Here is a 576,716-nt window from a genome sequence, read left to right as displayed (position 1 = left end):
GGGCACTTTCAAATGTTGGTGTTAATTCTTTGGACTTTTGATTCAGAAGTAGAGGTTAGCACAGAGAGCATCATTTCTAGTCTGGATTAAAATAGCTACAAATAATACTAGATAACATAGGTTTTAGCAAATACAATGTTTTGTTGATTAAGGATACCAATTAAACTCGGACACCAGAGTGAAAAGAGTAGGCGTATTTTACTGGTGATAACCAAATAATGTAACAGCATAATACAGAGAACATGCAGTAAGAAGAAGCAGAATAGTGCACTTAAAGCAACAAACAGGAAAATACAGGGTAATGCATCGAATCATTACTACACGGGAGAGAGAGAATAGTAATTAAGAGAAATACATCACCACTTGCATATATTATCATCATCATCCAGATCCGCAGTCACTGGGGAGCCCCGGTTACAGCGAGGATTTGGAGAGCCTGTCCCGGAAAGTGGGAAATCCTACACGGTGCGTCCACCCATAGGTGAGGCATCCAAAGTCACTGCAAACGGGTCCAGCCTTATATACCAGAGATTGACAAGCCAGAATAACTGGCACCTTTGTTTTGAGCGGAAAATTTCTGTTTTCATTCTCCTGTTGGATTCCACCCAAAGCTTGGCCAGGGCTCAGGGGGGGAAACCAAGGGAGTTTCTAACAAGGCCAAATACTTGGGTTCTCAGCCTTGAACAAGGCTAAACAAGGGAAGTTGGATACATTCTCTCAGTATTTCGTCCTCACTACTGATTATATTCTATCTAAGTTGCATCTTTCACTACTGAGCTTACATATCTTGTTAATGATTACATACTAAGTTAGCAGGTTCAGCTTGGGGCCTGTTGTTCAGGCTTCAGTATTTCAATGCTTTAGCACTTTTTACATCAGCGTAAGTGGGTTGTTATAACTTAGTACAATACCTACTAGCACAATAGTTATCAGTTATAAAATATACAGGATTCATCTATAGGTCAGCTCTGGCTTGGGCCTGTTGTCCAAGTCTTAGCACTTCAGATACCCACTTTTCAAAAGAGGAAAACTTCCATAAAACATGAAATAAAAATTCTTTTCTTTCAGCACAACAACTTTGAAAAGGCACAATATGAATAAAGCAATAATATTCCACAGAATTTGATATAATTTATCTTCTGTATGACTATATTTGTTTGCTATATTGTACATATCCTTTGAAATTAAAAGAAAATTCTGTCTTGTTAGAATACCTAACCTAAATAGATTTAATGCTTTAAAAGGCTAAAGGAACTTTAACATCCCCTATTAAATTCTTTGAAAAGAAATGAATATTGGTTTGGATGTACATTTCCACTAAAAACTTTATTGCAAGCAAAATGAAAATTGAAATCTGAACATGCTTCCTCTTGTCATCATTAATAGTATTGATAGTAGCCACATAAGACATGGTGTCCCATCCCACTCTGTGGGCTAGGGTGAGGTTGTTTTTAATTCTCTGCACAGTATGAGAAGTGACAACAATCACCTGAAAGGTTTTGCCAAATAAGAAGTTTACTTGAAACCCAGCAGTGGCACAATGAATAGTATAACAGCTAGGCAAAACTTAAATGACAAGCAAAATCCACAACTCCAGTGAAAACAGTGACTGAGACAGAGCTTACAACACATACTGACAACTGCACCGACAAACCATACAGCATGTAACATATACTAACAAGCTTTAAATCATACAACATGTCCCAACAAGCCCTATAACATGTCCCAACCAGCCCTATATGTAGAAAACAGAGAATGGGAGAGAAGAAAGGGGAAAAGAGAGTAAGAGAAAGGAAAGGAGAGAGAAAGATTTCACCAGTCCTTGTTCCAGCATTGGTCCAGAGAGCCCACAGGTCCAGTTCCAGAGGGGCGCTGCCTGGGTCTTCGATTCGTGTCCGTTTATAATTCTTCCTTGCCCCTCCTCCAAGCGGGGACTTGGATTCATTAGGCTAGGTATCATGCGCAGCTCATGCTTCCACAACCTTCCCGGCTCTGGTGCATGATAGCTTGTACTTTCAGATTCTTCTGGAAATGGGCCGGTGGTCTTGGGGGTCGTTGGGCAGATACTCTCCCCTCCCTGTAGGTACAACCACTGTCTGATCACTCTTCTTAGCACATGCGTTGTGAAAATGGCCTCCCCATTGGCTCTTCACGGAGTGACCCAAGGTAGGGAAGTCCATCCTCAGAGAGGTGCTATCCTACCTCTGCAGGACACCCCCGTCCTTGCTGAATCTCCCTGTCTTACCTGCATGACCCCAGCATTTCCACAGAGAACTGTCTCCTCTGTCAAAGTTCCCCACTGGATGTTTGAGACATCAAGTGCGACTTTGTTGCACCGTCACACAGGGTTCTTCAAAACAGCTAACTATACTCAGAGGAGTCTCTCAGGTAATAGGTTATGGCATTCATCAGCAAACACCATCCTTGGGTCTATAAATAGGAATGTTGACTATAAAACAATTATTTTACTGTGATCAGAGCTGATAAAACCTTAGTATCTCAAATTTGGGACAATGCAAGTTAAAAGGAGTGATTCAACTAAAAAGAATACCAAGGAGAGCAGGAGGCTTTTCAAAGGTCTGGAAAATCAGACATCAAACTGAAGATGAAAGGTTTAAGTATGTTTAGATTAAGGGAAGGAAAAGACAGTAGCCGTGTTTATATATGTAAAACATATCTTCTAAGGAGTTTATTCCCTTCTCAAAACTCACTGCAGATCAGACAAGAGACTTTAAATAATGGAAAGGAAGGTCAGTGTTAGTGTGTGTAATAGTGAGGACTGTGAAGTACTACAGTGGTTGGTTGAGAGACTGTGACAACTCCAGTTCCTAAGAGCAGGTTGTAAAAGTGCTTGAAAATGACACAGATATAGCTGACCCAACCTTTGTAAAGGAGGAGGGAGTAGAAACTCCTGAAAATTCTTTCAACCTCAATTTCTGCTATTTCTGTGGTTTTGTTATCTAGATGTATAGTTCAGTTTATTACCCAGATAATAAAATCATGAAGGAATTAATTCAGAATGTTGAAGTCAATGCAAGATTTTTACAAAGACTGAAACACAGAGCTATACCCTGGACATTAGATGGATATTCTTTTAAAAATATGCTTAAAAAATAACAATATTTTCATTTAAATTTTCAAGGATATATTTTCAATTTGAACTAATATTTTATCCTCAAATGTTCTAGCATTCCCTTAATTACTATATTATTACTCTATCTAATGATTGAGGCTAGTGCAACTTTAGCAAAATATTTTCTTTACTGGCACACTAATTTATTTACACATCATATAGTACCAGTATTAAGCACTAACAAGGTTGATAAATGTGATTTCATGGTGCCAGTTTGTGATAGTAAAGAGTTTCAAAATTTCATGTCAATACAGCTAAACAGTACAAAATATAGCTGTGAATTGGTCTTTTTCTTTTTTAATCTCCCTGAATATTTTATGCTGCTCAGTGAGGATGAGACAAATTATAAATTCATTATAAGAATTATAATGGATGGCAGTTACATTTGTATTATTTCACATTTTCATTATTTTAATTATCCTAACAATAGGTTGATGTTGTTCTGCCTCGTGTTCTCATGACAGTTTGCCAGAGAAGTGTTGTATGAGAATGCTAATACCTTGTCACATCTACTCTTTGACAGTCAAAGGTAAACTTCAACTCTGATTTTTCTAGTGTTCTCCAGTTTTGTTCAGTGGGTCTATCCTGCTTTACAGTGTCAGTAACCCATGCAGAAGAGTTAAGAATGGACTAGCTGCAAAATATAGGCAAGGTTGAATTCTGCATTTTTAAGTCTGTTAAATATTTAAAGATTTTTCAATTAACACTATAAGGCATTGCAATTTAGGTATATTTTTTGAAACTATAAGGTTAAAGAGATACTACTCCATCTTTTAACTAAACCGTTCCCAGCTATAAGTTAAGAGTTTATCTAGGAAATTGTGTCATCATTGAGGTGTCATATCTTTTATCTGAAAATTATACTTTTCAGTTTCAACCAACCAAATAGTGCATGTGCTCTTGATCAATATTGATTCGATATCTGTCTTGCAGTGTATTTACCCAGTAATCAAGCAGATTTTCTTTGGCTAAATCCTATCTAGAAATATGGTATCTCAGCAAAATATAATACACTTGTTTAATACTAATATACTCATCTACACAGTCCGTATCAAATGCCTAGCATTATTTCACATATCCATTTCAGCATGCACATAACTGAAGCTGGTGAATAATCATCCCACTCAGTAAAACATTAATTTGATTTTAAGTTCACTGACTTAGACATTCTGACTTCCTTAAATGTGAAAAGGTGTTTAAGTGCTATGCAGTCATAACACTTAAATGGGGCCCAGAGTTTCTAACAAGAGTAATTTACTCAATGTGAGAGATAAAGATCAGAAGCTTGTTGCTAATCATCTAATGTTAATTAGTATAAATCTCCAAACCCCCAAGTTCATGAGGAATAACCTTAACTTTAGATACAGAAGGAAACTACTTGTAGTGGATCAAAAGTTGATTCTCTCTTCACATGAGAATAGATAAACTGATGTGTATGGAGTGGATTATTACGGTTTAAAAAAAATAGCTAAAAAACAAGGATAAAAATAAGGGTACAACTCTTCTTGGGTTTGACAAAAGTTATTGAAACTATAGAACTGGCACAAAGAAATAAAATTTCCTTTGGTATTTTATTAGTATCATGATTTAGGTAGAATTTCAACATTTCTTAAAGGTATGCTAGAGGATGATACCATAAAAAGAAGGGATTGCATAGCAATGCTGTGTTGAAGACTTGAGTTTAAGACAAGATCAAGACATTAATCCATTTTATTCAGCTCAAGATATTGTTTTTAACTCATCTGCCTAAATATTTGACACCAACATTTCATTTGATTAATTTTGTATTATTTGAAAACAGGAAAGAGTTCAGGGGGAAAGGGGAGATATTTACCTATTACAGATGCAGATCATAAACCTTCTGCTTCTTGTTCTAACATAATTTACATTGGGATACAACTTGATAGCACTAAATTCAGCCCATTGAAGCATTTCTGCCTGTTGAATCCTGGATATCAGATATAGCAGAATTTCACAGGGATATGAAATTATTTCACAGTCATGTTTCAGCAGTCATGATCATCATGGGTCTACAGCTCTTTGAATCATTACTGGTGAAATAATTAATTTCCTTGGTTCCTTTATCAGTTAATTCAAATGTTGATGGACAGTCAGAGTTTCCAAAAACTTAGAGACAATTTGGGAATTTTTAATAAAAGAAATTGCCCAAGTATTGAAATCATACACAGAACAAAATTGCCTGTCAGCACAGCTCAAGTGACTATATTTTATAGTCAGTTAGCAGATCCATCAATTTTCTTGAATGGGCAGGTTAAAACACCTACTTTCACAAGTCTATGAAAAAATCGTGCTTCTGTCACCCAGGTATTTTAAATGCATATCTAAAAAATACTGGACTGCATTGGTTATCTTTCAGTTTCTTCTGTCCTTCATTCTTCCCTGTTTATCATAATGTGTTTAATAATTTGGAGTAAAATACAGGCCAAATAAAAATGTGAAACGTTTTGTACATTTTATTTCTGCTAAGTATCTGTCTATATAGGTAAGCCCTCTTGGTATATTTTGAAAATGCAGAAACACCAAGACATTCACATGCATAATTTGTGTGATGCAGCTTACAGAACATTAAAAAGAAATAACAAAACCTCAGAGTGAGGAAGCATTCATCATCTTTTGCTAAGATTAATTTTTGTAGATATGAGTCACTTTGTTCTAAGATTCTACTTTTAAAATTCATTTGAGAAACTAGCCTACACTTTTCTGGAGTTTGAAATTTTGTATAAAGTTGTCTCAATCTTCACAAACACTTTTTTCTGCAGGTACTAAACCTTTATAGGTACTGGGGGTAAAATGCCATGCAAATAACAGCAAGTTAATAATTTAGATCTAATATCTAACTCTGATCTAACAAGAAAGCTACAGATTTCTTCAAGCGTTAGGAAAAAATTAATTTTTACTGTAAGCAGCAGAAAAGACTGTAGACTGGAGATGGATGTAAATATGCTTTGAAGCTGAACTGAGCAATATTTGGAAGTCCTTGTGCACCACAAACATTTTACTATCCATTGTCCTTTCAAGTCATGTCACAAGGCTTTCTGATCCATGTTTTGACAAAACTGTGCCTTAAATCACTCAATAACATCCATTTGGAAATCATTTTGGGTACAACTCCTGCTGGAAAAGTATGTGGAAATGAGTGCTGGTTTTGCGTGACAATCAAGTAATGTCTTTGCTAAACAACACCATGTAGTGTTACTAATAAAATGATCTTCTCCTAATTAAGTAATTGGATTGGATTTGAAGTTAAGCAAATTGATGAGTTATTGTACACATGACAATAGAATTAGGAGCAAAAGAAAATGAAAGCACTGCTTATTCATTACTTGATTCACTAAAACCTGAAAATAAACAAATAATGTGAGACTGTTGAAACAACAGTAACTGGAAGTTACAGCACTAAATGCAAAACACTCTGTCAAAATCACTTGAATAGCTTAAAAAATAAATAGTGATATTTTAATATTTTAATATTTCAAATTCAACTGCACTGATGAGTTCTATCATTTGGACAACCTAGTGTAAATATGATGACTTTTTTGTAACAATTTCTAAAGCAAAGATAGACACATTATACAGTCCTACTCTAAGAGTCATTTTTCATGCTTTTATGATGTTTCGTTTCACAGTATTCTGCATAATATGAAAAAGAAAAAATATGCACAGGTTGTTTTTAACAGTGGTACTATTTTCTGTGTTCTGTTAAAGGCAGAGAAACTTTGAAATCCAGATTGCCACAGGCAGGTTTGAACAAATCTCTTACTGAACATTTGGTTAAACAGAAAATTGCTCTTATTCCACAATAACACCAATGCTATGTTCCCCACATATCAAACACTAAAGATATATTTCCAAAGTGAACCTCCTTTGCAAAACTGACACAATCATTTCTCTAATCATGATTTTTAAAAAGATTTCAGAGTATTTTAATAAAATGGTCAGAGTGTTCTTACAACGCTACTCCACTTTCTATTACATTATATCTAATACACTAGATGCTTTAGGCCAATAGTATAAAAAGGATTGAGAAAAATAATTCTGCTATGCAGTGAGAGATGAGTGGTATGCGTGGGTGTTCTCCTTCCCTTCCAAAATAAGGGAACAATTAATTGTTAACTTCTGCTCCAGTTGAATTGTTTTTAAATAACTCATTCTGATCAGGTATTAAATGTTCATGGTTCCAAACTGTGAACTACCATATAATAGGGTATGCATCAGAGAAATACCTGAATGTTCTCTTTAAGGGCCTCTTTTATCAGGTAGTAACATGAACACTTCTGGGAAAACTAAAGAATTTTTTTCTTAACAGACCTTGCTTTCATTAATGTATTTTTCCACTAGACTTTTAATTTGAAAATTTTTTCTACAAGGGTATCTGTGTCATGATGATACTATATCTTGCCTCTTCATTATACTGACTCCAATTATGAATTACTATCATTACCAGTGCATACATTTGTTTTACTATAAAATCGACCAGAAAACAGCTTATAAAATCCAAACCTGAAATACACTGGTAGTCACTGGTGACTTACATGTGACTTTGTTTATAATCAGGTTTCTACTTCTAAATTTACATGAAATCTGGTGAAAGTTCCTTACTTTGCTTTTTACAACTTAGGTCTTACTTGGATTAGAATAATAATAGAATTGTGAAATAATTTTCAGTTTCTGGAAGATGCAGTAGACTGCATCAAAGGAAAGTGTTGAAGTATCAGCCACTCATGAGGAAAAAACAAAACAAGTCAGCAAAAGTTACAATGACAAAATTTTCTTTAGTTAGCAACAGAAATATCTCCCTTCACAGGAAGCAAAAGAGCTCATCACAAGACATTTGTTTATTTTCTTATGCATTACCAAAGAAAGGGAAACCAAAATAAGTCACAGCTCAAATCATTTCTTTGTCTCTTCATTATTGTCTTCTGCACTATTAATTCTGACATTATTTGGAACTTTGTTTTCTAGTAGGGCCAGTTTTAGAGCAGAACTCTTTTATGCTAGATAGGCCTTATAATAATACATTAACAAATAGATTCTATCCAATAACAATAAAGATGTTGAGCAGCAAGGATGTGTTCCTGATGGCAAACAGAACTGAACCATTTAGTTCATGTCATTTCACAACTTAATAATACATTCCTAAAAAGTACAGACTAATTTCTCACAGTTGTCATTTGCTAGGATATTCATGTTATGTAAGTAATTGGTATTTTTCTTTATTTTTCTGGGACAAATAAAACTCATGTAAATGAATATGAAGATGTTTCAGTTTGGATCAGCAGTTTGGACTGTAGCTTTTCTAACTGAAATTAAAGGCCTGTATGTTTAATCTGTTTATCATTCTTGCATCTAACACAAGCATTCCACTTACACGTAGAAGGAAAGTGAAGGAAGATTAAAGATAAAAGAGGATGCTCACCTCTTATTGAGTAGCTCTGGTGCCTGGGGATCTTATAACTGTTTTCTAGCTGACCAATATTTTTGCCATTTTGGAGTGAATTTGCAAATGCTCTCAGAAGAACCAAGCACACAGGTTTTGTCACATTGACTGTATGATGTAATAGATAAAATTCATAGACAAAATTTCTGATATCAGAGGGATAACTTATTCCTCTATGAAATCTTTCTCTGACTGACTATGTCTACCCCCTTTCATTCAGCTTTTGAGACTATTCTGCTAGAAGATAATATATCCCTAAGAGAAAAAAATTTTTGAACCTTTAATGAGATTCATCTCAATATTTTGCTTCTGTTTTGTTTTGAGGAAGGCCTTACTATCTCACGCTGGTTTATCGATTTGTTCAGCAAAATCAATCCCTGATTTAACTCTACTGCCATGAACTTATGATTCAAACGAACATAACCTAGTCAATTTTGTGGAATTTTTATTGCTGTTGTTGCTAATGTATTTACCAACTATCAAACAAACTTTATAATGCTGTCAGGCACAGCACAGGGAGAACACCAAAAAAATGGCAAGCAAAAACTTTGACAAAGTACGTCTTACCAGGTACTCTACTTCCCATTTCAACAGTTGTTATGTCTAGAATAAAGGGAGAAACACTTTGGTTTAGTTTTTAAAACTATTGCAGCAAATCCTCACATGCAAATTCTCTTTTGTAATCATGAAGGACTAAGCACATGCATTCCACTCTTACCTTCAATATTAGATAAGAGTGGGTAATAAGAGACTTGTAATTCTAGGCAATAAAGGAAAGTTTCAAAATCTTAAGTTAAATTTTTTCTTCCGAGTTGGAAGGCTTAAATGCCTCATCAGGCATCCTGTCTCATTTCTTGTTATGACATCAAGTATGTTATTCTTCTCTGTACAGATCAACACAAATTTGGCAACACTTGTATTAGCTCCATGTCTGGAGATCTTAAGCCATACATTAAGGGAAGAATATCTCCCCTCAGAATATACTAGAAAGCCTTTTTCTAGGTCCAATCATTGAGAAAAACATAAAGATCAGACAGAAAAACCACATTCTTTACTGAATTTCAAGTCAATGCTTTGGAGGTAAGATCTAATGATAACTTAGGAAGCAGGCAACTACTAATAGAATCATACAATTGAAGGTAATGCAAAACAGTACTGCTCACTGTGCTTCTGTGAGGTCATTCCTCTCTTCCATTAAGCAAGGTATATGTTTTACACAAACAAAATATTCTGCAGTATTTACTAATGGTTTAATTAGGGGCAGTGAGAGGATGTTATGAGCACTTATCTGTGCACATTAACTGCAGAAAAACAACTAGACTTTATCCTGATAGCCTGTCTAAAAGCTACTACCTTAGCTGAGAGCCAGTCCCTTGTTTAGGGTATCACCACAATCACATTGGATAATTTCCATATAACGAATAGTCAATTTGCATCACAGCCTCTCTTTTCATCCGGGAAAATTTGCTCAGAAATAATTTAACAAGGTTTTTAATTCTTCTAGGTACAGAGTGTAACCTTGTTCTAATCCTGCTCTCAGATCTCCTTTGTCAAGAGGAAAAAGTTAGCCTATCTGTTCTGATACAGATCTTACAACGTTTAGACATTGTTGAACAGAGATAAGTAATGACCATTAGTGCTGCTTGGGAAACTGAAAGAAATTTTTAAGTCATAATTCGTTGGCTTTTTTCCAATCATTTGTATATTCCTAGGAGACTTTTTTTCCAAAATATCACCTTCCTATTCTGGGTTTACAATAGTAATCTCAAGCATTTAGACTAACATCTGTGACTGATTAATAACATATTTTCATTATAATATGTTCCTGATTTTAAAAATTGTATTTTGTTCTACTCATCAACCATAAATAGCCACGGAAAGTTAGGAAGCAGAGCAAAATAACGTAAATTAGAAAATGGTGTAATATAAATCACTTGAATTATTAGGTATGTAGTCAAATTACCCCAGTGCTTATTATTTGTGGTGATATCTTCAAACAGAACCAATAAGAAAAATGAGTGTTTGTATACATAAGTGTCCGTGTAGTACTTGTATATTTCATGTCTGTATAGTATTACCATGAGTGTAAATACTGCATCACAGGTATAAATGGAAGAAGTTCAACTTCCACCTTAACAATTGCTTCAAAGACCATTAATAAACTTTCTGGGCATGTGGTTGCCCTATTGCACCCCTTTTGCAGGAGATGCAGGTGCTCCGGCTCCAGGGGTGCACCCCGGTGAAGCAGTCCCAGCGGTGCTGGGCACACACCAGTGCAGGTCTCTGCCCATGGGGGACAGCTCCCTGGGATGCCCCAGGACAGGCAGTACTGCCTGGCCTGTGCAGGGGCATGGTGTCACCCCCCGACAGCCCCACTTGCCTCGCCCTCCCTGTTTCCCTCTCAGTGTCTCTCACCTATTAAAAATATTTATTTTTCTTTTATATCACTTTTCAAGCTGAACCCTTCTCTGTTTCAGAAGTCAGTTGTAATTTCCTAGTTAATGTTCAATTTAGCTGATGATCACCTTCCTCTCTTGCATGATCAGTTTGAGGCAAAAGTGTTTTCAGTTTTGGGTGTGCTCTTCCCAACACACTCACATTCCTGTCCTAAGATCCGGGCATATTTATCTGAGCACCCCCATAACAGCCTTCTCATTTGCATCCTTTCACTGTAAAATATCACTTTTTCACGAATGAAAATTATCTAGCTGGCCAGCTGGATTTTGTTCACATTTGTAGTGTCAAACCCAAAGTCTTGTTTTGTTTAGTAATACAGATCTACTTCAGGAAATTCCTAAAGTCTCCTAGCATGAATATATTGATTTAAAGAGCATGTCTGTGTAGCTACGAGGCACAAGCTTATGTCTGTGATGTGTAGACAGTTCCACTACTTTCCTGGGAAAAAAAAAAAAAAAAAAGATTAAAAACAGAATATTCCTCTTCAGTCAATATTGCATGCTACTATTTTCTTCCCGTCTCCACACCTAAGAAGAAAACGAAGAAGCAATCAACTTCATTCCCTCAGTGAAAGGCCTACAGTTGTGTCTGCTCTTTTTACAGAACACAAATTCCTTTTTTAGTTTACAGTAAAAAAAAAAAAAAAAAAAAAAAAAAGAACAACATCCAAAAGGTCTAGCTTTATCAAAATGGGATATACTTTTAAGGCTGGATTTGTCTTGCATCTCTCTAATGACTCCAACAGGTATTAATACAGGGCCTTCAATCTCCTGACAAAAGTAGATAGAAAGAGTCATAACAGCCTGGAATAGGATGACATCTATTCTTTTTAGCCTCTGATTCTTTCCCTCTTTTTGAATAGTTTTTTTTTAGTAATGATTGTTCTGATATTACACTACAGCTTACTTTCTCAAACCTGGACAATGTTGGCATGAAAACAATTATCTTTCCTTAATTACTTTTATAGGTAATAGGAAATTTATTTAATCAGATGGTTCATATCCCCATTGCATTCTTGGAGAAAAATCCTAATTAATTACAGAGCTATCATTGAATATAGACAATGAAATATGTAAAATTGTCACAAATTAATTATATATGCATGAAAGTTCAAATAACTGGTTTTATATCTATGTTTTTACTGAACTTCCTGATATCCAGATAGAAAGTTGAACATTTAATTTATATGTTTTGGAAGATAGCTTGGAATGCCACCACTGAGTTAGTTGCACACTGTAATAAAGAATTATTGATGTTATATTGTATGTAAGCTTGTAATCACCAGCTGACCTGTTAAATATTGCCTTAGGTGACCCATGATGTAGAAGCACAAACAGAATATCTAGAATCATAGAATAGAATCATAGAATCATTTAGGTTGGAAAAGACCCTTGAGATTATGAAGTCCAACCATTAACCTAATACTGCCAAGTCCACCACTGAACCATGTCTATAAACACCACATTTACACACCTTTTAAATACCTTCAGGGAGGGAGACTCAACCACTTACCTGGGCAGCCTGTTCCAATGCTTGAAAACCCCTTCAGTGAAGAAATTTTTCCTAATATCCAATCTAAACCTCCCCTGGTGCAACTTGAGGACATTTCCTTTCATCTTATCACTTGCTACTTGGGACAAGAGACCAGCACCCACCTCGCTACAACCTCCTTTCAGGTAGTGGTAGAGACCAATAAGGTCTCCTCTCAGTCTCCTTTTCTCCATATTAAACAACCCCCATTCCCTCAACTGCTCCTCATAAGACTTGCTCTCTAGATCCTTTACCAGCTTCGTTGTCCTTCTTTGGACACACTCCAGCACCACCATGTGTTTTTTGTAGTGAGGGGCCCAAAACTGAACACAGTATTCAAGGTGTGGCCTCACCAGCGCTGAGTACAAGGGGGCAATCACTTCCCTAGTCCTGCTGGCCACGCTGTATACAAACCAGGATGCTATTGGCCTTCTTGGCCACCTGGGCACACTGCTAGCCCATATTCAGCTGGCTGTTGACCAACAGCCCCAGGTCCTTTTCTGCTGGGCAGCTTTCCAACCACCCTTCCCCAAGCCTGTAACATTGCATGGGGTTGCTGTGACCCAAGTGCAGGACTCAGCACTCAGCCTTGTTGAACCTCATACAATTGGCCTCAGTCCATAGATCAGGCCTGTCCAGATCCCTCTGGAGACCCTACCCTCAAGAATATCAACACTCCTGCGCAACTAGGAATTCAGTAACCTGGTGACACAATTTCTCCTTTTCCTGTTTTATGCACAGAATAGTGGCTTGAAAAACTTTTTTTCTGTTAATGGCATTGCTTATTTTAGGTGATTTCATTTGGTTTAAAAATTCAGTTTAAGATTAAAAGTTACTGCACCACAGTTACTCTTTGAAGTTTAAATTTATGCTGTTTAATGTACAGGACATGTATTGATTTAGACACATATTCTCTTTATTCATGTAAAATTCCATTGCTCAGTTTGAATATATAACCATAAACTGTGCCTTCAGTTTCCAGTTTGAAGAAAGAAAATTTTGTTACTGACATCCGAAGATGCAAAATACAATAATTACTGTGTAAATTTTGTTTTTAAACTCTGGCCAAGGAAATGTCTTTATTTTATTGAATAAAAAGCCTTATTTTTTATTCAATAGAATTTTCAGTTTAAAATAATTCCACCAGCAAATAACTTCAGCACAGCCCTTCTACTAATTATATACTCACGAACCTTGGTTTTCAGGAAGGAAAATTTATTAACATGAGTCCAGTTTGCTCTAATTTGTTGTACATTATTTATTTCTTCTTAAAACAGGTGAAACTCTTGATCTGTGTTTCCCAGAATACCCTCACCCAGCAGTTTACCCAGTAAACTGCTCTGCCTGAACAAACTCTGCCATAGCCACACTTTTCAAAGGTGCAGGTAACAGAGTGCTAAACTGAAAAAGAAGAAAAAGAAATGTTGACATCCGTGAATCACAGTTCACCTAAAAGCAAACATGACAAAATTGTTGACAGGAAATAAAGTGACACTGAGATGCTGTATGAGATGGCACAGATGTATCATCACCAAAATATAGTGAGGTTCTGTGCAGTCCATTCGTCAGAATGGATGGCTGAATTGATAGAGCACATGTTGAATATAAGGCAATGGCATATGGGCCTATACACAGAAAAATGAGCCTTGCAATCAAGGCTTGAAGCTCCCCTTGGTGCCATAAAAGAACTGTTATTTAGCTTTCCTGTGTTATCTCCGAGTGGTTTTTGGCACAAAATAATTTCTGGAAGATCACCTGCATTTTCAGGTCTTGATTATGAGGGATAACATTTATTCAGTTGGTCTGTTCTGATTCTCTAGTGTGCTTCATATATTTTAATTTCTTGAGACCTGCAGGTTACCAAAGTACATTTTCCTCAGTAGTTTCACTTTTAGAGTGACAGCTGGGAACCACAGAAATGTTTTATTATTTGCTTTGTATATAACACAGGTGTTATGATATCAACAAAATTTTCTACTCACTTGAGAGACCTGTGTGAAAGGAATATGAAAGGCATTTTGACTGAGTAGGAAATGTAATGCAATAGACCAAGCTCCAAGTAGAAAACGTAGACATTTGTCTTCAGTGATTTATGCTTTGAAAAAGATGGCAGATCAAAAATGTATAGGTTTGCATGAGGACATGTATGTTCTTACAGCAGTTTGTACTCTAACTTGTTTGCTGGATAACGGAAATATTTGTGATTAAATAAGAGACTTTATGTTGTTGGTAATCTTCCTTAAAAATAAATTACATTTTGACAAAAATGGTAAAAAATATTTATTTGAAAATAAATAATTGAAAAGTCTTACTTTAAAAATGCCTAGATTAAGGAATGGAGACATTTGTGATTCTTCCCTATTTTTTGAACCAAACATTGATCAACTCAATGTGGGTACTCAGATAGCTTCAGCAAAACCAGATCCTTGCTTTGTAAAGAGCAAAATAGGTAAATATGATTTTTTTTCCAGCAGATTATAATAGATTACATGCGTTTCCCTTGCTGTTAAAACACTTCTGCAGTCTAATCTACTGAAGTTCATTGCAAGATCTACATAGCAAGAAGAAAAAGACAGTTTGCAAAGAATTAATGATAAAAATACAATTTAGGAATTTAATAGCATAAGCTTATTAAAATAGGTTTCTGAGGGAGGGAACAAAATGTATACATCAGGAATTTATTTTATTTATTGTTATTAAAGGGATTCACTCAGTTGTTACTGAATGTTCAAACATGTGGTCATTGAAAAGAAATTATTATCACAAGAACACTTTCAGCTTTACGTCAGGGTGAAGAATTTTCCACATTTTGTTTACTCTCTGAAATATATTGTTCTTTACAATGTTCATTTAATCTCTAGAAAATCAGAAACAATACGACAAAGCCAAACACTAACACACAGTCAACTTGTACAATTTGCAAACAGTCCATAGTTAACAGACTCTGAAGAGAGTTTATATCTGGATTATTCAATCAATATGTATGACTAGTGAGTGTATTCACATGGAACATTATGGCATCGCATATTTGTGACAATGTTCCATATTCATGGACTCCTGAACTTACAGGTTCTAAGAAATGTATTTCACTGGTTTCACTTCAAAAAGTCGCATATAGGCAATGCAAATTTTATGGTCAACATTAATCCAAAAAATGCTCCAGTGATTCTAGCATCACTATAGATCCAGTAATCACAGTCCACAAAAGCAATTCTTGTTTCCCAGGAAAGTTTGAATCAAACTGTATAGAAGAAACAATATGTGCAGGCATGAGAGAAACTGAAGGTCTTAAAAGTTTATAAAATTCTTCAAGTGTCATTAATACTTTTTTCTTTCTCTATTTTATAACTCTCTGGCAAGAGCTAGTTTTCTAAATGTGTTCTTAAGTATCTATGCTATACTTATATTTATTGTTGGACTGTTTCCAGGGCCATCAAGGCAATAGAGATGTAAACTTTGCCATAATTGAGTTCTTAGCTATAGATAACTTACTCTAATAAACAACCAATCTCCAAGTAAAAAGAGGATTCAATTATCAAAAATTATACCTTGATTTGATTTAATATTTTGAACATTCTTCTATTTAATATTATTTGAATTGTGATTCTCCATTTCTCCACTCTCTTGGAGATCTTGTTTTTTATATCCAGACTACTGTTCGCAAGCTTGACAAGGTATGCTCTTACCCTTAGATCTGTTCAAGTGATTTTTCGTACTCCTGAATGTTATAGTTTAGATGTTACAAATCTAACATTCTAATTTAAATCAAGTGTGCACTTTAATAAAAATACATTATATATGTAAAAATCAGTAAAAATATCTTTCTCTACAAGCAAAGTTAGATTTCTTTTTCTAACTTATTTTTTAATTGGTCCATGATATGCTGCCTTTGGCTTAACAGGGTTTTTTTCTGTCTGTTTTCTAAAGATGTTTTAAAACTTCTGTGTCAGGGATGTCAACCCTTTATCAGAAGTGAGCACCACATATCTCCTTTCATTTTGACATTCCCTCATTAAAGGAGTTAAAAGAGCTTTTGCACAAACAGTTCTGTCTTTGATAGCTGAAAATAGATTTCCATCATCTTGAAACCTGAAAATCCACAGGGTGCCCTTTGGACATCTCCTGAGAATAAGAACTGATGCTAACAGCAAAGGCTACCAGCATATCACAATACAAATCAGTTTAAAAGAAGCAATAAAACTAATCGGACTGTTGTGCCACATCCTTTAGAATGGTTTGTCATTATCTATGGAAAAAAAAAAAAAAAAGTCCTGCTTTTCTTTCCTAATTATCATGTGAAAAGATAAATTCAGATTTCATGTTTATACATTGTCAGCTAAATGGGTCTAAGAAGTCAGCACTTCAAAGTGATCATTATTCCATTGCTGGGAAAACATATGGAAATAGGAAATTATGAAGTGAGAGAGAGAGAGAGAAAGAAGTTAAAAATCAATAAAATACAAAAAGTGAAAAAGCTCAAAAAAAAATGTTAGTTCTTTAGGTTTCATCTGAGACATTCATGACAGAATGAAGGTAAATGGAGAATAGATATCAATATTAGCAATCTTTGCATCGCAAGGGCTTTCCAGGTAGTGATTCAGGAAAAAGTGTTATCACTGTAAATGAACAGCCATTAGTCTAGGCAACTATCTAGATGGAGAGGAAATTAGGTTGATGGGGGAGAAGCAGGCAATGTTGGCAATGGCTAATGAAAGACATTTTAAGAGAAATAGGCTTTCAGAAAAGAGAGTTCTGTTCCTAAGCTAGCCTCAAAAATACAGAAAATTATGCCCTGTCATCAGGCCCTCTGTGGATTGCTCTAGCAGCTGCAAGTTGCAAAGAAGCACATGTACCTTAATGATGCATCAGTATATATAATCAGTATATTATATAACTGTAAAAAGAAGTGACATAATTCTGAATTTATCAAAGCATTGGATGTTATTTGATTTATGGATGAAATTTAAGATATTATTTTGTTAAATTGGTTTTAACACACATATTTACAAAGATAGAGAGGTAAGAAATATGACATGTTATCCACTAGCCTGTTTTGCCAATCCAAGAAAAAGTACTCTAGAGGAAGATAACAAAAAATGCCTAGAAAGAGATACTTCAAGAAAGTTCTATCTTACAATCAAAATACAGGAACAGTTCTATGATGAAGCTAATTTTAACCCTAACAAATCCAAACCATTGTGATCTCTATTTCCTTCTAGCATCACAACAGGATTGTCTTCACGCATTTGCAAATGACAGTCAATTTCTCTATACATCTCCCTACATTTACATGCTTTCATGATATCTTATATTTACTTTGCAAATAAAGCAATGTAAAAATTCCTAAATGGGATACGTGTTCATCATGATTATTTTCAATAAGTTCTTTTCTTTTTCTTTAACATTGTAATTATTGCAACCATAATCTGACCACTTGAGGATTAAGATATTCTCAAGGTATTTTGTAACAGTATCTTCTCTTTAACAAGGATATCAAATGTCCCCTTGTGGAAATACTTGTTATTATTCTGTTTCAGAAGTTCTTTTCTATTAAAAAGCCTTAAGAAATTTAAGTCTGGGTGTACTAAAGGACTTAGGTTTTACAACAATAAGCACTGAATTAGGTGGCTAGGATCTCAATACAATGTATAGGAAGAATTAGATACCTCCAGTAAGCAGTCACTGACATGAGCAAAGAGGGTTTTATAATAAACAATAAGAAATCTTGAAAAGATGAGTAAGATATAATTCTTATACTTTTAAGAAATGTACCCACTGTGTCAGCCTTTAGGAATGAGCTAAACTTACATGCAGATTTACATACTTCCATCCATCCAATGAGACGGACTGTCTGTCTTGTCCCACATGGTGGGTTACGAGGCAGGTGAATCTTTCGAATTCCCTGAGAGCCTGCATGCCTGTGGAACAGCCAGTCTCTGCTCAGCAAAGCAGCAGGGTGGGTCGAGTCGCAATGACTCGGAGGAACAATTTACTTGGTATTTTATTAACTGACCACTTTAGTGAGTGGATACAGACAATTTGGCAACAATCATATGATAACCGTTCAGGGAACGAATAAAGACACTTTGGTGATGAGACTATTTTCCCAATAACCCATCAACAATCAGCTGATTGCAATTCAATTCATACAAAACTTAAATACGTGAATATATGTAAGAAAGAGAGCAAAAAGAAGAAAGAGAAAAGAGAAGAAGAGGGGATAGGAAAAGGGGAATCACCACCCTTGGATCCTGTATTGTTGCAAAGTAGCCAGCTTGGTACCTAGATGGTGGGTCAACAAAGACACATGTGGGGTGTTACCTTTATATAGTCTTTCTTACACATGCGTAATAGGTTGTTCCAGAAGGTTCTCATTTTCTCTTGTGCAGTTAGGCAAATTCTGTCTCTGGACAATCATAGGAGGGAGAGGGAGAGAAATGGCCCACCACCCGACCTCTGCAGACCTTGTTCCGCTTCTCCCCCACAGGGCATCCCACTTGAGTTGTTTGAGACATCCTCTTTATGAACAGTTTCTTGTTTACAAACAGTTTGTGACACTGTCTGCTGACTAAGAAATGTTCATTTAAATACTTCACAAGGCAAAGAAGTCCTTTCACTCATCAAGAGAAAGTTCTTAGAATATGTAACTGTCCAAGTCCACAATCTCCTGATAATAACATTTTTTACTCACAATTTAATTTTTTATACTGTATTTGGAAAGCATCTCAGTAATTATTGGTACTTCTCATGGTAGCAGATATTTAACCAAGAGTTTCTGTGAATGACTCCATTTATCATCATTTTAAATATTTTATTATACTTCTCATACTTTAGTGCATAAAAACACTAATTTAAACCACCTGTTATATACCTACAACATTTACTCTCACTTTAGCTTCATGTCAGTCCCCATTGTTAATTTTTCATCACCTATAAAACTGTTCCTAAGGAAAATTATCATCTTCATACTACACTTTGTTCAAGAAGCATTGCACAGAACAGAATAGTATATTTATTCACAAAACTCATAAATGGACTAGCAAATAGTGGGGAATAACAAGCTTATAAAGTTTGATGATGGCCATGAGGAGCTGTAGAAAGGTCTTCTAATAATTATCACTAATAAAATAGCAGATTACATTCAGTGCTAATAAATTACAAGTAAGATGTATGAGGAAAGAGTACTCTGAACTAAGTATTGCCTCCTTAGGATAAAAGGAAAAAAAGAAAGAAAAATTATAATAATTCTTTGAAGGCTGTTCAATACCCAGTAAAGAAAAACAAACAACCAAAACCTGCAAATACTCTGCAATTATTACAACAGGTCAGAGAACAAAATATAAAACTTCATTATACCAGTACATAAATTAATCATAGATTAAATATTTGGTCCAGTTCTGACAGTTAATCTCTGAAACTAAAGAACATTATTAGAAAGGTGTAACTGTGGAGGGCTTTAACTGGGAGGAGCTGGGATGACTATAGCTATAGAGTGACTTCCATGCAAATAGAAGTTACACAGACTCTGATTCTTTGGCCTTGTTGTTTGTCACAGAAGAGACATATCGAAGCCTGAATTGCGCAAAGGTGAAGAGAAATTAATTATTCCCTGTTTCTCAAACATTAGGCAGAAATCAAATCATAGATTGCAGTGACAGATTGAAAACAAAAGGTACACATACTTCAGTTCTGGAATTCATTAAAACAAGACATTGTAGTCATGGGAAGTTTACATGGGTTCAAAAATTGATTGGACAAATTTATGGAGGAAGTTGAGAGAAGCCTTTGTCTCAAGCACTTCAAACACAAATTTTACAAGGATATATCAGAAGTGTAGCAGTCTGTTTGCCTTGTCCTAGACATCCACTTATGACTGTCAAAAATACCAGGCACACTCTCCGATAGAAGAGAAAAAAGAAGAAACCCTGTGATATCAGAAATATCTATTATTTTTATTGGTTTAGTTGTGAATCAGCTGCACTGTGCTAACTGTTGAGAACTGACCTCATGGGCTTTTTTAGCCACCACCCAGGATGTAACCTTAAATGTTACTTAATTAAGCATTTGGTTGTTGAGGAGAAGCAAGGACCAGTAGCTCCATGAGGGCTGGGCAAACCCAGGTCAGGCTTTGCCCTCAAAAAGGAGCACAGTCCCATGGGGTCTGGACACAGTAGGCAGCGCCCGGTACAGGTAACAGGGTCAATCAAGAGCTGCAAACATGGCAAGTGATGAGCCAGATTCAGAGCTTGTCCAGGGGGCTGAGCTGGGAGCAAAGAAGATGATAAATGTGAAGTAATGTGACTAAATGAACCTGAGTGAAAGAACTTCAAGCAATGTCAATTTATCTCCTAGTTCAGATGGGATAGATGAGAACTCATAGAATGGGCACAGGTGTTGGGCCTAGACCTCAGCCCTTTGGGTTTACATATTTGTGTTTCACTCTGCTTTATGCAGAGTCTGTAAAAGAACAAAAGGCTGTTTTTCAGTCTTGCAGTGTACATATGTTAAGTATTTATCGTAACATCATAAGAGTATAGATAGGTATGAAATCACAGTAGCATTTGGCATTGATATAGGATTACTCAGGATTCAAAAATTAATCAAAAAACTTATTCTGCAAATATATGGAGGTATTAATAAAACTGACACTTCAAAGATTACTCAGAGCATAAATTTAATTTAGTTTCTACAATGTCAAGAATGAGTCGCCTTACATCTAAATAGACCATAAGAAACCATTTTAAACTTGAAGGAAGTCATATATAATCTTTGTGAGAAGAGGAAATGAAAATCAAATTCTCAATTCTAGTTGAATTGAAACATCTCAGGCAAAGGTGACAGAATAGATAAAACATTTATATTAAAAAAATGCCATGATGTCTGGGGTTTATTGATAAATGCTGCTTTATTAGGCTTAGCTATTCCTGAAGATATACGCATACAACTTTCATTGATTTCCTTCAGCTTATATTTTGATAATCATTCAGAGTACCGGTGCTTCCTGATATTTCATGTTACTGAGTCAAAATGGTCTTACTGAACAGCCATAAAAACTGTAAAATCACTGAATCATTCACACTGAAAGGGACCTTGAGAAGTCACCAGTCCACCTTCCTGCTCAAAACAGAGTCAACATTGAATTCACACAAAAGATTTTGGGCTTTTTTCAGTAGAGCCTTGAAATACTCACTCAGCTTCTCTGGGCAAGCTATGCAAATGTTTAATGGTTCTGATAGTGAAGTGGGTTTGATTTTGGTTTTGTTTTGTTTTTTCCCAGATAGTCAGTCAGAACCTCTTCTGTATCGATTTATGTCAATTGTCTCTCATTCTTTCACTGGGTAGAAAGCCTGGTTCTATTTCTTTGGTTACCTACTTGTAGGTATCAGAAGGCTGCTCTTTACCCTCCTGTCAAGTTTTTTTAGTTGTTCAGACAAAAAAAAACCCCCACAATTCCCAGTAAAGCAGGATAATGCTTAATTTGACCTACTGTCTATACTCCTGCTAGCTCAGGAGCTGTTGACCACCTTTGCTGTCAAGGCACCATTGGCTCATGGTCATCTCGCTGCCCATCAGCACACCCAGGTCCTTTCCAGCACAGTGGCTTCCCAAACAGCCTGCCCCAGCCTGTCTTGCTGCTCATGTCACCACACCTGTGGAGAAAGCTGTGGAGAAAGCTGTGGTCACCAATTTACCAGGGGTACTTTCTCCAGTCAGTGACGGGGACTGAGCCCTCTGGCATAGTAGCATCATTTTGATTTCAGAATTCAGAAAATTATTTTCTTTTTAATTATTTAATAGATTTTCCTTACTCTTTCTTATTCCAAACTCAACTCTACAAAGCATACACACACACACACACACACACTACTTCTTAATTTCACCTTGAAAAAACTCTTTTGAAAGCAGCTACTAAAACTTTTTTGTTGTTGTTCTACTAAGTCTAATAAAATATGTGTTTTCACACAGGAAGAAGTATAGAGTCAAGATAGATTGTTGTTTAAAATAACAAGATATCAGGAAAAAAAATCCCCAAAAATCTCTTGATGAAATGTTATGTCTCTGATGAGAGTCATGATTCCACTTCATCCTGCCACATAAGACCTGTGCCAACTCTTTGGCATGGTAAAATATTATCTTGGAAAGCTGCCAGTCCAAAGTTGTCTTCTGTCTAATGCTGATAGGGAAGGAATAGACAATCTAACGTAAAACAATGTCCTCACATAATGAGGAGGAGCTGGACCTTGTAAAAAGGTGGCTATACTTCAAGAGCAGCCTTTCGTAATGCAAAAGTCATGTCCCTGTACCTGTCCTGAGCAGAAGGCTAAAACATTTTTGGTTTAAAAAAAGAAACTGGAGTGCCAGGAAATGACACTAGCTTAAGGTCAAAGTTTCCATAAAAAATCCAATTATGTTTATTGATGTGTTTTAAAGTATTTTTACAAATATACTTTATTATTACAGTTTTTGAACACACATTCATATCACAGTGTGTATAGGTGATAACATCCACATTAATGTTAGAAGAAAGAAAAAATATCAAGGTCAAGAGAAAATTTAAATTAAAAAAAAAAATAAATCAGGTAAGAACAAGTTATAAATCAAACATTTGCCTGTGATGCTTTACCAGATAAGAGGCAGAAATATAACTTCTCTTTCCATTTGGCATCCAAATTTCCTGTTAAGCAGCTAGCCACTTTCCCATAATCTCAGAGATTCATTGTTTTTGAGTGTCCTTTTCTCTTTGTCAGCAGTTACTTATTATTACGGCTACAATCTGTATAACTAAAGAGACTCTGTGATGGCACAGCTGCTGCAGCGAAAGGTGGCTGCAGTGATTTTGTTAATGGGATCACTAATTTCTTGTATAAACAGAGCTTTAAGCTGTTGTGCTACTTCATGTGTCACTAGCTGGGTCAATGAAAGATTTTGAGCAAACTATAAAAATGTTAATAACTCAGTTGCTGTTTATTTGTATTTCAGTAACACCTACAAGACATAATAAGCTGAGACTCTAGTATTTGAGACAAAAAATATCCTCTCTCCTTGAAAAAGCCTATATAATCAGTATATAGTAAGAGTACCTTACTCCTGCCCTCTGTGACACTCTTCTTCCTCTCTACTTTGCTCTTATAAGACCCCAGCTGGAGTATTGCATCCAGTTCTGGGGTCCCCAGTGCAAGAAAGCCATGGACCTGTTAGAGCAGGTCCAGAAGAAGGCCATGAATATGATCAGAGTGCTGGAACACCTCTCCTATGAAGAAATGTTGAGAGTTGGAGTTTTTCAGCATGGAGAAGAGAAGGCTCTGAGAAGACTTTTTTGCAGCTTTTCAATATATAAAGGGGGGTTATAAGAAAGATAGAGAAAGACTTTTTACCAAGGCCTGTAATGACAAGACAAGGGGCAATGGTTTTATCCTGACAGAGGGTAGATTTAGATTAGACAGAAGGAAGAAATTTTTTATAGTTAGAATGGTGAGACACTGGAACAGATTACCCAGTGAAGTTGTAGATGCCGCATCATTGGAAGTGTTCAGTGTCAGGTTGGACAGGCCTTTGAACAACTTGATCTAGTGAAAGATATCTCTGCCAATGACAGGGGTTTGGACTAGATGATCTTTAAAGGCCCCTTCCAACCCAAACCATTCTGATTCTCTGGTTCTATGATTCTATGAAAGACACGTAAGAGATCACAAAGAAATAGTGAGATAAGGAAAATATTTACCTAAAAGTAATATACCAATTAACAGACTGTCATTAAAATGTCAGAAGGCTCTCTGCTCCTATATTTATCATATGATAAGGAAAAAATATTTGTTTCAACATTAACAAAAGGAAAGATATCTTTTAGGATGTAAGGTGGCCAGCTTTCCTGATCATACAAGCTTCATTCCTAGGCCCACGCGATATACACCATCTCTTCCAGAAAGTCAAGAGGGAGGAAGGATCTAGGACTAGTTCATACACGTGCTGGCTCTGGAAATTGACAATACACCCCTGGAGATCTTTTTACATTTCTGTAGATACTATCTGTTGTTCACTTCATCCCACAGAGGACTTAGTTTTCCCACCAGTCTATGGACCACTGCAGATATATACCTGGCCACATGATATAGCTCCTGCTTCAAAGCCTTTCTTGTATTGTCCACAGAGACATGGATTGCTTATTTTTGTGGTATATCTTTATTGATGGTGAGAGTCTGCGAGGATTTTTGCCACAGAGTATAAATAAAAGCTTAACTTGGACAGCTAATGTGTCTAAAGCTAGGTGACATGATATCCATATCTGTCTCCTAACAAAGGAGCACTGTGTTTTCTTATGGGCCCAGTTGCCTGTTAGTATGTGCCCAATTGCTGTTGCATTCACGTTCAAAACACGGAACCTTAGCCTAAGTCCCTTGGAAGATGGCAGCGGTTACAACAGACTAAGAAATAATCAATCTCGTCTGTAGACAAGACCTCCAAATCTTTAGAGCTTTCGCAGTCATATCCCTTCCAATTAAGCTTTCCACAAAAATAGGCAGGAAGCCAGGACAGATCAACCATAGTCTGCTCTCAGCCAGAAATGCTGCTTAGGTAGACAGCACTTGTGGGGGTTTTTTGCATATTTTGAATATGTACAGTGTGATGTACTTGCAGAGCACATCACTGCACTTTAGACAACAAGTGTGACAAGCATGGATAACCTAAGGCGGTGTCCATATCCAAAGATGAGCCCAATGTCCTTGCCAAACACAGATGGAAGGCTTTATTCTGGCAACTGCTGATCCTTGGATCTCTAAAGGTTTTAAGCTTACATTATATAATGTGCAAACACAAGTATGTATATAGATATAATCCAAAGGGTATCATGCAAGTACCATTGGACAGTCTCTCTTCTAATAATGGCTCTTTTATACATTCTACCCACACTTAGGATTTGGATTTCAAAGGCTTCCGTTTGGCTCTTCAAAGATAAGATGAGGTATTTTCACTGTATAGCACCCTACCAAGTAATTAGTGTAGCAGCTTGTGGTACTAGTTAAGTGAGGAAGACACATACATGCTGCCCAATCTCAAAGTAAATATGGAAAAATATGAAGTAAAGCAACAATGTAGTGTTATCTCAAACTGATGAAAAATAAATGTTCTCATAAAGAAAAAAAAAAAAAACCAGAATGAGCTGATCAGAAGAGACTGCAAATATCTTCACTTTGTTTTTTTTAAAATTAGTTTTTTAAGATTAAAGTTGTTCAGAAATACCCTAGGTACCTCTGAATGCAGTAGCTTGAGTGTTGAAGAACATCTGTGCTTCATGACATTTTTCCAAAGTTATTTTAACCCATTTCTCATTGATCACAATGGGAAGACTGCCACACCACAATATTAGTCAACACCCAAACTAAGTTGTTTAGAGCTAGGTCAGACTCTGGTCTGTGCTGATCATCCTTTCTTATATATTTGATTTAGCTCTTGGCTAGTTTCAGAGTTTGCAACCATCAGTGAGCCTCCTAAAACTGTATGTTAACAACTCCATCTATGTTGCACTCATTTTTCAAATTCACCTTAAAATGTGTTTCAAAAGTAATTTATGCTGAATTTTTTCCAAGCCCCTTTTAGGCATAGAATGTGAAAAGCACTAAACTGTATTCATACAATATTAAAAAAGCCTCTTCAGTTTTCAGCATTGTTGAGATATAACTTTACACTGGCTGAGAGTCCCTATACAACATGCTTAAATATCTAATTCCATTATATTTTGAGAATGAAGTAATATTTTTCTTGTAAAGACAGGTGTCCTGTTAGAAATATGAGTTGAATGACTGGCACCTGTTGGTAAAGGAGTAACTCTACCGTACTGCAATACTTTACTAAACATTCAGTCTTCACAAGATACTACAAGAAACCTTTCACTCAACTGCTCATTTTGTTTTAGGTTATGCAACCCTTGCAGTAAACTCACATATGCAGTTCCAATGTACTCCTATAATGGGAATTGAGAATTGCCCCGTCCAGATGCAAATATATTCTGATGAAATTACACCATTCAAGCTTTGGAAGCATCTAAAATATAGAAATATAGACTTTAAAAATTAATAGTGGTGTATTATTCACTGATTTCAATAGGTCTGATTCTGTGAGGTCAGAAAGAAAGGCAGACAGGCTGAAACACAGGCTAAGCAAAAGAGCAGTACGCTGCTTTGACATAAGCCTGTTTCCTTGGAACTTAGTGGAACGGGTATGCTCTGGTTACTACAACAGTGGTACAGACTTCACAGTGGCAAAGCAATGTGATTTATGTGTTTGCTGTTGTTGCAGCTGGCCAGTTCCTGTTTTCTGAAAGCTGTCTTGATATGCCAGGTGGGTCATAAAAACTCTAAAATCTACAACAAAAAGAGCTAGAAAAATTTAATCTCAATATAATCATAAACTGATATTTTCTATGGGTTAAACCATTAAACATTATTTTCTATGGGTTAAACCATTAAACATTTGAAATGCCCCTGAGAGAATATAGAACTCAGTGTTTGGGGGTTATATCTTTGACAATTCCAGTTCAAAAAAATTATAAAAATGTGGAAAGACATATGATTTCTTTACAGAATCCTATTGTGCTCTTGACCATATATCCTTTGCTATTACTGGATGTAGTGGGTTGACCCTGGCTGGACACCAGTTGCCCACCAAGCTGCTCTATCACTCCCCTCCACAGTTGGACAGAGAGGAGAAAAGTATAACAAAGGCTCATGGGTCAAGATAAGGACAGGAGATCACTCAGCAATTACTGTCACAGGCAAAACAGACTTGGCTTGGGGAAATTTATTGCCAATCTAATCAAAGTAAGGTAATGAGAAATAAAACCAAATCTTAAGGCACCTTCCCCCCAACCCTCCCTTCTTCCAAGGCTCATCTTCACTCCCAATTTCTCTACCTCCTTCCTGCAAGAGGTGTAGGGGGATGGGGAATGGGGGCTTTGGTCAGTTCATCACATGTTGTCTCTGCTGCTCTTTCCTCCTCACCGGGAGGACTCCTCATGCTCTTCTCCTACTCCATTGTGGGATCCGTCCCATGGGATACAGTCCACCACACACTTCTCTGGTGTGGTGTCCCTGATCTAGGGAAGGACAGGAGATGGTCCTCCATTAACTTCTCCACAGTAGGTCCTTCCCACAGGCTGCAGATCTTCATGAACTGCTCTAGCATGCGTCCTTTCCACAGGGTGCAGTCCTTCAGGAACAGCCTGCTCAGGCATGGGTCCCCCGCAGGGTCACAAGTCCTGCCAGCAAACCTGCTCCAGCGTGGGCTCTTCTGTCCACAGGTCCACAGGTCCTGCCAGGAGCCTGCTCTCCACGGGCTCTCCACGAGGTCACAGACTCCTTCAAGCACATCCAGCATGGGGTCCTCCACAGGCTGCAGGTGGAGATCTGGTCCACCATTGCTTTGCTGATTAAGGATACCAATTAAACTCAGACACCAGAGTGAAAAGGGTAGGCATATTTTACTGGGGATAACTAAATAGTGTAAAGAGTAATACAGAAAATATGCAGTAAGAAAAAGACAGAATAATGCACTTAAAGCAAACAAATAGGAAAATACAGGGTAATGCATCAAATCATTACTACAAGAGAAAGAGAATAGTGATTAACAAAGTTTCATCACCACTTGCATACATTACCAACATCCAGATCTGCAGATGCTGGGGAGCCCAAGTTACAGCGAGGATTTGGAGACTCTCTTTCTGAGTATTCTCTGTTTTCCACTGACCTTTTACCCTTTACCCTTTTAAACTTTCTGACCAAGATGCTGTACAACACTGAGAGAGCTCACTGTAAATCTGGTCAGTCTGTTGCTAGTGTGCCTGAAATAGCCAAAGGAGTTCTGATGTAGTGCGAGCTGACCTAAGTAAACTGTTGGATCAGCAAACCTTGCTCATGACAGCTCAGTGATTGAGTATCTGAACCTATCATTCTATGGTAGCTGTCTAGCAATAATTCAGGGAACACTCTCTGCAGTTTGGCCACATACTTTTTTTTTTTTTTTAATTAGTTATTGAAATTCTTAATTTCCAAACTTCAGTTTGATTTTCAGAATTGCTGAAAGTGTCTGAAGTCCACTTGTCCAATCCCCTCTGGAAAGCCTGTCCGCTTATTTCAGCTCAAGTCAATATCATTTGCTGGCTGCTTTCCAGAGATGAAACAGTTTATTCTTCATGCACTTTCACTGTAGGAATGTAATGTGGTTCATGTTGTCTCTCCTTCTGAGAGAAGACAATAAAGTCAATTTCTTACAAGGGTTTTGACTTCTGTAGACCCTAACTCAAACTGATATCAAATTCCCTTTTATTCATTCAATTTATAGTACTGGAATTTTTCTGAACAAAGCCCAAAAAGTTAGTAACAGTAATTCAGCCTGCTACAGTTAGAATTTCTGGTTTTACCTATATACAAAATTTGATCCATTGTACTTTACATTTCACAATCAGTGGCTTGGTAAGCTTTTGCACTTGAAAGAATTCTACATAAGTTTGATACAAATAAACACTAAAGCTGCCAGCCAGCTTAGCCTTCTTTAGAAAATCACATATCCGTCTCAATTGCTTAAAACTATAGTCTTGAATACTTCCTTCTATTTACTCAGGCTTGCTAATGTTTTCTGGTTTTCATCTAAGTTCATTTACAGAATTTCTATGTTTTACTATACAGTCATCTTTTCAGTATTTTAGGCGTTCTCACCAAGAGGTGCACATACTCATCTACAATTAATAGACATAAATCAATGAAGAATATGAGATTATGGAAGCATACATCCAGTACGTACATTTAGAGGATCTGCATACAGCACCTGGTCTTAAAAAACAGCATTTTAAAATCAGTTTCTGCTTTCATTTTCTTACTTGATTCTCTGTTGTTTAAATTTGCTTTGTGGTCCCACTGAAGGTACTATTTCTCAATTTCAGAATCACTGTGGGTTTAGACATTCCTATGGGAGAGTTCCAGGTCTTTTCCACTGGTTTGTCTCCTCCTGCCTACTGACTCAGTCCTGAGCTATAGAAGATTTGATTTCAATGGAAACTGTCATTTGGATCAAATCTTGTTATATAGGATCATGAAATTCCTATTTTGTCAGATTTATAAAGACAACTGAATTTAAAAATTTAAAGATCCCAAGTAATATCTTTACATCAAGACTGTTGGCTATTTTAGTGTGATTAGTTATTGTTCCAGCTAAGACTGTTTCACTCCCTGTTAAATAACTGAACATTCAATGGGACTGAGAAAGAGAAGGAGAAACTGCAAAACTGATTGTACAGCTTGTTGGTTGGTGTTCTCTTCTGGGATATGGAACACTTAGGTTACAAGTTTCTGCTTGAAAATTCAGTTTAATTATTTATACAAAGAGAAATAACTTCAATTGTATAGTGAGAGGAGTTGACACTAGGATATCCAATATCTTGATGATTAGGGTACTCCCCTGGGATACTGGGAGACCTCTCTTTCAATTCCTATGCCAGTGAATATTTAATAATTTATAAACAGTAAAACTGCTTCAAGAAAAACTCATACCAGACTATCCAGCACCTCAATGATTAGGGCACTTATTTGCAATTCAAATTGACCTGATTTCAATCTTCTGATCAAATCAGACCCCAAATCAGGAAGCACGTGTGTTTGAAAAGAGATTCCTCTCTCCTAGACTCTCCTAGTGCTTTGAACTCTGGACTGCTGAGTAAAATAAGACCAAATTATTTACCCACAGGTTTTGTGGAGCAGAGAATTTGTGAGAGAGCTGACCTGGAACTAGATATTTATTTTCTGAAGAGGATTCGTTCTTGAGAATATATAATATCAAGTGTTCTTGATACTTATCTCAGAGTGCTTTCACATCTTGATATTCCCATCTTGGGTAGCTCGTAGCTGTTAGTTTTTGTGAATCCTATTTGTAGGCACCAAATTCTCTATAATATGCATAAGAATTCTGGCCTTCAAATTTGGGAGTAGAGGTTATAGTAGACTGCAGTGTGCCTAAAGGTTATAAATGTCAAAATTCAACACTAGCCAACTTCATTTGTATGTACAGGCAAAGAGAGAAACTACTCATTTGTATATAAATTGCTTGTACATTTATACCACAAAAGAAATAAGGCTACTTCAAAATGAGGAACAGTACAGATTATTCCAGTTGGCTCCAAAAAGAATATTTTACTTAAATCTGTTCTCTGTGTAATCCTATGGAAATGCTTAATAATGAAAAGTATGTCAAAGAGTTTATAAATAAAGAAATAAGTATTAGAAAAGCTATGTTTTTTTCTGCATCTCGTGGCTTATTTAATCCTTATTATTTAGCCTTTATAAGGTAGATTCATTTATACAGTACATTTGATGTATCTACAAGTATCCTTTAACGTATAAGGTAAATAAAAGCACCAATGACCTCGTTAAACATTGGAAATCAAAACTAAGAAAAAAACTTCTTGACATTTCTTTCTCTAGAGAATATTAGCTTTTCAAGTGTCAAATTCATAGTATGCATGAGTCAATAAGAGTCAGATGAAAATACCATACATAGATATGCTTATTCCCCTTGGACACCTATATTACTTAGATATACATAAGGTCTCTAAATTCCTCTGATTACTTGAATGAAGCTATGCAATCAGTGCTCAGAGCAAAACAGGAAAAAGGGAACTTTAAGCACTACCAGTTTGAAAAAATGGCTGAAATTTCATAGAGAGCACCTTTGATTGTATTTTACAGTACTGATACAGAAAAAAGAAAGGAGTCACACAGAAAACTATTATTCTAAATTATCACTATCACCATTATAGTTATTGTAAATAATAAAAATAATAATAGAAAGCTAAAATTTGCATCATGATTTTATTAATTTCTAGTAGGTGTATCTGAAACTCCCAAGTGAAAGAAAAACTGTTTAGGAGCAATTACTAATTTTCATATCTCCCCTCAGCAATGAAATTATTCACTCAACAACAGTAAAAATTGTAATTTATAACCATGAAACAAAATGAATAATCTACACTGTGCAGGGAAATAATTGTAGTAGTAATAATAGTAATAGTAATAATAATGTTACCACTTCATCCATAAAATATAATTTCCATTTACAACCACAAAAAATCTCTAACACTTGTTTATAAGGCAAAAAAGCACTTTAATTTAACATATTTTTTTCCCTTTTACATGTCTATTTTGTTATGTCACAGAAAGTATATAGCTCATTTTCTTGCCAATTATTTGGTCACACCATTTTCAGACTGCATGTATATCATAGGCTTTGATCATCACGGAGGTAAAAAATGAAACTGAATTACTCAAATCATTATAGGTGAATATGATTCCAATATCCAATATGTTCACATCAATTTTCAAAGAAGGCTGTGTCATAACCTGTTTAGAACTATCTCTTTTATAGGTTTTACTGTGTGACCTCCTCTCCCATCCAGCAGTTACACATTTTAGTGGCCACTTGCTAGGTAACCACTAATTGAAGTATCTAAAACTTGTATTTACACATCTGACCAATATGTGTCCATAACAGCTAGCAAAGAGTTGTCTGAACTGAACACATTCATTCTGAAGCTGGCTAGAACTAACTGATGAAGACGAGTCTATATATTGCCTTATGGTATTTTAGTAGCAGTTCCAGGCAACCATGTCGATTGTATGCTGCATCTAGAGATGTAGAATAATCTCCTGAAACTAGCTGTCTATTTAAACATTTGAATAGAGTTTAGTGTTAAAATATGGTCAGTAGTTGATACTGCCCTTATTTAAGCCTTTAATCTTATACAAAACTTGAACGGAGGTTTATATCAAGGAACTGTAACTATAGATAACTTAGGCATCTACTCAATGCCAGTCATGTAGCTCACCTCTCTACTGCCCTTCAGAGCTTCACAAGCAGACTCAACAGGGCACGGCCTTCATGGTGTCTTTTGTATAGTCCAAGACTGATGTCAGTTATTAGCTTTTGGCGAAAGAGGTGCCCAAAAGGCCGTTCTGCTTTAAAAACAGAGGCAGACTGTAGTAGATCCAAAAATTCAAATACCTGATTAAGCACTGTCACAAACACGGATCTCCCTTGCTTGTTCCTGCTATGATCCAAGCCCACATCATTCTTCCATTACAAAATTCTTTCTACTATGTTTCCACCTACTTAGATGTCTCTCTTCATGAAACTCTTGAAACTTTCTGAGAGCTCAGTGTGCCTGACAGTTTTCCTCCTGGGTATTTGGCTCAGCTCCTTTAGACTCTTCAAGGGAGCACCCTGATACCATAGCTGCTTGTACCTGTATGGCTAGCAGCACAGTGGCACAGCCACAGGACCTGCCTTTGAAATTCCTTGCTAGTATGGTTTACTTAGTTTGGGGAGTAGGATTAAACAGCCCTCAAAAGATATGTATAGCCAGGTCTCTTTCCTGGCAATAGTAGGTTATAAAATTCTTACAGTGAGTCAAGAGGATAGTTGTGCTGAGCATTGTCTGTGTTATCCTATCAGGGAGCACAGACAATGAAAGTATAAGACCTCATGACAAAACTGGAAGCATAACAGAATTTCAGTGAGGGAGGAATTTTGAATCAAAGACATAAAAAGACTGTTGATTTTGCTTACACTAGAAAATTCTGGGTAAAATGTTTTGGCATTGGGCAGCTAGTTTCTATTTAAGTTCCCTTTAGATGAAGTCCAGTTTAGAAAAAGAGCTTCACATGGAAACAAAAAAGTCTTTTTTTGTGGCTTGTTATGTAAAGCATGGGAGAAAACCAGTCCTTTACTTCTCCAGGTTAAGAAAAGGGGGCAGATCTTCATCAAGAAAGACTTGCTTAATTATGTGGTTTGAGAGAAACAGGTTACTAATGTTGTTTAACAGAACCAATCATGTTAATTCTTTAAACATCTGATATAGAAAAGGTACTTAACAGCTTGAAGCAAAGAAGATGGGAAGCTATTACTCAATAAGCATTGATGTCAAATATATAGTTCAAGGAGTGGTTTGAGCTTGAGTTTTTGGCTTCTTTATTACCCAGGAGCAAATTTTTACATCAGTAAAGTGGTGAAGGCATTAATTTCAACAGAAAAAAGAGGAGGGGAAATCAAAGAAAGCTCCAGCCTACAGAGGTAAAACTGTGTTTCAAGAAAGAACTTCCAAAACCTATAACTCTTGATAAAATTGTTGTCCATTTTGGTAAAGATTTTTATTGTTCCCATACTGTCACTTAACATTGAACAACTACCAGGTCTTCACAGCTACATGAAAACTGACTTCTTAACGAAGCTGATCACAATTAATAGCAAAAAAAACAGAATAGTAAATCTCAGATCAAAATCACAGAAGTCAGTAAAAGTGAACTTGTGGAGTACTTAACAAAATTGTTTGCTATTTTAAATGCTTTCTAAATTATTGTCCTAAGTCATTCCTTTAAAAATTATAAAGTTTGCACAGCATACTCATACTATGATATATAAAAGATGCAGTTAGTTGAAATGCAGAGGAAGAATATTAAAGTTAGGGTTTTTTAATTTCAGTGAATTATACGTTGACTGTTGATATGACAGTCAAGGAGATATTTTTGTTCCAGGAAAGCCTGCATGAAACCATGTTGAACTATAAACTCAGCAGCAATTTCAGAAAGATTCTTCTCACTATACGAATGTTTGACTGTTTCAATTGTGTAACCTCTGTAAATAGAGATCAGCATACAGAATACCCTTCCTTGTGTCTGGAGACAAGTGTGACCGTTGCAGCTGTTACAATCCTTTATGTTATCATGGCAATCTTAGCTGGTTTCCATTCTGCAGACTTCCTTCATTGTGCATCAAAAGGTAGGATGTTGTACACATGAAAACATTGCAGATTGAGAAGGAGTGCTAAAGTGTTAAGGCTTGGACAACAGCCCCAAGACAGAGTTGACCTATAGATGAATCCTGTATATTTTATAACTGATAACCATTGTGCTAGAAGGTATTGTACTAAGTTATAACAAACTACCTATGCTGATGTAAAAAGTGCTAAAGTGTTGAAGCATTGAAGCCTGAACAACACGTCCTGAGCTGAAGCTGCTAACTTAGTATGTAATCATTAACAAGGTATGTAAGCTCACTAGTGAAACATGCAGCTTAGAATATAATCAGTAGTGAGGATGAAATGATGATAGAGTGTATCCAACTTCCCTTTCTCAGCCTTGTTCAAGGCTGAGAACCCAAGTATTTGGCCTTGTTAGAAACTCCCTTGGTTCTTCCACCCAAAGCCTGGCCAGGGCTCGGGGGGGAACCAAGGGAGTTTCTAACACGGCCAAATACTTGGGTTCTCAGCCTTGAACAAGGCTGAGAAAGGACAGTTGGATACATTCTCTCCTCACTACTGATTATATTTTGTCTAAGCTGCATCTTTCACTAGTGAGTTTACATATTTTATTAATGACTACATGCTAAGTTAGCAGGTTCAGCTTGGGGCCTGTTGTTCAGGCTGCAGTATTTCAATGCTTTAGCACTTTTTACATCAGCGTAAGTGGGTTGTTATAACTTAGTACAATACCTATTAGCACAATGGTTATCAGTTATAAAATATACAGCATTCATCTATAGGTCAACTCTGGCTTGGGCCTGTTGTCCAAGCCTTAGCACTTCAGATATTTTCCACTCAAAACAAAGGTGCCAGTTATTCTGACTTGCTGATTTTTGATATATAAGGCTGGACCCATTTGCAGTGACTTTGGATGTCTCACCTATGGGTGGACCATGTAGAACTTCCCACTTGCCAGGAAAGGCTCTCCAAATCCTCACTGTAACCGGGGCTCCCCAGCGTCTGCAGATCTGGATGATGGTAACGTATGCAAGTGGTGATGGATCTTTCTTAATCGCTATTCTCTTTCTCATGTGGTAATGATTTGATGCATTACCCTGTATTTTCCTATTTGTTTAAGTGCATTATTCTGTCTTTATATTACTGCATGTTTTCTGTATTACGCTGTTACATTATTTGGTAATCACCAGTAAAATACACCTACTCTTTTCACTCTGGTGTCCAAGTTTAATTGGTATCCTTAATCAACAAAACAAGTGCCAACCACAGTCATGTAAGAGGTTAACAATAATTCTTTTCACAAGAGCATGATGCACTCTGAAAAAGAGCAAATTACACATTTTATTAGGTGTTTGTATGTGAGTTATGGGTGTGAAGGTAATAACTAGTGGATAAAACTAGCAGAATTCACATGTAAGATCTCCTAGAACTCTTTTTCCATATATCTGAGACAGCTTTGTAAATGGGACACGATCATATTGCATCCACCTTGCAGATGTCTAAGGTACAGAGTGGTAAACCAATGTCTATCAGAAATGTTAGGACTAGAATATATATCAAATAGTTTTTTAAATTACTGAATACATGTACTATAAGACAGCAACTTAAGCCTCAATTTAGGATCAGTGAAGACAAAAAGACTAGCTCATCCCACCTACTTCAGACATGTAATATGGGATACAAATTACAAAGGGAGCCTACACAACTATGTTAGACTGTGTCCTGGTTTAGCTAGGATAGGGTTAAGTTTCCCCAGCAGTGGGGGGAAGCTCTAGCTGGGTTATTCAATACCATGCTGACGCCACCTCCATGCGCCGAAGCGGGGGAGCGCGGGAGAGTCGGTGAGCACGTGTGTTATGCGATCTCTCTGCTCTCACTGCTGTATCGGTACATATCTTGCTCTGTTCATTGTTATGACTGTTGTTGTTTGTTTTGTTGCTGTTGCACTGTTGTATTAAACCTTTCCTTATCTCAGTCTCGGGGCTTTGTATTTCACTCCCTTTGTGGGGGAGGGGCAGCAGCCACGTGGTCTCAGACCCCAGCAGAGCCTAAACCACCAGACTGGATACTCACTGTTTAGGCAGATAAAGTCGTTTGGTGATTCCTGCTATAGAGTTTTTGAGTTCTTCTTTGATGCAGTAGCCAAGATGTTGTACTAGTTTGGTTATTTGTATATTTATATTTACTGACTGAATATTGAATGAAAATTGTTTAACATTTAGGATAAAGTGAGATTGAAACCACGCATTTGTTTGTTGAATTACTTGATCATTCATCTCATGCATCAGAACACATTCTTTCGTTTCAATAATTTTATGTAGCTCTACATCAGGTAAATTTCTGTGATCTGTTTTCTCATCCTGTTCGTTTACGAATCACCATGAAGTATAACAGGCTATAAAAATAGACTTTTTGTAAGTGTGTGTTCTGTGTTGAATGAAGGTTTTTGTCATATCTCATGTGTCCAACATAAGTCTTATTTGTCAATGTGAGAACTGAATCAAAATCAACAGGAAGCAGAAAACTTGCAATAAGAAACACTGTCAAGAATAAAGCAAACCAATAACAATTGACCAGAATATAATGAAAATGGATGGAAAAAAGGAGAAGAAAGAATTGACACAAGAAGACTGCTCATACTAAGGATAAAAAATGAAGTAACATTGTTTATCTTCATTTGGCAACCTATCTTAAAGTAAAGGATAAGCCCCAATTTTGACACTGTAAATAAAGAGAAAATATGAACCCTTTTATAAACTTGCTCTGTACATAACATTGACTCCTGTTGTAGAATCTTCTACTATCTCTCTTCTTTTTTCACATTAAATAGTTATTTCTTCCATGTGTGTCACAGATGACACCCCCCCCCCCCCCAAAAAAAAAAAAAATACCCCAAAGTTTTGGTGGTCTTTTTTAAATTTTGCAGAGAAAGAGCAATTTAGCTTTAAAAAGTAGTTCAGCTCAAGAATAATTTTGTAAACTTCCTTTCATCTATTCTATTTTTTTAAATTTAAATTTCTCATCTCTTTTATCTTTCCAAACTTTGTTATGATTATAATTACAGTGAATTATTTAAAGAGGTAAATCACTTAGAATTAAGCTGTCATTACCTACAGCCAGTTTGCTATAATATAACTATTTTAAGGTAATATTCCCAGCAGTGGCAATCATTAAAGCTAAAATCCATCTAGTTCTCATGCTTCATGTTCATGTGACCTTATTGTTTCCCCAAACTAGTGAAGGAAAAATACATTTTCTTTTTCTTCCATACTGATCACATAGTGTTATCTCATTTATCAATTGTTTAGTTACTTTGGGTGCCAAGATCTGAGGAAACATCTGCAATTTTGCTTTTCCTTGGTCCATTATTTTATGGCCACCAAAAATCAGTAAAAAAGGCAAACAATGAAATCACAGAGTTTTATAATCTACCAGCTGCTATAGAATTACTCTAGTAGCTGTCTGTTATTGCTGTGCTCTTGCTTGTTTTTCCTGATTTTAAGTGATAGTCTATAATCACACAAATTAAGACATAAACCATGTCAGAAATATGTCACCTATTCCTCAAATACACACAAGGAATAAAGGTGTATTGTAAACTAATATTCTTGGAGAAAGAAGGCATCTTCCTTTACTCTTAAAATGTAATCATTCTTGCATTGACAGGAAAATGCAATACACAGGATTTATGATTCAGATCTAAAGATCTGATGGACAGACACACTTCCCTTGATCTCAGTGATTTACACTAGGTGAAGACTAGGTCCAAAACATGGATCATTCTCAACTTTTTCTCTAAAAACCTTTAGGGTCTTGTCCCTAATGGACTATAAACTCAAAAATGAATCATGTATGTCCTCTAACTGTTTTTTAAGGAGACCATAATAACCATCACAAAATGTTTCTGCTGAAATACAGAATACATCTCTATTCCAAATGGAAATCTGAAATTACAAAGAAAATTATTTTGACATACTGAGAATATATTATCAGATACTATCAAATCTTGTTTAGTCACTATTAAAAAAGCCAGCACTTTTTAAAAAACTACCACACTTGATGTATGATTCATCTCACATAGCTTTTGCTGATAAAAGACATTTTTTATGCCTAATGTCACAATTTAAGTTATTCTATGGTCCCTCAAGAAGCTACCTCCAGAAGATAATTCATCCTACAAAAGACATGTAGTTTAGGACAGTATGAATCATCCTCTAGAGGTGCTTATGTTACTCCGTCTACTTTGGAAGAAGAAAAGATGAATAGCTGACACAACAATTCAATGGCTAAAGATATGTCAGATGAGTGCTGTTTCCAGTGACTATTCTACCTTCCCATTAGAAACAGAATCTGAAATATCTGTAGTATTTTAGGCCATAGACACATACATGGGTCAACCTTTGGTAATTGATCTGTCTTGATTTTAAATTCATTCTGGATGAATCAGGAGTTAATTTTAATTTAATTTAAAATTTAATGTTAATGCTTACAGCTACTGACCTTTCAATACACAGATTACTTCTTTCTCATACTCCAAAATGTATGTCCTGATCACTCATGTGAGCTGTCAATGATGCAATTTTGTTCCAGATTTATGCCTCAGGTTTTAATGTGTCATTCATTTGCTCATGACTTGCATTACTCATATTTGGTAACTGCTGCTGAAAATGCTTGGTTTTTCAAATGGTAATCATTTAAATCACTTTAACTGGCTTTATTTGAAGAAAATAATACTATTAATATGGCGAGTGATAGCCTGTTAACAGCAGTTGAGTGAAAACTGATTTATTTTGTTCCTGAAAGATGACTCCAGGATTTTCTTGATTATGATAAACAAAACCACATTAAGAAATCCCACAGAAGATTGTACTGTAAAAACTTCATTTTATAAAAACCAGCACAAACAGTTTGTACTTTTCCTAAGTCATGAAGTAGTCTTGTGGGTCTGTTCTGCCCCACTATATAAAGGCAATAAAATCTCACCCAGAAATTCCTGCATTCATCCACTATCTTCTGCTTAGCGTTAGGGCATAGCTTTATGACATTCAACCCAGATTCAATGGCAGCATAATATGGTCTGACTTAAAAAAAAACAAACCAAAACAAAAACCCAAAGTAATTAACATCCGACTGAACTTTAAGGACAAAACCAGGAATTCAGTAGAATGAATTGGACTTTTGCCACTGATGCCTATCAAATTACTATCTATACAGAAAAACTTTCAACTTACATAAAGCCCTGCCAAGCAATTGCTATTTTCTTCCTTTTATATCAGAAGATGGAAGGGACTGTCACGGCCCAATTTCTTGGGACGACAACTCAGATTCGCTGATTCTCGGTCAGGATTAAGGTGAAATGACACCAAGGATTCTTCAATTCACAAAAATCAATTTTTATTCGCTCACAACAGATAATTGGCATGAAAGTTTGTTAGTAATATTTGCAACCTCTGCAACAGGCATTAAACTTACACCAACTAGTGGCAGGCCTTGTAAAATACCCTGATAAGTCTTAAACATGTCCAAACAAGCTTTGAACATGCCCAGACAAGCCTTGTCTTATATGTGGGCATACGGAATAAGAATAGGAGAGAAAAGGGGAGAGAGGAAAAGAGAGAGAGACAAAAAGGAAGATTTCATCAGCCCTGGTTTCATCATTGGTCCAGTCAGTCCAGGAGTCCAGTTCCGGTGGGGTGCAGCCACCTGGGGCTTTGACTTGTGTCCTTTTATAATTCCTTTCCCCTCCTCCGGGTGGGCACTTGGACTCATTAGGCTAATTAGGCATCATGTGCAGTTTATATTTCTAGAGTTCTCCCTGCTTTTAGTACATGCTCAGTTTATACCTTCAGATTCTTCTGGAAATGGGTTGGTGGGCTTGGGGGTCATTGAGGATTTACTCCCCTCTCCCTACAGGTGTCACCATTGTAGGACTTTTCTTTTTGGCATATGTGTGGTGAAAACAGCTGCTCTATTGGCTCTTCACAGAGTCACTCAAGATAGGGAAGTTCAACCTCTGAAAATTGTGGTCCCACCTCCACAGGACCCCATCCTCTTGCCACACCTCTCAGCCATTACTTGCACAGCCCTGAAGTTTCCATAGAGACCATTTCCTTTGCCAAAGTTCTTTACTGGATGGTTGAGACATTAACTGTGGTTTCATCGAACCATCACAGGAATGAACCCCATGGAGGCGCTCATAGTCTTGAAAAAGTCCATGTCCCAGGTCTAGGAATTAAACTACCAAACTTTTACTGTGGGATGAAATTGGTCCAAATTTCTGCTTTCTACTTCCTTCTCCTTTATATACCAAAGACACATACTGATAATTCTGATGGAGTACCCTGATAATCACTGAGAGTTTATTACATCATGAAAATTGATTGTGGCTTTTAAAGCTCTGCAGAAAAACACTGGTTTCCACTAAGTTTCATATGACTTTACTACACTGTTGACTTATACAAGACTGTGTTTTCAATCGCCAATGAAACATACACAGTTTTTTTCAGAAAGAAGCTCTGAGAGATTTTTCCTTTACTTTTTCTGTCCCTCATTTAGTTAATATTAATTTTCCAGCACAAAGTTTCTAATGAACTGGAAAACAACCTTTCTTCCTTTATTTACCTTTTTCTTTGGTATAGTACATTAACATTCCCAAAGTAGATGTAAATATGTGTGGGGCAGAATACTACTTTAATTGCATTCAGAGCATAAGATATTAGAAACCATTTTTAGTGACAGAAAAAGATATAGTCACTCCTTTAAAATGTTTTTTCTTAGTACAAAATTATTCTACTCATGTATTAATTGTTAAAATTAGAATATTGTTGCCTTCCACTCTATTGTCTTTACAATGGTTACTATTTAGAATTTATTATGTTTATTCCCTGCACCAGCCAGCAATGAGGACATGTTTGTACTCTACCACAGACAATTGTGTACTGCAGATATATGTAAGCTATGATTATGTTGCTAACTCAGATACTATCAGCAAAACATCCTGAGCAATCTGGATCCCAGTGAAGTGCAACTGGTCAGCCAAGCTACACAGGAAATGCTGAATCCTGAGCTGTCACAAAATATAGATAGAGGTATCCCAGCTAGCTATTTCAGATCTTACCTTATACATCTACTTCAAAGTAGCAACATGGCAAGGTCAAGTAGATAGAAAGAGACAGCAAGAAAGCAAAGCTGCTTACTGGTGTAGGAGCTGTTTGAAAAATTTCTGTGGTATTACAGAATCACAACAGTATTTTCAGAAGTAAATGCTGTCAAGAAAAATAAATTTTGTCTATTATTTAATGTGGAAAAAACACTGAAATTTCCAGAAAGATGGGAATTCCAGAACAAATGAAGATTAAGCCTTAATGCCTTGAAAGGTTTTGTGTATTCACTGGCAGATCTTAAAACTAGTCTGAGATTACTGTGATGGTAAATAAAAACAAAGGCTAATAAGTCTTAAAGGCAGAAAAGAAGGTTCAAACAGTAATGTAAAGCTCTTGTGTTTTTAAAACTATTTTGCAATTTAATTTTAGGAAACTTCAGAATACCATTTATCTCAAATAAAAATTGAGTTTGTCTGGTGGCCATGCTCTGAAAAAAGTTGTTACTATCATTTGCAGGTGGTGTTTTGTATTTAAGAAAATTCAAAAGAATTAATCATGAAAAGAAAAATAAATTAACTGTGGAATCGCTGGAGAACAATGAACATGTTGTGAGCAATCCAGACCAAGGGGCCTCACTGTAACAACAAGCTGCAGCTGTGTTCAAGGACATAAACAAGGCCAAGATGGCCTGAGAAACTACATTCATGGCCAAGGGATAAGGAAGTTGGACTGTTGAAAACAGGATGCCTACCTAGTAGGAGAGCAGCGCGTGGACACCACACTGGGACCAATCACAGAGGGCAGAAGGGCACGTGAACAAGTAGCTTTAACCTATTAGCAATAAGATAGCGGCGCGTGAAGCTTGTGATAGTGTATAAATTGCTATGTATCCTGTAATAAAGTGGCATCAACTTGATCACATTGATCGTCTAAGTCGTGTCCGGAATTTCCGCATCAGCAAATAACTTTCAGCTATTTACTGCAATGATTTGGTATACATATTGTAAGATCATATACAGTTTCCAGTGTAATAAGCTCAATATTAGCTTTTAATGTGGCAAAATAATTATTAAATTTTTATACTTACTACTGCTTACTACTTACTACTGGCCTTTATTCTCCACTCACAGCTCCCCTAATTTTCAATAACTGTACAGTTAATCAGGAAACACAAATGCTCCTGAGGAACATATGTTGCATGATCTAAATTAGTTAATGTGTACATGTTCTAAATTAATAAAAACAACAACTAGTGGATGACATTGTATGAGAAGCTCTTACTTAGCTGTAGATAGCAGATAGTTTACTTCAGTGAATATAAGATACTTGTTTCAAGATATGCAGACTTTATTCTTTTTGTAGACTGTGACATAATTTTAAAAAAGCAGATTATAATTTTAGTAAAATGGGATTAAATTCCAGCCTTTGGTGTCAGAATACCACTTTCAGTAAAAATACTTCAGTTACTCTAAGGAGAGATACATATTTTGTCAAATATTGGAAGATACCAGTCAAGATTCGATCCTCCTTTTTAAAGTATCTATCATAGAGGATTTAGCTGGAGGAGAGTGATTCAGATTTTCTAAACGAGGTGCTTAGGTTATATACTTTTCTCTGCTGACTGAAGGGAATTTTTAGGTGATTCAGAAAATGTTATTCAGCGGTCCTATATGCAAAGAAGGGAACTGCCCAAAGCTTGCCAAATGGGAAGATGTCTGACACAAGATTGATTCAAAGCTGCACAAGTCTCCTTTGCACCAGTTGCCTGTTGGAGAAAGAAAGAGAAGGCACCCTTTTCCTAAAGTTTATTGACAGTATAGGCACTTTTCAGTGATGAAAGTTTATATGAACACCCTTGTTTTGTAAGAAAGGGTCAAAACACCAGATTATTGACTAGAGGAAAGAGGGCCGCTCTCCATCTCTTTTATTGAAAGTGCATTTCCTCTGTACAAAATAATGTAGCATTCATTAAAATAGAACAGAAAAATAATCAAGGGAGAGTCTATATTCATAATTGTGAAGTTGGAGACTTGTATTCACTTACATCTCCAGTTTTGTGATGTAAAAATAGGAATCCATGTATTCTCAGGCCAATCCCATGGTTTCCCTAGCATGGAAAGCCTGGTTTCCTCCATGTACCAAGAATCCCTGGTGATGATACTGTTCTGTGGAAAATCAACAGTCCCCATTTCACTGGTGAGAAGCTGAGGCACAAATATATTAAAGTTGCCCAGGGTGACTAAGTAGAAGTATTGAGGAAGCAGGAGAAAGCCAACCAACATATTCAACGCATCTACTTCAACTGCATCTATTTCCACATAACTATGGCCAACCATCCTTCACTATGAAGCAAAAATACTTTTAAAAAACACATTAACATCAACTTTTTATGCTTCTGTTTGTGATTAGAGCTTTAATAATGATTTACAAATTTACCAGTTTTAAGGAGCATATCTAAAGACACCAAATAAACAATCATTGTTCTGAATAAATTTATAGCTTAGAAAGGTCATCATCATATATTCAAGCTTATTTCTCTAGTCTCATTGTGCACAAGTTTCTACAGATTTTTTTTCAAAATTGCCACCTAAAACTGTTTTGAGAATTGTTCTTTGGGGTTCTGTTTGTTTCTTTTCATTTAAAGCAGATACAAGCAGGCAAATGTACACACTGATTTACCTCAGGAAACTCCTTTTGTGTCTGTGGATCATTACTGGAAAACCTTATTTCCCTGCCTTACATACACATTAGGGCTTCCTGTGATAATTTCTTTTCTTCTGGCACAGAATAATGGGCTGAACTCCTTTCCAAAGCCACCAACAAAGCTTTTTGATTAATGTATGAAAATCTCCCAGCTCCTGCTAGTCAGACAACCAAAAAAGCATGAAATGCAGGTCTTTCAAATGGATCTTGCAAATGACATCTTTAATCCACTGAACTTTCAGCATTTTCAAATGCAGTTTTGTAAGGGATTCCACCTCTTTTGCAGCACATATATTTTCCAGTTAAGACATCTGTAAACTATAAAATAATTTTTTAAATTACTATTAAAAACTAACTTCCATCTTAGAAAGTCTCCCTCAATTAATTTTATAGGTGGATAGATTAGTTTAAAAGATATATCCTGAAAATAAAGTAACCAGAGCAGCTAAAACAGAAAAATTACATCAGCTGAATATAAAATTAAATATAACAACAGAAGAAATTGAAACATGCATGGATGAGACAGCAATGGCTTTTTCTTTTAATTAGAAATAACTGGAGGTTATATTGTGCAAAAGAAACACAAAAAAGAAAGCTAAGCTTAGTGTAAAGATGTTTTGTCTTGGACAAAACGGGGTGGTAAATAGAAATGTCAAAAGTTGAAAGAAGTTTGTTGTGGACAAAAAACAAAGAAACAAACAGTGAATCCCCAAAGAACGTTAAAGTGTTGAAGAGAAATGCTGCCATCTTTGTTTCATATATACTTCAGCAGAGTCAGACAAGATACCTGGTGGTCACACAGCATGTTAGCATGAGAGTTCATGAAACCATTCCCAGCCACATAAAACTGTCATTTATTAAGAGAAATAGCAGATAAGGAACACTGGATTTTGAATAGTCAAATATTTCAAGAGTATTTGAAACAGAGGGACTGTTTTTGTTTGTGCTTTGGTTGTTGATGTTTTTCACTCTACTTCAGATTATAACAGAAATATGAAAGACTAATATTTGAAAGTCTTGAATGTCTTTGATACCATTGAGTCACTTCATTGACTCATTTCATTGACATTGATACTGATATACCATACTTCACATTTTCTAGTAGCCATGGTTAATGATTATGCTAGTAGCTATAGTTACCATATGGGAACAATTGCAAGGTCAAGCAAGAAGAACAAGCTCCAGTCTCCAAACACTAGAAAACAGATAGAACTTTCTGGGCCATAAAGACAATGTCTGGGATTATTTTGAGGATGAGTTATTTGACAACTTGGCAAAGTGACTATTCGCTTACTTAACTTGACAATGAAACTAACTTTTCAGTGTCCTTCTAATACTAATCAGTGGCATTCTAATACTAAAAAACACACTCACAAGTCAAAAAGACTGCTGCCCAGGTTAAGACCCTTCCCCTGAGCATGCATAGTAGTAGAAGCGTTAGGTAAGCCATATTATAATTGTATGTTAATCACTAACCAATCAGTATCCAAATAGGTGTGTTCTGGAAAAGTACTAATCTCTGATTTTTTTGTGTAAAAGGAGCATGAAGACCTGCTGTTGGTGCTTGATTTGTAGAAAAGTCCACCGAGCACCCAGATCTGAATATATTACAATATCTCTTCTGAGTGTGTTAAGATTGGTTCATTGCCTGCCAGGCAAGAATCCACTTTTCTGGTAACAGTTTTTGGTGACCTAGATAGGACAGCTGTAACGCCTTGCCCAGACCGACTTGCTGGCTCTCAGCAGGGAAACCCTGCTCTCTGGAATGCAGCGCACACCAACCTTTTGGTCAGGGACGCTGCGAGTACTCTCCACGACCAGCGTAAGAGACACAATGGTGCAATGCTTGATAAAAGAGATATTGTTTAGTATAAGGTTGTGCATGCAAATTAGGGGGGATTGTTGGTAAAATAGGTAAATTCATATATGTTTGACAGTGACAACTGGAGTATATGAAGTTGTGAATCAAAGCATTCTTTTGGGGTAAAAATATGGGAGATCAGCTGTCTAAAATGACTCGTTTTTCTCCTCTTGGGCATATTATAAAATATTGGGGAAAAATTTGGAGCAGATCCTTTAACAAGGCAATGGCTAACTGAATATTGTACTAAATGGTGGCCACTGTGTAAATTGGAAGATGGGGAAAAATGGCCTGAGAAGGGGTCATTGAAATATAATACTATCTTGCAATTGATGTTGTTTTGTCATCAACAAGACAAATGGGATGAGGTACTTTATGTTGATTTATTCTTTACTTTGAGAAATGATCATGCAATTTGAAAAAAAGTGTAAGCTTTTGGATTCTGATTCTAATGTAATGATGATAATGGAAGATATAGATAAAGAATCACATTGTTCTGCATGTAGCATTGGGAAAACATGGTTAAAAGTGAGTGATGAGGAGAAGAATTTACAAATGCTGGTGGCTCCAGCTAATGAGGAAAATGATGCTGCAGGAGCTGGTGGTTTTAGCCCTATAGCAGGGAGAACTCGAGCACAGCAACACCTGACATCATTAGCTTCTCTTCAACAGGCTGTAGGTCCAGGGGGAAATCCAGTATTTGTTAAAGTACCATTTACTACTTCTGACTTAAAGAATTGGAAGGAGTCAGCTGGCTTATATAGAGAAAACCCAGACAAAATGTATCGTTCTTTTAGAATGATTATTGAAAATCATAATCCAGATTGGCAAAACATGCAAATTTTACTAAATAGCCTGTTGACCCCGGAGGAAAAGAGAATGGTATTAGAAAAAGCTGAGGCAGAGAATGGGAGAATAAGTGCAAGGGATAATCCAGCATGTTTTATGCCCACCCAGGAACCTAACTGGGACCCTAATAAAGATGAGGGAAAACTGATGGTAAAATATCAGCAATTAATATTATATGGAATTAAAAATGGAATCACTCAGCCAGAGAACCTTACCAAATTAACTCAGATAATTCAAGGAAAATCAGAAGACCCCTCAGCCTTCTATGAAAAGTGGACTCATTTCAAGAAAACAGTTAGCCAGAGATGCTTACTTGATGCGTTTGTCTTAAAAGCATGTATCAGGCAATTTCAGAAAATGCCTACTTGAACTTGAGACTTAATGGGACATCCTTCTACAAAGAGAACAGATTTTGGTTTGAGACAAACAGAAGTTTCCTAGTCTTGTCAACATGAAATCAGTGTCATGCAGACACAGGAGGAGAAACTTTTAGCACCTTGGGCACTTAAAATATCATCAGTGTTGTAAACTTTATACACCTCCACAGTTAGGCATGAAGTCAGGAGGTATTTTCAAGATTATAGGATTAGCCCCAGGTCCCTGAAGTCCCTTTAATTTTTTTGTCAGTCCTAGCCCTTGAAGAATTAATTACTAAATTTCCTAAAGAAACAGGTTAAGACATTTAACTTTGAAGAGCGACATTATCTTCCCACACATGCATGTGGTTTATATACAGTTTTACTACTTAACTGAAACATTATCAGTATGATCAATTTCTTTTTGCTTTACCTAGATGTATACAACAAAGCTTCAGCCAGTCATTAAAAAGAGAAGAGAATAGACTAAAATTCCAGCCTGCAATACATTTAGTGTCAGAAATTTGAAGTATGTCATTACTAGATCAAATAACACTTAAACTAATGGTGTGACATTCAACAGTGTTAAAAACTGGTGAATTACACCTATACTAAGGATCCCATGTCCATCAGAATTTGCAGATGGAATGATAATTGGGATAAGTATGTCCAGTTACAGCATTTTGAAGAGACAAAAACCGAGGGAAATTTGCTTCTTACAATTCACGAACATGCATCATAAGTATTATCTGAGCAATTAATTCTTCAGGAAACTAACACGGTTAACATTAGTCTTCATATTAGTAATTCAAAACTTAAAACAACATGAAATTTCTTGTACCATGAAATGAATAACAGAGACATTTAAGTGAGTAACTGCTCTATATATTTTTCCATTAACACACTTCCCATCGGGCTATTCAGAAAAACATTAATTGAAATTAACATTAAATAAGAAAAAAATAAAAAGAACATTTCATTTGTGTCAGTTTTCCAATGGAGGTAATAGGAACTCTTCAAAACTTACTTTTTTATTGAAAATGTTCTGAAATCCCTTGCCATAATTTTCTGTGATCTTAATGATGGACAGAAAGTTATCAAAAACAAAAGCAAGTGGAAAGAAACAGATTTGGAAGTCTTACAATGGTGTTTTCATGACAGCTTTCATGATTTTTTTCCTAAAATGGAAAAAGAGAGCTTCTGGCAGTGTTTCTACAAACTTTGTGAGTAGGGAGTATAAATGTGCTTATGTTATATTCAGAGAGACAACAGGTGAGGTATAAAGACAAACCGTATGTTTTCTAGGGCAACATGATTTATTGACTTCCAGAAGAAATGTTAAAAGTAAGAAAAGGAAGAAGGAAAAAGGAATGACCAGTCAGAAGCTTGTAAAAATGTTCTTGTTCTCTAGGTCAGTATAAGAAAGTGCTGGCTCTCTAGCTGTGAAGAGCTTTCCTGTGTATTTGGGTGAATATTCTGAAATAAATAGCCATTAGACTCAACCTTGAATAGCTGACTTTATTTTATTTTTTTAAATGAAAGGCAAATTTATAAATTTTAATTAATTATTAAATAATGTACCAACATCCTCTCCATCTGTGAAATATCTGTGAAATCAGGATAAATTATTTGACTCTGTTCTGTTCTTCCTTAACATTTTGTATTATGAAATAAGCATCCCTTTTATATAGTGTCATTACAGTACGTGAACAACATACCTTGTTCCTTTTCCATGATTGTATAGCGTACATATTATTCTAGTACACATATTTTCTACTTTGATGTTCAAAATTCTGTTTCCACAAACAGTTACTACTGTCTTAAGTTCACTCTCTGAACATTTTTCAACAAAACAAATAATTTGAAAATTTGTGAATGGAAACACAAAGCAGTTTACAAATTACACAATAAAATTAATTTTAAAATGAAAATTAATATTTGAATTTCTGTAATTATGTATTTGTTTTATTAAATTTTGTGCACAATGTATTTTGAGAGTTACACAGTAATTATTAGTCAACTTTGAATCACTTTCTTATTTTTTAGTCTTTCTTTTGTAAATTATAAAGTCTTTGCTGTGAAGAAAAAATATAGTGGTTTATGTTGGCATATCTTGTTCTTTTGCTAATGATCAGAAAAATCAAGCACTAGTAACTAATACAAAAATTACTATTCTCTTAAACAGAGATGAGACCACTTCACTGAAAAGAATATCATTGTTTGATTTTTTTTCTCTGTTTTGGAGGTGGAGACAAATTTTGCATTTGTCATTAGTTTTCTGTTTAATATTTTATTAAATAAGATACAATGCAAAAATTTTTTAAACACTAAGCCTTGGAATGATTTATATTTGACAATACTGAAACTGATGCAAGAAGAAATAAAAGGAAATAAGGTACTCTCACAGATGGCTAAGACCATTTGATTATAATATGTGCCATAAAACAATATTAAAACATATCTTTTTCTTTGGGATCCTAGCTGTTCTGCTATTTCCAGTGAAACTTTGTTAGGTCAGGTGCCTTCAGCAATAACCATGGCCTGTTTTAGTGTCAGCAAAGGCTCTGCAATTCCTGTGACCATAGAGGCTTTAGAGTATTGTTTTTAACAGGAAAGGTTAACTGCAAGGTTTTAACAAGTTTGTTATCTAACGTGTTTGCTATCAAGTATTGCTATAGCATCAAATACTGAAGAGCTTTCTACCCAAGGCAATGCTGACTGCTGATTTGGAATGGCAGACAAGTGATTTAAACAGTAAGAAAATAACATCGGTCAACATGAGTGACCTATACACCAGAAATTTAAAATTTGTAAGACAAATGTCTTTTGCTTCAGTAGGGGTTTGGATTCACTGAAGGACACAATATAAAGGCAAACATGTGAAACAGAAATAGGCATGTGTTGTAAATAGCAACACTAAACACTAATACATTTTACATATTTTATAACTACATTGTTCTGCCACTCTTACCCAGAAAAATATTTCACTGTCTATTCCATTCGTTGAACATATCTGTGAAATTTAATGTATAAATATTCAGTATTATTTGTGTTATGATTTTAAGAATTATTATGTACTTCTATATTAATCGATTCATAAAATCAGTGTCTGGTTTTAATTTTAATGATGTGCTACCTTATGAATTGCAAGACTGAATGTTGCAAGCTACTGATATAATCAATTCATAGGATCATGCTCATCTTTAACAGTAACAAATGCTAATAGAGAGAATTAAACATTAACAGCTCTTTAATAAGGTCAGTTGCAACTATGAAACTGAAAGTAGAGCATTAGCTTATACCTAGAGGATGTCACATTGCAATCAGTCACTTATTAAAGCATCAGCATTAGGCATTCACAACAGTGATTGAACAACAGGATTTTGACCCTTGGCACGTCTCATTTGAAATTGCAGTTTACAAGGAGAACGCTACACATATATTTTTATTATCATTATATTATTTATTATTGTTTTCAGTTGAAGTCCTTTAGTTTAACCTTGGAGAGCTAGTATCACAGTGACAACTTTCATACCCAGGCACATACTTTTTTGTGTTTGCTCAGAGAAAGGGGATTTAAAAAAAAAAAAAAAAAAAAAAAGTATTTTAAGATTTTCCAATTTTTCAGAGCTAAAATCTATATTCAAATTGATGAAAGTGGGAAGCCAACAAAAGGAAGAATGAAGGAAGGGAAAAGTAACATTTTGAAAACTAAGCACAATTAATATTTTCACTTATTTTCCCTCTTTTTCACTTCATCTTAAGAGAAAGAATGTACAGCAAATGGCTCTGTTTTCTTGGTTGAGTGGCAAACTTAATATAAATAGATTGTGTTTATATTTTGTTCCTGAAGTTGTGAGTTCATTGGTCATTCTAATGTCTTGCAGGAGGGCAATACCTGGCAGTACTCTTTCAAAGGCTGTAATGAAGGGTACAATGTCACTGATGTGCCTTGGGATGCCCACAAGTGGAAAGACTCAAATCTGCAAAGCTCTGTAGAAGAAACGATCCATTTGTACTGTGCTAAAGAGTACATGCTAAAGGGTACTCAGCACCTTGCTGGATTATCCCTACAGAACAGAAGATTAAATAGGATGAAAAAAGACATTACTAATCCACAGCTCATCTAGCACATACACTGTCTGCAGCAGTAAGCACTAGCCAGTAGCTATTCAATAGAGCATTTTGCTCTTTCTTGAAGAAGAAAACATAGATTATTTTTGATTCTGGGAACTGTCTGCTGTATTTCTTTGATAGAAATAAGGCATTTACATTGTAATTCTTCTACCACTAGTAGCATTACAACAAATGCAGCAAAGCTACTTCTTTGTTCCATATTTCTTAATGAGAAAAGAATTGGGTATATTTATTTTCCCATTATATCCTCTGTCATTTGAAAGATTTGGATGGCATGAACTAAGCCAGGTAACTACAGATTTGTCTACCAGATGGAAAGAATCTGGTGATCTGTTTTGGAAATTCTGGATAACCAGTGGTCAATTAAATAAAGTTATGCAGTACCCCACTCTGTTTTTGGGACACTGCTTTCAACTTCTGATTTAAATGGTAGTTAATTAATGTGTTTAATTCTAGTACCTTTGCAGTCCCATGCAGTTTACAAGGATTACTGAGGTGATTAAAATGCTATGTGATCTTAAGTAACATGTAGAATTTAAGTTTAATCTTTACTTTCAAATACACAAGTGGCTGCTGAGAGACGATTTTGGTTTTACATTATTCTAATAAAAAATGCTAACTTTAATCCTTGATTAATCCTGAACATTCAAAAGAGCAAGATGTTGGACCACAATACTGTTAATATCACTATCTTGAAAAATAACTCCATGCAAGTTACCAGACTCACTCAGCAATCCATTCCTCTGTTTTATCCTTTTGACTTCATAGGTGAGGCTGAGTATTCATAATAGTTTCATCTACTCTCACATTACCATCTGTATTTTCCTTTTTTCATTCTTTGGATAGGAGAGCACTGACTAAAGTAGATCTACAGTGAGCTAGTCTTGGTCTCAAACTGCTGAAAGACATTAAATATAAACCTAGTTTTTCTATCTTTTTATGGCCCAGTGATCAGAATAATTGAGCTTCCTGAGCAGAAGGTGTCTGTATTCTTGTCTCTTAAATTCAGGGGTGTTCCAGCTAGTAGAACATTATTCCTCTAGATTATTTTGGACCTTAGTAGTAATCAAAGACTACTTGCTGTTTTTCAAATTTATTACTGGGAGAGTGTCTATCCCAAAAAATTCATAGTTTAATAAGTAAAGCCATACGTGGTTGGAAGGAAAAACAAGTGAAGCATTGGTTTAACACAGAAATGCAGCAGGTCCCTACTAAGCAAAGTGGGTTTTAGGCATTATGGCAGCAATATGTTTTGAAAAAACGATATTTGAGAAATGAGAAGCAATACTTCTACATTTCCTAGCTATGGAAAGGTGCTTCTTCTTAAAGAAGAACAACATGGAGTGTTAGAGTGATAAGAGAAGTCAAAATGCCTGGGATTAATGAAACTAATAAAAAGGCAGTGTAATGATTGTGTGTAATGATATCTGAGTCAATTGGAAATGACCATTAAAATGCTTAGAATAACAGATTCTTAAGCCTGAAAATGATCAATTACATGACTGTGAGACAGCTGGCTTCATTAATTGAAGAAATTAGCTAACCAGTTAGGAACTTGCATCTGGTTAGATCAATTAAAAACAACTGATTAAATAGAAGGAAAGTTGTGCTTCATTGGTTCAAATAAAATAAGTTTAGTAAAAGATTTAAGAAATGACAGATGGGTGTCTAATTAATAACAAAAACAACATCAAAAAAATGTCTTGACTGGTTAAATGGGGAAAAAAGAACTTGAGCAGATATAAGGGAACAAGTGTATTGAGGGCAGATGCCTGAGGACTTTAGAGTAAGGGTTTGGTTAATTGAAGTCTGTTGGATCAGGCAATAGCAGAAATGAATGTCTGCCTCACGTAGATCCTTTGGTGTAACTCGCTCTCCATTCAAGAAAAGAGGATTTGGGAACGTGTCACTGTAAAAAGTAATGAGAGGCATGTTTAAAACCTCTGCTAGGATGTAAAAATTAGAGGTAGACACCAACAACTTCTAACTAAAAAAAATTAAATCCACAAAACTTCAAATCATGAATTTCCACATCCCAGGAGCACCACAGTTAAATGACTGTTTTTACTTTAGTGTGAAAACTGTTCTAAACAACAAAACACAGGCTCTGTTCTCTGCTCAGAAGTGTTCTAGTTCAAGCCTATGCATACTTAAACTCCAATAAAATTCAAACATCAAGATCTCTGAGTGACCAGAATTAAAGGCTGTGCACTGGAAGAAAGCTGAATGTCTTTGACCTTGCCAAATCAGAGTTTTGCTGAAAACAGAAGTCACCTTAGCATAAGGCAACATTTTGCCACCTTAGCATAAGGCAACACGCTGAATGTTAGGGCTGCAAGCAAACAACTAGATGTGGCTGGAGGTTGCGTTAATTGAGCACAGAAAAAAATAAATTGCTGGGCACAAAAAATAACTCTGTGTGTGCACATGCGCATGCGTGTGACTAATGGGAAAATGTGCTCAGCATCGTTATTGTGATGTAGAAGGCCAAGAGGGAGGAATCCCCTGAGTGCTTCTATCCATCAGATCAGGACTATCCTGTCGCTGAACACCACTAAAAAGAGCCTGACTGTCTTCTTTGCACCTTCCCTTCAGGTATTTATACATATTTATAAGATGCACTATCGAGCCTTCTCTTCTTTAGGCTGAACAGTCCCAACTCTCTCATCCTTTCGTCATATGAAGTGCTCCAGTCACTTATTCAACTTGGTGACCCTTCGCTGGATGCTCTCCAGTAGCTCCATGTCTCTCCTGTACTGGGTATTTTCATAACACTGGTTACTGGTCTCCAACTACATTTTGTAGTTCTGATCACTGATCACCACCCTTCAGGCCTGGCTGTTCAGCTACTTTTCAATTCATCTCACTGTGTGCTCATCCAGTCCATATTTCATCAGCTTCTCTTCAAGGATGTTATGGGAGACAATGTCAAAACCCTTACTGAAGCCAAGACAGGCAAAATCCACTGCTCTCCCCCATTTACCTAGTCAGTAAAAATTAGCAGCAGTAATAAACAGCAGCAGTAGGGTCTGTGCTCCTCTGTCACTGAACTATGTATTCATGGGATGTAATATTTTACTTATTCAAACAGGAATTCATTTCAAATGTGATCAGATGGGGATTTGCCACTACACTTGAGAATCATAAATGAAATGAAATGAAAAAAAAAAAAAAAAAAGACAAGGATAATTAAACAAACATTAGTCTAATTCATTCAGTTATTCATGTGAGAATTTTGCTATTTACAACCCCTTAATAATTGAATAATGTTATTCCCACTTTTTACTGTTATTTGCATTGCAGTAGGACCAAGGATTCTGTTACGGATCATAACAGCATTGAAACAGTCATTATATGTAAAGATTGTATTTCTCATATTCTTAGCTGTCAACGAGATCCAAAATCTCTTGGTTGGTTACTCTTTCTATTTTTGGCAAGATAGCAGCAGAGATTATCCAAGTAGATTTGAACAAGAAGAGGAAGAGATCTGAAAATAAGAAGTGCAGAAGCTATAGTTTTGAGCAGAATAGCTATAAAAAGACTCATGTAAGACAGAAGAGAATAGGCATAGTGTGTAAGCATAGAAAGTAGAAAAAGTTTAATGTTGTTGAGGTTGTGTACTCCTTATCCCACAAAGAAAATTTCAGAGAGGGCATACTGATAACCATACTTTAATACAAAGACAAGAAATATCCTTTGGCTAAATCTACTGCAATGTACCTTTAAGGAAAAAGGTGGATGGCTGAATAATTCTCTACAGTTGCTAAATAAAATCTGGCTATAAAGAATAGCAAAGACAGGGCAACTGCAATACTGCAACTATTTCTAATATGAATGGCTTGCACATTTGCCACTCTAGTACTTAATTCCCTACCACTGCACCTTTTATACGTTGGAAACTTTAGTAACACAATGATCACTTAGCAGTTAGGTAAGATTCTTTATTTAATATAGATTAATTATTAACAATAAATTCCTGCAACTTGGCAAATTATGAACATAAATGAAGAAACATTTTAGAAATATTTATGTAGCTATTGCCCTTATGAGTAGGTAGTGCCTCAGAAGTATGAAAGTGATTTCCAGAGATTAATTAAACATGTAGAACTGTATTAAACATGTAGAATATAGAATATATATAGAATACATTGTTCTATATATAGAATAGATTATTAGAATATAGAAATACTAAAATTTTAAAAGTGCCAGAAATTAATTTGTTGCATTTTCTACATAGAAGCCTAAAATCAAGAAAGGTACCTTTTAGAATGGTATGATTCTCAAATAGTTATTTTTACTTTGTTATCTGAGACTGCAGAAGGAAAACAAAAGAACATATTTAATACTTCTCCTACTCTAGAAATAATTATACTAATTAATTGAACATGTGTAATATGTTCTTCTGATGGCTCTATAACTAGATTCCATTCATATTAATTCTCCTGGTAATTATCCTTATTATAACAACACATATTTGTAACAACATTCTAAACACTTATCTCCTAAGGGCTCACCAGTATAATGAAGGTGAAGTGTTACTAGTTTTGCCACAATGCAAACACTTGACTTCGGACTTTACAAAAAGTCTTTGTATTCAATTAACCCCGATGATGAGATGCTAGACTTGTAAAACGTTGTTAGATATTACATTAGCTAACACAACTCACAAGTCCAAATGATCAGCAAGTGGGCTCTGATTCAGAAATTTTGTTCTATATTGAAGCTTAATTTTGATAATTGTTTTTACACAGAATAGTCCTATCATAGTATTCATGAGTACGTGTGAGAGTGCATATGAGGATTGTATTTTAAACTTCCAGTCCTGCAAAATCATGCAAACAACAGGGAACATTAGAAATGTTTTATAATTATTTTAAGATAAATTCTGCATTTGCACCTCTGAAGCAGGACAATAAGCCCTATGACTCACTGATAAAACTTTTTAGGGTCTACTGAGAATGTTCCATAGCTTTCAGATACGTTTCCTACAAGAGTTCTGGAGGGAAATCATCTTGAGGATAGGAGTGAGTAGGATAACTTTTCTCTGTTTCTTCTTCCCACCGTGTCTGCAAAGCAAGAACAGCAAGAGTCTCTTATACAGGGGGAGCATTTTTTTTTCCTTTTGTGAAGGCAAAGGGAAACAAGGAAGAACTTTTTTCTTCAGCAGGATCTCTGTGACACCATATCTTTGGCAACTATTTCTAGAACAATATAGTATTCACACCAGCCATTCCTTGTTCATATGATAAGTAAAATATTGTATTGATGCCTTTTCAAAAAGTAGCAACAGGAAAAGAGGAAATTACATGGAAGGTCTACACTCAGAAATTTGAAGCCTGCACCAAATAAACTCACCCAGAGGGAGTTCTTCCATTCTCATCAGAGGAGCTAGAATTTCACTCCACAGATCATACAATTATAGAGCCTAAAAGGACTACCTGTGTAACAGGGATTTTCATCACACAAAGTGAATTCTATTAAACAGCCCAGACATCCTGGAAAAGAAAAAGACAATTTATAAGTTTTGAACACTGTAGCTACACAAAAAGACATATTTTATAAACAAATACACATCATTGTCAATGAGATTTGTTTTATGTTTTCTATACATCTCGATATTTGTTTTCTGGTTTTCATCTTTGCTTTTATTTGTCATCTAAAAATAATTTAGATTTTCCTACTGAATTTTCAGATTATCCACCTATTGTTTGAACTGACACAGGCAAAATAATTTCACTATTTAATTTAATTCCTCCTTGTCTTCCATAATGGCTTCTCTGTTCTCCTTGTTTCTCTTTTTGAACTCTGAGGCTCTTTCAAAGAGTGGAACAATTTCTTCCCAAAGTGTGTAACTTTTTTTCTCATCACAGGCAGGGACTGCTTTGGATCTTCTAATCCTAATTGAGAGAGATCTCTTAAATTTAAATATTAAGAACATTATCACTTTTGATATCATCTGTATTACTGTTACCATGTCAAATTTTTATTTTACATTCAATAACAAAGCATTAATTACTGGTCTAACGGTAATTTATTCCCCGTGTTCTGTCTCTTGTAATATCTTTATTTTAGCTATTTCTCTTCAGACTGCTGTGGATAACACTATGAAGTGTAGTTCATTAATACAGGGTATTAACAATAATTGTTCCAACTAAGTTTTATAAGTGCAAGCCTAAAACTGTTTTGCATCTTAATTTATGAGACAGGTCAAGTGAGGGATGGAGAACTTAAAGTGAAAAGAATTTTATGACATGAAAGAGCATCCAAAAATGGGGGTACTTAAGAACCTGAATGACTTGTGAAAAAAAGTCATATATTTATGGCCATATGGTGCTATTTTCATACACACATATATAGTTCTAACAAATATACTGAATTCTGTTTTATTACAATATGACTAAAAATTGTATAATCCGGTCTCTAGATATTAGTAAAGATCTATTGGTTTCACAGCATAAGGAGCAAAAAAAATGTCCTTTCTGAGGCTCAAAATATGTTGTTGATGTAACAGGAGAAGGTGGAGGTTCCATAGAATAAAGTCATGATAAAGATGTATTTGAAACTTTATTGGAAACAATCACACAGCATGTCTCCTGCTTACATTTTCTGACTTGTGAAACTTGAAGTTCTCACAGTAATCAAGTAGTATAAGAGAATTGCAATACATGCCTTTTAATTCTTGCTGTTATTTTTTGTTTGCATTTGCAGCTTGCATGTCTCTTGACTTAAGGTTTGATGGCTACCAGTGTACACTGAAACTGAGCTGATCACACTTTTCTGGGTTAATACTGCGTATTTTCAAAATTGACATATAATACAAAATGAAGATTCTGTGACACTACACTCTTCTTGGACCTTCTGAAGGATATGTTATACATGTCTTACCTGTCTAGAAGGATGCTTACTGGTAACTCCATTTGTTAGTTCAATAGGTGTAATCTTTTTAGATCTTTAAATATAAGTAATTTCCACTTTGATAAAACATATATAATTTCCACCTTGATACTAATGATGGGTTTTCTCCACAATTTCTAAGTAAATAATGGCAACAGAGAATACAATTTTGATTTCATCAATCATTTTGGAAAAGTTACTCATAATACATATCTATCTCCAGTTTTTCTAGTGCAAGCAGTAGCAGAGAGTATCCTGGGTTCACACCCCAAATACTAGACACCTCTTTCAGCTCTCACTGTCAGCACAGATGTCCTTGAAAAACAGCAGAAGTCTTACAGAAACTCTCAGACACATGCCCATACTGATGACTCCTGTAGTGCTATGATAAAAGGACTACCACAAAACCACTTTCTGTCCTCTGCTTGTCTCATTCATGATTTATTGCTTAAACACCAGAATTACTTAATTAATGTTCTCTAAGCAGGAAATTTTAGATGCACTAATAGCATTGGATTCACTTAGGATAACATTCTTAATTAAGAAAGTACTGGGAAATGTACCTTGAGGAGATAATCTTGGGATTGGTTTTCACAGGTATCTCTACCTGCATGAAACTATTTGCATGAAATTAAGTATGCGTGAAAGGATTAATAACATTATCTGAAAGGGCCAATTGGGAAATGATCTTAATTAACTCTAAAGCTCTTTAAAAATATATTTCTTTTGAACTTTTTTTCTTTTTAATTGCTGTGTGTCCTTATAAGAATAATATTGGATGTTTCCGCTGGGATTGGTACATAAACTAGAATAGGATCTAGGTGGGAACACCAAAGAATGAAAGATGCAGACCAAACATCTCTGTTCATCAGTGCCATGACAGGAAACACTAGTTGCGTAAGGGTTTTTCATCGCTTCAGACATACCTGCATATTAGTTCCTCCTGGTAATGACTGAAATAATGTATGTACACACCCTAACATCTATGTAACACATTGCTGTTTAGTTTAAACCAACATTCCTTCTTTTGTAGTTCTCCTTTGAAAGTCAATGCAAATTTTGTCGAAGTAAGGAAAGAAGAACTGATCTCATATATCCCATAGTCACTTTTGTTCTTCAGTCTGGTGACACAAAAAAGATATATTTTGAATATGCTCTATTGTTTTTAAAATAAAACTAAGTAATGTGATTATTTTTGATAGAACAGCTAAAAATTGAAGCTAACAGGTCCATAAAATGGTATGAAGTTTCTCATTTTTAAATGTAATTCAGGTAATGGAATATTAATCTATTCTAAGATTGAAAGGGTAACTAGCTATAAAGAAACTCAGTAAAATTTCTTTTACAAGTTATACACAGCTACTCAAAGTAGCTCTTAAGAATCCTTTTTTGTCATGGTAGAAATGTGATTTTGATCATTTGAAAAATGAGTCACACCAACTTGTCATCTAAACTGAGCTGAGCTCTATGACACAGCAAAAATATTTATATTTGGGTAATTAAACATATTTTAATCTTCTTTTTTTTTTTCCTTTTTTCTTTCCCATCAGTTAATGAAGTACTTCTTTATGTACTCTCACAAGTCTCGAAGTCCTTACATGTTTTCATTCAGGATTCCCTCAATGCAATAGTTACTGTTAAGGATCAGCTAGTGGGCTTTCTGTCTCTACTCCATGTTCCTGGGATACACAAAAGATTTGATTCTACCACTGATCTGTATCTCACTACTATATTTTCTTATGCAGAATGTGGCCAACAAGCATAGGGAAAGTTCTATAATTTAGTGTAACACTACTGGACACTACAGGCTACTTACCACTGCACAGAGACCAGGGCTGGGAAGATAACACGACAGATTTGATCTTCTCATTACACCATCCTAAAATACACTAGGCAGTCTGGATCTAAATCTTGTTTTTGAAATTGTGGAGGTGAAGGCAATTAGTGATTTTTATGCTTGCTAATTAATAATTATGGTATGCATCCCCATGAGCCAGATGGACAAGTTAAATTAAGGATAACATTCATTATCTGTCTATATAAAAACACCATTAGGTAACCAACTTTATATGCGTTAGCTGATATGCAAAAGAATTCTGTATCTATTCTTCATTTAATCTTTTTGTTGATAGAGCAAGATAAAGTTATTGTTATGGCTCATGGTCTTAAAAATTTGTATCAAGTTTTAAATCTATATTATAGAGCTTTGCATAAGTCACATTTAATCAAGTTTACAAACTACTCAGGGTCATGGCACTGGAAAGCAGAAGGCACAGTATGATTTGTACTGATAGAAGAGTGAGCATGCTCTGCAGAGAGCAGCATGCTACAATTTAGATGAAATCATGATTTGCTGTGACCTATGTAACTCGATACACACAGATATCATAACCGTATTTCAACAAAATGGGAAGTTAAATCAAGAACAGGTAACAAATACAGTGTTCTATTCATTGTCATTCAGTTAAATATGACTATTATACTAATAACAGATTTTTTTTTTTTAATTCTTACTGAAGAACTGAACTAAGCCATAGGTGCTAGAAGCTGAATCCGAGGCCCTCAGATTTATCATACACTATCTAAATGCCCTTTAGTATCTGAAGGTAGAGTCCCAGTTTTACATCTATGGCTTGCTACATTTTCCTTCTACAGGAAGCAAAAAAGTTTCCACAGTTACTGCTATTGTGCAGTTTTGGCTGTTAATCAACTAAAATCTGAAGCTGTTTACATGAATCCCACTTCTTCCCTAAATGTTTTAAAGTATATTGAGCTGCAGACAAAGAAGCCTTATTACCAGTTTATTTAGAGACATACAAAGGTAAAACAAAACTTGATACTTTCCAAGACATGGTGAAATCATTTGGTAGTCTTTTTGTAGTGCAAAATAATAAATGCCGTTGCAATTATAAAAACAATTGAAATCTGATGTTCTTTTTATGTTATGAAACTAAAATATGTACAATACATTGTCCACATTTATTTTTCATTTTTACCTTCTGCTCTTAGTATGACAAATCAAAAGTGCTGTCATACTTATCATTGCATTTTTATTTGGTGTTCCACACATTTTATATAATAATCCTAGTTTTAGAGAATAAATTTAATACATTCATAAATGGTAGTTTCAAGCAATAAATAAATATCAAGAAGGATTTAGGCAGGAACATCCTATTATATGCAACAGATGGCATAAAACATGTTGAAGACTCTAGTCCTTCAGGAACAGAAAATTATACTACCAAATATGCTTGAAAAGGTGCCTGAATGAATGAGAATCTTTGTGCTGCAAAACAGAAAACTCATTGATTTAGTTGAGACAAATCAGATGACAGAGTTTTTTGGAATTCTTTTTTTTGATGTCGATTTAGTTAATACAAGTTCACATTTTATGAAAATACATTGCATTTCAAAATATTAACAATATTTTAAAGCATCACATCAAGTTCTGTGCATGCCTTATTCAAGTTAGTATTACGTAATATTATTTATTTATATATTTTTTTTTATTTTCAGTGCTTAAATTAAAAAAATCTAGATTTCTCTTCAGTGATGATATTTAAAAGATCTGCACTAATATATGCTGTACAATACCCATTCGATAAAGATGACCTATTTGTGCTCCATAGCACTTGGTCCCACATAAATTTTTGGTACCTAGGTCACCTGTATTAGAATCATGCAGTACTGTACAGGATAAGGTTGACACCACCAGAAAAGGATTCAGGTGCTGTGATTTATTCTCTGCAGATGCCTTTCTCTTTTCATTTGATAGTTATACTCAACAAGGTAACCAGAGTCTTAATGGGGGAGACCTTAATAACAGTGTATAAGGGATATCAGAGGTCAAAAGAGGTTTACCTACTTCTAATTTTTTACTACAGAACTTCCTCAGTGTTCTAGGAAACCAAAAAAAGTGTTCTGTTCTAGGAAATCAAAAAAGACAAAACATACCTTTCGTAAAATCATGCTGACTGTCATTAATGAATGACATTTTCAGTCTCTGACTTAATATTCTAACTCCTAAATTATCCTGAACTCTTAGAAGCGATGTTACTCAAGGTTGAATTCAAACTGGAAATTCCCCTGATTTGGCATTTTACCCTTTTCCTCTCTTTTGCTTCTGTTATTAATCAAATGGTAAATACAGCACTAAAAGTTTTTCACTGACAGAATAAAAGTCATAAGTCGCTGGAAAAACAGTATGGGAAAGGGCCACAAATTGTATGATGATTTCTGTTTTCAGACAAAACGAGAAGGATGTATTTATACAATATACTGATGCAAATAAGGAAGAAATAATACAGTATCTGTTAAGATTACACCTCGTTAAGTCAAAAATCCCTGATAATTTAGTAAAGAATCATAAGGGAATTACCTTGGGAGCTCTTTGCACAACACAGTTTTAACAAGCCTTCGGAAACTGGAGCAATGCTAAGGGATTAAAATGTAGTAACATATGCTTAATCCTGTAAAAAGATAAAAAAGGATAAACCTGAGGACCACAGTTTGGTTTTACTCCTGTGTAAAATAAGCAAATGGCTATTTTGGCACTCTACCAAAAAAGATTTAAAGGATGAAAATATAAGTAATTGACAGCCAGCACATTTTCATGGAAGGTAGGTTTCATTAAACAAAGCCACTGTTTTTCTGGTAGAGTTTTTCTGACAGAATTACACATTGATAGAAGTAATTTTATTACTTTGACACACCTTTTTCTCCAAGGCATTTTAATTCTACATAACATTTTGATTAATAAGATTTCATTAGGGAATTAATCAGTCATACATCAGAGAGACTGAAAATGATCTCAAAATATAATTCTTTTAAAAATAAAATATAAATATCTCAAAATATAATTCTTACAGAGGAGGTAATAGTGAGCAGGGACATTTCTGCTGGGGATCCTTAAGGGACTGATTTTGGGTTCTGCATTTTTTAACACTTATTGTTGTGATCTCAAATATAGAAAATCTTCATTGAAAGAGTCTGAAAATTACATACTGACAACAGGATGACAAATATTGAGAAGGACAAATTACTAATACATACTGGGCATTGGCCTCACTGACATTTGTGGGAATAGTTGGAAAGTAGAAATGTAGTAGTAACAGCATATTACTAATCTTATCCTTCTTAAAATCATAACTCTGGTCTTGGTGTAGATTTGCATTGCTTCTCACTGAAATGGATGGAAAGGCATTCCACTGTGAACTATTGAAAACTATTAAAACTATATTTATACTTTTTTTTTCCCCCAAGAAATAGAGGACTCTAATTTTGAAATGAAATATTTGTTCAGTATGTGGAGTTGGAATTGGTTTTTGTACTCCTGGTAGGCCTTTCTATTATTTGGCTCTGTGAATGGGTAAGTATGCCTCTTAGTGCTCCTCTACACAAGCCCCAGGAAGTATCTGATCACCCATGTTGTCAGTTCACAGCTCTGCATCTGGACGATGGGTATAATCAGATCTTATATTTCATGGTTTCAGCTAGTTTCTTGTAGAAGTCAGGATTATTTTTTCCTTCTTTCCCTTCAGAACTGACTTGAAGTAATCTCTTTTTCTTTCGTTCTTTCTTTCTTTTCTTCTCCCTTTGAAACCTTATAGATTTGAGACCAAATAAACTATGCTAAAGCTCATAGAGAGAGTAGACAACTCTATCTCAAGCATTTCATACCCTTGACTGACTCAGCATGTTACAATCACATTGAGATCCCAATCTGGGATTGAAAACAATTTTTCCTTAAATTCAGATTGGGATGGAAATCAGCTTTTCAGTGCCAAAGGCTTGGATCATTTGCTTGGATTGTTTGGCTGTATCTTATTCCAAATGGTGATTTCATGGTCTCTGATTTTCTTTGTCTATGGTGTGATCTAGAAGATGAGTTTTAACAGGATTTAATCAAGGTAAAACATGCATCACTTTATAGCCAGTGACATACAAGAAATTATAATTAAAATACCCAGGTGTTCTATGCTTAAATTCTATGAAATAGTCAAAACCATTCTTAGAGCCTAGATCTTGAAAATTACTAGCCTTATGTTTAATTGAAGAAATTATATTGTTCCTAAGCATGACATTAAAAAAAAAAGGGTTAGAAAATGGTCCATCCTAAATCAATTTTAAATATTATATGACTAGATTCAGTTCTGTAGAATATGTAAGTTCCCCATACAATCATTGCAGAGCGAATTATCCTTTTTGTTGGGATACCTAACTAGAAGCCTCTCTCCGAATAGGTTATGAAATCTGATCTCTGCCCCTACCCGTACAATGAGGTTGGCCTGTTAGTAAACCATGAAATTGCTGTCAACTTTACCTCTATAAATAGAGTGTGCAGGCAATGGTATCTATTTATGAAAGCTTTACAAATACAGAAGATACCATGTCCTCACCATCTACAGATCAGTAAACAATGAGAAAATCAGAAAGTCCAAGGTAAAGATTCTTTGAACATACATGGAAGTAACTCTTAAAATTGAATTCAGTACACTGCATAAAATGCATGTCAAAGTTAATAGCATGTGTAGTAGAGAATCATAAACCCACATTAGAGAAGGTATAGATATATTTAACCTTATGGGATCTTCAGAAGGAACTGTGTTACATCAGCTTCAGGGAAGGTGACAGTTATTCTAACCAAGGACAGAGTATCTATTTATCCATGTGCTTGTCTAAGTCCCTTGGGTTAAAGGTAGAATCAAAGCTCTCTGTAAGCTTTTCTATGTAATTTGTTTCTGTGTAAAAAGTGGAAACTCACTCTGGCAGGATAGAGAGCAACATAATACATCTACGGTCAAGCCCTACAGCCCTTTCATTAGTTAACATGGATACAGAACTCTGAAAATGCAAAGTAATCAGGCAACATATAGCATACTTTTAAAGAACTTAAAGCAAACGCATTTGTTGCTTTCTGCAATGCAGAAAAATGTTTTATTCAATGTTGCTGTTGTGCCATTTTGTTATTTGCATTATTCTCAACCCAGTTTCCAGTAACAGAGAATTTTGCTGTTGTTTTTTTCTTGTAGACAGTGCTAGATGACAGTAATTAGTTTGCTATAATAGTCTGAAGGAGTTGAAAAAGAAAATAGACATTTTGAAAAAATATCTTTTTCCAATATATTGACTGTTCATAAATAATCAGTAAGAAAAAAAGAAAAAAACAAACAAACGCCACACACACAAAAACCGCAAAAAACCCCAGAAGTCACATCTTCCAGGCTAAATCTGTGCTGGATCCATGGATGACTGTTGTGTGTTCTCCTGCTTGATTGTGTGCCCTGCTCAGCACCTCTGAATTGTGGTCCCCAATGTTTGTCTATACTAGGAAACATGCCAGAGTGCACCATCTCTCCCTTCTTGTTGCCATTCTCAGTTTTCTTTGGAAGAAGACTCAGTGGCACAATGATGTGATGCTCAGGGCAATCTGCTTCCACCATGGACTTGGGATATGCTCAGAATGCACCAAGATTTCAAGTCCATTCCTGCTGCATGGTGTATCCACAGCTACAGTTCTAAACAGTAAGACTATAAATAACTCTGCTTTAGGAACCAGGCATACCTATTGCTTTTTAAGATTATAAAAATTTATATTATTATTTTAAATAATTATATTATACTATTTTTCACTGCATTTTTTTCTTGGACAGGACAGAGGTTAATTAACTATAATTAACATGGTCTAATTTGGCTGTATTTTTTTCTCCATCTCTGCATATTTTCACCTGGTTTATTTTTCCTTTAAAGTCACACAAGTCAGTATTATATATGTGCCTGAAATATATTCAGAAATGTGAACTCCTGACCTGTCAGTCTTGTGTTTGAAATCAGTAACACAACTTTCACACAATGCATTGGGTGCGAAATTAAGCAACACAGATGCCACTAACACAAAGCTACCACAACAGAGAGTTCTTCTGAAGACTCCTTAAACTTTTAAAGTTACCCTTATACTTCAAACCATACTCACATCTGGATAGTACTCAAAATGACTAGAATATAATTTTTTACTTTCCTTGTAACAGTAAGAAGGCTTAATTAAAGTTCATAGCATATAATAATCTACTACTTGTCATAAATTAGAGCAAAGAAGGTGTTTATCTTTGGTTGGTTGCAGTTTCTTTTTGTTTGTCTGCTTGTTTTTTCTCCAAAATGATCATCAAACAGCGAAGAACTGTTAATCTCTCACAAGTGACCTTGAACTGTGGTACAGTGAACTTTCTTTTCTACTTCATATATACTGTTCTAATTTTCAGAAAAAATACACCATGTGGTGACAAGTATCCATGCTCTAGCTATAGCTCAGACAAAAGGACAGCTTTAAAAAAAAAAAGAAAAACAAAAAAACTGTCATCAAGTGATTAGAAGCTAGAATGCCTGCAGTAAAACTTTCTTCCCTAGCTTGACCCTAGTGAGTCACCTAGCTGCCAGTACTGCAAATCATTTATTGATTTGTTGTATCCAAGGTTTTTCTATTCTCCTCTTTCATCTATATCAGAGAGATCTATGTCACAGCAAGTGCTATTTTGAATAACACTGTAAAGGAACCTGAAAAAATTATTGCACATCAGGTATGTTCATTACAGCATGAATAAATTAAGTGAAGAGAGTATTTGGAGGAAATTGTATTTACCTGAAGAAAATAGATCTCATAAGCAGTTAAAACCCCTCAAAACACAATAATATAAAAGAGTAAATAAAGCTCTCTATCCTGTTTCAAATGCCTACTTTCTCAATGGAAATGCTACCCTATGTTTTGGTTTGTATTTTCTGATGCACATTTACAGATGCAACACATGCATGAGCAATTTTAGACATTGCAGCTTGTTACAGGTGTCATTACAATAAACCATATACATGCATCACATTATTTAGGTAGTTTCCTATAAGTATACCCACCTCCAGAGAGTATTAAAACTGTTTATGGTATTTCTTCTTTATAGATCTGAGCTTTCATATACTTCAATTTTTATGAAGGTGTGCCAGATTTTGCCCAAATCAACTCTTATTTGAAAAAAGGTATGCAAAGAAGATGTCACATCCCGCTCAGATGAGGGAGACAAGTGACTCAGATTCATAAATCCCCAACAAAGCGGGCAACGGTGAGACAAGTCTCAAAGTCCAAACATTTATTAACTTCCCACAATGTACTAACTGGACACACGATAGTTGGCTAAGTATATAACGAGTTGTGGCGAGTAATACAGTATGCCTTGCATTTCTTAATGGCAGTGAAGGAAAAGGGGAAAAAGGAAAGGAGGGAGATAGGGGGAATAGAGGAATAGAGATCACCAGTCTGGGTTTCTGTGTCGATCCCCCCAGTGAGGGTTCAAGGAGGCATCCGTGTTCCTCGCTTCACTTCACTCTCCGGGCCCCACACCCCTCTTTCCTCCCCCTCTATTTATACACACTTTCCCTGGGTCCGTCCCCTAGATCGACCCACATACCTACGTATCCCATGTATGGGGAAGGGTAAGGTGTTTCATGAGATGATGTAATTAGCATGATCTTGTTAGTCTTTGTTAGCATATTGAGGGGTGTTAACTTTAATATGCATTTTGTGGGTAATGAAGCAAAAGTCATTCACCGGACAGATGGCCTTTGAAATTTGACCAGGTGCACCAGAGCAGAACCGTCCTGTCTCCACAGGGCTTCCCCCTCCAGCTGCATCTTGTGTTATTCGGGCAGCTTTATCAGCTTCGACCTCCACACTACCCACTCCGTGACTATAGTTTCATCTTACAAGTGTTTGAGGCATTCCTTAGCTCAGAGGGCCTCCACTCCCCCTGCTAACTTTTATCTCTTTCTCAGGCTGTTTTTCTCAGTCCATGTTTCTCTCAGGCCTGTTTTTCATCTCTCACAGAAGATCCATAGTGTTAGGCTTTAATTCTGAGGTATAATGTTACTTCCATTAGGTACAATATTTTGCACTCATGTTGCCTTTTCTAAAAAACAATAAAACCAAAGCAGTTTTATACCGATGTATCTTAGAAGTCTCTCTATCAGTCTCCTGATTCCACACACAGAAGAAATCTATCATTACATTCCATTGTGTAGTAACTGAAAGCTATTGTTAGCATTTTAATAAAGTTCGCAACTGTGTGTCATGATACAGAGAGCTATCCTTTTAATATCTCAAATGAAATCTTCACTCTTATTTCTGTGATAGTCTGAATCTCATATAGCATGGCTCAAGCCACAAAAAAACCCTGCTCTCAGACTGTTTAAATGGTTTATTGGCATATCAGTACTTTTTTACTGATCTTGATGCAGTAGACCAGAGACCTATAAACCGGCATTCTTCTTCTTCGCTTAATCAAATTTCCAATAGTATAATATTCAACTAATTTAAAATAATGCTTCAAGTACACAGGCTTTTTGCTTTTCATAAAGAAAGCTGTAGTAAGGTGCTTTGTGTCATGAGACTGAACATATCCATCACTTCTCTCCATATATGTTTACTTTAAAAATGAAAGAATAAAGTACTCCCTATTCAGTGGTGTAAGTTAAGTTTCCCATCCACTCTTGCAACCTGAGTATATACACTGTCTGGCCTACACTTCATTCCTTTAAAAAATTAACTGTTAGCTAGTTTCAAGTGTCAACCTCATGAAATTAATCATCAACGAAGAAAACATGCAATTACTGCATCTTGTAATGTATTTGGTATAACTGACTTCTGTAAAGCAAAAAGACTGTTTTCACTAATGTCAGAATAAGCTTCAATTTTGCAAGTATGCAACGAGGGCCAAAACAATATGGTCACTTTTTTGTCAATCTGGACAGACAGATACAGAAATTTTTCTGGCTATTGCTATGGATATGTATAATAAAACAGTAGGCATTTTCAATATCTGGTGTAACCAATCTGACACCTTCAAGTCTGTAATAATCCATAGCATGAACCTATGTGAGCATGTGTCTAGTGAGCGCTTTTGCAAATGCTGGTATGGGTTCAGCTTCTGCTCCTCTTAACAGTGGAATCTCTTGAATAATCGACAGAGACGGTGCTTTGATAAGAAAGTGGCTATTATACTTATTAACAGACCATCTGCCTTTCCATGGACATTAAGCTGCTAAGAGATGCTATAAGGGTCACTACATCTGGTGGGCTCAAGGACTGCTGATGTCCAGCTTGGGGTGCCCCGAGGCCCAGGGTTATGCATCAGGGGATGATGGCCACGGCTGCTGCTTTGCCAGCTGCTGCTTTGTCGTTTACAAGTCCGACAAACAGCAAGGCTGAGCATACATCCCAGACACACACACAGATACACACAGAGGACACTGACACAGCTGTCTACGTGACTGCCACAGCTAGGGCACTAGTGGCATTTAAAAACACTCACATGTACTGGGTGTATGTCAGTTACCAGAACTGATGTAACCATAGATAGCCAAGTCCTGTTCCTCAGTCTATCAGGCCTGAAGTTCACACACATGTTCCCACTCTCTGGATTTGCACACACATACCCTCTCAGATCTGTTGAGAATCAGCATCCTCCATCTGACCTCTGCCCCCACCTGCATCCCAGGCACTCTTACCTGCTCCAATGGTCTCCTACTCTCTGGCTGGTCCAGCTTGGTGGTCTCTAGCAAACACACATGAACTCTCACACTTGTCTCACACATACTCCACACTCACCTGTCCCCGCCAATACCAGCATGGACTGTCTACATCAACCTGGGGCCACCTACTCGCCATCTGGTCCACATCCACACACCAGGTTAGGGGAAGATATGAAGGCAGTGGTCTCAGTGGCTGCTGGCATGCAGGCATGCAGGTTCTATCCCTGCTCTAGTTGGTTCTGGGACCATCACTCACTCCAGCAGCTGGCAACATGGGGACACCGGCCCTGTGGCCTGAGGTCTGACTCCAGCTGCTGGCACTTGCATCAGTCACTGCAGCCCCTCAGCTGCTCTGCACCAAAAACGCGTGTCCCTATAACCCAGGGACCCCCCAGTGTGGTGGTGCAACACCACCTCCTTCTGGGCCTCTCGGTGCTTTTCCCCCCACTCCTGGTCCACATACCAACCCAAGATGTATTGGGAAAGGCAGCAGACCAGAGCATTAAGACACCTCCTTAACATACATGGCTCCTGACTCTCCTATTGTTTGGGAATGATAATGACAATCAATCACCTCCTGACATCCTAGTACATCTGCACCTGGGTCATGGCCCATGGGGGGTGATACTAGAACCTCAAACCCTAGCAAGTTCTGGGTCTGCTCAACTAGTGGAAAGAACCAGAGTATTTCCTCACCTGAGTTGAGCTGAAATGGAAAATTTCCTGACAAGTCAATTATCTCAGACCCTTTGAGCCTTCCTGGATGGAGAGAGCTGTGGCCAGCATCTTCCCTGAGTTGGTGTCGCGGATGAAAGTATTGACACGGTAATATTTAGTAAGAAATCTAGGTTTATTAATAACTAACAGCAATTTATTATTATAAAATAATTCAGAGATACTAAAAGAAAGAAAAGCGACTTATTCAGATTCTAAAATGACAAGATTCACACTAACTTACTTAACGGTACCTATATATATACATGCATGCACATATCAAAACAGACAAACATACAGAAACAAAGGTGTTTGGATTCAGTGGAATGAACACAGAATGGACATACACACACAGAAACAAGGGTACGTACCCACACACACACACACACAGTAAAGAGAAGCTAGATCAAAGAAAATTTCCCTCTCGAGTTTAGAGCAAATACTCACAATGCCTTGGCATTCCTCAACGGGAGACAATTGAGACTCGAGTGGGGGACTTCGCCCTGGCCTTCCGTCTGGAGCAGACGACACCTTAAGGGTTTGGTACCTGAGAGGCATCCCAGCTCAGGGGAGATGCTGGTAACAGGCCCACTGCAATCCAGGAGAGCTCAAAGGGTCTCCCTGGTGGTCACCATTTATAGAGTCCAAGATAATTGACTTTTGTCAAATACCTTCTGGTGCCTTCCAGCAGTTACAAAAGAATTTGATTAATGTGCGACTCTGTTATTGTTCCCATTTGACCACATCCCAGGCACAGGTGTGCCAGGCCCTTAGGAGTTGATGGGCCATTTTAACCATTTCCGAGCAATCAGGAGGGGCAGGAGCCAGGCTCGTTAACATTGTCAGTCCTTATCTCCACAGATTGGTGTATAGCTCGGGGGATGTGGGTGGAATCACACGTAGCACCAAGCAGCCCAACAAAGAAGGGGGGGGGGGGGTAAGAATTGCACCACCACAGTTGGAATACCTCTCAGGCTCAGAATTCTCAAAGTTTGAAGATCGTCTGCCCACAAAGCTGATGGAAGCCCAGAGTGAATTCAGACTTCTCAACTCTCAAATATTGCCTGTTGAGAAATACCAACGCATTGTGTTTGTTCCAAGCTCCAGAAGAGGGAAATTTTAACTATAGGTTAGCCTCCTCCATGCACATCTGTACCTATGTGTTTAACTATGCACATTTACCTTTACGAGTGTGAATGTTAATATATATTTCACAGGATATCTAAATATTTCCACACTGTTTGCATCTGTGTGTGTGTTTTGTGTTTTACATATATACATATATATATACTTTGATTCAGAATACCTTGTATTAAGCTAGTGTGAATCTTGTCATTCTTGAATCTGTAATCAAGTCACCATTTTAATCATCTTTTACCAAATCATTGTTAATCTTTAAATCAACAACCATTAAGTGTTGCTAAAATTTAACCTTTGATCTACCTCACACCATTAATAATTCTTAAATTGCTATTAAATTATAACCGTGTGAGATATCTTCATTCACGAGACCCAGCTGATGACTCTGAGCCCCTCACTCCTTCCAGCTGCCGTCACCAATGCATGGGCTGCTGTCTTCTGTCGCTCGTATTTCTCAATCACTCTAGCCTCTCCAGTTGCTGGCTCCTAGATCTTGTAGTACTCACACATGGGTTGAAGAGTGAAAGTACATAGACAATTAAGAAAGGACTTAATAAGGAGATAGGATGGCTGCAGTGATCAGACAGACTGTCAACTCTTTACATGTGATGAGCTCCTTTAATGCTTGCTCGTCTCTATTGTTCCTCACCAGTTCCTGTCCTCTAAACATTCCTCAGTAAATTTTGCTTAGTCCCACAGGCACTCCTCAAATATCCAAAATCCTTGTGTTCGTCTTATTTCTGCCTTCTTATCAGTTATAAAACCCAGATTCTTATCAGTTATAAAGTCCAAGCTGGCCTTCTCCAAGACGATGTCCCATCAGCTGGTGGCTGAAGAGTTTCACTCTTTGTCATGGTTTCAGTTATGGTTTATCAGGTTTGTGTCTCTGTGAGTTTTGTTTATCACTTTCCCTTTCACTTATTAACACTTTGAAATAAAGGTTCCTTGATCTGACAATCTTACTGTAGCAGATGGTCTTACAGTCCACACATCCTTACACAAGCATTTTCGCAGTTTCCTCAGGTAGGGACTATTCCCACATGTTTTCATGGTTACCCAGGGTTGTGCTTGAAGTACAATATCTATCCTCCTTTTTTATTTACAGTTTGAATGATACCAGAACTAATTAATTTAGTGTATTTAACCCACCTGCTGAGTATGATGGCACTTTTTCCTGATTAATACAGAATGAGCTTATTTTATAAACTTATAACAGCAATAAGATGTTTCTGAATACTCAATATTTTAATATCTATATCATGCATTTAATGTTTATCTATTTTCAGGACTTCATGACATAGCAAATTTGAAACAAGAAAAGCTTTGATAACATGAAACTAATTTCTCATAGAAAAACATTTTACAAAGTGTAGTTTTTCATATATAATTTGGACTGTTTAAAAGAAAGACTGATGCATTACCCAGTATAAAGACACTTTAGTGAATAAGGCACCTGTATGGCATCCTTAGTAGTTACACAGAATGTATATAATGTAGCCAGGACTGTAGAATTTGTGATTATGAATTTATACTTTTATGTAATTTTGGAGTCAGTAAACTTTCCCTAACTACATTTGTGTAGATGACACAAATTAAGCAATAATTATCTATGTTGCTGCTCTTTTCTGTCAACAACAAAAGTATTTCAAAGGCAGTTGTTTGTCTGTATGTATGCCTTCCATCAGCATGTACTCCCTAAAAATCAATAAAAAATCCACAAGTGTAAAGCTTGATACAAATTTCATGAAGGGACACTTTAGACCACTGCCCTGTAATGTCCTTCCTATACATTTAAAATTAGCATTTCCAAGAGTTCAAAAATTTTAAAAAGGAAATGACAGAATGAGAGCAGTTTGTCAAAGCCTCCAGTCCATACAGCTTTGCTAACACACAAAGAAATTACCATCCCGCATACAATAACAATGTTCTGCATAAAGTATGTCTATGAGACTGCAGCTTTACAACATAGTTTGGATCTATTTCTCCCTCCACAATTTTTAAACAGACAGTAGCTTATTTTTTACTGAAGGCATATTTTTAGTTTTAAAAGAACTGCAATAGCATTATTTGCTTTTGTATAGCTGAATAAACATTGACTGCATAGTATTTAAAATATATATCAAGAAATAAAAAGGTTATTTCTCTTCAGCAATACTAGAATGAACCTATTATTATTTATCATCTAAACTATAATCCTTTTTTTCTTTTCCATGAGTACTTAGGAGGTCTCTAATCGCAGCATCCTGGAAAGAGTTATTGCTGTGCTGTTTCAAAGCTTGTGATTATCTTCTGGCAAAGATAGTGTTGTGTTTATCCATACTATATTCAGCTGGTTCATACATACAAAGTAATATTTCAAAGTGTTGAACAGAAAATTTTCTTTTAAGTTTGAAATAAAGACACTTTAGTCCTTCATTATACTATAAGGAATACATTTGATTTCTGGCAGAGAAAATAACATGTTACTGTAAACGTTTCAGGCAAGACCAATATGGAAATAGCATTGATTTAACATTTTAAAATTCAGTAGGAACTGTAGACTTTCCATATTCAAGACTTCCACTGATTTAAAAATGGCTGAAGACACATGGCATGAATGCAGAGATTTAGGAACGTCCTTTCTTCATTTTTTAAAATATGTTTTATAGGTTAAAAAGTTAATAGGTAACAAACAAGTAAATTTTAGTGTTAAGACTTCTCTGTGTTATAGAGGATAACAACATGAAGTATTTCTATGCATGTTAGTTACTACTAATTTTCTAGCATATGCATTATGATATTACAAGTTAATTGTGTAGACTGGTGTGCTCACCTTTACAAGTTGTGAAGTGGGAAAACACGATTTCTTGAACATCAAAAGCCACCCAGAGTTTAAACAGGGGTAAGAGGAATGCTATGATTGAAGTTATGAGAAGCAATTTCAAGAAATTGAGATGCTAACTGATTTCATTAACAATAATATATTAAACAAAAAAGGCTCATTTGAAGATGTGTAAGGACTCTGGGGGAAAGGAAGAAATTATGGGGTTTTTCCAGTTGTCTGTCTGGAGATTTAGATCACTGGCCAGCATATCAAAATACAGAATTAGGAAGTGTTAGTATAGATTAATTGATCAATCATAACAGTAGAATATGTAAGACTTACCATCAGACACAGGAAACATGCAGAATCACCATGTTTGTGCCTCATATACCACACAAGAAATTGCATTGATCCTTGCTCTTTAAAGATGTTCATGGCAGCTTTGCTCTTGTCATAGGTAACATGCTGTTGTGCAACTGATGATCAGGTTTTAATAGCATTTAAAAGCCCAACTCCCCTTGTTTCTGAAGAAAACTAGAATTTAAATTTAGAAAGGAAATGAGACAGAGAACAAATCCATAGTCCTGAGCTACTTGCTTTATACAACACAGAGGAAGAATCAGCTATTTCAGAAAAAAAAAATCGAGCAAAGTCAACATGGTGAGCAAGAATTACTGTGCATGGGAATGTGTTTTACTAACATGGTCCAGCTGGTGGCTTGAGCTGGAGCCTGACAATCTTTCTGCCAGGATGACTCCACTCTGCATTCCTGCAGAAGAGCAAAGGAAGACTGCACTCGCTGCCCCCACAAGCTAAATGCTGTATCATCCCCATCTGCTTTGCTGGGTGGTCAGAATCCTACTGACTCCTGTTGCATCCACTTGAAAGGGGAAGCTGGGGTTCCACAGGGGTTTTGCAAGCTAAACTTGTCTGATGAGACTGCATGAATCCTACCCCTCCCAAGGTATCTTTGAGCTGTAAGCAGTCACTGCACTTTGCTCAACACTTATAGCACTCAGGCCTCCTGTGAAGGATGCAGCCTAAGTCCTCTCTGACAAAAGCAGAGGTCAAGTGTTTCCTTCAAATCAAGGCCATGTGATTTTAGCCAATAGTTTAGCAGTTATGAGGTTTAGATAGACAGTGTGGTACACCTCTGTCCAAATCCTTTCTATTCCTGACGGGAATTAAATTCATATCTTTGACTCACTAAGGTCAATCTGAAACCATTAAGCTATATTATATTTTAAAAAAGAGATAAAACAGTTGTTCATCTTTGGAATATTAGAGGATTAACTGGAAGCAGAGGAAGAAAGAACAAGCATAAGGACAATCGATTCTCTGACCCAGTGATAAAAGCATTTAACTGAGAGGAGGATGAAACGTTCTATTCCACACTCCTAAGAATGACTCGTGCTTTTTGTAACCTCTGCTTCTATTTTTATTTAATAAAAAATGCATTAGCTTTTTATACAAACAAGCATAATATATACACACTGAAACATAAATTTGCAATCCTCTTTGTTCCCTTACTAGGCATACTGAGTGAGCTCAAGCTGACCCAAAGTCATGAAAAGAATATAATTTTAACAAAGAAAATGCAGGTTCACTTTATGATTTTAGAGGAATATGCAAGATTCTTGTATTAATCAGAATTTACATTCAGTAGAATAATAATCTTTTAAAGTCTTTTGGACTTTTTTATTTTAAATCATAAACCATTTCAGTGTCTCCTTTGCAGTATTTCTGTGCCACATATGCTCAATCTCATTATTGGACTAAGCAGATATAGCAGGACTGTTACATCTGTAACTGTTGAGTCAGTCCTGATAGTGCACTGGGGCTTTTAAGTACCCATATCTGTTGTACTTAGTCCCCTCCCCATGGTCAAAATGAGAACAGATGCAATACTCTTAAAATGCAACTGAGCATTCTCTCACTCTTAAGTCTAATGTTTGCTGTAAATCTATCAAAATAGTTACTCCAAAACAAGGACTTTCACACTAGCTTTTGTTGAAATAATGACTCCAGAGTAGATATTTCCATACTTTGCCTGATGCAGAAATTCTGAGTCTTGCATTAATCTTACATTTTCTTACTCCCTCATTATTAATTTTTGATCCTTACTCCCACCTCTGTCTGTTTCCTCCAAATGTTTTACCAATAGAGGGGTTAATACAATTAGCATAATGGGGGCCTACAGAAATGCGCAAACCTGGTCTAAACACAAGTAAGCTCAGGTTGGCTTGAGTTCAGGAGGAAAGAATTTAATTAACAAATCTTTTAATATTGTTAGTAGAATACACTACTTTTAATAAGAATTCATGGCTGATCCCAGCCTGAGTAAAAGCTTTGTATGTCAGACATGGTGAAACAAGCTTGTTTACCTATTATAATTATATTATGAAGTAAAGATGCTATTTTCAGCAATCAGACTAAACACTTCTGCACAGCTCAAAAGGCAAAATTAAGAAAAAAAATTAAAAATACGTGGTTTTTCATACTGAAGTAATTGCAAGGAAGAGTTGGCTTTAGCTAACTAGCTATAAAACAAGTCATAACCTGAGAGAGAAGAGAGAAAAAGAACAGAACTCAAAGAGTGATGTCAGTTGATAACAATCGAACACAGCCACAGGAACAAAATTTTCCTATTACGTATTTTCCCTTAACTCTGTGTTAATTGTATAAACTAGATGGTGCACAATAAGCAGTGGAGGTCTAGGAGTCATTACATCTCCTTGAGTCTCCCAATCTGCCAGGACACATTCACTAGTCCACCCTTAAAAAAAGAAACATGATTCTTCTGTGCTCTTACTTGGAGCCACTAGCACTGTAAAGATTTGTAAGGTGATGGCAGCAGCAGAATTCCTTTGGAGTAATTCCTCCAGTGGCTGGTTTCTCTGTGTTTCATCTGAGCAAGTTACACAAAACAAAGAAGTATCCCCCTGAAGCCTATTTTCTCAGTCTGGTATCTCTCCAGCAACTACTGGATAAGGACATATTGGGAATCCCAAATCCATCTGCTCCTTTGAAATCCAGCAATGAAATGATATTCTGTGAATTTATTTTTCCTTTAATAACTCTTGCAATATTTATTTAATCAATACTTCTGTGGTTTTTTCCTATTTTTTAATTAATTCTGAGGAAAATAAACAATTTGCTGCTTCTGAAGCTGCCAGGTGAGCTGGGCAGAAAAATATACTTATCCCTTTTATCTGCATCACCTACCCTTGGGATCCAGTTCTTGTAGCTTATCTAGTTAGTATTAGCTTTTCATACTGTCCTGAGCTTCTGGATAGTCTTCTGAGTTCAAGACACATAGGCTTTTGATGCATTTCCAGCCTCTTCAGAAAGGAGTTTGGAGCTTCAGAGTAAATGGAAAGTGTTAATCTCCCATCCCTATTCAGCATAATACAGAAAAGCAGACAGCCATGAGTTTTTGCTGTGCAGGATTCAGTATAAATAGCCAGCCCTGAGTAGCAGAATACACATCACTTTTAATTTAATGAAAGTCAAACTTTTGTTTACTATTTTAAAATCATCCTTCCCTGCTACTTCTTATTATTTCTGTACAGGAGCAATTTGTTTTAAATTAGACTTGGACAAAGTAAATCTAATATATACCTCTCTTGAGTGTTTTATTGCTATTTGTAGTACCTGTTCTGTCTCTAAGATTCTCCCTCTGACATGAGTGATTGCTTTCTTTCAAGTCTGAGTGCCAGCTAAGCTCTGAAAGTTAACCACAAGATGCTGTACTCAGGGAACTAGGCATATCAGTAGTTTCCTATTACAATTACTGTGCTTTAGTCATTATTAAAACACACTTTAATTTCTTTTGTGGGCACATATTCATAGTGATACACAACCAGAAGATGCATGTCTCTAGTAGAGCATGGGCTTTAGAGCCTCATAGAGTAGGGCTCTTCCCCTAACAACATAAGTAAAATGTGCTAGACTGCCAGTAATGTTTTGGAACATAGACGAGCAACGGTAAGCAGTTTAACAAGAAAACAAGAGCTGGTGTAACCCCAAGTCCTTAGAGATAATGAAGGCTTAAATCTCCTAGGGAAGACAATTCATATCTAGGCGTTTTACTACAGTAATTAATTTTCCTAGGGCAGAAGCTAAGTCCAAGATGTCAAGCCTGCTCCACAGAAGAGATGACAGATTATTCTTTGCAAAACTAATTGAAAACATGCCACATAGCTACAGCAACAGATTTAGCAATGTCAGAAACAAAGTAGGCTAAGTGGGTGAAGTGCCCTATATTTACAAAAGACACCCTTCTCAAATTCTTTACAGAGACAGAAAAGACTCCTCTCCAGAAATAGTGTTGTGGACTTTCCTATTACTCCAGAGTCAAACCTAACTAACTATGGTTTCAAACCATCAGAACTAATAGGCTTTGCTGTAGAACTGGTTTTCTGCTGCCTAGCAGTCTATAATTTATCACATTGCTTATGATTACATCCCTGCATAACCAGGAGTAAACCCCAAAGGAGTTCTTTTTGGTGGTAAATACAAACAGAAATGCCAAATGAAGGATCTCAGCTCATGAAAGGAGGCACTTGATCTGCTGCACGAATTTGGTTTGAAAAATTGGGTGTTGTTCTAATGCAAAATACAACATAAAGTCCCAGAAAAGTCAAAACATAAGCTCCAACTTTACATTTTAGTTTTAGTGGGCTTTTGATCTACTTCTGTTATCAGATGTGTACACAGCTCTACTTCATTATTATGCTGAGGAGGAAATAACCCCCCTTGTCCCCTTTTGATGATCTCTTTTTTGTCTCTCTCTAATCCTGCTGCTCAAAAATATAATGAAACACACCATGCTGCCACAGTAATCACAGAAAGCAAATCTCCGAACTTAAAAATAATCTTGGGGAGTTTACACACCTTTAGAGTTTTCTGGCTCAATCTGTGGAAAACATCAATATGACAGTGTGAAGAAGAATCCTTGCAGAGGGCTCTAGGGCAGACTTGTAGAGGTGTTTAGGTACCTGAAAAGCAGATGGATAATACATGGGGTTTCCAAAACTTCTCTGATTTTCACTGATTTAAAGGACAATTATCTTCCCAGATTCCTTTGAAGATGGTCTATTTTGTATCTGATTCCAACTGCAGTTAAGCACTTTTGAAAATCCCATTAGACACGAGTTTATCACTTTAGGCATCTAAATGACTTTTAAAATGTTGTTCTACAGTTCTAGCAAACTGAGGGAAGGGAAGAGAAAAACAAGGAAAAAGCAGACCAGGAGGTCAAGGCTATTTCAAAAGGTTACTCAACGTTCATTGTATTCAGAGCGAGTGTGCTCATGTTGGGTCTTGAAATGGGGATAAGAATTGACATGACTCAATTTTGGCCATCCAAATAATCCAGTTGCCTAGGCAGTCTCTGTTGTTTTTATCATCAGCAGGTTGGGGTAGGTTCCTCCAGGGTGTGGTACAGAGGATCCTAACTGAGGTGCTCTGAACAACTCTGTAGAGGAGTGTTTTGCTTTCCATTACAGGGATCTGGCTGGTTAATTTACTTAGCTAAAGCAGGTATTAAAAGTTGGACAAAGTCAATAGACCCTGTAATATTTATTTTTAGCTATTATGCAAGAATACGAGACTACTGTTGTAACAATAGAAACCATCTGAGAATTTTCAGATGTGGGCAAAGCAATGAAGTGGAGCATGGTGATTTTTGATATATAGTTATTAAGAAACACCAGCATTATATTACCCATGAATATTACTGAAAGCATATTTTGATTTCTTCTCAAAGTGAGAAAGCTTGTTTTCAACTCCATCAACACCCACTTTGCACTCTTTGTTCATGTTTAGTTTATTTTAGGTTTTATATAGGTTCTCCTGTGTGAAAATTCAGAGCTGACCATAAGGATACTGTGCTATGTATAGAATACTGTAAGGAACTGAAAGAAGCAATGCCTCAAACATTCATCGACACAGAAAACCTCAGGGACAAGCTGTGGCCTTTGGATTAGTCTAAGGAATGTCACCCAAGGAAACAGGAGTGTATTGAAGGATGCACCCCCCACTCCCTTGCAGCTGCATTGACAAAATCCTTAGATAAGCCTCAGAGGGGGAGACATGGACTGAGTGAAACCAGGTGTTCCCCCTCAAGCACAAGTACCACTAAATCTGATACTTTGTGGCTCTACTGTGCAAGTCAGACACCATGCTTGCCTTGCTAATGACTTCTCATCTTCGCCATTGAAGTGGTAACAAGAACTGATAAGAGGTGATCATTTCTTGGATGACTGATAAGATCTCTGGGAAAAGAGGAAAAACCAAAGCTGGGCAACAACCACCGACTCAACTGAAACCCATGCTCCACCTTTTTCCTCACCTCTCATGGAAATAAATTTGTGGAATACCTGCCCCTCCTCGTCTAGTATGCTAATCAGCTAATAAGATGAACTTTAGAAAGCAACAGAAACTTTGCTCTGTGTGCACCCACCATCGAAGCCAGATCTGTGTGCACCCACCACCCAGGATTACCGGACCTCAGACAGCGCTGGATCCAGGGGTGCTGATCCAGACTTCTTTTCTTTTCTTTTCTTTTCTTTTCTTTTCTTTTCTTTTCTTTTCTTTTCTTTTCTTTTCTTTTCTTTTCTTTTCTTTTCTTTTCTTTTCTTTTCTTTTCTTTTCTTTTCTTTTCTTTTCTTTTCTTTTCTTTTCTTTTCTTTTCTTTTCTTTTCTTTCTCTTCTCTTCTCTTCTCTTCTCTTCTCTTCTCTTCTCTTCTCTTCTCTTCTCTTCTCTTCTCTTCTCTTCTCTTCTCTTCTCTTCTCTTCTCTTCTCTTCTCTTCTCTTCTCTTCTTTTTTTTTTTTCCTTTTTTTTTTCTTTCTTATAGATTTATAAGAGACCACGTTGCTTATTATCTTTTTCCAAGTTTAAATCATTCTCTACCACAAGTAAAACATTTTAACCAGTGGTTTGGTGTCATTTCCCCTTAATTTAACTCGAGGGGAATACAGAACCGTTGTGATTCTCTGGGATTCCAGTTCAGGTCATGACAAATACAGAAACCATGCTGTGTTTTCATGGAAGTAACTTATTTCTTCTTAATCCAAACTCTTTCTTTACAAATGAATGGAAAATGTGGACAACATTTTAATTAAAAAGCAAAATGCAGAATCACCTAAAAAACTAATCTTGCTTCTACAGCTTTTGGCATGGATTCTTACACATCTCTAGAACCTCATTACAGATAGAAGAAGCAACCAGCCTACAACTGATCCTGTGTTTGCCCTTACTGACTTCCAGCATGTTTTTTTTACAGTTAGTGTCTTGAAAGCATAACAATTGCAACATAACTAGAGAACTGAATGAATATTGAAGGAACATAAGTTAATAATGTACTGCAACGTAGTTAGGATATTTTGTACAATGCTTGCTTTTCCCTTGAGTAAATAAAATATGTTGTTGAGTGATGGGAAATGAGAATTTTACTGAAATGCTAGTAATATATACAAGGGCCCAGCTTTCCACAGAGATCAGAATGACTAAGTATTTCCCATAGACTGACAAAACTCCAAGAGGAGATAATTAAAGGTATTACATCTCATAATACTCCACTCAGTTTACTAGAATGTAGAGAATGTAAGAAAAGATGGATTCTGCTCTCTCCCCTGCATTAGAGGAAGAACAATTTTGAACTTAGATCCTTGACTTTAGATGAATGACTTAAATTCCTTTTGGAAAATTTCAAAATAGGTACATGTGAGATGTCACATGGACAACTGGACTATCCTGGAGATTACAATGCAAAAGTGGAAGAGCTGAGTTACAGTATTTACACATCCAAATTATTTACATAGAGCAGAAAAGAAATGGACTCATAAATGCAACAGAGATGATTAGAGCCATTTACCTAACCTCTTCACAGAAAAAGAGCAAGACATGGTGAGATGCATTTGGATGAGGTGGATAAGGTGGGCTCAAGTATTGATTAACAATTTAACTCATTTATTCTAAGCTGAGTGAGTGCTCTATCTTCTGAATTGTTGTATGAGAAGCATGAAATGCTACTGCTTCAATCCAAAGAGCACTGGGATAACCAAAACTCTGTGTTTGATGGGGGATTTTTGGGCAAATTAACCATTCACGAAGGAAAAACAAATCATCCAACTCCACTGTGGTTACCCAATATCCCAAGAATATTGATTTGCTATTTTCTAGTACTGGTTAGCTGCCATTTGTCTTGGGATAACTTTCAGTGAGTAGTACACCTATGAATTATGTAAACACAAATGCAGTAACAAAGCTCTCTTGCTAATGATGATTGTTTCTTAGTAATTGTATGTATCATTCCTGTAATTATAATGTTATATATTATGTTAATTTACTACAGTATTCCCATTAATTATTGCTAAATGTGATTGGACTACTTGCTATTTCTGACACTTGATGCAATTAGGAATGATGTGGTGCACATTTTAATTAATTTGTTAATGTTGCTTTTGTTTGTTATGTGCTGTACTGTGTACTGCTTATTTTGCAGGCTTTTTTTCTTTCTTTTCTTCCCTGCCTTTTCTGGTGAAGTAGTTTGTTCTAAAGATGCAACACAGAACAAGGGCATTTGCCAAGTTTAAACAAACAAACAAACCAACCCATATATATATATATATATATATATATAAAACCCAATGCTCAGCTCTATATTTCTACTATTAGATGAAAACTCAAAAAAATGTAAAAAATTATACACATATGTTCATCTTTCACAAACCAGATATAAATTACAGAGTAACACGAGCAGGAAATGAAATACCAGTTCTTAAATGTAAGATCTTATTCTCAAGTTTGTAAAGGGTAAATTAACCTCTCAGGAAAGATACTAGAGGTGTTACTGAGCACTCTATTGGCAGAGTGGGGAGGGTGGTCACATCTTGACTGATTCTTAGATAACTGGGAAAAGAAATAAAAAGGAGACACTGCCTAAAGGCATTGCACTTTTTCATGTCCGATCCTGATTTTTCTTCTGGAAGTTATGTGGGCAAGAAATGCATTAAAAAATCAAGAAGGCAATCAGCAAGTCTGGACAAGCAAGGGTAAGTGCAAGGGGCGAATGACAGCTAAAAGTAATCTGAATGACTACAAATGGAAGTTTTAACTTGAAGTGTCTTACTAAGCACAAAATATCTCTGGCCTCAAAAGCCCCAGAAGACCATCTCCGTGGCAGGCCAACCTATTTAAACAGAAAGGTCAGACTGTCAAAGAAACTGAACTGCCTCATGGAGCTGTAGAGCAGATGATGAACTGGGAGGTAATTTAATGAACTCCTCCAACCCCTGTCCTTTGATATTTCACACTTGGAGGTATTTTGGCTCCACAGTTAGCAGTGCAACAGATATGAGCTCACTGAATTACAGGCAACAGTAATTATCCTGAAAAGAATAAAGGGGGAAAGAAAACTTTAGTCCCTTTGTAGCATTAAGACAACTCTAGTTTCATAAATATTTGTCTTCCATAATCTGTTCACCTTTCCAGAACTGTCTAGTTTTTCCTTTAAAAACAATGACCTTTGATGCTGGAGAATGTCTTTGCTGCTGACACACAGGGAAGAGGAGAGCCCTCAGGGGTGGAGCCTTCAGGTTATTCTCCCGTCCCATTGTTTCCCTGGTCAGGGACTACATTGTCACTGGTGTTTCCAGATACAGCTCAGAAGCAATCATGTTTCTAGTGGACTGGATAGTCTATTTCCTCCTAAAAAATGTGCAATGAAAAACATGCAAAAAATTTTTTTTTATAAAAATTGATGTCAGTGACCAAAAATTTGTTTTTTTTTTTACTCTCTCCCGTGAACTCTGATACATTTCATTTCCAAATTAAAAAGTCCCTTTTCATCAAAATTAAAAATAATGAAAGATCAACTAAAAAGAAAATTTTTATGTTACCCTGCTTCCTGAGTCAACGAGCACAAATATACTTGGAAAAAAAATGTATGTGTGATTACAATAAATTATTAATCAATTACTATAATGAAATTAACAGTGACTTACAGTATATTATCTCACATGAACTAAGTGTCTGATAGAATGCAATGATCAGCTACTCTGGTGAAATAAAAAGCATAGTTAGGAACACATTCCAAACACTCTCAAGCCATCTTGGACAATGTTACAACCTCAGTTCGCGGTATAATTTAAAATATTCAAAACTTTTACTGAAATCATTGCAAACATTTGTGTGTGTACTTTGACACTGACGCTGCACATCCTCTGTTATTTATTGTTTGTTCATAATTTTTAGAAACTCTTCTGTTTGTTTAGGAGTTATTCATCTTCAAAGTAAAAATATCATTAACACTATCCTTCAAAATGTGAACTGGGAAAAAAATATGAAGAACCATGGGGTCTATTGTGTTCTGAACCTTCTGACAAGAACAAATCATTCATGCTACAAACATTCTGAGCCTTATGAAATGGGTAAAAGTTTGTATTCAGAACAATGAAGAAGCATAAGAAGCTGAGGTTTTATATATCCTTCTACCAAAATACATAATATTCACAGAATTTTTAAGAAGAAAATAAAGAAAATGCTTGGGTTTTCTTTCATAAAATAGAGCTAGTGAGAACGTAATTAGAGGTGAGCAAAATTAATAAAGGACAGTATTTTTATTGTTTTATGTGTATTAATATACATGGGGACCCTGATCATAAGTGTTACACAGTTCCACGCAGTCACTCATATCAGAGCAATTTGCAACATATAAAAAAGGGCAAAGGTACCTGAAAAGGAATCAACTAATTAGGAACTGTAGTATTCTCAAGGTCAGAACCATTAAACAACTTAAAAACTTAAAGTTATATGCCTCAAAGCCACACTGGCCCTGAAGTACAATGGGATCTCCTGGCTTCTGGTAGTGCCCATGAGGGAAGCTAGAGCTTCACTTCATGAGAACGAAAGTTTACTTTTTGAAGACTGACCAGACTGCAACTCATCTCTGTCTATTCCTTCCTCTTCTTCTGCTGACAGAGCTGCACATGAAATAGATGAAGATCTGACAAGAATGTTCTAAAATCATCCCAAGTGCAAGACTGATATGATGCACCAATCTGGCCTTAGAAACTACACTTTTCCTAGTCCCTAAACTCATGAACTAAATTCCAGTTTACCTTAACTGTGGCAGTTCTAGAGCTACTTCAGAGCGCAATCAAGTAAGAACAGCAACTCTACTATCCACCTCAGGGCAAACCATTCCACTTGCAGAAAAAAAGGTCTATAGTTATCTGTCTGCATTCTTGTTTTAATATGGTATCTTGGCTATTATAACGCTCCGAAGGGAAACAGGGAATTCAATTAGCAGATACAATTCTCTAATTGAATTGGGGGAGGGAATTAGGCTATATTTGCCTAACAGTGCACTGACTATGAGCTCAAAAGGTGTTTATAGGCCTTACTGACCACTCCTGCTGAATGCTTTGTGCAAGAACGATTCTGCAACCATTATAGGTTCTCCTGCACACATTAACTTCTGCTCGGTGCAACATCTTCATGCTGCTTATCAGTTTTCCTGAGATTCTGCTTGTAGACACATATTCCTAAAGAGTCTTTGCAACACATCACAAGTTGTTTGCGTGTTACTTCATCGTGGGAAATATTATTATTCAGAGTGTGTTGTAGGATCTGAAACAACCAGACCAGGGCAGCCAGACAGAGAAGTGAGAAAAATTGACCTTGTAATAAAGACTATCTCATTTATCCCAAGTGATGATATAAACTGCACAGGGGGAATAGGAAGACTGCAAGAAGTAGGGCAAAATTGAGTGAATGTTGGATATCCCAGGTGGACATGATAAAGCGTCTGAATGATGGAAAAATTAGTTTTGCATGGTACCTTGAGTGACTGATGGGAGTACAGGAGCAGAGAGGAAAACAGAAGAAAGATTCTTCCGACATGTGAACAACAACAAATCCCAAAAGAACTGGATTCCCATATGTCAGTCTATAAGATCAGATCATGCCTAAGTGTAAGTTCACCTGGGCAGATGTAGAGTTCATTTAACATGTCCTGTAGCTGCTGATATGTTCCACAGTCACATGTCAGTCACACCATAAGTGACTGATAGTACAGTCTGTTGTTCTATTTGTGTTGTACATTGAAATGTCAAGGGAAGCAGGAGAAGCTTTTGCTGCCATTGCAGGGCAAGCAGCACCCCTTCCCTTAGCTGGCTGCTCTGACCAATGAACACCCTCAGTGCTGCGTAAGAAGGGGGAGACTTCTGACAGGGCTTCCAGCTTTTCTACACCTAGTAGTGGCCCACTGACATCAGCTTTTTTGCCTTGTTGTTTGATTAGGATTGATTTTAGGATGAGATATTTTTACCAGCATACCTTTTTGATAGAAGCTAGGATTAATTGTTATAATGAGAGAATGTACAATAGCAAGCCTACCCCCATGGTGCTAGATATGTCAGAACATGATTTATGAGATTTTCTTCTATCTTTGTGTTGTTAGTATCCTCATAGGGTTAATTACCAGGTGCAGCTATATTATATATAAGATTAGGTCAATTTAAGTGACTAATCTGCCACAGAAATCTTGAAAAGCTATAGATGTTCAAAAATAAAATGCCTCTTAAAAATCAGATATATTATGGTATATAAAACAGAAGAAAATCACGGACAACACTATTTACACTGTTGTAGCAAGAACACTGGTAGACAATGAAAAATGTATTTGTTTTCTCAGATGAATATGTTTGGTAATTTCTCTTTAATGAGCATGAGAATTGCATTATACTCATAGCTCCCACAGACATGCAGAGCATATTCTCAGAAAGGTTTTCTAGAAAAGCAGTTGTAGAGTTTTCAGTTCACTTTTAAAAATCACTTTCCTATCATTATTATACTTCATCTGGAGTACGGAGTTTGGATATGCAGTAAGCAACAATATATAGCCTATAACTGATCACTTAATAACAGTAGTGGTGTCCTTGTCAACTGGCAAATAGTAGGTTCTTCCTGCCCCCTCTTCCCCTGGGATCTGAAGCATCAGTACCCTCCTTTCAACAGCTGGAATGGAGATTTGCTCCCTCTTGTGCTACCTCATTGTCTTGCATTTAAAACACTTGAAAACTGGAATGTGTACTAACCTTTACGTTATGTATAAAACTCCACCACTTTCATTCACTAAGAGCTATGCTTACCCCAAGAAAAGATTTTGCACAGCAACTACAATGGAGTGGGTCCTGACGAAGCAGAGGAGATGTTTGCTCAGATCACACCCTGGGCCAGTTGTTTCCCTCTGTCTGGGTCTCCCCCATCTTCATACAAAGCCATGAATTGCCACGTACAAGCATCTGGCACCATTAGGGAGGACGAGGCACCTCTTTCAGCCCCATGGCATTGTGTTGTGACAGCAAGCACCTGGAGCTGGCTAAGCTCAAGTTGCAGAGGTCAGGCAAGGAGGTATGAGAGGTTGGTCTGAATACACATGTAGTGCCTTGTACACCACTCTGGACTCCTTGATGGAATGGATAGCACCATATTTTGTGCAACCTATCAAAGAAGTATATAGACAGATAACAGGCAGCACTGATCAGTATTTGCATCAATTAGCAAGTAGAAACCTCTGGAGGACAGGAAAGCTGTATCATCCTTCAAAGCAAACAGATGTGCCCAGTAAAGGAAAGATGGTGTGGAGGGGGCATTGGGCAGAGCAAGAAGGAGAGTACAAGCAAGGAAAACTGACCCTAGGATGTCAAAAAAGAGCTTTTGGTAGTTAGCAAAGTTTTGGATGGTCTTTAAAGTGAAAGACATGTATTCAAGAGAGTGTGTAAATTTACCTCTAAACTTAGAAGATTGCAGGGAAGACCTCACTCTGCCGAAACACAGTGAGTAGATTTGTCTTAAAACCTTTTATTTATATGGTCCTACCAAGCAGAGCTGAGTTTTTTCTGTTTAAAGGGAAAAAAAAAAATAGTTAAGGACTAAATGCTTTCAGTGGGGAGACATGTTTTAACAGAAGAATAAGGCAAATAAAGAAACAGATCCTTTGAGACAGGATTTTATATATATATTTATCTCAGAGTCCAGGTGGAACGTTTGGGTACAACACCTGTATTTTTCTGCTGCAAAGCTCCTGATCAGCCCCTCAGGTGGCCAATGAAGTAATAAAGTATCCATACTAGACAATATTGCATTATAAAATTGTGTGTAACCCGCATCTACAGGTATGTGTATATATTACATAGCACAGTAAGTTTAAGTACTGGAGAGAGCTTTTACTAAACCACATTGAGGGACATAATGTATCCAGCATAAGTAGTATAAGAAGAGAAAAACAATAAAAAATTGAACTGAAATATCCCATTCTTACCATATGAGCATAGGATTTGCCTTTTGACGTATTTTCATCAAAGAGTAGGAGAACAGACAGCTAATGATCTGAAACATCAATCTCTGAACAACTAGGCAAGTGTTCAAAACAAGAAAGACCTTTAAAACATTTTACAACAAATGCTAAAGATATATAAAATTACAAAAAACAGAGAACCGAATAGGAGAAAGAGGAAAATACTTCAAAACATTTATTTTTCAAGCCTTGAGGCAAATAAAACACAACCTACTAACCTGATTACATCAAAAATATTATATTTATGCCTTTTATCACCTTTTATTATCCAATAATCTGATATATATGGGTGAAAGATTTTGCTTCTCCAGTAAGAAATTTCTTCTGATGCGTCATTTTCTGAGAATTTAACAGTATCACAGTTTCACTGTTAATCTGTGGCATGGCACAGGCAGACTACAAATCAAAAGAGGACTTGAAGGTACAAGATAGAAAATGCAAAGAGGGTGAAAAACAGAAATTGTGTCTAACTTGGTTTAAGGGTAATTGAACTTGCCAGGTGTAACTGTTTGGGCCTGTGTTGCCTTCAAATAACACAAATGACCTACAGAGCAGCTCTACAAGAAACATATCAAATCTGCTGATAATGCAGAAGTCACTGAAACTGAGAGCCCAGCTATTTCAGTGAGCAAAATTAAAAAGTAGTAGCAAATAGGCTGATGAGGCAAGTCATACTATAGTGATGAATATCAGGTTTAAAAGTGAACAAGCAAACATCTCTAATGTGTCTAAAACAAAAAACCAACCTCAGACGTGAACGTACATTGTTGAACAGGTGGAAGAGTACACAAAAACTCCCACAGAAGGGAAAAAGCTTTGTCCTGGAGCACAGCTACTCATGCTGGAGATAATGTCATTCCATATGTGCAAAATGATGATGCTATTTTCTTTCAGATGCATAGTTACCGGATTTTTGCAATCCAAATTCCAGCAGCTGTGATAGGGACAGGCTGGTGTCGTATATGTCTTTGCTTAAGAGACAAGACCTTCTCTGAATGCTTCCCCTCCTAGCTGATCAGGTAGGGGGTAGGTAGAAGGGAAAGCCTCCATCACCTGCTAGACGCATGAGGAAACACGGTAAAAATTGATGAGGAAAAGGCTGAGGTTCTTAATGCCTTCTTTGCCTCAGTCTTTAATAACAAGACGAGTTGTACTGAGGGAATCCAGCCTCCTCAGCCAGAAGACAGAGACTGGGAGAACGACCCCCACACAATCCAGGAGGAGACAGTCAGTGACCTACTGCATTACATAGACATACACAAGTCTATGGGACCAGATGGGATACACCCAAGGGTGCTGAAGGAGCTGGCTGGGGTACTCGCCAAGCCGCTTTCCATCATTTACCGGCAGTCCTGGCTGACTGGGGAGGTCCCAACAGATTGGAAATTGGCCAATGTGATGCCCATATGTAAGAAGGGTCAGAAGGATGATCCGGGAAATTACAGGCCTGTCAACTTGACTTCGGTGCCTGGGAAGCTGATGGACCAGATCATCCTGAGTACCATCACACAACACATGTGGGACAACCAGATGATCAGGCCCAGTCAGCATGGGTTTATGAAAGGCAGGTTCTGCTTGATGAACCTGATCTCCTTCTAGAACAGAGCAACCTGCTTATTGGATGAGGGAAAGGCTGTGGATGTTGTTTACCTTGACTTCAGTAAGGCCTTTGACAACGTTTCTCACAGCATTCTCCTGGCGAAACTGGCTGCTCATGGCTTGGATGGGCACACGCTTTGCTGGGTAAAAAACTGGCTGGATGGCCGGGCCCAAAGACTGGTGGTGAATGGAGTTAAATCCGGTTGGCGACCGGTTATGAGTGGTGTCCCCCAGGGCTCTGTTTTGGGGCCGCTCCTGTTTAACATCTTTATTGATGACCTAGACGAGGGGATCGAGTGCACCCTCATTAAGTTTGCAGATGACACCAAGTTGGGTGGGAGTGTTGATCTGCTCAAGGGTAGGGAGGCTCTTCAGAGAGATCTGGACAGGCTGGAGCGATGGGCTAAGGCCAACTGTAGCAGTTTGAATAAGGCCAAATGCCGGGTGCTGCTCTTCGGCCACAACAACCCCCAGCAGCGCTACAGGCTTGGGGAGGAGTGGCTGGAGAGCTGCCAGTCAGAGAAGGACCTGGTGGTGTTGATTGACAGCCAGCTGAACATGAGCCAGCAGTGTGCCCAGGTGGCCAAGAAGGCCAATGGTATCCTGGCTTGCATCAGAAATAGCATGGCCAGCAGGGACAGGGAAGTGATCTTACCCCTGTACTCGGCACTGGTGAGGCCGCACCTCGATTCCTGTGTTCAGTTTCGGGCCCCTCACTACAAAAAGGACATTGAATTACTCGAGCGTGTCCAGAGAAGGGCAACGAAGCTGGTGAAGGGTCTGGAGCACATGTCGTACGAGGAGCGGCTGAGGGAACTGGGGTTGTTTAGTCTGGAGAAGAGGAGGCTGAGGGGAGACCTCATCACCCTCTACAACTACCTGAAAGGAGGTTGCAGAGAGCTGGGGTTGAGTCTCTTTAACCGAGTAATAAGTGATAGGACAAGAGGGAATGGCCTCAAGTTGCGCCAGGGAATGTTTAGACTGGATATTAGGAAGTATTTCTTTACAGAATGGGTTGTTAGGCGTTGGAATGGGCTGCCCAGGTCAGTGGTGGAGTCCCCATCCCTGGAGGTGTTTAAGAGTTGGGTCGACATAGTGCTGAGGGACATGGTGTATTTGGGAACAGTCAGTGTTAGGTTAATGGTTGGACTAGGTGATCTTCAAGGTCTTTTCCAACCTAGATGATTCTGTGATTTTGTGAAGATTTATCAGGTAATTATTCTTGTCTTCTATGAAGCTGAAGGAAAAGAAACCTTCTGACCCCTTGCCAGTAGAACTGGGTTATGGCATCCTTGACATACACTTCATCTGTTGTCAGACAAGTTGAAAAAAACCCCATACTCTTCATTCCTCAAGTAGCTAGAGTATTTTACTGCCATAAAACTAGTAAACAAATACCTAATTTTCTGTGGTTTCTTTATTTATCGTTATAGGGGGATAGGGGACAGAATAACAAGATATGCTGTTGTTAAGTTTTGCATTTCTTTTGCATAGTATTTCACCAAAGTGACAGAGCTCTTGTCATTTTGTATTTCCTGAGCAATGAGTTGTCCTGTGAAGTGTCATCAGGTTGTGTCAGTCACATTGCCTTGCTTAATAGTGGAATGAATAGTTTTGAACTAGAGCAAAAAGTCTGGAAGGGTTTTAAAAGAAGCCTTGAGGTAACAATGAACTTGCCCTTTACAGGTACCCCAGACAAACAAATTAGAGAGGCCAATGTTCTTGCAACAGAGGATGCATCTGTTCCACATCACCCAAGACAGTTTTCACATCAGTCATTATTACAAGTATGATTCTCCAGCCACTTGGCTTTAACCCACAAATCTGCAAAGCATATTACCTCTGAGACATTTTGTAAGACCATCTATCAAGAAGCTGGGTATAAAGATGTGTATGCATGTAAGAACTAAAAGCATTAAAATATTTTGCATAGTATTGTTTTTACCTTATAATGAAAGAGTTACTGGTGTGATGATTTTAAAAATAGTATGTGATATAGTGCCCTGTCAAACACTGTGGAAGTAGATGCTAAATCACGCACTATGAAGCACTTTACTTCCTTACTCACTGAGAGCACACTCTTAGAGTTCATCCAGAGGTTGCCTTCTGAATATTCTCCCTGCAAATCATCAAACACTAGCTGAATTGTATATTAGATAGCCACAGAAAGAGATCTGTGGGTAAAGAGGGGAGAGAAGCACAGTTTATCTTCTTTAGCTTCGAAACAAAATCATGACCCCAACTCACTTTTTTAAAGAACAGTCTTACCCTCAGAGACTTACATGACAGTGTGAACAGGTACACTGAAGCTAATCATGTAGATTCCTTCATAGCCAAAGGAGACAAATACATGCTAGTAATCTAACCCTTTTGTCACGTCCCGCTCAGACGAAGGAGACAAGTGACTCAGATTCACAAATCCCCAATGGAGCAGACAACAAGTCTCAAAGTCCAAACATTTATTAACTACCCACAATGTACTAATTGAACACACAATAATTGGCTAAGTATATAGCAAGTTGTGGCAAGCAATACAATAAGCCTTGCATTTCTTAATGGGAAAGGGAAAAGGGGGAGATAGAGGGAATGAGGAAATACAGATCACCAGTCTGGGTTTCTGCGCTGATCCCGCCAGCGAGGGTTCCAGGACGCAGCCATCTTTTTCGCTTGCATCCATCTTCTTTGCTTCACTGCACTCTCCAGGCCCCCCCCCTTTCTTCCACCCCTTGATTTATACACACTTTCCCTGGGTCCGTCCCCTAGGTCGACCCACATACCTACGTATCCCATGTACGGGGAGGGGTAAGGTGTTTCATGGGATGATGTAATTAGCATGATCATGTTAGCCGTTAGCATATTGAGGGGTGTTAACTTTAATATGCATTTTGTGGGTAATGAAGCAAAGTTCATTCACTGGACAGATGGCCCTTGAAATTTGTCCAGGTGCACCAGAGCAGAGCAGTTCTGTCTCCACAGGGCTCCCTCCTCCAGCTACATCTTGTGTTATTTGGGCAGCCTCATCAGCTTTGACCTCCACAGAATGCACCCTGTGACTCATAGTCTTGCGAGTGTTTGAGGCATTTCTTTTGCTTTCTCAGGCTGTTTTTCTTAGTTTCTCACAGGCTTGGTTTCTCATCTCTCACACCTTTTGAGGTATCTTCTTTCAGATGAGATGGATTAGATCAAAAGTCCTCTTTCTTTCCATTGACTAATAAAAGGAACCTAGTATGACTAGCTCAGAGGTAGATATGAACACAGTTTATATCTGAAGTTGGGTCAGACTGTCCCTGGAGAGGGTTCATAGTGTGGATTCTAGGTATGGAAAATTCACTGTAGTCAAATAAGATACAGTTCCTGGGATATTTAAGGTGTACTTATGCTTCAGGAAGTTCCAAGGGTTCTCCTGTCTTGATGAAAGCTACCTTGGGCATGGACTCTAGGACAGTGGTAGGTAGCATCATGCAGTAGACAGGGATGTTAAGTATATAATGCAAAGCTGCATTATTCAAAGAGTGAATTTTGCTTTAAGGGCCAGATACCTACATCTCCCTTTGGATTTGCTAAAACTTTCCAATTTCCTGTGAAAAAAAACTGTATTCAGAGGACAGTCTTGTGATAAATATAATGCTATATATAATATCCAAGCCTTACTATTGGCTTTGATACCCCAATGAACTACAATAGACTCTTCTAGCCTTGAGTACCTAGTAACTCACCAGAAGACCTAATAACATGGTCAAAATTCTTAGAAGGCCAAAAATGTTTTGCTGAATGACAATCAAACACATCTAGACCTGTGGTAAAGGTTATACTCGGTTCAAGGATATTGCTCCACATTTAGCATGTTCTACCTTTCAACAGGAAAGCTTAAGAATATGAAATCTAAGTGAAGTAGATAGCTTTCAGCTCACAAATAACGCTTGTGCTCTTTATTAGGAAAAATGAGCGAAAGTATAACGTAGCTGCTCTTCTATTTTAGCTTACTTTAAAACAAATGAGGCCACCACTTTCGGCCCATCTAATTAACAACAGCTGGAAAATATTCTAAACCAATTTTCCCATTAGACAAATAGCTATAGGATTTAACAGAGAACAACCGCTTTCCCAGTACAAGACTGCAAACTGCTCTCTAGGGTATACTGACAGTATGAGAGATGTTTCTTTGAGAAGCAGTAGATATTTTAAGCTTCTAGTGGACCTTCTCTCCAGGCAAATAGACCAACACAATTCTTGCATGCATAAGAACTGGTGATCGTGGATTGGATATATGTTTTCCTTGTCAAATAACTTAGTTTCCTAGGATCTGATTCCCTGATCCACTCTATATGTAATTTGGTTAATTCCTGGACTCTCTTTTTAAGTAAATCAACTGGTTGCTTCTGGATAAAATCTAGCTGCAAATCTCTCATTATTTTGCCCCAGAGACTATTTTGTAGAGGGAAAAGGAATGAAACTGCACAAAATTTTGCTTCCTTCACCCCGCTTTAGCCTATAAGGTCTACTCTGATTCTTCAGGTTGCCTCACGTCCATTTTCCTACATGGAAAGGAAAACAGATACTTATGCTATATGTTTAATGTTATACCTGAAAAACAGATCTTAATGTTATGATACAAAAATATCATTTTTGAAAGCCTATGAAACAATCCTCATTTTCAAGCATCACAGCTTCACCCTGAGGCCAAGGGTATATCACAGGGAATCCAGAAGATACTTTTGTCAAATACAGTGCTGTGTAACAGCAGTCAATGGAGAAGGGTTCATCATTAGTATGGACATACGAGCTTCTGCAACTCAACTTGAAGGTCTGGAATCACTCCCAGGCAGCACATCTTTAGCAGTGTAAGTAGTCTGTGCATTTGTCACTGAGCCAATGAATTCCAGTTTCAGTCTGTATCTGATGCCTCCATTCAAGAAAGATGACAATACTTTGTTCATGGTAGAGTTGCAGGAATTATTAAAAGATTAACTAAAAAGTCACACTGTGAAAGACTCCAGAAACTCTACCTCTTTAGCTAAACAAGAAGGAGGTTAAAAGGCAGCCTCATTACAGCCTATAAGTAGTTACAAGGAGACCAGAGATGTCAGTGTGCCAGTATATCGAAGCAGAAAGTAGAATATAGATATATTCAGGTGAGAAAAAAAAAAAAAAAAAAGAAAGAAAAAAACCCATTGTTTTTTTAATAATGAAGATATTAACCTTTGGAACATATCATCGAGAGGAGTGGTAGATTCATCACCACTCAGATTTTTTAAATTGAGACAAAATGTTATTTTATTTTTTCAATGTTATTTTATTTTTTCAGAAGACTTGTTCTAGTTCAAGCATTAATTAATTTAAGGAAGTTCTTTCCTTTACAGAAGGTCAACTACATGACCCTTTCTTGATAGGCAATCTATGAATCTATTAATATAACAGAGAATTATGCTGACGATAGAACTCAACCAGCCCTTTGTCCTGTTGATAGGATACATCCTCTATAACATTCAGACTTATGTTTATAGAATGTCACCTAATTTTAATCACAAAAATTCCCCATGTTGGGCTGACTAGCCATCGCCTTTCATTGTATAATACACAAAACCAACAACATCCTAGTTCTTCTGTTCATACACATAACCCATATTTATTTCCATACTGTTTCTAAGATCTGCAATATAATTACAAAATTAAATCTGTTTTAAAACTTTTCTATTCTGTTTTACTGTGATTTTTACATCAATTGTCGCTATAGATCAGCTTCCCTGTTTCATGTCAGGATTCTGGTTTCAATATTATCTGTTGTAATAGCTATATTTTCTATTCAATAGATCAATTTTAATGACTTCTGCGTAGATCTAATCTACCACACCTAGAATCCGTATTTTCCCTTCACATTTTCCTCCCAACTTGATAATTTCAGATTGTTCCTGCAAGGTTCAAAATCATCCTATCACATGGAAACAGAAGAATCAGATTGTTACTTAATCTGGCATACGAAAATAAACTGTTAGTTTGCATGTATATTTGTCTTCACTCGTAACTTAAGAGTTAACAGAAGAGTTAAGGAAGGAGCATGTCTGAGTTTGAAGTAGGAAAAAAATGCATGAAAAGTTTATTTTATTTGATTTAGGCATATGTTGAACTGATAGTGAGACTTTGTTATCCTCCATCTTTCTTTCATATCCTAACTTCTTGTGACTCAAGAAATTTGGAGTTTCACAAATCTTGCAGAGCTATTTGTTTTCCTCTCCAATGTCTCATAACACTCTATATGAAGGACATTCTGTATGAATTATCATTCTGCACATGGATTTGACATTTTCTCAACAAAATAGGTCAGCTTTGCCATTTACAGGTATCAGGGAAAACAGAAATAAGATTTGTCTGGATTATTTGAAAACCTCCTTCAGTTTCTTTTATAAATATGGCAATCAGACTTGACTCTTCAGAAATCACGATGGAGTGACTGGATTTTGATATTTCCTTCTGTTACTTCACACTGTTCTACTCAGATAACCATGGCAAGGGGATCTAAATTTTTGCAGGAACACTACATTTCTTTAATGGAGATTCAGTGCATATATATTGCTTGAGTTTCTGATTGGTTTTCAGTGACAGCATTTGTCAATTGTTTTGTTATGAAAAAGAAATATAATTCTAAATTATTTTGTTTTTAAAATAGACCTTTTTTTCCTTTAAATATATGCATAATGTCATGTCCTATTACCACACCGCTCTCAGATTTTTCAGTTATCAGTCTGACACATTGAGATGCACATTATCTAAGATGCTGATTAAAATTATGTCTTTTTTGATTAATACAGCTCTCTGTAATCCTGACTAGGCATAATCTGCAGGGCATAAATATTGCATATTTCATGGCCTGACTACCCTTTTCACATTAGAGCAAACCTTTTTTTTTTGCCTCAGATGCACATCTTGAATAGATTTCCATTGTGAGGCTGATGTTCAGTGATTTGTATTGTATTTCACTGAAGAATGATCCTATCCATATTACAGACTATATTCTTTCTTTCCTTTGATATATACTTCTTGTCAGATGTATTTTGTATCAGTGCTATGTCTTGCTTTCCTTCCTATATTCATTTTGGATTGATGTCAATTCAAATGTCTGTGGCTTGGCCTTCATCTGTGTTCCAATACTAGTTCTGCAAGAAGGAGAAAAAGAACTTGTAGGGTTTTATGACTTAATATTATCCATTATTGGTATGGAAATAGTACTGAGGTACTGAACATGTGAACTAAAATGTTAAATGTGGTAGGTACTGGGCAAGTGCAGAACAAAGATTCTCTATAGCAAACCACTTAACAAGCTGAATATGAAACAGAAGACAATATGGGATATATTGAGAAAAGATATTTTGAGAGGACAAAAATTTACACTTTCAAGGTTCCACTGTGTGAAATCACTGGTCTTCATTGCCCATTACTCTGTCTCTGACTGTAGCTGGTAACAGATATTTAAGAAGTGTTAGAACAGAGAATGCATATAGTGATACCTCTCCAGAAGAATCCTGGCCAAGTTTTAGCTGCACAGCCTTTTGATTAAGAAGAGGTGTTTTTGCAGTTAATATCCCTTCATGAATATTTCTTCCATGAGACTGTCCAGATATTTTTCAAAACTATACACAGTTTTAGGTAAAGAATTTCACAGCTGGTTTATGTGATCTGTTAAGAAATATCTCCTTCCATCTGTCACTAGATAAGAAGACTTATAACGTTACTGAGTTAGACTTTACTTTGAAATTATTTCCACCAATATTTTCAGGTTTTGGTGATTTCTTTTCTTCTATTAAATTAAACTGTCATGTACCTTTCTTTTAAAAAAAAAATTAATATGGCAATTCCACTTACTATGGATAGCTGACATGTTAACTTGTCATCTTTGAACAATGTTAGTTCCTTCCTATTGGCCAGATTCTGCTGCTAGTCTTTCTGACACTGAGTCATCCAGGGCTGGATGAACCAAGAAGATAGATGTTAAAGGTTAAATGTAGGCAGAACTTAAGGACCTAAGTCCAATATTTTTGTTGTCTTTAAACTATAATTTAAACAAAACTGTAAACAAAACATAATTTAAAGAAACTACTGAGAGTAAGTCTTGTACAACAAATATTGGAGCCCTTGAGATCGGTGTCAGGGTGGAATGAATCTGCATAGATCAAGAGTTGCTTATGTGCTTTATCCTACAGCTGTTTAATGTAAATATGCCCAAGCCTTCTCCCTCATAGTCAGGAAGAGACCCAGACATATACTCATCCCTCTTCCTCTCTGAAACCCTGCAAATCTACAGAGTGAATTCACTTTAGAGGCTGATCATGCTCCACTCTCTCTCCTCCTTACCCTCATGTCATGCTCATGTTTTTAACTCTATATAACCTGGCAGTTGCTACACCATGAGAGACAGACATCATGGAATGGAGTACTTCTAAGCAAAGACAGATCCTTACTTCACTAGAAAGTATGAGTGCCTCAGTACTGACATCTTCCTCTCATGTCTCCCCAAAAGATTAATGTTACCTAGATTTCCATACCTTGGATTCCTAAAGAAAGTGCATCTGACCCTGAAGAAAGTTGAAAGGTCCCATGCTGCTATGATAAGGATTTTCTTTTCTTCTGCATTTCCTACTAGATAATTTTGTCATGTTCCCCAACAGGACCCTGGCTTTTGCAGAGCCGATTCAGAGGCACTCTCCCAGTTTTGTTCTTGAGGAATTTGTGCAGCTGATTTAAGTCTGTGATTCTTCTGCAGGACCAAAAACCTAAAGATTAGGTACTGCCACATGCAATCCCCTTGTGAATTTGAACCTTATTCTCTCTGGTTGGTTTCTAATTAAGTACACCGTGACTCCTATTATGTACAATTTCACTGCATGGTTGGTCAATGCTTACACAGTTGCATGAATACAGCTCATTGCAAATTACAGTGTGTTTTTTCTGCCTTTATTTCCTAGCTGTGATCATCATCAAAATTATGTAATGTTTTGTCCATGGAATAAGATTCTACATGGTTTTTTGTTGGTGGTTGCTTTGGATAAATTATTTCCTGTACCCTTTTTGTATCAGTATTCTCTTACTGACAGCTCGTTAAGTTTACAAGAAAAAGAAATCTCTTGTATTCCCAGATGTTCAGCTCATCTGCCAGACTGAGAACTGAATTAGGAAATGGATAATTAGAAGGTGACATGTTACAGAACATAGAACAAGCTAGAGTTATACCAACTCAATAGTCTTGAAGTTGTAAGGAACTGAAGGAAGAAATGCCTCAAACATTCATCGACACAGAAAGCCTCAAGGACAAGTTGTGGCTTTTGGATTAGTCTAAGGAATGTCACCCAAGGAAATGGAAGTGTATTGAAGGATGCATCCCCCACTCCCTTGCAGTTGCATTGACAAATTCCTTAGATAAGCCTCAGAGGGGGAGACATGGACTGAGTGAAACCCTATTGTGCAAGCCAGACACCATGCTTGTCTTGCTAATGACTATGGCACCTTCGCCACTGAAGTGGTAACAAGAACTGATAAGAGGTGATCATTTCTTGGATGACTGATAAGATCTCTGGGAAAAGAGGAAAAACCAAAGCTGGGCAATGACCACCGACTCAACTGAAACCCATGCTCCACCTTTTTCCTCATCTCTCATGGAAATGAATTTGTAGAATACCTGCCCCTCCTCGTCTAGTATGCTATTCAACTAATAAGATGAACTTCAGAAAGCAACAGAAACTTTGCTGTGTGTGCACCAACCACCCAGGATTACCGGACCTGAGACAGCGCTGGATACAGGGGTGGTGATCCAGATTTCTTTGACTCTCTTCCTTTCCTTTCCTTTCCTTTCCTTTCCTTTCCTTTCCTTTCCTTTCCTTTCCTTTCCTTTCCTTTCCTTTCCTTTCCTTTCCTTTCCTTTCCTTTCCTTTCCTTTCCTTTCCTTTCCTTTCCTTTCCTTTCCTTTCCTTTCCTTTCCTTTCCTTTCCTTTCCTTTCCTTTCCTTTCCTTTCCTTTCCTTTCCTTTCCTTTCCTTTCCTTTCCTTTCCTTTCCTTTCCTTTCCTTTCCTTTCCTTCTTATAGGTTTATAAGAGACCACCCTGCCTATTATCCTTTTCCAAGTTTAAATTGTTCTCTGCTGCAAGTAAAACATTTTAACCAGTCATTTGGTGTCATTTCACCTTAACCTGAGGGGATCACAGAACTGTTGTGGTTCTCTGGGATTCCAGTCCGGGTCATGACAGAAGTCTACAGAAATTGCTGTTTCTTTTAAAGTTTTATACAGTATTTTAACCTAGGTATTTTAAACTGGATGGCACATTTATTATTATTTCTCATTTAAATTTACATTATTTTTAATACTCTTGAATGCAAAGTGTTTGAGACATTAAAATGTGCAAATGTAACTAAGTTGTATGCCAGCTAGGCAGGCAATCAGTTTTATTTTAACTAACACATCAATTTTTCTTAGTTTCAAAACATCAGGTATATAGTAGACAACACCTTCTTCTTAAAAGTTCATACAACAATATTAAAAAGTTTAGAGAAAAAACACACCCATTTCACATGACCAAGGAAAATCATGAATACATGCCTTCACAGAAGAGGAAAAAGGGCGGGATTGCTATATCAGAAGAGAAATAAAATAAGTATTATCAATCCAACCAACATAATAAATAATCTGGAATAAATAATTTAATTTCCGTCAAGTTCAAGCTTTCACACATAGTTTGAGTACTCAAGCATATCTTTTCTCTAGTACTGGAAAACATAATGCAATTTCTCCTGGTTTGTGCAAGCTTATGACTTCAGCTATTGTACCCAACAGAGAAATAATTCTGCTGCCTCTTTTAGGTCAGTTTCCTCAACCAGCCAGTTTATTTATATGGCCCCACTTGTTATAGTATTAGAATGTCTTATAGCCTTTATGTTTACCTTGGTTACATCCATGTAGAACAAGGAAACATGACTATCTGCTTTCTATGATAACAAATTCTAGCAGATCCACAAGGATTTCTAGGCCTTTAAAATTGAAGGTACCTTCAATAAATCAAAGAAGTTAGTATAAGTCTTTAAAGACCGATGGTAGTATTCTAATCTCTGTGATACCTCCAAGATCCAATTACACTGTGACTTGCTTCCCTTTGGCATTGTGGACATCTCAAAAGCATGAGCATGTTCTTGCTAAGGCATTCTTTTGCTTAAAGTCACATATATAGATTTAACTAGTTGACAGTACTATTTATTTTTTTCCTTAAAGTGCTTATCCCTTTTTATGGTCACTCTTAACCACTATCAGACAATTACATGATTTCATTCTAAAACGCTTTTCTTCTATATTTGAAAGATATTCAGGTGGTGATCCTTGAAGGTTTTTGAACATTTTCTAATTACTTAAGATAGAGAAATAAATAAATAAATAGAATTGGCATGTGAAGAAGAATCAAAGGAAGTTGCATTGGATAATCCATTTCTTTGTAAAATCTCAAAGGTTCCAGAGCTATCACTATCCAAGTTTCTGACCTGAACCATTTGATGTCTGCCCATTACTGATATTAGGCCTAGTTAATCTCGTGTTTCTGTGCTTAACCACAACCTGAAGTATAGCTGATATGTATTTTTTTTTTTTTTGTGTGAGTTTAGTATTGGATTTTAGTGAATAGAAATTAGATAGGTCAGAATTTTACTTAAAAGATAGGTATAAAAAAGAATATGAATTATTTCTTTATATAATTTGCAGGATTTCCCATTCAAGTAAAATTCTCTTCTATACCCAATTCATGCTTTCATCACAACATTGTCTAGTAAAATCTTGAAGTAAAATCTAACTGTGGTGAAGTCCAAGGACTTAGACCAGACTTAAGCTGCCAGATGTCTGTATTTCTGTTTATACTACTCAGATGAAAAATGAGGCTTTAACAGAAAACTTGTCAAGATTTCAAAATAAATTTTCTAAGCTGTATTTACATGATCCTCTTCCCAAGAATAAACCCTTTGCATTTATACATGCAAAACTACATTAATTTTTCCAAGTACATGTCTATGTAGTCAGTTGTTTGGCTTTCAAATGGTTGTTTTGGTGTTTTGTACGAATTTATGGGTACAGGTTTGTACGAATTTAATGGGTGACATTTTGCAGAATCACAGAATGGTTGAGATTGGAAGGGGTCTCTGGAGACCATCTGGTTCACTGCCCTGCTCAAGCAAGGCCACACTTGGCCAGTTGCCCAGGACCACGTGCAGATGGCTTTTGAATATCTCTAAGAAGGAAGGCTTTACAACTTCCCCACCCAACTTGCGCCAGAGCTTGGTCACCCTCACAGTAAAAAAGTGTTTCCTCATGGTCAGAGGGAACCTGCTGTATTTCAGTTTGTGCTCATTGCCTCTGCTGCTGTCACTGGGTACCACTGAAAAGAGTCTGGTTCCGTCCTCTTTGCACCTTTCCTTCAAGTATTTATATACATTGATGAGATCCCTCCTGATATCTCTTTTCTCCAGGCTAAACTGTCCCCTCTCTCTCAGCTTTTCCTTATGTAAGAGATGCTCCAGTCCCTTAATCACTGTAGTGGCCCTTCATTGGATTCTCTCCAGTATTTCCACGTCTCTCTTGTGCTGGGGAGCCCAGAATTGGACACAGTGCTCCAGGTGTGGCCTCACCAGTGCTGAACAGAGGGGAAGGATCACCTCCCTTGACCTGCTGGCAATACTTTGTCTAAAATTTGACTTCTTTGCAGCAAGGGCTCATTGCCGTCTCATGTTGGTGTGCACCAAGACTCCTATGTCCCTAGCTTTGAAAGATTATTCAGGAAAGTTTGTTGCATGATGTTGGAAAATAGAGTCTTCCATTTTGCTATACATTTTAATATAACCGAAGAGAAGTATATGTTAAAACTACACTTTTAAGAAAATATTTTAGCAGTAAATATCTCTAAGTAAATCTTGATTACTAATAAGTTTGTGGTTCTGCTATTATAATTACCATTTTTTTATCAGAGGTTTTTGTTCATTTATTTTTAAATAAACATTTAGAGATTTTTTTAATCAGCATTTTAAACAAGATTATATCAAGCTAAAGAGGCTGGTTTTTTGAGAAGGTGGGTAAGCCACTGTGTAATAAATGAGAGATTTCAGATCTCCTTAAAGAAGAACATCTCTATACCCAGTGGGTTCTAAGTTTTTTATTTTTTAATTCATTATGCATTTTTTCAATTTATTAATTTTGCATAATTTTTACTTATAAAAGTATTTTTAATTACTAATTGTAAACTCCCTTGTGATACTTTAACATACACTGCAGGACTGCTAATTGAATCAATGTTTGGATTTTTGTTCTATAAAGATTAAAACGCTTGTCAAGTTTAAGACTGTCTTATCTATGTTTCTCAAGCTATATATCCTTAGCCATCATTCAGCTTAATTCTAATATCATTTTCTTATCCTTAAGCTACTCCATAACAAATAATATTTTATTCTGTTCCAAAGAGAATTTTTTTCCCAGACAAGTTATATATAAATTAAAAATAACTGTGTTTACAATGGAAATATCTATCTACTTCTTCTCCAAAAGATTTGCTCTCTGGATGCATCTCAGTCTGCAAGTAACAATTTTTTACTGAATGAAAGATATTTCAGTTTTGCCAGTATCACTGAAAAAATGCAACTATTGGACAGTTACCTGAAACACTCTATTTTATAGCTTCTCAGTAGGATTTGCATTGCAGAACATGTTCATTTGTTACATATTAAAACTCAGAGTTGATAAAGTAATCTCTGTGAAGTCTTTGCTTGGCAGAAGAGTTTTCTTAGGTTCCTAAGAACCTCCAGCTTTGGAGATGCATGCTTCCATGTTCTTTGTGTAGTTGCTGGTCCTAAGTGATAAAATTTTGCTACACAGCTGCAGGTACTTCACAGAAGAGAGGCTTGTCTACTAAAATGCCTTTGGGCATTGTGCTGGCTTCAGCTGGGGTAGAGTTAATTTTCTTCATAGTAGCTAGTATGGGGCTGTGTTTTGGATTTGTGCTGAAAACAGTGTTGATAATTCAGGGATATTTTAATTATCACTGAGCAGTGTTTACACAGAGTCAAGGCCTTTTCTGCTCCTCACACCACCCCACCAGCAAGGATGCTGGGGGTGCACAAGAAGTTGGGAGGGGACACAGCTGGGACAGCTGACCTCAACTGACAAAAGGGATATCCCTGACCATATGACATCATGCTCAGTATGTAAAGCTGGAGGGAGAAGAAAGGGGGGGGACATTTGGAGTGATGTCATTTGTCTTCCAGGTAATTGTTAGACATGATGGAGCGCTGCTTTCCCAGAGATGTCTGAACACCTGCCTACCAATGGGAAGTGGTGAATGAATTCCTTGTTTTGTTTTGCTTTCGTGTGTGGCTTTTGTTTTACCTATTAAACTGTTTTTATCTTAACCCACGAGTTTTCTCACTTTTACCCTTCCAATTCTCTTCCCCATCCCACTGGGGGGCAGTAAGCAAGCAGCTGGGTGGTGCTTAGTTTCCAGCTGGAGTTAAACCACAATAGGCATTTATCCACAAAAGATCTTAGTTTCATCCAAATATGGATCCTTCAGATTTCCACTTAACTAATCCTAGAATTATATAAACTCTCCAGACAGCTACATTTTCTGCATTTAAAGCCCTCTAAATATCCATTTTTTCTGGAAACTCCTTTCATGTAAAGGTAGTTACGAGTTACAGAACTTGAAACAGGTAAGCGACATACATATTAAATTCTTCGGTCATTCATTTCAATAGTGTCAGTCCTATTGCTCATATAATATGCTATTGCTTCTCCACTCTTCCACGATGTTCACTGTTGTTTTGTTACACCAAATCTATCTCTTCCTTTGGTGTGGTAAATCCAGTTATTACTAGATTCAGCCACTTCTGTTTAAGAATAAATAAATGTTTGCTGACCAATAGTTTGAAAAGTATTCAAAACTGCCATAAAATGCTGTCTTGAAGACATCTCAGTGAAGGTCTTCCAGAGTGTCAAACATTTTATGTAGACAAGACTCACCTGTTTAGAATATTGTATTTCTAAATCCAAGATCATTTGACTCGTGTTGAACAGTTAGTATATATCATACATTTTTCTTCTTTGTTTTTGATTAAAGAACCAGAACTCGTTTGTGTGATTAGGTCCTGAGGTTAAAAAGGGTTAAAAAGGGTTTGTGTTCCTCATCAGCTCAGGACTGTATGAATCCAGGACAGTGTTTGGAAACCTGGATGTCTGGTCCTGGGACTGTCCATTACACAATATAACAGGGTGTCTTCAGGCTAAGCCAAGAGATAGACCTGAGATTGTTTTTAAGTTCAGATCTTGTTTCTGATTCACATGTACCTGAACTTGCTGCCATTTATTTTCATTTCAGGTAATCAACGGCTCATTAGTTGATTCATTAACTTTAAACTCCTTCAAGCCAGTTCTACTGGAAAGTCCTACAATTAAAACTGCAAGGAGTTCTACAACAGAGAAAATGCTAGCTTTCAACTCCTCTTCAGTGCAAATACTGGGCACCATTTGTCCTAGTCCATTTCCTTCCACCCCTCTCCCTATGTTTATTATTCAGCATTGATGAACTGGAGAGAAACCGCAGCCCTAGGCTGAGGCTGGGGACAGGCCTCCGAAGCAGAGAATGAGGTATGAAGGTCAGGTGGGAAATGTGGGAAGAGTCACCTTCAAGCTCCTGGTGAATCCATATATACACAGAAATACATATACACACAGAGAAAGCATCAAAAAACATCTGCCCTTGGGATCACAATCGCTTGCCCTTGTTCCTGTGGGAGACTTTAACTTCCCAGACATCTGCTGGAAATACAACACAGCAGAGTAGGACCAGTCCTGGAGATTCCTGGAATGTGTGGGAGATAACTTCCTGACACAGCTGGTGAGTGAACCGACTAGAGAAGGTGCCCTGCTGGACCTTCTTTTTGTGAACAGAGAAGGACTGGTGGATGATGTGGCGGTTGGAGGTCAACTAGGGCACAGCGATCATGAAATAATAGAGTTCTCTATTCTTAGGGAGGCCAGGAGAGGGGGCAGCAGAACTGCCATGCTGGACTTCCAAAGGGCTGACTCTGACTTGTTTAGGCAACTGCTTGACAGGATGCCTAGGGAGATGGTCCTGAAGGGTATAGGGGTCAAGGAAGGCTGGGCACTCTTTAAGAAGAAGGTGTTAATGGCTCAGGAGCAGGCAGTTCCCAGGTGCTGTAAGAGAACTCGGTGACAGAGAAGATCACCCTGGCTAAACAGGGAGCTTTGGCTGCAACTCAGGGAGAAAAGGAGAGTTTACAGCCTTTGGAAGAAGGGGCTAGCCACTCACAATGATTACAAAGATGCTGTGAGGCTATGCAGGGTGGAAATCAGGAGGTCTAAAGCCCAGCTAGAAATTAATCTGGCTTCAGCAATCAAGGACAATAAGAAATGTTTTTCTAAGTATGTCAACAGCAAAAGAAAGACCAGGGAGAGCCTCCATCCCCTGCTAAATGCATTAGGAAACATGGTAACAAGTGATGAGGAAAAGGCTGAGGTTCTTAATGCCTTCTTTGCCTCAGTCTTTAATAACAAGACGAGTTGTACTGAGGGAATCCAGCCTCCTCAGGCAGAAGACAGAGACTGGGAGAACGACCCCCCCGCAATCCAGGAGGAGACAGTCAGTGACCTACTGCATCACATAGACATGCACAAGTCTATGGGACCAGATGGGATACACCCAAGGGTGCTGAAGGAGCTGGCTGGGGAGCTTGCCAAGCCACTTTCCATCATTTACCAGCAGTCCTGGATGACCGGGGAGGTCCCAACAGATTGGAAATTGGCCAGTGTGATGCCCATATATAAGAAGGGTCAGAAGGATGATCCGGGAAATTACAGGCCTGTCAGCTTGACTTCGGTGCCCGGGAAGCTGATGGAGCAGCTCATCCTGAGTACCATCACACAACACATGCGGGACAACCAGATGATCAGGCCCAGTCAGCATGGGTTTATGAAAGGCAGGTCCTGCTTGACAAACCTGACCTCCTTCTATGACAGGGCGACCTGCTTATTGGATGAGGGAAAGGCTATGGATGTTGTTTACCTTGACTTCAGTAAGGCCTTTGACACCATTTCCCACAGCATTCTCCTGGCGAAACTGGCTGCTCATGGCTTGGATGGGCACACACTTTGCTGGGTAAAAAACTGGCTGGATGGCCGGGCCTAAAGAGTTGTGGTGCATGGAGTTAAATCAGGTTGGCGACCGGTCATGAGTGGTGTCCCCCAGGGCTCTGTTTTGGGGCCACTCCTGTTTAACATCTTTATTGATGATCTAGACGAGGGGATCAAGTGCACCCTCAGTAAGTTTGCAGATGACACCAAGTTGGGTGGGAGTGTTGATCTGCTCAAGGGTAGGGAGGCTCTGCAGAGAGATCTGGACAGGCTGGAGCAATGGGCTAAGGCCAACTGGATGAGTTTCAATAAGGCCAAATGCCGGGTGCTGCACTTTGGCCACAACAACCCCCAGCAGCGCTAAAGGCTTGGGGAGGAGTGGCTGGAGAGCTGCCAGTCAGAGAGGGACCTGGTGGTGTTGATTGACAGCTGGCTGAACATGAGCCAGCAGTGTGCCCAGGTGGCCAAGAAGGCCAAGGGCATCCTGGCTTGCACCAGAAATAGCATGGCCAGCAGGGACAGGGAAGTGATTTTACCCCTCTACTCGGCACTGGTGAGGCCGCACCTCGATTACTGTGTTCAGTTTTGGGACCCTCACTACAAAAAGGACATTGAATTACTCGAGCGTGTCCAGAGAAGGGCAACGAAGCTGGTGAAGGGTCTGGAGCACATGTCGTACGAGGAGCGGCTGAGGGAACTGGGGTTGTTTAGTCTGGAGAAGAGGAGGCTGAGGGGAGACCTCATCGCCCTCTACAACTACCTGAAAGGAAGTTGCAGAGAGCTGGGGTTGAGTCTCTTTAACCAAGTAATAAGTGATAGGACAAGAGGGAATGGCCTCAAGTTGCGCCAGGGAATGTTTAGATATTAGGAAGTATTTCTTTACAGAACGGGTTGTTAGGCATTGGAATGGGCTGCCCAGGGCAGTGGTGGAGTCCCCATCCCTGGAGGTGTTTAAGAGTTGGGTCGACATAGCGCTGAGGGATATGGTGTAGTTGGGAACTGTTAATGTTGGGTTGATGGTTGGACTGGATGATCTTCAAGGTCTTTTCCAACCTAAGCAATTCTGTGATTCTGTGATTCTGTGATCAACATGTTTTAGCTGAGCTATAATTCTGAAGAAATTCTGTGGCTTTATCTTCATTTTTTGTTCAGTGAAGAGCTTCACTCCAGTTCAGGATTATTTAAAAGCAAGTTATAGGCTGATTTGAACTAGGTTTTAGTGGATTTTGATTTTCAGTCTGATCCTCTGAGTGCAGCACTCTAACACCTAAATTGTTTTGTGCATTTACCTCAAAGTAACAGCAGTTCTGTGGCACTGCTACAGTACCAGGCACTGTGCCCAAGTTATAATCCTCATCACAGTTCTCAGCTATTCATTTTCTGCTCATTTCCCACCTTCTCAGAAAATATCAGTGCAGGAACTGGATGTGGCAAGTAAGCTATTATAACATCCAGGTTTATTTTTTAGACACTGATAATTTAGTGATCTGGAAATTAGACTCTTCCTATTAAATCTGTAGCCTCCTGGATGTTTCAGAGAGAACTGGATGACCTCAACTCTCAGGACACACTGGTATCTTACAGAAAACCCTGGATTAACCTCATAGTGAGAAGAATTTAGTGTTTATGCTTGTTCATAAATGATAAAGCTAGTTACACTCAAAAATATATCCCTATCTGTTGAAGCCTTCTCAGTAAAACATAATTAACAATTACCATCAGCCACATATTGTATATAGATAGACATATACAGGCATTAGAAAATAATGTCATATTGGCCTCCACGCTCAACTGTGGGCATTAGCTCATCAGCTTTGACACTGAGCCACATGGTACACATGAAGTGACATATATATAAAATCAAAAGTTTCAGTATTTTTTACCTTCTAGAAATAACAAGAAACTACCAAAAAGCAAACTCCAAGTAGATGTCAGAAGGAACTTTTTCATGGAAAAGATTAGAGGTGTGTGGAGCAGCCTAGTGAGCATTATCAGTAAAGTAAAATCACTGAAGCCATTCAAAAAACAGTACATTATATGACTCCCTGGGGGGGACTGAAGCTCTGAAGGTGAAATAAGCTCCGGTAGGATGGAAAGCCTTCAGTCCCTAAGCTTCATATCTATTAGACTTTGACTGTATTGCGTACACCTACAGATCTGAGATGCATACTATAGTTAAAAGATACTGCCTTACATCATCAAAGCACAGGCTACTATATAAATGCCTGTTGCAGATAGATCACCCTGATCTGACAAGTTTGGGTTGTTCTAAACAAACAGGCAAGCAGGCAGACAGACACACACACACGCACACACACAGACACAGAGTGTAGGTCCCTAAATTGATTATCTATTCAACTTAATACCATAATGGTCTTCCAAATATCTGCATTATACTGGATTCTTTTTGACAGACATCATCTTCAAATTCTCTTTTTCAGTGATGCATTATTAGATATTGTATATATAAGGAGAAAGCATAGTCGATTACATGCATATACATCCCCTAAGGTCAGTATTTCCTTTTCACTGTTTACTGAATATCTGCTGTCAAAATTCTCCCTCTTTTCACTCTATTTTTATCTGTTTGTTATTCATTTAACTTAGCCCATATTACTTTTTTAAAAAAAATAATTTTATTCCAATTGCTATGCACTTCTAATACTAAACATGGCAGTACTACTGTAGTGATTAAAGTTTAACAAAGGCAGAACCTACAGTGTTATAGTACAGAATCATATCATCTAGGCCTATTGAAAGTTATCAAGCAAAGGACATAAACTCACCAAGGAATCTGTCACTGCAAGAACTCTTCAGAATACATTAAGTGTGTGAAAATAGCACAACAATTTAATTTCATTAAATTTTGCTAATGGAATATAAATGAAATATTAATATCTTGAAAAGGCCAGTGTAGTGCTTTTTGGTCCTGCTGGTTAAAGTGACATTAAGAATAATTGTGTGTTTAGAGACTGAAATGCTGCTACAAACAGAAATATGATTCCTATTCAGAGAGATCCAGTCCACATACTGGAGTGTCCAGTGCCACTACTTTGCACTTCAATGCTATGTTTCTAGTTAAGAAAACTCCTAACATAAGTGTCTAAATTTGCTGTCTGGTCACTAGGAAATGATGAAGATTTCTTAGTAAACTCATATACCCCTAAGATCATCATCCACAGATATGCTGCTAATGTAAAAGAGTCCTATGAGAGGAAGAAACAGAACCAAGCTCATTTTACCAGTAAAGTGACTTTGTTAAACTGTGTACCCACTCAGAGCCATATCAGTAATATTGACAGCAATTACTGACACTTGAAGCCTGATAGCCAAATCACCTCCACAATTTCACCTACATGTTTCCACCAAAAACTTACCAGGCTGCAAGACTTATTTTAACTGTTCAAGTAACCTGCTAATTCTGTCTGGGAGAGATTAAAGAGAAACCACACAGCAAAATTATTTGACCTGTATAAGGTATCAACATTTTTTTTGCATATGTGGTGTATGAGGGAATATCAATTCAGTCCTATGGCAGCTTTTTACATTTTCAGTTTTTCAGTCCACTGGGGACTTCCAGTCAGCATCTTTCAAGCATTTTCAGAGAAAGAAAATTATATTCAGCTCTAGACCAACAGTATAATATTTCATTTGAGAAATTCTTTAGTCCTGGGTTCTCTCATCATTTCTGATCACAGGCATGTTAAGTGAATAGCACTGTTACAGAACAGAGCTGATGTATGTCAATCTCTTCTTTCATGTTTTCTGTGAATTACAAATGCAGGGAGTCTTTTGAACTGAGTGTGTCTCCATTGCAGGATAGTGGTTTAAGCAGTAGTTTGGAAAATGGAAGAATGTTTCCAAAACAAGTAAAATCCCAGGTTATCTTCAAAAAGTGAATCAAAATTGACACATTACAGAAGCGCTGAATAATGACAAATAATCTGAGTGTCTCAGTACAGTTACTATTATCTTTAAGGATGACTCACCAGTTGTGCTCCTTTAGATATACTTTCTGTGAGCCCAAGTACCTTCTTCAGATACTGCTGATGAAATACAAATTAATGTTCTTACACACCTTGCAAATTCTTAAATAACAATAATTGGAATGTATCATCCTGCCACAGTATTCCACCCATGAGCACCTTGGTCAAAAAGATAAATTACATTGTATTTAAATGATATGAACAGTGCATGCTGCATTTGATGCACCTCTTAAATGTCTCCTCATAGACTGCATTTTGTAAAACAGATTATATGGATTTATGTTCTTTGGCCAGCTTCTGAACATGCAGATGGGGACATGTTGCCAGAACCAGACATTTTGGTGTGCTCATGGAGACTCTTGTCTGATATTCCTAAACTCATCTTTTGTTGCAGGTCTCTGAGGGCTCACTTGCACATTCTGATTTAATTTGGTCCTTACATACAGCTGCCTAAAGTTTGTCAGCTTCACATGGATCCACTTTTGCCCATGTTCTGGACTTCTGTTAGTGTCAGTCAGTACTGCCACTAGCTATCATAAGCTAAAAGTTTGCAAATAAAGAGTAGAACTATAGTAGAAAAAAAAAAAGTGGTTATCTAATTGTAATTAAAATATTCATCGGGTTCAGCAGTATTTTATCTAAAATATGGAAATTATCACGTACAAAATGCCAACAGTCATCAGTTCTTTGTAGGATATTCTAATTATTTATTTTCACAGAATGTTGGATAATTTGTTTTATCTTAATGCAGGAGACTTTTCACTTTTTTTGATGCAGGAATAGTACCTCTGTAGACTCATTTAATTGCTCAGCAAAGATCTGTCTGACCGAATACTTTGATGTCTTTACATGTGTCACGACCTGGACTGGGAGCCCAGGGAGTCCTAATGGTTCTATATTCCCCTTGGGTTAAATTAAGGTGAAATGACAGCAAATGACCAGTTAAAATGTTTTGCTTGCAGTAGAAAACAAATTAAACTTGGAAAAGGATAATAAGCAAGGTGGTCTCTTATAAATCTATAAGAAAGAAAAGAAAGGAAAGAAAAGAAAAGAAAAGAAAAGAAAAGAAAAGAAAAGAAAAGAAAAGAAAAGAAAAGAAAAGAAAAGAAAAGAAAAGAAAAGAAAAGAAAAGAAAAGAAAAGAAAAGAAAAGAAAAGAAAAGAAAAGAAAAGAAAAGAAAAGAAAAGAAAAGAAAAGAAAAGAAAAGAAAAGAAAAGAAAAGAAAAGAAAACGAAAAGAGTGAGAGTCAAAGAAATCCAGCCACCACCCCTGGATCCAGTGTTGTCTTGGGTCCAGTAACCTTGGGTGGTGGGTGCACCACCCTTTGTCCAATTGAGTCAGTGGTTGTGCTCATCCTGTCCACCTTTGTTTTTTCCTCAGTTCCCACAGATCTTTCCTGACTTCATGCTTCTTGAGCAATCATCCAGCTTCTGGGGCAGAAATGTTCACTTCTTATCAGGCCTTGTCACCTCTTTGGGCTTACACAATAGAGTCACAAAGTATCCGGTTTACACAATGGAACCAGTGATTACCTGTCCTTGTGCCTGATGAGAAACATTTGGTTTCACTCAGCCCGAGTTCCCCCGCTCTGGGGTTTATCTAAGGAGTTTGTCAATGCGACTGCAAGGGAGTGGGGGGTGCATCCTTTGACACATTCCGGCTTCCTTAGGTGACATTCCTTAGACTAATCACAGAGGTTTTCTATGTCAATGAATGTTTGAGGCATTACTTCCTTCAGTTCCTTACATGTCAACACATTATTACTTGCATTTTATATCTAAATGGAAAACAGGGATACCTGGTATGTCAGTCAACCTCCTTTTTTGTCTTTCTGTCTTTCTTTCTGAGAGCCTGACTCAGTTTACCCAAAAGGCAATGTAAAATTTATTATGGTGGCTGTGTATTACATATCTGATTGGTATTAAATTTAGCTTTTGGTGGAAAACAGATATGAGTGAAGACATTGTGGATCTTTGAAAATGACCTGATACCAGTGTCTTCAGCATCTCCAAGAAACTATGGGTTCATTTATTGTAAAATTAACCTGCTACCCTTCCTCTCCCCATGCAGTTGGAGGGGCTTTATCTACTGGAAATTTTACAACCTAACTAAAAGAAACAAAACCCACGATCTACCTGTTACTGTCACTTTACTGGATAAACAGTAACATCTACATCCTGAGTCAGGATGTGTTGAAAGTCCACCTTATGCAAATATTTTTCAGATGAGTTGTGTGGCTTCCCCACACCAGAGAGCTGTGAGTCTCATTTGCATCAGCAGCATGCCAGGCCTTTGGCCCTGGCAGCTGGCAGCTCAACCTCACCGTACTGGGCAGGAAAGCTGACATTACACTTCTGCTCTCTAGAAAAGGTCTTGCTTTGATCCCTGACTTTATATATATAGGAAACTCACCCAGATGGGAAATAGTTCCAGTGATGTTTTCCTACCGCAAAAAACATTCTGCTGTCATTAGTACTGCTTACGGAAAGCCTGGCTTTCAAGTGCAACCTCATCAAACATAGGTCAGGAGCAGTGTCAGGTGCCTTGGCACTAAGAAGTATACAGTAGCATCCAGTGGTAGAAAATGTGCAAGCACCTGCCTAGGGCAGTATTAGTTTCCTCAAATGGACACACAGGACTCACTAAAAAGAGGCCGCCTGCCTATGAACAGCTAATCTCTTTGTTCCTGAAAGCATGATGTGTTTTAAGGGGACCATGAACAAGGTTCTTTCAAGAAAAAAAACTTGGAGGAAGTCATAGTGCTATACTAGAGATTTCTATATATGTGTAGCACCACTCTGTATGTAGAACAACCAGAAAGCATGGTGTGATTACTTTTTGTGAGCATATTACCTGTACTGTCTCACTTCTGTTTTCTTGGCAAAGCAATATACATAACCATAAAATTTATTGAATTAATCAGACTTTCTGAGAAAACAAAGGGTTGCTTTCTTTCACTTTTAATATTTATGTTGTTGCCACTGCGGTTGTTTCTCTCTTTTCTGGTTTTATATGTGGTCTGTTTCTTGAAGTAACAGTTCATTTTTCTTAAGTGAAGAAATAGGTTCTGAAACACTGTCATTTGAAACTATCTCTATAACATACTTCCAAGGCATCTGTCCTAAACTTTCAATGCTTTAGGCAATAATTTATAAAGTACCATGAGTCTGGCATTTGAAATAATCACATTTTTGTTATTTTATCTTGCAAATTGTGCACTTCATAGCTGTCATTCAGTGAAAAATACCCTGAATTTTGTATAAAATTAATCTTTCTGTCATTCCTTGTTCAGTGTCACACTGGAGACGGTGGCAAAAGATGAAAACTCTCACAAAAAATGATAACCTCTGTATATCAAAATGATTGCAACTTGTTCTGCATTTTCAGATAAGTGGATGAACTATAGAAATGAAGAAATAAACAGCATATTGTTTTTAGAAATGTCTATCACTTCTGATGAAAATGTATGGGGAGCTGGGGCAGGATATATAGATGCAGTTATATTTACAACTCGATATCCTCTCTAAATTATGCACACAGTAAGAACTGCACATCTGAGTTAAACACAGCAGGCAAGCAATATTGAGGTTTACTCTTTACAGTCTGCAATATGTGAGATATGTAAAGGAATAAATACATAAATAACGTATGGATAGGTTTATCTCCAATGAAGATTTCATATTCTTGTAACAGGCAAATCCCCAAAAGTTTGGCAGTTCAATATATCATATGTATCTTCAACATTCATTTTCACCTGTGTACTCTCTTTTTTAATCTTTTTGAGATTTTATTAAAATTTTATTTTAAAAAAATATTATGGGTAGCATTCAAAGGCTAATCCAGTTCTTGAGATTTTCTAAGAAAACAGTAAGCCACTGAGGCAGACTTCCAGCAGCAGCCTGTGGAAACTGTCTTTAGATATGATTCTTCAGTTCCTCAGAAGAAAGCAGTCATCTCTCTAACCAGGATTGTTTTCTGGAGTTGTTTTACCTTCTTTAAGCACTTTTTACCTTGTTATTCCTCATATTTGACTGTTGTTGCCATAGATTTACTCCATTGACATGTTTGCTTCTGTGATACCAAAGCCAGTACTTAGATAAAAAGCTCTAAAAGGAGTATAAGAGAACTAGTAGAAGTTGTATTGAAGAAAGATGGTGATCAGTCATAATCAAAACATATCTATTGGAATATTCATCAACACTCTAGCAAGACTAGGAAAGAAGAATTTGTAAATGAAATAAAAATAGGTTTTTTTCTGAAAGGTCATAATTATTTAATATTGACAGTCAATGATGCCAAAGACAGTACAGACACTGCAGCTAACTTGGGGAGTAGGGTCCTGGAAAGCGTATATGCTGTATCAGGTAAACAGAAGCAAATAAGGCTTTGAAACTAGCATTGCATATAGCAATTCTTAATGACATCAATCCTGCAGAAAAAATTTTGCAGAATACTAAACTTTGGCTTATCACTTGTTCAAAGAGTCTCCAAGGCACTTTTGCATGAAACGCAAACTGATACTGGCAAAGCAATTTATGTTTTGTTTCTTTTGGGATCAGGATGAAGTCAGTGCACTTGCAGTGTTGTAGTTATTAGATGACGCTATGGAACAAGACACTCTGTAATGTTTATATTGGCCATTGTGTGTGTTTCTAGGTGTGTGTTTCTTCTACATCTGGCCAATAAAGTAAAAACCCAACACCTTCTAACAGATAGTAACTAAAGCTATCAGACATACTCAGTCAGAATACGTTTAATACACTGGTGAGTTGGAAATTTAGTTATTTTTGTTAAATATAGCATGTCCCACAAAATAATAATTTTAAGTGAGAAAATTTCAATTTTACAGGGAAACTTTCCCTATATTTTGGAAAATAATTTCCAGTTCTCTCTATGACTAGGATATGATGAGACAGGAAAGTTCCAGAGATTTTCTGAAATCTCAGCACTGAATTAGTTACTGACAAAAGAGAATGAGCTAGTTCATTTGCGGAAAGACAAGTGTCATATTAAAGGATATGTTGCAAAATTTGATCCCAGCCTGCACTTTGTGAATAAAATGTTAAAATATTTGTATTTGCAGATCTTTGCAGAAGTTGTGCACATTCCTTGGACATCCTCATAATATGTTCTAGAATTTCAAAGAAAAATGAGTCTATGTTCTTATTTGCTACCTCATCCAACACTAGCTCTGATGGCTCCCATCGATTATTTTGTCATGTTTGCTCACTGCAGTTCTGTGGAGTAGGTAAGATTGGCACACACTCTGCGGATGTCATGTGCCCTTGACAGAGGTCAGTGTGGACATGGTTTTTCAACAGTGGAATTTTCCAACATTTTCTACGCTTCCAGTAGGGTTTTAGGTACTGTGGTTCTGTCGCTGCTCTTTTCTTTCATGTCCATACTTCTCTGCATGTCATATTGCTCCACTTCTACCGAGAGACAAGTCATTTGTGTAATCCAAACAAAAGCACTGTTTGCCATTCAGGATATTGTACTTCTAACACTGTTTTAGCTCTGGGGGACACTGCTGTTTTCTCTTCCCTTCCCTGCGGCTGTACCATTGAAAATAGTAAGTTCCTGGGAGCTAACCACCTGCTGTCACACGATAATGTCAAACAAGAAAAGCTATTGCGCTCCATTACAGAATCACAGAATCGTCTAGGATGGAAAAGACCTTGAAGATCATCCAGTCCAACCATTAACCTAACACTGAGAGTTCCCAAATACACCATATCCCTCAGCGCTATGTCGACCCAACTCTTAAACACCTCCAGGGATGGGGACTCCACCACTGACCTGGGCAGCCCATTCCAATGCCTAACAACCCATTCTGTAAAGAAATACTTCCTAATATCCAGTCTAAACATTCCCTGGCGCAACTTGAGGCCATTCCCTCTTGTCCTATCACTTATTACTTGGTTAAAGACTCATCCCCAGCTCTCTGCAACCTCCTTTCAGGTAGTTGTAGAGGGCGATGAGGTCTCCCCTCAGCCTCCTCTTCTCCAGACTAAACACCCCCAGTTCCCTCAGCCGCTCCTCATACGACATGTGCTCCAGACCCTTCACCAGCTTCGTTGCCCTTCTCTGGACACGCTCGAGTAAGTTCAATGTTTGCAGTGAGGGAACCAAAACTGAACACAGTAATCGAGGTGCGGCCTCACCAGTGCCGAGTAGAGGGGTAAAATCACTTCCCTGTCCCTGCTGGCCACGCTATTTCTGGTACAAGCCAGGATGCCATTGGCCTTCTTGGCCACCTGGGCACACTGCTGGCTCATGTTCAGCCGGCTGTCAATCAACACCACCAGGTCCTTCTCTGACTGGCAGCTCTCCAGCCACTCCTCCCCAAGCCTTTAGCGCTGCTGGGGGTTGTTGTGGCTGAAGTGCAGCACCCGGCATTTGGCCTCATTGAAACTCATCCAGTTGGCCTTAGCCCATCGCTCCAGCCTGTCCGAATCTCTCTGCAGAGCCTCCCTACCCTCAAGCAGATCAACATTCCCACCCAACTTGATGTCATCTGCAAACTTACTGAGGGTGCACTCGATCCCCTCGTCTAGATCATCAATAAAGATGTTAAACAGGAGTGGCCCCAAAACAGAGCCCTGGGGGACACCACTCATGACCAGCTGCCAACCGCATTTAACTCCATTCACCACAACTCTTTGGGCCCAGCCATCCAGCCAGTTTTTTACCCAGCAAAGTGTGTGCCCATCCAAGCCATGAGCAGCCAGTTTCGCCAGGAGAATGCTGTGGGAAATGGTGTCAAAGGCCTTACTAAAGTCAAGGTAAACAACATCCACAGCCTTTCCCTCATCCAATAAGCAGGTCGCCCTGTCGTAGAAGGAGATCAGGTTCATCAAGCAGGACCTGCCTTTCATAAACCCATGCTGACTGGGCCTGATCATCTGGGTGTCCCACATGTGTTGTGTGATGGTACTCAGGATGAGCTGCTCCATCAGCTTCCTGGGCACCGAAGTCAAGCTGACAGGCTTGTAATTTCCCAGATCATCCTTCTGATCCTTCTTATATATGGGCATCACACTGGCCAATTTCCAATCTGTTGGGACCTCCCCGGTCAGCCAGGACTGCTGGTAAATGATGAAAAGCGGCTTGGCGAGCACCCCAGCCAGCTCCTTCAGCACCCTGGGGTGTATCCCATCCAGTCCCTTAGACTTGTGTTTAGTGTTTCAAAGTGATGGAAGATTTACAGAGTTATCAACATTCATGAAATGTACAAACAATTCTACAGTGACCTTTTACAGACAAACTTTGAAAATTTACATAAGACTTTCACTGAAACAAGTTTACCACACTCCTAATTTGTAGCACATTTCCTGATAAAAAATTTTAATAGACTAGTTATTAGGTTTCCAATTTCCTTGAAGTTATCATAACCAAAGTGTTTCGAGATGAATATGTCTTTCACATCAGACAGCTTGCTTTTATTGCACAGATGCAACAGATTATTTCCACAAAATGTATTTTGCAGTTCTCATGATATTACTGGTAAATTTAGGCCAAGCAAGAAGCTAAAAGGAGACAATACAACTTACATATATTCAGAAGTATAGGATGCAGTGCACAGATAAGATCTATTCCTTCTTGTATTTGCTGTATCCCATTAATCACAATCATTTACTTTCCCAGGAAACCTAATAAGGATTAGTGACACATATACTTTGCTCTCCTATTAGCTACTGAAATTTCAGGAGAAAGTGAGAAAGAAATGACTTCTTGTTGAGAAAAAGATGATTTTACAATTAGATTGCAGGAGGTAATCATCCACAGCAAATGAAACATACATATAAAATATGAAATTTTATTTTCTGGATGCAAACAATTGCAGTACCACAAGTGCTGAAGGTGCTATTAGATTAGAAACCACTGAAACTGGGAAAAGTAATGCTTACCTCTTCTGTCACTGAATTTTGCTCTTTAAAATTTAATCAGAACATGCAGATCCATATGTAATTTCTTAATTATACCGAGTGGCACATAAGCTATTTGAAAGCATAGTGATAAGCTATCATTTCATTTAATGGCTGATGTGATGATGAAATATGCTGGATCATTCATGTACATTTTCAAACCAAAGCATTACAAAAGAATGCTTCAAGAGAAACATTTTCTTATCTATCCAGCATGCTATGTCTTCTGCTTTCACATTCTGTCCTTAAGTAGATGCATAAATGAGTAAATTGTATTCCAATGCAACACATTTACAAACTGGATCTGTTAGGAATGTTTTCCTTCATTCTTTCCTTGGTTAGTAATAAAAATTATCTATTCATTGAAAGAGAGCTAATGTTATTAGTTAAAAACTCTGTTGTGGAAATTGCTATTTAGGCAGTTCTTGAAAATGGGATTTTTGACAAAGTGGCTCATTACTCTTTCTATAGAACAGTCAAAGTATTGTCTATAAATTTGATTTCTGGTTCATTGACCTGATACACAGAGCCATTTAGATCTCACTGTATCTATCCCACAGTCACAAAACAACATTAAGGACATGTTCCTGATCTCAGTAAAACAAAGTTGTGTGTCCTGATGGAGTTGCTTCGGCATGCTCATACATAAATGACCAGTAATAATAATTTTAAAAGAGTAGTCTGCTTCTCCACAATTAGAACCAAACCCTAAGTTTGTACAATAAAGACTTTATAATTTTAGATGAAAAAAAATGTGACTGTCCCTACACAAAAGTTTAGTTATGAAACTTCAAGATCTCAGCTACTGAATTACTGTGAAATCTGAGTGGACTGAAAATATTTGAGACACACTCCTCGTTTAACAAAACTTGGATAATCACATTTTCAGACAGTCTCACTAATGTGCATAAACCATACCCTGCAGGCTTTCATTAGCATAATACTTCAGCCACTGTGCTTTTAGCATACATCTTTTGCCACTGGGACATCATTCATAACAACAGTAGTTTCTTCTGGATAAAATTTAGATTGGAATGTATTTTGACATTGTGTATTGTCCATCTGATTTATAAGTCATTAGATGGTTTCAGGTTACAGTCCGGACTAGAAATAAGTAGAATCATCCAGTCCCTCTGGGCTAAGTAAGTCTACTAAAACCCTCCTGTGAACTTCACTTGGCTTTGGATCAACTCTTTAGCATACAGTATATCTTTGGGGTCTGCGGATGCGTACGGTTGATCGGAGAGAGTAAACCTTGCCGAAGTATACTAAGACTAGCATACCTTAGATTTATAAGTTGGGACAGTTTTTCTATTAGAAGACAGTGTCATTGACAGGGGATTTCACCCCGTCACCTGTCTGCAAGCTAGAAGCACAAACCCAGGCTTTGATTTGTATGCATTTTAATTTTTTTACAATGAGCTGCTCACATTTGTGAAGTGAGGGAACAAAAGTCTGCACAACTAAGGTTGCAGATCAGTTCAAGACTTTCACGCATTCCTTGTCACCCATTCCTTGTGTATAAGTGGAAAGTTCTGAGATCTAGATTCTTTTAGCTACTGAGGTGTTTAGCTTCAATCAGTCCTAAAAAGAATTATCTAGCATAGTCTATACTCCTCTAATGATTTTACTATTTGGTTCTTTTCTCCTCAACAATCATTGTTTTAGATCAGGTTAAAATGATTCTCTGTAGCTCTGAGTGGCTGTGCACCAGGGAAGATTAGGTGTTGTAAGAGTGCCCTGTGTCTCGAAGTCAGGCTAAAAGATCTAGCTTAGCAGTCCCATAACACCATTTAATTCAGAAAACCTAATTCACACAGATTTTTTTATAAACACATGATTAGCATTTTAAGGGTTATAATTATCATTTAAAATATAGTTGAGATTTGATACATAAGTAATGTAGATTTGAGTGACAGCCATTTACTCAAAGCTAACAGTTTAAAAACGCTATAGTTTAATTTAATAATAAACCGTCTGATGCCTGATGTCAAATCTGCTAAATTAAAGGTAAGACCTTCATTAACTAGAATGGTTTTTACATTAGGGCCATAGGCCATCAAAATATACTTTGAAGGGAAGACAGTGAAAAGGTATGTGAAAATGGATACTGAACTTTTATACTTTTGTATGGATCTTTCCTATATTTTTTCATTTATTTTTTCTAATTGCATTGTACGTAATTACAACATACTGTATTATGATTATTGTCCAAATCTCAGTTTTTAAATTGTTACCACCTTCTGACTACATCTGCCTCAGGACTTTATTGTATTTATAAGCTTTTCATTTTAACTTATGTCAATAATTCTATTTTCCATTTACATTCTTTTGCATATACACTAAGACAATACATGCCAAGTTTCAACCTGCAGAATCTTTGTGTGTGTTAGGTAATACAATTTATAATGGAAATGTTGATAATGGTCTAACTGTAGCTTCATGAATGTCAATACTATAAGATAAAGAGCAGAACATGGTAGAAACAGAGGTTGTTAAAAAAAAAAAAAAAAAAAAAAAAAACAAACTAAAAAAAACCCCAAACAGTGAGTTTTCTGTATAGAAAGATTAAGTGATAGCTATTTCATAAAGAAAGAAGAAAAATACAGCAGCTGTATGAGTATGCAAAGGCACAGTAACAGACTGCAGGGATTTTTCTTCTTATTGCTGGCTGAATTCCCCCAATCTCATAAAAATGGACCTTGAAATATAAAAAGTAAAGAACAGTGGAAATGTTTTTTCTAGAGTTCATCCTTTTTCATACCCATGTTGCAAAATTATAGCAATTTTTCCTTCCTTTGTATTATACTATTATGTGATTGTTTACAGTAATTTATTTTTGAGAAGGTTGCTTTTTATTATAACAGATACACTGGAGACAAAGCCCCAGTAAGATGAAAAAAAGATCACTCAACCTAATTAGAATCAATCATTGAAAAATATTTAATTCCTTCATCTGAACTGTTCGTGTGCAGTGATGATGCTGAAAAAGGAACATCAGTCATGGTTAAAGGCTATAGACTGCAGTCGCTTAATCAATAATCCCCCAAGCAGGGCTCAGGTGGGGTCACAAAATTTAGGTCACCTAACCTAGAAGTTAGGACTTGTAGAGCTGATGCACAATCTATTGCACAAATGGAACTTAAAGTGACCTGAAGACACAAGTCTTGGAAGCAGAACTCTCAAATCAGGTTGCTAGAAAAAAATCTTTGGAACTGCTACTGTCTGTACAGGAAAGTCTCCTAAACTGAAAAGAACAAAGTTGATATTTCATTCAGAAATAAAATGCATTGTTCTTCCATAGCTCTAGAGGGATACAAGAGAAGAATGTGCTTTTGATCACAGTTACAGGAGACAGATATGTCCCATTCTATGCAAATGCATAAACTGTACATAACTGCTCTATAGAAGTGAAACTTGTGGACCAGTGCTGTTCTTTTGTCTTTTGTATTTTGAAAGCACTCAGTTCATTTCGGAACTCATACTGTGTGCTCATTTATCTGATGAGCTCCATTAATACCAGTGAGACTCATAGACTTAATATACTCCATGTTTCAGACAGAATGACATAGAAAATGTATAGAATAATTTGCATTACTTTTTTACCCTACTGTTCAACCAAAAAAAGTGTATATTGGTCTCATTAAATCTGTTCAGAATAACATTTTCTCTGGACTACTGTGAAACTGGAAGATATTCATATATCATATGCTGATCTTTATGTATATATAAAATATGTTTATGTGTATATGAAATGTGTTTAAGAGGCAATTGCTATGTACTGCTTTTTTAAATGGATATTGCTATGCTTATGTTATATATAGATATTACAGACAAATATTTGAAACTTTTTTTGTAGTGGATTGAAAACCAAACTTTTCAAAGGTATCTTGAAAAGAAACAGTGCCAAAACATTGGTTTTTCACATAAAACAGATTCCCCACTTTTTCTCTTAGGAAATCCATCCTAGACATGAAAGTCGGTTTTATTAAAACACTGATGTAATCAATATATTTTCACTAAAAAGCTTCAATTTGATGAGATAATAGCTAACAGAACTAAAACTGATTTTATGGAAGTTTTTTGCAGGTCTCATTACATTAGCTGCATTACTCCTATGCTTAAAATAAGCATATATTATTTATAGGTTTGAGATTGATGTGCTTGTGGCATAGTCGAAAAATGAATTTTCACACAGTATATCACACATACCAAACACACAATACCACACTATAGCAAAGCAATCATTGGTTAATAATTCAGGTGTTTAAATTCTGGGAAAAACTATGTTTTTGTCAAACATTTTGAAAATGGAAATTCACTGTCATGCAGTTTGCTGACTGTGCTGGAGTTTAAATGTTGACAGAAGAAGATTCAGTTTCAAATACTTAAACTTTATTTCACATAATTTAGGATCCACCACAGCTTCTTTCAGTTATGTTATAAAAATACAGCTCCTTTGAGGAAAAAAGCACAAGGAGCCATTCAGGCTAATTCAGGAGAAATAACATTTAATAACCAACTGATTATGAAGACCCACTGACTTGACGAATGGTAAGTAGTGTTTGGAGTGAAAAAGTCTTAAACATCACAGGTATAGTAACAAAGTGGAAAGTCCCTAGCTGTCTTTTTTAGTCTTCTTTGGAGGGGTTTATTAACATGATAGATAGCTATATGAATTTCTCCTTCTCTTTGCATAATCATTTCTAGCACACACACAATCATTTGACATGGGAGTTAGAAGATGTGAAGATTGTAGATGGACATCTATTTCTCTGATTTTTAAGTGTTAATAAGGCAATAGTACATATATCCACTAGGTTACTGCTTTCCAAATTCTCCATTGATTTCTCTCCTGTTATTTCAAAGTCACCTTTATTGAGATAAGCATCTGCTACATTCCCCTGTCAGAGACAGGATACTAGGCTGAATAGACTTTCAGCTTAATCCAGTCTAGCTGTCATAAAGTCTTACAAACTGTAAGTTCCAGAAATGAAAAGGATCAAAATTATTAGTGGAGATTCAAAAATATAATACAATCATACAAAATAATTACTGTCAGGACTCCACTTTACAAACATATAAAATGCACTTACTTTGAGGGTGAGAAGGGGGAAAAATCCTTCCATTAGAAAATATAGTCACAAAGCTTTGAACAAATAAATTCACACACTGCAGAGTACAGACACATACATGCATGCAGGCATGCACGTACATACACGCACGCGTGCGCGCATACACACTCACACACACACATGCTTAGAGTTTACACTGCATTCTTCTGATGCCATGATTATTATTTTATTTGTACACCCACCTTTACTGCACATTCTAAACAAACAATAGACAACAGTGTAAGGAATATTTTTTCCTTAAAACTGCAACAAAACAAGTCTCAACATTTGCAAAACATTCCTTTATTATTAGAAATAAATTATTTTGTATAAAAATTAGCATGCGTTGACCATTGCATTTATTTTAGCATAACCCAGGACTTAATTCAGTCAGCCGCCACAAGAAACAAACTCATCTTCTTTTACGAGTTGAACAATGTAGGACAGGAAAGGAAATTGTCACAATCACAAAAAAGTACTTACAAATATAACATCAGACATGATTTATTTCAACAGCATTTTTTCACAAGCTAACATTTGTTTTCCTTTTGTGATTTACTTCCTTTTGTGAGTGAACAGTCCAGAACTTGACACTCTGTCTCTATGTTATAAAACTGGACTTTTCCTTCCCCTGTCTCTTTCGCCTTTTGCCTCTTGTTTAATCCTTGTCCTTTAGAAGACTGACTACTGATTTGAATGTAGTCTACTGATATTTCCAAGACTCAGTTCTGGTGGTGGTAAAGTCTATGTTTGCAAGATCCCATCCTGCAGGTCTTCCAGTGAATTTCATCCCTGCTCAGTTTGCCTGATTGCTGTAACTGACATAAGTTGTCTTGGTAGAGGAGGCTGTAAATCAAAAAAACAAAAACAAACAACAATAAAAAAATAAAGTTCAGGATTTTTAGAATCAGGAGAGGAGAAGAAAACCCCACATATTTAGCATTTGAACTCAGACAATGTCCAACTGTATTTTCAAATAAGATGGCCCATGTTCATGGAATAAAGTAACAAAGTTTAAGCATGTATATAAGCAGTGAATAAGTTGTATCTCAAGTTCTGTGTTCTTGATGATAACTGTTTTTGTTTATGACTTGGGGAAGCAGAGGGCAATAGAGATGAACAATGTTGAGTGGTTTTAGCATTCCCATAACAGAATTTCAACATACTATTTGTCTGGAATTATTTTGGCCGATTTCTGTATGGAAGTTTTTTAATTTAGAGCTTGGATTTTTCTCTCTCTTCTACAGGTTGAAGAAAACTTTGCAGCTAGTGGTGGATTATCCATCTAGAAGGAGGCTTATGCTCCTTGAAAGGAGCAACGGCTAACATGGGAAACATCTCTCCAAGTTAACAAAACTGAGTAGTTAGTGCCTACAGCACATATTCTCTGGAGAGCCTTCAGACACAAAGCATCTGCATATAAGTGAGCCAGAAGAAACACTTGTGAGAGCCTAGGCTGTATTTTAGAGCTGCCATGCTATTATGGTCTTCTTACGTTGATGGTCAGCTGATCATGTCTTCCTTTGAGCAAAGATCATACACTTTGTTCAGGATGCGGCAGTATGTTGAGAAAGTTAAACATCTTTACTACTGTAAAAGTGAACAACTGTGAATCTTACATGGAATTTTGTGTCAGCTTCTAGACCTTACATCTTATTCCTTTGCTGTAAAAAATATGGCCCAAGTCTCCACTGTTGTGTTAATGTAGTGGTGAGAAGAGGGAAGCGGTGACATCAGATCTCACAGACAGCTCCCTAATTTTAAACCAGTTGGGTACATGGCAAATCAGATTGATAGGGGACTGAGTGTCTTTTTTGTCTATAATAAGATCTATGTCACACTGCATAAAGAGGAATTTGGCTTCCCAAATATGTTTTATATTCCGTCTGCTACAGACATGTTCTGCTTATGATAGTGAAGACTGCAGCTGGCAGGATGAAAATAATCTGATGGTTGTCTAGTCTATAAATTCAAAGATCTCAAGTCTATTCCCATACCTTCCTTCCTTCCTTCAACTGCTTTTTTCTATATAGAATCTGGTAGGAACAGCTGAGATAGATAGGAAAAGGATTCTTCATTCTAGGTCCTAAATCCAGCCCAACAATCCGATTATTTGGGAAGAACAGACTACAGAAAACAAGAAGTGACAGTTCCTCTCTCCTGCACCAAAGATTAAACTAAATCAAACATCACTAAAATTGCTGTAAAATAATACTAGGTAGTAGTATAATAACTTTGTTGCTTGTTTTTTCTTCATGTTTTCTTTGGGTTTCTGAGCAATTTGATTCTACTATTGCATTTGCCATTTTGTAAGACACAACAGAACCAGACCATTATAATTCACATATCACTATAATTTTTATTTCCTAAGAATGTATATATAAGAATGAATAATCAAAAGGAAACTGCAAAATGTAATATTTCTTGCTTACTATTGGAGGTAAGTCCAATACTTTGTGTCTTGAAGAGCTAATTCATGGAAGGATTGCTTCTGGCACATTAAGCAAGTCTTTCACATAATCGATCACAGTATTCAAGCACCAACATGAAATAGCTTTATTTGCATGTGTTGGGACACTTGAAGCAAATATAGCCTCATTTACATATTTCAGATTTTTCAGATGGGATGTATTGCTTTGTCTGAACTCTCCCATGCTCCCACAGCTGGATTTCTGAGAGGATTCTATTTTCCCTTTGGCCCGTTAAGTCCTTCTGAAAATAATGCAGGACTGCTGAAATGGCACCAAGTTCCTTAAAGGATCTTTTTCCCAGTTAAGACTTAACAAATAAATGCACATCTGCAAACTCTGCACACTTGGGAACAAAAGGATGGAGGGACCAGAGCTTATTTTTTTCCCTCACTGTGAAAATAGGCTGATACGTGATCAGGTTAAGCTAGCTTACTACATTACCCGGTATCAGCTGAGTTCTATGATAACTTTTCATGTGTATGTTTTTAGCCCACAGCAATGTAACATAATCAGATTTATCACAACTCAGTAAGCTGAATTATATGAGAACATTTGCAAGAAGCTCAAAATACAAAAATAAGTAGTTACTACACCTCACCTGATTTAGACTAACTCATTAATTTGCTGTGACTTTGTTGTATATCTGAGACTTAAACAGTTTTGACAGAATTAATCTAGGACTGATCAAGAAACAAAAATTATACTATTGAGTTCTGAAGGTTGTTACTTTAAAAAATGATAGCACAGGAAGCTAGTGTAGATAGTAGTTCAAAAAGTATTAAATATAATCTCATCTCCAAACAATGGGTTTTTTTACTTGATAAATATTGCAAGTGTCTTTATAGTTCACTGTAATAAGCCTACAGTTCCTGTTTGGGGATCTGAAAGCTTCAGCAGCTGGTGTCCTGCTCTTTAAGACTGTTAGCATTTCACAGTAATAACATGAACCACATTTGGCAAGCATAGATGCCCAGAAAAAGTAACAGACTTGGCTCAAAATATTTCTGGGAATGAACACTCTTTTCTAGCTCCAGTTACTATATTGCTGCTGGAATGAGACAAAGGGAAAAAGAATAAAATAAAAGAGGTTCTAAAGCAATTTAGAATTATTACTGTGATCTGACCTATATGCATTTAAAGTACTTGTCACTGTTATGCCTTCTGTAATTGCATCTGGATTTTTTTTCATCCTGTTTTGCAGACACAATTTGTTTTCCACTGAATGTGAATGTATATCCACATAAAAACATGACTGTATACATGTGGAAGACTACATGGAGTAAAGTCTGTTACATGGAACAGGACAAACCAGAGCACAGCTGTCTCTGGATGGAAAGCAAAAGGAATTACCTGACTGTCTCATCTTCTTACCTAGTTATGAGCATTGATATCACTACCAGTATTTTTGATTGGGAAATGGTGGAAAACACTTACTACCCACTTCTGGTATACTAGGAATAGCCTGATTCTGTGATCAGCTTCATATACTATCATTGAAAAGAAAGACCTACCTCACATGGAGTCAGTGCAAGACGAAATTTTTCAATGTTGGGAGTTTGTGACTATTGACCTAGTGAAAAGGACTTCATAGAATCATAGAATGGTTTAGGTTGGAAGGGACCTTAAAGATCATCTAGTTCCAACCCCCCTGCCATGGGCAGGGACACCTTCCACTAGACTGGGTTGCTCAAAGCCCCATCCAACCTGGCCTTGAACACTTCCAGGAAGGGGGCATCCAGAACTTCTCTAGGTAACCTGTCCCAGTGTCTCACCACCTTCACAATAAAGAATTTCTTCCTTATATCTAATCTGAATCTACCCTCTGTCAATTTAAAACTGTTACACCTCATTCTATCACTACACTCCCTGATAAAGAGTCCCTCCCCACCTTTCCTGAAGGTCCCCTTTAAGTACTGGAAGGCTGCTATAAGGTCTCCCTGGAGCCTTCTCTTCTCTAAGCTAAACAAATCCAAATCTCTCTCAGCCTGTCCCCATAAGGGAGGTGCTCCAGACCCCTGATTATCTGTGTGGCCCTCCTCTGGACCCACTTCAGCAGGTCCATGTCCTTCTTATGCTGGGGGCTCCAGAGCTGAACACAGTACTTCAGGTGGGGTCTCATGAGAGAGTAGAGGGGGAGAATCACCTCCCTCGACCTGCTGGCCACACTTCTCCTGATGTAGCCTGGGATACAGTTGGCTTTCTGGGATGAGAGCACATATTGCTGGCTCATGGTCAGCTTTCCATTCAAAATTACTCCCAAGTCCTCTCCACAGGACTGCTCTCAATCAACACTCATTACCCAGCCTGTATTTGTGCTTGGGATTGCCTCGACCCATGTGCAGGACCTTGCACTTGGACTTGTTGAACTTCATGAGGTTTGCCTTTCTCCTTTTGTCCTTTGTAATATGTCAGAATCTGTATAAATGCATAGCTCAGTCTAGCAGATTTACACATCTTGAAGGGTCATGAGTTTTTCAAGTGAATTGGTTTGCACTCAGTATCCTCCATGCAACAGCAACTATTGTATGGTAAACTTATGGACTGTTTTTATACAGTCTTCAATCTGGCAAAAACTGAATTCAGTGGGGGGGTGTGCATTTTTCTGAAATAAGTACAATATTTTTCTGCAAAATTGGTACTGACTTGTCTGAATGTGCTCAAGCAAAATAGTACTATTCAATCTCCTGTCAACATCATCAAAAAGTAATAAAAAATTTTTAAAATCCCTCATTTACAGGAAAATGACTGAAAAAAAATTGTCTTTAATTGTAACAGCTGCTGTCCATCCTGTGTGACCTCTAACTCCTCAATAGAGACCAATTCTCCATTAGTACTAAACTCTGGGGGTAAAGTTAGTGGCTCTACTCATATTTTTTTATTATTATTATTATTGTGAAGTCCAGTTTATAAGACTGTATGTCATGTAGTGGAATGGAAGCTATAGGTCTCTATTTTCTTCTATACCAGAGCAATTTAGAGATGTGGCAAAATTCAAGAACTTTTCTGACGTGGGAAAGAACTTTTCCCATTACTAACCCACGACATATCAGAACATGTAATGATTAAACTGTATATGAATTATCACGATTTCGTACCAAGATGAGTAAGACCAAAACAAAACCTGGATAGGAAGTGTTATTCTGGGAAATGTTAGTACTCATGAGTTGTGATAAATGAACAAGTCGACAAATATTAAGTTAAGGTGGAAAGCTAAAAAGCATTATTTTCACTTCCATACCTAACTGTAAAATAAAAATTATGTTAACTGTTCTCATTCTACTTTTTTGCAACAGCCTTGGAGTTTTGAATATACAATGATGACCATAAATACACCTCATGAACTGTCAGGACATACCACGACTGGCACAGCAATGTACAACACATCAATTTAGCACTAGCTAAACCAGATCATTTTAAAAAGATGTGGCTTTCTTTTTTTTACTAGCCTCCTGTGAAAAACAATTTGTTTGAAACAACTCTAGACATTCCTGCATTCAGCAGTACATGAATTTTGACACATCTCTGGTTTCATGCAGAACAAGCAACAAAAAGAATGAAGTTTATTATTAAAAGAAAGTGCATTCTTGTGAACGTACATCTATTAGGAAGTGCTGCCACTCTTGACCATGGGAAAGTCTACAGATGACTTACTGTTGGTTTCAAGACTTTCACAGAGCTCAGTTTTGACCTCGCCATTTGGTCTGTCATTTCCTTTTTGGGTCAGTTTGCTTTGCATTGTGGCAGCTGTCACCACAGCCTTGAAGCTCCGCTTCCGTTTTTGAACATTCTGCTCTGGATGAAAAATGATAATATAAACCTTGGGCATGTAGAGCATGCCTAGAGACACAGAAGCACTTAAACTCATGGAGACAGTAAGTGTTGTTGTCTGGATGTACATCTGGGGAAGGAAAGAAACAACATAAAAATCATTGTTATATTGATTTAATATAAGAAGGAAAATAAAGTAATTAACAAAAATACTAAGTGGAAAGGGAACAAATAACACTACCTTTTCTGTACATACATCAGAAAGACCCTTGACTTTGGCTGCCTTTAATTATAGTCAAATATATGGCTGTTTCATGTTGGTTTTTTAACCTTAAGTGTAGGTGGTAAAAACAACATAATATTTATTAAACTTCGTTCTCATAAAATTAATCAAGATGCTGTAGCAACCACATTTTCAGAAAAGAAACAAATACGCCTGTACAGGAACAGAGGAGTGACAATAGGGTTAGCGTTGTATCATCTACTTTAATACACAGAAGCCTCTACAATATGCCACGTGGTGATTCAGTAGAGTATGCAGCATGGCTCAACTGGCAGCAGGCATAATCCAAATTTTAAGAAATCTTTTATATACTCTTTGAGTTTCGAGCTTGGGAAAAAAAAAAATTAGTTTCTCTGTGGTGAAGATTGAATATTCTTGACTTTTTTGTTTGTTTTTAACATTTCCACCTTACTGTTGAATTCTAGTCACAATGTTCTGTTGGCACACAATAAACACATTAATATGTCACAGTCCTAACTAAGAAATCAGAAAATCAGGGACCCATGAAATCAGATCAGAAAGGACCTCAGTCCCATATAGATACAAAGGAAATATCTGACATTTCTGAGTGAGTATGTCTATTGTTTGTTATCATCTACAAAAAGAAAGCAACTCTGATCTTCCATAAAAGAAAATTACAATGATCACTCCATAAAAACAACAGAGAGAAGTTTCTATTTGGAGAAGTATTCAGATAGAAATTAGAATTTATTAGAAATACTAATTGTAGTTCTGCTTTTTTCTTAGTAAATTATATTTTATTGGACATTTTATGAGACAACAATTTTACTTTACAGTTCTGTGGGGTTTCCTAAACTAGGCAGGAAATCTCTCAGTAATCATGTTGTTATACTGAAAAAGATAATGACCTAAAACCTGCTCACTGCCTTGGCAGAGGATTCACTGACATTGCTGTCTGGCATGATTTTAAGCACTGGCCAATACTATCACATTAACCTGGAGATAAGGTAGCAAGTCTGTCTGCAATGTCAGCTTCAGATCATCTGATTTTATGAAATGCCCTTGGGTAACTTGGCCCTTAGCAGAAAACTAGAGATATAATAAACTGGTGTGCAGTCACTATTATAGTTGAACATTTTTAATGTGTTAGAGCTTACAAAGTTTTTCCATTAGACACTTTCTCCTTAGAGATCACAAATAAACTGTGCTCTCACTTAAAACGGTTAGGTGAGAAATGTGACACATGTATTTTGGAAGAGTGGACTTTCGCTTTGAGCCACCTTGCAAAGTATCTGTATAATTGTACAGAAAACTGCCAAATATTACCATAAAATGCAGGGTAGCCCAATCTATTCTTTAAGAAAAGACTGACAATGCTTCAGAATTTGTAAGAAGCTGAACCTGCTTTCAGGGACAGCAACAGACTGAAAAGACAATCAGGATTGCCTTCCTATTGTGCTGAGGAAAGTTATAGGAGCAACACCTTTCTTCATTTCAATAATACATCAAGACAATACATCAGGAAATAACAGTTTTTTCTCACACCAGTGAAATAATTCCCTTCCTTTCAAACCCAAAAATGACAGTGGTGTGCCTAAAATCAGAGCTTGACCTACATTTTGCATGAACACTTCTAATGAAAACTTCACACAGTTACATTAATAAGCAGTTGTTTTCAGACTTCTGTGGAAGGACCTCTGTGCAGATGCATGTTCACATTCAGACAGCACCAATGACATATCCATTTCTCTCTGAAGCAAGCTGGTTAATCTCCAAGTAAACTGCTACAGCAGTGCTTTTTAGGGTTAAGCGATGCATTAAGTGGTGTCCAAAAGCAAAAGTATTTTGTTTCCTAATGATGTATATATTTCTTAATGGGATTTTCAAAATTGAAATCAATGCAAGTAATACCTTTAACAAACTGTAGTGCATGTGAAAATTCCATTAAACATAAAAAATCCTTTTCCAAAGCCTTATCATTTTTAAACCCAGCTCATGGCAGTTAAGTGGCTAGCTGAGCCTCACCATGGAATCTGTAACAATGCCTGGCATTTAAATATATTTTTAAGTCCTTATGAAGTACCCAAACTGTAAGGCTCATCTTTCTCTCATAGATCAGCATAAGAGTTAGGCAATGAAAAAGGGTAAAGAATCTCTGGATATTATAGAGTAAAATACATACATTCATGCAATAGTACTAGTCATATTAGCAATAAATACGTCCATTATGGTAGATCTGAATGACCTTTTTTGTGGTAAATCCCACAGTGTCAAGCTCTAACAAATACCAAAGAGAAAACATGTCTGCCTGAAGATTTACATTCAAGTAAGCTTCATGAGTGAATCAACTCTAAATCTGATCATGCATTCACTGAAATAATATGAGCCCATGGATTTCAATGCACTTAGTGCAGGTATTTCGCATGAGCTATATCATCACTTCTAATGTATTTTCTGTGGATTTAATTGAAATGAGCAGCACAACAGCCTATTTAAAAAAAATCCAAATCACAGATAGTTTCTCTCTGCAGGTTACAGTTCATATGCAGTGGGATTTATTTCTAATGAACGCTGTGCTTTTGAACCATCCATTATAATTATTGAACATTAAAACTAGAATGAGTTGGGAATTTTCTGACAGAACAGTTTTCAAATAGTGAATATAGCCTTTAGAGAGCTTCAGCCTCAGGGATCCTGTTTTGCATGGATCACCCTTACTACTTACTCTTTAATGAAGCTAATGAAAAGAAAGGTTTCAAGAAACTTGCTAGACCTTGAGACAAAGGCTTGGAACATATACTTACATGTACACATTGTGTGTGGTGTATACATCAGTCTGACTCCATATGCTAATGAAATTGCATACTCAGCTGGAGACTAGTTGTCAATGACAGCCTGGGTCTGATTCCTTTTCCTATTAGAATCATAGAATGGTTTGGGTTGGAAGGGACCTCTAAACGTCATATAGTCCAACCCCCCTGCAATGAGCAGGGACATCTTCAACTAGATCAGGTTGCTCAGAGCCCTGTCCAGCCTGCCTGTGGATGTTTCCAGGGATGGGGCATCTACAACCTCTCTGGGCAACCTGCTCAGTGTTTCACCATTCCCACTGTAAAAAACTTCTTCCTTATATCTAGTCTGAATCTACCCTCTTTTAGTTTAAAACCATTATCCCTTGTTCTATTGCAACAGGCCCTACTTCTTTTTAAATGGTCATTTGCAGGCTGAGAGTCTGTTTATAGAACAGGAACATCCTCTGCATCTAAGCTTTCCCATCTTTGGAATACCCCTTCTGCAGGCTGATGAAGTCTGAAGTCTAGCAAACAGGATGACACAGAGTTGGTTTGACTTTTGTCTAACTCTTGTTTTATCCCTGACAAGAGGATAATGTTGTTTTATGGCTGTGAATTCTGGGTACTTTTATTGTTCTGGTAATGTAACTACTTGTAACTTTTACAGAATTAGCTGCTCTAAAAATCAAGGAGCAACAAAAATAGTTCTGTTTAATAAGACATGAGGTCTGAATAATTTTTTATGTGTCTCACAGTGGTAGCCCTCTCTGAGTTACAGGAGAATAAAGGTCCCTTTCTCACAATTCATGGTTACACAGAAATGAACTTCAGCACTACTCACATTAAAATCCCTTCTGAACTACAAACTTTTTGTCCAATAAAGCCTTTCACAGATGTAGCAAAGAGTGCTATATCTATTCTCCTTGTTCTTGACAGTCAGAAGATATAAGAAAACTAAAAATACTATAGCAGAAGAAAAAAAATCTTAATGCTATGGGAAAAACTTGAAGCCTAAATAACTTCTTGTCTCCATCCCCTACCCCAACCCCACCAGAACTGATACAGGACTTCTTATGTACTGTTTTCCACCTCCACAATTGACAAAGATTTCCTCACAACAGACTGCCTCATGTAGATGATCTAGACCCTGTGTACCCACTCAGACACATGATCTGTCTATCTCACAATTGACCTGGACCCTTTCGTCATCAGAAGGGTCCTACAAACTTTGTAATATAGCCTCTGACTGCCTCAGCAGGTAAAATAGATAATGTCTGTGTGGATATTTAGGGATTTTCTATCTTCTACCATTGATTCTAGGACTACGTATCTTCTTCTTTCTACTTTGAAATTTGAGATGTGACACAGGAAATATTGGGGCACCCTGAAAGTATATTTTAGAAAAACACAGATACTCTCATGGCTTCTTCAATTTGGAAGTACTTGAAACTGAATTGTCTCCTTGATAACCTGTAAAATTTCTATGCATCAGAGCAGGTGTGTGCACCAAATTGTCCCAGTGCAGGTAGCTGAATGACTACTTCTCAGCTAGGCTTCACTGCTTAGAACTGAAATATCCCCCAAGTCCCCAGAACTGTCCCATCAGTCTGGTGCTTGCAGAGGCAACATCATGTACACAGCATGCCTTGAATTCAACACAAAGCCACCACTTCCATTACAGAAAAAAAACCCAACAGTTGTAATGTCACAACTTTTGTCCAGATTGCTTCCTTGATTTAAGGCCTCCCCTACTTTCACACACAGGATTATATTCAGGCCCTCTTCAGAATTGCTGCTTTTCTCATGCTATTTATTTTATTTTTCTACTCAGTTTCAATAGGTCAAATAGACGGTACCTCCCATCCAGCCTGTTCCCTAATCTGGTTTTAATAGTATATCCTGGATAGGTGGGAGATACAGCTATTGTGTTTTCCTGAGTTAATTGAATTTAAGTTTTCCACTTTGGTGCAAGTTCTCTAACTGCTGGTAGTTATAACACAGAAGATGAACAAGACCAGTGGTTAGTGAAGTGCTAAACCACAGAGGGAAGGCTCAGTACATCTCAAGCTATCAGGGTGTCTAGTGTAGATCCAACTCAGCTACTTGCACTCCAAAGAGAAGTGGATGTTTAAAAAGATGCAGCTGATCTAATGTCTCTTACTGTCTAATTCTATACAACTTGTCCTTTAGAAGTGCCTTTCTCCACAGGCTAAAGAAGCAGCCTTAGCATCAAACACTGGAGTCTGAACCATCCTGCTGGGACAGATATACCTAGATAGGTACTCTTGAATGTGTCCCACAATGCCAGTAACAGAGCAGAAGATTGAATTATGATTTAATTTTTCCCTTATCCTTGTTACCAAATACTTTATGTTTCTTATGTGAATCTTCTCAGCTCTTTCAGCCATTTTCACTTTTTAAGGTCAGAATTGCAGCAAGCTTCATTCCCCACAAGGGTTTTTTGCTCTCATTCCCTCCCACCAGTCTTGCCTTCACTCTCAGCTGTTGGAAGCCTTTACCAGATCATTTCTAGCCAGAAGATAAATGTTACATCATAAAATAGAGATACATGCCATCTATCCACAGGCATCCCACAGATTGGGAAAGACAGCAAAATGATCCATTTGTGGTGGAGAGAGCGTGAGTGGTTTTAGTCTCAGAAAAACACTGAAAGCATTCATAGCCATCCTCCCTCTGCTGCAGAATCTAGAGGGCTTAGAAAAAGACAGTCTCTTTCTTCTTTTAAAGTCATGCACATGCCATAACACTACAATTGCTTTTGCATGTGTTGCTGCTTGCTAAAGAGTTGACTGGATGACAACACTTATGTTTCATAGTTGTGTTCACAAATCACAAAGAAACACCATGCAATGGATTCTACACCAAAAATCAACGTGGAAAAGGCTGGCTGGAGGTAAATATATTTGAAACCAGAAGACTATAAACAAGGAGGTAACAATGATGGCAAGGTGCCAATAACTGACAAAAGGATTCATGCTTCTCTGCAGAATTTCCATCCCCATAAGCTTACACCTACAGATTTTTATTGCTTTCAGTACACAACATACTTTTCTGTCTGGACCTGTGGGAAGAAAATTAATCTTTTTTTAAAGAAAAATATTACAGATGCAAGTCAGTCATTGTTTTGCTCATATAACAAGATTATTTTCCACTTATAAGATAAACTTAATGGAATGAAGCTTCTGCAAACACTTGTTCAGGTAGAAAACATGGGAAACTACTTAACATATATATTTTTTTAACCTTTTAAAAACATTCCTTACCAAACTACTAATTAAAATGAGGCTTTGAGAGAAAAAGTCAAGGCTTTCTCACAAACATGAAAGTACAACATTCATTAGTTATTATCTCAAGCAGTAAAGTTAGACTGTAATTCTTTACATTGCAGAAAAAAACTAGGAAAACATCTGTACATTTCAGTTGCTTTCAGAAACTTTAAGACAAAGGAAAGATCTAATAACTGATTTTAAATTAAATGTCTGCCAGCTTTAAAAAGTATGAACTCTTAAAGCTTGGATGTGGGAGGAGCTATAAAAGCTGGTACCCTCACTGGAACTTGTATATACTTGCATTTCAGAAACTGAATTATGGTAATGATTTCACTGTTCAGATTTTCCACTTAAGTCTAATTTTGACCTTTTCTGCAATATTTATAAGTATTCCCTTTCTATGCATAAATTATTTTATGCAAAGAAAGGAACGGTTTTACTACGTCTTTTTTTAACATTGTATTTATTATTTTAAGATAAGTAGATACAGAGAACACAGTTGTCAACCACTCACTGGAAATGGTATGTTCCACAACTACACATTGCAAAGTTTGCACTGCATAGTTTTCCCTCCAAAGTGTTATTTCACCACATGCCTAAAAGTAACCTGAGTTCATCCAAATATTTTCCAGTGACTTCTGAATACCTGATTTTACCATAGAGGTAGAGTAGGACAGCTGTATCCCAAAGACAACTTCTGAAATTCAGATAATAGGAATTTGAAGACATTCACTTCACCAAGCTTTGCTAATCTGTCCTGTCATCTGGGAACAACTTCTCCTTGGATCAGTAATGGTTGTCCAACTCTGTGTATTTCTTCATCTCATTTCCTAACAAGACATGATTCCTTTGTCACACAGAGGGTATCAGGGTACCATTGTAATGTATCAAATAAAAAGAGGGATAGTTGATCTCTAGGACCAGGGAACAACTAATATAAATGTAATGCTCTACTACTGTGTCTATATGAAACAATGCTATGGTATAGGCCTGGGCACTAAAACTTTACTGCATGCACTGTTAAACTGTTAGAGCACTCCCAGTATGAGTGGGCCTGGGCTTGGACCAACTCACACTCTCCCACTGTTCCCAGGATTTTGCCCACACTTTGGGATGATTTCCACTATGTAATGTTCATATACCCACACTGGTTTTGCTGAGAAATTAAAAGATTTTAATATTATAAACCTAGACTATGACAACTGGCTTCATGACCTGTAAATATTCTTGACAACGTATAGTAACTATTTTAGGTAGAGCTTAAGAGGATAACACAAGGAACATCCATTCAGACCAGGGGATAAACTGATTGAGAGCAGGCCTGCAGAGGACCTGGGGAGACTGGTGGATGAAAAATTAGATATGACCCAGCCATGTGTGCTTGCAGTCCTGAAAGCAAATCATATCCTGGGCTGCATAAAGACAAGTGTGGCCAGCAGGTCAAAGGAGGTGATTCTTCCCCTCTACTCTGTTCTTGTGAGACCCCACCTGGAGTACTGTTTCCAGCTCTGGGCCCTCCAGTACAAGAAAGAAATGGACCTGTTAGAGCAGGTCCAGAGGAGGGCCACAAAAATGATCAGAGGGGTGAAACACCTGAGAGAGTTGGTGGTGTTCAGCCTAGAGAAGGCTCCAGGGAGACCTTATTGTGTCCTTTCAATGTATAAAGGGGGCTTATAAGAGAGACAGACTTTTTACCAAGGTCCATAGTGACAGGACAAGGGGCAACGGTTTTTAACTGAAAAAGGATAGATTTAGATTGCATATAAGAAAAAAATTTTTTACAATGAGGGTGGTGAGGCACTGGAACAGGTTGCCCAGAGAAGTTTTAGATGTCACCTCCCTGGCAGTGTTCAAGGTTAGGCTGGATGGGGCTTTGAGCAAACTGATCTAGTGAAAGGTGTCCCTGATGACGGCAGGGGGGTTGGACTAGATGATCTTTGAAGGTCCCTTCCAACCCAAACTATTCTATTATTCTATGATTTTTATGATTCCTAGCCACATGGCACTTTCTCAACATGGTAGACTTTAAAGCCAGGTGTCATTTCTATTGGCAAATGACACCCCTAACCATAAAATTCTAGAAAATTGCCCTTTTTGGCCTGTTTTAATTCCCTGGGTTTGTTCCTCCTTCTTCCCTTTTTTTTCAGTATACAAGTTTTAGATGCTTTAGCTCTTCTATAGTTGATACATTTGAAAAAGCTTTCTGTTGATGTGTAACCCCTGTAAACTTAGTCTGTGGTTTTACAGATAACATCATAGAACATTGACATCAGAAATTATGCCATTTTGTGTCAAAAGATGGAGAAGATTAGACTGAAACGTGTTGCATTATCAACTATTCTGCTCATTGGGAATGAGCAACATTTTTGAAGGGAAAAAAATGTTCAGCTTTACTTCATCTGCAATACTTATTACAATGTTTTATTAAGAACAGTAATAAACTAAAGTCTGCTTCTTTACAGTTGTCCATCCTCAGGACATATCATGGAAAATGCTAGGCACACCCTTGAAGACCTTCAAAGTAATTTAAAATATCAGTAGGTAATTTGATTCTTTTTTCTTCTCATAAATTAGGTTAGATATCACACTATCATACAGCTTACATTACTACAGCACACAATTTATTGCAGTATTATGGTTTTTAAAGGGCCATGTGATCCATTCATCTCATCAACTTTACTATAAATATAGCCACACTAGTCAATCACTGACCAAAGACCAATCTCTCCATCTGTTGCAACGTGTATGTCAGCCCTGATATTCAGAAGTACTGAACTCCAAAAGCTCAAGTACAAAGTAGGTACTCACAACTTGTAAAACTAAGCTAAGAAATCTTCAAATACCAGTAGAAAACAAGTCAATATTAAATAACCATATTGGAAAAAGTCTGTGCTGCATGGAAAAACTAAGGAAGGAGATTATTTAAAAGTAGTTTTTATGCTATACATTATTTGAATGTTCAACACAATGTAGAAGTAGAAATGTTATGGTATATTGTGTTACACTTAAGATCTTCTTATGGGCAAAATGCCAAGCAAAGAATTTATTGTTAGTCTAATTAAAATCTTAACAGCCTAATAAAAGCTATAGCAAATATTATTATTAATCCAGTTACAATGATACTAGCTTTTACTGTTTGAATTACTTCATTATTACAGGAAAATCTCATTAATAATGTAGCTAAATCTGTTATAAATGAACTTCTGAGTATCAGTCCATTTTTTCCAGTGATACACACCCTATCCATGCTCCTCTGGTTCCTAAGAACAAAAGATTCAGCCCTCTGCAAGAAGAATAGAGGGAAGGGGAGGTTATGTTGAGTTGTCAGCATCCAAAGTTCTTCACCAGGAGAAGGTGCATGATATTGATGGCTGGTGTTCCCTCCCTCTTAGTTTTGGGTCCAGCTGAGATTACATTTACACATTTTCTAACACTGTGTGCTTCTTTGCTATTTTTAAAAAATTAGTTCCCACCTACAGTCAGTCTATCTGCAACCATTAACTGCTTAATAATTGAACTTAAGTCCCAGTTACTTTGTTACTGAGTGGCTTCACAGATTTGTTAGATCTTTACCATATACAGTAGAGAGCTAAGCAGAAACGAGTTAGGCAGTAGTCTCCCAACTGCTAGACAATTGTTATCACAACTAACAGAAGCTCAGGACACAAGCCAAAATATACCCTGAAAGCCCACATTGACAGGTCAATACAAAGACTCTAGCCTTTTCCTAGTAACTAAAAATCGTATTTATTGGGCTATAGCAGGGTACTCTGTACAACAGTGCACTTCAACCTTATTTCCAATTTTATTTAATAAAAAATTCCTTTATTATAAGATTTCCAAATATTTTCTACTAGAGCTGTAGTCTGGCCTTCAAATCTCTTTCATACTCCTTTCAAACACCTAGAAAATTAAAACTCTCATTGGTCAAATGCATTCTAACTTGCACAACTTCGATCAATTCATCTAGATGAGATGCAGCACAATTTAGAGAATAATTTTATTTTTGCCCTTTTATAATTTTTAGCAAAATTTATTTAATGTAAGATGTTTATTATTAATTCAGTGTTCAGGTATCTACTTTGAATGCAGACTGTATTTATCCTAAGTCTATATCAACTAGCAAATGTGGCAGGTGGACAACTATTCAGAATAAATTTATGTAGATTGGCACGTCTTCAATTATAATCCATTTGAAAATATGGGAACTGACATTTTGGAACACTTAAAACTCAAGGAGCCAGTTGGCAACCCCAAAATTGTCACTTTCATATGCATAATTGTCTAGTGATGAAAAGGAGAAAGAAAGCTGCCTTACAGAGAACTAAGGAAAGATGTTACCAGGAAAAAGAAAAAAAGTATGGCTTGGATTTAATTCATACTGCAGGTTTAAAATGAAAACTGAATGTTTTGCTATAAAACAGAGAGACCATTTTTGACTGACACATTCTTATAACTAGAGTATATTGCTGAGTAGAAAGCAATCTTTTTTCTTGTCCAGATTTGAAATTTATGGAGTATTAAAATCCTGTCCAATACTGACTGAAGATCTATTTCCTACATTCAAAAAACAGAAGAAGTTTAATTGCTGGTTTATGCTATTAACTGCATTTTAGTTTCTGTTTTCTGAAGTCTTTTAAGTATGCATTATACCTGAGCTAAAGAGATAACTGTGCTCTAGAAATACTATAAAACAACCTCTAACTCTGTAATAATTAGCTTGCTACTAAATTTAGTTTTAAAAATGTGTTTATTTATTTAGTGCACATGGCTTAAGTGTCAGATCAAGTACCTGACAGAGACAAATATTAAGCACACTTGTTCAGAAACTAATTTTATTTAGCATCTTTAAGCAGGGCATAATTAAGTTACTCTGTCATACCAAATGATGGAGGCTTTAAGTAAGTAACATCTGGTTACCCCAATGGCTGTACAACTGCAAGGTGGCCTTTGGCAGGAAAATCTGTGCAAACACAGCCAATACATTATGCTAATGGGAACAATGTAATGAGCAAGGAAGCAGCTAAAATGGAATGACAAAAAGAAAAACAAACAATCAAACAAGTCCCTTCAGCACTTAGCATGCATTTCAATTGCAATTTGTGAACAGAAATCTTACGATGGTTGTAACTAAGTACTAACCTTATTTAGAAATGTTTGGTGAGTCTGTTTCTTATGTTAGAATAAGTTTAATGACAGCAGGATGAATCCACTGATGGTTGTTCCCTTGACTTCAATGAATTTACGCTGAATTGCTCCAAGTGGTGAACTGATCAAAACATATAAACTAATAAAAATATTTTTTCATTCATTTTCTCTCCAATCTTTTAGAAAAAGAAATTAACTAAACTGCAGTATGTGGCCAAAATTAGCCTTAAAATTATGTACATTACAAAAGTATTTCCTCCTTATTACTACTAATCTCTAAACGTTTCACTTGAGTGTTTACTTGCCTCTGTGTCACTCTGATTTTTTTTGTTCCTTAATTCATTGTGACAATGTTCCAGTTGAGTTTCTCTGTCAGATTTCATTCATTGCAGAAGGCCATTGTGAATTCCCTACCTAGCTCTGGAACAGATTAAGACCCCCACTAACCTGAACTGGATTTTAGAAGCAGGTGCCAGGTTTCTAGCTGCAGTGCAGAGGGATGCATGCTATTCACGATGCATGCATATTGCATGTTAAATACAATACATTCTGTGCCGCATCTAACCCACAGCCCTTTCAAAGTCTACTCCAAAAGGACTTTCAAAATAGGACTTTTCAAAATAAGTCTTTTCAAAAAAGACTTTTGAAAGAGCCTATACTGCTTTATAATCTAGGCTAAAAATAATAATCTATATTACCTAAAACAGAAGCAGAGGACAGGGATTTCCAGGGGTGGAGACAACAACCTGGAAAAGTTTAAGGACAGAGCAAACTCTGGGGGAGAAGAAACACCTTAAGAGAAGTTAGTTTATAAACTGTTGGAGGCAGTAGGAATACAGAGAGGAGTCTCTAGCATGCATTTTCCCTTGTATTTTTCACATGTAAGTATAACCCACACTACTGCTAAAATGCTGGTGACCCACCAACCACACACAAAGGAATCTGGTGCATATTGAAAATTACCATATTAGGCAAAAGTCTAATATGAACAGAAACAAAATAAAAGATCTTAGGCAATATATTCACACTGTCTACATTAGGAAGTTATCACAAACTGTTCATAAACAAGAAACTGTTCATAAAGAGGATGTCTCAAACAACTTGAGTGGGACACCCTGTGGGGGAGAAGCAGAGTGAGCTCTGCAGAAGTAGGGCAGTGGGCTGTTTCTCTCCCCCTCCCTCCTGTTGTTGCCCAGAGACAGACCTTGCCTAACTGCACAGGTACAAGCCAGAGAAAATGAGAACCTTCTGGAACAACCTACTGCACATGCGTAAGAAAGACTAGATAAAGGCAATACCCCACTTGTGTCTTTGTTGACCCACCACCTACGGACCACACTGGCTACTCTGCGACAACGCCAAAGTGCTTTTGCTCATTCTCTGGACGGTTATCAGTTGATTGTTGCCAAATTGTCTCCATTCACTCACTAAAGTGGTCCATTAATAAGGTCACCAGCACAGTTGTTCCTCTGAGTCATTGTGGTGACTCGTCCTGCCCTGCAGCTCTGCCGAGCAGAGACCAGCTCTTCCAACATCATGCAGGCTCTCAGGGAATTCAAAAGATTCACCCCCCTCGTAACCCACCACGTGGGATGAGACAGAAGTGCACAAATACAGAACACAGCGCAATTCACAGAATTTATTATCTAATTCTACATAAGGAATGTCAAAAATATGTCAAATAGCAGAAGACACTGTTTTGGTAGAAACTATGGCAGTGCAAGCAATTTAGCAAGCGGAACTTTGTTTTGGGACATTTCATGTCCCTCTGTGATGGCACAATTGCTGTATAAACCTGGTCAGGTTCATTTGTGCCAGCTACCAACGTTTTTATTGGTTTCTATTTAAGTGGGTTTGCATGCTCTGAATTTCACTTTGGCAGTCTTTCTCTGAGCTCAGATTAATGCATATATGCAAAATCTCGCCTCTTTTCCCTTAGTGTCTGTGCACCTATTATCTCAAGTACACCAGGTCAGAAGAGAAAGGGAAGAACTGCCACCTCTTTTAGGCTATGCCAAAGGTTATCTGATTTCTATAAGCATTGTTATGGACTCCCTATGTTCTTCCTAGAGAGCAGAACTCATAAAAACTCACCATTATTTCAAATGTGTGTCCAAGTGCAGATTTACCAGGGGAAAAAAGGTATATCAGGGCAAACCTATCTTCATTTCTTCCATCAAACTACCCCAATAGCATAGCCTTGTGAAGTGCCATGACTAGTTCACCCTTTTGCCTCCCTATGACCCATGTTTTGACACATTTTCATTACAATACCAGCATCTTCTTGCTCAATAGCTCCATCTATCAGATACAGCACATCTTTATGCCCAACAAGGAGTTGCATCTATCAAACAAGTGTCATGCATGGAAGGAGAAGCAGGGACATACTCTCAACCTGAATAAAGTTCTGTACCAGGGCATCTGTTCAGTGCCACAGGACTAATGCCAACCCACACACACAGTTGTTCTGCAGGCACAGATAGGACTGTTTTATGACCCCATATGTATCCTGTGGCACGTACAACAGCCTGTCATGTGACAGAGCACACCGTCAGTTATATAATTTCAGGCTAACCATACTTCTTTTCAAGCCAAATCCTGCCATTCCACTACATGGTTGAATCCAGCTGTATATACTGTGACACAAATTGCCTCATTTCTTTTGGATATATGTATCCTTATTTTACATATACTGTAATATGATGGCATGGAGTCCTGATGCTTCATCATCTGAACCAGTATGTGTTCAGACTCCTACAGGTCCCATCTGAAGTGCATGCCTGGATTTCCTTTGTATGTAAACCTTCCTGGGTGAGGGATGAAACGGTAAAATTGCAGTCTCAAAAACATGGGCAGAAAATGTCTGACTTGTTACTTGCCAGGGGTCCAGGCACCTGAATAGGTATCATATCATAAAGATTCTCACACTCCAGGACAATGACATCAATTTGATTACCAAGCTGTTTACTTACACCAGAATTCAGCAAGAAAACCATGGAGTAGTTTTAATGTGACTTAGCTAACTATTCCCCAAACTCCTAATTTGCCTTTGAAATTTTTCTATGACCTATAGACTCTTCTCAGTTTCTTCAGCAGGTAACTGCATAGACCTGACACAAACACTATTTTTATGTGAGAACTTGGAAAAGCTTTAAATTTCTTATTTGTCTACCTGGAGGATTTGCGTGGCAAGGCAGGATTTTGCTGACTCCCATAGAAATGTGCAGTATGAAGATATCTTAGAGGACCATCTCTGAGGTATCTCAGGAGGGGCTCTCAGAAGAGCAACAAGGTAGAGCAGTGATGACATATGTACCTGCCTTTCCAATCCCCCCCAATGCATACATACAAACCCTCCTTCTGCCTTTCACATCATCTTTGTTCTTTCTGTGTTCAAGGTGAATCTCACTTCTTTGAACTATTCTGCCACATTCTCTCTATATTTTTTTCTAATTCAACTGCAACCCTCTCTGGTGACGTTTCAATTAGTTTCTCCTGGATAATTATTATACAGTGTAGTCCTTCCGCAATTCTTATGTATCATTATTGACAATTATTTCTGTATTTGCACCCTCACCAGCTGCAATGTCATCCGTAGGTAATACTGCATCTTTTCTAGATTCATCTTTAGAATCTCTCTGATGTCAGCATCTGACCTCTGCTTTCCCTCTGTCATTCCAAACTGTCAAGAATTTTAATTCTGAAATAAAACCTAACATGTTAACTTTTCGGGAGGCAATACCAGGATGTAGGAACTTATGTGTAGAAGGTATGCAGCAGTAGATGTGTCTAAATTGCACTGCAGAACCAACACTGAGGTGGGCTTGTGACTGATTCAAGGCTGACTCTAGTATGCCTTGGCTGATAATACCCAGGGGAACTATGAATGACCCAAACATTTATGTTACTCTCCCAAATGCAGTTAATCATACGAGGTGAATCTGGGACACTGGGATGTTCACATATCCATTGCTCTTTCTATGGTAACACTATACAGAGAAGACAAGACAGTGCACTTCCCTTTAGAGATCTGGGATACTTCCTGCATAGTCACTGTTATTGTCTGCCACAAGAGAAGAAGAGATGTGGTGTCAGCCTGAAAAGATATTGCCTACAAGGACAGAACAGACCTAGATTCAAGCAGAATGTGAAGAGATTTCAGTTTCCTACTGTTCAAATTTGAACTCTAAACTTGAGAACATGTTGGCCTGAGCCATGAAAAGATGATGTAAATTCATCTCAAATTTTAAACAGCTGCAGTACTTTGATCTACTGTGTTATACAATGGTGTCAGCATTGCTGCTAAGAGGAAAATGGCTTGTCCCTTGTGTGAGCATTCTCAGTGAAGAAAAGAGTTTTTGTTCCAGATCAATAACGGATTTTTTTCACAAACTGAAATTCCACAAAAACACAAAAATCCAAATCAGTTCAACTGAAGAATTTTATTTCATTCTTTCCAAAAATACTTTGCTTCATTTATAAGTATAGTTAGTTCAGGCTGGAACCAGGCCTCTAGTCCAACATTCTCCTCGAAGCAGTCAGACCAGGTGTCTCAGTTTGTTATCCTGTCAGGTCTTGGAAACCCCCAAGGATGAAAAGAGACTGCAGTCTCTCTGGGCAACCTCCTGAACTTCACTGTCTTCTGAGGAAAAAATGGTTTTCGTTTTATCCAGTCTGAATACTTTTGTTTCAATTTATGCCCCTATCTTCCTGCTCTCCTATTACACCCCACTGTGAAGATGCTGGCTCCATTCTCTTAGTGACCTCTGTGTAGGCACTGGGGGCTGGTGTTCAGTCTGTTCAAAGCCATCTCTGCTCCAGGCTGAACAAGCCCAGATTCATCAGTCTCTCCTCACAGACCAAGTGCTTCAGCCACCAACCATCATGGTGGTCTTGTGCTGAACTTGCTCCAGTTTATTAATGTGTGTCTTGTACTGGGAGGCCAGTATTTCAGGCATGGCCTAAGGAGAGCTAAGTAGAAAGGGATAATCACTTCCCTCAATCTATCAATCTGCTTCTGTTAACAGAGCTCAGGAGGCTCTTGGCCCTGTTTGCAACCATGGCACTGTTAGATCATACTCAGTTGGTGTCTGTGAGGCCTCTGTGACCCTTTTCACAGAGCTGCTCCCCAGCCTGTATCATTGAAAGGGCTCTACCTTTGTCAAACTTTGCATTTGTCCTTGTTGAATTTTATCAGGTTCCCATTGGCTCATTCTTTCATCCCATCTAGGTGCCTCTGGATGACAGCCCTTTCCTTTAGCATACCCCCAATTTAGTACCATCTACAAACCATGAGAGTGCATGTCACTGCCTCCTACTGGTCATTGGCAAAGATGTTAAACAGGAGGGGTCCAGAACAGACACCTGTTACTGTCCTCCAGGTAGAGTATGACCTATATCCATGACCCTCTGAGCCCCATCACCCAAACTGACTCTTACCTATTTTGTTGTACATCCACCCAGATTATAATAACCTAATTTGGGTACAAAAATATTACAGGACACAGTGCCAAAACCCTTGCTAAAATCAAGGTAGATGATCTCTTCAGCTCTCCCCTCATCCACAAACCCAGATGTCCCATCACAGAAGGCAATCAGGTTGAACAGGCATGTTGACTGCTTCCAGTAACCTTTTTCTCCTGCATGTGCCCAGAAATGTGTTCCAAGAGGGCTTGCTCCATGATTTTCCCAGGGACCAAAGTGAGACAGATCTGCCTGCATACATAAATGTTTTTCAGCTGTTAAAATTGTTCTTAAAATTGAGTACTACCAAGTTACTTACAGGAAAATGGGGGAAGAAAAGGTGTCACCACAGACCATGTAATAGTAGTAGTGATAATTAGGAGGTGTTACACCACAAGTCCTATAACAGTAATAGTAATAATTAAGAAGTGTTGCTGAATTATCTGCAATAAAATTTGAGAAGTGTTACTGAAGTATCTAATGATTTTATTTTTTTTTTTCTTTGTCTCTCTGGTATACTCTTGACATCTTGACTTTCCTTGTTCTGTCTTCTTAAACTAAATAAAGACAGACAGGGACCATATCTTAATTTGCTTTAATTTGCTTTAATGTGCTCCAATTTGAACATTATGGATATTTAAATAACCTAAATAATAATTATATCAACAACAAATTAGTATTCAAAGTGAAATGATAAAATATGATGAAACCTGTATAAAGTACATGGGATTCAGGTCAGCTCATTTAATAGTCTGTATTTTATATGGTATATTTTACTCAACTACTTTATACAAATTAAAGGGGTTCTATTCCTCAAGGCATTTTATAAATGTTAATTATTAATATAAAGTAAAGCCTTTTCTTCACTACTGTATTTCCAGTGCTCAAAGCCAACCCAGAATTCAACAGATTGCATATTTTTAAGATGTTGCCAATGTTTTAAACAGAAAATCCCTTTGGTTTACATTCCCATATATTCAGATGGTTGTTGCACATCTGCTGTAATGATTAAATAGGACATTACATCTCTGGAGGAAAACCAACTCAATTAAGTGAGAGAACTAAAAGGTAGTTTTCCTTCTCCTTCTTAAAAATAAAAGACACTTCTGGTTTTTCTACTTTTAAACTCTAATTAATACTTGTATTGTATAATACACAAAATCACAGAAAGCAGATGCATGCCAAAAGGAACATGACCACACAATTACTAGTTACTAAATACTGATTTTCTGTCATTAAAAAAAATTAAAAACCACCACTAGATTTGTTAGTTATGGTTCCAATGCATCTAAATAAAGGGCCTAACACTTCCTGTTATTTTAAACTAATGAGATGATCTATTTGCTTCCCTTTCAGTGAACATGATTCAACGTGCTTGAATACAGTCTGTAGCTTGCAAAATGGTGGTCAGACAAAAGAGGCAACCTCGTTGGTTCCCTTAACTGCTTTCTTAGGCTATTCCAAATTAAATGCTTTATCTTGCCAGATCACCCAGCTTTTCAATGCAAAATTTAATGCTTCTCTAAACTAAAAAGCCTCTGCCACTAGCCAATCTGCTGGGGCTGTGTTGTCAGAACCCCTTGATGTATGCCAAGAAGAGATGCTCTCCTGCCAGCACAGTTACATCACCTCACTGAATGACAGATGCAAAACTAACGTTAGCTTTCCTCTATTGGCATAGCCACACATTGGGGTTTTGCCAGTGTAACTATGCTAGTCAGCTTCTGTATGTGAGTGTGAAGGGTTTTTTTTACTTTCCACTCCTCTAGCTTTGTTGGCAAGTCTTGTAGACATGGCCTAAGAATGTTACTATTAATGATCAAAATGGCAATGACTTCCATCCATAAGGTATTTAACTTACCAAAACATACCTGAAGTTTAAAAAAGTACCCTTGAGGACCATAGATTTCTGTTTGATTTGACTAGAAACAAACAGCTCATTGGAAATGTTTCTTTTAGCTGTTTGACCAGAGACTCCAAGAACTAACAGGCTTTATCTGAAGCTTTTCTTATATTGGAATATTCACAGATTTTTTTCTGCAATGGAGGGATTATATCCTATATTTTTTAAGGTGTAGTTCACACTACAGCTTGTTCCTCTCTTCTCTAGCTGTCCATGTAGGACCTCCACTTCTACATAAAAGTTGACTGAAACTGGATGCCAAACTATTTTTTTTTTTAGCTTGTAGTGGAATTAAGATGACTAGGGCTGGTCATAAATCTAAGTATTTTTTATATACAACTGCGTATACTGTCCATACTTTATTCTGTCCGGCCGAACCTCACCAGTGCCTATGTTAACCCGACAGACTTTACTGTATTTCCTTCTATCATTTCTATAAACCTGGAGAACTAAGTTGTTGTTGCTGCTGTTTTATCGGTGGTTAGTAAATCTGGCCTGTGTTGCAGACATCTACAATATTCATTTCCTGGAAGGAAGGGGATGTTTGTTTCACGCTTTGCAAATCAGCATGAATAACAAACAAAGAACGAACATAGTGCAATAAGATGTATGGTGTTATTTTATTCATTATTTAGCTTTATAACTGTATAAATAATCTGGCCTGGAGTAGGAACAGACCAGTCAAATTTAGCACACCATTGTTCTTATGCATGTTTGTGTAAATTGTGTTTGTGACAGGTTATAATACTACAAGGAAATATTTTGGATGGAAGTAACAGATGACCCATGACAACTCTAACTAAAATACATTATTGGTGCAACACAGTAAATAAACCCATCATATTCCATCTATTGAACTTCACTAAGACACAAAATAATATATAGTGCATGATAGAACAAATATGAAAAGGCAAGCCCTGTTATTTACCAGCTACACAAATCCTCTAATAGCCAAAAGTGATCCTAACCACTTTCTCCCTGCTGAGCCATTTAGAATAAACCCTTAGCTCAGGTCAATTCCTTTGTTTCCCTATGTAACCTCTTTTGCCTTTATCTCTGAAAGCATTTTTAATTTTTATTATCTGACATGTTGCCTACATCATTGACATAGTATCCTACCTTCAACGCCTTCCCTGATTGGCTGACCTAATTTTTGACAACAGGAGCACTGAATGAAATAATTATTAATGCGCTGAGACTATTCAGGTGAAGGCTAAGAGTACTTTTGAATGACAGGAGACCCTAAGTATAGGAACACTTAGGATGCTGAAAATAATTTACTGTCCTTCCCCACAGCCTCTCCCCCCACCGCCCCAAAAATATTTTTTGCTTTTTGCATAAGGTTTATTTTTGTCTGTAAATATGAACTCTAGAGTTTATATTAGCTGAGTTCCAAAGGCAAAAGGGAGAGAGAAATCTAAATCAGACACAATGTTTAGCAAATTTTGCAGACCCTTTCTCTTGCCATTTTCTTACTAATTAGTTGCTATTTCTTCCACCATTCTCAACCTTCCTTTACCAGTGGAGCTCACCCTAATGACTGGCAGTCCCTGGCCTTCACTCCTTGGATATGTCCAAGGCATGTTTGAGGGCTCTAAAAAGTTTCCCTGAGGCATTTGCCCTCAGATGATGAGCTCTTGTACCATACTATTGAGGAAAGAGGTGGTATACAATCTTTCTCTTCACAAGTAATTTTTCTGTTGCTCATACATACATGACCCTTGTTTTTTCTCCTTTGATGTTGTGTTGCATATATTTTGCTTGACAAATGCAGATATTTTGCAGTAATCTCCTTTTCTTATTCATATTACTGATAGCCTTCCTCCACTTCCATGAAAATGCAAAATCTACAAAAAAGTAAATATGCCAAAGAGGGGTTGAAAGCCCATTTAGTCTCCATATATATGCTCCAAGCCAAACTACAGTTTTTGTGGATGTAACAGAAATGTAAGAAAACAGGGAGAAGCTCTTACTGAATCACAAGTCAAATTGCATAAACAGAATCATAAATATATTATTCCACTGTTTACTCAGCTTTAAACTTGACACTTAACAAGAAATGTTTAGCCACATGAGACAGAAACTTGCATCTTCTCACTTATCCACATTCACGCTCTGTCTCTTGCATTTGGTTTGTGCCAGATTAGCAGAAGAGAGTGAGGGATGAGGCTAAATTGTTCCTCTCTGTGCAGAGGGAATGCAGAGTCTCCCAACAGCAAGTGGCTTTCCTCACCATATGTGTTTCTTCATCTTGGCCCAGCAGGGCAGGAAAATGAATTTGAGGATTTTCAACACAACGCACATTATGTAAGTGTTAGCTGCAGTGCTTTGCTCCATTTTTGCTTTCAGTGGCTTATTCACATACATTTCACAGAGAGTGGCTAAGCCCAAAAGTTAGAAAAGATCTATTACGTGTGGCAAGATCTATGGCATTAAAGTTAAAATTTTTACATGAGAGTGAAATTCAGGTTAGTACTTTACATATAATCGTGATGTAGCTCAGTAAACAGGGCTGTGTTTTTGCACACATGCAGCATACTTAGTCATCAGTTCCCAGGGTAGTCCAAAATCAGCCTTGCTATTCTCAGTGCTGATAAAACAATGGACTAATTTGAGACAATAGGCTCACTTGAGACAAAGTGACTGACTGAATAACAATGCATCTGGCTAATTGTTAAAGAAGTTCTCTAGGTAGGGATTTTGAACAACACAGGAGATTCTCTGAACAGGTCCTAGTACCATAGGGGAATTGATAGGCACCACTTGTATGTTGTTCCTAGAGAAGCAGAAAGAGTAATGCAGGACAATCTTTTGTAAATAGATAAAGATAGTTAAGGGACGCTTTGTACATAGTTCCAGATAATATTGGGAAAAGTTCATGCATTTGCTGGAGAGGTAAACTCTAAAATAAAACCAGTTCAGGGAATCTCATCCAAACCTCTTGAAAATGCCATTTGCAAGGACCCAGACAGTGACAGACCATTCTGTTTGAGAGATTCAATTCTCCACATGAGCATTACCCTATTCAACATATTTCAGAAAATCAGGGGTTTCTTAAACAAGCATTCTGTCTGTGAATGTTCACAATACATGAATGATACAACCCTGAAGGACATTTTCTTTAATGATAGACTATCATGTTGTAATCTCATTTGCCAACATATGACCTCCCCTCAAGTAATAGCATTTCAGATGCAGCATTTAAACTTGTTTCTTTAAATGCTGGATGTTCATGTCTATACTATTTTCACCAGGTTGCATGATGGCCAGCTTCCAATTAAGCACAGGTGAACTCATGACCATCCTTCTTTCCTGACTTCACCATATTGATTAGTGTTCCTCGTTACAAGGAGATATATATATATATACATATATAGTATTGCTACCAGAAGGGATGAGGTGAGGAAATACCTGTAGTTTTGCTGCCAGTTGTGAGGTCAATACAACTCAACCAATGACCATGAAGTTAGGTGATGTGCACTGCCTTCTGAAAAAATACTGGACTGCTGGTCAGTGTGATGCATTTTACCCTTGTATCCTGATCGAAGTAAAATCAAACTGCACCATTAGCAGATACTGATCTTACCTCTGCAATTGTGAGTAAATGATATACTCCTTACTACTATTTTATGAGTGTGTAAACAGAGATCTAAGGGAATCCATAGTTTAAAATGTTGTTCATAGCTAATGCTAATATATCTCTGTATCACTCCATCTTTAAAAAGCAAAATGTAGCTTGTAAGCAGATTAAAAGACCTTTCTTTCATATTTTATTGACATAATTTATACAGCAATCAAATGTTTGGAAAAGTCTTTGATCTTAAGCTGTTGACAGAGTCGATTCAGACATTCCATATCTATGTAATAGATTTGTCTTCTTCCAAAATTCAGACTCTATATCATATTATATCAAATGAACTTTACCACTTATAATCAGGCCCATGAAGCAGAAACAAAAGTATTCAATTGTGTCCAGAGTAAAGGAATGTACCCTTACATTTGTGGTTTTATGTTTTAGGCTGCTAATACTTTATAACTGATTCCACAAACAATGCCCCTTCCACAAAATAATTACTCTGTCTACATCCAGTCTTATTTTCACTGCTATTCAAAAAAACCCCTAAAAATCAGACAAATGGAAGTACAAAACAAGGCTAAACTAACTACATATTCCTACATACTAAATACATATGCCCCTTTATTTAAGGATTATAAAGTTATATATGAACATTCTGAAATTAATTATTTGTGATCTTCTAAAACAATAAAGATTTTGGTAACACTGATTACCTGACTGAACGAAGCGTGAATATAAAAGTTTTGATTTGCACCAGTTAACTGAACATTGAAATAAATTTAAACAAATCAATAAAGACAAAGTATATCTCAGGAACATTTTGAATCTCAAAGTCACACCAGACAAGTGATGCCATGCTATCATAAAACTCTTTAAAGACTCAATCATGGATCTCAGTGTACTTTAAAATCACAGCCGTCTCCTTTCTTCTCAGTGAAAACCTTTCAAGTTAGCAGTCATCTGAAGTTTTTCTTTTCCTATGAGTATCTGCCTGTGAGGGTTTTCTGCCAATGCCTTTTGGGGGGTGAAAAGTATCCTAAGTTTCATTCTTTAAAAACCCCGTGACTCTGCAGCAGCCAGACTTTTCTGAATGCATGGGTAACAAAACTGGGAGTTTAACTCTATGCCCCTCCTCTGCCAACAAACTATCTTGCCAGTGTTTCCCCAAAGCTTACTCGTATTTCTGCCACCACAGTGTTTCCATCATTTTCATATATTTTTCATTTTCCTTTCTTGTCAATACTAAAATACCAAAGATAACTCACAACTACAGACTATGAGAAGTTACAGGTTGTTAAAGGATCTGCTAATAAAAACAGGATTTTAAAGGGACAGATTATATGTGTGAAAATATGAATGATTGAAACTGTGTGTGGGATAAATCTCAAAAAAACTTATCTTATCATAGGAAAGTAATATAAAATATCAGAGACGTGCAAAGACATTATCATGTCTTCTGGAAGTCATATTGAATCATATGCCTTCTGATAATCAAAAAGAGTAAAAAATTGAAATACTCTTTAATGCTAATTCTTTCATGTAAAATGCATTTCATTTCCTCTGAGAAAGAATTCATCAACCATAGTAATGTTCTCTATAAAAAGTAAAAGCTACAGGATTGATGCTTATGACTAGCAAAAGTTGAAAGATTGACATAGCTAAGACATTTAGTGAAATTATTGTATGACAGAGTGTTTGCTTGCCTAAAAGTCACCATTTCAGACCACTGAAGTGCTATGAGTGTAAACACTCCATTTATTTTATTATTTTTTAAAAATTCCTAATTACTACGTATTAATCATTTTAGCAGATATAAAAGCCTATCTTCTGTGCTACAGAAACATCTATTTTTATATTTGAAAGCTTCCAAACATTGCATGTTCAGAGACACAACCTTTGATAAATACTGCGCTTGTAAATGTGAAAAGATGACAGACAATTCATTGACAGGTGGACATTGACATTTTTGATTATTCTAAATGCAGTTTCTAGTAAGACCATGGGTTTGGGATTCAGCATACTGACTAGAAGCCTAGGGTGATAAGGTTCACATATGCTACATGTCTAGATATTGTCAAATAAAACTACATGTCTAGATATTGTCAAATAAATCTCAATTTATCTGTCTAGAGAACAAATATTGTCGTAAGGAAACTGAATTGTCCAGCTCCCTTACATTAAGCTCACTAAGATCGTTTATTCATTGAGCTCTATCCACCAACTTTGTGTAAATACCCATGTGAGCAGTAAGCAGATATTTTTTTACCTCATTTATCTTTTTTGTTAAAATATACTACAAACTGGCTTTGTTACAGCAATTATATATATATATATTTTATTTTTTTTTTTAAAGGGCTTGCCAGCTTACTAAAATTTAAGTGGAAATGTTCTCTGAAGTCAATTTAAAAGTGCTTCAGCCATGAAAGAACTCCCATCTGCTGAAACACAACTATGTAAATATGCAAAACATGTAACTGCGAAGACTTTTAATTGGTCAGTCAACATTGCAATGCAATCTATTCCTACTCCATTGGAGGGCTCATAAATTACACTAAAAAATAAGCCCTAGTTTACTCCAAAACATTATTGCATTTGGTTAGTCATTGATGCACATATTATATTCTGCTTGTGCGTTGACTACAGATTCTCCATGTTCTGAGCACTCAGGCCATCCTGATGCAGTGTCAGGATGCAGTCAGATGCTGTGAAGTAGATATCCACCAGAAAGGCCAAGTGAGGGAGGCTACCTGTCCCCATTTTACTTCCAAAGCAGTAACTAAACAGTCTGTCCACAAGCCACACAGTACTTTCCCATCAGAACAGGCACCCTGTAGATTAGGAGCCTCCTCTAAAAGAAGTGGTACTTTTTAAACTGGTAGTGCCACAATTATGTCAGATTAGGAAATTTCATCCACTGCATAAAACCTAAAAGCTTCCACTAGGATGAAAAGTCATACATTATGTATTTGAAAGGTATTAAAGACTGTGGTTTGCATTATCAGATGAAAGCATCTCAGAATAATCACAAATAATTGAGTGACACAAGCATTTGGTGTCTCCACACTTAAAAAGTATACTGTTGCTAATGCAAGTGGAAAATCACAGCATATTTGCAGATGCACATTTTCTTAGCTGCAGAGAATACAAATTTCAAACTTTCCAAGATGAAGACATGAAGAAATGAAGACATGATTCTAAATAAAGGAATGTTCTTCTTTTTCATAACCACAGCTACCTAAAGATGGGGGGTGGGGAGTGTTTGGTTTTACTATCTTATTTTTTGCATGGAATGACTGACCAGATCTCTCACATAAAGCAGAGCTGCAAAAAACCAGATAAGGAACAAAATTCAAAAGCCTGAACACCATAAAAGGTTTTCAGGAGCTCAGAAATGCTAACAAAATTGCCATATAAAGATAAACTAATAAGAAGAAAAACTGGTGACAAAAAAAATCCCACCCAGTTCTATACATTTCTACTACAAATAGCTATTTTATTTTAAAAAATATATAATATAAAATGAAAAATACTTTGTTTTCTAAGTATTTAAGAATGTAGAAGTTACCAGATTATTTTAGAAGTGTGATCCATGTGGTCAAACATCCTGTTTTAGAGTGTGGCCAAAGCAAGCTGCTTTAAAGGAAGGTATAAAAGAGACCTAGTCACAGGAAACTCTACTCTCATGAAGTTCTTATCTTCATAATTAATCATTAGAGACTGTATGAAACCCTTAAGTATGATATTTTACCCCCTTACAAATTGTTTCAAGCATTAGCAAATGTTAGCATATGCTATTGCTATATCATATACTATTGCTATATCATCTAACTCCTTTTGCATATTGTTAGATTCTTGGTCCCTGACAGATCTGTGTGTAGGCTTATCTGTGTATCTGAAAAATTACTAATTGTTTTGGGACCTACCTCCACACTTTTGTGGGTGTATAAAAGACTGCGGTGGTGGTATTGGCATTCAGAATTTAATCTCTCACTCCTCTGCTTTCAGGTGTTATGTTTATTATAAAAGTAAAATACTTATCCCTTGGATAGACAAAAATTCTTACCACAATAGAAACCCTACAAAGTTCACTACAGATGCGGACTCATGTTGTATTTTTATATTCAGGTACATCTGGGCTTTTGATCACAAAGCTACATCTAACTGTTTGGGAATGTAGGCATATAACTGCTTGCAACCGTCGAGCAGACGGTTGGCCTGCAAACAAGTAGCTGCCTTGGCTGTCAGTGTATTTGGGGAGGACTACACTGAATCACCAATAAAAAAGACTATTGTTATACTTTTAAATGTCACTTAGAGATTCAAGGACAACAACAATTTCAGTGGAGATATCCTGAGATATCCTTTATTTCCTGTGAAAGGAGCTGTGCATTTTTATATATTAGTCATCAATTCCTATTTACAAGTAATTGTAGCCAAAGGCTGCGTTTCCCCTAAGGTTACTGGAGAATACAGCACTTCCATGAAGGAAGGGTGTAAGATAGTGAAGTTAAATTAATGATGTATTTTTTTCCTCTTGTTTGGCAAATAAACCATCATTTAAAAATTGGTTGGGATTGAATCAAATGCATTTATTTTGGGTTTGCTCATAGAAAAAACAAAGTCAATAATGTACACCATTTTTAATTAATTTTTTATTTATCACTGAATTATATATTTTCCTTTCAGGCCCTTGAAAGAAAAGCAAACTAAATCAAATAAAGATATCAGAGGCACAACAGATGGTGGCATCCTTTTGTTGTTAGATACTGTTGTTTTACCTCATAACCATTCTTGAGAATGGAGGGACTTTGGCTCGTATTTACCAGATAATAACTTCATAACCTTTTACAGAGCAACCTGGAAATATATTTTGCCATACCTTCAAATGGAACTTTTCTATATGAACGAACAATTAAAGATTCACTGAAACTCAAATCCCAGCTTTCTCTTCCTAATCAGTCTCTTGTTAGTAGGTTCCTTGGCATGATCCTTTACTGAGTATCAGTCTCAGAGACGGTGCTCAGGAGTAGTTCAGGGATAAAACCAACAATCATTTCTAAAGGCAGTATGGAGAAAGCTTTGACAAATATGCCTCTCTCCATTTTATGTAGTCACTATCCCAGCAGGAAATGAATTCACAAATTCTACATGCTCTCATAGTAAAGGACTCCTATTACAGGGTGAGATTTCTGTTACAAAAAATTAACTCATATGTTGTATGCCCTCAAATTATTATTCCGAAAAAAATGCACAAAAATGTAACAATTATGTCTCAGGTCCACAGATGCACCACATGGGACCCAGAAGAGATACATTTTTTTAAGTGCCCTGTTGTATGGACATAGTCACTGTGGTTTCTATTCCTGCTTTGTTCAGCACTAGAGACATACCCAATAAATCTTCTATATCAAAGATCTTCCTCGATTTTTTTTTATTTCTTTTTTTGTGGATTTTTTTTCCCATTTTTTTATAAAGAATGTTTCCTTTCTCTATAAAATTTCACACTAATAATTGGATAATGTCTTATACAAAGTTCAGCTATCTAACCCAAGTGATCAACAACATGCCATTTCAGAGTACTCTGCATCCCAGACGACACAACATTCCCCAGAAAGGTTGTTCACCACCTTTGAGTCCTACTGTGGAAATTTTTATACTCATCTTAAAAAAGGATGGTAAGACTTAGGCCTGCTATGCTCACTAATTTAGATTTACTCTTCCACATTACCAGTGGTGGGAGATCTGTAGTTCACCTTCGGACACCCATATTTCTGTAAAAGGTAGCCCAAGCTCAGAAAATTATATTCCACCTGATCTTGCAGTAAACAACATAGCTGTATGAAGGCTTCATTGGTGACATAACTGCACAACTGCAGAGACACAAGGCAGTGACTGACTATGCTACAGGAACACACTGAGGTTCACACTCAGAAGTAATGTCTCCTGGTCTTTCCCTTGAGTGCTTCTCTCAAAGGTACTTCAAGATGCTCAAAGTGCTGTGTAGAAGTAGCTCCTCTGATCAGTTTAGGAGTCACATGTTCTACCTTGTTTTGCAAGTAGCCATATTTATCATATGAGTTCACTGGAACATGGCAACCTCCTACAGCACAGGATAATCTTTTCTCTCCAAAGCTATAATAAGCTTATCAGATGTTTCTGTCATCAGTGAGATAAGAGATCATGCATGCATTATCCTCTTCCTTCAAAATTTATAGCATATAATCTCTCTATGCAGCTAGTCAATCCTTTCTCTTCTCCTATTGTGCTCCATTTTCGGGTTTTTCATATCCAAAATGTTAGCTTGAATAGCATGTATACTCAAGAAAGGATCCAAACTGATATTTTCTGTTTTTTCTCTTGTACTCTTCGGCACAATTGAAAAGAAGAGGAAGCTACTTCAAGAGCTACAGAATCTGTGTCTCAGAGTGACAAAATTAAGTTTGTACAAAAGCTTCAATTATGAAAACACCACATTTACGGGGGGGGGGGGGTGGGGGGGGGGTGGGGGTGGGGGGGGTGTCTTTTATGTCTTTATCAATTTGCATATATTTTGTTCTGAGGAGAATGGAAATTCATTTACTATAAAATTAACTGAAAGCAGAAATAGAAAAATCAGACAAAGTATCTGATGTGGCATCATCAGATGTCACCTTTGAAATGTTCTGTGTGATATGAAACAGTACATAACCAAAATGAACTCCACACTTCTTACTAATGAATTAAATCTTTTTAGTTGATGTGCTGACCTGTTCCATTGGACATCATGGTACCAAAACAATCATAATATCTTTCTGAATCTCTGAAAGAGTACATTTGAATTTGGTCCTGTAGCTGGACTAAATGATCGTTGTAGGTCTCTTTTGAAACATTCTATTCTATTCTATTCTATTCTATTCTATTCTATTCTATTCTATTCTATTCTATTCTATTCTATTCTATTCTATTCCATTCCATTCCATTCCATTCCATTCCATTCCATTCCAGCTCTTGCTATACAGCACTTCTGATGCATGTAGTACCAGCTGGCCAGATCATGGAATGTTTGCTATGTAACTCCCCTGCATGCCTTGGGTATGCAAGTATGTCTTCAAACACGTGGATTAACCCACTCCTAAACTCAAGAAAGTGGCTTAATGTACCTTAAATCCACACAGAAAACTTTTAATTAAACTGAAATTTGAAAGTAGAACATCAGACCTGGACTTGTAGGAATACTGGAAACAGAGGTGAAGACCACTGGCACTCTCTCATGCTTGAAAAATAATCAGGATCTATGTGCAAAGCAGCAACGTTTTCTGTACAGTGATAATGTGAATGTCTGTCCAAATGGTAAACTTTCAGGACAATGATTCCACTAAATGTCCTACCCACCTTAATCAACATTATAAGTCACCCAAATGCCATTTGCTGAGATTTTATTCAATATTCCCACACGTAATTTTCCAGCTGCTGACAGTTTATCCTCATCTGCATACTCAAAGCAGAACACAGAAATATAAAGGTATGTTATTACCTTCCTGTACCTTCCTACCTAAAAACTTTCTCCCTGTGCACAGTCCTAGAAGAGCTTTCATAACAATCTTTAGCTAGTCATCCATTCTCATTACACAGGAAAAAATCCAGAAAGGTTCAGTGAAAACAGAAACTTGCTGCCTCCATAAACTTTCCAAGACAGCTACTGGATGTTTTCTTTCTCTCAAAATTTTTCAGTAATCTTAGAGGACAATGAAATATATGTAGCAAAGACAAAGAAGGATGTCTTTTGTGCATATTGAGTCAAAGATAAACACAGCATTAAGGGGCTGGACTTTGCATGAACTGTATGTATGTACTAGATAAAAAATTGCCAGGATTAGGAAATCAAGTGCTATGTGGCTGGATTTAGAGCAGAATATCTTGGGCATATTCAAATTTTAGACTTCTAGTCTTTCCAGACCACCAGCTCCTTTTCTTAAGCTTCTCTCCAGCCTGTTCTCCACAACCCCTCCTTAAACATAACCAGCCCACTGTCTGTTAAAACATTTCCTCATCATTTGTTCTGTATCTGTGAAATATCTACACCTCCTAGTAGATAGCTATTTATTAATCTGAAATAAGCAGAAATGATATCTGAAACTGCAGACAAGTGGATTTTTAATAGACTGCAACAGGGTGACTTGTGTAAGTGAAGAAACAGGACAACAAGACCTGTCTTTGCAAATTACATGTACTCTACTTCCTTTAACGTTTTTTGACAAATCTAGGTATTTTAAGCTTTTAGGAAGCAACAGACGGGTTTTTTTCTTTTTCTTTTTTAACACAGATATTACTCACTTTAGCAAAATGCAGTCATCATCTGAATAAGAAACATGTACACTTAAACCTCCTAAGGAAAGAGCTTGTGATTCTTCAAAATAAATGAAAGAGGTCTTGGTTAAGGAAGAAAAGAGAGAGATTAATTGTGAATGTATTGAGACAGTTATTTCAATGAGTAGTCAATAAGGCATAGAGTGTGGGGCCTCTGTGAAATATCCTTCACCCAAGTGGATCGCTTTGTAGGAGGAACAGAGTATTGCTTACCAGAGCTGAAAAACTAGAACAAAAAAAGAAAAAAGTCACAGAGAAAATAAGCACAGTGGTGCTCTGAAACACATCACTGCTGGCTAACCTGACAGGTTAGATCTAAGTTACTTGCTTATACTCTGTCATTTTAAACAGCATGGTAGTGCTAACTGCAGTAAAAATAGGTCTTGGCATTGACTCTGAGGCATTACATGTGTTGGAGCGGGGCCCATAGTTTCATTTTGCAACCACAGGGGTCTAGTATTCTGTCAATGCATGTGCACAACAACTTTAAGAGGAATATGTGTGTTCATCCATGGGCAAAGAGGCCCAAAGAGTTTCTGTTAGCATCTGGATGACACAATTAAAATCAGGCTTAATCCTTCTCCTTCTGTAGATACAAAGTCAAGCATAATTTCACAAAACCTTTTATTTCAGTCATGTATAGGAGACAGAAATTATTAATTAGGCTTTTAGTCAAACAGTGTTCTGCAAGGTACTAGTACATTCTGTAAGATGAAATTGACAGCGCTTAAGATTCTCTTGTTGCAATTAAAAAAAAAAAGATCTATCCAGAGTAGATCTTCAGCCTACTGTCAGTATTTTGAAATACAAAGAACTTTCTGCAGCAGACAGGTGTTGAAACCACATTAACTTATGTCACACAGAAGAGGCTTGTTCAGCCACAATTTTCCACTATTTCCTTGTATGTTCTGGTGACCTTGAGAGAAAATGGATATAGTCAAATACTAAAATGCCTGGCTGTGATACTAAAACGCCTGGCTCTGAACCACCTTCTCAAAGCAAGTGCAGCTGCAGCAATGCCAGCTGACAGTGCTTCCCTCTAGCCCACAGTCTAGCATGAAACCCACCCAAGAACCATACAGAGCTACATGCGTACAAAGAGAAAGGCCAAAAAAGGAAACAGTTAGTCAACGAGATCTGCTTGTTACATCCCTGCCTAGGAGACAGGAAGAAACACACCACGTATTTCTCTTTCCTACATCTATGAATCCTTTGTGCTTACAAACTTCTAGTGTAGCAGTAAAGCAAGGTAGGGCACTGTTTAAGGACATAATGTATTTAGCATTTTTTCTGTTTTGGATGTTTAGATAACCAGACCTGCCTGCAGTATATTTTTATACCATTCTCCTGGTGTGCAGGAGAATTCAAACACACATAGGGCTGGTTATTAAAACTACACAAAAGTATAGGATAGTCAGCTCAAGATAAAGCCAAGACATATATGACTTATTTTAGATAAACAGTGAAAAATACATTGCCACATTCCCCAGTTGTATTCTTGTATAACACAGATGTGCTAAATTCTAATTTATGCAGGTTCCTAGCAGCTTGGAAAATAGATGACATGAATACAGAGGAAGAATTACAGGAAGAATTAATAGCAGTTCGAGCAGTGACATCAAAGGTTTCTTGTCATCACTGGCAAAATTCCCACTTGAACTGGACTATGACTTTACCTGAACCTTTCAGAAATGAAAAAAATAAAATTAAAAAAAAAAAAAAAATAAAAAAAGGAACTAAAACTGTGAAAGTAACAAACACCAATAAGAAAAAGCCAACAGTGTCAGTGAGGGAGAGAAGGAACATACACAGGGGTAAGTGCAGGGTCTAAGTACTAAGTCACACAGAAAAGTACTAGAATTTTGGGTATCACGGCAGAAGAGTGTCACTGGCTGGAATGACTGTTCTATCTTGGACAAATCATCAAGTAAGCAAACAGGGAAACAAGAGAGGAGGATATAAACAGCAAAAAAAAAAGAAGATTGATAAGGACAAAGGTTGTGGCTTTGGTGGTGGTTGGAAACAAGAAATTACAAGCTCATTGACAAGGCAAATAGTGCAGAGGGAATAGCAGAGAAATTTCCAACTTGGAAATCTGGAAGCCTTGATGGGCATATGTGATCTTTGTAGGTCAATAAAATTTTATGCAGTGCGATGGCTCAAAGGGATAGAAGGTGATGTGTTCTGGAGGAAGCTGCTTCAGACTGTACCATAATTCGCATTGTCTGTGTAGGACTTCTCCTTCTAAAGTACCATTTCAGTAGATCAGCTCTTAAGGAAAACATATGGTGCAAACAATTCCCTTACAGAGACTGTCTGAAAAGCAGTTTTGGGCTTTAGGACCAATTTCCGTATCATGCCACATTGGTTTGCCTGTGTCTTTTTGATGACTAGATTACGAGATAGATGTTTTGCCTGCTGTGAGCTCTTCTGCTATACCTCACTCAATTACAACTGCTAGCTTACTAGAAAAGACACTTGCAAAATGTCATGTGTTCCTCGGCTTCAGAGCTAAAACTCTTTTCCTATATTTGCTACTGAACACGGGCTTTTAAGTAGTTTCCCGCTTCTCTTCTAATCTCCTTCTGACTTTGGTGATTTGCAATTGGGAAATGTTGTGCAGTACCTGTTGAAATGGCATTCATGATACCTATGAATACCTGACGTTTTTCCATCTGCATTCAGTGGAGTTAAAAAAAGGACAATGAAATCCTGTGCCTTTCTTCCCTTTGTTGTTCAGCTATTCTTATTGTACTGTGTTAGAAAAGAGGATGTTTTCTGTAAAAACCAGATCTATGCAGGTGCCGTGTCCTCAGTTCTATCAATGAGCCTGATAATATCACTTTAATCCCATCCATATGTTTCACAATATCAAGTAAACATGACCTTGATAATCACCATGAAAATAATTGACCATTCTACTAGGATCATGTTTCTGGTAAACTGACTGATTATGAAATCACTCTCAAGTCTGGAAAGCACCGTTTTAGGAGACAGATTCAAACTGTACGTACATACTGAAATGCATGTCTCAAGTTAATAAGATATTTCATAATTAATCTACTTTTAGCTGTATTACCAGGAAAAACAGTAACATTTTGCTACTGTTAAATTCTGACCCTCCTGGCTTAGCTCATATGGATCTCTCTATTGTCATTTTATGCCTTGTTAAGAAGCTTCACTGTAAATTGAAAGAAAAATAAGCTTTCAGAAAAATAGAGGTTTATGACCACTTAAAGTCTTTGTTTTGTAGAAGGTCGTCACATATGTATTGAAATTATTGCTTTTATTGGGCCTTTTAAACTAATTATTCTAGTTTCATGCAAGAAAGAGCTTACAGTTATGTAAAATGAAATATTTGTACACACACACTTACATGCATATTCAGTGTTAACGATCTAATTAAAGATTTTTTCCCATACTAGATTTAGTTTTGCTTTTTAAGAATAAGCACAAAGCTCACTACTGTGTGTGAAATCAGACTTCCATCATTTCCTGGTTCCTGGTATTTCCATCTTTAGGAGATTAATTTAATATTCACTGTCCCCTACCTGGAGTTTTACACTTTTATTGTATTTATCAATTCTGTTACAAATTTACTGGGCTTATAGCTACTTAAAGTTTTGGTCTGGATCTTGTATTTTTATTGGATGTCCAACTTACTGACATATTCTCAGCTACACAAACTATGACAATTCTTAAACAACAGAATGGTTGCAAGGGGCTGAAACACATCAACTTACTGTGCTTTACATAACACTTTAATTGAGTCACCATGATTGCCCTTGAAAATTGTATTAGTCTAAAGGAAATATAGGGTAATATGGCTTTGATTAGGTGCTGATCATGAGTCAAGCTGCAGATGTGGTATGTGATGAGCTTGTACATGCGTTGTTGTTAAGGCTCAGGCTATGCATGGCAATTTACCAGTCCACAGCATTTTATCATATCTGTAAGATCAAAATCTTAATAGTGTTATGAAACCAATACAGAAGTGGAATTACTGTAGTAGCAGATAAGAAGGACAAGACGCTGAATATCTACTCAAAGCTAAGCTAAAAGCCTTTTAAATTTGTTTCTTCTGTCTTTCATATATGTGTTTACTTGTTTTCAGTAAGGTAAAAGCACTAGTAAAGCTACAACAAAGGCTATTTTTGTACTGCTTCCAACTTGGCAGGAGCTACCAAGTACAAGAAGTCTCACAAGATCATCCCAGAAAGAGTTCAGACCCAATTTCTAAACAGTGTTCTATTCAAAGATTTTCTATTTTTCTTAACAAAAGTGTAAAAGATAGTGGCAATTAACTTTCTATTACCCATAGATATATTTTTTTCCCAGTATATGGGTTTATCATATCATTCTTAACTGAAAAAAAAACCCTCTTCCTGTATATTTACAAACATATTCAATTTTTCAGAAGTGATAAATTTGCTTAAAGATATTTTCTATACAGTTTGTGTTAAAACTGCTTTTGCTTTATCAGAATTAAATCATTCCTTTCAATGCCCCAGGAACCTAAGAATTTATAAAGTGCAAGTCATTTCATTGTTTTGAAGCAATGGCTGAAAGGAATGGGGGCTGAAAGGAACAGGGTCCTGTCAGGCCACAGGGCAGCACTGGAGGTACTCACTGAAAGATTCATTGATCAATAACACATCAGCTTGCTCTGGTCTCAATCTGAGACCAGATTTCAGTCTGAAATGGAAACCTTAATGAGTTTGTAGGCCCATAAACTTCTGTGAGGACGAACTTTTTATTAGGCATCAGAGTCCAACAATCGCTACACGTGCCTTCATTTTGAATGCGGAATAATGGACTGTACTGAATACAATACAAGATGCAGGAGCTGCATTTGTCTCAATCCATTTTTTTTTATAAGGTACCATGATGCAACATTTTATGTGCCTCCCTTGAAACCCCAAATCAACTTTTGTCACATACAGAAAGGCTTGCAATTGGTCAAAAGAAATATGCTTGCTTTTAATGAACTGTTAAACTGTCTGTGGTCCTCTTCAGACGCAGTGTGGTTGGGCACCACTCGTGAGTGCTTGGCCATCAGGGCATGAAGTGGTTGAGAGCAGGATTAAACTATAAATTGTATTTACCTTTTATGCAAAACCATCAGTAACTTGTATGCTGTCTTGTGCATAATAATGACATAGAGGACCCCATCTTACAGTTACACTTGTAGATGAAACACAATTGTGAAAGTTTATAGAATCTTAATACCAAAAAGCAATACTTTTCTTACTCTGCAAAGATCATCTAATAGAAGTGGAAGGATTTCTCTTTAACTGCATTTGTTGAAGACAACCAGATTTTTGGCATTGAACAAATCAGAACCAAAAGATCAACATTTTTGTGAGGTGAATCTGATTTCTAGAAATACAGTACATAAGGCATAATTTTTTTCCCAGATTATGTCTGTGAAACCTTTGTGGCCTTTCACAAGCTGCCCTCTATGATTACTGATTATTCTTTTTTAAAGTAGATGAAGACGGCAGAGCTATTTATCTATGTGTGCTTCACAAAATTGTTTCTGCTTCTCAGTTAGAATTATAGTTACCACAGAAGCCAGCAAATAGCCAAAAAGGTCTATTTAAAGTTCTCTAGCATGCATTCCTTCTTCGTACACCTGTTACCAACTCTCTGACATTCACCAGGATGGGGTAGGAAGCTGATCAGAGGCAAATTTAATTTTTCTGGCAGCTCTTTCCTGTCTTTGGGAAAGAAGCTATCATTCATCATGGGGCCAGAAGCAAACATGTCAGACAAGCAAAACGCTGGTGTTTTCCATTATGTGACAGGTGCATATATCTCTTCAATGTACACAACCAGGTACGCCAGCTCAATGCTCATACTGGAACAGACACACAACCATGCAGAAAAGAACAGAGTATACAACTTTCAGGTGCACACATGAACATCTCACTGAACTGAAAAAAAATGGTTTTATATTTTATTAAATAATCCAAGCTGATATTTTATCTCTTCCTGATACCTCCTAATAAATTTATAATTAAAATCAGTGCTCAGTGTACATATTTAAAATGCTAGTGGCTTAATTAATACAAAAGTAAACAGAGAAATGAAATTACAACCTAAAAATTGTAGGCATATCTTAAAACAGTAAAGTTGAGTCTTTAAAATTACATATGCATTAGCTTTGCACAAAGTCCTTCATTCAGCAAGAACACTTGCTGAAACTTGGGTACACACTATGCTGAATAACAAAAAATCTAATCTGGGGATAGAATTTTAAAAAGTAGCTGAATTCAACCCTCCACAAGATCTTGTTGACTGGGTAGCACAGTCAGAATGAAAAATTCCCCCTAGCTTCCACACACTTTAAGCAGGCATGTTACACCTATATATCATGAGCCGGAAGAAGCAGAGGGACCCTTTCTCTTCAGTTCACTGGGGTTTCAGCAAACCTTTGCAGATACATTTCACCTCAAAACAGTTTGAAAGAACTTGGGAGACTTGCCTCTCTTTCCTCTAATCATTCACTTCTGGAGCAAAGCAGATAAACAAGGGAGCAGACGACCACCCCACAAAGAACGCTATGATCTTAAATTATCAAAATGAGCCTGAACAGCATCTAAGTGAACAGAACTTGATATCTTTTTGCACAAGAGATTGACTTGGTTGACTGGAGTAATCCCTTCTGATTTCTTAGTTAATCTAATGAAGTTCAGATAATTACACTACAGTATATTTTAATTTCTAAGAAAGTCAGTACTTCATCTGAAAGCTGCTTAATGTTTTTTAAATGCAAGTCTGTCATTACAGTTAACAATCAGTTCAGACATTTTTCAGTTTAAGAAAGTGGGAACAGTTTAAAAGTTGTGAAATTATCCTCTTCCAATATCAAAACTGCTCTGCTTCTAAAATTCAATTTAAACTCAAAAAGATAGAAAAGGTTGAAACTGAAAAAAGCTTTCTAAATGCCCACAATATTTTAAATGACCCAATCCATCAATTTTGTCTCATTTATTAGCAAATAAACTTTTTTTTCATAATTTTCACTTGTAATTCCAGTGGGAACAGGGAAACTTTTCTTAAGGAACAATTTTTGGAAGGAGTTCCCACAAAGCGACTTTTGAAAGAAAAGAGGACCTTTATAATTAACTGGTTTCTCATTAGGGGTACCTTTTTCAGTTTATTCAGCCACACTGGAGAAGTATGACCACTCCTTTGTCCTCTTGTACCAACTCATGGAAGGCTGAGGAGGGAAGAACAGATCTGTGGGGCTGCTGCAACCATGATTTGTTCAGCCAATGGGTGGACCCAGCAATGTCCATGTACTGCAATGAATATCTTCACCAGTTAGAGGGAAACATGTTGTCTCAGAGATAAGCAAGTAGCAAGAAGCTTCCCTCACAGAGGGAAAGGGAGCAGAGGAAGACTGGATGATAAATTGCAATTCAGTTGTGCTCTTGTTCACATCTTTCTTTCCCATTCTGCTTCTACAGCAGAAAAACAAAGTCCTAATTTCTGCTAAGGATTAGGTCACACATCCTAGGAAATGGTCAAATTTAGAAATAATTTAGTTCATGAAATATTTATGTTTGGAAAAACATGAAATAAGAAAACTCTATGAAAAGCTTCTCCTTTCTTAACATACAATTTCCAGTGAATGGGAGGGATATTTCTGGTGAATTTTATCTAATTTTCTATGTTCCAAAACATGCAAAAATTCAAGTATTGATACTTTTGTTATATTCCTGCAGGTCCTCCCATATTCTAAAGAGTCTGAAAAAATCAATAACACAGAAATTGAGTCTTGCTTCAGCAGGCTTCTAACTTTGAATCCCGTAGTAATGAAAATTAGAAACTGTTCCAAATATCCCTCAAATTAATTCTCATGCTATGCACAGTGTTGGCACTAAAGATTCTAGTTTAATCAAGCCAAACATTATTCATAAAATGGAAGAAATACTAACATGATAAGTTGTCTTTCTGGACTTTCTCCTGTGATGTGTACTGCATGGACTACCTGCAGATCTAGATCTCTGAATATGATCAGGATTAGAAGAGAATGCTTCGAGGTGAAGAAAAGGCTCAGTGCAGTTTGCTTCATTAACACAGTCTGAGGGATCATTAAGATGCTTTGTTTTCTTACAGTAGCAGGAACACATTTAGCCAAGAATTCATAACATAAACACACATACACACACACACAAATGGTGATTTGTATAAATTTTGTAGAAATGTGGGGGAAGTAAGTGGTCTCTACCTGAATTGTCATTAGTAGATGCTTTTGTAAGCTAGAGAGCATACATATCTTACTAGACTGATGGAACCACCTCTCCCTCCCACTGAGAACTGAATATGTTCCTCTTGACAACTACAGCAGTAGTTTACAAGTCAAATTAATATTGGAATATTCTTAGAATTATTTCTATCTTCTTTTAATTTTACTAACAAAATGCTGGATATAAGCATAAGATGCACATGAAAAAATCCAGGATGAAAACAGCTGGAATAGTAAGATCACAAGGATAATAATTTATGGGAAGATTTCTAGCATACATTACAACTTGTTTTGCCTGTATTGAAGTTATGAAAAGAGAACGAACTTGTCAGAATAACTGGAATGTTAAAATTTATCTGTCTTGTTAGATTACACCTTGCAACTGCTTCCGGTGGGAGGAGAAGGAAGAAATCATTCAGCATTTTCTATGGTCCTCTTTCCTTAGCAGAAAGCACAACCTCTTTTCTTTCATAGTATGGGAAACAAGTATTCATCTTCAAATTCAAAACAGAGTATTTCCAGGTTAATATAATAAATGATGTCTTTATTATCTGTAAATGAACATGATTTAACCACCTGTCAAAACTGGTAAAAGGAAGAAAATTTTAAAAGTTCAGTTTATCAAATAGGGATGTACTTTAGACAGTCATCTATCCTCAGCTGGGTTTTGTGCAGTCTGCTGTTGTAACTTAATTTTACCCAGAGGTTCATCAAACATCTGTTTTAATCACTCTGCTAATTCAGTCTTTCTTCTGTGGCATTCCATGACATTTCAGACATCTCTATTCCAGATGATCCCAGTACTTTACAGTGTTTTGCCATGTCACACACATGACATAGATTGAAGGCTATATTCACAGAATGTTTTCTGACAGAATTTCACTCCTTCACCTCTAAAGTACCTAAGTGACATTTATACAGTGTTAGAAAACTGGTGTTTTTATGATACATTTTTCATTCAGTTCAGTGACACACTGGAATAATTTAACTATTTGTACTGGGTTCCTTTCGTAAAGCAGCAGCTGTCAAAACAGACTGGATCATGAATGGACAAAATCATGAATTCGTCAAAAAAAATCACACAGGACTTAAAGTCAATGCTCTTATTGTTCTCTGCAGAATATCTGTAGAAATGACAATCTAAATATGGCATGTTTAATAGCACAGGAGTTTTATATTCTGCTGCTTGAGATTAAGGGCAAACAATAAACATGGAGTATCATAAAAGCCACCAAGTTTGGGTTATGCAAAGTTATTTTGATTGGTATTTTAACCTTTTGTTAATTGGCCATAGTTATATATTGGTTTTAATTTCTTGAATATTACATAGTAGTTTTTTCAACTTTGTTTTAAACTTACATGTAAACTGAGATAATATATATGAGTAGAAAGAGCATAAAGGACTGTTATAAAGGACCGTTAAAAATGTTACAAATGTCAAGACTATAAATCAACATATTCCCACTGAGTCTTGTCAAGTTACCTTAACTTTTACCATGTTTTCTCTTATGGTTGTGTCACACCATGCAAATTCAGGCATTAAACTCAGCTGTGTTAACCACCTAGAGGCCCAAGGTTCCTCATATGCACAGTGAGGAGAGAGGAGTTTCCCATCCTGTGCTTCACAGCAAGAACATATCAGCAAGATTCACAAACTGTATGCAGAAGGGTAATTATGCTTATTTACACGCCCTTTATCATGCATAGTTGAAGTTTGATGGACACCAACACTCAGTTTATGGACTTGTGCTGATTGTACATGCTTATAGTCCTCGAGGTTCTATCCAGAATCTTTTAGCAAATTTACACTTTTGGGAATTGATACAAAGGCCACTAAGTATAAAGATAACCTTTCCATGACAATCTATGAGTTTTGGATACAGACACCTGTTTTTAGCATTAATGGTCCAGTCTTATTTTTTTGTTTATCAGTTGAAAAATTTTGACAGTGAAATAAAAATAAAAGTTTCTCGAGACGCTTTCTACTTAATCTGTGTTCATGGAATAGTTAATTACGTAAATATAACCTCTCTCTCAAAAAATGAGTAATGACTTCTGCTGTTGTAAGCACTACAGATGTTTAGGAAAACAGAAGTTCCTCAAAATATTTTGGAGAAGTTTTAACTACTCTTTATGCAAACATAAGTGTGTCTAAAGCTAGCAGTTCAATGAATTGCTAGTTGGAAGTACACCTGGCTTGTAATGAATGCTATGTTAAATTGTATTACTGTCAACATTTCAAAAAAGGAACCACTGCTTTTAAATAGTACTTTAAGTTCCCCAGCTTATTGCTCCATTCCCTCTGAACAAACTCAAGCCATAAAAAAAATTCAGGATTCTAAAATCAACTACACTAGCAAAAGTCTGTTTATTTTGTCTTTCATTTCTTTTATTTCTTTCATAACAAAAAAAAATCATAATGCCAATTTCAAATATATTCTATAATGTGTTAGTTTGTTTCTAAAATGCTTCTTTTGGTGTTATGCATTAAGTGAGAAATCTACAAGCAACTTTGAGTTTATTCAGACAATGTATATATGTGTACACTAAGATATTACATTTTTGTCCTATTCAGATAAACAATTTAATTGTGTGAATACGTGAACTATTATGATGATGTCCATAAGACTCTGTGTAGAAACACGTTTTTATTTTCAGCAAAATGTAGAAGCACGGTGAAAAGAATTATTTGAATTACAGAACTACTGTATTAGCACATTAATTTGTTTTTTTTCCTCGTGAAAGTAATTATCTGAAGAATAACAAATCATTTAGAAAAAAAGGCAACTAACAAGTGAAATTTAGTGTTAGAAGCTGTGTGATTTAGTATAACTTATGTGTTCAGTCTTCGGTTTCATGAAAGAATTGCAAAAGAGGTGTTCATTAATCTTGTCATTAGAGGACAAAACCAAATCATCCTTTACTACAAGCTAAGGTGAGGCAATGATGTAAATCAAAACTCACTGCATAGTTGCCAGCCAAGTAATATTTTCAGTGTTTCAATACTCAGAAAACCATTTCTTTTGTTATAGGTACTTGCCATAAAACTGACTGGCCCAAGCTGTTAAACCAAAAAGTACCATGTATTTATATAACAAAATATTTTTCTGGCTTAAGCCTACACATATCAAAAAGTCAGAATTTAAATACAATTCACCTAAACATGTTTTCCTATATCAAACAGGATTTTTTATCTTTACTAACTGTATCCATGATATGCCATTACCTTGGTACTCGCTTCCCCTGACTGAATCAAAAAGGCCATGGAAATCAAGCCTGATCCAATTCAGCAAGCCTGCTTACTTCAATTTTTAGTGAGGAAATGTTTTTCTGCCACACTCAGTCTCCCATACAGTTCCTCTGCTTGAATTAGCGGTCTTCTATCAAGCTACACAGACCTGTTTAATTCTGCAGGCAAGAGTGCCCTCTAAACCGGAGACATGTCAAACTTTCTGCAATTATAAGTGGACACATGTTGACTTTTCCAATTAAATTAAAATGTATATTTTAAAACATTATAAAAAACACCTGCTACAAGAAAAGGGGAAAGAGTTTATGGAAAAGACTGATTACTTTAAATTCTTATTTTTAAGATTTTTCAAATCTCGCAGATTTGCAGTTTTGAAGATTGATGCTAGTATTATTGCTCTTTCCTACCTAACTTGTAATTTTCACCACTATCAGCTGGATAAAAACTCACACAGTCGACATTTACCTCTGCCTTCCCATTAGAACTGAGAGAAGGAAAGTTAAATGTCTGACATGTTTTGTACTGCTCACCATGACTGATATCAGGAAAGATCCATACCAGTTGAACAAGGAATAACATATATCCAAATATGCAACATTTAATTTCTCATTAAAAGATCAGGAAAATGTTTTATTTTTGCTCTGAGATAATAATTAGTGAATTATGCTTCATATGATTTTACACACACTTCAATCACTCCTCTTATTCTGTTGTTTTTTTTTTTTTTTTTTTTTTTAAATTATACGTGTCAAACAGAGAGAAAAGTAATTCTTTTCATTCTGCCCAGGCATTCTTCTTCATTATTTTAGACAAATGTAAGTTGATCCTCATAGACTTTTGAAATGCAACCATTTCTATCAGATCTGTGGATGATAACAAAGATTTATAGTGCTTCATGAAACAGGCTAGAGCATCACTGAAGGGTAATAATAAACATTAGAAGAAACAGTCATTTAAGCATATATTGAGAAAATGTCAACATTATTATGCCAGCCACACCATAACCACATTCAGTTTCTTGTGCTAAAATATAGAAAGCTTACCTTTAGAATCATATATTTTATTATCTGTGAATTCTGAGAGTTTGTTTGCAATTATCATTCAGAATTACTCATTTGTAAGAGTGAAAATACTGTAGTGTTATAAGTATTGCGAGATGAAAAAGGATAGCATTTGATTTGTAAACTTATCATCACTTACCTTCTCTGCTGATTGGGCTGTACCAAAAAAGATTGGAATAAAAGCTAACCAAATTATGCAGGTTGTGTACATAGTAAATCCAATGGGTTTTGCTTCGTTGAAGGTCTCTGGAACCCCTCTTGTTTTAATAGCATAAACAGTGCATGTGACCATCAAGAGAATACTGTATCCAAGGGAACAAATGAGAGAAAGATCTGAAATGTCACATTTGAGAACTCCCCTGGCATTTTCTGGTTCAAGTGTCCTTTGCTCTCCATAGTCTACGATGATATGTGGTGGATCAATAGCAAACCAGATGAAGACTCCAATAAGCTGCATTGATATGAGGCTGAAAGTGATCACCAGCTGGGAAGCTGGACTAATAAATTTGGGAGCTGTGACAGACTTTTTACCTTGTTCAAATATTCTGTGAATCCTGTTTGTTTTGGTAAGCAAGGCAGCATAGCTGAAACACATGCCAAGTCCTAAAAAGATCCTTCGAAACGAGCAGACCACTGTATCAGGAGTCGCAATCATTAAAAAAGTAATGGAGTAGCAGAGAAAAATCCCAGTCAAGAGCACATAACTGAGCTCTCGTCCAGAGGCCCTGACAATCGGTGTGTCGTTGTACCGGACAAATGTCACAATCACAAAGGTGGTGGCAATTATACCAAGAATAGCTATGAAGACGGGCACAATGGCCCAGGGAGAATGCCACTCCAGTTTGATTATAGGGATAAGCTGGCAATCTGTACGGTTGGTATTTGGTCTCTTATTAATGGGGCACAGTTCACAGTTGAATTCATCCACCTGGTAATGGTACCCCTCGCAGCGTTCGCAGTGCCAGCAGCAGGGCACTCCCTTTACGGTTTTCTTTCTTTCCCCAGCTTTACAGGGCAGGCTGCAGACAGATGCTGGATGAGTGTGTTGTCTATTAGCCCACTGCATGTCTTCTACCTGTGGGTATAAAAAATTAATGAGCCTTCTATTTTCCCCCATTAATAATATCCTAATCCTGGCCACAGGTTTGTCATAAATCACTACATGCTGACAGTACAAATACAGTTTACCATAATAAGAAACCTGTTTCTTTCCCTTGTATTGACTTTATAAAAAGTGTTAAAAGATTGTGTCCAATAAATCATTTATGCCACAGGCTTGATGAGTGTCATTAGTTTCTATTTGCCTCTTTACTGCTGACCAAATTGACGTTTGTAAAGACATTTATTGACTCCAGGCTAGTTTAAAAGCAAAAAACCCGGTACACAGTGCTTTAAAAGTTAATCACATGCAAATATAAATACCAGTAGTTCTCAAACATCTAATTACAAAATAAGGCTATGTGAGTTTTAGATAAGTTTCTGGTACAGTAAAAAAATAGATTAAAATCTCCTTGCATCAGCTCTGGCAGAACAAAGAGTGCCAGAAAAAAGATCCATGATGCCACTTCTTCCATGAATGTGGATATTTTATACTTTTCCACTTTCTAAGTCATGAAATGCACAAGCATGTTTTGTTTACATTTCTGGAAGATAAAAATGAGTATATCCTGCTTTCTGAATAATAATGGCAAAAATCATCATGGCTATTGCTTTAGTCCTCCTGTTTTAAAATGTTCAAGAATCTGTACAGAACAGATACACACAATTCAGTCTTCTTTTGGAAAGTCCAGATTTCTCCACATCAGCACAATAACAAAATACACTTTTTTCATCCACGTATCTATTCTTCCTGCATGGCCTCCAAATAAAATCCTAATAGGAAACTCATGGATTTAAAGCTTCTCCTGCTTAAAATTATCACTGTTTGGTCCCAGCCCACCTTAGCCCATCCTTAGTAACACCGTGTTTTGCCAGACGTCGTGCTGAGTGAACCAGAGCAGTGTGTGGAGCAAAGAGCTACTTGTAGGCACCAGGCTCACTCTGTGTTGCTCCCATGCTCCACCTTTCATTCTTTTGTTAGGTGGAAAGCACACAAGGACAAAGGAGTTTCCTTGTTCTTGTCTATTAAGTACTTAGCACTTTTGAATCATTTGTAGGCTTTATTTATAAGTGAAACAGCAATAACAAAACTTCACGCGTCAGGAATGTTTTCAGTTCCTTCTGGAGGAGGACAGAATGGGGACAGCTTATCAAGAGGGATAATTCTGGCTTTAACGATTTATTTTTCCAGCAATTTTTCAACAGCTTTGAGAGACAATCACAATGTAACATTGCCGACCTCATTTGCCTTCCTCAGAGAGCTGGAGCACTGGTTACAGCACCACACAGGGTGAATAAAGCAGCAACAAGCAGCCAGGCTCTTTGTCTCCTCTGTCTGCTCTTCTGCACAGTGTAGGACTTTGCCACTCAAATTCACCACAACTTCATCACTCAAAGGGGCAAAAAAGGGACCACACAGTAACAAGGAGACAAGAAACTCGCTCATACAACCAGCTCTGTGAATCCTCAGTCACTCAAGGACTTCAGTGGGGTTTGGATTGCTTCTGAACCTACAGAAGTTAACCATATTTTCTATTAAGGACTGTGATAATTACACAAGATGCAGCATCTGGTGACTATCTAAAAGGAAATAATTTTAGTAATTAGCTTCCTAAAAACCATAAGAATAACCCAGTTGCATGAAACAGCTTTGATAGAGCCCTAGCAGAGCACTCGACACTAAGAAAATATTCACCTCTGTTAAAATCTCCTGGTTTTAATCACTGAAATTCTCAAAGCCTGCATAACCCCTACTGTTTCATCAACTAGACAAGAGAGAAAACATGTTATGATTAAATCAGTGTGATAGCAAAGACATATTCTCCTTCACAGTGTTGTTAGGAGAATAAATACATCAAAGCTTGTGATTTAGTCAGATACTATGATAATGGGGGCAACAGGAGGCCATGGTCATTAATCCAGATCTGTGGATAAGTTTGGGATGACTCAAAAAAAGAAGAGTACTGCATATTTGCCAGATTATAGCACACAATACAGAATCAGCGGGAGAGTACACAACACCTGATGCAGCATAAACTTAGAATGGCATGGACAGGCAATATCTAATCTGGCAGAAAGCCTGACAGGATAAAGCTAAGGTATCCAATTTTTTTAACACATTTGAACTAGCAAAGTGGGTTTACACAAGATCAGCATTTAATACCATGAGGCTACAGTGTTTCTTATCTGGCATTAAGCATCCTAAAGCCACATTTACTGTATTGTGAATCCACGGCTTAGATAGGTACACAGAATTCCTTTGCATCTTTCAGAGTTTATACCTTAATAAAAGAAAAAAAGGAAAAAAAAAATAACCTTTTAATGTACAATTACTTACAATTTTTCATACTTTTGTCTTGACAGTGCTTTAATTGACTAAAAACGTGCTTACAAACTCCTTCTGGTTGGCAATACATTCAAGTACCTCAGGTTATGCATTCCAGTGGCCACAACTGATAATAAATTCTTATTTCTGAAGGTCACTGGTAAAGATTCATATTATGTTTTTCATTCTAGTACATCTGACACAAACTACACAAGATATAATTTTCAGCATGGCAATACAGGGTTATGAATGTTGGAAAACTCACTAGCTAAACAAACTTGAGTCTTTTCTTCTTTTTAAAATTAATTATGAATATAAGCACTATTAGTTACTAGCAATGGAATGATTCAAACAAGAATGGACTCTTAAAGCATAAAAAAAATTCTAAATCAATGTAGAGAAGAACCAGAAGGAATGGCTGGTGCGGGTGCATTTTACAAGGTATACAAGTTATGTTTTACAACCTGTCTTATCTGGATTACTTTTCTTGTCTGGATTACTTTTTTTAGGTGAAATACACAGTTACATTTAGGTTGACCTACATTACTAGAAAGTTCTTAACAAAAATGTTATGAGTTCTTGCTCATGCGGTTTTTTATTTCATTTTGTATCTAACAAGAAAGAGAATATATATTCCCAAGAAATGTTGGCCAGTGTTTGAAATTGGAGATTCCCTTTAAGACACTTGCAGATCTGAGAAAATTCTGGCATTGTAGGATTTAACTCTGGAAGTGGGTGCAAAGATGGGATTCTCCCATGAACCCAACCATCCTGACAATTCAGTTCATAGCTACATTAACAAGCAACATGGCATAGTAATAGTCAATTTGTGGAGCAAAGGTGTTGGCTCTGAGGGCTTGATGTTCACATTGGTCAGTATTTGAAATTAGAGACTGGAAGGAAGGTTATGCTGAACTAACTTTGGCATAGTTCGGTGGACTGAACACCCGGTAATGATTAAAGAAGATTAGATGTCCTTCTGGAAAGCATCTTCTATTTTCATTTCACCCAAAAGCAATCCAATTCACATAGCCTGAGACCCACTCCACAACGAGCAAGCGTGCTAAGTGGGAATAATTAGCAGATTCATTTCAAAAGCAGACTTTTGACTGAAAACAAAATGTTAACGTGTGTACACCCTCAGACTGCTACTTAGACAATACTGTAATCGAGGCAGAGTAAAAGGCAGGGGAAACTATACCTCACAGTGAGCACTGCTTGCTTTTACTAGATCCAAACAAGTCTGCTAAGGGTTTCTGTATGTTCAGCAATTAAAAACTGAAAAGTCATCCTACTCCTGGTTATCATCTGGTTCATTCCCGGCTATCCATAAACTGCAGCAGTCTTTGCCTGTAACATATTTTTGAGCTCTTATTTTGCATAATATAAATGTAATAAGGAAATCCAGTACATGACATAATTACAGAAATGGTCTTAAAGCTCTATCAGTTTTTTCAGTCACTGAATGTATATACCAAAGGATCCGGCTTCTTGAACCTGTGCAGAAGATTCACCTGGTCATTATTTTTCTGTCCTTAGGTTGTAGTACTATTGATCCCACTTCTTCTCTGAGATTAACTTTAGACAATAAATTACAGTAGAAACTGTAGAAAGTGAAGGAGGATCATTTGGGAACATAGACCTAGAGACATTGCATAATTTTCAAAACTGCTGAAAACCTGTAATAGTCATATGCTTTAAAGGGAGTTGCTGGATGCTCAGCCTCTTTTGAAAATCATATTTTTTTATGTAGACATAAACACATGTCAGGGAAACTTTCAAAAGTGCCAAGGGGAACTTGTTCAATCCAGCTAATTCATTTAAACGGGAGCTAAGTGCTTTATCTGTTTAAGTGCTTCTGAAAATCCCACTATGTTTCCATCTGCAGATTTCGCAATCTAAATATTTTGGAAAACCTGACCCAAAGTGGTCTAGAAATTCAAATGTTACAAAACTAACTTCAGGGGAGCTTAGCTTTAGGCACACATTTTTTAAAAAAATTCTCATGTGGGAAAGAAACTGACAAAGCCAAAGCCAGACAAAAGAAAGGCAGAAAAGGGGGTTTTTGACATTGATAAAGAATGAAAAAGTTCTGCATCTCTTCAGCCCTTACTGATCAAAGTATCTGTGTATACAGCACTCTTTATACTGCTCAGACCCTGCTAAGGCTGGGTGAGTCTCAGATTATTAAGCAGCCTTAGGTAAACATGGTTTCTAGACAGCTTATTTTGTCACCTTCATTTTCATGTGACATCTTCTAGCTGCTGTTCACTGTAGTATGACACATGACAATGCACAATTCATTGTAAAATGTATCCGAATTCATCATCTAAGTCAGATGGAGTGGAATAGCCTAGCTCTGTATCTGTTATTAATAATAGTTTAAACATCATTATTAATTTTGAGTAGCTTCTCTGGGTTTGGAAAGTGCCTGATAGATTGATGTGCTATCATGAAATACCTCACATTCCCCAAAGATGAGGCTCTATTTTCTACTATTTCAATACTTACTGGAGTGACAACATCAGGAAGAGTATGACAGCATGTCTAAGACACATACTCATTTTCTATGAAATGCATCATGATACAAAAAGAGAATGGCTTCATTGCTATTTAAATAGACATAAAAATCATCTCTATATGAGATAACTGCTTGACGGAGCTGCAATTTGCTTTAATTTGCAGCACTAAGACTCACAGTTCACTAAACCATTAAAATACAGACAAAATGCCATTTCATATCAAAACCAAGTAAACACCTCTATCCTTCATGAACATTATAAAAACAATTTCCTCTAATATCTAATAATAAACCTAAAAATTAATGATGTGAAAACTGTGCTAAAACAAGATGATATTTACATGACACAGTACAAGTAGCACATTCACATTCCTGGCACCTATGTTCTTCCAATAATCAAGCAACTCATTCATTTAGCAATGCCCTCAGCAACCAGAGGAGACTGATCAAAAGTGCTGTTAATAGGTCACATATCATTTATGTGTACAAACCCACTCTGTTTTCCATTCTTAATAATCATGGAAAAATTCATCACTTTCATAATTCAGTAACCACTGACAATATAAAGGCACTTGGACAGCCTTTAGAGAGTTTATATCAAGCATATTGGTGGATAATATTTCAATGTATCTGATTATGATATATTATCACTTATAGGAATTTTCATTTTTGAAATATTCTCTCAGAGCTAGGCATTTATTAAAAATAATTAAAAATATGTGTTTAATGATATTATTGTAATGAATGGAATTATACAAGATCTGGACAGAGGAATGCAAGTAGTGCATTCTATCAGAGTTGTGGGAGCAGGCAAACATCTTCTTTTGTAGGCAGTTAGCCAAGACTTTCAGAAGCATAAAGGTTCTCACATATAAATTCATATGGTTTTTAATAGATATTCAGATTCTTAGTTATAAAAATCACAAAGAACTGAAATATCATCTCCAGCTGTCACTAAGAGTTGTTCTTATTTTTGTCTCAAGTTCCTGGAAGTATTTCTCTTCTGACAAAAAGCTTCATCAGAGGAGCGTAGCAAGTGAATGAATTAAAGCAATTTAGTCTAATATTTAGCTTCTTTAATTGTCTAATGCATTTATTCTCACAGTAAAAGTTCAAGTCTGTAATGTACCTTGTCCAATCAAGTCATCTGAACCATCAAAAACCAAAATTAAACTGAAACTTGTTCAACTAAAGTGAATTCATTATAAGGCTAAATATAATGATAATTGCATTCAGTCTGCCAGACAGATTTTATCCCTTTAGAGAAAAGCTAGTTGCACTTACAGACTAAACTTACAAATATTTAAGCAGGCATGTACAGAAGGGTAATAAGGACAAAAAATACAGTTTTAAATTAAAAAACAAAACACAGAATGAATCTAGATTGTCAATGGCAGCATAAAATCACTATCATTACCAAATTTGCCATAATTACTGTAAATTATTTACTTTATTTACCACATACAGATGTTTTCCTAGTAATTGAGATGTCATTTTCTGGAATTTCAGACACAGACATTCCTAGAGGTTTGCAAAGAACATGGGATCCTATCTTTGGTTTTACAATATACTGGTAGAAAATTAATGCAGTCAAATATCAGTTTGAAGAGGAGTCTGAGAAGCTTGATCAGATGCAGTGACCATTAAAGGACCAGTCTGAAATACTACAAGGAAATAATTATTTCTTTTTTTCTTTAGGGACAGAAGCCAGGTTGTTACAACCCAGATGCAAGCTGATATATCCTAACTGTGAATCCACCTGCCCAAAGTTCCTCCTAGGCACACCACTTACCATCTCTATCTCACAGCTTCCCTAAAGGAAAAACAAAGACAGTTAAATTTACTGTAATTTAAATTTGAATACCTATTTACATGAATTTATGTATAATTATTTATATTCATGTATGAGTTAAAATGCCCTGGACTACAGGAAGGAAGGTGATATTTATATTATTTAAAAGCAGTGTTACAGAAGGTTAAACAACTTTGGCCTCTAAGCTTAGAGTTAGCCTATATGGCTCTGACACAGTCTGACTTTCTCAGTGACCTTGGGCAAATTGTTTAACATGCTTGAATCTCAACTTTGCAATCATCTGGAGGGAAGCTGTCATGCAGACAGGAGCAGTGGAGACACTTAAGTTTGAAATGTGGGTAAGAAGCTTAAGTAGGTGTATAAGTGATCTCCATCTCTCAGGTTTTGAAGAGTTTTTGCCCAAAAAGTGTTTACATTTTAGAAAGCTTGATTAAAGCAATTTTTACTTTTAAAACTGAGCAATATTTTTTCAACAAATTAATACCAGAAACATCATAACAATTCTGTGCTTCTTCAGCATGTCAAAATCTTTCTTGTCGTCTCCAGTTTCCCAGAACTACAATATCACCAATCTCTGGAATTACTAAAGGTGAGAGAATGTATTTTTAACGTTCTGGCCATATTAACAAGTCATTCTCAGCTAGGGCAAAATAATTAAAGGGATGGATGCTCTGAGGTTATACATACAAACAGAAAAGAACAGTGTAAATAAATACAAAGTTTCTTACGCTCATAAACAGAAAAGGTTAAATACTAATCTTGCTTTATCAATGGAAATATGTTATTTAGTGTGCTAAGACTGTAATCTTACCTCAAAGAAAAGAACCTCACTAGTTAAGTCTCATAGTTCATGACTGCTGAATACTTGCGTAGAGGAGCATGCTGTGGAAACCTTAAACAGGGAATAATTGTACCACTGCATCATAATCTACAGAGAGAGTTTATTAGTGCTATACAGACTTTAAAGCTCAGTCTTATAATGCTAGCCTTTGAATGGTTTGAGATCTGTTTATTTACTTTTACTTTTTACTTTTACTTTTCTCTACCTGTGGTTTGATTGGTACTGATGGGCTACAGAAGTGCTGACCCTAACAGACGCTTGGTATGAGGGTAGGAGGAGCTGCAATATATTCCCTTCTTCAATTTGCCAAACAACAAACTTAATAATATGCATGAAATACCTGGAAAACAACATTATATTCTCAGATGCCTTGGGGAGTAGACTAGCACAAAGTGCAGTGATTAGCAGGTCATCAAGTAAAACTGCTATTGTTACTAAACTGTGTAACTATCAGATGGAATTTTACAGCAATCTAGTAAGTACTTCTATTCAATATAAGCTAGATTTTTTTTTTCTTTCTTGGAAGCATAAGTCACAACTAATTTTTAAGCACCTGTTTCTGAAGATAGTCTCTTTACTTACAAATGAGACCAAAAAAGCAAAACAAAAAATCCAAACAAACAAAAAAAATCCCACTACAGTATTTCCTTAATAGTTTTATGATACAGAAATATCCTATTCAAGATGACATCAGCAGACCTCAGAATTTCTGGAAGTGCTTTGCATGGTCTATTGTCTATACTTTGAAAATATATAATTACTATCAATCAATCAGACTGCAAATCAAGTTTCCAAAGTTATTCTTTAGGCAGACCATTTTCACATCTCTATCACACATCCTTACCTAGAGGTCTTCACTGCCCTTACATGTACCTGACATGCACTTGGAGAGATTTTAATGAACATTGATATATATATAATTTATGATGTACACACAGGAATTAAAAGTCATTATATGCTACCAGAAGCAGACTGTGCCATAACTTTGCTTATAATTAAGCATGTTCAAAAAACCTCAAATTAAAAAAAACCCCACCAAACCGCTGGTCAGATTTAGATTTTTCTTTAAGAAAATAGTGTTTTGAGAGGAAACCTTCCATCATTGCCTTTTTATGTCAAGTGATAGGTTTCAACCAGCTCTAGTACTGTGGCCGTTTGAACCATAAGGCTTGGAAGTACATTTTCTTCCTGCAGTTGATCATGCAGAAATAGCCTGCAAGCATACTTCAAAACATTTAGGGCTTTGAGAAAACAAAAGGAGTCTAGTTTTGGCAGAGTTTTTTAATGTCACTTTGCTTGTCCTGGGGAATCCTCAGTTCTGCCCAAGGTCCATGCAGTCACTAGTTTAACGGACTAGTTGCATTTCCTGATGAAGCTTTTAATACTCGTAACAACCATGCTTCCTCCCAGCTTTTATTTAGTTACCTAAGTTAAATTTCAAGTTGGCCTGTCCCAAGTCTGGCGCTCCATAGCTACTATATTTCCCTCCAATATGTGTCAGATGCATTTCATTCCCAAAGGCTTTCAGATTCTCCCCCACAAAAGGAACACAGGGGGTTAAGCACAGCTGTCATTCAACTTTAAATAAATTTTATATAGACCTTTTTCTTTAATTTTAAGACTAATTCATTAATAAATCCCATTTTTAATGAACAAATAGTCACTATTACATGCTTTTAATCCTTCTATTGATTTAAAAGGGAGTTGCTTTATCAAACAAGAAGCTGTTGTCCCCAAACACCTTCATAACAGCCTGCAAAAAAATGAACTGGCCTAGACCTTCAGCAGATTTAGATCTGTCCAGTAACTTCAGCAGTTATTCTAACAAGGTCATACACATATTTAATATTACTTAAGGAGATGACCTGTCACCCTTTTATCTTTAATATTTCATTATTTTAGAACTAGAAATTAGCCAATCATAAAAAGACTCAGTTCAGTATGAAAAAAGCTGTTGATGGGTTTGTTTTAGTTTTAATCCTGCCCCATTATTTTAAATAGTTTAATTTATTTCCTATTTCTTGATCAGTGCAAAAGATGCTGTGCATATGAAACTGAAGAATGAATGCCTCTAAATTCCAGTCTTTCCTAGAAAATAATATCAACATACAAATAATATATTCTTTTTATTCCCACACTGCTCACAGACAAGACCTCAGTTACACTAAGGGCTATACAAATCTACAAGAAAAAATGATGGTCTCAATCCTAAAGAATTAACAGTCAAACCACAAAATAAAGCAGAATATCAGCAGAATACAGAAAAGGACATCCTAAAAACAATAAGGCAACACTGATCAGCATGATAGTCAGCAACCGTAGCATGCCTCCAAACAGAAGCTTTTTGAGGAAATTGTAGCAAAGAGATTTTTAATAAGGTAGCTGAAAGAAGAGAGCAGGGCAATTTTGCATCTATTCCCTGAGCTTTCCATCCAACCATAAGCAGCAGCAAAACAGAAAGCATAAAGGTAGTAACTTCACCACTGACCTCTCAAAGAATAACAGAAAACAGCTGGAATATCCTGTGATCCTGTGCTTCTCAGTTTTTAAACAGTGTTTCAGCAAAGTGAAGCATTTGAAATTTTGAGCAAAGTTGCCCTCACCTCAGCAACCTTGTACCTTAATTGACCGTGACAGAGGAGCAGACAAGCTCAATTGAAATGTAAGGATCAAGTTTATTTCCCTGTCTCAAGAAAAGAGGCACTATACCTAAACCATTCCTGATTTATTTGTCCAACCTGTTTTCAGGAAAAAAGCTGTTAATATGTGTAGTACATTCTACCCTGAAGAACTGCAAAACCCTAACACTGAGATGTACAATTTGACACTACTTTACGGTGGTTTTCCACTATAATAGTTCATATCTTCTTTGCCAGCTTCTCTTAGTGAACAGTCGGCTCTTTCCATGATAAAAAATTTGAAATTTCAGCACTACATAAACAAAAGAACATCACACTGGCCCTTTAAACACATTTCCAGCCAGGTAACAAAATCACATATAAAAAATCTGAAAGTGAACTAGTTCAGAACTGGCAGAAAACAGACTATTTTATACTAAGATTTTCATCAGCAGGGGAAGAGCTCTTTCTGCCAAGTCTATGCTGCTGCTTAGAATGAAGAGTCAATAATGAAGTTGAAAATTCTGTTGAGAGACTTAGTGATCTGGCAAGCACAAAACAAGCATGTGGAAAAAGTTTAAGCTAGCAAAAATACCACACAGCACATTTAGTCAGAAAAAAAGGGGGAAAAAAAATCCTTGTTACTAAGGAAAGAAAGATGAACACATTCAAAATGAGAGTACTTCAGGAAGTCAGGGGGGTTCATATGGACTGAACATACTGAGATTTATTCTACAATACTTAAGGAACTGACTGAGGAGATAGAAAGCTCTTGAGACTTTATGGGGAAGTATGGACAACCTGCAAATGGGAAACCTAGTGTTTATGCTCAGAAAAGGGGGGAAAAGAAGCAGCTAGGGAATTATCAATCATTCAGTTTAACTTGAATTCCCAGAGTAATCCTGAAAGAAATAAACAAACATATTTCAAAAACACAGAGAAAACAAACAAGACAAATAGCAGCCAAAAGGGATCTGTCAACAATGAGCTGTCACATTTCCTTCAGTGAGAGGGTAACAGGCATCGTGGATGAGAGGCAAGCAGCTAGATGTCATTTATCTTAACATTAGAAAGATTTTTGACACCATCTCAAATTACACTCTCAGTCATAAGCAACCTATTGAAACAGATCTAGCCCCTAAGGGCTAGGTGCAAATTATGTCAGAAAGCTGTGGGAAGATAAAATTTGTCATTGATTCACTGTCAGAATGGAAGGGATGGTACAGGGTGGGGCCTGGAAAGGTCTATTCTTAGTCTGCTATTATTCAATACTTGTAATAACCACTCAATGCAGTTTGGATGATAGAGTAGACGGTGATCAAATCTGGGCAATAACACTGGAAAAGGCTGAAGCTATGCTGAAGGTCAGGACACTCATTCCAAACAATACTGCAGAGAGTCTGAAAAAAAGGAGTGTGTGGTTTAACAGCGACAACTAACAGGTAGCACATTATGGCTCAGGAAGAACAGAGATAGCAGCTCTTCAGAAAAAGAGATCTCAGGACTCTAGTGAATTATAATAATTTGAACCAATCTCATACTATTGCAAAAGGGGGAAATGCGATCCTGAAAAACACAGATGGATAATCTTTCCCCACTAGTCTGCACTCATGAATACATGAAATGATGTTTCTCCTCTACTCTGCACTAATGAGACTTCAGCCAAAGCACTTTTTGAAGGCTGGATCATTGGGTTTCAGTTTGAAGGAGAATCAAATGGGAAGTCCAGAGGAAATCAGCAAAGATCAGAAGTATGTCTAGAAAACATGATTTATGTGACTAAATTGAACAAATTCAGGTTATATAGCCTGAAGAAATAACATAGACTAGGGGGTAAAACAACAGTCTTTGAATACATGAAAAGGATGAGGATGTGCTTGATGTATACTGAATAACATAAGAAGTAACGGGCTGAAATTATAACAATAAGGAGTAAAGCAAGGTATTTATAAGACACTTCAGCGTAATAAGGGCAGTTAAAAAATCAGAAGAGAGCACCTTCAGAAGCTGTAAAATCTTCATCCTTGGAGTAACATGAGTATAGAAGATGCTAATTTTGTGCAAGGGCTAGATAGTCTCTTGAGATCCCTTTAGCTGTCTTCCTTAGCGTTAGGACAGATTTCAGGTACTAATTATTTTGAACACAAATGAAAAAACTAGGCCAGATAAATAGAAAATTTTCAGTGTATTCTCATGACAGCTAAATTCTTTAGACTGCCTTTTGCGGTTTTACAGAATACCTATTTAAGAAATCATTTTTTTATATTTATAAGAATAAAGTAAATAAGAAATGCTGATGATCATATTTTTCCTACTTCTTGGCTAATGAATGATGCATATTGAATATTGTTATGGGTAGAGCTTCTGTATTGCTTTTGGTTACAGGAAAAATAATTCTCTGAGAAATGGTAGGGAAAGAAGGTCTAAGTAAAAGAAATAACCACTGTCACAATAGTAAACTGTTTTCCACATAGACATAAAGAGACATAAAGCATTTGGGGAAGTATTAGGCTGCTCTCATGTAAAAAAGTCCAATCTGGAGTCCTATATGTGAATGGAAATCTGTCCAAGGGTTCATAGAAAAGCTGTCCTTACCTACTAATATGATGCACAACCTGAAGTAAAAGAAGACCCTAAATAAGTAACCAAGTTTATAAACTAATAAGTCTGTCATGGCATTCTTCTAGAGCTCTTGCTAAAGACATAAACAGTCTTGCATTCACTCAGGAAATTTAAGAGTGTAGGAATCCAGTTACTTGTATCCCTTCCAGCATTTGCTCAAGGCCTACAGGAAACCTACCTTTGAGGGGATTGCTAGCAAATCAAACAAAACAAAGTAACAAAATCCAGAAAACTTAAGAAAAGATGACTGAAAGAGATCTTGAGAGTACTCCTCTGGCCCCACCTCTGAATGAACTACGCAAAATCAGTCTGTACAGCTCACCTGCTCCAACCAGCCATAGTGCTGGAGATTGCCCAGCCTCCCAGGCAATGCAGCCCAGTGCTTAATTATCCTCATCATTAGAATCTTCCAGCATGTCTGCTTTAAATTTTTCTTACTGTAATTCAAATCCACTACTTCTCCTAACAGCTAAATTAATTATGACTAACAGTTTGTTCTTTTCCTGAGTAATCTTTTCTGTATTGAAAGAGATTAACATAACTCCCCTCAGTTCAGTCTTCTCCAGACTAAACAATACTAGTTTGCTCAACCGTTCCCTACAGGCATACTTTTAGATGGCTGATCATTATCACTGCTTGCAGTTGGACTTTCTCCAGCTACTCAACTTTTTAAAGTGAAGTCACAATTTTGCTAACAAGGTCATAGCACTGGGGGAGAGAACAGATGGGTTACGTCACAAGTCTAGGAGTTCCTTGCAATGGCCTCTGGTGATGCAAATCTCAGTTAACCATTCCAAAGCCATTGCTTAGCTTTCTGCCTACGCTTTCCATAAAGGGGGCTTCACTTCAATTCATGGAGTTACTGGAAACATTACTGCAATCCTCCCTATCTGATCCTATTGTCCCACTCAATACTAAATCTGTTTACTGTGAGTTGAAGTTACAGTGAGATTAGCTACACATTCTTCATTCCCTGCCTTAAACTGTACTATCACCACTAAAACCAGTGATACCATTTTGGAAATGCAGAAAATAATTCGCTACCTGTCTTTAAATAATTTTTTCAAAAAGTGTTTGGGGATTTATCAGGATGAAAAGTCCTGGATAAATATTAGATGACTATCCTAAAGAAATGAAATTAATACTACTGCAAGATGAAGAGAAATTGGAGCAAAGCAAATAGAAAAAATAATCATATAGTAATGTTTGCTAACTTCTGGTTATTCTCATTCATCATATCATAACCACTGAATGTCTCTTTCTTTTTCCATTTAATGATTTTTAATTTAGTAGTAGACTTCCATTATATAACACAAATGAACAATAATTAAAGTCATTTAATCTACCATTTTTGCTTTTAGGCATGAACATTTTACTTCTAGGTTTAAAGGGCCGCTCAATCTTGAAATTATAATACATATATAAATTTCTATGGGGGAGAGGAGAAAGATGGAACAGACTGGGGAAGAAACATGCTTGATACTCCAAGTTTCACACTGGTACCTCACAAAGCAATTCAATGCAGACTTCCTGCCAGCTATGCCCAGTAGCTGTTTGTCTACGCTAAAAGTCACAACATTACCTGGTACCAGGGGAGCAGCTAACCCTGCTCTGAAGTCCCATATATGAATGCAGAACTCTCCAGGAATACATATAAAAGCTCCTGATTTTTCATTGTTCTATCACTGCACACTTGTTTTTATTGTGAAAGACAAAATAATATTTTAAACTACAAGTGATTTATTTGTCATGCATGGCAAGGCCTCTTTTCTGTTTTTGTTCTTTTTTTTAAATGGTCCTGTTGGCTATGGCTATTTAAAGAACAGTTCATTCTAATCACAACACTTCTTACGACGGATGATCACAAAAAACTATAAAATATCTACCATCCACTCAAGAATCCTGTGACAAATTCACAGCTAAGCGTGCAACTGCAACCCTGTGCTTCATTTGAGAAACCTGACTTTCAGTCACCCTGACAAGGTGGGAAAAAATCCCTATTCATCCTAACTCTCAAGCAGAAGCTGTTTCATTGTCCATCTAGTATCATTCTAATGAAGAACAAATGGTTCTCCGAGTTCAGGATATTTTCTTAGCAGCTCTCTATTTTCCATTTTCTTTTTTTCTCTAGAGAATCAGTCAAGATGTTTCATTGAGGGGAAAAAAAAAAAGACCATAAGGACCAACAAAGTAAAAAGCTTCAGAAGGAAGACAAGTTGTCGTTCTTCTGGGGTTCTTCTAAAGTCATTGGGTCTTGAATCCAAGTTCTGTTCTGATTTTCAGTCATGTCTGAAATAGCATCTGTTCTACTACGGGCACATCCCAAAATCATTTAATGCTTTTTTAACATATATATTCAGCTTATTTCCCCCTATCCCAAAGTAATTTTTTAATGAATAGTACAATCTGTAACCTTTCAAAATCATAAAATCCCAATTTTATTCCATGTTTCATGTATTTTTTTGGCTTGTCTACAATTTGCATTTGCTGTAGCCTACGGTTGACTTATCTCTTCAGTCTAGCATTGGTCTCATATTGACCTCAGGCTCTGAGAGTGAGGAAGAATAAATCCTGAGTCATACTTATTGACCTGTGCTAAGATCAGAACTAGCTTTGTAAAACCTAAGTAATCTTCTAAATACCATAATAGTCTCTTTCTACTTTCAGCCTTATGTAGAATAAAAGAAGACAACAATATAGTTTTGAGAATATAAGAACCTAAAACATTTTTGCTTGTCTTACTGTTTTATTTTTAACCCAGCATCAACAATTTTCAGGCCAATAACGTGAATGGAGTCTAAGTTTGAACTCTATTGCCCTATTACATATGGGCAGAAGAACACCCTGCAGGCAGTATGATTGTCATATTTTGTTTATAGATATAATCATATACAGCACTAAGTGCTCCTGTTGTGTATTTCACTGTAGCATCTTCTTTTGTTAAACACAGGGCTTAGATCCAGAAATTTGAAAATATCTATCAATCAATTATATAATAGCTACCACAGGAAAAAAGAGGTTCTCTGGCTTGTTTAATGAAATATATTGGCCTACAGCAAAGCTTGAAACTTATTTGCTGCGGTTAGAGAAAACATCAGAAGCTTCTTGAATAATTTTCTTTTACCATGTCACAAGAAAGGGAACTAATGCATTTTGAATCTGTTACTTCCAAAAAGAACTGACTAATGTCAGTGTTGATAGTTTCCTTCAGGATTAGATACATAATTTACGAGAGTACTAGAAAAGAAGAGAAATCAAACACTGATTCAATTCTTTCTGTGGTATGGCTGCCTGAAGGGATGCTCATTGTCAACGTGGGGTTCCCAGTTTTTACTAGTTCACCAAACACTGCTTAAGGCTGCTGATGATTATGGCTGTCTCTCTGACAGTTCATCACATCAGTGTAATTTTAATTTATGGTTTTCTTAGTCATAAATCAAGACCATTAAAGAAAAAAAGGATGCCCCTCAGTCATTTATATGCTTAGTGCATGCATTCCATAAATCTGAAAGCTTATGCATCCTATTATTTCTAAGAGAATGATAAAAATCTGTTATTCTAAAATTTCTCTTGCCTTTCCGTGGAATTCTTGTGAAAAAAACCCCAAACAAACACAGGTGAATTCTGTCTTAAAGCCTTCACTGTTTTCACTTGAAACATACAGTGTACTGATACGATCTGTTTTTCTTAAGGAATAATATCACATAAATGGATATCCAGTCAAGATTTTTAATGGCATCAGTTAAATACCTGATTCTGAAAGCAACAATAATTGTGTCTGCCTGAAGTCCCATCAATCAAAATTACTAACTTGGAAAAATATGATTTTGGATGTACATATTTTTTTCAGATTAGAATCTTTAAACACAGAACAATGTATAAGCTTGAAATGAAATCTGATAATGCTGTAAAATATATTAAAAAGGATTTTTTTAAAGTTAAAATAATCGATATTAAAATTTTTAAACATTTCAACTTTTTCCAACTGATATTTAGGTTTCAAAACATAACGTTTTTAAAGAGGGGAAAAAAGTTACTCAGAAATGAGCCAGAACAAACTGAATGGGTTCCTAAGTAAAGGAAACTGAGAAAATTATTATTAAAACTTTAGGACTGGGACTATTTCCATTTACTGCCCCTGATGAAAGGCATCAATCAAAATCTGTCTAGCCCTCATTACAACACGTGCAATACAGAACACAGTTTCTGAGAGGGATTTCATTATTAATCATAAAAGGAAGTTGATTTCAAATCATAAGTGCCAGGAAAATCAAGCTTGTTTTTAACAACTTTCCTCCAACAGAGATTACATGGTTGAGAGCTCAAATTTGCTAAACGCACACATTTGTAGGGAACTTTTACGTGTGACCTGGTATGCAAAATACTGTTGCAATATGAATAAAACATAACTTTTAGAGAAACAGCTACCTTTTCCTGGATTTTTATTCATTATGGAAACCAGAATATTTTTGGAAAAAAGGATTTTGACTATCAGAGTTTCCTGAAAATAAGTTATCTTCTTCTACTGATAAAGAAAAGAAAATGAGGAAAGCAAACAACAGAAAACCTTGACAGTTGACATGTAGTCAATGATCAGAAGTTCCAAGGCAATTATTTTTTCCTTCTAAATGACACTAAAAATTCTTGGGTCTGGTTATTTCCAGTACTTTAAGATCATTTAAAGTTAGGCAACCTTAGAGAGTAAAAGGACTTTAAAAGGGGTGTAAATTTACATTGTCAGAATCATGTACAGTGATAATTAGAATCATAGAATCGTAGAATGTTGGAAGGGACCTTAAAGATCATCTAGTTCCAGCCCTCATGCCATGGGCAGGGACACCTTCCACTAGATCAGGTTGTTCAAAGCCCCGTCCAACCTGGTCCCTTGAACACTTCCAGGGAGGGGGCATCCACAACTTCTCTGGGTAACCTGTTCCAGTGTCTCATCACCTTCACAGTAAAGAATTTCTTCCTTATGTCTAATCTAAATCTACCCTCTCTCAGTTTAAAACCGTTACCCCTCATCCTATCACTACACTCCCTGATAAAGAGTCCCTCCCCACCTTTCCTGAAGGTCCCCTTTAAGTACTGGAAGGCTGCTATAAGGTCTCCCTGGAGCCTTCTCTTCTCTAAGCTAAACAACTCCAAATCTCTCTCAGCCTGTCCTCATATGGGAGGTACTCCAGCCCCCAGATCATCTTCTTGGCCTCCTCTGGACCCACTTGAGCAGGTCCATGTCCTTATGTTGGGGATCCCAGAGCTGAACACAATACTGCAGGTGGGGTCTCACAAGAGCAGAGTAGAGGAGGAGAATCACCTCCCTCGACCTGCTGGCCACACTTCTCCTGATGCAGTCCAGGATGTGGCTGGCTTTCTGGGCTGAGAGCACACATTGCTGGCTCATGGTCAGTTTTCCATCCACTACTACTCCGAAGTCCTTCTCTGCAGGGCTGCTCTCAATCCACTCATTGCCCAGACTGTATTTGTGCATGGGATTGCCTCAACTCATCTGCAGGACACTGCACTTGGCCTTGTTGAACTTCATGAGGTTTGCATGGGCCCATCTCTCAAGCTTGCCAAGGTCCCTCTGGATGGCATCCCTTCCCTCCAGCATGTCAACTGCACCACATAGTTTGGTGTTGTCCTCAAACATGCTAAGGGTGCACTCATGTCGCCAACAAAGATGTTGAACAGCACCGGTCCCAACACCAACCCCTGAGGAATTCCACTCATCACTGCTCTCCACTTGGACATCAAACTGTTGACTGCAATTATTTTGAGCTCGATGATCCAGTCAATTCCTTATCCACCGAGTGGTCCATCTGTCAAATCCATGTGTCTCCAAAATAGAGACAAGGATGTCATGTGGGACAGTGTCAAATGCTTTGCACAAGTCCAGGTAGGTGACGTCACTTGCTGTTCCCTTATTGACCAGTGCTGTAACCCCATCATAGAAGGCCACCAAATTTGTCAGGCATGATTTGCCTTTAGTGAAGCCATGTTGGTTGTCACCAGTGATCTCCTTATTTTCCATGTGCCCTAGCACAGTTTCCAGGAGGATACGCTCCATGATCTTGCTGGGCACAGAGGTAAGACTGACTGGCCTGTAATTCCCTGGGTCCTCTTTATTTACCTTTTTAAAAATGGGGGTTATGTTTCCCCTTTTCCAGTGGGTGGGAACTTCACCAGACTGTCATGACTTCTCAAATATGATGGATAGTGGCTTAGCCACTTCACTCGCCAGTTCCCTCAGGACCTGTGGATGCTACTCATCAGGACCCGTGGATGCTACTCATCAGGACCCATGGACTTGCACACCTTCAGGTTCCTTAGGTCTTGAACCTGATCTTCTCCTACAGTGGGCAGTTCGTCCTTCTCCAAGTCCCTGCCATTGTGTTCCGCAACTTGGGTGGTGTGGCTGAAGTACTTGCCAGTGAAGACTGAAGCTAAAATTTCATTGAGTACCTCAGCCTTCTCCATATCCCAGGTAACCAAGTCTCCCATTTCCCTCCAGAGAGGGCCCACATTTTCCCTAGTCTTTCTTTTATCACTGACGCACCTATAGAAGTTTTTCTTGTTGCTCTTGACATCCCTGGACAGATTTAATTCTATCAAGGCTTTGGCGACTGCTCGGACAGTTTATCTGTATTCCTCCCAGGCTACCTGTCTTTGTTTCACCCTCTGTAGGCTTCCTTTTTATGACTGAGCTTGTCCACAAGCTCCTTGTTCATCCATGCAGGCCTCCTGGTATTCTGACCTGCCTTCTTTGTTGGGATGCATGACTCCTGAGCTTGGAAGAGGTTATCCTTGAATATTAACCAGCTTTCTTGGGCCCCCTCCTCCCTCCAGAGTTTTATCCCATGGTATTCTACCAAGCAGATCCCTGAAGAGATCAAAGTCTGTTCTCATGAAGTCCGGGGTAGCGAGCTTGCTGTGCACCCTCCTTGCTGCCCTAAGGATCTTGAACTCCTTTCATAGTCACTGCAGCCAAGGCTGCCCTTGAGCTTCACATATATATAATTGTATATATATTATAAATGTATAAAAGAATAAGATTCCTTGAGATTATAGTTTGATGTTTCTAAATATATGCTTCCAGAGTGTCCTTGTATCTGTGAAAGATTAAGATACCTTATTCAGACTCAAAAATCACACAAAAATTAAAATTTTTAAGTTCATTATTCTTTTTTCGTTTAACTTCTATACTGTATCTCTCAGCATTGTCACACGTGTTTGGTTTGTAAGAATCACAAGAGTAGTTCTGATCAGTAATCATGAAGTTCCTACATCTGGAAGCAATAGCTGCTTCAGAGGAAATCTGAAAGGTTAGTCTGCCTGAAAGAGTGCGTTAATGTTACTGAGGACTACAGGGAGAAACCAACATTGCAGCCAGAGGGCCTCTGCAGCTGGTGAAGCCTGCTGACAGAGCCCTGTAGGGAGCATGATACAATCTTTATCTAGCAAGAGTCAGCACTTTCTGTCCAAAGAGAAAGCCAGCACTGCACCAGGAAAGGAAGAAGTCTGAAGCTTGACCACAAGGACCCTGCAGAGTCAGTGAAAACTTTGAGGAACCGAAGACACCAGCAGAGGAATCCTGAATCCTGAGGGTCAGGGTCAGAGACAGGACCAGGGCTAGCCACCAGGTAAGGAGCCATAGCCCACACAACAGAAACCCGCAGCCAAAACCTGACAAAGAAAATATCAAAGAGCATCTTAAGGAAAAGAAAAACAAAAATGAAAATTAAATAACAAAAAAAAATCATCAAGAAAAAAGGAAACCTTTTGATTCAGTTATTTAGATGCAAGTCATGTTCTAATCGTAGTTACATTAATTGTTCCAAAGGTTGAACTGTTCTACAAGCCTGGAACTTTCATGATTCATTTTTCTGTCATAGAAAATAAAGAGATGAATAAAAGCTATAAATTTTATGAAGCACAGTATCAGCTGTATAGATTAACACAATCATAAACACATCATAGGTACAACATGTTACCACACAATTTGAGGAAAAAATATCTGTAAAAACAGCAGTCGAAGTATCTATAAAGGATATCTAGCTCACAGAAAATCATAATTACATGTGTCTTCATTAAGAGGAAACTGCAGGAGAAAGAAGGATGCAGTGGGAGAAGTATTATATTTTAAAAGCATCTCTTTTATAGAACAGCAAGCTAAAAAGTGCTCCACCATCTTAATACTGCTTTGCCTTCAATAATATAGATGTTTTCACTAAAACCAATGTAAACATACACTATGTTCCCTCTGATTCATTGGGAATCAAAAGCACTACCTAATTTGCAATATGATGATTTGGAGTATTGACAATCATTCACAAATATTACTTGGTTTTAGTACATTTTGTCTAGTGAGAAGAGGCAACAGCTTTGCCACAGCAGTTCATCATGTGGCATAACTACCATCAACACATACTAAGTTTGGTGAATATAGATATAGATGGAAATGAACTGTACCACCCCTATTATGACTTCTTTCTTCATTGTTACTGTACCAGAGTCTGAAGACACCATTGGAGACCGACATCCAGCATTTCAAGCCCCGACAAACTTTAAGAAATAAAGCCCAGTCATCCCTTTAGAAATCTTCCAGGGTTTAGAAAAAGATCAGGAGTGAAAGGTTGGGAGAGAAACATCTCCTTGCTGAATCAATCCAGTTGCACTGTGCAGGATGGGACTGAGCCCTGTGTGCCTGCCCACACCCTGGTCCATGTGAGCAGGGGGTGTGCAGCAGAGCAGGGGATGGTGGGACAAAAGTGGGGCCATGGCACGAGGCTGGGAGCAGAAACACCCACTGCAATGACATGTGCTGGCCCATTCGCATCTTCATGACTCCACACACTAGCTTGCCCGCAAATTTGGACAACCAGTTGTATCCAGCATGTGAGGTCATGGAGGTGAAAAAAGAGACAAAAAAAGAGAGGCAAAGAACATCCTAACACATCCATTCTTAATGAGAGTTAACAAGGGGCGTCCTTAGATGAATCCTTTCCTGTTAGCTTTGTGGTCAATGTGGTTGTGTGCATGGTGTGGTTTCGGTAGTCTGGGTAGCAGCTGATGTAATCATATTTCATAGAACTCCCTGGAGTACACATACCTCAGCAGAAATAATGGGACTGAAAAGCTACAGGCTTAATGAAAAATTCAGCAGTCTAGGGGGGATAAAAAAAGACAGAATGGAATGGAATTAAAATTGAAGCAAATTTTAAGGTAGCTTTTAGCTACTACTATGTAACTGCTGTTAGTACTAACAATTGTGCAAGATGTATGTATCAGTTCTATAGTTCACTTAATAAACACTAACTTTTCAGAAAAGTGTAGCAATTATGAAGATCTGGAATGTATGCCATAATAGTTATGATAAGGGTCTAACTCTAGTGTTTTCCATAAATTAGTATTAATCTTTAAACTTGTTTAACCATTTTTTTTCCCTTTCATGGCTTTCAACAGACAGATATCAGGTTAGCGGAGGGAGATAACACTGCCACACAATCTGCTACACACAGTTTCTGTTGGTAGGGTTTTTTCTATTTGGGCAGAAGAATTAAATAAATGAGTCCTTGCCAAGTAGATATAGATACTCAATGGTAGATATGATAAAGCAGTTTAACAGCTGTGGCTGAAAATGGGGAACCATCATATGTTTTACTGTGGGTAGCACTCAGATAATTATTGCAAAATAGTCTCAACAGGAGAATCATTTGTAAATATTTACTACACTGTCTTTGTTACTCTTCTTCAGGAACCTCTCACATGGAAAACTAGAGATGGTTGAAACCTGTTTTTTATCATTTGATTAAAGTCACTGCATAAACTCCCTTTGGTGAATCGAGTCATCAATTCACACTGTTGCCCTTCTCATCAGCCCTTAGCAAAACAAAACTTGAAATTTCACATTTGCAGAGCTACCCAAATGACAAACATACCTCACATAAGCTCTGTAAACACTGCACAGCTAACAAGGAAGCAGGTTAACTTCATTTTGCTTTTCTCGTCATTGTAACTCTCCTCACATGGAGCCATCTTCTGACAGAAAAAAGTGCCTTGGACCCAGAAACTTCTCAAGTTACAGCTGTTGCTGATGCTTAGCTGTCATACAAATATTGCATATTACCTTCTCTGAATCTTACTGGGATGGTGATTTTCAAAACAAAGATAATTCCATACACAGGTGGGTCTTAACTACCACAAAACTTGCAGAACATATTAAGGCAGCAATTCGAAACACCTCCTAAGAATGGGTAAGTTGTGTCTTTTGTTTCTTCTGCTATTAAGTAATAATGTATTACTTAATTACTAGGACTATACTAATCCTAGTTAACTATATAGAAAAACTTCAAATTCTCCCTTTAAATTCAAGAAATATTTTTATTACAGTAGCTCATCATCCCAGTGTTTCAAGGAAATCAGAAGTGGTTAGAATCCAAACTTCTGTTTTACTAAATATATTTCCATCCCCTTGTATTATTTGAAATACCTGGGCAATATCTATGTACCTATTATTTTGTCTGACACCCTCTTTTGAAGGATGAGTTACTATTTCCCTGCCTAACTTAATAATCAGTCTGAGGAATATCAGATAAATAATGATTCTAAAATATTATTTAGAGGAACAGGTAAATACACAACCCAACATACTTTAAAATATAAAGAATTTGGTTCGGGTTATTGTGCTATCATTCACTGTCTTCTCAATAAGATAATGCAAGAGCTTTCTTCTGCCAACTGACAGAGAATAAATCATCAACATTTTCTAAGTGTTTTGAAATAATGTAATACTCAAATGAGTATTCTCCAATGTCAGCATCATAATCAAATTAGTACTTACATTTAGATGAAGTTGGTTAGTCCACTGTCCAATTACTTTGTATTCTGTACTCTTGTTGGTTATTTGATACTGAAAAATGTCATAACGTCCAGGAGCATCTCCATTTTCATTGAAGATAACAGGTGTTCCAGCACTCCCTGAAAAAAATTGAAAAGGAATTGGGTTAAATACCTTTAAGGTAATTTTCCAGAAAATATATTTTGGAGGGAAAATACTAATTAGAGCTTGAGCAAGTTCTTTGTAATGCAAAGCTAGTATGGTAACAAATCCAAAAACCTCACAAAGAGAAAATGTCTGTTATCATCATCACAAAATTTACTCTTATCTATGAGTTAATTAAAACAATTTAAAAAGACAATCGTTTGCAATCTCTTTGGTTGGTTGGTTGGTTGGTTGGTTTTTTGTGTGTGTATAATACAGAACATTAGGCATTTCTGTGATAAAACAGAAATGGAGAAATTCCTTTTGACTTGCAAAAGGGCACAGTTTCACTGTGAATACAGTGCAGTAGGCACAAAATAGCAATCTTGTAATGAACTTCATAAATTTCCCTGTTAAGTATGAAAATGAAATTAATATCATCAATTTAGGACCCAACACTCATAAAAGACCTTGAGATACAAGTGTCTAAATCTGGTCACAGTTAATGTGATCAGTTTCTAGCACTGACCACCTGTGTAAAAGTGTTTTATCAAAATAAATTAAGGATAGCAGCTGTGCTTGTTGGTCTCTCCTCTATACATGACACTGCCTGACAGAAAGGGCTGTTGCTGAAGCTGTCAAAAGTTACAAATTGACACGCTGTTTTTACTTCGATCAACAAAATGTTCAAAGATTGAAAACCACATGTCTACCTTGGCAACCAGGCCAGCCAAATTAGAACACATTTTGATGAATTCCCTCAAGGTGACATCAAGGATCTGCACTGCTACAGAGACTTTTCAAAAACTACACAAAGAATGTAATTTTCACCCATATCCCAAATTCATATGTATAGGTGAATCATATTTATAGTTGAGGTCCACTGAAGACAAATTCAAGTGTGTTAAAGTTCTATTTCAGTGAAGGGAGAATGAAATCTATCTTTACTGTGGAAAAAACCCAAACCACCACAAAACCCACCCCTAGTGTTTTCACGTTTCTCTGCATGAACAACCAAGAAAAGCAGAATATCCAGTTCATAGTAAATTCCTACAGTAATAAGACTTGTTAATGCAGCACCTAGAGGCACTAAGTCCACTGTGAGTGGTTCCCAGAGAATGCAAAACAAAGCTTGAAATTCTGGGTACATATCAAGCAGAAGCTAGCCAGTAGAAGTGGGAACGGCAAGCTACATACCACAGAATTTCAGCAGAAATACCTCTTCTTGTATGCCTGTCTGTCTCACATAAAGTATTGTGTTCTTTTGTATATCAGGTTTCATACAAAACTGATATCCAGTGAAATAAACAGTGCTTTGAGAGTGACAAGCGGCACATTAACTACTGGGCCAATTTCACAGTTCTGCCAGCAAAACTCTGGCTGAAAAAATTAGATGTGAGCAACCATGGAAGAGGAGTATCAAAAAATTATGTGTGATAAAGACTTAAGACCCCATGAAGATACAAGAGACTCAACACAAAATTTTGCAAAGTTCTTTGTGCTTTGCTCCCAATTCATTTGACGGAATGAAGGGCAAGAAAAACCCCAGTCTACAATTTTCCAAGCAACGAAATTTTTCTTCACTGCTCAAGTAGCAAGTTGATCCAATAAATTTCTTCCACCCAATAAACACATACTCAGCTGTTGTTGATATGTAAGTGTGGAGGTAACCTCCAAATTATTATTCTCAAGTAATGATGGAATTCATCTTTTTTACTTGTCAACATTTGAAGAGCTCATGGAAAGAACAGTTATTTTTTACCAATAGATACAAAATGTCCTTTGTATCCCTTAAGACCAATGGGAACTTCAGATGTTCTTATGCTCAGCAGTAACATGTGAGTTTATGATCTATTGCTGGTTTTAGAGATATCATGTACAAAGAGACAGACTATAGTACAGGGCAGAATCATCTTTCTCTTTGATGTAGTGGTGTTCTCAACTAGAGCATAATAGCATCTCATGCTGTGCACCTCAGTTGATAGGGACATAGCATCCTGCTGAATTCAGCTGTCACTCCAAGTAAGTGGAACAAGATCTTTCTCATATGGCAGAATTTAAAACAACCTCTCATGAGTTAATAAAATTAAGTTTGTTAAAAGATGGAATAAATCACAGAAGATTCAGACCCCCAGACAATGGGAAGAACTCACTACTCCTATGCTGAATAGCAGATTTTACAAAGTACAGTAACAGTCACAGTGCCTGCTGTGAAGTAAATTTGATTATACTCTAGCAATGCTGCCATAACCAGTAGATACTGTTCTCAAGAAGTACCAGACCATTATTTTCATCTATGTCTTATGTCTTATGACTTATATATGTCTTTTAGTTCCTTGTTGCTTTGTGAAATAAAACATTTAATGAACCAAAAACAAGGAAGTATGCATGGCTGGATTGTGCTAAGAAATCATTAGCTACATAACCAGGAAAGCAAAGCTTAAAGACATTTGAAGAAAAACTGGGGATTTTACCAAGTTCCCAAAATTATGAATGCAAGATGGTAGCAGAAGCCTTGAAGGTGTAAGGGTAGAACGGAACTAAAGGCCTCAGTCTATAAACAAATCACCAATGGTTAATTAGTGTTCTTAAAAAACGTTAATTTCATCTGAAGAAAAATATACCCTGGTGGATGATCTGGATGAACCATTCATCTGAGAATGGAAAGTCCACAAAATGAAAAGATTTTCTAAGAAAATGTACTTTGTTGGATAGTCCATCAAATTAAAGTGAATACTTCTGCGGAAAAACTGATTAACACTTCATAGAGACCAGATAATTAAACCACGTGAAGAAACACTGTAGCTGATCATAACTAATAGCATAGGTGGAGGCACGTCTAGATTTGGTATGTAACACTAACAAATGCCACCGAGTTGTCCAAGTGCCTCTTTTTTTGACAACCAGATATGCAGAACTGAGCACTCGATATTTGCTACTGTACTGCCACATATGCTCATAATGTATCATTACAGGGAATTACATATTAGTTCTAGTTTAAGACATTAAGTGTTTAATTGCTCCACTTAACGGTCATTGAGGACTGACTGCTAAATCTAAATGCAACACACTGTGGAGAGAAAGTAATACAGAGTACAACACTGACCTGGGGTAGTGAGCCCAGGTTATATAAATTCCAGATTAGATAAAAAGATTTGTGGAAATCACACTGAATAGTTCTTGGATAGAGTATTTGTCTTAGAGAATGAACTTGTATATACTCATCCGGGAACCACATTTATTGGGCATCATCATAGGAAAAATGTTACTTTTGCTTAGGAAAAATATCCCTGTAATGCTATTGTAGAACACCTCAGATAATACAAAGCAGCCCACATTTCTTTAAATAATTTCACTAATTTAATTTTTTTTGTCATCATTTGTCAACAATCATTTAACAAGGTAGTTAAAGAGCAGTGAGGGAACCGCGCCTTTGGGCCTTTTCACATTTTATTCTCTGTGTGGTTATGTTGCCATGCATAATTTTAACCCATGATTGACTCAGGTAATTGTATTCAATCTGTCACTATACTAACTAAATTTTTGATATATTTTGGATGCCTAAAACAGAAGTATATGGTAGAATTCCAAGAATAACTAATAAGTCTGGCTAACTGTGGATAATCACGTGTGCTAACCCTTTTTTTAATCTCTTTTTTTAATATATAAACATAGTTAATAACTTATTTTGAGATCTGTTTCTGAAGTCTATCTCTTTGCTGAGCAATTCCAGAATACTTTTAGAAAGCCTTTTTTATTTTTTTTCTGATTTATAACTGTAGACTGATAAGTGGAAGGAAAATTTCAAATTTCACAATGAAGCATTGTTCAAAAGGTTTACAGACTTGTTTTGAAATCACACTCTTTTGCAGTTAAAAAGGTAAACCAAAATAGGGAAATACAACTCATTTAATGTCCTCATTCTGTAAAGGAAACACCAGCAGTTCAGTCTCATTGTTAGTATAACAGTTAGTTATACTAACTGTTAGTGAAAGCATCATTTCTCTTTACTACTTAACCAAAAGGGAACAAAGAGAAGATACAGTTAGAAACACATGGAGACAGAGCTCCATCCACTCTTCTACTCCTTCAAAGACATCACAGCATGAAGCAATTACATTGTCCTGACAGCAGAGCTGTGGCTACGTCCAATGATGTGGTTCAAAATACAGAGAAAGAAATACTGGATTGTGCACCTCAACTGGTGTCCTGAGTTTTCAAGTCATAAACATTTGTCTACTACTGGACATCCTTTTAACAGCTGTAAGTATGATGTGGTCACCTAAAAGCTTCAGTCTTTGCTGTGTTGCATTCCAAGTCCCTTAGATTTTTTGAAACAATGAATGGTGGATAAATAGATCCCACTTCAAAATCACTCCAAAATCAGCCTAAATAAATAATCTTCTATAAACCCTATAGAAGGATGCTTTGTAGAATAGTTCTATTACCATTTTTTTGAAGACAATCCATAATCATGATATAAAACAATGTTACATTTTATTAAGCCTAAGGACACATTTACTTATTGTAGATATAAAGCAATAATCTGGTACTGAAAGACATTCTCCCTCCTCCTTCCCAGTTTACAGCCAGCAGCATTAAACAACTCTGGGTGTTAAACTAGCACATTAGCTAAACATTACAGAAGCAATGTGTCTGTGACCTCAGCTGTTTATAAGCCTTTCAAAATACATCTTAAACTAGCCAGAAATGTTATTTAGAGAAGAAAAAAAATAAAATGCATGAGGCATTTAATTCAGAATCAAGGATGTAATGGATCCTTTTGAATTTTTAATGCCTTACACTGATGTCAAGGAGGACTCTTTCTGATAAACAACTGTTTTATGACAGGTCCTTTGTGCACTGAACTTGAAAATTCACATTCTTCTGAAGAAATTCTTAAACATGTACCTTTATATTCTTAAGATGCTGCTCAGCAACTACCTTATCCTGCATGTTCCTACTTTATCAAGTTACATTTCACATCAGTCTAAAACATCCCTGCTCTTAGTGCAAACTGTAATCTCAGTTCCCTGTGAGGTTATAAAGTACACTTGCCCAGATACCATTCAGTGAAGTTGTTCTCTTTACATCTCAGGTAGTGGAAAAGTGGAATGACTGGAACACCACAAGTTCACGTGTAGTAGTGGCCAACTGCATATTAAAGTGACTAATCTGTAACAGTTCCTAAATTAAGAATAATGGTGAGCCTTATTTAAAAAAAATAAATCTGATAAATTAAAACAGCAACCTTGGATTTTTATTATATGAAAACCTTCAATAAATATTTATTTAGTATGAGGCACAGCTACTTCAATGCCTTGACAAAAGTGTGGAAAAGGGGTTGTGCTGATGAGTCTCACAACTGCCATTTACAGAATATTCCAACTCTAGTGGAGCTGATTTCATTACAAAGCTTGCTATCAGATACAAATCTGTTATTTCACCAGATTTTAGTGGCTTGATATTAATTTCATTTTTTAAACTGAAATGAAAATTACTTAGGCTGTCTTCATCCTTTGAGATGCTCCACATAGGCTGTTTTATCTATTACAAATCCTAATGCAGTCTGCATGGATTCAAGGGTATATTTAGGTGAATGGAAGTCAAACAGTTTATTGTACACTATAATACAGTTAACTGTTGTGTATCAAAAACTACAGAATGCACCATCTGTTCAAATTTGGCTATACTGGAAGCCTCCCCAGGTTTATAGGATCAACCCTTATTTCATTAATTTATACAATTATTTCCAAGTGCTAGAGTTGGGGGTTCAGATTTCTTTTTTTAATTAGCATTTCATTTTAATTAGCTACTAAAAGGAAAAAGTACTACAGAGGTGTACATGAATTAAATTGTTCTCAGTAAAGTGGAAAGAGAAAGAGTAACCATTTGAACTGAGAGTTCTCTGAGAATAAGAATGCATTTCTAAAATGAGACAAGAAATTTGTCACTGATAAGTATTTCAATTAGACAAATTAAATAGGTTGAAATCGAATCAATGCAAAGAGTAAATGCAAGCTGTTAAAACATTTAATACTTGAAAAAAAATACAAGAGAATTATAAACAACTAATCAGAATTAACAAAAGGCAGACAGAGGAGTACATACTGTATCAAACTATGTAAAGTTTGTGATAAATGAAGCCATTATCTGCTCAATCCCCATACTGCAGACATTTTCAAACAATGAGCAGTGTGGTTACTAAAATAACAAATTATTATTGTCTTACACCTATTCAAAATCTGAAAAGACTTCTCTTTATGATTACCTTAAATGTCTCAGTTCAAGATTAGGACAATAAAACAAGATTGCATCCAGTTGCTGTAAACACAGGTTCTTATCAATGTTTTAGATATCCTAAAATATGGGAGACATTCGCACAGATATGCAGAATATGCATATGACAGAGAACCTGTGCCTTTCCAAGGCAGCAGCTGGAGGCCAGATGGATACCCTCAAGTATCTGAAATGGCATTCGATGCACATATTTAGGCAATTTATCTTACTTACCACAGGGCAGATTCTGGTTGTTCATGTATGAATGCACAAAAGAGAACCAAAGAGAAACTGGGAGTGCTACAGGAAATTAATTATCTACAGATTTGGGGCATATGTGATATAAATTATGGTGGTACCCACAACAAGGCTCATAGAGAAAGTAAAGAATTTGGTACTAAAATAAACTGATATAAATCAATTCCAGGTCTGGCAGTACAACTTTATATTATTGAAGCTGATGGACAAGAACTTTAGTTGTGATAATGCAGAGATGGGTATAATTTATTTGATGTGTTCGTCCTCAGCACAGTGAATGATTAGGAATGTGTACTTCTGTGAAAGGAACAGTTCATTCCACTCCTGCATGAGAACATCAGTCAGGGTGGATAACATGAGCACATGATATTTAAAATAACAAATAACAAGTAGTACTTTTTTCCATCCAGAATGTATTAGAACTTCTTGCCACAGCAAGCACAGAGACACGATGTCTCATAAAACTTACCTTAAAATGAGTAAGATTTGAAGATGAAACTGAGCTGTTGGAGCCAACAGTAGAGGTATATTAAAAAGCAATTTGCCCCATCATTCATTAGTATCAGTGGTTATTAAAAGCCATGATCTAGATGCAATTCTGGTTCATGCAGTCCTTCAGCTACTAATTGCAAGAAGTTTATACAAATGAAAAATCTTCTACATTTTCTTTGTTCTCTACATTGTCTCCCCAAGCACCTGCTATTGGCCACTCAGCAAACATACTACACTGGTGAAATTCTAGTTCATATCCTCTAACAAGCAATACTTGCTCCAGAATATAAAAAGACAGAACTTTAGCTCCTCTCTTAACAGCACCTTGAGTCCACTAACAGACAATAAGTATACCTGTAAAACAACCGCATCATGGATTAAACTTCACATTTTGCCAGATAGAGAATTAAAATTGCTAGACACCCATTCTGCTATGGTGACATATATTGTGAAGGCAGTTTTATATTTTCCAGCCTGCACTGTTCCGTTCTCTGCACAGTGAGACTATGCCTCTACCTTCACCTCTCCTCCCAGAGGTGGGACAATGCTATGTGAATGACTTTCCCTACCTACTTCAGGGTTAACTGGGAGAGGTACGAAAAGTAAATGAGCTTCTTCACAGGTAGGTGCTAAAGCAAGGCAGGCATTAGCACTGTGGCACTGGCAGAAACATGCATCAGTCCTAGGAAAGAAGTGTGAAGAAGGAGGTTCTGATGGGGTAGGAACTACTGAGGAACAGAAAACAATCCCCTTCAGACCTTCCCTGACACCTTAGCTTTGTTCCTTTCACCTCTGGGAAAGGGACAGCCCTGTCCACACATGACATCAGAGTAGACAGGGAGAGGGATTGGGGGGAAAGAGAGGAGGCAGAGAGTGAGAGAAAAAGCTTGCCATTCCCTATATGTAGCCAAAAAGCCCAGTGCTACCAGCATACTTGGAAGAATCCAGCCTGGTTTTATTCTGTACTCAGAAAATCCATAGAGACAGGTTTCATCTTAAAATCCACACCATACACTGTGTGCCAGAGAAGACGTTCAGTTCTGCAGCTGAAGAACCTAGTAAGTCAAAAAAAAAAAAAGCCAACAGGCTCTAGGAATGGATATTGTGTGCAATGGGGACACATAACTCAGTCCCTTAAAAATCAACACTTGACAAAAAATTCAACTGCAAGATAATTACTACTCTAGTAACATACTAAAATAGTAGCAAGGTGGTATGACATTATCTAGTACAAGCTAACAGCTTGTACTGGAAGAGGAAGTTATAAGAGGGTGGTTAAGTTTTTTGGGTAACAACTATACAAATGTAAATAAATGCATAAAGTTTTGTTTGCATGATATAGGCTACATAGCATCAAATGTTCTTGGGTGGAAAATGTTAATTTTAATGATCAAGTATATGTTCATATGTTCATATTTTTAAAAAATGTTGTGTTGGGTATTTTTTCTTTTTAAATTTATTTTGAAGCACCAGTAATAGCAAACATATTTCCTGTAATACTTCTGAGAAAAGTTCATAGTTACGATTTTCCACAAGATAAAAAAGAAAATGAGGTAGCTGACACATATTCTGCGAAGTGGGAGTGAAAGTGTGAGGAATCTTTACCACAAATATAACTGCAAGTCACTTATTTCAGTATTGATAAAATGAATACACTTCAAGTAGATGTGCATTTCTCTACAGAATCACAATCACTTTCAGTCCCCAGCAACACAACCATAAAATAGATGTCCAGTTTAAAAGGGTCTTCATATCATTTATTCATATTATTTATTCATGTCATTCTCATGATTTTATGGGCAAAAAAGTCTTTTCCAAGAAGCTGTAGCTATATAGCGCTATTGGAAGGTATCAGGAGAGATTGAGGACATCCAGGAGTGTCCAAGAACTTCTGCATTGGCAGTTTTATGTTACCTAAAACTCTAATTAATTTCTTCCAAGGAAGCATAGACCAATTCCCGCCTGACCATAAATCTGGCCATCAGCTCCTCTGAGGGTATACAAGAAGGACACACCAAGACATATGTGAGGACTATATGTCACGAGAGCTTGGGTGCACCCTGCCTGCATCTATCTTCAGCAGCAGCCAGTTTCCAACAGTTCATGAGATACTGAGAATCCTCCTTATTCTATCTTTTCCAATTTTCCTGCTTTGTGACGTTATTTGGGGAGGATGGTGTGGCGCTTCATCCCTCCCTCCCTTAGTTTTTTTTCTGTTTTGTTTTACTAGTCCCAGAAAGATGTACTTATTTCAGCACTATTAATCACTGTCACTGAATACACAGTATTTCCACTGGGACCACTTGCCTTGTTCATCGGGTCCTATCTAGGTAGGTCCTACCTAGGACAATGTGCATTATATGAGGAAAAAAACCTGTTCCCTTCCTAGATTAATGTTCATACATCATTCTACAGCAGTGGTCCTATTACAACAGATACAAGTATAAATATTCTTTTTTTCTCTCTCTCTATTATTTTAATCTTTCAAAGAGTTCTGGCCAAAGTTTCATCTGAAATTTTGGTTTTATAAGGCTCCTCCTTTTTTGCTTTGGTAATTAGCTTATTTCATCTGGCATAAGCAATTCTGCTCAGTTCTACTAAAATGTATTCTTGCAGCTTAGTTTCTACTCTGTATCTCACTTTTGTCACTCTGAAACTTTTCAGATAAGAGCCTATCAAGCTGACAATTGACAGAGCGTCTTTCAGATGACACCAGATTTTTCTCATCAGCTTGCACTTACTGAATATGGGAAGGCAGAGATGAGTTACACCTCTCCCACTTCAGACTCCAGTCTGAACATTTACTTTAGGCCAGGATGAAAACATGCCAAGCAGACACATTCACACTTCTATGGACTTCAGAAGTCAAAAGACACTAAGATAAAATGCTTCAGATAACAAAACAAATTTAGTAAATATCAGTAACTCATAAGTGCCTGTACTGTCTCAGAAAGAAAGATTTCTTCCCTTTTCACTCCAGAACAATACCTCTGATACTGAACCATGGGAGAGAAAGGAGATGTGGAGCTCAGTGAACACCCTGACCAAACGGAGGTGGGGGTCACATAAGGAAGTGGATCAAAGAGAGCCACACATTACTACAGGAATCAACACAGAGACTGTGATGTTCAGGAACTAGTTAAACTGCAAGGGATGTCTACAGAAAAAGGGAGTATCTAAAGAGCCATCTATACTTCCAGCTGCTGTTGGACAGAAGCTTTGGGAGTTTGTTCAGCTTCTCAAGCAGGTCTTCTGTACTAATGGATTCCTGAGGCTGATGGGAGACAAATAAAAGTGATTTGCCAGAGACGATAGCTGCCTGGGGAGCAAGGCAGCATCCTGGTGAGGAAAGGTAACTACCATCTTCAGAGTAATTGTTAAAATGGCATCAAAATGGGAAAGGGGATAAATGGTCCTGCTCACAGGCATCATCCCCAGTACAGGGAATTCTGTCCCAATTCCAGCAGAGCTTTTAGTTATGAATCTGCTCCTCCATCTCCAGGCTCTTCTCTTGAAGTCTTCACCTGATGATCTCTCTGTTCAGCAAAGTAGGGCTTTACATGGAGTTACTCTGCACTAAGGATACTACCTGTACTGAAGCTGGTGGCTGGCTTTTGACACAGCTTCTGTCACCAGCTTCTTTCTCACCATGATATTTTTAAATATAAAGAGGAAGGTTGGAATCAGGGGAAGGGTAAGAGTCACTCTCTTAGACAATGGTCACAGTTCTCAAATACCAAAATGTGATTCATCATGTTAATACTGACATGTAATGATTGTGGTATTTCCTGTCTAAGCCTTCATTCTTTTTCCAGAAATTATATATAATCATAGTTGAAATAATGGATTACAAAGAAAATTAAGGAACTAAACAGTTTCCCATCTAAGGCTTATACAAAGTGTAGTTGATTTACCAAAAAAAACCCCCAACATAGAAACCCCCAGCCAAAAGCCATGAACTATGAGGATGTTCTGAAATCACACAGATAATTTAAGATTTCTCAAACAAGACAAATCTGCATCCTTAACTCTGTCCCACTGGGATTGTCATTATGACACAGCATTAGTCCATCAACATTTAGTTAACAGACACCTGAAACATAAATGTCATTTTCTTCTCTATCTAACCCAATTCCATCTAACATTTTCCTTCTGTATCAGTCATCCACGAAGCTAGTTCATCTTGCTGAACAAGATCTTATTTGACATTAAGCTATTTCTTGTTGTTTCCTGAATGCAATAAGCTGTGTGATAATTAAAATAATTAAACAGGTTAAAAGTATAGCAGGGAATTTCCTAGTACTGATTTCTATCAGTTGACAGGGATCACAAATGGCCTTCCTTCCAGTTCTTCAGCTGGGGCTCAAACTCTGATGTTTAGAGAGGACACAGCTCCAAAGAAGAACTGTTAAATATCCATAACTCATCTTGCAGCTAGATTTCTTTTGTACAGTCTACATCGAAAACAAACTAACTCACACACCCATGCACACATACGCACACACAGAGTTTCAGGTCACGCTTCAATTATCACAAAAAATTTGGAGAGAGGCATCAAGCAGAGATGTCCCTGTCTGAATCACAGCTTTAGATTTTCCAAAGTATCCAAGGTAATGTTATTTCAGTCTCATGACCTTGTCATGTCTTATTGTTTGATGTTTCTAGAATGCAAAACAGTCTAATACAATTCACAACAAATACCACGTTATTCATTAAAGTATTACCTTGTGCCGAAAAAAGGGGGCAGACTACAGAGCAGTTACTGAGAAGTCTGATGTGCTGCAGCAAGGAAAAAATGATTGAGATTCCCGAGTCTTTCAACTCCGCATGGTATTAATTAATGTATTGAAGTCAAAGGATAACAAATAATTCCTGGGGTTTTATTATCTTGTTTCTTTGTAATTACAGCAACCATTAGTGAGCAACTGGTGCCCAGTGAAAATTTACTCTGTTGCCATGGTTATTTCAGGTAATTGTAGAGCTATTAATCTCCAGAGATGTAAACCGATATTAATGCTATAGATATAAAACAGCAGTTTATGGGTCACAGCCTTACTGAAGAACTGACTTAAATTTGGATGTGAAGTCATTTACTACACCTATAACCCATATACTCACCCCCGTGCTTCCCACTTTTGAAAGACCCTAATTTAGAGATCATACTGACCTTCCAGGAGGCCAGTCCATCGAATCTTTCAGTACTAACTTTTCAGAAGCTTATATAGCAATGTCTATACTAATTTTATACCTTTATGGTTGTTGTGAAAGTGTGTAACTGATTTTTTCTTCACTGACTCTTTTGCTGAGGATAAAAGATTATTCACCTGTTTACATGGAGCATATTAGAAGCTGCTGATATCCAGAGAAGTAATTTACTTTTATTGAAGACAAATGAGCAATTTTTTTTTTTAACAGCATAACAAATCTGTATGAAAGGAATAATATATTTTCTAAAAGCCTAATCTCTCCATTCAAGGAGACTGATGATGAGTACACTTCATTAACACATTTTTACAGGTACAGTTCTGTATTAATGTTAGGGAGTAACACAGGCCATATTGCTAATGCAGTAAAACTTGAGACTACTTCTCAATCTTGTCTACTGCTATGAGAAATTGACATTCTGAAAATTACAAGTAGAAATACTGACCACTAACATTTTTAGTATTACTGAAATGTTATGACTAGTCTTATAAAACTTCTTTTTGGGTCCCAGATACTAGGTTCATGTAAACACGGGAGAATCTTTTTAGCTTTCTTTAAAAATTTCTGAATCCTCAGGGCCACAGAGAAAAGCTTTCATATGCAGCCAAACTGCTATTCAAAAAACAGATGGTGCAAAAGAATTGCTCCAAGAATATTTTTGATCTTAGAATTTAAAGGCTTCTTTGGGGGCCTGACTCAAGACATCTGAGCTCATGGCACTGGAATACTTAGTTATAGTAAGTGAAGTAAGAAAAAATGCTAACATTACACGTCCTTCAGATCTTGGCATTTTCTTCCCTACATAACTAAAATATGCAATGACTAAAAGATATATTCATCAAACAATGCTGACTTCTTCCTTCAGTATCATAAGGAAGACATAAACTCTGTTTAATTAATTATTTAAATCAGGTTTGCAACTGATTTGCACTGTGGAAACAGGATTTTAAAAAAATCACAAAAATGAGAGATTTTATACATGTGTTTGGCTTGAAATTTCTAAAAAAAATCTTTATAGTTTATCACTTACAATGAGAGTCACATGAAAACATAAATCCACATTTTTTTATTTTGTCACAGTTATCAAGGCTTTTAACATTTAATATGCTGGTTTGGATTTAAATCCTAAACAAGATACAATTTTCACAGTTGGGCAACCAAAACAGATACCATTCCTCTCTGAACTCATACTCAACCATAGGAATGACACTGTCCTGATTGCCTGCTTATCACAAAGGGTATTTTTTATCTGATTTAAATGTCAGGCCTGTTGGAAGCTCATGGAGTGCAGGGACCTGTTGAATGGCCTAGAGATGTAGTCATGATCTCAAGTTGGCAAAAAGCATACCTGGTAAGAGGGCTGAACCCAGCAACACTGGGTTGAAAAAGAGACCAAAAAAAAAAAAAAAAAAGACAAAAATAAGACCGTCTTGCTCCTGGTGCTATTCAGCATGTGTGAAAATAAGCTTTTAGGACTGACTTGGAAAAAATGTTGATTGGGTTATCAGACTCATCTGGCTATGCCCAGGTGTCCAAAATCTAAGAGTATAATATTTAAAAATAATTCATATTGGAAAGTTTAGTACCTAGATTCAGTGCAGTTATTGGAATTCATACAGCCATGGATTACCTCAGGTATTTAATGTAAGCAGAGTCTTTCCAGCTGTTTAAAGCTTTGCAAAGTCTCTAATAATAGCCACGGATTACAGCATTGTGTGCTTACATATCATCATGTCCAAGTTTGTTGTTTTAAATATGTCTGTAAATCTAGTGTTTCACTGATAATTGTGATGCAATATGAAGATTTAACTGCTATCATGACATATTTCAAAGACCGATAAAAAACCTAATTTGCCAATTGTAGCTCTGCCTGCTTAAAGTAATTCCATCATTCTTGCAGGTGGTTAGAGGAAATATTGTACTATTTTGTTATTGCACTAGGTATGTGCAACAGATATCTGGCAGACATAAACTGGAAAAGGTCTCATATAGAACCTCCCTTCCTTTTGCTATTTCCCTGTAAGAAAGTTGGACTTCTGTACTCTGTAAGGGTAAGAATCAGTATCTGCAGCCTTCAGAGCAGACCAAATCCCCTTACAAAAAGTGAGCATTTTGTTTTGTCCAAATTTTGGTGTGTTTTAAAAGACAATAAAGCCAAAGTGTGATAGTGGGCATCTCTGCTTACCATAACCTGAGCAAGTGCAATGGGGCACAGCCCATGCTAATTACTACATCTTCATGGGCTTCAGTCACAGTTGCATCTATGTATCTATAGGAAGTGTTAAGTCCAAAGAGCTGAAGTTTTACGATTTGTTGATCCCATTGTGTAAACTTCAGCCAACACTATACATGACCAGTATTTGAGGCTTTTAATCACGTTGACCAATTTCATAAAAAGATGATTTACAGACTGATTTCCTCCCAAATCCTTACAAGCACAAGACTCTAGATGCTGCTCTTGCAGAAACTACCAAAGAGTTACAAAAATTGCTTCAAGGAAGGATCCTACCCCAGAGAAAGAATACTGTGTTGTTACCACAACCTGTCAGATTTCAGCTTCTTTCTCTTACAGTAAAAACTTCATCAGTTCAGCCCACTCAAATATAGCTGCTTCCCATGACCATATCACATACCCTTAGAACAATGGCTTTATCACCCATCAAAATCCCAATAAAATAAGAGAAACAAAAAGGTGATTTCTTATTCAGGAAAATATTACAAAACCTTTCCAGATTCTTAAACTAATATTACCTCTGCAGTTATCTGAAGCCCTTTCAGATTTGTTCCTTTTAAGGATAAACTTGATTATATGAAGTATATAGTTGCAATATGAGTAAGTTAAATAAATAATGCACATAAAATCTTGCTTTCTTGAAACACATCTGGCCTTTTTGCTATTTCTACAGCCCAATGAAGTCTCAGGTCATATTTATAGCTGATTGTCCCAACACATGTAGGAAGGAAAGACTGCAGGAAGGTATCCCCTAAGCTACTTCAGAGAAGACAGCATGCCCATATAATATAGTGCATAGCATATTAGCAAACACAACCTCCACAACCAGCACAGCTTTGTTAGTACCATGCTGGGTCAGGTTCAGCAAGGCCCATGTTGCAATACTAGTGTAGTTTTGGTGCTCAAAACAGTCACAGTGAATTAAAACATCCCCTCATCACTGTTTTCCACTGTACTGCCTGTGACAAATCCTTACAGCCTTTTTACTCTTTCCTTTCTTTAGCAACCAACTACACAACTCCCCTCTCCATCCCATGGAACCTGAGAGTGCAAGCCAGGACCTTCACCATACACTGTGTATGATCTGATCCACTATGGCTGTATAGCTCATTTCTATGTCTCTCAGTATTTACAGAAATTTCACTCTTTAAAGGGACTTTATTGACACTTGTATTTGTTGAAGAAGGTCTAGTAAAATAGTTTTAACTAGTTCTTGACTGGCTGATCTGATTGAAAACATCTTACAATAATACTCCATGCTATTATAAAAGGTGCTGACTTCTCTCACATTCTTGGCTGAAAATATACTCTCAAAGCCCATCATTATCTCTCATTACAGGAATTATCTGTAGAAAAGCAGAGGACAAATGAAATAAAAGTGTGTGTATATACAGAGATGATTTTTTTTTTCAAAAAGAAAGTCAGATATGCAGTCTGTTCACTATTTATTTCCCCAACTCCTCAAATCAAGTACCTCAACCTATGTTGGAAAGGAAGGCAGATTTGACCCCTAAAATCACAGAATCATCTAGGTTGGAAAGGACCTTGAAGATCATCTAGTTCAACCGTTAAAAAAAATGGATGGCTTTGAAAAGTTGTCTATACAATATTTCTTTTAGAAAAGTATGTCTGGGAGTCCTGACAGGCCTCTCCAGCCCAGGAGTTAACCTCAGTAGAGCAACACATGACACCTTGCTAGTCATTCACGACTGCCTTTTCACTTGGATGCTAAAAGATGTTACTTACAGTTGCAACTTAGATATCTAGCCTTAACAAGGATTAAACTTCCTAATAAAAATGTTGTTTGGTTTATCACAGCTGTGCACTGTCCTGCTTTGATATTCAACTGGTAGTGTACAGTATGCACAGCATAGCAGAATAGCAGAAGCTGGTCCCTTTGATTTTCACGGCTTACTTGGGGGGGGGGGGGTCGGGGGAGCAGCTTGTTCCCAGCACTGTTACTATCACAGCATCCTTACCACCCTTGACCCTGGGGCCTGATAAAATTTCCTGTTTGGTTACCTGAAAGACTTTAAAGTAGTTGGGCCCCTGTCAGCTCTGCCAAATTCTTACAACACAGCTCCAAGGAAAAGATTTAATCACCCAGTGAGACCTCTGGCTATGGTACCACGATCACAGTTACTCTCAGTAAGTAAACAAAAACTGGTCCCTGTTGCCACTAGGGAAAGGTGTTCTGTGCATGCTACACAAATTAACCAGTTAGTCTTTCTGCTCCTGTAACTGATAATACAAGTATTGCTACTTACCTCCAATTATCTGCCAGTTCATATTCAACAAAATTCTAAAGCTTGCAGTGCATTCTCACTTGCATTCTTATAACTGAAAGCATTATATGCAATTCTGCAGGATTTACAGGTTTTCTTGCAATCAGTGTGAATTATCCAGGTGTACAGGTGCCAGACTCAGAATTTTCACCTCTCTTCTTGCATCAGAGTATGTGCATTCACATGCCAAGGTTCAGCTGGAGTGGTCTCCCCTGATGATTACGCAAGATTGTCCCTCATATCTGTCGAATGATATTTCACATTTGGCTTTCTGTTGCTCTTTTTTCACTCTCTTTCTTTGACATTTTGTATTTTAAGACTATAAAATCCTGTCCTGATCACTGCATTCCTTTTATGCTTTGCTTTAATTTCTTGTTGCTTTTTTCTGTAGGATGGCTCTCTATCAGAAGAACAAAATCACGTCATGGGGTAGAGTTCAGCTTCATAAAGAGTTCCTGAATAAATACATGTATAAATACAGGTAATCACCAAAATCATGAGTTGGTTTCTTGAGAAACTTTCTCCTGAAATTCATGCACCTAAACCGATTTCCACTAGCTGATAATCTGATGGACTCATTTACATGAATGAGGAATGGTGTTTCACTGAGCAAAGCAAAGATAATCATTTCTGATAGATCACTCATGATCCTTTCAAAAATCTGTTCAGGAAACAGTTTATTCACGGTATCATATTTACAACTTGTGTCCAGATGTTAAATTATTAAAGCAAAGTTAAAGACAAAATGAAAAACAAAACCCCTCTTCTTGTATTTTGCAAAAAGGCACTTATATTTGCCAGGTCTTTGAGAAGATTTTCTTTACAGATATAATCCAACATATTAAAAAGCTTTCTGATTTTTTTATACAGGCTCCCTACAGCTACAAGCTATAAAAGAAGATCTGAATTTGCTTCAGTGAAGCTATGCATGTAACCAGATTTGAATTTAGGATATGTTATTGCTAAATTCTTTTTTTTTTTTTTTTGAAAACTTGTGTAGTAAATATTTTCAATGATAATGAAATACCTATCAAATGACTCTTCATGCCAGAACTTAAAAATAGAGTTAAACAAGAATATTTTTATTATGAAATCTAACAACAAAAAATCTTTTTCAATGAAAATATTTTTGTGACTTTTCACTGAAAATTTTTGTAGGTGTTTTTCAGTAAAAATCTAAAAGGCTTCTGAATTTTTTTTTAAAAAAAGATCATATTAAGATAACATCAATTTATATAAAACTGTCTACATTTAAAGAAAAAGAAATCAAGTTGAGTTAAGGCTGGATGCATTGCATTAAGGAAAAAAAAAAAAGATAAAAGTTTGCTAACTGTTTTATTCTACCACAGAAAGAAATTTCATTGTAAGGCTTTGTTCACAATAAAGCAGAATTGTTTAAAATCTCATAAAACAAGCACACAAACCACATTTCAACATATTCTCTAGATTTCTAGACCAAATCACAGTGTAAAATGTTGAGCTAACCTTGGAGTAAGCAGAATCACCTTTGGAAGCTTTCTTGAACTACACACATCATCTAAACCTTCAGCTATTTACTTATTACCAATTTTAGCACCATTAGGCATTTTGTGTGAAATTTTACCAGAACACTAGTATACACCTTTGGTGTTCAAAGGCATGAAACTCCATTTATCTGGCCTCCTAACTGCCCCCAAGGAATGTATTAATGAACCATTAAAGCTGCTTGTTATGACTTACTACATTAACCCACTTCATATTAATAAGTATGTCCCTTGTACTATGTTTCTGTAAGAATTAAAAAGAAATGAAGCAATTTTTACTCTCCTGGTGTTGTGCAGGATATTAAAAGTGGCTTGAATAAATCGTGTTTCAGCTTAAGAAAACCATAAATTCATAATTTTATTCTCAATTGAGAAATCTAAGGGTCTGGTTCTTCAAGTCCAAGTGTCTGGTATTTTAGTGTCTGGTTGTTTATATGCAGTGAAATACCAAATGCATAAAATATATAATCAACAAAATACACAAATACAAGACATCTTTATCAATTTCAGATATAATTTTTCAAACATTTTCTAATATTTCAAACAATTTCTAATATTATCAATTAATGTCAACATATTTAATACTAAATTGTAGAAATAGGCACTTAAAAATCTGTGCAATGCACAAAGGCCAATCAAATAAATCCTAATTAGATGATAGGCTTCAAAATTCAAAATGATGGTTTGTTACATTTTACTGAATATTTCCTCTTTGCAAAGGGATTCTGCAGGCGTAGCAGTACAAAGACATCCTTTTGGTTATTGAGTACAGTTTCAAAGACATCTTGTGGACTTTATCTGTGGGTGTAATACGAGACACACTGACATTCCTCAGACTGTGCTTTCCAGAGCTTACCAAGTAAGCTAATAATTTTTTTTCTAGTAATGTCAATAGCTGGGGAAAGAACAAATATGCTTGCCTGGAGCTTTAAAAGACAAAGAGCTCTATACCTAGACTAGGATGCACTTCAGGTTCAATGCAGAGAAGAAGAAAGTTAATCCATATAGTTATATACATGGAAATGACTGAGACTTATGTGCAGTCTATACCATGCTGACTAACATCCCTGTTCATTGATCTGCACATATTTTGACAGATAAAAGATTGCTCTAGACTGTAGCTGAACCAAATGTGTTAAAAACATTAACACAACGACTAGACAAACTATCAAAAATTTTACTATGATACAACATATACAGTAGATTTTGAAATAGCTGTAATTTCCCAATTATTAGAATAATGGATAAATGAAACTGATATAGCCATTATCTTCCATCAGAAGTTTGTCTGAATACAGAATTTCAAATGATAAATCATTTCTGAATAGGAACTTTTGCTCATTTGGCAGTGTAGACTATCACAGAATAGCAAAACATGATTGCTGTACACCAACTCCAATCTTCAGACAGTCCCAAGTTCACAGAAACAGGAAAGTCAAATACAGCTATTTTTTCACACCTAGCAGTCTGTAACAAATCTGCTAACAGAAGCAGCTTATCTAGGCAAAAAGATTGTTCCTTTTGTTACCAGCATTTTTTCTCTAGGAACAGTCAAATGACTGCAATATAGAAATGAAAGCCATGATTTTTGGTGAGCAATTTTTGCATGCTTTCAGGGGTAGGCAAAAAAAAATATTTGCTACAGATTGAATGACAAGTTAATAAACACTGTTTATTTGAACTATAAAAGGAAGGACAAGCAAAAGGGTAGAAATTTTCTCTATGAACTTAGGCTAATATTAATTCCTGGAAAAAAAAGGCTTAAAAACCAAATACCTCAAATAATACTGGACATTTCCACAGCTTTTTGTGGTCATTTTGTATTCACATTGACTTTTGTCCCACCCAAACTAATTATCTCAATTCTTAAATGGAAATTTGCAAAGAATAGGGCAGAATGATCTAACATCTTTTTCCATCCTTAATGCCTTCTGTACAAGTATTTATGTTGTAAATGACAAATCATGGGGCTAAAGCCAAAAGTCTCTGAGTGAGAGGGAGGAGAGAAAAGAATGCAGCAGTAAAGAATATTGCCAAGAAAATTTTTCTGGTAGTCTTTTAAAGTATTTCATTATTTTATTTTCTCTCTCATCTTAAATTTTAGCATGACATCTGGATGTTTACACATCTATAGTATCAAAATTCTTACTTCAGTGTAGTTAATTCATGACAATTTTTTTTTCAATTCTTTTTTTTTTCCTTCCAGAAAGAGGAAAGTTGCTCTTTCATCACCACATAAAAATATATAAAAGTTATAATTTTTCAACAAGAAATTTTAAGTACTAAGTTATTTATAATGGAAAATTTAGAAGAGTTATTCAAACATTCTCTCTCCTGTACATAAGATTAGCTAAAACTGTTTAACGTTTAGCTAGTATATCAAAGCAATTCTCCTACATCTTGAACAGATAGAAGATGGAGTTATTCATAAAGGACTCTTGCTCAATATAAGGCAGTTCAGGATGACAAGTGTCATAATTTTATTTTTATTTATAAACCCTAAAACTCATGACATTTTTAAAGTAAGGAATTTCTTTAAGTCCCAAGTTTCTCATCTGCATCCACAATGCATATTCATCATGCGAATAATTTTATTAACCTAAAGAACTTTCAGTAATCTTGAAGGCAACACAACCTAATTTTCTTTCTATCATGACTATATTTTAGACACAGCCAACTATCTTGGCCATAAATAAATTCTACATTTAGAACAAAGTGTAATCTGCCATACAAGACTGTTGTTGACATAATTCAAAGCATACATCAGACACTAACCTAACAAATCACTAACATACAAAACATTAACTAATAAATTCATTTTAAGCCTTCTTCCTGTTAGTCCCCCAAAAGGAGTATCCACTGTTTGGGTTTTCTTACTCTCTTTTCAGTTCACATGGCAAGTATCATTTCAAAAGTACAAGAAATTTAACTGGTGCTTTAAAATATTATTGAAAATTATTTTTTCCCCAGAAAATACCTATAAATCAGGCAGAGGGAAAGTAGCAGGAGAGATACTAACATAAACTTTCCCTCATTCTTGCTGAACATGTATATCTGTATATCTCAGACATATCATAGTGGGGTGGTTTGATTTCATTTTATGTATTGTATTAAAACAGATGGCCCACAAGTTTTACCACGAAAGCTGGTAAGTTTTTAACATACCTAGATTTATACCCAAGGAAGTCAGGTAATCACCTACCTCCCACATTTCTGTCATCCCTCTGGTCATGCTGCAGGTACAGAACCTATGCCATAAAAAAGTAACATTAAGGGATTACGCCTATCATCTCAGGTTGAATATTTTTGAGTCTGAAATATCATTTTCAGAAAGGATTCAGGTGACAAAATGTAAGCCCACTGAAAGGAGGGATTGGGTTTCCCTAGCTTATTTCAAACACTAAAGACTCTTTAAATTACATACTCTCGTGTCTCAAGGCAAGATGCAGGAAGACAGTTCATTGTGCTCACATGTTTGCTACACAGAAATAACTTCCAAGCTCAGACTTTTATTTGCCTTTGTTTGTCTTAAAAAAGCAAATGGGATTGAAGAACAAATTAATAAAATGCTAATGCATTTATTTAATACACAGGAAACTTCCTGTGGACTTATGTCAACTGTTGATGAATGGAAATGGGAAATGGATGGCTAAGCCTTTCTTAATCTGCTCATAATTGAGTTAATCTAGTTAAGTTAATTCACTTTTAATTTACAACAATGGAAGCATATTTTCCTAGTTGGGATGCGTCTATTGAGATGATCTACCAGGCTTGAGATGTAATATAACAGGATGCACTCCATTCTATTTTAGCTAGACATATCCTGCTGAAAATATGTTGTCTAAAAACAAAAGCAGTGAAATCCTACCAATTTAAAATATCATTGTCTTCCCACTGGAGCAACTTTCCTTTAAAAGTGTAAGCCACTGGGGAACATTCTGTAAGCCTGTGAAACAAAAATTCCTTAAGAAATTGTAACATAAAACTTAGTAAGAGCTATCAGCATCCATTTGGCATACTAACGTAGTGCAGGAAACTCAGATATTCTGGAAGTGGCCCTGGGAATACCAAGTACCAAAAGAAGGGTGATGTCCTACCTGAAAGATACCAGAGTATTTGATCATGTGACTCCTGCCTCAAATCTATAATTATGGATTGGAGTATGTCCTTTAGGTAGAAGCCTGAGTTTGGTTAAGGAATTCAAGTGGTGGGAGTGTCCCGATCCAATGTCTGGAGAGGTTTCGATATGATCTCAAGAGCGAGATTAAGACACAAATGAAGTCAAATGCCATATACCCAAAACAGGTTTTTATTATTAATAAAAGTGAAGAGGGGTAGCAATAGGACAGAATGGGAGGAAAAGACAGAAATAAAGCAAGGATGAGGGATAGGGCTGCAAGAATAGTCACCACCATGGATCCAGCGGCGTCCAGTTGGTCCTCAGTCTTTAGTTCTTCGGTGGTGGGTGCACACAGATCTGGCTTCGATGGTGGATGCACACGGAGCAAAGTTTTCTGTTGCCTTTTTAAGTTCATCATATCCACTGATTAGCATATCTGACCACCTTTAGGTTTTTTTCTCTGGTCCCACAGGTTTTGTTGCATCCAGCTTCTGGGCAGAAATGTTTACCTCTTATCAGTTCATTAGCAATGCATGCATGGAGTCTGGCGTACACTATAGAGCCACAAATGGCTACACAATGGGGCCAGCTCAGTACAGGTCTGCCCCTTTGAGGGTTGTCTAAGAAGTCCGACAATGCAACCTCAAAGAAGTGGGGGGGTGCATCCTTCAATACACTCCCGCTTCCCTGGGTGACATTCCCCAGAACAATTCACAGGCCGCAGCAGCTTGTCCTGGAGGTTTGCACAGACACAAGCAAGCTTTGAGACAGTCACATGACATTTCAGTCTCTCACAGGGAGAATGCCCCAGTTCTCCCAGCCTTGTCCAGCCAAGCAGAGCAAGATGCACCTTCTCTCCCATCGAGCAGGCAAGTCCTTCACAGTTCACCCATCCTGTCTCCAGGTGTCTTATTTACCAGTTTCTGGCAAACTCTGCTGATGTCTCCTGAAGATCAGATCCTCTCCACATTTCCTCACCTGCAGAGACATTCTCTTTTCTTTTTCTGTTCTTTCAGCCTTGACAAGTCTGAGGAGTGGACACATGCAAACCTCATGAAGGCCAAGTGCAAGGTCCTGCACCTGGGTCAGGGAAATCCCCAATATCAGTACAGACAAGGAGATGAACAGATTGACAACAGACCTGTAGAGGACTTGGGGATACAGGTGGATAGAAAACTGGACATGAGCCAGCAGTGTGTGCTTGCAACCCAAAAAGCCAATCACATCCTGGGCTGCATAAAGAGAAGTGTGGCTAGCAGGTTGAGGGAAATGATTCTCCCCCTCTATGCTCTCATGAGACCCCACCTGGAGTACTGCGTCCAGCTCTGGGGTCCCCAGTATAAGACAGACATCAACCTGTTGGAGCGGGTCCAGAGGAGGGCTGGAGCACCTTTCCTATGAGGAAAGGCTAAGAGAGTTGGGGTTGTTCAGTCTGAAGAAGAGAAGGCTCCAAGGAGACCTTACTGCATCCTTTCAATATATAAAGGGGGCTTATAAGAAAGACAAAGACTTTTTACCAAGGCCCATAGAGGGAGGACAAGGGCCAACAATTTTAAACTGAAAGAGGGTAGATTTAGATTGGATATAAGGAAAAAAATCTTTTACAATGAGGGTGGCGAGACACTGGAACAGGTTGCCCAGAGGAGTTGTAGATGCTCCATCCCTGAAAGTGTTCAAGGTCAGGTTGGATGGGGCTTTGAGCAACCTGAATGAAAGATGTCCCTGCCCATGGCAGAGGGGTTGGACTAGATGATCTTCGAAGGTCCCTTCCAAATCAAACCATTCTATGATTCTATGAGTCACATAGACATACACAAATCTATGGGACCAGACGGGATACACCCGAGGGTGCTGAAGGAGCTACCTGGGGTGCTCACCAAGCTGCTTTCCATCATTTACCAGCAGTCCTGGCTGACCGGGGAGGTCCCAACAGATTGGAAATTGGCCAGTGTGACACCGATATATAAGAAGGGTCAGAAGGATGATCCGGGAAATTACAGGCCTGTCAGCTTGACTTCGGTGCCCAGGAAGCTGATGGAGCAGCTCATCCTGAGTACCATCATACAACACCTGCAGGACAACCAGATGATCAGGCCCAGTCAGCATGGGTTTATGAAAGGCAGGTCCTGCTTGACAAACCTGATCTCCTTCTACGACAGGGTAACCTGCTTATTGGATGAGGGAAAGGCTGTGGATGTTGTCTACCTTGACTTGAGTAAGGCCTTTGACACCATTTCCCACAGCATTCTCCTGGCGAAACTGCCTGCTCGTGGCTTGGATGGACACACACTTCACTGGGTAAAAAACTGGCTGGATGGCCAGGCCCAAAGAGTTGTGGTGAATGAACCTGGGGGTGTTGATTGACAGCTGAACATGTCAATTGCTGGCTGAACATGAGCCAGCAGTGTGCCCAGGTGGCCAAGAAGGTCAATGGCATCCTGGCTTGCATCAGAAATGGCGTGGCCAGCAGGGACAGGGAAGTGATCTTACCCCTGTACTCGGCACTGGTGAGGCCGCACCACGATTACTGTGTTCAGTTTTGGGCCCCTCACTACAAAAAAGACATTGAATTACTCGAGTGTGTCCAAAGAAGGGCAATGAAGCTGGTGAAGGGTCTGGAGCACAGGTCTTATGAGGAACGGCTGAGGGAACTGGGGCTGTTTAGTCTGGAGAAGAGGAGGCTGAGGGGAGACCTCATAGCCCTCTACAACTACCTGAAAGGAGGTTGCAGAGAACTGGGGATGAGTCTCTTTAATGAAGTAACAAGTGATAAGACAAGAGGGAATGGCCTCAAGTTGCACCAGGGAAGGTTTAGACTGGATATTAGGAAGTATTTCTTTACAGAACAGGTTGTTAGGCGTTGGAATGGGCTGCCCAAGTCAGTGGTGGAGTCCCCATCCCTAGAGGTGTTTAAGGGTTGACATAGCGCTTAGGGATATGTGTAGTTGGGAACTGTCAATGTTAGGTTAATGGTTGGACTAGATGATCTTCAAGGTCCCTTCCAACCTAGATGATTCTGTGATTCTGAGTCCCTGCAGGAGATCACATTTTCAGCTTATATCTGATTGCTTCCCAAGTACTTCCTTGCCATTAGAGACACATAAGCAACCTCATACTCTAAAAACATTACAATATTTCAAGTTTCAGTTTGTCTAGCTTCAGCTTTCAAACCATGCCATGCTTGCAAAATTAAAATAAAAGTTCTCCTTTATCAGGGTATATTCCTTCATGAGACAAGAAAGAATTCAAAAGCCCTCTTAACCTTTCTTTAGATAAAGATTCTCGAGTTTCTCACTGTAAAAGAAATGCTTGCTAAAGTCTTGCAACACTTTTTTTTAGTCTCTTTGCAATATGCAAGCACCATTTTTAAACAATGAATACTAGAAAGGGATAATGACTTCCAGTGATGATACCACAAATGCCAAAGACAGTAATTTTAATTACACTTTTCATTCTGCTATTTATACACTCAGAATCACAATTGTTTCCTTACCAAAATTCTCTCCATGAACTGATGTTCAGCTGATTATCTACCCTGAGTCCTAATTTATTTTCTCAGTCCCTACTTGCTAGGACACAGTTCAATGTCCATTAAGTGTATGATTGTTTTGTTAAAAAAAATAAAATTGTTTTGTAATAAAAAATTATGTAGGATACAGAATATAAATTCACAGACTAAACCCATGGATTTGGGGTCATTCGCTTATTTTTTGTAAATTTTTTCTTAAGCCTACAAAAGATGATAAAGCATTAAGCAATGTTAACAGCTAAGTAAAATTAGTAATTAATTAATGCCCTGGTAAAATGAGAAAAATGGCACTTTTTATATCAAAAGATGTAGGAGAAATGTACTGCAAAAATGCTGATAGTCATTAGTTGCTTACTGGAGAAGTACTATTAACAATACCAACATGCAGTGTAATGATTCCAGTGATGCATAATATACTGAAAGGGAGCAAATATAAATGTGCTTGTTCAATGCCCAAAGTGACTCCTTAGATACTTTTGATTCTATTAGAGCATAACGAAAAATTCCCTCAAGCACAATTATATTTTCCCTCATTTTTGGATTTTCCTGTGGAATATAAACTAACTTTGCTTTACATGCTTTATTGTACTTGCAATAGAGGTGTCAATATAATAAAACATTTTCTTTAACCAGATAATATAATATTTGTATCATTCAAAGTCACATTTTAGATCATTAAATATATAGTGTACCATATACTCATATTATTAGGCTATTAGTATATCATGACAAGTTCAGAAATCAGTTCATTAAAAAGTTTTGTAGGTTTCCAAGCCTAGGGCAAGTTTAATTAAAGTCAGTGAAGAATTTTAAATTTGAAGAAAATTAAAGTAGTAGGAAACATAAGATATAATCTACTGATTCATTTGAAAGTTGTTGAGAAAAAGTGAACAGGATCAGTTGTTAATGATCATAGATTAAAAGGGTCATATACATTACAGCCTAGATTAGAAATAGCAAAGGAAAGACCACTTTGAAGAAACCTGCCTAATGTATGTGTTTGTTGGGCTCTAGAAGAGGCATTTTTAATTTTATGGTATGTGATGAATTAGTTAAGACAGCATGGACAGAATTCATCACACTTCACTTAGCTATTTTAAATTATTATACAATAAGTGGAGATAGTGTGATTCATCCTATTCTAAAGCTGGTTTTTAATACAAGTGGGTGAATCACCTCTGAAGTTTCCTAAATTTTTTATAAACTATACAAGGAGTCTAAATGGCTAAATTAAACTAAATGCCTGTTTTGCAGCTGAAGTTAGATGAAACAAAACTAATGCCTCAAATGTTTATAGGGTATGTAATGAAAAGTAAAAAAAAAAAAAATGCTCTTTAGACTTACATCATGGCTATTTTTCTCTAGACAAAACAATAACTGAAAACAATAAAAATTAGTTATAATGTACTTTTGAAATAAACAGCTGATTTGAATTATTCAAATTCGTTTTCTTTTCTGCAGATGAAGAAAAGATCTTCCATTCAGGAAGATAAGGTTCAAACATATTAGGATACCTTCTGATTTCTTTTTAGAGGATTTAATTTCAAGACTGTATTTTGAATTGAACAAATGTACTGATATTCCTTATCAGTTAAGAACTTTCCTTTATCATCTATAGCAGTAGCTATCACAATGTGAAAAATTCAAGTCTTGGTAATCATTAATGAAAAATCCCAATGTCATGGTTCCTACCCATTTTTCTTTTACAGTTTAGTGGATTCCCCCCAGACATTTACTTTGCATCTGAAAACCCAAGCTATTTTTCAGGGTAAGAAGGGACATTTGGGGCCCAAGAACATACTTCTGTATCAAAAGGCAAACTTTCTTGATGTCAAAGCTACTAGTACCTAAAACCACTTGGTGCTGCATTTTTCAGTATGCATACACAAAATTTGCAGAGGCTAAAAGGGACAGGCTATTCAAATTAATATAGCACTGCATATCCAGACTTTCTTATGTTATTTCATTTTGTATGGGAAATTTATTACCTGGGCAATGCAGTCCTGCCAGCAAATCGCCAGCCATTTGTGATTGCCAATATAATTGACAGTTGAACTTATGTCCAACAACAGCTGTTTCACCCAACTTTGCTAGTTTTCTTTCATCCAACTGGATCAGTGGTCACAGGTGTATTTTTCAGCGCCCATGTATTTCTAGCGTACACATTTGTAGATTAAAATCAGGTTTCAAAGTTCACTTTGAGATTATATATATACATGCAAGTTCTGTTTCAGTCCATCATTAACTAAAATGCCAAGTTGCATTTCACTTCCCCCCCCCCCCCCCCCCCCCATAGTGTTTCTTACTGTTTTAAGAATTATGGCTTTCCTGGATTAAAAAAAGTAATAAATACAAAAGTCAGACCCACTGAACATGAAAGTCAGGGCTGGGGTACTGCTCTAGTGGGTCTCACTTTATCTGTTTTCTCCAGATGGACTGAAAATGTCTTCCCTAAGAAGGCAATAACTTAAACATTTGTAATAACTTATTAAGAAGGCACAGCATCCTAATTCCTTTAGGATCCAAGCAAAGGTTAGTTCCCAGGCTGCTTTTAAGTAAGCTTACATCACAGTATTTCAGGAGTGCATGTTTTCTGATCCATTTTAACAGCAAATAACTATCCCAACCTCAGAGCTGCCAGTCAGCAGAGTGCCAGGATATTTTTCCTTGTTGTGTTTAAGAAAAAAGATCTGGGTAATATTCTCACAAAATTTCAGAACTTATTAAAAAATAATCTAAAGGTAAGAGTTTCAAGCCTGGTTAATGGGATTCAGATTCCCAATCTGTGCAAGAAATTAAAGAAAATTATTTGCTACAGCTCTGAAATCACAAACTGGTAAACCACCGTATTTTATATATATATATTTATATATAGAAATATGTGTTTTAAAATATGGTGGGTGAGTGTGTACAAACACAAAGAAATTGGTCTGAAACATAGGCTAAGCACAAATGAGTAAGACAAGTATGCTCCATTAATTGCTGTAAGAAATATTACATCAACCAGGCACTATTGACATTGATTTATCTGGGAAGTGTGATTGCTAAAGAATTTTATGAGATTTTTCCGCATTGCAAGTCATCTTTATAGAAAAGGGCTATGAAATTGATCATTTTATTGAACTCTGATTGTAGGAGTATAACTACATAATTAGCTCTTAAATCATTACAGCAACCTAGATGAACACATATTTTATACCAAACATTTAGCAGACCTGGCAAGCATAACATAATAATATGTATTTCTTAAAAAGGATCAGGTACCAACTTTAAATCTATAATAAAGCCAAGTGTTTAAGCAAGCAATGAAATAATGTCAACAGAACTACATGCTGTTGCTCCCTCTGCTTTCCTGGAGGTTTCTCTCACTGTTTTTCTGTCTCATCCAATTCTGTAAATGCATGTGAGGGCTGCAGCTAAAGTAGGAAACAAAGAGCATCGGCACAGCAGCCTCTTAGGACAGAATTCCATTAACTTTGACATGAGCTTCCCAGAAGGGAGCCAGTGCAGCTTTAAGAAAGAGAAATGCTGTGGTTTTTGTACCTCCTTGATCAATCTATCAGAACATATACTTACTTCGGTTTGATTTTTTTTCCTCTGGGATTTTTTTTTTTTAAATTTAATTTTGTAAGGTTAGTGGCACATAACAGAATTGTTTTCATATTTACACTTAAAGTCTTGACTGAATTGTTAGTGTTAAGTATAACACAATGTAACCTGAATCCAACAAAGAAGGAATGCTTCAGTTTTACCTTCTGACCTCACTCTACTAGAGGTATCTATAACAAGGTTAAATCTCTATCTAAAATAAAAATCTCAGTGCACTTCAATGACATGTTGCACTGAGTTATATAAGAAGATAAATCTAGACTTCCCAAAGTTAAAAATTTATTTCAGTTGTCAGTTCCTGATCCTTCCTTAAACTTCTTTCTTCCCCTTTTTACTCATTCTGATTAGTACTTTTATATTTAAACATCTCTCATAGTTTCTCTGCTTAGGGTAATAGAAAACTAATTTTGTCTCAAGCAAAATTTTCCATGCAAAAGAACATTTTCAAGGATCTATCTTAAGCATGCCTCTAAAATGCTTCTCCTGGTTGGTAGTGATGAAAGTTTTGACATCTAAATGACAGTCATGTCACAGTGGCTTGTGAAACAAGGTCAGGAGGTAAAAATTCCATAACAGAAAATTACTGAGTTTTCAGGAGAAGTAACTTAAATATGTTTATCAAAAACCCATGACCTAATTCTGGCCAGAGTAATACCTGGGTTTCAGGTATTAGTAGTTCTGACTTGAGAAGTAAAAGGTATGTAAAGGTAGGCTGAGAGAAGAGGGATGATTTATAAACATGTTGTGACATTGGTTAATTAAAAAATTAACTGCTTGGGAAACGTTGTGGAATTGCCAGATTTTTAAACACATTTTCCCTGTCCAGTATTAGAAGAATGGACTAAACAACTTCTTGGGGATTTGTTTCACTCTATTTTCTGACACCAGTATTTGAACATGATAAAGTCATTGATAGTAGTATAGACATTATTCAGGAGTTTACCATTTCAATTTTATTTCAGATTTAGGTCATATTAGTAAATAACCACTGCTTTGATATATTATTCACATACTGATTTGTCTTCATAGCACTCAAAATTTTGCTCCTCTGTATTTGATACTGCCTTGGATAGCAGTAGATGAATGACCCAAAGCAGAATAGGAATCCATAAAGAAACTGTGGCACAATTGCCAGTGTTCTATATTAACCTCACAGTCTTTAAAATTTCCCAGGATGTCTTATTTTCAGCATTTAGGAAGGCAGACTAGCCCAAAGTACACATTGGTTTATTACTGGGAGATAAAATTCAGATAAAGAGATCATTACCTTAGAAGACAGGAAGAAAACACAACTGCAAATATTGATCCTGAATTTAATGTCATTTAAGGTATTATTTGGGCAAGGAAGCAGCTTTCAGAAAACAGGAGGACTCTATTAGGAGTCAGGAGGAAACAGAAGTAGTTAAATAAGAGGACTCTGTCCTCTTATTGCCATAGTTTGAAACTCACTGTCATGCCCAGAGAACTATATTAGACCTGCCATAGTTTGAAACTCACTGTCATGCCCAGAGAACTATATTAAACTTCACATTTTCAGGGTGTCATAACTTCAAAAGAGCTAAGTATGATTTGTAAGTAATTTTCCACATCATCACATAGTCTACAAAATAATGAAAGAAATTAAACACATGGCAACTACTTTTTCCAAAGGACTTCTAGAATTTAAACCACTATAAATTCCTTGAGTTAGTGTCCAAAATATGATCTTAGGTCATTAAAATGGTTATCACTATGAGTAAAAAGATGCATCTATCAAAACTGTTATTAATATTCATATCAGAGACCACAATCAATTTACAACAATTGCATAACAATTCGGGCATTTCTGTATCCAAGCTGCTCATTGCTATGAAAAATATATTTATCCACTTCTTTTGTGAGCTTTGCTAACATCACATAGACAAGGAAAGTAAATTAATTATCATAACACCTTTCTCCATAGAAGTGTGTATCTTGGAGACCTTGACAGTCTTTAATAAAATGTAACCACATAAACAGTATATAAATAGATCAGGCAGAAAACTAGTAAATTAGGTCTGTGCAGGCATCATTCTCACTGAAATCAGAGGCAGAAATAGGACAAGGTCAGGTCTCACAATCCTGTAACAAGCAACAACACTGACAATATGTTGGTGTAACCATATTGATTTCAATAACTACATTTTTTATTTATGCCAGTGTCAGCTCAGAAGCAAGTCTACACACATTTTCATGTCCACCTCAGTTTAAACAAAGCCCACTGACAGAGTCGTCAGCACCAGCAGCTATTTCACACCTCTGCTGTGGACTGCTCACTGCAAGAATGACCTCACTAAGCCACCAGCAAGACTTTGTACTAACATACTAGCATACTGACATATGTTAGTAAAAAGTGGATGTAACTTTTCAACAAGCAGCTGCTGAGATAAAAGACAGCCTCATGCCTGAGAAAAATTCAAGTAAAATGTGCAATGGCTGAGTTCTTCATAGTCTTCTAATTTGGAGAATTTAAACCTCAGTCCCAGATGGTGAATCATTCATAAAATTATCTTCACTGACATCCCTATCATCAGTTTATCATAATATCCTTTTATTCATTACTTACGATATTTATGTAATCAATTACAGCTTTCAGGGGTTTTTTTTAAATACTTAGTAATTACTCTAGTGACATTCCTCTTCCTATCTGTGACACTGGGCTTTTACTTTCTCTGTGGTGAACGAATTACATTAATTAGCTCTATGCCTTGACAGCACACAATTTCTGCCCAAGGAATTCCTCAAACAAGAAGGAGAATAAGATCAATTAAAACAAATGCAATGAATTTAATGTCTCTTGAAGACAAATGGTCAGATATAATACATATGGCATCCTGAAGATCTAGATCCCACTCCTGACATGTGCAATAAGAATTAGGCTGGTTATATGTTTTTCAGCCCTAGGGCAAAATTTGAGTGAAATGTACATATTTAGTTTGGACACAGATCAGTTAAATGAATAACAAAAACTTCATTTCTTCACTATTGAATCTACTAATCTTCATAATCCATAATGACTATTGGAAAAATCTCTAGATTTCCCTCTTTGGAAGTGTAGTTACTCATCTGTTGCTAAATGTCTCTAAAGACAAAGGTTGCTTTATGGTTAAGAACACAGATCTTATCGGATGCACATATGCAAACATGAAGTATTTACAAGCACCTGCAAACTTGAGTGTGTGTCATTCCCCATGAGCAACACACATCCGTTCTTAAGTGTGACTTCTGCAAATGCAAAAATCCAGATATGCATTTCTAAACAAAAAGAGGCAGTTTTAGAAAAACAGTGAAGAGACAGCCCATGAAAATAAAGCCCAAAAGACCATGCAACACAAGAAATAATTTTATAAATTACTACCAAAGCTGGATTTTCTGTCTGATTTGCAAATACCAGTTGCACCCTGAGAAGCAAATTTTTGCTTCCAAGTATTAATATCATTGCACAAATGGAGATTTCTAGTATGCAAATAGTGCACAAATGCACAACCCTGTGAGGATGGGTGACAATTTGGAACTAAATGTTCAAAGAGATAATAGAAGAAATTATAAATATGTTATGAGAAGTACAGAATTATGATAGCATAACAGCGGTCACATAAGCATTAAAATATTAATGGAGTGCTTGGGCAATCCACATACCTCATACAAAAGCAGTGAAGCTGCTAAGTAGGAGCAAAATAATTGATTCCCCCCACCTCAAGATTATTTTAGACATTTCCTGACATGTTGAATTTTTGAACTGAAGAGAATGATGATATCCATTTAAATCATTGTTTTTCTTTTATGTTGTGTGACATGAATGATACGACAATATCAACAGGATACAGCAGGCCAGAAAACTGTACCAGGGGCTTCACATGAACTCAGTCTCAGCTCCCCATCACAAAATCTATTTTCTGCTTTCCTTCAAAATTTTTCTATAATGAAGAATTAAATTATCGTTTCTGTTCCCCAAACACAGTTAAGTGTAGCACATCTTTAGTAATTCAGCTTTCATTAGAAACTGATTTTCTGTAAAACTCTGAAGGTAAACAACTGCATTCTCTATTTACTAATTTAGAGTCAGTGGGGGGGAAGGGGGAGATTTACCACACTGATGTGACCATTAGCACTGTTCAAACTACACATGTAGAGCTTTGATCACCTCCAAAATCATACTAGGACTTCTAACATAACATTAATGGAGTGCCACAGTATTTGAGGAGTAAAAAGGATTGTTGTTACAGAGTGTACCCTTCTATCAAACACTGTGTAAACAGCTAATAAAACTAAGGTTGTTCTGATGCTTCACTGACCTGAGAATAATCTTTACTGTAGCATCGAGGATTAACACCTCTGACGGTAGGCCTGGCCAAAATAAGATAAATTTTATGAAGGTATTTTAGATTCCAGCATTATATCAATCACAAAATGGAAACAATTTTAAGAGAGTCTGGATTTTTTAGAAAAAGCAAGACAGACAGCCCAAATGTTAGAGGATCAGAATACATCACCAGTTCAAGTCCTTTTCCTGAACCAGAGTCTCACCCATTCCAGTCAAAGAGTTACTGTTTATTTGTTCATCATGGATTTTTTTTTCCCCACCCCACCTCCTTCTTTTATTTTTATCTATCTCCATTCCCTGGAAAGTGTTTGATGATGAAAGTGTGGTCAAAACAGCTGCACTTCTGCAAGAGATCAAGTTTCCAGCAGTTAGCATTTTGAAGTTGAAAAGGGTTTTGTCAATGTTCTCTCAGCCTCTCCTACATATCCCACTTGAGAACTGTGACTATCCCAAAACATCCTCGGGAAATGGAATTTATATTTTCGTAGTAAGGTTAAGCAAGGACTGCTATTGCATTGCTAAAAACTGAAAGGTCTTGTAAAAGGAAGAAAAACACTGTTCTAAGACAGAAGCCTTAGAGTTCTTATTCATGTCTGACTGTTCGAGACTGTCACATCTAATTAATGAGCTATTTTAAAAAGATGTAAGCTACAATGATAGCTTAACACCCTAACAGCTTTGGTTTCTATGAGCCCACCATGTCTCATTATTCTCAGGATATTAGTAAAGCTAGCACAGACTGGAAGTTTTTAGGTTGTTTATTCTTCAAATAAAACACTACCCAGGAGCTAAAGAAGAGAGATCAGCAGAAATGTTGTGGTATCAATACAGCTCTATTTATGTGGTTCATAATTAGTGTATTAAGGTTTATGATTTTTTTTTCCTTTCAAAAGATCCAGCTGAATCAGATAGCTCTTAAACCATTCAAAGGACAGGCTTGTTTTGACTAGCCAGAAAGAAAGAAACAAAAGACAATACTGTTTTTGTGAAGAAGCATAAGGCAGACCAGAAAATTTATTGAGAAGTAGTTTTCATGGCAATGAAAGAACAAGACATGTATCAGTGTGCACAGACTGAAATTGTCTTTTAAAAACAGGTCTGATGCTGACTCAGTGTTGAGGGTGCTCTTTTTCTATGCTTATATTTACAAGAGCCTGCCATTTAGTATAAATTAGGTAGGAAAAAAGCTTCAGTCCATGGCTGGCAAGGGTGAGTCTGACAGTGGCTGCACGAGAATTGGAACCTACTGCACTGGTCTCAGTAATGCTCAAAGGCGTATTGATGGTAATCCCTCCTTCACCTCCATCAGGCTGGCAGTAGTCTTCATATTAGTATGCAAAGCCATTTGTTATTGGAAAAATAGCGTTATTGCTCCTCTTGAAAGGATGGATGTATTCACTCTTGATTATTTGTTAGCTTTAGCAGAAAGTGGATTTGGTTTTTATCACTGTTCTTTAAACCTTTAGGGAGATTAAACCCTGGCATACACATAGACCACATGTTCCTAATCCCCCCAAAACATCTTTTTTTCAGATCACTTTTATATGTGGTATGTAGAAAAGAATCAAATAAAATCTAAACTATTAGCAGTGAAGGATTTTTTTTTTATTACTGTAACATGAGTAAGAATCCATCAGGCCTACCTCTCACATCTGTGATTTTGGTGATGAGTAAAGGTGTATGCACACACTTGCATTTTAATTTTTACTTGAGAGACAAGCCTTAGAAATCTCATCTATATAGTTTCAGCAAACTAGAATTTTAAGAATACAAATGCAGTAAATCCTGTGAAAATGTGCAGCATAAAAAGGCAGTTAAGAAAATTAATAATGGTGATAGCAGCCCAATGGTAAAAGAGTACCTGGTCTAAAGTGCTTCCTACATAAATCCAATGTGTTACTTTATTTTAATAAGTTCTGCCAAAAAGTCTGAAAATATACAAGCAAACTCTCTTAAAATATCCACCTAAGAATAATTTGTTGCTCCAAAAACTATCTGAAGCAATTTTCAGCCTTGCAATTAAACCAGGTTTCATTTCCTTTTTGTTTTCTTTTTAATCCTCCCTTTGCAGAGATAGAGGGTTTATAACTTTTAGAGAAAACTGTCAGGATGAAAATGAGATACAGAAATACAAAGTATTTAAAGGCAATCTATTGCAGATTGCAACGGTCCTGAATTGTAGTTGCTAGTGCATCAGTCATATCAGGGTGACAGCTGAGCAAACATTTCACATGGATGGTTTCACAAAGAACCCAGTCATAATAATTCACATTGCAAACTCTCCAAAAGCTCAGGTGTTATATGCTTACAGGAAATGCTAGTCAAACACAATCTAGATAAATAGAAATGCCACTATGAACAGAATCATTTACCTCTCTTCAGTTATGAATTTTGTTAAAATGATGGATTAATGTCACTTCACTTCCCCCACACACACCTCTTTCTCACACATGTACATGCACATTTAGAGTCTTCCGGAAAGGACTGAGAAGAAAAGTTTTCCTCACAGAACCTTTTCAAAACTGTTGGTCACAAAAAGCAATTTGATGTCAGTTTTATGAGAACAGTGGATATTTCTCCCCTGTTAAAAATCACACCCTAAATGTCACTCAATATTGCAAGTTTTGAGCACTTCTGTTTTGGCCCTCTTACTGTATCTTCCATGATTCTTACAATTCTAAATATTATATTGTTCTAAAACACTTCTAAGATTTTCCAAATAATTTATCATATATAGCAATGTGCTGTATAGAATAATTCATCAGTTCATACCTCCAAGATAGCCACATTTCTAAAAACCAGAATTTAAATAACTACAAATAAAAGGGGAGTTTTACTGTAACTAATGTATTTTAAACAACGTCTGCTCTCACAGATTTTAATGATCTTAACAAATTTTAATAAATGACACTTCCTTATTAAGAGACAATATTCTTAAAAGGACTGAGGGAAGATAAAATTCAAAGGAAGTGGAATTAGATAAACATGGTTCTTGTCTTAAAGTAGGAGAAGGAAGGAAAAGCCACATAATTCAAGGCTAATTATCTCAATTTCAGTTCCTGAAAAGTGGTAGAACAAATAATCAAACACTGTCTGAGCACTTACAAGATAAGAAAGATATGAAGATGAGTAACAGTGACAGTGGATTCATCAAGAACAAGTCATGTCAAAATAATCTAATTTTTTTCCATGATAGCATAATAGGCCTTTTGGATAGAGGAAAAACAGTCACACTGTCATCAAGCTTCACTTTAGAAAGCCTTCTGATGCTCTCTCACATAACATTTTGATAAGCAAACTAGGGAAACAATGCCTGGATAGAATTACTACTGAGTGTCATTATTAACAGTTCACTGTCAGGCTGGACAAGAGTTTGCATTACTGTTCCATAGGGGTCTCAGTGTAGTCATTATTTTCTTTAATGGTTTAGATAAAGAATTTAAAAGTATTGTTATTATATCTGGAAGATGACACCATGCTGAGAGAGCTGCAAATACATTGATCTCACAAATTGAAGAAGTCTGAAGAAAATTCAGTACAAATAAGGGCAAGATCTGCATTCCATGGTAGAAAAATTAACCACATCATTGCAGAATGGAAATAACTGGTAGTGAGCAACAGTATCCCATTAGTACCAGCAATTCTGTCACAAGCTGAACATGACAATATTTTATGCAAAAATGGCATTTTGAAATGTATAAAAATATTATTTATAAAATATAAAAATTAATAATAATAAAAAATAAATAAAAAATAATAAAGATATTCTTCTATCCCATCCAACACTAGCAAGGCCTTACCTGGAATATATCCAATTTTGAGAACAGCATTTTAGGAAGGATATGGAACAGCAAGAGAAGATTCAGAGGAGAGATTAAGAAAATAAAACCAACATTAAGTATTTAAAGGAACCAGGTCTGTTTAGTCCAAAGAAGAAAAGACTGAGGGGCAATATGATAATATTAAAAATGTAAAAAGGTAGGAATAATAAGAAAGCAAAAAGCTCTTATTTTTTTCCACTGTGGATGTGAGTTTAAAATAAACTGAAAATTTAAGATCATTATTCCAAGACAAGGAATAACAACTTTCATTTGCAAGAATGAAGACTTAAGTTAAACCTAAGGAAATATTCTCTAGCAGAAGGCAGTGAAGCAATGGATTGCCTGCAAGGGCTGTGAAATCTCTCTAGCAGACTTTTTTCAAGAACAGGCTGGACAAGCATCTGTCAGCAGTGACAACAGTACAGTTAATCCCGGCTTTGGCAGTAGGATAGAACCAGTAACTCTTCAAAATCACCTCTAAATCTATTTTATGCTATTTTTATGATCCTACACTGATTGCTAATTATCTGTCACTGCACAAGTAAAAGCTTATGGACTAAGTCACATTGTACAATATATAGTAACATACTTTTAAGATATGTCTGTAAAACTAGCATGTATGTTTGACTTTTGGTGAAACTTGACCAGGGCATTTACTCAAGGTCTGAAACTATGAAAATCATGAAATGAGTGTCTGAATTTTAAATATAGACATGAAGGGTAACAATGTGAATCTAAAATCACATATAACAGGTTTCTACTAAAGAATAAAACTGATGGGCAGTTAAAAATGTCATTCTTCCTTAGACTTACACTCACACATTACAGCTTAATGTACTGTAATACTGATTCCATTAAAAACAGAAAAGCAAACAAGCAAACAAAGAAAACAAAACCAAAACCGCAAACCAACCAAACAAAAAAACCCAACCACAACTAAAAAGCACCACCACACCAAAATCTTTTTTTTCCCAGTTTTAAATATGTAGAGACTCACAGTATTATATATTTGGAATGGAAACAGAAAACTTTTCACATCACAACCTGCAGAAACCCATCTGACAAGTTTTAAAATCATTCTGAATCAGATTTCAGTCATAACCACACTGCTAACTCAAACACCTCTATGTCTGAGGTGAGCCCAGGGGAAATATGTAAGTCTGCAAAAGCAGTGATTTAGTTTTACATTAAAACTTAAGACTAAAAAGTATACATCTGAGATCAATAGGAATTTTTAATTAAATTATGTCCCTTTTTTTGTTTTCTCATCTTTCTCTTTTTTAATGGGTTCTAAGTGACTTCTCAATTAACATTAAGTATTTCTATAACCAGAGCAAATATTGAGCATTACAGAGAAGATACCAGTTTGATGTTCTCCTTTCCAACATAGCCCGTGTCCTTCTCTTTCAGATTAACTCCTCAAGTCTGCAGATTATGGTGACTGACAAAATATCCAAGAACTTCTGAAACTGTCACATCTTCACTGCACTGCCAGTGCTGTATTTGCAGTAGGTAAGGAGGTAGGTAAGGTGGGCTGCTCAAAGCAGAAACATGATTTACAGCTGCTGTTATTTGTCCTCCCTTCTTTCATTGAGGTCTCTAAGTATGTCCCATCCTTTTGATGGTTCTGACTACAGAAACCTCTTTGTCCTTTAACAGCAAATCGGTACAATTTTGTTTAGTGATCAGCACCTGTCATTTCAGAACCCCATTTCTTCAAGCAAGTTAACAAAAGGATGTATCTTTAACTTGGTATAAAGTCCATAAATATGGAGCAGATAACACCTTTAAAAAAAAAAAAAGATTATGTGTTTGTCAACTGAAATCGTATAATGATCTCTAGCACTTATATTTCATCTCTATTGTTTATACATACATCTTTTCTTACTTAAATATTCCTGAAAGAAAGGATATTCAGATCATTACTTTCAGGAACCTTCTCATATTTTCAAAATTATTTCTATTTGTTTGCAAGAGTAGCTATTATTATGCTTAAAATACATCTTTATTACACTTCTGCCAGCTGAATACTACTTACAATTCCATTAAGGTGACCACTAACAAAGCAGGTAGGTAGATGCGTAACTTCACACAGATAGTGTCACTAAATTCAGCATGTCAATAGATGATTTGCTTGTTAACTGCAATTTTATGCCTTAAGGAGATTCTGAAGTACTTGCCTAAATGAAAGGTTATAAGTTTCATTTTTAAATCTGACTTAATATTATTTGATATTCCATAAGAAAAGCTTGAAATTAATTTTATTCCAAGACCACTAAAAGATTTACCAGGTGAAATGATAACATTTTAACAATCAAGGACTGCACAACAATACCGTATACAGGCATCACTGTGTCTCAACATTTCATCAGGAACATATCACAGGCAAAAATCTGAATATGTTCATGTATATTACCTGACTGTTCCTGCAGAATAAGACCTCTAGCCTTGTTAATAAAGGTACTACTGATCACAGAAAAGAATTAACTAGTTTGGCTCCATGTAAATAAAAGTCCATTTAATGATGTCCTGAAATTTCTAGAGGTAATTACCAAATCTTCATATGCGTGCAAAATATTGCAGCAACATAGAAGAACCTTAAACCAGATACAAAGAGTAATGTAGATTTTTTTTTTCTTTCATCTATTCTCGGAGTAAAAAAAAGCCAAGGGAACAGGAATGTCAAAGTAGAACAGAGCTCACAGAGGTAGGCAGCAGATATAGCATCTTACTCAGCATTTTTTCGGCTCTGCTTGTAGATCTTCTGCAAACTCCTTCTGGGATGGCCAGGGACTCCTGGGAACTCCTGGCAGAGCAGCAGGGTGCCTGCTGCAGCTGGCTGTGAATTTCAGCAGCTTCTAACAAAGCTGTTCCTGATCAAAGGGTGCTCTGAGCTTCGAGCTGACTCTGAGGAGGGAGAGTCAAGCACCTGTTCAGTAGGTGCTGGGAGAGGTGCATGTAAGGACCAGCCCACAGTACAGTTCCCAGGGCAGCAGCTCCTGCAAAGGGTGCACAAAAGCTGGCTAGAGACCCTGCTGCTGAGGGAAGTGTTCATGTGTGCAGCAGTGGTGGTGGTGTGCTACAGGGTCTGTCCCCAGCACACACCTGAGCAACTACCCCTGCATGTCAGACACTCAGACCAAGATCCCAAGGTAGGATGTGTCTCTGCAGGCCTCTTACTGAGGCTGGGGCTGAGGCTGATGGGCTCTCTGCCTGAAGGAGGTGGGTGCTGGGGAGCATCCACATCACTGAGTAGAGGATGTCCCTCACTGTGCCAAAGGAGGGGCAGGAAGAGTCTGTGCTTATTGAGTTCAGAAATGGAGACTCACAGGATGTTGAAGCCTGAGACTTACAATGGCAGGAGAAAAGCTCCTTTTCTGATCAGCAACTACAGAACAGGGTCAGTGTGCTGGTAGCAGATGTGTTGAGTCTGAGCAGGAGGTTGAGGGGGTGAGCCTTCCCCTTTCCTGAGCACTGGTGAGACCACAGCTGGAGCACTGTGACCAGTTCTGGGCTCCCCAGTAAAAGACATGGATATAGTGGAGTGAGTCCAGCTAAGGGCCACAAAGATGATTAAGGCCTTGGAGCATCTGTCATACAAGAAGACGCTGAGAGAACTGGGACTTTTCAGCTTGGAGAAGGGAAGGCTTGAGATGGGGATCTTACCAGTGTGTATAATCATCTTATGCAGGGAAGTAAAGAAGATGGAGCCAGACTCTTCTCAGTTACGTCCAGTGACAGGACAAGAGGCAATGGGCACATACTAAACCACAGAAAATTCTGTTTAAGTGTAAGAAAAAGCTTCTTCAGTGTGCACACAGAGAAACAGTGGAATATGTTGCCCTGAGAGGTTGTGGAGTCTCCATCCCTGGAGATATTCAACTTTCAAGTGGATGCAGACCTGAGCAACCTGCTGCTGTAGCTCAGTCTACTCTGAGCAGAGGGCATTGGACTAGACATCTCCAGAGAGACAGCCTTAACCATTCTGCGATTTTGTGAGCAGTAACTCTGCTTCTGAGGTCTCGTGATTCCAGACTTTCAGAAAGTTGCAAATGATCAGTGACAATGACATGAATATTTGCAGCCATTTGGCTGCACCACCAAGCCAGGACAGGTGTAAAAGAGCCACAGAGAGCCATCTTTGCTGCCTTATTTCCCACATTTAACTACCAAATGAAGAATATCTGAAAAATCAACCTAATGTGTTTCATGAGTCTTTAAATACAATGGGATATTATAATTCTACACATGTATTGTCTGTGTGAATCTATACAATGCAGACTATGCAATCCTGAATGAGAAAGGAAGATGACCCATGAAACATCCACACTATTAATTGTTGTCAGCCCAGTGGAAAGGCTTCAGAAGCTCAGCCCTCAACAGCTTTGTGTTGGAAGAGCTAACAAAGGCTAAGGCATTTAAGAAATTTTGCGCATAGTCAAGGCACTCATGACATGTATGTTTCTTATGCTTATTCTGGCATGGAAACGTATAATGCTTTCTCTAGTAACTAATATTGAATAATGAAAGAGCTGACGATATGTGTGAATAGAAACAAATCTTTTCATCTCTGTAAAAATGTAGCTCTAGATTATAATTAGAAACTAATACGTAATTTTCTTCTCATTTTTAAAGCATACAAAAGGTAGATATTACCACAGCCAAATGCAGTTTACAATGTCACTTGCACTTTCAGCTGAGGCAACAGAAAAAGAAGGAAGCAATTTGACACATGTAACAGATCCAATGAGATGATGAAAAAAATGTGTATCACATGGGAAGAGTGAAAAGTTTTGTTGCAATTCCACAGATCCTTTCTGTTATAGATAGTTCTTGATAATGCACTGAATATTCCCAGAAATTAATACAAGTAATTTTAATTAAAAAGAGACAATTTTTTTTGGAAGTGCTACTTTTTAGAAGACCTACTTCCAGGAATGGCGGTGGACAGGTCAGTGTAGAAAGTTGCACACAAAATTATATAACCTTAGGATATACACAATGGAGTGGGCTGTAAAACTCTTCCATTACAATTGTTTTTCTCATTCCTGTGAACTGCTCTTTTAGGATCCATTCAGCAATTAATTGCAGTCCTCACTAGATGATAATGCTGCAACAAAAATCTACAGAATCAATTGTGCCAGTGCGAAAGAGGCAGTGATTGGCAGGCCTTTCTTAATTACGGCATTAGGTTTAGCCCCTGTGTTAATCTGAAATTCATTAACATGTCTCCAGATACCACTAGTTAAATCCAGTTTGCCAACAAGCAGAGTCGGCTCTGAAATTAGTGCTTCAGAAAACCTTGTTTACTGCCTGCTGTCCTCTGGAAAAAAATCCACTGAGGTCAGGTTTCCTGACATACTGTTTGACTGGATTCCCAAAACAATTCCATGATATTCTCAAGGGACAACTCTGGTCACACAAAAGCTAGAATGAGGTTTGTGCCAGAATCACTTATCTACAAGCAAATCTCTTATTTCTTCAAACAGATTGTTAATTCCTCTTTTTATAATTTATTGATATAGTCTTTCATGCTGCATTTTCATGATCAATAGTTATTCTACCCATAGAGAAATCTCTGTGGATGATACAGACAGAAATGCAAATGAGAATAAAAGCTATATAAATTTTTTAGAAATGTATCATGCCAATGATCCTGGTGTCCTTATTTGACAGATAATTTATTTACTTTACAAGGAAAGTATGACAGAAATAATCCCTCTGGACTTCAGAACTTTATTCCATAGGACATGACTGATTAAAATTAGGATAGGGATCAGAAGGTGGACTATAAAGTGGATAAGGAACTGATCAAAAAGCAGATCAAACGGGTTGTTCTCAAAGTGTCTGGGTATCGGTGAGCTCCCTGTGCAGTTCTTTACAGTCTATTTTGGAAAATGTTAGTGTGTTTACCAGTGACTATGCCCTCAAAGGGCAAAAAAATGTCCTTTGTGGGCACAGAATGTGCTAATGAAATGTATCAATAGCGTGAAGATGGGATGCATCCATAATACAGAACAAGATCAAACATCACATGGAAGAATACGGGTAGTCTTAGGGACTGAGGCAATAAAAAATAAGATGGTATGTACATTCTGATGCATTTACAGGCTAATAACAGAAACTTTGTTAAGAGTAAACAGTACCTGTATTTCCAGATACCAGAGAAGAGAAAGTGTGTATCAGTTCAGATAAATCTCACACTAGATTCCTGTCTTTCTCTTCAGTCTCTTTCTTCAGGCATATTAAGGATGTATTATCTACCTTCATAATGTTGTAAAATTATTTTAATTCATATTTTAATCTCTAATATAATTACACTGGGATTCTCTATATTATACAAACTTTTTCCCAATCTTATTTTGTAGACTTTCCTTATTATAATCTCAGAGCAGTAAGTCTTACAAGGATTTGATATAGATCTTCTCAGATCCCTGAATAGGACATCATATGAAGTCATGAAAGACAACCTGTTATTAAACTTTAAAATTCATCTCTTCTAAATCTAGCTTCCAGCCTTCTGTCTACATTTTCATTTTTATTTCTTTTCTACTCACATATAAATTGATTTTACATGAATTTCTTAGAATACAGTGCATTCTTTCTCGGAAATGCTTGGTCATTTTGCAGTGGATGGACAGATGCCATAATGATGGATTGGGTGAATGCTACAGAACAATGAATTATATAACTTTTCCTTATCTCATTTCTATAGCCACGATTGTCAAAATTTCTCCCTTTCTTAGCAGAGTGTTGACAAATGACAACTGAAAAATAGCATTATCTCATTGGGTTCCCCAGAGTCTCTCCAGAATTAAATAGAATACTCTTCTACCACATCTGTTCTTTCTTTCAAGTAACTTCTCCAGTTTGCTTGAGTTTCAAATAAGAAATAACCTTGTAAATACTGTTGCTTGCTCCCATGCACATTCTTGTTTTGTTTAATGTTCAGTTCCCCAGCCTTGTCAACCCCTGTCACTTATTGTCAGAATTACTTCTCTAACTGTTGTATAGACATACAATATGTTATATTCTGCATTTACACGTTACTATCCACCAATTTTTCCTACTGGTTTCAGTAAGCTCTTTGAGAACCAATTTTATTTTTATTTTTCCTGAGCTTATACCTTATTGGTATTTCCTTCCCTCTTCCTTTCCCATTGTCAGCTTTGCAACCTGCAGATTATTTTCAGTTTTAAAGGTGTTTTCATATTGGTGTAATTTAACTATCTTATCCCACCCAGTGCTTGTCAGGCCACACCTAGAATACTGTGTTCAGTTTTGGTCCCCACTATACAAAAAAGATGTGGACAGCCTGGAGGGGGTCTAGAGGAGGGCCACCAGGTGATCAAAGGACTGGGAAGCCTGTCATATGAGAAACGGCTGAGAGAACTGGGTTTGTTCAGCCTTGAGAAGAGAAGGCTTAGGGGAGACCTTACAACCATATTCCAGAGTTTAAAGAGTGGCTACAAAGAAGATGGAGACTCCCTTTTTACCAGGAGTCACATGGAAAAGACAAGGAGTAATGGATTCCTGGGGAGATTTCAGTTGGACACAAGAGGAAAATTTCTGATAATGAGAACAATCAGTCATTGGAATAATCTCCTCAGGCAAGTGGTGGATTCCCCAACATTGCACACTTTTAAGGTTTAGCTGGACAGGGTGCTGGGCCATCTTGTCTAGACCGTGCTTTTGCCAAGAATGGTTGGACCTTGAGGTACCTTCCAACGCTATTCTATGATTCTGTGATTCTATGATCTTCAATGTTAATAGTTTTGTCTGTAAGGAGATTTTATCATTTGGATGTGTCTTAATTAGTCTGTACAATCTCTGTGTATATGACAGAGAACTCCATATGGATTATTTCTCCTTTTACTGATTTTAAAGCAGACACAAAATAGTAGTATGATTTTATTATTAAATAATTTATGGTTATTGTTACTGGTAATTAGATTAACATCTCTCTGCAAAGTAATGTTATCATATGGCTTTTGCACCTACTCTAAGTCTCTGCCATTTCTTCCTTCATTTGGTAGGCAACCTTCAGGTGATTTACAATAATAACTCATCACTTTATTCCTAGCTTCCCGCCTCAAGATCATTTTTCCCCAAAAAAAGAGTAGCATTGGAATGATCCTACCTGTCTTTGGAAATCTGCAGCATAGACATCTAAAGCTGATATAATTTTATAGATTTGCTCTGCTGTCAGTGGAGGCACCTCTACAGCACAATTCACCTGGCTTATTTTAGACAAGCAAATGATGAGGTGAACCATGCCCCACTAAGTGACTTTCTGTTCACTATAAAAGTAGTGTAATCAACTAGTTCATGTGTAGAGATCTGCAATGTACATTTCTAATGTGAAATAAATTAAATTCCATTCCTATACTGTTTTGCTTTATAAATAGTGAAAATCTCTGTGTCCCTGTATTATTCCAGTACCCTCTTCCACTTTATCTAGTTGCATGACACACACAGAAGAAGGTGAACCCAACAGATCATAGTAGTTTTTCTACTGTCTTTTACAATGCTAGGAAAAACTGCATCTTTTATCACCTACATCATCATGTGTCTGTATTGTTTGCTGTTATTTCTCATGGGGGGGGGAAAAAAAGCAATACTATTAGCCCTTGACTCTAATCTATCTACTGTTCAATATTTGTAGCATGTCAATCTGCTGAAGTTATAAACCCTTCTGGTTTTCTGTGCCTAACCTTATTACTTTCCATTTCCTGGCAACAAATAATATGGTTCAGGCAAGAGCTTGTAACCCCATTCTATGGGAGTCATGTTCATTTGTTCTCACCCTCAGTGCTTTGTCCACAGTTTTCTATTATTGTCAGGTTTCATTATCCTTCTACATTTCTCTACTCAGAACCCCTCTTGTTATATATCTGTCTCGAAATTCGTATCAAGGTCTGTGCTCATTCCTGTTAAATACTCCATTAGAAATCATTAGCAAGTCAGGAACATGAAGACGAAAGATTTATATTTTCAGAAACATTCTTCCATTGATCTGGATGCTATTGATTCTGGCAGAAAGACCTCTGAGGGAGGACAAAGAAGCAAGGGAGAAAAACTAAGAATATTTATAATCATCTTCACAACATGTTAGGAGTAACAGATGCACATACCAAATCAAGAAAATAAAGGTAAGAGTTTATAACAGTAGTTCTGTATTCATTTTTCGTATGAGCCTTAATAAAAGATCTAGATGCAATCTCTGAAGACACTGAACCCCCTGAGAATTATTCCCTTTATTGACAATCTCCCATTTAACTGCAATACATCTATATTTACAAGGGCTGTGTTATCACAGAGTCCAAGACCTTTTTACAGGAAAAGTAACAATAGGAAGTTCAAAATTTCAACTGTGTATTTTGGTGACCAAGACCTGAGTTGAATTTAGTTATCTAAGAACTGTCCAAGTGGCACTGATTTGTACCACTGAGCTTCTGAAGGACCAGCATTTACACTCCCATTTTCAGAAACTCCTTAGTCCAACCTATGAGGCACACAGCTGCTTCTTCACTCTCTTTGCATCTCAGACCCAAGAGGGAGAGGCTTCCCTCCTTTTTGCTTATGTCTCTGATCTGAGTTGTCCTCTCCAGACAGAATTCAAGAGAAATGCAGCTACAAACTCACAGGTTTTCTGGCCACTGAGGGAGGCAACTCTTGGCTCTGCTGACATGACAGTACCCCAGCACAAGGGAGCCCTGACTAAATTTCAGACAGGCTTGCCCTGAAGATTAACAATATTGGAAGCTAATTGGACTCCATTCCTGGGACCAATTTCCCAGAGGTTTTCACTCAAGGACCAGAGCCATTGAAAAGAGTTTCTTGCAATTGCTCAATGCAATCAGCATCCTTGTCAGGAAGTCAATTAATTGCTGGTTTTCATTAGTGATTGAACTGATATGAACATCACTCACCAGTACAGCTGTGGGGCCTGGAGCAATTCTGGTTCTTCATAAAATTAATTTTAGTTTAGTTCAGACCAAAACTAAATAATTAAACAATAAGACAGAAAAAAATATATCCTTTAAATCAAAGTCTGGGTTGGATTTTTTTTTCAGGTGACACAGGATAAATGGCATGAACAAATTTCTCTCTAAAGGCCATTTATGCTTTGTAATACTATTTCAATCCAGTGTAAGAATTCAATTGTTTTATAAGGTTTTTGGGTTTGTGGGTCTTTTCTAGCATTTAATGACTTCAGAATTATAATATACTATGCTATTCCATGAACTACTGAAAAAATAAACAACCCATGCATCAGGAAAATCCTTTTTTAAGCGTCTGATGCTGGGAAATGTGACTTCAATACCCTTTATTAGGAGCACATAACCTCTTGGCTGTGCAGACTCATAGACATTTATTCACATGACATGGCATGTACTCAGGTAGCTATTAGCCTCTAGCCATGGAGCTCACATGGTATCCATTTATAAGCATTAGTGGGTCACTTCTGTAAAAACAAATTGCCACCTCTTCTCCATATATAAAAAACCAGTCTGTACTTCTCATGGGTGTTATTCACTGTTCGGCAACTATAGTCACTGTCTATTATAAGCTTATCTTCATAGGAAACCTTTAATTTGATTATACATAACTATAGAACACACAAAAATCTCCTTGTGTATATTTGGAGGGTTCAAATAGAAGGTGAATTTCTCAGCTGCCATTTACTATCTTCTTTCTGTCCTCCTCTTCACCTTACTCCTTTTCAACAGCTACAGTCTCTCATCTCCAGAGGAGGGGAAAGTTCCTGCTATTCAAACCAAAATAAGTTAGTTTAAATCACCTCTGAACACAGGTTCAGAGTCTTTATTTAAAGAGAATGGGTCATGTCTTTATTTCAAAAATTTGATGGACTGAGGTAACAGCCAGTTACATCTGCTACCTAACATGCAATAATTCATTAAAACACTGTAGATAAAACAGATTCACATATATGCCTTCACTCCTGTGGTGCAGACTGATATAAGCATTAAGAATTTGAATCCCTAAATAATAGTAGAGGCTGTAGATACACATTGCAGATGGGTATGTCTGCTGCAGGATAGCTGGCAGATGGCATATATTTTCGCTCTGACCCTTCAGACCTTGTGACAATGAACTTTAGCAGACTTAAATTTAACAACTTTTTTAGGTTTGGGAACATCTGCCTGAATACTACTTTCTTTTTATTTTACACATTCCTCAGAATTTTCTGATTCACCATACAAGGCTCAGGACTACTTGCTTACTACAATAAGAACAAAACCATGTGTGTTTTATGCTCAGATAAGCAAGACATCCTGCCTAAGCACTTTGTGCATGAACAATATCCCTTGCTGGTAAGAAACAGTGAAAGAACAAAACAGAAAAAATTATCAGTGTTTGAGCTGCAGTTAGTCCATGCATAAGGGAGGATCAATACAACAATTTGTAACTATCAAGAGCTGGAGCCTTTAAACACCAGCTGGCTTAGCAGAAACCTTCCCACAGTGGCTGTATGTCAATATAAAGGTTATTTCCAAGCACTTTTAGTTGTTTTTCTTCAACATGATAAGCAGTGGACTGTAATATCCCAAGGCTCTCTCTGCAGATCTCTGGGTAGGGACTTGGAAGGACCATGGCAGAGACTGCACTAAATAAGCCTTTCAAGTTTGTAGTCTGGCATGTGCTGAGCAGTCTGACTGCCCTGTAGCTGCATATCCTGCACACAGATGATGATTTGAGGTTCCATACATCATTTTCACTTTCCTTGAAAATGCGTAATAATCACCTCCAAAAAGTGGGACACAGCTACCATAACTGGTCATATTACGAGTTGTGACTTAATGCTACCTAGGGATATATTTATAAAATGTGATTATGTGTGGCATGGGAACAGTGCCAATACATTTTTGTCTCTCAACTCTAGTAGTCCTAGAGGGGCTGCAGGGTCAAACAGGAAAATCAAGCATTGATCCAGCTGGAGCTCAAAGTGAGCAATAATGTGTCTTCTGTGATTGTATCTGTTTGCTTAGCCTTACAGTCAAAGGAAAGTAATCTACTGTTGAGGTCTCCGTACGATGTAACATACCGAACTGTGGATTTCTTGTTATTTTAAAGATTTTGATGAGTATATCTACGGCAAATGTTAAAATAAATTCTGAAGAGGCACCAGGATACAGTGCATGGGTGATACATACCTGCTTCCTTTCCACTAGTCTGTACAAACTGCCACCTTTGCCTGCCACAAGCAAACACAAAGCCCCTAGCCTTCCCACTGAAAAACACACAGCTCCCAGGGGAATATTCATTTAGTGGATGTCAAGGACTGTCTCTTATTGTGCTGTTCTACTCCTGCAGATAAACATAGGTGACAAGAGAGCACATCTGTAAACTCAGGATGTTCTGAATTCTGCAGACACATCAGGTATCTGCTATGTTATTACGATGCTTTCCAAGCTCTTAGGAACTGTCTTCCTGTACAGAGCAAGTGCAACACTTAAACTTGAAGCCACATCTAAGTGACTAGATGATACTCTTAATAAAAATAAGTAACTGTATTTGCAAAGGCTTTTTTCTATCTGTTTGCTTGCCAACTGACCTGGATTTTGCTTTAACTTATCTTTTTAGTAATTCTTTAAAACTGTTAAGGTGACTACTTTTTTACAGTTGGTTTCCAGTATGGCTGATGAATACTGGTATTCCAGACCCACTAAAATGAACAATACATTTTCTATTGACTATAGTACAACTGAAAATTTATAAACCTAGAGTTGCTAAACATAGTATTTCTGCATTTTCCTGGTTAGCTGATGGATTTTCCTTTTTCAGCTAAATAATGAACAGGTAACAAATTCTAATTATAAATGTATCTAGCAACTCTGAATCCTTATCTGTGTTAAATCATGTGGAAAAAAGTTACAAGGAGATATGCAGATAGCATAGACCTCGAATTGCAAATGAAAAAAAGTACTGTAGAAACAGAGATAGCAAAACTATTGCTTGAAAAACTGCAGAATTTTGGGCTTTTGCAAGAATGGGCTTAACCAGTCACTCCCATTTCTGTGAAAATTCTTCTAATCAGGGTGCTACCTAATCAAGCCATATTTCACACACTGCAAGGATGTTATAATAAACTTGAAAGATGCTTATTTCATGATAGCATAACTTCTAACTTTTCATTGCTCATTGAAAGAAAATAAAAGTGAGTGATGGAATAAACAACCTGCTGTGTGGCCAAAATTATTGGATACCTTAATCCTCAGGAATAACAGCAAATGCTTCCTCTGCTGGAGTAAATTAGAGAAGCCTCTAAGGTAAACTATCACCTTCCATAGATTTAATATTTTATACTATTAGAAATGTTTTAACCAGCCTTTGAAAAATATCTCTCCTGACTCATAGCTGCTTGAGGAAGAACATACAGAAGTAGCTAAGCTGCTATGGTGCCTAAATACTAATGGGCAGGCTAGGTCTCTGGTCACCTTTAGAGGTATCAGACTTTCCCATCAGCTATATGGAGAACTACACACTTACTGCAGAATTCACCAGATATTGAAACTGAGGGAAACCTATTTGCCTGTGAAGAATGAGCTGACTCCCATCACTTTCCTCTTGGATGTATTTAGTTTGCTCGGACTCTCCCTGGTTTTGCTTAAGATCACATCTGGTAACAAGGTCTAACATGTTTAACTTGCTCTCAAATCCAGTACTGTTTCAACTATCAATCTGAACTTGGTCAATTACTGCTGAATACAATAGCTTCCTAGAGCAGAAAAATTAAATAGTGCTGTCTGATGGTGTTGGCATTGTCTGTTAATTATAAATTTATTCTCTCCTCCTTGTAATTCCTGCCCTACAATATTAAGTCTACATGATTTCCCTGTCATTCCCTTTAACATAGAGAAATGGTTATTTTGCTACTTATATGAGAATCTAAGATTTGTCAAGATAATTTCACTGACAGTCACCTCCCTGAAGAATTGCTCTATTTTTTGTTTGCCACTTACCAGCTAGTACCAGTATGATCACATTTGACATGAATAAACTATAAATGTGGTTTATTTATACTACCAAATACCTTTAACAAATTCCTTGTTGCTTTTTTTCTCCTTGATATTCTCTCTAATGTGTCTATTTCATTTTATAAGTAAAAGTTATTGTAGCAAAAAGAAAAAGGCTCATATTATTCTGTCACAGAGGTACTAAAAAGCAATTCATTCCCCTTCATGATTGTCTTGATGGCTTGCAGAACTGTTTTCTTCCCAAACGGGTCATAAATTTACATATTTAAAAATTAATAACTTGTACAAACATTCTTACTTGATTTGATAGATTTAAGAAGATATTTTAAATTTCAACATTTAAGTTAGGAAGTTTGTCAAGATATTATTTTCCTCAAAACATGTGGCATGCCTTCTTCTTTTTAATAAAGGTAATAAGGATATCTGAAGGGTTTAATAACGCTGCAGAACTGCAGCTGTGATGTTTCTTACACTGACTAAAAGATAAAAGAATACATGCATTATGGATCCACTTTATTTTCACTCAGCTACATTATCACTTGGAATGGCAAGGGTTAGTTTGTACTACTCCTCACTATTGCTTGAGTTTTTCACTTGATCATAAGAGAAAAATGCATTCTAATGTATCTGAATATCCTCACCTGTCAGGAGATGCAAATCAGTTTTCATGGGTAATGAGGGTAAATCCTTTATCACCTTCCTTTACATATTAATTATTAAAATATCTTATTAATTAGATCTTGTTCCTCAAAACAAAGAATTGACCTCAGTCACATTCCACATCATGAATTTTGTATGTGGAGCATATATATGGCTCAATTAATCAGTACTTAAGATCTGTACATAAGCAAAAAGCACAGCTATAAAGTGCACTTACTTTCAGATTCTACCTTCTCATTTCACACCCAGCATTTTCATAATCTCTGATCTCAATCACATGGATTCGTGAGGTACCTAAGAATCACAGCAGCTCCAAGCTTTGCCTGCTGTGTGTGCTTACATTATAATCACACATTATTTAAACACATGAAGAGTGATTCAGACTATTGCACAATTTTAGATTCTTGTATAGCCACCTGGATTAATTCCATTAAAATAATTAGAATGCCAAAGCAGAATTTATTTGAAATCATCCCCTGCTCATCCCCAATAATAAATTAACAGAGGTAACAACTCCTTTCTTAATTTGACATAAATGTACAGGAAACTAGACATCAGGATTCCTTATTACAAATGGTCTGCCACAGCCCCCGTGCATTCACAGGCCAAATTAGACAACTCTGAAACCATGACAAAAGTACATGAAAAGCATGACCTATTTTGAATTCTCAAATTTTATGAGTTCAGATCTATGTTAGTTTAAACTTTAGCCATGTTTTCAAACACTCCTGTGTACCACTACAATTTTCAAAAAAATTACATGGAATTATGTCATGTGATTAACTTATGACAGAACAAACATCACAGATCTTAATAAAGCTGAAGCAGACATTCCCTCTTCCACTCCCATTTCTGCAGCTGAAAGCAGTATCTTCACTTCTTCAGCAGAGTACAGATTAGTGAAACTAGAGTTGCTACCACACTGAATCCTAGCAAGGTCAGCAGAGTTCAGCCCTTCCCAACTCATTATTAAATTTGTTTGTCCCTATCTGATCTATTCATCTGCTATTATCTTATAGTTTTTAACCCTATCAGAATATGGTACCAGTGGCATCGTATGAAGCTAAGTGTTTCTGACAGTACAAACCCCTAAATTATGAACTGACAATAAAAAATCATAACTTTAAAAATCACAGATGTGCCCAACTTCAACTATTTCAGAAAGTTTTTTTTCTCTATTGGTAGTTGTAGACTTGAGAGTTGGGTTTTTAAACATGTGAGTTAGGAGCACAGCTCCAGTACATTTTAAGTGGGACATTTACTTCTATTGTGCTTAATGCCTTAAAAAATGTCAAAACTTATCAGCTTCAAAGGGCACCAATTTAAAGCTTCTGTTTTAATGATAAATAATTATTTGAGAATGCAAATTTTGTACTCAGTGAAAGAATAGAGAGGCATCAGTATTCTTCAAGAAAACAATTAAAACAGTCCGAGCTGAATATGAAGTCAGTAGAGTTTTGCACAGATTGAGGTTTTAGTAACTTCAAAAGATAGCAGGAGAAGATTAATTTTGTAAATGGCTGATTCCACAATAATGATTCTCTGTAGGGCTCAAAATTCTCCATGAGACACCCCATTCTTCATTTTTTAAAAAACCTGTCCTCTATAGGTACTGCTTTCACAAAAAAAAAAAATAATACAATGTAGATTGATCATTAATTCTTAGTTTACAAGTGTCAACATCTTCTTTTGAGTTTGCTTGCCAGTTTCTGTTCTTATGTTCTCACTCTCTGGTATCATTCTGCCCTGTCAGAATGAAATTTTGCATGTTTGTTTTTTAAATGGGGCTGATGCTGCATGCATGTGTGTCTGTGTGCAGTCAAAATTAATCTTTTCTCAAAGGCATTTAATTAACATATCTAAAAACCAAGTAACAGCAAGGCTTACTAGTCCATCAAGACTATGAAATTAGTTCCAGAAGAATAAAGGTAACATATGTTCATTTAATATTGTAAAGCAAGGGTAAGCGATACACTTTTCTTTCTTTCAGTCCGGCTAGGGCTATAGAACAAACAGCATGGCTAAGGTGTGAAGGGATCTCTGGAGATCATCTAGTCCAACCCCCTCTGCTAAGAGCAGGCTCAGCTAGAACAGATTACCTGTGTCCAGCCAGGTTTTGACTATCTCCAAGAATGGAGACCACGACCTTTCCAGGCAACCTGTTCTAGTGTTACCATAGATTTGTCACAAAATCCCAGCAAGAAACATAGTTGCTTTATTTTGTCCCAGAGAAGAGCAGAGAAAAGGTTGCACAGTCAGACTCATAATTTACATAAGCAATGATCTTTAGCTTCAGAATTTAATTATAAATTTTGATCTTCACCTTTGTAGTGGGACAACTGGGGGGGGGGGGGGGGGGGCACTGATTAGTCTTATAATTTTGTTTTATTCCCACCCAAGAAATAGCATTGTATCCATGGTGTCATCCTTTTTTTGCTTTGTCCAGATGGAAGTACAAAGATAACTCTTTTTCTTAAAACCAAAACCAAAACAAAACCAAACCACCTTTAAAATGCCTCCACCCACCACAAATGCATGTTCAAGTCCTGTTTCTGTTAATTGATGAGCACTTACATTGAATTCAGCAGAGTACTTCTCATAAAACATGCCAGGGTAAAAACTCTTAGAAAACATCTGCTTATTTTGTAGACAGAATAATGAAGTTAAATAGAGTGAGAACACTAGAGCAATGTGACAGGAGAACATATTGAATCATACTACAATTACACTATTGCACATATCACCATTTATAAACCTAATCAACAGAAAAACTATTCACTTTACATAACTTTAAATATGAAACAACAGTTTCACATAAATATCTCATTTTGTTTGGATAAAAAAACTGGTAGGGAAAATCTTTCAAACGTGGCACATTTATTAAAATAAGAACACCATAAAGTAAGAACATTCACTTTTTGCCTGGGAAAAACAAAGATAAGCAGGAGCATGAAACTTCTGAGAGCTCTAAGTATTCTTTGATCAAATAGCCAGAAAGGGCTGGTTATGGTCTACTAACACTGACCATCAAGAACAGAGGGAACTAAATATGCTGCATGTCCACACACTGGCTTTATATTTTCCTGTTGTCTAAAAACTCTTTCAATGTACACAGCAATAGGCTGTACCAGTTACAAGTTAGAGGTGTCTTTTCTTATGAAATCCAATTAATTATTAAACTGCCCATTATAAATGAAAAGCAATTGTTTTTAGACACCATACTTTGCTAGCCGTCCTAAGAAAAGCACAAGCAATAGTAAAACAGGAGACTACACTCAGCAGTAACCCAGATCTCTTGTACAAATAAATTTCATTATTCCTATTACAAATGAAGAAGTTGTATCCCCTTTAAAATCACGCTGAACTGTGAGATTTTCTGCATCTAGCATACAACTGATAGAAGAATATCTAAGCAGAAACAAATGTCGTATCAATTACATCAGTACAGTGTGCACTGGTGGTTATGATCACCCTTCAGTCATTAAGGTGTCATGGAATATTACACAGATGAATCCTTCAGGGGAACAAATCTTCTTCACAGTTTGTAAATAAACAGAGTAAACAAAAATAAACACATTTCAAAGTGGTTACTTGCAATCAAAAGCAAAACAATTACTCCAATTACAGAAATACGTATGTTTTCTTACTCTTGCAAATGCCCTCAATAAGGCAGACAGATGTCCTTCATATTACAGGTCATACTTTGTGAGGTGAAACCCACAAAGTTGAATGTGACAGCATATTAATTGGATTTGCAGCCACTCATTACTACCTTGATTAAGAGGGATATACTGAATTAAGAGAGGTCGGAAGCTGGTTTAATATGCGTACAGGTAGAATCATGTGGGAAAGCTGATACTAAATAAAAACTGCCTGTCTCAAAAATGCCAGTTCTTGATGTTAGAAATTATTATCATCTTGAAGAGTAGAGGCTTAATTCTAAAATATTGGAACTGATTGCTCAGAGAGAATTTTGGAGGATTTTCCATCCTTGAATATATTTAAAACCTGGTTGGACATGGTGCTAAGTAACCTGATCTGGCTGATCCTGATCTGAGCAGGGGAGTAGGTGATCTCCAGAGGTCCTTGCCAACTTCAGCAATGCTGTGATCCTGTGATTGTTAGGATAGAAAATTGCTACCTTGAATGGCTGTGAAAGCCAGGGTATTCCTTTCATGTATCGGTTCACTTTTAATATACTACATTATTAACGATTGAATCTAGGATGCACATCAAAATCGACACACAGCACTACTGTCAACTCCCAGCACAGGAGGTCTAGCAGTCTATGTAAATATTCACCTCTGTAAACCAAGTCAGACACAGCATCAGTGCTGTCCTGAGGAACAGGAATTTGGGATTAATAGGAATAGGCAAAGAGTTAAAGACTGTCCTCTATTTAGGCCTCCCAACACATGACTGAAAAAATGAAATATATGAGCATATAACACACCCAAAAAATTGGTACACCACTACATAATGTGGACTAGCCTAGCACAGGGAGCAGTTAACATATGCCATGAGATGGAAAGTTAACCTCACAAAAATGTTGTGCATTTTGTTGCTTTTTTTTGTTGTTGTTTTTTTCCTCTCTTTCAGTAAATCACTAGTTCAAAAACAGATACTTTTTCATTAGTGTCCAGAATGCTTTATCCTACTCTTTTATCTCCCTTTGTTGCAATACTTAAAAGTCAGCCAGAGAAATCATGACAGGTATTGATAAAATACAACAATCTAAGGAGAGAAAGGTTTCATATAAAATGTACAGCTTATCTTTTTATGTTAAACTTTCATGCTCACCAAATGAAAATAGATCACTTCCTTTGTACTTGAACAACAGACCCAGAAGAATATCTACTAGAAACGTAGATAATTATCACTGCAAGCCTTATAATATGCTGCCTACCTTTGTCATCATAACATTTCCTATTTGCAAGCAACACATTTTGCTCCAGGTTTTCTTTAAAATCACTAAAGAATCATTTAAACTCCTTCTATCTTTATGATCCTGGAGACAGGGATTCCCTTTTCATGAAAATTGCATAGGAAGAAAAAACTGTGAACTACAGCCAACATTCATATCAACCAAATGGTCTGGTATATTACCTAAAGCAAAAAAACCTTCCACTCGGAAGCTAAATTCAAAATGACCTTGTGCTTTTTTTCAAAAAACGCTGTCAGCTGAGGTCATTGGAATAAATTGTGATCGTCCTTCTCTCTGCATAGTTAGAGACATGTCTAGTATGTGAATTACCACCAAGTAGGAAAAAAAGCCAACCAAAACACAGCAAAGAACATTGTTCCATTTATTTGTAAAATAATGGTAAATATAGTCTACAATAATTATGACTTTAATGTCATATGTAGGTTTTCAGCAATTCTATTTCACCATCAAGTATGTTCTACGCTTTTCAATTCTACATTCATAAATTAATCCTTTTCTTCATTGGCCTCTACTGTTAACAGCATAAGCATCTGTAACTACATTTCCCCAGCAGGCAGATCCCAGCTGCACAGAATATTATGCAGTGTTGTTTAAAAATATATATTGTAGTTGTTTTAAAGCTCACTAAATCACTGAGTGAAAAATAATGAAATGGAAAAGAAGCTGAAACTGCTACTGAATGTTTTAATTGAGATTTAAATACGCAAATTGAAAGCAAACTCCTCACTATTCACTTTTGTAAGGAAATTGTTAACAGTAATTTCAGAAGAAGGCAATTTTCAAAAGGGTATTTTCCAGTTCATTCTCTTGCAAACACATAAGCAACCTCTGTCAAAGGATTTTAATCTGTCAATAGGACTGCATGAATCCTCAACTTGTTTCTATAATAGCACCTTTTCACTGGAATATTTTGATTGACAGATTCTGATTTTTAACATCCATCTTGGGAGCAGCTTAATGTTAAGACAAAAAACACACATGGGGTTTCAAAGCAGGTGGAAAAACTCACAGTTCTGATTAAATGAGAACTGCTTCTAATCCTGTTTTCCACTGTGCCTTAAAGTATCCTATATAAAGAAGAAAACACACCTTGTCACTTCTGAAACATTTACAGAAGAAAAAGGGGGAAAAGAAGAGTACATGTAACTTACCATTAAAGTTTACTGCCCGGATATAGCTAAGTAGTTCTTTACCATCAATTGCGCTCATCCTCGGGCATAGACCAATATATCCAGGACAGAGATCTTTATGCATGTTGTGTAGTGCATAAGCCATGGAATATACAGCATCAATTACAAATTGGACTTTTCCTTCTTGCTCATAGGCTGAATCTCTTGCAATTCTTTCTAAGCCTAAGGAAGAAAGAGAAAGAGTCAGTTTACTTCTGTTTGTGTGTGTGTAGGTTCACGAGTATTTGTGTGCAGAAGTTCACAGTAGAACATAAATAATTACAGTCAGATTGATAGGTAAAGTTAGGACTTGTCTATCCATCACCTAAATAAACAAGACAAGGGAAAATATGGCCATCTGGTTTTGCCTCTAATCATTGTACACTGTGCCAGGTATATAAACAGTATGTTGAGTTCTGGGCTGGGAAAGAGGACAGAACATTTCATTACAAGAAAAAGAAATATAGATATATGTATTTCTCCAATCCAGTAGTAAAACTCTCTTTCCATCTTATTGACTTTCGTTCAACAGCTGTTTATTGTTATTTATAGGACACTTCTACAGCAGCCTGCCATTCTGTTTTAGATAAATTTAAGGCTACCTTGATTTTTATCCCTGTCTATTGTTTGATAAACATTATTTAAACATGTCAGGGAAAAAAACTGAATGCTTGCCAAATGACGTGGCCATCTGTCTCCATATTGAAAAGTGCTTATTCTGAGACTTTTTTCCTGTATTTCCTAGTGAATTATGCTTCACATTGAGAACCACGTACTGTCTGCTATTTCCTCCAGGGACATTTTTCCTTCAGAGGGAATACAGAGCAAATCAATACATTATGAAATTTTTATTCTGAGGGAATTGCCCACATTAATCATCTATGTCCAAATCCAAAGAACCTTTTACATTCACAGGTGATAGTACTAAGTAGAAAAATTAAAAAATAAAGTTCAGTAGAATTCTATTTTAAGCAGACAACCAACATGAAATCCCATGTCCTATATAGGAATTCGGCCACTGATTTCAAAGGCTCTGTCTTGGTTTCTGCTGGGATAGATTTAATTTTCTTCCTAGTAGCTGGTACAGTGCTGTGTTTTGGATTTAGTATGAGAATAATGTTGATAACACAGAGATGTTTTTAGTTGTTGCTAAGTAATGTTTATACTAAGTCATGGATTTTTCAGCTTCTCATACCCTGCCAAGAAGGCTGGAAGGGCACAAGAATTTGGGAGGGAACACAGCCAGGTCAGCTGACCCAAACTGGTCAAAGGAATATTCCATACCATATGATGTCATGCCCAGTATATAAACTGGGGGGAGTTGGCTGGCAGGGGTGGATGACTGCTTGGGGACTGGCTGAGCATTGGTCAACGGGTGGTGAGCAGTTGTATTGTGCATCACTTGTCTTTCTTGGGTTTTATTTCACCCTCTTTTTGTTATCTTCCTTTTCATTACAATTATTAGTATTATTATATCATTTTATTTTTTTATTTCAATTATTGAACTGGTCTTATCTCAATGCACTAGTTTTGCTTGTTTTCAATTCTCCTCCCTATCCCACTGAGGGGGATGGGGGAGGAGTGAGTGAGTGGCTGCATGTTGCTTAGTTGCTGGCTGGGGTTAAACCACGGCAGGCTCAAAATCTTCATTTACCAGGCAAATAGGGCTCTGCAGATCTCGGCATGAAATCTGCCCTGCTGAAATCTATAGTCAAGTTCCTATTGATTCAGTGAACACAAGAATAAATTTCTAGGTTATCTACCAGATTAACAACTCATTCAGTTTGAAAATAATCCATTCAATTATTTAACACTATTCAGAAATGAACTAAAAGTTTATGAATTTTTTTTTATTTTAACATTCCAGATCTTATTTTTATGTTTCTTTTTTTATCTCTAAACACAGGCTTTTATCAGTTCAAGATATTAATTTTATTTTTCTAAAATTAAGTTTTTTAAAGGATATTTTTTATGCCTGAAAATATACTGTATACAAGATCTTTCTTTAGACAAAGTATGCAGGCCCATATACCATGAACAAAAAGACAGGAAGTATACTCATATCCTGAAGTTTGCCTGCTGCACTTCAGTGCCACCGTCTCACATTACAATGATAATGTATGAACAGATTTGTAATCTGACAATCAGTAGTGTTTTGTGCTTTAAACATCCCTGAGCACTGGGAGTGATAGACAACCTTGAAAAATCATTACGTACTTTTATTTCTCCTCAGGGATTAGTTAAAAAAAATAAAATCACTACCTCTTGAAACCATTTGGAAAGGAAAGCATATAACTCATTTTTGTGATTTGTTACAAGTAACTTCACAGACACTTTTCAAGACATGCTATCTAATGATTGGCAAATAAATAGTAAATAGTGCGACTCTACTGCAAATAAACAAACAGAAAAACTATTCCTTCCACATGCTGAAAATTACACAATTAGTTGCAATGCATTGCCCAGACATAAAAGAAGATATAGGATGAAGCTTAATTAGATTGCAATTTTATTAACTTATTTCATTTGGGAACTAGCTTCCAACAGTAAGTGATGGGTAGCTCATGATTCCACCTTAATGGTTCCTGCCTTGATAAGGACTGCTGGACAACAAGTGAAGGACAGGGTTTACAGAACTGCTGCAGGCACACAGTAGTCAATAACCTGCATGTGCTCCACAGAGCTTCCACATGCTCTAAACAGGATGGACAGGACAGGACAAGTTTGAAGAGATATATGTGCTTTAATTGCAAAGCTAAATATAATTCCCCTCACATATCAGATGGATGGATGCGTATGTTGAAGGGTGGGGAGGTTGGTGAAAGACAGAAGGGAATAATTTTCTTTAATAAATGCTAAGTCATAAAACACTAAAAGTTGCAAACACTTAAACAGTACAGATTTTAAAATGGGGAAAAAATCAGTATTACACTTCCCTATGGTATACTGTAGTTTAAACACACATAGGATTTGCATAAATTTCTTCCACAGCATAACATATAACATTTATTCACAGATAAGTGATCAAACTAATTCATCATATAAATTTATTATTTAATATTTATTGGGACTGAATGTGTTTCCATACATATAAAGGGGTGAGGAACATTACAGAATTATCAGTTTTAAACCTGTCAAACCTAGAAGGCAATAGACAAGAAGTCTCTGTGTTTTGCATAACTATAAAAACCAACAAATTGGATTATGTGCTCTTCCTTTTTGAAGTTTCTCTTCATCTTCTCTTTCTAGAATTCACAAACATCTAAAACAATAATCTATAAAGATGACAAGAACTCATCAACTTAAATTACATTACACTGCCCTAAATAAATGTTAATGTAGAGCAGTAAAATGATGCATATTGTCTAAGCCATAAATATGGTCAGTTCTTACAGCGATAATATTACACATTTGGAAGACATGATTATAATTTTTCTTCAGACTTGTATATGAAGCAATAACAGTTTCATTTATAGCTTGACTCTCAGCTCTACAAGGCATGTTTCTACACACACTGGTGACTTGAAAGAATATAACAATTTGTATCTCATAATAGAAATGTTTTAATGCTCTCCTAATGATCAATTGTTCATCCTAGTTTTTCCTCTGGAAAAATTGCTTAGGCTGTGTCTTTATCAAAAAGAATGAGAAGATGTTCCCAACTTTTGAACCCCCATGGTCTGACAATGTGTCAAGAACGGAGACTGGGCTCACATTATCCCTCCCTATTCTGATCTCCAAACAAAGGAAATCCAAGGATATGTTCCATGGTGCTTTCCAGCAGACCTTCCAATACAGCTGTTGAGAAGTGCAAGATTATGGGGAATTTCAGCAAGATGTCAAGACTTTCCCCAACCAGTGGAGAAAATACATAGACACAAGTATTAATGTTACCATCTTGGACTAGAGAAGAGGTAGGATAGGTAACACTAGCCCAGGAAAAGTGCCAGCTATTCCTGGCTCCTTCCATTTGAAATCTCTTTTGGGAACCCTAGACTGAGCCACAGAAATTATCCTATATGAGCCTGCACAGGTGAAGGAGTTGCTACAGCTACTCTTGCGCTTCCTGAGCAAGAGTGACAAGCTGGACTGCTGCAGGAGGTATTGCCTCCATGCCTTCTAATCATTTCCCCCTTTGTTCCCGTAGTTCCTGTGCTACAGGAATAACTGTGTATCCTGCTCAGGATGGTAGAACTCGGCTATGACAGGGAAAGATAAGGCCCATAACAGTAGGAGGGTGAGACGTGTATTAGGTGGATAAGGGGATGTGGCTGGGGCTACTAGTCTGGTGGGGAAGGCAAAGCAGGTGACATTGTCAATTCCCTAGGTATGAACTGGGAATCAAGAGATTTCAGGGAACATAATCAAGAGAAATTAGGCCTTTACAACAACAAATTAATCTATATCTTAATTAAAATCTTAATAACAGCATACAGTAAGTAAATAAGATTAATGTAATACAGCTAAGAATGAATTCATACATGGGTGATGATATCACCTGTGGGATACAAACAACTATTATAATTAAAATTTAAGTTGCTGATCTCATCTGCAGGAGGCTAATCCGCTAGGTGATAAATGTTGCATAATTCATCTAAGTTTTAGAAACCATGTTCTTAATGATGATCTTAAAGCATATGTAGAAGTAACTTCTGAGTGCATATAAGTCCATGGAAATAGAAAAACTTCAGAGCAGAGTTCCTAGTTATTATTCTCTTAAGAATATAAGAAATTCTAAATGAGGCAAATGGATATATCTGTTCTGTAACTTGTGATATAGGGAAAAAATATTTATTTAACTGCCCTATTTCTGGAAATTGTCAGTTCATCTAACATTTCTGAGCAATCCTTTTCCTGCTGTCTCACAAATCTTTCTGTTTCCATTTAGCATTATTGAAAGAAATTTATGTAAATGTGCAGCCTACATTATCTCTCATGATTATTTCTATAGTTTCAAGAATCCATCCCATGTATCTAGTTAAAATCTTAATTTATGCTACATGAAGACCAAAGGTTGAAGTCAAGGATCATGTATACAACAGCTAGTTAGCACTTCAGATTGGAGCAATGTGAGGTTGCAGGCTTTGAGAAAGGTTTTGGGCACTGGACAGTTTTGGGAGACAGGAGTAGGGCTCCATAGTTTAGAGGAATAGAGATATCTGGTATGGGGACACAGTGTGCATGGAACAGGATCCTAATTTTGACAGGTTCAGGTTCCAAGCTTAGACAAATAGTCAGAGACAAGAAAGTAGGAACACATAACTAGAGCTCTATGTAGGAAATAGGATGCTTCAAGGTGTTGTCTCCTAATCTCTAGTCAAGGGCTTTATTTTTCTTATCAATCTCCTTTGTTATAATTTTTTCTTTGTTTTATCTAGGGCTGACTGGAACACAACTGGCTAGATCACTTTTCATTTTCAGTTCAAATGTTGGCTTACCGTAAGCCGCCTTCTGTTGTTTTGGGGTATGAGTTCTCAAAAGCTTACTAAAACTAAAGTTAAAAACTCAGAAAACTTCTGACTTTCCTCTCTGAAAACTCTCAAGTGGAAATTATAGAAATGTGCTTTTTAAAAACTCTCACCTTTAGTTGTTGCAATGTGTCATAGTCTTTCACCTAGTTAAAATGGAAATTACTTTTTCATCATTATTGGTAGGGTTACATCTTTTATTTCACTAACCTAAAAATATTAATGTAATACTTGTGATTTTTCTATGCGATTATTGATACATCTAGCAATGGACTAATATTATATGTCTGCTTGAAAAACTCAATTGCCGACTACAGATTTCCATTTATACTATTTTAAGCCACTTATTTCTAAGTTTGCTGTTGCTTGATTTATGTATTTTACTCTTATGGTTGGTAATTTTGGTCAAAATCAGTATTTATAAGGAAAAAAAAAAAGGCTTAAAAAAAACCCATCCAAGACTTGCACATCTTGTCCTTCAGTTAGGGAACAGCAATGTGAACAGTTGGCTCAGCAGTGACAGAAGTCCTAGTGTAGGAGGGCCAGGAATCTCCTAGCCATGGATTTGTTACTGACAAGGGAAGATCCTTTTCCAAGAGCCTGTATTCCTCCCTTCTTTCCATATTCCCATCCACTCTTCTGTCACTGTCCCCTCTCACACGTGTTGAGTGAAAAATCAGCTCTTTTTATGGACTCTGCTCTATTTAAGGGGAGAAATCTTTCTGGGGTAATGGTAGGAGGACAAGTAATGCAGAGAAGGGAAGAAAAATGACAATAAAATTATTGTAAAATGGTAACAGGCAAAACAGTTACTCATGAATAGCTTTTATTCTATTTGCTTCCCTTTACATGACTTTGCTATATATGCTTGTGCATAATTACTGCTTAAAGACAGTTAGTGCATTTGTACAACTCTTGGGGTTTTTTTTTCCAAACTTCTGTTTTGACAAGTCTGAATCTTGGATATCTAGTAACATTTTTACAGTTCACAGCTACAATTCACATTTTTCACTCACTGTTAAATTATTTATCCCCATTACTTGGCTCACAAAACAGTTTTACTTAAGATGCACTTGGAAGGAAACAAAATCAGAGATAAATATTATTGTGTTGAGATTCATCTTTTTGTGCGTGCCAATCACAATCACAACTAAATCACAATAATTTGTAAGCAGGCTCCCACTACTCTTCAGCTCAGGCATGATAGTCCTCTATCTGTCAGAATTAGTTAGAACCTCCCATCTTTGCTGCAACAGTTTTTTCCTCAGAAAGCTGGCATCTGTAACTGTAAGCCATTTCAGCAGGCTCAGCAGGAAGCACCAGGAGCATATGTTGCTCCCATTGAAGTCTTCCCGATTATTCAGCTGTTTTCCTCACACATTATAGAATTTTCTCTCTCTGAACAAATAATGCAGTACAGATCATCATCTTCTGTTACTCAGACTTAAGGGGATGATATACTTTTGGGGGGGGAGTTGAGTTTTCCAATAGCTGCATGATAACTGTGATGCTTTTTTTGTGCATGAGTTCAGTTTGCAGAGAGCATCACAAAACCTGTGGCTCCTCTGTAATAGCATGGTGTCAGCTTAGGAAGCAATTCAGAGAGGAAGTTAAGGATTATATGAATTTTCTCAGCCATTCCAAAAAGAAAATTGTAGAAACAATGATAGTGAAATGAAGCAGTTTGACTGTCTACTCTTCTCCAACAACTGACAGATGTGATTTTGTAGTTTAATGAACTGGCACTTGATGTAATTTTTCTGGGCTTATGCCTCTTTACACCAACTCACACACACAAAAAAAAAAAAGAAAAAAAACCAAAAAAACCGAACCAAAATGGCAAGACCAATTAGTGAGTCTGAGAAAGAAACAGTTTTTCAATCCCTGGAATAATGTGGAGATTTAAAATTACTTCCTGTCCAGAACTAGGCTGAAACCTCACATTTTTAAAACCCTTTTCAAACAGAAAATAGCAAAAAGAACATTTCATGTAAGTAATTATGTTTCAATAATTTTCACTTTGACATCACTGTAAATGAGAAACTAGCTTTTTTGTTTGCCTGGTTCTTTAAATGAAGTACCTTACAAATTCTATCCCTGCCCACAAACATTTTTCACTGGAAATACCATAACATTTTTCCTGACCTTCACAGTAAATCAGAAATTTGTTTCAGCAAAACACTTCTAACAAATGCACAATAGTATATATCAAAGTGGAATTAAACCATTTTTTCTAGTCATATTGGGGTTTTTTGTTCCTGCTACTATATGTGACATTTACTAGAGTGTTTTCTCTTAGAAAAAGAAACTGAAGTTGCATTGCTAATAGAAGATTCTTTTTTTCCTCATTTCTGTACTTTAAGAGAGTCCCTAACAACAGTTTGAATGTTGTTATCAGAGCGAAGAACTTTCCTTTTTCTAGTTAATGCCTTCACATCACTTAATTATAGGTCCTTAAAACAGTGTATAGGGTTGGAGTACACAGGCATTCAGAACTCCCAAACATTTAAAACCTGAGTCTACTACATCTAACAGCAGCAGTATTGTGTAAAATACCATCTCGCTGAGACAAGATTTCTTTCAGCCACGTCACTAGTCGGTATCAATAGAATTGCCCAGGTATGAATATCTTATTTAGTCTGGACAAAACTCGAAGCTAGGTATAATGTTTTAAAAAAAGATATATGTCCTTGTTAATAACAGTTTGCAGCTTTGAAACAATAGGAAGAACTTTACCAATGCTACTGCCAGAAGATTCTTGCCCTCTAAAAATGGTGCTCTGGCAGAGATCTGCTCACCTATACTGATTCACTTTCTAGCTACAATACATCTGACAACCTAAGCGCACATACCCATTCGAGAAATACCTGCAGAAAAAGGAGGACACTGTAGAAGTTTAAATAAAAGGGAGAGAGACTATTGCATTACTAAGCAAGGATCCACAGCAATTAATAAATCTGGTATCACAAAAGGTTTTGTCAGATTTTCTCCAGGTTTTATGCCAGAGAGCAAACCACAGTCAAATTTTGCAATGCTTTCTTTATAATTCATTCCACGCATTTTGCAGGTTTCCTAAATATTTACATAGTCATTTAAATATCACTCAAGTCCCCTCTTGCTTCTTCTGGTTTTGTTTTAGAAAAGACACTGAAGTCAGAGATTGACATCTCAGTTTTGCTTGAGCTTTATACTTCTGCTAATTTTGTACCATATATCATTTAGAAGTGTTAGTGATCTAGTGTCTCTTTCATTTCTCTGTATTTCTAGTTTTAGTATGCATTAATGGAGTTGATTTGATTCTATCTTACTATGGTATTGCAATTTTTTAACTCTCTAATTATATCTATTCTGCTCTACTTATAAAGATAAAAATCTAATGCATAAGTTCAATTTATATATTTGTCAGATTTAAGATTTTATTTTACATATATCAGTATATAGTAACAAACAAAATTCAATTTCAAATGTAAAACCATGAGTTTTACCGTTAATTACCATTCCCTACATTCTACAAAAATAGGGAATTTCAGCCTCAAACATTGTCATTTTGGTTTGTGAATGAGGAATGTTATTCTTCTGATTTTTGACCAAATCAAAATGATACAGGAAAAAATGGTTTAATTATGTTATAAAAAGAGGTGTGTTTGTCATAATTAAACCATGTCAAAAGTTTTATTTGAGTTTGCTGAACAAAAGAACATGAAGATAAAGGAGAAAACTTGCTTACTGTTTGCTAACATGGAGCTCTACGGACTACTTGATCAAAGACATTTTAAATATTTGAACTTTAACTCTCAAAGTTAGGTCAACCTTTTTGACTCTACCTTGAAATTCTGTACCCAGAAATATAAATGTTTTCATTGATAATAGAAGATAAAAAATGTAATAATGTGGAAGCATTTCTCAGTCTCCATCCTACTTCAACTTCTATAAAGTCTATGGAAATTTGCCACTGCTGTGTATCCTGTTCATTTCATCCAAAGACCTGCTAAGCAATACAGTCCAGCACCCCGGTAGCCTAGCACACTCCTGTAGTTATGTATGATAAGAAAGAACACAACATTTTTGAGAAATCCCACATTTCTTTATCTCTCAGAATAGTGTCAGTATACAGGTGAGTGTTAGCATGAATAGACAACCAAATATTTTGCTGAATTTCTCAGGTTTAAAACAAATTTAAAAAAAAAGTGACATCTTTTCAGATCTCGAGGTATGTAGAGGGAACCTACATTTTCTAACACAGATTACCCATGGGAATTTCTAACTATGGGAAGAAATTGCTAGTGTACTAATTCAGGCACATAGGTGGAAATAACTGATATCACTCTAAAACTCCACAGGCTGCAAGCACTTCTAATGCAGACTTCAGTGCACAACTGCAAAGCCTACAGCAATAACTATCAGAAGGAGAAAAGATTCAGTACAAGCAACTGAATTTATTCATTGTCTGTCAGCATTTAATCTCAGAAGACCTTCAGTGCATAGCAACAGTATGTATAAAAGTCCTTTCCTCTACTTACTGCCCGTGAGAGCTTTTAAGTTTAAGCTTCAGACCAGAAACTCTAGGGACTTTTGTCCTCAGGAGTATTATTTTTAATTAAAAACTTGATTGAGATCCTGCTTAAGAAAGGCCTTTGTTGCAATTGGAAATCATTTGTTGGAAGTATAAATAGAGATAGATGTATCCAAGCACGTCACTTTCTGAAGTATTTGTGGCCACTATTTGATATATCTGGCAACTAAAGAATTAAGTTACAGCAAGACTTCACAAAAAATATTGCAACATCTGAACTATTCATATTAACCATGAGGTTTAAGCATTTCCTTTAGTCTGATAACCTCCACAAAAGCAGACTAATTTAGGCTGCAAAGAGTTCTTAGTCAGCTATTTACCAAAGAGAAGACAAGTATCAGTTTGAGATATTATTATGACCCTTTCATCACCTATCGATACTTGAGACTAATCCTTCTGAAGGAATTTAAGGCATCTTCAGCTGAGCCTACAGAAAGAGCTTTACATAGGAGATATCAGAGAGCTGGGCTGAACTATCTGCTCCATTTGGATCAGGACCATGTGTGATGGATGTCGGCTCTGACTTGGCTTGAAGTCTGCAAGCTAAGGGGCAGCAACATCCCATCAGGGCTATTTCTGCAATGATAGGTTGTTTATGCAGAGAATTTAAATATAGATTTGTGATGTACTGTAAATTCCCACTCAGACTAAGTGTTTTGACGTCATGATTTCACATCAAGTATTGAATAACTTTGGTTGCTTCTGAAAGGGAGCTTTCATCAGCTTGTGGTATTTCCTTGCAGTTAGTTGCTTAGGCAGGATGCATCTCATCAGCTTTAGTGATCTAACAGTTAATTGTCTAACGTTTTTTTTGTTTCCAAGAACACTTACTTGCCCTCTCTGAAAATAAGCATTTAAGAAAAGTGCCCTCCTGAACTGACTTTCTTTCTTTCTTAGACTACATAGTTAACTGCTAGAGAACTAGTATTATGCAAGATAAATCCCAGCTTAAAAAAAAAGATGTGTCTTTTGCTAATCTTGAATGTAAACAGAGTTCAATGAACAAAATATTCCTTTTGTCAAGCCTTGGATAAACTCACTGTGGTGTCCAGCACTTCCATTAGAGAATGGTTTCTCCTCCACTGTTTAGCTTCTCTGTCCCCACATACTCCACTCACTCACGGGTCTCACTTCCTTAACCCAAGACCTGAGATTCCCTCAGCCACCAGCCCACTCATCCCATCCCTCCTGCTCATCTTCAGTGGTCTGTTGTGCTGGTTTTGGCTGGGGTAGAGTTAATTTTCTTCATAGTAGCCAGTATGGGGCTATGTTTCGCATTTGTGCTGGATATGGTGATGATAATTCGGGGACGTTTTTGTTATTGCTGAGTAGTGTGTACAGAGCCAAGGCCTTTTCTGCTTCTCACCCCACCCCACCAGTGAGGAGGCTGAGGGTGCACAAGGAGTTGGGAGGGGACACAGCTGGGACAGCTGACCCTAACTGTCCAAAGGGATATTCCATACCATATGATGTCATGCTCAGCATATAAAGCTGGGGGAAGAAGAAGGAAGGGGGAGATGTTCAGAGTGATGGTGTTTGTCTTCCCAAGTAACCATTACGTATGCTGAAGCCCTGCTTTCCTGGAGATGGCTGAACACCTGCCTCCCAATGAGAAGTGGGGAATGAATTCCTTGTTTTGCTTTGCTTGTGCGCACGGCTTTTGCGTTATCTGTTAAACTGTCTTTATCTTAACCCATGAGTTTTCTCACTTTTACTCTTCTGATTCTCTCCCCTATCCCACTGGGGGCAGGGGAGTGAGTAAGTGGCTGTGTGGTGCTTAGGTTGCTGGCTAGGGTTAAACCACAACACCTGTATTATTTTCTTTTGCTTACTCTGTCATCATCCCAGTGCCCTTTAATCCCATTTTGCTGCAGATCTGTGTTACAACTTTGCAGTCCTCAGATGAAGCCTATTGCTAGTATAAAACAGTATCTCACATACTATCTACTGTTTAGTCAGCTGCTATGGGGACTCAGATCCAGCAGAACAAAAAGTCAGTTGTTACATTTTCTTACAGTTGTTGCAAGGACAGATTACAGCTATGAGAATATATGTCATATTTGGATGAATTCACAGGGCTGCATGTTACTGCTAAGCAGACGATTATGCAAAAAGATTTCAAGACAAATGCAATGAAAACAAATGTAAAATGAAAATAAATGTAATAATAAATCTTAAAATAATTTCACTGTGAATTACTACTGGGTGTGTATTCACTGTATCAAGCTTCCAAGAGGAAATTTTTGGAGCTGGACAAAATAGAAGTACTCATGACAGAGTTCATATGTGGAAATAGAGTGGCTTTTTTCAGAAAGAAACAGTGGAAGGATTTTTTCAACTGCAACCAGAAAGGAAGGGAAAGAAAGAATTCTTTTCATGGCAAAGGACAACTATGAATTTAAGCATATAAAAGATCCAACAGTAACTTTTTACAGTATTAAAAGCTGAAGAAAATGTTGCATTAACTTTTCCATTTGCCCTATCCACTGTCTTTTCCTGCTGTGTCCCATTTTAATGATCCTATGACACTGCAAGAAGTAGGGCATAATGAAGAAAAGAAATAGCTGATTTCACTTAGTGTAACCAGTTGGAAAAAAATGCTAGTGTCATAGAAGATTAAATACCTTTTTTGTTTCCACTTTTCAGTTTTCTGTAAGTCAAAAGGGAATTTTTGATGGTCAGAATGGAAAACATGTGTTTAAGTGTTTTGATTTAATATAGGTTATAATTTGATCATGTATTACTGTCAAAGTAAACCTATGTGATTTTCTGGATATGGTGATACATCACTTTGTTCTACTGGCTGTGTAGAAAACTGCTGAAACACAAGATTTTCAACAGGGGAAATTCTGTAATTTCCCCATTACTCTAATTAAAGGTGTTTCTTCAGAATCTGATAAAAATAAGATCACCATAAATTAGAACTAAGCAGGTAGTTAATGGACTGCTTGATGACACGAACAGGACATGGACAATTGGCTTTGGAAGGGGATTTCAATCTAAAACAGGAAGACAGTTTACCCACAAACACTACCCTTTTCACAATCTAGAAGATAGTTAGTTCTTTAATCACAAGCTAATTAGACCCGATTGGCTTCATTGCTAAATTAGGGACATTAAAGGGGTTTGCTCCTTTAGCAGGTTTGTTGCACATGCTCCATTGGCAGCACTCTTACAGCTGTGCTTATCCTCACCAGGGTAAAATGGTGACAATCACAATCTTGAAGAAAAGTTCCCTCACTGACAGTGCTGTCCCTTTCAGCTATAGAGAATCAATTTGCTCTACTTGCTCCCTCTGCGTGAATCAAGACAATCACCTACAAAGAGTAGAGAGGAGGAAGAGACTTGTCTGGAGATGGTATTTTGGAGGTGTGGGGTAGAAGATATGCTGTCAGAGCTTTTGCAGCAAATTTGAGAATTATCTTGGCTGAGACATGCTGAATTAGTGCCGAACAAGATGCTCATGACTAAGCAATAAAAAACACCCAGAAAAGTATAAAGGTCCTTAAGTACAATTTAGATATCTAATAATAAAAAAGTAGTCAAAAACATCCTTAACTGAATAAACACTTTTAAATTTCAAAACTTTACCAAAGTATCTGAAGTTCTGTTATTTCACACAGCTAAAACCAGAGCCACCTCGAGGATTTGAGGGCCTTTCCCCTCTGCCAAGGGCCATCTAGAATTCACAGTACAAACAAGTTTAGTATCTCACAGGGGACAAATACAACAAATACATCTGAGTACACCAAATTTACACTGATTTTAGCACAAAATATAGATATCTGATACCCATCTTTTCCTTAAAAGTCTTAGTGATTAAGGACTTTCTCAGGAATCAAATCTCTCCTTTAGGTGCTTGTATACTAGTAATAACACCATAATAAATACGCAAAGTACTGTTAAAGTACGGGATTTCTCTTGATAGGAGGTACTCACATCATCATATTTTACATACCTGTATCAGGAAAGCCCCTAGCATGAATTGCTATAAGCACAGTGAGGTTTCAGACTTGCAATTCACTGTACAATCTTGTAACTATTCTGAAGTTTTGTTTTCATCAGTGATTTCTACTGGCAATATGTACCCCAAAAAAGCAAATCTTTAGTAGTTTGTACATATCACTGTAACACTGAAACAGTGAGCACCTATTTGGTTGTTCTCAAGCACTCTTGAAATCAAATGAAAAAGGACATGACTTTTTAGGTATTCTGATTCTTGCATTGAAAGAAAAGACTACCTGTGATAACCATTACATTATCATAAATGTATTATAGACTGGTCAAAAGTAATTTTTCACCTGATCTTGAACAAAATTGAAATGCTCCCATCTACTTTCTTACAATACATTTTACAATTACGGATACACTTTTGGAGAAATCAAAACTCCTCTGCAGAATGACACAATCTTGTGCAGTTCATGTTCCAATTTACCAAGTGCAGTTTGATCTCATTTTACCAAGGCTGTTTCATTTCTCCTTATTCTTACAACTTGTATCATAACCTTTAGAGTATAGACTGATGGGAAAAGCCTCAAAATCATTTAAGTATTTCACCAGTACATTAGATGTGTAAATGTGTTTTGAGTCTCTTTATATAAGAAATATATCAATAAACTGGAGTAAGTTCAGCAGAGAGCCACCAAGATGTTCAGGGGGCTGAAGCACATGCCCTGTGAAGAAAGTGAGGGAGGTGGGTTTGTTCAGCCTTGAGAAGAAATGGCTTTTGGGTCAAGTCCCCCAAACAGCAAACCCCAATGCCTACAGGAAGATGGAGCCAGGGTCTTCACAATGTCGTATGACGCAAAGACAGAACATAATGGGCGTAACTTGAAACAAGAAGTTTAGACTGGTAAAAGCTTTGTTCCAATGAGGAAGCTCAGGCAGTAGAACAGGCTGCTCAGAGAAGATAAGCAGTCTTTCTCCATCCTTGGATGTTTTCAAAACCTGACTGGATAAAGTCCTGAGTCACCCAGATCCAACCTCAAACTGACCCTGTTTTGAGCAGAAGGTTGGACTAGAGACCTCAGGAGGTCTCTAGTCCAACCTGAAATATCCTATGATCCAATATTCAGATGCCACTGCACCAAAAATGTCTTATTCAACACTACTGAACAATCTCAAGTGCCTACATACATATGCATATGTATAGGTGCATGTGCTCATGCAGATAATCATGTGGAAATCCACAACAGTCTAAACTGAGCTCATTTGGGAGGGAGATCTGTGGGTATCCCAGGTGAATAATTACCCCCCTCTAACCTTGTCTCCAGACCCAAAAGGCAGGTTTGGATAACAAGAGTTCAGTGGGGCCTTTTGTTGATTTCTCTCTCAGTCCTTAGGTGATTAAAAACAAATCAAGGCAAACAGAAAACCAGGTGGATTTGTATGAAAAATTTTACTAGATTTGACCTCATCATGTAAGATATCTGCATCTTTAAGGACATGTTACATAGATGGGGGTACAACACATCCAGGGTTGCCAGGTTGGATGCTTTTTATCGTGAGTACTGTATCACTTATTGCAAGAATTGTATAACTAAGACATTTTCCACTCATTCCCATGAGGATGGAGTTCCGTGACAGTGGGAGGAAAAAAAAAAGCTTACTGAGGGAAAGTGGTGGTGAGAACCTTGGTCCCTTTTAAAATATGTTTCAAACATTTTAATCAGTAGAGAGTTCACTCATTGTCACTTCAGTGGATACCGAAGTTTTAAAAAACAAAAAGAAAAGCCAAAGTGTACTTTGGTAAGATCATTTTCAAGCCAGCCTAATAATCTGCAGGTGACCTGTTTCATGGGTGAGAGTATTTGGATCTCTCGACACTGACCTCTTCTGCTGGCCTAAATCCGCTCAGTTCCAATGGAAGTCAATTGAGTAAGGGTGATAAAGCCCTTCCACTTTTGCCTCAAAATATGGTGTAATGTGAAAATGCCAGAGGAGTAAGGACAAGAATTTTATTTTTTTAAAACAAATTGTACTTTTTTCTGTTACAGTACACTGATTGCTTCCTTACAGTAGACTGATTCTGACATTCTCTATTTTAATTTAATTGAAGAGAGGGCACCTGAAGGGATAGAAATTCAAACACAACCTAGATCATGTAGCTCAGGGAAGCTGTGGTCAGCCTTTCATATTCACATTCTCCAGTCTCATGGGTACATGCACTTAGTTATACTGAGTTAATTAGCTAGTAATATATAATAGCTGATATATAATTCATAAGATTGTAAACAATGTAAACAATATTTTGTAATTTATGTTTCCCAAAAGCTATATTAAAACCTAAAATAGATCTGATAACATTCAGAAAGAGCAAAAGGAAGAGATGGGAGCGAAACATAGTAACACAGTAATTACTATTCAGGATGGAGAATAACAGAGACTTTTTTCCTAGCTGTAATCAGTGCATAATTATGGGCCCACAAATAAGGCAACACATAAAGAAACAGCTAGAAATTAGCACCTTGCTCTATGCTATATATTTGTGGTCTCTTCAGGCTTTTTATCTTCCCTTGTGTACAATTGGAAATCTTTATTTTTTAGGCTGCAGCTCTCTTCATCAGTAACACCATCCAGAGGTACATGTTAATGCTGTGGAGAAGCCAGTTTACTGAAAAAGCACCATGGAGAAAGACAGATACAAACATTTATTTATTTATTTTAAATAAGGCAAGGCATGAGGACAAAGTGATTTCATTTTGTGCATGAGAAATAATTCAATAGCAAACCAAAGATAAAAGATTTTTTCACAAAATTAAATAATGAACATACATCACAGCTTCTTAACATGAGAAAGGCATCCAGTTATCTTCTGTTATGATTTCAACCTCTTAATGCCTACACTTCGAGAAAGCCTTGTCAAAGAGGGACAGGAACTTTATCAACAGGTCCCTCAGATTAAAAGAAAATTTTCAGAATTCTATTTTCTCCATGGAGTTATACATAGTATTTGGTTAGGACACTGAAGGAAAACAAGTGAAATCTTAGTAAAATCCAAGTGATGCCATTCCACTTTGATCAATAGAAGATATGGCCAATAACAGTTACAGAAAGAGATGATAGTTGAAAGATTATTTGCTTCTTTTGGTGAATAAACTAAATTAATTTATCTTTATTAGTTATCATCATTATTCAATATAAAAATAAAAGCAAACAAAATGCATTCTACATAAAGAGTATTAAAACTGGATATTTTGGTGATTGGTTAAACAGGATGTAGTTGGCTTTATTACACATTTTTCCACCGCTGTAAAAAATCTTATTCTTAGAAACGCAAAGATAAAAAGATACAAATAGTACTATCATCTATGGCAGACTGATTCCTTCTCAAAAGTTATCTCAAAGGATGAAAATTAAATGCACATGATATATATACACACACTGAGTGAATCATATATACTGAATTATTTGTTTACTCTTTTCTCTTCTTGCCTGGGAGGAATGTACACCTTATTAAAGCTTCAGAGTCTGTGACCAATACCTTTACTATGTATTTTTTTGTGGGAATTATTTTATAAAACAGATTATCCCATAATAAATTTCTTACAAATTAACGAAGCAGTTTTGCATAGGGAGTAATGGCAGAATCTGACCTGTATTTATTTTACATCATTTGTCCTAGAGCTTTCTGGAAATAATTCTTGATATGTTATTTGCTCATAAGAAATGAAAATATAGCTAGCTGTGATAAGAACCATCAGTAAGGCAGGGTCAGTTCATATTCAAAAGACATGCCTGCCAGCATGACATGGAAAAGCTATGTGTGTCAGGCCGCGCATAAACTATATAAATACCATTACAAAATGACTAAACTGGTCTGGCACTGTACTGAAGAAGTGGCTTGCAGCTAGTGCAATCTAGGAGACTAGACAGCATTGAATGCTTCCTACATTTGAAGAAAAATCTTTAAATATCTGTGCTAGGACCTGTGACATGCCAGTGTGAAAAGTTAGTTCAAGACAGCATGCCCAAGAGAAACCAAAATAGTCTTGCCAACTGTGTAGGCAAAAATGATGAATTTTTGCTGTCCCAGTATTGGCCACTTTTTGCCTCAGAAGTCAGAAAGAGAAAGACAGAAGTCTTGGAGAGCTCTGAAACACTAGGCTTGCTCTTAACACTGTCACCAAAAGATGAAAAGGATGAAAACAGCATTTGCCACAACCACAAGTGCCTTCACACATTTGTCACTTGAAGCCACTGTTTCTTGTAACTCTCAGGGGAGATGGCAGCAACCAGCTTGGCTCTCCAGGCTGCTGAGTGGGAGAGGCACTGCAAAGTCTCCAAATAGCTGATTTTTCCTAGGTCAAATTTGGTCCTATCTTGCCCTTGCTTCATTTAGAAAGCTTTCAGGTGCAAATGCGCAAAATCATTTAAGAAAGGCAGATAATTAGGAACAATGGGAGCACTGTGGTTTAAATCCCTCTATTTAAAATCCATTCCCACTATGATCTGGAATAACTGCTAGTGAACTTGTAAAACTGGTCCGGTTTCAGTGAAACAGTAACAAAAACCTTATAAAGCAATACACAAAATGAGTATTATTCAAGGACTTAGGTAAAACTCTCCGAGTGCTACTAATAAATGTACCTTGCTAATCCTTTTTTAAGATTTGACCTCCAAAATTGTTTTTCTGACCAACCAGTGTGCAGAAAGCCCGTTGTATTGTTTCTCAAGCCAAAAACAAAAGCTACATGTGAACAACATGCCAGCAAAGGAGAGCTATGTCTGAGGCTTTCTTTGAAACACAGGCTTGATGTATATATGAGAGCTATGACAAAAAGATCAATGACACTTCTTAACAGTCCCAGCAGTCTACTCATGCTCCTACTATTACATTACTGTGTTAGTGTCCTCATTGCCATCCCTTCTGCCTTCATGGGACTGAGATAAGACTAATTTTTTCATTCAGGCCAGAGTTTTCAATTGCTAACTCAAAAGTAATTACATTTATCAGTAGATGGACATAACAGTCCTGATGTCACCAGAACAGTGATAGCTTTTAATTTCTACACCACTCAGAATCTCTTTTGGCAGCATCACACATACAATGCATAAAACGAATTACAAGAGTCACCTTTTTTTTAAGACTTCACAGCTGACAGCTGTTGCTGAAACAATATTTCAGAGAGGGAATACAATGAAGGCTGGGCTTTTTTTAATTCTAATGTTCATATTAGTGGAATCAAAGCATCTTACTATTTTATTTCTCTTTGTTCTAGACTCTTAAAGAAAAACTGTAGTCTTTCTTTATGGAGCTTAACCTTTTATTCTTTTACATAAATTTTTGTTCCAATTTGAAACAACAGATTCCTCCCAGCATACAACCACAGTAGCAAACGCTACTGTGGGTATCATTATTAGCATTGATAATAATATAAACTATAAATTTGTTGTGTATTGTCCCACTGATGCTAGGAAATCAGCACATTAAGCAAAGTTACCATTTCTACTACCAGGACGCAAACACTTAATCAGGGAAGAGTTTCAAAAAATCCTTCTGCTCTACTGCTGTTTAACTGCATTAAGTTCATAGGAAGGCACTGTTTTCCTTTGAGCCCTTGTAATTCATCAGAGCACAGACTCTCAAAAGAGAAAGTCTGTTTAGTCTATCTCTATCATCATAATGACAGTAGAAACACAAAATAGCCTGTGGCTCTGGGTGAGTTAATTATCTACTTTTTTTTCCCTAGGACACTGTCTTGAAGTACTAACACATTAACCTTGCAGACTGTTCTCTTAGACCTTCCGCACAGCATGAGATTACTACTAGTCTCAACTGGTTAGTGTCAAGTTCCCTGCTCTCCAGGGTTACTCAGGTCACTCCTCATTGCCTGGAAGATTAATCTCCCTGTTAGGGACAGGATAAGTTTAAGCATACAAACACTTGAATTAAGTGATGGAATATATTCTGAATAGAGAAAACTAAGTGAAACAAATCTACTGTTTGCCCTGACGAAACTGAAACACTATCAGTGAACAAGATTTTTTTTCACTAAAATATTTATACATACCTATTCTAAAAGTATATCCAAAAGATCTATTTTAATAAAAGGACTAGGACTCTCCAACAATACACTTTGTTTTGCCAATACAATAAATGCCATAAAGATTTATTTCTATATAAATGTAATATATTTATATACAATACAAGGGGTGAATCTTCATTCACTGTAAATGACCCGTATTTATGATTTCCTTGCAATCCATTATATAACTGTCCTTCTTGTAGGATTCACCAAGCTGTATCAAATGCAAATGCAGTAAATATTTAACAGAATATTTTAAGTACTATACAAAGATTAAAAAACTAAATATATAATTTCCCACCTTACTTTCCAATGGCTTTGGACAATGGAAATGAATTCAGTAAATTTACATTTCGGTTCTTGGCATAAACACTACACTATTGAAAGAAATATTGATTTATTTAACTGTTTGAAAGTGTTGCCATGTAGCTTCACTGGGAACAGCACATCTTTTTTTATTCTTTCAATTCTGAAGGATTGCTTGGGATTGCCTTTTAGCAGATATTTGCTGATAATATTCTTGTTAATTAAATCCTGATAACACTCCAGTTAATTAAATTGTAAAATTGTAACTTTTGTAAGACAGATATAACATATTACTATTTCCTGAGCAGGAAAGAGAAAGCTTCATTCAGCTTCATTTCAGATTCCTTACCTTTTTGAATCTAAGAGACTGTTTCTTGATACCAATGTGGAAAACATTGATAACTGACAAGCATGTGAGCCAAAAGCTTTTAGATCACTGTACAGTCTACAGAATACTGTCCTTTGTCAGAAGCCTTCATCTTTGTCAACTTGTCACAGAAAAATTTCTTCAAGACATCTGAGCTTAAGACTCAAAGCAAGAAAGTGATAAACTACCAAAAGATATGGACAGTGGTTTACATTATGCCTTAATAAAGATGTCTTTGCAAATTTCAGAGATTCTGCTTCCAAACTCACAGCACATATCCGTCATATACTTTATGGGAAATACAATAAAACTTAGTATCTCCTTTCAGTAAAATTTAAGTTTTTCAAGCTACCCAGTGAATAACCACGTAAGCCCAAATAACCTTATAAGGCTGTTTGAAAATTTGATCCCAAAGTAGTCTAGTTTTGGAATGAGCAAAAACTGGTCTGTACCAGGAAGAATTTGTGAAAATCCAATCATGCAAGTCTCAGTCATATCTAAGTACTGCATGACATCTACAGTGACTTAAAATAAACTCTTTCAAGATCACAGCCAAGCTAGTATAGTTATTCTGTAATGATTTAGGTAACATAGTTGGAAATCCCACAGAAACTCAGAATATATAAAAACCAGTACTCATTAACCATTTTGTCCAAGTAATCACTGTGTGCAACAGAACTATCAGCCTTTAAGGAGCATTCTAATAAAATTGTTTACTTCCCAAAATGCTTGTATTATTGCTTTAGGTGAGTTTCTTCTCAGTTTTGTTAAGACATTTCACAATTCTTAGCATCCAACTTAATGCTGGTTTTAGGAGGAGACCAATTCAATTATGTCTTTTTAGTCTTAGGCAGAACTGAAATATTTAGCAGGTGAAAGAGAGAAGTCCACTTCATTGGACATAGCTCCATAACCCTAATACCCTGATAATATATTCATCAAATTTGAATACATGTATTTGATTGCCATTACAGTATACAGAAGGCTAAGATGTCTGAAGTTCATCTCATCCTACCCTAGGGGCCCAGAAGCCCCATTTTAGCTCAGTCTCAAGCCCCAGTGTTTCCGTAGAAGTATCTGGCCCACGTTTGGTGACTGCAGTGCCAGGATTGACTTTGGACAGGACACCTGTGCCTGATGATCACTGGTTGGATGGGACCTGCTGCTGCAACCCCCCGGCTCTGCTCACCCTCCTCGGGGGGTGCAGAATGATCACAGCATCAGGGCCGCTCCTGCTGCTTTCCAGAAGCTGAACCCAGATGTGTCTTTACCAGTTTTCTGAAAAAAATACAATTCTCATCTACAGGTGGCATAGAAAGAAAAAGTTACCTTCGTAATATTTGTTTTACACCTTCTAAACAGCTCTTCAGTAGAAACTGACTTTCAGAAACTGAGCAGCGATATGATTTCCCCTCTTAAGTCTGTCCGTTCCGAAAGATTTGATTTTATCTAAAGTACATTTCAGAAAGTATCACTACTAGAATTCCTGAGTATAGTCAATTTACTAGCTCGCCTTTGTATGACACACTTCTCTTCTAACAACTTCAGTAAAATAAACAGCAAGCCGAGACACTGACGCATCTTACTGTCAATAACACATTCAATCAGCAGGTAGTTCAGCTATTATTGAATTATTGCTGAAATGTCTTCTGCTTTAATTCCTACAAATCTTTTGATGATATTTTGGGGGAATATTATTTCTCTAGTCCAAAAAGAAAAAGATAGAAAGAAAGGTGAAAAGTTTCTCTTAGAGAAATTTCTATTTATTAAGTGTTAAGAGTAGCATTAACAAAATATATTGACAGAACTCTGTCATCTTTCACTCAGTTGTAAGGTAAAATTTTCACTCATTAAAACACAAGAAGCTATTGGATCCTCTAAGTCAACCTACTGGTCATAAAATAAGTTCAGTTTTAAAATAATGAGCTACTGATGTAGGATTACTGTTTGATTATCTTTGTGAAGTTGATAATAGTGACTCTGACATAGACTTGCCAGAATTAATGAGCCATACGGAAGTGACACAGAAAGGGCAGCCATTGCTCAATTATTTTCATTAAGACTTCTTTTTAATGATGGAGAGTAATGTGAAACACGCTATGCTTCACTTTCACTTGAGATTTGGAAAATATGACTGTCAAAACTAAAGTATCATGGTTCTTTCTCATTTACACTATAATGTTAGCTTGTTTTGCCTTTTATAATGTAGCACATATTTGAGAGATTGTGATGGGTACAGGGAAACAAAAGGATTTGGAATTAAGAGATAAAAACTGAAACAAAAATACAAACTGTACATAACGGTATAAATATCTCTGTATTTCTTTCTGAATTGATAGTGAATCAAAGTTACAACATAAATAAACCAGCGTTTGGTTTTGTAAGATCAGAATGAGCCAAAAATGTATGCTAGAGGTCAGTGATACAGGGTTAAAAGTATTCACTCTATCCAATCAGGAGACATACACAGGATGTTCTTCAGGTGTGAGTGCTTTAAATTCACCCATCTTTACTCAGCATGGCTTATTATTGGGTTTGATTCATCTCAAGTTCACAGTCAAGAGAAGACACTTAAGGAAAGTAATCATACCCTCCCTATTTCATTATCTCCACAGACTTAGATAGACTTAAAGGTAATATGAAAAAGCAGTGAAGACCAGAAAAAACAGATAGTATTCTGAATTACAGTTGCAGCAGTCATCATAAACCCTCCATGTTATCTGACATATCCTCAAAATAGCCCACCTCCCTCTCTCAGTAACAAATTTCTTTCAGATTCAGCAGTCTAGATTAATTCAGCCATGGTACTCTGAAGGCTGTGACAAATATACAAATATATATATATATACACACATTTGAATTCTGTTTCCTTCTGAACTCTCACAGAGGAATAGGGGGTTTTGGTAGAAGGACAGTCTCATTAACGTTTCTGTTTTACAAAAGGATTCTGTGCAAAGATTCCAGCCCTTTAAAAGTCAATGTAGTTGTAAGAGACAGAAACAAGGTGAGTGTTAAGTGCATGGCTCTTTAGTGCATTGAAGTGCTGAATTTTTTCATTCCTTCCCTTCCTATATCATATTCCCATCCTGCATAGCATGTTCAGACTGATACAAACTATGACAGAAAGAAGGCAATTAAAAAAACAAGGCTTAGATCCTCAGTAGCTGAGGTACTCTCATAAACCCCTAGGGCTGTCCTCGTCTTCCAGTGCAATTAAGAATTTGCTGCTATTTTCCTGATGTTTTGGTACTCAAAGAATCAGGAGTAACCCAGTCAGACTTCCTCTCCCTCATGTGTTCCTCCCAAGTAAGGTACTGTTAACACAGTAGCATCCCAAGGCTTCTGTAGGATGAACCCATAAGCAGCTGGCTGAGCTGAATTTATGGCTGCTTTCTATTGAAGAGCAGTGATGGAGCCTGAGGCAGACAACAGTTCTTGCAAAAATCTCTAGTGCCATCTATTTAGCTTTGATAGAGGAAGAAAGAAGCTCATCCACACTTAACTAAATTACACTGAACACTGATACGTGAATATAGTGTCAAAGTTAAATGAAATGCTATGCAGAGATAATATTATCTTTCATTGCAAAGACCCAGAGCTAATCAAAACAATTAACTAAGCTATTAACCATACCAAACATACTGACTGGTATTGTTTATTACTCTTCCCAAAAGAATTTCTCATTTTTCTACGATGATGGAAGAAGGAAATACAGTATCTTAAGTGTGACAAGTGAAACTTATGATGATCCTAGAACCATCTCTGAAAAGTGTGTAGGAGAGCTAATAGTAAAGGAATTACAGAGAGTAGACATGTTGGTGCCAAATGTGTCAGCCTTACACTATACACGGGGGTGGGCTGTAAAAAAGCTCTAGAATTAGTCCTTTCAACATACAATAATGCAAGTTTTCACCCTACTTCTTTAGTGAAACATTAAGCAAAAGTGCTTTTCTCACTTATATTCATCTTTGATTAATAGACAGTAAATATAATGTGGTAGCTCTTGTCCTGACTCACTCTAAGAAGCTCAGTTAGAGTACCCTATTTCTACCCAAATAGCATTATCATTAATTATTTATTAAGTTCTGTACGGACCTTCAAATTCTTCAATAAACATGTAGCAATCAAGTTTTGTAAATTACAGAGCCATATGAATGTCAAGACTTTTACTTTAAAATTATTTTCAGCATATGCATGATTTGCTGAGGCTGTATAGAGTTCAGCTACCATGTCATTTGAATAGTAAAAGACAGAACCAGTCAGCTTGTTCACATCTCTGCCTTATCAGGGCTGCACCTGACACTAATATCTGAAGAGGAAGGTCTTTGAATGTTTAGTATTTATCTTTTCTTGATCTAATGCAAGACTGGCTTTTTAAGTGAGTACCTCTCTTTAAGGGAGGATTCAATTTCCATTTTATTATTACTATTGTTTTGGTACAATGCTGTAACATGACCTTGTGCTGATTCAAAAGCTGAAGTTATTTTGGGCACAAAATGCTGTATAATGAAAATTTGGCATCACATCATGTAATTCTAGGCACCTTGTGAGCAGCCCCAAGTTAGCAACTGCAGTCCTCTGTATCTTTCCTTCTCTTTTTTATGAGAGAAAGTAAACATCAAAGGAAGATGCTTCAGAAACAACCTTGACACACCGTCCTCCTCCATCAATCACTTCACTAAACTGCCCAAAACTATGGACTAAAGGAAAAATGTGAAATCAACCCCATATTGGTGTCTTTCTGTTCAAGAACCATCAACCTACCGTGCATGGTAGCTGAGTTTTCTCACTCATATAGACTGGTATCTGTGAAACTACAGGTAGTTTTACAGAAGCCTCATGACCAGTCATTCTGTTGGGAACTAGATAGTCAGATCTCAAACACAGCTGCAAAAATTTCAGCCATCAACTACAGAGCTACCAAGTAAGATTTTAAATGTGTCTGTTCTATCTTTATAAAGAATGGAAATTGTAGGTTCTGCAATAATGGATGGAAATAAATGTTGAAAGGACTGAGTCACAACAAAGGAGTTGAATTACTGGGTATATTTTTTTTATAAATATGACAAAAGGAAAGGAATCTTGATAACTTACATCATAGACCTAGCCTGCTCCTCTAAGCATTAGTCTCTATCTGTCATTTCCATGATAGAAGCAATTCACTATGTCACTTTTATATTAGTATGTAAGATCATAAGTTCAAACATCAAAGAAAAAGGGAAAAAAGATAAAAATGAAAAAAAATCTAAGGTCCAGGAAGATATGGCAATTGGCAGAAAAAAAAATCTAAAGAAAAAGATGGCTTTGGTTAAATCCTGAAAGTTGCAGTATCTGAAGGTCAGACTAGTAGTGATGTCACAGATACTCTTGGCAACGGGTAACAGTAGCACTAATGCCAAAGTACTTTACATTTAGGAGACCAAAATAAGATGACTCAAACGTTAAGAAAAAAAATAAAATGTGGGCTCTTTCTGCATCACTGTGTGTAACTTCCTGTGTAATGTGAAGCTCTATGACCCAAAAACTGTGAGTTTCAAAAACTTCTGGATGAAAAAAGGGTAAGCATCATCAAAATCAAGTCCAGAAGGCATTTTGCTAATATTTAAGACTGTGTCAGTGAAACTGGCAGACCTCTGACAATCCTTTGCCTTTTCTACTCTCTAGTCAATATAAAACATAAAACAAAATGGTATTTTTTACACAGATTATACATTGGCACCCAACATGCAGTACTTGAGAACATACTGATGATAGCTGGCTGTGCAGAATAGATCAGTCTGGAGAATTCAGGGAAAAAATCTACCAGCCAATTCATCAGTAGAGACTGCTAGAATGAAAAGAGGCATTAGCAGGATGCCAAAAAGGGAAAGAGAAAAGAAATGGGTAGTGAGAGATGGACTACAACAAAAGTAGTGGAGAAGGAAGAATAAATGGAACTGTGCTGTGAGGCTGAAGAGTAAACAGAATAGCAGCAAGGGTAACACTGTTAGTGGGGAAAAAACTATTGAGTACCATGGTTCCAGGTGCTGTCTTGGATTTCTGTCCTACTTAAACATTTGAAATTATTGGTTATAAATCTGCATCAGAGTACAAATGATATGAATGTTACCATTCTGATTCATAAGCCTAATTAGAACTGCGGAAAAATACAATGTCCTCTATTAAGAGTGACTTTTCACTTCTTAAAACCTTTTTTCTACTGTTAATTTGTTCCCTCTCAGATTACAATATTATTTTGAAGTTCCAGACAACATCAGAACTTAAAAACAGCCCAAAATACTTAAGAGTCATGTTAAAAAAAAAAAATAAAATTAGGGATCTCAGACAGTGAGATACCCCCTTGCAAAATCTTGGGTGCCCAGCAGAACACTAACCCTCCCTTATATGTATGTGCACATTCATGCCCAGGAAGAGGAATCCACATGATCTCAAGTCTTTAAAAACAATTCACTTACAAATCCACAGTAGCTATAAGCAGACTCAGCTGCCAGAAGCTCCAGTATAGTCAATTAAGAAAGGCTGAGTGCAGGAATGAGCTAGAGCTGCCCATTGGCATCTTCCATTTTGGTTCATCCTAGCTTCATACTCAAGGTTGAATCTTCTAAAACTATTCTTTTCTTTCAACACCTGGTGGTGGTGCTGTTGCTCCTTTCTATACAGTAGCTTAATCTTCCCAGGTTTTACCTGGAATGTGAATAACCCTGACTTTATTACCTAGCATGCAGTACTAGAGTAATGTTGCTATACTCTCCCAACTTCTCCGTGGGCTGGTAGCTCAGGAATACCTGCACTTCATAGGTATGTGCTGAGCACTAAAAATCCCCTGGAAAAGGACAGTCCTGTTTTTGTAAAAACATACAGCTTAAATAGGAAAAAGGCAGTAGGAAGAGAGCAGAAAGTCAGTGAATTGACCAGAAGTGTTGGAGTTGGTAAAAGAAAGCAAACCTAATGGATTTGGGGCACTGTCGTATCTGCTTGTTCAGTCAGTTTTTCAGGGAGAGGAATTTCACCCATATTACAAGTCCTATTTAGTTTAGAGGTCTACACATGCTCATTTAGGTGACTGTAGAGATCATAAAAATGTAGAGCTGTAAATATACCCCAAAATACTGTGTGTGTGTTTATAAACAGGAAATATCATTAAGAAGAAAGTGGTTGCTAAATAAGAAAGATTCTTGCCAGCATAGTTTCTGTATAACTTTACTGATCAGATCTTCCAGCATTTTATAAGACAACCAAATTCTAAGAGAAGAAATCTATTCCTCTGATTTATTGTTTACAATTAGTATCAGGTACACATCACAGATGAAAAGTTTGCTTCAAATGTAAAAATAAATGGTGCAGGATGAAAAAATGTGCAGCCATAGCAACAAGAAAATTTAAAATTAAAATTTATCAGAGCTATTTTTTTGACAAATAGCAGAGCTATTTGTCAAAATCCTGTTAATTATTTAATCTTATTTAAAAAACAAAACAAAACAAAAAAAACCCAAACAAAACGAACAACAAAGTTCTGGTAAGAGAACTCTCAATCAAAAGTTCTCATATTTATGAGCTGAAGGGTAGATAATTAAAATGTATGAACAAAAATGAATCAAGCACTAGAGAGGGCTTTTTCATGGTTTCCAAATCATCTAAATGTCAAAATAGAGCTATCCCATTACAGAAAAAAACAAACACAAAAGACAAAAACATGACTAAACCAAGCAGGACCAGATTAACACTTATGCACTATAGGTCTGAGATTAGGGCACCAGCTTTTGGAACAACATAAGATCAGAATCCCGACTTTAATTAAAAAAGCATGTTTCTCATCCCTGCAGTGGGCAGGAGAAAGGAACAGAGAAAAGGGAGGGCTTAAAAACAGAAATGAGGGATAATTAATGTCCATGTCTGCAGACGACTCCAATGGATTTAAACTAGCATTGAAGTAACTCATCACGGAAAGAGCAGAATCATGCTCAAGACAAGGGAAGCAAGCAAAGGTGAAGATGAGTTTTGGTGTTTTCCTGTATCATCTAACAGCCTGGATTCTGTTCTTTGATTGTCACTGACTTGGGTACCATACCACACATCACATCTCCCTTCTTTCTGTTTCTGAATAACAAATGTACATAGAAATGCTATACTAAGTGATCTTGCCTTGGAAGCATAATTTTTCCCCCTCTCTGCTCTTTTTCTTTGCTGGTGCACATTTACTGTCTTCACAACCTAGAGAGTCCTTAAGCTTTGATAAAATCAGGAAAAAAGAATGTTCAGGCACAGTGAAGGAAAAACAAAAACTAAGGGGTACGGACAGAAAAAAAAAAAAAAAAAAGCCCATGTAGCTAAAGAAAATAAAACCAGAAGAATAATGGCTAATAATGACTAGTGTGAAGAGAAAATTGTAATTATCATAGTTTTCAAAACATTCAGTGCTGAGAGAAAACAGCAAGCAGCATATGTGAGAGCAGCATCATGAGCAGGGATAGACACAGTGGTGGTGTGAATGGAATGACTAGGTATCTGCACAATTGCATCTACATCACCTGAGCACAAATTTAAGCTTTGGATGTGGCAGTGTTAATTTGAAGAAAGGAACTGCATCCCTCTCTATTAGTCACACTCATAAATCCATGCTTGTGCAGTGACATCTTTCCTTGTCCTGAACATCAAGCACGGAAAAACATTTCATCTGACATCCCAGCAACTATATGTGTATGTCAGGGCAATTCTTTCCAAAACTGAACTGGACTGACACATCTCTTCTCTGCTACTGCAATTGCACAATTTGCACTATCATTTCATGATTTTTTTTTTCACCTAGATAAAGTGGCTAAAAAAGAATAAGAAAATTTAAATACAAATTCAATAGTCACTAATGTCCTTTCCAAGCACTTTTTCATTTGTCAGCAAAATAAACATTGCATCTATAGGATGCCAAAAAACTCACAGGCAATCTGCTCCTGAGTTTCAGACAAATGAAAAAAGAAATTACCATTGCCCATTCCTAAAGTTTGCAATTCTTTTGATCCCACTCATTTGAATGTGATTAGTACAGTACGGCACACCTCTAGATGCAGATATCTAAATGTCTTGAACATAGATATATTCATGTGCGTGAGATTTATTACTTCTCTTGAGGTCATGGGAGACCCAGTCAATCAAGTCAATAGAGTCTAATAAATTTCTCAGATCACCCTAAAAAAGACATCTGCATTTGGTGAGCTGAACAGACCTCCAGACTTTTGATTAGCTCTGTTGACCATGAAGAACATCTAAATTTAGGTGTCTGAATGTGGAACTGAATTCCATTGCTGGGGCTCAATTCAGTTATCCCCACACAGGAATAGTGTCTCCAGCTGCCACTCCAGAAGGCCTCAGGTCACTCCAGCCAGCCATTTACAGAACTGTTGGATATTGAGCATCTCAAATGACCTATGTGTGAATAACTTAATAGATTTACTCAAGTGCCAAAACCAGATGGTTGTTCTATCTATTTTCACAAGGATTTATACACATATGGATTTGACTCCGTAAATTTTAGAGATTTCAAACCTAACCATACATCCTGGTCTTTATTCAGGTTACTGGGTAAATATAAATCTTGATCTCACTGACCTCATCCTGATATCACTTGAAAAGTTATGCAGGCTTGTCAGAGAAACTCTCTCTGTGTGAATGTATTTCTCACAGTCCTCCTAAATGGCCTTTTACTGTCTAGAGAGTTGTGAATTGTAGGGAGTATTCAACTTTCTATCAGAAATACTTCAGCTGAAACTTACTAGGATTGCATTTGCCTTTTTCAAAGCCTGATCACATTAGTAATTCACAACCATTCTTTGATGGAATACTAAATCCAGCCTTCCATCTCTGTTTCTTCCGTGTGATGAATTCTCATCTACAGTATATATTCTTATCTTTTTATTAACAGTCCCTATTAATACCCATTCCAGCTCTATTTCTCCATTCCTCAGGAACTTTTTTTTTTTATTATCAGTGTCAATCTTCCTACAGATTGGTAATGTCTCACAGGTGTGTTTCACCAGATGATTTCCTTGACAAAAATCTTCATTTCTGTGCCCTGGACACTGATAAAATAGGATGGGTGACTGGGTAAACATTTGAGAAATCCTGTTAGTCATCTACCTATGCTTTCCTTTGAATACAATGCCTCCCCCTCCATTAGTCAGTTATATTAGTCTTATAGTAGCTTGATAGTTACAATTTTTACAGCTATTACTAATACCAACATTCTCCATTTCAAACTCATGATTTCTCCTCTAGCATTGAGTTAAAAGCTAAAATGATAACCACAGGGATGAGATCAGCTACACTTTCTTGATTTAGGAAAAAAAACCCCAACACTAAATCATAACTTTCTTTTCAGGTGTTTGGGTAAAACAAATACCCATATGAAAATACAACTCCTTCCCCCAAAGCTTCAGCTTATTTGTAGTCTAACTGAATCCCAGACAACTTCAGACTATATTTGAGTATAATATTCTAAAGCATCTTCTGCTACTGGTTGTACCAGTATCACCCCAGAGTTCAACTAGTTTTAAACTGCACAGCACCCAGTTCACACCAAAGCCCCACACAATCCACACAAGGTGTTTTCTGGTTATCTCACAATCAGGACCCAATCTCAGAAGCATGGTCAAAATTCACCATTGGGCTTAATACATCACCTAATCAAGAATATGATGACACTCCTCTTAACCCAGCAGCCAATCAGTTAGAGCACTTAATCATTTCTCTCAGGATATTTATGGGTGTGAATGGTGATTCTGTATTTTTCCTTTGAGAAATACAGCAGCAGGCAGGGAGGAGGAAGGGATCATGGCAAATACGAGCTGTTGCGGTACTGACAGCACCTGTTGAGAGTTTTCACCTCTCAGTCCATCTTGTTGAAGCTCTTCTCTCATCTTTAACAAACTAATCAAGTGTAATCTAAGCAAGAGACAGGCAATGACTTCACTGCCATTGTTCACTGGATGTTTCATTTGCTTCTGTGAACTCTGGTTTTAGGCACTGCTCTCTTCCTTTCCAGTGTTTACTTAGACTGTCTAGGTTTGGTCAAAGAATATATTTTAATACAGGTGTTAAAACATCTTAAAATAATGTATAAAATACTGTATATAGATCTAGGTCACTGGTGCCATGCTAACATATTACAAGGAAGTCATATAACAGAGGAGACTAGAAATTTATGTCACTGATTTCAGAATTTTGGTTGGACTTAACCAAATGGCAAACATTTCACAGAGACTGTGTTATATTTTTTTTTCTTGTTGAAACAGCAGTATACCAAATCTTTGAAGTTAATAATGTGACAATGATATTTGTCCTTGAAATTATTAGTCTTTAGATCAGAAGTAACATATTAAGCAGATTAGTATTATTAGAAATTTTCTTGAATTTCATACTTAAGTATGAAATACGTAAGTTTTGTAACTTACTTTTTCCCATCTCCAAGATCACAACACAAAAAGTAGAACTTGAGAAGGAAAAAGCCTTTTAGAAGTTAGTTGGCAAAAATAGAAGATTTGTGAATTCTAAAATAACTTGTGGAAAATTAACTCTTTTTGGATGACATTTCTGCTAATTTTTAGTTTTATATGTTAGAGAAAGAAACAAAAAATGATATTTCAAAGGATAGCTGCTTTGTTTTTTTCACAGAGCTGTCTTTTGGAGAAAACATACTTTAATCAGGCTGATTCCTTTCCCAAGCATTCCTCAGACAATTCAAACTAATGAATGAAACTGTATTACATGGGACTAAAGTAATATTACAACTACAGGAAAAGTCCAAAGGAGAAGTGACCTTTAAGCTGTTTCTAAACAATGTGTTATGATGTTAACTGTATTCATCTTTCCCAACTTGATTCACAAAGAGGGAGTCATGTTTGACCAAACTGATAACCTTCTATGACAAAATGACTGACTTGGTAGACAAGGGGAGGAGAGCAGTGGATATCATCTCCCTTGGCTTCAGTAAGGCTTTCAACACTGCCTGCCATTAGATCCTCATAGAGAAGCTGTTGATGTGTGGGCTAGATGAGCAGGCAGTGAGGAGGATTGAAAATTGCCTGAACAGCTGAGCTGAGGGCAGTTGTAAGGAACTGAAGGAAGTAATGCCTCAAACATTCATCAACACAGAAAACCTCAAGGACAAGCTGTGACCTTTGTGATTAGTCTAAGGAATGTCACCCAAGGACGTGGGAGTGCATCAAAGGATGCACAAATCCCTTACGGTTGTATTCACAAACTCCTTAGATAAACCTCAAAGGGGAGAAATGTGGACTGAGTGAAACCAAATGTTTCTCATCAAGCACAAGGACCACTAATCATTGACTCCATTGTGTAAGCCTGAAGAGGTGACAAGGCCTGATAAGAGGTGAGCATTTCTGCCCCAGAACCTGGATGACTGCTCAAGGAGCAGGAAGTCAACAAAAATCTGTGGGAACTGAGGAAAAACAAAGGCGGCAGGGCAAGCATGACCACCGACTCAATTGGACAATGGGGTTGGCGTACCCCAGTGTATGCACAGAAATCATGCTCCACTTTTTTCCTCGTCTCTCATGGAAATGAGTTCATGGAATACCTGCCTCTCTTTGTCTAGTATGCTAATCAGCTGATAAGATGAACCTAAAAGGTGACAGAAAACTTTGCTGTGTGTGCACCCACCACCCAAGATTGCCGAACCTGAGACAATGCTGGATCCAGGGGTGGTGACCTGATTTCTCTGACTCTCTTTCTCTCCTTTCTTCTTTCTTTTCCTTTCCTTTCTTTTCTTTCTTATAGATTTATAAGAGACCACATTGCATATTATCCTTTTCCAAGTTTAAATTGTTTTCTACTGCAAGTAAAACATTTTAACTGGTCGTTTGGTGTGGTTTCACCTAAATTTAACCCAAGGGGATCGCAGAACCATTACAACTCTCTGGGCTCCCAGTCAGGGTTGTGACAGTGGTGATCAGTGGTATGAAATCTAGTTGGAGGCCAGTAACTAGTGGTGTATCCCAGAGGTGAATATTGTATCCAACACTGTTCAATATCTTCATTAATGATCCACACGATGGAGCAGAGAGTACCTACAGCAAGTTTTCTGGTCTCACAAAACTGGGAGAAATCACTGATGCAACCAGAGGCTGTGCTGCCATCCAGGGCGACCTTGACGGGCTGTGGAAATGGGCTGGCAGGAATGCTGTGAAGTTCAACAAAGGGAAGTGCAAAGTCCTGCAACTGGGGAGAAACATTCCCATGCATCAGGGAGTGCATGAGCCATGAGTAAAATAAAATATAGAAAACTGAAAACAGGGTTTTCTTTGTCCAGGGGAACTGGGTTTGGAGCATTCCAACATGCCCTTCCCCCAAATCAGACAAAACAGAGTCATGGAGACAACTTTATAGTTGAAAACCAACCATCAAGTTTATAAATTAAATTCTGTGATCTAAGAGCCTGCATTTACAGGAAACTTAAATCAGTGACCCATGAGACCTCTTCCAGAGCTTTTTCTTACACAGGTATTTTTTCCAATTGTTGTGAGTAATTGAGGACTGCTGCCATACCACAGAACAGGATCTACCATAATGTAATGTCATTGCCTATGATATATATTTTTATATTTCTACATAGTAAAAACATCATGTTTTCTGTGAAGAAAGAAACTGTGATGAAAAATACCTTTTTCATAATTATCCAACTTATAAAACCAGAAAAAGTTCAGCATCAGGCCTCAATGCACAAGAAAGTTCATGGAACAGCCTATTTTAAAGTATAATTTTCTATCAGTGTGCTTTTCCAAGTCTTTTTTTTAGCTAGGCTTGTCAAGCCTTACCAATAAAAGATTTTTTTTCCATGGATTATTCACTGTGTGAAATCAGTGTCTGCTTGCCAAAGAAAATTATGAATAATGTCAGGCAAAAGTAGTAAGACAATCATATTTTTATATTTTGATTAAGGTACCTCAACAGAATTTCAGTTCAACTACCTCATTTTCTTGTAATTGTGCATGAGCTGAATTCTATGGTCTACCACTCCCTCCCATGATGTGCTGTGGCCATAAAAATGACATGATATGCAGACTCTGCTTATTCAGTTAAGAAGATTATGATATTGTCCCATTAGGAACCAGAATCCTCTTCTACTGACAGAACAGTGTAACTTAATACCAAGACCAAAGGATGTGAGCAACAGGCAGCTAGAAATGCATTCCCATAAAGAAGTGTGACAGCAATCTCAAAGCAAAATATTTCTGGATTTTAATACAGTATCATCCTTTCCTCACACACTCCTCTCTGAAGCCATTTTGGAGATATTGGCAATTGGAACAACACTAATTCACAATACATATTCACTTCTGCCCTCTCCCTCTATAGGTAGGCACTAGCAAGAGGTGAGACCCTGATCAAAAAGAGAACTTGGAGCTGGCAGCAGACTGCTGTAGTGTCTGGAGTCAGGAAAACTCTTAGCTGTAATCTCTGTTTGCAAATGGACACACAGAGATGATTCACGTGGTCCAGGGAACATGCACATAATGGTTTGGGCAACCTCTTATCTAGAAAAATGAAAGTCTTAAGGAGACTCTAACAAGCATTTCATAGCAGTCATTCACAGTGTTGTGTTTACTCCTTTAGACATAGGTGCTCAGCATTGCACCAAAATCTTATTTTCCTGCTGACCTGAGATGGAACAACAGGTTTCTCACACAAGCATTCATAAGCTATGAAGGACTCCTCATAGTTTTACGATGACAGGCACATGTTTAAGTCCTTACGAAACAACAAATTCAGTCATCAGTTGTAATTCACAACAGCTGAAGAACAGATCTCTGACTCCTCAACAAAGCCAAGGCTGCACAGATCAGCACCATTCATCAGGAATTCATCCACAATAGAGCTAGGTTTTTTTCACAGAACACTTGGCAACACGAAGGTTAGATTCCAGTACAAGTTGCCATTCAGACTAGTGTCGACTCTTCTATCAGAAAAAGCAAGTGATGACACTCTACCAAAGACAATTTTCAAATTTGTTGCTAAATGATTTCTGGTAAAACCAAGGTGATGAACTATTGAACGCTCAGTTCATTAGCTGTCATCCAGCTTGACATTTCCATCTTTCAAGCAGTATTGCAGAAAATCAAAGATACACAGGACTGCACTTCCAAAGCTGCAGAGGTAGCCATACTATCTTCAAGAAAAGGAACCATGAAGGCTATCGCTAATGGAATGTGGTATATTACAGAAAACCCTAAGCAGATAAAAGTGTTTGAAAATGATTACTTCACGGGCACTTTAGACACGAAGTTCCAAAAGGAACTAATATTAATAAAACAGAATAAAAACATAGTAACAGAACTTAATAACAGAACAAGAGCATAATATTCTGGAGACAGTATAAGTAAAAAGAATCTTGACACAAATGACTGATATACACTGTGGAACTTTTTTAAGTCATCCTATCTAAATATCGCACTCTATATGCATGTGAAGACAGTTACGATGTATAGAAAATAGGTGAAAGTAAAAGAGCACTTATTAACTGAATGAACTTGCCTTTATGGCAAAATTCTCATACTAATACATGTGTAAAGGAAATAATCATTATAATACATTCTATATGGTATATTACAATTATTCTTTAATTACTGTTTGCTTTACCTACTTTAGTCTTTAAGACATCTGATCTTTAAAACACCTTCTTCAAGTGTTCATCAAATGGATTCCTAGTATAGGCACCTTCTTCAAAAATTGAAGACAGCTTTCTGTTTTGCTCCCATCCTTTCATTTGAACTAGCTAAATATAAAGAAATCTTCATTTTTCTTTTCATTTTCTATTATCATTTGTGCATTTCAAAATTTCTTTCCCCTCTACACTCCCACTTTTTATTCATGGATTTTAAAATTAATATTTTCTTGACCTATTTAGAAAACACAGAACTTACTCTAATGCCTAAAATCTACATGTTCTTTAAAACTTTTTTGGTTTGGTTGTTTTTTTTTTTTTTTTTTCCAGAAACAGGTACATAGTGTTTGTCAGTACCTGCTTAAGTATTAAATGCACCTATTACTTCCAGTCATCCCATCTGCCTCGGTTCTTTTGAAGTCCAGTTGTCATCTATATATGACAAGACAGGTATGACACAGGTATCAATTTATTGAAAGAAATGTATGACATCTGTGATTTACTCCCTGGATCAGAAATTGTATTCTTGTGTGTGCTGTTTATACTGATTCACTCAGGGCAACTCCTCTCCATTGGCATTATTAGATTTCAAACTGACTCCAACAGCTTTGTGAGAAAATAATCCCCAGCTCCTGAGACTCCTCAGAAACCATATCTAGAGCAAGCCTGAATGCTGCTGGATTCCAAAACTTGGGTAGTTTCTTGAGCAGGAAAGTGCTCAGTGTTAAAGATGATTTCTATAACTAGCTATGGCTAAGCTTTCATTTAGGAAAGGAAAATGTTAGATACTTGATTAAGAATAGGAAATCACATTTTTAAAATAGTAAATATAAACCATTTAAAATATTTCCAGGACTTCACAGTCAACTTACTCAGTTTTGCTCCCAGTTACTAACTGGTGCATCCCTCTCAGTGATGAGAGTTTGGAAACAATTCTGCCACCTACTCCTGAAATTCTGCTTCCCTGAGCTAATCTCCTTCCTTGACCACTGTACAACTTCAGTGTCTTATTGAGGAAGCTAAACCTGCCACCTTCAGCCCAGGTCTGCTCAGAACAGATCCTTCGTCAAGCAAGCCATCTTTTGTCAGAGATACTCTCCCTCTTTGTCTTTCAACCCTCTTGGTTTGTTTATCAGCAGAACCAGTAGTCAAGATTTATATAAAAAATAGCTGTGAGGAACAAGGCTTGGTGAAATCTTCTCAATCTACATTGGGTATCCTCAGTCTACATTGAGTACCCAACTGCTACCTCCATCTTATATGAACCAACCCTCCCACAACTAACATCTATGCTACTTAACATTCTTCGCAATGGAAAGGGGCTGGTTGATTTCAGGATCTCAGGTGTAAGAACTGCTTGTTAAGTTTAGGTATCTAAGTTATATTCACAGGACCTTCAAATGCAAATACCCTTGTCATTAAAAGAATAAAGAACTTCGGTATTTCTTTAGTCTAATTTGTTAGACACTTAATATTTCAGTATAGTTAACTGTGTATATTAAGCAGAGATAGTTCCAATATCAATTCCTCTTCTCCTTCCCTTTGGAGATGGATTACAAAAATGCTAATTCAATAAACACGACATTCCTCTCACACTGTGGATGAGGTTTCTGCTTCCTTTTTGTAAACAACTTTGAATTTATCTATCTACTACGTAAGTTTGAACATGATGCCTGTTTCAGACTTCTTTGCAAGAAGGATAATTTTCAGTATAGTGGGACCAAGTGACATGCCTGTTATTAGATTCATACTTTTTGAATTCACTGTGACATCTTCAAAGAGTCTGCACATGAAACGCTAGCAGCACAAATGACAGATTTGGGACCCAACAATTTCTTCTCTTCCTCAAATTTTGTGAACATTGTAGGTCTTAGACTGAGATTTCAGGAGTTGATGAGATGATATTTTTTTTTATTCTAAAATAATTTACTCTTGAATATCATCATTGGTGATGGATCTCTGATCTAAACCACATTTGTAGGTTTTTCACAGGGATGACAGGTCAGTGATTTCCTCTGGCACTGAAAAGTGGCCATTATCTTTTACAGTTTAGTCATTTTCAAGATTCAGAGTCTGCATTCATCTAATTCAAAGAACAGACACATATCAATGAGAATCTCTAAACATTTCGGCTTTCCTGCTAAGATCTCTTTATGTGACTTTGCATACAGTTAAGTTTATTCCTATCCATATAAAGCCTGATGGTAATATTTCTGCATGGTAAAACCCAAATAAATATGGAGTCATAAAGAGTTCCTTTATTTCTTTAGGCAGTGCACTAAAGCAGTGCAGAGAGGGCTAATAGTTTCTGCAAAGCCATTGCTTTTTGCCCTTGTGCAAGTGAGCAGGACAGGATAGAGTGACTGAAAAATTATTGTGACAGGCTCTCAGCTGGCCATAACTCTGAACTTGGAACCGTTGTACTCTTCCCTTAAAAGTGACCAGACTAAAGAAACTAAAATGGCTTGCAGCATCCATGATTTATTGAAACACACACTAAAACAATTGACTTTTACACATCCAGTTAAGTGTAATATGGTAAGACACAGTAAAATAAAAGGGTCTGCAAACAATCTTCCCATTATTCATTGTACCTCACAGAGTAGGTCCTTCCTTTCTTGTTTTCTAGGTCAGCAATTTTTAGCAGCTTCCTGGACTCCATCAAATTCACTATGGTCTGCTCAGGATCCCCATCAAGATCCCCTTTCCTGTGGGGAGGTTTCTGCAAACCCCTTGCAGATTTTCCGTCAGCTCCATGCTCTCAGGAGTCTCCCAGCCTGTACTTGTGCAGCAGCACCCCTGCTCGTGTCATTTATCACTCCCCACCTGTCCTACTTCACATGCCAGAATCCTCTCCCCTATAACCATGCTCAGTTATCCCCAGGCAAAAAGGAATTTCCCCCTTTCTTGCTGGTACCATGATACTAGTACTGTATCAGCTTGAGCATTGCCAACAGGCAGCCTTCCTGCCTGCTGCTCAGCCATATTCTTTTTTTTAAACAGTTGGTGCATGTACACATATAATAAACTGAGCAATAAATGGTACAACAGGTGCTACTTATAACAGTTATTTCCAGTGACTGATCTGGTCTGCGTGCAATTAGTACACAGTTGTGTGACAAGCTATCATACTTATTATTTTGAAAATCAACATGTCATTGACTTCTTCAGGGGTGGAGGGAGAGGACAGCCACATTAAGACTAACTATAGAAACACAGCCACAGCAGCAGTCTTGTCCAAAGAGCAATTACCTGTTCTTTTTAAGTTTCCAAAGACACTGCAGGGCAAAACAGGTTGGAAATCTCGTTTCTCTGAGGCAAGAAGGACATTGTTGCTCAGATGATTTGACCAACACTTTTCTGTTGCAAGAGAATGACTTTGGGCAGCCTCGGGGTTGAATTTCAGTAGGAACAGAAGCTTGTCTTTTCAAGGGCATAAGAATCTCATTTACCTTATGCAAATAAAAGTGCTTTGTTTTACAAGCACCAGGAAATTCTTTCTCAGGAAGAGGCAAGGTGCTGTCAGTCATTGGTATCTTCACTCTCAAAGAAGTAGGGTTTCACTTGACTCAGAAACATATGAAGGTACTGGGGGAGATGGGGGCTGTCACTTGAGACATTGCTTATATCAACACTCTGGAGATGCCATGGGAAATTTAAACCAGTTGCAGTTTATGCTTTTCTAAAGTAGCAAGAAGAAAGCAACAAAGAATATCACCTACAATACCTCTCTCTCCCTAACTGCACCAGAGTAGCCCAAGAACAAGTCATCCTGATGAGATGAATCCACAGGTCCTGAGAGAACTGGCAGATGAAGTGGCTGAGCCACTATCCATCATATTTGAGAAGTTGCAGCAGTCTGGTGAAACTCCCACTGATTGGAAAAGGGGAAACATAACCTCAATTTTTAAATAGAGAAAAAAAGGAAGACCTGGGGAACTACAGGCCAGTCAGTCTCACCTCTGTGCTTCACAAGATCATGGATCAGATCCTCCCTGAAACTATGCTAGGGCACATGGAAAATAATGAGGTGATTGGTGACATCCAACACAGCTTCACTAAGGACAAATCATGCCTCACAAAATTTGTGGTCTTCTACAACAAGGTTACAGTGTTGGTGGATAAGGGAAGAGTAACTGATGTCATCTACCTGGACTTCTGCAAAACATCTGACACTGTCCCACTTAACATCCTTGTCTCTAAATCGAAGAGACATGGATTTGATGAATAGACCACTCGGTGGATAAGGAATTAGTTGGATAGTCGCACTCAAGAGTTGCAGTCAACAGCTCAATGTCCAAGTGGAGACCAGTGATGAGTGGTGTTCCTCAGGGGTTGGTGTTGGGAGTGGTGCTGTTTAACATCTTTCTCATCGACATGGACAGTGGGATTGAGTGCACCCTCAGCAAGTTTGCGGATGACACCAAGCTGTGTGGTGCAGTCAACGTGCTGGAGGGAAGTGATGCCATCTAGAGGGACCTTGACAGGCTTCAGAGGTGGACCTATGCAAACCTCATGAAGTTCAACAAGGCCAAGTGCAAGGTCCTGCACATGGGTCAGGGCAATCGCAAGCACAAATACAGGCTGGGCTATGAGTAGATTGAGAGGACCCCTGAGGAGAAGGACTTGGAGGTATTGGTGGATGGAAAACTGTGAGCCAGAAATGTGCGCTCACAGCCCAGAAAGCCAACAAAATCCTGGGCTGCATCAAGAGAAGTGTGGCTAGCAGGTCAAGGGAGGTGATTCTCCTGCTCTACTCCACCCCACCTGGAGTAATGTGTCCAGCTCTGGGGCCCCAGTATAAGAAGAACACGGACCTGTTGGAGTGAGTCCAGAGGAGGGCCACGAAGATGATCAGGGGGCTGGAGCACTTAAAGGGGGCCTACAGGAAAGATGCAGAGGGACTCTTTATCAGGGAGTGCAGTGATAGGAGGAGGGGTAATGGTTTTAAACTGAAAGGGGGTAGCTTTAGATTACATACGAGGAAGAAATTCTTTACTGTGAGGGTGGTGAGACATTGGAACAGGTTGCCCAGAGAAGCTGTGGATGCCCCCTCCCTGGCAGTGTTCAAGGCCAGGTTGGACGGGGCTTTGAGCAACCTGATCTAGTGAAAGGTGTCCCTGTCCATGGCAGGGGGGTTGGAAATGGATGATCTTTAAGGTCCGTTTCAACCCAAACCATTCTATGATTCTATGATTACTACTAGCTACCCTGCAAAGGAAGTGAGAAAGACAACAACACTATTGGAATGTGCTAGACTTATGTAAAAAATTAGTTGTATTTATTTTCCTCTTAAACCAATTGATATTTTGTGCTGAAGGTTAGCTTGCTGGATATTATTTTAAGGAGCCGATGGCTTCTTACATTTGCTTTGAATTTAAATATTTTTTTTATGATAAGAACTTTTATCATTAAAAAAATAGCTTTACTTGTTTTTTTAAACCCAGTTACATGTTTTCCCCTTAAACTGCTTGGCTCTTTTGTGCTCCTATATGGCTGTAGAGAGGAGTAGGTTATTATTTTTGGAATGGTTGTTTTTTATATTCTTTATTACTTACCCTAGTGTCTTAATCTTTTTTGGATATGTTTGGGTGTTCTTTTCATCTGGAAGTTTATTTATTTTTTTCCCTGTACAATATGTTCTGTACTTCCATACCTTCTAGATACTAATTTTATTTAATTATATCTCCTTAAAAGTTCACCCTCTTAAAAATATCCTTCCTTAAAATTTGTTACTATATTTTGCAGACCCTGAGCTTTTCACAAAATACATTAAAAATATTCATCACAGTCTCCCTTTCTCTCTCAAAATCAATTTGCCCTTTTAAAAAAGCAAAAAGAAGACTTAATATTTAATTTATAAATGGAAGGGAATAAAAGACTTTTAATAATGTGCTAATAGATAGCACATATTTTTAATTAAATTGTAATAATGGAAAAAGCAGAGTTTTCTCATAGTATAGATCGAATTGCAAATCTTAATCTGGCAAATGATACATAAATAACTGAGCAGTTTCAGAAAAACTTAAAATTTTAATATAGAGGGTACCTTTCATTTTAGCAAATATTTGTGTATGAAACGATTAAGACAACTGTTACAGCACAGAAATGAAGCTTTGTGTTTGCAGTCCAGTGATTGTCAATTTAGTCATCATAAGTCAAAACTGCACAAGTGTTGATGTCCCACATAAACACCCCCATACCTTTTAGCTATTTACCTTCTAAATTTCCATGCAGCTACGAAGGTGGTGTCCAAGCACCAGTTTAGCTCTGTGCTTCAGCCTGGCATTCTGGCTGCACTGGTGGGGTCCCACCCTGGGAGATCCCACCCTGGACACCCAGATGTCTATGACGGGAGCAACATCCTGGCCTATTTTGTTCCTGACACAAATTGACACCTGGCAAGCGAGAAACAGTATTTTTCAGATATAAAGGCATCTGCAGTCCTATCTCTGGTCCCTGGCCTTGCAAAAGTTCATGGCATAAATATGGATTACACTTAAGTTTTTACTGGAACCTGTAAGTTGCGTCTGTCCCGAACATGTACTCCTTGTTTGACGGCTGTGTAAAGCACCTCCAGATGATGATTTTTGTTAGATTTCTGGAGGTATATGTCTTTTTAAGACATAAAGGCATCTAGACAGAGTGATTCTGCCCACCTTGGGCAGATCACGAGCAGTTTCCTTTCACTTCACGCCCATTCACACCATCATTATGTACATTTTGAGTCATCCAGATGTTTATGTCCTTAAAGTCCACCTAAAAACACTGCTTAGGAGGTCTTGCTCACAGTTCCTAATATTTCACGAAAATCAAGGTTATTAAAATTCTCCACCTTTTTGTTATTCACAATTGTCATTATTCCTAGCAACTTTTACAATAGAACGTGAACCCAGAATGAACTATGGAATTTTCAAATATCAAAAATTACAGTCTCTGTTTCAAACGTAACACATCTTATTTCTTTAAGGTCTCAAGCTCAAAATATTTCCTATCAATAGCATTTGGTTCAACCTGGAGTTGAAATTATCAGTTGCATTCATGGGTCACAGTTTATAATTATCTTCTCTCTCTTAGATCTTATTCATCAGACAAACCAGCCTTAACAGACTTTACAAAAGGCTTTATTTTTCCTGGTTTTGCATGTAAATACTGTGTTTCTATTTACTTCAGAGACAAATGGTGCCACCTGCTCCTCTTAGTACCCTGACATTTGGTGCTAATTAGATGGACTTGCATTATCAACAGCAAAGTGATACAGCTCTGCAGCAGGCACGGTTACCATGGATCCTAATGCACTCGGCATTCCACAGGAAATTTAGCAGAGAATAAGAAATAAATCTATTCCTGTATGAACCCTCACCAGTACTGTGACACTATTAAGGTACATCCTCAAAGTCTGCTAAATCCAAGGGTAAATACCATTATTATTTCTAAACTTTTATTAATGCATTTTACCATTGAGTCCCCATGTACGTGAAACAAAATTGCAAGTCACTTTTAAACACCCTGAGAGTGCTACTGGAAACAAGTCATGCATGCAAGCTGTAAAGGAGAATGAGTCTCAACTGGGGATCAGTTACCACAAAAAAGACTACTGACATCTGTAAGTGAGAACAGTCAAAAGAGTTCATACCCGTAGGACTGTCACACTGAATAGTTGCTGTGAAAACTCAGGCTATTTGTTCCTTTTCAAGTCTAGCTGAATGTACCTAATTATTATACTCTGATTATAAGATCTAACAAACATGGGCTAATCCAAAAGTTGCTTCTACAGAGTGATTTGACATAGTTCAATAAACCCTACAGATCAAATTAAATGAGAAGGAGGAGGAATGGCTTATGGTGAAAGCAGAAGGTGAAGAAAAGAAGCTAGTAACAGAGAAATAAAACCATTAAATAAAAAGGCAATACAAAAATAAAATTATTTCCTGCCTTCCTTACAGTGAAATGCATATAAATATAACACTGTAATTCTTCCCATCTGTTCTAGGGTCCAACCACTCTATACTTTACAGTTGAGATAAATTAGCATTTTCTGCTTCAGGTGTCAGCCTCAGACATTGTTTGGGGTTCCTCCTTCATTGTCAGAATCATTTGCATGTCTGTCCTGTACACATCTTTGAGTGCCACAGAGCCATATTTCTATGAGCTTTAAGATTCTTTCAGAGTTGTACTGAACCTCACACATCTCAGAAAGGAAAAGTTCAGCACCTGAGTTATAAATTGCACATCCTGTGTTCTCTTAATGGGCTTTTTTAACAAACTACCAAAGGCAAGTCTGAAATATTATCGCTTTCCCCTTGCAATTAGAATGATTTGATGTAGTACAGAATGACACACTGCTATCAAGGGAAAATCATGGAGAGATCCACTCCCCAAAGCTGAAAGCATCATAGCACAATGCTACAATATAATCATCCTTCCAGTACTTAAAGGGGGCCTACAGGAAAGATGCAGAGGGACTCTTTATCAGGGAGTGCAGTGATAGGAGGAGGGGTAATGGTTTTAAACTGAAAGGGGGTAGCTTTAGATTACATACGAGGAAGAAATTCTTTACTGTGAGGGTGGTGAGACACTGGAACAGGTTGCACAGAGAAGCCCTGGATGTCCTCTCCCTGGCAGTGTTCAAGGCCAGGTTGGACGGGGCTTTGAGCAACCTGATCTAGTGGAAGGTGTCCCTGCCCATGGCAGCGGGGCTGGAACTAGATGATCTTTAAGGTCTCTTCCAACCCAAACCATTCTATGATTCTGTGATAATGCTAGGAAACATGTAGTATGGTACACAACCTCACCAGCTTCAGGCCACTACCTCCATGGGAGTCCTCTAGGTTTCCTCTCAATTGAATTGTAATTAAAATATTTAACCTTTAAAAGACTAAATTAATTTGAGATCACCTCATTATGCTCAGTTTATGTAAGTGACACAGCCCAAGGGAAGTGGAACAAAACACACCAGACAGCACCAACAGGTGTAAAAGCTTTTTATGAGGTAGCACAGATCTACTGACCAGGAAGTTATAATTAGTATACCACTGCATGCAACAGATAAGTAATCAAGCAGGTAAGCAATACATGATTTAGGGCAGGATAGAAATAACATCTCTTCTCCTTTTTTTTATTCTCTCTCTTTTTTGGCAGGTATGAATGGACAATGGACCTAGGTTTGCATAGCATAGCTCTATTCACAAGCAGTCACATTAAGAATCAAAATCACACCCTAAAATATTACCAATCTGTCTACATTTGAATTAGCAATCAGTTTCTAATTGTGGAAAAATTTCTGTATCTAAATTATCAATAACTGAAGTGGCAGTGAAACTGCAGTGTATGAATACAATGCACGCTTTTGAAACAGCAAATTTCAAAGCTTGCACATAGTTAAACAAAAAGTTAAATATCCACTGATCTGACTGGAGACTTCGCTTTGCTTGGAGCCTTGAAACCTGTTCAGCCTTCACAGTCACTAGATGCTTCCCCTCCACCAGAGCCTGCCAGCTGACATAATTTCGCAGCTGGGATGAAATCTGTGTCCACGTAGCTGAGTGCATTTTTACCCTGGGTGGCTCATGAATAACCAAGAATTTGTCTGTTGTTCAGAATGAATACTGAAGAGGAAAGAGAGCTATTCTAACACCTGGCCAAGAAAAGTTTATCCATCAGTAATAGGAGCTTGATTTTTCTAAATGTCAGAACAATACAATAGTCCCCACAAATAAGGAAGAACGTCAAGGAATCTTCTGAGCAAGAAAAGCTTGTGTTAAAGATATGATCTCCACAATTATCAATTTAGTTTGAATTAAAAACAAAGAAAACCACAGCTTGCCTGAACAACAATTTGTTGTGAACCAGATCTACTTCATTTGTAATGTCATGATACTGCCAAAACTTAAGTCTTTCAAAAATGCTGAGTAACATGTCCCTGTGATACATATTCAGTAACTTGTTAAAGTTTTCATCCTAATTTTTTCAGAAGGTCATAGGCCAGAATAAGAGAAGAGACATGAATGCTGCAATTTTTGGAAATAAGTTTAAAATTAAAAAAAGTTGTATAAGAGCATCAGATTTGCATTCTCCAGAGACCTTCAACCTCTTGTAGTCATTGACATGGCTGGGTTTCAGGAAATATATAAATGTTAAGTGGTGAGTATACCCAGCTCCCACCTGACATTCTACTTCTACAGTCACATGTTTGATTTCAAGGAAGAGATGAAATCCATAACTTAGATATTCTTTTCTGAAAAATTAGCCCCATAGAAAAATAAATCCGTTGTCCAGACATGGAAAATTACTAGACATCAATGCCAACATTTTTATTTATGTGATTCATCATAATCAGCATGTCATTTGTATATGCTGTCATTATTGTCTCCATCAGCTATGTGCTAGATAAACATCTGCACAGGTAGCTGTTCACATACACACTGCATACAACAAATTATTATACGCTGCTCTGATAATTTTTTTTCTGGGTCCCAAATCATACATATTTTCTCATCCTAAACTATAGACTTATGAAGAGGCTTTGTTCCATCACAACAAAAATACTTTCTAAAAAAGTTGCTCACCAACATTTTGGCTTCTAGAGAAAACAACAGAAAAAATCAGCACTATGTTGAAAATATGTTGCATTTTGGAACTGTTTGAAAAATGTTTGAAACTTTTGGTTAATTGCCTTTGATTTTTATGTTAGATAACACATTAGAGTATTTTCATTGAAGTAGAATAAGGTTTAATTCTCTTTTGCTTTGAATTTTAAAATGGTCTTGTTTAATTTCAATTCCAAATGTCAAAATCCTTTTTGAAATAGAAGATTGATCTTCTTTGCAGTTCCACTTCTCAAGAGGATTTCCTGAATAATAAATTAAGAATAAAGGCTTTGACCCTTATTCTATTGTTTCCCACTTTCCCAAATAGGTCCTGAATGTATAACAGCAGTTATTGGAAATGCTCTGCTTTCTTGAGCAGTTTAAATATATCATCTGAGATTGGGAATGAGGGAGAGGGGACTGGGAATTGTTCCCCCGTGCCCTTCCAGTGTTTGTCAATACCAAGAGGTCTAGCCCCAAGTCCCAGCTCCCACATTTAAGCTCCCCTTTCTTCAGTCAACCTGCTCTGACTCTTAATAACTTCCTCAGCCCTTCTCCACCTTCTGCTTAGAGTTTCTATGTTGAATTGAAGATCAGTAACACAGAGATTAGAGGGAGGAGAAGGGGATTGGAAAGGCAAAATATTTTGCTCCAAAAGCATCCTCTGTGGACTTGCATACAGATAGGGATGACAACGGGATTAAGGTAGAGGGTAAGAAGATTTTATATAGGAAAATAAATGCATACCAAGACATATACACATGCATGCTGTACACTGTAGCAATATTTAAAAATTAAATGCTTTGAAGAGTAAATCTGTATGTATATCCAAAACCAAGGAATAGGGTTATATCATCATCCTTTGATCAGAAAATGAAGCACATACAAAGTCGAAGAACAGAAGATACAACCAATGAAAAGTATTAATAATGCAGTTTTTCAAATAACCACCTACTCTCTAGGGAGGTATCATAAAAAGGCAAAGTACAGGCATTTAAAATTACTAGTTCTTTGTGTAACTGGCTATGGAATATGTTTACATGGGTAGAAAATAGATTTAAGACATGTTGCATGTTGTCATAATCATTCTTAAGTCCTTTCAGCTGTGAAATGCTATTGAGTTCAGTGCAATCCTGCACAGATGCATAAGCAGGCCCCATACAGCCCACCTTGCAGGATTGGAGCTATATTTCTAAATATTGTACAGCAAATTGTTTGAAGGAATAATTATACCTGAAATGCTTGATCATAATTTAATTAAGTTCCTCTTTTAAAATTAACTAATTATTAATAATTATTATTACAATAATTATTAGTAACAATTACATTAACTAATTTAATTAATTTAAACTAGCATTCAAAACTCCATTTAAAAAAGGAGGACTTTGGAAAACAAAAAACAAAAACACATTAATAAAGGAATTAGTGTACTGAGCTATAGCAAAATTTACATAGCCTTATAAAAGAGTTACGAAGGACTTGAACACCATGAATCAAATGTCTAGGAATGACAAATGACATTAGACCAGATGCAGAATTAACACTATATATGAAAGAACAGATGAGGCAACAAGTTAAAATTTAACCTTATCAATAAGCGTCACAAAATTTAACTCCTTGAGTGATCAGAAAGAATGAGAGGATGGTTTTGGTCATTCAGCCACTATAGTAGCAAGGGAAATTAAATGTTACAGAAAGTTGTAGAGACTGAAGAAGCAGAAAACATGATCATCTGACATTTCATATAACCACATTTCAGGCAGGCAAATATCATAATGAAGCATCATCCACAGATACTGTAAATGACCAACAAGCAGAGAACCCCAACAAGAGAAATTATGTTGGTTTTTTTCTGGAAGAGTACACCAGACCCAATTTCAGATAGGACTACAAATGAGCACCTTTGTAATCACAACCAAAATATCCTCTGATACACCTTTCTAAAAACAAGAAAAATAAATAAATAACAAGAAAAAATGAATATAGGAATGTTGATTTTTTTTTTAAAAAGTGCGCTATAAAAAGGCAAGGAACATGGTAAAAGCACTATCCAAACTCTAAAAGCACACTTTCTTTTTTTTAATGTCACTTATATAACTGAAAGTAAACACATAGTCTTGATCTTAAAGGCTCTAAAAGCAAAAACCAATATGATTCAATATTGCAGTAAAGAAGACTGCAAGAAATTTTAATTCTTTTTTTTCAGATGAGTGATTCATGCTAAAATAAGAAAACCAAAAAGAATAAACTGTGGAAAATAGAATCACATAACAGTAGACCAAAAGAGATTTCAAGAAGTAATATGCACTGCAGTTCCCTCCCACATACAATTTTCCTTTCATCAATACCAGAGAATTTTATAATTTAGTATCACTGAGGCCAAATCCTTGGTTGGTTACCCTTTTCATAGGATGTTCAAACTTCTTGTCTCTATTTCAAGGTTCTGTGCTTGTCTACGAACCTCTGCTGTCTGCCTGTCTACGAAGCTCTTCTTGTTTTCATCCTACTTTTAAGATCTAAAACTCTTGTCTTCTGAAGCGAAAAGCAATGTAGCTTCTCTTCTGATCATTCCTTTAAAGCTTTTATTATCCTACTCAGCCTTTGATTACTGACCTCTCTGTGATTTCCACACAAAAATCAGGTTATTACTCTCATTTGGGGAGCCATATCCTCTCAAATCTCATACCTCTTCATGTCAATAAAGCAACACTCATGTACAGAATTGATGATTTGGCCATAAAACATTCTTCGTATTTTGCCTCTGTGCAACTAAGTTGCAAAATCTTTGGTCTTGTGTTTCAAACCCCATTTTCTTTATTATCGTCATAAATTACATGAACGACAATTTCACAGAGGAATTAGTGAAAACTGCTCAGATAGAATGGAAAGTGACATTAACACTCATCCAACATTCAACCCAAATATTAAGCAGATCTGAGAGTCTTATACCGCAGCTTGCAAAGGTTAATCAGAGCCTGTGTAGAGGAACGATGTTTAACAGAGAGTGCCAGGGAAGTCTTACCAAGAAGGCTGATATCCAGACCACAGGTAGTTGTGCTGAAAAAATGCAGAAGCTACAGTATAATATGTAGACTTATTTGCCCTTTTTCCTGAAGGCTGTCAGGTACCAATCTTCATATTCTACATTATCCCATTGCACACAGAAACTGCAAATGTAAAAGACCTTTACGTGCTCACTTCCAGTCCTGTTAGCTGACATGAAGACTTGTACAATCTAATGCAGTGAATTAATTCTTCTTCCCTTAATTATTTTTCCTCTCTCCATTTTAAAACACTGTTGCAACCACAGATTTCACCTAAAATCCAGTGGAAAGGTATCAAAAGTTCATGAGCAAGTTTCTTCCTATTTAATTTCAACTCTAATTTTGCAGAAAAGTTAGAATTATATATATCCAGTCTAATTAAAAAATAAAAGCAATGAGTTCCAGGAATTAAATTCCTGAATGTGTGTGATTTTTCCACCAGTAAATAATGAGCAATTTACAGACCAAATTTAGCCTCCTTTTCTCTTTCCAAATTCTGTGAAAACCATTTGTAATATTATGTTTATTATTTATTTGGAATTACTAATTACAAAGCCAATGGTTAATTTGTAGTCTGTACATTGTTCTCTCTGGATAGTTTTTTATGTAGAATTTGAGGAATGTTACATACTTTTAAATAGGATGCAGAACACATGACAGTGTTTTTGTCTCATAGCCATACTATTCAATTTTGCAAATTGCTTTTCTCTACTGTAGCCTTTTGGCAGATGTTAACATTTCTGTTCAAAAAGTTTAAAAGAAAAAGCAATTATTCCAGTAATCTATACACATGGACTGTTTGTTATATTTTCAGATTTTATATGTAACATATCCTGCAAGAAGGTTCAGTAAATTGCAGAGTTTATTCTATCACTCTCTGAGCCAACACTTGCAATGTTCCTAAAACTGCCACTTTTAGTCTCAGGCTCGTTTTCAAAATGTAAAGGGAATAAAATGAATTTGTTTCTTGTTTGCTGTAGTTTCAAAAGTCACAGGAAGAGACAATTTAAAATGTTACCTTGAAGTGCTTCTGGTGCTGGAAGTGATTTGTTCATTTCAAGATGAGAGAATAATTTGTGATCTATCTGAGAGTCTAAAGAACTGCTCTTTCAAGGGTATAGCTCAGGAAAAAGTCTACCAATAGTCAGAACTGAACACTGAGAGTGAAAAAGCACCCTTATTTTCTAAGCCAAACAATGCTTATGTGTCACTTAAATTCCACTGGACTCCTCTGAACAGGTTTATGACATGTGCAAATGGCAACTCATTTTTCTTCTTCTTTGCTTGAAAGAACAGAACATGAAAACAGTGTTCAAAAAAAAAAAAAATCTGAACAATGCAACCTCTGGCCCAAAGAGTTTATCCTTGAGCACATGGAAAAGCAGAGAACAGACAGGAAGCAAGGGAAACCTGAACAGCATGGTAGACCATGGTCTCAGCACACCACCTGCCCCACGACTGCAGAGATTTTGAAGGCTCTTATTTTGGGTCTTACTATTTTGTGGGGTCAGATAGAATGTATGTAGTGCATTAGACCCTCCCTTTCCGTATCTTGAATTTTAACTAAGACAGTAGCAAATCAGCCAAGACCATCCTTGGGTGCCAAAACTTCAGTAAATGCTGAAGTTACAGTAGAAAAACCCCAGAGCATCAATCACCCATTGTTTACTGATGCAGCTGAAGATACCACTAATGGAAGCACACCTTATTCTACAGTATCACTTTAATAAATTGAAAGTAACATTTTCCACAGGGTATGTAGCATGTGAGATAACACCACCAACTGCTTTTGTCTCAGTGACAGATCACGTACATTACATAGATTGATCAAAGATTTTAAAGCCTTAATTTGTCTGTCTCCTGGGATTATCTCATCACAGAATAAAAGGATCTTGGCCAGAATAATTAAATATTCCATTTTTGAACAAAGCCTAAATATAAACCTGAAATATAAACCTTTGTCAACAAGTCCCTTTAAAATATTTTGCATAATTCAATGGATTTTGCATCCTGAAAATCTATGGAATTATTAATATGTAAATAGTCACATATTCAAATCTGAGGAATATTTGCTGATAATCAATGTACAGAGGACTGCCACGTATTACCTTCCCTTTTGTTTCTATCTGTGAAAGTACTTGTAAGGATACTAAATTATCTCTAAACATTTAATATAGTCATAATTAATACAAGCAAATATTAGAGTTAGCACCAGGATCTTACATGAACTGGGAAGGCAGATTGCTTTCTTGAGAAAGGGTGATCCATACAACCATGGAATGGGACTCATTTCACTTGAGCAATCTAAAAGTGGGGCACCTCATCCAAATTAGTCATCTAGGTCCATTTGCGGTCCATAGAAATGGGCATCCTCACAGAATAAGTCATACCACACTAAGCAGCTTACTAAGACGTGGAGATGGCCTACCAGAAGTTAAATTAAGTAAATCCTGTCTCATGAGCTCCACCCAAGGGCAATCCTGCAAACCCTGAACATGAAGTAGCCCAGAGCCAGAATTTAGGTCAAAATCATTATGCCCAGCCACATAGTTAATCCAGTGTAAATTCAATGTAACAAATATACCTTTCCCCCTCTGTACACCAATTTTAACACAAACCGGGGACACTTGTGCTGCTACCTGACCTTTCATAAGAACCCTCCATACAAAAACACTTATCTCAAATATCAGACACAAATAATATTCTGGAAATATTGAACAATAATTGGTACATTTAATGGATACACTTATCCATTAAAAGACAAATTCTGACCTCATTCTCTATACTGATTTATACTACATCCGATTATGAATGCCCCATTGATTTTGCTGGGTCTATTTCTGCAATAAAATTCTACTTGGTAGATTAAAACGCATCTGCATCTGTTTACAGATGACCAATCTGAACTCCCTTCCACAAAAGGTGAGCAATTACTTACAAATCAGAGGCATTTCACAGGTGAATAATTATTCAAGGTATTGAAAACGTTCATGATCTAAAAGCAGTCCACACTAAGTATTTTCATTGCTGCTTCATGAAATTATGAAACCACTTGAGTTTACTTACACTAATTATATTGCAAAATTACGATAATTATTAAAAATACGAATTTACTTGGGGCATTGGTGGTATCTAACATTAGAATATGTTGAATTTTTTTTAATATCAAACATAATTAATCAGTAGAAAGATCACAATAGAAAGTTTAAATATTTTCCTTTACCATTTTCTTTTCCTTTGTGCTCATATTTGTTTTAACCTGTTGATATCCTGTAAATCAAGTATTAACTAACAGAGAAAAGGCTGTTTTGCGGTCACTTCTGCATCAACAATGTATTCTAGTATATGTGTGAGATGACATTTTTCTGCAGATACAAAACACGACAAAGATACCTTTTTTGACCTACTAAGAAACTACCTAGTGGTAAATTTAAATATGTATTATGAATCACTGAATACTCCAAGAATATTAAAAATAGCTTATAAATATTGAGCTGTGTATTAAATAGACTTTTTCCCCCTTAGCACAGCTAATAAATGGAATAATGCAATGGTAGTTTGTAGCTAGCAGTCTTCTGCAAATAAGGGCCAAGAGCAGTCAAATCCTGCTTGCTCACAGTAACTGAGCACAGATAGGGTTCTATATCCTTTTGACTTAGAGGGATCAGTGTCAAGAGCAGCCAATTTCCCTCACCATACCGACTGAAAACACTAGATGGGGGGGGGGGGGTCCACTCTCCTTCAGCTCTTACCCACTCAGTCCCTTGAGTGCAGCTACACTCGCATTTTATTTGGATAAGGAATGCATTTTTTAAACAAATTTCCTGATTGCCCCCACTTTCACATGGTGGAGCAGTCTTGCTGTGCAAAATCCCAGTGCCTTTCAGATGAAACCAAACTGTAGGATGAGCGCTGGGAATACAGCTATGGCCCTCCAGCTCAAAGGACTGTACTAACCTGAAATAAAATCTCTTGAAACGAGTACAGCGAGGACCTCAGATGCTCATCATCAACTGCTTTGCTCTGCAGAGGTGTACTGTTTGATAACATAGGTGTGGTCTCAGGGCACCTGGACTGCCTGAGGCAGAAGGTACCTCACAAAGGCCACTCTTTCTCCACCTGGCTGGTATCTATACAATAGACCAGGAAAAAATGTATCGTGGACCACTACTTGTGAATATGGAAGTACGTTTTCAACCAAATTAACATGCCTGCTGATGATCTGGGTAACAACATTTCACCTTCAAAATCCTCAACCAGGTTAATTCACAGAACAGTGCTGGAGTGGTTGGACAGTGGTCAGTAGGTCTGAAGGATGAGTAACCTCCTATGAGGTTACAGTAAGCAGATCAGCCTGTCTGACCACATCCAAGGATATTAAAAACTATGGAGCTAATAGTGCTTTTAGAAGACTTAAAACTATTTTTTATTGTACTACTTGTATTCTAGTGAAGCATCTAGTCAGGTAGCAAGTATGCACACCAACGTGCATACTTATAAAATGTTTAAGCACTGTACCCTGAAATGCTTGAATAATGACACAGATGATGCATATACAAAATTAAAACAGTTCTTCCAGTCCTCTCACAAGGCAGGATTACATGAACTTGCTCAGAAAAGAAGACAACAAATATCTTTTCCACCTGAAGAAGGATCTCTGGGACTCAGGCTTACAGGAACTGTCTTTCTGTTCACAGCAAGGGTCTGTTTGTGGCAGACCAGGAGGGCAAACTGATGAAGAACAGCATGCAACACTTCAACTACTGACTTTTCAGTTCTACTAGCATCTGTCCAAAGTGGTTGGGCTGGTACTGGAAATGACAGAGCAACTAATTATTGTCTCCCAGGAACAAGGATTGTGTACACATGACATTCTTACATGTGTGACAACTAAGTTACATCATAAGTTATACTGGTTACAAGTTTTCTGAGGCTACCTTTGAGAAGGTGCAGTTCCAGAGTTCACACAAAATTGTACTTAGAGCAACAATTCGTTCACTAGCATATGCCATTCTTGCGGAGGCTCTGAGCTGGAATAAGAATTTCTGGGCTCATAAGTTACTAGCAAATGCATCCACACATGTGCACATACATATGCGTATTTAAAAGTATTCCAACTTGGCAACAAGTATATCAAATCTAAAATGGTAAGATAGTCTATTTAAATGATTGTGCAGTGGAATGTGACTCATAACCTCATAAAACATTATAAATCTAAGATTGTCAGGTTTCCTGACAGAATACAAGACTTGAATTCCTATTTACAAATGAAGTTAGAGAAACAAAGACCTCTATTGAGTGTATCAACAATTTCTTATTTATACTGGAATAAGAAGCTTTTATAAATGACACGTTTTGTAGGTGAATCTAAGCTTTGACAAGAGGATTGAGAAGTGATATTCCACTGGATATATTAGAGAGAGATTTAAAAATACTAAATACTGGTGAAATAACAGAAAGGATGACAGTAAGTGAAATGAAGAAATCAAATCAGTGAATGGGCAGCAAATGTTAGGTCCCCTGATCTGACAGCTCTCAGATGTATTGACTAACACTTATGCACATTAGCAGTTGCTGGAATGACATAGTATTCAACTTGAATCTTCTGAAATTCTGTAGTTTCTGGAATAAGAGCCAGAACTGGCCCTTTGTAAGACAACTGAATGTGTATATTTTGATCAAATATACTTTAAGCTATGGCCTTCTATTGCTTATCAGTCTATCAGACACTGACAGCAGAGATACAGCAAGGTTCATGCCTGCCAGTTCTCCACCATCAGGAGCGAATTTGGTCTAAACATTCTGACCAGATGTATAGCACAAGAAAATCCGTATTTCAGTCTTGTTAATTTTGGAAGAATGTCAATCACAATTCTCAAACATCAACTTTTTCTTTGGGATTGACTACCCAGGCTTCTGAAATTGGGAACCAGACAAAATCTTCAAAAATGGTAAATTTATGGCCTATGGTATACCATAATGAAGAGATTAAACTTCGTTTAAGTTACTGGAAGAGGTTTTGGTGCCACCTGGGACATGATCTATTGTCCTAAAACCAGAAGTAAATGCTCTCTGGCTCCATATATTATTTAATGACACATGATGCAGTTTGATTTAATGCTGCATTAGAGGCAGCATGGGACCACTGCAGTGCAGCTACCTGTAACACACAATTTTCATAGTTCTGAGATAACGTCCAAAGCAGAGTAAAAAACAGCTCAGACTATGGCAAATACTCCTCAAAGTCTTCTATGTCCAGCTGATGTGATGGGTAGCAAAGATCCAACAGTCAGCTTGGCTCCTGTTTATCATGCTGCAAATCTGAATAGCATGATTTTTAAATAGAATTACTGTACTTACACAAAACAGCAATAGATATTTCATAAACATAAAGTCAAGAATGCTTCTACAATGTGTTTGTAAGCTACTTTTTAAATGGAAATTCAAAAAATGGCAAAGAACAGCAAAAGAAGAGAAAAAATAAGAATTGCCCTTTCTATCTCTTATGCCTAAACATACTGGTCACAAGTTGCACAAGAGAGAGAGCATGCAGCTCTTTCTGTGTGCTTGAAAACAGTCCCCTCCAAGTCTTTGTTCCTTTTGGGAATAGTGGTACAATTCACCATGTGTCTCAACTGCATCTATGGTGATTTTTTTTTAACTCTGGGTTGGTCTCATCAAGTAAAAAAACTACTTTAGAAGTGATTTTATGGTAATGGAACCATTACTCAAACTAAAGACCAATGCACTGTACCTCTGCAAGATTCATATTCTGCTACTGAACTTTTCAATCTGTTCTATAAATTTTTCAGAATGTGGCTGCATACACGAGTAAATCTACTTCTTTCTATTAATAGTTTTAGGTGCAATTGTATTTTCAGAAGTTAGTTAAGAGAAAATAATAATGTATCTGTAATGTTCCTAGGTATGCATGATGTCTATTATACTGCACTTTGATTTTTTTTCAGTGAAACAAATAGTTCAGTTTGATAGAGCAAATTGAAATTAGACTAATTTACACAGGTCTCTATATGCTTTCGGAAACTTGTCCATCTTTATTTTTAGCAGTGTAGTCAGTCATTATAGGCAGTTAAAGGCTGATTAGCTTTGCAGAGTAGTTAAAACGCTAACCATACAAAACAGGGGGAGCGACTACTTCTTGTAGGGATGTGCATGAAGGAGCTTTTTTACTTAATGTTTTAGTTGAGGTTTTATTAAAGAGCCACATTTTGCTGTTCAAAGACTGTAAATACTATGATAAATGCATGCCTTGAAGGGTTGCTATGGGGAAAATCCAGAACAAATCTCAATGGAACTGTATCTTCTTATGTCAGATTTGAATTTGAGGCTACCATTGTACACATTTGTAAGGAACTGAAGGAAGTAATGCCTCAAACATTCATCAACACAGAAAACCTCAAGGATAAATTGTGGCCTTTGTGATTAGTCTAAGAATGAATTATCTGCCTAGGGAAGCAGAGGGTGTAACAAAGGGTGCATGGCTCTGCTCCCTTGCAGTTGTATAACCAAATTCCTTAGATAAGCCTTGAAGGGAGGAGATGTAGACTCAGTAAAACCATATGTTCAGGTTAAGGCCTACACTTTAATTTACTATAGTCTCAAAGAAGAGCTAAAAGAGTGGTAAGAAAGATAAACAACCAACACCAGATGGAGCTAATGACTGGATAACTGTTCAAGAAATAAAAACTGAGGAAAAGGTAAAGGTGGTAGGGGGAGATCACAACCACCAACTCAATTGGACAGAAGAGTTAAAGTAACCCATTCCCCCCACAACGAATGCGCAGAACCCATGCTCCACCTTTTGCCCATCTCTCATGGAAATGAGTTCATGGAATACCTGCCTCTCTTTATCTAGTATGCTAATCAGCTGATAAGATGAACTTAAAAGGTGACAAAAACCTTTGCTGTGTGTGCACCCACCACCCAAGACTACCAGACCTGAGACAATGCTGGATCCAGGGGTGGTGATAGAGATTTGACTCTCTTTCTCTTCTTTTTTTCTTCTTTCCTTTCCTTTGTTTTCTTTCTTATAGATTTATAAGAGACCACATTGCTTATTATCCTTTTCCAAGTTTAAATTGTTTTCTACTACAAGTAAAACATTTTAACCGGTCGTTTGGTGTCATTTCACCTTAATTCAACCCAAGGGGATCACAGAACCATTGCAACTCTCTGGGCTTCCAGTCTGGGTCATGACAACATTAAAACATGATACAGTAAGCAACTTTACTTCATGTTAGATTTCTATCTGCTTATGCATGCAAATACCTATATGTGTACACACACATACATATGCAAAGAGGACTTCAGATTTTTTTGTTAGAATGAAATCAAATATTAACATTCTGCAAGGTTAGTGGAAGCAAATCTGAGTACATTTAATTTAATTCTTACTCTTCATCATTAATGCTGCTTTCTTTTTCTATTACTGTGTTTTGGTCTTCTGAAAGAGTAATGGTGCATATTGTCAGCCCCACAATTCGATGCACAGAGTACGCTGGGATATCTTTGTTTCATTTTCAGATCTTTGTATTCATACTTTTGTACATTTCTTAAGAAACACAAGGTCTAGAAACATACCTTAAGATAGGACTGACAATTAATAGCTCAACAACCAAGAGCTGGAGTTAACACCAGGAATAAATGTGGTCTGTCCACAGTGTTTCTAAGTAATGCTTAATCTTCAGCTACCAAAAACCTGGCCCACCAATTGACTCAAGCAGGAAGCTGAGGGTATGGGAAAATTCTCCAGGATGTTATATTTAAAGTAGAGCAAGAGGCATATCATCTCTGCCATCTCCACAACCATGGTGCAAGCCCTTCCTCTTGAAGAATGAAGGTACTCAAAGCATGAATGCTGTTTCTGTCTGTACAGTTTTCTGCTGGGGATTAATGAAAATCTTCTCATCTCCTCATTTCTCATTCTCACAAAGAGGTTCCAGTGCTAAAGAAAGGCTGTTTGAAGATCCCTGAAAGATTCATGTCTCACTAAAGATCTTTTTATTTAATATAGAAAACCTGCACCTTGAATAAATATGTAAAGTGAGGCTTCTGGTAACCTCTCCAGACAGTTCAATCCTTGTACTGCTCCACTCTTTTCCATTTGTTATATTAAGACAAACAAGTTTTCTCCACAAATGCCTTTCCCCTCCCCCAATTACAAAAGGTTTAAGGGTAGTCATTGAATTATTGTTTCATGTTTACTAAGTTAATGGCCCCATTTAATTTTTTTTTTAACTTCAGAAAGGTTGGAACAAAAAAAAATCTCTAATTTTTTTCAATGAACTAGTCTAATCTTGATGATTTGATCAATGTACACTCACATTCAGAAATACATAGAACTAGCTGGAAATCAATAGTGGCAAAGCAATTACTTTTTCAAAGTTTAAGTGAATCATTGCTTTCTGTAAACTGGCAAAAATCAGAAAGCAAACGTTCAGACAAACTCAAAAGAAACATTATTTTATGTATCTCCAAAGCATAAATTCCTTCAGGAATAAGAAGCAACAGCAACCACAATTAAACAGTATTTTTAAACTTTTAAAATAGCAGTTTTCTTTAAATAAACTGTTTAAGCCATTACACAACACTAGACAAAAATAATTAGTAATGTATAAGAACAGAAGGAGGGCAAGAAGCCATATGCCCTTTTGTAATTCTTAACCTTGAACAAGGAGAGGAAATCCCTTTCAGGACTTTCAGTGCTAAAAAAACTGTTGATTTTACACAGAAAAGAAAAGAGAAAAGTATCTTTCACTATGAAGCATTTTCTAATTTCATAGGAAAAAAATGCTTGAAATTGGATTAGATTGGTAGCATCCTGACTGCAGGCAGTAGAAATTTAAAGCTGTGAGCAGATAACAGCTAAATTGAGAACAGGGATATCAGTTTTGTTGTTGTTGGGAATTACAGATGTCATATGAGAAAGAAATTCAAGTACCTCCTAGCTAAGATAAACAGGAATGCTTAACAAAACACATCTCAAGCCTGAGAAAACTTTATACCTATCAATTTGCCTTTTAGTATCTTTGGAGAGGGAGATTTTCAGATTATGGCTGCTACCTCAAGCTTTTGGATTTCTTTCAGTGTATCACCAGCTATTGACATGATATACAAATTGGGCCGGGGGGCAAAAGACAAAAAAGATCTTATTATCCGCAGCACCCAGATGAAATATGGGAAAATTAGGATAAATAGTTCAAGTCCTGAACTAGAGATGGGAATACATTCCTTTTAAGAATTGAGCTGAAATTTAGGACTGAGAAAGTACACATAAAGTTTCAGAGAAAACCCACTTGGAAGGGCAACTGGGATAGGCCAAGGATCAAGGTCTTCAATATTAACTTATAAACAGTTAAATGTAACATCTCTTATATCCTTATTGAAATTCAAGGGTTCATTCATTTCTTTCATTTACAGTCATTATTTCAGAGCAGACTTGGCCATGAAGTAACATCTTTGGCCTTTCAAGAGAAAGATAAATTAATGGGCAGGATATTCTCCTCTTTAATCTTTAGTATACATAGAAGATTCTAGTAGACTGACTCATCTGCTTTGAGGGCTGTGGTATGAAGAACCAGCCAAGACTCCATTGCTGACTCTCTTTTGCGCACAGGAGGTCATGACAAATGAACTGGGGTAGGTGAAGATGCCATTTGTGATTCTCAAGGTCTAGACTTGGGGGTGGGGAGGGTGTCATTCCCGCATTCTCCTAGCATTTCTCATTCACCTAGCATTTCTCTTTAAATCACTGGAGGTTTATTTTGAACTTCCACCCTCATCTCTTGTTTCAGTTCACTTTAGAAGGAATATATTTTGCTTATTTTTGTTATCCAACCCTTTAAATTTGAGTTAGATAAGCATAGGAATCATGATGAATCATCAGTTTGTTTCAGGTCTGCTGCTGTCCATGTGTCTTTTCTATTGTAGTAAGACACCTTTAAGTGGTTTTAGTCAAGGGTCCTATCACTCACAGGTACTCTTGCTTGCAGAAGAATTCATAGCCTTGCAGATGAAAATGCATGTGCAACCTTCATGTGAAACTGCCCACTTCTTAATCCCATACCTTGATACTATGTTGACTTTCTGGGTGCAGAAAATATGTTTTCTTTTTGTTTTCAGGCATAGAGAGCATACCATAATTTTGTTTCATAGAATATATGGATATCCATTTCAAATGGCAAATTACTTTGAATCAATCAAGATACAGCCTATGAATTTTATACGCTACTTTTCACTTGGTAATTCAATTTGACAGATGTGATGAGGCTGAGACAAGTCATATAACCATCTGTGGTAACACCTAGAGCTTCCTAAACTACAGCCATATAGCTCTCATTCCACCTGAAGAACTTCAAAAAAGCATCTATTTTCCACTTAAAATAATAAAAACAAAATAATCCCTTCCCAGACATGGCTTACTGCTATATGAATCAAGGCCAAGGAGTAAAGGATTAGAGTAATAAACTATCATTTAGCCCAGTGAGGAACTGAATATCATCCTTTTTTTTTTTTGTGAAGTATATGGTAAAAGGCAGAAGACAAGGCATAGTCATTGAAATAAGACAGTGCATGCATGGCTCTCATATTTCTGTGTGAGATATATCTGTGCATTGCAAAGCTCAGTGCAGTAAGTCTTTGCATTGATGGCACAGTACACATACAATAAATCTGATGGTTCATGAAGTGCAGGACTAATGGCGCATGTGCTTGGAGACTGCACAGTATGTCCATCTGACAAACCCAGGAGAAGTGGGGTGCTGGCGTGCAACTTTTGGTTGCAGAAATTTTGGAAGCGTGCCCCCATAACAAAGGCTGCATGACAGTGTCACCAGGCAGCCAGGAATCTTGGAACAGCAAATGAACAACAATGTTCATGTTCCATGTGGAAAATATTATTTGGTGAAAGAAAACACTTCCAGGAAAATCAAGGCATATCGATGACTTATGTTTGTAGTGCAGAAAATTGGGTATTATTGCTGACACTATTCACAAACATGGTGGTCACTACGAGTAATCCTGGGGATGGTGGCAGTAATTAAGAAAATTACACTGGGAGCCTTGACATTCGACAAAAACTATCTACACAAAAAGTAACATAAACAGTCTTCTGTAGTCACAGAAGACTAAAGGTAACACTCTTGTAATAAACTTTGCAAGGGACAGCAGAAAGTCAACATCTCATAGGGGAGATGAAACTTGGAGCTACTGATGCAACAGCTACATTAGCTGTCATGAGAGTTGTGTCTGGGTATGATGCCTGAGCAAGCAGGTTTGAGAACACCAGTGCCAGTTACATAGCTCAAACTTCATAGAGACTTCCAGCTTTATAATATGATATAGAATCCTGTTCTTTTCACATGACAAGTAATAAGAACATATTGATTTGATTTTTACTCCATTTTCAAACACAGTTTGTAAACTAAATAAGGAGTTCATGACTTAACCTATCATCAAGACCTCAACAGTTTAAACAGAAATTTAATTTTCTCTGTATATACTTCAGGATAACAATATGAGAATTACTGTGATGTGTCCATTCAGTAAAAAAAAATTATATTGACAACTACAGATGGGGTGAGAGAGGAGGTCATTGAAAACATGAATGGAACTGAACCACAGCCATGGGTCTTTAACAAAATCTGTACCATCACTGGATTTGTGCAAATTAACTACTAACTTTCTCAAACATTGTTCATTAATTTTTTCTTCAGGTCTGAGAAAAAATGTCACACTTCTTTCAACACAATAATATGTATTAGAGAACTGAAGGGAGCCAGAAGAATAATGAAAAGAAAGCAGCTCCTTCCCTGCACTCCAATAAACAACTGATACATAATGTTTTACTTTCACAGTTACCTGTGCATTTCTTGATATTGCTATTTCTTTTTCCATGTGATCCTAACTTGCATCCAAAGTTCTCCTCCCAAAATTCTGCAAACCAGACATTTCTTCGATTGTTAGCAAGTGTTCGGCTCCGAAAATATCTATCAAATCCTACATTTAAGAGAAGTGAAAGAAGCATTAAAATATGATACAGGACAAAAATAATAATTTAAAGACAATAACAGATTTTGTATAAATATCAGAACAAGAAAATGTTTCAGGTACAAACTATTAATATAAGATACTATATGAACATAGTAGTATCTAAGGATTAAAAAAATAGTATATTTGTTATTATCCCATATTCGCTGTAGATTTTTTTGAATACCTGCAGCAGTTAAAGAATCTCTAACGCTCCAGCAGAATTCTATAACTAAAAAAAATGTAATTCAGATAGATAGGAAAATAGCTTAATTTTTAATACATAGATGACCCAAATAAAAAATTGGATACCTGCAAGAAGTTAGAAAAACTATAATCACTACTTAGTCACAGACTATGATCCAAATAAATTTCATTCAAGGCCACCTAAAATCACAAGGTACCTCTCTGTTGAACCAGAGGGCTTCCAGGACACGTATAATTCTATTGATATGTGTAATGACCCCAGTTGAGAAACTAAAGGCTCATGCTCAAGCCTGATCCGATTCTGCATCAGCCTTACCCCTACAACCCAGCAGCCATAATGAAATCATGACTAACACAAACCATCTGAATTAAGCTCCATGTGGCTAAACTCTCCAAGTAGCATCAACGGTTCTCATTTTTTCTAATCATTTACCAGTTTAGAGCACTTGGCCAGACAGTAAGAGATGTTACTATGTCCGGTACCCACCTGGGAATAAGGTGATTCAAATCAACAACTTCCACTTCATCCACCAAGTCAGAAACTTTGTTAATATCGTGGCTTCTTAAGCTATGTTTGGGCAGAGGAAAGCATAGCCTAGACTGATCTCCACTCAGGCGAATGAGCTAATTATCATACATCCAATACACTCCGTTTTTGTCCCAAAGAACCACCAGGCTATGGGTAGGATGCTCTCCACAACACATGTTCTCGTTATTAGATAATTATAAGATTGCCTAATTGCAGATTCATTGTCTCCTCATCTCAACAGAGATATTAAATGAATATGGGATCAGGCCAGCTCAAGTTACTTAGATGGAAAGTTTTCCCTGACTTCCCTGTAATCAAGGACTACAGGATTTTTTAATTAGTTTTTATAAAGAGAGATAGGGTGCTTGAACATTGCCAGAAAATGAGGGGTTTGTGTCACGTGCATTCCTACCATCTATTGATGTTCTTTTAGGCAGAATGGTTACTGCTCCTTCCGCAATTTCCTCCTGCTGCTGAACCGGTGAAATTTTTGACCCCCAACTATCTGAGCCAATCCAGAGGAAATGTCCAGATTGATTAGCTTTTTTGGCTGCTTCCAGTATTCGCCTGCAAATAAACAACAAATCACTAATTAAACAAACTGCATTTACAAAGAACTTGAGGATCCCCAGCATTAATTTTGGCTATGCATAAATAAGCTCACACCAACCAATCAGTCAATAGTTTTCACAGTCTAAAGCACATTCAACAACAGCTGTAGTGAACTCAAGATACAGTAATGACCAAGCTAATTTGCTTCACCTTTAGCCATATTTTTCTAGCATTCTTATTGGTTTCTTCCTTTTCAGTCACCAAATAACAATCTATTGGAGCTGCACTCTTAGAAACTAGGAACGTCAGCTCTCCACAGAATAAAGGACCAGCACACTGTGTAATTGCAACTCAATTTCTTATCACCAGATTTCCAAGAATTTTTACATGATATTGAAACCGAAACCTCCTGTGCTACTCTAGTCTGTACCAGCCAACTGCGTATGTCCGTGAAGAGAGAACATCTTTAACACACAAAATTAGGAAACAGGCACCTAATATCATCTTCATTCGCAAACATGATCACTGCTCGAGCATTTGGAGTTTCCAACAAGCGCTTGATGATCTTTTCAAATTCTCCTGGTCTTGGTTCCCGAGGGATTTTGAGTGACTGAGCAATACAAACACCTCCTGAGAATAATTAAAAGGAAAAAAAAATAATTTTAACACATTAAATATCTACACTTTAGATAATCCATAGCTAACCAGGTAGGCAAAGAAAACAAGATGCTAATCTGAGATAAGGCAATGCAACCATGTATTTTGAAATATACACCGTACAAATTTACACACTTAATGCTGCATTATAGAGTTCAACTAAGTTACCTGTTATTTTATGTTTTATATAAAATTTAAAACAACATCCTGAGTCAGCCCCTCAAGCATCATACTATGACTTAGCTGGACAGAATTCCACAGACCTACCCCAAACTGTGGCATCTGAGAACCCAGCCTTGCCACAGGATTGCATTTAACCATGGAACCACAATTTGACCATTATCTTATGTTCATAATGTGGTTCTTCAGTATCAGGTACTATCATGCACCTCTGCTTTTTCATCAGAGAGTATAAGGTTAACAATAAATGCTGTGGTTACAGAATCAAGTAGAGAACCTGAAATATTCTTTTATGAATGAATACATAAAGATCACTTACAATTGTTATTATGACATTCTTAATTAAGTTGTCTTAATTATTTAAGAGGTTTGGGTTGTCATTGAAAATTCTAAATTACTAATCAGCAAATGAACACAAACTCAGAGATTATATTTATATGTCTTCCTGACAGAAAGTGCTAACTGAAATCTTTACATTTTCCCTGTCCTGCAAAAATGAACAAATTTCTGCAGAAACTCAGTGATTTCTAATGGCTTTCATATGCAGGAGAACCTCTACTTCCCAGTTACAACCCTGTTATCAGACAGGAGAGGAGACAAGGAGAAAAATTCCCTGAGACTGTTTCATGAAGCACTGAGTCCAGATTGGCACCAACTTCCTATACCATAGGCAATCTTTCTGTGATTGCGATTTGTTTATTTTACTTTCTCTTTAAGAACTATTGCCTTATTTGCATTGTTACACCTAACTCTCACCAATACCTGCTCTTGCTTGTTGTTATTCCCAAAATAAGGGCCTCTTGCAGAGAATCTAATCATTAATAAAACTAGAAAATTAAGAAAATGAGAAAATGTTTATTTCTAACAAAAAGTGACATGTTACTAGACAAAGGCAAAGCAAATTATAATTTTTGCAAATCTGCATCTAAATACTTCCACACTGAAGATTGTCTTCACTGTAAGTAAAAATAAGAATGTGTTTTAAAAGAGTTGTTCTATTTTTAATAAATCCTGGTATTTATTTTCTGATGTATAATATATTTTTGGGCATATACATGACTACATATTAAAGGTAATTGGACAACTAAAGTCACAGTTAGATGGCTATGTTGTATATGGGGAGGCTTTCCAACTTTTGCAACACTCTTGTTCTCCCTATCAAAATGCCAACCATGTTTTTTCCAAAGTACTTCACAATTAAGTTGATAGACACTGTCAGTGATAGGATTTGAATGAAAACAGAGGTCCAGCCAGATGCAGCTTGGGATGTACAGCATCATGAAGAAGTTTTTTTTGCATTTTAAACTGAATGTATTTAATCTTTAAGCAGAACAAACAAACAAAAAGTATGTTTTAATAAAATTAAAAAAAAAATAAAAGCTCTTTTTATTTTTTTTTTTTTTTTACTCAGATGTTATAGTTAGTAAAATGCTGGGGATTCATCATCAAATTTTGTTCTGCCTTTGCAGAATCCCATCGATCTCAGTAGTTCTCTGCACAGGCAGATCCTAAGTTGGAATCAAGTTTAGACATGGCATAAATGAAGCATGCAATTATCAACTGCCAGTATAAAAACAACAACTTTCAAATTAAATCAGCCAGTTTTAGTCATGGGCAAACATATCACCTTTTTCAGCTATGCATAAATTTCTTGGGATGTTACATTATTATTTTATCAGATTGAGAGATGGATAGTACCATATAGATTTATCCTGAATTCTTCTCTGCTTTACATGAAAGAAATAATATTTGCAAATCAGAACATCTGCCATTTCTAACAAAAAATTGTTTGTACACATTTTTTTGTCATCTATAGATAGTATAAAGATGTAACATAAATAATTTACTCTGCTTTAAAATGGAATATAATGCCTTTTTCTGGCAATGCATTTCTTCACATTTTTATGAGCAGCCTGGCTCCCCATGACAGACAGCTAATTTGCCAATAACAACAGATGAGCCAGTATAGCAGGTGACCCTCATATTCACCAGGTATCTTTGACAATCCAGTAACGAAAAGATGGACACTGTACTATGAAAAGGTTTAGCCTGTTTAAACTGATATTAAACTATTGTGAAAGACACTCAAAAAGTCCCTTACAGCAACCTCTTTTAACTAACAGGGTTGAAATGTAAGAGAAATATTTAACAGACATCCTGTAAATTTAACAAACAGCAATTCACTGTTAAAAAACAAAAACTGAAAAACAATGTCAAGCTCTCAACTGTTCCCATAGTCATTCAGGCACAAAAATTAAAATCTATCCTAAAAAATTACATAAAGGAATAATTTGTTACCTCATAAATTTTGAGAGTGCATTTTTCAACTATTTCTATTCATGCAATGGCCCTCAGGAAAAAAACAGTTTTTCCACATAAAACTCAAATGCAAATATTACAAAATGCATATATATAATACACTATATACAGCCATCTACAGTCTGTGTGGAATGGATATCAAGCAGTGAAAAACTGCAGTATCTGAAAAAGCTATTTTCAGTCGAAATGGTGTAGAAGAAACACCATTCCATCATTGCAGCAGCAAGTTCAGTCATGACTGTACTGTGCATCTTAGCATCTCTACATTGAAGAATGCGTTAAGTACTACTCGGAACAAAATAAAATGCACTTCAGCTTGTTGCTACATTTATAATGAATTGTGTAAGCCATCTCCAACACACAAAACACTTTGTGTACACCCGTATCTATATATTGCATATACAGCTGTTGCTCAAACAAATAACAGAGTATCAATTTTCAGCTAATGAAGAAATGCTAGATCCACAAAGGTACTTAAAACATTATGGTGTCTAACCTCTCAGCATCCTGCTGCCTTTGAAATCTAGAGCCTGGGCTAAGTGCCCAGACACAGAGAGAGATGAGTGTTGAGGAAAAGGATTCATAGGAGCCAGCAAACTGTGTAAGGAATAATCCAAAATAGCTAGCAGAGGTGCTAAAAAGACAGATGTTAAGGCCCATAGTTAGGATGGTCTTATGAAGTGTGAACAAAAGAGAGATTTCCCCAAATCAAGAACAAACAGGGTTTGAGAACAGATGTCTTGTACGTGATACCAATGGATTTACCATTTGCTGCAGAGGTGCCAAAGGGCAGATGGTTCAGACACCTGATGCCCTGGAGGATTTATGGCTGTGAATCACAAGAACAAATAGTGTCTATATGTTTCAGTCTGTCAGCATTTCTGACTGATTTGGCATGATGACTGCTTGTCCCTGTTGCTGTTTTCTAACATGTTTTGTTATACTTCATTGTCTGGGGATGTACCTAAAAAAACCACATTGGTTTAAATTTCCCTTGGCTAAAATTATGGTTAATCTAACATTTATATGAGGAAATGAGAGCTAACTATCTTCTTACTGAAAAGGAAATGTTGTGTTCAAATCCAGTCAATTAAAAAGACTTATGAGCAGGCTTCAGAGAGGGCTGCACTAAAAGCTGTTGTTGGGACCAAGAAGGGAGTCAGTCAGATAGACTCATTTCACGTAGCTCAACTAGGAACAGATACCGGTAATTGTACCCACTCCTATTGTACCCATTTTCTAACTCGTATATGACATAAGAGATGAAATTAAGGGTTTGCATCTGTCACACATTTCAAAGACATTAAGATGATATTGATGGAAAGTAGTTCTTCAACTACTCTGGGGAAAAAAAAAAAAAAAAGTCTTAGCACCAAACTCTGCTAAGCCTCTTTTATCTGCTCTCAGATCTGTAAAACTAAGGTTGTACTCGGTCATCCTAGAGCTTGATTTGAGGAGTAAAACAGTTAATATGAACTGCAATGTGTCAGTGATTATAAGTATCCATTTGTCTTCTAACAGCTATCAAGTGTGATATTCAGCACCTGGGTCCAGGGGATGATGAAGAGGAGAGCAGAGGTGGGATCTGGAAATCAGGCTCATAGCAGAAGCTACCTCACTCATAATCAGGGGCTCAGTCCAACCACTCTGCACCATGGTTAGTAGCTGGTAACTCGTGCATTTACTATGGGGACACAACCAGACCTGATCTACAATAACATGTTTTTGAGTTGTTTTCTCCATTGTGATAAAAACCACATCTTAAACAAATTGTTCCATGTTAGGCTTGGGTTGCTTACAAGCACTCTGTATAACACAGCTTCTGGGAAATAGGTTATTACCAAACAAAAAACTGGTAGATTTTGAAGATATTATCAGCATGCTGGATCAATGAGCTTCTTCCTTTCTTTCTGTACTCTTACAACTATGATTCTACCAGTGAAAAAATAAAATAAAAGGAAATTGTAGTACCTGAATCATTCTGGTGGTTAAACTTATGGTGATTTTATAATGATAAATATTCATTTTAGCTCTCGTGGGTTCTGAAGTCACAAGATGGCATGCTAATTGTAAACCATTAAATACTCAGGTATGCGGAGGTGGGTGTCAGAAGTGATGCTGAATGTGTATTTGGAAAATAGCAAGCAGACTTGGTAGAAAACTTGCACTAACAAATGAATTTCCTGAAGCAAAGACTGAAAGATGAAGCTAAATGTAAATACAAGGGCCATATTTTCTCCTATCCCCGCTAGGATCCAGCACTACATTATCCAACTAGGATACACAGGAAAGGGCACTCTCTTTGTATCAAAAAAGCTGAAGACAGTTTTCAGTTCAACTGTGTTCAATGTTGGGACCACAACTATACTACTCAGAACCAGCTGACCTTCTAAAGTATTTCATCTCCCCATGTATATAACTAGCCTTAACAGTGTAAAAGGGGAAGGGATGACCCTATGCGCTTACTTTGACAAGCTATCTACTTCTTAGCATAAGGAGGCATACCTCAGCTGACTCAGTATACATCATTGCAAGCCAATTATTTCATGGCAGCTTCATTGCAAATCATATTGTTTCTGAAAACGCTCAAGACAAATACTCAGAGCACATCTGGGACTCAGTCCTACCTGGCAGAACCTTCTCAGCTGCATTCAAGTATACATTCTCTTTTTTTAAGTTGAATTATATGTGATAGGTCACTAGGCCAAGAAAATTTTAATGCAGGCCTCTGGAAAGTTTCCAAAAGACATTACAGAAATATGTGACGGCAGAGACATTCTTATTCCAACTAAGGGAACAGATATGAGAGACTCAGAAGAAGCCTGAGTAAGAAACTCTCCTGTGAGGTACACAAGGTGCTGTCACAGGCAGATAAAGCCTCTGACAGGAGACTGCACACTTCTGACAGTATCATATGATGCAAGAGAACATGAGGAAAACTAGACAATTGCATTTCTTCTCCTCTTCCAATCCTTCCCCTGGTTATATTGAAAGTCTAGAAAATCTACACCTGGTTATATTGAAAGTCTGTTCCAATTGCCAGGAACCTAGTTCAGCATGAAGACTGTTGAAGATATTAAAAGCAACAAGATGCTCCACACTCAAGTTCTGTTGACAAAAACCAGGATAGCCTTGTGACTTATTGAATCCCTCATTATTTTTAATCAGACAGTTCATTATTTGATAAAACTGGATGCTAAGAAATCTGAATGTTCAAGAAAAATAAGGTAAATGACTGTTCTGTGTGGGAATTTCACTGATGCTGACAATCAGGAATTTTTTGGAATTATTATTTCAACTATAACCAACTTGCTGCCATCCTCTTGTGTATACCTAGATGCCCTTAATGATTTTCTACAGTATGTGTCAACAGGTAGTGACACCTAGGATGGTATAATTACAAGTTGAAGATCAAATTTCTCAAGAAATAATTCTTCAAAACGGAAAAGTCTCCTTAATGCCAAAGTACTGTAGCTGGGAGGTCTGAATGCAGCTATGCATTCTTTCCACAGCTACCTTCACTTAACTACCCCAAGAAACCATATGATCACCAATGTAGCTATATGGACGTCAGGGTAGCTTAGCCTTGTGAATAAGAACCTGAGCCTTCTGCAGACTCTGTGCTGAAGTCCATGCCATGGAATCTGCATTGCTATTCATGTCCAAATCTAATTAATAACATCTCATTCCAGTATACCTCCTTTGTTGCAGTCACCAACTAACTGCAGTATGGAAATATCCTAAACTCTTGTGGTTTTTCATCTCCTCAGAAGCTCACCAAATACCTCAGCAAACAATTCACTTACTCTTGCAGAGGCAGTTAATTCTTCAGCCAATAGGGACAACACTTTTTGATGTAAGGTAACAGAAAGAAAATTATCTAAAAAAACCCTAAATAATACTTCACTGAATGGACAAAAGTGGCACGTAGTATCCAATACACTGATGCATAATGGACAATGAGAGATTTTGTTATAATCTTTTAATAAACAAAAACATTCTTCAGTTTGAGCCCATACATCGGTGTCTTTTTTCCTTTATTTAAGTAAAATGCATTTTCTCAAAATCCCTTAATATTTATGACAAAGATGTTTTTATTGCACAGGGAGGTCAATGCTTTTTCACTAGCATGTTTGCTACAGTCATGAGCTTTTCTACTCTAAACTAACAGCCTTTAAGAGATCAGTCTCTCATTTATTTTAGTGTTTTAGAAAAGGCCTTTCAGCAATGTTTTTTGCTGGGTCTTCCTTTTATTCACTCTTAAAAAAAAAAAAAAAAAAAAAAACAAACCAAAACACAAAACTTAGAAGGCATTCAGTAAAACCATGAAAAAATACAAAACATTCTGATAAATACAATTCACCCATTCCTTTTAAACCTTTTTTTTACATTCTTATATGTGTTCATAGGCATGCAGCCATGCATATTTCACAAACACATGCGCTCACACAGATACTTACATCATGGGCAAAGCAGATGTTAATTCTAAAATAGAAAAGGAAGAAAGGAAAAAAACAGCTCTGGCTCCATATGAGACCGCTGCTTATTGGCTTCAGTCATCAGAGTCTATCTCTAAGATGACATGAAGCAAGAGAGATCTGTTATTTTATACTTCCATTCTGAGCAGTAAAAAAATTTTTTTTTTTTTCCCCCAGAAGAAACAGTTCCAAATGTACCACTACACCTTCCATTAACACCAGCACCTGACAGAAAAAAACCACAAGAGATATTCTCACCATCACCATATCTGATTTTCTTTTTTTTTTTTTCAGGTTTAAAAAAAAAACCAAAACACGAACACCACATTTTTCATCCTTTGATTTTTTAGTGCTATTTGTGTAAATGAAAGCCAACTTTCACAGTTGTGAAAGTGAGAGGCTAAAAGAAATTTCATCTGTAGTAGAGATGTTTCTGAATGGGTAAAAATCACATACCCAGAAAAAAAAATGCCTGAAAAGAATGAATTCTGGAAGGTTATGAGAGAGGACTTTTCCTCTCAGCAGTGAACCACTGTATAACTAGTTCATAAAGGACATGGGATGCTTAGTCAAACTTCAAAACAATCTGTGGCCAAAAGAATTAATTGAAATTGGTCTCCACTTACATTTATTGGTCAGCTGTTGCAATGCTTTCACAACTATTTCTGTTTTTTATCATCACAGTATGAATATCTCTTTCTGGGGAAACATGGTTCTTCCTACTTGTAGATTTAGAATTTGCAGAGGCATAACATGAAAAAAGAAATATACTGTTATTTTCTGTTTTCTGGCTACATGCCAGGTACATCCCTAAATGAGGGAAGGAGACCCTCTTTATTTTGTTTGTTTTATAAGGATCAGGAAAACTCAGGTTATGAAAAGAAATTTCAGAAATGCTTAAATTCTAAAAAATTTTCAAATTGTTTTTTTAAAGTAATATCAGTTCTGATTTCTAACAAAGTAATAGTGTGAACTCAAACCCTGACCTGTGGTTACCTAACATATTTTTCTCTGAAAGTAAATTTGCTTGAATATGGCCCTTATTCTTTCCTCCATTTCTCTAAAATTCTTAGTACTAATGGGCCTGAGTAGCAGTAAAGATTTGGATTTGATGTTTTAGGGAGTTCAGATGTAAATGGGTGTTTCAGAAGACTCTAGCAGTGGGTCAGGCATAAAAATCACCAGTTCACATCCCAGTACAGCCAGTGAACAGTCACAAGTCACAATCCCCAATGGGTGTATTCAGTATCATGAAGATTATACAGGAGCTTATAACATTCCTTATAATTATGTTTAGGCAGGAAAAGAAACTCCACCACAAGAAGGGCTGGATTTTGTAAAAACAGTTATTTCTAAAGAAATATAATCTTTCCTCTTTTAGGATAATTTGTTCCCCATGGGGATCTTCAGTTTAATATTTTTTTATTCCACACCCTGCCCTGTTTATTTTAAATACTTTATCAGTGATATAAAAGACTGTTTTCAGTTAAGCTGTCCTAGACTGCCTAATTTTAATGGTAGGCTGGTGTCCTATTTTTCCCTTTATGCTTCTTACTGCTATCGTGGTGTTCAGAGATTGCCTTCAGTCACCTCTTTTGCACTTAAATGCTGTATACAGGCAGCAGAGCCTGACTCTTAATCATGCCTTCTAAGAAAAACAGCAGCAGTGATTAATGTTCTCATTCTGAAACTTTTTGGTCTGCTTTTATAAGTGAAGACGATCTTATTCTGGTCATAAAATAGCCACAGATTTCTTGTAACCACTGGATTTAAAAAAAAAATTCCTTTCTGCTTTTTGTTATCTTCCAGAATGTTGGTGGCAAAAACAATTATTTCCATCTTTCTTTATGTATTCCTTTAACCAAACGGTCTAGTATCAGGGAACTGTTCTTAAAATTAAGCATATGTTATTTAGCTTAGGTTATCTCTAGTCACCAAATATTTATTTTCTCAGAATCTGAGCTATCAAAATAGTTTGCATGTAAAGACTTAATTAACTTTGATATGAAGATAAGTCTGAGTTTCATTACTTATGTTTGAGCTTGAAGGTGACATTCAAAAAATAGTCTCAAATTTGAAGTAAAACAAAATAATGGTCAGCTAAGCTTTGTCTTAAACTGGGAAAAGAGAATCCTATGGTTTTCTCTACATGAAATTATAAGCCCAAATTTTTAATGAAAATCAAGAAAGGATAACTTCTGACAGGGAATCTTGTAGGTAAATCTAATCCTCAGAAAGCAGATATAATAGAGATTCACAGTCTCCTACAACAAAATCTTGCACTTGGAGGTAATAGGTTTTACTGCATAAATCCTCCACATAGCACGTCTAAACTAAACTTAAGCCCATGCTAACATTGCTCAAGTGGTCACTTGCAACCTTGTGCTCAAAGAGCCTTGCCTGCTTTCATGGAAATTGTTATCAGGAGCCACAATGACTTCAGCCATGCAGGAACAAGCTGAAGTTCTCTTCCAAGTCATGATTATCTTACAGAGATTACATCATATATGAGGAGCTCTGTTCATGGATTAGACTAAAAGATAAAAGATTTTCAGGCCCAAAGAGACAATTGTCATCATCTGCCTTGGCCTCTTCCATGCTTAAGATCAGAATCTTTTTCAAAGACCAAAGTTAGCTTTTGGAAGGGCAGTTTCATTAAAATTGAGCTATTTTGCACTTGTTTGACAAAATTTTAAAGGATGAAAAGACATATTGGTTGAATTTTTTCCTTTTATCTTAGCATATTAAAACATTAAGATAAAATGTGAGAATTTTTTTTCAAATTTATCATTGAGGGTTTTTTTTGTTTTCTGATTCAGTACAAGATGACACGTAACCACTACTGAGCCAAAAAAGTTAAACACTTGAGAAGTAAATATTTTGTTTTCATTATTGAAAATGTCAGTATTTGTTTTAATTTTTTTTTATAGCTGAATTTCCAGTGAAATGGAAATATAATTTCTGAGTGTTTCCATTTGTAGTGAGCCAAAGAATGTTACCCTATAATGTCTGAAACCAGCTGATCTCCCTCTGAGCTAAAGTGTATATAGCTAAAACTAAACATTTCAAGGTATGAAGTGTGTGCCACACCCCTGTGGAAGTTTCTCCAATGATTTATAATCCTCATTACTTAAAAAGAATAAAATGTTCCTTTTCATCAGTTTAATGTTTCTAATTTCAATTTACAACAGCTGGGTCTGGTTACACCTTTTTCATCAAAAATGGAGATCCATCTCCCTCATTCTTCCAAACACAACTTGTACATTATTAAGTTATATGATTAAGTTATAAGTTAAGTAACCTTTTCTTATGCAAATTAGGAAAGCTGAATTTATTTTATTAGGTAGCTGGACTGCCAGTTACATTTGCAAAATTTATATACCTATTTTGATGTTAGTACCTAACTATATTCATCTGACTTTAAAGTACTTTGAGAGCTGGACACTTGGGTAAGAACACCATTAGGATCTAAAAATACTAATGAACTTTATCTGCTGACTTCTTACCATTGATGGTTATAAAATATGAAAAGAATAAAGCTAAGTCTTGTATATTGCTTCAGGTCTTTATGTTCCTTTACAGCAGTTGAAGATATAGTGATATTAATAATCAGCAATACTTCTTTTATAACACATCAGTGAAATAAAGGAATGAGTGAACAAGAGTGAATCCATAGCCTTAAACGTAAATAAACCTACAGAAGCCTACCTTAATTTTAAAAATCTAACTGAATTAAAGTTGGCTACACAGCTACTGTAGCTTTTAGAAAGTCTGGCACTGTGTTGTGAGACTTGGATCAGAGAACGTAGTCAAAAAGAGGAGCCTGATGTCTCTAATGCTTTAATACCAAGTGGTAAAATATCTCTTGAGAAGTTTAGGAGTGAGTGGATCTGCTAATTAGTCTTTTCTTGAAGCATGTTAGGATAAAGGATTAGCTTAATTCATAAAGCCCTAGCGAAAAAAAAGGCATCAGGTCAAAAGTGACTAACCAGGAGACATGCTTAGGGGGCTGTAACTGGCCTGAGAACTTAAGAGTTGAAGGAAGAAGCAGGAAAGTGTTTAGAAGATGTATGCATGCAATAGAAGAGAGCTTGCAAATTGAACATGTGTTAGTTTGCTTTAAGGCATGTAACAACAATGTAGAAATTATGGGACAAGAGTAAAAACACTGAAATGGTTTTGATTCTAGACTATAACAAATGCTGAAAAGGTACGTAAATGTTCTTGGATGAAAGGTACCATCTACATACATATAAAATAAATTGCAGAAATACAGCAATGTTTACTTTTACGAAATGTGTAATTACTCACATCTGTCTTTTGTTTGAGGACACAAATATCAGATTAATCTTCTGTATTAATCTTATCTTGTAAATGGTACATCAGGCATATACGTCTACTATGTGCTTATTCAAGTAATAATAACATCCTTATTCAGTAAGAATACAGGTAGCAACTCTGTAAATTGAATCACTGAAAAATTCTTAGATTCAGACTAAGGGTTCTGGATATGGGGTCTGATAAGCAATCTGATCCAGACCTATTCCCACTATTTCTAAAATGCCTTGCCTTCTTGGGAAATGACCAGCAAGTAAGATCAAAGTCTGCTTATACTTAGTCAGTCAATAGTTGTACTAGGACAGAATTTAACCCTGCCTGTCCTTTTTTCAGGTAGTAGAAACACGGCTTCATTCTCACCAACATTCTGAAAGGAACAAAGGCTCCACCTAACCTCAAAGAAGGAAAAACATGGGGAGAAAGCTGTTATCCATTCACAAAGAAACAGAAGAACTTGCTCTTTCCATCAAAGTGCACAGCTAATGTAAAATCTCCTGTAAAGAATGGCAGCTAATGAGAAGAAGAGATTTAGCTCTCCTAGGCCAAACTTGAAAAGGCTCAGCTAGAATATATGGATCTCAGTCAACCTCAACCAAGCTGCTCAGAGACATCAGATGAACGAATACAACTGTGTTCAGAATTAAATATGCTAACAGTACACTACAGTAAAAGGGAAATCTGGATACTTTTATTAATGTAGCTATCAAATGGATGAAAAGCAATGTCTGTAAGTCAAGGAAAGCTTAGGACATAAAAAGCAGATCAAGCACTTGGAAGGTTGTTGGACCACAGTTCAATCCTTGCCACAGAGCTGTACCCTTCTCTGTTCTATCAGAGACGAAATCTTGCAAGTGCTCTTCAGGCTTTGTTTCTGCTTAGATTTTAATGCTCTAAAATTAGAAGAATCCAGACCCAGCTCCTTCCATGCAAACAATAGCTGTGCTACAGAAAATCACCATTAGCTGTAAAAGAAATGGAAGGAATTGTTGCTTTGTGATAGACTATGCATTGAAGGTGTCTAGTAACTGACAAAAGATGTCTGCAGCTCACCACCTTCTAATAAAATGTTTGAAAGATCCATCATATTTTGTAGACAATGAAGCAAACAAAAAAAACCAATTACACAAAAAAACTATAATCACTAAGTACAAAATTACTTTTACTGAACACTGCACAGTAGTGGGCACCATGAAGCTGTTAATTCAACCTGAAATAAAAGCCTATTTTAATGTGCATCTAGTCTCCACATAGAATTTTGATCAACAAACTATCTCATCAAGGGCCTGAAGGATTTTTCTTTGTCCATGCTACTCATCTAATCACATGGTTTCAATAATCTGATACAGTTCTTCTATCACTTATAACATTTTTAAGCATCCTTCATTATGTTTTTCTTTTTCCCAAAAGCTATCAAAAATTATACCAGACAAAAATCTATTATCCATGGAGCACTTATATCTCACTCATTATAAAAGAAAAATGCAGAAATACATGTTTTCAGAATTAATTAATTCTGAAATGTATTGCCCATCAATCTGTCAAAAGATGTAACACACAGGGAAAATGAAGGTGCTTCAATTTACTCTGAGTTATATCTTGAATAAAGACATATGATTAGCCCCATGGACTCGTAAGAAAGAAACTCCACCTTGCAGTAACAAAAAATCCATCCTATATTACTTGATGAAAGTAGCAAGTGAGGATAAAAAATTAAGATAACACAGAAGACAAAGGGAAGATAACAAAGCAAGTAAGGACTGAAGAGTTGTGCTACAATCATTGCTCAGTGTAATGCACAAATAATAGTGCTGATCCTAAAACAAAATCTTCTGCAAATGCCTAGTGCTCAAATAATAATATACCTTTGTTTGCAATGCTTTATGATTAATCACTGTCAAGTTTTGAAGTGGAAAACATGCAGTAGGAATGAATCCTTTATTCTCTAGACTTCCAAAGAACTTTCTTGCTCTGCTATTTAAGAAGTTTGATCAGTAAAGCACATATACTTCTGCCAAGAGGAACAAGTATAGCTCTTCCAAACCTCCATAATAAAGGTTGGGAGTTTGCATTGAAATATTCAAGTCAAATGTGTGTTTTCAAATCCCAGAAGAGCTCAATATTTTGAATATTTTGAATTTTGATAGCAGCCAGAATACCACAACTTAGACTATTTTTCTGCATATGAGAAAGATCACAATTGGCCAAAGATGTACAAAGTTCTGCTGAATGTAATATTTGAAAAGGCAGTTTCATTAGGAATGTCTTTGCCACCATTTAGAAAGTTTCCAGATATGGAAAGATGGAAAAGCAGTAGGAAACAATTTTCAATAGGAAAAAGCAAGTGACAGCCCTAAAGAGCACAAACAACTTCTGCCCTCTCTTTTCTCTTTGTTTTCTGTACAGATGGACTGACTTATTTTAGAACACAGAGTAGCCAAAAAATGAAAATAAAAGGAATATGGGAGGGAAAAAAATGAGAGATGAACGGCAGAATAGCACTAGTGATAGCTTGTCTGAGGATAAATTTAACTCCAGTTAAAAAAATCAACATAATATATATATATACACACACCAGTTAAAGACACCCAAGCCCCTGTGTACAATAGCTCTCTACAAGAAGGAAGGACAAGTCAGGCACAGTGAACTTGCTATGCTCATGCATTTCCACACTGTGGCACGTGCCCATGAGGTATGCTAAACCCCATACCAGACATTTGTGTAGTCTGCGAGACATGCTCCAACTTCAGGCCTCAGATCTGGGCTCCCTGGGTCAATACTTAAGGATGTTAGTGTCCAAATACAATTCATCTGATTTTTTGTAAAATCATGAATTGATTACTAGCCTGGGCTAGCCCTTTTCACCAAGACAACTTTACTTTTTGATAAATAAACTAATTATTGGCAGGTTTTCCATATGAAGTAAACTGTGAGCATAGCAATCCTAGTGACCAAAGTCCATGCATTCTTCACCCACACTTTCACAACATTTTCCTTCCTTGTGAAACTTCTACTCACTTGCTTCAAGATTCATCTTTTGCATAGCAAAAAGCCACGAAGCATGAGATTACAGTTGGTAGGGAGCAGAGGAGCAGAAAAGGGACACTAAGGGTTTTCAGCTTCTCTGTTAGCCTTCTATCTCTGAGCCAATGTATACATTCCCAATATAGCATTACTCTCTAGAAACTCCCTCGAGATGAGAAAGCCCACAAAAAACCTACAGTGTTGCACAGAACCTATGTCTTTGTCCCATACCGTACCTCGCCCATGTCCCATGAGAAGGACACTGTCTTATGTGACAGGATTGCTTAGTCTTCTCACCATCATCACAGCTGCAGTCAAGCCCAAAAGAAATATGTCTGCCATGCACTCAAAGAGACTCCAGCAGCTGTAATGCTACAGAGGTGTTTGGAGTAAAATCCTATATGGAAAAAGGGCATGAAGAGTGCAAAACTATGTACAATATAATTAGTCATTGATCAGCTTCTCTGAGGCTGTCTGATTATTTGTTGGAAAATAATATACTTTTGTCCTAGCAATCACCTTTAACCATCTGTGTGGCTGGTAGATTCAGGTCAGCCCTTCAGAAGCTGAAATGCAATGCTGTCAGTGATAAAAGTCCAGAGGCAATCCCACATGGGACTTCCTAAATTGAATTCCTGCTCTCAGAGCATTACTATGCTTTCCTCCAAGTTGCATGTCTCAGATTGGCATTGCAAGCCAAGCACAACTTGGGCACAGTGAGTGCATGATTTAAAATCAAAGCCAGCAGATTCAGTCCATTTTTTAACAAGGCACAGTGAAATGATGCTTATGGCACTGGAGAATATACAGTCAGCCTAGGTCCCTTAAACAGAGGCAGTGAAATGAAACAGGCAAGGATCTATCAAAAACAAGCACAACACAAGGGCCTGTACATAGAGCTACCTGTCAGAGTTGTAAATTCTGAGAAACAATCAAGACCATGTCTTAAAAGATAACTTAGATTTCATTCTCACAGCTAGCCAGAAAGAAGCCCAGCTTCTCTGAAGTGCTAAATCTAGTGACTAGTGACTAGCAAGGGAGAAGGTAAGAAAATATTTTACATATACCAGTCTCCTGGTATTTTCGCATTGAGGACATTCTCACTATTTTCAGAACATCTGTAAAAATCTCTCTCCAAGTCTCCTCAGGTACTTCTGGCTACAAAGCCAGGATCATCCTTTCCAAGAATGAACCAGTACAATGGGACTTTGTTTTCTCAGTGAGAATATGACCAAAAAAAAGGTACCTTAATGTAAGGTTCAGTATGCAGATTTCCACCCAACTAAGAGATGGATAACTTTACTCTGTTGGAAAGGAAACCTGTTCATTACAGGAAAACAACATGTACACGGACAACTACAGTAGAGTTTGAACATAAATTAATCCCCTGGCTTGTTTCAAAGTAACTTCACAGAGAGATGAAAACTCTCACCAGCACTTCTCAGACCACGTACGAGCAACAAACACCTGCTTGTTGATAATTACTGAAGAAATATGAGGTAAGTTCAAAGAATAAATTATTTGTTGCATTTTGTTTGTCACTGAAGGGCCTAGGAAAAAGGCATATTATTATTCTTATTGAAGGCTAAAATGGACAAAATGCTTCCCTTCTAATAAAATTGTATGTTTGACAGGAAAGGATCCTTTCTGCATCTCCTCAGAAGGACTTTTTTCCATATTTTTATTTGGAATAGTCTTTTTTGTATTTCTTTTTTCTTTTTTTTTTTTTTCCCACACTTGTGGCTGAAAGCTCCCTGACAGCTGTCAGTTTAATTAAATCTTCCTAAGAGATCCCACTGGATTTCCAGTTGCAAAGGAATCTCTACAGAAGAACAGCCATTATGGATCTGACCATAGGTTCACCCAGCCTGATAGTCCCTTTTCTGGCTATGACTCATAATAGAAGAGTAGAAGAAGAGAGTAAACATATGTGCCGGCACGTCCCCGCCTTGAATAATCTCCAGCTCAACGTCTTTTTGAGAGAAGGTGCCTTTTTTCTCCTTAAAAACCCTTGATAGAGTTTTTCTCTATTAATACATCTAGTCCACTTGAACACAGGTAAAAGCTACATTAGATGCTCCGGAGGTTTCCTCAACTTCACTAAGTCTAAACTTCTCAGTACCTAAAGATCAATTTTCCTTTTTCTTTCTCCATGATTACAGTCTTAAGTTTGACCCTAATACCATAACAAAGTCTTTCAATGTTGCAGGTACTTTTCAGCTTTGTCTTCTAGCTAAGCTGGTGGTCCCATGCATCATATATACACAACACTTTTTCTCTCTTATGAACAGATCTGCAAGGTATATTTAAATACATTTCTATGGAGCTTCTTAGAATATTCAAGTATCTAAAACTGTAGGCATATTTTTATATCTCCATATGTGCATCTGCAGACTTTTTTCAGGGACCCCAGAAAACCGGCCAAGAAAAACAGCATATGCAAGAATCTGAATGTACAAGCATATATGTGCATCTCTAAAGGCTGCACGAAGGTCTTTTTGAAGTAACAAGTTCTTTAGTTTCTAGGACAACTTAAATAAAAAATCAGATATATTTGACAACCAATTTGGTGTTCTGGAATCAAGAGAACTGTATTTTTTTACGAATGATTCAAAATACTAATTACAGCCTGATCCCAGATATCTTTTCTTTGTGACATTAACAATGGCCTAACAGTTGAGCTTGTATTTACCTATTGAACCACTTCATATTATATATTCAAATATGGTGATTTCCTACATCTATTTCTGTTTGTAAGTATCACATAACTGTACTGTTTTAAGGTAGAGTTCTCATATAAGATGCTGAAGAAAACTTTTGCCGTACATCTAGAATAATTTTATTTATAACAATAAATTGAACAAGACAAAATTGGCTACTGATTTGAGTCCACCAATTTCATTAAGTTTGCTTCTAGAAGTCCTATTTCATACTGCATAGCTCCAACTGAAGTCACTGAAAGGGTTTCATTTTTCATAGTTTGGAATGTTCATTAGATATTTATATGAAAAATGAGAATGAACTATGCTACAGTAGATAGAACAAAAACAATTTCATAGGGCAGTAAACTCTCATACTCCAGGGTATAACGCAGCCAGTAATTTATAGGGTTAGAAAGAAGCTTTGCTCATGGACAAGTTATTTCGAAGAGAACACAACTAAATGTTAAGTACCTTCCTTCAAAGCATCCCTTCAGTTGGAAACTGGACAAAATATGGTGTCACAATTTCTTTTCCTGAGTCTTTGTGAAACCAGCTCCCTGCATGCCATCCTTTCTAGACTGATTTCCAGCTCTCTTTCTCAGTCCAGACTGCTCTCAGTATTGTTCATATAATGAGACATCAATTGCATCAGCTGATGATATTCTTCAGGATTTAAAAAGAATTTTCTAGCCATTTTACTTTATTCTATTTCCTACACCCTGTACATTTTAAGATATGAAATGACCATTTTTTTCAAGTGAACAAGGCAAATTCTCTGTATATTCCTTGCATACCATACATACCACCCTGAAATACACCTACGTTTGAAAGCATAAATTATCTTCTTCCCTCATGTGGACATGGTCTATTTCAGTTGTAATCCTGTAGCCAAAGCACAGATATGTGTAATATCTAAAACTGTATTGATCAAATTTATCCAAGGCTGGCATTAAATGAAGATAAAGAAAATCCTTTTTAAATATAGAAATAAAACATGTACAATTTTCTACCTTTAAATACGCTTCAGAAAAAACATTGGAAGAAGCAAAACCCTTCATCCACTGCAGCCACTGATCAAAGGTCTTTACAAAGCACCAGGATTAACTGTTTCCAAAGTGATCATTAGTCTGATGGTCCTTTTAATTCAAAGGTGTTTCTCATTTGCTTCAGTGCAATTTACCGTACATGTACATTATCATTTAGCATCATTACATCTTTTCATTACATCCAATCTATCAGTGAATGTATCTTACCAAATTCCTTGTCTACAACTTTCTTCCTCTTTGGGTTGCACCTTACTTCTGGTAAATAGCCTCAATCTCAAACAAGTGCTCAGATAAATCATCATAGGAAATTAATTAAAATAAAGGAAAGCAGAAAGTGATTTAAAGTTTTCACAATAATCTAAAGTGACTGTACACAGTAAGATAAGGGCCTTTCGATTAATACAAAGCAAACAGTAATCCAGATCTGGAGTGCAGCACAGTGAACTGTGAAGACTCAGCCACTGGAAGGAGAAATATCCACTCTTGTTGTCAATATCATATCTTAGAAAAGAAACCTAAACTGAATAAGTTTGTCGTTTTAAATGTAAAACTTAAGGCAGGGAATTTGTTCTCATTGCTTCCTTCCATCCAGCAACCATGTAGTGACAACTGCAGCTGGCTTTTACAGGTGAGTGGGCTGGAGGCAGGTGCCACTGCATATTGTGCCAACACCAAAAGAAACTGGTGTCAGCTCCTCCTGAAGAGACAAGCACAAATTTGACTTCCAGGAAGATAGGGCACAGGGGCAGCCAGGGGTTTCAGGAGTGACAACCATGCACTAATGTCCCTGACTCTAGTGAGGCACACGGCACGGTCTACAGCAACAGGGGACCTGCCTTGCAAACATCTCAAATCTATCCAAAGGCACAAAACCCACCTTGTTCAGGTGGGTCAAGGTCAGAGACTGTGCCTGCAGCCTTCTGTTTCCCTCTGCTGCCCCTTTCCCCAAAGCTGAGATTCCTCTGAGAGAAGGTATAAGAAAAGTTTGCTTTAACATGTCCCACAGCATAAACTGCTCGATAACTTAAAATAGGAAGATCTTCTGTGGCAGTTCATTAAGCTTTGCCTGCCTGCTAAGAGAAAATAATTGAATAAAAGCTGCACAAACACAGAAATATATATTTAATTAATTGTCATTCTTGCATGGCATTTAAGAGGACCGTGCTGTAACATGATAAGATTTCTGAAATATCCTTCTGTTTGAGATGATACCCACTTATTTTATAATAAGTAGTCTAGAGACTACTCACTACTTCATGGTATACAATGTGCAACTGAGCTCTCTGAAGTTAGGACCACATTCTACCATATGGACTTCAATCAAAAAGTCTGTTAAATAATAATAGAAAACATTTGTCACAGAGCTATATTTTAAAGAAAGGAGGTTCAAAGTAAGACCCTCTTCTTACTTTAAGTAAGTTCATTCTTTAGGTTCACTGTGGTTTAGAACAACTAATCACAATAGGTGAAAGGAATTCCCAGTATGATGACAAAGTATAAAGAAAAGTTATTTGGTTACTTTTTTGCTAAAAATCCAATATTGGCCTGCTGATATTAGGTGAAAGGGAAGCATAAGGACAGGTTTAGACATTTTGTATTTCTGAACTCATCGTTGGGACTGCATACACTTTCTTCAGTGTTTCTTTCACATTTACTTAGAGCACGATAAATATATCTATCCAAGTAACTATATCAACAGTAGGAGCTTATTTTATCTAAGATCAGGAGCCTTGTGTTATTATGTAGGTGGAAAGGCAGATAAGTTTCTCCTTCTTCCTTGAGATGAGTAGGTGTGTGGAAAAATGCCATATGAATCAAATTATCTTTGATTCATCATTATAACATTCACATCATGCAAAATGATTTGCATTTAGGAACTCATTTTTTACACCTGGATTCCTGGGAAGTATACAGTATACAAAAGACCATAAACCAAGGAGTCCACTGATTCAAGATCCAATTTATTGCATTTCCTCCACAATAATTTTTTGTATTAATATTTTAACAATAATTTGTTTACTCATTTTGTGGGCAAGGAAAACCAAAGCTCTTGATTACACAGAATGACCCACAGTATTTTCTTCTAGACCATGCGAGCACAAAATTAGGGACACATTGCACCATTTCTTCAGAAGTCCACAGTAGTGGTATTACCATAAATCTCAATCTGACTTCCTTATTTGATCTTTTCCTGGCATGTGAACATGCAGGCACTGGAAACATCTGTGGGATTCTGAATACATCTGAAGAATGTGTACATGAGTCCCCTGCTGAACAGGTCTTAAATCTGCAGCATTTATTGTTCAGGCCACTGTTTCTAGTTGACTTGCAGTGCAAGACGATTCCTGCAGAGGCTTTATTAAAGTCCAGATTCTGCAGTCTTGACATAAAAAAATGCAACTTCTCAGCTTCTTACACACAAAATATGTCTGCTAACAACACTCTATTTCATTCACTTGACTTGTAAAGCCAATTGGGAGAGTGATCTGTGGGGGAAGAAATAGTTTTGTAGTCTCATTTTAGAGACAAAACAGTTTTCCCAGACTTACCCCATCCCACCACAGAAACCACCTGAGCATTACAAAGTAGCGGGAAGATACTGGCGAATTGGGTTTCCAGATGCTTACTTATTCATACAGCAAATTCAGCTAAAGGTATTATTAGTTGTCTTTCTCCTCAGTTCATCTAACATGGGCCTTTCTGCTTCTTCACTCAGTGTTATCATTTCTAGGTGTGAATGCCTTTTGTGTCATGTGAAATTGATACCTTATCTCATTAACACACTACTTTTTTTTTCAGACTTCATTTTCTCTCTTGTCTAGAGCTAGTATTCTCTATTTTACTTTTTATTTTCTTTGTTGTTGCTGCTCTTACTCTGTAATGTGTTTTGGAATGTAGTTTACATGAAAGATGCTATACAAAAGGCTAAGGATAATCTAATTTCTTTCTACCAAAGAAAACAGAGTTCTCTACAGGCAAGAGTTATGTCTATTATTGTAGTCATTCAGGGAGGCTAGATGATGAAAAAGTCAGAATATCTAGGGAGGGTGTATTCTGCATTACCGCTGTTCTGTAAAGGCAGAGGGAATGCAATGGGAAATACTGTTTTGTTTGCGGTCATTAATTTCTGCATTGAGAAAGAAGTAACACTGAGCAGATGCACCTTTTTACTGAACAGAAGTGTTTTCTCTTCGTAATTAATTGGGGACTTATTCAGAGCTGGCTTAGCAATACAAAATTGACCTTTGAAGATCAAAGCGATAAGCCATATGGGGCTAAATCCTGCCTCTTATGCATGCAAAACTCTCACCCATTTCAGATGAGTTTGCATCAGGATTTAGAAAAGTGATCATAATATACCATAAAAAAACAGCCCCTGGGACAGTTTAATCTGTACAACCAGAACTTTCATGTTCATTTTATTTTCTTCCTCCTCCCCTCCAGTGCCTGCCCCTCCCTCTTTTCTGGGTCTCTTCTGGGAAAGTTTTAACCCCACCCCCATCTTCCTCAATCATCCCATTTTGCTTTAGCACAGTTGGCAAGCTTCTTGTAACACACACAAAATCTTGGGAGCGAGAATACTAGCACTGCATAATTTAAGAGAGCCTCCTCATTACACTGACTCTTCATTTCAACTGTTTGAAATTCTCCTGCACCTTAGGGCATATGTAGAATCCAAACCAGGATCCAACTGTGCTTGTATTATATTACTATTTATTGAATGAAGCATTTTAATATCAACATCTGGAGGGCTAAACTAATAATTCAGAATCAAGCAAACATTTTTATTCCAAAATACCTTACAAATTACACTGACTATATAGTTTTGTATTGCATGTTTATAGTTTGTATTAAAAATACTACAATAATAGTATCTCTGCTGTCATAAGGATTGTTTTATCAATTTTTTCCCCAGAAATACTTCTTCAATTTAAAATAAGCCCTGCTGGTATCAGAAGATGAACGTTGTAAGACCTCAACATCACCACCAACAGCCGAAAGTATATCAGAGATTTTATGTGTTCAGTGTATTATACTCCCTTCTCACTACCACAGTTGCATTTTATGGTGATTAGCTAGCTAGGCACAGAATACAGTCTGTAGTCATTCTAGTCATTAAAAAGAAGTCTAAACAAATTCTAGTTTTCTGACATTGTCATAACAGCCAAATGACACAGGTACAAGATGTTCACAGTGTCCTACTAACTCTTGAAAACTCACGATTACTGCACGTCAACCACACGCACTGAGGGCTGCTGCACCAATCACACTCTAAGTAGGGAAGAAGAAGTTGTTTAAGTTTCAGGCATTTTTTAGACAGTATGGGAATACACCCTGGATGCTGTCAATCAACATAGTTCCTGGATCATCAATACATCTATGTTTGGTAACACAGTTGTGAATATAACATTTTTAGCCTTGTCACTGATGGAAATAAGAATAATGGAATCTTACTCTATGCCATCTCGTAATTGGCTAACAGACTGAAAATGTTCAATAATATTTATCGAGACGTTTTTAAATTACGAGATGGGAAGACTAGACATAGTTGTAGTTCACCTGGAAAAAACTCCAAATATTGTGATAAGGAGAAACAAAAATCCTTATAAAAGATCTGCCAGAAAAGTTTGATAAGATCTTATGCCTTCATTGACATCAAAGTCAATATAAAGATGCAAATCCACAGGAAAATAATCTTCATAAGTTCCACTATTTATGGAAATGTGCCACAGCCTCTCAATGGTTTGTACTGAGCAAAGCTTTTTAAGTGTTCACTAATCTCAGGTTCTTCTTACTTTAAGACATCTTTCTGAATGTTGAAAGTGTAGGCAGCTAAAAACCACTACTCAAACTCCTAATCAGTGACCTTAGAAAGTCAGATACATTGAGGCAATAAACATAAAACCAGCTACTAAACTATATTCAAATTTTGTACCCTGTTATGCTTTTAGGTTACATATTTTAAAAAAGCTAATACATTAAAGTCAAATAAAAAAGGCTTCTCAAGGGTGAGACGCACCAACGCTGCAATTGACTGCACTCTATGAAATGGTAAAATACCTACCTACAAAAGAGTGGAGCTGTGAGGATCTCTAAATTAATGGTTTTGAAGTACCTCAGATATCTCTGTCTACATAAATTCTGCATAACAGTTCCATAAAAATACTCGGGATAAAGTTCTACACTGAATTAAACCTCCCAAATTCACTCCTACTACAGTCATCTGGTTCTTTCAGCAGCAACAGAAAAAAATACAGAAAAAAGAGAAAAGGGCTATTGAAAATAAACTAGAATTTTAACACAAGAAGAGATGGATAGACACAGACTATGAACATGTTTAGGCTGGAAATCAGAAGCTTCTTAACTAGTTGTGAAATAGAGAATATTATTTCAGTAGGTGCAGAGAGAGTAGTAAAGCCCAGAGGTTTTAAGAAAGACCTAAGTCAGTTTATAAATGGGATCATACATCCTGATCGCCCTAACCAGTGTCCGGTATTTTTTCAGTCATATACACTTATGGAGTTGAGAGACATTCTCAGAGCTCAAGTCAGAAGTATAAGTGATAAGAGAGAACCACAGTACTTCACTGCAGACCCAGGAGGACGTGTGATGCTGCAAGCAAACGAAGGCCATGCTCCTGGCTATGAGGCTGGGCTGTGACCTGGATTCAGTTCGCTGCTCTGTTATTCATCTCTCATGTTTCCTCAAGCACGTCACTGTCCCAGAAGCTTTTAATCTGTGACGAAGGAAATACTGAACACCATTAGAGATAGGTACAAGCATCAATAACATATGGATCTTAGATACCAAGGTAACAAAGATCACATAAGTACCTTTACAGGGTGCTTTTAATCCAAAAATCTCAATTTTTATGGGCATAGGCTCCTCAGCGCTGTTACCACACCTAGCTGGCATTTGCATTTCAGTCCAGGTGACAGAAGCACTGCTAAGAGGGCACAGTCTGGCAAGCGAGGTAGCTCGCAGAGAGCAGGAGGCAGCCAGGGATGACGCAGTGCCCGTGGTCCTGCTGCCTACTGAGACCAGGCTGGAGCCTTGGACTGCACTGCAGCTGCTGCACCGGGGGGAAAGGGAGTGTGTGTGTGTGATAGGGGAAGGGGTCAGGCTGGGGGGCAGACTTGGACCCCTCTGAGCACAAGGAATTTCTGTCCTCTACCTCCCACACACCCAGCTAGAGAAACACACCTGTCTCTCTGAGTCTTCCCCCTCAGCCTCCTGGTTCACCTCCACCCTTCGCTCCTGACCATGCCAGCAGCAGCAGGGCTTTGGCCAGGCCCTCTCTCTCATCTCCAATGGAACAAAATTCAGTTTCACCTGCTCTGCTGGGAGGCACTGAGCTGGTGCCGGCTGCTACATCAAACGATGACTCTGCCACTGTCACCATCACAGCTGCTTTGTAGTACAGGGGCTGGCACTCTGGCAGCGTACTGCATATCTGCTAGTTCGGTACTGCCTGGCGGATGCTTTGTGGTGACTGCATCCCCAGAAGAAAGCACTGGGATTAATATGCAGCTTATCTGCATTTAAGAGTCAGTCAAAATATCAAAAAGCTATGTATAAAATTGTATCTCTGTTGCTACCTAAAGGAGTCTGTTTTTCCTATGAACACTGATTTTGTAGTACCTTATACAATTAGGATTCTTTTATGCATATTTTGTAGCTGAAGTCATACATCCAGCTTGTTAGCCTAAAATTCACAGATTGCCTCCAGTGTTAAACTTCCCCTTTTAACAGTACACTCAGATTTCTGTTTATAGAAAGTGAAATAAAACCATAGCTCCCTGTGGGGCATTTCAGAGGATGAATCTAAATAAGCCAAAGGCAGTATATTAAAGACCAGATCTTTATTACAAAAGCTTATAAATTCACAGTAAGTGGCAAGAAAGGAAGGCCACAGAAAATTCAAGAAAATAGACTAAATTCAATAAATATGCTTTATTGATGGGTTAGTGGAGAGTAGACAGCACTGCAGAAGCTACAGCTTAGAAGACAGATCACTATCTGGGCTAATAACAGTTCACACCCATATCTGGCTTGAATTCTAATATTCCCATACGGAAACCAGGGCTAACACAAATAATCAGAAAATCAATATAGGATTTGGACTCTAAGCCCAAACCTGCCAAAAGGTCAAGAGAATGGAAGGGCTCAGCTCTAATTAGGAGTTGAGTATCTCATTTACATCCACAGCTTCTGCATGTGCATAATGACAAAAAATGAAGGAAGCAAATTTTTTGCACACTGACTCACTGGATTGTTTTATTTGAAACATATCCTGCTTCAGAGCTTGTTAAAGTAATTCTCACCATAGGACCTCCGTGCCTTTACAGAACTGAAGTTCAAGTTTGTTAAATGCTATGTGATCCCATGGCATGAGTATTTCAGAATCCTTTAGCCTTAAATTAATAGAGTTGAGGGAATTCATCATGATGCACAACTGGTCATTTTAGGGGGCTTTTATCTCGTAAGGTTTTTATGATTTTTATTGGTTTGTTTTGGGTTTTTGAGGGGATTGGTAGGAGTTTTTGCTTAATCACTTGGGCCACATCAATGTTTTTGTTTTGCTTAAGTAAGCAATTCTTTTGTGATACAAAATTCTGACTAAATTCTTTAATCAGCTTTTGCTCAGAAACTGTTTATTTCTATCTGCATTACAAATTCAGGATTTAAACAATCTATCAACACAGCATAATGCAGCAAGTGATCTTGTCAGTTTGTCCTTTCCTCTCAGGGATGCAGCACAGCTACTGTATTCTGTACTTCTGAAGAAAGGAAATAATAGGATTAGAAAAACATCGAGGACAAGGGGATGTCAAACAAAAGAAAAGCATGCTGCAGTTCTAAAGCATTCTCATCTAGTATTGGGAATTGTAATCCATTTGTGCTAAAGACTTTGCCTCTGCTCATTATACCAAAAAACATAAAAGACTTATATACTTTGATACTGTAGTTTGGCCTATAGGGAACTGTAATTAAAACACATTTGAGTGTGCTAGTTTTGGCTGGGGTAGAGTTAATTTTCTTCTTAGTAGCTAGTATGGGGCTATGTGTTGGATTTGTGCTGAAAACAGTGCTGATAACACAGGGATGTTTTAGTTACTGCTGAGCAGTGCTTACACAGAGTCAAGGCCTTTTCTGGCTCTCACCCCACCCCACCAGGGAGTAGGCTGGGGGTGCACAAGAAGCTGGGAGGAGACACAGTTGGGACAGCTGACCCCAACTGACCAAAGGGATATTCCATACCACATGGCACCATGCTCAGCAATAAAACTAGGTGGAAAGTTGGCCAGAGGACCACTGTTTGGGGACTGGGCAGGCATCGGTTGGTTGGTGGTGAGTAATTATCTCCATTTGCATCACTTGTCTTTCTTGGGTTTTACTTGTCTCTGTTATTTTCCTTTTCATTAAATTTTATTATTATTTTTATTTTATTTCAGTTATTAAACTGTTCTTATCTCGACCCACTAGTTTTCTCACCTTTACCCTTCCAAATTGCTTCCCCCTATCCTGCTAGGGTGGGGAGTGAGCGAGCAGCTGTGTGCTGCTTAGTTGCTGGCTGGGGTTAAACCATAACAGAGTAAATTACATTTTAGTCATTATTAAGCCACCTAAAGTACAGTCAGCCACAAAAACATAGCATTATCTAAGGATTACAATGTGTGAGACAGACAGCAATCAAATAACCTTAAAAGTCCAGTGCTTACTTAGCATATCAAAAATTAATAATATATAATGCCCAACTATTTTAGAAAAATGATTCTATACATCTATGAAGGAAATGCAAAAATGTGGGCCAAATGTAAGCACTTGCAGCTGATGTGCAGAAGGTAACTCAGTTCATTATTCAAATAAATACCCTTTGTTATATAGCACAGAACTCCAAGCAAACCCTCTAAATCCAAATACCTAAAGCCTTCCTTTGTATCATCATTAGACACCTTTATTAAAAAAAGAAACGCCATTTAAGTAAGTCACAGTAACATCAGATATACCGTATAACTTTCAAAGAGAAACTTTGTGGTTTATTTTCTTGGTCTTCAGAGATACAAATCAGGGTTTTTTTCCATGTACTTCTTATTGCCTCAGCTTCAGGTACCAGGCTAAATAAGCGTTCACTTAAGACTTGGTTCTGTTGAATTAGGATGGTATTGAGAAGAGTGACCTTCTCTGCATATTAAAGTTTACATAAGAAAGGTGAAAAAATGTTTGTGACCTTGTAAAAGGCCATGCTTTCCATTTAAATAAAGCAGCAAGCAAGCACAGAGCATCCTTAAGGGTGTTAGGGTTGTGTGCTAATCACTTTCAAGTCTGTAACTGTGAGTGAATATCATTTGACTATTGCTCAGGAAATCACATAAAAGACGAAACCTACCTCTACTGATTATATGCCAATTCTAAAAGGAATATCAAAGCCATGTTTGAAACTCAGCATTAAGGCTTAGGGTATTTTCTGCTATAAAGACCAAACCAAAAATAGTAAAACTAAAACCAAACCAAACCAAAACAAACCATACCTCCTCCCACCCCCCGAAAAGAAACAATCACAACTGAAAACAAAAAAAACCAACCACTTTTTGCTCACAACATGTTTTGTTGTACCTGGAACAAGTGAGCTGCAAGTCTCAGAGAAGAGGACTGTTGGAATTTCGAACACAGTAAAAGTGAGACTGTGAGACCCAAGATATCCATCTCTCTCACATCTAGATCAACGTAATTTAGATGAGAATTAATTGTTTTGGAAATGAGTTGAACTCAAAGCAGAATGGGAGCAATTTGACATTCCCCATTGCTGCAGATAACAAAGCCAACTGATGTTTACAGAAATTGTACTTATTGTTCTCACAGTACCTTTCTTGGCCAATTCTTGTGTGCAAAGACCATAACAATATAATATAATAACACCAACCTGCTTTAGGCCCCTGTATTCCTCAGTGCACATTCAAACAAGGCTTATGCACTTTTGCCCAGATGCATATGCATTTTTATGTATTGAGGTATGCAGAGAAAAAGTCGAAATCAAAGCCTCCTCTCTCCCAGGTGAATCACAGAGCTACAGGGTCACTCTCCCACCCCACTGAACTTAGTTATTCGTGAGGAGGTACAGGATGTTCATCCTATCAGAAAATACTACTCAAGCAAGGTAAAGATATCAGTGAGTACTTTGGAAAATGCAGCTGGAAAGTACTATAAATGCCCATCTGCTCTCTGCAGAAAGCAGGATGTTGAGATGTGGAGATAACAGAAATGTTCACAGAGAAATACAAGTTTTTGAATCTTTCTGACCCACTTGGCTGCTAGTGTATCTATAAACTAAAACACTAAAAGTAGTCATCAAAAATTTTCAGTTGCGAAATGTTGTCATATCGCTACAATCAAATGAAAGATTGGTTTAGCAGTAGCATTATTTTCAGCCATCTAACAAATCATAAAATCATTGTGTGACACCTAGTATTTCACAAGATCCCTCAGTGTGGCATTATTCCTTACTCTTACATAAAATAGCAAAAATCATGAAGAGTCCATAAAGCTCTACTTTTCAGAGCCATCCAAGCACACAGCAGCTGTAGTTCCACTGACCAGTTCTCTCACAGGTCTGTTTGAGCTCTGCTTCATAGGACTTCCACCAGACTGCTCCCTCCTGGAGTATTTCTAGGGCCCACCTAGCAGCATTTGACTGAGAACTAGATCCCCTAATCTCCCTGCTTGTGTCCCTGTGCTAACCTTACAGATTGTCTCTTCACTCCACCAGCCTAGTCCTCTCCCCAGCCTGCATGCCAGAGAGGCAGGAGAACTATTCCTCAACCTAACTATGTCACACTGGAAGTATTCAACACCTACAGATTAAAGCAAATTTGTTCACTACTAAAGCATGAAAAATATGTGGTTCTAGACATAGGTAAGTCTTGCAAACATGCAGAGTTTGACATCCTTTGAAGCTGTACCTTAAGTGCCATCATGACATTACAGTGCTTCTTGAGAGTTACTTCTGAACCCGGGAGTCTTTTCAGTCCAGCTCACCTTAGCAAGACCAACAGCTAAGCCATATACACAGAGGTTACTCAGTGCCAAAGTTCTGCACATCAGTTCCTCTCTTTTTACCTGCTGTGTTTAGTGCCAGGCTTTTCAAGTGATGCTGTGAGACTGTCTATATATAAAAAATTTGGCCTCTTATTCTGTGTTTAGCCATATTCCACCCTCTTCCTGCAAGTGGACAAAGTATATTCATTTTTGGTCAAAGCACAGTCATTAGATTTTAAGTATTGTCCTGAGGCTGAAGGGTATGTGTTGGAAACCTTGTCAGTAAATGTAGATAAATATTATCAAGAAGTATTCACAATACAGCAATTTTCATAACTACAGAATAACTCTGTAATATTGATTGGAATCCATGTATCATATGCAAGTTCCCCTAACCATCACATGTACCTACTGATGTCTCTTTGAGCTGCTGCAAGGACAGGCAGCATCTGCAGTTGTTGCGAAATGTGCATTTATATAACAATACAAATGTATCTACTCTAATTTTAGCATCGGCCAGCAGGGGAAAATGTTTGCAGCTAAAATACAAAGTTTGAAATTTTTCTAAACAATTTATTCATACTTACTGTACCACCAATCATGCTCACACATGAATAGAACCCAAAGGATTTTCCTGTTAATTTGTTCAGCATATATTTAGAATTTTAAATATCTTCAATTACAGCTTAGCCAATTTTCTACATTTCTTCTGATTGTTCTGCCCCTGCCCTTTAAATGATGAGACATCTCTCTGCTGTGACTTCAGTATAGACTATTTCCTTTCACTATTAATAATCCCATTGAGAAATATGAAGCAGCCTGGCAAGATTAGTTTAAGCTTTATTATTTTCCTAATTTCCCAGAACTGAGTATTTCCCTAGTTACTACAAGGATAAATTGTATTTACCACTGCTCTTGTCAATTCAAAAATATTTTCACATTCAGAAATATTTGCATGCTATCTGATTTACTACACAGTAGCAGAATAAAGTGGCAGAGGAGGATGGAGTATCCTTAAAGATGGACAGTAAACTCCTTGCTTTTTCATTCCTTCAGTTTATATTATGTTTGGCTTTGTGGTTGTTTTTTTTTTATTTTAACCGGTTGCCATGTGAACTGGCAATACAGCATACAGCTTTCTATACCTGTTAATGTCTTCCCATTTTGAGAAGAGATAGGCAGTTTTTAATGTATCTTTCTCTGAGAACAGATTGTGTTGCAGACTAGAACTCATGCAAAAGAATTCAAAGTATCATAAGCAATTTAGCAAAACTGCAACTTCCACCAGGCAGATCTGCCAATACGCTTTAATTTGGGAACAAAACTACTGACTTTACTATTACTCCAAATATAAAATCATCCCTAATAGTACTAACAGCAAGTGCTAACAATGGAATAGCTCTTGAATATTAGGATTTGGTTATTCATCTGAATTTCCTAAGAATTGAGCGTTTATGAATGAAGAACTTCTATAGTAGACAACCTCTGTACAATCCACATTATCTTGTAACTCAAGAATAAAGTAAAATGCATGGGAGTATAAAAGTGTTTGCAATGGAGATAGAGGAAGGAAAAAAGAAAATGTTCCTTACAAGAAAACAACACTTAGATTTAATGCCAAAAAACCCCCAAGATTGTTAAATATGATGGGAAGGAACTCTTACATTCCAGCCATATGCTGAGACTAATCTTTTCTAGAAAAACTGCATTCAATACAAGTGTATCTGGAGAAGAGCACTTAGCTGGGTACAAGTCACAGACACTTGTACTCGATTTGTAAGGGGAGGAAATGGAAGAACAAGAGGGAGAGGAAAAGCTATATTAAGAAGTCAAATTGCAGGAGCCCTTTGACTGCTATTACAAACTGAAGAAAATCTTCAATACTGAAAACTTGCCATTTATCTCTTATTTACATGGAAAGCACATGCTTCTTTTTATCTGAAATACTTACAGTAATGACAGGAGCTGGGACTAGACAGATAAACACAATATGTCTGGTTATCAAGAAATTTAGATTTCTTATCTAAATTTGGGTTTGAAGTTGATATTTGCCTACTGTGAGCAGATAGTGCATCTGCTCAGTGAAACTTATGTTCCCATCATTTTTACTGCTAATAGCAGTGCTGAAATAACATTTTCATGTGGCCCAATTTTTCAGGAAGCAGTCATTCCTAATGGGGATGTAGTCCAGTTACTGAATCCTCCCAAAAGCACTGATTATAAAGCCCACAAGTTTATAATGCTGAAGTCCAACAAGAGGCTAGACACAAACCCATAAAATTCACTAAAAGGTTTTAAGCCCAAATTGTTCTGAATGACACATTTGAGCTAAACAAACAGGCATTCTGTGATGCAACTGTTCTCATAAAATTTCCAGGAAGGACTGCCTCTTGCTGTATTTTTAATCAGACTTGTTAAATACAGCAGCTGTATACATCTGCTTCTCTCTATGCGAGTCTGATCTGAAAGTAGGTGATTGGGAGTGGCCATGCTTATTTATGAGCTTTATTTAATTTTTCAAGAGTTCTGGAAGCATGTGTGAATTTTAACAGGAGACCAAATGGTCCTTTGAACAGCTGTGCTGTGTAATGGAAAACAGCAAAGCTTCTGTCTTGCTTCACCAGCTAAGTCAAAAAGTCAGGGAAAATAGAAAGCCATGACTCTAGACATGCAAGGAAGATATAAAGTCATCTCTGGTTTTGTTTTCAGGGTATTCTGTCATATAATTTATTGGTGTCATTATAGGCTAGCATACCTAACACACACCTCTGCTTTGATCACAATATTAATTCTGGCACTTGTCTTGAAGTCCCCATATGGATACTCATGCCACCCAGTGCAGTACTTTTGAAAGCAAATGCACAAGGAATGCAAACATAGCAATTCAAGCTTAATCCTGTCATTCATTAAAAAAATATATCTTTTCTCACTCTGCTACGTGTCCATCTCACTCTCTCTCTTATTTACATAAAACTCCCACTGATTACACAGACGATGGTAATTAAACTAAATCATTCTATGGGAGTGCTGCCAAAGACAGATAAACCCCGGTCCTGCTGTACATGTGTCATAAAATGGGTATATCAACTGAAGTGCCTGATATTGAACACAGAGATTATCTTACTTCAACATACGCACATACTCTTACATTTCTGAATCATAAGGCCACAGTTTATCTACTGATCTACAAGCAGATACTTTGCTGTGGGATAACATTCATTAAGACTGCTAGAAAAGTGTCTATACATATCTCAAGTTTTTACTCATTTGTTCTTTTAACACCACTGAGTTATACATAAAAAAAGATGTAGGCAACGTCAACACATTTGTCATTCCTTAAGAGTTATCACATCTCTATTCCTAATCCATGAACAAAACATACTGATTCTTTAAATAATTAGAGTTTTACTCCTTATTTTGAGGATGCATTCTTCACAAATAGTTGAATGCCACAAGGTCTGTGAAGGCGCAAGTTGAGATCGACGGGAGGACTGACTACTTACCCCTCATATTTTGAATGCAAAACCATTCTGCCAGATGCTCATGTCGTTAAGGTAACATTGTGCCTCTGAAACTAGTTGGTTTATATTTTAATGGTACCCTACTGCTTGGCTTCCTATCTCACATTTGCTGAATCAACACTGTCACAAAACAGCAAAGCCTGCCTGACATAGTGATGTTTCAATACATGATGATTCACCATGACAGGACACTGAAAGCCCTGTGGCATGTGCAGAAAAGCTTTAAATAGTACATAGTTGTTAACTTATTTTAATTAAAAAGGCAAATGCACAAGAGAGAAGAAAACAGTCTTTCTGTATCACAATCCCTTTTATTTGCTTCACTTACAAGCACAGGACTGTTTTGGTTCCAGTAACAAATTCTATTTTAAAAGAATGTTTTCTTACCCACTTCCATATTTTCCTTTCTTTTCTGCATAGCATATCTAAAGGCACAAAGCTACTGGCTGAAAATACTACAGAGAATCACTAAATATAGAACAGCATGAAAATATGTTGAATATATTTGTCAGCACTGTATTAAAACAGAGCTGCCCAGCAGAAAGGTTTCCCACATTGCTAATAGATACTGGCTTTATCACCTTTCCCAAGGTGAGAGCACCCACACAGGTATCATAATCAGTGACATTTTTGCAAATTGGTTCAGGATATTTTATTTATTTTTTCCTCCATAAAATGCATGCTGAAACTGTGCTAATGAAGGTTACACAACTTTTTATATTATATTATTAGCAGAAATTCATTATTTCATTTGAAACTACAGAGGTCTGAATCTTTCTTGTTTGAAGTGTTGCCAGCACAGCTGCAGAGTGCATCTCAGATTAATGGGAGCCACGACAAACAGAATGAGTTACCTCAGTGCAAACTTTTCATCAAATATGCACAGCAGGTAAACAATTGCAAACTTCCATATTTTCTCTGCACTGTGAAGTCATTGCAGATGACATTATGTTGTTATGTAGCAAGGGACATCAAAGCAGTATGTCACATCAGCAGAAAACTGAGAAATAGCACAAGAAATATTTTCACAAACTATTTTCAGCCGTTCCCAGGAAAACTACTGTGAAGCTACATGGTAGAGCTAAAAAATTACAGCAGCTTGGAGGCTTACTAATCCATGATATAAAAACGGACCAATGTTCTTTAATGATCAGCCTTTCAGCTTTACAACAGCTCTGCAGAACAGAAGGTCTGTAGAATTCCCTATCAAAAAAAGGAGTTTTGCTAATGATACAACTCCGTCATTGATCCTTTTTTCTTCAAAAACATCTGTGAGATTCGTGGTGCTACCTGAAAATCTCACATCCAGAGCAAAAGTGGAAGAAACCATCCCTTTCTCAGACTTTAAAATAAGCTCGTTACTTTTTATTCCTTACAGGTAACAGAAGTTCCACTGTGCATGCCAAGTTGTGATGAGAAGCGTTACCACATATGTTTTAACACCATGACTGCAAGTGAAAGCAACTCTTGGAATCCAGATTTAATCTACTCTGTGCTACCAATTGCTGCTTCTTTAAAGCCTCTTCCAGACACTGGCAGAGTTAAATGGCTGCCTCCAACGTGTTCTACAGCCTACGAACAACTGAGGAGCAGTGCAGGGTAATCCTGTTACGGGTATGTTTCAAATAACTACAAAGTAGTTTGTACATCCCCAGTGCCAAAAATCTCAACTATGCTCACTTCAGAAATGACAAATTTTTCATGTTGATTTTGGTAAAAATACTTCTCCATTGGGAATATATAATGAAAGAGAACTTGATGGGGGTGGTAGTAGAACATTTGAACAACATCTCAACAATAAACAAGTACAGGTATATTCTTTTATTAACAAATGTGGAGATCATGACTGGTTTGTTTTCTTAACATTGGCTACTTATTGGATCCACATATTTAGCTGTTGTAATAACCAGAAAAAAAAAAAAAAAACAAAAAAAAAGTCCAAATTCTCTTTCCCTTGATGACTACACATTTGTACCGATTCTCCCCTCTTTCCAGCAAATTACTTGGGTCAAGTATAAGATACTCTTAATAGCATTTGTTATCATGCAGGCTTCTGACAGACAGCAGTATCTTATGTTTCCACTGACATTCCTTATCATTAAATGGCCATGTAAGTCTCCTGGTTTTAGCAGATATCTTGACTACTGTTCTTTTCTTCTCACATTTAAGTCAATAATTCTCCAGTCAAATTAGTCATACTTAAAAAGCTTACACCTATCTTCTAATTCACAATAATAAGTAACAGAGGAAATGCAATGTTCTATGAAATATCTTGCACAAAAAACAGGGATATGTTCTGTACACCCATGGTATAAAGGGCACAAAGTAATGAGATTAAATTGCAGCAAGACAGATTCAGGTTAGAAACAGGAAAAGCATCCATAGAACCAGGGCAGCTAAAACACTCAAGCAGAGTGCTTGGGAGAGCTGTGTCACACCTGTCATTGGAGGTATCTAAGAGCATAAATAAAAATCTACCTTGAAGTGTTACAGGTCTTGTCAATCTTGCTGTGGGCGAGATAGAATAAATAACTTCTTGAAGTTCTTTCTATCCCAATCACTCCAGAATGTGCAGGAGACGTGAAAAACAGTTCAAAACTCAGACTAAAAAAAGTTTATGATACCCTCTAAATTACTATCCGAACTCATCTCCAGAGCCTACTTCATTCTTTCAACACCTATTAACAGAAAGCACACCTCTGGGGAACCAATACTTCTAAGGCAGAGAGTGGGAGAAGGAAGGGGAGAGAAAAAACATTAGATAATGTTTTAGATGCCTTCTGCTCTTCTTTCCTGGTTAGTATGTAGAAACTTATAAAAGTGACATGGCTCAGGTGAAAAGATGTATAAAGAAAGTCCCACCAGGAATGCTACATAACACAACACTCCTTAATATTATTGTCATTCATAATAGCAAGGTCTCATCAAAATATTAATGAAAATGACACTGACATAGCAAAGTGACTTAGACATATCTCTTCTACCCATGGCTTCAGTTTCTCCAGTGATTGTCTTCATACTATTAGCTACACATTTTGATGTCAGAAACATTTGAAATGTAGTAAGACAAGAAGAACCTTGAAAGCATGTACATATCCAGGAGGAGGCAAATAGCCCAAAGAAATCTGAACCTATGTTTCAAGGAGCCAGAAGCACCACAGCACCATGGCAGCAACCACACAGTCTGCCCCACTCCAGAGGATGGGATCACCATCTGCAGTCAGCCTCACAGGCACCCCTTGCATGCACACTGCCTTTTCTGATCTGCCAGTGCAGCTGTTTCTGCAGTGGCACAGTAATAATACCTCAACCCAAATGCATGATGCAAGCTACAAAAGCTTCTATAGTCGTAACTCAGGTAATAGTAAACTATTATTAACATTACTTGCACTGCCCAGCTCCATCTGAATTCACTACAATCAGGACACAATACCATGAGCAGCTGAGTTTGTTACATAAGAGAATGAAGGGGAAGAGTGACCCAGGTAACTGGGCTTATAACCCTCCTAACTGACCCAAGCAACAGCTGAATGAGGACATATGTTCAGGCCCCCAAGGAGCAGGGAAAGGCGAATGTGACCTTTTTTCCCACTAGTGGAATGCAACTTGGTGTGACACTTCTGTGTTTAACAGCATCCCTTGTGCTGTTAAATGTCTTGCAACATTTTTCTTTGTGCAGATAATAAATGTCCATCCACAAAGAAATTGCAATCCTCTCCCACACCCCTTTTCCTTTATTCTTTTATTACTTTAGAATACTTTACTGAGAACTCTTTGGTAAATAATTTCTTCTAGTCACTCCTGACCTCTGACTTTTAAAAAATTGTCATTATTGAATTCTAGCTCTTATTTTCAGGATAAAAAGCAGTCCATAAGATTAAAAAGTTAAGAAAAGGCAGCTAATTTTTGTGCATAAAGAAGATTCATGGACAAATTGCCTGCTTTATGAAGACAAGGAAGATAACAAAAGTTCTCTGATGACAGTTACAAAAGAAGCAAGATTTCCATTCTTCAAAGCCACACAGAAAAGATCAGTAGAACGCTCTGGTATTTAATACTTTAATGTAAGCCTCTATAATTAAATGTTAAGATTTTCTATTAGAGAAATGATCAGATTAAAGACGGGTTGATCAAAGATTTGAATTTAATTTGGCTACTTTAGATACTCTAATAAAGATGTTCTGTTCCTTCTCAAACCAGTAGCCCTATAATGGAGAGTTTTTCAGAGAATGCCTCATCACATTGTGAACTACAGTATGTCCTTCTGTACAGAGCGCAAAATTCTGTCCTTTTTAGGGGAAAAAAAAGAAAAGCACACAAAAAGATTTTCTGATGTCTGCAGGCTAAAAGGGTAATAAAATTTATACTGTACTGTACCTATCCTTTGAATTTTCTCAGTCTAATTGCTCACTACCCCCACAGATTCACGTTTCTAGAAAATACTATTTTAATAGATTTTAACCCATACCTTTTCAACTGTATTTTTTATTCATTTTCAGGTAGAATGTAGTTCCCAGCAGAGGATCAAACCTGTATCAACAATACAAACTTCACCCTGTTTCCCACCACATGTAGTATATGATGCATAAGCCTGTCAGGACAATGAGGAAATTCCCTTTTCATGTCAGTTAAAAAGGGAACTCCTTGGACATCACAATCTTGTAAAAGAGTAAACTAAAAGAAAGAACTAAAATGCAATAACTTTCCTGCCTTGTTTTAGTAAAACAAGAGTACAATAGGCCACATTCAAGACATCTGTGAAAGAGAAAGGTATCTGTCGGGGTCACCATTAGCTGGGGTCCTTATTTCTCCATGCGGGAACAGAAACGACGCAACACCAATGTGATGATCAGGTCGTCCATCTTTTTTATTGTAGTTATTGTTCTAGTTTTTTTCTATTCCTTTTCTGGTTACATTTATACTCTACTAAGTTCCGTACACGCACTCATCTATCTTCTAATAGGCTACAGGTCATCCACACGCGCTGTTCACGCGCCTCTACAAGCATTTGCATTGGTTAATTGCAATTAGCACGTAAAGCCCAAAACTTGCCAAAACTCCCTTATCTCATACCCTGTTTTGCTCAGACTTGTGTGCTTTTGCTGACCACAGGTGTTTCTCACTTATCTGCTATCTTGTATGTTTTTGCCAGCCTTATTTTGCTGGCCTTGTCTTCGTCCTTGCATTCTTCTGTCTGCACTAACTTTCTCCCAGCGCGGCCCAGACTCCTACAGGTATCAACAGCATGAAAATTTTAGTTCATAAAAGATCTAAATGTGTATAGCTTAACTAATTGATAGAACTAAAACTCAACAGCATGTGAACAGAATGAGCAACTAGTCTACCTACCAGCATGTCAAATACCACAGACATTCTTAGCTGAACTGCATAACTAACATAACTCTGAAAAATTATTTTCCATTACATCTATGGCATATTTCACCAAATGTTGGGCAATTTGTTTGCTCATGTTCTCAAGCCAATAAAACATGTAAATCTGCCCATCAGATATCCTTTTACTTCAGTCTTGATTTCTTCACTTCTCTTTTATTCTTTTGAAATGATGCAAACTAAATACTCATTTGTTTCCACAGTCCCAAGGACCACCCAGTCTAACTTTAAGTATGTAACAAAGTAGATGCCTACACCAAGGCCCATATCATTCTTGTCTTTTCATTGTCCATATAAAAATGACAGACTTTGTCCACAGGCATCTCAACCCACCCAAAATCTCAACAATTCTCTCTCTCTCTCATATGTAGACAGGTAAGGATACCTAAAATGAGGTGGGAAGAATCTGGGCCTTAGCTGTAATTGTAATCAATATGGATTAAATGCTTCTACTTACCAGCTACATAACACTGTATCTGAGCACTTGAAGATACCAGAATCTGAACCCAATCCAAAACAAAAACTTGAATCTGAATCTTAGACTGGATTTTGCATCTGAATCAGTCTTTAAAACAACACCATATCTAATTCTTAATTGACTCTGAATTCTCAATTTGGGTTCTGAGTAATTTTCAGTAAAGAAAAAAAATACATTTTCCAAATGTTAAGGTAAATTACTATAAATTCTCCAGTGGCCCTACTGATGATCACAATGGGTGTGGTTATTTCTGCAGTATGGAATTACAGAGGAAGGAACTGTAGACATTGTGTTGAATGGTCCAACACATAATTCTAGCAGTAAAAGAGTAAGGTGACTGTCAGGAGACACTGCATGAAAAGAATGTAATAAAGTGTGAAATAGTTCCATAAGAATAATCACAGAAACAGCAAGACGTAGAAACCTAATGTTAGACACACCAAGGCACCTTATATGGTAGACAAATATACATAATACATCTGTAAAACCAGCTTTTCTTCATCTACAGTTATTTACATACAAATATTTGCTCTCATGTATGTGTGACAAGAAAGGTGAAAAATACAGCATGTTTATATTTAAAACTGCACATGCAGGTATGAAGGCCAACTTTGACAATTCTCATGCTTAGAATATTGCTTCTTCTTAATCTCCCTTACCACCTGAATATGAGGAGGGGAGAAATGACAATACGCAATGTCTGATAACATGGATGATTTTTAAAACTCTTCATTTCCAAATTTTTCTTCTGATCAGCAAGATAAGAATTGTAAAAGTTAATGAAGCTTCTTCAGTTCATTAAAGGATACCACTTGAATTCTCAAGGGCGAGAATATTTGATATCAATATTGCAAGGTACAATTCTTGAAACAAACCCACAAATCCACGTAAAAGAGATTAAGTGTGATCTTAAGAAGGAAATCACATGCAAGATGACAAAATGGTAAAAATTAGAAGTGTTATTACATAGCTGTTGACATGGCATATTATGCACAAAATGTTCTTCCCATCTTGATACTACATCTCACTCTTCCTTTCACAACTGGTTATTAAATGCTCACAAGATATATGCTTAATGTTGGGACTTTTTTTCATCTACTGTTTATTATTTATTTTTGTTGCACTTTGGGGGTTTTTTACTTCAAAACACTTCTACATTTCAATATTTAATTTTTTTTTTAATTTTTCCATTACCACTCTGTCTTTGAAATGCTTTTACAGCTTCTAACTTCCTCTCTCTCTCTTCCTCCTGTTTCTACTTTCTTGTCTTCCAGACAACTGTTATAAGCGTAAGCTCTGGGAATGGAAAGAGACATCCCCCCTTCCTCCCTCATGAGGCAGAGCCTTGGGTGGACCTATCAAAAACTTCTCTATGTAACAGGGTTATAAAAACAGATCATTAGTTTCTCAGACTTAACAGGCTAGGATCATAAGAATTTAATCTACGATAATTAACTTTTTATATAGAGAAAATTCAAAGCAATTAGGTAAAGCAGTTTAGAAAGAAAGAGAGTTTTAAACAACTCTCCCCCACAAACAGGTCTTTGATGTCAGGTTTGACTTCAGCCTACTCAGCAGCATAGGAAGGGACAGGGAACTCTGCACAATCCCCATTGACTGCTCAGAAACCTCTCCGCAGCCCACTGGGGCTGGTGTTGCTTCTGGATGCTCTCAGCCTCCTGGTAGCATATGGATCGTCCTCTCCCTCGCTGCTCAGGAGCTGGCAGTAACAGATAGGTGTGACATCCAGTGAAAGTTTCAAAACATAGAGATTTCATTATATCTTGCTCTGAATGTCCAATACTTTTTCCTTCACGAAATTTTACTTCGCAATTCTATAAATATAACAAAGAAAGATTTTACTACCTGAGATATGTCACCTATTCATCATTTCCCAACATGTAGTATTAGTAAAAGCAATCCTTTCCACCCACCTATTGACAACCATGTCTTCACCAATTTGTGTCAATTTGTTTGGCTAAAATTGCTGTTATTAATCTATGTCATAATTAATCACAAATTTGGAAGCTTCTCTCTAACTTCTTTAAAAGGTTCTGTGAATGCATTAAATCCAATGTCCTGGTTTCGCCTGGGATAGAGCTCATTTTTCTTATTAGTAGCTAGAATAGTGCTGTGTTTTGGATTCAGTATGGGATTTGGCATGAGATTTAAGAGCTGGGGCTCTTCCGGGATTGCAGTTTCAAGATTGTCTCTCCTCTGGGATTACTAGCCAGGAACAGGCTCAGCATCAGTCAGTGGGTGATGAGCAATTGCACTGTGCATTACTTGTTTTTATATTCTATTATTACTATTATTATAACTCTTGTTTTAAATTTATTTTATTTCAATTATTGTTTTTATCTCAACCTACAAGTCTTCTTATCTTTACCCCTCCAATTCTCTACCCCATTCCCTGAGGCGGCGGAGAGTAAGCGAGTAGCTGTGTGGTGTATGGCTGCCAACTGGGTTTAAACCACAGCACCCAATAAAGTAATTGGAACATTTTTTGAGAAATTCATAATTCACTATATAGGGTGATTTTTTTTCCTGTGCTCAGAGGTTTATAAATGAATAAACCAAATTTCAAGATTTCTGCTCAGAAGGAATATCCTGTCACCCAGGCAGTGACCTGTTGCAACATCTATTATTAGATGCACTATTTAATTAGGATACACACTCAGGAGATCTGCTTAATCAGGATGTCTCCCAGTGAACACATTTAAGTCCAGCAACACTCATTGGCAATGACTTTCATAATGGGGACAGTAACTTTCCTTAATTGGGATGCCTTAGGGTGAGTTAGTGTGTTAACCTGAGTGTTGTAGTACTTACGTCTTCTCTGACAACAGCTTTCAGATTTTCTCAAGCTATGACAGAAAACACATGAAATATGCATCTACTGCCTCCTCCTAGCTTCAACTGTGCAATAATGTCAGAAATAACAGTGCTAAGGAGTACGGGTTTGAACCCCCTTCAAGCCAAGTTAAAAAATGAGTTTTCAGTGAATGTTATAAAATCTAAGGAATAACATCAGGGAAAAATCACATTTAAAATTAATAACTCAACTTCATGGAAAAGTTTTCATACAGACCTTAAAATTAATTTTCTGCGAAGGAAAAAAATCTCCCTGCTTGTGTTGTGAAGGCTTCTGTCAAAAAAAGCATTTGTTGATTCATTTGTACTATAATTCAAGGTACCTACTACAGGCTTGTGGAACCAACAACAATGTTATCTTAATAAGGGGAATAAGTATGAAACAACATAAATAAATAAAATCCATTAATAAATAAAATCCATTAAACATCCTCTTTGAATATGTTTCTATACAAGGAGAGAAAAAAGTGTAGGAAAAAGATTATCCAAATTGCTCAGTTGTAGAAGGGAAAAAACCATACCTAGTAAAAAGATAGCCATATGATGCACACATCATTTTCAGGGCACAAATGGCAAGCAGATGCCTAGCTCTTCAACACTCTTTTAAAGTCCCAGCAGAGACACGGTCAATGTCTGCATACAAACTAAACTTTAATAGGCATATTGGGCCTGACACTTCAATAAACTGTTTGTGCCTGGCTAAACCTTTTGTCCAGTAACACTGATGTAAAAAGTGTTACAAAAACACCAATGTGAACTGCAGTTCAGATCATAGGGTTTCTGCATCTGAAAACTGGGCTAATTGGGGCTCAGTGGTAAGAACTGTTATTAGAATTGCAACCCCAACGGGTTGCACCTACCAAAGAATATAAAGGTACTACGAAATTGCTAAACACCTTAGAAATCTGGTCTATCTTTGCAAAAAGGATACTTCATTTATAGTATATATATAGAAACTATCATTTACACATCGTAAATGTTAATAATGTCCTTTAATTTGTACTTCTTAAAGGATCTGCAATTTGGGGAACATTATTGTAAAATAACAAGAACATTTGAATAGGATTCCTTCCTCATTCATAAAGGTTTGCTGCAGATACTGCACATTTTGGCTTTTAACTAGATTAATTATGTCCTGGTTCAGCTAGGATAGGGTTAAGTTTCCCCAGCAGTGGGGAGGGAGCTCTAGACGGGTTATTCGATTCCATGCTGAAGTCAGGTCCTCAGGTCCGGGTGCCCAAGCGCGGGAAGAGCAGGGACAGCTTTTGTCCAGTTTGGTCCCCTCACTGCTGTATCCGAGCAGTATATCTCTTGTTCTGTTCATTGTTATTACTGTTATTGTTATTGTTGTTGTTCGGTTTGTTGCTGTTACACTGTTGTATTAAATTTTTCCTTATCTCAACCCCAGGGTTTGTATGTCACTCCCTGCCCTGTCTGGTCTGAGGGTGGGGGAGGGACAGCAGCAACGTGGTCTCGGGTCCCGGCCGGGCCTAAACCACCACAAATTATTTCTTATATATTATTCACAAATCCTATAGCAACAGAGTTAATTCATCGCTATTGCAAAGATGAGGCTAAAAAACTGTCATTTGTTAATGACAGAGGTAATTAACGATCTGCAACAATAAACATCTGTAATAAGAGGTAACTGTCTCAAATGCAGTGTAATTCAAACCAGAATATATGAACTCAGAGCACTTTTATCCTCCATACTCAAAGACAATTTTCTTGTAAAGTTTGAAATACTAATTTGAAATTAGTAGTGACCGTTCTTTCAAGTTTTGCATCTGCTGCTCATAGCTCCGACATTACTCAAAACCTTTCAACACCTGGAAATACACATTCTTTGGATTTCTAGAAGGATCCCAGTTCTGATGGTATTTTGGTATATTCACTTGCCTAAAATCATTTTTGTCAGTTTATACTGTGCACTGTCAACAGTTTTACATCTGCACAAAACCAATCTAGGTCTTGCATTGGTATATTTATTTATACCAATATTTATTGGTATATTGGTATAAAAAATAAAGTATGTATTTAATGTTGGTAATCCAATGCAGCAGGTCTCTGACTATCAGAGCACTCACACTAAGAGTGATCATATGTGGCGGGAGATTGCTGAGTCCCTCTGTAGTTTTATTGACCCTTCTTGCCTCTGGAATGAAATCATTAGTCCAGTTCACACTGGAAAATTATGAAATTCCAAGTCCATACTGTGAGTCGTTTAACTACAGAGAGAGAAAGAGAGAAAAAAAGCACTGTCTCATTAACTATTCTGACAACACCTGGGAATATGTATTCCATTTTACAAGAAAGGAATATACTGAGCGTGACCAATCATCTGATTTTATTAGAGATTTCTTTTTCTTATGCATAAGCATCATAATTCAGAAGACTTTGTCCTGCCACCCAGTTTTACTTAACTATTCTAGAACTAATCTTTAACTGCCTTTGCTGTAGTTCACAGATCCATTCCCTTTCCACTGAAATCTTACTTAAATTATGTGACTAAATTTTCTCATTGAAGTAAATTACACTCATTAGATATTTCATTCAAAATCAAACCTTTTTCAAGGGTATTTATCCTAAATTTACTACAAAACAGTTTCACTGAACATCCACTAGTTCTTTTATTATAAGTTTAGACGAAGGAAAAGGGTTTTCCAGTGACAGCGGAACCCATCATGGTTTTTAACTATTTCTATGATCTCACTCTTTACTGTTCTCTCTAAATTAAATAATCTAAATCCCTTTAACCTGTCTCCATTTATAAGCGTGGCCTAACTTTTCACCATCCTATCCACCTTTCTCTGGTCATCTCAAGTTCATTACCATCTATTTTGAAATAATGCTGCTTAGCTCTTGCTTACTGAAAGGCATAAGAGAGATTTTTATTTAGTTTAGTGTTGAGGGAACTTGCTCTGGTTCTGAAAGACCTATCAAGAATTAGCTGGTCAGCTAGGCAATAGCCTCATTGTTTGCTCCTTGCCTTGCTGCCTGAAAGCTCTGCATTTTTAAAATGTTCTGGTTCTACCAGAAACCCCAATTGGTAGCAGGTAGCATGCTGTGCTGCATAGGCTGCATCTAGACAAATAAAAAACATAGCACAAATCCTGTACTGAAAACAAGTCCCGAGAAAAGCACGTGTCAAATAATTTGCTTAAGAAATATGACATTCACCAAAACTTAACTACCTAATTTAGCAAATGCTACTTCCTGGTCACGAAACTATCAAGCATTTCAAGCTCACCAACCACCTTTAGGAAATTCTGGATTAAAATCTTTAAACTACATACTGTGTCCCACAGATTCTTTCCTTGGTAAGTGCTAAACAAAGCCATACGTTCCAAACAGTTGCCACCACTCTCGAACTCCACCCTGCTGCAAGGCTTAGAAGGACAGCTCTGTCCCAGTGTTAGGTATCAGACTGCAGCTCATGTATTGAGCCTCAGTGCCACTGGTTCCTCGAGCTGGTGCTGGGCAATCTGCACTAGCCCTACATCTGGTGCAACTTGCTTCCTTCTCAGCCCTGGTTCAGCACCCAGACAATTGTCATGACCCCCCTGCAACATGGCACTGCATCATCCCACTGCTCTAGCCCACTCCCTTCTTCTATCTGCAACAGGAGGTCAAGCAATAAACACACAGAAGGTTTTCTTCTACCTTACTGCTCCAGGGATGACTGTTTACCCTCATGGACGGGTATGTAGAGTAGATTGTAAACCAGCTCACATACTATACTGATTTGGTTGCCTGCCTATTTTTGTTCTTTTACTCCTTTTAAAAACCCCCTTCTTCCATGTTGAGAACTACTTTAAGGTCATCAACAACACCCAGCCGTGACAGCTCCTGCTGATCAGAAGAGACCCAAGGCCGAAAACCTTAATTTCTCACAGGAGGTCAGAGTTTAGAGCTGGTTGAGAAAAACTGCTCTGTATCCACATGTTACAGAAGAAGAAAGCAAGCAGCTGTGTTATGTGCCTTGATTAAACTGCCTCTTTATTCATCAATTCTATCAGTCTCAGTTGAAGAAACCTTACCAACAGGCAATTTTTGAAAAGAAAAAAGAAACAAAATCTGCAGTCTTTATGTGCACATATTCAAGTGCCATCTCCAAGAAGAACATCTATTGAAGTAATTTGAGCTAGAAATATGCTGCTCATTGACAATCCAAGATAACCAAGGGCTTATCGATCTCCCTCCTTCCTCCTTTTCCTCCACTAAGAGAAAGAAAGAATGATAAAAAGCTGCTGTTGAGATAAAATGAATGATACATCAAGTACAATGCATAAAAATAAAAAGTTTAGGATTAGCTGAGTTAGTGTCAGCACAGTATCAGTGAACGACCGTTGGGGGGTTTTTTTTGCAGCCCTACCTTTGCCCCCTAAATTCTACAACAGATGGAAAGAAAACAAAGGTAATATCAACTATGTACATCCTGGGAATGCAAAGCTGCACAAAATCCTGTGTCACTGTATAAACACATCCTTATAAGCAGATGCCATTACTTGTTCACTTGAGGTCTGAGCTGGCTGGATATATGCCAGCTCAAGTCCAAGAACTACAGAACCATGTTACCTGGTTTATTATTTTAGGATTAGCGCTATGATAACACATGCTGCTGGCTTGCACCCAGCTGTCTGAGAGCACAGATGGAACAGAAGCACAACTGTCCAAACCTGTACATGTAGACATGGCCTGCATGTCACTGCAAATCTACATTTGAGAGGCTAGGACAGGTACTCCATGGGCTATACACAATGAGTAATGTCATAAAAGACAACGAATTGAACCTGTAAACACAGATATTAAGTGCGATGAGAACCTGACTTAGCAGCATCTTCAAAGTATATTAATTCTTCACATTGATCTAGTGCTCAATTGTTTCCTTTTCCAGCTTCCGTGTTTTTTTCCTTGCATTTCAGTATAGCCAGGATAGATTCTGATGATACAATATGTGGCTAAATGCTATATTTTCATGCCTAGACAGTTAATACCTGGCAGCATATCAAAGCAACACTTCATGGTTCCAATTTTCCTGAACAGAAATTAAATCACTAGAAAGCAATTATATTACTAATTTCTTGCCAAGTCACAATGATATTTTCTGCAAGAGGTTCCCCATGTTATGGCCCTATCCAGCAGGGTACTGAGGATGTTCTGGATGGAAACAGCACTCAGTTCTTACTGGCAACTGGGGAGTGGGTGGCAGTTAATCAGCATATTCCAGGAAGAAATCAGCATCTTGAGACATCAAGTAACTAATTCATTGTCCTCTTTAACTGACTGTGTTTACTTCCATAAACATTTGATCAATAAAGCCCACACAAGTAAGAGAATGAGTAAGACTGGATGCTTTTGATAATGTGTCAATCTGGGTAAAACTACAAGCAAAGCAATGGAGTTTTAAATTCATATTTTCACCTCTGTGATGTTTTCCACATGACTTAGGCACTGGTTTTGTGAATGACTGGACACATGTAATTCTATCACACTGAAAAAGTCAAATACATACACCTTATTCTTAGCTGTGCACCATATCAGTTAAAATATGCCTCTTCACAGGACTACTTGTTAATTAATTTCCTAATTCCTATTAAATTTAATACATCCAAAGAAAAAAAGAAAAACCATCTATTTGATCATCTGACACGTTATTCTCATTGTGTGTTCTTTATGACATACCTCCTATTGTTTTACCTAATCTAACCATAATGGCAGGATCTAATCTACATTTTGGTGTCTCACTTGGAATTTATTTTTAAACCTAAACCAGAAAGCTTGAAGAAAACATTTCCTTACCTCTGCATTCACTTCAACCCTATAGATGCCATTGTTAGAGGTATTACAGTTCCCTGCTGCCTAGAGCCCCACTTCTGCTTTTGCCTACGACAGGCTTAAATAGCTCAGCATCTATGTCAAACAAAAACTCCATTAAAATCAAACCTGAATTCTGATTCCCATTAAAGTCCCTCAAGGGGTTCGAACCATAAGAGCATTTCCAGTCTAACAGAACAGGGCTTTCCACAAAATACAGTTGCAGCTGTCACTTTCAAAGGTGAAAGTGACATTTTTTCTATAAAATATGCAACAAGTGGGACACTAATATTCTATCGCTCCTTCAACCTTCATTTCTAGTCAGGTGGACCAAGGACAGCCTTCCAACCACCAGCCTGTGAAGTGGAGAGTGCCCACTCTTGCTACCATTTTAAGAGCAGCAATTCCACTCTGCTCTTGGTGAAAAAACTAAAAAAATTCAGTGATGAGAACTAAAAAAGAAACGAGCCCCAACAGAAGTTTTCAAAACTGCTGCTTCACCATTTGTCAAGAAAAACAAAAACCTCAGCAGTGAAGAGAGACTATTTTTTAGGTTTTTTGAAGCTGCAGAAAGAAGCCAGACACACTTTTCTTTTGCTAGGTGTATAATGAGCCCAGTTTAAGAGATTACAGAAGAGCTCTGGAAGTGATGATCCACTTGTTACAACAGAACTCTGCTTGTATTCAGTGAAGGAGGGTTCAGTAAAGGAGCCCTAACAGTGCTTTATTTAGAGAGCCTACACGATCAGAACATTTTTCTTTCATGTCTGACCACTCTTCTCTTTCAGCAGCCAGTGTCAGACGTTTTGTAAAATGAAAAGGTTTATATTATTTTTTTCATTCAGTTCCTATTCTGACCTGTAATTCATTGATTTTACAGAATATCTAGAACTTATTACTAACACCTGGTATTATCTCCTGCACAATATACCTTATATCACCTAGAAGTTTCTAATTCAAACCCATACCTTTAGGTTGAACTGGCAATTTCTACTTTCTTTTGTTTTCTGCTTAGTTTCTGAATTCCCAGGTGCAGAGATCAGCTTTTTGCTCAACAGTTACCACATCACTAATGCTCTAAACCTTTCAACTAGAAAAATCTCCAGATTTGGCTGACAGTATTTAGCAGTGGAACTATCTTACATTATTTGCTGAACTTTTCCTTAGATAATACGACTGGTAAACAAAATTTTTCTCTCTGAATTTGCCCAGCACGTTTTAGCTATGGAATATTGTAATACCTTTCATTCTACAAAGAAAATCTTCTCCTCCAGAGGAGAGACACACAGACTAGTTCAAATCATGTCCTGACCTTCTCGTCAAGTGAACTCCTTATGTTTCCCGTCACAAGATATACTTTCCAGCTCTTAAAATTTTTCTTTCTCTGAGACATTTGTTTTAACTGCAGGCCTCAAAACTGAACACACTCTTGCAATATTACTCTCACTAACAAATCTCTTTGCTGTTCTACTTAAGACTTCATTTATATACTTAATGATGTCTTTAGCCCACTTAGCCAAAGCACCTTACTGGACACACTTTTCTTTATGTATTGGCCTGCATTTAAATGTCTTCAACTTCATGTGGCTTGAGTGCATCCATCTTTTGTGTTTGACCAACTGCACTGGTTTTGGCTCTAACAGTTAATTTTCTTCTTAGTAGCTAGTATGGGGCTGGTTTTTGGATTTGTGCTGAAAACAGCATTGATAATACAAGGATGTTTTTGTTATTGCTGAGCAGTGCTTACACAGAGTCTAGGCCTTTTCTGCTGCTCACAGCACCTCACCAGCAAGTAGGCTGAGGGTGCACAAGAAGTTGGGAGGGGAGACAGCTGACCTCAACTGACCAAAGGGATATTCTGTACCATATGACATATCCATATGAAGTCATGCTCAGCATATAAAGTTGGAGGAAGAAGAAGGAAGGGGGGGATGTTCAGAGTGATGGTGTTTGTCTTCCCAAGTAACCACTACGTGCGGTGGTGCCCTGCTTTCCTGGAGATGGCTGAACACCTGCCTGCCAATGGGAAGTGGGGAATTAATTCCTTGTTTTGCTTTGCTTGTGTGTGTGGCTTTTGCTTTACTTATTAAACTGTCTTTATCGCAACCCACTGGTTTTCTCACTTTTACCCTCCGATTCTCTCCTCCATCCCACCAGGAGGAGTGAGCAAGCATCTGTGTGGGGTTTAGTTGCCAGCTGGGGTTAAACCATTACACTAATACTGTTTATAGGTGTGACTTGTCCTGAACATTCTAGCTTTTATTTTATTTTACAGCTTCATTATCCTTTCCATTACCTATAAACCTGAACGACTTTCTATCCAACAAGTCCTGCCCCCCCAGTCTCAAATTTTACCTTTGTACATGGGAAAAACATCTCTCTTCTGTTTCTGGCCAAATGATGCATGTGGCCATTTTAACAAGTTTTCACCAACTTATTCACTGAATGAGTTAAACAGAATCACAGAATCATCTAGGTTGGAAAAGACCTTGAAGATCATCTAGTCCAACCGTTAACCTAGCACTGACAGTTCCCAACTACACCATATCCCTCAGCACTATGTCGACCCGACTCTTAAACACCTCCAGGGATGGGGACTCCACCACCTCCCTGGGCAGCCCATTCCAACGCCTAACTACTCGTTCTGTAAAGAAATACTTCCTAATATCTAGTCTAAACATTCCCTGGCGCAACATGAGGCCATTCCCTCTTGTCCTATCACTTATTACTTGATTAAAGAGGCTCATCCCCAGCTTTCTGCAACATCCTTTCAGGCAGTTGCAGAGGGCGATGAGGTCTCCCCTCAGCCTCCTCTTCTCCAGACTAAACAACCCCAGTTCCCTCAGCCGCTCCTCGTACAACATGTGCTCCAGACCCTTCACCAGCTTCGTTGCCCTTCTCTGGACACGCTCGAGTAATTCAATGTCCTTTTTGCAGTGAGGGGCCCAAAACTGAACACAGTAATCGAGGTGCAGCCTCACCAGTGCCGAGTACAGGGGTAAGATCACTTCCCTGTCCCTGCTGGCCACGCTATTGCTGATACAAGCCAGGTTACCATTGACCTTCTTGGCCACCTGGGCACACTGCTGGCTCATGTTCAGCCAGCTGTCAATCAACACCCCCAGGTCCCTCTCTGACTGGCAGCTCTCCAGCCACTCCTCCCCAAGCCTGTAGCACTGCTGGGGGTTGTTGTGGCCAAAGTGCAGCACCCAGCATTTGGTTACAGTCCTTCCAGTTATACACTGTATCTTTTCCATAATGTCTGAGTTTACATACCAGTGTAAGGCTTGTATCAAGGAGGCTAGACTCTCCATACTGAATCACCTTCCAGAAGACACAAAATCTTTCCCAGACTTCATAGGCCACCTGAACAGATTAGCCTTTCACCTTGACGAAGTAAGGTGATGAAGGTTAGACTGCAAGATTCTCTCTTCCTCATCCTACCTCCACATACAGTCTTTTTCATATGACAAAACATCTGTAGAGTAATATCACAGTTCTGTGGCATAGTCTTCACTCTTGTTTCTGCAGAGCTAGCTGAGAAAGCAGTTAGGATTCAACTGCAAGAGACTTATATTGAGTTGCAAAAGACAACAGCAAGCATACTAGAACTCTAAATTGTCTCACAGCTTAATGTCTCACCAGACCCTTACCCATTTTTACGTTATTTATAAACCAGACAGATTTTCTCAGTACTTTGTCTGACTTGAAAAACTCTTTACATTCATCATATTGGAATGAAAAGTCCAGGTTCAAGTCCTGGTTAGTATTTCTGAAGAATAGTCTTGCAATATCCACAAACTCACAATATCTGCAAATGCCTGTAGCATATGTATGTGCTTATGTGCACAAACGCACACAGAGAAAAATAAAATTTCTGTGGAATTTGATAATTAAGCTTAAGCCATCACATTTGGGGGTCTGAGGTCACATATTATTTATTAGGTCACTACTTTTATAACCCAGATTATTAACCTGATCAAAATAATGTCAGCACTGCAGAAAACAGCTTTGATAATTTCATCAAGTGAAAACTGTTAAATTAGGTTTGGAAAGAAAGATCAAATAATCAGGTTGCCTAACAAGTTCTCCACATTCCAGATTCCTGGTTTAACTCATCAATACTGTTCTACTTGTTCTGCAGTACCACAAGTGTTGCTTAAGTGCTGTTCAAGAGCCACAAGTGTGCACATGCAGGACATGATTGTCTTTGTATAGGTCCTGCAAACATGCCTGCCATACAAGAGTATTTGTTCAACCACAAAAAGTACGAGACATAGAAATTGAGAACTTACTAAACAAATACAATTTTGCTTGTTTCTTTGAAAGAGGATTGAAAGAGAGGTTGCAAATTCCAAAAACACTGGCTCAACAGCTTCCTAGCCTTGCCTCATTACAGTGACTGACTGGGGATGTATAGCATTTTACAGGTCTTCTTGAAGCTGAGATGTCAATGGGAGTTGATGGTGAGTGATCTACAAGCACCTTAAATAATTGTATGCTGCACTGCAGATCTCTAAAGCCTGATGTAGTTACATAAAGTAATATGAACGGACTGTGAATGAAAGTAAAAAACATCCTAAATCATATTCATCCTTTGATATTGTACAGTCTGATATATACTGATTATGTAAAAAGCTCATGTTGAACATTACAAAACATAAAAACATAATAAAACAAGTGCTTTTCCAGTTTTTGTCATGTACATTAAAACTTTTTTAATAGAGTAACTGCATTTTAGTACAATACCCATTGCAGTTTTACACTTTAGTTGTGCACCTTGTCATAATTTATCATACATCTTGATGGTTTTTTGTTGTTGTTAAATCAATTTAAATATTTCTTCCTTGCATTAACAACATTTCATGTAGCAAAATCCATAAAGACATTTCAATTTTCATCACCTTTTATCCCTCTTCCCCAGTCCTCATCCATGGAAAGAAAGGTTTTGGGCTGGAGGAATGTTGTTCTTTTAAAGATATTTAACAGATATCAATCCTTTGGTCTGAAGTGCAGAGTTCAGATTGCTATTTAGTCCAAATAATTTCTATCATAATCATTTTGCCTCAAGACTTGAAAGAAAACAAGTTTATACACTGCTAATGTTCATCTATTATCTTTACTTTAGGCACTAAAAAAAAATCAGTATCAACCTCTAAAGAAAGGAGGACTAAACATTCAAGGGTACACTCACACAGAGAATTTAAGTGTACATAAGATGCATACACAGAGAGAAAGAGAGAGAGAACAATTTGTTTCTCAGTGATTCATTCCTTTCTCAGAATACTGTTTCCTCACTGATGTTATCCAGTTTTTGGGGGGGGATTTTCCATAAAACTGATGTTCTTAAATTGACAATCTTACCTGGTACATGAGGGGGGAGGAAAGAGGGAAAGGAAAGAAGTATCTAAAATGGTAAGTATGCTATGTAACAATAACTCTGAATGACTGTGTCTCAAACGAGTATGTCATCTGGTCTACATGCACATAAAATCCTTTTCTTGATTCCTGTCTTTATCACTGAGGTCCTGGTAACACTGCTACAATCTCCTCCCATCCAACACATTAGGCTATTACATATATACTAATACCACTAGGGTGGCCACTTCCAGTCATCAAGACATGCTTGTTGAAGAATCAGTGAACAATACTGCAGATTTATCACAGGTGAAAAGGCAAGGGAAACTGTAGATGAGGTGGCTAGCCTCATCTTTTCTGTCACTTAGAGCAGGATCCAGACCATCTTACATCATCTTTGAAATATAGAGATTTTAGGCACTTAATAGTCTCAAGAATAACCAGGAAAACCAGTTCCCCTGAACTTATACACCAAGCCCTCTAAGTGCAGAGAGCTCAAAACTCCTTCCATATCTACAATTATAACCCTGTGCATGCCCAGCAGTGGGAGATTCCTACCTCGGGTCTACTTAAGGATCCCCTAGTCACCTTAAAGCAGAAGTACATCCACCTTTGAAGTCTGCTTTGGTTGGCATGCTCTGAGCTTGTCATAACAGCGTGAAGTGAAACATAAAACGGTCACTTAATTTCAGTATTTCTTCCATGTGACAGCTGAGCAGCTAACATACAGGTTGATACTCTAAGAAGGTAGATGGTCTCAAAAGTTGTTCCAGCAGTCATTGAGATCCTCCTTGATTTCTAGACATCCTAGCTAACCTCCTTTGATTCTATATTTCATTCTTTACCTTTCTTACTTTTTTTATCTTTTTAGGATTTTATTGGGTTTCTATCAGAAATACAGACAGTTTCTGCTCTTTAGAGAGCGGGGTTTTGCCATCTTCTTTAAGAATGGAAATTAAAACAATAAGAAGAAACTGAAATTATTTTATTTAATGCTTTATGTATACTTCAGTCACACAAAATAGACATCCAGAGCTGCTTTAGTGCTGCAAGCGCCTACTCTGCTGTTGGCCCAGCTGCACTTGAGGTCCTGACTCTGTCCTGGCACGTGTGGCATGGGAGCAACAGGAGACCCATATCTTTTGGCAGCCATAGCTGAAGGCAAAATGACCTCCTCAGAAGTACCTAAACATCACTAAGTGCCTTTCCTTCAGCCACTGAATTCTGCCCTTTTTCTGTTAATATAAAACCACTGCACAAAATATAAAATCGTAATGTAGCAAATAAAAACACCATGTATCAATGTGATTTCTGTTAATGTAATAATACCATATATGTTTCTAAACTAAAGTATAAAGAAGCAATAAATGGAAAAAAATTAAAATTCCATTTTGATAAAAATATTTTGTCATATTGACATTTTTTTCAGAATCTATAAAGCTGTATTTTCCAAGGAGTAAAAAAACAACAACCACCATCATCACAAATAAAATACATTCACGTTTTTCAAGTTGCATTAATCAAAAATAATTTTCAGTCTTTATTGTTCCTTCCCAAGGTAATAGTTTGAGGTTCTTCACCACAGTGGTTAGTATCTGCGGCACTTCCCTGATTTTTTTTAGCATCTTTCTAGTTCTGAAGTGCCCAGCACTGTAGCATTTTTTTCTAGCTCTAGTGTTAACAGCTCTCAGAAAGGGGCATTATCACATTCTCTTCTAGCTGTGATGCCTCTAAATATGCTGCAGTTCTAAACGGCTTTGACTTTTTGCTGCCGTATTTCCCAACAAACTTATATCTAATTGTCTATTATTGCCCATAGGTCTGTTTTTCAGCATTATTGATTTCCATCAATCTTCTTCCTGTTGAAGGTGTTTGGGATTATTTTTCCCCAGATAATCAATCTTCCTTCCTGCCCATTCTTTAAGTCTTCTCTAGGAACCTGCCAGTACAGTTCTGTGAAACACTACCTCAGTGGTTTTACATGAAAAAGACCACATTATAAATGCATAATTACCATTTTTTTCATTCATTCCTGGAAAAATAAAGATGATTTGCTCTAGTAAGGGACAGATCATTATTCAAAGGGGTAGAGCAGGATTACAAAGTCACTTGCAGCCAATGATACCTTTCTGAATTGCAAAAAAACAGTGGGATTGCTCCAGTAATTTTCTCACCAAGACAAGTTCAGGCTCAGTGTGAATGGAGGAGTTTAGCCCACACTAAGCATGCAATATGACATTGTCCTTCTCACCAGGCCATGTCAGGCACAGCACTAAGTTAGCAAGAAGTTAAGAAAGCCACACCAGAGACCCACAGATTTCTGAAGTAACAGCAGGGAATTAGGGGACCAACTGCTGAGGACAGTCTCTTCATCTCTGGCACCCTCCTACTTAAAAATTCAGAAGTCACACAGAATCCTATTTAACATCAGTAAATACAGAACACTTTAACCTTTGCATACTCATTTCCATGAAGACCAAATGTAATTGCAATGTATAATCAGAGTCACATTTTTACTGTTGCAAAACAGTTTCTGAGCATTCATTTACTTTTGGGCTATGAAAACCTCACATTTTGGAGGCGTGCATTATTATAAAATATGAAAAAAGCTCCACAGTCAACATAGTCTAAGAAACAGATTTTCCAGGGATTTTTTTTAGAGCCATTTCTTGATGTGGTGATAGTATTAACCAATGTAATACCTTGACAAAGCTCTACAGCTCAACAATTTTGTTTTATTTCAAATCTTACTTTTGTCACTTCTCTGCTAATGCAACTTGAACAAACAGAATGTTTTTTCCTTTATTTACTTGCAATTTCCTTACTGAGCTTGATGACAATAAATTATTTTTTAGTAATAAAGTTTTAAAATTTTCTATAGAAAACCATATGTCATATGTCAAATACTGTCTTACAATGCAGTACAAAACCTATCTGAACTAGAGTTTCTCTACTGATTTCCACTGCAAGGCCCATATTGTGATTCAGATCATCCTGAGGCTTCAGTAATGACTGCAGAATATGCCACCTTTTTCGCCAGTCAGGTTCAAGTCAAAACAGCAAAAGTCTTTACCTTCTGAAAAAAGGGCACTGAATATTTTTTTAATATTATCTCAACTCCATCAAGAAATACAAACTCTGCTGTTCATTCTGAAAAGCTCCCTCTACGAAGAAATGTTTCAGTCAACTTTTTATTATATTTTTTCCTTCTCCACAAGGCAAGACTATCTCTGAAAAATCCATCAGACTTCCTCCCTCCTCCCTTTGGAAGACCTTCTCAATATACACTTTTGCTACACCACCTGTGAAATAATCTGTTGATTATCAATGCCAATCTGTTCAGTAGAAAAGATTATCTACCTATACATTAACTAAAATGAAACTACTGAAATGCAGAGTGATTTATATTCCTCTACATTCATTACCATAATTTACTTTCCCCAGTCCCACCATCATGTATAATAATTCACATCCTGTTTCCATACACTATGAAGTCTTAGGGCAGGGACAATCTCTGTTTATCAATACAGTGAGTAATATGTGAAGATCCCAAATTTGGTTGAAACCTTTGGCCATTATTAAGAGTAAAAAAGAACTAAAACTGTCTCATGGAATTAACATATAAAAAGACAAGACTGCAATCTTATGAAGCAACCCAAGAAAAAAAGCAGTTTGATTGACTCATGACGGTTTTAAGAACATAAGCGCAAAGATCTTTCTTGGTTTGGGATGATTTAGAAGTGGCTCAGAACAGACTGGGAGAACAAAACTGGCAAGTTATGATGCACTTCCCTCCCCAGATGACATTAACCCTATCTCCTCTCTCTTTATAAGCAGTACATTTCATACACAGATTAACTTTGTTAACATGAAATGTGAGATCCCTGAGCACACTTGCAAACCAAAACCATAAACATTTCAACCAAGCGTACATCATAAATACCCTCCAACAGAACTCAGAAAAGCAACAATAGCATTTGCTACTCCTTGTTTTAATGCGTATTTTATTCATTATTAAGATTCTTTCTATCTCACAGTCTGTGTTCCCCATTTTGTTTTGTGTTATCTATGCTACAGATTCTCATACCTATGATACCAGTGCACTCCAGTACAGAAGCAGAAGAAGCATGACTTTCTCACTTCAAGATGACAACTGTGCCAGGCAAACATTAGAGTGCAAACCAAGCCATCATGACACTAAAACCAAAGGAGTTAAAGCAGTATGAAAAAACAGTCACACAGAAAAAGTTCAGGCTAGGACTATACATGTAATTTGGTTATCTGTGGAATTGCAACACAGACAAATTAAAATCAGATATGCTGGTACATTAATGTAAAAAGTATTTGCCACTGCTCTGCAACAGATACTCACATACATGCTCCAGAGACAAGTTACATCACATTTAGGGCAAAAGCATGCGTCCAGGCTGTTACTGTAGTATTATAAATGATGCGCTAAATTTATGTCCCCTCATAATTTGTTAAGGTGGCTTTTGAATGATTGTCATGGTTTAACTCCAGCTAGCAACTAAGCCCCACACAGCCGCTCACCTACTCTCCCCAGTGGGATGGGGAAGAGAATCAGAAGACTAAAAGTGAAAAATCTCGTGGGTTGAGATAAAGACAGTTTAATACATGAAGCAAAGCCACTCATGCAAGCAAAACAAAACAAGGCATTCATTCCCCACTTCCCATTGGCAGGCAGGTGTTCAGCCATCTCCAGGAAGCAGCGCTCCATCATGCGGAATGGTTACTTGGGAAGACAAATGCCATAAATCTGAACGTCCCCCCCTTCCCCCAGATTTATATGCTGAGCATGACATCATATGGTACAGAATATCCCTTTGGTCAGTTGGGGTCAGCTGTCCCAGCTGTGTCCCCTCCCAGCTTCTTGTGCACCCTCAGTCTACTTGTTGGTGAGGTGGAGTGAGAAGCAGAAAAGGCCTTGACTCTGTGTAAGTGCTGTTCAGCAGTAACTAAAACATCCCTGTGTTATCAACACTCTTTTCAGCACAAAGCCAAAATGCAGCACCATACTAGCTACTAAGAAGAAAATTAACTCTGTCAGAGCCAAAACCAGCACAATGATGAAATTATGAAATGGCAATACTTGCTGGAGAGCTTGCACCTCTCCCAGAGGAATATCATCCTTCAAGTCTTGAAAAGCACGATTAAGAAATTTGGACAGGTCTGAAGGCAGAGCTGGGAGATTTTCAGCAGTAACCTTAGGAAAGGTTATCAGATGTTTAGTTTCCAAGTACAACCCAAGAATAATGTCTATCATTCTAGGAAAATGGCTACTGAGTCACATCAACATCACGCAGCTTTAAATAGTTGATTATTGATAAAACAGGGTCACTGCTCTGCATCAGAAAAGCAGTCCTGTTGTATCTAGTCTTCAAAAAAGAAATTCCAAAGAAAAGAAAAAAGTAATGACTGATACATGAAGAACCTCTGGGAACTGATTTTCAGACATGCTTAGTTCTACCACTCCCATAGACTTAATTTGAACATTCAGGTGCTCAGAGGAACCGAAAATCAGTCCTGCAAACCACATTCAAAGATCCAAAACGGCTCTAAAAATTTTATGACTAGATTGGAAAAATGGTATGAAAGTACAATCTCCCTTGTTACTAAAAGTGTGGTCTATTCCTACACTACAATAGAGGAAATTTATGTAACATGATCTTGACAGTTATTCCAGTTGGAAACTGGAACTGACCAGCTCTGCTGCTGGCTAAACAGGACAATTCCTCCTACACAGGCAGACTCACAAATAGTTCAGCGTCAACTTACCACACTTTACACCACCACTGTGCTGTTCCTATTCCTTCTCCAAGATGCTTCATTGATGTCTCTTGACATCTTCTGAAACTTTATCAGAACTACACATAACACTTCCTATGGGCCTTTACTAGACTTTTTGATTCCAGCATGACCAGAACTAGTCCCCAAGCTTGAAACTAAAGATAAATAATTTATGACAGCTCATAATCTGGTAAAAAAAGATTAATTACCAGGTTTTATGCAGCTGAAATCCACAAAGCACTATAGGTATGTAGTTTTGTGTTGTTAAGAGGATAAAATCCATTGGCAAAACACACACTAGGATCCAAGCCCAACTGTCTGTCCAAAATGATGGAGGCATAGGTAGCCTCCCAATCAATTTTGTCTGTCCCACAGGAAACCCTGCCAATAAGGTGACTATGTTGTTACTTTTAAAATTTCCTAACAGGGGATCCTTAGCAAGATCTGTTTGTTCATAATTCATGCTTTCTAAATATATTTTAAAACCTCTAACATGCTTACATTCTGCTCTCTCTAGACTCCATTAGAAGCCATATCATGTTTTCCACTAAATGGTGGAAAACATTGCTCAAGGTAGCATTTACCTCAAATAAACAGGAGCCAATTCCTGCATCAGATGAAATCAGCAGAGCAAAAGCCTTTAGTTTCATGAAACCATCAAAAACACAATGAAGGCCTCTGACAGATGTCCTCTAGCAAATCTTGCTGTCAAAGTTTAAAGGTTATCATATCCACTAGACCAGTGGTCTCCAAGCTTTTTTGGCAACACACCTCAATATTTATTTATTTATAAACTATATACATGTAGTACTGTATTATTAAAAATAATATACTGTTGCTATTATTAATATTGTAATAATATTACAAACATACCCAGAAATAAAAATTTAAAAGGATAAAATAAAGATGAAATAAGCACTACTGTTAAATTTACTTTTTCATTTTATTAATACTACAAAAAAAAATTTCCTGCACCCCAATGGATTGTCTTGAACACCAACTGGATTGTGCAAACCTCGCTTTGGAGACCACTGCACTAGACTACCCTGCTTCTCTGACAGATAACGTGTTTGTGCTGTGGTTACACCAATACAGACATAAAATACAAGTACAATGCATATTTATCAAACATTTATCAATATGCCCTGATTTATCAATATGGCCCTTGAGGTCACTGAGACACAGAAACACAATCCCTTCTGCTACCGTTATTATAGGTACTCTTGTTGTATAGCAGTGGGGTGGGCACACAGCTGTAGAAAGCAGGGGAGAGCATCCTAAGCAAATCAAAATCAGAGTCACTACTGAACATCTGTTAGTGCCGAAAGGCACTCAGTTGATTGTTCCATGTAGACCTCATTGCCCTTATTTTCACTGTGCTGTGAAGCAGTTTGTGTGCAGCGAGACCATATAAGGAGAAAAAAAAAAAACCTGTCAAAATGTTCCACTAGCCCTAGGCCTGAATATTTTCTCTGTTCTCCAAAAAGTGCATATAAATCAGGTAATCACAGATGACAGCAGTATCACCTAAATTTCAGTGTCTGAAAGTTAGATAATAGAATACAAGGTAGCCATCCAGGGTCTGTTTATCGTCACTGGGAAGAAACCATCCCTACCAGAGCGCTGCTCACCTCATCCCATTGCAAATATTTAAGTCAAATAAATTTGCTTCTGAAGCTGCCTTCATCTTTCCATGCTGTCTGTGAGGCAGCTTATGATAACTAATGACATCACAAATACATAGTGTTTGAAACCTTAAAGCAGGGCAGGTGAATACCACCCTGTACGTCTACTTGTTCCACTGCACATGCCACAGACATGGACTTAGAAATGCTTGAGATAAAGTTTCCCTCCCTATATATATAAGCAGCTTCATTTCTTACCCTACATTCTTCTGATATGAACACTGATGAGACAACTAACAAAGACCACCACAATAACTGTGTGACTGTCACTCTGTTTTCATATGGTTTCTTATTATACCTCTTATTTAATTTATGGTTGTGGCATTTAGAATATGTTCAACATATTCTAACCAACAATATCAGTATCCAGAGAGATGTCTTGTGCATTCACAATGAATCATAGATTTCTGACTTTTAGACAACAAGAAATAGAGGAATAATTATTCAAGTGATTGTTTACATTTTGGTAACATCTACAGGGTCCTACCATTTTACCATATAATTTGGAAACGCTCTTTGCCCTATCGACCCTTGATTCCAAAAAGAGATCAAAACAAAAAACATGGACAATGTATACAGCATACAAAAGAGATACTGGCTTATCAACAGCCTTTGGTATGTTGGTCAGGAGGAAAGAGAAAAGGTAAAAGGAGAAAGTTAAAGAGTAGGGAAGGAGGACAACGAAAGAAGGGAAAGAACAGGAGAAAGGAAGGGACACGCAATGAGAATAACAGGACGAGACGGCCTATGGGAATAAATACAGAGTCTGCCAAATGAAAACAGCAGTTTTCACTGTTCAACGCATCCAGAGTAGCCTATTACCAACAGTGAACTGAGTGCTCACTGGGCTGAAATGGTGGGTTTCTCTCTACCACACAACAAAGATTTTTAGCTACGTGCAAGAAGAATTCTGGCATTTCCAGGTATCAGGTCTGCTTCAGCAAGATGTGCAGCAGACCTTTCCTTTAATACCCCTCAGTTGTGAGGATACAGAAAATGGATATGAACACAGCCAAGTCCTGGTCTACTGTTCCTGCTACTCCCAAGTACTGTCTAAATGTCAGGATGACCATGGGCATGGCATACGCCATTGTAACAAACCAGGTATCTAATGACAAAATATGTCCCTTGGGAAACAGACCTGTTTACTATGTATGTTATTCTGTGTTTTCCTGTTATTGAGATGGAAAAAATGCCTTTAACTGACACAGACATTCCCAATACCCACAGCAACATATTTCTCATTTCACTGCTGCAGTTTCTTTTTGTTTTGGCAACAAGAAAGCTTTATAGTACTATTAACACAGTGAAACAGAAATAAAATCTGTGTTGTGAACAAAACACCCAAATATTAAATAACACAAAAACATTTTGTCCTTCTTTCCTTCCTCAGCTTTTGATAGGTCTGTAACTCTGCTCCCAGTTCACTGACATGGAAGTTGTATTAATTGCTGTAGTCATGTATCTAAAAGGTCAGGGTGATCTGTTACCTTACACCTTTAAGAACCAAAGTTTCCTCTTATGCTTTTGTGTTTATTAAAAATCTCTCTAAACCTCAGAAGTATTACTGCATATCCTCTTTCAATAGGTAGTTCTTATTTTATACATCACTTTTGATATATGCTATAAAGCTAACTATTAGGTATTCTATTTAACAAGTAATTTGGCCAAATTTTGTTACAGCTCCTCTCCCATTGCTTCAGGAATTTTCTTTTACAGCCAAGAGAACATGAATTATAAAAATGTGGCAGGTTCCACTTCTGAACTGTCTGCATTCTAGCAACATGGAAAATAGTTCTCTCACAGAAAAACTTCTACTACTTTAAAAGTTTTAAAACTTTCTAGAAGGGACAGAGCCCTACATATATATATTCAGAAAATATTTAAAGGTCCTTTTTTGAAGAGAGGATAATCTTATTATCAGTTGTTCTTGCTTCAGGGAATTTAAAATACTTAACACTTTTAGGACATACAGCCAGATGTAACAGAAGGCACTCCCAATGGTAAAACATCCACTTGAACTAGACGGGTAACCTGATGCTTAGAGAGCCTCAAATATGTTACTTGTTGAAACCATTTATAATTAACATTTCATGTTCTTCAGTAATTCAAATCTTTGTAGCTTCTTGTAACATACCATAAGAAGTATTAAAAACTGAAATAACAAATCCCTTAGGTTTAGGGCCGTATTTTTTCCGTCAGACCCGATCTTTGTAGCCTTTATTCATTGCCCAGCCGCCTGCCTTAATAGCTCTCTTGTTTAAAATAGTCTTGGCAATAATAAAATAAAAATATATCATGAAAATATATCATGGAAATTGTGGGGTTTGTATTCTCAAATGTCATTAAGAAATCAAGTAAATAAGGAAAGGCTACTGAATTTAACAAAGGACGAAAATTATTTTAGGCTTTCATGAAGACCACTGCATGAAGATATGGTATTTAGTGAAGTCTTCACTACATACTCCACCTCTTCAATTTTCAGGACATTTCATTCTGCATCTTCAGGCAATTGGTTTTTGGAAAGGTTGTCTTCAAAAGAACAGTTACCATACCAACAGGTGATACTATGTAAGAACACACATAGGGTCTGTTCTTCAGAAAATTTGAGGTATTTTCTTGCAAATGTGAGGGCTTTCACTAGTATTTAAATTTTACCACTTAGAAGTTCCCATTTTCAATAATTGTAAGATTGTTTTGTTTTGATACCTCAAAGAAAGAGCATCTGTTCAGTATTCTCAAAACTACAGTATTTAAAGTACAGGCTGAAACTCTTGCTTTTGCTTTGTATCCTGGGAAAACATCAAGCAACTACAACAAGCACAATTTATCTGTGATTAGTTGCAGTTTCTAAAAGCCTCATACAACCACAAATATCACAAAGACCACTATTTCCTACACTCAGGGGGTTTGCAACTTTTTGCCTTGCTATTCCCCAGTGTAACCAGTGAGAATATACATATTCTCAGCAGACCCAAGGGCTGACAGCTTCATTTTCTTATAAACCAAGAAGAGAGATAGAGATGCAAAGTCAAGACAGTCAAGTGTCTCTTCCCAGTCCTACTCAAAAGGCTCCAGACCGACTGCCTCCATAGTCTTATCAGACCCACCAGGTGCCCAGTAATTCAGAATACCAAAAAAAAAAAAAAAAAAAAAAAGGAGAGGGGTTGGTGTGAAAATCCATTTAATACCCAGATACAAACCAGTAATCACCACAAGAAGATTTTCTGAATTCAGAAAGAAGGTACAAAGTTACATATTATTACCTGTCTAACTCTCCTGATTTGTGCAAGTAATACATCAATGGGATCTCCCCATCATTCAAAGAGGAGAAGACAAGAATATGCTCTACATACTAATTCCTCTTCGTCAAAAGACATTCTTCAAATTTAGTAGATGGAGACTCTGGGTCAGTGACCAACAAACTGAGAAGGGAGAACTTAAAGATCACTCTGTATAGGACTTGCTATTACTGTCATGATGTGACATTCCCTAAACATATCGGTTACCAGTACTTCAGAATTTCAGATACATTTATAGGCAGCTGTGATGGTTTCAATACTGTCAGTGTTTAAAAATCAGTATCTTAATATTAACAATCTCAAATTTCCATGTCTTCAGATTCCAGAGCAAGGCTTCCCTCCATGTATAAGATCAAAACATACATGACTTAACTGAGGCTCAGATAAGTCTTGGGCTATTACTGTGCTGTATGGTGATCCGAGTGGACCAGACAGATGGGCACCTTGACTGATTTCTGTGGTAACATATATAACCTCAGTTTTATATAGTCTTTCATACCTCTTAAAATTCATCCCATGAAGACTTGTAGTTCTTTAACCATGCCATCTTCTCTTTACAGTTCAGTTTAGCTGTCTCAACAAAGATTTTATACACTGCCTTCATTTTATCTTTATATCTAAATTGTATAATTGAACTCAAAGATTAGGATTTGAAATGTAGAAAAAATAACTATTTTCACCATAGTCCATAACACAACCAGTTCTACTCTTTTACTGAAATGTTCTAGGGACTGCTATAACAGATTATAAAGCTGTAAATCATCTGTATATAGTACATCCAGTAAGCAATTTCAGTTTGAATTAAAATTTGTGCATTTCTATCACCAGATACCAACAGGTGCACTATTCCTTTGACTGCCAGAAAGGGTCCAAATTCATCACAGTTTGTATTTTCCCAGATTTTCAGCTCCACATTTTCTTTAGTCGCAGTTCATGTTCAAAGGAAAATTTGTTCCCAATGATATTGTGTGACAGCTGCTACACATGGCATCAGTGCATGAACTGACTGTTGTAGTCATCACCACCAAAATTAAATGCTACAGGGTGGTACAAATTTGTACTGCATGTAGTTGTTCATTTTGTTCAAATGACAGTATCATTAAAGCCATTGAAATATTGGAATTTGCCATGTTTTAGTTCTGTAACCTTGGACTCCTTATCATGGAAGGGCCTTGAATGAACTTTACATGAATGCAGACACCTCAAGAGCAGCAGCTTTATTTAATGGCATGAATATTTCAATCAATCACAAAATTGTAAATAAATTAATCTCTACAAAGCCACAAATAATGTTCCAATAATATTATTTAAAAAAAAAAAAAATATTTTGCGATGTTGGATGCCCAAGCCTAACATCCTATGATTCTGTGAAACCTGTTTCTTCTGCCGCATCCACAAAAAAACCCAGCACATTCAGCTACATTGCATTGCTTCTGAAGGCATGAACTGCTCATAGAATTGCAGAAATGTTTTACAATGGAGGTTGGAAGAACAGGCAGGTACCTTAGAAACCAAGTTAGGCTGGGTGAGGCAAAAGATGATTGACTTCAGAGACTGAGTGATTTAGCTTGAAAAAACAGCCTATTAACAAACTTCTCACAAAAAAGATATTTCTATTATGCTGATGATGATGACTGCACCTAATATGCATGCAGTCATCAGGAACACATTCTATTTTATTAGATGATCTTTGGGCAAGGTTTACACGTGCCTATCATACTCTGAGTGCCCGTGAAATGACAGTAATTAATGATGAATCATTTATTCATTGAATTTTGTCTCTTCTTATGCTTGAATACCGACACAATTAGTCTGCAGTTCTTAGACTCATGTTTCAAAATGGGTGTATCCAATTATTTTCAATGAATATTTCTTAATAGGCAGCTTGCACATGAACTGTTCTTACTGAAAATAGGGTTTCAACAGGCAGATGGAACAGATTATTTTCAACAAGTTTTGAAGGAAAGTGTTTCCAGTATGGCCCATTTCATTATGTCAGATATCCTAAACTCTCATGTTGAATTAGGTCACTCTTGCTGTCATCGAGAGGTCACATTCCCCAAGAAAGCAATAGATGATTCCACACATTATATCATGTGCCTCAGCAGGAAGGAAAATGAATGTCATAAGCCTGCTCTTCCACAGTTACCAAGTTAGGGGATGTCATTAGTAACACTTATCACATTGCCTCTGAGAGGTAGTTACAGGATTTGCTTTTTACCTCAATACCACGCTTGGAACCCATCATGACAAGCTGAGAAATCTTTTTATATATTTTCTCCTTGCATTTCAATAAGGCTCAGAAGGCCCTTTTCCTCACACACATTGTTATTCTACAGAGTAACTACTAGAGGTGCTTGTATCTAGCTTGGAGTATCACAAGAGTACATAGTGTAGTTCTTTATACAACTAGAATCATCAGTCTGAAAAAATCACCCAGCCACAGATGAGCATCAAAAACTATTCTTAATTAAACTTTAAAGCACAGTACCTACATTTATACTGTGGCTCCGATTTCTACTAGCTTCTGAAAAACAGGATATACTTGGTGGTCTGCAAAGAGTTGAGACAGACACGTCCAAGGTATCTGGCTAATTTGTTCAGTGCTGTCAGGCCCTAGGATCCTAATGCAGTCAACAGCAAGAATTACTTGCAATGTCTATTCAAATATGTATAGTAGACAGTCTGTGACCCAGAATCCGATTGCAACCCACAGAATAGCTTTGAATTACTTCTGAATTGTTTATTCTGCCTCCGTTAGGTTACAGTGATTGTCAGCCTGTTTTCTTCATAACTTCTGTGAATTTTATTAAAAAGAGCTTGTTTCTAAAGCATCATTTCCATGATTGAACATGAGCACCTAACACAACAAAGCAATGTGCTAAAAGTCACTGGGGCAGAATTATAATGGATATAAATAGAATGCAGCTTTTCCCCTTCTCCTATGGTGTAAAGAATTAAAGATGTTCTTTTCTTTCTAGAACAAAATATTATGCTATGGGACTAACCCAAGCATTTATTTCGTCCATTTCCAATTTTCAGCATATTTTTTCCATGCAGTCAGATGATGTATAGTGCAATTAGGTGCTCTGGAAAAGGAGTAATAATATCATTTAAATTTATAATAAATCTCTTAAAACACTAACTTGAGAATATGACCAACATAATCAATATTCCTCTAGTCACCTGTAACAGACTTAATTCTCCTGAGAAATCCTAATAAAGCTGGAAAATCTCTGCTTGCCTAGAAAAGAACAGCTTTGCTGTATTTTTCTGTCATTCAGAAGACACTATGTTTGGGTGCATAGGAACATGGGATGGAACCAGAGTGGTCCTCAAGTCCGTTCCCAGTGACAGCAAACAGTCTGGCAATAGATCCACTGAACATCACTTTAGGCCCCCCATTAAATAGCAACCAAAAGTTTAAGGTCTATCTCCAAACACTTTCCAAAAAACAGCAAGCCTAAGAAATAACAGCAAAGCACTACTGCAATTCATATAATGCAACAGAAGAACATAAAATGCCTGCAGTGCAATCTTGCCCCTGGGATGAACACATAAAAGCCAGTGACAGGGGCTGAAAGCTTACAGGGAAATTTTTTCAGCAGCTGAGTTGCAAATTTGCTTTCTAGGGCATCTTTGCGCTAAGGTTCAGGTCTGGATTTTTTACATCCAGAGCTATCCCGCAGCCCTCTCTTTACAGAATTTGAAGGTATAGGCAGGGAGGGAAACACCCTTGAGGGAGAAGACCCAGCTCTTTCTCCCTGGGTTGTGTTGCAGCAAGGAACAAACAACATAAAAACACTTGTGGATCATAGCTCAGCACTCCAGTTTCTATCTTGCTTTGGAGTAGCTGAGGTGAAGGACATGTGTATGAGCTGCTAATGCAGGAACACCAGACAGCACATCTCAGGCTAATGTGAGAGAGAAGAGGGTTAAACTCTCTTTAGCCCCTCATTAAATCTTCACATAAAACAAGATCAGTCCAGAGGAAAACCATTACACTCCCTGCTGCTGGAGAGTTAAGGAAAAGTCAGAAGGGGGTGCTCTAAAAAGGAGTCAAGTAAAAGAGTATTTTCTCTTCTAATCTCTGGTGCCAGAGGAAGAAGATAACATTGAACCTGCTGTAACTTCACCTCAAGCACACCTCCACAATGGATGCATCTTGGTCATTAATAACTACAGTGGCAGAACTGACATGGAAGTTTGTGTTTAGCACATCATGGGGACCTTCTACCTGTCCCAGTACAAACTGGCCTGTTCCTCAGGCAGACATTGGGCCCACAAATGTCAGAACTGGGAGAGACCGATCTTGGACCAATGTTGGATCTACATACTAAGAACTAAATTCTGTTCACAGTTGGAGAAAAGACTCTTAAACCAGTTGAGAATAGTGCAGAGAGTTAAATTCCTTTACTTGTTGTTTCCAGCTGCAGATTTTGACAATGGCCTCTTTATTTATACCCTGCAAAGGCTAGGCAGCGTCTAGGCAAAAAGCACATTATGGCACTGACAATTTATTTAACTGTGGTGATATTAAATTGCTGTGTATGTGGGAGGGACACTATCACAGAAACAACATTTCTCCTTTTCTCAGGTTTTGTTTTTTACATCCTAAAGCTACATACTAACAATTTCACTCACAGAGAAGCATCAGGTAAACTATGTTGATGAATCCCTTCATCAGGTAACTTCCTGGGGAGATGATCATTACATGCTTCTTCCAAACAAGCAGTAAGAAGCCTATGGCTTAGTAGGTGCAATTAAAATCTTGACATTTACCACACACAGTACTTACAGTATGCCACACTGAGTTCTGAATGTCACAAATACTATAGGGAATGTAAATATTGCCATGCATGAAAGATGTAGGCACTGATAGTTTTCAGTGTCTTACAAACAATGTATAAATCATCAATAAATAAAATCTTTCATTTGATTCCTTCATTTTTCTCTTTTTGGGGGGGATAATTTTGGAAAGAGATTTTTTTCCCCTTTTTATCTCCAATAATTACTTTCTAAGAGGAGAAAGAATCCCAGTATTTACTACAACAGCTTTAATTTCAGGGTGTAAATAAGAGGCCATTCATTTAACACTCCAAACAGAGTTTTGACCACATTATTGGCATGCTTTGCACATTCCACAGATTTTTAATTTTTATTTCCTAAAGAAACTAAATTTATGCAATCATACTATCATATTCCGTGTGGATGAACGTAGCCTTTTTCTGGCATATTGCATGAGGTCTATCAGCTTTTTGCACAGTTTTGCCAAATTTGACAGAGATAGAGGTCCAAAAGCTTATTAAGTACATTCATCTTCTGTGAAAGCACAAGGCTGATTAGACACAAGAGATCCAGTTAGTGGTCTCACTGAGGGAAAGACTAATCTCAGCTTTTGCTAGATACCATAGCATCCACACGAGACAGAGTCATTTCAAATGCCCCAACAACAGATAAAACTTTAATGAAAGTTCTCAACTAATTCAACAATGAAATACCAAGTCATAGTTAATGAGTCTACATTATACCCCTGCTCACAGAAGTTCTTGCTTCTTTAATGTTTAGAACCAGAGATATCCTGAGTTTAGAAAATCTCAAAGCCTTTCATCTGCTCTCAGGCTCCTACAAAAATTGAATAAATTCAGGGAGCACAGATTGATCAAATAGCTGTTAAATAAAATGGTCCAGCTACACTCTATGGTCTAGGAAATCCTGGTGAATCACTTTGCACATACACCCTGTGTCTTAGGGGTTTTTTTTCTGAAAAATGCCTTTGCCAGAAACAGAGACCTGAGCTATCTGGGCCTTTGATTAGAGACCATTCAGCTGCATTAAGGCTCTTATGTTTTGCAAATTCTGGATAATTAATCATAATTAAATTTCACTGACCTCTCTTCCAAGAAAAACTCAGATATTTGCTATCCCTTCCCTTAAATGAAATGGTGTCTGCATTTTGTAATATTAAATAATGGATTGATCAAAACTCCCTGATTTCTTTCCCACAAGAGTTCTATTGGCACAGAATACACATGGGATGAAATACAACCCTGTTAATGAGATGATTAAGTTAGGCACAGCCTGATTGAAATTTTAAATGTCTGGGCCCAAAGGGGGAATTCTCAGTCCACTTAAATTGACTCTCTAAAGAGTTTAGACAGTCAACAGAAAAATGCAGAGGAAGATGATCTTCTCCTATCACACCTCCCTCCTTCTGCAGCACAGCACTGAACCCCTTTTTGTTAACACATAAATCTAAAACCACTCCATTAGAATCAATGTCAGTTTTTCGTACGTGGTCTGTTCATAGCAAAAGAGAGAGAGAAATGAAAGAAAAGAGGAAAAGAAGAAAGGAAGGAAAACAGGCAGGTCCAATCCTGACACCTCGATTCCATTCTCTGCAAAAATTAAGGACCGGTGTAATTCCCTTTAACTTATACAAGAAAGCAAAGTGCTCACTCACACACACTCTCTCACACTCTTTTCCTGATGCTCTCAGAGACTTCTATCTTTAGTTAGTTGTCTTTGCCATAAGTGTCTTTAAATTGTAATTGGATGATCTTCCAGATTCTGGGAGGCTCCTTTGTCACAGGTATTCTTGGGAATATAACCCCTGTTTGAGGAAACTAAGAGCTGCTAAATTTACAAAAGACTGACTACAGACATGATTCTTTGTTCATAGTAGAAATCCTGTTTTAACAGCAACTATTTTTAAGGAATGCTGTTAGAAAATAGGTAAGTTTATACATTCCTGGTTTTGTATTTTATTTTCTGCCAAACAAGACTCTGAACTTACAAATATTGTTTTTCTCTCTGTGTGTTTCTGAGAATGTGGATCTTAGCCTGCACACCTGCTACCCTCAACCTTAGAGATCCCAAACTTCTAGGCACCACTTGAACTCATTTCTCCAAATAATTTTTATTTTTGCACTTTCTCTGAGTAAGCATGTGGCTCAGTCACATTCAAAAGGCCTACAGGTAACAGCACCCTCTCAGCCAGGTAGGCTCTGGCTGCAGCCAGCCTGGGAAGGGCATTCACACATCTCCAGAAATCACCATTCACTGGCATTAGAGTGACCCCATGCTCTAGTGCTAGACTGAGATGGCTATGATGACCACAGCATCAGATGAAGTAAATCAGCCTCCTGATCACAGAGAACGTTTCAGGCTTCTCTGAAGTCTGAAAATTGAAGACGTGGCATGCTTACAGCCGGAAGCCTCCAACAGGAGCTTTCAAAGGATGAAATCCAGTGTCTAAGAGTTAAGTCACCTGGGAAAAAAAGAGCTGGAAGGTCACCTGAGGCTCCAACAGGATGGAAGGGATACAACTCCTGGCATCTTATACTACAGAATTAATTCTCCACTCTTCATCCTTAATTCCTCTATATCATCAAGAAACTGCATCTCATTTTCCTTTTTTTCCCCTTTCTTGCTCTGAAAGGCTGTCATGAGGAAGTATATGAGAAATTAAAGCTTTTTCTTCCACCACAGATCTTGGGTAGCATATAGCATCTGTAATGGTTTCATTTCACGTAGTACTTTTCCATCAGCTTTGGGACTATGATCTCTGTCTCTGCTTTCATACAAGCACTATTCCACGCCACACTGCCACCACAAATATGTATGCACACACATCTTAAGTTCAGCAACTCAACACAATGAATCAAAAACCCTACAAAAGCAGGAATGACTCCGTTCTTGGAGAACATAGCACAGGATGTTGCATCTAAAACTACATCAAAATTAACTAACACTGCAGCAAAAACTTCTGGCAACTAGCTTAAGATATGAAAATAGTGCAAGTCCACAAGACACTTTTACTTGCTTTCTTTTCATAAGTCTACCATGGATGGACAAATACCAGTTTTGTCTCTGCCTTCCAAAAGTTCTTTTACTTTGATAACTGTGTTCCCCTTGTTAGATGCCAGCAATCAAAAATCCAGTAGTTAAACCTGATATTCATTTTTATAATGAGCTTACATTAAATGCAAAATATAGCTGAATATATGATGTTTTAGCATTTTTCTTGTGTCCATTATCTTAGTCCTACAGGACTCCAGAGACAGATTCAGTGGTATTAGGATTACTTTAATAAACAAATTATAGGTTCTTGCCCTCCATTCCCTCACACTGCCTCTGTGATAGAATGATTGCTTTCTTTTCCATTTGGTGAGCAGCGAACAATAATTTCAGTAAGAATAAAAAGTTGATCGAGCAAATTAATCAGGGGAAGGCTGAGGCTAATCTTGATTTGTCATCATGCTGGCTGTTAGTGGCATCAGTCTTATTTGTATTCCTTCACTGTCTAAAATCTATTTATTCACATGTGGAAAGGAATGAATTAGAACAGTGGGAAATTCAGTGCTTGTAGAAGTGGAGAATTAATAATGTTGGATAAGCAAAAGCAACAGCACTGTGTAAACTCTCTCACCGTGCTCTCAACTCCACATGGCAAAGACTGCTAAAATGGTGAATTGTGAAGATCTCATAATATTGGAATACCTCCTGCTAGGAAGTTTGGAGACAACAAAGTCTCTTTTGCACCAATAACTAAGATTTGAGCTCCCTTGCAGAAGTGTATGTTTGGTATTACATAAACCTATTTATTGTCTATGTTTCTTTTTTAGTTTACTAACCAGAAGTCCACAAAAGCAGTCACCAAGATGAAATCTGATCTGCCCTATAGTCCACAAAGCTACAACTGTTTCAATAGGAAACTTTTCCAGTTGAAAAAGTGACTCAGTATAGAATACACTCTCTGAGCTTGATCTGCATTCTTAGTTCTGTTTGAAAATCATATCTCATAGCTGGAGTGAAAAAACAATATTTGTGGATGCATTTCATTTCTGCTAGTTAAGACCGAGTGAGCTAGAGCATAAGGATTTTGTGCATCACCAAAAGGAACGTTTACTAAAGACTTGTGATTTCATTTGAATACATCCATGTAAGATGGAATAAAATTACGGAGTCAACAATCAGAATACCATCCAAAAGAAGTGGGAAATTCATGGCTTGAGCAAAAAAGATGATTTGATGCAGCATATGGAAGCCAAGCTCAACTCTCAAGCTTGGAGCCTGCACAACTGTTCTGTACCCAGTGCCTAGTGAAGCCTAAGAACAGCACAGCATGGGAAGGGGTCATCCAGGTTTCTGAGTCAGATCACACACTGTCTCAAGCAAACACATTGGTCAGTCCCTTTTATAAACTGATCAAGGTCCATCCTTGAAACTTGGTTTGTTTTCCTTCCCATAAATAAATTAAATCAAATTGGGCAGAATTCAGGGGCTTACTTCCTTGTTCAGCAAAACATTACACTGCCTGGAGTATCACTCCCTAAGAAAACATAATTATGTAAAATATAGTTAATTAAGTACTTTATTAAGCTGAACATAACATAAACTAAAGGCTGATAATAGATAACAGAAGAAATCTACTTAGCCTATGTTTATGTTCTTTCTTCCCCTTTAATTTCTCATTTTCCCTGTTTTCTTCTGTGTAGACTCTCTACAACTGGACTAGGAAAAAAAAATGTATTTGGACATGATGTATTTTACCTTTTAAGCCTGTACATAATCTCCCTCTTGCACAAGTTTTTCTATGCCTGTGTAACAACTGAAATAACAAATGAGCAAAAGGAGTTATTTAGAAGGAAACAGAAGGCAGCTCTCTATTGACCACAGAAGTCCTTGAATGCCTTTCACGACTCCTCCTGAGAGGCACCTGAGGTGCAGGTAGCCCAGAGGGGCTTGTCAGAAGCTTGCTATGCCTGTGGCAAGTGCACATATGGGAACTGATGCTCTTCCATCACTAACACATTTTCTGAACACATCCAAATGTCCTTCTTTCAGAAAACTGTCTCCTTTGTAATTGTTTATCACAGAAAGACAAAGAAAGCTAAGACAACTTCAGTTAAACTGACCTTAGTTAATGAACCTTATAATTTCATGGACATTACTGTGGAAAACTGGCCATTACCATTACTCCCTAATTGTGAAGTTATTCTACAGCTGAATCAAACACTCACCATCACTTGAAATCCTCTCCTGCCACCCCCCACTGTGCTCAGACTCTACCAAGATCCACATGGGAAGAAAATCATCTTCAGAGTCCCATGAATTTAATAACCTCTGTACAGACATTACTGTTAACTCATGTACATCTGATTAACTAAAATATCAAAACAATGAAGGGATTTAATTGTGAAATGCCCATTAACTTCAATAAACGGTTCATAACCAAGTCTGCAAAAACTTGTGCCACCAATACCATTCAGCAGGTTACTATTTTATTTTTAAACCAAATTCTTCGTGCTTAACTGGAGGAAGAAGAAAAAAAAATCACATACTTTGCATGTGTTTTAGCAACAGAAAGAATATCTTCAGGTTGGTTTCAACATCTCAATTCTGTGAAAGAGACATTATACTTCTGGAAAAAAAAAATAAAAACATTAACCAATTAAAATAATTTAACTGAAATTAAGTAATATTTCTACCTCCCAAATAAACTCTGAAAGGATTTAATCCATAAAATACTACAATATAACAGAAGTAATTACGCAGTTTGACAATTCTTATAAATTGAGCAATGTGATTATCTGCACTTCATTAAGTGCATTAACATGTTGGGTAAAATACTTATAATCGTATCACTCAATTTACTGGCCTTAGCAAATGTTGTAACGCATCTCACAGCAAATCCAGTATGCTAGCAAAATATATTACATTACACCTGCTAGAGCATACATAAAAGTACTGCCCTCTTCTGGCTAGTATTTGAACATAATACTGAATAGGGTCTCTGGTTTAGGGATTTGTGCTTTATACCTATCATCAATATAGGAAATTATTAAAAGTTATTACATGCAACACAGACAGCGCCGAAGACCTGGGCAGGCTCTGCTGAGTTATATGACCTCTCATTCTACCATGAAATCAGGCTTTCATGGCACTTATGCCAAACTTCAGCCTAAACTTTACTAAAATGGAGGTTGTTTATTTCCTGGGACTCATAATACCATTCTCTCTCATCCTTCTGATGCCTTTCTAGGAAAGCTGCCACTATGGGTTTCTCTGTATCCCAGGCAGCACTGATGAAGTTCAGTAAGATGTAATTCTGTCAAAGATTACAGACTCTCTTGGATATTCTGGGATGTGCATGTTGTTTTAAAGGGAATAGGCTATGCAGAAGATAAATACAATGACACATGCTTCCCAAAAAATAAAAGAAGTGGTAAATAAGAATGCCTACAAAAATAAACAACTTTACTGCAAATTTAGTTCAGACTTTTTATTCCCATTTTTGAAAGAAAGCAGATCTTAACTTGGTACTCCTGAAAACAGGTGTGGTTGTTAATTTAGAAACCATCTGCATACATGGGATTAATGACATCCTACAAATGTCATGGATCATTTAATGGTAATTAAACATTACAAGAATTAATACTTGAAGGAATTATTGAAGTGATGGGATAGTTTTGTTTTTCTTATCCCCTCCCTCCCAAACATTTACAAATTCCATAGGTGCGTGCACTTCAATGGACTCAGTTCTCAGTTTGGAAATCTTTAACTGCCTTGTTCTTGTATTTGCAAGGGGTTTGAAATTTTGTTCCTCTATCACCAACCACAACATTTTGGCAAGCAGCCCAAGGAGAAGATTTCTTCTGAAGGCATATGAAGGGTATTCTGCATTTCTGTACACTATTGTATAGTATGCTCAGTGCGTACATGTCAGGAAGTTTTCTGGGTGCATACAGCCACAGCAGCACATAGGGATTTATCTTCATGACACCACTGCTACTCAAGGGTATTGTTTTGTAACTAATTCTCTTGATTAATTGTCTAGTCAAAATATCCTGATTTAATTAACAAAGTTAAAGAAAAAGACTGGTATTTTCATTAGAATTTCTGCATTTAAAACAATTAGTTCTATTTCAGTTTCTTCTAAAAAGTGATGAAAAGTCACTAATCATTCTATATTGAAGAAATGCTAAAATGTCAAAGAACAAGAAATACCATCACAGAAAGTCCTTGAAAGAGTTTTGACCTAAGAAACAGTTTGTTTTCCAGTAAAAGAAAGAGAATACGTATTTTTTATAATCTGTAAGGTTTCACAATATGCGTATTTCTGTCATCCCAATTTAAGATGGTGGTATCACAGCTTGCAATTTGCATAAAAATCATACATTTCTAATGGCAGAAAGTCAATGTAGGAGTCTTTCCAACTATTAGTGAAGCATACACGTGTCTGTTTTTTTCTGGAATGAGTAATAGTAATTCTTTGAAAGATTCTATTCTTTGCACAGAATTCTTTGGAGCTCTGTGGTCAGATCATGAGGTAACAGAATTGAAGAAATAACTTACAGCTGACTAAAAGGGTTACACCAGTCTGAACGTATGCAGACTCATGGAAGCATCCAAGAGAGCTGTCACTGATAAGCTACTCTACCACAAGCTTAATAGCAAACGTATGCTTACTGTGACTCAGAGCACAATATGACTCCCTGCCCCTCAACACAAAAAAGAAAACAAATAAAATGAAGAGAATGTTGCTTTGACATTTCCAATCAGACATTCTCAGCTTGTAATCTTGCAAGAATATTGTCAGCATTGTAACATTCGACTCATTCAACTCTTCTACATCATGCAGATGAGGAAAACTCAAGTGTCTTGAATTAGCATAGCATATTAAAAATAGCAGTCAGTGACAACTGCAAACTGTTGTTTCTCATGCAGGCCCTGGACACTTTTGTATTGGGGTGGGGGAGAGGAAAGATTAGAACAAGTAAGGAAAGTCATGAAGAAATAAAATGAGAAGTGAAGATCCTACTGGCAAGGCCCAGAACACATTGGAATTTACCATAATATAAAGGAACAATGATAGTGGACATCTCTTTAGTAGGCAAAATGGTTTGCATTTGGTTTTATGTATGCTATCCTTTTTTATCTCTTAGGCTCCCCCAAACAAATCCCAGAAAACCAATCATAATGCTAATAAGTTTTTTCAGTCTTAAAATATCTACCATGAAGCTATAACAGACTGAGACCTGACTATGTATATATCCTACTATTGAGGATATAGTCATACATGTCACAGCACAATACATAACATAATGTGCATGAAGTCACATATCACATTGTGTAAATATACAGAATGATGAATAGTTATTTTCTTGCTTTTCTTTCTCTTCAGAGGCAAAAGAAAAAAAAACGTCTGCTTTAACAGCTTCCTAGATCTCAGTAGAGCTGCCCAGGAAAGTAGACCATATATCATGTACATACATTATTTATTAACAGAATTTGGCCTAAGGAAGGAAAAAAAGATGATTCTTGGGTAACATTAATCTTTATGATTATTTTTTTCTGATAAATATTACCATTTAGCCAAAATTGATGAAAATCGTGAAAATAAAGCTTCAGTTGTATTTGTTCATTTTTCCTTTTTAATATCAGAACACATAACTGTAAGGTCATCAGATGAAACACTCATTTTCTGTTTCATTTTACAGCTTTTTGAAAATGAAATTATACTGAAATCTGAACAAAACATACTTCAGCTGAACTGTAATGCAGAGGTTTGCCAAAAAAATGTAATGCAATTTCCCTCTGTCTCAATTCATAATGAAATTATCAGTTGTCAAAAGTTCTAAAGAAAGAGAAGTTCCAAGTTTCATTTAGGGCTAATATAATACTTGAAACACTTTAGTTCCCTGTTTCCTGGGCTTCCTACGTGACCAAGTCAGTAGCTTCCATACAGTTGGATGACAACAAGAATTCAACTTAGCACGTGTTGAAAGTTACTAACCTTCACCCTCAAACTACCAGCACTATTGGCTCAGTAACAGATAGTATGATCCTACGTAAGAGGGAAATGCATGAGTTTAAAACACCTTGAAGAATAAATTCATTCAGGAGGGTCATGTAGCTATACAAGATACATTTATAAGGTAAGTTCAAATCTCTCTGAATTCTGTTATTATTAATACTTACATAGAAAGTAACAGTAATTACTACCAAACCAGATATATCAGCCTTGTATACAGAATATTAAAGTTCATACTAGAGTTTTTAGAAGAAAGACTTTAAGAACCTAGGATCGATAGGCAGAAATTGGAGGGTGGGAGAAGGAAGGGACCCCTAAGGATCAAAAACAACAAATAGAAAGAAACAGTCAAAATTCAGCACTGGAAAAGGCTAACAAACGTGTGCTCTAGAACTGCCTACCAGGGCTTGGTTGTTTAACACAATGCTCTTCAAAAAAGGGAGCAGGAAACTATTGAGCAGAAAGATTGGAAAATTTGAAGACAGTATAAAATTATTTGAAATAAACAAGAGCAGAGAGAGGAGACAGAGTATTCACAAAGCTCGATACACAAGTATATCATAGAAAAATATTGACTATTGACAAATGCAAGGGAGCGCACACTGGCAGGAATACCTGAAATTATTCACACACATCATCGAGTTCTAAATCAGCTGTAGCCATTTGCTAATAAACCTTGAGTGTCACAACAGATAGCTTTTGAAAATAATTTGCTTGATACCCAGCAGCCAACAGAAAAAGCTTAGAATTTGTCAGGATGTATAAAGAATGAGTCTGAGAATAAAAATGAGATTACAATGACACTACATAAATCAATAGTAAGGCTTTACTTGGAGTGTTCAGTCATGGCTACACAGCTTAACAGAGATATAAATGAAATAAGGGATCCAGAAACTGACAATAAAAACTATTAAACTGCAATTACTTCATATCTTCTAACCCAGAGTTAAGTAAGAAGGCATGCTCTGAAGGAAGCTTACTAGATTCTCCTGCATATCATTTGTAGCATCAAAACAAGAGGGCATTCAGTGAGTGAGGTTAAAATGATAAGAAGAAATTATAATGAATATAAATTTTCATGCTTCAGGAAATCTAAGCATCAACCACTAAATACCTGAGGTTACAGAATACTCCTTGGATAGGTAATTCCGCCAGTGACTGTTAAGTAAGGTTTTGGCATCTTTCTCTTCCATGTAATTGAAGCCACCACTGGAGACAAGATATTGACCGGCAGTGTCTGACAGTCTGACAGTTCTAGCGCTTCATTGTTTAAACTGCAGACACAGATCATGAAAGAGCTGACACCAAGAGTATATTGCTAATATTCAATCATGAGGCATTTCTCACATGTGATTTTTAAGAGGCACAGTTCTCCAGGTAGAAAGCAAAGCTGCAAAAATGCTAAACATTTAAAACTACTAGAAACCATTTGAAGATAGAAGGACATACAGACAGAAAAATGCAATTTTCTCATCAAACTCAAGGGCCAGGAACTTCTCTTTACCAGGTGTAACTTCTTAATGTGAATGAGACTACTGACTCTAGACCAGTGAAGCACAACCAAGATCACAATTCAAATACTGTGAACCCTTTGACACGTTAACAAAAAAGAACATGTAAATACAGTCCAAACCCATGTCACCATGTTCCTTCCTGTCACCTCTGTTTGGGTAGTGCCCTTAAATACAGGCTTTCCTTACAAAAGTCCATGTACACTGGAAAAGCAAAACCATTAAATGTTATGTTGTCAAAGTTCACTCACACAGACTCTGATCAAGGCTATGCCATGGTCTGCATATTTGATCCCTGATTCAAGTTGAAGTCACAGCAGTCATTCACACCACTGAAATACAAAGGGTGCCATGCTGAATCTTGCGTGAAAACAAGCCTTCTGAAGAAGTGACGATAACAGAAGATTATAAAAAAAAAAAAATAAAGGACAAAGGAGCTCTTAGTTCTTGATAAAGGAGAAAAATAATCTCACTCATTGCAGAATCTGTGAAGTTTCTGGGACTTTTTATTGACAGAATTATTTTTATTTTTTTTAAACAAATTAAGCACTGAAACAACCTCCATTGAAAATAAGCTGTCAAAGTATTTCCCATAGTTCTCCTCTGTGTTGCACCACAGCAAAATCATAATGTAAAAACCAAACATGGGCAGCTTTATTCAGACTGGAAATCATATTGTGTGTCCTTGATGCTTTCCCTTCTAGTATCCCTTTCACAAATACTTTCACTTACAAGAATATCCACTAGGATTCTCCGTTAAAATCCACTTCCTGTTAATGGGATTGTGTGAAATTTGGTCATAAACAACTAGAACGGCTACATTTTGATTCAGACATTTCCTAAGTTTGCTTTCACAGGAGTTTTTTCATTATGTGTGAATTATTTGCTCTGGGACTCTTTCTAGCAAAAGAGAGTCACAGAATCCAAGAGAAGGCACAAGGCTCAGCAGTAATACATACAAATACACAGAACAGCAGCACTTAAGAAATTTAATTTCTGTTATCACAATGATCTTGGTACATTAATACCTATATATTTATCCTAACTTTTTTAATAACAGTTTATATGTCCAGAAAGCACCCTTATAATGGCAGAGGTCTCAAGCATAGTATAGGCTACCGTTTAAGCAGTGATTTCTAAATTTGGCCCAACATTTTGTAGTAAATTTCCTTTAAGAAAGATTTCTCTTAATGATTTAAATCTCAAATAAATATACCAATATCCCTTAATATTTTTTAAATGCTTATTCATATCTAATATGAAAAAGCACATCTTACATCTTATTTGAAAGGTTTTCCCTTAAACTACTGACTTCTATTTATAGACACTGAAACCTGTAATCCCCAACCACTGCTGCAAAGAACTTTACATTTGAAAAACCACTTCATGAAAATGCATATTCATTACGAACACCACACACTATATGTCAACAAAAGTATGCTTTTAATCTACTAAAATCGCTTTCTTAAAATTAGCATCAAAACATTTATAATTTTGTTTGCATTTTTACATTTAAAAATTTTGACCTAGATATCATAACTAAGTTAAAAGATTCTACAAACAAGCCACTGCACCAAAATCACTGCTGAAATAAAACTGCTTCCTGGATATTTTTAATATTCTTTGAATTGTGCTCACAATCAATGTAAGTATCTGGTGTTCACATGAAGTAACAAAAAAAAAAAAAAGTCATATAGTCCAATGACTTCTATAGTATTTATAGGAGTAAGTTAAATATGTGAGTATATCAGAAAGGCGCAGATGTCCTCCATATTATAATGAAATTTTAGCATTTATTTCTCAAGAGTTTTCTAAATGTTCTAAATTCACCACAGTAGACATCACTGAGGAAACATATTGGCCCTTGCTCTGAGGAGCTTATTTGCCTCAGCTCTCCAAGAGCTGACTGCTCTAAGCAAAATGAAATCAGCTTCAGACTCTGAAGAGATTAAATATCACAGATATTTGGTAACTGTACCTTATAAAAATAGCTAATGAAGTCATTCCTGACCACAGTTCACACCCCAGCTGGCATGAGACAATAAATATCAGTGGGCAAAACCAGGAAGTGTGAGGTCTTTCTACTCTGAGCCTTGTTGGCAGCCTCGGAGAGGATCTTCCTGTGTACTTCATCCTTTTCTAAACCCCATGAGATGGAGGGAAGTATTCACTGACTTCTTTCAGTTTCAAGCATATACAGAAGTCCCTATTTCTTGCTCAGGATTGCTTTCCAGAATCAAATTGGAGATTGCCTCCCATGGAATAAAACCAATTTACACAAGTAGGGGAACAAAATGAAGTATTTAATGTACAAGCATATCCCTCGTAGCATACGGATGGTATCTATCCCTAGCTCCAGACTAAATCCTCCTTGAGACTCCCTTTGCCAACTCTCATAACTACTTAGTTCACTCCATAAGTGTTAAAGTATAACGGTAGTTTCAAATATGTGACAACACTGCTTAGACAATCCATGAAAAAATTATATTGTCTGTAAATTAGACTTCTTTGTAACTGTTTCTGGCATTTTTTGTCATAGTACCTTAAAAGCACCCCTATGAGGGATATTATTGTTTAAACTGGCCACAGGAAATCTGAACAGAATACAGCTCTTTCAAGCTTATCAGTGAATCTGTGATGGTGAAAGCAGCAAGGTAGGCTACGTAACTTTTGTCAATAAAGTCCACTGTATGGTATATACTCTCTAGGTCAGGTACAAAACCCAGTTCCACAGCAGTTTTCTGCCTTTTTTTTTTCTCTCTCCACTGTAGCTAGTGAGCTTTCTACACGAGGTTTAAAATGTGCCTCAACTAACTGACTGAAGAAGAAACCCCTCAAGAGCTATTAGTCCCTCTTCCAACAATCACTGGAGGGTCAGAGAACATACCAGGAAAGTATGCTTACTGCTCTGAGATACCTCCTTAAAACTATAGAGAAAAAAACATATCGTTGAGGCTGAAGAATATCATATTGATTAGCACCACCAAGCAAAATTAAAATGGTCCTTCATTATAAATCCCTAAAAATTACACTGTTCTTTATCAGGTACTAATTGGTACAAATATTAAAAACTGTTGGAATAATTTTCAAGCTTTTGCAATATTAATACACCTACCATTTGTAATTTTTCAAACATTACTTTGAAGCTCCTGTAGCCAATTATATAGTGTTATTATTAATTACAGCTTGCAGCTTGAAATACAGTGTTATCAGTAGAGTTCAGCTGCATAAATATAAAAGTAAAACTTAACATTGAATTAAACTGTTTCCTCTTTGTGAGGGTATGTTAGAATATTATGAGTTGTGAAAATGAATTTGTTAAGCTTGAAGCCAGTCTTTAAAGCAGAAGTATCTCTGGGGAAAAGGTTGTATTTCATGTACTGTATTTCTTCAGTCTTTAAGTTGCAAGATTTTTTATTCTTTTATTAAATAACATCTTGGGGAGGGCAAAAAAAGAAAGTATTCATCAGCTTATTTACGAGATATAAAAACCTTTAGCTTTATATCAAAGGTATACAAAGATTACTGCAGGAAATGTGAATTAATCTTAACAGCAATCCATTTTATTTATTTCTAAATTATCAATTAATAATTGAAGTGGAAAGGTTACACGCCCTTAAATTTTATTTTCCTGTTCAACCCTCCCCACTTCCCATTAAACTTTCATTTTATCCATTGAAAGCTTTAGAAGTCCAAAAGATATTAAGGGTAAGAAATAATCCAATAATTTGGAGAAAAGCAGAGATATAAAGCACAACTGTAGAAACACAAAAAAACTGACAAGAGACAATGATGACCCAAGAACTATGTCAAAGAAATGTCACAGACCATTCTCTATGTAAACAGTATATAACAAACTACATCGAAGCCTGAAACAATCTATATAAAGCTACTTTAGCATTCATTCAGTATATGTATTCAGTGTATGTATTCATTATACTTAGGTATATAGTCATTAATGTGACTGTAATGGTAAAATATTATGACGGATCATAAAGTAACTGCAGTCCCTTCTCAGAAAAATGCTATTAACTGCAATATACCACGATAAACTGAGTAAGTAAAGCTAAAAAACCTGTTCCCAAAAACAAGCATTCAAGGTTACACACTGATATTAAGTACACCGTTCTCTTATGGGGTAAAGCTGCTACGAAGTTCTGTCATTTTGGCTCAGTCAAAGCTCTGGTCCTGAATCATCTTTCCTGTCTTCTTTACACCTCTGGCAAGACATGGAAAACTGACTTACGAGGAAAAAAGGGTCAAGCAGAATTAAATTTCTCACCTATCCTTAATGATCAGCTACAGTTCCCTGCCTTTATCCTTTTTACCTCCTCTTCTGATAGCTTTATGTTTCACTGCCAGTACACATCAGTGTTTGTGCCAATTTTGTGTTGACCACTAGTGGGGATAAAATCTGTCACATAGCATTTCATACACTATTTGTGGATTTGATACAATTTCCAGTACAAACATTGCACTAACAGAGCAAGTACTCTGACCCCAAAAAGATTTTTCTGAACTACATGTTTTTGTATTCTGTAAAAAGTGAAGAAGGATCCCATGATTTTCACTCTGATGGTATATCCATTTGGTATCTAATAGCATGGAGAATGAACCATTAAAAGAAGTCTGATTAGAGACTTTCCAACATTTATTTTGCCAAACATTAACAGCAAAGTAAACAGAATAGTGATATTCAGCATGACAGTTTAATGAGGACTTGGTAAAATGTGATTCCTTCTTTTCCCCTTTATAGTTTCTCTTGGTGAGACAAGTTTCACTTTAATGCTTAAATTTAAGCATTATCATTTTGTATGAATTCATTCCTTTGGCCAATGTACCAAAATTATTTGATCACGATGCCAAAATTATTACAGCGATATCATTGATTAACTTTGTAATGGGAGTAGGAAATACTATAAATTTAATCATTGTCTTCAAACACTAATGCATGGAAAAATGCATTTGAATAAGTACCATTCCCTATTCTCCATACAATCATTGTCACGTAAAATATTTAATTTCCAGCTCTGCTCTGTCCAAGACAGGATCTTTGTCATTAACATGAGAGCAGATTTTGGTATGTAATATATTCTGTGACATGTCAGGGTGGCACCACTTTGACCTTTTCAGTATTCCACATTTCATTTGGGAGCCTTCCTTTCTGCGTCTGTTACTGATTAAGAAATAGAAGTTGAACAGTGGGCCAAACAAACTGGAAATTAGAGGCAGAGTCAAGCTCATGACAAATAAGTACCTGAAATTATAAGTACATTAAATTAATCTCTATTTTAAAAAACATATTTAAAACCCTACCCCTTCTTAATTCTTAAGTGACTGGAGAAAACTTTTAAAAAAACAAATAAACAAAAACCCAAAAAAACCCCAACCTTTCCTATTTATATTTTCAAAGCTGCTATCTCACATGTCCTCTCAGGCACTGAACATTTTTCAGAAATGAATATATCAATTTCTTTCACATCCTTTCCTCAAATATATTGCTTTCCATTATGCTTATCTTCACATTCATTTTGCTTCCAGTTGTTGGTTACTTATCTTGAACAGGATGTAAAGTACTCAGAAAGGAGTTCAGCTGTCCTATGCATTTTTATGCCAGCAGTACAAGGGGAACCTGATTAACTTAACACCCAGTTTATTAACATAGAGCTGGTAAGTTTTGCTGGTTTGTGTGTGGTCTTAAACTATGTGATGATTTTTATAAACCTACCTAGACTCTATAGTCTCAGATCCCATAATTAGATGCTATTTGAACTTTCTATTTTAAAAGCGTTTCCAGACCTCTGGTTCAAGTGAAAAGTCTGAGGACAGTGGATAATAGAATCAGGCTGGAAGGGACATTAAAAAAAAAATCATCCAATCCACCCACCTACCAGCCCCAAGGAAGAACTAAGTAGACTTAATCCCTGGGCAGGTGTTTGTCTAATGCATTCTCCCTTATCCTCAGCAATGGAGGCTCCAAAATGTCCCCAAGCAAGCTGGTCTAATGCTTTAATGTCTAACCACTAAAAGGGGCTTCCTTCTGATCTAAACGGAATCATACTAGAGATTAATTCCGTTATTTCTGTTCACATACACTGTATTTGGATGAGCAAGTGGTCCTCCACCTTTCTGTAAAAGCCATTTCTCTATTTGAAAACATTGCTTTCCATCACCTTCCCTTCTTTGTCAATTCTTCAGGCAAACCTTGCTCAGTCACTCCTCACAGACAACGTTTTCAAGATTTGCGATTGTCTTTGTTCTTGCTTGAGGAGTCTCTCACCTTTTGTGAAGTGAGGGTCAAAAACTGTACTGAGTCAAAATGAGGCTTCACAACTGCCAGGCAAATTGGAGGATTACTCAAATTATTTTACAGATGGTACTGGAACCATCTGCATGTTCCAGTAAAACATAAGGAAAATAGGCAGGTTATCATTTACTATCATTCTCAGATCATTTTTTGAGATAGCATTTTCTGACCAGTCTTTCTGTATTCCTCATTGTGCAGATACTTCTTGTTGACGCACAATGCCTTGCATTTGTCTCTTAGATTGCATACTATTTTTTCAGACCGTATCTTCAAGTTTGGACTCTAAGAATCTCTTCCAATACAATCCTAGTCCTTCCAAGCTTGAAGTCATCTCCAGATTTTACAGGCATATCCTTCATTCCAAGTCCATCTGGACTAAACATGAAAATATTGGCTAGTACCTGATCCAGTATAAACCCCTGCCAAATACCACACAACACATTTTTCCTTTTAAACAGAAATCATTGCTAATTACTGTCTGAGCAAAGTTTTCTAAATAGGTCTGCACCTAGCCTATGATATTTTCACCTAAGTCACAATTCCCAAATTGCTTAAGACAATATTGTATGTGGCAGCTGAGATAACTAAATTCAAAAGGCATGACACCAGGTTCTTCTTCTCCAGCTATAAAGCTATTATCCTGTCAAAAAAAATTATTAGATAGTTTTGATACTATTTGTTCTTGACAATTCTGCACTGTGGTTACATATGATTTCCCTGATTATTTATTTCAACATTTTTCTAGGAATTAAAAATTTGATTTATAATTTCCTGCATCCCTCTGCTTTCATTCTTCAGAATCATTCAAATCCCTGGTACCCACAATAGTGGGTAAGTTGCTGTAAGCACAGAGATTGACAAAATCAAGTTCTCTAGTAGAGAACAAAAGTCGTAAGGGGAAAAAAACAAAACAAAAACAAACAACAAACAAATGTTATTTTTTATGTTTCTTGGTATTACACAGATCTTGTAATGTTTAGGACACCCATTCATGATTTTGACTGCTTTGGATTAATATTTAATTAATCTTAATAATAATAATTTAACGAGGGACAATGGTCTTTTTTTTTATTCTAGGACTGATCAAGATCCAACTGACACAAACTCAAGTGACTGTGATCATAATGAAATCACTGTTGTCATTATTGCACCTATCTGAAGAACTCTTATATTTCTGGAAACAGAAAATGGTAAAAAAGTCCTGACCACTTTATTTGTCTACTTTCATGACTCAGCAGAACTAGCTGGGCTGCAGATGGTTTCAAAAAAAAGAGTGATTTTCAGGCAATGAAGTATTCAGGGAATGTCTGGGGCAGCCAATCTATTTGCTGCTGTATTTAACACAATAGATAAACCATGTCTTTTAGATATGAACTGTGGAAGAATTATCCATGCCTTTGCTAACTCCAGATCACATCATTGTATTGTAATCAGCCTTAGCTCTCACATGAAGACATCTAGGATCTGACAGCATTGATTAGAAGCTAGAAACGGAATATTTATTAATTAACCCACCGAGCATATTGTATACACCAGTTCCCTAATTGCATGGATGGCTGTGTTTTTGTCTTACTGCCAAATTGTTGCGAGTAATCAGTAACATTTATGATTCAAGCATAAGTACATGAAACACACATGTACCTCCCTAAATGATTAAGATGGTCTCTGCATTTATGTGCAATTATTGAAAAAGGAAGATACTATATTTTCTCACCCACACTGACTTGAAAGAACCAGACTTCATATGTACACACCCTGAAAGTCAAATCCAGATTAATGCAGTCTCTCTGAGGAAGGACAGGAAGGCTGTTCACAATTTTTTTTTCTTGAAAGGATATTATTTTGTGTCATTTAACACTGTACTTAGGGAAAGACCAATTCTGCCCTCTTTCAAACCACCTGCTACTTATCATCTTATTCCTTGGTGTCCAAAACCTACTGCTCTTGAGAAATAACCATTTTTTCAGGCCAGAAATAACCACAGTAGTGTGGAAAAAAAAAAAGAAAAAAAAAGATCAAAGGCATTTAAATATAATTCTCATAACAATGCCTGTATGTATATAGTACGTTTCATCCTGAAGGAAAAACAAGGAGGGTATGTCTTTGTACTTCACAGATTTTTTGTTGGTTTTCAAATTCATCAAAATTAAAACCCCTAGCTTCATCAGTGATGGAACAAGGAAAATAAGGTCTCATTGGATTATGATTTTCCTAAAATAAATTAATTTCACCTCCTCAAATCTGGCTGTAATCCAGCAGGTGGTTGGTATTTGCCCCTAACTTAGCAAAATGCTCCCCCCTTCCAAAAGGGGCAAGAGACATACATCTTTTGCCTCTCTCAAGAGTTCTTCTTAAATTACTGCCAGAACTGTCACCTTGACAGACATGCAAGCAGCAAAATCATCCATAACCCCCTCCATTTGAGTCCAGGTAACACACCTGCAGGTGTTCTGATCACTCTGCATAGTCCTAGGCAGAGCTCCACGATGGTCTGTAATCCGGCAGCTACAAATACAAAACCTGATAAACATACACTCACCAATTTCTCTGGAGATCTGGGTGAAGGCCTCCACACCACTCTCTCCATAGTTGCCTTCGGAAGCCAGCGTTGAAACGTAGTTCCACCCAAGGGCCGTCACAATGTCAACCATGGCCTGTGCTTGGTAGGAGTCCGGTGGGACTACTCGAGAGAAAAAGTCGTACCTGGTGTTATCGCTCAGCTCTGGAGCTGTAGATGCATAGCTGATTTGAGGTATCTGCAAACAGAATGACAAGTCATTCAAGCCAATCTAATCCCATTTTACATCATACACTTGTATGTTTCAGGCTTAAAATAGATTATGCACAGGCATTGAGCAGAACTGAATATCTTGTTTTAATTAAATCAACTGATCAGAAAGCATTTCAGATTTTGTAAAATGTCATTCAAGTCTTATTGTATAACACCCTCACCAAGAAATAATGCATTCTGCTTTTCTCCAGATGTCATGATTCTTGACATGTAAGTGTAACAACTTCTTTTTTTGATCCTGGCTCTGATAGGAACAGGTGAAGAAAATAAAGGAAAAAAAAAGGAGGAATTCTTACTATTACTACTGAAGATGAAAAGGTTAGTTTTAATGACTGTGATTCCTAAAAATGCTACACTTAAATTTGATGAGTAAAATGTAATTATTTCCATTTCATTGTTTTGTTTATTTATGTACATGCAAGTGTGCTTTCCCATTTTATTCCTATTTTTCAAGCCTTCTCTGTTGTAGATTTTTTATTTTCCAGTTTTAATATGGTATTGTGCATGATTTAAGAATATGGAGACTACGATATCAAAAGCTATCTCATGAAAAAACACCAAAAAAAAAATTTGTCTGTATACAGTATACATATAGAGAAGGAGAAAGGTTACAAGGATGGTAATCTTTGTAGAAACCGCCACAATATTCTTTGTAGAAACAAATACACAAAAAAAACCCACTATATAACTGAAATACATTTTAAAAATAAATTTTCATAGGAAAAAAAAATGTAGGTTGATTTTCTATTAACTCTTATCTTAAACAAATGGTTTGGCAATGTCCAGAAGAAGCTGCCTGTAAGCAATATTCAATTATTTTGAGGAGTATTTTGGTGCAAGAAAGTTTAATTAACATTTATGCTAACTTAAAAGGGGAGTGATTTTCGCATTTAAAATGGTAAAACTGATTAAATAGTCACTGTCTTGAAATGAAAGATACTCCAAATATTGCATTGCATTTGTAATTTATACTAATAATAGGTGCTTAATTCATATCTTACAAAACATAAAGTAGTCTTCAAGAAAGCAATCTGAACAGAGTTCCTAAATTAATTCTGTTGAGAGCTGAATTTAGCTCTCAACATGGCAAATGCTCACTGTCATATTAGATGATATATTAGAAGGTTTCAGAGCAACCCTTCGGTCCTGTACAGTGCTTCCTCAGCAGCACAAACTAAAAAAGGAATCTGAGGAAAATATAAGGGATTCAACGAGTCTGGTCATTTACCATACCTGCAAAGACAGTGTAGACTCTTACAGCCTGAAAAAACAGTTTATAGCCTAAGGGATGGCAAAATCATTTCTCAGCCAGAAGCAAACAAAATAAACTCTTATGTATCTTGGCTATATTCTTCTTTAAGAAATTTTCTACTCACAGACACACCTCAGAATAAATAATCTGAAATGTTGTAATAATAACAAAAAAAAAAAAAAAAAAAAAAAAGGAAAGGGATTGATCTGGATCCGGATCACAGAAAAAGTAAGGTAAAGGTTATATCTCACAGAAATAAGTATTTCTAACACAGCAAAGATCCACCAAGTAAAAATAAAGGATAAATTGTCCTTACAAAACTTGCCTTGTATAAATTCCCTTTCCTTCAGAAGATGTTTGAAACATCTTTATCTCTTTACAGACAAGAGATTTTGACATGTAATAACACAATTATGCGCATTTAGAGCACATATCATTCCCTTTCTAAATTTGCCTTATTACTCTCTAAACCAGTCATCTTTTTCCAGACAGAAAAAAAATGAAGACAACCTCTATGATTTTACTCATTTTGCTCCTCAGTGTGCCATTTCACAAATAGTATGGTATTGTTGCTTTGCCGAAACTTATTTCATCAATAATGCTCATAAAAACAATACCACTAGGAGATCTTTTAGACAGATACTTTGTCACTGAAAATCTTGAAGCCTAGACCATGGAGTTATATCCATTAACTTTCTCAGTTCCTGTTTTCTTTAGGCATGAGATGAATTACAAGTCCTAGATATGTGTTTGTAGGAGAGACATTGGTTCAACACAGCGATGAGATGTTTCAGACCAATATCACTTATTTGAGGCCTTGGAAAATACAGAGAAGAGATGCTACTTTCCTACTTTTCAGCTCTTTGTTATTTCAGCTTCTTCCCTAGAGTTATTTCTAGTAACAGTGGAAGAAAACAGAAGGTAAATACAGTCCAAACCCAATACCCTGAAATTATTTGGCACACCTAGTAGGCTTAAGTCACCACTGTATTATAACTTCTGCTGACATTCTCTAAATAGCAAACCATCCCTAAGTTTTGAGAAAAATGGTTCATGCAATGGAATATGTAGTTATTTTCCTTCTTTCTTTTTGTATACTTCCCTCATGGTTATAGACAGCACTTTACATTCAATAATTTTCTCCCTAAAACTGCAGATCTCCCACTCAGAAACATCTCATGGATTTCTTTCTGTGAAAGCATTTTATGCGAAAGTAAACTTCCTTCCTTGCCTGCTTTTAAACGTACATTTGTATACAGGGGGGCACTGAAAAATAGCTTTAAAATTTGAGGATTTTGGGTATGTTCCAACAGTTATACAGTTACTGAAAAGACTTGGAACAACACTCAAAGAAATTGTTTGGCATGAGGACAAACTGTTAGGATTTAGTGGTTCAATAATCCATGAATGAAAAATATATACATGAAAATATAACAACTCTAGTTATGGACTGTAGGTTTAATAAACCATTTTACATGTCCCCGAGTACATTTTACAAGATAGAGCATAATACTGGCTAAGCAAGGGAACTGTTATGCTCTATCAATTCAGTAATATGTGTTTTTAAAACCCCCTAAATACAGACTGTATTTATACTTTAAGTTCCAATGGCCCCCTGAGACATTTTGAAAGAGACCAGTAAAGGGGGTTTATATTTCTCATTTGTATTGTGTTTGCATGGCAAGGTTTTGGTAGTGGGGGTCTACAGGGGTGGCTTCTGTAAGAAGCTGCTAGAAGCTTCCCCTATGTCCAATAGAACCAATGCCAGGTGGCTCCAAGACGGACCCAGCACTGGCCAAGGCTGAGCCCATCAGCAACAGTGGCAGCGCCTCTGGGGTAACATATCTAAAAAGGGGAAAAAGTTCCTGTACAACAGCAATTGCAGCCGGAGAGAGGAATGAGAATATGTGAGAGAAACTGTGCAGACACCAAGGTCAGTGAAGAAGGAAGGGGAGTTAGTGCTCCAGGTGCCAGAGCAGAGATTCCCCTGCAGCCCATGGTGCAGCCCATGGTGAGGCAGCTGTGCCCCTGCACCCATGGAGGTCCATGGTGGAGCAGATCTCCACCTGCAGCCTGTGGAGAACCCCACACCAGAGCAGGTGGATGCACCCAAAGGAGGCTGTGACCCCATGGGAAGCCTGTGCTGGGGCAGGCTCCTGGCAGGACCTGTGGCCCCATGGAGAAAGGAGCCCACACTGGAGCAGGTTTGTTGACAGGACTTGTGACTCCGTGGAAGTGACCCACATTGGAGCAGTTCATGAAGAACTGCAGCCCATGAAAAGGACTCACATTGAAGAAGTTTGAGAAGGACTGTCTCCCATTGGAGGGACCCCACACTGGAGCAGGGGAAGAGTGTGAGGAGGAAAGAGCTGCAGAGACAATGGGTGATGAACTGACTGCAACCCCCATCGCCTGTCCCCCTGTGCTGCTCGGGAGGAAGAGGTAGAGAAATCAGGAGTGAAGTTGAGCCCAGGGAGAAGGGAGGAGTGGGGGGAAGGTGTTTTAAGATTTGTTTTTATTTCTCATTATTCTACTCTGATTTGACTTAATAAATTAAACTAATTTCCCCAAATCGAATCTGTTTTTCCCATGACAGTAATTGGTGAACAACCTCTTCCTGTCCTTATGATGACCTATGAGCCTTTTGTTATATTTTCTCTCCCCTCTCCAGATGAGGAGGAGGAGTGCTAGAGCAGCTTGGTGGGCACCTGGCATCCAGCCAGGGTCAACCCACTACATCATTCTAGATTCCTCAACCTAAGTTTTCAAAATTAAATACAAAATGTATAACATTTACATTGTATTTAAGTGCTATATAGCAGTGTTAATAGCATACTTCCTTTTCTTTGGGGAGAAAAAAAAAAGGAAAAAATACCAATGGATTGTATAACTACATTTGAATCGGTTGTCACACAACAGCTGTCACATTCACTAAGAATGGCTAAAAGCATTCATGTTTGAATGTTCATTGACATTTTTTTTTCTATGCTTTCCTACCCTGTGGTTTGGCTGCTGCCTCCCATTAGCCTATAATCTGCTGATAATCTCTTGACTTCTAGTGGGAACTACCAGAAGACCCTCAGTCCTTTAATCTAAATCAGTGGTGGCTTCATCTCATTCTATTATCCAGTCATTGGCATTGGAAAATTATTCTGCATACTTAAAAAAAAACAAAACAATTTGGGAAATAAAGTTATAAAAAACCCCAAAAACAATTGTTGAGAACTAAGTAGACAGGCTGGGTCTTCAAGATAACATTCAAACCAAAATCAGCAGTCAAGAATAGTCCCTGTTTTCTCTTGATCTTTTTGTGTACATCTCCAAGCTGATTTAAAATTGTCTCTGAAGATCTCCCCTTCCCAGAGGATTAGAGAAGATGCAGCAGTCACTTTCAGAACTAACTACCCACAAAAAGTGACTGTGTCAGCACTTCAACAGGGGAACGAACATCTGTACGAGATAGCCACCAAGCATTACTACAGAACAGATTTCTACTCCCTGACGGAGAAGGTGTGAATGACTTCAGATGTGCCAAAGGCAGCTAATGTAACTTTTTCATTTATTTCAGCCAAGTGGTAAACCACTGTCAGTCCCCCATACACTGGAAATAAAAGCCTCCCACCGCTCCCAAATTCAGGACTTTTCACAGGGAAGCATTACCCTGGATATGCTTGGTGGATCCAGTGCTGGGATCCAAACTCAAAAACACAGAGGTATTGTACTGTGGATAGCAAAGGAAACTACATGACATAGATTTGCCCTTCCAGTAAAGCATCTTCACCACAGCAAACAGCTCTTAGTATGCCTTCTCTTCAATGACATGCTGTCCAAGTTTTGGACAGAAGTTCACTGGAACCTCTTCTGTTGAGCTTTCAAATCCATTTGCATGCTACATTTGTCAATGTGAAGTATCAGTTGGTCATTTCAAATGCCATCTTCCTTTATACAGCCTTTCAGCTGAAAGCATGATTTGGAAGCAGAGTAGCAGGCAGTGAAATGAGCTAAGCTCATAAGAAATATGACCTGAGGATGGAATCACCAGTAATTTTGAACATTACTGATTATGAGTTACAGCAGTAACTGTGCTGTACAGTCACCCAGCGTAATGGGCTTAAATCACTCACATCTTCAGTTTCACTACCCACTCAGTCCTATCACTAACTTTAACATATCAACTAGCATTTTATTTCCCTCTTCCATTCTCTCATCACTGAGCAGTCATTGTTTAGAGGAATATTAGCAATAGCACATTAAAAAGAGTAATAAATGTAGCTAACAAATTAAAGTCAACAAGCTTTAGGTTAGTGATTGCTCAATATCAACTGGCATTTTACCAACTAATAAAGCTTGTAAAGGAGTAAAATTGCTTGAAATAAAATTTGACTGTAGAAACACGTTTTCAACTTGGTGATTTTTTTGAATTTTAAATGTCTATCATTAATCATTAATGACCCTGTCTTTTCAAGATTGTTATTCCCTCTTCTGTACAGCAAGAAAGAGTTCTTTGAGTATAAAAAACTCAGAGGTGAAATGAATCCTCAGGGCCTAGATATTGAACAGTTGCTGGATGAGAACTGAGGTCACTATATTTTAGCTATTAGTCATATTTGTAAATTGCCATCAGGCAGATCATCATCTTATCCTGCTTTCACTTCTGAAAAACGTGTCAGCCTGCAGTACAGTAATGCTAAAGTCATTCAGGGTAGACATTCAAGATTCAAAAGAGTTTGATGAAGCTTAATAACATTTTACACTATACCAGAAAAGATAAAAAATGTTATTTTTTGTTGCTAACTGTAGGAGGAGATGAAATGCACCCTGAAACTGCCCGTTTCTCTCCACTGACTATAAAGGAAGCCTGGGAGATTAAGTCAACTGTTACACACACTGGTAGAACAATACTGTAAACAGCTACATGTCTTCTGCTGAATCTCACAATCCCGCTCATTTTGGCTACACATGACTATTAAGACCTCTGTGCACAGCAACTGATCAACTTCCTTCTGCAATTTCTTCATCTTTCCATCTATGACAAAAACTGAATAGGTCACCCATGCCATCATTAGGGACCTCGTTTCATTCATATTCAGAATAAACAAACATTAATCATCCTGGGAAGATATAATACATTAAGAGTCGGTAATGCCTTTGGAGATGTGAGATGCACTGTCTAATGCTCAGAGCAGCTGAGTATGATGACACTTTGCCAACCAGCTACAAACCACCTCTGCTAGAGTTGATGTTGTGGAAGAGTTTCAGCATATGAAGTTTTCTGATTCAGCCTCCTCCTATGGATTTTACCATGAGGAGGAGTGATCTGTGACAATACATTTCCCCAGTAGATGTATGTATTTACTTATATTTATAAACACATGTAATTCTAAACTGTATTTATTTACACATATACACTTGATGCTCTCTCTGTATGTTAAGGACACTCAACCACAGTATTTATTGTGTGTCCCGCAATTCATCTTGTTTAGGAATTACCACAGATTTCCACCCCTCCAAAAAGAATATGTTCAGATCAGCTAGAGCAAAAGGAAGAAAAAAAAAGATATGCTTTTCACCTAGATGAATATAATTTAAAGTGCATTTAGTTCCAAAAAGTGTAATAGAATTTAAAAGCTTTGGAAAGGGAAAGAACAAAAGTATAATCTGAAAGCTGCCATTAGCTGATTTCACTTGGAAGGCAGGAATTTTTTTTAATCCATTTGAATTATTCTAAGTCATTCTATTTGCAGTAAATATCATAGCAGTTCCTCTCAAGGGTGCTTGCAATTCATACACCTAATGACAAGGAGCTAATGATAAGGTAGTTTCAAATCTTTTGAAAGTTCCCTATACTTTTATATGGGTTTTGTGCAAAGATATGGTCTTTGTGATAAAATGTAACATAGTTGTTGCTATTTTTTAACCCCAAACACAGGGACAGAAGTGATCCATCACACCTAAATGGGTAAGTTATTTTACTCTTTCTTTTCACTTCCTATTACTCCTTCACTGGTTTTACTTTACTTCTGTTGCCATCAGTTACCTTCTGAAGACATATTCCTGAGCAGAATATATCTTTAATGAGCTGCACTGATCTTTTCTTGAGAAACAATGCAGTATGGTTTGTTGCCAACATAATTATTTCTGCAACCATCATAGGTTGGTCTGGTATGTGAAAAATTACAGAAGCAGATGTAATCGCTAGCCCAGTGAAAATATGGCGATAAAATCAAACATACAAATCCTCTTTCATTACTGATTTTCTCTTTTTTCCTCAACTACAAACACAAGATCTATCACACCTATCTCTGATGGTCAAATGGACTAGCAACTACGGTATTCTGAATAAACTGAATTACCCTAGAGAAAGTAATTTCTTATAGTTAATAAACATAATTGTATAGTATCCGATTACAGGATGAAAAAAATATTAAAGCTCCGTTGCACTGCATTCTATCCTCACCAGCCAGACTTTCATAAAGTCTAACCAGATGTGCTAGAACAAGCATATTTCAGTTTGTGACCTGCTGTGCTGCCCTGGTAGAACAGGGTGTGACAAAGGAGGTGACAAAGGAGGAATGTGTATAATATAAAGTGTTCAAATTTGAGAAGTAGTTTCCTTCCAGTGGGCTGAAGCAGGTCAGGGGCTCATTAGAAGTCATTACTTTTAATTACACACAAGGAATACTATAGAAGAAAAAATTACTACTAATAATAACGTGATATCACAATCTCAAATCCTGTAATAGATGCAGCATCTACAAAACAAATTCACCACTCCAGAAAGTATGGGTCTCTGTGCTGTGTGATGCACTTTAGGGCAAAAACATTAAAAGGATATTTATGCATTACGAACATTTTTACAGCTGAAGCACATCTTGTCACACTGTGCATTGCTGTGTAACTCCAGGAGGATGAGAATCCATCTAACAACAGCTTGAACTGTCATCAATGTTCTGTGCAAGAGAGTCTATTGATAAATGTTTAACAATGGCATTTTCTCAGTAAGGGAGCTCTATTCTGGTATTTCCACATCATTTTAAATCCTGGGGTTTGCCTTTCTGAAAACCAACTACGTTAAGCAGTTGCACATTAAATTATCCACCATCTGTAGGCAGCCGCTTTCTAAATATTTTAAACCCAGCTGAGGTCCAAGCACTGAATGATAAACTGAAGCAGCAGCAGATCAAATGAGTAATATTCATACTGAGATCAAATCACAAGGAGGGGGGGGTGGGAGAGACCTTGAGCTTGGGAATATCTGTTAGCTCTTCCTTCACAGTCTCTTATGTTCTCCAATCATCAGATAAAATGGGAAGCCAAGGATGGTTAGATAATTTTAAGGACTTCTTAAACTATTAAAATTACTTTTCTAAGTGTGGGGTTTCCCAACAAGTAATTATGTGTATCAGCATATTAGACTTGCGTCAATCTCTGCTGAGCACAGTGTGAACTCTGATATTTCAAAGCTTTTTTAGCCCTACTTTCCTCATTAGAGCTTGTCACGTCAGTGTCTGAAACTGTAATCTTTTGATGAGTTTGAGAAAAATACACAAATATGTGCATTACTTTTGGTCTGAACTAACAAAGCCAACTTTTTATTATTATTCAGCAGTAATAAATTTACCGAGTAGCTCAAAGTATTCCTCAGTCCAAATTGGGTTTACTTTACATTCATTTACTAATTAGTACCATAGAAAGCACAGCAGGCAGCTTCAGAGACTCACCCGTGGGGACACGCAGTTGTCCACAGGAATTTTTCTGGTTGCAGAGACCATCACTATGGAAGAAGAGGGTACTCTCAGCAGGATGCAAGATGGGTGCTCTGCTTAATGGACAATTCTGATCTTTGCATTCACTTTTTAATGCTGCAAGGCCACTTCAACTTACACCACTGGCTGAGCAGTAGTACTATCCTTTTACTACCCATGCTGACAGCTTAACAACATGAGATAGACAACTGAAAAATATAATGAGGAGGAAATACAAATTTTGTATTGTTCACAGCTCTCTCCACAGTTGTAAACAACATGAAGATATGTAAATGGGTCTCAGCTGGCCAGACACATATGCCCAGTGCTTTAGCAGGTGATTTCATGTGTTCTAGGGTATGCTGCCTACACTTCAGCTATGACCCCAGGAAGCCCAGATTTCCTGTAATCTGTTTGCCCCATGCTAATGCCTTGGATACCTCATATCAGAGTGCATTAAGGGAATCCCTATGATTCACCACAGCTAGGGATTCCTTCTGCAGCATAGGCAGTTCATATGGCATTATAAAGCAGAATTTTAAACCCATATTACAGACCTGGAAGAAGAAAAATTAAAAGTACCCCTTTTTGGTGTGTTCAGATGATTTTTCTTCATTTCTTAAAACAATCAGACTTGGCAGTTAAACAATTTTACCTTGAGTTTTTAACCTTAAAAGTTACAAGAATACTAGCCAGTCTCAGGCCATTTCCAAAAAGTTAAATACTTCCTGTATTACCACAGTGAGATACTAAGTCCAGTTGCTACTGGTAGAAAAGTTGAAGAAAAGAAATCAGAACATTTCCAATCAAAAGATTTGACATTATCAATGAATTAAGCTCTGAGGCCCATGGGAGTGATATCCAAGCCTTCCTTTCTATTCAAAATGTACTTTATTTTAAAATAGTAGGGTGGCTGTGAAAAAAAAAAAAAGGCATCCTCCTCCGCATGGGTCCTGAACACCATATGGCAGTCTCTTCCATCATTACCAGATTTCCATTCTGATTTCTGCCTTAAAAACTATGTTTTATCACTACATTGATCCATGGATTATCTTATCAGAAACATCATGGCAAGCAGAGATGAAAATCCAGGCAATCCAAGTGAGACCACAACAGTGCATTTGCAAAATACGACTATGCTGTCACTGGTCTAAAGACTGCAACATCTCCTACAGAATTTTGGAAAGTTGTGAAAATCTTAATATTTAAAATCCATGAACTGTATGGGTGCATTGGAAATGAAGGATTCATCGGCAGGGGGCTGGGTGGGGAACAAAAAAATCCAAAAAATACTGATTACAAAAATTAATTATGTGATCAAACTGATTTCAAATAAGAGGAATAACCAAGTGTTTTGTTTCCTTGTGTCTAACAGCGTCAGAGTCTGGAATCATTAAAAGTACAACCTGACTGCCAACAGGCTAATCTTACATGGCCCTTTTGAAAATCCAAGCCTTGCAATATAAAAAAAGCAGATGTAAGTGCATTATCCACCATTTGGGGATTGTTCACAAGAATAACTATCACAATCTCATCATACAAAAACGAAGTCTCATAATATGGGCTCAAAAGTACATTGTGCAAAGTACAAAAGTACACCTTGTCCCCTACCTCCATCAAAAAACCCTATATTGAAAACTGCATATCCAAGCACTTAGTACCTACCATTTTCACCAAGGCATTTTGCAGTCTTGGGGACCTTAATGAAGTACATGGCGATTTGGAGACTGCTCCACAGCCAAAAAGTCAGAACAGAACAAAGAGTGCTCAGTCTTTCTAACTGGACAGTAAGACCAAAGAACACTGAAAATTAAGAGCTTAAAGGGGAAAAAAAATAGCACTTTAAATAGACTCCATAAAATACCCATAATAATACATGGTACCAAACAGAAAGAAAACCTTTCACAAATACCTGTATTTCATGAATTTTGTCATTCAGATAGGATAAGTACAGCATTACAAGTGATAGTCAACACACACAAACAGACCACAACACAAGGAGGTTGTGACCATGCTCAGGCATACCAGAGATACCCTCAAAGTCTGAACTCATCCATCACTGGTTTTGACCCCGCCAGCAGTCATGAATAAAGTTTCCAAAAAGGAATAAGCTTGCCCTGAAAGTCAGGAATTACAAAAGAAATTATTCTGTTCCTATATAAGAATATTTTTATGTATGTATGTATAAAATATATACACATATTCTATGTGTTGGGCCCTTTTTCTTTCCTTTCTGACAGAGAGATTAGTGGTTTACACTTTCCCACTGGGGAGGTTACCCAAATTTTGCTTCTAAGCTGTTATTGTTACTGACTCAAATTAAACAAGAAGGTGAGCTTTAAGAAAAGCACAGCTTGAAGGGAATAAGATCACTTGAAGAAACAGAAGGATCTTGCAGAGGTTTCCTACCTGTACAGCAGTATATTCTTAGCTGCACCATTTAAAGGAGAATTAGAATACTGTGGAAAGCTTTCTACAAATAGTTCAATACTACTTCTTATTGAACTGTTCCCTATTTCCTATATATAGATAGATAGGTACTTTTCCCTGACGTTTTCCCCCTTTTCTTCCTATAACTTGTACTTACTTTCCTCGGGCATTTCAACAACATAGAGTTCTCTCCTGATACCTTCTTGATGTTCTCTCTTTCCTCTATGTGAGCATCTCCTTCTTCCCAGATATCCCTTTTCCTTCACACCTTGTTTCCCTACCTCTTCTCACTCCCTCCTGCCTTCTCAATCACAACTTGACTGAAGTGAGAAAGAAGAGTGGACACTGATTAGTTTCTAAAGAGCTGAATTAGGATTCTCAGATCCAGCTCTGCTTTTCCCTTTTGGCAGCCTACGGTTCAGATACTCAGTGTTTCTGCCTGGCCCAGCAGAAAGGGCAAAGGGGAACTCCTCTGAAATAAGCCTGGAGAGGATCACTCCTCACTTTCCTCTACTGAGTAAGGCTTCCTTCCCCATAATAGGCATTTTTGCTCTCTGACTGCACTGGGCACACATCCACAAAGTCAGCAAAAGCAATATTTGATGTATGAAAAAAGTCTCTATTGGATGAGCATTTCACATCATTTCTACAAATTCTCCTTTTCCTTATTTTTATTCATTGCTATTTAAGTATAAATCAGTTTACTGTTATCACGACCATACAGCCTTGTTTGAGTGCTAGCCTTAGCCTTCCTGGCTAGTGTGATGGAGATTTCCTCCCTAGCTGTGACTCTCCAATATCTCTAAGTCCAAATACAGATAACATATAAGGCCCTTTTGAAGGTTCTTAAAAGTCCTCCTCAGTTAGGTTGATCCTGTAAGTCTGGCTCCACCATGAACACCCTACTTCAGCAGCTCAGCAGGATGCTGAAAGAAGAAGGTGTGAGGAGCTTTCGGTAAGCTCAAAAAGCTCCATCACTCATTTCGTTTCCCCATTTCAGAAATCCTAGTAACACCCCATATTTCATTGGGTATCAATAGTCAGCGGCAGGGCTTGCTGACAACCACTCGCTGTTGCCCTGAGAAGCAGCTCCTCTGCCTGCCTTCACGCTCACAGTTATCGGTCCACCTTTGCCACACAGCACAGCCAGGCAGTGCTTCAGCAGGCAGCCAAGGCAACCTTGGCCTGGGGCTCCGTACAAACCTTTGCTTCCACCTAAAAGGGAATGAAAATGCTCATGTCAGCCAACAACATATTTCACAGAATTCAGTGTCTTTATTTGGGTAGAACAAGAAACCAATTGGTCCTGTTCTTACCAAATATTGGGAACCTTTATACACTTCAACTGTTGAAGATTTTTCCTTTGACTGATGCAAAACATCTGTTTTTATGAACCCAGCTTTAGTACGGATTTTTCTAAGAGAACCCCACATTTACCAGTCTGTCTGCAGCTACTGTATGCAATGCATTGATGCACTGTTCAGTAGTCTTTGGAAATCTCCTTTTGTATACTGTGCACAGATGATTTGTATTAGGAACTAGAGTACCACTGTACCACTTCTGAATACTATAGCAGCTTTTGATGAGTGAACATCTTTTATTTTGAAATTGTCCTCCCTCAGTCTGTTGCTGCATATGTTAAAAGACCCCATCAAAAGCAAAATTACACTAAACTACATTTAAACGTGTCAAGTGCATTGAATAAACATTGGAGACATCAAAAGCCTGAGTGGATGCTCCTGATGACAAGTGGTGTGGGAATGCCAGCCTGTGCTGAGCCTGATACAATTCCATTTCTATCTACCTATTGCAATTGCTTCACAAACATGTTTCTGCATATCAGTGTCACCTATCCACTTCCAGGCACTGGAAGAGTTGGTTTAAAATTGCCAACTGAAAGAGATGAACATATTCTTCCATGAAATATCAATGTCATCTACATCTCTTTAAAAAACAAACAAAAAAAAAACCCAAACCCCAACCAACACAACTCTGAAGCATTTGTTTTTGATGTCTTTAGTCTGTCTTCTCTTTCACAGTTGCAGACCTTACTTTTTAATTATAAAGGTAACAAAGCACTGAGGTTTATCGGAACAGAATTTACAGGCTCTGTCCAGCATGTGGGCTCCCTATGTAATGTACACTGAAGGTAAGCACCTTGGGAATGGGATTCACATGATACTTTGAGCTACTCAGTAGAAAATACCAAGCAAGAGATGTGTCCAAGATCACATTTCTTTGGTATAGGTGGAATCAAGACTGCAGTTAACAGGCCAAAGTCATCTTCCACACATAAAACTGGATCACACTTCTAAAATCAAATCTGGAGAAGAGAACAATGTCATCTCTATTTATTTTTTTAAAGAAAAGATAGTTGCCACAGAGCCCACGTTTATACACTTGCATCTTGACTCTTAGTTGCAAGCCCTTTTGTGTAGGGCTGACGACCTCAAGTCCCCTTCCTCTAGGTTAGGAACCAGTACAGAAAGGATTATAGCAAAAACCGAAGAGTGAAACATGGCTCTTATGTCACTTTCAGCATGCATACAGCCTGAACCAGATCTCCCAAGGGATTGCTCTAACACTGAGACAGTGGCCAGACTGAGATAGGGAGGACTCTCCCACCCTCCCATGGTAACAGGGCCCTGTATGGATGAGTTGCATAAAGATGGACAACAAACAAGCGAGCAGATGTAACTGCACAGCTCTGCACTATATCTGAGCTGGGGCAGGTCCCAGGGTCTGGTCTTCACTTCCTGAGGTACGTCTGACACTGAGTAAAATATTATTTGCCAAACATGTAGGCAATAAGCTAACCGCCAAGGTAGCAGCCTTCGTGGAGAAATGCAGTCACAGAACTGTAAATGCTAAGAGAATCTTACTGGCCAAAATTAGACACCAGAAGTTTCACAGATCCAGAACTTCACCAGAAGTTTCACACATCTTTACAGATCACAGGCTGAGATGTCCAAGTGCCACTTTAGGCACATAAGAGGGTTGTGTGAGGTCTTACTTATTTTATCTGGGCTAGGTAGTCCAAATATAACTCTTCATCTTTATGAAAAACATTGAGGGGTCCAGTTGTATTATACAGTTTCCAAACAAATCTGAAATCTTCTGTGTCAGATTTCTAAATAATTTCAATTTCATTCCCTATTAGGATAAAAGAAATTTCTGCTTGACAGAATTCCCCATACAGTTAGATTAAGTTATTTTCTATACATTTGTATGTCAATCAGAGTCTTATCTGTTATTTCTGAGCATTTTTCCCTGCACATTTTATACCACATCATTTCCACTCACTCAATTTGGCTGAGCCAACAATTAACAATATTTTACTCAAGAGAGAGAAAAATTTTGACTTTATATACACAGGTGTCACAACAGTCAGATTCTAACAAAAAGAGTGAATTGTTTCAAATACACTTCACCCTGTACAGAGGAGAATTCTGTACAGAATACCTAAGAGTAAAAACTGAGCTACTGCCAGCGCCTGTGCTGGTGGCCAATAGCTCCCAATTCCCTCTGCCACTCAGGGTGCCAAAGCAAAGGGCACTTTCAGAGGCCAGCCCACCCTTTGCACAGCCTGGTGCACACAGGCCTCAGGGCTGGAGTCTCTGGAGCCCACTCTGTTCTGCAGCGCAGAACTGCTCTGACTGCAGAGCAAAACCTGATTTTCAGGTGGCCAACTGGCTACAGAAACCCAGGCCCTCATGTCAGATGCTTTGCCTCGCTAGCCAGCATATGGGGAACCATAGGTGAGAATGGAGCATGGCTCCTCACCCTGGTGCAGCTTTGGATAAGGCAGAGCATGGCTGTAGTGCCACAGTGGGCAGGATCAGAATGGCTCACGTTGCTATTGCAGAGGCAGAGTCTTTGCATTTTTCTTAGTACCCCAAGAATGAAAGTCCCCCTCTGAGATTCTGCAACTCCGGTGGGGTGCTAGCGCTGCTGCCCTCCAGTTCAGTCCTGCAGGATCACAGTCTGTGGCTGTACACGGGGAGCACAAACCACAGCACCGTGCTACGCAGTGCTGTAATGCACAGAGCATCTTCTGACTTCATCAACAGAAAGAAGCCAGCATTTCTGGGACACTTCATTTACTTTCTTTCTAGTCAGGGATACATCACTTGGAACAAGACACTAAGTGCACTGATAGTACCATCACTTTAAGGCCTACTGATTAAGTTTAGGGGCACAAAAAAGCTCAGCATACTGGTAGCTGGCTAGACAGGAGATCATTTAAATCTTTGCACAAGAGCTAGGCCAGCCACATTATAACACCACTTTTTCCACATGGCAATTTTTGTTTTCCCCCTCCCAAACCAGGACTGCTAACCTCATACCACAAACTACTGATATTATTAGTGGCATCTTCCCAACTTTTCCTAAAATCAGAAAACAAACAGTAAAACCTTCTTCAGTCCTCCGTTTCACAGTTTGGATGCATACATGTCACACAATACGGAGCGCACTACCAAAAACCCTTTCTGCATGGAAATTCCTGGATTGTCTCCATGCTACCATTTCACCATAGACTTCGGAAATCTCAGCTCTACAGAAGAAACTTCCAGAAAGATAAATTAACAATCAGACTTTCACATGCTGTGAGCATCAGCCTCTCCTTACCATAATTCTCGAAGCTATAAAACAAAACTAATGCACATTCCCTTTGTTCCCTAAATTGACTACTCAGAAATATGAGGCTTAAGTTCAAAACTTTGTAAGTTCACTATCCAAGTGCTTATTAAGGTCAAGGAAGTTTTTCACAGATATGGAATTTTACCTGAAAGCAGCAGCTGAAGAATCAGAATCAAACAGATGATCAGAAATGTGATCTTCTCACAGACATCTTTTTAAAAGCTTCTATATACACGCCTACATATTCTGAAGAAATAAGAAGCAGTTGAGATTCTTCTCACACTGCACCAATTTTCACATCTTATCACACTTCAGCTCATACCTGCTGCAGAAATGAAATCTAAGAAAAAAAAATTAACATGCTTAAACCTACCTGTTAATAATAAATTCCTGGTGTATAGTCAGAACAGGTTAATTTGTTTTATCTGTTTAGAATGCAAAAAGCAGCAAGTTAAATACTGAATTCTCTCTCAGAATGTGAAAAGTATATTATCCTTTTTATTGACTGTAAACATTCAATCTAAAGAACAGTTGGAAGGTAGAGTCAGGAATACCCGCTTTGCTTAGTCAACAGATGCTCTACAGAATCAAAACTTACTTACTCCTCAAGTTTTGACTTTTATTGTTAACTCAAACAATAACAAAATAGAAACCTAAGGGGTTTTGCCCCCCAAGTAACTACATCACCAGCAGCTCTCTAAAAACTATCCCTGCTCTAATACTTGATTATATCTCCTTCAGGGAAAGTTTCCTGTATCTCAGATAATTTTCACCTGCTTGTATGAGTCACCTGTTAGTACAGCTGCTTTTTTAATGGTAGTGCCTTGCAGCTGAGATGAGTGAATTCAACAACTAAAGATCAAGAGGTGATTTGATACTCTAATACATTAGTTTCTTCCACTGACAGAAAACTTATTTCCTTATATAAATAAAATAACCACATGATCCAGGTAGTTAAAACAAGGAAAGTAAAAAATTAGGACTAGAAAAAAAATAAATATATTTAATGCTGAAAGTAACAAATAACTGGCAAACTGTGCTGGACTCTACTTCTTGGTATCTAGCATAAGATAACAGAGTACAGAGCCCAGACTTCAAATCAGCAGACTTCAACTCTTCAACTCACTCAGGAAATGACTGGGTACGATCTTATGGCATCTCTGAAAAGTAGAGAAGTTCAGGGAAGTTGGCAGATCTTTCTGACAGCATCCTAGAAGTGCAAGAGCAGTCCTTCCTAATATTCAGGAAGACCAGCAAATTTATCAGAAAATCTGCATGACTAAGCAGGGAACTCATGGTGTAGAGACATTAAAAGGCAATATACAGGAGGAGGATGCAAGGACCAGGTATCAGAATTTAAAAACATTGCTTGGGCAGGCAGGGACAGCGTCAGAAAAGTCAAAGCTCACCTAGAGCAGAAGGGACATCAAAAGCAGCAAAAAGAGCTTCTACCAATACATTCAGAGCAAAATGCTGAATAAGGACTATGTGGGCTCACTGCTGAATGGGGTGGGTGATTTAGTAACATCAGACACAGATAAGGCAGATATACTCGATGCCTTCTTTTCTCCAGTCTTCATCAACAAGGTTTCTCAGGCCTCTCTGTTTAGTGAAACTGTTGACAGAAGAAAACAACTTGCAGTGAATGAGAATCAAATCAGGGATTACTTGAGATAAGTAATCCTGTGCACACCCACGGACCCTGTTGGGCTGCAGCCAAAGTCCTGAGAGAACTGGCCAATATCCTTGGAAGCTCACTCCCTATCACCTTTGAAAGGTCATGGAGACTGAGAGACCATGATGGGAAGAAAGCAAATGTTGCAACCCAGCTTCAAAAAAGATGAAAAGGAGAACTAGATCCAGATCGGCCTCACCTCAGTCCCTGGAAAAATCATGGAGCAAGTCTTCTTGGAGTACATCTCTGGAAGAAGATGACTGGAAGCAGTCAGCATGGATTTACCAATGTCAAATCATGCCTGACCACCCTGATTGTTCTCTACAATACAGTGGCTGGGTCTGTGTTCAAGTAGAGAGCGGGGAATGTCATTTACCTTGACTTTAGCTTTTGACACTGTCTCACGCAGTATTCTTGTATCCAAGTTACAACTTTACAATCTGGGGGTGAACTACTGGACAGGTAAAAATCCAGCTGGATGATCAAGAGAGGGTCATGATTAAGGGGCCATACCCTATCTGAAGGCTAGTAACAAGTTAACTACCACAGGGGTTTATCCTGGGACCCAGCCCATTTAACATTTGTACCAGTGACCTGCAAGTCATCGAGGTAATGGAGTGCACTCTCATCAGGCTTGCAGATTACACCAAACTGGGGGAAACAGTGGATATGCTGCAGGGCAGGGCTGACATAAAAAAGGATCTAGGCAGGCTTGAGGAGCAGGCCAAGAAGATCCTCATGAAATTCAACAAGGACAAATGCAGATACCTGCACCTAGGAAGGAAGAGCTCCTTGCAGTGATACAGGCTGGGAACTGATGAATGGGGAGCAACTCTGCAGAAAAAGCCCTGGGTCTCTGGAAGACAGCAGCACGAGCCAGCAGTACCCTGGCAGCAAAGAGGACCAGCAGCATCTTGGGCTGCAGTAACAGGAGCAGTACATCGAGGGAAAGGATTATCACCCTCCACTCATCACTTGTTAGACCACATGTGGAATTCCTGCGTTAAGTTTTGGGTCCCCCAGTATAAGACAGATACTGATAAACCAGACCAAGTTCAGCAAAGGGTCACCATGATGGCTGGGAAGCTGAAGCTCATGTCCTGTAAGGAGAGGCTGAGGGAGCTGGGATTGTTCAGCTTGGAGCAAAGTTGGCTTGAAGGGAACTGAACAACAGCCCTCCAGCACCAGAAGATGCAGCCAGACTCTACAGCCATGCATGGTGACAGGATGAAAGACAACAGGCAAAAGTTGAAATAAAAAAGTTTCAGACTGATAGAAGGAGAAACTTTTTCACAGTAAGGACAGTCAGGCAGTACAACAGGCTGCCTAGAGAGTCTCTCTCCATCCTTGGGGGTTTTCAAGACACAGCTGGATAAAGACCTGAGCAACTGGTCTGACCTCACAGATGACATTGCTTTGAGCAGAAGGCTGGTTCATCCTACTTCACTGGTGACAGGACTGAGCTTTGAGTTAAGTTGTCCTCAGTGCTCTCTGTAGTCCATGAAGAGGGACAGTAACCTGCACTGGGTAATCCACATGTAAATGGACTGATAAACCTCTGCTGGAGACCTGTTTGTCTCCAGTGACTAGAGAAAGAGTTTAGATTAAAGTCACAGCCTCAATAATATTCAGATACCTTTCCGTGTACCAAAGAACCAGCAAATATTTGTCTTAATTCTTGTTTAAATTTAGAATTTAAATGGAAGTAGGCATTATCTGACCTAAATTTAGTCCTTCTCTGTGTCCTGACAGAGGTAAGTAAATATAACATAGTCATTGCAAACATACAAGATCCTAAACCTGTACAGATTTTCTTGCTACCTTAGGAATTGCAGCTGCACAGTCAGGTGTTGGGTTTACTTTCTCTAAGACTTCCTGTGAGGAAAAGAAGGTATATTAAATTTCTTTCAGTAAATAACAAAAATTACAAAGGAGATTTACAAAATATTGCTGAACCTTAAAAAGCAAACAGACATGAAAGATTTCATAGTAGATAGACTTTCAACTCTATGGGCAAGAATAGCATTCTGCGACAGCACAAAAAGGGGAATTTGCATTGAACCACAATTTCTTAAAATATGCATATATGCACATGCACAAAGTGTAGGAATAGATCACAGCAAGAACTGAGGTCCAGTTCCTGTCAGTAAGGGAATCTACTCCACTCTGCAGCAGTCACTGGCACCCCTCACTACCAAAATGCCAAGGAATTTCTTGGCTTCTCATGCATCCTGATTTTGATCCCATAATATGGGCAGTAAATACGGTAAGGCACGTGTGCACCTCCCTCTGCTGAGGTTCAGTTTCCAGAGGTACATGGTGTTCTCACATGAGAGGCACCACTAGCCCTAAAGACTGCTAGGAATGTGAGAGACGTCTTCTAAGTCTTTTCCATATACAGAAGCAGTGCCTCACTGAGAATGACAGTCTTCACCATCTACAAAACTCAAGATATTTTAGCAACATGCTGTTTATGTATTTGTAAAAAAAAAATAAAAAATTTTGCAGCACATGTCAGTTTCATCAACCAGCTAAAAAGGTCAATTTCACTACAGCAAAGAGATTTAAAACCTTACCTGAATTTCTGCCCCTTCCTCATCATTTTGAAGACATTCTTTGTGAAAAATGTCCATCTCATCTAATCAATTTCTTTTTCTTAAATACTGCTACATTAAACAGCTCTTGGAAAAATTTATTAATTTTTATGAGCATTTACCTCTTCCTCCAAGACTATATAGTTTCAGATTTATTTTGCTTTCCAACCTCAGCCTTTACAGCTACTGTTCCAGCACAAGTGCCACTTCAGTTCTAGCGTCCCCAACACAATGAGCCTTTGCTTCTGCTGTGTGTCCCAGATCACAATAAAAGCTCTGTGGCTAAGTCATTGTGAAAATAAATAAGGGGACTGGTTCCTAAATTTTTCTGAAGGTAAGAAAGAATATTTACTTGTTATCATGCTTACCATCTATAAAGCAAGAATAATTTGTCACTAAGATATAATTCTCCCTTTGCTCATTATCCATCTTTCAAGAATAACAGAACTCCACATTACCAAAATAGTCTTAATTTTGTCCAAGGTAGAAACATTTTGAAAGAAACACTTTAAGAAATCCTCAGTCTTTGTAATTAGAAACCAAATTTCTGTAATTTCTTTAATAAAGCAACACATTAAGTATGTTACAAATAAATCAAATAAATTACTATTTTTAATTAGGCATAACAAACAATTAAACAAATGACATTTAAAATTAATTTTCTCCACTGGAGGGAACACAATTTAAATCAGTGCTGAGCCCAGCACTCTCCTTGTGGATATTTCTTCACATGCAGTGACATTCAAAACCATCATAACATTTTCAGAGACAAGTCTATTTCCATTTCTCAGTATTTGAGGTTTCACTTTTAAGCCAGGTTTTTTTCAATCACCAAACTTCCCTAGAAATGCTTCATGTCTTAAAGTTTCTGCTCAGCTCCATACTATGTAATTGCTGAACAGCCACACAGTCATACCAACCACTGATAAAAAGGCATTACAAACTTCTAAGCAAATCATATTTATAATGCATAATATTCAAGGCCAAAGAAAATCAGTAGTACTTCAAGGCAAACTTCTGAAAATAGGGCAAGAGCATCTTGGGAAAGATGATGGTAAATACTGCGCAGCAATGAAAAGATACAGCTGTCTAAAACATAACTCCCGTACAGCACACTGAAAAGAGATTTACCTTACTTTTGACTGCACTTTGTCTCCTATATTAAAGCATTATCTACAGGTAACTGCTGAAAGGATTGAAGTAAGGAGTCCAGTCCAGCAAAGAGTAGGTACCTTTAGGAGGTACCCAATTCTGAGCACATGGGTTGTCTCCCTGACTTCATATATTTGAATACCTGAAAGATATGCCCCTGTGAGATATTTCAGGCAATCCAGAAGCCGCAAAGGAATTGCTCTGAAAAATTTCCTACTCTGAAAGCTTTTCCTTAATTCTTCATTTGTAATGGTGTAAGTGAAGAGTGAGTCTGTAGAAAGCAGTGCAGTAAGGCCCTGTAAACCCAGCCAGAAAGGAAATCTAGCAGGTGCACATTTCACTTGCAAGCTTTACTTAGTAATTGTCATCACACGCATACACATTTTCTGCAAAGCATCAAGTGCTAAAAACAAAGCAAAGACATTTCATATTCACTAAAATGTGACAGACGAGTTTTTACAGACTGCAAAATACAATAGAACATTTCACCCAGAAGATCATTTTCAAGAAAAATAGGAAGCCCAAAATGAGAAAATTAATTTAATTTTTGTTCTCCTGCCTGACAAACCTAAATGTAGAATGGTATCTTCCTGCTCGGACTGTATGTGTGACTCCCATCAGCAGAAATGAGTGCTATGTATGTGCATTGAGGGTAGAACAACTCTGGGTCTGTATATGCAGTCTGGAGTGTGAGAAGGTAGTAGCGTATTTGCTCTAAATGAAAGAAGTGGGAAGCTGAAGTGGCCATTTTCGTAGCTAGCACATCACTAGAGATCTTAAATTGAAGAGGTAGTTGAAGAAACCTATTTGTGACATATGTTACATTAGTCAGTTTAAGACTATAGCTAGTCTGTTTTTTATATATACATATATAAAATATATATATATATCAAAAAAATCATACAAAAAAGAGTAAGCTTTTAAAACATTAGAATTACGACATAAATAAGTCTTTCTGCCTAGGGAAAAGCCTTGGGGGAACAGTTCTACTGACAAGACCCTGCAAGGAAAATGCTTCCAGGGAATGCCTCCCTAGACAAATCTCCCGCTAAGCAGAATGCCTCGGGCAAAATGCTTTTGGTAAAATGCTTCTGAAAGATGATGACTCTCTTGACAAAACCTGTGAACTCTCTCTCTCTCTCAGAGTGCCCAAAGCCAGGCTTTCATCGCTGCGAGGAGCAGCCCATCAGTGGGATGAGCCCTGCTCCTCACTGTCTCTAACGAATAAAAATAAAAACCAGATCCAATTGCTGTCTGTATCCCAGTGATTATAAAGCCAGACATTTCCATAATCACAGTTGTTACAAATATTTGTGCTTTGATTAGGTAATAGTGACAAATAACTGTCAGAGATTTATGTGTGATAGAGTTACTGAGAAATAATCATACCGTAGTTATGCAAATCAGTCCTCAACCAATCTGATTGCAAGGATTTGCATTCGTGATCACAAATGTGCAGTAATGCATATGTAACTTTGCGCTCTGCCTGCCTGAGAGACTGTTTCTCCTGTGGAGTACTTACTTATCTGAAAAATCCTGAAGTTACACTGGAACTGAAATTTTGTCTGTTTTTTCCCATTCCTTGCATTATCTGGTACAAGTATATCTGTTAAGATATTCTCATGACAAAGAAATCTTAAATCCTATACTCACCAAAAACAAGATTACTGTAATTTCCCTCTTCCTCATTAATCTATTTATTCTCTCACTGCTCTTGCTGCAACTGCATTCCTTGAGGGAAGTTTTTTCAGTCCCTATGGACACTATGTAAGAGTGAAAATGCAAAAAGTAGGAAATCACCGTATTTACGATAACACAGAATAAGGAGATCGGAGCACACAGATAAATGTGCTGTACAGATATTCAGAAACCTCATGGTGTAAGTAGATCAGTTATGTTTAAGGCATACTGCTATAGCTGAAAAAAGGTAGCCATGCTTTTTGCATAAAATCCTTTGAGGTTAGAAAATAAACAGCAAACTTCAAGCTATCGTATCAATTTCCCCTGTTTTGGATTGCTTACCTCTTCAGGTCACTATGGTATAAAGAGCCTTACCACAACAATAACACTAGATTTTTGTCACTGCAGAAAAAGCAGGGGTGGGGGCAGGGGAAGGAGTATAAATTTACAAAAGATTAAGCATTTTCAAGACTTTTCTACCTAAAGTGATTCTATTTCAGTTTACTGCTCAATCTGAATACATTTGATATATCTAATATTCTGCATGTAAGTTTGAAAATGTTGATACAGGCTGATAGCCTGGAATATCTTGTCACATCGCAGTTTAGACTGTAGGCCAGATCCTGTTCTCCTAAATGCTGCCTGGGCCAGAATGCAAGCATATGAATTCCCCTTATACCTCCAACAGCAATTCAGCCCTCCTACCTGCGTGCATAATCCTTTAAATACATTTCTGCTTGGCCTAAAAGTTCCTTTGGTGTCTAAAGTGTATCTCCCATAAGAACATAATCTATGATGAAATACACTATTAGTATTTCTAATTACTTTGTTTGGGAAAACTGAATTTATTCTCATAATGCAAGGAACTTTGATTTGTATTATCAGATCTTACAACAGTCATATTTCCTAATACAACTACAAAGCATGTTGTTCTTACATGGGCCCTTTCTTATTTGCTTTTCTGTATATATTGTACTGTTCTTTTCAGTTGTTGCATGAATATAAAGAAGAAATTATAAGCACAGAAATCTGCAAATAGAAATATCATTGATGAAACTTGAAGATAATTACAAAAACCCTAAGGAAAGCTCTACAATACTGAATACAATGAATACAACATTTTCAGACACATGCCTATTCAAATAGTTTCCAGATAGGTGCTGTCAGAGCTGGGTGGGAAAAGGCTTCTCTGCCCCAACAATAATTTCAAGATTCCAAAATATTTTCTGTTCTGCATGAGGATGGAAACAAGACCTGCCCAACTTTTTTACAAAAAAAGGTGAATCAACGGTTTATCACATGATGTGTTTCTAAGAGGTGGAAAAACAAAGTTTAAATGTCTAACTAGGAACTGAAGAGTGATACATAGATATTTCAGGTGGGATTGGGCATTATCTGGAAGCTGCGTGTATTTATAAGCACAGAAACTCCTTAAAGGATCTGGAAAACTTTCCATGATCAGAGATTTAGTAAAACTACACACTGCCATTAAGAAGTTTGATTCAATAAGGCATCATTTTCAAACAAAATGAGGCAATGTTCATCACAAAATTCCAGACAAGCAGTAGCTCCTAGTATCCAAATGTTGATATAATACTCATTTTATTTTTATGGGGTTTTTTATTTTTATTCTGTAGCAAGCAAATCATTTGTCAATCAAAATAAAATTACACTCAATTTCAGTCTGTGGTGCTCACTCAAACCAGCTATCTAATTAGACATAGTCAACGTTATGACTCATAAGCTAATGAGATATCCCCTTTTGATTCTTTCAAAAAGGAGTGGGGATTAACTCACTTGAGAAACCGTTTTCCCACTTTGAACATTAGACCATAGTAATCACAAGATCAAAAGCTATCTATTAAAAGGGTGTATTCCACACATATTGTATAAATTTACTGCATAATATCCTATTAAGAAATTGTGCATTCTTATCTAATACTGGAAAAACATTCCAAAAATCACTTACTGAATTGCTCTTTCATTCATTTATTACCTGTAAAAGAAATAAAAACTGTAGTTGTAGCCATGACAAAGGCTAACTTGCAGCCACAGCAAAGCTCCTTCTCACAAGACAGGACTGCAGAGCTGCAATCGGTGTGCCTATATACCACAAAAATAGTAGAAATAATATCAGCATGCATTGGTTGCTTGACATCACCAGGTACTGCAAACAGATTTTAATTCATTTTTCCTATCATTAAAAAGTTCCAGGAATGCCTGAGGGTTTCTGTGTTGTTTTGCTTTTTAGAGAAAAGCTTTAAGCTTTTTAAATTAAGTATCCAGAATGTTAATGCATAGTTAATATTCTAAATCTACTTCTTTACACTGATTTATTTTAATCTGCTCTTTTTTATTACAGAATGTAAGCCCACCCCCAGAATGACTAATTTAGGCACTGGTGTGTATATATTTCTGGTGCCTGCTGAACTTTAGTGCAATCAGTGTGACTAGGTTTAAACACATCTCATACATTAAGGCAAGTGCCCTTGCCATCCAGCAGCAGGGCACTGGCAGAGAGGAGAGGAGCTGTCAGATTCCCTGCCTCTCTAGTAGGGTGCAACCCAGGAAGGTAGCTCTTGCTCCTGGAAACATATATTCATTTTTCATGACTTTACTGTTTGGGAAAAGCTACATAAAAACAAGGGCATGGTCATCTAACTCATCTTAATTACAATCAGACTGCCTTTGCAGTGGCTCCTTTTGCCCTGTAAAACTCGTACTCCTCATTGCACAGGCAAAGGACCACAGTCTGATGTGTTGTAACAGCTTTGACCCATGCCAGGGGTTTGGCCACCCCTGAAGATGGAGGAAATGGGTGGAGAGGTCCTGGCCAGGCTAAGAAAGACAGTGTCCCTTTTCTCTTTCAAACCCACCAGGTCCCATCCCCTGGAAAGAGTTTTTTTGCACCTTGCTATTATTTAGAGGGTGCCACCACAAAGTTAGTTGTAGCTTCACCCATTACTGATTTTGACACCTTTTCTGGGTCAGAAAGCAGCCTAAATCAGAACAGCCATGAAGCTGAAAAACTATCTGTCTAGAAAATAATGTTTCTGACTGCTTATGGGTGACATAAGTATCACCAGTGAAGGCAGAGTTGGTATGCAAACTATTACAAGAACTTGACCCCTACAAATCAATGGGCCCTGACATTAACCACCTGCGGGTGTTAAGAGAGCTGGCTGACATTGTTGGCTGCTCTCCATAATCTTTGAGAAGTCCTGGAGATCAGGGGATGTCCCAGTAGACTGGAAGAAGGCTAATGTCACCCCCATCTACAAGAAGGGTTGAAAGGAGGATCCAGGAAATTATAGGTCCATCAGTCTTACTTCAATCCCCGGAAAAGTCATGGAACGAATCCTCCTGGGGGCTATCACAAGTCAAATGAAACACATGACTGGGAAAAGCCAGCACAGATTCACCAAGGGCAAATCGTGCTTGACAAACCTGATCACCTTCTATAACAAAGTAATCTGCTCAGTTGATGTGGGGCGAGCGGTGGACATTGTCTACCTGGATTTCCCCAAGGATTTTCATACAGTTGCCCACAGCCTCCTCCTAGAAAAACTGATATGTTATAGTCTAGAGAAGTGGTGTGTGCAGTGGGTGGGAAACTGGCTGACAGGCCACACCCAGAGGGTGGTGGTAAATATCTCTTTTTTGGACTGGCAACCTGTCACAAGTGGGTTCCCCCAGGGATCAATATTGGGCCCAAGGCTGTTTAATGTCTTCATAAATGATCTGGATGATGGGATCAAGTGTACCCTGGTGAAGTTTGCTGACAATAACAAACTGAGAGGGTAAGTGGACACTTCAGATGGGAGAGTGGGCTAACAAGAACCTTATGAAGTTCAACAAGGACAGTGTGGCAGGTGCACCCTCCCAGTGAAAATAGGGCTTCTTGGCTGCTGAAGTGTAGCAGCTCCTGACTGCCCTTGTTCTCAGGGCTTCATGGTAGTTGAGGCCTTTGGCCAATAGGAGACATTATTGACTACAGGTCAGATTCGGCCTGGGTATAAATGGAGTCCCCTGGGGAGCCATTTTGAGCTTGTCCCCTGGAGCAGCATGCTGTGGTCAAGGACTCTCCCCTTGGATTGGGACACCACCCAAGGAAACTCCTTGAGATGACTTGGGTCGGGATGCTGCCCTGAGAAGGTCCTCGAGGTTGAGAGCCCTCGCTTGTTAGGTGAGTGATAGAGCATTTTGGGTTGTCGTTAAACCCCAGGAAGTTGGTAAGTTCTCCTCTCACGGACATTCAAACCTGTAATTGAATAGTTGCAGAGGGCTAGTTAATTGTGTTGACAATAAATTTTTAATTTTTGGTGGTTGCTTGTTTATTTGAGAGCCTCTGTAACAGACAGGTGTAAGGTCTTGCACTTCGGAAGACATAATCCAGGAGTGCAGCACAGGCTGGGATCTACCAGGCTGGGGAGCAGCTCTGTAGAAAGGGACCTGGGGGTCCTGGTGGACAACAACCTCAATATGAGTGAACAGTGTGCTGCGGTGGCAAAGAAAGCCAACAGGATGATGGGTTGCATCAGCAAGGGCATCACCGGCAGAGATAAAGAAGTCATTATCCCACTCTACTCAGCGTTTGTCAGGCCACACCTGGAATACTGTGTTCAGTTTTGGTTCCCGCTATACAAAAAAGCTGTGGACAGGCTGGAAGGCATCCAGAGAAGGGCCACAAAGATGACCAAAGGACTGGGAAGCCTGTCACATGAGGAAAGGCTGAGAGAACTGGGTTTGTTCAGCCTTGAGAAGAGAAGGCTTGGGGGGAGACCTTAACATCATGTCCCAGTATTTAAAGGGCGAATACAAAGAAGATGTAGACTCCCTTTTTACCAGGAGTCACATGGAAAAGACGAGGGGTAACGGGTACAAGTTACTCCTGGAGAGATTCTGATTGGACACAAGAGGAAAATTTTTCACAATAAGAACAATCAGCCACTGGAATAATCTCCCCAGGGAAGTGGTGGATTCCCCAACACTCGATACTTTTAAGATTCAGCTGGACAGGGTGCTGGGCCATCTTGTCCGGACTGTACTTTTTTGCCAGGAAAGGCTGGACCAGATGATCCTTGAGGTCCCTTCCAACCTGGTATTCTATGATTCTATGATATAAGCACTCAGAAGAACATGTAGATGTGGTGCTTAGGGACATGTTTTAGTGGTGGGACTCTGTAGTGTTAGGTTAACAGTTGGACTTGATGATCTTAAGGGTCTTTTCCAACCTAAACGATTCTATGATTCTGTGACATACTTCAGGAACTTTTAGACAAGCAGAAATGTATTTAAAGGATTATGCACACAGGCCAGAGGGCTGAATTGCTGTTGGAGTTGTAAGGGGAATTCGTATGCTTGCATTCTGGCTCAGAGAGTATTTAGGAGAACAGGATCTGGCCTACAGTCTAAACTGCAATGTGACAAGATATTCCAGGCTATCAGCCTGTATCAACATTTTCAAACTTACATGCAGAAAATTAGATGTATCAAATATATTCTTTTTAGCAACTAACATCAACCTGATTATCACAAACATCCTGTACCTAAACTGCCGTGAATAAAATAATCCTAACCCCTCCAACAGTCTCAGTGATTAGAATTTCACAAAATGTTATTCCATTGCCTACAAATCCTGTTTTAGCTTTAGTTTTGAAATAAAATGCTGATCTTTAAGTTGCCACACAGACTGCAAACCAAGCCAGATTTAAAAGCACTTGAGTCAGTATTTTTGTCTGAAGGCAAATTCTTCACAAACTAAAGAAAACTTTCAGAGGATCCTACTTTTAAACTATCTGTGATGGTCTCAGAGACTGAGATTTCCTACACACTCACTGTAAATCTTCCTTAGTCTTGAGTGACTCATAATGAAGGTTGTACATTGTGACAGAGTGTTGCAATGGCCTCAGTCTGTGATGGCATCTGTTACCTGGCTCTTTGTGGTGGAGGGAACAAGAACCAATACTGACTGAGTGATAGATCAAGTGGTCTTTCCAGTCCTCTCATTCTATATTGTCAAATACTCATAATTCAAAAACAACTAAGCTGATTCCTCCAGGTTTGACTAATTTTTCAGTGAAATGAAACAAACTGGGATATTTCACAAACTGATTTGTTGTAACCTCTGCAGAATACATGGAGAATTCAATCAAGCAGCCACTTAGAGTCCTCTCTGTTCTCTGCCTGCCTCCTTTACAGCAGGCTCTTACCAGGGCACTGGTATTTAGTGCTCCTGCCTTTCCTGGCTTGCTACATTATGGGATGAACATGAAAGCAGAAAAACAGCTACATTCCTGGAAGAGATTGCCCAGCATTTGGGGATTTCCCTTCAGAATACTTGCAAACAGTGTTCATTACTCTTCATTAGCTTTCTGCTGCAGGAGCAGAGCTGGTCCTAATACAGAAAATTTATGAATCACATTGCATAGAATGAAATCTATGTGCACTGAGGCTGCTCACACAGCCTGGCTGGGGATGACCCAATCAGTCTTACACAGACTTGAGTCTCAGGTTACAAAGAATGATAAAGATTTCAAACCTGACATGTCAACTACAAACCACTCTGTTTGGTAAGTCTGAAAATCATTAACAGTCTAAATGCTTACTCTCTTCTTTTTCTCTACAATCTGTTAAGCTTCTCTACAACTACTTTTCCAAACTTCCCTCAGTATCACTGATGTTTTTTAAGAATAATATCTATGAAGGATCTCATGATGTTAGCTGCAATCAGTACTTCCTAAGTGAAAACTTTTATGGCTTTGAACACAGAAACAGAAGGCTCATGTGACAGCTCAGCTTGATTCGTAATTAATAAATCCACAGGTCACTCAGCAAGAGTTTCTACTGCAAAGGTTTGTTCTTTCAAATATCAGGACAGAAGCTGACTCCAGCAAGGTTGAGGCTGATGGCCAGCTAATTTGGGTAGCACATGATGCTGAGCATCTGCTCTGAAGCAGATGCTGAAGCTTCTTTCTCTTGCAGACACACTTCTCCCTCTGTCTGTAGAGGTTCTAGTAGATGGTGCAAATAGAAACATCAGAGGCATGCTGGAGAAACCTTGATGGTCCTATTTATATCTGTTCCACATAGCTCAAGTTCATAATTCCACCAAAATACTAAGAATGTCTCTCAAAGGTCATCCATCTGTGTGCTCCACTTCAGACAAGTGGCCTGATCTTTGGGAGCCTGGTCACCACAATGGGACAGCTGACCACTCAGAAACTCTGCAAAACAGGCAAAGATGAATAAACATTGTTCAGGATTAATCCATTAGTCATGCATACTTTAAGAATGCCTTCACCCAAAATACTTTAAAAATCTGAAAAGGCTGCAAATCTGCTGACCACAGTAACTCAGTGATATCTCTAGGAGCTTTGTGGAAAGAAAGCCAGCAGCTTTCTGGCAGCTTGTCTGCTAAATCTTCATTTTGGCATGAAATTTGTTTACCAGACACAGATAACATCCTTCGATAGTTTTTCCCTGAATAGCTCCTAACTCTTTCCACTGAAATTTTAATTGACAGTTATGATGATGATTCAAAATCCAGTTAGAAAAAATAACTCAATGGGCAGCATGTAATAGGGATAAATCTAATTCAAATTAATTCACATTCAGATATCACATCTGAAAATAATTTTAATATACTCTTTAGTAAAAATGAAATCTATTCAGTCTAAATGGAGAGAGCTTAGATGTTTTTGTGTAGATTGATAGACAAATAGATAAATGTAAATGCTAGTGATAAATGAAACCCAAGGAATAGATGTTTTTAATCCTCAGGTGTTGAGAGGCTATTTTTTCATGTTAGATTTTGCTTACTTTTCCCATAAACGTTTTCACTTGATCTTAATTGACCTGTCAGAACAGGGGCCAACTATCAATTGTGTGCTGTGGACACACATACCTGAAAAAATGAACTGAAAAGACCAAAGTTGCTTCACATACACCAATTAACTATCAAAAGTGAAGAATTTCGAGTCACTACAAACAGCAGCCAGTTTTGAACTCAGAGGTGAAAGTATCCATACTACAAAGCTCAAAAATGTCAGGAGTTTATATTAACATCTGACTCACTCAAAATAGATTACTTCTGGTTTTGAGGAACAGAAGAAATCATTGCCCTCTGGTGGCCAAAATGGCATTTTTTAGGCATTATGGACTCAAAGTTTAAGCAGGGTATATAGGCACAATAATCCACTATCACATATGTAGAATGAAAAATCTTAAAGAAAACTACTTTTTATTGATATTGATACAAATGGGAGAAAAATACAGTCCTGTCTTTCACAGTTTCAGGATACAGGGTCTAATTAAATCCTTAGTCTAGATGCAGTTTTCTCCTCCTACAAGAGTTTTCTCCTTTTCAAGTTCAGTTTGATTTGTGTGAACATACACCCATGAAATACAGTCATGTACTACCTACCTTTATTCAGTGTCAGGAGCAAAGCATGTTTTCAGTACCTAATCACCTCTATCAACAATCTAAACATAGTAAGGCATAATTATATTTGTTTCTGAGAATGCTCTTTTTTTCTAGACAGCCACCTACAGATGGATGCAAAGTATGAACTCAAGCACTGCAGCCAATCTAACCACGCTTCTTGTCTGGAGAACAGCCAGGTAGAGCTTTCCTCCAGTCCATCACAGGCAAGGGCCAATTACACTATTCGTGCCTGGGATGCCACGGTGAGAAAAGACGTTTGTTGTGCTACAGGAAAAGAGGGAAATACAGCCACTGCACTCAGCTGAGGACTTATGCACACACTGTACATGTACCATGTAAGTGGATTCAGAAAGGACACTGCCTCCTGACACACAGACTGTGCCAACATGTGTGTTCTGCCTTTTTGTAAGCAAAGAGCAATAAAAACAGTATACCACAGCTCACTGCTGACCACAGTCTTATATACCAGAAGGCTTAAACAACCACTAATAAGAGCTCCATGATCTTCACGAAGGATCTGTTGACGTCCTGGTTGCTCACCATTTTACAGATGCTTGAGCAGGACAGACTCTTTAGGCTGGCTTCTTGCTTAAAAGTCACAACTGCTCTGTAAGATTGTGCTGAAAATACAGCGCAGGAGAGGGAATGATCTGAACCTCTCACACGTCTTTTCTCACACCCCATCTGAACAGGTCCCACTGCAGCTAAGTACACCTCTGGAGGTCAGTGCAGAAAGTGCAGCCCTGTACCACCTTTTTTATGTCCCTAATTACTCCAGGCTGTGAGCCAACACTCCTGGACCTAGAAAACTCCCAGGGAATCTGTATCCAAAAGTTAGTTTATTGACATAGACCTACATTCATATTATCCATGGGGAATTTAAAGGAGTCCTGCTTAGAGGCTGGTTTAGCCCAGTAATTTTCCTTGGAATTAATACTGTCATTTCATTACTTTTAACTTTATTCCATCACTGTAATTACAGATTCTTATCACTATTTTAAGCAAAGAATAGAAATGACAGCTGAGTAAAAACACTTTGCAAGTAAAGAAGGGGGAAAAAGAAAAGAAAAAAGAACCCAAGTCAAGACAGAGCAAACTCAGAAAGTGGGTCATCTAGAAAGCTGCCTATGCTAGAAAGGAGTCAGATTAAGCAAGACAGAGTTAAGGTTATGGTTTTTCCAGTCTATCAGGTGACTTTATCGAGTTCTTAAGGAAGACAGAAACAGGATGGAGAACTCCCTCCTGAAAGGAAGGGTAAGATCTTTATCCTCCAGCCTTAATGCCTATTCATATAAACAGTTACTGATTTATGTCAGCAAACACTTGTGGTGTTGCACAACAGAATTCTGTGTTCACACCAACTGTAAGCTTAAGCTGTTCTTACTACCCATTTAAATACAGCTGCTTTTTTAACTAAAACATTCTTGTACCAAAACCTGGTCATTTTAGCTCAGCCCAAGTACCTCAGCATTCACCTTTATATACTGCATCAGTTAAAGAAGTGAAGGATTGGCCCATGGTTTGTTTTTGTCCAAGCTTTTTAAAATGTGAAATGCTTTGATTGGATCTTCATTTCTCTGAATGTAATCACCTCTTTAAGGAACAGTGACAAAAGCTAACAATAAAAGCAGAATGACAAAATCAGATAAATTTTGTGACTATTATGTTGCCTATAACAAATGAATAATCCTTTATTCTGAATATTGGCTGAAATATGACAATTGTCATCTCATAGTGCTATTCATTTCATTAGAGAAGGATAAGCTTATTGCACTTTGAAAAGCAGTTTTTAATCTTACAGCTGCACAGCTTAGATTGTTTTCTTCTGTCTTTCTCAGCAATCGAATATGCTTCATTCTAGCTATACCAACAAAATACTGAGTGCAAGCAACATTCCTATTGATTACAGTGCATAAGAATAGTAATCAAGCACTTCAGGATCTGATCCAGTATCTGGGGTTTCTGGAATATTGACACTGGAGTAGATGTTATGGACTAGTTGTGAAATCACCAGCGTTTTTACCAAGATTGATGCAGATATTTAAACTGTTATTATTTCCCCTGAATTTCATGAAATTCAGAGATGAATGAGCAATTATTCCAAATTTAAGGGAGCCATGCTTATTTTTATCTCCAAAAATGGGACCAGCTCTTCTCTGTTAAATATTACCCACAGCAGATATATGCAGAGATCATTTCTGGAAACTCCAGCTTTTATCTTTTTGCCCAAACACAGTTAATTTTTAAATATAAATACAGTTACCTTTTAAATATTTTCTGTATGCTTATAATTATTTGTAAAAATCTCTTTTTTGTGATCTGATCCTGCATGGGTATGCTTCTTATAGTGATATTACCAGGACTTAAAATACACATAAAATTGTGACTGTGATTTCATCTGCCTCATGAAAGTTTTACTCTGGGAATTTCTTTGGAAACTAGTGTCAGATCTTTACCTTACAGTAAAAAGTAGTGCATTCTTCTTTAAAACTCCGTGAGATGCTTGTGCTAGGGAAGACTCAGCAGAACAGAACTGCATGCATCAGCAGGACCCTGAGCATTTAATCAGGAAAATCTCCCAGGGAAACGAGAATTTCATCTGGAACAGCAAAGGCAAGATGGGGCTTTAATAAGGGGACGTGTGCTGGCATGGCTGCAATGGGCCAAGGCTGAAGGGTCTGGGGATGGCACAGCCGAAGCCCTTGAGGCTGCATCAATACCGGCTGGCCGAGTTTATCTCGGGTAACCCTCTCTTTCTGAACATATTACAACAAGGGCAGGGTTTAGCAGGTTCATAATGCCAGACAATTTACCCCGCGGTTTAAATGGATTTTCTTAAATACTGTACATCACAAACAGATGCTGTTACACACAAAGATACTTTGTTTTGGTTTAAGTATAACTCATAAGGACTCCTGAGTTCCCATAAGATTGTTTTTGAACTTCAAACGATGAGCTAATTTTCAGAGCAGTCTGGTACCTTTTAACTGCAAATACTCATCTAACACCAGTCCTGAGTCCATTTCACAATGGTGTGTGTAGGTACCCTGGTTACATCACATCCCACTGTGCACTCTCTCGGGTAGCTGTTACTTTAGCATAGAAGAGGTTAGATGAAGTGCGTGGTTTAGGTTATCTACTTGTGGATAGCATCTCGTCTCTCTAAATTTCCAAGTTCACTCCCAGGCACCTCAAAATGAGTCATTTTATAGCTGGACCTGTGGTGCCTCAGGTTAAGACAATCCAGGTGCTTGTGCGTAGCTTGCCTACGATGCCAACACCATAGAAAAACAAAACAATATTCAATTTGGAAAACTTTAAAAGAGCACACTTTAAGGGAATGATACAGTGAGATTTTAGAATCCAAGGCTCAAATGTCATCTCAATAATTCTTTGAAAATATGCTCCTGCTTATGAACCAAAATCTATGTAAATTGCTGGGTAAGATTCCTCAAACAATTGAGAGTTAGGATTTCTTCCTTCCTTTCCTGGAACTTGTCATGATCAATAGAAAGGCTTCTATTCACACCCCTCCTTTTCCTTCAGCTTCTTTCATTATATGCAGAGTCTACAGCCACTCTGATTAGGAAACTTAAAAAGCTTAGACATTAGCTGCTTAAGAATTAACTTCTTAAGATTTAACTTCTTAAGACCCTATAAATTTAGATCCTCTCTGCTGTGACATCAGCCCAACAATTCAAGCAAATGCATGATCTGATTAAAAAAAAAAAAAGAGGAAATTCATACAATTCATAAGGTAATTATGTATCTGCCAAATACTCAGAACTGTACTCTTTATTTTCTTTCTTTAATCTTAAGTATAGAATACTCATTTATTTCCAACAAAAGCTTTACTAGCAAGGTGAACAACCTCAAAGCAAAGCTGATCAGCTATAAGAGTCTTCCAGACTTCATGTTTCAACCACATCCCTGTCCTCTGGATCATTAAACCAACAGAAGTGCAGAGTCAACAATCCCTTTCCCTCTATCATGACTCACAATTGTTTCCTCTGATCTACTACTGTCATGTACATACCTTCTGTAAGAAATGGATCTGACTCTTCTGGGAGTCTGACAATGAGCAAAAACCCAGTGCAGATTTAAACGCTTAAAAATTGCAAATAAATTAGCCCATGTCATGCTGTTCTCAGATGCACTGAAACATTTTAAAAGAAGTTTTGTTTTCATTGAAACGCTCATATTTTAGCTCATCGCCATAGCCTTTTGAATGCATTTTCATTACTGAAAACGGATTCGTAAAACATTGGAAAAATACATTTGTAAAACATTGAAAGCATTGGATCTAATGCTTTCAGACTTCAAATCCTTATGTTCAAAATGAGAAGGACATGCCTGAGTATGATTGAATTTAAACACTCTAAATACTGAAAGGGGTGCCCAAACTGAACAAGAGAAGCAGGATGGACTAACAGGGCCTAATTCTGTCCTCAGGATTGCCTGTGCAATCCCCCGTGACTTCAATAGATGTATTATATTGAACTGTAGGACTTGGATAAATTAAAAACAAAAAGAGCTATTATCTGTTATAAGCAGATCATATATCAATAAAAAGTATTATTATTATTACTATCCACTCCATCCATCTGTCAGGACAGGATTATCTTTTAAAAGGGCATTTTCTGGCACTTTGCTCAGTCCAGGTTTAGATGTCGCATGAGATATGACATATTCCTTCCCCAGGAGGCCAGTTTGTCTCTGAAAATATTGCAGCCATAAAAAAAGATAGTCAAGGTCGATGATTATTTACTTCATTTCATTTAATTACTTGTTATAAACCCTAAGACCACCCTAAATCATTCAGAATTATTTATCTGCAAATATACAGTGCATGAAATCTTATCTTCCCTGCTGATAAATCAAGAGGCCAAAATCTCACCCCATTGCATGGATTCTGTAACAGGCCTTCTCAGAATTACTGCTGCATCCAACCGAGTTAAACATAGCCTGAAATGACTGACTTCTTTGAAACCCAGGATTCAGACTTACTAACTCTTGTGAAATTTCATTTTAAGTTATCAGTAGTCTTCTGTTTCTATGATTTCACCTGTTTCGTAACTGGAGCTTCCCTATGTGTGAGTCTCTTGTGAGGGCAATGTGCCTGGAAGGGCAGGCAGCCTTAGTGTTGAAACAGGACCAGAAAAGGAGCCATTATACTCCACTGAGTTACTTGATGCTGTTCAGTCCCATGTTGTGCAGGCTGCTTTTGCTCTTTTCCCACGCTGCAACCACTCACCACATTTGCTTTCTGTTCCATCCTTGTGTCTTCCAAGATATTAAATCTTGTCAGTTTTTTGCATCACAAAGAATACCAGTACATTCCCCCAAAATATGATGAATTACATTTTAAAAACTAGGGGATGAAGCCCAGTTTTCCTCATTTTCTGAGAAAAGTTGCATAAGTATTTTGCTTCTCTTTCTTCTTCCTTTGTTCTATTTTTGAGTTTCTAATTCCATCCTTGGAATCTCCTTCTACCTTTTCATTTTCTTTTATTCTTACTTAGCCTTTAAATACATCTTCCACTTCCTCTTCTCCTCTTCCTCACTATCATCTGTTAATGTCATCAGTTGCTATCAATCCTCTCTCCCAGATCATTTTGTAGTGGAAAGGGTTTAATAATAATCTTTCTGGCATCTTGCTAGACAACTCCCCCTAATTTATTACCTCGACATTTATTATTACTTTTCACTTGTGGTCCAGTTACTAAATTCCCATGTCAAAAAGACTATTTGAATTAGCATGAAAATTAGGATTTCATGACACATTGTAAAAAAAAAAAGCCTTACTAATACCTAGCTTCATTGTCTCAGCCCATAGTTCACAAAGCCCAATTGCCTTTGTGAAGCTGTCATTACAAGACTTCTTAAACTTTACAGGCTGTTAAATAGTTTCTTAGGCGTTTAAGGTGGAAATTTCAGATCTGCTGCACAGTTGAGATATAATGGTCTTCATTGGGAGACTCAGCAGGGATGAAGTAGAAAGATTCTCCCATTTGGGAGTGCATATGGATTTCCCAGCAGCTTCCTGAAGGCTGGGAACATGAACACTGTATTTATATGTGGATCTGTCTGACCTAGCCATACATACAATTTCTTTTCTTTAATTCAGAGACACAGAGTGTTCTTCCTTTTGCTTCCCAAGAGTCAGGCAATTATGTGACACAAGGGGTGCTCAAACACAGTCCAAAGGTTGGACTGATAGTCTTATTCCTCTTACTTAGAAGTCCTTTTGCAGCTTCTGGAATAAACATTACAAGGCTAGGGACAGACTCATCCTGGCATACAATCATCTGTATAGTAGAAATGTCAGCAAGTCCCATGGCACTGTTTGGGCTTCCATCAACAGCTACATTCCAGAATATGTCCAGACTTAACTTGGGGAATAACCTGGGCCAGGTACTGGCCATCCTGGTCAGAAAAATAACTTTGCTATCAGGTGTGACCTCCTGGCACAAAGGGCAAAAAAAACAATTTAAAGGCTGAAAATGAGAGACAAAATAGTCCAAACCATTTTTTTCCATATTTTACAAGGAACAAGATCATTCAGTCTCATACACCATCGGGATTTCTGCTTAATACCTGATCTCCAGAGGTCTATGACATTATTTGCTGGTTAAACTGAACAAAAAGTTGACAGGTCTGACCTACTGAAGCTAGGGATGGACAAGATTTATGAAATGTCCTTACTTGTTGCTCTGCCAGGGTAAAGACTCATAGTAATGTGCATGTACCTTCTGTGACCTATAAGCTCCTATAAGGAGACATAACTCTGGTCTTCTTTCACCTTAGTGTTCAAATCTTCTAAGCAGTCATTTCTTGTTGTATTTTCCTCTCTAAATAAATGTTTAACTGCTGTACATATTTAGCTCTTTAAATGTTTCCTGACAGTGATTTCTCCAGACCACAATAATTTCTGTTGTTTACCTTTGGAATGTTGCTCTAATTTGTCAGTATAGTAAGAAAAAATATGGGTGAAAAATCATACAAAAGTTTAATATAGACTGCTGTCTCTTTCCTCTGTGTTGTGATCCTTCCATGAAAGCATACTGAAATCATATTGTCCTTTTCTATAGCTTTATCACATAACGTACTTATATCTAATTTGCTGTCCTTACTGGATAGTAATTGCTGTTATCACTCTTGCCTTTTTTTCTGTCCTGGAGCTGGGCAATGTCTTGTCTTTTCTTGAGTCTCTGGTGCTGTCCCAGTTGCCATTGGTCTTTATAAGTGGTTAGATGCTCAGAGAGTTTCAGTGATTAAGCATCATCTGGAATGATTGATTTGCCTCTTTTTACATTTTCCAAGTATTCCCAAATCTGTATTTTATCAATAGCTGTTGTTACACCATCTCAATTGTCTTTTAATTGCCTAGCCTTCCTTCCCTTTCCATTTCTTGTTAAAGGCAGTATAAAAAAGGACTTCAATCCCCTGGCTATTTCAAAGTCACATTTAATTTTATCTGCTTCTTATTTATTTTTTAGCTCCCCTTCTCTCTAATCTAGTTTTCAAGTTACCTTACCTTCTTCTGGAAAGCCTTGTATGACTCTGAGTCATTTCTGGGAGTCAAACTGCACAGCTACCCCTTCCAATTCTCTATTTTTTCCTCTTGAAATCTTTTTTGAGGATCTCACAGATTTGAAAACTGGAAGCAATGATGCTATTTGGAAGGAATACGCTCCTTGCTCTACTTTTCACGTGTGAAGGTCCACATGCTTATCTTTCAATGCCATCTCCAGCTCAAAGGCCTTCCCTTCTCCACCTTGGCAACCACTGCTCCAGCCAATACTCTTTCTATTTCACCTTTTACTTACTGTTTCTCAGTACTCTCTGTCTCCAGCATGGGCTTTTGGGCTACTGCCATCACAGACATGTTGGCAAGGGTAAGGGTAATAATGATGCTATTGCAATTTAATGTAGCTCCAAAATGGATGTAAGGGATTTACAGGAATTTAAGTACCATATACTATTATTCCCTATCCTATTTGTACAGTGTCTTGACCCAAGACAAAGAACACTTGCTTTCAGTGTACCTTCCCATTGCCTTTGTCTTTGGGCTGGTGTCTGTCAGTAAACATATGACCGTTTAAAAAAAAAAAGGTTTAAGGAAACTTCATTTTTGAGACTGGCAGACTTAAGGCACATCGACATTGGAAAATGCAGTAACTTTTCAAATCACATGCAGTAATACAGGTGTAAACCAGCCATTTGAGTAATGCGGAAGGTTTAAGGTAACCAAGCGATCTTTTATGAGAAAGGATCTCCTGGGTGAGGAAGTCCTTTTTCCTCTGATTAGGGAAAGAAACATAACTGGTTTATCTGAGACAGAGACAAACTGGGGAAAGGACCAGCCATTGCAGAAAGTAGAGCTTGTGGAGTCCTGTCATGCTGCTAGTTCAGAGACAAATTCTTGTGACAAGAAGAGGCCCAGACAGTTCAGTGAATAACATTTCTTGATGAAATGATAAACGTGTTACAGTAATAACCTCACAGTATCTCTGAATGCTGTGGGATATTGAATCTGCTTTTCTGCTTAGCAGAGATAAATCTATTTTCAGAAAGGTACTCTTTAAGGTAAAAAAATTACTCATGTCAAAGCAGTCAGTAACTTTAATTTCTAAGCTATGCCATTTGACTAGCTGAAGGATCACAGTGACATTCCTCTCATTGATGTTGGGACCATAATATTATCATTTTTATTATTACTATCAGACAGAAGTAAACCAGAAATAATCCTCTGGTTTCTAAGATGTGTGGATTTTAATTTGCTCCCTCTCTCTTTCCTGCTATATCTATGTCACTATTTCCATCTTCTCTCTTTTCTGCTTATTTGAATCTACCTTGCCAAGAAAATACAGACCAAATCCTTCAGCATGGTCCTGTGACATTCAACCTTGCCTGTCAGCTGCCACTCAGCAAGTGAGTGGTAACAGTTAGAATTTCAGTGCTGGACCCATCTGATAGCCAAATCCCTATCAATTCCTATACCTCTAAAAGAGAGGCAGCATCTTTGGCTTGTGTCCTTTTCTAAGCCATCATATGAACAGTAAGGCTGAAAGGAGATGAAAGCAAGTACTTTCAGACTCCTTTCACATGTTCTGAATACCTGAGGCTCCCACACTATTTCCAGAGCATTCCCAGCCACACTGAATGACCTTACTGAACCAACCCATAAGTACAGCTTTCTAGGGACATTACAGCACAGTGAGATCAGAAGGGATGTTAAAAGTACCTGAGGATATCAGCAAGGAGTAGCTATTTTCTGGCTGGCTCATACCTACCAATGTATTTGCTTATTAAAAGTCTGGGACTCCAAAACTTTGCCAGTGATAGTCCTCATGAACTGCAGTATTCCTCAAATGCCATGCTTACAAATGTGGCTCAAGAGCACAGAAACTATCCATTTAGAATTACTCTCGAGTAAACAAGCACTGTTATTTTTAAGTTAATTCAGAGGGTCTTCAAGTGGTCTCATCCCCTGCATGTGGCAGATCTGATTTCGTTGCTTCATTCTGCAGTGATTTTGGCACACACGAATTGTAGGTCAATTGCCCTAAAATTAACGTTTTCTGAATTTTTCTAATGTTTTCTGCTAAAGCCTACTGACAGCTTGGCACAAGCAGTTGCCATCAGATAATAAAGCACTCTGGACAGAGAATACTTGAATGAATTTTTGCAGGTAGTTAGCAGGTCAGGTAGGCTATCAAATTGTGTAATTCAAAAGCTATTTTTACCTTAACGGATCTGTTTTAAATGTGCACAGCCAAGGTCAGCACATTAAGATGAATTTCTGATGTTCATGGAAGGAGAAAATATTTTTGGAACTTAACTTTTCCCCTAAGACAACATAAGTTACAGTTCCTCTTTATTAACTACTACAGGAATATTTGCAAGGATACAAGCATACCCATTTCCCATCTGACCAGGATGTCCAAAGAAAGATTTCCTATGTCGTAAGAAAATAACACATATATTACCTGACAAAGCACAAAGTTTTTTGTACCTGGAGTGATTCCAGTGGTTCCCTGGCCTGACACTTTGGATATACACTTTTGTAAATTCCAGGTTCATAATAAATATAAATCACCCACAGAAACCTCTGCAGTCCCTCTTATAGTAGCAAATGATAAACAACCATATGGGGTCAAACCAATGGTCTATCTTTGACAGTGGTCAGTAACAAATGCCTCAAGAAAGAGCATGGTAAACAGCAGATCTTCTGCCTTTGCATCTTAAGAGATGGTCTCAGACGAAGCTATTATGGGGTTTTTTGCAAGACCAAGGGCATATACTGCATTTTGCTTCACCTCCATTAATGACTTTAAACACCAGTTTGAGGACAGAACCTCACAGAAAAAGATATTAACAATGGCTACTTTGCCTTCTTGAGACCAAATCCTTATGGAGAACAAATTCACACATATGCAGAAAAGATCACTACCTAAGATCTAACTAATAGTGCAATTAAAGTTTCCTTTCATAAAGCCCTGATCTGTTCTTCTTATATGTATTTCAAGCAATTATTTATTTGGAATACCGTAACTGTACTACCTTCATCACAGAGTGGACATTTACTTGTTTCAATACAATTACTGTAACCAGTAAGTTAATGTAAGCTCATAACAGAGATGCCATCATTACACAGATTTATGAGAAGAGCACTAAACATAAAATTGAGGTAATTGCCTGTGTGCTGCCAGGCTATTTTGCCAGTTAATATAAATAATATCATTCTCAGCATGAGCCACCAGAAGGACATCATCTTTAAAACTAATTCCTCACCTGCCACTGCCAGAAATTTTCACTATAAACCTGATGAAGAATGTGTTGCTAAGTGTTACTGACAATCATATATTACCAGGGAAAGGTGGTTACCTCAAGTACCCCAAACAATCTGTTGTTTTGGTATGTTACCACATAAAATTGATTTAATGCTGCAATTTTCCATTTCTCTCTGGAGCACAGGCTGCTAATTTGTTAGTCACGTATATTGAAATTTCTCCTTTTTTCATTCATGTACAAATTTCCATAAGCAAATGGAGAAGATAGTATTTTGTTTGGTTTATTTTTAAAACTTGGAAAAATAAATCACATGTGAAGTTCTGCTACTCATGCTATTGAAATGGGTCCTCCAAAGCAAGCAGAAGTTAAGTCATACAGAAGACCTGAGATAGGAAATGTTGGTATGCAGGAAAAAAAGACTTGTTTTCTTGTTTTATACTTGCAAAAAAAGTTAAACAAAAATACCAAGAAGATGAAGTTAAAGGTTTTTTTTTTCTTTTTCTCTAGTAAACAATGCAATAGTTGATTTGAATAGCTGCTACAGTATATATTTTAATTTTTATTCAAATTCCTAACATTTATTTTTTAGAATTTTTCAACCAAAAAAATGACTGCACATCTGAGACAGTGGATCTGGAGATTTTTGACTGCCAACACTTACACAAGAGCAAAAGCAAGTCCCCCAGCACTCAGTAATGCTCGTCTGTGACCAATCTCCTCTTTACCCACCAGGCTCCCTGTTGGGTAGATCAGACATCTTTATGAGTCCATCAAATCTCACCATAAAGTGTAAACATTGTTATAATGGAACAAAAAGGATTTAAAAGCCTATCATAATCCAGTGCCACTGAGTTTTCTGAAATATGGGGTGATGGTCTGAACAGGACCACTGTCATGCTCTCGTTCACGGTGGGGCTTGTATGTTAACATCTACAGATGAACCCAGGACTTGTCTCACATACTTCTTAAAAGCAGTAATACTGAGGCATACTGCAGGTATAGCTGAGAGAGTTTGCAAAATGCTGAAAAAGTAATGAGTATGATGGCAAATTACTCCCACTTGATTGCTCTGCAGCCAATTCCAGTGTGGTGCAAAGTATTTCAAAACCCAACAGCTTTTAGGAGAACAACTAAAGAATAATGAATAGGCTCTGTTAAAAGTCGGGATTCTCAAAGCAAATTTTGTTTGTTCCAATAAAGTTCAGGGTACTAGAAAAGGTCTGATATTATTATCTTACAGGGAATGGACTAAGACAACAACATTAATAATGCTCCTTCCCTTGTAAAGGAAAGTTGCGGAGAGACCATGATTTTTGCAAACAATCCTATCTTCCCATGGCCCTGCACACACCAGAAACCTTCCAGGTGAAATTAATATTAATCAAAGAAGATGTTGATAGCCTTTTCAAGAATAGTACCTATGCTACTCTTGAATATATCCAATAAATGCAGAAAATTTCAGCGCAACTAACTTTCTGAAAACTAGTACGTCTGCTCAAGAGAGTAGAGAAGATGTGGTGAAGAAAACATTAAGCATGGGAATTTGTATCTTGTTATTCCATGCCATCCTTTATAATATTATATTTGGTTATAAACAAGTGCACTTTCTGTGTATTTGGGGAAATGGAGTGTTTCCAGCCTGAAAAGACATTTCAAGTGCAAATAAGTGAGACTTTATCTATCTGAAAGTCAAGCAGCAGAGATAGATTTCAGGTAACGAATGCTTTCCACCCAATTAATCTTTTAAACAGTCCTCTGGCTCAGGACCCTTCAGGCCACAATATTGTAGTAGTAAGTTAGTATTGCTCACATGGCGGTTCCAGGGTGAAAGAGATGTGTCTTCTGTCCTCAGCCTCCTGCTTAAATAGCAGTGGTACCAACATTACCATGCCCTGACAATTTTGCCTTCTATGCGTCAATCTTTCAAGAATATGTTTTATGACACGACTAATTTTCAAATATTCTTCCTGACTATTCTTTCCCAACCTTGCATTTGCAACTGATCACTAGGATCAAAGCACAAACTAAGCAGTAGCTGTTCTCCTAATCTCATAATGAACTATCAAGTTTTTGATCAGGCTCCGTACAGGACAATTTTAGCAACAACTTCTGAATGAAGTAAGCATTTGCCTTTTTTTTTTTTTTAGTTATAGAGCCAGGATTTTATATTGCACCATACAGAATATGAGTAATCTTGACCCCCAAATCCCATTTCTTTTGGCTCAGTGTGTATATCTTGAAAGGGCTTGGGTGACTGAGCTAACAGGAAAACAATGAATTCAAATGATACAACTGGTATCAGCTTGCTAAGCTGATAGCAAGAATGTAAGATAGCACAACCAAACGCATAGTACAGAGTAAAGAGCACCTTTGCATGAACAGTGTGTTGAACAGAGGACAAGGCAGCTCAGACAGTACATCTGTAGGTTCACCAGAAGGCCGTCCCCTAAGGCAGCTGCAAAATGCCAGCACAGGGGCCTGAGGAGCCTACCAATGAGGCAAATACGCCTGATGCAGGAGCGCGCTATTTACCCTGGGGTTTATGACCAAACAAAGGAAAGAAGTAAAATAAGAAATGCAATGCAATATATGAAAACACCCCAATTTCATTATCCTGCTGTTAGGGGATGAAGAAAAACTGTTAGTCAGCCTGTTCTAAAATACAGGATTTAAGGGGTTTGAGGGTTTTTTTAAATAATGACAGTATAATTTTTAAAAACTGAACTTCTGGTGGCTAACTTCTTCATTAAGAGTTGAGAAGAGAGAGAGACACTGATAAATGAGGCTGCAAACTGCTATGCATGGGGAAGAGTAAGTTACATAGATGATATAACAGCTAGCACTTTTCATGGTTATTATCATCCTGAAAAGAAATGCTTGAGCTTGGAGTTTCTGTAGATTAACAGTACAATTGACAGACTATAGGACCAGAAATATCCCAAAAAAGACACAAGAAACATACCCCTCCTCCACCTTCCTGGGAGAGAACTGCAATGTTACCGACCACTTCTAATGATTTTCAGAGCCTGTCTGTTCGCTGCACTCTTGAACAGAAGTGAAGCACTTGTTTGTTGAACTCACCGACCCCATTCTCCCAGTTGCTTCGCTAAAGAGACCATGCAAACTTGCTGCAATTTGTCTGTAGGTTTCTCCCCTGACACAGTCTTATTTCCTCGCCTTTCACAGGCAGTTCTCTCGCCCTCCCTCTACATTGCTTGCCTCTCTCTGAGGCCATCAGAGAGCTCCTGGCAAACACAGAGATTTCAGCTCCCACCAGCGTACTCTGCCTCATAGATACTCCATAGATACTCCAAGAAAACCTTAGAAACAAGCTGGATAGTTAAAAATGTTCAAGAAAAACTGGCTGCAACAGCCCCCCAGTTTCCGGCTTGTAATCAGTAAAGGAGTGCCCAGAGGGGCCATAGAGGAGCACTGTCAATCTGGGGAGGAAACATTTCATTCACGGAATCAGGCACTGGCATAGGAGCAATATCAGCAGTAGTTAGCAGAGGACTTTTCCCCATAAAACTTTCTTCCCATCCCTGAGCAAAAACTTATCCAGATAAACACCAAGCTACCACTGGTATTAACATAAAGAACTGAATTTAAATATATATATATATATTTATGATGGTCTTATTAAATAAGGTAAGGCTAAAGCTAGCTCAGTACCTCACAGAAAGACTTGTGGCACTGAAGTTCACAAAAGCCAATGGTGTTAGCTTTACAATCCAAAATCTTGCTAAAAAGATAATCAGGTTTATTTGCCAAGACCTATTTTCCATCCCTACATGTGGGCTGGCATTCCTGATACTTTCATTCTACATTAATACCGTTTTATATCAGCTGTTACATTATTTTGCCCCTGGCAGGGACTGGTTGCCAGAATTGCCTTTTTTTTTTCCCCTTTTCAAATTATTGGCTTACTCTAGTTCTCAGATTTCCCTGGCAGTGTTCATGGAGTAAAGCACTGCTTAGCAGGAGGGATAAAGCAGACACAGAGTCTCAGGGGTAATGCTGACAACAGGAAATAAAAATCAATTTTACAATCCACACAGTATTAGCAACCCAACTGCCTTCTCAGTACTGCAGTAAGACACAGGGTGTAGAAGATCCCATCTGGGATTCTGAGTGCCCAGTCTGCTCCTGTACTCACGTCTGCAGCTTTGCCTAGCAAGCACAGCACCAATCTGCTAGTCTGTGTTGGGGATACCTCACCCAGCATGCCCAGCCTCACTCCTCTTTTCATACTCCTCTTCCTAGCAGGATCTCGAGCCAACAAACCACCAGCTCTCTAGGTCTTGAGCCTTTTTACTCAGTTTTCTAATTCAAATTACACTGAATGTTAACACAGTATAAATAGGTGAAAAGGGCTGTTGCTATTTAACCTAAATATTAATCCTCTGTGGGATACAATAATAATAATAATAATAATATAATGATGGAGCATGATAAACACCTACATAACTACATGTGCAAAATGTAACTGAAAATTGTTAACTGTGTGCATGTACCTGATCCTTTGCTTTGCAAACACACAATAATTGGCAAGTATCTGCAGATGTGCTGATAGCGCTACTCAGGTATGTTCCGACTGTCTTACTGAAAGAAAGGTTTTAATGAAATAAATGTCAAGATGATTTCTTGGATGACTGCTTACTCTAGGATTTGATCTCCTGTTTATACTGGCTTAATATCCATAAATTATGGCATATGTTTCAGAAGCATGTAATTAGACTTGTCATTCTTGTGTTAGATCCATAAGTACTGCAGACAAACTGTGCAGTGATAGATGGCCAGTTCAGACATCATTTATGGCAAGTTAAATCATTTTCCAAAAAACACATGTAACACTGTAAAATGATCAAAGATACATGGAAGTAACGTTACTTCTGGTTTTACAAGTTTTTAACAGCAGCAGAATTTTACTAACTTTGACTTTCTGCTGGTGCCTACTTGATAATCCTTTGCTTAAACATACATTCAATGCTCTTAAGCTTTTCTAGGACAAGTCTGTAGCTGCATTTTGCAATTTGCTGTATTACTATCAAGGTTTGTTTACGTGCCTGTTAGAATTTTCAAGTCACTCATATGATGATCAGCCATACCAAAGTGCTACACTGGCCTGTGTCATGAAAAAAACAAAGTATTTCTTTCCATTTTTTCTAAGGTAGGAATAAATGTTTCTTAATTTGCACCATTCTGGAATGCTTTCCAGCAGTAACCAAAGGAAAAGGAAACTTTCATATACCATTTGGCACTAAATTTCCATGAGTCACTTAATGCCCTTAAACCAGCTTCAGACATTTTCATTGCTACAGATGGAAATTGAGCCTATGCCCGTGAGAGAGCCCTTGACCCAGGATACTGAGATCTCCCTCCAAAGCCAATGTTCAGCTGCCACAGGTTTTCCTCACACAGAGGACAACCTGCCATTGTAGGCAGGGTGGATGGTTTTTAACTTGTTAGCTTAGGGTGGGCTGCTCCAGCATATCAAAGAACACACATGGTAAACCAGAGTCCCTATCTGATACATTGCCAGATAAAATTTGGTGCTAATAGTAGCACATGCACAAGCTGGTTTGATGCACAGGACAACTCTACTTCTCCAAAAGTACAGCCACTTTGATCTAGTGGTATTGCATTTCACACGTCCTCAGGTGCCCTGGTGCACTGCCCAGGGGTGGCAGCTGGGGCTGCAGAGCACTGCCTGCTTACAGGTCTCAGGCTCCTGCCATCATTTTCTGTTCTCCTTGGCATGTGGTACAGTGCAGGGAGTGCAGAACTCAGCTCTTGCAAAGTGAGAATAAACACGCATGTGATGTTTCTTAACAACTTTTTTCCCCTTAATCTCTTCAACAGAAGCTTTTACTAAAATCAGTGAGATTCATACATATTGACATTTAACTCCATAACTCAATTTTTTTCAGTCACTGAATCTGCAAAGTATCCCAATTAAAGTCATAACTACTGTATTCTTTCATTATGACTTGCAGAAAATGTTGGTTGCATGCTGCCCTTGCCTCCTCCAGCCCTCCCCACATCCTGAGCCTTCAGTTAAGAAATACCACAGACTTAACTGTTTAGAGAGACTTGTATGTTAAATTTGGGGAAAAAGCTTCCATCATAGTCCAATTATTTTATTTTATTTGTCCACTTGACATTATTTTTATGGTTCATTTTCTGTTTAGGTTTTAGGGAGGTGCCTGGAGCACTGCTGCAAATAGGAGCTGTAAAGTAAAATACAGCATTATTTATTATTATGATATCGGTCTGCTGAAATAACTATAGTATCCACAATATTCACAATAGCCTAAAGAAAGAAAGAATAACAAATATTACTGTCAGTAGCTGTTGTGGGAGTGTCCTCCAATTTTCTATATTCAAAACAAAAATCTCTACAGTCCTTCCATAAAACCCTATGTATAAACCAAATCAAAAGTAATTACAAGTCCATATGTCAAGGACAGAAACCATCTATATTTTATGAGAGTATGTAAATAACACAGTTCATGGCAAGGGTTTTGCACTGCAGAGGTATCAGCCCTAGATACTGAAGGACCTGCTTGGCATTTAGACATTTCAGAAGAGAGATTGTCAGTACTGTATAGCAGTAGCTGGTTAGAAACTCCTCGTCTTTGGAAGTCACTAGATCTTCGTCTACAACTGATGAACATACATAGGCACTTTCAGACTCACAGGGGATGACTCAGACATTCATATGGATACAAGGGTCTGTCCTTGAGGTCTATGTTAAACTAGGCAGCTGAAGATGGGGGTGAGACAAATCTTGTGTTACCGTCTTGGCCAAGACTTTCAAACTTCATCTTAAAGATAAAAGCTTGAAAATCTATGGCTAAAGCATCTAAATGAATGTTTCAGTACTCAAAAGTGCTTTACTGTTAGGTCTCCCCATGGCATTCAGCAGGACTTCTTTAAAGGTTTTCCACTGGTTCTGGTCTCTGTCACCATGTATCTGTCATTTTATTTTGTAATTTATCCTCTCAATGCACAAGTATGTTCCAAAAGGGAAAATGAGGCTGTAGTAGCTGCCTGTATTATACTTAATAGCCTGATGGTTAGAGTACTCAGCTGAGAACAACTAACCATTGAGTTATAGGGGGTTTGGACATGAAAGTCTCTCCTGCTAAAGCTGTTCATGTTTTCATAAACAATTAAGCTTCCATTGGACCCACCTGAGAGTAATTCACTGTGTAGTCCAGTATTTAGCAAGGAACAGGGATAGGTAAGTTCAAATCATTGCCCTAATGAATATTTAATGAATTCTAACATAGATGAAAAAAAATGTTCCCATTGTGAAAGCTTATCAGCAGTGAATAGACAGCATCTGGCACCAGCAGCGTTAACTTGCTTACAGCTGTTCAAAGGGAGAAGAGTGGGAAGGAGTTTTCAAAGAAGCAGATGCACAATTACAGGCCAGTTTTGACAAAGAGTTCTGAGAATAGAGATCTCCAGGGAAAGTCCTGCGTATAGGACACTGGTGGGATAAGACATGTTCTGGCAGAAAGAAAAGTCACAGTGTGGAAGTTCAGGGAAGCTAAATTACAAAGGGGGACCCGGCATCCCAGTGAAGGAGTACGCTTCTGCAGGCCTCTCACCCTCAGTTACCAGAAGTCTTAATTTTACTATAAAGCAGTTTTATCTGTTGTTGTGGGAACTGGAGTTGAGCTGTCCCATCTCCTAAACCATATTTGATTCCCTGCTCTGAATCCAAAGGCAAGAATTTGCCCAAGAGCCTTGTGTAAGTCATGCTGTGATAAGAGGGGCACCACCACCTAATGAATGATACCCAAGATTTCAAACCTATCACTTTTTTTAAATGATAAAATTTCCAAAATAAAACTAAAATATTTTGTTTCACATGGAATATAAGTTAGCATTTAACACAAAACAAAATATTTTGGAGAGCTTTCCTCAACAAAATAAAAATACCAACCAAATAAAGAAGCCCCCCAATCCCTATTCAACATGATCATTTTGGTTCAGATTAAAATGAATGTTTATTTTCAGTTCAGCTGTCTATGACTAATTATTTGCACAGCCTTCTCACAATATTGCATTCATGCTTTGGGTATATTAAAAACAACTGAAAAGGAGAAAATTTAAAAATAGGAATCACCTTTTCTAAAAGGTATGGAAAGCCCGCTTAGCTCCCAATCCACTCCTGGTAAATAGGTGAGGTGGGTATTTGTGACACAGCTGCCAGAAACTGCACTATTCATAGGAATTTTTACTCAAGCTAGAGCTAAGCAAACAAACTTTTAATGAAATCAGCATGAAAAATGAAACAAGCAAAAAAATTATTCCTGAGACACCAAGAAAAAAACTAGAATAATTGTCAACTAGCAAGACTTTTACAAAACTGATTTCACTGTCACTCTTCTCAAGCATTTAAGAACCACAAAAAATCCACTTAGCTAAGTAGAACATACAATTGCACACACCTATCTTAATTTTCTTTCACCCTACACTACTGAATTTCATGCTTTGTCATAATAAGGGCAGACATTCATTTTTCCCAATCACTCTGATCTGGATTGCAGAGATGAGTTTGAACAATTTTAATTTTACCGGGTAATAATCCAAATAATTTTTTCCTGACTCTGAGGTTCTCTTTCTTTGACTGTCATGGTTTCCTAAGGGGGATGTACAGCCTCTGATTGCAGGTCAGGCAGGCTTCACCACTTGCTCCAGAGACTGATGACTTGCATATTTAAATCATACAGTGAGTTGGATAATCCTTCCTATCAAAACCCAGGGAAGGGAACTATGTAAGAGGATACAAGGAATCCCTCGTTAAGAACTAGCTATCTAAGGTATTTATATGCCCCCACTCCTCACTCTTATATCTGATTATCAAGGAGCCTTTATATTCACAAATCCCTTCGGTCACAGAAGTGTTATAACCAGGGAAGCAGGGGCGGGAGACCTTGGAATTCAGTACTCCAGAGCCACTGGGCACCCAGCTCCACGGGCATCAGCCATCAGGATGAGGATTCACTTCTGCATGACTTGCCCAAGGTCACAGAGAAAATCTGTGGTGAAGCAAGACAAAGGATGTAAGGCTTCAACGGGCACAACCACACAGCGAGGGCAGTCTGTCACACTCAAGACAAAGCTTTGCAGCTTGCCATTGAGACGAGTGATTATGTGACCCATCCCAAAAATATCCTGCATTTTCATCAGCTTTTTACATCTTTACTCTCATTCTCTCCTGCATGTCAGAATCAAACGTTATTGGATGCATATGCGAAGATGCAATAAAACAGGTATAACTTGAACAGTGAATCTTCATTTCTGAAGTACAAGTCCTTTGCTATTCAGCCTAAAAATAGAAATAAGGAGAGAAAAAAAGAAAAACACAAGCTTTGAAACTTGGCAGGAACGGCAGGAAATCATACCTTGAGTCACAGGGCACTCTCAGCATCTGTTCCAACTGCAGGCTTTTCACGCTCCTGTATACAGCACAGCTACCCTCCCTTCATATTCCAGTCCCTGAGACTAGCCCTACAGATATTATTCTTTCTCTGCAGTACATCTTGTCTCAAATACCTTACACATACAGTTTTCTAAAGTGCTGTTCTGTTGGTACTGGAGATGTGCTCACAGATGATGAGTTTTTGCTGTTCAGAAGATATTTGGCAAAACAGTTCCCAGTGGGCTGAAACAACAGCTCCAACTGCATTTAGGTTTTGCAAGTGGAATTGTTTGTAGCATGCACAAAAAAAGAAATGCTGGTTAATAAGATAAATGTTTACACTTAAACTTTCAAAGGGCATCGTCAAATCCTGTTCAACAAAGAAGACATAAACACATTTTTTTTCTCTCGTTTCATGTTTTCTAATAGCTTTTACTTTCATTACAAACACTTCAGTTCTGCCTGAACTGAGCACAAAGAGAATCAGCCCTTTAATCCTCAGGACAATACATATTTTCTTCACACTTTGGAAAGTAAATATAGCAGCTGGTAACTTTTAAATCCTGTGCTTTGTTATGCAAAGGATCACAAACACAACCAGCAAACTTAGGAATGGAAAACACTGGCTACTTTACCTAGATTATTTTCCCACTGATACAAAAACGTGTATTTTTATACTTCAATCTGATTTTCAGAAAGCTAGGAAGTAGGAAATTTGGTATTTCTCCTATCTACACAACTGGATTAACCTTTAGACAATGTACAACAGGGTACTTCTTGGTAATATTTTTTTCTCATAGTCAAGCTATATTTTCCTCCTGAAACAATACCCTAGCTACACATGTCCATGCTCTACTAACTCCTATTTATCAGAATTAGCATTAGAATTTGGGGTGTTATGTAGTTAGTTCATATTATAAAAAACACTCTGCAGAGACATGCCTCTGGAGATCAGATTGCCAGCTCCCCCAACATCAGTGCTGTCCCATAGAAACAAACCATCTCTCTTCCAGCTGAAACAGCCATACCTCTTTGCAGACTGAGACCAAAAGAGCATCACCATGATCATATCTGAAAATGCCATGAAGCAATAATTTGAGGACCCACATCTGCTTTTGCTACACACCTGTTGAACTCTCATACTGGAATAGAAAGCATACTGACAGTAATACCAACAGGATGCAATATTGCATGGATGTAGGACATTATTTGTCTCTGGATAAATCCAGTTTACAGTGGTATAATTCACTGGCTTCCCTGGAATACATTAGTCTCCATGGGATTCTTCCTCATTTAGACAAGACTAAAAGTGACACAAAAATCAGACTCCATTTCCCTTTTGAGTAAGCAGAATTCAACAAGCAAGTCCCATCCAGCTGGCTACAGAAGAATGTAGTCACTTATGCTATTTATCTGCTGCTCCTGAACTCAGCAAAAGCCAGATATCTGAATCAAAAAAACAAGACTTGCCTCTGCAGCAAACCTTTTGCAGTCTTGGGATTCCCAGGCTTTCGCATTTTCCATTCAGTGTATGATTACCACCCTGTTTATTTCTTTCTGCAGGACATGTTTTTGTTTGGTCCCAGATACCATAGTGATGAGCATAGTCTGAATCCCCAGGATTTTTTGTGCTGCTCCTAATAATAAATTAGTTCCTTGTCTCAGATTACCAAGATACATTGTATTCTCCCACAGCACTCTCTTGAAAGATTGTTTGGACTATGTAGTCCACAGCCAATGAATTTATGGTAATATAATATCATAGCAAATATACATGTGCAAAAGCACACATACAGCCACTACATATTCTCTCCTTTCTATAATTAGCCAGTATCTATTGCCTTCTATAGCAGTGCATTTCAATATTTTAGCCCACGCTCCACTTATTTCACATATCGCCCAAATAGGAAAGTCTTAAGACCTCCTGTGACTTCACCTGCATCCATACGGCACACCTTCTAGACTGGCGAGTCCTTGTCTAGGTGACAACCCTCAAGGAAGTCAGCTCTTCTGGAAGGGGGCTTTCTGTGTTTCAGCACTACTGATAAAACCAAAGCATACTCATGGCATCAAAAGAAGAAATAACAATGGCAAGAAAACCAGCCCTTTCTTCAGCTCTTTTCTTGGGCTTTTTTTGGAAGTGTCAGACATGGAGAACTATTGCAGGATCCGTAGCCTCTCTGAAATGTTTCTCTAATGAATAGCCTAAGTATAACTGTGGTGATGACTTTCACTAAGACCTTAACATTTACAAACAAAAAAACAAAGAAAAATTATCTGAATAAGAGTAACAATCACTGTAGGGGACCAGTGCTACCATAATGCAATGGAGTTGCTTGACAAAATTTTACCCAGCCTGGAAGAAGATTGTAATGGCATTTTAAATGTGACAGAGCCACTATCAAAGTAAAAATCTAATGGAAGTTGTTAGGAGCTTTTTGTAGAATGATACCCAAAATGGGCTATCATCCTTTTGCTACTTTCAGGTTTATAGAAGAGCCACGTGCATAAATGTACCAGTGAAGGAATAAAGAACCTGATTCTGCCTCTACAAATACTGCTGCTACACAAGTAAATGCTGGAGGCACCTTCTATGAAAGAACATAAGCCAAAACTCAAAATATGAGTTATTCCAGCTCAGAGAAATCACTATTGCTCCTGTTCCATAGTCTCAAACTATAAAAAAAATACAATAGGAAGAGAGATCTCGCAATACCATGGCATATCTCAGCATTGCTATCAGCAAGAATTTATTTCAGAGAAGAGTTAGAGCCAGGTACCTATCTGAAGTGCCAGACAAGAAATCCTACAACGAGGTAAAAAGGAGAGACCCTTGTCCCTTTAGGGCTTAATCTCTCAACAAGCATTTCCTTTATTTCCTGTTACCCCCATAAATAGGTCCCACTAAAGTTGCCCAAACTCCAGCTCTTCCTCCTGCTGACCCACTCATCCTCACAACCTACAGAAACTGAGACCCAGTCAGAGCCTTGCTTATTCAGCATGTCTTAAAAAAATTTGTTTGGAGACTATGGAATGAAATACTCACTTGAAAAATATTGGGAACAGTGGTCAAAAAGAGGCTTTTTTAAGACAACAAGAGAGAGAAATAGAGCAGGTGGGAAATGGAGGAGAAAAGGAGATTAATAATATTCCTCCCACAGGAAAGGAGAAAGAAATTAAGAAACTTGCACCACCCTTGCAGGCATTTAAAGTCTTCTTATAAATGTGTACGGAGCCACTTATCAGTTCCATGCAAGGCTTCCAAAGCCTTCCAGTGAGAAGAGATTCTGTCTGGTGAAAGTGCAAGCATGGATCAACCCATCACCTTTCTGTAAAGGTGCAAGATGCATCCACACTCATAGACCTGATCCAGTCCCCTTCTGAAAGCATTTTACTCTCTCTATTGAGGACACAGGCAGCCAAGGGCAAACAGCCTCTTAATTTAAGGCCTCACTTATATGCTTAATTGTCCTGTCAAAAGGATAGGGGACACAGTATCTTGCTTTTCTGATCTGGGAGCATATGTAGATCCCAGCCCAGAGGAGCATTTTGCTTTTGGCTATTTAATTCATTCATGTGGAATTAGTGTCCTTCGGTAAGACTTTTGTTTGGATGACTATTTTTCTCTGATAGATACTAGCAAACACAAGGCTATACATTTAACCACTCTAAACCAGTTTAATCCTAAAAGCACAATGTGCTTTAGGGAAAACAATGAGGATAGAAATACACAAACCCACAGAATCTACCAGTTGACTGTAACACACAATACTGCCTGGTTTCTGACGACAGTCAGAATGCAGGACTATTTATATTGCACAGCTGTCACTGTACTGAAACAATTATCCACCGTGGAAAAAAAAAAGTCTTAATCTAGTTCTCACTGTGGCTAATAAAACTAACATTGCTGTACACTGAGACAGCATCAATGATCCTTGCAGTGTCTTGGCTTCCCTTCAGTGTGATGTAGGAGCAGTGGAGCTCTCTCCCAAGAAATCAGCAGCAATGTCTACACTGGTAAATCACATCATTTCAGAGCACATCCCTCAGCAACAGCTCAGCTAGACTGTCAGGACCATCCATAGCTCAGCTGAGACCTGTGCCAGCCAAGTCTCCCAATTTCCAGACAGGCTTCAGAAGTCAGCATGGGTCAGGAACCATTCCCTCCCAGTAGTGTGCATGCAGCTCCGTGATCTGGGGGAATAAAGGAATTTATGATACAGATGTGGATTGTCTGTGTCAGCTGGCCTCGGTGCCAGAGAACTATGCTGGGTACATTTTGTTTACTAGCAGAGACATAAAAAATGCCTCCTATTAACACAAGATCTTTAAAAAAGCCCACTGCAGAGTCTGTGTTTTTTAAGTGAGCTCTTGTTGAACTTCTTGTTGGCCTTTTGGTCTTCTCATTTGTGAAATTACAACTGATATCTATATTAATATAGGTACTATTTAGCAAATAACTCAGGGGCCTCTGTCACATACAAACAACCCTAATACAGTGGTAGGAACTCAGCAAAACTTCAGCTGTGAAAGGGTGAAATAATTCTCTCTGTATATGCAGTTTCCATCATGTGAGGGATATATATATATATATATATATATTTCCAACTGCCCTCAGGGAGGTAGAAGGAAAATCAGACCATTGGTCTTTAATAGCTACACTCTCTCTGTAAGATGCTCACATACTGTGTTTATGGAATGATATGAAAGCCTCAACATTTTAGACAGCTTTAGCTTGCCTACAAAAACAGGGGAGACATCTCAAACCATTTAACAAACATTAATCAACTTTCTGATTGTTACTGTGAAATGGTTAAATGCAAGCAAATCAAAATGACAAAAGAGACGCACAGAAAGGTCAAGAGATGCTTCTCAAGTCTTGTAGCAAATCAGTGAAAAATATGGAAAATAATCCAGAAAAGCAGATTGCTCCTTTCTCTAACCACTAGTTTTAGCTCCATCCGGGAATGGGAGAAGACTAAAAATATTAAAACTTTAGAGGCATATTTAAGGAACTAATATACTGTAAAATACTAAAGGAATGCATCAGGTTGCTTTTGTACTCCCTTGCCTCAAGCAGCTTAGCACAAATAAAATTTGATGCTAATCAGTCCTAACAGTTTTCACAGAATCTGAAAACCTATTATTTCCTCTGGCTACAACTAAAAAATTTCCTAAGTGTCTCATTGTTGATACTTGCAAAGTGTCTGCTGTACCTATAATTTTATCTTGGTGTTGAGCTGGCATTTGCCACTCTTGACCATAACACATTTAGCCTGGTACTGACAGAAGAATCATGGTTGAATTAAAAGGAAATTTTGAATAATCAAGTATCTACTACCATGGAAATAGAGATATGAATGTTGTTTCTATGTAAAAGAATATGAATTATGAAAAAAACCAGAAAAAAATGAATTATCATAATGGTATTTTCCATCCAATAACAAGACAAGATGCTCAGGCACTAAGCAGATATGTGCTTGTAATAAACTACAAAAAAAACACTGTAAAATTAAATGGGATGTATTGGCAATGGGTTCCTTTTATAATTAAAAATGATTTAGAAAGTGAAAATATTATCTAGAACAAAAGTAAAACAAATCTGTTCATTTTAAGAGCTGATTTCAAAATGTTTCAGTCGTCTTCTCCCTACAAACAACAATTTTTCTTCACACTTCACAAGATTTTCCACATATGTTTTAAACACCAAAAAAAAATCATCTTATTTCAAATTTCAAATGCTATGCTGTAGACAGTGTTACTGACAAATGTAGCGTGGCACAGTGAAGAAAAAATTTATATATTTTAATCAGTGCAGCACATTTTTTATTAATGAATACCAATATGCTGGGTAATTTTCTTGAGCCAATTCTTCACTTCTTATAAAGTATATGGTAAAGTTCTTCCATTATGGAAAGGCCCTGAAGTCATACATGGAACAGGCTGACTCCTGCATCCTCCTGGAGCCTCTGAAGTCAATAATACTCATGAGGTGCAAAAATTTCTGTAGATACAGAGTCAGGATCAGGATCTGTGTATGGGTCAGGTTGCCTTACAAAACTATGTATGTGCTCTCTGAAATTATGTGGTAAAATGTTATTACATTTAATTTACATCAAATTCCCTTCAATCATGAGATGCACTCTATTGCCACAATTAAATACACAGCCCTGTATTTATGAAGTTCAGTGAGTTTAGCCTCTGTAAAATGGTAATTCCCCCATTTCTGGGAGGCCTGTCTGCTGTTTTGTGCAGGTCTGGAACACAAGACAGCAAAAGCACCAAATGGCAGCCAAACATAAAAAGACCTGCAACTGAGCCTAAAAAAAGCATCATCCAGGTACAGCCCTGGTAGCTGTGCAAGGCTGCCAGCCAAAGATACATGCTAAAACCCAAAAAGAGGCAAGGAAACAATCAAAGCAAATGAACAAAATGCTGAGGGAACTAATATATTCACTTCTAGATTTACTGAAAGAAAATAACCCTTGCATTGTGGATGGTTGCACATAAAGTTGAGAGAGTAACTCCATAATGCCATTTGTACTTGTACTTCTGCAGAGGTAAATGCGTATGAAATGTATAAGGCAAATGTGCATGAAGTGAATATTAGTCCCTCCAGACAGCAGCTATTAAAGCAGATTACAGTGGTGCAGCAAGAAGGGAATTTGACCAAAAAGAAGAGATAAGTCATTTAGCCTTGGGAAAAGAGAAGAAAACAGAAGGCAAGGTGAGGCAAGGCAAAAGGCAAGGTAAGGAAAGGAATAAAACTGTTGATGAATATTTTGGCTTTACGTGGATGTACATAAACATATACATAAAAGCTTAAGATCACAATTCACCAAGCATATTGTCCACCTATCTCATTTCACATGCATCATCCCTAGGCTGCTCCTAGTGTGACATTAGCTAGAAGATGTGTGAAGGTGACAGATGGAATGTATCAAGGAGCTCAGAAATAGTGTGAGGTTCTTAGATGGGAGGACACAAGCATAAACAAATTTCTTTTTTTCAGCAGATTTTAACCATTGACATGAGTTATTCAGACATAAAACAAGTAGAGGCTTTGAATACAGGGAACATAATACATGAAGTGAGCTAAGTTACAGAGTCTCTTGTCTCCTCCAGGCCAAGTTTTGAGGCACCAGGAACAGCCCAGATGCCTATGAGCATCTCACAAAGCAGCTAAAAGGGTACCACCTGGCCGTCCCAGAGCACCCTACAGGAAGCCAAAATTTCAGTGAGAGAAAGCCAAGGAAGGGTGTAAGAGTAAGATTTTGACTGACTGAGTCAATAGAAAGGTTGCCTTTGTGCTAGTGAGGGCTGGCCAACTGAGACAGCCAGCCTCTCAATAGATCCTACTAGCCAAACAGAAAACAACCTGGCAGCAGGATTTCCAGACTGAAAAAAAAAAAAAAAAAAAAAAGTCATTTTCTATTACCCAGAGGAAAGAGTGGCTCCTGGTGCACTAGAAGAAATGAAGGAGGCTGGCCCATGCCTGTCTGTCCTATTTCTACAGTCACCGCCACGGTAAATGCTAAAAAACTGACAAGGCCCTGAATGCACCAACAGGCTCTGCAACACCCTCCCTTCCCCAGTCCTGGATTTGGCTCCATGTATTCCAGGTCATCTCCAATATGGGGCAGATCCGTGACCCTGGATCAGCCCAGGAAAACAGCCAAGTTGTGAAGAAGAGCCATGAGATGCCTCATCAGGACCTCTGTCCACTTTCTTTGCTCAGCAGCTGCATTTCAGCTCTGGTCCTTGCCTTTAGCTCCTGCTTGAGATATGCTGCTGGCCTTGTACCTTGCTGACCATCACCTTGCCTTGCTGACACTGACCTTGGCTTGCCGACCTGACTTCCTGGCTGACCTTGGACCTCACTACTATGGACTTGTCTGGCAATCACTGGACTGTTGGCTGAACCTGGTTACACTGACAGGCCCGTTTTGTTCTTCTCATTCAGGTAGGCTGTGAGACCACTGTGCTTCCTGCCTTGCTGTTCCCTCAGCTCCTGTCTCAATTTCCCTCATGAAGCAGCCCATTCCTGACATTCTCTGATAAAAACAACTTAGAATGATGAGTCAGCAACTTCAAGTGGGGACAATCTGTCCTGAGATCCATGAAGATCCATGAGATCCATGAAGAACTGTTTAAGTGGGCAGCTACTGTGTCACTACATAGCACAGTCCTTCTGTGCTCACCTCTGAAGGTCCCGTCCTTCCTACACTATATTTGCAGCGAGACCACCTCCGAGTTCTGAAAGCGTAATAAGGAACTTATTGCATCAAGCACCGGAGTATAAGGTAAAAAGCAGCCTCCTTATGGTAACCAAGGAATAAGAGGTCCACTTTCAAACAGCTAATTCCTTGAAAAGTGTTTCCTCTGAAAGGTCTAAAACCATCAACAGGTGAAATTTAGCTGTCCAAATTTGGACCTTAATGTTTTGGACCTACACCAGGTAAGTGGTGGTGCACCTGGAAATCCACAAAAGGAGAAAGGACAGAGAATTCAAGATGAACCATCTGACCAGGAGAAAGGCTATAGATCAAAGTCATTTTCTGTGGTGCCCTTACTCTCCTCTTCTCATGAAAACACTTAAATAAAAAGATGCCATGACTGTCAATCAGTTTATGCTATCCACCAGATTATCAGACAGGACTATTGACCTGTATGGTTTATGTTGTAAAATCAATAAAAGAAAGAAAAATGGCAAGAGAAAGAAAAATAGAAGCATAAAAACCTGAGCTGCTGAGCATAGTATTTCTCAGGCTCTTTGCTTGTGTATTCACATTGAGTGATATAATACACTTCTCACAATTTCATCACAGACTAAAATTTTACTGAATAACAATGCTCTCAAAAAATATGTACTCCTGACATTTAGGAACTTCAGAGCAGATATTAAAGCAGTACTGAACTTCAAATTACAGGTTCTACTTGCTGAATGGAACTGTTAGACAGAAATACAGATGAATCACACTCATCGTGGATATAATGGAAACAGGTATTAGCATGACGATGATCACTGACTTCAATGAAAGTGCAGGTATTTACACCAGCTGAGTGCCCAGCCTTGGCATACATCAGGATATAGTAAACAAAATTTCATACCTGGAGCCTTTGTGAGCATGGACCAAGGTTGTGGTCGTCAGCTGCAGAGCTGTGGGGATGCATCAGCTGAGGATTTCAGCCCGTGTCTTTGGTCTGAGTACAACCCAAACTGGATTATACATCTATATTTCCAGCAAATGACCCTTAAATTCCTAATCCTTTTGATTGTAACCACTGTGAATGGTTTCTATAGTGCTGTTAACTGAGGGCCTTATCCAGAAGCTTTTGTTCATGTAGAGATAACAGATCTACTTCTGATAGGAAGGTGTAAAAACAGACTTCAGATGCAGGTCCAACATCAGACATTAAAGGGTATCATTTGTCATTTTTTACATTATTAAGAATATTTGTGCAGGATCTATAATTAAAACTAAAAGAGATGTCTCCTTTTGCCAGCAGCTGTGTTACATCAATTAAATGGGTAAATAAGATCTTTCCCCAGAGGGGATATCACATGACCCTCTATTGATTAAGACTGCAGTAGAACGTTATTTGCAATCTTATTGCATAATGGGAATCAGGAGGTAGCTGTCATGGTTTCAGAAGACAAATTGCCGCTATCTTAGACAATTCGTAGGCCTCTTTCCTTCTTGCTGCTCTTAATTCACAGTTAATGCATGTCTTACAGGGCTTAGTTTCTTAAATCAGTGTACAGCACTATATTCAACTCAAAACTCAGTGTAAGTCGTAGTCTATGTCGCCATGCATTATGATGGATATTAAAGTGACCGTTCCATCTATCATTACTTCAGAACTAGGCATTATTTAACAGTGTAATACAACTTCAAAAAAGAATGTGAAATTAAAAATAGAGATCTCCTGCAATATGCATGATTGCCACCAGGAAGGATAGGCCTCCCCCACCAGGCACAACTCCAGAGGTGTTTCCCGTATAGAACATCTTTAAATCTTAGCTCAGTTTTGTGTACTTGATTTTCACAAGCAAAACATATGGCCGGAACAAGTCCACTACTCATAAACCTGTGCAGTAAGTGCAGCTAGGGATCAGTTTCGAGATCATAATGAACACCTGACCACAACCCAGCAGACACTTTGCTCCTCCACTGAACTGTAAATCCATCATTATGCCCTTCGTGGGAGAACCAGAGGGAAGGACAAAAATCTCCATTTAAATGACTGAAACACTCTTTGCCAATTTGAGAAACCTTCAAAAAAAAAGCCAGTCTTTTCTTACTTCTAATCAATCTCTCAATTACAACAATTAGAAAACAAGTGCAACACTTAAAAATACATAACAGCAATATTTAGCAATACCAGAATCTTCTCCACCAAAGTCAAAGAAATGGTCTTTAAGAGGTCTTCAGTAGTTGTGAAGTTGTAGGACATAAGGCAAGATTTCTGAATGGAAGGAATGAGTCCAAACAGTGGGCAGTAATAGATTGACACAAAAGTTACAGTCATTCTGTGTGTGGAAAAAAGTGCTCAACTTACCATCATCTGTTTGCCACTGCACAGGATTAAAAATTAAATGTCTGCTGCCTGATCTGTTCCAGCTAAGTTGATTGATTAGAATGTGTTCATCTTCCCATCTAACTTAGCAAGTTTAAAAGTGGCAGGTTTACTTTTCCATAATTTATAACACCAGAGCTTAATAAAGTACATGAAAGGAAATGCCAGTAGAACTGTTGTCCAAAAGTAATCTCTCACAAAGTGATAACAAAGTCTGGAAAAAATATCACCTTGTAAAAAATATAGAGGAGGTTAAGACTTCAAGGAAATCAAAGATATTTCAGTATACTTCATTTGGCTAGACATGCACATCAATAGCACTAGATTATTACTGGCACATCTTCCTATTTAGGGAAATTATCTGGTCCTCCTACAAATGGATTTGTGTTTAAGCCTTATATTTCATTCTCCTGGAAATTTGGGAAATAAATCTCAACCTAGTCTTGATGAACATAAACACTCAATATGGAGCAAATGTGAGTAGTGAAAAAATAAGGATACAAATTCCTAAAGAATTAAAATGTGCTCTGGTTGCTCAGAACTTTGAAAAGGGCATTTGGTACCTTAAATTAGGATCTGAAATCATTGCTCTTTTTTTTTCCTTTTCTTTGAAAAGGCAAACCAGTCATTTCAGATTTCTGAATCTGAAAAAGTCCTTTCTTTTTTGAAGATAACACAATCACCTCACATTTCATTATGCTTGAAATTTAAAAGAAAGATAGAAAACATTCCTTACCTTAAAAAGTCTTAAAATATTTGCGACCATAATGGACACAGAACTTGCTGCAGCACCTATCACACCTGATATCTTGTCTGGCTTAGTGAAAATAGGTGGGTCACCATTAGCACACTTCACATCTGAACCATCTTTTTCTATCAATGCTTGCACAAACGTTAAGGATTGCTCCAATGCATAAGTGTCCCTAGAACACGTATCAAGGATCCGGACACCTAAGGTGATATTGGCGAGAAGATCAGGGTCTTTATTAATCTGATCAATTGCATACAGCATGGCCTCTAGTCTATGGATCCCTTTCTCCTTCTTGAGCTCCCCACAAGGCACCCCTCTATCCCCTTTTGCATGGACAGGGAACAGTCCTCCCAAGATGATGTCCCCATCCAGGCGGATGGAGTGGGCATATTCCTGGCCATGAGTTCTTTGCATCAGGGTGAGTATCCAGTAGAATCTGGCTGTTAACAGGAAGAAACAATGGCAGGAAACTAATCGTTTTCCTTCGTATACCATTTTCTCTGAAGATGTTGTTGCTATCCAGTATCCAGATTTTCTTCTTGCTAAAGGATAAGGTTGACCATTTGAAGCTGTACTTTGTGGAGGCTACCATCAGTGCCCAGTAAGTAATATAGAACCATGCGGTAGGTAGAAAAAGGATCTCAGCAGAAGTACATAAAACCTGTTTTACAAAAGATGTCCACTGATGTCATGGGTTGATCTGCTTTTCTGAGAGGTGGTTTTCAATTGCTCTTAATTGATGGTGAAGTGTAGGGTAGTATGTCTGGTCCTGATGCTAAGAGGAGGTCAATAGCTTATGTCCTTGTATTTTGCCCTGCAGCTGAGGTACTTCTGGAAAAAAAAAAAAAAGGAAAAAAAAAAGTGAGAAATACTATTTAGTTCAGTAGTTTTATACCTGTCACACACTGTATTTACTTTTGAACATGAGTTACATCGCCTAGGTTTTACTTTCGATAGTCTGTAAGGAGTACTTCTTGGCCTTCCATGAATGTGAACACCCGGCTGCACTGTACTACAAGCCAGGAAATTGATGAGATCAGCAGAGGAAAAGCCAAATCAGGGAAACTAAACTTCACTTGGTGTTCAGATTCCGACCAGTAATCCGTATTTACCTTCTCATTGCATGACATCCAGAAACAGATTTGATCTGTAACACATTGTATTTTCCGTTTTGCTGTATCATTCTGTTCCAGCCTATAGAAATGCAATAACTACTTACACTCTCACTCACAGAGAGGTTCCATTTATGACAATGGAGTAATCAGGGCTCCTGAATTTAAGTACGCTCTTCAGCCACTGCAGTACAAGCACATTCCATTCATTTGGATATTAAACTGATCATTTCTCCAGTGGAATTCACTTTTTTCTGGGTTTACTATATATCCAAAACACCTTTGAGATAATTTCTAACACTAAATTACTTTTATGAAAAGGTAGCTGATTTCTAAAGCAAAAAGAGCACAATGTATTCTGTTAGGAAACCGGCTGAACACCCGGTATTCCATTTCTGACATTTGACTTGAGCTGAGCTCCAACATTAACAAGTCTCCATTTGCTGCTTGCATTTGGACCACATTAAATAGGACCAACGTTGTGCTCCCACTGACATCTGGAGAAGTACCACTGATTTTAACGAGACCAGGATTTCAGCCTACATATCTAAACACTTGACTGACTGTTATAAATACCTCCAAATTGCCCCCACTTTAATTCTCAAGTGAGTGGCATTTATTTATTTCAATATTTAACAAAATTACACTTGCCTGAATAAAATTTTAGACCTCTGAAGAAAAGAGAGATAATTAATTTTTACCTGATACTAGATTGGCACACTGTGGTAACTGCATCTGAGCCAGTCTTTCAAGGCATTTGTTATAGGCTATGGACAGCAGTGGACATTCTAGAGTGCAATTCACCTGACCCTTTTCTTTAAAAAAGCTTTACTTATTACAAAGTTGATCACACTGAACAAATGCCTACCTCACTGCCTATACAGAAAATCCAGGCTACAGGCTCATCTGTAGATACGTACTTTGTCCCTAGTGATCTGAGTGGTTCCTACCAAAAATATGATCAAATTAAAAGACAATTATAGACAAAATTAGAAGACAGTTATAGACAACTACACTGTTTTTCAAAGACATTTTGAATTAACTTCCACAAGATTTTTATATGTGATGTGGTAACAAAACTCAAAATGTGATTTGAGAATGCTTTAAATTGATCATCCTCTTCTTACATTTATTTTGTTATATGTTTTTCCACAAATGATAATACTAAGCTCACAAAAGCTTAAGAAGAGTTTTTAAATAGTGGCTATTTGAAGACCTGAGAAAAAGACTCACAATGAATAGTCTTCTACTGAATGTAAAGGTATCTCACTGTGATTTGGTAACAGAGCAACGACTTGAAAATGAAACATGTTTAACAGGTGTGAATAAAATCACTGCAACTGGGAACAGTGGCGCACAAGACCTTCAGTGCCTCTTAGTACTTAGTTTTGCTTGAATTTGGCTCAGGGTTGAATCTAAATGAAACAAGGTCTCTGCTGTTTTAGGTGATAACCCCATCTTTCTCCTTTTGGGCACATAATTTACAAAGCTGCCCAGGCTTCAGCCCCATGAGCCAAACTCGGACTCAGTCACAAATGGAGGAACATGACTAACATCACTGTGTGACTTGATCCAGCCCCATGGGATGTTTCTTATATGGCACACACTATAGAAAAAAGATTGTATGAACTATCCACTAACCACAACCATCTGTTGTCTTGATTGCCTTAGTAGAAAAACACAGTTAAGGGTTCAAAATAGTAAAGAGTAAAAGTTGTAGCTACACGTATAGACACAGAGACAATTTCCTTTCTGGTTCCACAATGAGCGACCAACTCATTAGTCTATGCATGCATGTACAACCCATACAGGGAGCAATTCTCTAAGGGAATAAAAGATAAGACTATTCCTATTTGACACTGTACAGAGAACAAGAGAACAAGAAGGCACCACTGAAACAGTGAAAATATTCATGAAGGAAAGAAATGCTGCTTTTTCTTTTTCTCAGCCTCAGGTCAATTCCTTACAGCCAAAGAATGCCCAGAAATTAAAGCAAGTGTCAGTCTTTGTACAAACAAATAGTGATGAATTCAACTATTGCAACCCAAATTCCAACAATGGAGAAGCTACAGTGAGCCCAATATCCTCAGTCCAATACTTTGCCTGGAACTGACTGAAAGTCAAATGAATTGATAATAAGCATTTTTCAACATTACAGTCTATGTAAGCATTAATTGCTCTGCCTCAGCTTGCATGTTTTCCTGAAAAAGTATGTTTCTTTGCTGCAAGTGCTCACAGCTTGTCTATTAAACAGAAATAAAATTTAAAATTTTTTTTTAAAGTTTAAGACCTTTTAGTCTTTTTTATGTTACCTAAGAAATCTATTACACTGCTTAATTTATTCATGCCACACTGCTTTTCATATATTGATTAATCTTAACTTTTACAGAGTGTTGTAAGCCTGCGTAGCTAAGCAGAAAGCATCTGCTCTAAATGAATTCCGTTTTTATCAATGAATTTTAGTGAAAAAGCATGGACCCCTGGGCTATAAAGCCTGAATGAACTTTCCTCCTGTGGAGAGATTTCATTCAAAGTAAAATGCTGTCCTTTTCCAATTGACCATAAAAGTTTGAATTAATGCAAATATATTCTCGATATACCAGGTTATCCACCATAGTAGCTGGTGTTGGGTAGAAATACAACTTCAGAGAAGTCCGCAGCATGGTCCAAGAGTAGGTGCACCACAAAGCCTCTCCTCAGTCACCTTGGAATACATGCTTCTCTTGGGTTTAATTCATTAAAAATATCTGGCATTATCAGAACATAGTTCTATTTTTAAAGTCAGTATTTCAGCACAAACCTCCACTTGTTCTGCTAGAATATATATTTATTTTTAAACCTAAGGAGGCGGGGTACTGCAAGACAGGGGACATGGAAATTTCTGCATGTAGTGTCTGGTTCTGAAATTACTTCCTTCATAAAATCATTCAGCTTTATGAGATATGTGGTAGTCAAGGATGGGTACTTTGGTACCACGTTGCCAGAGTCAGTGCATCGGCATGTGCCTGGACCAGTCACTATTTCAACCACAGACTCACTGCACTGAGAGATGGACTCATTATGGGAGTTCTTTATGTTAACAGACATCTAAATAATGACCGGAGAGTGACAGATAAATACTTCAATAAATACAGGCAATGTCTCTATTTTGGTAACAAGGCTCCTGAAAGAGCCGTCTTCAGCTGGCACTGAAGTTGTGGCTGAAATCACACGGAAAGATTCATTCAATACCTTCACCTGAAAATACTGTTTAAAAAAATCTCACCATTACAGACAGCCGTGGGAACAAGGACTACTCTCTGCAGCATAAGCAGGAAAATGTGTTCACTGAACTTCATGGAACATTTTTTAATTGACATTGCCAGTCAGACACACACAAACCCGTTACCAAGGGGAAAAAAAAGCTATTTCATGGGGGGAAAAATCAGCTGAGAAAAAGTATTTAAAATTTTGTTTGAGGCCAAAGAATTCATTTGTCATTGCATTTGAAGCACAGTTGGAACTGCACTGAAATAAAATAAAGCCAATATTCTGTGAACTAGAAGGAGGAATTTTAGGGTGAAAACCCATTTCTGCTTTCACAAAACGTCAGTCTGTCCAGTCAATGCAAAACTGATCTGGTTTTACTGAATGAAAATAGATTAACAGCATCTTCCGTTATGAAGTTCTGAGGAGAAAAGAAATAGCAAAAATGTGGTTTTTCAGACTTTTTACTACTGACATGCTACTTCTGAAGTATCAAGAATTATCTTGCTAACGTTCATTTTAGTGTTCATAAAAGTTGCCTCTTTCTCCTGCACAGCATTCAGCGATGAATAAATAGCTGAATTTCCACACAGAGCAGGTAAAGAGTTGCCACCTGCATACAGTAACCTGACACATATAGAAGATTAATGGGTTTTGCTGACAACAGAAGGGAATTTGGAAAACCTTTGGCCTTGACATCGCAACTCCTAACTTGCAGGAGAATTCTTCACTGATGTAAGTAGCCTTATCTACCTCGGCTCTTCTGTAATGATTTGCTGTGCCCCTGCCACAGAGGTAACCTTTACACAATCATCAGGACTTCAAGGCGAATCACCCTCAGCATCTCGTTTACAGGAACTATTTCTTCCTAGTGCACCATGAGAGAAATGTCTCCACTCAGTCTGATCAGCCTGTTTTAAAATACCCCAGAGCACCTGCCTTCACAGTCCACTCTGCAAATATCCATTTTCCAAACAAGCTACCCTGCTAAAAAACAGCACGGGTCCTTCTGCCAGGATGAGGCAAATAGGAGCTTACAGTTTTCAAAAAGGAAACAGCATCAAACATTTTCCTCTGCCCTTCCTGCTCTCACAGCTGAATAAACCCCATCAATATTAACACCTTTAGAGTTGGTTTCACCTCTGGTCTGGCAAGTGATGATCAAGGAGCTATTCCCAGGCAGCCTAGGAGAGCTTTCTCTGGTTTTGTTTTCATTTCACCCTCTTCCCACCAGACTCCCGCTCCCCAGCCGGCACAGCTGGGCTGAGAGCAGGCGCCGGTAGCGCAGCCCCGAGCTCCGCGAGAGGGGCTCTGCCCCGACAAACGCAGCCGCCCGCCGGAATCGTCCCGGGCATCCTGCAGGAAACCACCCACCGGCCCCCCGGGCGCCCAGGTCGCGGCAAGCTCCGCTCCGCACCCCGCGCTCCGCACCGCACCGCACCCCGCGCGTCTCACGCCGGTGCATTCCTCACAGCACTCCGCATCCTGCGAACCGCACCCTGCGCCCCTCACCCCGCCCAGCACTGCGCACCCCGCGCCCTCCGCCCAGCCCCGCGCCCCCCGCACCGCGCTCTGCCCCCTGCTCCCCGCCCGGAGCAAGGAGCCGGCCACGCACCGGCTTTCCGCGCGGCTCCTCCGTGCTTCCCTGCCGCCCTTCGGCTCCTAACGCATCCCGGCGGCTTCCCGGGCCCGAGGGAGGGCTAGCGCAGCCCGCCCGGCCCGGCCGGCCCCGCCCGGCAGAGGGGCCCGGGGAGCGCCCCCGGGGCTGGACGAGCCGCCCCTCCCCGCGCAACTCCGCGACCATCGCCCATCACCGCGGTGTTTCTCCCTCGAAGGGAGCCCCCTATTGTTCTCCACTTTACTTAGCTGAGCTATTTATTTCTATTTTTTTCTCTCTTCCCAGGCTCATCCGTACCCCAGCTGGCGACTGTTGCTGAGGGATTCCGGCGCAGCCTTGGCGCGGCTCTCCCCGGGGCCTCGCCCCTTCCAGTTTAGCGGCCGCAGGACGGGTTTAAACTGCTCCCCCCGCGGCCTGGCCGCCGAGGCGGGCGGGGAGCGGCGGGCGGGGAGCGGCGGGCACATGCGGATCCCCGGCGGCAGCCGAGCCTGGGGCGGTCCCCTCCGAGCCCGCATCCCCGGCCGGGAGCACCGCACCTCCGCCAGCGGCCATGCAAAAAACAAGCGTCGCCTTTTATTTACAGCCGCCGGTGATTCCTTCCTCTCCTTGCATCCACTGGTCAGCTTGAATGCGCTTCTGTTCCCCCTCAATGAAAACCTGAGTCTCTTTTAATGAAGCCCCGGTCCCAGAGGTCAGAAGCCTGCAAACTTCAAAACGCCGACGCCAGATCTGCATGCACTTTGGGTCACTGATCGATTTTTATTACTTGAGTTGTGTTGGGTTTTGGTTTTCTAACCGTGTTATACATTCAGCTGCCCACACTTCGGATTCCCGCAACAAACACATGCCAGCGCTGGGGGATGCTCCTCCACGCCGGGGCCAGCTAACCCTTCGCCGCGGGCCGGCACAGCCCCTCGCCCCCCCTCGCGGGAGGGAGCCCCCGGAGCACGGCGGGGACCCTCCGTCCCCTTCCCACCCCAGCGACACGGGGGTCTCCCCCGCGGAGCGGAGCCCCCTCGGCAGCGGGGCGGTGCGCGGCGGGGCGGGGCGGGCGGGGGGCAGCTCTCCTGGCCCCGGAGCCGAGCGAGAAGTTGCCGGCGGCGAGCAGGGCTGGCCCCGTCCCTTCGGGGCGGCGGGAGCCCCCTCTTCCCTCCCGGCCAGGAAACGCCAACAGGACAGCGGGGAGCGCGGGGGAGCCCCTGTGCCCCCCCACCCCCCCCGGGGGTGGGAGAGGACCCAGGTAAGGAAGCGACCTCTCTGCTCAGGAGCACCGATATCCTCCCTTCTCGCTGGCTGCCGAGACGGCACCGTGCCCGGGAGCTCTTTTGTTAGAGCCGATTGAGGGAGGATATCGACCATAAAAACGATAAATAATTAAAACAAAAAAAAACCAAAAGCCCCGGCGCCACGAAGCAGGCGGAGAGGATTGCCCAGCCCGAAAACGTTAACTGAGGCAAAACTTGCGTTATTTGTGGACTCCTCTCTCCTTAAAATAAGAACTAAAGACGACACACAAACATACACAAATACCTTGCTCGAACGGAGTTGCATATCCATATTACTGTAGAGGTCACTGGAATTAATACTCGGCGCCGGTCGGGAATAGCATGAGGTAATTTCTGTACAACGCTCGGCTCAGCTTCCCCCGGCAGCGTCAGCTCAGTGTGCGGGAGCCCAGCCTGGGACAGGGATCCAGGAGAGCGATGTCGGTGGTGCTGCATAACACTCGCGATTAGCCAAGCCGAACCTGCTCCACTGTCTCCTTCCTTATTCCTCCTCCCCTCGCCTAAATAAAAAAAAAAAAAAAAAAACACACAACTTTTTGGGACCAGTGGCTCAGCCCCCGTGACGATACCCACCCTCTGCCGCCTCGCCGCTCAGTTGCAGCGGCGGACCCACGCACCGGCCCGGCCGCGCCGTTCACAGCCAAGTAGGAAAACGCCTCCCAGCCCCCGCCCCCGGCCCGGCCCCCCGGCCCCGGCGGAGTCGTCCCCGCCAGCAGCCCCGCGGATGCCGGCCCCCGGGCGCCGGCGGGAGCGGCGCGACCCGCCCCCCCCCCCCCCCCCCCCGCGGCTCCGGCGGAACGGGAGGAGCACGGGGAGCTGTTCTTGGTGCTGAAGGCGGCGGCACGGCACGGCACGGCACGGCACGGCACGGCCTGGCACGGCACGGCACGGCACGGCACGGCACGGCACGGCACGGCACGGCACGGCACGGCACGGCCTGGCACGGTACGGCACGGCACGGCACGGCACGGCCTGGCACGGCACGGCACGGCACGGCACAGCCTGGCACGGCACGGCACGGCACGGCACGGCACGGCATGGCACGGCCCGGCCCGGCACGGCCCGGCCCGGCACGGCCCGGCACGGTACGGCACGGCACGGCACGGCCTGGCACGGCACGGCACGGCCCGGCACGGCCCGGCACGGCATGGCACGGCACGGCACGGCACGGCACGGCACGGCCCGGTACAGCAGGGCCCGGCACGGCACGCGGCCGCGGGCTGCGGCTTCGGGCCCTCCCGCCTCGCCTCGCCGGATCCGCCGGTGGGGCAGTCCGCGGCCGACACCGCCCTCCCCGCACCCCCGCTCCCCCGGGGCACCGTGCCGGACAGCCGTTTGCCGCGGGGTTTCTGAGCGGAGGAAGCCAATGGGGTTGAGGCTGTCGCGGTGCGGAAGCGGGAGCAAGGAGGGGGCGAGGAGGGGGGCACCGGTGGGGGCCGGGGCTGTTCAACGCGGCGTCCCCCGGGGTGCGGGACCTTCATCCCCCTCCCTCCTTCCCCAGCGGCGGGGCCGTGTCCGCCCCCGTCGGACCGATGGCACAGGAGAGGTTTCCCAAACGTCTTTTGGCCCATCCCGGGTTCGGCTCGCAGCTGGGATGCCGGGTGGAGGAGTTCCCGCTTTGCCCCAGCCACCAGGGGGGGTTCGGCAGCGCGGAGCCGGGGCCGCCCGCAGGGCGCGGAACGCGGTCGGGAGTACTTGGCTGGAACGCTCTGGAAGTTCGCTCCTCTCCCCAGAGGCGCTCCCCACCCCAGGGCCATCCCCGCTTCGCCGGGACGCCCCGCTCCGGGCCCGCCGCGCTGCCGGGTGGGAGCGCCCGGGCCGGTCCCGCGGGGCCGGGGCAGCGCAGCGCCGCCGGGGCCGGGGCCGGGGCCGCCCCGGAGCTCCCGCCGCAGCCTCGGTGAGAAGGTTCCACCTCGAGGGCGCTGCCCGCAACTGCACCCGCGGCGCCGGGCTCGGCCGGGCCTCGCAGGGCTCGGCTGGGGGAGAGGGCTCCGAACTCCGCGGTCTGAGCAGGATGGCCGGTTCGTCAGGCTCCTGACGCTAACCAGATCTTTTCCGTCTTCCCACTTCAGATTACTCGGAACTGCTTTCCTTAATAACAAATATTTTCCTTTGCTTTGCCCAGATTCGTCTTGCTTACTTCGAACATCGGTGATGGAAGGAGGAAGAATCCCAGGCACACCAGACCCAACCAGTGCTTCCGTGATCATCTTTGTTATACAGTACTGCTTGGATTTATGTACGAAAGGTCTGCCCCAGGCAAGACACAGGGCTCTGACAGTATCTGATGAGTCTTTCAATCCTGTAACTTTTTATGGAGATGATCTTTTTCTATTGGAAAACAGCACTGCGAAACCGGCCAGGTCTTAAGACAGAACATATTAACTCATGTTTGCATGTGTTTTTTCTCAAAACCTTCCGTGAAAGAAGACTGAGGAGCTGCAATTTCAATGACTCTATCATAGAAATCTGGAATATAGTCACATAGGTTAAATCCTGATGTTTAACCATGAACAAAATTCCATCTTAAATTAGAGATTCTCCTTAACCCCCATCAGAAAAATAAGCTACACATGAGTCACCTGTAGTGTTGGATAGATCAATTTCCAACTTCATTTAAACTCTGCAGCTCCAGCAACTTAACAGAAAGTTCAGCAAAGCAAAACCAAGTGATGTTCTGAGGGCATAGCTGATGCTTGAACTTTTGTGTAAATCTTGCAGCTGAAGATGCAGTGTGAGGTCAAAAGATTAGGATAAGGAAACCTCCAAAGTGTTTCCAGCTTGGCCACCAACCTGAATGTAATCTGTTGCCTTGTCCTGGCCCTCCTAGCCACATCTTTTCCAGAGCACAATTTTGGGGGCATGGGGACTATATCCTACTACGTATGTTTACAGTGAGTAGCGCAATGACTCTTAGGTGGGAGTATGATAAATAAATGCATAATCAAAGAGACGTGTGCTGGGTTTTGACATGCAGACAGAGAATATAAACTGGGGGGTGGGGAAAAGGAAAGAATGAGAAGCTTTACATGAAAACAGTCATGTCTGGTGACGATATATGACACAAAAGAGAGGCAAAACACATTCATCATTCTTTGAGTAGGATTCTTTCTGATTCAAGCCCAACAGCAGTTAATGTCAGTTTGTACAGAAGACTAATGTCAGGACTGGTGACAACTACTACCTGCACAACTGACTCGGGAGGGAAGAAATCCAGTTCTGGAGACCAAGCTGTCATAAAGGAGCTCTTAAATGACCCTTTTCCAAGTGAGAAGTCCTGATTCTCACAGGAAGCATCTTACACGTCAGGAGATTGGCATGGACTAAAGGCCATACTAAAATGTCAGGACCACAGAGACATGGCCTGAGAGGCTTCAGTTTTAATTACTGCTTGGCGTAAATGCTTGCTCTAAATATCTCTTTAAAACCAAGCAAAACCAAATGCATCAGTCCACCTCTGTGCCTCTATTTCTCCTACACAGAAGATGTTGAACCTCTGTGTATCCAAGCAGTGATTCTGGCAAAGCAGCTCATGTTCCAACGGCACTATTCCGTAACCGCACTCACCAGTGCAGTTTTTAATGACATTCAAATGGGGCTGATTTTTTGTAACTTTGAAATAGTGCAAAGTAAGACACTCTGAGTTCTGGGTAGTTTTTTTAATTGTAATTCAAGTGATAGAAACGTGACTTTCGAAGTTATTCAAACACAGGAATTAAACCTACTGAGGCAATAGAACCACTTGAATAATTACTTTTAGGCAAAGGTCTGCTGATTAATAGCCATCAAAGAATACAGGGCCATGAAGCCAGTGATTTCCATTAAAGTGATAGTGGTTACTGGCTTCTGAGTTATGTTTTGGAATATGAGTGTTGGGATTTTTCAAGAAAATGTAATCACTAAAAAAAGAATTTGACATTTGTCCATTTTGTGTGCATTTCTCAAAGGCTAATATTTCTTTACAAAAATTATTGCATGGTGAAAAAATAGAAGGGGGAGAAAAGGTATTTCATACTAGTAACTATGACAAAAAACGTTATCTGGAGGCCAAAGAAAGTGTGCAACCATCTGTAAAATAGAACATACCTTTGGAAGGCCCCGACTGTGACTTCTTTCAAATAAACTCTTCAGCAGTGAACAGAAGATGTCAAAGCTTAAACTATAAAAAGAAAGATAGCCATCATGTAAGAAAGGTAGCACGGTTTCCAGGGAAGATATTTTCAGAATCAGAATATTTTTAGTATCTAAATTCCAAATGTGTCTAACAAACTCCAGTATGTTAGATTTTAGCAGTTGGAAACCGTCCCTCTGCAGGAAGGAGCAGCGCAAGAACACCGTTCTGTAAATGGGTTTTTGAATCTCTACATTCAGGAGGCAGCAGGAGCCAGCTGTGCTGCAGAGGAGGGCAAGCTGGGAGCCAAGGGGGGCAATAGAGCAGTCAGGGGCAGTGTCCTCCACAAGAGACACAGCCCCACAGTGGCCAAACTACGGAGCAGAGCAGGTCTGGTGGCAGCAGCTGAGGTCAGCACATCCCAGTGATTGCTAGACAAGTCGCAGCAGTGAGGCAAGTCTGAGGTCAAGCTGGGAAGTCAAGCTGGAGGGTCAGGATCTCCATCAGAGAGGTACATGGCAAGGCACAGCCATGGCTGCAACAGCTCTGTAAAGGGCAAAGAAGGAGTGTCAGAACTTTAAAAAGCTCCTGAGTGATGCTGGGGAGCCAAAATGAGATTTCTCATAGCTTTCTCATGAAGGTATCTCCTCAGCAGCCTGACCCAAGGTCATACCACTGTACCGTGTCAGAGCTAGCCTTGAGCACAGGCTGCCAAACCCATAGGAGCAGGGCAGGGCTCTTGGCCTTCACTTCTATACTGGTCAAAATCTGTGTCATAGTCTCTTACATCTCTTTTTTCGGCACAGAGCTAGAGGATGACAGTGACACATCTGTCCTGAACACTGTCATAAAACTTGATAAATTTTCTTAACACACAGTGTAAGAATATGCCTCTCAATGTAATTGAAACCTGAAGGAGACCCATCTGGAAGTTAGAAATGGTGGACTCATACTAAATTTAAATGAAGGATATAGTACTTTTATGAATCAAATACAGTGTTTCCAAAATACAAATGGATGATGAGCCTGCAAAATCCTCTCCCACACAAGTCAGAACATTGAAGTCAACAGAGACAGTTGTGAAGAAACATAATATTTGCTAAAGAGAAGAGAGACTCAGTCCTAATTAACTCAAAATTACAACACCCACAAAGGGAGTTATGCATTGTTATACCTTTATAATGGGGACAGTCTCCACTAGCATGTCCTCTAGTATAATGACTGTGTGGTTTTATATCTATATTTAATAAAGTATCTGTATAGGTACTAAGTTCTGCAGTTTCTAAAACCTTAGTCTTTCATTTTGTCCTTCACTAAAGGAAAAATGAAACCATATTTAAGAGTGCCTTTCATTCTAAGCCACTTTACAGAAACTGATAAAAAGCTATATATAGTGATTACTTCACCTGCCTTTGAAACGCTGACATCTTTGAGGTGAGGTACAGAAAAGGTTTATAAATCAGAAAGTAAAGCCACATTACCTTTTCAACATGCGAGCCGTAACCTTTCCTCTTAAATGACAACAGATGGACACAGCTATTTTACAGAAAAAAAATCTTTGCATTTATTTACCCTTCCAAAGAAGTTATTTGCATACAGTGTCATTTGCCAAACGACAAATGGAGCTGATCATGCTCTGCCTTGTTCCAGCCACTTTCTAGGCTGTTGGCAAAATCCTCTGCGGCTAGCAATGCGTGGAAATAGCTAATCTTCAAGTCTGGTATTTCCATCATTTTTGTGGACAGCAGAATTTGTCAGAAGACTAAGTGCACCAAATGACCTGCATACTACCTAGATGAAAAACGTACTCAAGGCTTGATATAAGGTAAACTTGATTCTACTTTTAATGCTGCCTATTAGACAGCCAGAGAACAAACCATTAATCCATTGTCTAGAGTTCAAGGCATTGCACTGTAAAGCCAAACATCTCTTTTCATGGCTTGTTGCAGAAGCAATAGAATTGCACCTCTAGGAATCATCAAAACCATGAATGCACAGAATGCTTTTCTTAAATGCAGTTGTACATTTAAATGTTGCAAGACCCACCCTCAAGCAGCATTGAACAGGGAGAGCATTTTGAAAAGGCTTTGAGAATTCCCCTAAAACCATGGCATCCATACAGTGTCCATACAGGCAGCACATATATGTCCAGCCCCATATTTGGCCTGAGGTTATTCTCTGAGTGGATATGTGAACTGACAAAAATGATGTTAAGTAGATTATGGTGTCACCTCGTTCACCCAGACCCATAACCTCATTGGGTGAACGTGCCCTACTAGATGTTGCTCCTGAAACTGTTCTTTAAGACTCACGTAAATATATTGCTGGGTTCCTAGTTAGAAGACATTAAAAACTGAGGTGAATTTTCTTGGGCAAAACACACGGGTCTTCAGGATAGATTCTCAAACATCTAAAATGTAAACTCCTGTATTTAAAATATTCCTCTAGGCTCTCTGTGTAAATGCAAAATATGGAAATGGAAAGAAATAGCTACTTTCCAGGCAGTGAGTCATCTGATATTACCATAGATGTCTAAATAGAACATGTAAATCATGCCTGAGAAGTGTCTTTTTCTCTCCGTGGACTATAAAAAGAGTCTAGACAACTGGCTCAGATGTAAATGTCTGCATTGTAAATGATCGAAGTGAGGTGAGGTATATCCATCACTGGAGCACGGGAAGATGCAGGCAGGAAAGACAACAGGACAGGCTCAGGTTCTGAGAGCACACACCACCGGTTCATGATTAGTTTTATCCCTCCTTATGTCTGTTCTGGTGGTAGGTAATACCTCTTCCGTTTCTCTCGCTGACAAATATTCAAAATGATCTTAAGAAGTCAACCAACTGCGTGCCAAGTATTTAAAAGAGAAAAGGCCTTAGGAAAAAAAAAATGTATTTACTAAGAAGTTATATATTTAGAGGGAAATATTCTGTAGCTTTTCCCTAAAAATTAATTTAATTGGTACAAAATTAAGCAATCATTTTAATTAAATGCCTGTGAGAAAAGGAATGGTCATGGTTGGCTTTTTCCTGCTTGACTTTTACATGAACAAGATGTAATTGAGCTGCTGCTGAAGATTCGCATATGATGACTTTTTACATCCATATGGCACTTTGTGGGGGAGTTGACATTAACATTTCAGCTTGGATCATGAGCACACATTTGAAGTAAACCTCCTAGTTGTCCCCTCTTACTATGTGCTTTGGTTAATGCAACAGAGCAGTCTTGGGGCTCATGGACTGGATTCCTCTCAGGCAGAACTAGAAGTTGAAGTTGCACTCCAGGAGTGCACCTAAAGTGTTACAACCACTAACAGACCAAACTAGAGTTAGTCTGAAGTGATCCACATGTCCACATGTGGTGTGGACCTCAACTCAACAGCACCAAATATTGTGCTCTATAGACCTGTGCTGCCCCACGCAACTTGTTAAAATAAACATAGTCCATGTCAGATTGAGGTTACAGTCTTGAAAACTCTCCCAATATTCCCTTGAGGGCCAGAGCTGAAAGACTGGACTGAACTTCTAAGATAGCTAGATCTTGTAACTAATTAAAGGCTAGCATGATGCATGGCATGTTTTACAAGGGAGTTTCACACTCTCTTTAATGGTTACCAGCTATAAGTAACATACATGATTCTATCCTATATGAGTAAAGTGAAGATTGAACTTTTTTAATTCAGTGGGGGATCAGAAAACCTATGTGCAACCATATATGCTGTAGGTTCTGTGCTACTGAAACAACAGAGAACTCCCTATCAGTGCTGCTGGGAGGAAGATTAAGTGTGCAATGACGCAACATTCATCCAGTGTTCTGCTCTGCATCTGCAGCTTGGGAATTACCTTCATTTGTCAATGATAAGGTGATCTTAATAAATCCCTTCATTATTTAAACTCTGCTTAAAGTACAAAATAATCAATGACATTATTTTAATCAAGAAAGACCAATTGCAATGTACTCTTATGATAGTGGCATTTTCTTGTCTTAAAAAAAAATAACCTAGGATATCTAAAAGCCACTTTGTCATGTCATTGGTATTATGGTTAATGATTCTTGCTTTCTTGTGCTTCATTGCTTAACTCTGACCTGAAGACTGGTAATCACTAATGGTATAATTAAGTGAGTGTTGTATCAGACATATACTGAGTAGAGGTGTTTCTGTGACAGAAACTTTTCCAGTTCTTAAATGTCACGTCATCGGTCTTATTGGGTAACTTTTGGACTGGCAATATGCATAGAGCTGTTTTGATGTGAAATTCAATTATTTTAGCACTACATTAGATGCTAAAATATTTATCCGTACATTTTTACTCCTCAACTTGCATTCAGCAAGGAGACTAAGACACGCATAGGTGGGATTTTCATTAGCATGGTCACAAAACCATTTCAAGGAGGACATATGCTCACATGAAGAAAATGAAGTGGGGGAAGACACAGAAATCTGTCCTCATCTTAAACATTTCATTGCTTAAACAGGTTCAAGAAGAATTTAGGGAGTTTAATGTATAAATTAAATGTACTGAAAGAATAATATTAACATTACCACAGATTTATACAAAGTGCATTATGTTGTAAAACTTGACATAAAATTTGTGTATTCCTTAATGTCTCTAGCTGCTTCTTCCAGATTGCCTTGTGTTTCTCCCCAATATTAACTCTCAATGGCCACAATGGTGCTAATAAAAAAAAAAAAAATGTGTGCCCCCTGCCTGGTCAAACAGGTAAAATGGAGCAAAAAGCTTTTGAACTCAAACTGAAGCCCTTTCCCTCATTAGAAGAATTAATTCAAGTATCCAGCCAAGAGCTTTCAAGAAATAAAATATTCCTTTGAGAATATCTTTATATTTCTATCACAGGGGACAATTTAGTTGAAAAAGTCCATGGGCTAAAACTTATTTGGCACACTAACTGACAAACACATAAACAGAGAGACAGGGTGATGAAATAAACAATATATCTGAATGAAATCAAAATAAAATAATTTAGGATCAGACAAAAATATTTCTCCTTCACTTTTAAAAATTTATTTTACTCCCTAAATGCTATTATGCTGTTTTGGTTTTGGTTTTTTTTTTTTTTTTTAATTTTTATTTAACACTTAAAAAAATCAAAGGAAATTTGAAAATGGAGGGCTGGGGATATGCAAGAGGAGAGACTGATGGGAGCAGATCCCTTTCATAGAATTATAGAATCATAGAATCATAGAATCATTCAGGTTGGAAAAGTCCCTTGGGATCATCGAGTCCAACCATCAGCCCTACTCTACAAAGTTCTCCCCTACACCATATCCCCCAGCATCTCATCTAAACGACCCTTAAACACATCCAGGGATGGTGACTCCACCACCTCCCTGGGCAGCCTATTCCCCTGTCTAACCACTCTTTCTGTGAAAAATTTTTTCCTAATGTCCAGTCTAAACCTCCTCTGTTGGAGTTTAAAGCCGTTCCCCCTTGTTCTGTCACTAATCACCTGTGAGAAGAGACCAGCACCAACCTCTCTACAATGTCCTTTCAGGTAGCTGTAGAGAGTGATGAGGTCTCAGCCTTCTCTTCCTCAAACTGAACAGTCCCAGCTCCTTCAATCGCTCCTCACAGGATCTGTTCTCCAGGCCCTCCACCACTCCAGCACCTCGATATCCCTCTCGTATTGAGGTGCCCAAAACTGGACACAATACTCAATCTGTGGCCTCACCAGTGCAGAGTACAGGGGGACTATCACCTCCCTAGTTCTGCTGGTCACACTATTTCTAATACAAGCCAGGATGCCGTTGGCTTTCTTGGCCACCCGGGCACACTGCTGGCTCATGTTCATCTGCTTGTCAATTAGAACCCCCAGATCCTTCTCTTCCAGACAGCTCTCCAGCTATACTTCCCCAAGCCTGTAGCAATGCATGGGGTTGTTGTGGCCCAAGTGCAGGACCTGGCACTTGGCCTTGAAGCTCATCCTGTTAATGTTGGCCCACCGATCCAACCTATCCAAGTCTCTCTGCAGTGCCTCCCTATCTTCATGCAGATCGACACTCCCACTTAACTTGGTGTCATCTGCGAATTTACTGATAATGCACTCTATGTCCTTATCAAGATCATCAATAAAGATGTTGAACAGAAATGGTCCCAACACCAAGCCCTGAGGAACACCACTTGTGACTGGCCTCCAGCTGGATTTAGCTCCATTGACCACCACTCTCTGGGACCATCCAGCCAGCCAGTGCTTGACCCAGCAGACCGTTCGCTCATCCAGGCCATGGGCAGCCAGTTTTTCTATGAGAATCCTATGGGGAACTGTGTTGAATGCTTTTTGAAAATCCAGGTAGATAATATCCACAGCTTTTCCTTCGTCCAATAGTTGGGTCAGCTTGTCATAGAAGGAGATCAGGTTTGTCAGGCAGGACTTGCCTTTCATAAACCCATGCTGACTAGGCCTGATCCCCTGGTTGTCCATTATATGACTTTTAATGGCACTAGAGATGACCTGCTCCATGACCTTCCCTGGCACCGAGGTCAGACTGACAGGTCTATAGTTTCCTGGATCCTCCTTTCTGCCTTTCTTGTAGATGGCTGTCACATTTGCCACCCTCCAGTCCAATGGGACCTCCCCAGACAGCCATGATTTCAGGTAAATCACGGAAAGTGGCTTGGCGAGCACATCTGCCAACTCTTTCAGCACCCTTGGGTGTAACCCATCCGGTCCCACAGACTTGTGTGCATCCAAGTGGTATAGCAGGTCTCTGACCACCTCCTCTTCAACTGTGCTGACCTCAATCTGCTTCCCCTCCCCATCTCCCAGCTCATGAGGCTGAGTGTCCAGGGAACAGCCAGTTCCACTGCTAAAGACTGAGGCAAAGTAGGCGTTGAGCACCTCAGCCTTTTCCTCATCCTTAGTTACCATGTTTCCCTCTGCATCCAGTAAAGGAGGGAGATTTTCCCTAATCCTCCTTTTGCTGTTAACGAATTTATAGAAACATTTTTTATTATCTTTAACAGCTGTAGCCAAGTTGAGCTCTAGCTGTCCTTTGGCTCTCCTGATGTTCTCCCTGCATAACTTCACTACATCTTTATAGTCTTCATGAGAGACCTGGCACCTCTTCCAAAGACAATAGGCTCTCCTTTTGTTCTTGAGATCCAGCCAAAGGTCCCTGTTTAGCCAGGCCAGTCTCCTTCCCCACCTGCTTGTTTTTTGGCACACGGGAACAGCCTGCTCCTGTGCCTTTAAGACCTCTCTTGAAGTATGTCCAGCCTTCCTGGACTCCCATATCCTTCAAGGCAGCCTCCCAAGGGATTTTGTTAATCAGTCTTTTGAACAGGTCAAAGTTTGCCCTCTGGAAGTCTAAGGTGGCAGTTTTACTAACCCCTCTCTTTGTTTCTCCAAGGATTGAAAATTCGATCATCTCATGATCACTGCACCCTAGACAGCCTCTAACCTTTACTTCCCCCACAAGCTCTTCCCTGTTCACAAGAAGCAGGTCCAGGAGGGCACCTTCCCTGGTCGGCTCACTCACCAGCTGTGTGAGGAAGTTATCCTCCACACATTCCAGGAACCTCCCTCTCTGCTGTGCTGTGATCCCAGCAGATACCCAGGGGGTTAAAGTCCCACACAAGAACAACAGCAAGTGACCTCGAGATGTCTCCCAACTGTTTATAGAAAGCTTCATCCACCTCACTGCTTTGGTTGGGAGGTCTATAGCAGACTCCCACAGCAAGATCTGCTTTATTGGTCCTTAACCTAATCCAAACACTCTCAACCCCGTTATCACTATACTTGATTTCTGAGCTGTCATAGCATTCTCTTACATACAAGGCCACTCCACCACCTCTCCTTCCCTGTCTATCCCTCCTGAAGAGCTTGTAGCCATCAATTGCAGCACTCCAGTCGTGTGAGGCATCCCACCACATTTCTGTTATAGCTACTATGTCACAGTTCTCCTGCTGCATCATGGCTTCAAGCTGCCCCTGTTTGTTTCTCATACTGCCTGCATTGGTATTGGGGTCACCGTTAGCCGGGGTCCTTATTTCTCCATGCGGGAACAGAAATGACGCAACACCAATGTGATGATCAGGTCGTCCATCTTTTTTTTATTCCAATCCTGGTTACATTTATATTCTACTAAGTTCTGTACACGCACTCATCTATCTTCTAATAGGCTACAGGTCATCTACACGCGCTGTTCATGCGCCTCTACAAGCATTTGCATTGGTTAATTGCAATTAGCACGTAAAGCCCAAAACTTGCCAAAACTCCCTTATCTCATACCCTGTTTTGCTCAGACTTGTGTGCTTTTGCTGACCACAGGTGTTTCTCACTTATCTGCTATCTTGTGTGTTTTTGCCAGCCTTATTTTGCTGGCCTTGTCTTCGTCCTTGCATTCTTCTGTCTGCACTAACTTTCTCCCAGTGCGGCCCAGACTCCTACACATTGGTATAGATGCACTTGAGATGAACTAATGAATCCAACACCTTTTTGTGAGGTGGGCCCCATTCCCTACCAGACCCTTCTCAGGTGCTTCCACGGTTTCTAAACATCTTTCCCTTCTCTCAGATGAAGTGGCAGAGGGAGAGCCCTCACCAGTCCACCATCCTTCAAGCTTTGGCATGCTTCCCTTGAGCTTGTTCCTAACAGGCCCAGTTATCTCCCCGTCCCCCCTCATATCTAGTTTAAAGCCCTGTCAATAAGCCCTGCTAAATCCTGCCCCAGAATCCTTTTCCTGCTCTGGGACAGCTGCATCCCACCTGTCTCATTTGTCACCAGCAGACCAGGTGCCTTATAAACCTTGCCATGATCAAAGAACCCAAAATTCCGACGGTGATACCAGTCTCTGAGCCACATGATAATCAGATATGTTTTCCACCCTCTTTCAGTGGTTTTCCCTTCCACTTGAGGGATTGATGAAAACACCACCTGAGCTCCCGAGCCTTCAGTTAGACACCCCAGTGCCTTGAAGTCCTTTCTCCAATCTTGTAGCTATGCTATTCATTTGTCATGACAGAAACACATGCAGGAATCCTCTTTCTGTCTCATTGCAACCAATAATTGAAACCAGCAATCCCTGAAGTCAAGAAACTTCCCTAATTTCAAGCATAGTCCAGGATGGGTTTTGTTGTGCGTATCTATATTTGCATTTCACCTTGGATTAGGAGTGCTATTTTAAGGCAAACCTCTTTTTCACCCCTATTTATGGGACTTAGATTGTACCACAGGGTTGTCTGGGACCAAACCAAAAGGATCACCCTCTCAGAATGCAAGCTGTGCTCCAGCTCCATTGGGCATCCAGACCTCCGAGCCAGACTAGCCCTAGTCGCAGGTGACACCCCTGGACCAGGTACAGCATGGACACGGGGCCCTTAGTGCCCACCCCATGGATCTGTTCCTATTGTGCAAAACGACTTGCTCTGCACATCTCTCCCTCTCTCTTGTGCAGTGTTTTCTGCTTCAGATCAAAAAACACCCATTGGGCCAGAGAGTGTGTTCAAGAATGAGCCCAGATAGATGTGCTGACTGGAGGGATATTCAGCCTTTTGCTCAAGCAGCTCAGGAGGCTATAGTAAAATTGTCCCTATCCCCTGCTGCTTGGAATACTATCCCTTCAGTAGGCTAGTTGCAGAAATGCTCTATAAGCATTGAAAAAATAATGAAGATTTTCATCAGTTTCAGGACAGGAGATATATTTTATCTGGAAATGACTATGTATTGAGGTGTCCCAAACACCTCTTTTCATTATTTTTGCTTCACAGAATAATTTAAAAGCTTGTAATCATTCTCAAACAAACAAAAAAAAAAAAAAAAAAAAAAAACCCAAAACAAAACAAAAAAACAAAACCAAAAAAAAGATGTTTTAAAATATCAGCAATTTTCATAAAAATCAAGTTTCTGCCAATTCAGTCAGGAACCAGTTTTGTGCAGATAGATCCACATAAGCACTATTGCTAACTGCTGGATGAGAGCCCATGGAAGCAATGGCTGCAAGTCAATAGTCGCATTCCCTTCTGCCACTTCTATTTCCTAATAACAGGGGAAAAAGATCATATAAACACCTCATAATGGTTTATAAAAACACTGGTTTGTTGATCATCAGAAAGAAACATTATTAATCATATTATTTAAATGACACATCAATGGATTTACAAGTCAAATACTTAAAAATTACATTTCCTTCCTGCAGTTGCACTGTATGCTAGTATAAATGGAAACTGTACTCACTAAGGTCTGGAAGCTACACTTCTATAGAATTAACATTACAATATGCTATGCTGCATACTCATTTTAAAATGCAAAAAGATTGGATTAAAATAGCATGTTAAGATATCATTATTACTTATTAGTTTTTAAACATTAACACGGACTCTTGTTTTAAACTTCAAATACGTGAAGCAACGAGCAAAAATAAAATCCAGTAGCTTTAGCATGCATTGAATGAGCTTGCCCATATTACAGAACAATACCATTTTGACAAGGTCTAGCTAGTATCCGTTAATTAATTTAGTGGTTTTCAGGCCCAGGGTGGCAGGTCACAGGTGAGGAGCATGCTAAATGCTGAAGGCTGCACAGTGCATCATGATCTGTGACAAATTTTGACGACTGACAGTGGTCCTCCAGGAAGTTTGGGGGCCAAGATTCATGTGCCCCATTGATTTAGGCATATCATAGTTCACGTAGGCATATAACAGTAACCCTAAACTTTATTTATAGACCAGGAAGAGAAATAGTCTTCTCCAGGGCAATCACTTTATCCTTAGACAGGTGCCTTTAAAGTTTGGTAAATTGACTCGTAGATGCAGTAGTCTCTCTCCATTGACCACAGAGGGAGTCTCAGGGGACTAACAAGGGGGCAGTAGCTTTAGACATCTACAGTCATGACTATCTAGACATAAGGATCCAGGTCATACAACTAAATCAAAGGTCTTTGCTCCTGTTTCAGACACTGATTTCCTGGTGGGAGGGTCTGGAGGGTTTGCCCTTTCCGAGCTGCCTTCAGTGTCCACCTCCACAGCCTCTGTGCAGACAGCTCAGATGCTCCTGCTCTCAGCCATGGTTCCTCCACCACTTCTTGTGAAAAGTCTGCCTCTTAACCAGAGGCTTTGGGAAGGGAGAGGGGAGGACAGCCTCACAGCTTTCCCCCGCCACCCAGGCCCATGCATGGGGAACGCTCTCCCTCCCAGTTCAGGGAGCACGGTCCCACAAGAGGGCCACGGCAAGCGCCAGGGCTGCCTCTGCACAGGTGTGCTCTGTGTCTGCTTTGATTACACAGCCAGAAGTGCCTGTGTCAGCACAAGCATCTTGCCTGTCCACTTCCACCTAAATCCAGCCTCATTGCCTGGTCTAGACCTATGTCAGCACAGATGTGTTGGTACTTGCACCACTAAAATAGAGGAGCTCTGCAGCCTCACATAGCTTGGGGAAAGGAAATACAAGCACACAACTTAATTGGGAACAAGGTTTTACCTTGAATCAGCACATGAGTTTTTCTTCCTGCAGTCCCACGGGGGCCATGAAAATCTCTCTTTTTGTACAACACCTTCCAGAGAGGAACCTGAAATCCAAGCGAGCTGGTACTGGTGTTCGATATATCCACATTTTCTAGAGATCATCTGCTTTTTGTCTGCAGCTGCAGATTTCCAGAAGGGGATCTATTTGGGTCCAGGTTTCTCAGTGCAATACAGACACATACCATGAATTAGATATTGTATAAACAGGATTTTAATGCTTAACACTCATAACTACAGCCTTGCAGAGGAACATTTGATTCAAGCACACCTTGTTGGGAGTCTGAAATGCTTCTGCGCCACAATATTTAAAGTCGTCACATGAACCATCAAAAGAGTTTAAATGAATGAAAGGAAATTAAGATTAAAACATATACATATTTGCTAAAATAAAAAATAATTTAATCTGGTATTTCCCAGTTAAAAATACACTTTTACAATTAAATTTAAAATCTCTAGAGAAGCTAATTGGGTTAATGTGGATAATTTTTAAAGCTTTTCCTCAGTGGAGTCAATTTTAAATTCGGTGTTAAATGAACAGCTAATAATAAAGACATTCAGATTTTTTTTCCCCTCATACATTTGATGTTTGCTTAAGGATTTTTTCTTAACAATCACCCCTTCAAAATAGCACTGCCTTCAATGAATATTTAAAGCACATGTGACTTACTAAAAACTTAAAATAAGCCCTAGGTTATTAGATTTGCATCCATTAACACCCTTGCTTTGACAAATGGCTTTGCTAAAAGAGCATGTTTTAATCTGCTGGTACTACTTGCTTGCATAAAGGCTGGTGGGTTTTACCAACTTTTTTAGAATTTAGAAACTGTGCAGTCCTCAGCAGCTGTTGATGACATACTTGGTACTAACAACACTACTACAACCTGATGCATTGTATTCAATATCACTTTGCCTGTATATGCTCCATATAACACAATTCTTTTTCAGTAGAAAGAAGCATGACATCAAAATGATGTAAATAGTGTGGGAAAAAGAAGAGAACTTGTCTGTGGACTCTGACTCCTTGCAAAATCACCCTGGAATATTTCCTCAGAGTTGAAACAGTTAACATGCCTGTTAAGCTTGCAATAAAGCCTCATTTAAAAGTTTTCTAGACAGTGGTTTATCTAGGATTAAGTGATCTGTAATGCCAGGCGAATGAACAATTGATTCATTCTGGAATGACCTCAGAGATTTCTTATTTTCTAGCCTGATCCTTCTGATACCCACACCATCCATTTACCACTTCTAGTGTTTGGTAAACTTTTCTATAACTCAGCCAGGTTCAGTTCTGCAGCTACAATTCAATCAAAAAATCATGTCAGGGCTCAGAGTTATATTAGCTGAAATTAGAAACATTCATTTGTTACACTTGCAGTCATATTTGGCTTCTGGGTCTCAGCTTTCCACTAAAGACAAATTCTCAAGATTTTTATAACATCCAAAGAAAAAATAATTTTTTTTTTTTAATGGAAACTTAATGCATCCTGGTATTTATCCACCTTCCAGGTCTTTACAAATGGTCACAAATTTCACAAGACTTAATGGCCAAAATCACAAGATATCAGCACTGATATTTACCCATCAACATTACAGGGTGAACAATTGCAAAGATATGTATGAGATCATCAGAAGTACAGAAGAACCGTGCAGATATTTTTCTTATTCTTTTGGGTTAGGTCCAGAAAAGGATTTAAAGGTGGCAACACTTTACTTTTAGGCTGACTTTCAGAATGAAATCGAGCCAGATACCTGAGCTCCTTCCAGAATTTGAGATAGGCTGCTCAGCAGGAAGAACTAAGACTCCTCAACAGTGGTAAGAACCCTGGTCCCCCTGTTCCACTGCATCCTGCCTCTTCACAGCTTCATGGGGCTGCTGAGCCTTACTCCCACGGGGGTTTCACCAGGAGGCCTCATGCTGCCCCATGGCTCCAGTGCTTTGCTGCAAGAGAGGGCATGTGAGCCTGAAGTCCCTCAGGTTGAGGAGGGCATCCCACCCATGCCTCTGTCTCCTGGGTGAGTGCTACAGCCACAATATTAGGTATGTTCATTAGAAACATCTTACCCATAATTACCACTTGGTAGGGACACAATTTTGGCAGTGTGCAAAGCAGGCTCACTTCAAAGGATTTTGCACACTTTTCTGCCTAGTTTTGGGATTCACTGAGGCTTGGGCAGGCAGGCAGCATTGCGGGCTGAGTTGAAAAAGAGCTCCAAAGGTGTTTAGAAATCTTCAGGGTTAAGCAGCCACTGAGCAGGGATGTTTGTATAAAAGGTACCAAGAGTCCAGTTGTCAAACCATAAAAGGTGTCTAGTAGTCTTTGTCATGTCCTAGGGAGGTGCAGCTGGGAGATATGACACAGGCCACATGGGAGACCTCCACTTGCCTGGAGTGGCAGCAGGAGGCCAGCAAATACCCTGTAGCCTCATAAATGGAACTAGACACCTCAGTTTTATCACCCAAAATAAGCCTATGTAATGACCAAATCCCACGTTAGGAATGGAAATCTTGTACTTTGCTTCTGGCCTTTGGTACACTGAGAAGATACTGCCAGGAGCAGTAAATACTAACCAATTAGTTAGAGGTGAAAACCAGTTGAAAACATGACTTCTCCTGTATATTTTATGATGCTAATAAAATGTTATGGAAAACAGTCCATGCCAAAGCACAGACCTAGTTCTGCAGCTGCACATTGTGAAGCCTGTGGGAAGTGGGAATACAAAAAAGTGAAACGCGGCTGCCTCCAATTTCCACTCTCTTTTTGAGGTCAATCAGACCATAAAATAGTTTACAGCTATGTGGACAGCAAAATCTATCCATGGGTCTTTCTGAGAAAAATAACTAGTTCTAGAGTGAAAGCCCACATCATGAGATTTTTAAGCAAAAAAAGCATCTAAGCAACATCCAGACTGAGTGCTTACCCCAGCAGGCTGCTTGTTTTGGACACACGATAGAGAAGACTTTTGCCAATTTCTGTTTAGCTTGGCAAACCTCATGTCAAGTGTAGTCACAAACATACTCCAAAACCAGATGATACACATGGTTGCAGAGCTGATACAAAATGGGCAGATGAGGGCTAGAGTATAATACAACTAGTTTAAATATTGTGTGACAGCAATAGCTTTGTATACTATTGCCTTCAATGTATCCAGCCAAAAACAGTATCATAAGGATCTCACAATTCTTTCACAGATAAATAGCAGTGGTAGTGAAGTCAAAGACAAAATTATATCCAACTGGACATACAGAATTTATTTTTTTTTTCAGACACAAGGGCTGATCTTGCACGCATTTGCTAGACAAGACTCACAGATAAGTCAAACTCAATTATAAAACAGAAAGCAAGATGTTATTTTTAGTGACTGCATTATGTGAGCAGGAGGAAGGAGATGATATCAACATGCCAGTTTGAAATCAATAGGAACTTGGCCAACCAGCCTAAGGCTTTTTTCTGCTGTCTTCAAGGGGACCAGTTTACTAAAATAATCATTTAATCCCATGTGCTTCAGCAATACTGGACATTTGAAGATCTGAACATTTAAATCCTGGGCATTGTAAAGCTAACACTTTATGCACATTCAGAAGTTCATAGCATAGCATTCAACCTTTACCTGGTCAAACATACTTTTTGTCGTGTGCAACAAATGACGCTATGACCCAATTCAGATATTTATTCCTGAAAATGGATTTGCTTTACTTAACAAACTTTCTCACTTGCAGTATTAACAAGACATGAGTTCCAGCTCCTCAGGCCAGAGGAGATTAAGAAGCCAGTATACATATGGTTCATAAAAACAGTAAGAAAACTTGAAAATTATTGTGCATTTCTGCTACGTGCTGACCTGGTGCTGTAGATGTTTGGCTTTTACATATTAACCCATCCATTCTGATACTACTCAGTTGAGTCCAAGATGGCCACCAGCTATCTGATGTCTTTTTAGTGTTATTTTACCAATCTGAATTTGCAAGTAACAGTGACAATACCTTAGCTTACCACAGCAAAGGTCCTTGCTGCAGTGGGTCAAACCAAACAATCAAATGCAGGGCTGCAAAGCATCAAAAAAGTTATTACAATTCAAAGTAAAGCAAATTCCCCTCCCCTATTGCTTGCATGCCTTTATCGTGAAGGACAATCCTTGGTCATGTTCTCCAAGCACGCACATGCATTTTGTGACTATATGTTTTCCCTCTTTTCCTCCCAGAGCAGATGGGGGTGTCCCGGGTTGTGGCTCACAAGCCTCACCAGACTGAAAAGGTAGATGTACAATTCGTAAATAATATTTTCAGCTGAGGTGTTTGACATCTACTAGACAAGCATAGATTATATCCTTTGTTTTTCAGAAATGGAAGCAGAAAGTTTGTTACCTGAAAGTCCTACGGAAAGAGCATGGCGGGGTGGGCTGGGACACAGGACGGTCCTTGTCTCCCAGTTTGGGGCCAGGCTCAGGGACCTACAACATGCTGCCTTTCTCATGCTGCTTTACCCTTCTGTCCAGATGATCGCATGCCAACATCGACATAAGAAGCAACTGTATAAGGTCTTGCCAAGATCACTTTAAGACATTACAGAGATTACAGTCTAACCCATTTCTCCAAATTGCAGTTGATCGAGTATAAAGTTTCACCTGAAACACCTTTTCCCACTGTGTACATCCAGGTGTAATACAACTGCTGCTCAAACGCCTTCTCAGCATCTGGTAATGGGACCTGTGTGAATAGTTCATACAGCCTCAGCATTCCCTAAGAACTAGAAGAGCTTTGTCCTTGAGTTTCTTTAAGAAAGAAGAAAGTTTGGGAGAAGATTGACATTGGTTTTTAAATATATTGGCATAATGCAGAAAGAAGAAAGAATGGCAAAAAGCTAATTAGATATTAAGCAGGTTAAAAAGGATGATCTAAAGGGATAGACTGGTATTGATTGCACACAAAATGATGGAAGGCTGATAGGGGTGCCATTTGCCATGAGTAAGAGTATGGTAGCATAATTAATGCCATTCAGTAAGAATTACGGAGAACAGATTTTGTCACACGAATACCATTACTGGAGGAGATTAGAAGTTTAGGTGATAAAGGTAATTATAGTCATATAACAGGTTTTGACAAGGTATTTTACATCATGCTGAAGGACTTTCTGTTTAAAAATAAGTTTTGTGCAAAAAAAATAAGTGTAGAGTTATAAGAAAAATAAGATGAAAAAGCTTCAAAAGATTATCTAGTTCATCATCCAGTTGCAGATGCCTGAATATAAAATGGATTTCAAATGGAAATTGGATTTATACATTTCTAAACAGGAGTATTTTAAATGGTGTTGCACAGAGTTTCTATTCTTGGCTCAGCAGTATGAAATACCTTTACTATTGAACTGAATACAAAAGAATCACTGCAGCTAAAGTACAAACTCTGGCAGCATGCTCAATAAGAATGGGTCAGCTCAACACAGAGACCATGGTGCTAGAAGTGCTAGTTTCACTCAAACAAAGAATATAGGTCAAACATCCAGATATGGAAAAGCAGATCCTGTAATTCAATTGCTTTGAGGAGCTCTAGTTTAACGGAAATCGCAAATGAAAAATAGGCTCATAACACGACTGTGTGATTATGAGAGCTAGCATGATCTTCAGACATGTAAATAAGAATGAATTTGTTAGAAGTAGGATGACTGTATACTGCCTAACTGAGAAGAGCTAATTAGGGCGCTTTTTTTTGACATTTTTCATCAGAAAATTCAACATGCTCAGAGGGAGGTAGAATTTAAATAAAACTCTTTAGAAAAAATGGGAAAAGGTTTTGATTTTCATGACACTGCTCTTGTATTTTTTAAATACACATGGGTTTTGTTTTAAATTTAATATGCTTTTTATATCTTAGGTGACATATTAAAAAATAAAAATATTAAAAGTCAAACTGTAATGAAATGTTTAATGTTTGCTGTAAGATTACTTTTGAGCCTACAGTTGCAGAAATTTTTAATATCTTCTCTTTTTGTTCTGATTTGGGAGATGGAATCGCCGAAATCCCAAATTTTCTGTCAGCTGAGATTGTAATTCAAATATTGGAACCTGAGTCCCATGTCAGTATTTCATGAATATAGGAAGCCAAGAAATGTTATAAATGAGCTGCAAGAAGGATCTGAAGTTGGACTTCTTCAAACCACTGTTTGAAAACAGGGCTTTGGATGTTTCCTTAGCTTACTAGACCAACAGAAGTATAACAAGACCTAACATGAGAACCACAAGCCAAAGGAACACTAATCAAAATTAAGTGAAAATTTATTACCTATTAGAACAACTAAATTAGGATTACCATAAATCAATCATTTTTTGGAGCCTTTAAGAGGACATACTTTCCTAAAAGGCATGCTTGTAGCTCAGTTACAAACTTAGGACATGATACTGAATTTCTGCAGGGAGGTCGTGCAGCTTGTACTGTGCAGGAGGTTATCACAGCTCCTGAGTTTAAGCCTGTGAATATGGGGAAAGAAACAAAGCAGCCACCAGGCACTGCTCAGGTCAGGCAGCTGCCTTCTATAACCAACACATATTTGCAAGAATGAGCATTACTTGCCAAAGGATCCGACAGGGTGGAAAGGGGCCAGGGTCTGCAGTATGAAGTACTCACTGAAGACAAGAGATGAGCTGAACAGAAGGAAACACTCTGAAAGAAGTGCAGCCATACTTCTACAGTTACAGCACTGGCCAAAGCACTTTTAACCTCCCCAACCATTCTGTGCAAAAGCTGAAAAGAATAAAAGATAAGCAGACTTTTTTTGATGGTAATAAATCAAATTAGAAGGGGAGTTGTCTGAAGAGAACACAATGGGCAAAATTATTCCCATCCACAACTCAGAAATATCTCTGGGGGAGCAGAGAAAGAGCTAAAACCTGAAGTAGAGAGAACTAAAAGGAAAAGAGAAACAACACACACTGTCCTCCAAACACACTGAACATTAGACATCACAAGAAAGACCCCGTCCCATGCAGATGACCGGCATCTCACTCTGACTCAGCTTCTTCTCTGTCAGTCAGCCTTTCTGAAAGTGTAACTGCAAACTTAGCTTTTTTTAAAATATCTTATATACCTGATTAATTATTCCTCTTAAATTCATAGCAATAACGCTTTTGCCTTACAGCTTCAGATTAAGATACACATTTTCGCACATTGCTAATCTTTTTTGTATAACTTGTGTTTCAGGAAAACAGACCTATTAACATAGAAAACATAATACAGATGAAATTGTGAAGCTGTATTAGAGTATAAGAAATCTTTCTTAATTTAGGCAAAAAAACCTCTCCTTACACAATAGATCAATCACAAGCAGATGTCTCCATTAGTATCAGATAAGCAATCATCTTTCTGATGTATTAGAAATTCAACAGATAGAGCTAATCTGTATCTGTTCACTTCTCTGTATCCTTAGACTGCAAGTTCTCAGACCAGAGACTGTCTTTTCCTGAATGTTTGGAAAGTGTTCAGCAAATTGTGGGCACTGGCATAAATAAATAATGATACCATAGTCACTGGGGACATTTAAGTAAAATCACATTCTGCTTTAACTATTAAGCTCCTCTTCCAAAATCCTAGATGACCAATGATGTTCAGAATCCTGGTTTTCATTTATCTTGTTTCATTAGGAGTTTCCTTCTAGCAGAACAGAACTGCAACCATACATGCCCTGTTCATATACTCTTTCCCCATGAACCTACCAATGCTCAAGACAATCCCTCTTCCACAAATACTGTGGGATAGATTCTATTTGCTGTTCTTGTCTATTTGCTAAGTTCTTGTTATTTTCTTTTGAAAATACAGTGTCAGCCAGAACTTAAGAACCTCAGACTTCTTTGGGGAGTTGTTTATTGTGCTTGAGTTGCTTAAGGCAATAGATAAAGCAATGGAGTCATTGCATGGAAAAAGATGCCAAGGAGCACCAAGGAGCCTGCCAGCCCTCAAGGAGAACAAGAACTTCCCAGCAAAGAGGAGACTGGACAGAGTTTGCTATAACTCAGCAGGTCACTGAGTTGGCTAAAGCAAGGACTCACCTGAAAGGACAGGTTGTTGGATTTTTTCACTTCCATTTTGCCTTTCTTAACAGCTCGAAGTTCTCTCAATTTGAAAACTTTATTTTCTATTTTTTATTCAAAAAAGGTTTGCCTTGTTTCAGGTTAAAAAACCCCAAACCACCAACTTTATTCTTTTGAGATAATTTAATATAAGAATATAATATAAAAATATTATTTAATGTAAGAATATAATATGAAAAACTTTGTCTGATGCAAAGCCCCATCACACACTACAGGGACAGAAAGATGACTGCCCTCAGTGATGTCCCTACCATGGGAGCAAGGATGGAGACTTTCACACTGGGAGGCTTCACTGTTGTCAGAAGTGGAGCAGTAAGTGTGAAAGAAGGAAAGGAGTGGAAAAATAGGAGATATTTTGAATGATAACAGGCCTCCTCACCTCCCCACACACCAAATGTCCTCCTGCAGGGAGGACAGGTGCAAAAGAGAACAAACAAAAGAGAATGAAGAGGAAAAGCAAAGGAAAGTTCCCAAGGAGATCAGTGAAAAGTGAAACAAAGGATAAAGGAAAGCTGGGAATCAGGACATCACTGGCAGCAAAAGCAGAAAAACAGAGCAACTAAACTACACAAGAAGGTCTTTCCTCCCCATCATCCAGGTAACTCGGTTATCCTAAACTGAATCAGTTAACTTCTTGGGATACTGAGTGAGTTCAAGAGTGAGGAGGCAGCTAGTGCTCTCATGAGATGATGTGAGATCACCAGAGACAGGTGACAAAGGGTGAAAACAAATGTTCCAGGACAATTGGAAATGGTATAAAATACATATCATGCACCAAAACAAGCAGTCTATCTTGCAAAATTGTATTTTAACAAAAAAGAAAGATGGCATAAATGTTCAACTCCTCCTTAACCCCCAGCACCTGGCAATGAGGTGTGCTTTTTAGAAAGTGGTTTCTAATGCCCTCTGATTTCCCCATGAAAAACAAAGTTAGAATGGGGCAATGCTATAAGGTAAACACGGATTTTGTTGGTACAGCTCCAATTTTTAACTTTCAAAAAAATTGATCGTTTAAACAAAACAAAAAATCTCACAAATGCCCTTTTGTTTAAACACAAAGCTTGTCTTCGTTTAAGTTTGCAGGACCTGCTGCCAACTGAGATAAACTGTATCTCAAGAGAGACCTTATAGTTGGCGGGGGGCAGGGAGTACAATACTACAGTCTTTCTTTTCTTCCACTATATCAGCCATTTTTTCCTTTGCAAACAGACCTGAACAATATGCAACAGCAAGTTTTCCTTTCCTCAGAGGGGAGAAATAAAGGCTGAGATCTATGTTTGAAACTAGTGATTCTGTCTGTGACTAATACTTTTTCAACTTCTGCATCCTTCTAGATGTCATGATTATATATATCTCCCAAAATTAAGTAGATAGAATTAATTAATGTAGATACATAAAGCCAGGAGAAAGTAAAAGTGACAATTCTGTGGCCAGAAAATTCTCAGATTGGGACTTTAGGTTTGCGTCTACCGCAGAGCATTGCCATATATGAGTAAGCATCAGAACAGAAGGATGTGTCACATGGGGTTCTCCAGGGGTCTGTCCTGGCTGCAATACATTTCAGTATTTACTCCATGATTCAGAGAATGCATATTAAATTTACAGATGGCAAGAACCTAGAAGGAAATGAAAGTATTGCGAAGGACAAAATAATCTTGACAAAAATGGAAATAAGGTCTGGGGAAAAAAAACACAATGCACCCCAACAGGAACAAATTGAAGATATTATAAAAGCAAATGAAGCACACAAATACAGAACAGGAAATAGCTGATTAGAAATCAGTTCTGTAGAAAAGGACCTTGAACGATATCAAATAGGAGCTGAACATAAGTCAACATCAAGTTATGGCAGGTTTCTTCAGGTACCAACAGGACTCTGCATGCACCAAAGAGCCAGAATATAGTATACAAAACGTGGAAAAACCCTTCTGCTCTGCACTACAAGGCACGGCTATGGTACTATCTTGTTCTCACAATACAAAAATAAATAAGTAAGTAAGTATAAACTCATGTGGGCCAACCTGAAGGAATGCAGTGAAGAGCTGCAAGAACAGTCCTAGGAAACATGACCCTGCAGGAAAGATGGAGCAGTGAGTTTTTGAATGCAAAGAACATAAGCCTAACACATGACATACTAACAGCCCTCAAGCACATAAAATGCTGCCGCAGAGAGGGATTGAACAGTTAGTTCCCCATGTCCATCCAGGTGAGGGGAAAAAGTAAAAGGCTTAAATCTCAACAGCAAGGTTTCCACTTCAGGACACGGGAATTTTCTCTGTTGGCAAGAATAATGAAATGTGGGAATGGACTGTCTGAAGAAGAGGTCAGACAAACTATGTTCGAGAAAGACAACTCACCCTGCCTTGGAGTAAAGATAAACTTCAAATATCCCTTGCAGTCCTATCATTCTCAGCTTCCCTATATATTACCAAAAAAAAAACCCCAAACAAAAAACCCAACAAGTTAACACCCTGCATCCTTTAAAAGCGATCTCTTTATCATGACTAGCCAGCCTCTTTCACTTATTAGATAACTGTGCCTTGCTGTGTTCTTGTTTTTTGGCCCTCCCTAGATTAGCACACAGGCTTTACTTGGTCTGGAGCGAGTGCCTCAACTCTCCGATTTCCTGCACATACACCAGGGCTATTTCTGCTTTCTCTAAGCAATGCTCTACAGAGGATACAAAAGCCGTTATGGATGATTAATAGCTAGCTTTCAAGGCTTAATGATTTGGCTTAGAAACTACATTTTATAGATCAGTCAGCTAATCTAGATCTTGGCCAGCTTCTCTTCTGCTCTTTCCAATAGACAGAGTGAATATTCAGCTCAACATCTCTTATGCTTTCTATCATTTTTCTCCATTATTAACCACCTATGCAGACAACTATTCCCACGTTGCACCACTTTGCTCAACAGACCATCACTAGAGCATTCCCAATGGATAAGCAGAGAAACCTTAAACCTTGATCAAAACAAAATGTCACTAAAGACACAGAAATAATTCAGTCCAGTTTTCCATTTTTGTGTATTCTGTTTTCCAGTTTTCAGCTCTGCAATGATGAGACTGCATTATATCTAAGGAAGAACACACCATTTTACTACATGTTGGAAAATGTATACAATTTCAAACAGCAGTTCTTTCCTTCTGTTACTGGAAGAAAGATGAATAATAATGTTAAAATTAGTTACAGCCAGTATGTGGTAGATGGACTGTTGCCATATGGTGGTTATGTAAATGAAACGACAAAATAAGGCTCTAGCATTTATAAGCAACTTTTGCACACTACAGAAACCCAGTCTCCCTGTGCAATACCTACTAGCCTCCACTTGTAGGAAAAGAGGACATCAAAAAATTGTTTTTTTCCCCGACTCTGAACAGTTAGTTCAAGGAAAACACAAACCTCTTATTTGCCTAACATACAAAGAATATTAAATCCAATCACCACTCTTGTGCGCTATACAAAGTAGTCTTGTTTTCCAATTAACTTAAATGTCTATTTTCACTTGGTAAAATGATCTCCCAACAATGTATGGCTGTGTTTCCTATCTGGAAAGGTGCCTGACCGTACTTTGTGGATGATTTAAATGCCCAAACATAGAGCAAAGATTATTTCTGTCTGGAGGCCACCAAAGCCATCTACCTTTTTCCTTGACTAGATAAGGAATTTAGGACCAGCTTTAGGAGTCCTGATAATCTATGTACCTGTCATTGAAACATAAAGGGGGGGCTTCAGACGGGTGGGCAAGATGCTTCCCCACCACCATTGGTCAGTAAACTTTAAATATATTCTAGAGGCAGCATTTCAGACTCCATATATAGCTATCATGTAGCAAAGTGTAGATGAATTTGCTATGTGTAATTTAAAATACTTCAGTTTTTTATTATTTCAGCAGGCAAGGACAATAGGTATCAAGAGAAACAGATAATTGGATCAGAAATCAAAAAACAGTTTCTTCTAAAGCTGGGTCACTATATTAAGAGACCAACTCTCATTTCTCAGGTTATAATGAAAGCATAGCACCTGTTATGGAAAATAAAAGTTTAAATTAATTATGGTATATAACAGCTTCATGAGTCCTTGACATACAGCATAGATTAGATTCAGGACTCCTACTGTCCCACCACAGAAAAACATGAATATTTTTTCTCTAACCATATGCACAGAGGCTAATTAACACAAAATCCTTTTTCCTTACTGAAAAAGAAGTCTTCAGGCTTTATTAGAAGAACAGGAAAGCAATTAACTAAAGATTAAAGGGGCTCCATCTGTATGGAGCATGATAGAAATTGCCAAATGGAGCAGGAGACAGGTAACAGAGGATATAAAAAAAGAGGTGTGGGGGGGGAGAGAGAACAAGCAATAGAAGGTTAATATTAAAATCACGACCGGAGATCTTTCTCAGTAACCTTTTGGAATTCAGCCAGAGTGGAGAGGTCTACTGTAGGCACAAGCTTAGGCAAAAGTTTATGGCCTCTGCTATTCAGGTCAGATTACCTGATCGTAACGGTCCTTTCTGGCCTCATAAATCTAAATTACACCTGTATGAAGACAGAAGGGAACACTAAGCATAAAATCAAGGAAAGGTGTAAATCTAATTCAAATTAAAAACCTTACTTTATCATGTTAGCAGAGGCGGTATGTAAAAGGCATTAACTGTTTATTCTTGACACCTCTACGCAAGTATATACCTCTCTTTATCAGTCTTTGCAGGAAATGATATGTCTCGTAGGGAGTAGCTCCTTGACATCTTTCTGAAGAAAGACTACAAGACTACTCTGCCAAAATTATCATCTTCTTTGACCCTTCTATCATAGGGTAGCACCGGGTTTATAATGTAGCACTGGAACTATTTCTAGCACTGGAACATTATTTAAAAGCCATAAAAGTTGCACAATCCTGTCTGAGAGGATCTAATGTAGGTATTTTCCAGCACAATTCGATGGAGGTGGAAGTCCCTACATAGAAAGTATCTGTATTAATACAATCCAGCCTTTCGCCCTATGGCAAATTGCAATACATATTAACTGGCTTACTTCTGTCAACATAAAAGTTGGCGTATTTCTGAAGTATCCCCTTGGACTGGACACTACAGGCTTCGGAAGGGGAAAAAAGGGAGGTGTGATTGCATTAAGAAGGTCAGTAAGTCTCAGGCAGTCCCAAGGTCCTTTGACACATACTGCTAGAGTGGTCAGAGGTCATGTTCAAGGACATATTAGATCTACTTAAAAGTCTGTTTCAATAGAAAGACACAGATGCGAATCACACAGACGAGCATGTCAAATGGCTCCTGCAACACCATGGATGAATTTGTCTGCCTGGAGCTCCATGAGAGACTCCATCCAGAAATGAGTGGTGCCGTACACCACACCATGGCCCCCACACTCTCAGTGAGTGGGAGGAAAGGCGGTACCACGGGCCCTCTCGGGGCTCATTGAAAGCTGAGTGTTCCTTAAGAATAGTAACTAGTCCGGTGGATCAGCTGGCAATGAAACCATGACAGTGAATTTGGCAGGTGGAGCATCCTGTTAATTCACTTTCCCTGCAGATAAAAGTAGCCTGCATGTTGGATGAAGAGTTTCTCCCTAATGACTGTAACTGGCCATCACTGATATTATCAGAAACACAATGATAGCCCTACAAGAAGAGTTTATTCCCTTGAAGAGATCAATTCTCTTTTCTCTTGAGATAAAATGGAAGAATTTAATGGACTAGAACATCTTCTTAGTTAAAAATTGCAGGGCACCATTTATCTACAAGAAGCTACTGAACTTCTGCTGGTTTCAGCTAGAACAGAAGATCTGCAAATCCCAAGTGAACAGCAAGGACTGAAAGTTCATGCTCATACTGGTGGCATTTCACTCACCCTAAAGCAACACACAGAATGCAGTATTTCTGCATTTATTCTAACATTAATGAAACTCATAAACACCTTCTTATGCTGTCAGATGTCTGTTAAAATCATCTGGTTGCGAGGTATATGCTGTAACTGCAACAGCTCTATAGGGACAATGGTGAGATGGATATGAGGATGGAACAATCCTCCAAGTGAAGCTCTTCAGAGCCTGGAGCATACTCTTCACTCTACGGAGCTGAAGCTTGAGCTAACTGCATATCTTCAAGCTTAGAAGGAGGAAGAGATCTGATCTGGTTGAACAGGCTGGCTGCAAGCAGAGATAAAGAGAGGCCATAACAGCAACAGTGTTCTTGGGAATCACAAGCAACACATCTTTCCTCATTCTCACAAAGGGCCGTGGTGTCAAGAAAGCTGGCAGAGATACTGTAGTATATGCAGAGATATTAGTAGCAGGCACTGCAGGCAGCAAAGGGCTGGGGTACAGCAAGAGCACCGTGGGGAGCAGCACACATGTGGCTGCTCCGCAGGTCAGCACGAGCTGGGAGCTGGGGTGATCACGATACCAGTGAGCCGGGCAGTCTCCTCACTGACTCAATGCACTCCCACAGTACTCATGCAGTGCTAAGTTTTGGTGTGCAATTTAAGTGTGTAGTACCTTGATTCAAGATTTCTGGATATTCAGAACTGCAGATATAACCGCTGCAGAGGGCTCATTTGCAGCAAGCCCATCATTTTACATAAGCATTAAATTTAAGCTGTGCGCTGTGTGGATCCAATAAATCTGACACAAAGTTCTAGAGTGCTCACACATGCAAGTGGGCTCGCAGACAACTGATCAGCATCCATGCATTAAATCCAATGTCCTGAAGAGGTCTGATTTGACTGTGTGCAAACAGAATAACTGAGTTCACTGCATGTTTTAAACAGTATACGTTAATATTTCTTCCCAGGCAGAATTATAAACTGTGAAAATGAGGGGCTTTGATGTGGCACTACTGGTTTTAGCCATCATCCAAGACACAGAACAGTCACTACATTGTACACTGACCTGTATATGTCTCATTATAGCTACCAAGATAGTATTGTATTCCGTGAAGCTACTGCTCAGTATATGAGAGATACTGAGATATTTTCCTTCTTGAAAAAGAGAAAAAAAAAAAAAAAAGAAAGAAAAAAGTAAATGTACTTGTTTGTAAAATACATTAATTGTTTTTTTTTATCATTATTAGTTTTCTTTTGGTAGAAGCTTTGCTAACTTGAAGTTAGGTAGCAGTCTTCAACAAAAGCGTAAAGGAGATGGTATCTATCTGTAGACATGACCCATGTTTCTCCTTTCCAAATGATAAATCTGGGAATATAATAGGATTCAAGGTCTGAAAACAACATGTTTACAGCTGCTAAATAACATAACAATGCAGAAACTTCTATTTATGATATCTCTTCCACTGTCCCCAAGATAAAGCTTCTGCATTTTAAAAGGTGGAGGTAATTTTGCTGTCGGTATTTTGCTTTTTAAGTGTAGAGGTAAGTTAAATGAAGCTTGGAGGAAGTACAATTCCTCTGTTGATATTTGGTAAGGGATTAAATAACAGCACTGAGTTTAAATGCTATTGAGCTGCACAGGTTCTTGATGTGCTAATTTTGTGAGAGTGTCTGAGCAGATGCCACCTAACACTGTTATAATGCATTGTCCCCAGGTGCCTCACACCCCTGGGGACAAGAATGAATGCAATCAAGCAAACTTGAAGTCTTTGTTCTTACAAACATCATTCCAGAATTTCAAATGCCACAACCTAGAAACCGTTTACAGAAATCACATTAATGACTCATTCCTATGTCACAGACTTGACCAAGGCTGACGTTTCCACAGTCATTTGTCTTCCCTTTTAGCACATCCACCTCTTTCTACAAGTATATGCTTACAGAAAGCGGATTTGCCACCTCCCAAACCCCGGCGGAGCTGCCGCCGACGATCGCAGGCTGTGTGCTGCCATCTCGCGGCTCGCTCCCCACGTCTCAGCCCGGCCAACCGCCGCGGCCATTTAGCCCTGCGACACCGAGTCACTTGGGGGGCAGGTGACAGTAAAAGGGAACATTGGGAATGTCTTTTCTGAAAACAGTTACTACGCAAACTGAAATAACTGATTTTCATTCGCTCCTCTGAAAGTCAGGCCAGCAGGAGCTCAGACGACGCAGTCCAACTGCCCACCTCGCCCCTTCCATCCTAGAAGAGGACCCAGAGGTGCAGGTGGGCTCCAGGCATCCCTGGGTGTATCGGGTCTGGCTGAGCCAGAATTGGTTTTCCCCTGTAGCAGCCCTCATGGTGCTGTGTTTTATGTTGGGAGCTGGCAGGGTGTTGATAGCACACTGGTGTTGTGGCTACTGCTGAGTGGTGCTTACACAGCACCAAGGCTCTTTCCGACATTTCCCCCCCACAGTGGGACGGGGTGGGCAAGATCTTGGGAGGGGACACAACCAGGACAGCTGACCCGAACTGACCAAAGGGATATTCCATACCATATGACGTCTGCTCAGTATAAAGCTGGGAGAAAGGAGGAAGGGGGTGGGGTCACCGTTGGTCCTCCGAGGCAACCACTACGGGTATCAGAGCCCTGCTTCCTGAGAAGGCCCGACATCGTCTGTTCATGGGAAGTAGAGAATAAATCTGTTTTCTTTTTTTTGCTTCCGCGCGCGGACCTTTGCTTCACTTTGCTTATATTAAAACTGCTGTTGTTTTACCCACAAGGGTTGTTTTGTTTTCCTATCTTATTTTCTTTCCATTCTTTGCCCTATTGAGAAAAAAAGGGGAAAGGGGGGGGAAGTGATAGAGCGACTTGGTGGGTACCTGGCATTTAGCCAAGGTCAAACCACCACACTGGGTTTCCTCCACACCCACTCCCCACCCACATCAGGCTCTCTCCTCAAAAGCCACTATAGACCTGAAAAGCCTTTATTCCTCATCGTCTCTGAACTACTCTGCCCAATTTTCTTCATGCCCACCACTCACAGCAAGACTTTCTGCTGCTCTATTTGCAGCCACTGCTCCAAAAGCCAGATTCCTTCTGGCTCAGGGTCTTCCCACTCCTCTTCCAACACCTCCCTGGTCCAGGAAAGAGGACGTGGCAGTATGGCAGTGGATAGACACAACTTAATAATAACCATAGCCCTGCTGCCCTTCCTGTCCACACACAAAACACTTGCCCAAAGCCCTTCACTCTTTGTACCAAAGTGAATACAAAATGAGTTTTTAAGATTGTGAATGCTGCAGGGCAGGAATCCTCTTACATGTGCTTAGTATAAAGCAGTTCAAACAAATACACCAAGCCTCAAGCGCTTTCATGAGTCTTACCATAGTTTCATAGTTACTCTGCTGAATTTTATTTATTTATTCATTTATTTTTGCTCCAAAGATAAAAAGAAGGTGCAACTCCACAGGCAGCAAGCTCATTCAGAGCAGGAGAAACCAGGATTTCTTAATGATTTGAATTTAGTTATGTGCTACCATTCACTGGCTCAGAATGACAAGTTAATGACTATGGAGAAAACAACTCAAGGGCATCAAACCTCACCTGAAAAAAAAAAAAAAAAAAACAAGAGAAAAATAAGCACTTCACTTCTGATTCAGGCACACAGAAATAGTGAGAAAAATAAGGCTGGACAGGGCCTGCAGATCTCAAGCCATTTACTAGGTACCTAGTGCTGGGAGAGAAACATTACTCCTGGCAACTGTTTCTCTAATATATTTTTACAGGCATAAATATAAGAGGATCCACACTGTTCATGCCTGGATCTCGCCCTGCTCTGCCTTGCCTTTTTCAAAATCACCTTCTAGGAGACTCCATAACGAAATTTGAAACTCCCAAATCAGTGGTGTTTGTATCACCTCACTCTCCAGAAAAAAATCACTAACCCAACATTATCAAACTCCAAGGGGTTTCAAAACAGCTTTTATAATAGACAAAAAAACCAACAACAAAAAAAATCCTACTACCAATAAATTGTGTAAAGAAGCTAAAATAATAAGTAGATAAATAATTCAGCATAACACAACCACAGCCAAACAGTAAAACATTAACATTGAACTGGGCAGTACACAGCTGAGTAAGAAGATGACCACCTCAGTACTTGATGGAAACAAGAAAAAGACAGCAAGCACCTTCCACAGAGGAAGAGGTTTTTTATGAAAGAATGAGAGAACTAGCTATAGTAGCACAACTACAGGACATCACAGCTACATAGTTAGTTTTATTCTTTCCTCCTTTAAGAGATCCTTATTCACATATTAAGCCTTGCCCCCCAAAGACCTGTTCAAAAAATTATCTTAACAGTTCTACTAGTTTTAGATTACATTGCCCTGTGTTACACTGTTGTAGGCATTAGAAACCACTCTGATATAAGAAAATTAGCTCCAAGATACAAAAATATATTGTTCTATATTTCAAAGAAGTAACTTTGTTAGTCTGTTTTTAAAGCCAAGAATGATAATCCTTTGCTTGCCTTTTCCTACCACCATGGGTTAGTCCATGGCTGTGCATGCATTCACAAAGACTTTCAAAGGTATCCTCCATGTTTTCCAAGATTAAATTCCTTTTTGAAAGGAAATCTCACTCAAAACATAACTGAGTACCTGACTCTGCATTGCTGCAATCAGTTAGTTAACATTTACAGAGAGATAAGACAAGGAAAATGAACATCCTATCATTGCATCCTGATGACTGTAAACTAGAAGACAACTTACTGAAAACAAAAATTTGAAAACAACTCTTCAAAGTGGAATATCTCCAGTTATCACCTTGAATAACAGAAAAGCAAATTCTAAAGTTAGAATCATGAAATAATGATAATTAAACTAACTCAGAATAGCAACAGCCAGATAAAGTACAATTTATGAGATGTTTGCATGATGCAAAAACTATGGCTTGCACAAATGCAACTGATCCCACCCTGATCTTCTAGACATTGTTGACATTTAAGAAAATAGTCCCTTCAATCTTTTAAGTGTGGAAGACCATTTTCATAATGCCTAATTTGTTATTAGCTCCAAGCGTGTTTCCAACATACTTTCTATACCAGCTGCAGGCGTTTTCACTTACAGGACTCTGCAAAATCAAATGGTTGGCTTCAGTTTCTAGGAACAGCACTGCAGCCAAAATTCTTTAAAAGATGTTTGTGCATCTACCCGAGGCATTCATTGTTCTGAAATCATTAACACAATATACTTAAAATGGATCAATCACCAAAATAGGACCCAGACAGATACTTAGTCAAGGGTAGAGTTAACCTTTTCATCAAGAAAAAATGCATTTTCTCAAAAAACACCCAAACACCCCAAACCAACAAAAAAATTCCCACAAAAAAACCCACAAAACGCTTATGATGTTCCCAAGATGTCCCCAGTCATGGACTGTAGGAAGAGTATATTAAATTCTTGAAGACTCAAGTCAGAACAGTCCACCTTGGCACTACTCTTATGTCAATGATGAGACCCAAGAGTGTATGCCTACTGTCTTGTCTTGATAACGACACATCATGGGGGGAAGGCAGTTCCCTCAGAAGGGCGTTTACAGGAGTCATAGGTTTACCAGGAGTAATTCTAGCTTTGGACACCAAGACAAGAGAGGAGGGTAGTCATCAGTGCACATGACCGAAGATGCCCCTCACAGGCATATTTCTGCATTACCATCAGTCTCCAAATGGTTGTCCACAACAGTTCTGTCCCCAAGCAGTGAGGACACAGGTAACGTATAGGCTACATTGAAAAAAATTTAAGAAGAGACACTGGGTTACCATGAGACAACTGCTGCCACTGCCCCTTGGTAAGTAGAAGCAAGGAAGAGGATACTTCCACTGCTCCATCCATAAGGATAACTGGGCATGGTCAGCTGGGAGATGCCTCCAGGCTGCTGAACAAACATGGGAAGGAGGGAGCCTGCAATAACACTAGTGGACTTATAAAAGACTTGCAGCAAAATAAAAATCTGCAGTCATGGTGGAAAAGTCTTTGACAAACCTCAGGAGAGACAGCAGGCAGTTGGTGAGAACTAGAAGAACATTGAAAGTTATCTCATACTAGAAAGAATGACACCCACATGCAAAGAGGGCAGAAGGAGCTTGATTTTTCAATGTTTTTTACACTTAAACTGTCAGATTCTGTTCCGATACAAAGTATTATTCCTTTACTTTAATATTTTATGTTCTAATAGCATCCATATTTCACAGGCTGGAAGGCTGCTGTTGTAGCCATTTAAAAGAAAATGTGGGACAGTTTCACCTCACGGCTCTGGTCAACTCAACCCCATCATTTAAAAATGGATATATATCTCAGCCTTGCTTTCTAAATTCTCCTCAAGGAGCCCATCAACATTCTCTCAACTTTCTCATTTTTATACTGACTTGCTACATACACATGCACAACTCCATGTCAGCATACCAAAAAGATCATCTTGTGCATCCTTATTTATATGTCAACACTTACATCCTTATCCATTCCCAAGTCCCACACAGGCACAGAGAAAAATATGAAATAGCACAGATAAGTCTACCATATGCAAGTGTTCTTTAAGGAGCAAATGTCTGTATTTAACTATTAAGCTTTAATAAAAAAGAACAAAGTCACCCACAACCTGTTCAGTTCTGAGCAAGGTCAGCAGAGGTGTGTACCTTATTTTCCTCATTGATATTAATGGAAACAAGTACTCTGAGCCAGCACATACACCTGATCTTAAACCCTGTGAACCCAGACACCATCTAATCTACTACCAGTTTGACACCATGCAGATAAATGTCTCAATGAATTAAGAAAGCTGTTCCCACTTTTCTATCTGAGAGAAAGTATTTATCTCCAGTTACCTGCCAATATCATGAATACATTTTTGATGAAAAATGCAGCTTTACACATTTAAAGGATGGAATGTGACCATTTTAGGCTTGTCCATTCTTGGGTACTTATGTTTCTTCAAAGAGAGTGACAGTATGGATTTAGATATACTGTTATGAAGGAAATTGATTACTGTATTTTGCACATCCACATCTATTTTAAGTCTAAGCTGCAACTGACCTGTCTTGCCACAAGACAGTGACTTAAAACCATCTTACTCATCCCTTTGTTTGCTGCAGAAAGTCACAAACTGATGAGAACTGTGAAACCACAACATCCTGGAGAAAAAAACATCTGAGCAAGGGAGGGAAAAAAATGTTAAGAACATGTGCACGCAAGATTGTGTTTTTTGGTCTATATTCTGCCCCAGAGCTCACTGAACTCTTTTAGGTAACATCAACGGTGATGGGAAGACCATCAAAGCAGACTGTTTTGCCCCTGATAAAGGAGCTAACTCCCACGTTCAAAGCACATAAGCAATGTGAAAGAGAAAATCCAGTTCAACCAAGAGAGCTGAACTAGCTACTACCCCAGAAAGACTTGTGCTGAGAGGACAGACCGGGTAAATCCAAGTTGCCAAGGTAAATCCAAGACTGAAATGGCAGGAAAACAACCACCATCACCACAAAAAAATACTGGTATTACCAGATGCTAATAAATTTAGTGCAGTGGATCACCGACACAGAGAACCTCAATCCTACCTACAACTGAGGTAAAAACACCATAAAATCTACTTCTGAAAAATAACATTACAGCAAGATACAAGAGCACATCCTCCTCAGCCATCCAGACTTCACAACCATGCCAGCATTGCTCCTAGCAATGCAGTGAAACAACACATAGTTTAATCCACTTTGAAGAAAAATGTATTTGGCCTATGTGCTATCAAAGGCTCAGATGACCTTAATTTCCCACTAAATCCTCCAGTCAGTGATATTGTTTCCTCATTCGAGACATAGCTCCAAGTATACACTTTTGTTAAGATTACCGATACCTTGCCAATCCCCAGAGGGACCAATGAACTCAAACAATCTTAACTTTTCAAATTACATTCCACTTTGTGTCTATGAAATTACTACTTTAAGACTGTAACTGAGGGATACTGGAAAGCAAGCTCCCTACAAAAGGGAACTAAAACATATTCCACATCATTCACTTCCCCTCTGTTTCCCTTTTCAAGATGGGTGGAAAAACCTTTCTATTCAGTCAGTGGTCCCTCTTGAAAGTCTCCTTTATTAACACAAACACCAGGGGCACCCCATCAATATAGTTATTGAGGTCCCATACCCTTCTACCCCTCATCCCTCAACCAACATACTGGTCTACTTTTGTTGTATTTCACTATTCAGCAAAAGGGAATGATGTGAAATATCTACCCACAGATCCTTCAGCCATCAGTCAAAATGTTTTCAAAGTACTTCAAGCGCTTGACCAGTCACACAAATCCTTCACACGGTAGCTTTAAGTTCATCCCAGAAGAAGCCAATCAAAAAAAAAAAAAAAAAAAAAAAAGGTGATAAGGATCATCAACTATCTAAGCTACAGTTTTGTTTAATTCTCCTATAAAACTGAGGAGACCAAACACTACAAGGACTTCAAGCCCTGGAATCTAACATTCCAGACAGAAAAGACAAGTAAAACATAAAAATAGAAAACACTCCAAAATTAAACACAAAAAAAACCAAAACCAGGAAGACCAGACACCCTCAGCTGAGATGATTAACTGAAGAAATGGTGGGTTTGAGACAGAAGCCAGTACTTTAAGACTTCAGCAAGTCTGATACCTCCAGTATCAGTTTCACTTGTTTATGCAAGATTTCACATCAATTAAAGCTAGCTCCTCAAAGCCTTAAGATTAGAATCTATGTATCACTTTAAAAAAAAAAAATCAGACAGGCTTCCATACAGAATGCTTAGACCATCCTCAAAGTTTTCCGTAAGGTATCTCACATTCATGCTGAATAAAAATCTCTTTAACAAGACTCAACCTTAATTCTGAGGGCCCACTAAAAAATTTACATTTGTCTTTGGCTAGTCCAAGCAAAACAAGCCAAATCAATATGCCTTATCAGTGATACAAGAGTGCATCTTAATTAAAAACTCATATCCAGACACATTAATGCATAACCCTGCAGCTAAGTGCCCACACAGATCTTGACTATATTCAAAGATTTATCACAACTTTTCAGAATTTGTCAAAAAATACGTATTGTGTGAAATAAAAGAAATAATTAGCAATCCTTCTCTCTTTATATTTTTTTCTCCCATTGCAAGATGTTTGCATGGAAAGATAAAAAAAAAAAAATCACTAAATTAAACAAGTCCACCATAAGCATATAATTTATTTTTGTTATTGGAAAAAGAGAAAACAAAGCCATTCCACAAGTCAGAATGAAAAGGAGACTTGTGCTTCAGATGAGCGATTACCCACTAGATCTAACCTCATGGGAAGATATTAAAAAAAAAAAAAACCACCACAAACCAAAAACATTGTGGCAACTGCAAATTATTGAGCAACATCTTTAAGAAGGAATATGCTACCTAAAGCTTCAAGCAGAACAAAACAATTTTGTAGCTGTTTATCTACATGGATGCAGAATTGGAGATCCTTTAGAAGAAAGCTTTCCTTTGAAATAGAAGTAACTTCACTTTCACATATTTCAAGACACAGACTGCACTGTCAAGACACTTACCCAGAACAGACCACAGAAACCACAAGTATTAGCTGAGAAATGAACAGCTGTTCTATAACTATGCCTGCAGTTTAATTTCCTAATCTTAATCCACAGGCATTCAGGAACATTAGTTAAAATGCAGTTACATAAATAGCTTGATGTCTTCCTTTACAAAAGAATAAACAATAATTATGGCAGTTCTCTTATATTCCAACCATAAAAAGAAGTAACATCAGATGGCCACCAACATTATTTGCAATGTAAAATGAGATAACCCTATTTTCTTAGTAAAAAACCCCATCATAGCCTATCTCCCTCAATATTAATATTCACTTTTGTTTTAAAAGGATAATAAAAACAAGCTTTGCTGAGTTAAGGAAGAGATACCTTTACAAGGAACAAAAAGCCAGTATCAACAGTGTTGTCTAAAAATACAGCAAGGGTCAACCATCAGTGTGGAGAAGTGTTCACTCCACAAGTGCCAAACTTTTAATAACAAAAAAAACATTTATTACAACAAATATTACAAACAACTAGTTTCAGTGATCAAAGAGTAAAACTTTACAAATATGCAAACATTGTAATTTCTGATTGTGGAGCGATAGATATTCCAGGTTTACAAACACAACATCTTTTTGTTTATGCACACTTAAAAGTGATTTCCAGTCTGCTTTATTTTCCATCAAATACAGTACATTTATCCAAACAAAAGCATGTACATTCAATATAGAACATTTTGAGCAATAGCTACAGTCCAGTTCCCATTCACAGTATTTTTAGTGCAATGCACTAACAGGGCCAAATATTTCTCTATCCATAAAAGTATTTTTACTCCTGATCTTGTGATCAACATTTTTAGATATATTTTATACAAAAAGTATATATGAACACGAGGCACCTCCCTAAGTAAGGGAGTGAACCTATATAAAAAAACCACAGTATTTCTTCTGATGTACAATACCTTTCAAATTGTAGCAATTTGACACAAATCACTAAACAAAATATTTTCTAAAAAGTAAAAAAATAAACAAAACAAAAAACCCACAAACCACTGACGCATGAAACCTGCCAAGAATTTTATAATGGTAGGCATGCAACTGTTTTACTATAATCTTGATTAAAAGGTTAAAAAAAGGTATCTAAAACATTTTCCAAATTATACAAGGTCAAGTGCTACCTATAGTGGTCATTCATGATCTTGGAGAAAAAACTTTCTGAGTTTCTCCCATACTATCCTCCCTTTTTATTAATATTTAATGAAATAAGCTAACATTATAAGTGGTTGTGCACAGATTGTCTGTCTATAATACATCAGCAAATATTTACTACCTTCATATTAACATTAGTGTGTTGATCTTTCAAAAAATAAACTGAAAAAATAAACTGCAACTATCATTAAAGTGCTTGTGTATAACTTTTTTAAAAAAATTAAAGAATAGAGGAATGTGGATATTTTTGTAAACTTCCTAGATGTTTACAAAGTTTTCCTATGAACCACATATGGAAACAAAATGGAGAGCTTTGAAGCAACTTCAGTACAGTGAAATTCAGAATGTCCCAGAACTGGGAAATTAGTCAATATGAACAAACTGATGTTATGGCAAATACTAAAAATTAGTACAATTCAGCCAATATACACTACATTGTTTGCTCTTATACATTCATTTGCAATAAATTTAAAACAGTATATAACACAACATTTGCCTAGGTAGAGTATCACAAAAAACTTAAGAGCTGTTCATCAATTAGCACTACAGGGAGGACCAGTATGCACGATGAGCTCTCTGAAGATGATTTCCTAAATGAGGAACAAAAATCTTCTTCCAAAGCTGCTGTTCATTAACTTGCCTCTGTACTTGTTTTAATTTCAGAAAGTTCATTCTATACTGTGTCAAACCTCAACTGCATAGAGATAACTGCTAATTTAGAAGCACATGTGCACTTCAACTACTTCAGCGTTATGGGAGGAGGCACTGTCCTACGAGCAGTCAGAATGGTTATTAATTTAGTAAGAAAACAACAGCTTATGAAAATATTTCCCCCTTATAGTACCACCATCAAGATATTAGCGGTTCCAACAACAAACTAAAGTCTTTTTCATTCAAACGAACTCCAAACTTTCCGAACATCATTTGAACCTATCTGAGGAGAAATGGGAATAAATTAATACATTGAGTTTACCCATATAATTCCATTTTAAATTACACAACATAAATAATTTATAAGGCTAAATTTTCAATTCTTGATCAAAATGCAGAAGTCACTTCTCCTCTTAAATTCAGCATAATTCAGGGTCCAGCTCAGTTAATTTTTGAAGTTCCGTCCCACTTAGCTAGGATTTGTTACAAAGTCACAAAAGCACCAGATTACAATTTAACATATCTGGGTGTCAATTCACTACAAAAACTGAACTCGAATCAAATTACCTCCTGGGAAACAGCACTTCAGAGTTGAAATATAGAACAAGGCACATGTACTTGGTTTTCTTTTACCAAATATGCTAGAAAGATAATTCTAAATAAGGATGTTAAAAAACTCTTATAGGTATCACTACTGTCTCTCTTCAATATAGTTTTTTGTACAATCCCCAAACCTTCAGGTATCAGCCAGTCATTCTGAAATACAAACTGACTGCATACATACGTTATTTCCTTTTTTAAAAGGTCCTTTTAAGAACAGGCCATCTTTAACATGAAGGCTATAGAAAACTGAGAAACTACAAATACAGCCCCTCCAAGTTTAAAAAAATTCCCAGAGTACCATATAAGCAGAAGTTTAGAAAATTCTCGCCCAGACTTCTACACATACTTAGGCTTAAACCAAAAAATTTTGATGAGACTCAAACATTTAAAAAATAAATGACCAGAAGTCCCCAAACCCATGCTTATATAAAAAAGCATTAAAATAATCAAATCCTAAATTTTATAATTTTAAAGGTGTTTGTATGCACCTAACTCATACTGATTTTAAATCAAAGCAATTAAGCATCCAAACTACATTCCAAAAAACTGTTCTACGTCATTTTGTTGACAGGGCATAGGCAATACACATTAAAATTTTAAAAACAAACAAACAAAAAAAAAAAGCACAAATGGTAATTCCAATAAATTCATAGAGATTTTTTTCTGTCGACAACTTTTACTGTAGTACCTTTAGTACTTCAACTGGGTCACAGAGAGGTTAATTAACAGGTTAAGTTATTCAAACCAAACAAAAGTGTTGTTAATTTAAAAAAATTACTATTTTAGAAATGTACATATATTAGCTTGATTACAATAGATGCCTTAAGACAATTTAAAGAGTTGACTTGGTACAGTATAATCTATATTCTATTTCAACTTCCTACGATGACGAATTTAGAAATTAACTCTTTTCCAACACAACTAAAAACAAAATTTAAGAAATAAAATTGACATCTACCTTAGTATTTAAGCCACTAAACCATAAAATCTACGGAAAAGTATATTTTCGGCAATAAATCAACAACAGCAAAAGAAAGGCAGTGGTCTTGTTTTGTAAAAAAAGACAAAACATTTTCTTTTTCCTCACCAGACAACAGCTTTAGATCTTGTACTTCTGCCTTTGGTTTTGTTTTCTTCAGGTGAATGAGATACATTTGCTTTGTGGGTTTTCTTATGATGTTCTAGAAAAGCTTTTCTGGCAAATGCTTTCCCACATTTATTGCATCGGTGCAGAGAAAAGTTTTTTGTTACTTTTACTTCAATGCCAACATCAGCTCCTTCATACTTTTTATTGGGAGAATTAGAGGTGACATCCTGTTTTGAACCAATCTGTTTTGTTTCATCCCTCTGAGGGCCTCTTTTAGTCACCTTATTTAGAACAAGATCAATTGGTTTTTTTATGGCTCTAATTTCTAAACTTGCAGTTATTTTCCCAAGGTAGCGTGGTGACTTTTTATGAACTACAGTTATATGCCTTATCACATCACGTTTGCGACGTGTTTCATAAGAGCAGAGTGGACACCTGTAGTATTTAACATAAATGTTATTTCCATCTGTGTGTAGTTCAATGTGTTTTGTCAAGTTCTGTTTAGAAGTAAATTGGCGTTTACATAGTTTACAGTAAAGCTGCTTGAAGTCAAAGCCAGCTGAAAGTTTTGGCTTCCTGGTTTTTTGCTGGCCACCTGCAGCAGATGCATTGGTTGATTTAGAGGTTGATTTAGTGGTTGATTTACAGGTTGATTTACTGGTTGATTTAGGGTTTTCAGGGTCCTGTTTAACTTTATTTTTCTGTGCTGACGGTGTGCTCTTTTTCTCATTTGAATGATTTGTTCCCTTTAATTCATTCTGCGGAGAAAGGGCAATGGAAGGGGGTGAAGGTTCTACAGAATCTGCTGGTTCAACTTTTACTTTTATTTCTGTGCCATTGGCAGTATTGTTGGGTCCTTTCTCTCTTTTAGAGTTCTTTCCAGAAAGAGTTATCTTGTGAACAATTTGCATGTGCCTTTTCAGCATTATTTGTGAACTATATTTTCTCTTGCACAGAAGGCATTTGCATGCAGTTAAATTGTATTCAGCCTTTGAAGACGACTTTTGTTTTCGTGTCTTAAAAGATTTTTTAGCAGAAACTGTATCCAAGAACAAAGGCTGCCCAGGCTTTGTAGCTATATCAGGAGTAATGGAATCCCTTCTTAATCCTCTATGAACTTCATCAAAATGCCTCCTTACATTGGCTTTTGTAGCAAATGATTTATAACATACAGGACAACTTCTACCTAATGTTACAAGAACATTCTTATTTCGTCCTTTCGTGGAGCACTGATTTGGTTTCTTTTTTGTTTCTATGTACTTCTTTAGCTCTTCCATCTTTTTTTTGTGCACTTTTCGAATGTGCCGGCGTACACTGCGTCTGGAATGAAATTCCTTCCTACAAAGGCAACATATCAACTGGTGGCCGAAATCAGAATTATCCAGAGAGTCCAATTCAGGATTTACTGCTGGAGGCTGTTCTTCAGGAGTAGGTATCACCTTGTTTGTAACGGGATCAGCAGGAGGTAATTCTACAATCTCCCCAGCTGGGACTGGGGCTGGAGCTGAAACAGTCTTGGGTTGCTCAGTGCTGGGTTCCTGTATCTGTACTGGAGCTTGATCAGGGATACTACTACTTTCTATGTTCTCATCTGGGCTATCAGTCCTTGATACATATTGAAATACAGCATTCTGATTAGTTTCTATAGGTTCCAATTTAATTACATATTCTTGCTTATCTACCCTTGGATAGATTGCTTCCAGGAGGTCATTTATGGCTTGACTCTGTTTATCATTTATATCTGGGAGGTCTGTGAAAAAAGGCAAAGGTATTTTTAAATGATTTGGTAATTTCAAATTCTTTCAATTTCAAAGTATCTTTTAACTACTGTGTCAATTCAGTCACCAAATTTGCACAAATCCTGTATTTGCACTATTTTTCTGACCATTTATACTTAGAGGCTTTGAGTAATCATTGTTATCACATCAGTACAAGTTACTTTTTTATTAAAAGCCAATATTGGAAGTACACCCTTCTGCGATGCTAATGCAAAAGTCACCTAAACTAAAAATCAGTTTGCCTGGAATTAAACTGATCTTTAAAAATCTGTATCAATTATAAAAATAACATCATACAACTGAGCTTGTTCTGCATGTGTGCAACTAAGCCTGAAGTATCATTAGAAACTGATTTTCCTGCTGCTGGAAACTGGCACACTCAATAAAGGAACCTAATACCAGAAATAAGCTCTTCTCTCTGAATTCTTAACAGTCCTTAAAAGAGAATGAAACATCTATGTAACCTGAGCACTGCATGAAGATATAAGTAGATAAGGAAGAACTTAACTTCAGGGGCAAGGAAAGCTTTTACTAATACCAAAGCAATTAACAGGCTCAGTGATACAGCAAGATATTAAATGTTAAGGACAGAAAAGTCCTGTATTATCAGGGAAAAAAATTGTACTAATTTCTCAAAACAATAAAAACTGAACCAGAAGTTGTTTTAAGAAAGAATAACTTTCACTGAGGTTCACCAAAGGTCCATCCTGTGTTCTGCCCCGATACTGAGTTGGAGCAGAGTTAAAAAGCAAGAAAGAAGGATACAGGGATTCTCCTGGTTTGTCTGCTGTCAGTAAACTTCTCAAGCTGAGGTTTGCCTTTAAAGTACTGTTTCAATACACCTGGTTTCCAAAATGTTCATTCAAATGCTTTTGAAGCATTTATATTCTTGGCTACCACAACATTAAGCAGTGTTTTTTCCTTTGTTTTACCAGAAATACTGATTATTTTACTCTCTGGTAATTTTTCTGGTAACTTCCTTTTTTATAAAAAAAAAAAAAGAAAAACAAAATGATTGTTCCCATGTACCTTCATGTCATTTGTGATTTTACAGGCCTCAGTCATATCTTATTTTTAAATGCCAAATTAGTTCACTAATCTAGCTTCCAGCATGATACACTAAGCATCTGCACTGGCATAACTAAGAAGCCAGGGTGCTACAGCAAAAAGGTGAGGCATGGAGATGATACAGTTCAAAATTATCCACGATGATCTGAAGATGTGATTCCTGGTAACAGCTAATTAAAAACCCACACTTAGTCAGGGTTGTTCCTTCCACGCTGCCAGCAATGCATGAAGAGTGTCAGTACAAGAAATATGCTGGTTTGTTGCTTAGAACCCATCTCTTAACACAGATTTTTTTAACATCTTTTCCAGTCAGTTTCAAAAGGGACTATCTATATAACTTTTATCAAGGGTAAAAAGTTCTTACTATTTTATAGCACCTTTTAAGTCTACTTAATGGCTATGCTAACAGAATACGTCTCTAAAAAGTCATCAGAGAATAGTCTTTGGAATTTTTCATCATGGGGATGCTGAACTTTTATTCCTACCTCTTGTTCACTATCTTTTATTTATTGATAAAACTCCCACTTTACTCAATAATCATCATGCTCAATTTTATATAAAACATAAGTACTTATATAGTCTTATTCAGAGCATGTAGTATTATCCTCTTCATTTGCACCCCTTCTAGTGAACAATGAAATATGAAAGCTAACCAGCCAATTAAATGAAGGCTAGAATGTCAGGAGCTGGACGGGAAGTCTCTACTCAAGGTAATCTTATTTTGCTTAGAAACTTTCCCATTCAAGTCAGATGCTTTGAAAATACAACTTGTCCCTTTTCATACATAAGCTCTGTGACTTTCTGCAACTGGCCAAGCACACTCATTTAAGGAAGGTGACAGTACTAGTCTTTTCACCTTCTCCTTTACAACACTAGCTGACAAAATGTGGGAAAAGAATCACCTACGTAAATCTCTTCATTCCTAATTTTTGAAATACTGAGGCAGGAAGGCATTCATCAGGAGAGAAAAATCCTCATTACACCTATGTTGATCTAGTCAAGAGATCCAGATAATTAGAAAGCTTTAAAAAACATTTTTGTATTCTGGCACATTTCCAAATTATTCAGCTTTACTCAGATCAACAAAAAGTCATCACTGGAATGAGACTTCGATAAATTTATTTTTCCATAAAAATATACTTCTTTATTTTTTCCTCATCATTTAAGTTACTTTCTTTTAATAATAAAGTTTAATTTCTACAACAGAGGTGGTCGGCTAGGTGTGATCACGTAGAGTATCTTAAATAGTGTAAGGTGAGGTGGTGGCAAAATTAGTCTGCGTTTCAGAATGAGTAAGACTAAAGGACTGCATCCATGACACTGAGTGCTTCCCAAGCACAGGAGAAAATTACAGATATTGATCCAAACCACTTTATAGGATCCAGCTGAAGTCCATCAGAGCTATGCTGATCTAAAACTGAAAAGTCTTGTTAGATCCACATTTTTCTATGAGATTCGTTTCCCAGTCCTTTGGCATACTTTTTGGTACCTTTCTTAGAAAAGAGGGAAAGACAGGAAAGAAAAAGGAGAAGGAGGAATGAAAAGTATTAACAGTGACACTCTTCATTGAATGGTTGGATTTATAAACTAGCTATCAAATTAAGACATTGACATAGGTCTCGTTGCTAATGCATATTAAGTCAGTGCTGTAGCTTCTTTACTACCACAAAAGTTCTACTACCATAAAAGATCTACATATTTGAAATATTCCACTTCTTTTTTTGCATTTTGTTTCTGGTGTGTTTGTATAAATGGTACAGAAAGGTAAGTTTCTCAATTCAGATAGCTTTATTAAATATTTCAATTAGTAAGACTTACTATCATCCATCTGGAGACTTGGAGGACAATAAAACTTTTTATGAGTAATTAAATTTGGTAATCCTCTGAAGAGACTCCGGCACAATTTACACTCAAAAATGGTGTCCACATCTTTTAACAAGATATGTTTAAGTTGTTTGGTTCCTGTAATAAAAGAAACGTTACACTTAAGGAAGGTTTTCTGTTCATTTTTTAACTCACATCATCCCATGAAAGTGGAAACATTTTAAAACATGACAATTATAACAGTATTTTATCTTGTGTTAATGCTAATTCATTGCACTGTAAGTTTGATGATACATACTCCATAGTTTCATACATATGATGATACATATGTAATGACACATACTCCAAAGTTTCACTATGAAAACAAGACTAGTCTGGAAAAAAAAAAGTCAAGGATTACAAACATTACAGTTTACAGGGAAAGCACGATGATCTATGATAAAGACTAACAGCTAACGTTAGGAAGTCCATACTACATTATCTGGTTGCTGCAATGCCCAACAGGAAAGAATAAGCACCTAGCACATTTAAAGAAGCCTGCAAAATTTTTTCTTTAAGCTTACCCAACAGTGCTAAGAAAACATGATATATACAGCTATTTCATGTAGAAACAGCACCTGGTAAGAGCATACAATAAAACAAAGAGAATAAGTAACGGAACAAGAAATGTTACTACGTCTAGATATCTGACTTAAGATCAAGATGATGATACTTAGGCAAGAAAGTAGAACTGTATACGTATTTTCAGCCTGCTGAAAAGAAAATACATGTAATTTAAGTCAGAAACTTTTCTACTAAAACATAGGCAGTGTCACAAAACACGTAGGTTTTCCAGACTACTATACATTGTATATTCAAAAAAACCCCCACAAAGATAGATTGATCTAGCACTGTTGATGTATTCCAGCTCCTGCCTTGCTTAAAGAGCAAAAGGATTCAGAGTTTAAGTTACATTCCAAACCCACTCCTTCACTTCTCATCTAACAAAAATTACAAACATAATACCTACAATTAGCAATGAATTACAATTAGCAATGAATTACTAAATGATGAATACTTACCTACTCCAAATGAGAAAGAAACACTAGCTAACCAAATTCAGCTGCCTTCTCTATCTTGATTTTTTCCTTATAATGGAATTAATCAAAATTAATCCAACAAGCAAAAATGTAATGAAACTGGACCAAGAATAAATAATACCAGACAACTATGAAACAGCATCAAGACATTCTTCAAGCTGAAATAGAAGTTCAAGTTTTCTGTCACCCCAGACACTTCTCTTAAGAATTCCTTTTAAAGATCAAACTCAGTCACACCGCAGAACTATTTCCCAAACAAAACTCTTTCAAACCTTAATAATTTTATAACAACTAATAGTTCTTCAATACAAGTGGGCCTTAGCAAGACAACTTTTCATTTCTTGGCATGATAGTAGTACTACAAAATTTTTTACAACTGAGTATTAGCAAAGCACAGTGTCTTCTCCTTCTTTAACAAATGCTTAAAAATGGAACCCAAACTCAACTATCTGAGACTACCGTCCAGTTTCTGTCCCCTCCTATGCCTTTCCTGGGCCACAGCCCTAGTCTCGTATCTTTTCCTCTCACTGCTCTTTCTTCAAGTGTTACTAACCTCACCATCATCTGACGTGTATTTTTACAGACTACTGGACAAATATTTAGATTTAGTGAAAACCCCAAATTTAAAAATTGCACAGAGTTCCCCCAAAAGCAAGTTGTTTACTCAGATCTCACCAAACAGCATTTGAATTTCTACATATAAAGAAAACCAGTGACAAAAACCCAGGTGAACAAAACTGAAGATGCTCCATGTAGATAAATTCCAGTAAGTTACCAAACTATAATTCAAACAAAAGGCCTCCAATTTGGTGATAGGACACAATAAACTAAAATTTGGCCATGCTGTTGATACATGCCCTAGCCACAAACCCCTCCCCCAAACAACAACAACAAAAGTCATCTATTTCTCCAGCATTTCCCAATCAAGGGACACAGAAGTCCCTCTCTCTCTCTCCTGTTATACTGATATTTCAGTCTCTTTCCTTTCAGGACTGAAATGTTTTTGTCTAATCCAAATTATTGGGCTTAAGAATTACTGGGTGAGATTAAAGGATTTATGACTGGAGGTCAGACTAGATGACACAGCACTCACCCTGGCTTCAAACCATCTTTATGCAACTATGAAGCTTTTCACTGGTGGGGGAGTAAAAAAAAAAAAAAAAAAAGTCATTTTGAATTAAACTGTAAACCTTTAGGGAATTCTGAAAACAGCAAATAAATTTAAAACATCCACTGGTTTTGTGGATGCAGCAGGCAGAGGAAATAATCATCTCCTTCACCAAATGCAGACTGTGGCAACAAGCAGCCAGCCTTCTACCAGCATATGCTGCCTCCAGCCTACTGAAGCCTTCTCTATTTTGTACTTACATCTAGTTGGGACAGGTGATACTTCAACAAATTCTATTAATATTTGTAAATGATGTTGTAATAATACCATAGTTGCAATAAATCAGTACAGAACATTGATTACTGCGAACACTTCTCTGGTAGAAATGCCAGTTTATACCTTTAGCAAGCAATTTAATTTTTAGAAAAAAAATTTAGATTCAAATTAATTTGTTATTCATGCTTTGGATGACAGAAGCTTCTGCTAAAACCACTTAAATAGTTATGGACAATACTCTGGCTTTAATCTCTATTTCTTTACCACAAGCATCAAAAGTTTCTTTCCATAATGAAATGTTGCTTATTCAAAACTAACCAGTAAAATCTTGGTACAAGTCCTTTTGCCTTCTGTTCAGCTGCCCTGGTGAAGATGGCTGAAGATGTCAAGGTAAACTATTAGTTTAACACCTGTCAGCAAGGACAATCTGGAAGCAGCCCAGAGACGGAGTACTAGCAGCTAGTTTGTGCTATTACCAGTAGAGATTTCATTAATCTGCTTCAAGCAAAAGAAGGCTGCCACGCATATCTGAGGCCTCAACCCAACTAAAAAAGGTTACTAATGATCGCTCTCACATCCAGTTTTTCTTCTTGTATTAAGTCGTTGAAACGCTAGTGGAGAACTTAAATACTGTGCCCTTTTACAAGACTCAGCCCAGACATGCATCCCATTACATAGCAGAGATGATTTATACATGAAACATTTCACATATATATAACAGCTCTATGTGGAAAAATCTAGAAACATAGAGATAGCAGCATTAAAGAGATTGTTTTAATTTTTGTAGTAACTGCTGTGTTCTTGCACCAAGGGTTGTGAAAATAAAATGTTCGTTTGCCATATCAGAAGCATAGAAACAGCTAGAAAACATTAAATATTTCAATCATTTCTGCATGCTCACCCAAACGCTCAGTTGTTATTCTCAGGTTCGTTGCTATGTACTGCAACTCCCGAAAACAATCAAGGAACACCTTGATAAAGCAATTCTAAAAAGTTCAAGGCAAACATTAAATTTTCTCTTTATCTCAGGAGATTTAGGATAAACTCATTAATAACAGCAGGAGGGATGACACAACAAACAATTGAAGACAACAAACTGATTTTTAATGTTTCTGAAAGATAACTATACAGCAGGAGCTATATCTTCACTACTTTATATGAAAACCCTTATTAAAAGGAACAGTGCCTAATTCCAAAAACCTACAAATAGTTTGCAAATATGTAGAAAGTTGGGTGTTGGTTATTTTACTACACTAAATATACATAACTCTTATAACAAGGTAATAAACTTCTTTCTTAAGTCAGGTATAGTTTCATACCTGATCGAAAACACTCAATGATTTGTTGAATACCGGATTTTGATGTTTGCAGAGGCTGCTGTAATAACGGAGGATCACCAGGTTCCAACAGATGCACTGAAATATATAAAAGGATAAGAAACCATCAGAGAACACTTAGGTGACTTTTATGAAGTTACAGATCTCTATGCATACAGTAAACTAGGTAAAAAGAAGGGCCAGGGCTACAGTAAAAGTCACCTTCCTCAAAAATTAAATCTACACTGAATTAAAAAACAGTCAATACTGAATTTTCTAGCCATGATACCTTCTGACAGTTTGCTGTCATTTTGATTATTTGAAGAAAATGTGTATTCAAAGCTATGTGTATCAAACACAAAAACATATAAATATATAAAACCAAATTAACTCACTAGAGTTGCTAGTTAAAGCAATTCCCCAGAACAATCTATTTGACTCCTATCATTGAAACCGAAACAGATGTACAAAAAAGCATTACCAAATACTGCACTTCACAGCATACTATGCGATTTCAATGTTGCTTATGCACACCTAAGCAGTGAATCCAAATTTATAGTGATTATCAGAAAAAAAGCACAAGCATAACTATGAGGTATATACCAGAAATAGCTATTATTATATTTTTAACCAATAAAATCACATTCAGGAAATGCTTCTTGTTCAAGAAAACTGCTGAATACCTTATTTCTGAAAGTTCATTCCACATCACAATCTTTGTAAACTGTATTGAAACTTGAACATTTATTGATCAGGATGATTATTAGTTATTCCAATATGCAGTATTTATGCATATGAAAATTAACAGCAATCCATTGCTGTATATGCATACAGCAATTAAGCTTTGCCCAGAGGGAAAACCGAATTTAAATGAATAAGAGCATTTATTCAGTATGTGTTTGCAAAATCATTAGTTAGGTATTCTTTTTCATTTTTTACTGACAAAATAACTAGCTTTGTACTTCATAAATCAGCTCCTATCTTATCCATTTGGTTTGATTTTTAACCCCACTATAAGGTTCACATCTTTAAATGAAGAACTGAGCATCTCCAAGACATTTATTTTTGACAAAGAGCCGTAGAGGCATAGTATAAAACTATTTAGAGATATTAAGTGCAAATAGATTAAACACATTTTGACAGCAAAGATGTTCTAAAAAATGTAAGGTTATAAATAAATTCAAGCTGAAAAGAACATCAGAAAGAAAAGCAGTCTAAGAAAGGGATGATAGAATGAACACTCAACTATGCTGGCCCCATAATATACCATTATATATACGAACACATAACAACCATTACAAATCAGCTAATCGTTTGGGGATCTCTAACACAATGACATATTGTATTCTACTAGCCTGTTCCCTATGCCTCAAAATAGTATATTTTGGTTTGTATACTGCCTCTAATATGCATGTGCAACACCCACTGACATCAAGAGGAGTGACACGGGAAGCAGACATAACACATCACTGTTATTTGTAAGGCAAGAAAAGCATTTTAGCTTTTTTAAAGCATTAGAACAACTCAAAACCATTTCATCTTAAACACAAAGAAATGTTTCTACTAGCTGAACAATACCTACTCTCAAATTACATTTAATTAAAGGAGCATTAATCAAAGTTGCCATGCTCACACTTTCACACTACCAATTCCCCAAACTGATGTCCTTCTTTTCAAAACACAAGTGAAAGTATCCAAATAACTCAACAAGGCAACAAGAAAGGAACCAAATTTCCTTTTGGGCTAAAACTATAACAGCAGGCAGAACAACTTCAAAAAATCTAGCAAGTTGGCTGAAGCTTCAAAGTATTCATTATACTTTCCACCAATGGCACCTTCCACATCACACAGCAGTGGAACACAAACAGCCGTTTCAGGACTTGGGGGATTTTTTTTCTCCTCTGAGAATAAGATCTTCAAGTTCATCAGAGCTCACCAGAGTAGGTGAATATTCAGATTTTTTTGTAAAGTGATGTTTCTTGCAATCTCTTGCATTCGCAGTTTATGTTTTTACTTTACACCTACTCTGGTGAGCTCTGATGAACTTGGAACTTTTTGGAAACAAAAGGGCCAGTTGTTTTACACAATTTCTTGCATTCCTCTGCTTACTGCATACAATGCCCGTGCGGTGGCTCAGGGATTACTGCAGGAACTAAGAAATTACCTTCCTGAAATAATTTTAACATGACAGTTCAAAGATAGCAAAAAAACATTTCCAAACAAAATTCAGAAACTTTTTATATCCAAAACCGTCACTAATGATGCGCATTAGCAACATCACAACAGTTTTCACAAGGCTTTAAGGAAAGAGATAAGTAAAAGAGCCAAAGCATCACACACCACTGTACCTGGTTCACAGCATCCATGGTGATGGTGGTCAGTCTGACAACACTTGTCCCTTAGAGGCATTTTCCGTCCGCAGGACCTACTTTCCTTCTACATCCAGCAGCTCGTTTCTGCTAAAACAAGCAAATTAACCGTCACCCCCGAAGAACCGGCGGCTCAGGACGGCGCTAACCTCGCACACCCACTTCCTACAACGGCACCGCCGGAGCAGGCCAGGAGGCAGCGGCACCCTTCGCGCAGGGGAAAGTTTCCATTGTTTACAGCAGGTCTCACAACGCCCTCTGCAACGGCCGCCGCGGCGAGCCCGGCCGCTCCGCTCCGCTCCCTCCCACCCGGGCCCCGCCACCCAGCGCGGCTCGGCCCTGCCCGGCCCGCCGCCACCTGCGCCTCGGCCGGCGGAGGACAGACCCCAGCGGAGGGGAGCCCCCGGCGGAGGAGAGCCCCCGGCCCAGCCGCCGTCCTCCCAGCCCAGCCCAGCCCAGCCCAGCGCCCCCTCAGCGAGCGGCTCCCACCGCGCCGCTCTCCCGCCGCCCCTCGCCGCGCTTCATGCCCACCTCCCAGCCTTCCTCCCGCAGCCCCGTTACCGGGACGTCGTCGCTCAGCTCCCGCGGGAGCGGGGGAGAGCCGCGGCCCCGACAGCCAGCGGCCGCAGCCCGCCCGCCGCCGAGCCGGCCGCCCCCCGCCGCGCTGCCGGAGCAGGAGCCGGAGCAGGAGCCAGAGCCGGGCGCGCCCGCCGCCCCGCCACGCGCGAGCCCGGGCGGGGAGGGGCGGGCGGCCGGCAGGTGACAGCGGGCGCCAAACGCCGCCGCCGGGAGGGGGAGGAGGAGGAGGAGGAGGAGGAAGAGGGCGCGGCGGGCGGCCCGCCGGGGGCGAGCCCCTACCTGGGAGAGGACGGCCGGCTTCTCCCTCCCCGAATAAAACTTTATTCTCCCCTGTCCCGCCAGAGCGGCGGCCGCTGACCCCGGAGCCGGATGGGCACAGGGGCAGGAAGTGACTGCGGCCCTGGCGGCGAGGGGCCGCGCACTGCGCAGGCGCCGCGCCCGCCGCTCCCCCTCCCGGGCCGCACAGGTGCCGGGCAGCGGCACGCGGCGGGGCGGGGCGGGACGCGCCGGGCGGCCGGGGGGTAGCCGGGGGCGGGCGGGCGGCCCGGCCGGGGCGGAGGCGCTGGGCTGCGGCGGGACGGCGCGGCTGGGCGCTCCCTCGCCGAGGGAGTCACGGGGGCGGCCGGGGGCGGAGCGCCTCGCGGCAGGGTTGGCCGCCGCGCGGAGGGCTCGGCGGGAACCGGCCCGTCCTTGCCCGTGCGGGGAGAAAGGCTCGCAGCCAAGCCCTGCCCGCGGCGAGCTGCGGAGCTGCCGTGAGGGCACCGGTGCTCGGACACCAGTGGGAGCGGCCACCGTCTCCTGAGGTGGCACTTCTGCCCCGACTCAGCCTGGTCTGCTTTATCACAGTTTTTTAAAAAAAAAAACACCAGTTGTTCTCCTAAATGCGCCGTGAAATGGATAGATCAGTGTTTTCAATACCTGGAGAAAAAACTCCTGAGAGAGACTCGAGGGATGTGTGTTCCAAATACCGGGAAGAGGACGTCGGTGCGCTGTAGTGAATGGCCAGGCAGCCGGCGGCTCCAGACAGGTCCTTAGTCCTGGGCTCTCTTAGTGCACTTCTCTTAGCAGCTTGGGTTGGTGAACGCTTAGTTTTCGCCGAAGGAAAGGACGTGATTAAGTCTTCTTCCACTTAAGCAAAAACTGCTGTCGTTTAAGGAAAACCTTCTGTAAGGAATGTAAAGAATAAGCCCATCATTACAGAAAAAATGCTGAGTGATCGTACTAACATGGAAACGATCTGTCAAGCTTTGGCTTGTAACAGCATCACTTCTTAATGGAGGTGGGATTCATGGTTTCAGACAAAGGTTAAAATCAAATCTGATGTCTGTATTAGAGTAAGATGTCTCACGCTGTTTCTCAAATCAGACATGGAAAGAGCTTACCGTCTGTGACCATCAACTTCTAAGCAATAAAGTCTTTTAAAATAGACATTGATTTCACCAGTAAGTCTTTTTCCAAAGCAACAGGAGGCTGAATTCAAACTCCATAAAGTCTGTTTGGGTTCTGATAAATAAACTGGAGGCACCTTCACCGTCAAGAATGCAAACAGCCTAGTGCCAAGCAGCATCTTAACTCTGAAGTACATCAGAAGTCAACTGAAACCTTCATTTTAGGCAACCATAGGCAGGTGTCTGCCTATGTCCAGAGGTGCTCTCATCCTGAGTTTAGCTACATCCTCAGCTCTGCTGTGTTTTAGACACAGACTGGGAGGCTTAAACTCCACCCAGCCATGTAGCTGCATTCAGCCCATGTATGGAGTTTTACCCACTTGGGTAAAACTGCACTGGTCATGGGTAACAAAGTGCAAGTAACACAGCTGTCAACTCTTTTTCTGCACAATAGCCTACTGACTGTTGTACTTGCCCAGGAAGTAACGAACTTGGAGAATTAACATTCCCTACCTCCCAGGAGACATGGGTATCAGCTTCAAAGTAAGATCTTCTTCCATCCTTGCTGATGCCACTGTGCTACAAATTTTGAAACAGTAGAGTAACAGCAGCTTAACTTTGCATCTTGGTCATTTACTATGAACATTGGTAGCCCCGTTACCAATATAATTTTCTTGAGTGATCAAAAAATAAGAGAAAAGCAACCTGCAAATCATAAACTCAGCAATGGGAATTCAGAAACTTTTGGTTCTATTTCAAGTGACTGAAGAAGTTATAACAACTTTTGTGAGTGTCTGAATGCCACCAGCTAGCACAAAAAAGAAGCAATCACTGTCACCGTTCACTTCCTCGTAAACTCCCAGCAGAAAGAACTCCAGTAACAGAAGTCTGCTAATCTTTATTGATTTCTTACAATCCCAGCCATCATTCACCTTAGTCTCAAAAGGGAGATCTGTTTCATACATTTCCAAAAATAATCATCTGAAAGTCCACTCCTGCCTCAGAAAAGTCTTGTCAAAGCACGGTGTCTTCAAAGGTGGGCTATCCACTAGTAGTTCTTTCACCTCTTCCTTGAACTTTACTTATAAAATCTAATAAAATTTCTCAAGATCCAGCTCATTTATGGGGACAACACTTAAAGATTTAAACAGTGAGAAAAGGAATCCAGTGCAGGTGAACCACTGCATGGAATCAAATGTTGGAGAGCAAGAGTGTCTGCCCAAATCAGTGGCAACGGCATTCCTCAATTCAGCACCCCAGTGAGGCATTTTTTAGCATGTCGTAGTCCTTTGCTGAGGTCCAGCTCACTGTAGAATGTTTTACTGTAATTTTAATCTCTCAAATACTGAGTTACCTGGATATCAGTTTATAAATGTTATCTCCCAAGTGCCAGGATCAAAGACAGTGTACAAAGCAAAAGCTTATTAGTGCTAATTCTGCCAGTTCTATAACTATATTAATTCCTCTTCAGCTTCAGAAAAATCATGATTTCTTACATATCACATGCACAATTTTAGATATAGGTCAAACCCCATATAAAATTATAGACCAATTTAAGCTGGAGGCTATCTCACCCAGCTTCCTGCTCAGAGCACGGCTATCTTCAAAGCCAAATCATGTTGCTCATAGCCTTACCCTATCAAGTCTTGAAAATCTCCAGGAGTGGAGATTCCATAACTTCTTTGGGCTTCTTCTTCTCTCTTTAGCTACTCAATGTGAATATTTTCTCCTTCTATCCAATCAAAGTTTCTCTTTTTGCAGGTTATCGCCCTTCCCTCTTGTCCTTTTTCTGCTCACCTCAAAAAAAAAGTCTAGTTCCACACCTTCTTAATAACCCCCCACTCAGTGAAGCATAGCGATTGTACCCTCTCTCAAATGTTCTTCAAGATAATGAAACTGAATTCCTTCAGCCTCTCCTTATGTCATATGCTTCAGCCCCTGGAACCATCTTGGTTACCTCTTTCTGGATACTCTTCACCTTCTAAGTATCTCTTGCACACTTGGGAGCCCAAACTGGGCACAGTATTCCAGATGTGGCCTCACAAATGCCGAGTAGAGGAGAATAATAATTTCCCTTCACCTGCTGGCTGTACACTTGTTATGTGGTTAGCCTTCATTATCTCAAAGGTGCAGTGCTGACCCTCGTTTCATTGGGACCCACAGGTCCCTTTTTGCAGAGCTGCTATCATCTCATTAGTCAGTTCCCAGCTTGTGCCATTGCATGGGGTTTTTCTGTCCTGACTGCAAGACTTTGTCCTGTCAGCCCATACTACAGCCTGTTCAAGGCCTTCTCATATGGCAACCCTGTGCTCCAGCACATCAGCCACTCTCCTGGTTTCACATCATGAACGTGCTGAGGGTGCATTCCAACTCATCATCCAGATCACTGAGTATGTTAAACAGCATAAGCCCTAATATTGCTCCTTGAGTAACACCACCCATAACTAGCTGCCAGTAAGATTTCAAACTACTGACTGCAACCCTTTTGACCCAGACAGTCCAGCCAGCTATATGCCATACATACCTACCCTGTAGTCTTCCCACCCAGTTGCATGTGGATTTGGCTAGAGGGATGCCATGAGAGGCCATGTGGATACCCTAGCTGAAATCAAGGTAAAGGATACCCTCTGCTTTTCCCTCATCCACAGAGCCACTCATTTCATCATAAAACACAATGAGATGGGCTAAACAAAATTTGCCCTTCTGCCTTCCCCCTCTCCAGTTTTAGAAATTCCAAATATATTAAGGTTAAATATTTAGTTTGTTGCATGGGGGAGAGGGCATTTCTTATTTTTGGAGGATGGCCAAATAGCAGCTGAAATCTTATTCTACCTTAAATGCATTTTCATAACTTTTGGGTTCCACTCTTAAAGAAGACCAGAAAAAATGGGCAGTGTTGCATGCATGTATGAATCTCAGTAACTTAGTTGATCTTGGAACTTGTTTGTGAGTGGAAGACCCTAATCTGTATATTGTAATTAACTCATCACGTAGTTTATAATGTAAACAATGAGTGATGTGGGCAAGCAAATGCACCCAAACTTTGACCAGTCAGATAGCCAGTCATGTGCAAAGTGTCTCTGGTACAGGTAAAAGTTGCCAGCACAGATCAGGTAATTCCGCCTGACCTAGCAGAAGATGCCTTCAGGAGGGGATCTGCAGAGGGGAGTCCTTTCAGCCCATCGCTGGCCATTGAGCACTTTGGATCAAGGTGTCAAAGATCCCAGTAAAGCTCACTTCACAGCACACCGCTGCAGTTGTCCATCCAATAGGATAAACTGGAGCTAAGATCTAATTTGAGTCTTGTTGTGTAAATGAAGAACAAGCAGATGATGTTGCCTGACTTTGAAAAATTGAATATTCCTCCATTAAACATGAATGACAGTTGGAATCTATAAATAACTTATAATAAAACTTATGAATAAAAACGGTGGGGCAAAAACTTTCTTTTTGTCTTACATAGATAAGATTCAGTGAAAATAAAAGAGATTTTTTAAACAATAAGAAGTAATTCTCTACACAATCCACAATTAGCTAGTATCCAGTGAACATGGAAATTCACAGCTAAACTACATACAGTGCTAAAAAGTGCAGGATGCTCTTCCATATAACAAAGATAAGGATGAAAATACTTTAGAACCATTTCCTGTAAATTCCAGGCATAAAATACATTATTGGGGGAGGTTTTTTGCATTTAACTTTTGTTCTCTGGCTAATGTTCTCAACATAACCAGCAGACTTCAAAGCAGCATCTTTATTTATTCATTGCCTTTTGGATGATATGGAACTGGTGAGATGTTTTGAACTGAGACTTCTGTTACAACTTGATGATCAAATTCTTTTTTAATTGTGTCTCTGTTGTGGTTAATGGCTTTGAGAAATCAAAAATTCAGAACAATTTCTCTTAGTTACTGGATTGTGCTTCCAAAATGTATAATGAAGTATTCTAACAAGGGAGGTATTTTTTGGTAGAGGATATTGAACCATTATCTCAAATAGTTGTGATAGTAGGTTTAGTGCCCACTGAGAGGTTTTTGTTCTGCCAAAGGGCTGGTAGTAACACCTGCTGAGATGCCTTGCCATCTGTTTATACATCTAAGAGCTGTAAGATTTGATTAGTAGAACTTTTTCTCATACGCTGACATTTTTTTCTGTATTTGGGATGCGTTTTGGATGAAGCACCTGGCTTCACAGTAGTATTTCCTAGGAAAAGAGTGAATTAATGCTGTGATGCTGCACTGAGCAGAGTTCAGTTTTGCAGGGATGAAGGTAAAGTTTGATATACTCTGAAAGATCTCACACACAATGTGTGCTAATCAAGCAGTGTCACAAATCATAGTCATAAAGTGTTTCACTGCAAATAACTCTCAGTTTTGCCTGCATTATTTTTAAGCTCTTGCACCTTATTACATCCTTCCATTCTAAATCTTTCCTATGCCCTTCCCAATTCTTTCTCCCCTCTTCTCATGATTCTCTTTCATTTTCACTTTCCTTCTCCAGGACTCCTCCCAGATATATTTCTCTCTCCTATTTCTCTAAACTACCTCCCACACTCTACTGCTTCCCATCCCTCCCCACACCCTATCCATACAACTGCATGTGTGTGTACATACACACACATACATATGCTGGAATCTTAAAATTAAATTCAGTTATATTTGCATCAGATCTACATTTGCATAATTGCAATTTTTACACAATCCTCATACTTTAGCCTTGACAGTATCTTACGGAAAATCCCTGGGCAAGAACAATTCTGAATCTTAGTCAATATGTATTCCAGTCTAAGAGGCAGCTGCATCTTCATGCTCTGTTCCCCAATTAACACAAAGCTTCATTACCCTTTTTGGATAAAAATAAACTGTTATGTGTTTTATCTTACCCATAATTCATTTATTTACAATATTAGTAAAACTCATAATTAATTAGACTTCTCATGGGATCTAATTCCCTTCTATGCTTTCTGGTGCACTACTATAAAGTTTAGCAAAGGGAACAATTTGCAATGCATCTCTCCCCTAGGAGATCCTCGTCATCATTTGATCACAGATTCAACCTATGCTGTTTTTTCCCTTTAAACCCTTCAGCTTTGATTCCTGGTTGCACAGTGACACAGCTTCACATGGAGGAAGGAAAATTTTTCTGCCCTAGAAGTATTTAGCTCATGATTACAGCACTGTGGGAAGCATGAGCGGGTGGTTCAGTCTCCAGCAAGTTTGCATGGGGACTGGAATCCAGGTTTCCCATTTCAGTGCTGCACCTTCTTCTGACAGTAGTTTCTGGCAGAGGAGTTAGCATACAGAGTAAGTGGGTTTTTTTTAGAAGAAGTCTGTGTAGCTAGAAACTGAGAAGGAAACCTTTGACAAACTGCAGGTGACAAGAAGCAACTATTGTAATGCACCAAGATATTCTGAAACATCAGATCAGTGTGGTCAGTAACTTCTTGCAAGGAATAAGGAAAAAAAGTCCCACTGCATTGAAGACATAGCTTGGGTAGTTTTGAGTGGGACTTGGGCACTTGTGCCACTGGGAACTTAACCTCAGCTAGCCAAGAAGTTCCAGTATTCTCATTTCTTCCTCATGGATGACTAGCAAGTACAGCATGATTTGCAACTTTAAAATAATTTGTCTTGCATACCTTTCTTTAAGAAAGGCATCATTCTGTGTCAATATTCTTCGCTTCTTACTTTCATTCCCTTTTAGTTTACTGTTACCTACCTAGCTGGGTAAAAAAGTATGCTTCTCACAGTACAGATAATTTATTTACGAAAGAATGAATCTAATCAAATATATGAGGAAAAATGGAAGACTTTCTTACAGTATTATATAATGAATTTGCGTCTTCTTACCACATTCAGCTTTCATCCAGTCCAAGTGATTTTTTTCCCTGTACAATCTTCCTGTAGAATGAATATAAAGTTAATTTAATTCATGTTCTGATCCCTGATTAGTCTGATTAATACAAAATACAAACAGATATGCCACACAATGAGATGCATGCTTTTAGAAATCATTTAATTGAGGCATATATATTTTAAGGCTTTAATTACACTTATGATGTGCACTAGGAAATAGAGGAGAATGCATCTGGATAAGTGATTTGAGGCTGAATGCAGACCTGGTCTACCAGGCTGATTCACAAGGTGATCATGTTCTGTACCATGTAGTGTATATAAAAGCTATTCCTGTTTATGAAGTTTAAAATCAGTATAAAGCATTGCCAGCTGTCTCTTTCTTCTGTAGGTGGTGGCAAAGAATGTAGACTGTCGAAGACAGGAGAGAGAGGGAAGGGAAGAGAAGAAAGAATTCCTAATCCTTTCAGTGGAAAAGATAAAGGAGCACTAAACTTACCTCGAAATCTGCTGGTGAGAGGAGAGTACTGGAGAAAATTAGACAAGGGCATATGTTTCTCTGTGTGTGTGCATGTATGAATGTGCATATGTACACATGCAGTTGTATGGAGAGAGCATGCGAAGGGATGGGAAGCAGTAGAGTGTGGGAGGTAGTTTAGAGAAATAGGAGAGTGAGAGAAATGTATCTGGGAGGAGTCTTGGAGAAGGAAAGTGGAAATGAGAGAGAATCATGAGAAGAGGGGAGAAAGAATTGGGAAGGGCATAGGAAAGATTTAGAATGAGAGAATGTAATAAGGTGCAAGCTTAAAAATAATGCAGGCAAAACTGACAGCAAGAAGTGTAACAGAAAAAGGGAGGAAGAATTAGGAAGACAAAAAAGAAAGAACAAGCAGTAGAACTCATTAAGACAAGTTTCCTGTGGTTTTATGACTTGTAATGAGATTATCCTGTTTGCTGACCATTTTGTTAGCATTTGTAGTAAAAGCAAACAGGAAGTATAAACATAAGCATCCAGGCCCTGGGTGTAATCAGAGCAACAGTGCTTAGCAAATCCAGAAATACTAAGATTATTTCTATTCAAAAAGGATGCAATTATTTTAATAAGCATATTTATATATGTGTATGTGTCTGTATGTAAATCAAGTCCTATATTGCAGGACAACAGCAAACTTTTAGATTTTGTTTGAGAAATTCTGATTTCATTAGCAAACTTGCAAGATATTACTCAACATCAAGGAACAAATACAAGTATTTCAAGATGTCTGAGGACAAACCATGAAAACCAAAAAAATAAGAAAGCTGAATTTCAGAAATACTGTCAACAGTCCTAAGAACAAGAAGTTGTAGAAATGCAATATATAAATTAGCTAAAAACAGTACTAACCCAGTCAACATAAAAATACTGTTTCAGACAAAGAAGGGCTGCAAATGATAAATCACAGGATGAACTGAAACAAAAATGAAGTGGTGCATGGCCTAATGAATACCAGCGATAGGCAGCTGATAAGCTGGTCTACATATGTCTAAGAGAGTGCATATCCATATAAAAACTGAGGTGCAGCTCTGCCCTCGGTGGGAGACTGACTAGGTTTCTACACTCTGCCGGCTCCACTCAGCTTGTGGGAATGTTGTAAAACTGAGACCTTGAGCACTGTCAAAATTGGTTGAAATTTTCAAGGTTCCAAAGCTATTGCAAGACATGGACTGACAGAATGTGCAACAGAGTAAATCTTGCTTCCTTAGGAAGTGAGGCTAAAACTGTAGAAAAGCAAAAGAGGTGAGAGATTTATTCAGATAGACAGTTGATTGCCACTACATTAAAGCTAGATGCAGTTTGCATTTGCACTGCAAATTAGATTTGCTTCTTGGATAGCAGTACGTGGCATGTCTAATTTGGACTAGAAGGCCAAAATAAAGGACACTTTCATTAAAATAAAGTCAATGACAATAAACTAAAGGTACAAATTGGGAGGTGCAAAGCACAATACAAATCTGGACAAAAGACACTGTACAACAAATGTGACAGAAAAGATTGACACAAGGCTGTTCCTATTGCAGTGTCCAAAATCCCTGAATGCATAAGAAAGATATACACTAAAAAATCAGGAATCAGAAGATTAAGAAGTGATGACAGAAATAGTATTCAGCAATAAAAGAAGTGGGCAGTTACATCAGTAGCAACATGTTTCAGCAGCCTCCGTTCAAGTTCGAATTAGACAGCAATGACAAATAGTCTCAAGGAATCAAGCCTCAAACAGAGAGTGAATCCCTATAATGAGGACTGATCTGCTCTGAAGCCAACCTATTGGGTCTCTTTCACATTCTGACAGTACCTGTGCAAATGAAATATATGCTAATGAAACTTAACTGAACTGAGATCAGAAGAGAATATTTTGGCAGAGGATATTTTGTCCATGAAAGAGTGCATCATAACTCTTGCTCAAACTATTCTTATCTCACAACTTTTACTAATTTTTTTTTTTAATGTGTTAAAGAAAAGGTTGGTGTGCAAACCAGCATTTTTTTCATTCATCAGCTTGACACACTTTTCTAATACTTCCTCAAAAATAACTTAGGATGTCATATTTAATTGGCCACTCAAAATACATTGTCCAAGCACCATGCCAGCTGCGTCTCAGGTAAATTAGTTCTGTCATTTGCTTCACTTATAATACATCTCCTCAAACTACTGCACAGTTAATCGTATTGTGTTAAGCAGAATAGTTCTGAAAACCATGTAAATTTGATCTTATCACTAGTCTGATGAACACCTTGTGTCTCCCAATTTTTACTATCACATAGAGTATGTAGCATAGACTGGATCCCAGACAGCTATTGAATTCAGTTAGTTATGTGCAAAGGAATAAGCTATAGCCCATAGAGGATTGTAGTAGCCCTGGGCTATTACAGAGCAAAAGAATAGTTGTATTCCATTAATTCAGCATTGATGTTAACTCACCCTGTGTTGTAAAACATAAACATTGGAATAGGGTAAACATGCTATTTGTATTTAAAGAAGAGGAAAAAGACAAGCCAAGAATTTAACAAACCTGCTATTTACCTTCAGTCCCCCCAGATACTGAAGCAAGTAATGGAAGACACTATTATAAAGCATCTAGAAGATAAAGAGGATATGTAAAAGCCAACATATACCTGTCAAGTACAAATCATTACAAGTCATCTAGTTTCCTTCTTAATGAGTAAGAGGCCTCGAGAAAAAAAAGAAGTGGAATCTAGCAGGATTTCAGGAACGCTGTTGATGTTTTGTTATGTGGGATTCTCATTCATAAGCAAGCTTATGTGACTAGAAAACCACATGCAGAGAGAATTTATTAATGGTTTACTGAACTAGCAAATTGTATTAAGACCGTATCCTGGTCAGTATCATTATATATGTTCATTCATAGCTCCATATGTTTGTTAAATTTGTAGATGATTTCAAGTGGAAGGATCTGCAAGCACACAGAAAGCCAACATGAGAATTTAAAATTATTGTGACGAATTCAAAGAATAGTCTATAAAAAGAAGACATATTTCAGGTTTGGAAATGTAAAATTCTGCTCTCAGGTAAGAACAGACGCTGTGTGGGTAGCATGCAGGTATTAATAATTAAACAAAATCATACAGGAGAATAAGGTGAAGATGCTACCAGAGTGTGTGTGTACATGAATCTCTGTGAATTATATTCTTAAATAGGAGAAGTATAATATTAGAATTACAGTTTATCAGATTACGAGAATGGTGATAGTTATCACAAACTGCTGAGGAAATTAGTAAGGTAGAAATTTATAATAATGAGAGACTTCAATTATTTGCTGTCATGTGATTAAGATCCCCAGCAATCAGGAAGCAGGTGTGAATAGCCCACTTTGAGATGGTAAAGGTTATGGACAAAATGAGATGAGACTTCAACAGTAACTTTCAAACTTTGAGAAGAAAAGGAAAATTTGAAAGAAGCAGATAAAAAAAAGTTTGCACTGGATTGGAGACTTTATAAAAACATGTTATAGTCCAAGAGTCTATAAATACCCTCAGTTTGGAAGATATCGAAAGCATTTAACACCAAAACAACACTAGCATGATTAAACTGCAAAGAAAGATACTAAAATATAGAAATAACTTTTAAAAAAATGTAGTCGTGTCCAAAGGAGAAAAAAAAAACCAGGAGAAGCTCTATGAAGTTAAATGTAAAATCACAGATAAGTCCAAAAACACTGTTTTGAAGAAGCCCTAGCTAAATGTCCAAAGCCATCTTAACCACATTGAAAAGAAGCAGCTCACCAGACCATCAGTGGAACTGATCAGTGATCACAAGCAGCATTCAACAAAAATAATCTATATCAGAAAAAAATAAATTAATTACTTACATCAATTTTCACTGAAGAGAAGGTCAGGGCAGTTCTTAACACCATTCTTTACAAGTGATGAGTCTGAGGAACTGTCTCAGTTCAAACTATTAATAAAAGAGGTTTTAGGACAAACCATAAAAGTAACCATACCAAATTACAAGAATGAGATGGTAATCATCCCAGAGTTGTAAAGAAATTCAAACAAGAAATTGCTGAGCAGTACTGTGGCACATACCCTGTGATTTAAATCAGCCTCTTAGGGCCGAAGGTGTGGACACTGACAAACGTTGACACCAAGCTTAAAACAGGCTCCAAGAGAAATTCGGGGTACTACTGGCCCATAAATCTGATTTATATTTTCAATCAGTTTTCTTTCTACATAGTTAAAGATTATACTTGTAGATACATGGATAAATATAATGTACTGACAAAGAGTCAGCAGAACTTCTGTTGGGGCATCACGCCTTACTAATCTATTAGAGATCCCTGACGGAAATAGAGAAGTATCATCTGATTGATATGTTTTTCATAGATACTGTTACCAAAGGCACTTAATAAGTTACATTGTCATACATAAGATATAAAAAGAAGGTTAAATAATCATGTTTTACAATGAGAAGAAACTACCAGTGGAGACCCCCTAAGACTCTGAGGTAGAATCTTTGGTGTGTAAAGCAGTAATAACCATATGGAAAAGGAGGGAATTGTGAAAGGACAGAATTTTCAGGTGATGAAGTATTATGCATGCTAGACAAACAAAACTGACTGAAAAGGAATCCACAGGGATCTCAAAATACTGAAAGACTTTTCAGTAAAAACCACCAAATGAAAATTGTGACAGGTATAATGCCGTGCACGTGAGGTAAAAATACCATAGTTATAAACACATAACACCTGTCCTAAACTATGGTATCTATTATCTTTCAGAAAGCGGTCTGGAACCACTGGAGGTGGGGGAAGAGAAAAATAAAACCAAACAAGACAATGTCAGAAATTACTAGGAAGAGGGAGAACAAAACAGAAAATCCCATTATGTCACTATGTCAACTCATCTCGATCCTCCTTTTGAACACTTGATACAGTTCTGTTTATATGTTTTCAAAAGAGGTGTTAGAGAATTTTAAAAAATACTGTAAAGGACAGTCAGTCTCTGAGATTAACAACAGCTTCTGTACAAGGGATGAGAGAAAGGACCAAGACTTTCCATGCTTGGAGAAGAGGTGATAGAAAGGTTTATGCCATAGCTCAATAAAATTGTAAGTGGTTTGAATAAGATAAATAGGGAGTGCTTGTTAATTATTTCTAACCTCACAAAAACTGTCAGACCCTCAATAAAATTATCAGGCAGCAAGTTAAACATTAATAAATCTTAATATAATATGTAACTAAATTGTGGACCTCATTGCCACAGAATATTTTGGTAACTAAAAGTACAAATGCGTTCCAGAAGTGGTGGATAAATGGATGTGGAAAAGTCCATTTGTAGCTGTAAAACATGATGGCCTTCAGTCCAGGGAGCTCTTAGGATGAGAAGATAAAGCAGAGGTTAGATCACTGTTATGCTCTTCTTGGAATTTTTGCATATTGGCTTCTGTTGTGAACGTAAGTTCTGGGCTGTACTGCCTTTCAGTCAAGCATGAAAAGCCACAGGTTCTTATGAAACGCTTATGATTTTCTAGACAGGAGTTCTGCAGAAAACTTTCTTGGGCATAGAGTGATGACAAACAGAGCAAGAGTCAGAAATGTTGTACTGCTTCAGAAAATGAAAAGCATCAAGCGGTGAAGTATAAACATGAATATGAAGGAATATTTCTCTTCAGTTCAACTCTAATAAATCATTATCTGGAAAACTGGCCAGGTTTTGGCATTGCATTTCAAGAAAAATGATCCAGAAGAGATCTGTAAGTATGAAAAATGTCCAAACAATATGACCTATAAGAAACATCAAAAGCATTACAGATCTTTAATTTAGACTGGAAACTTCCATTATGTAAAAGGTAGCATCAAAGAAGGAAAAAAAAATTGTTCACTAGGTCACAAGAATAAAGAATAAAATGTAGAAAGCTTACACTGTTGCAAAGAAGATGTAGGCTAGACCTCATGGAGGATTTTTTAACAGCAGGATTCCAAGCATTTGTGTAGATTGCCTAGGGAAGTCTAGAACCTCTATCATCCTAGGGTTTTAAGACATCTGTCAGACCTATATCTTTACAGTTTAAGTGCAGATCATCCTGACTTAGGTTAGTGGGCTACATCCATGTTCAACATCCTTTATATCCCTATTTTTTTCTGACATTTGAGGAATGTCTTGTTTGAAATATGTGTGATAAATTCATACTATTTTGAGAGCACTGGCATGCAGCTATTCGTGCTGTCTTTGTGTATATTTATTTTCTTTCTCACTCCATCTCTAATCATCTATGATTTTATTTACATGCTCAGCAACTGTTCCTCACAGTCAAATTCTTCTCCGTTGGCTTGATACTTGCTGCTTAGTCTTATTCCCTGTATTTTGTCACATTCCCCTAGCTCATTTTTCAAACAGCCAGTGAAGATTTGTTCTTATTTTTATAAGGACAATTCAAAATTTCTCTTTACTTATTTATTTTTAAAAGTACATATAACAATCAAATATAAAAATTAAACATGAAAGTTCATATAACAACTGAGCATGTTATACTAAGATCAATGCCATTCCCTTATTTAGTATATTCTTTCAGGAAACACTTATTCCCTTGGTGAAAAACTCAGGTCAAGTCACCCAGATATTTTGCTTAATCATGCTTGGAGAAGTACTTTTTGCTTTAAATTTAGTGCAAGCTGTTGGCAGCGTTTATACACTAAGGTTAGCCTTGCAGGACAAAGGAAGGAGCAAAGGTAACAAAGATTTAAATGTGCTTCTTTATCCCTGGCACCAGCAGCTGCCAGCTGTGGTTGTGCCACAGTGGATCCATTGGTCCAGGCTGGAAGAGCAGAGCCTGAGCTGCCTGTAGCATGGCACCTCCGCAATGGCACATTCTTCTCTGCCTAGGGAAGACTCAGCCCACGCAGGCAGAGCCTGAGCAGGCACTGAGGTGCTGAACAGGCACCAGCTTTCTTCCTCCAGAAAGCTCTGAAGCCTGGCCTGTGTCCACACTTGGCTAAATGCTTACTTACAAACAAAATACCAAATTAGTATCGAGTTCATGATGTCCTGTGTGCCCACATCCACTGACTGGAACAGGTAGGATTTTTTTGTAGATTCTGGGTCACTAGAGCAGAGAACACAGATCAGCATGCTCCAGGCAACTGTACTTCCTATTCCTCATACTAGCAGAAGTAATAGTAGAAATGTCCAGTAGTAGAAGCAAGACACATAATGCATCTGAGGAGTAAATGGGTCTCCTGCCTTCCTTCACAGCAGAACACTTGAGATAACTTTTTCAGAATCTTCACTATCAGCTACTAACTTTTTGTGCAAGGCCCTTAAAGTTTTTTAAAGGTATTTATCCCTGCTTTCTGAAAATTTAGCCCTGAGAGATTAAAAAAAACAGGAGGGGGCATCCAAAATCATCCATATCTATGACAATCATCTTATTCAAAGGAACAGGTATCCATTCACTCAGAGCTATCTGCAGAATCAAGATCTGAGTGAGCAATGTCATTTTTATAGCTGTCGTTTAAACCAGCAAGGTTATGTTTTTGTGCAGAATTACATGGTGGGTAATGGTTCTGTTATATTCCAAAGTGATTATTTCTAAAGCCACAAATATTTTTCTTTCTTAATTGGAGAAAAGCCTTCAAATGTCTTGGGACAAACTCATCTCCTAGAAGCAAAGGCAGGGAGACACATAATCTGCAAGCCCTTTAAATTAAACTAAGATTGGGCAGAGAAATGTGCCACTTCACCCTTCCATTTAGAGTAAGCCAAGATGTAGCAAATGATGACAGAATAACTGTGAGGGGACATTACTCACGCCTGGTGGAGTAGATCAGAAGAAATCTGGGCTAACTGCATCAGTGTCAGAAATGAGCCATCAAAGTTTGAAACTTTTTATCATTCCACCTAGAAATCTACTAGAGAATCAGAAGGACTTCCTTTATAGTCGTCCCTCTCAATGTACATAATCCTTTGACATGCTTAATGTTCCTTGATTACATGTGCTGTTTCTCCCCTTTGTTGATTGGCAGTGATATTGTTGTGCCAGAAGAGGTTTAAAGTTTTTGTAATTCACTCCCTTGTTGCAGCCAGCCAAGATCAAGGTCTTTGACTGTCTTCTCTTTGATTCTTGGAAGTTCAGTTTATTTAACCCTATTGTTTTCACCCCTTTTTAAAAAAAATGGTTTTCATTTAGATTTCCTGTAGATGTCTGATATGGTTTTATGGCACCCCTTCCTGTCCGGCTGCACTAGCCAACCTGCAATCTGTGAAACACAGTATTCTTAAAGAGCTGCCCCAAACAGCTATCTGATCCCTTTCATATATGCCCAGGAAAAGCATAAGTGTATACATCTACCCCAAACCAATGTTTCATGTTGACTCTCAAAGGTGATAAATATTTTTATTGTCTTTTTTCCCTGTCAGTCCTGAAAGATTTTTAACTTAATTTCCTATTGTTTAATTTTACATTATTTTAACAGACTAATAATATAAATGTCAGTCCTGGTGTTGCTCGATTCTGCTGAAGAATACTTATAGGGGATGTAAAAAGGCACCAATCCTTTCCCTGAAGTGTCTGTTTGTTATTGGAGCTATGTAAACAGGGATTAGTAAATAACAGGAATAAAAGAGTAAGAGAAACAAAGAGAACCAAAAATACTCCTTTGCTCTATGGCTGCTTAACTTTTTCTCACTTACTTATCATAATTCCACTTACTCACTAGTCTCTGTAGTTAAAACTAAGAAAATTGTCAGGAACTTATTTTTAAAAGAAAGAAATACCTTTGGTTCTCTGCACAGATCACAAGATTATAAAGTATGTATAGAGATAAGAGGAATTTCAGAAACTGATTTTACAGTATAAAACAGCATTGTCTATACAGTAAAACAGGTTATGAAATTATCTCCCATAATTTCTATAACCTAAAATTATTCTATAGTTTAAAAATTAAATTCTAAATATCATCCTCTAAAGACCTAAGCTTAATTCTGCTAGAAGTACTACAGACTACTGCCTCAGTTATTAAACATAAAAACCATACTAAAAGAACACTGAAGTTGTTAAGCTAGTATTCACCCAGTGGCTGTAATGCACTGAGCTCCTTTAATGACCAATCCTCCAATAAACTGTTTTCTCCTCGTTGTGCAGTGTAGCCTATGCCCTATTTATTGTACACAATTCAACTCCTGCTCTGAATTATTAATTTTCTTGGAGGTTCTTCCATAGTACACATCAGCACAGGAACTGAATAATTCCCAAACATTTATTTTCACAAACATGGTTAGAGATACTATCCTCTCTTTTACTATGAAACACACAGAGACACTAAGGTCAAAAGTACTTACTAATTTTGCGTACTCAGTTTGAGACTCTTATGTGTGATATTTCAGCGTAAGCAGCATAATACTGGCTTCATTAAATTCAAAGTACATTTGTTAACTTCAGAGGTTGCTATGAGTACTCTCTCAAATGAAACTGCAGTGTTTCAAGTCTGGTATCCAGAACCCAAATACAGAATTGATGATCATGTAAGATAAGAGAAGCCAAGTTTAAGGTACTTGCATAGTATCTAATTATGTGACAGAGACAAAAAGTAAAAGTAATTCTCTAAGGTTGCCCAATTAGACCAGTCCACTTTTTCCCTCTTTCTCTTTCCTTTACAACATTGTCTCCCACATCTGTTTGCTTATTCTCTACCATTTACTGCAAGAATAGCCATCCTTTTGGATCCTATGAACTGTATGCCAGTAGTGATTGAGTAACGACACTTGGAGAACTCTAGGATGACTACATCATCTCTAGGCAAGAGACGATAATGGCTTCCTAAGGATCTCATTGGTCCTTCCAGAATGGGTCTGGATTAGGTTACAGAAATTATTATCCTGGTTTTATTTCTCACCACGCCAAGGAGTTGAAGGAACAAACACCTTCAGTAACAAAACATTCATACCACTGATAATACAACAGCTACACAGTCCATAGCATAGAAGATACCTTTGAATGTTTGAAAACATGTATATCACATAAAAATTGTTTGTCCAGCTCTGACACCCTTGGTTCTAGGCCCTTCTCTTAGCTTTTTATTTTTTATCATCTAGTTCAAGTCTGCCTAGAGAACCAGTCCAGACTTCCCAGGTACTGCTGGTGCATTCTATGTTGCTCCATCACTCACCACAGTCTGTTTCCCCTCTTCTTTCACCTCACAAGCTCAGCTGGCCTAGTTGTTCCCCTGCACACCAATTGTTTCAATCTGTTCTCTTCCTACACCACTTCCCAATTTCTACTCTTGATCTATCAACACTTGATTCAGTGTATGTCCTCTTCCATATGGTCCAAGCATAAATTTTGAGAGTATAAGGGGTGAGACCATATGACAGTTGACAACAACAGACCTGTTCATCCCAGTCAGGTAGGAACTACTACTCTCAGCTTGGGCCTGAGATGCCCCATGCAGAGTCTTTAGGAACTTTGACTAAGAATCTTTGGCACATCTCTGGCAATATTGGCAGAGTGGCAGTTTTTCAAAAGTCTGTAAGTTGACTAGCTGTGAGCAGATATAAAGATCAACATCATATCAAATTTCAAGAACCCTGCACCAAAGAATTAAGACAGTAGAACTTCTCAAATCATTGTCAGACTCTTTAAAAAAAAAGACAAAACCACATAGTTCTCCTTAGCCTCATTACTGGAATGAAGATTTTTATTAGTCAGCTTGGGCAGCAAATTTTGAGCCCAAGCAGTTAATATTTGCAGTGTGATAGAGAAATAAATCCTGCATGTTATAAATGGGAAAATGTCAGACAATAATATTGTAGCAATGGGAGGTGCTGCCTTTACGTCATTACAGAGCCAGGAGTTTCCCTAATCCCATCAGCTTTTGTCTCTCTTCTGCTTCCACTGAGCTGGAAAGTTGTGTTTTCCTAGTGCAGTGCCTTAGACAAGCTCCAGGACCATGCAAGAACTATGAAGTGATGCAATGAGGAACAGAGGAGGAAGGGAGCCTGCGAGGGGCAAGGGCTGGCTGTCTCTCTCTCATGATCAAGGTGTTTCTCTTTGGTATGAACTAGCATGGACAAGTAGAGCATGCCCTTATGGCAGGATCTGGAAGAAAGATGATGTTCTGTTCCCTCAGTCACACGGGAACTGTTCCAAATGCCATCTGTCTTAATTCTTTCCTCTCTTGCAATTATTTCTGTCTCCAGTCAGGGAGCTTGGACTAAGATTGTTTTACAAGAGTCCAAGCTTCCTGAACAGAGACAGAAACAGTAAGCTGCAGAGGAGAGGAAATGCAGGAACAAGGATAAGCTCTTTCCAACTGTGTTCAGAACCACAGAACAACTAAGTTTATGGATCCCATTCCCTGGTGATTCCAGGGGACTTCACCTATCTTACATAAGCAAAGGCAACTCGAATTCAGGGTCAGCGTAAGAGATCCAGAACTGTAATACAAACCCCCAGATTTCTGTAACTGCTTAAGAGGCACAAAATCATGTTTCTTATTCTCTCATGTTTCTTTGCATTTAACTATCTGTGCTCACTCACAATGCCAAGGACCTGTCATCATTTTTTATTCTGTGCTAACAAATTCATAAAGGAAGGAGCCAGAACTGACTTTAGGTCCCTATGTTCTTGGCAGACGTACTAAACATTAGGGTAGTAAGTGCTGTAAAAAGAACAAAGCATGGTATTTAACTTTCCTTTAAAATAATAAAAATCCCTAACTCCTGACTTTTTTTTTTAAAAAAATGACCAGCTTAGGTACCCCACTCCAGAAATGGCCAGGCAACGCTTTCCTGCAACCCTGCCTTAGATGCATACTTTCTGGCAAGGCAAGGGTCTCAGGAACCTTCAGTTTAGCTCTTTCGCTCAGCAATCCAGTGCAGTGTGGTAATTGTTCTGCAGTCCAGTCTGAGGTGCTCAGGCTTCTTTGCACTGTTAAGCACACAATATATAAATTTTGGAGGAAAGGAAGACATGTAAAAGTTAGCCATACCAAGGTTGGCTGTAAACAAGATTTCTGTGGAACAGATTCACAAAATTACACAGGAGCAAAAATTGCTCACAATTTAATTTAAATGCATCTATCATATAAGTACTCCTGAAAATCTTTTTTAAATTGCCAAAGTCCCTGGAAGCCCGAGGCAATATAATAGATGTAGTTTTGTTCCAATGCTTTTGAAAATTAAGATGTTATGTACCATCAGTTCTTAAGGTCTTATTCTGATCTTCATTTTGTTTTCTGTAAATTCATAGAAATTTGTGTGACTTCATACCTTAATGTGTATATCTAATCAACTGATTTCAAGAACTTTCATTTTTTAAACATCCTTTCACACGCATTCCATCAGAAAGAGGGTGTTCTTTCTTTTCTTTCTCTGCTCTTGCTAGCTGTTGAGTTTTTTTAATTCATTTAGAAATAAGTTTTTCTCCTCAAAAGCAGTTTGCTTCTGGACCTGAGTTCTAGTGTTACCTCTGATGAGGACTCCTCCACTATCTTGTAGGCATATCTGTACACTCAACCTTCATTCTTCAGGAAGCTATAGCTGTCAGATATGCACAAGGAGCTCCTTTCTCCATCCCCTACAAAAAAAATGTCTTTTTCCTTCCAGCAGTAAAAGGTGAATGAATGCAACATCCACTGCTTTCACATACTGAATGCTACTGTGGGGTGAGGAGAAGGGCACCACCAAGTTTACTGCTGTCACCAACGTAAGGGGAAAAGGGGCAGAACAGCAGATGCCAGGTCTGCTTTGGGCTGCAAATGCAAGAAGGAGTGTTTAAGTGTTTGGAAAGTGTTAGCTACTCAGACAGCCTTTCCCAATCCCTTCTGAGAAAGAAGAGCAGACATATGGAAATGTACTCCATGGTAGATTCAGTCTGTGGGCTATCTGTTGAATTACATTGATCAGAGGCAATAAAACACTTGTGTATGTTTGATTTGCTAATGTTTGTAAAATGCTTTGAAATCCTGATACACAAGATTTCCTTGTTAATATCCACTAGAGAATGGCAAATAATGAATGGATATGAATAATAGGGTTTTATTACAACACTAGGAATAGTAGCAGCAGTAGCTGGTATCTCCAATGTCATGTCACAGTTCTCATATCAGGTGGTAAAATTTGTATGCACTATAGTACCTCATTTTAGTAATGTACTCATAAATCAAAACTTTCCATTCAAAGGAGTTTGTTTGCATGATATTTTGCAGGTGAATCGATAAGCAATCACTACTTACTGTTTTTACCATTTTTTTTTTTTTAATTCCACTGCTATATTTCTTGGAAGTGTTTCAAATGACAGATGGTGAATGTTTTTCAGTTCTTTGTTGCACTCTTCACAGTCTAGCTCTTTGGCCTTCATTGTAGGACCAGAACAACTAGTTTGTGAGCAGAAAAACAGCACCAGAAGTTTTAGCTACATGATTCAAAGATAAGTGGAACTGTTAAAATATTTGATATAATTAGGCACTATTATTTATTCGGATTTTGGTAGCAGGAGACTTTGGCTTGTACCAACCTAACAAAAATCAGTCCCTTCCCAAAAAGAGATGAAAGACAAAAGAACCACAAAAGAGATGGCTGCTGACAGAGATGGGACCAGGAAACAATAAGGCAGTGGTCACAGCACACTAACCAGACACTGTCCTATCTTTTAGCAAATATTATGCAAAAGAAGAACTTTGAGAAGGGACCTGTAGCTATTGAAGTGGTTCTAGATATGCACAAAGATTTCCTCCCCAGCATGCAGGGCAACTGGAGCATAACAAGTAAGGTGCATCTCTGAAATCTCAACAAGGGAGTGCTGTAGGCTTCCATCACTCACAAGCAGATGTAGATATCTGCATTTTGATAGGGAATAGGAGAAAGCTGGCTGGAAAATAGTGTTAGCAGCAATAAGTAGGTTCTGATGGAGGAGAAACCCATGGAGAATGGTCACATAGACAATGTCACAAAGAAACATTCTTTTGGAGGAGTGTGATCAAGAAAAGACAGGATCAAGATTAGGAAAGGAAAACTCAGTATCAGAGAAAAACGTATGCTGTTATCTTAAACTGCAGGTTTAGCTGTGGTGCTCACTAGAAGAGGATACACATCAGAGAGAGTATTAAAGAAAAAATATTGTAACTCTTATATGTAATAGTTGTGTATAGAGAAAGAAGACATCTGATACCAGGTTCTATGCTGTGAGATAAGAAGGTGGTGTTGATTGCAGTAGTACAAAAGATAGAAGGCAAAGAGTTTGAGAGAAAGACTAAGAATCTTGTTCAACTTTAACTAACAGTCCAGGAAATACTGGAGACATATCTACTATGCCTTAAACTGCAGAACGTTGAAATAATGATGAATGAGCTCCATACTGAAGCTTCCTGTGCTGCAAAAAATTATTTAAACCAGTTAAACTGAGGTATTTCCAAAACGCCTAAGATATTGAGGAGAACTATTACTGTCAAACTGTCATCTCCTAAGAGCTCTGGAATATCTCCTCTAAGTATTAAAAATAATTGCTAGTCATGAAACAAATGCTGAAGGCCTAATTTTATATGCCTGTTTCAAGCCAAGCTCACAGACGTCAGGTTGATTAAGTCAGTGGAAAAGTGCCCAATAACATTTTAGTATAATAACTCTTGTTATAAAAAGCCAAAATGTGAATTTTTAATCACCTGTTTTAATAATCTTTTAATAAGATGTTTTACTTGAAATTAATGTGATACATAATGTTCCATTAAGCTAAATTAACCAGCATCTTTTAGTTATGGTTGTGCTGGAAGAGGAGTTCTGAGTACATGTTCAGTCTCAGTGCTGTAATTCAGACCAGTACCAGAAGGGAACTGGAATGAATTACATGGAATGGTCCCATTGCTGAATGTGTCCTGCATAGACATGGAAGTCTGCACTAGAAAACTGATCTGCAGAGTCACAACTTAAAACCAGCATATCTTAGAGGCTGCCTTTGTTAAAGAGCGAATTACACTCCCTCCTGAATATGCTGCTTTTGTGATTTTAACTATCTACAGTAGAGTGAATTACTGCTCATAGGAATGCTTTTGTACTCTTCAACTAATGATAGCTGGAAATGTTTTTAGCATTAGATTAGTAACAGCTTGCCAGACAATTAGTGAATGTCAGGTTCACAATTAATGTATTGTATTTCTAGAACATCTGAAATCTAATGTTTGTCACCTATGCCTGCCCCAAAGGGAAAGGTAATTTATGTTGACAAAATAGAAAAAAGGAAAACAAATTACACAGGAAGGAAGGACAGAAGCTGGGCTACAAGTAAGTGTGTCTCCTTAGATGGAATTGTACGTCACTATGTGTATTGGGATATTGTACTTTACCAACATACCGAGGCAAACAGAAGTGTACTAGAAGTTTGTTGCTTCCATGCCTAAATAAACATAGTAGCTCTTGAATAAAAACAACATTCATCCACGAGGCACGTTTTCTTTTCATAATGTTGCTGAAACACTCTGGAGAGATTCTACAAGAACATTACAGAGTGAGGACAAATAGCTACCCAATCCAATGGTATCCTACCAAACCCTATGGTATCCTGGCTTGTATCAGAACTAGCGTGGCCAGCAGGGACAGGGAAGTGATCTTACCCCTGTACTCAGCACTGGTGAGGTCGCACCTCGATTACTGTGTTCAGTTCTGGGCCCCTCACTACAAAAAGGACATTGAATTACTCGAGCGTGTCCAAAGAAGGGCAACGAAGCTGGTGAAGGGTCTGGAGCACATGTTGTACGAGGAGCGGCTGAGGGAACTGGGGTTGTTTAGTCTGGGGAAGAGGAGGCTGAGGGGAGACCTCATCTCCCTCTACAGCTACCTGAAAGGATGTTGCAGAGAGCTGGGGATGAGTCTCTTTAACCAAGTAACAAGTGATAGGACAAGAAGGAATGGCCTCAAGTTGCACCAGGGAAGGTTTAGACTAGATATTAGGAAGCATTTCTTTACAGAACGGGTTGTTAGGCGTTGGAATGGGCTGCCCAGGGAGGTGGTGGAGTCCCCATCCCTGGAGGTGTTTAAGAGTCGAGTTGACATAGCGCTGAAGGATATGGTGTAGTTGGGAACTGTCAGTGTTAGGTTAATGGTTGGAGTGGGTGATCTTCAAGGTCTTTTCCAACGTAGACAATTCAGTGATTCTGTGATTCTGTGAATCCCAAACCCTGGAAAATATAACAGTAAACTATAAAAATGGCCCATCTTTTTTCTGTCTGGCCTTTATTTAAGTTCACCATTAGATAGCTTTTTACAACTCTGTGTCTGCGTGCAAAGGCTGGACACAGCTGCAGGCCTTATGCTTCCCTGATCCACTGAACAGAAGCATCAAGCTGAGTGGTGCAGTTGACATGCCTGAGGAACAGGATGTCATTCAGAGGGACCTGGACAAGCTCGAGAAGTGGGCCCACGTGAATCTCATGAGGTTCAACAAGGCCAAGTGCAAGGTCCTGCACATGGGTCAGGGCAATCTTCAGTATCAATACAGGCTGGGGGATGAAGGGATTGAGAGCAGCCCTGTGGAGAAGGACTTTGGGGTACTGGTGGATGAAAAGCTGGACATGAGCCAGCAATGTGCACTCACAGCCCTGAAAGTTGATGGTATCCTGGGAATCAAAAGTGTGGCCAGCAGGTTGAAGGAGGTGATTCTCTCCCTCTACTTCACTCTCGTGAGACTCCACCTGGAGTACTGTGTCCAGCTCTGGAGTCCTCAGTACAGGAAAGACATGGACCAGAGGAGGGCCGCAAAAATGATCAGAGAGATGGAACACTTCTCCTGTGAGGACAGGCTGAGAAAGTCACAGTTGTTCAGCGTGGAGAAGACTCTGGGGAGACCTTATTGCATGCGTCCTTTCAGTACTTAAAGGGGGTTTATAAGAAAAATGGGGACAGACTTTTTAGTAGGGCCTGTTGCAATACGAGAAGGAGTAATGGTTTTAAACTAAAAGAGGGTAGATTTAGGCTAGATATAAGGAAGACATTTCTTATGATGAGGGTGGTGAAACACTGTAACAGGTTGCCCAGAGAGGTTGTAGATGCCCCATCCCTGGAAACATCCAAGGTCAGGCTGGACAGGGCTCTGAGGAACCTGATCTAGTTGAAGATGACCCTGCTCATTGGAGGGGGGTTGGACCTAGATCATAGAATCATAGAATGGTTTGGGTTGGAAGGGACCTTAAAGATCATCTAGTTCCAACCTTCCACTAGACCAGGTTGCTCAAAGCTCCATCCAACCTAGCCTTGAACACTGCCAGGGAGGGAGCATCCACAACCAGATGATCTCTAAGAGTCCCTTCCAACCCAAACCATTCTATGATTCTATGAACAGAATACTTGTTGGAGATCAGTAATGATGATGCTCAGAACTCCTAAGGGATGGAGATGCAGGAAGACAGAAATCCTACCTCCTATCCACACCAGTGAGTATAACCAGATGGCACAAAGAGGTATGCATATAGTATAGGAATATGCACTGGAAACAGTAGAAGTAGTGCAGGTGTATCTGAGTTAGGCTTAGTACCTGTATCAGGGGTGGATTTCAGAGGGTGGGTTTTGAAGGAGAAATCTTTCCTCCCCTCCATCCTCAGTTATGTGATACAGAGGAGTCTATGCAGCCCCTGCCCATACTGCATCTGCATCCGTGCTGTACTAATAGTCACACAGCAGGAGCAGCGAAAAACTTAAGGATCCCTGGGAGTCATTGTAACAGAGTAAATATGGTGGTGAAGATCTGCACCACTCACATTGCAGGTCAATGCATATGGGCTGTAGCACATAACATCACAAATAAAAGACAGCTGATTGTGTATTTGCAAACTAAAGGGTTTTTTTCTGCATAAATACATTAACTGACATTTATGCCAAATATATTACATACCCGTGTCAAGAGAATAGAGCCCATCTGTACTGCAAAGATGTAATTAGCATTAATTAATATGTTCACATTGTCTGGTGTTCATATATTTTGCCCTGAAGTCATAAATGTGGCATGGCATTTAGTAAGGCTGTATTCATGAGCCTTCATCTGAATTCCAAACATTTGGATTTTGTGATGCTTTTAGTGCCCCTTGTTATTAACTGTTTCTTAGCATTTATGGAAAGGGAGTTTTGTTCATTGCAGTGTTGGAGAAATTGCTCTTTTTTGTAAGATACTGTTATAGTCAAACAAGTTTGTTCAGCAAGTGATACTCTATCATAAAAGTAGGCAGTTACAATTATCTTGTAGCACAGACACAGTATCAAAGAAACTTGTATTTCACAACCATGAAACAATTAACAGCAAATGTCTGAGTAGGTTATTAACAAGCTAGAATAAAATCTGCTCATTCAAGCCATTTGATAAGCAACATCTATATATTAATTGTAAGGATATTGCAAGTAATTCAGGATGAAATGCACATCATCTACAATAGCACAGTTGTTACTACTTCTGGTTCAGCAGACATCCTCAAACCAGTGAACCCACTTGGCACACCCTACTCATGACCAATGTGCATTTACAGAAAAGATGCTCCTGTTCATACCAGAAAACTTTATAGTCCTGTGAGACCCTCTATTACCACTTTTTTTCTGTCACTGTACCCTCACTTCTGGTTCTAGTCATTCTGACTATTGGTGCATAAAAGACATCCAAAGTACTATGGACTGAATTTCTTTGGTGGAAGTCCTTCAGGTGAGTATTAATGCTCTTTAAGAAGTCATACTGTGTGGAGCTGCGTGTACTTTCTGCATAATTTTCTATAATATTTTCTCCCATCCCTCCATTTCTGAGGGCTTCTTCTCACCCATTTACTTTTAGCTGTAATCATTTTTTTCCCTTCATTTGATGCTGCTGCAAATATTAACAATAGCTGAAACTGCTGGATAAGCATTTAAGTGGATAGCTTTCATAGAATTACTGGCTGATTGCCCAGATAACTGGAAGTACCTGGGCTAGCTACCTTAACAGTAGCTTAGTGTTTCTACAGTGAGTACAGCATCCACAGATTCAGCATAAGCCATGACCACATGAATGGGTTAACTAGTATTTTAAGCTGTCCAAGTTTTTAAAAGCCACAAACATGATTCAACCTCTAGAAACAATATGGCCCTGCTCTAGCAGTGACAAATTTACCCTTGGATGAATCAGTGGCAATTTTGTTACATTTTAATTGTATGCCTTTCAATACACAGCCTGTTTATTTCTCATTCTTTCGGATGCACAGCTTACTTTATTGTAAGCAGCTGTCACAAGTGTGATTTGCTCCAGTTTTAAACATCAAGCCATTGTTCACGTGTCTGTTAGTGCCATAACCTTGATGGGATTTGGCTGAAACTTTTGAATGTTCCTAATGCTCATTTAGAGTGTGACCCCATGCACCTTTTTCTTGGCAGCAATGAGGTCTTAAGGAATCATCTTCACCAGCATTAGACATTTATTTACTGCAGTTTTAGTTGTGCTGGCCCAATGGTTTGTAAGGCTGCATGGAAAAGTGGACCAGTTCACTGACGCAACTGAAATACAATTTGGCAAGAAGAACAGCTATTCAGTGCACGGATCTGGTTTACCATAAGAACCAAAAAAAAAGGGTCACAGCATGAGAGAAGAACCAACAGAGGATGGGAAATCATTACCTGGATATACTGTAGAGGAAAAGCTGCATAGTAAGTCCTTGCAGATACACATACTGAGGTTGTACCAGCAGGGCCTAATTTAATCCAACTGTTAAGATTTTGAGCTGCTAATCAAATCAGTCTTTGGAGCTGTATCACCACAACGCATGGTCACTCTCACTTCAGCAAGGCTGGTGTAGGTTACTGCTCTTTAGTTAGAGTGGGTAAGCTGCCTGAAAGAAATTTAACTCAAATTTATCTGAACTGACTGTTTCAGTAAAGATAAACCTTAAAACAAACCTTCTGAAGCAGGTCATAGGATCACTTGATTTTTCACCCATCTTTTCATTTGTGGTACAATGCCACATTTAGAGAGTAACATGATATCCTGGTTTCAGCTGGAATAATTTTCTTCCTAGTAGCTGGTACAGTGCTGTGTTTTGGATTTAGGATGAGAATAATGTTGATAACACACTGATGTTTTAGTTGTTGCTATAGAGTGTTTTATACTAAATCAAGGACTTTTCAGCTTTTCATGCTGCCCTGCCAGCTGAGGCTGGGGGTGCAGAAGGAGCTGGGAGGCGCCACAGGCAGGACAGCTGACCCAAATGAGCCAGAAGGGTATCCCATACTGTATGACATCATGCCCAGTATATAAACTGGGCAGAGTTAGCCATAAACTGGCACTGTGGCTTGGGGATTGGCTGGGCATCAGTCAGTGTATAGTGAGCAACTGTATTATGCATCACTTGTTTTGTATATTCTGCTGGTATTATTATTGTTTTCCCTTCCTTTTCCGTCCTATTGAACTCCCTGTCTCTCAACCCATGAGTTTTACTTTCTTTTTCTGATTCTCTGTCCCATCCCACTGCAAGGGGGAGAGTGAGTAAGAGGCTGTGTGGTGCTTAATTGCTGGCTGGAGTTAAACCACCACACGTTATTTTTTGCAAATCACAAAAAAATAGAGGGGAAAGAGACAGAGAGACATTGCACTGTCAGTGCAGCCAATGCTTTTATACTGGAAAAGGAATCTTTACTTCCTCTTAGCAGCATCTTTGTCAGCATCCTCAGAGTTTAAACAGGGTGAAAGTCCTTCTTAAAAAGGAATAAGACTGTATTTTTCTTATGCCTTGAACAGAGTCCACATGTGTAGCACATAGACAGGGATAGTTCAAGCCATTGGACTGGGGAAACACCTGTGGTGTAATTTTATTGTAACATAGCTAAGAGAAGAATGGTACCTCCTGCATAAACTTTGTTAGTCTAGCTGCTCAGGCACAGTAGTAAGTTTATTATTTGCCTCTTTGTGCACAGTTATGACTCTGTTTTGCATCAATATGCAGGTATTAGTGTCTGCAGAATCAAAATTTGAAGATATTAGCAGAAAACTACATACTGAGTATGTGGAGCATGATATATGCAGAACTTGTACATGCGGAGCTTGAGGGTTTTTTGCCATTTCAATTTAAATTTAGTAAACCTCATATTTCACCTTAGTAATTTTCTTCATGCCAAGTCTGAAGTATTGCATTCAACAGATTTCTGAGTTATCCAAGAAGAAATAACAACTGAGCAATTTTCTGAAAGTATGAAAACCACAGGGTTCTCACAATATTCAGATCATTACAAATGAACTGAATGGATTTCCTTTTAACTTTGGAGAAATGTTCACGTCTGAGTGAACAAACATAAGAATTTTCAGCTTATATAGTCACATTCTGGAAAAATTAAATTGCTGAAAATGAAAGAGTAAAAATCCAGGATGCCTTTATTTAAATGTCTGTAACTGCAACACAACATCACAATAAATCACGTGCAGAAAATGAAATGTTGCATATCAGTTATTTTAAGTAGGCCTGTTTTGGGAAAAGATACCTAAGCTTGTACATTGCTTGAAGCTTGTGATAAGATCCTACTCAAGTTAGACTACTGATACATATACAAGTGTACATAAGGTACTGTTTCTAAATGGAGTCATAATTATCTGAAATTATATAATATAATCACCTCTCAGTTGCACATCCACTTTTGCAAACAGTAGTTTCTACAGTAGAACAAAGAAATCACAATGTAAATGACAGAAAACAGGTAATAAAAAATAAATTTTAAGTACATCCATATGCAAGATATTTACCAAAATATCTTCAGGTTTCTGTCCTGAAAATCAACAAATAGGCAAAGATGTTTGCAAATGTGATTTGTTTGTTTGTTTGTTTGTTTCTCTCACATGTAGAAGACTTATACTGGGACTGACATTCAATCTTGACTTCTTATCAGTAGTAAAAAATATCTGCTATACAGGAAATTACTTGTTCAAGGAGTTTTCAGAGTTTTTGTTTGATACCTCTAATGCAGAAACAACAAAAGCCAGCAATTTCTCTGCCAGTGAGAATGAGCATTTTTTTGTTGTTGTTTTCTTTTAACATTGCCTCTGAAAATCAAAAGCTATAGGAGTAGGTAGGCCTAGACTTCAATATTAGGTACCAGATCTCCTTGAAAAAGATGGTTGAAAAAATAAAAAATAAAAAAATAAAGGTTTTTGCCTGTAAGTATACATTGTTACCCTACATTTTTTATGACATTTTCAGGAAGGAAGTGGAGATAGTGCTTCCCAAAGGAAAATCCTAGCTTGACAATTGGGTTGTTGGGTTTTTTTCATTAAACAGAAAACAGAATTAGTAAAGAAAGCATACAAGCATCATATCATTTGAGTATAAATGTCTGCTGCCCCTCTGTGGCTGTTCTTCGAGTCTCTTGAGGTTTTCAAACAAATGTAGCTAATATCTGATTAAATTTATGTGATATAAAGAATTATCACACCATATATGTACCATTTGAATCCTATGTAATCTTTCAAAATTGAGTCTAGATCATAAACATGTCATGTTAGGACTATTTCAAATGCAAAAGACATCATAGCAGTAAGCAGAAACAGCAAGAAGCAGAAGCAGTAGTTGTGACATCCTAAAGATAAAAATGAGTCTCTAAAGCGTAGGGTGAAGTAATATCCTTCTTTGGTTTTGAGACATTTCCAACCAGTTTGCATTTCACATCTAAAGGAGAATTTAAACAGCTATATCAATTGATCTAATATAAGTCGTTATCTTTTCCTACAACCTGGTCCATTAATATATAACCAAAGTTCGAGGGATTTATTTAGACCCTGGCATTTCCTGGGTCAGAATAGGGATAAAACCATAAACCTCTCTGCTAGCCTGATTTGTACTAGGAGAGTGGAGGAACCAAAATGTCAGCAAGGTGTGCAAGGAAGAGTATGTATGGGTCTGGATGGCTCCTGCCAATTGCTTCAATAGAGGGAAGAACCTGGAATCCAGACAACCCTTGAGACAAGAAGAAAGAGACAAGGTTAGTCCTGGGAGGTACCTAAGAAGTATTCTGCATGTTCACTTGTGATATGCTTCCACGTTAACTTCTCATTTATTACTTTCATCTATTAAAAAATTTCTCCCAATTACTTGTAGTCCACTGTATGAGGTGCTGAGTTCCTTCAATGCTTTCTGAATGTAATGAGAATCAAAAACGTTTTCCATCCTGCAAGAAAGGGCCTGGAGTTCGATACAATCCAGTGATTGTTTCTGCCTACAAGCAGCCTCTTTTTCCCTACTACAATGTGCAATGTGCAGGGCTCAGACAATACTAGACACAACATGACTCCAGGCCAGCTGGCCACATTCTTGTGCATATCCACTGCAGGAGTCAAACTCATTTTGTGGTGGGAGCCAAAAGGACATTTTCCGTTAGAGTCCATGAATCAGAACTACAAAGTTAAGCATAATTTGAAATTTATGGGGCATAAACTCTTACACTTGGCATTGCCTGGAACCAGGTCTTGATGTATTCCAATGGCTGCTGTTGTCATCTAGGAAAATGCCTTTAGCATCTTTTAAATTTTATTCTTTAAAGACTTTTCTTTGTACTGTTTTACTGAAAAGCTATTTTACTTTACTGATTTTTACCTGTGAAAAATCCAAAAGGACTATCCTCAGCAGTATAGGCTTGCAAGTTACTAGCACCTCATATCTCGGGACTATCTGTAGGTATTTCTGAATTTTAAGATCAGAATAGCAAAGGAATACTATTCTCAAAAAGCTGTGTGTGAAAAAAGAAGCATACAGAAATATTAGAAAGCTCTGTCTTTCTGTGCAAATGGAACAGTAATATTTTGAAAGATAGATGATGATATAGCTCTCTTCAGGTTCTTTAAAATTATGCAATGTGTTCTTACACTGAATCCTGGCGGAGTGTATGTTTATTTCTCATATTTAGCTTCCCAGCTGAATTTGAGCCAGCTGTATGTATAAAATCATCACATATTTTAAGACCATTTGCTGCTGTATTTCTGAAAAACATGCAGCTCCTAAAGATGTTTATCACGTGGTGCATTGCTGACAATATAGATTTCACAGTTGAGTTCCTAGTCTAGGATGGCTCCTGATCAACATCCAGGTAAGAAGGGTTTCATAAAGCCTTAGGTCTCCCTGTCCTGGATTGTATTATCTTTTGTTTCTCGAAAATGTCAACATCCTTTTAAAAGCTACTACTGCCGTAGATTTACAGAAATGAATCCTGCACACTATCCAAACTGTTAGCCCATATCCTGAGTATGAAGATAAATATCTTTAATTTTGTTTAAAGCATATGAGACTTTCCCATCATTAAGTTCCATTTGCTATTGCATTATGGAACATCTTTTTTTAAAAAAAACAGGGGGAGCTGGTAGCTTTAGAGAGCATATGCGTAACTGAAGTCACCACAGCTAAGATATTCTGCATCCTGTGTGCTTTAGAAACATAGGGCTGTATGATGCATTCCTGAATTAAATCAGAAAAGGGGGCCAATAGGGAAATAGCAGGGACTATTAAATGCCAATGAGCATCTGCATTTGTTATGATTACTTTTTAGTACAGATGTTGTCTGTGCACGTGTCTATATACAGCAGTGAGCACATATCTTGTCATCCTGGTTATTTACACACCACCACAAAAGGTATAGCTACAACATCACTTGACAGTTTTGACACAAGCTATCGCTCTTTTATCTCACTGCTGTTGATGACAAGCATTACAAATCTAGGGAGTGTGATGCCTCTCAAGAGTCCAACCTGTTTACCAGACCTAGGCAACCAAAGAGATTCTGTGTTACTATCCAGTCCCAGAAAGTTGGGGTGGAAGTTCATTGATGATTCACCAAATTCTTCTTCAAAACCAGTTACTTTTAAGACAGCTTTGTTCAATAAAAAAATGTGTATCTTTTGTAATATGGTCTCTTCCAAAGGATAAGCAACTTTAAAAAAATTTTAGTAATATTCATTGGCTTAAGTGTTTATGAAGCTTTAAAACCACTTACAGGAGCAAATCCCAAACTAAATGCTTTGGCTTGGAAAGTTACAGACTGAGGGCTAGATACACCATGTGTGCAATTCAGGCCAGTTTCATTAGCTTCAGTAGGATGAAGTGTTTACAGCAGTTCACCAGAGGTAAGAATTCTTCCTTAAGGTATAAATGGATTCAGTTTGATATGAACAAAGCCAATACCAGTGACACAGTAAGGAGCTGTCAGGCTGAGTAAAAAAGCAGAATACATTATTTGCAAAGTCCTTAATTAAGATGCTGTATTCTACCTTCTCAACTGGTGAGGTTTTTATCAGACCTTATCATTTTTCAAAATCCAGAGGGAAAGAAAGATTCAGTAATACTTTGTATTTCAGGCAGTAAGCTTTGCCTCAGCATACTACTAGACAATACCATCTATAGTAAAGTTTGTATTTCTGGATACAAGCAATTAGTTCTTTTATTAAGTAAGTCTTTTGTCAAATATTATCCAGCCCTTTAATTAATAAACCACATTGAGAATCCAGCATCATTTTTAATTCTATCAGCATAAAATGGCCTTGGCGCAAAAGTAAAGAAGTTAGACAGGTAGAATTTTTTATTTTTTTTAATGAAAGATTTCATACCCAGAAGGACAATAAGGCTTTGAAATAAAAGTTTCAAGGCCAATACTTGCATTATTTATACCTGGAATTATACTACTTATACCAGTGGAATAACAGGTCTGTAAACCTATTGTTAAAATCAGGCTTTCAGAGGACTGTACAGAGTTACATATTTCTAACTATGGTAGCCCTGTAGCATAATCTTTCTTTTAAACATCTATAATGTTTCAGAGAGATGGGTTTGGCCAGTTCATCAAGCTTTTCACTATATAGAGAGAATATCTTATTAACTGTTACTTAGATGGCATATTTCATATGAGGTTACTGTATAAGTACATATTCATCTTATATATATGTCTCCAGAAGGCTCAAGACTTCTTTTCCTTTCTTCTCAAGTGTGTCCTTCGCAAGGCAGTCTTGCATCTCCTTGCTTTCCCATTCCTTCCTTCTTTATTATAAAAGGAACCTAAAATGAGAAACAGAAATAGAAATCAAGAATTACAAACATTAAAAAGTAAAATCCCATACAAATTAAAAAACGGACCACCTACCTCAGGAATCAGCCCTACAGCAGTTGTACTTAAAATAGCCTAGACTCAGTATTCAGGGTTAAAGGACCTGGTTTCTTGTTCTCACTTTCTTCTGTGCACCAGGAAAGTAAATCACAGTTCTCGCTTTCGTTGACATCATATGGGGATTTTCAACATGAAAATTTTCTTGTCAGTAGAATACACCACACCCCATGTTGTAACATCCAATGGGGAAAAATCATATAAATTTTATAGCAGAAAGGCAGTTCCTTGTTTGCCATGTATTTTTTTCTTTGAAAGCAGGTCTTCAAACAGTCATTTGACAGGACCAAGTGAGGAAGGATTCACACAGTAATCATTTTTCAGATTTTCTGGTCACTTGCAATTCTTGGATAAGTAGCATGATAAACTTGGAGAAGTCTGATAACTCAAAAAAGGAGAATATGGTGGAAAGTATCCACTTGCTGGGAAACATGGAAGATCCATCCAAACCACACTAGATCCTAGGTGTATGTAGATTTTCTATATTTCATAAATAAGTCATAAATTTACTTCCAGTGTTACTTAAAGAAAAGTGTTTGTTAATTGAAAGCACTTTTGACTTCATGAGGTTACATGTGTGGTGGGTTGACTTTGACTGGCTGCCAGACACCCACCCAGATGCCCTCACCTCCCCCTCCTCAGATGGACAAGGGGGAGAAAATAAAGTGTTAAAAAAAAAAAAATCTCATGGGTCAAGATAAGGACAGGGAGGTCACTTACCAATAACCACCACAGGCACAACACACTCAACTTGGGGAAAATTAATTTAGTTTATTACCTATTAAAATAGATTTGAATAGTGAGAAACAAAGACAAAATAAAACACCTTCCCCCACCCACACCTTTTTCCCAGGCCCAACTTCACTCCTTCATTCCTGACTCTTCCATGCACCCCAGCCTTCAAGCTGCACAAGGGGATGGGGAATGGGGGGTTGTGGTCAATCCAGAACAGCTCCTCCCTGCAGCATCTTCCTCCTCACAGTTTTCCCCTGATCCAGCTTTGATCGTTCCCAGGGACTGCAGTCCTTCAGGAACATCTGCTCCAGTGTGGGCTCTCCACAGGCTACAGTCCTTCAGGAAATATCCACCTGCTCCACTGTGGTCCTCCATTGGCTGCAGAGGAGTCTCTGCTCTGGCGCCTGGAGCACCTCCTCCCCTCCTTCTTCTCTCACCTTGGTGTCACAGGGCTGTTTCTCTCACATGTTTCCTCACTGCCATGTAGCGTTTTGCCCTTTCCTAAATATGCTTTCCCAGAGCTGCCACCACCATGGCCGAGGGGCTCAGCCATGCCCTGTGGTGGGTCAGTTGGAGCCAGCTGGAACCAGCCGTGTCCGGCACGGGGCAGCCCCGGCCTCTCCTCACAGAGGTTGCCGGGCAGCACCCGCTGCCAGCGCCTGGACATGGACACCCAGCACAATGTGTTACATTCAAAATTTACACATTTGAGAATTAGTAATCTCTTCTGCTGCCAACATGAGTAGCTTCCTTGTCTTCTCAAGGCAATATACTTTTATTCAGATTGTGGCATGATGAAAACAATTTGAGAATTAAAGGGCATGAATAACAAAATATGGAAATACCAGGTTTCAGATCATGGCAGACAAGATAACAAAGGAAAATAATGAGAAAACAAGTTGATGTATGTTATCTTGAAATTATAAGAAAATTATATGGTTGTATGATCTAAACATTTATCAACCAGAATCAACCATTAGAGTGAAATATGAAAGCATGAAGTACATCTCTGATGTGATGGAAACCAGCAGAACATTGATAGGGCCTACAACAAACTCTGTCATTTGGAGTTTAAGCAGATTGACTCCTGCTAGCAGACCTAGAACAACAGGCAGGAACCATCAATGAAACATCCTACATGTGGGTCCGTATGGGCATTAAGTACACTGTGTTAACATCTGGGCCTTAAAGATTGGACTCATCTCTCATACATCACCTGTGAAAAGCACAAGAACTTCCAATATGTCTGTCTAAATATATACCATAATTTAAAAAAGAAAAAAAGAAATATTGCAAGAAGAACTTTTGTAATCTTTGTAACAGTGAGGCGCAAGCTGTAGAAAGGCCTGATAATATGTCACTGAACACAAAATTGCATTCGTGTTCACGGACACAAAAAGCTGTGCAGCAATGGATGCTGCAAACATGTCTGCAGTTCTCCATCACAGTCACGACACCCTAACCCCCAGCCTTTGCTTCAACATTCTGCATACATTAGGAGAAGTTAGTAGGTGCTTTATACAAATAAACTTAGCAAGCGTGGGACCACCACATTAGTAGTGATATAATTTGCCGGAGGGAACCTCTGCAGATATTACTGCTATTACAGCTGAACAAATACATTGTGAATAATCAGACAGATCAAGAATCTTTCTGTTCAAGAGTTGTTGAAGAGTAGCTTACAGTTTGCTCAATTATATTTGTTATTCAGAGTCACCCAGTGGATAATTAGATGAACAAATTTTGCGCTGAAGGTTGTTCACAAGCAAGCAGTTCATACCAACATCTGCAATTTGAAAAATTTCAATTAGATTTCATTGCTTATGTGGGTCACATACTATTGGATCTGACTCCTGCCAGTATGAGTATTGCTCTTATAATCCAGAATATGACATGAAGATTTACTTACAAATTCAAAACACAGATTAATCAAACATTCTCCAACATTTTGCACTTCCAAGTTAACATTTTTGTGAACATTCCTGCCTTCACAAAATACTGCAGAGAATAATCCCAAAGCACTGGCAATGCAAATTTCTCTTATTATTTTCACTTTTAAGCTTGACATATATTTATGGATTAAATGTGAGATATTTGTTGAGATCAAATGCTAAGTCTTAAGTAAAACAAAGCATAAAAATAATTTGAAAATATCTGAGCAATGATGTATTTCGCTGCACTCATTATCTGCGTGCTGTAGACACAGTTAAACCCTGAAGCACTCAAATACAGTGCTTTGACAATTAAAATGATATATTTTTTCCCTCCTACACAATTTTTTTGAAGCTGTCAGATGCCATTTTCTTCAAGATTATGTGGTGTACCTTATGTTTAGGAACGGATGAGTTGGAAAATTTCTGAAAGCAGGGAAATGTGTATTTTTTAAGGTCACATTATTTTCAAAGTTTAATAATTGAAATTAAAATCTGCAGACCCTTCCTCCTTGATGTGAGTCAAACCTTAGGTCTGCATTGAAGCAAATCAGAAATGTAGATGAAGCCCAAGAAAGAAATCAGACCTATTATTATAATATGATAAGGAAAAATTCCTAATCTATGAGGTAATGTAAAATACAGGTGCATTTTTTTCTCCTTTGTCCTTTTCCATGATTCAGAATAATCCATATGTGGTAAGAGTAGAGGTAATATCTAGGATAACGCCATTAAGAAAGAAAAAGAAGAAATTCAGCACCAAGTTACTAAGGAATGAATGGTCAACCCCTCCAAAGAGACCAAGATCAAAAATACACAAAAAGTAGATTCTACCTCACTGCTGTATTATTCTCCAGAAAATTTCTGGAAATGTGCTTCAACTAAATCATGTACCAGTGGCAAGAGCCTTACTAAAATCAAATAGTGGCAACATCAAAGAAAAGATTAAAACAGTGTTAACACAAGTGTGGTATAATTTCTGCTTCTCCGTACACTCACACCATCTGCCCAGGAAGAGTAAACACACAAACAGCAAATCTAAGCCTGGAGAAGAGGAAGTCACTTAAGTCAATGAATGTTCAAACTGCTGTAAGTTTTATCTTGCCTTACTCAAAAAATATCCTCAGAGGGACTAGGGAAAGGAATTTTATCTCACTGAACTTTCCGTTCCTCACCTTCAGTACACAAAAGCTCAGAAAAAAGGCAGATATTCAACTCTCAAACTAACAAGGTCCAAGAGCTCAAATTAATTTCTCTATAAACAGTAGCAACAAAAAAGTGAAGCAAAATTGTGATGCTGAAAATTTCTACACTATGGTTGAATCTATTTCTCAGTAAACCAAACTTGAGTATGTTTGTTGTGCAGAATGAAAGGTGGGCAACAGAGACCATTTTCTTTCCTACAAAGCAAATTCTCAGAATCAAAAAAATAATACATTATAATCTAAACTTATTTCTTTTTACCTCTGGTAGAGAACTTTGGAATACTTCATATTCTGGATTACATTTTGCTTAGTTCTACTGGGTCAAAGACATAGAACAAAAATGTCCCCATTTTGCTTTCCATTTAGGGAGACAGGGATTTCCAGAGCCAGTCCTAAACCCGGAGAGAAGCCTCTCATTAAGTCTTATCCTGGAAGGGGACAGAAATAGACAGAATGCGTCTGTCTGGAAGTGTTTTCAATAAATAATCTGAGACCCAAATAGGCCACCTAACCAACCTAGTTCTTTCAGCAGAAGCAACTGTATCTAAATAATTTCTCACAGTTGTTTATCCTCTTCTTTAAAATCTTGTCTAACTTTAAACCTCTCATCTAAGCCATACTTTAAAATCCCTAATACTACAACTGCCTCTGGCAAACTTTCTCAGGGTTTATTTATTCTGACTGCTAAAAAAAATCCTCAGTGTTAAATCCCAAATTCCTTTGCTGGCATTTATGGCTATTTCTTGTCCAGTCTCCAGTGGATATGGAGGATGTTTTATTCCTTTCCTCTTTACCTATTTTATATTTTATCTTTTCCATGTTACAAGATTGATTTCCTTTCAGACTCTGTTCTTTAAACTAAAATATATTCCCAACAAAATTAAAGGGAGAATTCCAGCTTCCAGCTCCATTGGGAAAAAAAGTACAAGTCTCAAGAGAAGCTGTGATGACATCTTGCAAGCTTTAGCACTTTTCAACTGGCAAATTGTTATATCTTGCATCTTGGCTAGTTGTTTTCCTCCTTTGGAAAAGCATTTGATTATTTTAGAAAATAATTTATTTTATTTCTTCATAAGTGAAGAACTTCTTTTAGTTCTCTGGTGAATTTATTTTCTGTATTTTTAGTTAGCATCTCTCTGTTTCAAAATGTGTTTCTTCAGATTATTGACATTAATAGACCACAGTATCAAGTTTGTCATGTCACAACCTGTAGCCATGAAAAAAGTTATTGTATCACTTAAGGAGGATTATACACTCTAAAAATAGTCAAGATGAAAAGACTTGTCAAGAAAATTATATTAACCAAGATACATAGGAAAGAAAGCATCTCAATTATAAATAGGTTTAAAAACCAGTATTACTGTTACCTTTTTTCAGCAAGAAAATTAATCTTTAAAATATATCTCATCTGATGGAAAGTCTCCTAAGGCTGTGACCTATTCAGGTGACAGTTTAATCCATAAAGACTACATTTAAACTTAAATAAACCATTTTACTTGCCACTGTAATAGCCACTAAGAGCTCATGGTCAGGGGATTAGGAAGGGGAGTAATTTAGTGGAGAATGAAGAGTAATTTTTTGAATTGCATTAACTCTACTGCTTGTATTTGTGAAAGTTCAATTCTCATTATAGACTGTTCAGAATACAGTTCATTTCCTAGCACCTAGACTTCATGTTTCACGTCACTCTTCTTCATATAACCCACATCCCATGAGCTTTTGCATTCTCTCAATTAGTAGGTGGGCTCTGATTGTTTTGAGAGCTGCATGTGCAGACTGCCTTTAGAGGACCGCTACTGACACCACATTTTTTAGCTGCCTTACTATTAATAACATTCAGAATCAAAACCAGCAGATAAGAGCAGGAAAAAGTTGTTGCTGTTGCTGGAGGCTTTAGAGGCTGGAAGTGAGGTAGACTCTGCAACTGATCTACAGTTTATGTGCCCAATGCTGTAATTAGAGCTATACCCTATGCAGCTGTCTTCTGGCCCTCACTAGCAAAGATTCTGTGTTAATTAAGCTGTTACCCTGAAAGATTTTAAAACCATAATTTCAGGGTATCACTCTTGGCATTTTAAGTTAATTTCATGCTTTTTCCCTTGTATTTTTCCACAGCCAGTTTGTATTGTCTTTGATTTGTCTTTCTCACCTTAATTATTCATTTAATTTTTACCTGGTAGCTGATTACAGCCTTTTTAAGGTAGCGCAATAAAAAAAAAAAAAAAAGAATAATCAAATTAGTCCACATTATCAGATTGCTGACCAGAAACAATGCTGTCACTTAATACTATCTGGGAGATTTTCAAACAAAACTGAATGGATGAGACAGATCAGGCTTTCTACGTGATATGATTCAAGGCCAGCCCATGGACATGGCAGAACAGGAGTCAGCAACGCATTGCACTGATCCCAAAGGCAGAACCAGCCTAGCTCTGGGAGGGGGGCACCTTGAGGGAGGTATCTCTGAGAGCCCAAATCTCCTGACTGCCAGTGTCCAGAGAGTTCTGGCTTCAGGAGACACTGCTTTACACAGATGTGGGTTATTGTCAGCAAAGTGATCCCTGCTTTAAGAAGCAGCATCTCACAGACCCCACTATAAATTTGAAACGTGGCCAAAGACAGGGGCTAGGAATCTAACTTATAACAGACAAGGGATCATCAGTCAGCAATTTGCCTTTTTAGAAGCATCATCTTGTGTCTTCTCATGAATTTTAATTAACTCATTTAATCACTAATTTGAGAAAAGAAGGAAAATGTTTTCTAGAATGTGAATTTCAGAGGGTCAGCTCTTTTCCAGAAAACTTCATGCATGGCAGGGCTGTCCCCCTGCCATGGAGCAGAAACAGACTATGGCAGGGTCTCCCAACTGTCAGCCAGTGTTCACCTTCTGTGGATGTCCTGCTGCTAATTAATGTCATTCTATAGTTCATTTTTTACACAGAAACTTATCTGGTTTAATGCAGCAGATGGCCATACAATGGATCAAAGAAAGTTTTTTGTGGCAGCTCTAACTATGGCTTTCACAAGTTTTATGTAGATGACTTTGTGGCCTAAAAAAAGAGATGTTTATGGTGTTTCCTTAGTTTTTTACCTACTATATACACTTCAAATAAATAATTAAATCCTGTGTTCTATGTTTCTATGTTAATTAAATACTCAGAAAGACATGGAATGGGCTATGCAAAAAATAAATCAGACATATCTCACTTACATGAGTTTCGAGCACTTGAAAGGTCAGAAAATATTATTATTACTATTAGGAACAAATACAAACAAATCTCCAAAGAGTGGTTCAGCCATGTGGTGACCAAAAAAGGAATATGGACCAGCTGCTGTGGTCAAGCAGGGTTAAAGGCAAGGGACTGGCTCCCTTTTCCACCTCATTTCAGAGGAATTTCTGCTGATATAAAGCCAGTCTCTTACATGCAATCAGACCCAGCCACCACTCCTGGAATGGAGTAATATATTTCCACTTCCAAAGCAGTGCTTTTCCTAAGCTGCAAATATGGTGCTGCATTTCTGAAGCATCTGTTTATTTCAGTGGTGGTAACCTCTAGGGAGAGGCTAAGGGAACGCTGTCCTGTAGCATTTGCTGGTACAATTTCAATGACTTCACCTTAGAAAGCCATCATCATCAGTCATACATTTTCCCATGTACATTTTACAAACTGGTGGCTTACAAATGGTCTTGCATATGAGGCAATACTATGAGTAATTGATATTTATCAAGTAATGATACAGTTCATTCAAACTTTTTTAGATAATTTTAAGTGTTGTCAAGGTAAATTAAAAATGTCTGAAACTTTTACAAAAAGTTCTTGTGAAGCTTTTTTTTTATATATATTAATATATATATTTAAGAAAGCTAGAGAATAACAGGACCCCAAAACAAAACCATCTGTTAACTTGACAAGTAAAAATGTGTTGTGGTACATTTCTTCTGGTTAGTGTAAATAAACAGCTTCAAGAATACAACACAATATATAATTTTTCTCAAGGCAGTGATTGTACTCAGTAAAATTTTCTACAGCAGACATTCATTATTTTTAAATGTTTTGTTTTGGCTTCCAGGGTAATTTTTCCTTGTTTTTTCATTTGTACCACTTAATGTTTTAATTCCATTTTGAATTTAACATTAGAAAAATATGGAAAAAATGCATTAATAGAGTAAAAAATTGAAATAATC

The 576,716-nt window shown here is 37.8% G+C and overlaps 2 protein-coding genes across 10 annotated transcripts; both read right to left on the bottom strand.

The window, feature by feature from the left end:
• Positions 1 to 124,938: 124,938 nt before the first annotated feature.
• On the bottom strand, positions 124,939 to 481,522 carry GRM8 (glutamate metabotropic receptor 8). 5 transcript variants are annotated; one of them, XM_074870103.1, is made up of 11 exons: positions 481,030 to 481,522; positions 473,509 to 474,354; positions 410,089 to 410,305; positions 322,395 to 322,530; positions 321,761 to 321,915; positions 320,445 to 320,582; positions 257,503 to 257,703; positions 198,907 to 199,043; positions 174,364 to 175,299; positions 130,722 to 131,023; positions 124,939 to 125,500 (listed from the first exon to the last, which is right to left on the bottom strand). In XM_074870103.1, the coding sequence occupies exons 2-10, from the start codon at positions 474,016 to 474,018 to the stop codon at positions 130,727 to 130,729; spliced, it is 2,727 nt and encodes a 908-aa protein (XP_074726204.1). In that variant the 5' UTR covers positions 474,019 to 474,354; positions 481,030 to 481,522; the 3' UTR covers positions 124,939 to 125,500; positions 130,722 to 130,726. The 5 variants fall into 5 exon arrangements, with proteins under 5 accessions (XP_074726204.1, XP_074726202.1, XP_074726203.1 ...); XM_074870101.1 differs by having other exon boundaries at positions 130,777 to 131,023; XM_074870102.1 differs by lacking the exon at positions 481,030 to 481,522 and adding an exon at positions 479,497 to 479,689 and having other exon boundaries at positions 130,777 to 131,023.
• Positions 481,523 to 513,708: 32,186 nt separating this feature from the next.
• ZNF800 (zinc finger protein 800) lies at positions 513,709 to 535,186 on the bottom strand. 5 transcript variants are annotated; one of them, XM_074870098.1, is made up of 6 exons: positions 535,086 to 535,186; positions 534,207 to 534,314; positions 531,862 to 531,957; positions 528,074 to 528,217; positions 523,410 to 525,159; positions 513,709 to 513,877 (listed from the first exon to the last, which is right to left on the bottom strand). In XM_074870098.1, the coding sequence occupies exons 2-6, from the start codon at positions 534,265 to 534,267 to the stop codon at positions 513,874 to 513,876; spliced, it is 2,055 nt and encodes a 684-aa protein (XP_074726199.1). In that variant the 5' UTR covers positions 534,268 to 534,314; positions 535,086 to 535,186; the 3' UTR covers positions 513,709 to 513,873. The 5 variants fall into 5 exon arrangements, with proteins under 5 accessions (XP_074726199.1, XP_074726198.1, XP_074726200.1 ...); XM_074870097.1 differs by lacking the exon at positions 513,709 to 513,877 and adding an exon at positions 520,306 to 521,998 and having other exon boundaries at positions 534,207 to 534,317; XM_074870099.1 differs by lacking the exon at positions 513,709 to 513,877 and adding an exon at positions 520,306 to 522,002.
• Positions 535,187 to 576,716: the final 41,530 nt, after the last annotated feature.

The sequence above is a fragment of the Strix uralensis genome, chromosome 5 (assembly GCF_047716275.1).
Source record: "Strix uralensis isolate ZFMK-TIS-50842 chromosome 5, bStrUra1, whole genome shotgun sequence".
NCBI lineage: Eukaryota > Metazoa > Chordata > Aves > Strigiformes > Strigidae > Strix > Strix uralensis.
Note: the sequence above shows the minus strand (reverse complement) of the source record. Positions and strands in the feature narration are given on the sequence as shown.

What these genes read in the sequence shown, in the direction of transcription:
- GRM8 (XM_074870103.1), bottom strand. Translation starts at nt 474,018, where the DNA reads ATGGTATACGAAGGAAAACGATTAGTTTCCTGCCATTGTTTCTTCCTG. An exon ending in GCGAATGAAGATGATATTAG is followed by an intron (nt 321,916 to 322,394) that starts GTGCCTGTTTCC and finishes GTTTATTTGCAG; the next exon opens with GCGAATACTGGAAGCAGCCA. An exon ending in TAAAAGAACATCAATAGATG is followed by an intron (nt 320,583 to 321,760) that starts GTAGGAATGCAC and finishes TCTTAAATGTAG; the next exon opens with GATTTGATAGATATTTTCGG.
- ZNF800 (XM_074870097.1), bottom strand. Translation starts at nt 534,267, where the DNA reads ATGCCTCTAAGGGACAAGTGTTGTCAGACTGACCACCATCACCATGGA. An exon ending in CCATGGATGCTGTGAACCAG is followed by an intron (nt 531,958 to 534,206) that starts GTACAGTGGTGT and finishes TATATATTTCAG; the next exon opens with TGCATCTGTTGGAACCTGGT. An exon ending in CATTGAGTGTTTTCGATCAG is followed by an intron (nt 528,218 to 531,861) that starts GTATGAAACTAT and finishes CTTTTATTACAG; the next exon opens with GAACCAAACAACTTAAACAT.